The sequence below is a fragment of the Ctenopharyngodon idella genome, chromosome 13, assembly GCF_019924925.1.
Source record: "Ctenopharyngodon idella isolate HZGC_01 chromosome 13, HZGC01, whole genome shotgun sequence".
Lineage (NCBI taxonomy): Eukaryota > Metazoa > Chordata > Actinopteri > Cypriniformes > Xenocyprididae > Ctenopharyngodon > Ctenopharyngodon idella.
Genome location: NC_067232.1, coordinates 1,328,119 through 1,885,587, shown reverse-complemented (window position 1 = coordinate 1,885,587; position 557,469 = coordinate 1,328,119). Strand labels below are relative to the sequence as shown.

At 36.1% G+C, this 557,469-nt stretch overlaps 23 protein-coding genes, 2 long non-coding RNA genes and 1 other non-coding gene across 92 annotated transcripts; 19 read left to right on the top strand and 7 right to left on the bottom strand.

The window, feature by feature from the left end:
- The first annotated feature begins 9,352 nt into the window (after nucleotides 1–9,352).
- On the top strand, nucleotides 9,353–23,851 carry LOC127525304 (protein ERGIC-53-like). 2 transcript variants are annotated; one of them, XM_051917767.1, is made up of 14 exons: nucleotides 9,353–9,736; nucleotides 10,733–10,887; nucleotides 12,818–12,925; nucleotides 13,673–13,734; nucleotides 14,764–14,863; nucleotides 15,158–15,281; nucleotides 15,560–15,618; nucleotides 15,811–15,943; nucleotides 16,852–17,039; nucleotides 17,310–17,380; nucleotides 21,007–21,166; nucleotides 22,758–22,879; nucleotides 23,267–23,337; nucleotides 23,590–23,851. In XM_051917767.1, exons 1-13 carry the CDS (start codon nucleotides 9,370–9,372, stop codon nucleotides 23,301–23,303), a joined length of 1,686 nt encoding a protein of 561 aa, XP_051773727.1. In that variant the 5' UTR covers nucleotides 9,353–9,369; the 3' UTR covers nucleotides 23,304–23,337; nucleotides 23,590–23,851. The 2 variants fall into 2 exon arrangements, with proteins under 2 accessions (XP_051773727.1, XP_051773726.1); XM_051917766.1 differs by having other exon boundaries at nucleotides 23,267–23,851.
- A 3,137-nt stretch (nucleotides 23,852–26,988) lies between these two features.
- On the top strand, nucleotides 26,989–34,645 carry LOC127525025 (complexin-4-like). Of its 3 annotated transcripts, none has more exons than XM_051917206.1 (5): nucleotides 26,989–27,953; nucleotides 28,038–28,148; nucleotides 28,731–28,874; nucleotides 30,802–30,889; nucleotides 33,118–34,645. In XM_051917206.1, the coding sequence occupies exons 3-5, from the start codon at nucleotides 28,732–28,734 to the stop codon at nucleotides 33,343–33,345; spliced, it is 459 nt and encodes a 152-aa protein (XP_051773166.1). In that variant the 5' UTR covers nucleotides 26,989–27,953; nucleotides 28,038–28,148; nucleotide 28,731; the 3' UTR covers nucleotides 33,346–34,645. The 3 variants fall into 3 exon arrangements, with proteins under 3 accessions (XP_051773166.1, XP_051773163.1, XP_051773165.1); XM_051917203.1 differs by having other exon boundaries at nucleotides 28,543–28,874; nucleotides 33,118–34,644; XM_051917205.1 differs by lacking the exons at nucleotides 26,989–27,953; nucleotides 28,038–28,148 and having other exon boundaries at nucleotides 28,356–28,874; nucleotides 33,118–34,644.
- A 2,079-nt stretch (nucleotides 34,646–36,724) lies between these two features.
- Nucleotides 36,725–39,936, top strand: LOC127525085 (retinal homeobox protein Rx3). The gene is made up of 3 exons (XM_051917320.1): nucleotides 36,725–37,389; nucleotides 37,806–38,032; nucleotides 39,045–39,936. Exons 1-3 carry the CDS (start codon nucleotides 37,155–37,157, stop codon nucleotides 39,477–39,479), a joined length of 897 nt encoding a protein of 298 aa, XP_051773280.1. The 5' UTR covers nucleotides 36,725–37,154; the 3' UTR covers nucleotides 39,480–39,936.
- Nucleotides 39,937–51,454: 11,518 nt separating this feature from the next.
- Nucleotides 51,455–70,580, top strand: LOC127525208 (zinc finger protein 532-like). 9 transcript variants are annotated; one of them, XM_051917589.1, is made up of 11 exons: nucleotides 51,455–51,612; nucleotides 52,892–53,047; nucleotides 53,288–53,348; nucleotides 59,762–62,063; nucleotides 63,016–63,197; nucleotides 63,855–64,031; nucleotides 65,121–65,283; nucleotides 65,462–65,773; nucleotides 67,077–67,189; nucleotides 67,356–67,497; nucleotides 68,405–70,580. In XM_051917589.1, coding segments are annotated over exons 3-11 (3,912 nt in total). In that variant the 5' UTR covers nucleotides 51,455–51,612; nucleotides 52,892–53,047; nucleotides 53,288–53,346; the 3' UTR covers nucleotides 68,924–70,580. The 9 variants fall into 9 exon arrangements, with proteins under 9 accessions (XP_051773549.1, XP_051773557.1, XP_051773548.1 ...); XM_051917597.1 differs by lacking the exon at nucleotides 51,455–51,612 and having other exon boundaries at nucleotides 52,722–53,047; nucleotides 59,762–59,960; nucleotides 60,086–62,063; XM_051917588.1 differs by lacking the exon at nucleotides 51,455–51,612 and having other exon boundaries at nucleotides 52,722–53,047.
- A 2,156-nt stretch (nucleotides 70,581–72,736) lies between these two features.
- On the top strand, nucleotides 72,737–85,337 carry LOC127525369 (O-acyltransferase like protein-like). The gene is made up of 15 exons (XM_051917862.1): nucleotides 72,737–73,002; nucleotides 74,301–74,434; nucleotides 74,644–74,722; nucleotides 74,918–75,053; nucleotides 76,768–77,012; nucleotides 77,163–77,330; nucleotides 77,437–77,539; nucleotides 80,013–80,114; nucleotides 80,236–80,401; nucleotides 80,502–80,581; nucleotides 81,560–81,670; nucleotides 82,875–82,998; nucleotides 83,095–83,281; nucleotides 83,657–83,799; nucleotides 84,809–85,337. The coding sequence occupies exons 1-15, from the start codon at nucleotides 72,840–72,842 to the stop codon at nucleotides 84,905–84,907; spliced, it is 2,040 nt and encodes a 679-aa protein (XP_051773822.1). The 5' UTR covers nucleotides 72,737–72,839; the 3' UTR covers nucleotides 84,908–85,337.
- A 9,951-nt stretch (nucleotides 85,338–95,288) lies between these two features.
- Nucleotides 95,289–109,354, top strand: LOC127525367 (alpha-protein kinase 2-like). 2 transcript variants are annotated; one of them, XM_051917860.1, is made up of 11 exons: nucleotides 95,289–95,460; nucleotides 97,241–99,831; nucleotides 101,148–102,576; nucleotides 103,837–103,990; nucleotides 104,511–104,641; nucleotides 104,852–104,890; nucleotides 105,055–105,353; nucleotides 105,447–105,535; nucleotides 108,087–108,304; nucleotides 108,426–108,474; nucleotides 108,844–109,354. In XM_051917860.1, exons 2-11 carry the CDS (start codon nucleotides 97,258–97,260, stop codon nucleotides 109,043–109,045), a joined length of 5,184 nt encoding a protein of 1,727 aa, XP_051773820.1. In that variant the 5' UTR covers nucleotides 95,289–95,460; nucleotides 97,241–97,257; the 3' UTR covers nucleotides 109,046–109,354. The 2 variants fall into 2 exon arrangements, with proteins under 2 accessions (XP_051773820.1, XP_051773821.1); XM_051917861.1 differs by lacking the exon at nucleotides 104,852–104,890.
- Nucleotides 109,355–111,591: 2,237 nt separating this feature from the next.
- Nucleotides 111,592–114,907, bottom strand: LOC127525368 (uncharacterized). 2 transcript variants are annotated; one of them, XR_007933313.1, is made up of 2 exons: nucleotides 114,476–114,907; nucleotides 111,592–114,184 (listed from the first exon to the last, which is right to left on the bottom strand). It is a non-coding gene; the product is annotated as an uncharacterized LOC127525368 (long non-coding RNA). The 2 variants fall into 2 exon arrangements; XR_007933312.1 differs by having other exon boundaries at nucleotides 111,592–114,095.
- Nucleotides 114,908–117,477: 2,570 nt separating this feature from the next.
- Nucleotides 117,478–200,939, bottom strand: LOC127524832 (E3 ubiquitin-protein ligase NEDD4-like). Of its 18 annotated transcripts, XM_051916801.1 has the most exons (33): nucleotides 200,583–200,939; nucleotides 185,056–185,129; nucleotides 174,246–174,327; nucleotides 169,004–169,042; nucleotides 168,243–168,296; nucleotides 157,047–157,097; nucleotides 156,582–156,632; nucleotides 153,880–153,941; nucleotides 153,203–153,305; nucleotides 151,652–151,812; nucleotides 151,296–151,431; nucleotides 150,899–151,084; nucleotides 148,973–149,053; nucleotides 144,218–144,277; nucleotides 142,820–142,954; nucleotides 141,396–141,563; nucleotides 136,792–136,989; nucleotides 134,179–134,256; nucleotides 130,794–130,808; nucleotides 128,912–128,966; nucleotides 127,312–127,370; nucleotides 126,999–127,064; nucleotides 126,465–126,694; nucleotides 125,299–125,420; nucleotides 125,042–125,112; nucleotides 124,472–124,567; nucleotides 124,271–124,344; nucleotides 124,123–124,183; nucleotides 123,928–123,987; nucleotides 122,845–122,952; nucleotides 120,849–120,945; nucleotides 120,050–120,122; nucleotides 117,478–119,344 (listed from the first exon to the last, which is right to left on the bottom strand). In XM_051916801.1, exons 1-33 carry the CDS (start codon nucleotides 200,625–200,627, stop codon nucleotides 119,242–119,244), a joined length of 3,054 nt encoding a protein of 1,017 aa, XP_051772761.1. In that variant the 5' UTR covers nucleotides 200,628–200,939; the 3' UTR covers nucleotides 117,478–119,241. The 18 variants fall into 18 exon arrangements, with proteins under 18 accessions (XP_051772761.1, XP_051772762.1, XP_051772763.1 ...); XM_051916802.1 differs by lacking the exon at nucleotides 157,047–157,097; XM_051916803.1 differs by lacking the exon at nucleotides 157,047–157,097 and having other exon boundaries at nucleotides 144,218–144,274.
- A 19,894-nt stretch (nucleotides 200,940–220,833) lies between these two features.
- Nucleotides 220,834–250,773, top strand: LOC127525086 (prolactin receptor-like). 2 transcript variants are annotated; one of them, XM_051917321.1, is made up of 9 exons: nucleotides 220,834–221,011; nucleotides 234,028–234,121; nucleotides 235,436–235,568; nucleotides 238,177–238,346; nucleotides 240,341–240,507; nucleotides 241,421–241,559; nucleotides 243,524–243,620; nucleotides 245,352–245,421; nucleotides 247,090–250,773. In XM_051917321.1, exons 2-9 carry the CDS (start codon nucleotides 234,058–234,060, stop codon nucleotides 248,080–248,082), a joined length of 1,833 nt encoding a protein of 610 aa, XP_051773281.1. In that variant the 5' UTR covers nucleotides 220,834–221,011; nucleotides 234,028–234,057; the 3' UTR covers nucleotides 248,083–250,773. The 2 variants fall into 2 exon arrangements, with proteins under 2 accessions (XP_051773281.1, XP_051773282.1); XM_051917322.1 differs by having other exon boundaries at nucleotides 220,846–220,899.
- Nucleotides 250,774–251,270: 497 nt separating this feature from the next.
- On the top strand, nucleotides 251,271–270,591 carry LOC127525089 (alanine--glyoxylate aminotransferase 2, mitochondrial-like). Of its 2 annotated transcripts, XR_007933249.1 has the most exons (15): nucleotides 251,271–251,480; nucleotides 251,846–251,934; nucleotides 252,050–252,240; nucleotides 252,457–252,580; nucleotides 253,902–253,996; nucleotides 254,142–254,235; nucleotides 257,123–257,216; nucleotides 257,804–257,904; nucleotides 261,029–261,121; nucleotides 261,569–261,701; nucleotides 263,518–263,606; nucleotides 264,383–264,532; nucleotides 267,950–268,048; nucleotides 269,118–269,287; nucleotides 270,447–270,591. XR_007933249.1 is itself a non-coding variant. In XM_051917326.1 (14 exons), exons 1-14 carry the CDS (start codon nucleotides 251,381–251,383, stop codon nucleotides 269,217–269,219), a joined length of 1,554 nt encoding a protein of 517 aa, XP_051773286.1. In that variant the 5' UTR covers nucleotides 251,271–251,380; the 3' UTR covers nucleotides 269,220–269,714. The 2 variants fall into 2 exon arrangements, 1 of the variants encoding a protein (XP_051773286.1); XM_051917326.1 differs by lacking the exon at nucleotides 270,447–270,591 and having other exon boundaries at nucleotides 269,118–269,714.
- Nucleotides 270,401–282,973, bottom strand: LOC127525088 (dnaJ homolog subfamily C member 21). 3 transcript variants are annotated; one of them, XM_051917324.1, is made up of 13 exons: nucleotides 282,808–282,968; nucleotides 282,574–282,738; nucleotides 282,279–282,372; nucleotides 279,620–279,743; nucleotides 278,899–279,027; nucleotides 276,495–276,799; nucleotides 274,953–275,122; nucleotides 274,444–274,537; nucleotides 273,398–273,559; nucleotides 272,997–273,045; nucleotides 272,730–272,893; nucleotides 272,528–272,612; nucleotides 270,401–271,008 (listed from the first exon to the last, which is right to left on the bottom strand). In XM_051917324.1, the coding sequence occupies exons 2-13, from the start codon at nucleotides 282,668–282,670 to the stop codon at nucleotides 270,862–270,864; spliced, it is 1,620 nt and encodes a 539-aa protein (XP_051773284.1). In that variant the 5' UTR covers nucleotides 282,671–282,738; nucleotides 282,808–282,968; the 3' UTR covers nucleotides 270,401–270,861. The 3 variants fall into 3 exon arrangements, with proteins under 3 accessions (XP_051773284.1, XP_051773285.1, XP_051773283.1); XM_051917325.1 differs by having other exon boundaries at nucleotides 274,444–274,531; nucleotides 282,574–282,973; XM_051917323.1 differs by having other exon boundaries at nucleotides 282,574–282,972.
- A 452-nt stretch (nucleotides 282,974–283,425) lies between these two features.
- LOC127524496 (trichohyalin-like) lies at nucleotides 283,426–306,855 on the top strand. Of its 4 annotated transcripts, none has more exons than XM_051916020.1 (13): nucleotides 283,426–283,689; nucleotides 287,830–287,885; nucleotides 287,955–288,058; nucleotides 288,132–288,206; nucleotides 290,124–290,267; nucleotides 290,399–290,476; nucleotides 291,588–291,739; nucleotides 291,828–291,882; nucleotides 291,976–292,050; nucleotides 292,144–292,255; nucleotides 293,354–297,409; nucleotides 299,217–299,478; nucleotides 305,202–306,855. In XM_051916020.1, exons 1-12 carry the CDS (start codon nucleotides 283,595–283,597, stop codon nucleotides 299,465–299,467), a joined length of 5,253 nt encoding a protein of 1,750 aa, XP_051771980.1. In that variant the 5' UTR covers nucleotides 283,426–283,594; the 3' UTR covers nucleotides 299,468–299,478; nucleotides 305,202–306,855. The 4 variants fall into 4 exon arrangements, with proteins under 4 accessions (XP_051771980.1, XP_051771982.1, XP_051771981.1 ...); XM_051916021.1 differs by having other exon boundaries at nucleotides 283,427–283,689; nucleotides 292,147–292,255; XM_051916022.1 differs by lacking the exon at nucleotides 288,132–288,206.
- Nucleotides 284,302–284,373, bottom strand: trnam-cau (transfer RNA methionine (anticodon CAU)). The gene has a single exon. It is a non-coding gene; the product is annotated as a tRNA-Met (tRNA).
- A 138-nt stretch (nucleotides 306,856–306,993) lies between the features above and the next one.
- LOC127524498 (uncharacterized) lies at nucleotides 306,994–321,289 on the top strand. Its single transcript, XM_051916028.1, has 6 exons — nucleotides 306,994–315,399; nucleotides 317,185–317,335; nucleotides 317,421–317,473; nucleotides 317,783–317,880; nucleotides 318,424–318,589; nucleotides 319,522–321,289. The coding sequence occupies exons 2-6, from the start codon at nucleotides 317,191–317,193 to the stop codon at nucleotides 320,842–320,844; spliced, it is 1,785 nt and encodes a 594-aa protein (XP_051771988.1). The 5' UTR covers nucleotides 306,994–315,399; nucleotides 317,185–317,190; the 3' UTR covers nucleotides 320,845–321,289.
- Nucleotides 321,290–321,827: 538 nt separating this feature from the next.
- Nucleotides 321,828–360,498, bottom strand: LOC127524501 (rhotekin-like). Of its 2 annotated transcripts, XM_051916033.1 has the most exons (14): nucleotides 360,150–360,498; nucleotides 354,221–354,420; nucleotides 354,036–354,091; nucleotides 353,891–353,944; nucleotides 353,692–353,809; nucleotides 353,133–353,363; nucleotides 352,010–352,104; nucleotides 350,338–350,444; nucleotides 350,110–350,238; nucleotides 349,687–349,849; nucleotides 336,090–336,194; nucleotides 334,045–334,075; nucleotides 329,910–330,009; nucleotides 321,828–322,995 (listed from the first exon to the last, which is right to left on the bottom strand). In XM_051916033.1, exons 1-13 carry the CDS (start codon nucleotides 360,258–360,260, stop codon nucleotides 329,946–329,948), a joined length of 1,464 nt encoding a protein of 487 aa, XP_051771993.1. In that variant the 5' UTR covers nucleotides 360,261–360,498; the 3' UTR covers nucleotides 321,828–322,995; nucleotides 329,910–329,945. The 2 variants fall into 2 exon arrangements, with proteins under 2 accessions (XP_051771993.1, XP_051771992.1); XM_051916032.1 differs by lacking the exon at nucleotides 334,045–334,075 and having other exon boundaries at nucleotides 360,150–360,493.
- A 488-nt stretch (nucleotides 360,499–360,986) lies between these two features.
- On the bottom strand, nucleotides 360,987–376,894 carry LOC127524497 (transcription factor TFIIIB component B'' homolog). 4 transcript variants are annotated; one of them, XM_051916024.1, is made up of 27 exons: nucleotides 376,747–376,894; nucleotides 375,839–376,089; nucleotides 374,780–375,476; nucleotides 373,760–373,872; nucleotides 373,546–373,608; nucleotides 373,146–373,316; nucleotides 372,875–373,008; nucleotides 372,698–372,792; nucleotides 372,431–372,485; nucleotides 372,162–372,302; nucleotides 371,893–372,066; nucleotides 371,577–371,640; nucleotides 370,959–371,124; nucleotides 370,727–370,851; nucleotides 369,405–369,789; nucleotides 368,791–368,922; nucleotides 368,587–368,623; nucleotides 367,194–367,286; nucleotides 366,420–367,089; nucleotides 366,070–366,197; nucleotides 364,751–365,036; nucleotides 364,311–364,464; nucleotides 364,191–364,224; nucleotides 363,979–364,071; nucleotides 362,634–363,024; nucleotides 361,936–362,161; nucleotides 360,987–361,855 (listed from the first exon to the last, which is right to left on the bottom strand). In XM_051916024.1, exons 2-27 carry the CDS (start codon nucleotides 376,081–376,083, stop codon nucleotides 361,766–361,768), a joined length of 4,962 nt encoding a protein of 1,653 aa, XP_051771984.1. In that variant the 5' UTR covers nucleotides 376,084–376,089; nucleotides 376,747–376,894; the 3' UTR covers nucleotides 360,987–361,765. The 4 variants fall into 4 exon arrangements, with proteins under 4 accessions (XP_051771984.1, XP_051771986.1, XP_051771985.1 ...); XM_051916026.1 differs by having other exon boundaries at nucleotides 360,987–361,852; XM_051916025.1 differs by having other exon boundaries at nucleotides 370,959–371,121.
- A 71-nt stretch (nucleotides 376,895–376,965) lies between these two features.
- On the top strand, nucleotides 376,966–384,606 carry LOC127524500 (general transcription factor 3C polypeptide 5-like). The gene is made up of 11 exons (XM_051916031.1): nucleotides 376,966–377,212; nucleotides 377,637–377,835; nucleotides 378,059–378,257; nucleotides 378,402–378,600; nucleotides 379,297–379,401; nucleotides 381,583–381,697; nucleotides 381,862–381,942; nucleotides 382,687–382,775; nucleotides 382,892–382,974; nucleotides 384,092–384,234; nucleotides 384,320–384,606. Exons 1-11 carry the CDS (start codon nucleotides 377,012–377,014, stop codon nucleotides 384,466–384,468), a joined length of 1,563 nt encoding a protein of 520 aa, XP_051771991.1. The 5' UTR covers nucleotides 376,966–377,011; the 3' UTR covers nucleotides 384,469–384,606.
- A 1,222-nt stretch (nucleotides 384,607–385,828) lies between these two features.
- On the top strand, nucleotides 385,829–397,569 carry LOC127524499 (bile salt-activated lipase-like). The gene is made up of 11 exons (XM_051916030.1): nucleotides 385,829–385,997; nucleotides 386,949–387,096; nucleotides 387,215–387,334; nucleotides 387,575–387,772; nucleotides 390,189–390,319; nucleotides 390,588–390,695; nucleotides 391,023–391,137; nucleotides 391,485–391,671; nucleotides 395,613–395,816; nucleotides 395,905–396,102; nucleotides 397,300–397,569. The coding sequence occupies exons 1-11, from the start codon at nucleotides 385,863–385,865 to the stop codon at nucleotides 397,481–397,483; spliced, it is 1,728 nt and encodes a 575-aa protein (XP_051771990.1). The 5' UTR covers nucleotides 385,829–385,862; the 3' UTR covers nucleotides 397,484–397,569.
- Nucleotides 397,570–400,898: 3,329 nt separating this feature from the next.
- Nucleotides 400,899–415,345, top strand: LOC127525455 (cholesterol 7-desaturase nvd). The gene is made up of 7 exons (XM_051918012.1): nucleotides 400,899–401,559; nucleotides 407,918–408,106; nucleotides 409,041–409,219; nucleotides 409,307–409,432; nucleotides 411,034–411,153; nucleotides 412,310–412,486; nucleotides 414,510–415,345. The coding sequence occupies exons 1-7, from the start codon at nucleotides 401,130–401,132 to the stop codon at nucleotides 414,669–414,671; spliced, it is 1,383 nt and encodes a 460-aa protein (XP_051773972.1). The 5' UTR covers nucleotides 400,899–401,129; the 3' UTR covers nucleotides 414,672–415,345.
- A 10,573-nt stretch (nucleotides 415,346–425,918) lies between these two features.
- Nucleotides 425,919–459,282, top strand: LOC127525310 (glutamate receptor ionotropic, NMDA 1-like). Of its 4 annotated transcripts, XM_051917778.1 has the most exons (23): nucleotides 425,919–426,571; nucleotides 430,995–431,129; nucleotides 432,780–432,956; nucleotides 436,668–436,730; nucleotides 437,511–437,608; nucleotides 439,497–439,618; nucleotides 441,478–441,652; nucleotides 441,903–442,047; nucleotides 442,293–442,379; nucleotides 442,483–442,618; nucleotides 443,462–443,589; nucleotides 443,694–443,858; nucleotides 444,049–444,167; nucleotides 444,600–444,712; nucleotides 444,805–444,953; nucleotides 445,034–445,191; nucleotides 445,629–445,790; nucleotides 446,045–446,154; nucleotides 446,486–446,631; nucleotides 446,974–447,030; nucleotides 451,102–451,128; nucleotides 451,558–451,668; nucleotides 457,244–459,282. In XM_051917778.1, the coding sequence occupies exons 1-23, from the start codon at nucleotides 426,323–426,325 to the stop codon at nucleotides 457,310–457,312; spliced, it is 2,901 nt and encodes a 966-aa protein (XP_051773738.1). In that variant the 5' UTR covers nucleotides 425,919–426,322; the 3' UTR covers nucleotides 457,313–459,282. The 4 variants fall into 4 exon arrangements, with proteins under 4 accessions (XP_051773738.1, XP_051773739.1, XP_051773740.1 ...); XM_051917779.1 differs by lacking the exon at nucleotides 436,668–436,730 and having other exon boundaries at nucleotides 425,920–426,571; XM_051917780.1 differs by lacking the exons at nucleotides 446,974–447,030; nucleotides 451,102–451,128; nucleotides 451,558–451,668 and having other exon boundaries at nucleotides 425,922–426,571.
- Nucleotides 459,283–462,250: 2,968 nt separating this feature from the next.
- Nucleotides 462,251–469,851, top strand: entpd2b (ectonucleoside triphosphate diphosphohydrolase 2b). 3 transcript variants are annotated; one of them, XM_051917728.1, is made up of 10 exons: nucleotides 462,251–462,384; nucleotides 462,488–462,712; nucleotides 463,538–463,655; nucleotides 463,952–464,102; nucleotides 465,811–465,970; nucleotides 466,178–466,405; nucleotides 466,534–466,803; nucleotides 466,881–467,000; nucleotides 468,951–469,085; nucleotides 469,264–469,851. In XM_051917728.1, the coding sequence occupies exons 2-10, from the start codon at nucleotides 462,596–462,598 to the stop codon at nucleotides 469,471–469,473; spliced, it is 1,509 nt and encodes a 502-aa protein (XP_051773688.1). In that variant the 5' UTR covers nucleotides 462,251–462,384; nucleotides 462,488–462,595; the 3' UTR covers nucleotides 469,474–469,851. The 3 variants fall into 3 exon arrangements, with proteins under 3 accessions (XP_051773688.1, XP_051773689.1, XP_051773690.1); XM_051917729.1 differs by lacking the exon at nucleotides 462,251–462,384 and adding an exon at nucleotides 463,004–463,104 and having other exon boundaries at nucleotides 462,574–462,712; XM_051917730.1 differs by lacking the exons at nucleotides 462,251–462,384; nucleotides 462,488–462,712; nucleotides 463,538–463,655; nucleotides 463,952–464,102 and having other exon boundaries at nucleotides 465,823–465,970; nucleotides 466,135–466,405.
- Nucleotides 469,852–470,372: 521 nt separating this feature from the next.
- zmat1 (zinc finger matrin-type 1) lies at nucleotides 470,373–479,048 on the top strand. 2 transcript variants are annotated; one of them, XR_007933304.1, is made up of 8 exons: nucleotides 470,373–470,609; nucleotides 472,220–472,326; nucleotides 472,418–472,504; nucleotides 474,150–474,282; nucleotides 474,367–474,627; nucleotides 474,955–475,045; nucleotides 476,612–478,161; nucleotides 478,268–479,048. XR_007933304.1 is itself a non-coding variant. In XM_051917727.1 (7 exons), exons 1-7 carry the CDS (start codon nucleotides 470,480–470,482, stop codon nucleotides 477,618–477,620), a joined length of 1,818 nt encoding a protein of 605 aa, XP_051773687.1. In that variant the 5' UTR covers nucleotides 470,373–470,479; the 3' UTR covers nucleotides 477,621–479,048. The 2 variants fall into 2 exon arrangements, 1 of the variants encoding a protein (XP_051773687.1); XM_051917727.1 differs by having other exon boundaries at nucleotides 476,612–479,048.
- A 1,221-nt stretch (nucleotides 479,049–480,269) lies between these two features.
- cd8b (cd8 beta) lies at nucleotides 480,270–488,684 on the top strand. Of its 5 annotated transcripts, XM_051917732.1 has the most exons (8): nucleotides 480,361–480,582; nucleotides 480,822–480,866; nucleotides 483,662–483,832; nucleotides 485,382–485,735; nucleotides 486,585–486,677; nucleotides 486,761–486,847; nucleotides 487,174–487,207; nucleotides 487,542–488,684. In XM_051917732.1, exons 3-8 carry the CDS (start codon nucleotides 483,787–483,789, stop codon nucleotides 487,558–487,560), a joined length of 633 nt encoding a protein of 210 aa, XP_051773692.1. In that variant the 5' UTR covers nucleotides 480,361–480,582; nucleotides 480,822–480,866; nucleotides 483,662–483,786; the 3' UTR covers nucleotides 487,561–488,684. The 5 variants fall into 5 exon arrangements, with proteins under 5 accessions (XP_051773691.1, XP_051773695.1, XP_051773692.1 ...); XM_051917731.1 differs by lacking the exons at nucleotides 480,361–480,582; nucleotides 480,822–480,866 and adding an exon at nucleotides 480,270–480,344; XM_051917735.1 differs by lacking the exons at nucleotides 480,361–480,582; nucleotides 480,822–480,866 and adding an exon at nucleotides 480,274–480,344 and having other exon boundaries at nucleotides 485,385–485,735.
- Nucleotides 488,685–495,219: 6,535 nt separating this feature from the next.
- On the top strand, nucleotides 495,220–499,552 carry LOC127524723 (uncharacterized). Its single transcript, XM_051916521.1, has 6 exons — nucleotides 495,220–496,323; nucleotides 496,863–497,174; nucleotides 497,548–497,637; nucleotides 497,773–497,877; nucleotides 498,545–498,584; nucleotides 498,658–499,552. The coding sequence occupies exons 1-6, from the start codon at nucleotides 496,251–496,253 to the stop codon at nucleotides 498,707–498,709; spliced, it is 672 nt and encodes a 223-aa protein (XP_051772481.1). The 5' UTR covers nucleotides 495,220–496,250; the 3' UTR covers nucleotides 498,710–499,552.
- Nucleotides 499,553–503,390: 3,838 nt separating this feature from the next.
- LOC127524721 (calpastatin) lies at nucleotides 503,391–549,839 on the bottom strand. 16 transcript variants are annotated; one of them, XM_051916505.1, is made up of 33 exons: nucleotides 549,615–549,839; nucleotides 545,809–545,862; nucleotides 527,491–527,553; nucleotides 523,026–523,184; nucleotides 522,444–522,572; nucleotides 521,954–522,058; nucleotides 521,348–521,392; nucleotides 521,152–521,247; nucleotides 520,773–520,853; nucleotides 518,743–518,793; nucleotides 517,393–517,470; nucleotides 516,584–516,661; nucleotides 516,394–516,507; nucleotides 516,175–516,279; nucleotides 515,749–515,865; nucleotides 515,472–515,570; nucleotides 514,673–514,723; nucleotides 514,207–514,257; nucleotides 514,023–514,073; nucleotides 513,590–513,664; nucleotides 512,738–512,803; nucleotides 512,492–512,578; nucleotides 512,258–512,374; nucleotides 511,988–512,101; nucleotides 511,237–511,353; nucleotides 511,043–511,147; nucleotides 509,698–509,790; nucleotides 509,553–509,594; nucleotides 508,562–508,687; nucleotides 508,383–508,466; nucleotides 505,576–505,608; nucleotides 505,088–505,193; nucleotides 503,391–504,491 (listed from the first exon to the last, which is right to left on the bottom strand). In XM_051916505.1, exons 1-32 carry the CDS (start codon nucleotides 549,657–549,659, stop codon nucleotides 505,095–505,097), a joined length of 2,730 nt encoding a protein of 909 aa, XP_051772465.1. In that variant the 5' UTR covers nucleotides 549,660–549,839; the 3' UTR covers nucleotides 503,391–504,491; nucleotides 505,088–505,094. The 16 variants fall into 16 exon arrangements, with proteins under 16 accessions (XP_051772465.1, XP_051772466.1, XP_051772467.1 ...); XM_051916506.1 differs by lacking the exon at nucleotides 549,615–549,839 and adding an exon at nucleotides 546,483–546,652; XM_051916507.1 differs by lacking the exons at nucleotides 545,809–545,862; nucleotides 549,615–549,839 and adding an exon at nucleotides 540,779–540,946.
- A 157-nt stretch (nucleotides 549,840–549,996) lies between these two features.
- LOC127524724 (uncharacterized) lies at nucleotides 549,997–557,052 on the top strand. Its single transcript, XR_007933155.1, has 4 exons — nucleotides 549,997–550,166; nucleotides 551,192–551,376; nucleotides 554,658–555,547; nucleotides 555,796–557,052. It is a non-coding gene; the product is annotated as an uncharacterized LOC127524724 (long non-coding RNA).
- Nucleotides 557,053–557,469: the final 417 nt, after the last annotated feature.

Here is a 557,469-nt window from a genome sequence, read left to right as displayed (position 1 = left end):
GTGGTAGGCCTAATAACAAAATGCCTTTTGCAAGTACTTCACTCAATTAAATCTAATAAGTGTCCTGAAATGTATGTATTGTAAATAGACAATAGAGACAGCTTAAATTAGTGTTTATTGCCTGTCGTGCCACCTTTCTAAACACATTCAGTCAGGCTGAACTATTTTCCTTGATTTGCTTTAGGCTTGGATCATACATAAAATAAGCCACAGACAAAAAGCAATTGCTTAAAAACTGCTCCTAATTTTATATTTTACAGCTGGTGGTTACTTTGGATGGAGATGTAGCTGACATGAACTCCCCCTTTCCATCACAACCTGTTCATGATTGTTATTTGGCACAACGAAGCTCATTCAGGATTGCCTTGACATGCTTTCTAGGTGGCACAATCCCCAAAAATCAATCCATGTTCAGATCTGGTCCCAATTATCTTCTCTCAAAAGCCTGACACCCTTTCCATGTCCCTCTTTTAAAAGGTTTTGCGCCCCAGTTCCCCTGGCTGTAATTAAAGTTCATCCCTGTTTAGATCTGTTTCCACTGAAGTAAATATCCCAGAAATGCTGAACCAGACTAAGGAGGTTTGCTGGTCTAACCGGTCTCCCAGCCTGAATAAGATGGTGTCTAGCTCACTTTGTACTATAAATACACTACCATTCAAAAATTTGGGTTCAGTAAGTTTTTTTTCTTTTTCTTTTACGAAATTAATAATTTTATTCAGTAAGGATGCATTAAATTGATCAAAAGTGACAGTAAAGACTGTAGAAAGAATCCTGGGGGGGGAAATGTATCACAATTTCCACAAAAATATTAAGCAGCACAACTGTTTTCAACATTGATAATAATAAGAAATGTTTCTTGAGCAGCAAATCAGCATATTAGAATGATTTCTGAAGGATCATGTGACACTGAAGACTGAAGTAATGATGCTGAAAATTCAGCTTTACCATCACCGAAATAAATTACATTTTAAAATATATTCAAATTGAAAACAACTATTTAAAATTGTAATAATCTTTCACAATATTACTATTTTTACTGTAATTTTTATCAAATAAATGCAGCTTTGATGAACATAAGAGACTTACCGACCCCAAACTTGTGAAAACTTCCTCTGTGACAACTAACCCCCGTCTCCCTTATATCAAATTACCATCTAATAATATCACTGAAACATGGCAATGGACCTTTCTCCATTTTAAACTAAAAATCCCAATTTAAAGGATAGCTCACCCAAAAATGAACATTCAATTATCTACTTTTTGTTGAATTTCTTAAGACACAAAAAAGAGAGAGACATTTTCCAAAGTACATTTTTTAAGTTCAACAAAATAAGTCATACAGATTGTACACTGTAAAAAAAAAATATTTTCATGATTTGTTATCACAACATTTTTTCTTTTGTCAAATCAACTTAAATAATTAATGTGGTTCAGATAACATAATATTTTGAGTTTCTGTTGATTAAACCAATTGCCATCATAGTATTAAAGGGTTAGTTCACCCAAAAATGAAAATTCTGTCATTAATTACTCACCTTCATGTCGTTCCACACCTGTAAGACCTTCATTCATCTTCAGAACACAAATTAAGATATTTTTGATGAAATCCGAGAGGACCCGTCCATAGACAGCAATATAACCACCACTTTCAAGGTCCAGAAAGGTAAAGACATTGTTAAAACAGTTGATGTGACAGTGGTTCAACCTTAATGTTATGAAGTGACAAGAATACTTTGTGTGCAAAAACAAAACAAAAATAACTTTATTCAACAATTTTCCCTCTTCCCTGTCAGTCTGTTATGCAGTTGGCGCAGTGAACGCATAGCAGAGCTTTCGTGTTTACGTCCGAATGTGAGTCATATACCTCTCGGATTTCATGAAAAATATCTTAATTTGTATTCTTACGGGTGTGGAACGACATGAGGGTGAATAATTAATGACAGAATTTTCATCTTTGGGTGAACTAACCCTTTAACTCAAAAAATGAAATCAAAATTTTAAGGCAACCAGGTAACTTACTTTAAGTTAAACCAACAATTCTTTGTTACAGTGTAATGATATGAGGTTGAATAAATGGTGACAGAAATTAAATTTTTGGGTGGACTGTCCCTTTAAGAATTGGAAATGTTGTGTTAATAAAGTTATTAATGAAAGTTTTTCTCTTGCCCAAAAAGTTAATTTTGGGCCAGTGACATTTAACACACCAGCACTGTTAACCAAAAAAGAAAAGCTGCATGAAACAAACAAGATCTTAAGATTAGAGAAAGAGGGGCTGGGCGGGGAGGAGGTGAACAGGACATTATTCAGCCAGAAATATTCTCCGAAATCCCATCTGGAAGTAATTAATGGACAGTGTACAAGAGCCAGCCTTAAAAGATTTCAAATATTTGCTGAAGTGCCCCCTTGTTCCTAATTATATCTCACTGGCTGCCTTCCTCATTATTTAGAACTGCCCACTATGAAGGCAAAAACACAAGTGAAAGTGAATGCGACCCCTCCCCAGGGCCCCCTGCCCGGGCCCCGTTCAAACAGCATCAAGCTAATGCTTAATGGCAGATCCTGAATGAGTCACTGTGCTGGAATAAAAGTCATTAATGAGGTAATTTTATTAACGGCGCTTGCCCGCACTGCCTCGTTTTGGAAGAACGGGAGGGGAAAACTTGCAGGCGAACAGCTCCGACGATGGAGGAAATTAGGGTTTCACTCCGCACTAATTAATGCCTTTAAGAGATTAAATGCAAGCACCAAATTAACTGCCCCAAAAAACCTTCATTGAGGGGAAGAAATACATTGTTGCCCTCCCATGTAATTACAGGACAGTGCAAATTCAATTTTAATGAGGCGAAAGCCACTCCTTCAGCTCAGTTTTTCTCTTTTTTCCCCCCCTCTTCACTCCACGGAAAGAAAGAGAGTGCTAGTGAAAGCTTGCTCTTGTTGAGGCCTAAGTTAAAGGAAGCACCGGGAGGACAAAGGCCGATTGTGTGCAAGCCGAACGCTTTAGAAGCCGTAAACAGGTATGGGGCTGAATAGCCCTCCTTCTGAGACTCCTGGGAGGCCTGGCTTCCCATCTCGACAACACTAGAGAAGGAGAAACAAGGTGAGGAGGGTACATCGGGTAAGGAGCCTGTGCTGAAAGCTCGGTGTTGGGCCGCTCTCGTTGAGCTATCTTTATACAGGTTTTGTCTCTTCTAATTGGAGCTGATGGGTGACTAATTGGTAGCTTTTTTGCAAAGCGCACTACTTAAACCACAGCAGGCCGAGGGAGACAGCATGAGCGGAGTTAATGAGAGGTTTTACACAAATAAAGGTCTTAAACTAGGCCCTCCATCTCTGCGAGGGGGCCGCTGAGGAAAGTTGAGGATATCCTTTTGTCGTGAATTTCTCTTCTTTTTATTTTTTTTTCTTCTTCCGTGCAGGTATCTGAAAAGGGGGGACATTCAAAGGTGGAGGAGATGGCGAGCACTTGTGAGGATAAAGGAATCCATTCGATATTGTTTGGAACCTTTCGTTTTCGTGTGTCGGTAAATAAGAGCAGGGCACGGCCTCTCCGGTGAATGCTCTTTAGTTTGGACAGATAATGAGAGAGCACTCCACACATACACACACACACACACACACACACACAGAGGACTGTGTTGAGCCACTTTAAGGTAATGTTTGAGTGCTCAAAACACCACACACATGCACACACAAAGGGCACTATTGCTTTATGTAGACACACACTCTCGAACACACTCGCACGTAAAATAGGTGCCACAAGACATCGAAGAAGTATGTACTAACACTTCATTTAATTGACACATATTTTAAAATATTTTTTTTTTCATATATTTTGTTTGTTTATTTGTGTGTGTGTGTGTATATATATATATATATATATATATATATATATATACTGACTATTTTTAAAAACATTTAAAAAAATTTTTTTTTTAAATCTTACTTATTTTTATTTTAAATTTCATCTGATTATTTTATGATTTATATATATATACACACACACACATATTAACAAATAATAAATATTATATATTAAATAATAAAAAATTTATGTAGTTAATATAAAATATAAATATACTATAATAAATTATATACATTAAATATCATTGTTTGTTATACATGTATAACTATTGTGTGTGTGTGTATATATATATATATATATATATATATATATATATATATATATATATATAACATTATAGTTGGTATAGTTTCATTGGATTATTTTTATCACACACACACACACACACACATATATATACATATAAAAATATTTTATCTTTGTTTAATTTTATGTTTGTTATTTGTATTTGTTATATATATATATATATATATATATATATATATTCAATATTTATAATAATAATATTTATAATAATAATACATAAATAAAAAATGAAAAAAAAAAATATTTATGTATGTTTAATTTTATGTTTGTTATTTGTATTCGTTATATATCTGTATATACTATAAGTATACTATAAATAAATATATATATATATATATATATATAAAATAATATAAAATATGTTTTGTATAGTTAATATAAAATATAATAAAATTATATTATACTGTAAATATATCATTATTGTTTATACGTGTATAACAATTGTGTGTGTATTAATATTATTTAACTATATATAAAATGATTCATCAGATTATTTTTATTATAAATGAAAAAAAAAAAATTAATATCTTAATTTATTAGCCATATATTTATATATATATATATATATATATAAACATAATCCAGAGCTTTCACAAACTGTACAATACTATTTCTTTTATCATATGTTCATTAAACAAGTTAACACACTCAAATAAGTCAACAACCAACGTCCCTTATGATCAGTCTATTCATTACTTGATCGACCCCATAAGCTTGTCGTCTAGAAGAGGTCAAATCTTTATGTCGGGTCTATACCGTAATGAATAGGCCATCTAGGGCTGAAGTGGTCACCATAGTGATGTAAACTCCCTGCAGGTGAAAGATAATAACATGCTACATGCTGCTTTTATTCCATGCCACTGTTATTTACTTAGGTTTTGTTGTGGAAATACTTGTTGTTTTTTGTGTGTTTGCATTAGTTCGTGAATTCAATGCGAAAAACACACTGAATACAGAAAAGGGAACCCAGCTGAGAGGTGAGAAGCCATGCTCAGCTGCTCTGTGTCCCTTATGACCTGAAAAGACCTTTTTCTACTGCACAAAGAGTGCACACAATGAGCCCTGTTAGGAGACACTCTCTGCCATAATTCAGTTTTTCTTCTATATCAGCCGTTTATGTGACCCTTCTTGCCACGGCGCTTCGTTTTACATGTTAAAACTGTGGCCTGTCCACATCTGCTTTCCAAAAATAACAATTCTGTGGCTGCATAATTAGCTGGCCAAATATTTGTGCTGACTAATTTGTAGAGGTATTCTCCGGATGCGTAATCCATTAGCTCCCATCAGGTGTCTTTGTCTCCAATCCAAATGAGCCATTTGCATTTCTTTTGTTATTTAAATCGTGCATTTCCTCCAAACTGTGAGAATTAACTTCCTAATGAACTTCACACAAAAGAGAAGGGACCTCAATTACAAACTCTCTCCTCAGGCTAAACTAATGATGCGAACAAGAGAGACACTTGTCATGATTAGGGGAGTATCGTGAGCCGGAGAATAGGCCACAGGAAGAGATCAGCCGGAGTGATGCTGATGGATTACTCACAAGCAGGGAGCAATTCAGCTCGGATGGGTTCCAACAGCCTTCGCGTAACAAGGCATGACATTCAGGGCTGTCTAGTTTGGGAAATGCAACATGACATGGTTTTTCAGGCAACAGATGAGTCAAAAAACAGGATTTTGACATCAAAAACAAATTGTTCACGGGAGTTGACATAGCATGATCTTTTTTTTTCAACATCAATTTAATTAGAACAACATTTAAAGGTTAAAATTATAAGGGAAAATGTATATTCTTAGATACTGTTTACCATTATTATTCTTAAATATATTTACCCTATTGTTAATCACTATTAGCTTTTTTGATGCTCATTTAATAGTCTTGCAAAATCCATTTAAGTTCAAATTTATTTGAATATATAAAGAAAAATGCATATTGTTAGATACTGTTTACCATTGTTAATAATAATAATACATATTTTTACACCATTTTTAATCATCTATCAGTGTTTTTATTTTTTTATGTTCATTTCAGTCCTGCAGAGTGCCTTTAAAAGTTAAAATTTCTATGAATATATAAGGGAAATGTATATATATTGTTGTTATTATTGATTTTATTTTTATTCATTTTATTAGCGTTTTTGAAGTTCATTTAATAGTCCTAATGTGTCCATTTTTTCATGTATTTATTCCATTCAAATATTATTATGTCCCTTTGCCGGGAGTTTGATTGACAGGCGATCTAACCAATCATAACGCCGAATCCGCCATTTTGTCCGACAAAGCAATCAGAGCAGTTAGATTAACGTAGGTGGACTTGAACTTGAAAAATGGTGTGTACTAACGTCTTCTTGCGGTTGAAAAAACATTCCTTCTTATTTCATTAATGTTTATTTGATGCTATAAATAAACTAGTACCAAGAGATGATGGGTTCACGAGCCGCTTAAACTGAGGTGCTACAGCGATCTGTCACGACATTAAGAGCCACAAAACGGTATTTATTGTTTACATTTCTTTAAAAATGACAAAATATGAAATTTGAGACTTTGTTTCATATCAAAAGTAACCTTCTCTGTCTTGTCTGTCGACGCGTTGTCAGTGTCCTCCTTGCTCCATAATATAGCCTATTTTTCACTGCGTGAGAACACGATGTGTGGCGTGAGAGCGACATGGCTTGTCGGATGTAGCAACAGTAACTAAAGGGGGCGGGTCTTTGCGAACGGTCAATTTTGGGGTTGTTAAAATTGCATTTATAATATAATAAATATGCAAGAAATAATAAAGATGTTAAGGAGGAGGAATTTGCTATGTGGTTGCTAAGGTGTTCTGATTTCAAGGTTCTATATTTGTCACATACATGTGATGTAATGTAGTGAAATGTGTTTTCCTTAGTTCATTTTCCCACAGTGCAACAACAAACAGAACTAACAACGAATCAAGGACATACACACAAAATAAAAAAACATTTACTAGTGAATTCAGTGTTTCTATGATATTCTGCCATCTCCCTCTTTCAATGCAAGTCCATGGGACTTTTTTAAATTAATTGTCTGCCTGTTAAAATTGTACATCAGATCTCATATAAAATCAATAGCCCAATGTGATTTGAGGATCTGCATCATGTTTGTACAAATGGTGCAGGACAAGAAGTTGAACACTTACTCAAATAATCCTTAAAGGGTTAGTTATTCAAAAATGAAAATAATGTCATTTATTACTCACCCTCATGCCGTTCCACACCCGTAAGACCTTCGTTAATCTTCGGAACGCAAATTAAGATATTTTTGTTGAAATCCGATGGCTCAGCGAAGCCTGCATAGCCAGGAATGACACTTCCTCTCTCAAGATCCATAAATGTACTAAAAACATATTTAAATCAGTTCATGTGAGTACAGTGGTTCAATATTAATATTATAAAGCGACGAGAATATTTTTTGTGCACCAAAAAAACAAAATAACGACTTATATAGTGATGGCCGATTTCAAAACACTGCTTCATGAAGCTTCGGAGCATTCTGAATCTTTTGTGTCGAATCAACGGTTCGGAGTGCCAAAGTCACATGATTTCAGCAGTTTGGCAGTTTGACATGCGATCCGAATAATGATTCAACACTAAGTACATTAATGGATCTTGAGAGAGGAAGTGTCATTGCTGGCTATGCAGGCCTCACTGAGCCATCGGATTTCAACAAAAATATCTTAATTTGCGTTCCGAAGATGAACGAAGGTCTTACAGGTGTGGAACGGCATGAGGGTGAGTAATAAATTACATTATTTTCATTTTTGGGTGAACTAGCCCTTTAAGTATGAACAAAAGTACAACTTTTTGAGGTGCAATTTAAAATCATCTTAGATGAAGTTTAGCATGTCACATTTTCATTGCTGTGACATTATGTCAAATAACTATCCACTTTTAATCACCATAAAAATGTATTTTGCACTTCCTTATATAACAAATCACAAATGGCATTGCATGTCATCCATTGCAGGCCGCTCTGTTTCTTTTAGCTGTGTCAGGGTCAGCTGATGTTAACCTTGTAGTGAGGTCATCCCCTCATTAGGCCTGAGCCATTAGCATAGAAAGTGAATGGCGGGGGATTATAACAGAACCCCCCCATCTCCTGCTGAGGGTTTGGGACTCCCCCATGAAAAAGACACCTCAGGAGCCCCTGCTCTCCATTCGGCTCTGATCCCTTCCACACGGGGCTAGTGCTGTATTAGCACTGACCTGAGAGCAGGGGGTTGGTCATTGGTCAGAATGACAGGGTGCCATCTACCTGCTGTCCCCCCACGGTGACAGGTCATGCCAAGCTCACAATCTCATAAAGATAGCACTCATTAAGACCTTAATTACAGGTTCACTAGCAGGATAAGAGGTTGTGCTGAGACACATTTGTTCTGTCTGTCAAGGTGTGTGTGAGCGGGAGCGAGAATGTTCATCACAAGCTTGAGCATAACTTGACCCCGTCTGAACTTTTTTATACGTAAATATTGCGTGTAAAAAAAATGTATGTATATGCAGTTTTTATAAATACATATATACATACATATATATGTGTGTGTGTGTGTGTGTGTATGTATATATATATATATATATATATATGTATACACACATACATACACAGTATACATATACTACACCTTTAAAATGAAATATAAAAACACTGACTATATATATATATAGTCAGTGTTTTTATATTTCATTTTAAAGGTGTAGTATATGTATACTGTGTATGTATGTGTGTATATATATATATATATATATATATATACACACACACACACACATATATATATATATATGTGTGTGTGTGTGTGTATATTTGTACATTTATATTTATATATAACATATTTGTGTGCATAACATTACAGAATATTATATATCTTATGTTTTACAATAAGTGTATCTGTACTACTTATTGTAAAACATTTATGTTTATATAACATTATAACAGGATATATATATATATATATATATATATATATATATATTATGTTGCAGTGAGCTTTTTTCAGAACTTTTATTAAATGATAACGGATTTTTACACACACACACACACACACACATTAAAATCTGTTAACAGCTTTTTTCAGACCTTTTATTAAATGTTATGTTAATTCATTAAAAACTTACAGCGGCAAGAGTAACTCTTAACATTTTTTGGCAAATATTTCAGTTACTATGGTAACTTTTTTGTATGCTATGACGTTAAGGACCAAGTCATCAGTGCCTGAAAACGAGGCTCAAAACCGTTCGCTTAATAATTCCCCGTGTGTCAATCTAACGCTTCAGCCAATGAGAGAGCGCCCTGTTGGCCCTTCAGCATTTCCAGTCTTCCCGCCCCTCTCTGTGCTACGTCAGCATTCAGACTCAAACATGGCGGTACCCATAGCTAAGTTCCTGGCAGCTTATGCCTATTTATTACTAATATCTTTAATATTTCCGCACGTTTTCGCCGACAACGCTGCCGGGGACTCGCCTCACCGGCGCTTTGAGTATAAATACAGTTTCAAAGGGCCACATCTGACACAGAGTGATGGAAGAATCCCATTCTGGATTCATACTGGGAGTAAGTTTATAGATGGGTGTCTGTATGATCTCTCTCATCCATCTGTATCACTGTCTGTCATCTGTCAGCATGTTTAGTCTATGTACGGACATGTAGTTTAAATGCCCTGTGTATGTGAAGTCTATGCGAGAGGTTGCATTAATATGAACTGAACCTGAGTAGTGCAAATATTGCATTATTGAATGAATGATGATGGATTACATTCCTTGTGCAGGAGTTTCTTGTAATAATGCAAATTATGATATTTGTAACATATCTTAAAGTTAAATAAATATGGCTGCATTTTAAAATCAAATCTATGCCTCTGTTCTGATATGTTTGGTGCATTGTTAGTTGTTTTTTGTCCTATGATTTTGTCCTATGATGAAATCAGATACTCTATGTTTTACTAAAAGTGTGATTTTTGATTAGTCACATAATCATTTTTTTTTATGCGTAATCGTGGTGACATTGTTAAAACTGTGATTAATATATGTATGCTGTTTAACAGCTGACATGGCACTAGTTTTCCTAAAGGGTTAAACAAATCTTCCTCGGCATGTAGGAAGAGCAAAGTTCTGTGTTACAACACTTCCCAAATCTTTCAGATACACCACCACATATTAGCCGGCAGGAGCGATCAGTGCTGTTTATTTGGTCCTCAAATTGAATATTGTGGTTTTGGTCAATTTGATCTGTTTAAATAGATTAATGTCAGCAGAAAAGTATGCTGTCAGGGAAGTTTGTACTCATATACTTGGTAGTGTGCCAGATATTACACATGGGCGTGTGATAATAATGAAATTATGTAACAAAAATCTTTTGCTGTCTCAGATTGCAAGGGCCTAACCTAACAGTCTACTAATACTCTAATGAGAGTTAGTTGACTGCAGTTGCAAAGTTACTTATAGTTAGTAGAATAGTGGATCATCAAAATAGAGTGTTACTTTTTTTATATTTTGTGTTAAATAATTTTCTGTCCGTTCATTCCTTTTGAAATGTCCATGTTTTCACCAGATGCCATTCCTAGTGCGGATCAGATTCGAATCACACCCTCTCTGCGGAGCCAGAAGGGTTCGGTATGGACAAAAAACCCTGTAAGTTTTGAACATTGGGAAGCTGAAGTGGCATTCCGTGTGTCCGGACGGGGACGAATGGGAGCAGATGGATTGGTAAGAGAGGGAAAAATAATTATCATTATGTTGTGTATGTGAGCCTCATTTCTACATTTTTGGCTGTGGGCATTTGTAAACATACAGAAGCACAGACAAATTATGACTGTGGAGGGTCATGTTGACCCTTTTTAGGGACATGAAAGCCTTGAGCTAGTGTCACAGGTTGAATTCCAGATCTCTGTGAACCTTGTGGAGTCCTGCAGGTAGTGTACTAAAAATTGCTTTGGATGTACACTACAATTAAAAAGTTTGGGGGCTGTACATTTTTTTTTTTTTTTTTTTTTTTGAAAAAAGTATTGTATGTTCACGATGGCTGCATTTATTTGATCAAAAATACAGTAAAAACAGTAATTTTGTGAAATATTACAATTTAAAATAACTGTTTTCTATGGTAGCTTGTTTTCGCCATGGAATAAAAAGAAAAAAAGGTAATTGTGATGTTTTATCTCACAATTCTGACTTGTTTTCTTGCAATTGCAAGTTTATATCTCACAATTCAGACTTACAAACCCACAATTTCTCACAATTGTAAGAAATAAAGTCTTAATTGTGAGAACTAAAGTCTCAGTTGTGAGAATTAGTCTCAATTGTGAGAAATAATGGCAATTCTGTCTTGTCTCGCAATTCTGAGTTTTTCTTCTCAGAATTGTAAGAAATAGTTGCAATTCTGAGAAGTAGTTGCAAATGTGAGAAATGGTCGCAATTTTGAATTTTTTTTCTCAGAATTATGAGATAAAAAAGTCTGAATTGCAAGATATAAACTTATAAAATTGTATGTTGACTGTCCTTGCTTTTTTTAACCTGCTAATTGCGAGAAATAGTTGTAACTGAGAAAAGTCGCAATTCTGAATTTTGTCTCTCAATTGCAAATTTATGTCTCGCCATTTTGATTTTTTTTTTTCTCACAATTCTGAAATAAAAAGTCTGAATTGCAAGATATAAACCTATAAAACCTTTTTTTTATTAACACTTCTGCTTTTGATAATATAAACAATATACCTTACGATAGTGCACGCAAAGGCATTTACACAAATAAAACCTTAATAACTGACGTGCAAAGGACGCTGTATGCACCGGTAGGGGAGATCAGGGAAAACTTGAAGTTTCTTTATGTTGTCACTAAAGCTGGAGAGCAGTGTGGGTACTTCCTGTGAAGTCATATCTAGAAATCAGAAGATCATAGAGAATTGGTGGTGGGATCTTTTTACTTTGGCCCTGCAACCGCATAGAAATGCTCCAACAGCCACTCAGAACACCTGCATAGTCACGCCCGGGCAACCACCCAGAACACCCTAGCATTGTGTCAGCAGGTTTGCATGGACAAACAATAGTCTAATTTTCTTCATAAGATGTAAAATCTAGTTTTATGTTACTATGCTTTTCACAAATTGTAGGTTTCACTATGTTGTAAATCGTCAGTATCTTGAGCTTTTGATACTTTGTCATCTCAGTCCTTGAAATTTTTTTTTTTTTTTTTTTTTTTCATGTCACACATTTTCACTTCCTTTGCTCCCTGGTCATATGAACTAATTTCATGCTGCTGCATTCCTGGGTGCTACAGCCTTGACTTAATATATGATTTCCTTAATTTGTTAGCAGTCATGAGGTTCAGATTTTTCGTCTTATCGCAGGGACTTCTTTTAACACAGAATAAATCATTTTATCAGAAAAAGCATCCACAGGTCATCCTTGATAAATTCAGGAACTTTGCTCAACATTCGCAGTGTAGAGGGAGTAATTATAGTGTAGTGTTGTACAAGTAACATGTGCTTTCATTGAATTGTCCCACAGTCCAGTGGAGCAGACCACACTGATCTCAAGCACCACTTACCAAATTACCCATGCTCACTGAAGAGAGCCTGATGTGTGTGTGTGTGTGTGTGTGTGTGTGTGTGTGTGTGTGTGTGTGTGTGTGTGTGTCCTGTAGGCCATATGGTTCACGGCCGGTCAAGGTCTGGAGGGTCCTGTGTACGGGGCTGCTGATCAGTGGAACGGCGTGGGAATATTCTTTGACTCTTTTGATAATGATGGGAAGGTGATTGCACATGAGTATAATTTTAATAATTGCATTTTATGAAAATGTTATTTTTAAATGTGTCTGTGAAGTTATTTAAATGCATAATATTATTATAATTGAAATATTTTTGCCATTAGCTGTATCAATTGTTATTAAAAATGTGTGTGTGTGTGTGTATATATATATATATATATATATATATATATATATATATATATATATATATATATGTATATATATATATATATATGTATATATATATATATGTATGTATATATATATATATATGTATATATATATATATATGTATATATATATATATATAATATATATATAAAATATACACACACACTTCTAAAGCCACTTTTTGCCTATTAAATGCTTTACTCTTCTTCCTCAATAATATAAAATGTTTAAAATCTTAATATTCGGGCTTTTCTATCAGTATATTTTGTAATGTTTTTTTTCTAATCATTCAACAACTCTGGAATTTAATATAATTAGTTTGTTGAAAAGTATGATTATTTTTAACACTAGTATGTGTCAGTAAAATGCCCCCATTAACGTTTGTTTTTTAGCGATGTGCATTTTTCAGTCAAAACATCTTAAGGTAGAGGTAAATATATATGTTATCAAAGGATTATGTTAATGTGCTTAGATTTTGCCTCAGGAACAAACACTAAAGCACCTCAGTAGACTTGTTTTGTGTCTCCTCTGTACTAAATAAGGATTATGTCTCTCTCTTCTGTGACCTTGCTATTGTAGAAAAACAACCCTGCTGTCCTGGTGGTGGGTAACAATGGGAAACTTGTTTATGACCATCAAAAGTAAGTAAACATATCCTCCTTGCTGACATCAGCGCTCTCATTTTTACAACTCAAAGGAGATTAGGAAATATGATTATTTATGAGAGAGAGAGAGTCTAATCCTCTGTCTGTCTTAATCTGAGTGCAGTTACAGTGAAAGCATTAAATTAGATCTGTGAGCCAGCGGGAGAGAGTTGTCAGCAGCATATGTGCAATACTGCGTCAAAAATACCCATAGTCCTTCATATTATCAGGGAGAGACACTACTGACAAAAACAGTTTTTTTTTCATGCACCTGTCAATTTTGAGATTTTGCACTTTTTGGCTTTTCATAAAGTGTTTTTTCAGACTGGTGGAAAGAAAACAACCAAAATACACTTTTAAGTGTATCTTTTATTGCACTTTATCTATTTGCGTCTGTAGATTTCAATTGCAGTACATATCTTTAAAGGCTGTTTTCTCAAAATGAGTTTTTTTTCTCCTGCTCTGAGTCAGAAATCTCCACTTCAGCAGAATTTACATAAATGAAACTTTACAGTTTTATTCATATCTATATTCTGAAGGTTTTTATAGAGGAGTTTGTTGATATATAATTTGCCTGATTTTATACAACATTTTATTTCTAAAAAAATGAAGAACATTTATTTTGTTGACTCTAATATGTCATTAAAAAAATGAAACAAGAATTTTGAATCTGACTTCATCCAACATTCAGATTTTTGTTCTAGAAATGTATGCAAATTAGCACATATGTAATTAGATAACACCTCATTTGCATATTTAAACATAACATTTTAGAAAACTTGTAATAGAAAAAATGTTTGCAATTCTTTATGTAATCAGTCAACTGGGGAAGTAAGGTGATATCTATTAGTTAATTTTTTACCCTATTCACCTGGAGTGTCTCGCCTTATATTTTATGAAAATTTAAAGAGAAATCTTGGCCAAAACTTGTTGACATGGAAAGGAAATGTTGTTGTTGTTGTTGTTGTTGTTGTTGTCTTTGTGTTTATATATGTATGTATTTGATAAATCATATTTTTCCTCCAGTGATGGTACAACACAGGCTCTGGGTACATGTCTTAGAGACTTCAGAAACAAACCCTACCCTGTACGTGCCAAAATCGTCTACTACAAGCAAACTTTATCGGTAGGTCAAGTTTATATCATCATAAAAAGTTTCAAAAAAGATTAATACTAAAGAAATGACTATAATTAGACCTTTTGAGCCTGATAATTTGGTAATGGCTTTTGTGATAAATGTGTCTTTCAGTGAGTCTTGCATTGTAAATGTACATCAAAACAATAGATCCATGTACAACTGACAGTAGTTAATATGACCTCTAGGTAAACTGATTCACTATTTAACAGCCATCTCAATATCACATAAAAAATATGAAATTTCCAAGCTATAATAATGTCTGAATATTCTCAACGTTTTCAGGTTTTCATCAATAACGGCTTCACACCTGATAAAGACGATTATGAGTTCTGCACCAAAGTTGAAAACATGATCATTCCTGGGACTGGTTATTTTGGCATCTCTGCAGCCACCGGAGGACTTGCAGGTATTTGAGCATATCTAAATCCAGAGTTTTCTCTCTTCCGACTGAAGGTCTAATGTTGTTTTTGTCACCCTCCAACTGGATCAAAATTGAACCAACAAAGAAAAATGGTTAGCATTCAACCATTAAGTCATATGAAAGTAATCTAATGAATGGTTTATATTTCTATAGCAGGTTCTGTGGAAGAAGCCGTTTGAAACTTTAAAACGTGTTTATTGTTGCTAGTGGCACTGATATTACACACTGCAGCTTAAAAAATATGGCTAAATTTCTTTCAACAGATGACCATGACGTGCTGTCATTTTTGCTGTTTAGACTTACCGAGCCTGGGCAGAATCTGGTATGCATTTTTCCTCCGAACACATTCGCGTACACACATTTAAGTATGAATAAGTACGAAGAATCGGCCATACTTATTTCATAAGTGTCTACCTCTTACTCCATTCCTCTTGTTCATTATAATTGGAGTATGCGTAAGTGTGTCTATGTGCGTGAGTGTGTTTGAATGTGTGTTTTGTGTCTTTCTATAAAGCCTCCCCCAGAAAAAGAGATTCCCAAAGAAGAGAAGGACAAGTACCAGGAGGAATTTGAGAATTTCCAACAAGAGCTGGACAAAAGGAAAGAGGAGTTTCAGAAAGAGCACCCTGATGTCCAGGGGCAGCCCAGTGAGTTGCTCTCATTCTGTCTGAAGTTTTGACCTCAGATTCACATTCAGCTTTGTGTTTTCATGATGTTTATAGTCAATAGAAATGGCCTGGAAACATTAAGAAAAACTCACATTAAAACAAAGAAATCTAGAATGTTAAAATGTTATTAATAAAACGCACATCCTTTTCCAATACACCTTTTATCCTGTTCTGATCTTAGATCTATGAAAGCTTGTTTCCATGATGGAATAAAAAAATATAAAATGTAATCGTGACTTTTTTTTCCCCTCACAATTTTTTTTTCTTGCAGTTGTTTGTTTATATCTCTCAATTCTGACTTTATAACTCGCTATTGTAAACTCTCAATTATGATAAAGTCAGAATTGCAAAATATAAACTTGCAACTATTTTTCCCACAATTGCAATTGTGAGGGAAAAAAAGTCCGAATTCCAAGGAAAAAGTAAAAATTGCGAGTTTATCTCGCAATTCAGACTTTTTTCCACAGATTTTTGAGGTATAAACACTCCATTGCAAGTACTAAAGTCCAAATTGCGAGATATAAACCCGCAATTGCGAGGAAAAAAAAGTCAGAATTGTGAGAGAAAAAGTTGCAATTACCTTATTTTTGTTCCATGAAAAAAGCTTCCATATAGATCTGATTGGATGAGTTAGATTTGATTGCTAAACTTTTATTTATTTTTAAAATATTATACTTTTATTTTATTACTGTAAATTTTTTCTATCTAGATTTTTATTTTAACCATGTTTAAGGCATTTTAGGTGCAACATTTTTCGCTAAACCATTCTCTTTTTTTTTTTTTATTGTTTGTTTATTCACAAATGTATTAATTTTAACTTGCTGAGTTGTAAAAATGAAAATCCGTATTTGTAGAAAAACATCTGTTCAATGTTTCTCTTCTGGCAGTTGAGGACCTGTTTGAAAGCGTTAACGACCGGGAAATCCGTCAGGTGTTTGAGGGGCAGAATCGAATCCACCTGGAAATCAAGCAGTTGAACCGGCAGCTGGCCATGATTCTGGATGAACAACGGCGTTATGTGTCAGTCATCACAGAGGAGATCTCCAAACGCACCTCACAAGCACAGTCAGGACAGGTAGGACATGACAAATGCATTTGATATATGGCATTTAACAGTGTATATTTACCAGCACTGGACATTCTTACATTGACCAGATTTTTATATTGAGTGCCATGACGTCATCTCAGATCCAATCAAAATCCTTCATGAGATGTAATGACTTTAAATTGTAAATCAACCATACAATTTTAGTGCTACTTGAACTGAACATTGTTATAGCAATAAATCAAATTTATGTTCTAACCTATCTTTGAGCCTAACTAATAGTTTACTTCCTTTTTTAAGGCTCCCACTCATGAAATGGACACCATTATTAATACACAACAGGAGGTTTTGAGAAACCTTAATGAAGTAAGGTAAGGAAAATATTGTTCTCCTTTCACAAAACAAAACTGGAATATTACTGTATTTTTCCTAAAATAAGTCACACTTGACTATAAGTTGCACTGGGAGAAAAAAATACATAAGTTGCATCAATCATTGTATAAGTCACATTGTGTTACATTCAGAAATAATGTAAATACCAGTAAATAAAACAAAACATTAATAAATATTATAAACATGTATTTTAGTTCCACTTACTCCACAACAAATCCTTTACATTTAATGGCATTTAGAACAGAGCAGGAATGAAAAAAAGCATAAAACAAACAAATGATAGTGGCATTCATTCTAAACAACATTTGTTATAAATGTCAAGCTTAAAAGAATTTATTTAAAGTGAAACTGAAACCACCGGCTACATTAATAAACTTGGGCTCACGTACCTCTCTCATTCGGCACAAATGCAAAATTTGTTTTGTTTGCTTGATGTTAATTTCATTGTAAAAATCGCTTCGGAATATAAGTAACAGCACGTTTCAGATTGAAAAAACTGCGGAAAATACAGTATACTCCAGAAAATTCCTAGCCAGAAAGTGTTAAGCCGCATACAATCTCTGAGTAAAACAACTACTTGGAGGCCTTAGCGCATTACATGCCTTTGCAAAAGACTGAACAACGCAGCAGATTAGGTTTTGTCTGTTAACTTTCTGTTTGTTGTGTTTTAACATAAAGATCTAAAGATGTTCGTGGTTTAATCCAGATTAAATACATTTGTTTGTTATTCTGTTTTGGTCTCTGTAATGTCAGCTTTGTTTTTTTTTGTTTTGTTAGCGGACAGTTGTTTGTTTTTCTCCAGGTGTTTTTTTTTAAGCAAGGTGTAGACGAACAAGGATTAAAACACAAAGACAAAATCAAACAATAAGGCTTTAGGATTAGACACCAAAATACAGCATTTAAAACTCTTTAGCTGTGCAAGTAGAGGATTAGCCCACAAAAGACTGTTTTTACAACTCTTTAACTCAGATGTGACCAAACTATAATGATTGTTAAACCGATTTTTAGAACAACACTTACCGATGGTTTTGTTGTTTGGGATTTAAACAAGAGATTTGTTTGTAACGGATGCATTCAGATTAAGATTTTGTTGCAGAAGTACATTGTTTTTAACCTCTTAATAACCCAATTACATGTACTTTTATTAAAACAGAATTTTACAACAGCATCAAAATAGTTACTTTATTATTAATTAATAATAGGTTACTCTATCCTTTTACACATCTTTTCTGTCAACAAGATGGCGTTTGATCGAATCTATCATTTTTCAAGGCATGCAACATTTAAAAAGGTATTTGTTCACTATTTAGTGCATATGCAAATATTGCTCTTAGCAAAGACATAATATAGCAGTCTTCATCAAAAGGGCAGCATTGAGGACACGTTGTCGTCCTATTGTCGACATTGAAAGACATTGAAAAGATCAGTAATCTGTGTCGATTGTTCATTTAGGCTAATCCTATTGGTGCGCATTTAAACAGCATTTGGATCGTAACAAGCAAATGCTCAGTTGATCGAATTCATTTTATAGATTATGCACATATTAAGATCTTGACCTTTTCTTTTTTTTATCATAATTTCATTTTACTCATCTTAGCCCAACGAAATTACTTATCCGAGGGGAAAAATGGCTTCTTCCGACATGTAGGTCATTTGAAGTGGATAAAGATTACTGGGAGATTCTAAATGTTCACTTTTTTGCCTCAAGGGAGATTTATGTCTAATTATTTTTTCCCCCCCTTAAGAAACAAATTTGATTTTGTTTAGGCTCTTTATGGGCCTCTTTTTGATGGATTATATGCGAATCTTTAAATATATCCATCATACAACAGTGAATACATGGTCTGCTTCTGATTGCTTTCTTGTCTTTGTAATTCCCCAAGGAGTCTGTACTTATGACTTACCAAACGTTTTCATTTTGTCCATCCCCTCATATTTTTTATCCTAGTAATCATCTTAGAATTTTGAAGACGATATCCAAAGAAATGGGGTTCAGGCACAGGATAATACGTGATCAGTAAAAAAATGCAAGTTAAGCAGAGAAATTATCTTAAACTTGAAGATGTGTTTCTGATTAAAAGGTTAAACCGTATGCTGCTCTTTTTTTATGTGCAGACCTCAGGTTTGACCTTGTTTTGATTAAAAATTTTATATATTATATATATATTATTAGAACTTCTGACAATAAATTTCAAATTCAGTTTAATTCCTTTTTTTTTTCCCCCAGAGTATTATAAGAAACAAAATGTTTGTTTATCATCCAATGTATCATCTTTTTTATATCTTTATATAAATAGATAAGATTTGTATAATACTCCATCTTTAATGATCATTTATAACCAAATGAAAGTGTCCCCCTGAGGAAGGCTGTGGCATGACCCGAATGGGTATTTCTTAATCATCTGAAATATGTTTAAGAAAGGGGCCATGTTTTTTAGGAAGATTAATTTAGCAATCATTCCTGCTTGTGCAGCATGGTAATTTCATTTTTTCTATGAGGCTGAAGGATAAATGGCCTTTTGGGAGAGTTAAGAGGAGGCTTAAAAGATTAGATTGGGACAATTCACTGTAATATTAAGATTTTCTTGGCCGAAGACCTTGGGCACAGAAGTCATTTGCCAGTGTAATCAGGGATTTTTCACCAGCATTTTTTGCATGCAGTGCTCTCAAGTTACCACTAGAGGCTCAACTTTTATACCAGGCAGAGCTGAACCGTATGTGTATATGACAGTTTGATTTGTTGCTCGTTGAGACATGAGGGAGTTCAGGAGATATGCAGTTTGACTGTCTTTTCTTGCATGTCTACAGTTTTAAATTTGGAAATATATACCAAGTTCAAATTATTTGTTTTTTTATTTTATTTCAAAGGTTATTTAATAACCATTTTGTTGGTGAATACTTTTTCTTATGGTCATGTAAAACTTTTAAATATCTGGGAATTTATTAAAATAGTATTTTCCATGCTTGGAAAAGATATCGAAATGTGATGTCATATGGAAAAAATTGACAATATAATGTTTCTTTACATGTACGCTCTGACAAATTAATCATCCATTGAAATGCATTCAAATGTCAGAATGTTGTTTGTCTTTTTGGAGACATTTATATACCAATAAGTATAATCATTTTTTTTTTTTTTTTTTTTTTTTTAATACTTTGAATGAAGACAGGAAATGCAAATCATCTTTTTGCATGGTCATGTCAACAATAGTCATGTCAATAATGTCATGAAATCCAGAAAACATGAGCTTTGTCTTAAGAATCAGATCAGATATTCGAAGCCTAAAGCTGTTTTATGCATTTAAAACTCAGATTAAGTCTTTTGACACTGTGTCTCAGAGGAATTGATTGTTTGATACGATCCTCTTGTATGACATACTGTTTTCTTGTATGTAAACGGGCAGAAAATGAGTTAAACTTCCTCTTAAAGCCCTAATGTCGAACCATCTGGCATGCATAATCTTTGAAAATGTTCAACTTTTTTTCTTCTTGAATAATTAATAGTGTTTCATATGATGTCTGACTCAGATTCATGAATGTTTATTCAAAACATGAGGGCAAATGAAGCATTGCACTAATGTTGTTTTCATGTTGTGGTTTGTAGAAACTCATTGTCAGGCTCACTGAAGCAGTTGGCAGTGGGTCAACAGCAGGGTAACGCAGGCGGACTCGGATCATACGAGACAATCCAGCACTTCAATGACATCAAGGAGCATTTGCATGTCGTCAAGAGGAACATCGAACACATAATTCAGAAAAATGTGGTGAGTTTAAAAATAAAGCAGCATTTCTGATATGGATAATATGTCTTATAGCACGACGTATGCGTGGCTTAGCTGGCAAATACCGCACAGTTGGATTTTTTTTTTTTTTTTTTTTTTTTTCAAAGTCATAGTTCATATTTCTGTTCATCGTTTGACTAAAAAATGTCTGCTGAATGTATAAATGGAAATATTTTTGACCATCTAGTTGTCATTTTTGATGACATGGTACAATTTATTGGTATACTTGTCGGGGTTAAAACCATCTAAACCATAAAAAATGTGTTACTTGAATAACTAAAATAAAAAAAAAAAACAATGTAAACTTAATTTTTTTTCAACTACTTGCCAAGGCAGCATTTCTCAATTTTATTTAGTTTAACCTGGTGCTCTTTGTGTGTCGGTCAAAAATAACCGAACATTTTTTTTATTTTTATTTTTTTCAGTGAAATGAATATATTATTATATTTTAGTTTGATAATGTTTTTTTTTATTTAATATTTAGTTTTTTCTAGGGGATTTTATGGTACTAAATTATATTTACACTGTAGTTATAATACATTTATTCACTTAGCATAGACCTGAAAATGAAATTTCCAACTTAAACTGTCATAAATTTTGAATGCTTTGGAGCAGTTTTGATCTCTTTTCAAAGACAACACTTGGCAAATTATTGCTGAAGTGAAAAAAGTATAAAAAAGTTAACTTAAAAAAAGTTACAGAATTTTACATTTATTGTTATGAAAAATGCACAAAAATACTATTTTCAATTTTTATATGAAATATGTATTTTCAAAAACATGTTTTACTCTAAAACTGCAAGAAAACCAATGCTATAAATCTAAACAAGTTGTGTTCCAAATTTGAGGTTGATATCTCAACAAATGAGCTTTTAGTAAGATTTTGTTTGGCCTCAGTACCAATAGTTTCCACTAGATGAAATTCGTCTCCCATTCATTTCCAATGCTGTCATTTTTGACCACGGTCCACAAGGAGCACAAGTGTGACTATTTTATTTCAGGACCATTTAACCTTTTCAAATCATGTCCATTATTATTTATTTTATTTATTTGTTTGGGTTATATAGCAAGTGCCAAAACCTTTACCAAGTTTCGTACTATTCCCAAGAAGTAAAAAAAAAAATCTAAAAAAAACAAAATATAAAAAATTTTTTGGTCAAAAATAACCGAAGAGCACCAGAGGGTTAACTTGTACTAAAATAACTGCAACTACTGAAATAAAAAACTGAAATAATAATAATAATAATAATAATAACTACATATTTAATTAAAAAAAAAAAAATACAAAAAAATTACTAAAATTTTTAAATTAAAAATAAAATAATAATATTGATAAATAATATTAATAAAACTATAATGGCATCTCAATGATGCTGTTATGTTATGTTATGTTATGTTATGTTATGTTATGTTATGTTATGTTATGTTATGTTATGTTCCAGTCATTTACCAATCTCTCCTCCATTTCTCCTCCATTGTCTCCTCTTAAATTATCTGTTCAGATTCAATAAAAATGGCAAAAAAAGAGGAAACAACCAATTATTTATTTATTTATTTATGGTCACATTACTTAGAATCCTGCAGAAAAGGCGAAATGTCCTGAAGTTCCTCCCTTACCCTCCTGCCTCTCTACCACACATTTCCTGGTCTTCATCGTCATTCAGTCCCTCCTCTTCTTCGGCTACGTTATGTACAAGTGAGTCAATGTATATGTTGCAGTGTCCATGCAAAGCTACAAAGAGGTGTGTAAATGGTTGTGTAATAGAGATTTGTTCATATCTGGGTGCTTCATACAATGGTTTGGTAGTTAAAGCACTGAAATCTCACCCAGTGTTTTTGAATTAAATGTTCTCTAGTTCACATAATAAAAAGGCAAGATGACAGCCATTTTGTATGGAAGGAACAAAAATAAGGACTATTTTTCAGGGATTGCAACAGATTTATTTTGTTGTAGACAAAATTGAAAGTCATGGATCTCTTGACACACACATTCATAAAGAACTGAAAACAATCAGTATTTACTTGCATTTAATGCTTGCTGTCTCTCTCTCTCTCTGTTTTTGTTTCTCTTATCTACTTCCAGGAGTCAACAGGAAGCAGCAGCTAAGAAGTTTTTTTGATGATTCGTAGCTCTTGATAAACACAGCACAACATGTAAATTGTCCATTTTTGTTAATTTCCAGTTTGTTTGTTTTGTTTGCAAACTGTAAATTATTATACTTGAAAACTTAAGTATTTTGTTTGAGATTTTTTTTAATTCTTAATTTTTAATTTGATCAGAGTTGTACAGGGTTTGAATGACTGCTCTTTTCCAAGTGTGTGTGGCATTTTCAATGGTAGATTACTGAATATGATGTAATATATTCTTTAGAGGTCTGACATATTTACTGTTCAATTCTGGTCCAGGAATCATTTCAAGAACTCAGTCGCTGTCCCAGGAACGTTCTGAACTGTGGTAACTGAAGTAATTTCAATAAGATTGAGTATTTTAACACATTCCCTTTGGTATTACCTTTTACAATAAGGCATTTTTTTCCCTCCACAAGTGTTAAAGCTTTATTGTATTGGTGAAAGCAAGAACCCAAAGGTTGTGAATGTGTTATTTGAATCTTTATAAAACAAAAATGTTTTTCTTCTCAAACAATTTACATAAAACAAATCAAATGACCTTTTGTGTCGTCTCATTTTGTCAACATACATTTAGTCATAAACTTGCCAAAGATTATATGTTCTTAAAAAATTTTGTAGGCCATTTCTGCCTGTTACAAGAATATGTTGTAATAATTCACTGCTCAGTGTAGATGGAAGCTTTGAGCTCCTGGATGCAGATGTAACTCTGTCTGACAGGGACGGCCTCATGCAGGGGATTATGTAAGGAACCCAGCCGTGAGCCATAGTGCTGCTCTATAGAAGCTTCTATGACCCGGGCCATCGTTAGGGATTAGATCAGAGACAGAGGGCTTTAACACACTTTCTCCACCTTTATTCAGCTCCAATCATCACAAACAACTGATTGCATGTTGGTTTAAAGGCTTTCTGTCAATAGTGAGGAAAAGGAAAGGGAGTGATTACAATCCAGAATGTTTTGAAAAACAGTACAAAAAGCATTTTGTTATGGGAAATGTTAGAAATGTAGCTTACTTGTATTTACATTACTTGTAACGTTTTTTTTTTTGTTTTTTTTTATAATATTTTTTTATATTATGTGTTTTATATTTTATTTTATATTCTATTATTTTTTGTTTTTATATTATTTTGTTTTTTTATATACAACCCGAATTCCGGAAATGTTGGGATGTTTTTTTTTTAAATTTTAATAAAATGAAAACTAAAAGACTTTCAAATCACATGAGCCAGTATTTTATTCACAATAGAACATAGATAACATAACAAATGTTTAAATTGAGAAATTTTACAATTTTATGAACAAAATGAGCTCATTTCAAATTTGATGCCTGCTACAGGTCTCAAAATAGTTAGGACGGGGGCATGTTTACCGTGGTGTAGCATCTCCTCTTCTTTTCAAAACAGTTTGAAGACATCTGGTCATCATTTCTGGAGTTTTGGTGTTGGAATTTGGTCCCATTCTTGCCTGATACAGGATTCCAGCAAGAATGTCAAATTTGGACTCATCTGACCATAGAACACTTTTCCACTTTAAAACCATTAAAGTCCATTTTAAATGAGCCTTGGCCCACAGGACACGACGGGGCTTCTGGACCATGTTCACATATGGCTTCCTTTTTGCATGATAGAGCTTTAGTTGGCATCTGCAGATGACACGGCGGATTGTGTTTACCGACAGTGGTTTCTGGAAGTATTCCTGGGCCCATTTAGTAATGTCATTGACACAATCATGCCGATGAGTGATGCAGTGTCGTCTGAGGGCCCGAAGTCCACGAGCATCCAATAAAGGTCTTCGGCCTTGTCCCTTACGCACAGAGATTTCTCCAGTTTCTCTGAATCTTTTGATGATGTCATGCACTGTAGATGATGAGATTTGCAAAGCCTTTGCAATTTGACGTTGGGGAACATTGTTTTTAAAGTATTCCACAATCTTTTTACACACTCTTTCACAGATTGGAGAGCCTCTGCCCATCTTTACTTCTGAGAGACTCTGCCTCTTTAAGATATCCCTTTTATAGCTAATCATGTTACAGACCTGATATCAATTAACTTAATTAGTTGCTAGATGTTCTCCCAGCTGAATCTTTTCAAAATTTCTTGCTTTTTCAGCCATTTGTTGCCCCCGTGCCAACTTTTTTGAGACCTGTAGCAGGCATCAAATTTGAAATGAGCTCATTTAGTGGATAAAAGTGTAAAATTTATCAGTTTAAACATTTGTTATGTTATCTATGTTCTATTGTGAATGAAATATTGGCTCATGTGATTTGAAAGTCTTTTAGTTTTCATTTTAATTAAATTTAAAAAACGTCCAAACATTTCCGAAATTCGGGATATATTATATTATATAATTTTTTTGAGCATCCTGACCAGCCAGCAGATAATCACTGATGTTAAATACAGCCTACATGCTTTAGGCATGTCATATACAAAGCTAGTGTTTGCCTTATAGCTTTTTAAAATGCTATGCAATATTAATAAATCATTATGCACAGGAAGTTATGGAATCACTGTTTGGATGCTACAGGCTGTCAGCATCCTCTTCACTAGCATCCATTTGTGACATTAGAGTATTGCGCTGGGATATGCCAATGCTTCTTAGTTCTGATAATCCAACATCCATTCCCTCCCTCTGTCCCTCTTCGCTCTCAATTACTGCTCTGTGCTTCAGCTTGATTGCGTACCCTCGCTCTCTACCCCACCCCCTCCTCTCTCTTTTCAGGGGATTACATGGAGAGATGGCGTGTATGTTTAGCACATCTGTCACTCCATCCCACCTTGCTGTGCAATCAATCCAGCACAAGCTCACTGGCTCAACTGTGAACAAATTCAAATGGTCCCCAATACATTTAAATAAGTTCACATAGGATACTTTGGTTTAATTTATTATTAGTTGTGATGGGCAGGTTAAAGGGTTAGTTCACCCAAAAATGAAAATTCTGTCATTTACTCACCCTTATGTTGTTCCAAACCTGTATGCGTTTCTTTCTTCTGTTGAACACAAAAGAAGATATTTTGAAGAATGCTGGTAACCAGTAGCCACTGACTTCCATAATATTTTTTTCCTCCTACTATGGAAGTCAATGGGTACTGTCAACTGTTTGGTTACCCATATTCTTCAAAATATCTTCTTTTGAATTTAACAGAAGAAAGAAACTCATACAGGAACAACATAATTCTGTCATCATTTACTTACCCTTTTCATTTTTGGGTGAACTATCCCTTTAAGGTGTTTTGCTTCTATTTGCATTTGTTCCTGTGACTCCTTTTATTGCACTTCCTGTATGAATAGTAGCTGTCTTCCCAAGGCAACCATATTGTCACCTCATGCAAATTCAAATTTTAAGAATTTTGTGCACAACAATTCACTCCTTAAATGACCTTCCCTTCAGGAATAATTTGTTTACACCATATTTATGTTTCCAAGAGACCCATAATGGAAAGTTATTGGACTGTGGGGACACAATGGTGTCCTTATTACTTTAAGTGTCTTCACCTTGGACAGGCAATGTCTGCTTCAGTTGTGACTGTGTCAGAACTTTAATAGGAGATAATCACCTCACAAAACGAGAGTTGTTTTGTGGGACAATAGTGAAACTGCAACATGAATTGACCTGAGGTGCTTTGAATCCATCAACTGCAAATAATAGAGTAAAACGAGACCTTTTCCTTTTTTTTTTTTTTTTAAATATACAAGAGTCATGGGAGTTTGTACGAACACAAGTTCGTCTGTATCCCACATTTACCCTAGGACAATCATTGTGTCCGAGCTTTGAAGGGAGATAATCACCTTACAAAATGAGAGTGTAAAATTCAAACGTCATTTTGTCGGACAAAACATCAATAATTGTTGAGTTTGTTTACAAAAGTCATGGGAGTTCAAAGAATGGAAGATGCTTAGTGTGTATTGTACAAAAAGGACATTTGCTGCTCCGTGTGTGAGTGATATGCTACATGCTAATATGCTAACTGGCAAACTCAATAGCTGATAACTGAACTATTTCTTGTTTAAACCATACAAAATCTAACAAGATATGATTGTTTTGAGGTAAAAAAAACTGCTTAAATCAGTCTGAGGTACACCAACTTAAGCTGTTTTTACCACAGGACAATTGTGTCAGAGCTTTGAAAGAGAGATATTCACATCACAAAACGAGAGCACAAAATTCAGTTGTTTTGTAGGACAATAGTCAAACTGCGACATTAATTGACCTGAGGTACATATCAACCACAAATAACAAAATTAAACAAGACCTTTCGGTAATTACTGTCAGTTTATGCTGCTCCATGTGTGAATGTTATGCTACATGCTAATATGCTACTTGGCCAATTCAATGCCTGAAATGAGCTATTCTTTGTTTAAACAGTGGAAAATCTAACAGCTGAACAGTCTAAAGTTGTGTGTTAATCTTACCTGCTACCAGGTTGGTCAAGTTTAAAGAATTTACAAAGGTTTTGGGCATTTGTTAGCTAGTCAGTCTGGAAGATCAGCTCACTCCGCTAAATGAACTGAACACCACCTTTGCCAGACTGGGAGAAGAACTAGACCACCTGAAGACCATCTTGGCCAGTCTGGAAGACCAGCTAGAACACTGAAGACCAGTTTAGTCACTTTGGGAGACCAATTAAAGCACCAGATATCCATGGTAAGTGTTTTTTTGTTTTGTCTGGAGGTCAGTATTTCATCTCATGTTTAATAACCATTATCTTTTTTTTATTCATCTCAACAGACAAGTATTGAAGAACCGCTGAAACAGCTCCTGGTTGTTTGCAAGTAAATTTGGTGTATAAATTCGCAGCTCCTCGTCTTCATCTCTACATCCTGTGAAACTGATAAACAGGTTTGTAATCTTGTAACTGTGCTTCTTTGGGCTCAGAAGGGGTATAAATGGAAAATCTGGGAACCAGCTGCATTGGTCAGTCCCTCATTAAGTAATGTGATTAGCAGTCAGTGGGTGGATACAACAAATGTGACGTCAACGGCGGAGGCCAACCTAATCTCCAAAACACAATTTTTTTTTCTAGTTTTCTCTCTGATCGTTGTCTACTACTGATATTTTTTCCCTCTATTTAGAGCTTATGATTGATAAATGCATTGGGTTGTTTCACTTTTATTGTGTGGAAAAGAGAAAGCACACAGCCATCTGCCTCTCAGAGTAGACGGCCGTATCTTAATCCAGATTATGGCTGCACCATAAACGTTTTTTTTTTTCCCCCCCTGTCCGCCATTTGTAGTCAACAGTGTGCCCTTGATAACAGACAGGCAGGTCGGTTAGCCTAGCTCCAATTAGACCACTAACAATCCATCTGAGGGACATCTCTACTGGAGAATAAGGAATTTAACCAAAGGAGTTCAAGGAATCACAACTTTGCATCAAGTTAGAGACTCCAAAAGGGTACATAATGGCGTTTTTAATCAAAAGTATGGTGGGGAACCCACTGAAGGGAATGGGACTTGGAGGAGGTGAGGAAAAGGCTGAGGAGGAGACCCCCAAGGACCCTGCAGCGGCTGCCGGCATGACTAGAGAAGAATATGAGGAGTACCAGAAACAGCTAGTGGAGGAAAAGTAAGTAAAGTTTGGGCCTCCTGGCCCTAATTTGTGCTTGCATAATGACCTTAGGCTTTAATGACCTTGACAAAGTAAATGGAAAAACTTGCATATGGCATCTTGTATATTGTTTTTAAGTTTGGTTTCATCTTTTTTGGAGATTGTTTGGTTCTTAGTGGGATTAATGCATTGTTAATCCCAATGACACGTACGCTGTTAGCATGTCAGTTTTAGATCCTTCTGTATGTTCCATCCTTAAAGGTGATGATACATTACAAAAACACTGTTAGCCTGTTCAAATAAAAAGCTGCATTGATGTCCATTGTGCAGCTTAACATGGAACAACATGAGTTGTGATGCAAGCACATAAATCTGTTATTCTCTATAGTGATGTATTCATGCTAAGACCTGCACCTTAACTATCTCTGGGTGTAAAAAAGATGATAATGTCAACGATTAAAGACGAACGGGCGCCATGTTGGTATCAGAGAGTAAGCGTCAGATGCTAGCTGCTAATCAGCCCTAAGAGCACAGCTTAGTGTGGGTTATCCTAGCCTTGTTGAGCTGGATAATGCTATTTTTAGAAACAATCATGGTAGCATGGGAGTAATGAAAGTATTGGAGAATGTTAAATGTCTGCATATTTAAAACCCTTCATTCCTTCCTTACTTCCTTACTTATTTATCCATTTTGCTTTTTGTTAGCTTTTTGTTAAAAAGGCATAGTTGATTTTATTTATGGCTGTTTCATTGTTGCAGTGTTGAAATCTGATTTTGTTGTGTTATCTAAAAAAATCTTTTTGATGTGCTGAAATTCAGTGTTTATCGGTCAGCACTGTAAAAAACATTTTCACGATTTATCACAACATTTTTCTTTTGTCAAATCAACTTCAATAATTAATGTGGTTCAAATAACATAATATTTTGAGTTTCTGTTGATTAAACCAATCGCCTTCATTGTATTAACTCAAATTTTTAATTTCAATGAACTCAAAATTTTAAGGCAACCAGGTAACTTACTTTTTTAAGTTAAACCAACAATTCTTTTTCACAGTGTGCTCATAAACAGGGAATGTGATTACATAAGCAGATTAATACATGGAATGATGGCGCTCATTTCGGTAATAAAAATCACTAGCTTTTTGGTACCAATTATGGTTGTATTTAATACGTAAAAAGTACATGCAAACAAAATACATTTCGAAGAAAAAAAAAATTTAGTTATTTGTTATGTTTTACTAATTTTGTGAAACTCAGATCTATAGTAACACTACATTATATACACTGTATGTGGTTTTGTAATATTTATCTTAAAGGCTGTTATCTTTTGTATTGAGACAATAAGGAGCTTTTCAAATCATACGGATCAAATTGTACAGAAAAGCATCTGAGGCATGATTGCAACTATTGCCAGTTTAATCCCAAGATTTGATATTATTCATGTTCATGTGAGATGAGATAACAACTAGCATCAGCAGGCTCACTTAAGTAGAAATATGACCAGGTTAGAAACAGAGGATTCATACAATAAACATACATGTCTTCTGTGAGATTACATCTAAACATCTTTGCGTAGCTTCAGATCAAACACCCAAAGGATTTTATTATCTAGTTGTTGCTGGTAAACTAGCTTTGCTTCAAGTATAGTCGTCGCACTGCCTGAACAATGCCATAAGCATCCTGAAGCTCTTTATCTTGAATTAAGCTGTACCCAGAGGTCATTTCATTCTACTGCTACAGTGTTCTGTCACGCACAGATTTTAAAACAAAATGTTTGTGCAAAGCATGTTTTCCAGTGAATTATACATGCTTACGGTGGTATGTTTTTTAACATGAAAATCACAAGATTAGCGTCCACTGTATTACATAGAATTAAAAAATAGATTAATACACAGTGTTTTTCTTAGCACGTGATAACATGTTGTTAAAACATTTCTGATCCACAGAATGGAGCGAGATGCAGATTTCTTGCACAAGAAAGCAGAGAGGGCGACCCTGAGAGTTTGTCTACGAGAAAAATACAGACTTCCTAAAGTAAGAGCCACTTTGCTACCCCCTCCCTTGTCATATACAAGAAGAATTCATTTTGAATTAATATTTTTCAGTTGACAACTGACTTTCATAGTCAGAATTGTACGATTATTTACTACAGTTCAAAGTTTTGAGATTTTTTTTAAATATTTTTGAAAGAAGTCTCTTATGCTCATCAAGGCTGCATTTATTTAATCAAAAATATACAGTAATATTGTGAAATATTATTACAATTTAAAATAACTGTTTTCTATTTGAATATATTTTAAAGCGTAATTTATTCCTGTGATCAAAGCTGAATTTTCAGCATCATTACTCCAGTCTTCAGTGTCACATGATCCTTCAGAAATCACTTTAATATGCCGATTTGCTGCTCAACAAACATTTCTTATTAGTATCAATGTTGAAAACAGTTGTGCTGGTTCATATTTTTGTGGAAATTGTAATAATTTTGAATAGAAAGTTCAAACGAACAGCATTTATTTTGAAAAAATAATTATATTGTAACATTATAAATGTCTTTACTGTAACTTTTGATCAATTTAATGCATCCTTGCTGAATAAAAATGTATTTTAATGCTTTAATATAAATAAATAAAAACTGACCCCAAACTTTTGAACTGTAGTAAAATGGAAAGTCATATCACTGTAACACTTACAGTAACAAAGATTTATTAGGTTGAAAATAATTTGTTGAAACCATCTCTAGAATTCTTAAATTGTATTTGGCTCCCACACACACACACACACAAATGCATTTTCTCCCATATGGATGCTTTGAGTGGCTCTGAGCTCTTGGCACTACCAATAAATAAGCTAACCAGATTAAAAGAGTTAACTGAGGTCTGCGCAAGCCTCCAACAATATTGGCTTTCCACAACATCTGTTCGTCTTTGTACAGCTTCATTTTCTCTCTTAAATCTATGTGATGCAATAATGCAAAACGGCTAACATGAGTTTGTGCTTTGGTGCTCTTTTTGTTTTTGTTTTGTTTTGTTGTTTTGTTTTTTTAGAATATTTTACTTCATCGGAATGGTGCGAAAGTTAAAGGTTTTGGCGCTTGCTATGTGAACACAACAACAACAACAACAAAAAAATCATGGACATGATTTAAAAGATTAAATGGTCCTGAAAAAAAAGAGTCACACTTGTACTCCTTGTGGTCAAAAATGACCGCATTGGAAATGAATAGGAAACTAATTTAATCTAGTGGAAAAGTTTGGTACTGCACCCAAACAAAGTCTTACCAAAAGCTAATTTTTTGAGATATCAACCTCAAGTTTGGAACACAACTAGTTTAGATTTATGGCTTTGATTTTGATAGTATTTTTGTGCATTTTTCATATCAATAAACTTAAACTTCTATAACTTTGTCCACTTTTTAACTTTTATTCACTTCAGCAATAATCTGACAAGTGCCAAAGCATTCAAGATTTATGCCAGCTTAAAGGGATAGTTTACACAAAAATGAAAATTCTGTAATCATTTACTCCCCCTCAAGTTGTTCCAAACCTGTAAGAATTATGAATTTCTTTGTTCTGCTGAACACAAAAGAAGATATTTGGAAGAATGTTTGTAACCAAGCAGATCTCGCCCCCCATTGACTACCATAGAAGGAAAAAAAATACTATAGTAGTCAATGGGGGTGAGATCTGCTTGGTTACAAACATTAAAAACTACAAAACTTAAAATATAATTTAGTACAATAAAATCCCCTAAAAATACAAAATATTAAATAAAAAACATTATCAAACTAAAATATAGTACATTCATTTGAAAAAAAAGAAAAAAATGCAAGGAGCACCATATGGTTAAAAATAAAGGTTCTTTATTGGCATCTGTGGTTCCATAAAGAACCTTTAACATCCAAGGAACCTTTCCATTGCACAAAATGTTCTTCACAATAAGAAAAAAAAAATGGTTCTTTTAGGAACTGTCAACTGAAAAGTTCTTCTGTGGCACAAAAACTGTTCTTCTATGGCACTGATGCGAAAACCCCCTTTTGGTACCTTTATTTTAAAGATTGTATTAAAATGGTAATTGTGTATAACAGACAAATCTCCTTGAAATTCGTTGGTTGAGCCAATGTAAGACTGGTCGAGATGTTCAGGAAAAAAAAAACTGTGCAATGTGCAACTGATCCACATTGTTTATTTTTGCCTTTATGAACACAAATGTACCTATATGTGCTTGTGTCCCTGTTTGACTTCATGTGTGGATTTCTCCCTCAGAGTGAGCAGGACGAGAACATGCTCCAGATGGCAGGAGATGACGTGGACGTTCCCGAGGAGCTGCTGAAGATGGTGGATGAGGACGCCACAGAGGAGGAGGAGAAGGACTCCATCCTGGGGCAGATGCAGAACTTACAGAACATGGACATGGATCAGTTAAAAGAGAAAGCCAGCGCTACACTGACAGAGATCAAGTCCAAGGCTGAGGAGAAGTGTTCTGTCATGTAGTGATGTAGCAAATTTCTTCAAACCAGGACTGCATTTCCCAAAAGCATCATAAGCCTAAGTAGATTGTAGAACCGTCGATGGTCTCTACGATCAGTGATGCTTTTGAGAAACCCAGCCTGGGTCTCTTTTAGAAAAACAAAACAAAAACAGTATCTTAATTTTCCCTCCACATTGATTGATTGCTGTTGAAGTTTCGGTGACACTTTACAATAAATTTCATTTGTTAACTACATTCGTTAACATCAACTGGCAATGAAATTGCTTCTCCTGTTCTGTTATCATTGCTTTGCTTAGTCTTATGTAACTTTATTACTTTGAGTTTGATGAACTTAAACTATTTAAGGCAATCGGTTTCCTCAAACCATTTAAGTAGCTATATAGTTGTTAAGACTTAGTTAGATTTGTTACCTGAATTCAAACTGAATGAGTGGAATAAACTTAAAATCTTTAAGTTGAGTTTACTCTATTGACTAAACTAACACTAAAATATAAGTGAATTTAATTTAATGTATATGAGTTTACAGTACTCATATTTTAAAACTTAAATGGTTTAAGGCAATCGGTTTCCTCAAATGATTTGAGTTACCGTAACTTATCGGGTTTTACATCATTTATACATCTTAGTTAATCTTAATTCCAATATTTACTAATAGGCCTACATTTTTAAACTGATTAAATTAGTTAATGCACTGTGAACTAACAATGAACGATTGTATTTTTATTAACTAACATTAACAAAGGTTAATAAATGGTGTAAAAAATATAAATATATATATTGGTCATAGTTCATTTATGTTAACTAATGTTAACAAATGAGAAATATTGTAAAGTGTTACCAAAGTTTCACCCAAGTTTTTAAATCCCAAAGCTGCAACATCTGATTCTAGATCAGCTTTTCGGCTTCTCTGAATATCATTTGCTTGCCCCCCAGTTTTGCTGTTGGACTTCATTTCTTTTGTATGTTTTGTTTGAATAAATGATGTTGTAGTCTGTTTCCTCCTCTTTTTTTGTGCATATGTTGCAATATTTACCTGTAAATATATCTAACAAACATATAATGACTTGAACCAGAGGCGGAGAAGCTCTGTTTAATTCCCCCTCCTGCTTTTTTGCACAAGGGTTTGAGATGAATGTGATGCTGTTATTTCTTCTTTTCTAGACAGCTGACCATAGCGTTGACGCATATGATATTGTAACGCTTATTAGGATTCTTTAGTCTTATGTATTAACTTTTCATGTGAGGTAAATAGGCATGTATATGGTTGATGTCTCATGTGTAAACAGATGAATAAAATAGACAGTTGAAAAACTGTGGGTCTGTTGGGCATTCGTGATCAAAATAGGTATGTCTGTGAGCTTTTCTTGGCCATAACTGTGTCAATATTTTATTTCATGCAAGAAAACAAGCATAATAAAAATTAAAAAAGGGCCAGATGACTGGAGAAAATAAATATTAAATAATTCAAGTTCATGATTATTTAAAAAAGCATGTATTTGGAGTTTAAAAGATTACCTGTTAATAGGATTACAAGGTCTAAGACAAGTTAAATTCCTTCACTAGACAGTAACAGAGTAATCTTGTTTTCACATTATATGACCTCATATTTATTGAGTGGAATATTTGCACTTTAAAAAATTGCCACTAGGTAAAGTTGTGGAGAGAAAACGGGTTACACTTTATTTTAAGGTGATTTAGTTACTACTCAAGTAAGTACTGAGTAATATTAATTAGCTACATGTAGGCTACTTACTATAGAGTTAGGGTTAGGGTTTGCTTTAGGGTTAGTTGCTTGTTATTATTCATAATTTACTGTTATTACTATACATGTAACTTGTAACTATGTCACATTAAAATAAAGTGTTACCGAAAAACGTACTTCAAGTAGCCTACCTAAAAATGTGAAAGGTATTTCACATAGTCTTACCATAATTCTCAATGTTTAATTATCTGAATATTTAAAAATAATATTTAATAAAATAATAGGCTATAACACATTCGTTGATTTTGAGGAGCTAACAAAAAATGTATTCTTGTATTTTTCAGTGTATTTTTGTTTTTCAAGTAGCCTATGTGTGTGTGTATCTTTGAATAAATCTCGAAATACCAACATTATCTGTTGTAATTAGGGAAAAGCCAAGCAGTTGAAAGGATTTGAGCTGTTTTGGATAGAGGGGGGAAAGTGTGTAATCCCCTCAAACCAGCGTGTGTCCTGCGGATTATCAGACTGCTGTCAATCTTTGTTCGGAGCTAATTACACGTATCCATTCAATATTGAGGAAGTTTGCAAATTCTTCCAATTAACTGCACCTCAATTGTAGGCTAGCTCTCAGGGGTCGCGCGCTTGCTGCTTGAGATCGCGTTTTGTTCATGTAACAAAATCCCCTAATGGTCGAAAAACCACTCCATGCTCGAAGTGTAGGCTTAAAGTACTTCTTGTTGGTGTTTTATCGTTTTAGACTGGTAATTAGGCGTATTAAATGTTTCATCACCAAGTTAAATTAGATATGATAATTTATTTGTACCAATTTGCCAATTTTAGGCTATTCTGAGCAGGCATATTCCGTTAGGCCCAATGGATTTCAATATTTTGTCGTTCGCAAACATACTTTAAATAACGTTTACATTTTCTTCTAGAAATTATATATGAACTATATTTTATTGTTGTTACTATTTAATTTTTATAGGTTAGAAGATTATCGCCTTTACAACAATAACAAGACAGACCACCAAGTTTTAGGCTATTTAGGCCCATTTTGTTTAAATGTCTGTAACTCAGTGTTTTATTTTTTATTTTTTATTTTGGCTTACTTATTTATTGCACTGTGTCTCAGACTTTGATATAACATTTCCGCACAAATTAAAGTTTAATGTTTACTATCTTTAAAAATAATAATAATTTCAAGTAGGCTATGTAGGCCTACTCTTTCATTTGAAACGTTTTAATGGTAAATATGAAGACATCGTTTTAATTCAAAACATCAATCAAATAAAATTGGAAACAAATTTAGAAATATAAAGCCGTGTGTTACTCTCACATACGTGGCAAATGTGTCATTTTGTTACATTTTTTGTCCTGTAAATCCTTTCTTATATTTCTAAACAGAAACGTTCAACTTTTACTGTCACCTCAGGAGGGTGTGATAATATGACAGTGATTTCAACATGATAAACTAACTTAAATTTGTATAAAAGTGTATAAGAAGCTTTTCTGTTTAAAAATGTACGTTGTTTATTCATTTATAAAACAACTAGTTAGGTGCACGTGGTTACCACGGAGCGTTTTTGTAAACTGACGTTTTTAATGACATTTTGCGCGTGCAGAGATCTTGTAATTTTGATCTGTTTCGACCTTAAAGATGTAATCCCAGCCCCAGTTCCTCTCATTTCTACAGGCCATCATGATCAAGACATCTGGAGTGGGAAAAGATTATTTAAGATTTATGTAAGGCGGTTTATAAAGCTGCCATTATGGCCACAAGAATCTCTGGGAGGAGTTAAATGCTCTGCTCAGGGACAATACTACATCCCTCACTCTGGCCAATCTGACGTTTCTTGACGTGTCGAAGGGGATGTCACTCACACAATAGAATCCCGGTCGAGGGGGATCCATATAAGGCCCCTGGGGGCCACTGCATCCTCAGTGTGTGCAGGACCACTACTGGAGAAAGTTGCGTGACTTGCTTCTGCTGGGACAGTCTGGACTATTGGATGTGCTGCTGAGTGTATTGATTAGGAAATATAGCCTATAAAACGGGAAAATCTTTAGCTGAGCTTTCCATACTTTCGTTTTTCCAAATCAAAACGTTCGATGAGGCTTGTTGGATCACAGTCCCAAGACATGGAAGAGCGTCTTTCCCCATCCGCGCGCTTGGTTCGCAGTCCTGGATCACAAACGAGGATCCACAGCATTGAATCCATTTTGGGATTTAAAGGAGAGAATATGTTCCACCCGGCGTTTTCCTTTGGATCAGGAAAGCCAGTCAAAGACACTGAGCACTTGTTGTCCCCCAAAAAGGACTCTAAAAACTCCAAGAGCTTTGAAGGTGAGTAAACAGATGCGCAAAGTTTTTAGGGTTTAAAACTGTTTTGGCAGCACTTCTTTCATTTTCAAGTAATTAATAATCTAATTGTACATCTGAGGCACATTTAAATAGGCTATTAATATAAACTGGAAAGTTTATTGAAAGTTTTAGGCATGTTAAGATTTTTTTTTTAATGTAAATTGTAAATGAAAAAGACGTTAAAGTTAAGAAAGAAAGAAAGAAACAGAAAACGTTAAATTATTTGAAGAAATATATAAATATAATTAAATATATGACGATGTTTAATATACGAATAAAAGTTTAATGACTATTTAATATTTTCGCGTTAAGTTAAAAAAATTAAAATGACAGAATTTTAATTAAAATATAAACATGTCGCAGCTTCTCAAGGAAAACTCTGCATTATTTTTATACAGGTGTCTGTAGATCTGCTGTCATGGTCAGTCCGGAATTACCGGATGCGGATGGTGGTAAATTTTCTGATGATGAAAATCCCAAGAAAAAGCACCGGCGGAACCGGACCACGTTCACCACATTTCAGCTGCACGAGCTCGAGAGGGCGTTTGAGAAGTCGCATTATCCTGACGTGTACAGCAGAGAGGAGCTCGCGCTCAAGGTCAACCTGCCAGAGGTTCGAGTACAGGTGAGCACGTGATGGACTTCATGATCTGTGTATTTTGAGAATAGGATTGACGCATGTTGGCAATAGGATAACCTTATTTATAGGACTTTGTTCAAAGCCTTTCATTTTACATATTCATCATTGGTTCCTTTAAAAAATATATTTGTAGCACAAATTTAAGGCAAAAAAAAAAAAACAAAAAAAAAAATTAAAATCAACTAGTTGATGTTTTGTAATCAACTAATCAAAAGTAGTTTTAAAGTTCAGCAAATATAGATATATTATTTATCGTGTAGTCCCAGAGGAAATTTGGCCTCTTTTTTATTTTATTAGAATTTTATGTTTTGATTTAATAATTTTAGTGACAGCTGATTAACCTCTATGGGGGAATAAGTCCTAAAATGTGTAAAATTTTATGTGGTTTCAAATATTGTTGAGCAAATTATGATTCGACCATAAATAATTGCCAAAAAAGTTTAAATATAAATAACATACAATGTAATCATAAACATAAATTATGGAAACGGGAGATTAATCCCTTTTTGTAAGTGTACACTGTCAAAAGTGGTATATCTGCAATTGTTATCTTAAAGAGTTATTTCTACACTGTCAAAAATTATTGTCATTTTAACTTAAAATAGTAAGTTACCTGGTTGCCTTAAAATTTTGAGTTCATTGAAATTAAAAGTTTGAGTTAATACAATGAAGGCGATTGATTGAATCAACAGAAACTCATAATATTATGTTATCTGAACCACATTAATTATTGAAGTTGATTTGACAAAAGAAAAAAATGTTTTTTACAGTGTACTTGGTTAACCCAAACTGATGTATATACGTTGGTTGAGTGATGTTAAATAATATTTTTCGACTTAATAAAATAAAAGCATTTAATTTGGAAGTTATATTTTGTTCAGTGTATTTGAGGGGTTTTTACATACTAAGAGCATCTGAACTTCCCTCACAATGGGACTTTTCAATATGTGCAACTTTTGCATTTTAAACTAAATCCTTTTTTTCTGTCACATTTCAGGTGTGGTTCCAAAACCGCCGTGCAAAGTGGCGACGTCAAGAGAAACTGGAGGTGAGCTCCATCAAGCTGCAGGAGTCCTCCATGCTGTCCATCCCCAGATCAGGGCCACTGTCTCTGGGTAGCGGTCTGCCGTTGGAGCCCTGGCTTACCGGACCGATTTCTTCCTCCAGCTCTCCCCTGCAGTCCCTACCCAGCTTCATCACCCCTCAGCAGGGTGTACCAGCCAGCTACACCCCTCCACAGTTCCTCAGCTCATCCACGCTCAACCACCCTCTGCCCCATATAGGGGCGGTGTGCCCCCCTCCACCAGCGTATCAGTGCTCGGGGTTTATGGATAAATTTTCACTAGAAGAGGCAGACCCACGAAACACAAGTATCGCCTCACTAAGAATGAAAGCCAAGGAACACATCCAGTCTATAGGGAAGACGTGGTAGACTGAGAGTGATGCTGGACTGAGACACTCAGAGACTTGTTTGCATCTCCTTTAACTTTCTGAATCAGACTCTGTTTGGTCCTGAAAGTGGTTTTCACACCTGTTTGTGGTTCATAAACCTCCCAGAGTTGTTCATTGTACATTACTGTCTTTTTTGTTTCTTTTTTTATCAAGAGTTCAATAAAGTTCGCATATAATTCAACCCTTGTTGGACAAAAAAAAAAAAAAGCATTTAAAGAGAGAAATAAATGTCAGTCAAATAATGTTTGCATTATAAATGCATGCATTTAATTTCACTGAATCACATTTGCCCAATTCAAAATTCCAATTATGCCTTTAAAATGGCAATTCAATGCTAGGAATGATTCACTGTTAAGTATTGTACAATGCAGATGGCCACTTTCCATGACGTTTTGTTGTATGTTTTCACATTGTACAGATTAATTTTGTATTTTATAATAAAGACAAGCTCATAAAAATATCAAATGCAACCTGTCTCTTAATAGTTCTTAATGCTTATTCAAATTGTTGAGGTTGTTATGCTATATCATACTAGAGTTCTTAAATTAAAATAACTAAAAATATATATTCCATCAATTATGTTTTTAATGCATATTTATTATAAATTAATTTCCATTTCTATCGGCTATAAACTTTCATTGTTAGGGTATTATATATTCTATATAATCCCAGAATTAGTTTTTTTCTAATGAATTGTTTATTATATAAATTGTTATTTATAATATATTAAATTATTATTTTTACTTTTCAGTTAATCCGGTTCTTACAGGTTACCAGCAGAAAGTCGTCATACTGTGAGTTCGCAGACCGTTGGAGCGGCAGACGCCTCACTGTGGCGCTTCTCCTTGATTCTGCCGCCATCTAGTGGTTGCGTTTGGAACATTCTTCTCCGCCGACAATGTGCGATAATAGACCAATGTCTTTACAATCAGTGCTGGGTAGAAACTCATTACATGTAACCTGGATTACGTAATCAGATTCTAACAATTAACTACTTGTAATTAGATTATATTACGTTTTAAAATACTCGTAATCAGACAAGAGTTACTTTTTTATTGATTACAAACATGATAGCTATTCTCAGTGGCAGTAAATAATTCATAATTAATTGATACTCCCAACTTTTTTTATTTTAAAATTGTTTATTTTAATTTTTTAATGTTTTAAGTACTTAATAGTTTTTCATTAAATTCTCGAACCCCTGCAGTTCATCACAAACCTCCATCACAAACCCCAGTCTGAGAAACCCTGACATAATGCAATATTTAATGCACTTCATGTTGTTGATAACAAAGAACGGAATATATATTTTCTCTCTTTGTAGGCTATTTTTATATCAATATGGCACAAGATTATCCTATTCAAATCAATGTGATAAATAAGTTAGTCAAAAGTAATCCAAAAGTAGTCACATTACCCTAAATGTGTATGTAATAGATTGTGTCACTAATTACAATTTTTGTCATGTAATTTGGAATCAGTAACTGACTACAATGTAAGGAATAATTGACGACGGGCCGTTGAATTCTTAGAAAATAATGCACACCCACACATTATTTTCTAAGAACTCAACGGCCTGGAGTTAATTAGGGACTTTAAGCAACAGCTGTTGATGGAAAGGCAACGGCGACCAGAAGTAAACTATCAACTGCCGTAGCTAAATCACTAAGCAACAACAAAGAGGACTGCGTGGATCATTTAATCATTTGACATAGCAAACAATACATTACATGTAAATAAAAGCAAGAGAATGGTTGCTTTTGGCATTAAATGACATACAGATACAACTAAAATACTACATAATCATAGAACATAACATTTACTTATCTAATCTGTCACGTATTATCGACTACGGCAAATCGGCTATTCTCCCGTAGTAGACGGTTACAGTAGAAAGTCAAGAAGTAGCAGTTACATTTGCGCATGCGCAACAGAATGCCGTTGCCGTTGTATCAGCAGCTGCTGCTTGAAGTCCCTATTTATTTCTGCGGTTACCACACCTCAAGACACTGTTCCGATGTTGTATTTCAAGACATTTGTCAGGTTTTTGTCCTAAAAACACTCTTGTGTGTGGGACTAATTTCTTTTGATACAGTTATTAAAGAGAGAGAGAGAGAGAGAGAGAGAGAGAGAGCATGTGAATTAGCCTACCTGATCTGTGCGTCTCTCACGGCAGCAGCTCTCTACTAATAGCAAACATAAGTTTATCTACCTCAAGAACAGTGCCGTTATTACCTCACTGGTGAGTCATGTATCTTTTAAGTTGCTAAACTATTTTACTGATTAATTCGTCAGAGCAGCGCTGACAAAACGTTTCTGTGCCAGTGTGTGTGTGTCCGTACGTGTGTAGTTTGAAAGAGAGAGCGGGTATGAGAGAGAGAGTATGTGCTTTCAAGACAGAATAAAACGTATTTTGTGGCAGAAAACATGACATTAAATTGTCATTTTCATCCTACTGTTTATTTATTTGGCGGGCGAAGTGATATGGAACTGCAACGCGGTCAAGACCTGCCTGGAACTACTTTAGTCGTGCATTTCCCTGAAAATAATTGCACAACTTAGAACACTGGTCAACCAATCAGATTCGAGCATTCAACAGCCCCGTCAACAATATCGTAAATCCTGCAAAGTTTTTAATATTTTCATTTTTTAAAAAACGTATGTACATTTATAACACTATACTTAGTATTATATTACCTTTGCATCAAATTACAAAAAACGAATTAACGCTGCTGTGAGGATGTTTCTAATACTGCGGCTATGGGAGTGACAGTTAAAAATGACATCTTTCTCTCTTCTGACTGCCGTTATCAATCGTTCTCTATTTTTTTTCTTCTTTTTGAAAGTTGTGAAAACACTATTGTGGAGTTTTTCTTTTGCTGTTTGAGCAAAGGGAAACACAAAAAATATATTTAATGTATTCTCTCATTCACCGCTACAGAATTTTACCCAACTATGACGACTTCCGCTCCTGAGAAACCCGGAAATGTGAAAAGGGTCTATTGTAACCCAGTACTGCTTACAATCTATACATTTTTAAATTTAAATCAGGGGTTTTAAACTTTTTCATTTTTCAAAGCTAATTTTCAAATATTATATATTCAAACTAATCATGGTATTATACAGTTTTTTTTATATAATTTTTTTTCTTACACACTGTAAGATGTGCAAACCTTTAAAATAAAGTATAAATCTCTCATATATATATATATATATACATATCATCAGCTAGCTAAATTTCACAAATTTCATAGTTGTTTGCATTACCAGTTAAGATCATTCAAGACACCCGTATCAAACACATCTGTATGAACACACATCACGACTATCACCAGATCTGACATTTGGCATTTTTGCAATAACTTTATCAATAATGCAATTAGATTCAGATAGATAGAGGTCACAGGTATGCTGAATTTCTATTAGTGGTCGTTCATATGTGATAAATGAGAAAAGCATGCATCAGAGTGAAGCAGATGAACTTAACCAAATGAAAGTGGCTCCAATTGACATTTTTCATTGTTAGAAACATCAGTGTGTATAATTAGAGCCATTATTGTGAACAGACAGCTGAGAGTGGCGAGACAGCTAGACCATCAACAATTTCCTGCCAGTTGTCACAGACAATGCAGAGGTTGTGATTTAGTTATTCAGATGGTCATTAGCGTGCAGTGAAGAGTTTTCCTGTCACCTACCCTCCTCTGTTAAGAGACTGCTTGACTAATAGGCGGTTTATGGCCAGCCACTTCAAGAGATCAATCATAACCAGTAATAAATTTACTTTCAGAATGAGACAGGGTTTTTTTTTACTCTTCTACGACACAGACGGAAAGCAAGGAATTCATATGTTAATGTTAAGTCTTTTTCTAAATACAGCCAAGACATTTCAAATGCAAGAGAGCACACTGTCATTTTTATAAACCGCAGATAGCCCAACAAGATAAAGTTTATTAAATATTAGTCAGTTGAACTATGACTACAGTGCTTACTATGGTGTCAGTTACCAAGATGATGAATTCATTTATAAAACAATAGCATAAAATATACATAATGATGACACTCAGTTTATGTGTATTTCATTGAGATAGTGACATACAAAAATATAACATGCTTATTTATATGTTGTTTAATAAAGAAATTTGTATTCGACAGAGCAAGTTAACAAGTGAACTTCAAACCACAGTCTTTCGTCCTCAGCTTTCGTTGTCATCCTGCATTCTTAAAGCCTTTAACAAGTCAGCAATCTGTATGTGAAATATATATAAAAAGAAACATTCTTATATGAGAAACAAAGGACATTTACCTTACCTTAGCTACTAATTACATCTTCAACAGTGTAATTAGATTACTGTACTAATTACTCTCTTTAAAAAGTACTGCATTACTTATTACTAATTACTATATATCAACCTCGACCAGTTGAACAATGCAAGGATACATGAAACTGATCTTTTAATTCTTTAAAATAAATAATGTAAAGATGCATAAATTATTCTTGAAATGACCAATGTATTTAAAGGGAGAAGGAAACATTAACAAACATAAATGTTAACATTAGATGTTTTTTCACTATTTCTCTATAGTCTATACAGTTTTTAATGCAATTACATCAGAAGTAATTGTACTTAAAGGGATAGTTCAACCAAAAAAAAAATTTGATGTTTATCTGCTTACCCCCAGGGCATCCAAGATGTAGGTGACTTTGTTTCTTCAGTAGAACACAAATGATGATTTTTAACTCCAACCATTGCAGTCTGTCACTCGTATAATGCATGTCAATGGGAACTCCATCTATAAGAGTAAAAAAAAAACATGCACAGACGAATCCAAATTAAACCCTGCGGCTCATGACGACACATTGATGTCCTAAGACACGAAACGATCGGTTTGTGCGAGAAACCGAACAGTATTTATATAATTTTTTACCTCTAATACACCACTATGTCCAACTGCCTTGAGCATCCGGAAGTGATCTCTCGCACTCATTGAAGTGATAAGTGATGACTTCCGTCATCAGAGCACGTTTTCAGACCTCACACATCGGATGCTCAAGGCAGTTGGACATAGTGGTGTATTAGAGATAAAAAATAATATAAATACTGTTCGGTTTCTCGCACAAACCGATCGTTTCGTGTCTTAGGACATCAATGTGTCGTCACGGGCCACAGGGTTTAATTTGGATTTGTCTGTGCATGTTTTTTTTACTCTTATAGATGGAGTTCCCATTGACATGCATTATACGAGTGACAGACTGCAACGGTTGGAGTTAAAAATCATCATTTGTGTTCTACTGAAAAAACAAAGTCACCTACATCTTGGATGACCTGGCGGTAAGCAGATAAACATCAAATTTTCATTTTTGGGTGAACTATCCCTTTAAATTACAGAAAAAATAAGAGTAATCCCTTACTTTAATTTTTCAAAGGAAAAGTAATTAAATTACAGTAATTAACTACTTAGTAATGCATTACACCCAACACTGATCATCATTATTTTGTCAAATAAAAACTGTAACCTGTTAACTGTCAGTGTCCTGGTAGCAGGACACTTTTTATTGCCTTTTTCCCTATCACTTATTTTAGTAATCATCATAAATGTATCATTTGAAAGCTTAAACACTCGAAATTCATTTCTATGCTTGACAGTTAACAGGTCCAACAATGATAAATGTTTTATTTCTGTTCATTATATACACGGCAGAGCAGTTATGTGATTAAAAAAACACACTATTAGATCAGAACCACCCTTATGCACTTTACATGCATTTTGCAGGCATTCATGCATTCGCATAATATCTTGTTAAGGATTTACTCCCTATGTTCTCACCAGTTTGACTTGTCTGCCTCTCTCGTGATCTTCCTCCCACTGATGTCTATTTGTCAGCATGCGCTGGAGCAGTTTAGAAGCACTGATCTCCTCTGTGCCCTCCTGCTCCTGCATGCTCCCTGCTTCTGTCCGTCCTCTCATGAGCGCATACAGGAATGGCGGCAGGAGATGTTTGTTGAATCTTTCCAGCTGCAGACCTGAGGTTGTCATAAAAGTCTCATCATCGCCTTCTGATTCCTCTGGTCTGACCTGCTCATCTGTGCTTTTCTTGCCCATTAAGTGCCCTAAAACAAATATAGGTCATTATAGACTGATTGTTGCTCTGATTTAAAGTAAAATTAATGCACAGACCAAATTCACACTATATGGATTTCATGTGGTTGCAAAGTGTGACTAGTCCTACTCTCACCTGCTCCGAGTAGGATTCAAACCAGTGTTACCAGCATGGGAGGCGCACGCACTAACAAGGATACTAAAATCCACAGCCTTGCTAGTGCGCCTCTTGAAGCCAGAAGAGTAAGGGTTTACTTGCACAGCTTTTTTACTAGCTGGCCTCTGTTACACTCACCCCCGTAAAAATCTCTCCCATCCGGGTCACGGCACCAATGTGACTGGTCCTACTTGCACCACTCCAAGCGGGATTCGAACCAGTGTCACTGTCATAGGAGGTGGGCACACTAACAAGGATGCTAAAGACCGCAGCCTCCAGCGTCAGTCACTAGTGTGCCTCGAGGCCAAGGGAGTGAGGTTTACCTGCACAGCTTTTTCACTAGCTGGCCTCCGTTACACTCACTCCCCTAAACCTCACTCCTATCCGGGTCACGGCACCAATATCACTGGTCCTACTCGCACCGCTCTGAACGGGATTTGAACAAGAGTCACCATCATAGGAGGCGGGTGCACTAACAAGGACACTGAAGACCGCAGCCTCCAGGACAGTTAGATTGAGGTTTACCTGCACAGCTCTTTACTAGCTGGCCTCCGTTACACTCACCCCCATAAAACTCTCTCCCATCCGGGTCACGGCACCAATGTGACTGGTCCTACTCGCACCGCTCCGAGCGGGATTCGAACAAGAGTCACCGTCATAGGAGGTGGGCGCACTAACAAGGACACTGAAGACCGCAATCTCCAACGTCAGTCAGATCGAGGTTTATCTGCACAGCACTTTACTAGCTGGCCTCAGTTACACTCGCCCCTAAACCTCACTCTCAACTGGGTCACGGCACCAATGTGACTGGTCCTACTCGCACCGCTCCGAGCGGGATTCAAACCAGAGTCACCGTCATAGGATGCGAGCTTGCTAACAATGACAGATTGAGGTTTACCTGTACAGCTCTTTACTAGCTGCCTCCATTATACAAGCAAAAATCATAACAATGCAGTTGATGTATATCTTGAAAACACAAATATTGAATCTAGTCTGGTATTAATGTGCAAACAAAATGCGAGCCAAAATAATCCATAATTTCTGTCAAGATAAACTTTATGAGAAAATGTTGAATACAACACAAGTTCAACAGAACAGAATAAACCTCAATAGAATGAATTCAGACTCAAAATCAGAATCAAAAGAACGTATCATATTTTACCTGATTATCTCTTTATTTTTAAACAAATTAATCTCACAAACATACAAAAAGCCAGTTGCACACCTCTTATTTTCATCCAATTAATATACGGCTGTTAGTCTGCTCATTACACCACATGGATCCACTTTCCCTCATCAGTCTCGAAGCTTAAGTGAGACTTGAGTATTTTGCAATCACTCCAAATATACATAATCTAATAAATGTACTGAATAAACTACCACTGATACGTTTAATCAAGAGATTTATATTATTATTGCCTATAGTGTTATTGATTTCATTTACTTTCTTCCATTTTTTAATGGTTTGCAGCTCCTAAGGTTCTGCAAAAAATCTCTTTTTATCCAGAACCATTTTCGCATATATGATTCTTTGGACATCAAAAGTCCTAGAGGTTACATTATAGGTCCTTTAGATCAGCATATTTGTTTCTAAACTTAATTACTTCTTTTAATTTATGGTATATACACATACTGCTTTAAATTTGATATTTTGAATTTTATGTTTTAATTTAATAGCTTTATATTTTATCACAGCCTGTTATTGTACATATTTATTTTGATATAATATGTAGAAAAATACATTTAATTTGTCAACAAGTACTGTTGTTGCACATTTGACAAATAAAACTTTGACTTTAATTGCCAACATTCAGTATTTAAGCACATATCACTCTAAGCATTTAATAAAGTTTTCGGTAAATGCAGAATGTAAACGGAGTTTAAAAACATGCAAGGTAACTGCTTAAAATTTAATATCAATTTAAATACATTTACTCAGCTCCAAAAACAAAATACACACACATATAGTATGGTCCAAAATTATATTGGTGTTCTAGGTTTTGGAAAATTAAAAAATATGATTTTCACTCACCAACAGCCCAGTGATTTCCGCGTGGATAAACTTTTCCAATTGGTTGTGCGTCAGATGCATACACATCACAGAGCACAACAACCAGAATCATGGATACGGCTAATCTGTATCTCCACACGAGGCACATAACTGACGTCTCTTCACCTTCCTTGATCAGTAGTCCTGTAATTGCTCGTACGCTTATTGCTTGTAGAGGCCCCTGTAATGGTGCGTTTGGATAATCAGTTCATTTATATACTCCCGTGACGACGACCACTTAGAAAGTGAAAGAAAATGACGCGATAATTTCGTGCGCTATAGAGAGAAATTGTTGTGTCAATGTCTGGATGATTCGCGTAGGGTGTTACGCTGAAAGTTTAATGCCCCCTCCCAGGGGTTCTGCGTCAGTATCTTGGTGGGTTAGGCTACTTGATATAAAAAACAGAATGTCATGTTGAGCTAACCTGTCATTATCTCAGCCACGGGCTATTATGCTCCCAAAGACAGATTCAATGTGAAGTGTCATCAGTATTTCATTAGATGAAATGGCTTTATTGTTTTCTCGTGCAGTTGGTGCAATAGAGTCCCAATGCTTTATGTCATAGGAAAATGGGGATAGAAAAAACAGTAACTTAACTGGTCTCCCAGTCTGACCTGCTAAATAGTGCCCAAAACCCCTGTAAAACCAGCCAACAGACCTTTTTTTATTTATTTATTTTTTTAATGAATAATGAAGTTCCTGGTAACAGACACTGCAGCCTAAAGCTGTCAACAGATTTCCAGTTACAAATCTATTTATATTATAATACAAATTAATTTAAGACATTATAGGCAATACATAAAAACACAGGTTGGTTCTGCAGAAAGATGAGAGATCAACGTATTTTTCTTCACCGTCATCATCTTCTTCTTGTGTGTGTGGTCTTGGTAAACACTATTTTATGGTGACCCTATAATAATACCAGAGATTTTTTTGACCTTGTGGGGACATTTTTTGGTCCCCATGAGGAAAACAGCTTATAAATCCAAATTGATGTTTTTTGAAAATGTAAAAATGCTGAATATTTTCTGTGAGCGTTGTGTTTAGGGGATAGAATATACAGTTTGCACAGTATAAAAATCATTATGTCTACGGAATGTACCTATAAAACATGAAAACCCAATGCGTGTGTGTGTGTGTGTGTGTTTATAATTTTTTAACAATTAGGAAATAGAGAGTTCATATATTACAGACAGTTACTGTAAAAAAGGCATGATTGTGGATGAAGTGAAAGCTTAAAACCACCCAATAGCTTAAGAAGAAGGTACATACAACTCTGTCCATCAAGTGATGTATAATTGGGAGAAGAATTCATAATTTTTTAAGATGATCTTAAAGTAAGCGTGATGAAATTAACTGGCACTTTTTTAATTATATCCGCTCTTAATGTCACATCTCTCAACCAGCAAATAATGGCAGAATGGAAGTTCCTGCAAAGCCCATAAACAAGCATGTCATGCCATGAAAAATAAGAAAAGCCTCGATAAATTTAAATAGTGTTAATTACATGGCAAACATTGCTCACGCCTGCATTCAATGGCACTGAAGGAAAACTACATCCCTGGTAACCTCCTAAAAGCTTGTATTGTTCTGTAAAACAGAAAGAACAGATGGGCTTTGATGCTTGTGGTTTCACTCTGATGGAAAAACCAACAAGTGAACAATGTGTACATGCAGATGAAGTGATATGTGAGCTTTTCTGTGAATTTAAATGATTATACGTGTACGTGAGTTATCATATTGGGATAATATTGGTGGATGTATTTAAACATATAATATTTCACGATAGAATGACGAAGATAGCAAAGCCTGAAAAGTATGCATAAGACTTCGAAGGCACTGCCAGTTTGAAACAGTCCAGCAAAAAGTAGGGCAGGCAAGGTGGATTTCTCATGCTGTGGTTTACGTCATCATCACTGATTGAGGCTTATTACGCAAGTTGTTCACGAAATGAAGTTGAATGTCAAAAGAGAAATGTTAGTTTATTGCAGTGAGTGGAGGTAATTATTTGAAAGTTCTTGCAAATCAAAGTATGCTGCTTTACATTTTTAATGAACTGAAATATTTGCAAGATAGGACCGAGAAATGAGAAACATCTAAACACACACACACACACACACACTTGTAAATGTGGTTTACGGGGACTCTCCATAGACGTAATGGTTTTTATACTGTACAAACTGTACGTTCTATCCCCCTACACTACCCCTACTCCTAAACCTACCCATCACAGAACACTGTCTGCATTTTTGGACTTTCAAAAAAACACAGTTTAGTATGTTTTTTAAACCATGTTTACGTTGTAATACCCATGTTATTATACACATTTGTGTCCTCATAAACCATGTATACAAGAACACACACACACACACACACACACACACACACACACACACACACGCACACACACCAAAACAGGCAATTACCCTGCAATAATAAAATGTAGTTCATGCAAATAAACACAGCATCACTTTCACCACTAGATGGAACTATTTGTTTTCATTTGTAGGTTACCAACCACATTACACTTACTAGTCTGGTAACCTATCTGTTGACAAGAGGAATTGCAATTTACAAAGACAAGAATTTCCATATGGCACTTCAGTCGATAATAATAAAAGCCCAGTCATGGCTGATAATGTTTTATAATAATCTGATTATCTGATTTCATCATGTAAAAAACAAATGCATTTTTTTTGCAGTATTGCAGATTGCTGTATTGTGTTTAGTCTGCATTCAAAACCACAATTAAAATGACAATTATTTATGAAGATATTACTTGACTAAGAGTATTGCTTCAGGATATAATAAGCAAACTGCATGAGTAACTTTTTTTCAGGTAAGATTAAAGCTGAAAAGGTCAGAAATTAAATGATGTCAACACAACTCTACCCTTAAAGACATCCAGGTTATGTCCCTGCATTCTGTCAAACATTTAGATTTTAGGCCAGTGCTGTCTTAGGGCTATATTTTGACTAAAAATGCTCGCCTTTATGTAATATCCACTATTCTGTTTGTGTTTTTTCTGCATATGTTTCTGATGATTGTGTCCACAAACGTGCTATTCACAATCACTTATAGACATATGTGACTCTAGACTAAAAAACAGTCATAAGTAGCACGGGTGTATTTGTAGCAATAGCCAACAATACATTGTATGGGTCAAAATTATCGATTTTTCTTTTATGCCAAAAATCATTAGGATATTAAGTAAAGATCCTGTTCCATTAAGATATTTTGTAAATTTCCTACTGTATATATATCAAAAAAATATTTTTGTGAGTGGATATGCATTGCTAAGGACTTCATTTGGACAACTTTAAAGGCGATTTTCTCAATATTTTGATTTTTTTTGCACCCTCAGATTCCAGATTTTCAAATAGTTGTGTCTCGGCCAAATATTGTCCTATCCTAACAATTTCTTTACATCAATGGAAAGCTTATTTATTCAGCTTTCAGATGATGTATAAATCTTAAAAATAATAAAAAAAATTACCCTTATGACTGGTTTTGTGGTCCAGGGTCACATATTAATAATGTATTTCAGTTGTTTACTTGAGACTCCTGTTTATCTACCAGCACACTGCTGATGTGTGCAGCAAAGACTTCTGGGAATCAGGTTTGATCCTATGAGGAGCTGAACTGGGTGACTGCCACTCACACACCAGTATGTAAACGCATGATGTTAAGCATGTCAACAGCTGAATATTATAATAAAAATCTCATTCAATAGGAGCATCTTTAAATATTAAGTCCGATCTTGAAGATTATGAGGAGCGAATAGCCATCACCGCAGTGATTCATGGGTAAGTGTGACACACAACTAACAATGCACAAAATGTTCCACTTCCAGCATTTCGCCATAATAACGTTATTTTAAGAGTGTAAATACATTGCATGGTCTTGTTTTGCGAAAGAGATAAATGATTAATGATCTCAGATCATTTAAAAGCCGAAGATTTTCTTTATCCAAGTGCGGTGAAAGAATTGTTCTTATGAGTCGGATCTTTTTAATGAATCCGTTGAATCGGTTCACATAACCGGACTTTCATCGGACTGAACGAATGGTTCACGAACCAGTGGTCCGAGAATTTCTCGAGTCAGCTCCATACGAGAACAAAAAAATCAAGTCACACTTTCAAAGTGATCCGGATTAAGCGTAAAATAACTTTTAAAAAAGTAAATTTTTAATCAATACAAAAAAGTACAGGAAATAGGCTATTTAATATTTCAGCGTGCTACACATGTGGTTTTAATGTTTTATTAAAACTTTTTAAACATTTTAACTAAAACATTTACAGCCAAGAGATCTTAGAATTCAAGTGTTGCTTTTTGTGAATATCTAGATTCTAAATTACTTCTGAATCTGAATCAAGGCTGCACCAAACTGCACCAAGACGTTTATAAAAACGTAATAAACTGTTTTAAAGCACGGCCACGCCGGAAGCACGTATGACGTAATTGCGTCATGACGTAAAAGATTCCCTGAATCACTTTTTCTGAAAATGAGCTGTTCAAAAGAGCCGATTTGCTGAATCATAATCGCAAGTGCTTGTGGGATTCACGGTCACAAAAATCTCAGCTCACTATATTAAAACAGTAAAAACAAAAGATTATATAACGCAAATGTTCGTTCCATACCGACGCCTTTTAGAAACAGGCTGCAATGTATGGGCAAGCTTTGAGAGAACACTTCCCAATTAAAAAAAAACATCATTACTTCGGTTAATAACAGCGAATAAATACTCCGCGGTGTGCGAGAACTTAGTGGCGGCGTCATAGAACGTTCTGCAACTCGAATGTTACAATGTTGCAGCTTGTAGTTTTATCACACGATTTAAGGAATCAATAGGACACAGGCAGTCATGTGACTGCGCTTACATCTCGGGGGGTGGGTAGCAACCTCTCCATGTCTTAGTGCTGTATTCGGCAGGGGGAAAGCCATGCATTCTCGATCATTTTAGAACTGTGCTGTCATGAGGGCTGCTTGCACCCATGAGCAACGTTTTGCAATGCTTTTTGACAGCACTGCAATGTATTCCTGAGTCCCTCTTTCATGAATACTGATGATGTTTGTCATTCTAGGTTGTGCTGTGCATAGCTGAATTTGGTGGTGCAACAGCAAGAATCATGGCTGGCCTTCTTGCTTTTGATATTTGCCTTTGCTGCCCTGCTGAGAAGAAGAGCCCTCACATGCAAGCTTTTAATTGAGACACAGTCCTTTCTTACAATAACCCACAGGTAGGTCAGCATCTGTTCTTTGCTCTTTGAATTGATACTTCCGATAGCTGTCATTGTGGAAGGCCAGGAGGGTTGCTGATAATGGTGGGGATTGGGGAGCATTCATTACATGCATTTATTGGCCATAGCATTGCTGCCGTCATGGTTTTCTGGTATGATTGGAGGTTTTTGTTCGCTGGACTTTAAGTCTGTTGGTTTGTTGTGCAATAGCTACATGCATTCATGTTCTTCTCATTCCAGAAGTCGTCAGAAGTGAACCTCCCTGTAAATGGTTCAGGGGCCAGGGCTAAAGAATCCTCATGTAGGCCACAACCACCAATGTTTTCTTTATATAACACAAGAAATTATCGTCATTTTCTTTTTAATATTATTTTTAAAATTGCATTACAGTAGAAATATAACTTTCTATATTTTTATTTAAAGTCAACATTAAATCAAGATTGACCCCATTTACTTTCTTAATGCATGTCTTGCTTGTATTGGTAATGATTCTTTGAAAAAATGTCTATATTTAATATAAATGTATTAATATATTTATATAAAGTAAATATAAATATATTTAATTAATTTTATATCTAATATTTAATCAAAATGCTGTAACATGCTCAACCTGTAAAAGACTTCACTGTTGATGTCATTACATAAGCCGTGCAACACTATTGGATAATGTTAAAGGGGACCTATAATGCCCCTTTTACAAGATGTAATATAAGTCTCTGGTGTCCCCAGAATGTGTCTGTGAAGTTTCAGCTCAAAATACCCCACAGATCATTTATTATAGATTGTCAAATTTGCCCTATTTGGGTGTGAGCAAAAACATGCCGTTCTTGTGTGTCCCTTTAAATGCAAATGAGCTGCTGCTCCTGGCCTGCTTTCCAGAAGAGGGCGGAGCTTTAACAGCTCACGCTTCGGTTTCTCAACAAAAACAAAACTGGAGAATCTCTCGCAGCCAAAATGATGATTGTCAGTAACAGTGTTCAGCCTTACATTGTTCAAACCGGAGTCGGACACTGATGGAGAGACTCAGGAAGAAGTTTCAACTTTTAGAATGCATCTGGATGTTTCTGAATGGTTAGTGGATAAATTGATGTAGTTGATTCAACTCATCGACTAGCAGTCCCCCAGTTTGTGAAGAAGTTCGGCGTAAAATGACGGCATGACAACAACACTCTACTACAACATCCCTTCCTCTTCTCTAAAGCAGCCCAACATGGCATTTGTTGCGTGTTCTTGGGGGCAGGTTTATGTAAATTTTAGGTTAGTGATGTCACCAAACTGGGAAGAAGCTTGTTGTAGTCCCTACTAGCTGTTTGTTGTACTCCTTAAAAAGCGATTTCTGTAAAAGAAAATATCTCCCTTTGCATTAAACTTTGAGCGTCATAACTTTGCAGATGTAGTTTATGCTCTAACAGCAACATTACACAGTAACTAAAGTTACAAAAAGTGAAATCATAATCAACCACCCTTTTAACAAATAGCCAGACAACTATTTAGGCATTGTGTGTTTGTAAACTTGCAACAATACAGTCAATTTCCAATGGATAAAATCTAGTCCCGTCCTTTGTTTTTTTTCTGATTGAAATTGAATAATAATAATAGTTTGTAATAATTCATTATAGTTGGAATTTAACTTTCTCAATTTTTATTTAAAGTCAACAAGAAATCAAAATCAACCCCGTTTACTTTCTTCATGCATGTCATTCTCATATCATAAATGCCTTTTGGACAAAAATATCTTTGTAATATTAAATCAAAATGCTGTAACTTGCTTATCCTGTGAAACGACATCACTCCTGATGTCATCACATAGTCCTTGCAATGCTATTGGATAATGCTAACCAATAGCCAAACAACCGTTTTGTGGCATTGTGTTTTTGTAAACTCACATTTGGTTGGGCTGCATACTGGTATGTAATGCCCATTTTTCACAATCCAGTGACTTCTCAATGAATGAAATCTCATTGAATATTCTGTTTTACATGGATATACATCAGATTAAGGAAGTACAATAGGTTGCGAATGGCAATTTATGTTGACTTTAAAGAAAAATAACCATACGGAATCTGCTTTGTACTGATATGTGACTCATATGTTGTCTAGTGTTGGGAATAGCATTTGGTTTGGTATTTTCTGCTTTGTTAGGGTGTCTCAGATTAGCTTGTTTGCTTTACAAAGGCCAAATGGCAGAAACAAGTGCTTATTTTTACATTTGCAGCATAGTAAATTACGCCATAGGGCCATAATTTAAGAAAACAACACCATCACTGCATTGAATGATTATTATAGATAATGTCACTTGGTTTTATTTATTTTTTTGATGCTACAAATATGCCTGAGCCAAAAGGATTGAATATTTCAGCATGCACCTGTATGAAAAAACAACACACATACACGATTCAACTGCATTCTATCTTCAATCTAGCCAACGCCATCATGGGCCTTTGTTCTTCCTGCTTGCAGTCTCTCATTCCAGAAGAGCTTCCCTTCTCCCGTTACACCCCTCCTTCCAGTCACGTCTCATATTCCCTCATTATTTCTCCACCTCTCCTCTGCCTGTTTCTCTCATCTATCTGCCTTTCTCCTCAAATCTGTTTGTCTTTGGCTGCAGCAGCTGGTTGCAGTCTTGAGCCAGAGTCTCATCCCGCGTCCCCCTCCCCCCCACGAGTGCACGCAAAGACAAAAGGCCAGGGCTGCTTGTCAGAACACTGCCCCCTTCCTCCCTGCGCTGCCGTGCATCTGCAGAGGAGAGAGTGACCTATAGAACAAGAACCAGCAGGCTCATAGTGAAGAGAAAAAAAATCACACTCATACAGAATGGGGCCTGGCTGAACTGACGTCTTGCATAAGCCTTTCCACGAAGATTCCCGGTAGTAGGGCCGAGGAGAAGCGGGGTAGGGCGAGAGCCTACTTTTTCCCTGTTTGTGTGTCTCTGTGTGTGTGTTTTATACGTGTCACGGCCTTTGTTTTCTCTCTCGTTTGGCAGAGACCGGACACGGTTGCCCAGGGCTGGAGGATTAGGGGACGAGCGGCTGATTTTAATTGACAAAGATCCGTGTTTCTCACTGGTTTTCTGGGGGAAAAAACGAGAGGAGGAAGCAGGGACACTGACTAGAAGAGAGGAACAGGGACCATGGAGAGAGTGAGGGAGAGAGAGAGAGGGAGAGGGGAGGCAGAGAAGGAAGTAGAAACAGTCCAGTGCTGCAGAATGGGGTAAAAGCGAGAGGCACAATCAAAAAGAGGTCAGGTACCGAGCCTGTTTAAATTCTACTTGCTGTCTCTGTGTCTTGTTTTCTTCTGTCAGGAAACGGTGATCATCTTGTGGTTTTGGTTTACACAGTGCTTGTGGGTTTCCTTTGGAATGTGCATCTGCTGTTTGGCTTTTCATTTCTCCTTCTCTCATCCATCCATCCATCCATATAAACCAGCTCAGAGCCTCTGGTGTGCATGTATTTTTCATAAACATCCTCCATAGTCTTGTATTTTCAGGCCTAGCGTTTGATTCGGCTCAGCAACATGAATTGTACACTCATTCTGAACACAAACCTCTTTGATAATATTAAAACACACTCAAAGCAGGAATATTTTGCAGGAATATTGAAGATTTGATGAAGAAACTTGCAGCTCCCGTGTCTCCTGTGTGGCTGCACTGCAGCACACACATTATGCAGGGTGACCGGAACCGGCTGAAACCGGTTTGAGGCAGACGAGGAGGCTAGGAAACAATACAGTCACTGTGCTACAGGCAGATAGCCGACTGCTTCATGGCAGCCAAAATGGCAAAGGGGTCTTCAGGAGTGATACAGCCCCGAGCAGGGATGTCAGAGAGACAGTCTTTACACACCTCGAGACGGTTATGCACATCAGGGGCAGGAGGCAGCCATGAGAACTGAGCAGATATGGTGACCGTGGTTCACTATGTGCTGTTATTCATAGTGGTCACCATCCAGAATGGTCTTTGGCATGCCAGCCCTCCTGGTGGATCGTTTCTTGATGGGCCCTGCCTAGTGCAAAAAGTGGATTTTTTTTTTTTTTTTTTTTCCCCTCTGCTGTCAGGGAGAAAGGAGGAGGAGGGTGGTGGTGTTTTGTTGTGGAGGTGGTAAGAGGAAGGAAGAAGGGAAGCAAAGCAAGATTGTTTGCTGTAGTTGTCGGAACACCGAGGGTGAGGAGTGGCTCATATGCATGTTTCCACTTCTATATGTTTGCATGTGTATGTGTGTGTGTGTTCACTTTTATTATGTGTGATATTCTATATTATTCTACTGCGTTGTACAGTGGCCTGATTTTAAAGGCCTCGGATAGAAACCCGAGAATCACAGTTGTTCTCCTGTGAGCGGCACCCTCATTTGAAATCAGGCTGTAAATGTGTTTAGGCCCCATACTGGCTTCAACAGCTTAATGTCTTTCATTAAAATCCTCTTGTCCTTGTGTTATTTCTCTCATTCTTTTTCTGTCTTTTGTTTGCTGCTCCTTCTCTGCTTACATGCCTTACCACATTGGCTCCATTGTGTGCGGGGAAGGCCGTCTTGGCCCTGCATACCCTGTGCGTGCAGATGTTATTAGCTGTAATGGAGGCAGGGCTGCAGTGCTCTCTTCCATTTCAATAAAAGCAGCAGTAGCAGGAGTAATGGGGGTGGCTAACCGTACTAGCACAACACAGCTTTATTTTCCTTATGATTAACACTTTAAATACGCCAAATGGTGATGTTCATATGTTGTTGTGTTTTTAGTCTGTGCTGATATTGTAGGATCAACCTTATGGAGGACCAAATCTGTTATTTTTTTCTTTATAAAATGTATTGTTTTTCACACAATGTGGTCTTTTTTTCAATGTTGTTATTTTATAAATTCTTTATTTGTTTTATAATTTATAGATATTTTAATCCTTTATTCATTTCTTTAATAATTTGTTACATTTTGTTGTTTTTGTATTATACAGATGTATTCTTTTATCAATAATGTCACTTTTAATTATTTCTTTATTCCTTATTTTTTTCAGATTTGGTCCTGCATTCTAGTGCCTTTGCAAAAAAAAAAAAAAAAAAAATGCTTAGGCTTAATAAATTCAGCATTTCGAATTCCTCAGTTTTCTGTTTCTTTATTTTTTAATGTTTAGATTATGTTTTACATGTTGTATTTGGGCAATTCTTACTATTTTTTAGCGCCTTTATATACTGGATTATTTACTGGTAGACTAAAACTCCTTTACAAAATGCCATGTCCAAATAATTCACCTTTCAATTTTTATTTACATCTATTTAACTCAATTTGTATCTCAGTAAGAGGTGCTTTTTATTGTATCAACAGATAAAATATAATAGAATGATTGTAATAAGTTTTTGCATTTGGTGCATAGATTTTGAATATTTTTAATGCCTCGAAAAGTCATTTTATATATTGCATAGTTTAACGCAAGAATATAATGTTATAGGCAAGAATAACTTCTCCGGTTTTCCCGCGCATCCTTAAAAAGTCTTAAATTAGAATTTTAAAATTGCAGGCCATAAAAAGTCTTATTTTTACTTATGAGAGGTCTTAAATTTTAGATGACACGTTGACTTGGACATATCTAAATCATTTACTATCTAAAACTATCCAATTAGCGTACATAGCCTATTATTTTTATTATTCTTTCTTTGTGGATTTGCTTGTTCACGTGACAATTCGCGGCATTTACGACAGTCACAGCATGTACTGTCCGTACTGTCTCCTGCACGCGAAAGGAAGAGAGAAGCAGAAGAAATGGGTAAATGTTAGTTCAGTTTTTATGTGCGTAGGGGTGTGTGATATGTATGGTCTCTGATTTTGATATAATTATTGTTTTAACGATGCGCGAGCTGACATCGAGTTTGTCACTCACGCTTTCACTGCGCGATTTAGGCTATGCAGTTATATGCCCCCAAAATTCAAGATACAGGGGCATGTGATGAATAGCCTACATCATACGTAGTTATATTACAATATCACACGAGCAAGTGCTGCTTTCCCCAAATATCAGCACGATTGTCAATGTGATATTTATTTTATACAGTTATATACAGTTAAATAAACGATAAGTTACATTGTGAGTACATTTTAGATAAAATTTTGTGTCCGTGCAGCAGACAGCGATACAAAGATAGATTTTGTTAATAATGATTTCATTTGATTGGTAATAGACCTATACTGTGTTATTATTCTAATTGAATTTAATTTGAATGTTTGTTGAGAATTTGATATAAAAGGTGATGCATACATCTAATAAGTTTAGAAAAAAATTAACTAATAGGTAAAAATGACTCTGGAAATCAGTTTAAGGTGGCAAATATTGCCCCTTAATAAAAATGTTGATTTCTGTTTCTGCTGTGAACTAACCATAGCACAGAATATGAATGATATGAATGTCTTCACGAGTCAGCTGTCCACAACAGGCCTAAACCAGCCATGGTACCATCAAAAAAAAAAAAAAAACACACACTCAGCAAAATATCATCTAATCTAATTATTGTTATCAACAAACTTTTGAAACAACTTTGAAAATATCTATCTATCTATCTATCTGTCTATATATATATATATATATATATAGATAATATTGCAAGCTCCTAATGTATTACATTTTATTTCTTCAGGTCTTAAAATGGTCTTAAAAAGCCTTAAATTTGATGTACAGCAACCCTGTTCTCTAATTGTAATACAGAGTGTAATATAGAATGTCTTTTCCCTTTTTTCTCAAAGGTGTTTAGCTCATTCTTATAAGACCATGGGCGACATGAAAACCCCAGACTTTGATGATCTGCTTGCAGCCTTTGACATTCCTGATATGGTCGATCCCAAGGCTGCCATTGAGTCCGGCCATGATGATCATGAGGGACAACTCAAACACCATGCCCACCATGAAGAGGACTCCCATGTTTCTGCCGGTCCAGATGTTGGGGTTAGTGTTATTGTTAAGAACGTCCGGAATTATGATACCACTGAACATCTCTCAGAGAAGGATGTTCATCCCACTGTAGGAAATGGACTGCACAACGGTTTCTTGCCTGTTTCACCCAACAATAGATACAGTAAAGAGAGTAACAAGCTTCAAAAAAGTGAAATCCATGGGATGGCAGGAAATATCTCCACATTCAACCAGTTTAGTCCCATCTCCAGTGCCGAGGAGTTTGATGATGATGACAAGATTGAAGTAGATGACCCTGCTGACAAACAAAGTAATTTACCTTTTAGACCAAACCCTCTAACTGGTCTGAGCACAAAGAAAAAAGAGCCTCAATCTCAACTCACCAAACCAGATGTTCCATCTAGACCAAGAACAAATGGCAACTACAATCATATGAAAGTTGAGAATGGTAGCAGCACCAATGGCACAGTGGAACACTCAAACATGTATGACTCTCAAAAAACAAGAAAAACTGAGGAGCCTTCCAAAGAAACCTCCAGATCCCAAGAAGCAAAAGAGCCTGGAGAACCAGTCGTTGAGTTAAGCGCGGCCAACCTCTCCCAGGCCAAGGCCAAATCATCTGCAAAGCTCTCATCCTGCATTGCTGCAATTGCAGCACTCAGTGCAAAGAAAGCTAGCACAGAAGCAATGTCTCCAGACTCCCTTGCTACACCTCAAGACTCACCCAGAGAGGCTAAAGAGATCCCTAAGGTTACAGAGAAATCACCAGAGCAGGAGTCCGCTCTGGAGCTTGGCAAGAAGATGCTTTCAAAACAACCTGAGAGTCCTTGCAGTGTTACCAGCGAAAGCAGCAGCAAAGAGTCTCCAACATCTCCAGCAGGATCCATACCAGTCATTCCCAAAGTCCGCATCAAAACGATCAAGACATCATCAGGGCAGATCAAGAGGACAGTTACCAGAATCCTGCCCGAGTTTGATCCTGACGTCTTGAAGAAAGGTATTGATTCTTCATCCAATGTTGTCTCTTCTCTGCTGTCCTCTCCAACCTCGACTTCTGTTTTTTCATCTCCCACCAGAACAACTTTGCCAACCACAGTAGTAGCAACTTCTGGAGGCTCTGCCATTGAGGTAACTAAACAAATGACCATCAAACCCGTGGCCACTGCCTTCTTACCCGTTTCAGCCGTCAAGACGGCAGGCTCCCAAGTAATTAATCTGAAACTTGCCAACAATACAACTGTAAAGGCCACTGTCATACCGGCGGCATCCGTTCAGAGTGCCAGCAGCGCCATCCTCAAAGCTGCTAATGCCATTCAGCAGCAAACTGTCATGGTGCCTGCTTCCAGCCTAACAAACACCAAACTTGTGCCAAAGACAGTCCACCTAACTAACTTAAATCTCTTGCCTCAGAATCCATCAACGGCTGAGCTCCACCAGGTCCTGACCAAGTCCCAACAGCCCCTCAAACAAGCCATGTTGGCCCAACAACAACAAAAGAAAGTGTCTCGGGTCCAGGTCCTAACCAGCTCCCAGAGCTCAGTGGTAGAGGCCTTCAATAAGGTTTTGAGTAGCATTAACCCTGTGCCAGTTTATGTACCCAATCTCAGCCCTCCAACTTCTGCCTGTATATCCTTACCATCCCGTGGCTACAAGTGCTTAGAATGTGGTGATTCCTTTGCCCTGGAAAAAAGCCTCACTCAGCATTATGACCGTAGAAGTGTTCGCATTGAGGTCACTTGCAACCACTGCTCCAAAAACCTGGTCTTCTACAACAAGTGCAGCCTTCTATCACATGCTAGGGGACACAAAGACAAAGGGGTTGTCATGCAGTGTTCACATCTAATCTTGAAGCCAATTCCAGCTGACCAGATGATCCTAGCACCATCAATAACCTCCAGCGCTCCCACTTCTTCAGCTAATCTTGGATCCTCCATAGTGGGGAGTCAAGGAAAGGGAATCCCAACCACAGTGATCTCCGCACCCTCTTCAGCCCCTGTTGTTGCTGCCATGCCACTGGATAAGGACGCCTCCAAGGTCTGTAAATCGAATCTGAAGTGCTTGGAGTGTAGTGAGACATTTCAGGAAGAATCATCTCTTGCAATGCACTACCAGCAGGCTCCCGAGTCAGGTGGACAGGTGGGTGCATGTATTATTTGTGATTATTTGTGAGAGTTGGAAAGGTCCTCAGCTTCCTTCTGTGTTGTAGTCGAGACCAGCTCATTTGAGTCAGAGTCCAGGCCAAGACCTGAAGAGGGTAGAGTCCAGCCTTAAAGGGGACCTATTATGACCCTTTTACAAAATGTAATATGTCTCTGGTGTACCCAGAATGTGTCTGTGAAGTTTCAGCTAAAAATACCCCACATATCATTTATTATAGCTTGTCAAATTTGCCCCTATTTGGGTGTGAGCAAAAACATGCCATTTTGTGTGTCCCTTTAAATGCAAATGAGCTGCTGCTCCCTGGCCGCTTTCCAGAAGAGGGCGGAGCTTTAACAGCTCGCGCTTTGGTTGCTCAACAAAAACAAAGCTGGAGAATCTCACGCAGCCAAAATGACGATTGTCAGTAATGATGTTCAGCCTTACATTGTACAATCCGTAGCCGGACACTGATGGAGAGACTCAGGAGGAAGTTACAACTTTTAGAATGCAACTGGACGTTTCAGGCTAATGTTGATGATTGCTATCAAATGCTATGAATGGTCTAATATTTTTTCCAAAATATCGCTCGGACATTATTTTAGCAGTCAAGCTTGCCAAGGTCAACTTGCAGGCTATCTAAGCTAACAAGACTCTAAATAGTGTTCTGTGCTTGTGTGTGCAGCCAACGACAGAACAGTTAGCATGCTTCGCTTGAACTTTTGCCATGGCGTTAGAACTTGCGAATAAAAAATGACGGTGTAGAAAACATGCAGCTTAAGGGGCGGTAATATAATAATAAGATCCCCTTCCTACATCAGTAGGGGAGCGAAGTCTGAGTGGTAATTAAGTACTACAACACTGGCTTCCTCTTTTAATTACAGAAGTAGTTAAAAGTTGTGTTAAAGACCTTTTTAACAAATTGCTTGTGCTTTTCCTTCAACTAAAACAGAAAACCTGCACCATTTGCCAAATGCTACTGCCAAACCAGTGTAGCTTTGCTTCCCATCTGCGGATCCATCAGCACAAGTCTCCATATATCTGCCCTGAATGTGGAGCTATCTGTCGGTCTGTCCATTTTCAGTCCCACGTGACCAAGAACTGCCTGCACTACACACGCCGAGTGGGCTATCGGTTAGTACTGCATTACTCCCTATAACAAGACAGGACAAGCTCCATGATTCCTAGAAATGGCTTTATTTTTCAAGTATAAGATGTTTGTTTATTACCTATTTTCTTATGCAAAGCAAATTAATACAACACTGGGGGACATTAAACCTCAGCCAGAGATTAGCAAAACTGTGTAGTTATTTTCACTGACCACTAGGGGTGTAGCAATGCATAATGCCACAATATATCACAATTCAAAAATGCAGCAACATGCATTGAGGATATGAAAAATTGATTGCAATAAGAAAAAAGTATTGAGGGAGTATGAAGTCACGACTTCATTGTCATGTATTGAACCAGTTTGTGAGATGAGTGTATCCACCCCTACTGACCTCTTTTCATTCTTATTTCTGAGTTGACGTAAAAGCTTCTATTTATGCATAAAACATGTATTGAAATAAAAAAGGTGCCTAAGTGTTTAATTGGGTTTAAGTGGAATATGAAACGAGGGCTCGTCATGCTTTCAAAACAGCAATCACAGAGCTATTCACTGTTATTATACTGCCATTCACCCATGATTGATGCCGCATTAATGGTGACTGGCATCGATTATAGAAACAAAAAAAAGAGGGTTAGGTTATATTAAAGAATAACACTTTCTTTTTTCTTCTTTGGCCATAGCTGTGTTCACTGTAGTGTCATCTTCGCTGACGTTGCTGCTCTCAAATCACACATTCAGGGGTCGCACTGTGAAATCTTCTACAAATGCCCCATCTGCCCCATGGCTTTTAAATCGGCCCCCGGTACACATTCCCACGCCTACACCCAGCATCCAGGAGTTAAAATTGGAGAGCCTAAGTGAGTAATTTCTCTATACATTTATAGAATTTATCAAATAGTGTGATTGATTCATGATATCTTCTTTGTCTTTCTTGTTGTTTTGAAGGTGGAAACTTTTTTTTTTTTTTTTTTTTTTTTTTTTGAGAAACCATATGGTTAAGTAAAGGAAAATGTACAAATAGCCAGTCATTAAACCAAAATAAACCCAAATGGGTCATCTGATTTCATATTCAATTTATTACTTGACAAATGAGTTAATAAATAGACGTGAAATATTGATTTGAGTTGAAGTAATTGTATTATATGAGAAGAAACACTGGAACATGAAACACACAGTTATGTTTTTCTAGGAAAATGGAATGTTATTCAATTGAGCAGTCATTATACAAAAATATTTGACCTCAGAGTGCCACAATATACCAATCAGAAACAAGTATTTCATAGAGCTGTGTAATATTGTTTATTGCAGATGATACCAATGGGTATTTATGCTTTGAAGATGTATAGTGTTTCTACGAAAAACAATCCACAATGATATTTTCCTATCGTGCAAAAGCACGCGTGGAATAAACACTGCCATCATTCTGACAAAACAAGCTTGCGGTAATTCTTAGTAGTAGTAGAGTGGAAGGAAACTCAATAGGTGTGTCAAATCGGTTCTTTTATAACTCATACGCCACTGACCTTTTCAGGTGCAGAAAGAAATTATGCACGGTGGCTTTAATTAGTGTGTCCTCTCTTTGAACCCAACCACTCCCCAAGAGGCCTGTCATGTTCATCAGCACTTGTTAATGAAAAGGCCAGATGGTTTGTTTGCACTTGCTGTGTTACCTGTATCCATGTTGAAAACATGATCAGCTGGTTTACTGACAACGTGAGCGTTTAATGCAGATGTCTGACACATAAATGAGCTGATAAGCTTCCGTATGGAATAATTCCTTCAACACAATGCTTACTTTATAGACAGAGAATGTTGTTTTGTTCGGCCTGAGCTATTTAACCTTGTAATATATAGGTGTACATTCCTACTTCTCAAGTAGGAACAGGCAACCAAACATTTTGGAAAATACTCTTTTCACTGACAATGTATTATGTGTTGTTTTGCAGGCTGATCTACAAGTGCTCCATGTGTGACACAGTTTTTACCCAGCAAACTTTGCTCTACACGCACTTTGACCAGCACATATCTAATCAGAAAGTGTCTGTCTTCAAGTGTCCAGACTGTTCGATGCACTATGCCCAAAAGCAGCTCATGTTGGATCATATTAAAGTAAGGGAGTCAAATCTGTGAATTTTTTTATGAATTGTCATTTGCCATAATAAATTGTATTAACAGGTCATTTAAATATATTTAAACTAAAATCTTATATTTTTATTTTTTAAATTAATTTTAATAAAAAATTAAAGTTGGCATAAGAAAACTTGTATTATTTATTATTTCTTTCAAGTCCATGCATGGCACCTTGAAGACCATCGAAGGCCCTCCAAACCTGGGCATCAATCTCCCTCTCAGCTCCAAACCTACTAATTCCATGAGCCCAAATAACAACAACAACAACAAGGAGAGCAGCTCTATCAACAGCCTCGAGAAGGGAGAGAAGAAGCCAACATCCCCGACAAAGAAGAGCAGTAATGGGACAGACCTTCCCAAAAAAGTCCCATCGTCAACCTCCTGCCCTGGATGGACCTGCAGGGAGTGCGACCGCTTGTTTACACAGAGAGAAGTCTTCATCTCACACATGAAAAGAGAGCATGGAAAGGTAAAATATAATGAAACACAACTGTTTTATACCAGTTTTAGTTATGGGTCCAAGCACGTAGTGCCTATTTTAATTGTTAAAATTTCCAAGGATCAGCATTTTCCCATAAAAGTGATCAGGCAGACTAAACCATAAGTCATAGAGACTTGAAACTTAGTACTTATACAGTCTACAAAGTCAGCAAGTCTCGCCCCCAATCAGCCTGAAAGGGGTGCTACAGTGGTCAAAAGTATGAAATGGCTCATAACTCATAAACCATTAGGGGTAGACTCAAGCTCTTATATCATTGGAATCCTTGGCTCAAGACAGACAAGATGCATGCCTTGGATTCGCTCTGCAAAATTTTCGGCTATTTTGGATTTTTTTAAAAACCTACTTTTGCGAACTAGTCCTAGGTTTTTGACCCGATCAGAACCAAACCAGTGCAGCAAGATTCTCTGCAGTCTGATTGTCAACAATTATCAAAAAAAGTTGAAATTCCGATTCTAAGTGCTGTCAAAATGTTTGAGGTGGGTGGAGCCACTTTTACTAAAATGGCTATAACTCGTGAACGGAATGAGATATTTTCACCAAACTTGGCACACGTATGTAAGAGCTCATTCTGTGGTCACGTGAAAAAGGACGCGGTGACTGGCCACTTGGTGGCGCTATAACAGGAAAAAACATGAAAATAGCTATAACTACTTCACCGTTTGTCCAATCGACTTGAAAATTGACGTGCAGTGTCTTCGTCCGAGGTGCCATGACTATGTATGAGGACATTGACGCATCTCAAAACCATGTCCGCCATCGGCCACGTGCGTAAATGATCGTGTATCATGCAATTTTTCGCGCACGTCCACGACATTCGCACCACATGGTAGAACTCCTCATTCTGAGCAACTTTGCCTCTAGGACCGCCGCCGTCCACCGAATCGTTCGTTAAATATAGTTAAATATTGGAGGTTATTTTTAACTTTGGCAAACTAGGTTTTTGGCTCAACCTCGATAACTGTTCAGAAGCTTAAACCATATATGTCCAATGGTAAATTGCCTGTATTGGCTGTAAATGGTCTTTTCCATCTCTGATCGAGATAGTTACAGGCTTGCTAATTAAAACATTATAACTTTTTACGCATGTGCTTAAAAGCATTAAAGCACTTGAATTTCCATAATTGCGGCTCGCAGCTATATTTATAATAATTATTCCAAACTCAGTTTATAGAGACCCAGGGCTATAGGAACAATCTGAAAAGTATGTATGTACATTATTGCACCCGTATGGGCATGATTATGATAAGTCTCTTTCTTTCTGCCTCACCAGCAACTGAAAAAGCATCCGTGTCGACAGTGTGAAAAGTCCTTCAGTTCCTCTCACAGTTTATGTAGACACAACCGAATCAAACACAAGGGACTACGGAAGGTCTACTCATGTCCGTGAGTATCAAGTGTTTCTGGACCATCCATTAGTTTCATCCATGCTTGTGATTTCAATTCTAGGTTCCTCATACATGCATGTTCATGCTTAAAACACTTTATTTTACTCTAAAGCTAGTCACAAACATTTATGAGTGTCAAACAGATCTCTCTTTGGTTTTCTCAGACACTGTCCAGAACTTAGTCGAACTTTCACCAAAAGACTGCTGCTAGAGAAACACATTCAGTTGGTGCATGGCATCAAAGACACAGAGGCCAAGCTTCCAGCAGATTCCAGCAGCACAGAGGTCACCGTGGATAAAGAGCAGGTAACCAACAGACAGACTAGCATATTTGCATCTGTATTGTCTGGGAGTCTTGCAAGTGTATTAGACAGATGTACACTACTGTTCAAAAGTTTGGAATCTGTAAGATTTTTTAAAATGTTTTTGAAAGAATGTGCTCATCAAGGCTGCATTTGATCAAAAACGCGGTAAAAACAGTAATTTTTATTATGTTTTCTATTTTAATATATTTTAAAATGTAATTTATTCCTGTGATTACATCATTACTCCATTCTTCAGTGTCACATGATCCTTCAAAATTCATTCTAATATGCTGATTTGCTGTTCAAGAAACATTTCTTGTTTTTAATATTGAAAACAACTGTGCTGCTTAATTTTTTTTTTTTTTGTGGAAACCTTGATACATTTTTCTTTTTAGGATTCTTTGATGAATAGAAAGTTGAAAAGAACAGCATTTATTTGAAATAGAAATATTTTGTAACATTAAAACGGTCTTAACTGTCACTTGTGATCAATTTAATGCATGCTTGCTGAATAAAAGTATTAATTTCTTTAAAATTACCGGTACCATATTGTATATTAGCTTTTTTATTTATTTATCAATATAGGTCAAAATGAGATATTTAATTGTGCATGCTAACTTTGAGATCTGTTAAAATGCTGTGATGCCTTAAAACCATTAATTTTAGTCTTAAATGTTTTATTTTTTTTAATAATAACTTGCTAACAAAATATTATATTAAATACAATATAATATTTATATTAAATTATAATATAAAATTATATATATATATATATATAAACTTTCATCAGTTATCTGTCATAAATTATCAGTTTATCATTATCAACCAGAATTTTAAATTCAGTGCATTCCAAATATTTTTTTTAGCATTGCATGAAGCATTGTTTTCATTTTGTTTTGTATCCTCAGTTACCCAGTCCTAAACGAAAGCACCACTCTGAAGATGAGGATGCCGAGAGGGAAGAGCAAGTGGAGGAGGCCGGAGGGGACGTGACTCCTGGTCAGCGGTCCAAGAGCTCATCCTCGCAACCTCTGAAGAAGCTAAAGATCAATGTCTTCAAAACACACAAATGTGCTGTGTGTAGCTTCACCACCGAGGACATTGTGCGTTTCCACGAGCACATTCCCCAGCACAAGACCGACGTCTCATCCTACCAGTGCCGTGAATGTGGCCTGTGCTACACCTCACACCACTCCCTCTCCCGGCACCTGTTCATCGTGCACAAGATGAAGGAGGCCCAAGGACTCGGACGTCACAACGGTCAGCAGGAGAATACGCCTAACCCGGAGTCCAACGATGGAATCCCGGATACTCAATGTAAAGTATGTTCCAAAACTTTTGAAACGGAGGGAGCCTTAAACACACACATGCGGACACATGGAATGGCCTTCATTAAGTCCAAACGGCTGAGTGCAGCTGAGAAGTAAGAGCGAGGTAGTGCCCCCTAGTGGATGGATGTTGGTTTGCAAGGAATTGTTTGTATGTTGAACGTGTAGAAATGTTTCACGTTGTATTCCTTCACTTTGGCCTCTTTGTATGCTCATTTGTTGTGCATACGTATATACATATATATATAAATATACATATATATGCGACATGTATAAATCTATACACACAGAATGTGTGTTTAAAGATGTGTAATATATTAAAAACTGATTTATGTGTATTTAATTATCTATGAGAACACATTTTGTATACTTTATGATAGATGTTTGTATGCGTGTTGGATAGACCTTTTTATAGATTCCTTTTTATTTTCTATTTTAGACTGTTCTCGTTGTTTTCTCGTGAGAGCAGATACTGTCCAAACGGCTGTCTCAGTCATGGGATGCACTTTCGGTCCTAATTCCCGAACTGCTGCTAATAAAAGTGCACGGAATGTCACAGTTACACTTCTCAGTGAGACATTTTGCACTCCAAAAAGGACAATCAGTCCACAACCTACAACACGAGCAGGAAAAGTGTCTCCTAAAGCAGCCGAAAATGGCGTCTGAATGAATTTGGTCATGGAATTGAGCCCGAAAGCTTTTTATGGTGCATTTCTGTTCTGTGAATTAGTCTACTATAATTTAGCACTATGGAAAAACAAGACATGAAAGTAGTTCTTTAAATTTATATATCTCAGCCACTGCCAAGAGGTCGTGTTGAATCAATATGTGCTTTTTAACTTTAAGGTGCCGTCACACCCGGAAGATTCTCCTCACTTCATTTCTTCTCAGGCAGCTTGTTTCAGATCATCATCACTTTGGGTTATGTTTGACTGCATTTGCATTTTGGATTAATAACATACTAGAGTGTGTTAGCTTTGGCCTGTTATCAAGAACCACATTTCGAATTCATGCCCATTTAATTTTGAGGTACTTTGGGAAGCTTTTATTTGTAATTTGAATCCAAAACCACTTTGCCCTGCAGATATGTGAAAGTTTAAATGAAACAAATACTGAATATGTCCATTTAGCCAATTTCATTTGAAACCAAAGTTCCTTTCCTATACGTGACACCCCACTCGTTTTCTCGTTCATGGAATCAGTAAATCATAAGTGCTTATATACTATACATTGTGCTCAAGTGCCTCCGGCGCTCAAAAGCCAAATGTAGATTTGACATCAACGTCCTAATGTGCGTGTTTTTTTTTAGAGCAGCATGTTATGGAAAATTCTCAAGTATAGTGTTTAACTGCTAAGTGTGATAAAAGGGGGGGGGGGGAAGCAACAAATGCTGCCTTCACTATCAATGAATGTTTTGGTCAAATGTGAAAGAGCTGTAAAAATTTCTTTACATTTTTTCGCTCAGACTCAGCTGTGGCATATAATTTCAATGTTTCACTTCATGATGAGCTCAATCGTGAAAGTACTACAGTTCTTTTTTTTATTTGTCCCTCATTCCATACCGAAACGCTGTATTTTGCTCTCCTTTTCCTTTGGACGGATGTATGAGTACTATTGAGGACGCATATGTGCATGAGAGAAGCCATTCACAGTGGTTGTTCTGTTTTATAGAATGTCTTGCTGATGTTCGGTAGACCTTGTTCTATGTTTGTGCAAAAAATAGTTATCATTAATAAATGATACATAAACAAAACTACATGTCTAAATGGGTATGGAGTTTATTCTGTGCTTTAAAAATGTCTATTTCATTAGCTTGAAAGCATTTTCCTGTAAGCCACTGGTCACCATTGTTACAAGGGGATTAAATGTCAGGATTCTCAGAATAAGGGACCAGTGTGAAACGTAATGTGAGTTTAAAATCAATCACTGTACTGTAAATCTGAGGCATTAGAGAAAATATCATTTTATAAAATTTCTTCTGTCTTGTAAAATGTGCTACTTGTTAAGATTCATTAATCTTTCTGCCTTAAATATCAGTGAATTTTTCTGGCAAATGTTCTCACCTTTTTTAGTTTTTTATTCTTATTAGTTTTAATTCTTTCAATTTTTTAGGTTTTATTAAAATATTATTCGTTTGTCTTTTGTTTCTCCTTAAATGAGACAATTTTTGATATTCAGTAAGAGTATAGCAATATAAAACAAAATGGGTTATTCCGTTTCAAATCAAAAAAATTTCGGAAACATCCCTGGCTCAGATTTTTGATTTTGTTAATATATTTTCTGTATAAAGAAAAACATAAATAGTGATGAAAAAGCCTAAATATTAAATGTCACAGATGTATATTTACTGAGTAATCCACTATTTTATAGAGGGGGGTCAAAATGACCATTTTCATCTGAGATTTGGAGCCAAATTAGAGGGGTGTAAAAATGACTTTAGAAAGATGGCAGCATCATTATTTTATTTTTACACAGAGATTGGTAGGTCTATTAGTAAAATCTGTTGACTTTAGCAATCTTTGTTTCATTATATGCCAACGGTGACTGTTCAAAAATGGCAAAAAGCACTTCTTGATTAAAGAAGTATTAAAGATATCTTAATATCCTTTTAAATTCTGGTTCTTAACTAACTTTCCTTTTGGTATCTTCATTTTAAAGGCTCTCGATGGTTCAATCCCAGAGATATGGACATGTTAATGTGGCTCCATGAGTAAATTGGTAAATTGTACACATTTTCAAGTCAAAAACCAAATATGGGTCACTTATCACACAGCTGATACTTAGAGGAATGCCTGAAGAATAAATAATGTTTAAACTAGAAATGTATCTTGTTTCCCTCTATCAAAAGAATTGCATAAAACAAAACTCTCTGAGTACCAAAACTCCACTGAAAAATGGTTAAGTTGAGGAACATTAACTTGCTAAATACACAAAAGTGTATTTATAGAATCTATATTTGAATCAGTTTTAGGGATATTTGGAAGATGCGATTTGGAAGATGCATTTTAACAGCTTCTGAAGCTACCAAGAGTTCAAATATGCAGTTATTTGTTCTACTGATATTCCTCTGTAAAAGAAAAAAGCATCAGCTGTATGCAAAGTGACCCACATTTGGTTTTTGACTATTGAAAATGTGTACAATTTACCAATTTACTCATGGATCCACATTAAGATCTCCATATCTCTGGGATTGAGCCATCGAGGGCCTTTAAAATGAAGATACCAACGGAAAGTTAGTAAAGAACTAGAATCTAAAAGGATATTAAGATATCTTTAATACTTCTTGAGTTACAGGCATGCAAACTTGAGGCAAAAAAACACAAGAAGTGCTTTTTGCCATTTTTGAACTGTCACTGTTGGCATATAATGAAACAAAGATTGCGAAAGTCAACAGATTTTACTAATAGACCTACCAATCTCTGTGTAAAAATAAAATAATGATGCTGCCGTCTTTCTAAAGTCATTTTTACACCCCTCCAAATCTCAGGAGAAAACTGTCATTTTGACCCCCCTTCACAAAACAGTGGATTATTCAGTACATATACATCTGTGACATTTAATATTTTTGCTTCATCACTATTTATGTTTGTCTTCCTACAGAAAAAAATAGTAACAAAATCAAAAATTTGAGCTGGGGACCCTCTGGTTGAATTGACACGGAAGGACCTATATGTGGTTTGCATAGCTCAGATGATTTGGCCTTAGAAGAATATGATTAGAAATGTTTTTTAATCAGATTTTTTTTTTTTTTTTTTGGTCTTCAAAGCAGAGACCTAATCATGACCACATTCACAAAACAAACGTGTTGTTGAGTTGTTCATTGGCCTCCTGGTGGTAAAGGGCTGATTATGTTTGGTTTGGGTGTGATGAGCAGACTAGCATCCGAGCGTGGTGTTTTGATTTCCATGGTCATTTTGATGGTGGGAGAGTATGACGGGTCACATGTCCACCTCTTCTCCCATCATGTGTCCTGCTCTCACATTATTTAAACCAGTGAAACCGCAAAAATGAAATAATGTACAAGATGCTACGGTTAACATGGAGTGCTGTCACTCTGATGTACCTGTTTGTTTGCCACAACGCATGTGCCTGGAACGTGACGCTAAAATGCATGGAGGACACAACAACGTTCCTTAAGGAATTACAGAAAGAAACTCCAAGCAAATATGCAGTCTTGAGTAAGTAATAATGCCAGACTTTTACTGAAGCATAATTTTTAAACCTCTACCTGAATAGGGGTCATGTTTTCAGGTTGAGCTTTGCTTTTTATTCCCAGAATCATATTGTAGATCAGAGGAAATTGTTGCGCTCTCAATTGACAAAAAGTTCCTTTTCCTTCAGGTGCGTAGAGCCAAGAAAATACTTGAGCCAAACAGAAAAAAATAGCTGATCGCACACTGAATCCAATAAAGACTGAAGAGGTCTAGAAATACATTTATTTTATAAATTGCATGGTGCAAAAAATGCACCATGCAATTTATAAAATAAATTTTGTATTTCTATTTTTTCTGTTTTATTCCCAGAATCATGTAACACTGTTATCAGTCATTTTTATTTAACAATATTAATATTATTTGAAATATTATTTAGAATATCTTAGAACTATTTATTTATTTATTTTTGATATTATGTATAATTTTATTTTTATATAATGTTATATAAAATGTCTATTTTTATTTTTTATTACTTTTATTATTATTATTACCAATATCAATTTATAATATTTCTCACATTTAAAATATCTTTGAGCTGTTAATTTTCAATATTATTTCAATATATATATATATATATTTATATAAATATATGTATATATATATATATATATATATATATATATATATACATATATATATATATAGTATTTTATATTTAGATTATCATATTATGTTCATAATTTTTTATCTTTATCAGTTATTTTTGCATTATTATTATTTTATCAATTATTTATAATATTTGAAACATTTAAAATATCGTAGTGCTATTTATTTTTAATATTAGCTATTTTATTATTTTATTTTTTAGATTTCTTTTTTAGAATATTTTTTATTTTTTTTTGTTTTCCAATATTTTTTCCCCATGTGTTTTTGAGACTTTATGCAGTTGCTAGGTTGGTCTGGGTGGTTGCTAGGGTGTTGCTTGGATGATATGGTGTTCTGGCCTGGGTGGTTGCTAGGGCATTGCTATGCAGTTATTGTTGTTATTATTGTTATTATTATTATTTAATAGATTTTTTTTTATCCATTATTGATTTATAATATTTGAAGCATTTAAAATATCGTAGAGCTACTTATTGTTCATATAATGTATCCTATTTTTTTTCTTTCTTTTCTTTATCAATCTTTTCTTTTTCTTTTATTTTATCCATTTGTTTTATATATATATATATATATATACGTATATATATATATATATACGTGAACATAGTATGGTGTGATTGTTTTTCATGTCTTCTGTCCTGCTCCACTTGTTGTTGTAGTGTATGATGCGTTTGGTAAGATTGGCAGTGATGTTGTGGGAGGGAACGTGAACCGACCCGGATCTCTGAGAGAGTGTCTGTCCGTGGAGGGCCCAGAGTTCAGGGGACAGTACTGCCAGGTGTTCCTCAAACAGGTACATTCACACAAACCATGCAAATGCACAATATATACACCTCAGTTCACTAAGAAAAAATATTTTATAATATTGCATATTTTGTATTATAAGTGTGTCATGTATCATGCCAGTGTGTGAAACAAATATTGCAATTTGATTAAACAACCTGATACGGTCTCGAATTGAGATGAAAGAGCGATTGTTGGTGATATTTTTCTGTTATGCAGGATAGGGTGGAGTACTTTGTGGGTGTTTGTGTTCCAGACTCTTGTACAGAATCAGAAGTCCAGACGCTAGTGATTTATGGTGAGTGAAATCATTGTGTCTGATTATGTCTGAAATCATTATGCTACCCTTAAAATATCTTTGTCATTGCATTAGATTAGACAAATGATTGAACTTTGATGCAAGATAATAAAAGAAGTATAGATTTAATGTGGTTCATCATTTTTGTGTGGGGCATGTATACACCTGTCTATATTTGTGTGTTTGTGTCTGCAGAGGCATTTGAACAGAAACGCATCTCTTTGCTTCCTTCTGTGCCTTCAATCTTGATGTCGGATTCCACATTGGGCATATTTATGACACAATGCTTCAGTGATTCCCCCCATCTAGACCTGTCTGCTATAGTCTGTCTGTGAGTAACACACACACACACACACACACACACACACACATTTGCTTTCAAACAAATATGCACAATATGTGGGTTTAAGCCTAGAATGGGTGTTTTATTAAACAAGCACACCTGATTGTTACTTCCAGGTTTACATTTTTAGAAGTACATTTTTTATTTGACTTTTGGTACTTGCACATGTAAGGGCCCCCTAAAGGAACATGGTGGTGGAAAAAAGAAAAAAGAAAAACATGAGATGGGAGGAAAAAATGTTTCAAAACTTTTGATCTCCCCTAAGACTTTTCATTCTCTTTCAAAACTTTTGTGTTTCACCAAGAAACTTTGTGTTCGCTCGAAAAGAACTTGAATGTTGCTAAAGTATTTTAGGACTTTTATGCAGTTGCTAGGGTGTTCTGGGTGGTTGCTAGGGCATTGCAATGAAGTTGTTAAGAAGTTTTGAGACTTTTTATGCAGCTGTGTGGTGTTCTGGGTGGTTGCTAGGGCATTGTTAGTAGGTAAATGCTAGGTTGTTCTGGGTGGCTGCTAGGGCATTGCTATGCAGTTGCTAAGGTGTTTTGAGACCTAATACAGTTGTTAGGTTGTTCTGGGTGGTTGCTAGGGCGTTGCTAGGTAGATAATAGGGGGTTATGGTTGGTTGTTAGGGCATTGCTATGCAGTTACTAAGGTGTTTTGAGACTTTTGATGCATTTGTTAGGGTGTTCTGGGTGGTTGTTAGGGCATTGCTATGCAGTTAAGGTGTTCTGAGACTATACAGATGATAGATCATTCTGGGTGGTTGCTATGGCATTGATATGCAATTGCTAAGGTGTTTTGAGACTATACAGTTAATAGGTTGTTCTGGGTGGTTGCTAGGGCGTTGCTAGGTAGATAATAGGGTGTTCTGGGTGGTTGGTAGGGCATTGATATGCAATTGCTAAGGTGTTTTGAGATTATACATTTGATAGGTTGTTTTGTGTGGTTGCTAGGGCGTTGCTAGGTAGATAATAGGGTGTTATGGTTGGTTGTTAGGGCATTGCTATGCAGTTACTAAGGTGTTTTGAAACTCGATGCAGTTGTTAGGTTGTTTTGGGTGGTTGCTAGGGCGTTGATAGGTAGATGATAGGGTGTTCTGGGTGGTTGTTAGGGCATTGCTATGCAGTTACTAAGGTTTATTGAGACTATACAGTTGATGGGTTGTTCTGGGTGGTTGCTAGGGCATTGCTAGGTAGATGATAGGGTGTTCTGGGTGGTTGTTAGGGCATTGCTATGCAGTTACTAAGGTGTTTTGAGACTTTTGATGCAGTTGTGAGGTTGTTCTGGGTGGTTGTTAGGGCATAGCTAGGTAGATGCTAGCTGTTCTGGGTGGTTGCTAAGGCACTGCTATCCAATAACTAATATTTTTTGAGACTATATGGTTGCCAGGTTGTTCTGTTTAGGTAAATGCTAGGTTGCAGTTTCTAAGGTGTTTTTGAGACTATATAAATGCTACGTTGTTCTGGTGGTTGCTAGGGTGTTTCTAGTTATATGATAAGGTGTTCTGGTGGTTGCTAGGGCATTGCTATGCAGTTACTAAGGTGTTTTGAGACTTTTGATGCAGTTGTTAGGTGGTTCTAGGTGGTTGCTAGGGTGTTCTAGGTGGATGTGATTGCAAATATAATTTTTTTTTTCTTTTCTTGAAACAAAAACATCAACAAGTGTGTAAGTAACTCTTGAACGAGTGTTTTTTGTGTCTCAGGTTTGTGTGCTGTGCATTATTGGCACTTCCTCTCATAGCTTCCATCTGTGTGGCGTTAATAAAAAGGAAAAGAATGAGAGAAGTGAGGCCAGTGGTGGGTTTTGCTCAAACCTCAAACACCAACCAATACGGCGCCGTCTTGACTAATGGCTCGGCCAATCAGAGTAAAGAATGCAGTGGTGCCCCTGATGCCACACAAACGAGGAATCAAAATGCAGAAAATGTCCAGCACGGCATCTCAAAGAGCAAGTACACACAAAGAGACTCACGTGGATACTCTTCAAACATGTGCTGATTTGACCCATTTTAATTGATTCTTTTTTCACCCTTCATGCCCTTTCCTTGCATTATTTCCCCCTTTTCCCCTCCTCTGTCCTCATATTCTCTTTTCTCAGCTGTGTTATCGTGTCTTCAGGCGCTCTCTGTGCAGAACAGCAGTCAGGGGCTACTCGCCACAGAAAGCTCTGGAAGCAGTTATTCCTCTCTGAATGGCATCCGTATCCTCAGTCTACTCTGGATCATCTCAGGTCACACCGTGCAGCTAAGTGCCTGGAGTAACCTGGGTGAGAGTTAAGGGGGAGATATCCGTATCCACGCACTACTTTGACTAAGTTTTGTCCATGTCTTTCACCTGATTTCATCAGTTTCACCCGATTTGTTTCCATGTAGATAATGATAAGAGGTGGAAGGACATGGTAGAGAAGAACCCTCTGTATGTCTTGGCCTTCAGTGGGCCCGTGTATCTAGCGGTTGACTCTTTTCTGCTGCTGGGGTAAGACCACCTTAGCAATGGCTCATGTCAAAGTTTCTTTATAAAGTGACATTGCCAACTACTGCATATGAATTATACAGCGTTTTTAATCATTTTCACTGATCTGTGTGAACGGGGATCATTGGTAACATTTTTGTCTGTACGCGAAAACGCGAAGGAAAAATGTTTCCGTTTTAAAGGGTTAGTTCACCCAACACTGAAATTTCTGTCATTAATTACTCACCCTCATGTCGTTCCAAACCCATAAAACCTTCGTTCATCTTTGGAACACAAATTAAGATATTTTTAATGAAATCCAAGAGGTTTTTATATCTCCCATAGAAAGCAACGTAATTACAACATTCAAGGTCCAGAAAAGTAGTAAAGACATCGTTAAAATAGTCAACGTGACTACAGTGGTTCAACCTTAATGTTATGAAGCGACGAGAATACTTTTTGTGTGCAAAAACAAAACAAAAATAACGAATTTATTCAACAATTTCTTCTCTCCCCTGATTCTCCTACGCAGTTTACATGACAGTGCAGGCTTCCGGGTTCTGTGTCAGAACGCCGGCTCAGCCCCGGGTATACTTCACTTTCCGTGCCCAGACATGTCTTGCGCGCAGTCGCGTCCGCGCATCTTTGAAAGTATACTAAACCACGGATACACGCGGATGTGCGGCTGGCCGCGAGCCCTCCGCATGACGAAAATTACATCATGCGGACGGTGCACGAACGTGGACGGCCGAAGTATACCCGGGGCTTTACACACCTGGCCCGAAGTTACTGTAACTTCCGGTCTGTGTTTGTTGAACAGGTCTGGTAGTAACTTTGTCAGGTTTAAGTTAAAGTTCCAAGTTCCAAGTAAAGGTTCTTTTCTTCTACTGGTAACCCAAAATAATACTGGCTAGACATAATGTGCATCCCAATTCGCACTTATGCACTATTCTATTATGTTTTTAAGTATAAATAGTGCGAGTAGTGCATTCACACAGAAAATTCCAAAAATAAAAAGTGCACCTTAAATACCCGGATGATGCACTAAATTAACGGGAAAAAAACGAAGTGTGGACACTGAATGCTGGACACTTTAGCTTTAAGCACGTTGCAGAGGGGGAGGGGCTATCGGACTCCGATGTTGAATGACAAAATAAACTTATAAAATTCATACACTACATGGGTGAGTACATAGTGCATAAGTACATAGTGTATAAGTGCATAGTGTATAGTGCATCATTTGGGACGCAACTATAGTTTTAACTTGTTAGCTAATGTAATTTACTTGTTATTTATTTTGCTTGTTATCTAAATAATCTACTTTAGAGTGACTCTGTTGTTATTGATTCTTTGTGGAAATCTAGCGGAAGTTAAGTTTACGCCACAAAACGTTTGTTTGAATCCGTCTATTGACCAACACATGAGCAGCATGACGCATGCGTGTGATGCAGGAGGCCGGCCAATACTGAGTCGGCATTCTGAGACAGTTTATATGGTTGCTAGAGCGTTGCTATGCAATTACGAAGATGTTTTGAGGCTTGTTTTGAGGGGTTGCTGTGTCCAACCAAAACGTTTTCCCCCCAAGGCTGATGTATTATTGCAATTGTTTTCAATGGAAGCGCCGCTTTTTTTATAAAATGCAAACCGCGTGACGAGGTATTTCACACAGCGTTTTTACCGGTCGCCGAGAGTCGAAAAATGTCCAACTTTGGGTAAAATGCAGCGCTCATCACTGTCACTTTTTACCCAGCCGTCCAATTACAGTGGAGGAGGGGCGGGACAAATACAACACCGACCAGTCATCACATTCTGCTTGTGTAACGATAACAAATGACCATATGCAAACGACAACCACATCTCTTCATCCAAAACGAGTGCCAGAACAAGTACGTTACATTGTGTCGACAAATAATAGTTCCGCGGATATTCCGTTACATTACTCTAATCTGTAAAAAAAAAAAAAAAAAAAAAATCGCTAAAAAACGGTTTGTGGACACAAGACCTAAATCGAGAAAAGCTGTTGCCAATATGGCAATTATGTATTTTCCCATTGGAAATTATGAGAATTATTGGAAATTAAGTAATGGCATAATTTTTATTTATTTATTTGCATTTGTTTTTAAATAATATGCTTGTATTTATTCATGAATAAAAGTTGTGATTTATGTTTCAGAAAAATAAATGCAGGTATATTGTACAGAAAATGCCCAGAATAATTGTGTACAATTGGCTTATGATAAGTAGGGTATTTATCCGTAATTTACTAAAGTATGCATAATTATTACAAGCAATTAACCCTAAACCAAACCCTATATATTAAGTACATGCAGTTAATTAATATTACTCATTACTTACTTGTGTAATTAAACTTTAATGTCACCTTAAAATAGTTTTAACCAAAACATTGTTTAACCATGTTGCTTGATATAATCTTGCTGCTTGTAAGAATAACTGGTTTATTAATATTGACAATGACTTGTTTGTTTGGTTGTGTCAGTGGTCTTCTGAGTGCCAAATCACTGCTGAACTCCATCCAGAGGTCAGATAACACGCTCAGTTTCAGTCTGGTGGCTCATTTCCTCTTCAAGCGGTTCAAGCGGTTAGTTTTATCTTCATAGCTTCCAGTCAATATTAGTTCCAGTCATATTAGTTCTACACCATTTATTTCAGGGTTGATTTTCTGATAATCATCTGCCTTTATGCTGTATGTTTCTTGCCAGGATTCAGCCTCTCCACCTCTTCATCGTGTGCCTAACCGTTGGACTCTTCTCTGTTGTTCAGAGAGGGGTGTTTTGGTTTATAGCAGAGGATGAGGTCTTCAGCTGTAAGAAATACTGGTGGTCAAACCTGCTCCTCATCAACAACCTCTTCACCATCACAGACATTGTACATCTTGATCGATCTGATCGCTTCACTTCACTTCATTGCAGCATATGTTTAAAAGTATATATGACATTATGACAACAATTTTTTTTTTTTTTTGAAGTGTGCACCCTGGACATGGTATCTCTCCATTGACTTCCAGTTCTATGCAACAACACCTTTTCTGATCTTCCTGTACAGAATGTAAGTTCAGCCCTGTATCATAAATACAGAATTTATTACCACACCACCCTTTATATCTCATGTTAGACATGTGGGTGAATTTCATGAAAACATGTCAAGATCATATTTAACCCTAAAATTTAAAGAAGAAGAAAAGAAAATGTACCTTTTTTTAAAAAGTTTTTTTTTTAGTATCATAATTACAGTAATTTGCTGATTTATTTTATTATTATTTTTATTAATTGTGATTTTCACTAGATTCTAACACAGTAAAGGCACTATAATAAATGAATAAAGTAATCTAATAAAAAATAAATTAAAAGCAGTACAACAAATTGTAAATACTTTAAAATAATTTCATAGATTCGGGCACATTAAGATTTTTATTTTTATGTTTCAGAAAGAAGTCTCTTATGCTCAAGGCTGCAATTATTTGGTCAAAAATACAGTAAAAACAGTAATATTGTGAAATATTATTACAAATAACTGTTTTCTGTTTTAATACATTTTAAGATGCATTTTATTCCTGTGATGGAAAAGCTGAATTGTCAGTAGCCATAACTTACATGATCCTTCAGAAATCATTCTAATATTCTAATATTGGTACTATAAAATAAAAACAGTTGTGCTAATTAATATTTTTGTGGAAATTGTGATACGTTTTTTTTTTTTTCAAAAAGTTCAAAATAAAAGCATTTATTTGAAATAGAAATCTTTTGTAACTTTATAAATGTCTTTACTGTCACTTATGATCAATTTAATACATCCTTGCTGATTAAAAGTATTAATTTTCAATGAGATTTTAAAAAGGACAAGATTTTTCTCATTACAGTAATGAGAATGCAATGCAAACCATCTTAATAGTTCTAAAAATTGGCTTTGTTGTCTTTAAACAAACCATTATTTCTCATTTTTCTTGACAGATTTTGTGAGATTCACCCATGTGAAGGTTGCCAGTTGTTTCTAGGTCATAATCAACAGCTCTTTGCTTATTTCCAGGAACAAAAGTGTGCTTGTCGTTGTGTCGTCGGTTCTCCTAATGCTCTCCAGTGTAACAGGAGCCCTGATCACTGGTTTCCTGCATCTCCCTGTGCACCAGCCAACCACATTGTAAGAGATCTTCTTTTATTTCATCACTGAGAAAACACTCCCAATGAGATGAAATCGCATTTTTAAAATGCTGATTATGGCCTCTAGCAGCTGCCAATGCAATGCAGAGTCAGTTTGAGTCAGATTTTTGTTCCCTTAAAGGATTAGTTCACTTTAAAATGAAAATTACCCCAAGCTTTACTCACCCTCAAGCCATCCTAGGTCTATATGTCTTTCTTCTTTCTGATGAACACAATCGGAGTTATATTAATAAATATCCTGAAGCATCCAAGCTTTATAATGGCAGTGAACGGGAAACAACGAGTATGAAGCTTAAGAAAGTGCCTCCATCCATCATAAACGTACTCCACAAGGCTCCGGGAGGTTAATAAAGGCCTTCTTCTTTATTATAAAAAATCCATATTTAACAAGTTATAAAGTAAAATATCTAGCTTCCGCCAGAGCACCTTCCATATTCAAATTACAAAAAAAAAAAAAAAAGAATAACTGACGGGACAAATTTAGATTTTTAAATGAAATCTGAGAGATTTCTGTCCCTTCACTGACACCCCACAACTACCACTTTGTCACTTAAAAAAGTTCGTAAAGATCGTAAAAATAATCCATATGAATTGAGTGGTTTAGTCCACATTTTCTGAAAAGACACGATCACTCTATATGATGAACAGATTTAATTTAGGCTTTTATTCACATATAAATATTGATCAGCAAACATAAACAGAAGCTCAACCGTGCTTGTTTTGACGCGCCTCATTGGTTCATATGGAAGCTCAAACATGCTGCGTAACACACGAGAATGAACCTCATTGGTTTTCGCACATCAAGCAAGTATGTTTGAGCTTCAGTTTACCATAACTGATATGTGCGTTGATGAATGTTTATATGTGAATAAATCTGTTCTTCAGAAAATTTGGACTAAGCCGCTCAATTCATATGGATTAGTTTTACGATCTCTTTATGAACTTTTTGAAGCGTCAAAGTGGTAGTTGCGTGGACTGTTAATGGAGGAATGAAAATCTCTCAGATTTCATTAAAAATATCTTCATTTTCAAGTTTTAAACGTTTGGAACAACAGGGTAAGTAAATGATGACAGAATTTTCATAGTCGGGTGAACTAACCCTTTAAATGTTACCTAATTGTTTTAAATTGCTTTTTAAGCAATTTATATTCATTGATATTCTGTACTGGTTGGCTTGTTTTCAGGACATATGAAAGCTACTTTCAATATTACTACAACAAACCCTACACAAGATATGGGCCGTATCTGCTGGGCATTCTTGCTGGAATATACATGACAACCAAGAAAGAGACACTTATAAAACAACAGGCAATGTCTTTAATACTTTTTATTGAGTCTCAGTATTCGTTTTTACATCAAAAATGAGTTTTCTTCAAATAACAGATCATTTTTTCTATGTGACAGTGGCAGGTAGCCATAGGTTGGCTCTGCTCCTTGTCAGTCATGGCCCTGTTAGTGGGATTGGCCTATGTGCTGAGAGAAGTCCCGCCTTATCCATCCCTTCCTCATGCTGTTTATCAAGGGATGCACCGCTCGCTTTGGGCCCTGGCTCTGGTCTGGATCATCCTGGCCTGTGAGGAAGGACACGGAGGTAACAATAAGAGCTTTGAAAACTCAAACTGTAGTAAAAATGATAAATAAGGCATAACGTACAGTCAAGCTAATTATTATCGCAAAAAACCAAACAGAAAGGGACTTGTAGGGGTTTATTTCTGTGGCTGACCGTACATTATACTCATTAATACATGGCTGCTACTAAATAAATTAACATTGATTTGAATTGAAATTATTTTAAGTGAGAGGAAAGAGACTAAATTGCAATATGAGGCATGAAACCAGCTGTGTAATAATAACAAATCATTTTAATAAGCACCTTTCAACCATAATTAAATAACTGTCAGCACAATAAAAATGCATGTAAGTGGTGTCTGTTTAAACGTACCTAAATATTTATCTGTCTGCACAGGGTTTGTGGATAAAATTCTGTCTTTAGGCCTGTGGGCTCCTCTGTCTAACATCAGCTTTGCCTGTTATCTGATCCACCCCATCATTATTATACTGTACAATGGCAAACAAGAGACAACCATGCACTACACAGACTTCAACTTTGTAAGTATTCTCTTCAAATCAATGCAAATGAGAATTTGCAGGACAGTTACACTATTTAGTTAAGGTATTTCACATCAAATTGCAAGTGGATGTATAGTACACTATCCAATTACCCAACAAATGGATCAATTAAGCTCACTTTATATATATATATATATATATATATATTTATATATATATAAATTAATAAATGCTGTAGAAGCATTGTTCATTGTTAGTTCATGTCAGCAAATGAAACCTTATTGTAAAGTGTTACCATTTTTTAAAAGGGGCTAAATGTAGAATTCAGAAACTCTTGTTATTAGAGACACCGGTGGCCGTTAAGTGAACTGCAGCCAGCAACTCATTGCTCGTGCTTGCGCTCGTGCACATGCTCCATAGTGACGCGAGTGACCCTTTGCCAAAACAGTGACTGAACATGATTCATCGACATAATTTCGACAGATGTGCTTAATTAAAATTACAATGTTATGATAGTTTCCTTTGGATATTCCCGGCAAAACCGTCCGGAGTCCTCATAAAAATCAGTCTACTACAGGCTACAAGTTTGTTACAAGCTGTTAACACATTGGCAATAAAAAAGCGATTAATACACGAAAATTCTTACATGTAGCTAATTTAATGTTTTTGAAAAGTGTCTCTTATGCTCACCAAGGCTGCATTTATTTGATCAAAAATACAGTAAAATCTAATATCGTGAAAGTTATTCCTTTTATGACAAAGCCGAATTTTCAGCATCATTAGGCCTACTCCCGTCTTCAGTGTCACATTTCTTATTATTAACAATGCTGAAAACAATTGTTCTGCTTCATGTTTTTGTGGAAACTGATGCATTTTTTCCAGGATTCTTTGATAAATAGAAAGTAAAGTTGGGAATGGAAATCTTTTGCAACACTGTAAATGTTACTGTCACTTTTGATCAAGTCAAGTCATGGTGAACTGTTCATTCATTCTGGATGCTATTTTTAATTAGCATTTTGTCTTCCTTTCTCTCATTTTCTGTCCTCAGTTCTACCTGTTTCTGGGTCATCTGCTGTTGACAATCCCTATAGGTTACGCGTTAACTGTGCTAATTGAAAAGCCGTATCTCTTCCTGTCAAAACGATAAGTCCTGCTTCATTCCCTCAAAACTGGAAGGTGAAGAGAAGATTTACCTTTATATATATTTAAGAAACAAGAGAAGATTTAAGTGCAGTATATTCATTTATTTCCCTTGTACCTCATTTCATTCTGTGAAAGCTGTTGATTAGTTTATAAACATGTTAGAGAGCTTTGGTGTTGTTATTTGAATGCATAAAATAAATGATAGCCTATATTGATGTACAGAATTAATAGATGAATTAAGTCCAATGCAGTAGTGTATGTTGTCATATAGTTACACTGTTTTTTTTTTTAGTAATGTAAAAGTGACTCACAGAGAGTAAAAACAATGTACTGTGATGGTACCATGGTATAATGACGCACACAACACCTCTACACTCCCGATTTCTCTCAAAAAAAGGACAGGAGAGGTGCCAGTCAATAAATGGGAAAACGAAGTAACTTGTGTTACTTATTTGAAAAAGTAACTCAGATATTTTGTTGTAATTTTAAAAGTAATGCGTTACTTTACTAGTTACTTGAAAAAAAGTAATCCGATTACATAACTCAAGTTACTTGTAATGCATACTGTTTTTGCATACTGTGTAGCAGGGAAGTATTCATATTATGATGCAGGAAATGTCTCCGCTGCATAAGTGAAATGACGTCTACATGAAATGAGCTGATGTCATGGTCAAGCATGAGTACCTCAAGTGTGAGCAGTTCAAGACAATAAAACACTGACCAGACGTCAGCATCTGAAGTGCAGTTGAGGCGACCACATCTTAATAGCAGGAAGTGAAAGATGAGTCATTTAACAATCCATCATTGTAAACAAAAAAAAAAAAAAAAAATCACGAAATCATCCCATTAGTCAATTCAGAAAAGAAAGCTTGCTAGAAAAAACACATAACTCATATATATATATATATATATATATTTTTTTTTTTTTTTCAAATATATATTTAGAAATATTTCTGAACAAACATGTTATGTTCCCACCTGAGTGCCTGCTGTAATCAGGTAAGCCACAACATCTGAATCATATTAGGACAATTAACATCAACATTTAAAAGAAAATGAAACCGAAGCATCATTTAGTAATGCACTCATTTATTTTAAGTTTTTATTTTTTAATGGTGATTCTCATTAGATTCTAACACAGTAAATGTACTATAATCAAAATAAAGTACAGTATATAACCCACTTGTGTGCCCACTGTAATCAGGCAAGCCACAACATCTGAATCATATGAAGACAATCAACATCAAGTGGTCAATCAACTCTTCAAGAGGCCAGTTAGCTATTTGACAACTTAGAAATTACAGAACTACTTTAAAACTTCATGCAACTCATTTTGACTTTTTGTGTAATAAGGTCAAGCTCAAATTAAAGGATTGCAATAACTCTAACTTAACACCAACTTAATGCACAGTATACGATAGACTACTGCCTAATACAGTTTAAAAAATAGAAAGTAATGGAAGCAATAAAACTCAATTCACTGAAAACTTCCATTTTAATCTAATTAATATTTGCAAAACTGTGTGTTAAAACGTTTTTAAAAAATTGCAGGTCCAATAAAGCAGTCAAATGCATTGCAGTGTGGGACACAGTATTCCAGTAAGCATGCTTTTTGTTTTTTCTTCTTTTTTAGTATGCTCTGTTTGAGTATATGATTCATTTTGGCAAATGTAGGAGGTCATCCAGGAATTACGGGAACAGAAAATTCACACATTGTGCACAACATATGCTGCACACTATATACAGTACTGTATGTAGTCTCGCATAGCCAGACCTTCAGACTGACGGCAGAAGGTCTGGACTCTATCGCAGCTTTCATTGGCCAAGGATTGCCCAAGGGGACGTTTGACTGACATGTAACGCAACCAATCACAGTTCGCTTTGTTCCGCGTCGTGTTTAGGGGTGTGAAAATGTAAAGTCGATGTCCCTACGATAACAGACCGGTGTGTATCTAATAAATTATTCATTTAAGAACGTTGTGTAAGTTTACTGCAACAATGGAACTGCAAACTTTACATATTTTTGAAAATCCAGCGCTTAGTTGATCCTGGAACACGCTCGTTGCCACGGTTGTAAACATGACGGCTTTCTTCTTCCATGAGGGGGTTTTAGGAGGACCGTTAAATAACGCGACACACACGTCTCCCGGACATCCTGTAGAATTCAACCAACCAGATGACGACTTCGAAAATCCTGAAGTGTTTCCAGTTAAGTGTGCCGTATGCGTCAGTTCAGTCAACGGTCCGTGGGCGTGTCGTCTGAGGCTGACACCGTGTAGTATGTAGCAAGCTTTTTTGTTTAGCCTACTATACTGCTAGTAGCTACTTAGTCCATAATAATGCCTGCGTTGTGGGAAAAAAACCCTTTTGTTTCTTAGTTTATTTTCAACGTTTCTTGTTTTGATTTGGGCAAATTTGTTTAACTCATAGTTAACAAATATCTTTTTAGAAATATTTCTGAACAAACACATTACGTTTCCATGTTTTATGGGGACTTTCCACAGACAATGATTTTTATACAGTACAAATTATATTATATCCCTTAACCCTAAACATACCCCTAAACCTACCCATCACAGAACACTTTCTGCAGTTTTACATTTTCAATAATTTTTAGCATGATTTATAAGCTGTTTTCCTCAGAGGTACCAAAAATGTCCCTACAAGATCAAGAATTTGTGGTATTTTGTATAACCAAAGTCCACACACGTTAAAAAAAAAAAAAAAAAAGAAAAAGAAAAGAAAAAAAAAAAAAAGCCATGTAAACCTTTACAGTCTATGGTAATAACCTGGCGGGAACTCCTGGGGACACTTATGAATGATACTCAAACAAATCAGTGAATCTGTTTCTTCGAATCGATTAATTGAAATGTATGACAGCTCGCTACAGAATTGGACTTTCCAAAGTTAAAAAGGCACATGAAAGGTAATTTGAGACTCTTAATGATTATATATGACATTTCTACAGTCAGTGAAGTGAAGGTTTATTCAGGTTAGTCGATAGAGGGAAAAAAAGCCTGACATCTATCTTTGAAAGAGTAGCCTATTTAGAACACCACGTTTATATTTAATATTTGTTATTCGATAATGTGCTTAATCTTTTCAAGAAAAAACATCTTAAATTCCGTGTAAGGTTATAATATAAAGGCTTCCTTGATAAATAACAGGTCTACAGCGCTACCTTGTGGATAAAATGAAGAATGACGTGTTTACAAAAGATGAATATGATTAAGAAACATCATCAGGATTGCATAGCCTACTACTTTTGGTCATGAAAATAACATGACTCCTACACTAAAGTATGCTTTACTGGCACTGTACTTATGACGTTAGTCTTAAGTAATCATTAGCTATTTGAGAGCTGTGAAACCGTTTTAGCAGGTGGTCTTGTCCACAGTGTAATAACTGCATGGTGACTTTATTTGTCAGAATGTCTTCCAGCTGTTGATGGATGCTTCTTAGATTAGTCTTCTTATTCAGTATCATGGATGAATTCACATATGACAAATTCAAATCAAGGTCTGGTCCAGTTAGCCCCTCTGAGTCACTTTGTCCTGACATTTTTTCATTAAAGAGTGCTTCTTTTGGGCCAGCTGGAGCGTAGTCCTGAGAATGATGTCAAAGGCTGCCCCACTTTCTGCTGAAGCCCCTCTCACCCACCTTTAACCCCCTGCTGTGCACGTATATCGCGTATGCAGTGATTCATAGGGTGCAGCAAGAAGATGCCCTGTGCAACAACACATACTAGTGAAGTTATATTTAACTGACTTTAGAAAGCTGACACTCTGGACGTTTTCCATATCTCCACTCAAGAATGCTTCAGGTTCTGTGCCAGAAGGGGACTAGATCTGTAAGCATGTGTCTGGATTGGGAATAACAACACAATTACACTAAACAAGACTGATTGCGCAGTGATTTGTGATATAACCTATTACGTTAGAGTGTAGAAGTGTTCAGGAGGAATAACAACATGGGTCATGCTGGTGCGTGTTAATATGTAGGGGAAGTGACCCAAGTATGTATATATATGACAAATATTTTTTTTCCCAACAGGGTTTGATCTCACACACACCACACGCACACTACCGTTCAAATGTTTGGGGTTGGTATTTTTAATGTTTTTGAAAGAGGTCACTTATGTTCACCAAGGTTGCATTTTTTTTTTTTTTTCAGAAATACAGTAAAAACATATTATTGTGATGTAATTTATGGCAAAGCAGAATTTTCAGCATCATTACTCCAGTGTTCAGTTTCACATGATCATTCAGAAATCATTTAAATATACTGATTTACTGCTCAAAAAACATTTTTATATTATTATGAATTTGAAAACAGTTGCGCTGCTTAAATGATAGATTTTCCTTGATGAACAGAATGCTCAAAGGAGCAGCATTTGAAAAATATTTTCTGTTACAACACAAGTCTTTCCTGTCCCTTTTGTTTAATGAAAAGTATTAATTAAAAAACAGTGTAACTATGAATGGATACCTTCCAAAGTGATGAATTAAGAGATTAATAAAGATTTATTTATCAGACCTCTTATTAAATAATTTCTTCTCTTTTATATATATTTCTCAATATTTTGTATTTAAAAAGATAGATTTTATTATAATTGAATACTAATGTTGGAATGATTTGTGAAAAAAATAAGCAAGAACAATTTAATTTGACTGATAATCAAAAGTTGGTTTACTAATATTCATTCTCTGTAATCCAGAATTAAAAAAAAAAAAAAAAAAATAGCCTGACCAACTGTTTATATATTTGGTTATTGAACAGATGCTGAAAAATATCACTTACTAAAGCTGTATTGAATTTTTTCCCTCTTTCTTAAACTGATGATGTAAGATTAACCTTCATTTAATACAAATTTTTAGGCTATTCACTTACTGTAATACGTCAACACTCAAGCCCTGTGCAATCTGTTCTTAACATTGTTTAACACACGTGTGTCTAAAGTGCTTTGAGTGTGTAGTGATACTCTGTTCTTTGATAAGAATACAAGAGCCCGACATCAGTGCTACATGGTGGTAATTAATATATATATATATTACCACTATGTAGCACTGATGTCGGGCTGATAGACAGATAGATAGATAGATAGATAGATAGATAATGGCGCAGTACCCTTATGTAAATGTCAAAGTACCATGTTATTTCCATCGAATACCATCAGTATACCATGCTGCTGTCAGAAATCAGTTTTCTAAAACATAATATATGACCTATAACATTCTATTTTGATGTGACTGCGAAGACATTGCGGCCTCCAAGAAAACAAATTAAAGATGTCCAAGTTCTCATATCAGTTTTTATGAATACGGGTGTGTGTTTGGCATCAACACATTTTATTAGTGTAAAATAACTGAGTGGGTCTTCACCTCAAGTGAAGATGTGTGCGTTTGTTAATCAGTCTGGCCCGTATATCTGCCCAGCAACTGTTCAGACACACATAAAAACACACACTCAAAACATCAACATGACTTGTTAAACACACAGGAATGGTCATGCCGAGTTCAAGACCCCTAGCCTGTCCACACCTCTTCCTGTATCCAACACAATGCTGTCAATGACCCGCTCATAAATTTATCAGAAAATAATACACCACACACATGATGTAACATGAATGATGTAACAGTCTGTTGTGTGTTTTATTACAGTGCCAAAACCTCAGACTGTATGCCGTCAATCTCCCTATGAGCTATAAACATGAGATGTTTCTTGCTGTGAGAAAAATGTGACCGGGCAGTGATTGTAATGATAGCAATGTGAAAGAAATATTTGTGAATCTATTTTTTAGTTTAAAAAAGTCCCTCTGTGGTGAAAATCAAGTTTTTAATGTTGTTTATATGTCTATGTGGTGTTTTTTTAATATGCTTTAACACAAACCATGTGCAAATTCACGAGTCAACACCATTTCTGAGTATTTTCTCTTTAAAACTGCAGGGATCTAAAGACAGTTTCAAAAACACGGTTTGAAATCGCTGGTGTCTGTGACGTCACAAACTACCTTGTAACCAATCACATCAACTTGCCGATGGGCTTAACTATGACCACTCTGAAGCAGGGGAGTCTCCGGTATATTTTTCTGTTGATATGAAAAATCGGGTAGATTTAGCAGCTGGTATGTACATTATGATGTTATGATGAACTATATGCCTTTCTCAGTGTTGGGTAAGTTACTTAAAAAAAGTAATTAATTACTAATTACATCATCAATGTTGTATTTAAAATACTTTTCTAATTACTCTGTCTGAAAAGTAATTTAATTACTCAATAAGTAACTTACTAATTACTTCTTAAAATCCCTATAAGCCTTGACCGGATAGACAATAGAAAGGAAACTTTTTTAATAATTTAGTCAAACATGGAATAGTTTAGCCTTTTATAGCTTTTTAAAACATTTTAACTTTATTACTATAATACTTTTATTTACTTTATAATACTTAAAAATTTTTTAGTAACAAATAGGGATGTCACTATACCAAAAATCTAGTAGTTGGTACTGATATCACCAAAAGTGCATAATACTCAATACCAAAGTCGATACCACGGTAAAAATATATAAAAATACAAATAAAATTGGTATATATTTTTTTCCAGGTAGGTCTAATAGTAGTAAATAAAAATACCACAGAAATTGAATAATCAAATATAAAATAACTCTACATAATCATAACTGTATAAATTAAATATAGATTAATCCTTATTAAAGCTTTTCTTTTGTTGTTTGATTATCATTTATAATACAGACAGCCAATAGTACACAGTAGCATGTTTTAAAGACTTCTGTCACTAAGACCTAATGGACGGAGACAATAAGCTGCTACACTTGCTGTTCACATTCACATAACCAACGCGAATATACGCCAAGACAGGCATTTTGACATAACTGTGTGTGTATTTGAACGTTTATGTGTAATAAACCGCGAAAATTTGACACTAGCGAGAGGCGGTTTGGTTGAGAGCGCACTGACTGAAGACCGTCTCTCAGAGAGCGCGAGTAGTTTTTTCTCTCTAGGACATAGCTTACATTTTACCGTAATGTTCTTGCCTACCAAAAAAAGTGAAGTAATTGGATTATTTCCATTCTGCAAAACAGCCACTCGCTTCTGCCGACATCTTCAGACAGCGACTACGCAGCCAACTGGTTCAAAGTTGCAAACTCACGCACGTCTCACTACAGCTAACGATTTTAAAGGGGCAGCGTTCACTTTTACCTTCAGACGACAAACTTCAATTTTAAATTCAATATTGATTTAAACAGAACTGTTGAACTAATTTACAGTATGTAACGCAAGTACATTATAAGTAACTGTAATTAAATTACCTAAAAAAAAATGAACAGTAATCCCTTACTTTACTTTTTCAGTGGATAAGTAATTTAATTACAGTAACGTGTTACTTGGTAACGCGTTACACCCATCACTGGCCTTTCTCCACCGACGTTCTGAGTTGTTCATAGCGTTTGTAAGGATGCTGATCTTTCGAAGGCAGCTGTCTGACGAACGGGAACATGGTTTGTGTAACATTAGCAACACATTATTAGCTGTTTGATAACGTAGTCAAGCAAAAGGCTAATCATATTAAATGAAAAAAATAAAAAGCGATACCATTGTGCTGCGTTTACCTCAGTAAGTTGACCGAGTGGATCTCTGAGCTCATGCAAATGAGTGGAGGCGGGGCTAATTAGCATATTCATAGATCCGTGTATACTAAATGAAGCAAGGGTGTAGAGTTACATTCAAGCTATTTTAAGGCATGAAGACATTTTTTTTCACAGGAAAAAACGTTTAAATATGTCATTTTGGTGATCAAAGACGAGTTTTAACGGATATTATTGACTACAAGGGGAATTTAAATGCTGAACCCATTTTTTAACCACTGCACAACATTACATATCTATTTTTATAGAAAGATATGTTGTGATGTTTTGTGTAATCTAATGCCACTCCTCTGCTTGACTGTTTATGAGAGGCATCTGCATTTATAGACGTGTGTGTGTTTGTGTGTGTGTGTTTTAAGAGGAATCTGATGAGTGAGGCTCAATGGGGAAATAAGGTCACACCACTTGACTTGTAGATGTGAGTGTGTGTGTGTATGTGAGTGTGTGTGTGTGTGTGTGTGTTTCATGTACTGTATTCCCTACGTTGTGGGGACGCAAGGATACACACAAGGATAGTGATAGACACTTTTAATCTTGTGGGGACACGTTTTGGTCCTCATGAGGAAAACAGCTTATAAATCATACTAAATTATGTTTTTTGAAAATTTTGAAAACTTTTTGAAAAAAAAGTTTTCTGTGATGGGTAGGTTTAGGAGTTACGGGATAGAATATACAGTTTGTAAAGTATAAAAATCATTGTCTATGGAAAGTCCCCACAAAACATGGAAACCCAACGTGTGTGTGTGTGTGTGTGTGTGTGTGTGTGTGTGTGTGTATGTTTCTGTGATTTATGAGGACACAAATTTGTATAATGACATGGGTATTACACTGGTATTATGATGTAAACATGAAATATGAGGAAATATATTATGGACATAGTCCTCATATTTAAAATAGCTTTAAAACATACTAAACAATGTTTTATTAAAAATGTAAAAATGCAGAATGTTTTCTGTGATGGGTAGGTTTAGGAGTAGGGGTAGTGTAGGGGGATAGAATGTACAGTTTGTACAGTATAAAAACCATTACACCTCCTCACTTTGATAGCAAAAAAACCTGTGTGTGTAAAAGCTTATATTCTAGTGTGTGCGTAGTTCATGACCCGGTCTCAGGACACAGACTGGAGTCAAGGGTTTATGCCCTCTGAGGTTTGCAGTAGGACACTGAAGGATTGAAGACAGTATGTTCCCACAGGGATCAATCATAAGGCAACACTTTCTTAAGACTGAAACCTCAGCACGATTTTAACAGCCTGCAAAGCTTAAAGGTTTCTTGACCTGTGCCAGCCCTAAGCTGGAGTATGTCGAATAAATTTGTTGCATCCAGAGACACGCGTGTAAATTGAGGGAGATGTTAAACACAACAATGAAACCTTTAATGAACTCAACTTTGGATTCATCACAAGTGAACCTCACTTCGAACCCTAATTTTGCAGTAAAATTTGCATGCAAATTTTGTCAGTTTATAATCTGTGCACCACATAACAATATGAATAGCTCACCTAAAAAAGTTACATTTTCTTTGATGAACAGAAATAACAGCATTTATTTGAAATATATTTTCTGTAACAACATGAATATTTACTGTCACTTTTGATCAGTGAAAAGTATTAATAAAAAAACAGTGTAACTATGAATGGATACCTTCCAAAGTGATAAATTAAGAGATTAATCAATCAGATTGGTTTATCAGACCTCTTATTAAATATTCATAGGAATTGCCACAACGTTTACAAGTGAACCTCACACTGAATCCTAATTTTGCAGTAAAACTTGCATGCAACTTTTGTCAGTTTATAATCTGTGCTCCACATAACAACATTATATGAATAGCTCACCTAAAAAAGTTCAGTCCGTTTCTCATAAAAAGCCATTGTATGAATTCAAAAAACTTATACTAGAACACAAATTGTATAGATGACTTTTCTGGTACTTGGTGCTTTTGCATTAAACCTCTATTTTCGAAGCAGCTTTAAAGTGATAAACAGGAAAATAATGATCAATAATGCAAACAGAATTCAATTCTATTTCTTTAATAACACAATGAAACGGAAAATCAAGCACGCTGCTTGTTGACAGCTTCATGAATCAGTTCACATAGATGTTGAGATAGAGAGAAAGTTTCCATTACTGCGTTCCTCGAATCAAATGCACCTGTTGGGAAGGCCACCTCACATTACAGAGGTGTGTGCTGGAGAGAGAGAGCATTTGAAAAGGTGGATAAGGTGATGGATATTAGCGTGTCTAAGGAAAGAACGAAGCACTTCTGAGAACTACACAATCTTCTTCCTCTATGTCAGAGCTTGTAGATCAGATCCTCCCTGTGGAGTTTTAAACATTTCTTATTTAAATTCCCTCTATCTGCGTCTGCAACACTGATGCAGGATAAACACTTGGCAAACTGACTCTGAAAGGCATTAAAATACCTTTCAATGTCAAATTCCCCTCCACTGTTCTGACAGTAATAATCTCATTCTGGCTCCGCAGATGAAAACACCTCGGAGAGCTTCTTCGTGATGTTTGTCAACTCTGATTATCGCAAGGCGGGCAAATATAGCGGTGAAGTGATAAATCATCTGGCATGGCACATGTCTCTGCTATCAGGTAACCCACTTTGAACTAAGGGGGATGTTGACTAAAAATAAACCCTCTCCCCAAACCCCCAAGACATTTCAGCTTTACGTGAACCTCATATTCTCCAGACCTACATCACTGTTGAGTATAATTGCCCATTTGGATGTTAAAAAAAGGGTAGTGGGATTTTGTCACTGGGATTTTCTCTGTTAGGACAAACAGTTTCTGTTGTGAATGCAGAGAACTGATGCCAAGAGCTGTCTGCTTTAAGAGTGAGATTTTTGGAAGGTCTCTCATGACAGATGTGTCCTAATTAAGGTAATGGACTCTCAAAGGTTGTGAGGTTTAATGACTTTAACTTTTAAAATAAAATAATTTTTGTATTTTATCTATTTCTTGAATTAATTACACAGATGTTTTTATAGTTATGTTTACTATCACAGTGCACTTTTCATATTCTAACAAGAAATGTAGTTTTAAAGGTCATGTTTTTTTTGAATAGGTACTTTTTTGTTGTTGTTGTTTTGCATGCATATTAAATGAGTCAGGTGGTGTATATGAGTAATAATTGACCTTATTTATTTATGTTTTGCTTTACGTCTGTTAAGTTATTTATGAAGTGTTGCATCTGAGTGCGTGATGACAGTTTAAGAGTAGCTTAAGAAAATCATGCAGGTAGGAAAAACAGGGCTGAGTCATATTCATTTGATAGCGCTGACGTAGGAATCACGTATGGAAATTACACACACACATAGTTTGATACAAATCTAAATGGAAAATCATTTGACTAATCAGTCAGTCAGTTTTCCAGTGTAGCCCAACACCATCGGGCAACAATACAGGTTGTTTGTAATGGAAAAACCTAGGATTAAACGCATTTATTTTTATTTCTAAAATGACTTTAACACTTAAAATGACATTTATTTAATAAAGATTTTATTTTAAGTTAGCTTATTTAGTATTATTATATATTTTATATATATGATATCATTTTTCATTTATATTATATAAATGTATGTGTGTTTAATATTAGATAAATAATACAATAATATACATTTTATAATTAACATTAAATTAACATTAACTTTAACATTAAATAGGTAATGCAATATGAAAATGTTCTTAAATATTACAATATTAAAGATGTTCTCTGAAAGACATTTTCAACGTTTTTAATCTCAAATCTATCTTGCATGTCATTTATCAACACAAGCCATCCAGCATTTAATACGATATTCTAAAATCGATCTAGCTTACTGCAGTGTGTAACAAGTGTCTCATAGCAGCCACCGAGCGAACACACAGAGTAACGTTATAACATCATTTCAACACACTCAAATGTATCTAATATGATAAACAGAGCTGCGTTACCTCATACTCATGACCGGAAAAGCGGAAGCAGCGCCGGCGACTGTGGCATAATAAAAGTTCCGCTGCTTGTGAGGCGTGTGTTGCGCAATCGCTCCAGCGGCCTCGTTCAGCTCCCACAACACTCGGTCCTGCTCTGCTTCATACTACAGTAACGTTAATAATCACATCCATGAACGTGATTTCTTCCCGAGTCCTATCCCGATTATTTTCCACTGGCTGTGAGGTGAAGACCACATGTCCCAAGATTCCGCGCTCAAACTTGGCGTCATCAAGCTACGCCTTTGTTTTGAATAGGCCTCTAGCGACCTCTAGCGGACAGAAAATTCTACATATTGCACCTTTAACCCAAGCTACTAAAAAGAATACAATGTCTAAAAAACCACAATAGTGCCACACACTGTAAAAAAGAATTGTTGGTTTAATGTAAAAAAGTAAGTTACCTGGTTGCCTTAAAATTTTGAGTTCATTGAAATTAAAAATTTGAGTTAATACAATGAAGGCAATTGGTTTAATCAACATAAACTCAAAATTTTATGTTATCTGAACTACATTAATTATCTAAGTTGATTTGACAAAAGAAAAAATGTTGTGTTAACAAATCATGAAAATCATTCTTTGCTGAATCTTTCTTTTTTAAATGAGCTCTCAATTTCTATGCGTCTAACTGTTCCTTGTTTTCTTTTTCCTCTTTTTTTCTATTTCCTCTCTTGCAATGGTGTGTGCGCAGTGATCCAGAGAGAGGAGATGACAGCTGAGCGGGTTGACAATCTGCTGCTCTTGGACACAGATGCTGTCAACTCTTCCCTCGCCTCAGTGCCCATAAAGCAAGATGAGCCGGCCCATGCCCCGGACAACCAGACAGACGACAGCGTCAGTCCAGTCCCTGATCAACAGCCTGATCCAGCCTCAGAAAGCCAGGGCAGGGCCATGGAAATCCATAGTCCAAACATTCACGGGGAAACAGAAAACGAGAGTGGTTTAGTCTTAACGCATCCCCTGGATCACACTGCACTGATTGAACAGAAAATAAATCATCCAAATGCTGATAAAAGCAATAATTGTGACTTTGATACTGGTGTTGTAATGGAGACTGACAATATTACGAACAGCACTGACAACCCTGACCCAATTCACCTTATGGACGTGGACAATATGATAGACAGAAATCAAAATAACAAACAAAGTGATTTAAAAACTATAGAGGATCCAAATGAGGCTCATGGCACTTTAATGAGTCCAGAAGTTCCATCATTAACAGAACACAACAGACAAGAAGAAATGAGCCAATACACCATTTTAAACCAATATTCCTCCTCTGAGAGTGTTGGACTTGAGGTTAGCCAAATGGCTAATGATGACGATCCCCTGGTAAATACTGTCTCTGATGTAATGAATAGTGAGAAAAACCATGAACAACCATTTTCGATAGCAAACAATGAGACTGATGCGACTTCCCCTGAATCATTCATCCAGACCTGCGGGGATACACCTGAAGGTGTTTATGTAGCAGTGGAAGCAGTGACTGCCTATAACACTGACCCAGAAATACATGACATTGCAGGGGACTTGACGTGTGCTGGCTTCACAACTTCCCAGACACCAAAGATAGAAGATCCGAAGACTGACGATCCTATATGTTTGGCCGATTTGCACAAAGCAGATATCTTAACACATGCCTCCACATTATTAGATTCTTTGGGGATGAGCAACGTATTAGAAACAGCTGACATGCCTGCCAATGACAGTGAGATCATTCAGACTGTAAATAAAGACTCGGCTTCCTCAAATGGTGAGTTTTGCACTGCCGTTTTTACCCAGACGGTTCAGAACCTTCGACAGGTTTCAGAACATGATGTAACGGATTTGGAATCCAACAGAACTGATGATTCCATGCTTGATAGAATGATAGATACAAAATTCTCATTTGAAGTCAGTAGAGTGCAACCATTGGTGGCTTGTAGCCATGATACGGGTGCGACAATAGGTAATAATGAGTCATTTTCCCCCCAATCCATACTTGAAACACCACAGATTGGTGAAAAACATGAGAAGGATCTCTCACAGGTGGTCCCTAACCCAACACCTGTCACGAATGGAGATTTAGGTAAATGTTCTGAGGAGACCGGGGGCGGTTGCTTAAAGTTCACAGGAATGGAACGTGATGTTAAGGCTGGTAGTGAGTTGTGGCTGGACGCTTGCCAGTTCTTGGCAGGTGAAGAGGATGAGGGTGCTATTTTTGACAAGTGGGGTCGTTCGTGCTCTCCCAGCCCCCTTACGGCCCATTTAGACAACACAAAAGCCTCAAATTACTCCAGGAGAGAGAACATTTCAATTGACCACCATGCTGAGGATTTGGAGCTGAGGTTTAAACCTGTTGAGAGGTGGTCGTCCTCAGACAGCTGGGCTAGCGCTCTTTCAGACTGGTTCCAGGCAGTTAACACCTATCCGGAAGACTTGAGTGCTAACACTTCAGGCTCTGGTTCTAAGCATAGTATGGCAATCCAGGACAAGATTTTGGATCAAAGGACAGGTCCAGATAATGCAAACAACACTGGACAGACTTGTCTGTCTCTGAACCTCCTAGAACCAGAAGAACCAGGTCAAGCCTCAAGCAGAGGACAAGTCCAGTCTGATAACACTAATGGAACTAAAGGAGATAAAGACGGACTTCCTTCACATTCAGACGCAGACAGTCGGGACAATACAATGATGGAGAACAACATGAGTTTGTTGGAGACTTTGGTTAAATCTGAATCCCTTAAACCAGATGAGAATGCAGCCATTGATACGTTTAATGGATCAAAGTCATGTATGTCTTCTGCAAATGAGTTCAACCCCAAACAATATGGAAGTCAGCACATCTCAGTTAACACATATCTGGAAGACTTGAGTGCTAACATTTCAAGCTCTGGTTCTAAGCATAATATGGCAATCCAGGACAAGATTTTGGAGCAAAGGACAGGTCCAGATAATGCAAACAACACTGGACAGACTTGTCTGTCTCTGAACGTCCTAGAACCAGAAGAACCAGGTCAAGCCTCAAGCAGAGGGCAAGTCCTGTCTGATAACACTAATGGAACTAAAGGAGATAAAGATGGACTTCCTTCACATTCAGATGCAGACAGTCGGGACAATACAACGATGGAGAACAACATGAGTTTGTTGGAGACTTTGGTTAAATCCGAATCTCTTAAACCAGATAAGAATGCAGCCATTGATACGTTTAATGCATCAAAGTCGTGTATGTCTTCTGCAAATGAGTTCAACCCCAAACAATATGGAAGTCAGCACATCTCTGGAGAGCTTTGGAGTGCAAAGGTGAGATTACTAGCACACTTCTTCAAATATAATTAGCACAGGCAGATGTAGACTGCAGATGTGGAGTATTCTTTAGGTCTTTTGCAATTTGCATTGAGAGATTTGCACTTCAGAGTTTTCAGTTTAACCTAAAGGTTAGTTTTGGTTACCTGCACTGAAATAACCTCATATTGAGCTTAAGTATTTTAAAAGCTGAATCTGAATGCAACTACTACATGGTTGCAGAATTACACAGAAATTGACATTTGTACCTTTAGTTCAATGATGGGATCATACACCATGTTAATACCTCATATACCAAGCTACTGTACTTTAAAGAATACACTGGTACATCTCCAAAAACATGGCATTACTGTCACACAAAAAATGCCAATACCATGGTATTTGTGGTATTTTTTTTTTTTACATAGTTTTGTTAGATATCATTTCCATTATGGAAAAGTCTTCTACATGTTACTGTGACAGAATGTGATTTTAAATAGCCTGTCACCTTCAACATTTCCTTTAATAGATCTTACATGTTTTTAACACTTTCATTGTGACTTTCATTATTTATTATGACACTCTATGTGCTGGAAGAGCCCAGTCATTCCATGCATGAATATCACTTCATAATGTACTCTCTCTCCCTCTCTCTCTCTCTCTCTCTCTCTTTCTCATACACACATAACAAACACTAACTTCTAGAGCCATTTTTGACAAATTCATCCACAAAGTATGGCTTAAACCCACTCACTAATCCTTAAACATTCACCATTTCCCTCATTCATGACAGACAGCTGTGGCTGCTGAGGAAATGTGAGGTGCAGAGAAAAATACTGATAAACATAAATGTAGACTAATTATAGAGGGTGGCAGATGATAATAGACCAGAGAGCAAAAGTGGACCTGGAGAGGAAGGGGGTTGAGTGGCACGAGCACAGCTGAGGGCCGAAATACGACCCCTGCTCGCAACTTCAGTGTCGTACTGTATGGCAGTTTCTCCAATCCCACAGACCCCTGAGGTAGTGGGAGAGCTGTGATTGGTTCACCTGCTTTACACAGTAGCTGTGATCACTATAATAGAGATGATCCCTGCCATTGCCAACCACATGTGGCTTTGGACTGCTGCATGAAAGCATAACGATTTTTACATTAGGCAGACCATCGCCTCAGTGAGGTACGTAAACAAACAATGACATGCAGTTTGGACGAGAATAGGCCTAAATTGTGACTTGTCAAATGATACTAATTCTTCAGTTACTAGGCTGTCTTCAGATAGGCCTTTCTGTCTTCTGCATGACATTTAATGTTTTGTCCATGTTTTTGTGTTTCAGTCGGAGGGAAATAAGTTGGTGGAGGTAACTGGAGACAAAATTTCTGTACTTGGGTTGGTCTTCGAAGAGGAACGTCAAAGCAGCTTTTCTTCTCTGAAGATCTCAGCTTACACCAGCAACAAGAATTTAACTGGCTGTGTGAGTGGCGAGGAGCGGCGTCACGGCTCCAATGTGAATCACCACACATGTCTCTCTCAATCGGACGTTCACGTGTCTTCTGAGGCGGGATGTGCTGAAGGTAATGGATCGTTTGTGCATTCTAACTCTGAGGACTGTACAGTGAAGCCAAGAGAAGAGGAAAGAAGTACAATTCCAGGATTTATTATGCCGTTTGCTCCACTCTGTACTGGAAATAATTTCCTCAATCATAGTTTATTGAGAGAGGACAGTCCACGAGCTGATCTAGATCTTTCTCATAAAGGGATTGTTGATGATCCTTCCATCAAGGATACTCATAGAAAATCAGAGTACAGTGATACCTGTGACATCAGCAAAGAGCTTTCTAAGTTACTTTTACTCACAGGAGAGCATTTTATGGTGTCTGAGGACAAACGTGTTGCATATGTTACTCTAGACTTGGAGGAACCCAGAAATTTGAGTCTTTGTTCTTTGTCAAACTGTGAGGAACTACCTAAAACAGACAATATGCCTCACAAGACCTCCAAGACTTCCTCAGATGGTAAAACACACTCTAAACATAAGGAGAAACTGGCTGAAAAGCAGCAACATGGGATTCAAACATTAAAAAAGCAAGATCTTCAGTTTTCATCCCAGGTGAAGGACGAATTCAACTCAGAAGGAGCTGGTTGTGAAGATTGTCCGGTTACTGTCATTGAAACTATCGTCATCACAGAGAAGACGGTTCCTAAAGTCCAAGTGAAAAAGAAAAAGAAGCTTGTGCAACATGGGATGTCAAAACCCGAGAACGATCCACCAACTAACATAGTGAGCAGGAGCGCTCAGAAGAGCACAATTGGCAAGACGGAGAACCTTAATGTGAAGATGGCATCAAATGGTCTGGATAAACCAGCATATCATCTTCCCACCAAAATGGACATTACTAACAAAGATAGCACTCAAATAGTCATGTCAGTGAGACCCAAAGTAGAACCCAGTGGGGCCAAGATGGACCCTGCCAGCGTAAATACCACTCAGAAAGCTGTCCCTATAAAACTCAAAGCAGATGCCAGTAACACAGCCAAGATGGAAAATAAGACGTGCACATCAGATTCTCCTAGCGAGTGTTTACCCAACATGCCGAGTGACGACATAAAGCGCAGGCGAATTGCAGACGTGTCTGGAGCAGTTCCGATAAGGACGAGGCCACAGCTGCCTGCAATTTTCCGCCAAGCAAGAAAAGATGGAGAAGATGTGACCCGAAAAGCTTACAGTGAGGTTGTCAAGCAGAAGATTCCAAAACCCAAAGAAGGTTCTCCAAATATATTCCTGTTCAACTTAGAATTAAAAGTCAATCCATTAGAACAGAGCTAAACTCTACATGACATTGGGTCCCTAAAGTCCAATGTCCTGCAGAGTCTAGCTTCAACCTGCCCAAAACACACTTGTCTTGAGGTTTTATAGTAATCCTGAAGACCTTGTTTAGCTTGTTCAGATGTGTTTGATTAGGACTGGAGCTAAACTCTGCAGAATAGTGACAGGATTGGATACCCCTGCATTACAACATTTTGTTTTTATGCCAGTTTATGAGTCAGAAATGTCAGAACCCTGCAGGAAAAAACTCCAACTTGAACCAGTCTGATGTGGTTTGCTGGTCTTAACTGGTTTAAACTGGTCTCCCAGCCTAGTTAAGGTGGTTTGCCAACTGGTCAAGTGTCAGAAAACCTCTATAAAAAAAAAAAAAGAAAAAAGAAAAAAAGAAACAGTCACCTTAAGGAGACCAGCTAATCACCTCAAGGGATAGTTAACCCAAAAATGAAGATTATCCAATGATTTACCCACCCTCATGCCATCCTAGGTGTATATGATTATCTTCTTTCAGACGAACACATTCAGAGTTATATTAAAAAATATCCTGGCTCTTCCAAGCTTTATAATGGTAGTGAGTGGTGCTCACTATTTTGAAGCCCAAAAAAGTGCATCCATCCATCATAAAACTAATCCACACGGCTCCAGGGGGTTAATAAAGGCCTTCTGAAGTGAAGTGATGGGTTTTTGTAAGAAAAATATCCATATTTAAAACTTTATAAACTATAATAACCAGTTTCCGACAAACATCCGTACACAGGTCAATTTACGGCGGAAGCGTAACCTCTGAACCGCGAGAGGTGTCTACTCTCACCTACCTCTACACCTCTTGCGGTTCAAACAAATAGGGCTGGGCAACAAACTCAAGCTCCTTTATTCATATATCAAAATCTTCTGACATTTCTATTTAAAAATTCTTGTTTTAGACTTCTAATTTGTGACCGGTGTTTTCTTTTGTTCTATCCTCTGCGGTTCCGTGTTCATCAATACGTCCTGCGTCACGTCAGAAGTTACGCATCCGCCGTAAGTCGACTTGCGTACGGATGCTTACGGTAATTTTCATTTTTGGGTTAACTATCCCTTTAGGCTGGGTTAAGCTGTTTCTAGGGGAATACATGGCAGCAGGTTACCAAATATTGCACAAATAATTGGCCATGTGAAAAATGGTCTTTAAATGACATATTTTTATGTGTTTTTGTTGTAGTTGTGGTTCCTTGTGTAGTGTCAGAGATCCAGGCTGACCCTGTCCCTGCTGACCCCCAAAACATCTTACTTTGGTGCCAGTTCAGCCCCATCCCACCTGATGCCACCATTAAGTGGACTAAAGAGGGAAGAGTGCTGTCAGAGATAAACAAAGTGTAAGAAAAACCCTCTTTACCCATCAGTCCCCACTTCATCTTATACCTACTTTATCATCTGCATCTGGGTCCAAATTTAATTAGTTAACTAAGATGAAAAAACATAATTCTTTCTGAAGAAACACACCGTAACTTTTTTTACCACTTGGTGGCACTCTGTCGTTGTCTAAATCTGCTGTACATTTTGGCAGAGACCTGACTGAACATCAGCGCACTGGTGATTCAGCCATGAGTTGGAGTGGGAGCGAAATGAACCTTTTACATAACCATGTGATTCATTCCTACTAAATGCTGACTATGCCTCTCAAACAGGCCTCTGCTTTCCAGAATGGTCCTTCTGAGCTGTTTTGTAAGCTGTAACTAAAGTTATAGCGTATATAATAGGGATTCAGGGATGAACATCTGCGTAGACCATTGTATTTAGTCTTTAGGGCCTTGACAGTTGATTAAGTAATTGAAAATATTTGCCCAAATGTGTGAAAAAAATGATTGATTTATTAGGTTTTTCTTTTTTCTGCAGAGAGAAGGATGACGGCTGCTTCACCCTGACAATCCTAGAGGCTTGCAGTAAAGATTTAGGGCTGTACAAATGCAGTCTGAATGCTGCCAACATTTCTGTTTCAACCTCAGAGTACCATCTCACGTCTGAGGGTAAGACATAGAGGGCTGCTTTCTCACAATAATCTGATTAAAGGCTATAAATTAAGATTTTAATTTGCTGATGTACTCCATGACTAAGCAGAAAGTTACAGCAGGTTGTTTAACTTGTGCTCTGAAGCTTCAGCAGGGAGAAGACAATAAAATAATGGCAGATAGCTTATTACACACATTGACTTAACTGTCTACATTTTTTAATTGCAGTGCTTATGGAACTAGTCATTCCGAGTCATGATAAACCAGGTAAACCTTAATTTCATGGTCTCTTGAGAATCTCCCGTTCCTATGAGTAGCTAAACTATTATGAACATTTTCTTTTATGCAAATCTGACAGGTATATGTTTTTAATGGCTACTGGGTGTAATTGGTTAGTTATACAACAGTTCTCCCCCTATTTAATCTCCTAGCTGAGCCCAGGGTAATGGACGGGGATGAGGAGAACATCCAGTGCAGCCCGCTTTTATTTAAGGAGGATTTTCTCGCAGATCAGTACTTTGGAGAGAATCAACCCGCTAGCATAGTGACTGAGAAGGTCCACTTCGGTGAAGGCATGCACCGCAAGGCTTTCAGGACCACTCTTAGAGAATGCAATCTGCCACGATTCAACCCTGGCCATCCCTGCGTCCTGAAAGTCCACAACGGCATCAGCTATGGGATTAAAAATAATGAGGAGCTTGTCCAGAAGAACTACAGCCTGGCTGTGGAGGTGAGAATGGATGTCTTCAGGGAGATGTTTAATTAAGAAATTAACTTAAGGAAATTTGGGACTGATTTTTTTTTCTCTCTCTGTATTAACCAGGAATGTCATGTGCAGAACACCGCCAGGGAATATATTAAAGCGTACAATAGTGTGGCCAAGTCTGCTGAATCATTTGGAGAGGTGCCAGAGTAAGTTTATCAAACTCTCCAACTGTCTCCTTGCTGTCTACACACTATTGACGTTACACAGTAATGTTTGTAATGTGAGGTGTAAAAAGAACTAGGAGATTTGTATGTAGTACACTCAATTAAAAGTTAAAGGTACCTAACCAAAATGTTCCTGAGTGAAGTGAAAACATTCAAAGATCTAGTAAGATCTACAGTAAGATCTACAGTATGTTCAAAAGTTTGGGTCAAAGCCAGAATTGCGAGTTATAAAGCCAGAATTGCGAGTTAAAAAGTCAGAATTGCGAGTTATAAAGCCAGAATTGCGAGTTATAAAGCCAGAATTGTGAGTTATAAAGCCAGAATTGCGAGTTAAAAAGCCAGAATTGCGAGTTAAAAAGTCAGAATTGCGAGTTATAAAGCCAGAATTGCGAGTTATAAAGTCAGAATTGCGAGTTATAAAGTCAGAATTGCGAGTTAAAAAGTCAGAATTGCGAGTTATAAAGCCAGAATTGCGAGTTATAAAGTCAGAATTGCGAGTTATAAAGCCAGAATTGCGAGTTATAAAGTCAGAATTGCGAGTTATAAAGTCAGAATTGCGAGTTATAAAGTCAGAATTGCGAGTTATAAAGCCAGAATTGCGAGTTATAAAGTCAGAATTGCGAGTTATAAAGTCAGAATTGCGAGTTATAAAGCCAGAATTGCGAGTTATAAAGTCAGAATTGCGAGTTAAAAAGTCAGAATTGCGAGTTATAAAGTCAGAATTGCGAGTTATAAAGCCAGAATTGCGAGTTATAAAGTCAGAATTGCGAGTTATAAAGCCAGAATTGCGAGTTATAAAGCCAGAATTGCGAGTTATAAAGTCAGAATTGCGAGTTAAAAAGTCAGAATTGCGAGTTATAAAGTCAGAATTGCGAGTTATAAAGTCAGAATTATGAGTTAAAAGTCAGAATTGCAGGTCATAAAGTCAGAATTGTGTGATATAAAGTCAGAATTGCGAGTTATAAAGCCAGAATTGCGAGTTATAAAGTCAGAATTGCGAGTTAAAAAGTCAGAATTGCGAGTTATAAAGTCAGAATTGCGAGTTATAAAGCCAGAATTGCGAGTTATAAAGTCAGAATTGCGAGTTATAAAGCCAGAATTGCGAGTTATAAAGCCAGAATTGCGAGTTATAAAGTCAGAATTGCGAGTTAAAAAGTCAGAATTGCGAGTTATAAAGTCAGAATTGCGAGTTATAAAGTCAGAATTATGAGTTAAAAGTCAGAATTGCAGGTCATAAAGTCAGAATTGTGTGATATAAAGTCAGAATTGCAAGTTATAAAGTCAGAATTATGAGTTAATAGTCAGAACTGCAGGTCATAAAGTCAGAATTCTGAGTTAATAGTCAGAATTGCAGGTCATAGTCAGAATTGCGTGATATAAAGTCAGAATTGCAAATTATAAAGTCAGAATTGCGAGATATAAAGTCAGAATTGCGTGATATAAAGTCAGAATTGCAAGTTATAAAGTCAGAATTATGAGTTAATAGTCAGAACTGCAGGTCATAAAGTCAGAATTGCGTGATATAAAGTCAGAATTGCAAGTTATAAAGTCAGAATTATGAGTTAAAAGTCAGAATTGCAGGTCATAAAGTCAGAATTGTGTGATATAAAGTCAGAATTGCAAGTTATAAAGTCAGAATTATGAGTTAATAGTCAGAACTGCAGGTCATAAAGTCAGAATTCTGAGTTAATAGTCAGAATTGCAGGTCATAGTCAGAATTGCGTGATATAAAGTCAGAATTGCAAATTATAAAGTCAGAATTGCGAGATATAAAGTCAGAATTGCGTGATATAAAGTCAGAATTGCAAGTTATAAAGTCAGAATTATGAGTTAATAGTCAGAACTGCAGGTCATAAAGTCAGAATTGCGTGATATAAAGTCAGAATTGCGAGTTATAAAGTCAGAATTATGAGTTAATAGTCAGAACTGCAGGTCATAAAGTCAGAATTGCGTGATATAAAGTCAGAATTTCGAGTTATAGTCAAAATTGCGTGATATATTGCAATTATGACTTTTTTCTCAGAATTGCGAGTTTATATCACAATTCTGACTTTATAACTCACAATTACATGTTATAAAGTCAGAATTGTGAGATAAAGTCAGAATGATAAAAACTCACAATTGCGAGATAAAGTCAGAATTGCGACTATATCTCGCAATTATAACTTTATAACATGCAATTGCGAAATGTGAGATGCAAACTCGCAATTGCAAGAAAAAAGTCAGAATTGTGAGATAAAAAGTCGCAATTACCTTTTTTATTTTTTTATTTAGTGGCGGAAGCTTCCATATCAACTGAATGCATCCTTGCTAAATAAAATTTATTTGCTAAATAAAATGTAAGATCTTTCTGACCCCAAGCTTTAGAAAAGGTAGCTTTTTGGTAGTGTACATTATGTTAGGCTCTAGGACACATTTTAAAATTCAGCAAAAATTTTATATTTACACATAAAGAAAGTGAATTCATCAGCATTCATAAACATCAGTATTTTTTATTTTTTTTTTTAAAAACCCACTTTATTTAATTTCCCAGAATCATCCCTATTTATTTGGTGCACCGGCCATCTAACGAAATCCCTTACGCCACGCTAGAGGAGGAGCTGCTGGGAGACTTCGTGAAGTATTCTGTGAAGGACGGGAAGGAGATCAACCTGATGCGCAGAGACTCTGAGGCGGGACAGAAATGCTGTGCCTTTCAGCACTGGGTCTACACACAGACAGAGGGCAATCTGCTGGTCACTGATATGCAGGGTAAATAATGTGCTTCCATTTGACCACATGTTGCACATCACGACATTAACAGTAAAGATGTTGGATGTAGATGTAGTGAAGCAAAACATTTTTAAGATTCACAATTTTTATTCATGTACAGGTGTCGGTATGAAACTAACAGATGTTGGGATTGCCACCGGTAAAAAAGGGTAAGTTCTGAAACAAATATAAATATATCTAATAGAAATCTATATTAAATAATAATAATAATAATAGTACATTTAAATATCCCTTTCACAATTAAATATTTAAATATGTAAATAGGCCTATATAATAGAAATTAGAGCTGCACGATTCTGAATAAATTGAGAATCACAATTTTTTTGTTTAAAATAGAGATCACATTTACTCTATTTTGATTACTACCATAGAAATCAGTGTTTATATCCGAACTATAAACTTTCGTGCAGCTCTAATAATAAATTATTTAAATATCCCCTTCTTATATTTAAGTGATATTTAAATATTTATAATAAAAAATGTGTAGTAAGCAGTAATATTTATTTTTATTGGTCCAGCTATAAGGGATTCAAGGGAAACTGTGCCACGTCCTTTATTGATCAGTTCAAAGCTCTGCATCAGTGTAACAGGTACTGTGAGCTACTGGGCCTGACGTCACTCCAACCCAAGCCAAAACGGACCGTTGTCCCCCCAAAGCCAAAAACACAACCCTTGACAAAGAAAAAAACCTTCGGCCCTGTTCTGAATGGCAAATCCTGATTAGACAGCAGCCCTGAAGATTTGCTTATAGGATAAATAGTTTGCAGGTTTTATCAATGAAGTCTTTCTTAGGGACAAACGTGTTTCTGAGATGTTTCTTTAAATGTAAGATGACATTCATCTGTAAGGACAGTAGGGAGGTTATTTCTTTCTTGAGAGTTCTTTTGTGCTATTTTTAATTAGCGTATTACTGATTTTATTGATTTTTTAAAATGTTTTTAAGGAGTAAGTGGATTGTGACAGAATTGATTTTTATTTTTTAATGTAATATTTTTGTTAAAACCAAAGAAATATAGGAAGTTATCAGCCTATAGTGTTTTATCCTGACTTGCTTTGTTGAAAAGTTCATTATTGTGCCAGTGGTGCTGCCATCTGTTTCTTTATTATTAGCCTACTGGCACTATTGTATAATAGACGTGCCAGAATAATAACAAAGAACTGGAAACGGTTCCTTGTGTTATTATGATTGTATGTTATGATAGTACTTTTAACTGCTAAAACTTGAGTTAATTCACCCAAAAATGAAAAAATTGTCATCAATTAGGCTACTCACCCTAATATCATTCCAAACCCGCAAGACTTTCGTTTATCCTTGAAACTCAAATTAAGATATTTTAAATGAAATCTGACAGATTTCTGTCCCTCCGTTGGCAGTCTACTCAACTTTGTCACTTCAAAAAGATCATAAAGATCATTAACATATCTGATGTGTGCGTTGATGAATGTTTACACGTGAATAAAAGCCTCAATTCAATTTATTAAAATGGGTCATACCATGAGCAGTTGAAATACGCTAGAATACCTTGCTCAATTAAAGGTGTAGTAAGCAATTTCTGAGAAACGCTGTTAACAGTGGATGGACCGACCACCAAAACACACTTGTAGCCAATCAGCAGTAAGCGGTGTATACATATAGGGGGGAGGTGCCTATAGCTGCGTTTCCACCGCAGGAACTTTCCCCGGGAACTAGGAACTTTGGGGTGGTACTCAGTGTTCTTCGACCACAGGAACCAGGGTCTAAATGAAGTTCCAGGTAAAAAATTCCCCTCTAAAAGTATCTGCTCGTGAGGTAGTGCTTTCGGAACTTTCGGGGGTGGGAACATGCTGATTGGTTGAGTTCACACAGTATTTTGATTGGTTGACACCACGCAGCATTTTATTTCAACCATCGTTTTTTTAAAGTCTGTTGCTGTGCATGCAGTAAGAATTGTTTGCTATTTGAATCAACAATGGAGTTTAAAAAATACGACCAATGGACTGACGATGAGGTTCAGGCTTTATTAAGCTTATATGAGGAGGACAAAATCCAGCGGAAACTGGAAAGTCTGGAAAGTCGCGCGCAGTCCTATGTCACTGGACTATCTTCACGGTACTTTTAGACCGCTGTGGAAATGCAGCTAGCAATAGGTCCCGCAAGTTCCTGGGACAAATTGTTCTGGGTAATTTGTGTGGAAACGCAGCTTATGTTGCACTTTGTGTTTGTGAATTTGGGGGCGGAGCTATCAAGATAGGGGTGTGATCCGTTTGGGTAGGGGTGTGTTTGTTTTGGTGATTTCAAATATCAACAGCGTTTCTCAGAAATCGCTTACTGCACCTTTAAGTATGTGCAATTATTGCATAGACGGAGCAAAAACATAAAAAGTGTATATGCATAGTTCAGTTGAAACCTTGCCCTCTTTGGCTTGCTGTTAATGCGGTTAAACTGAATGTACGAAGCTTAAATAAATAACAACACTTAAATAAGAATGCGCTGTTTATTTTTCAATCAGTTACGGGCAATTCACACAAAGTCTTACGGGTTTGGAATGACATGAGGGTCAGTAAATGATGACAGAATTTTCACTTTGGGGTGAACTAACCCTTTAAATAGATATTTACCTTATGAGTGAGATGAATGTACAACATGGTAAAAATTGTTAACGTAACTGCTAGAATTGAATGTAGGAAGCTGCTCATTTTCAATGTTAAAATTTACAAAGTAAAAATGCAAGTAAAAACATGTATTTCATTTACTGTTTAGTATTTAGTTTTACTTTATCTATTCTGTTTGTCTCTGGGAAGGTAGTATAAGGTGGTGAATATGATCCTATGGAAAAGTTTGTACACTTGCCCTAGTAAACAGCTGTTGATTTGCCTCAGTAAGAATGACAATCCTCCCACCTTCACGTTTCCATCATCCTTTGAAAGTCAAATGACTTGTTGCCTCAGTACTATATATAAACACCCACGTTTGAAGCAACATATTTGTCCTGTTAATGTTAATGAACCGCACAAATGAATCACCTGAAATTAAAAACTGTGATGCTAGCTACTCTATGCAAATCTAGATAGTCTTATATTTAAGTATTAGTGGTCTTAGTGAATGTGAATTGAAGGTCCATAGGTTATAAGATTCTTGGTTTGACTGAACCACAGTCTTGTTGTATTAGCTTTAAATGGGCTTTTCTGAATGATATATTGTAAAATAATAAATATAATTTTTCTTTTTTGAGTACGTGCTTGATTTTAATCATATCATGAGTTACAAATAACACTTGACCCATTAAAACACTTCAAATCTTTGTAGATTTTATTGTCATGAAGATACCACGCTAATACCAAATACAATACGAAGGAAGCGTCACATGACATGCATACTGAACTTATTAACATATCTAATAACAGCAACTGGGTCAGTAGGAACATATGGCAGACATGATCTATTACATCTATTTTCGGCAGATGCCAATTTATCAACCTTACCCAAACTCATACGTATTCATTTAACGACACAAAGGTGTTTCATATTCCCACAATAGAATCCCACAGCCTGTGACATCATCTGTTTCTCTGCTTGCTGATTGGCTGAGGAGGTCGTGAGGTCTCACCGTGGCTATTTAGTGTGATAATGGCGTTTGACAACACAGGATACAAACACCATTGTCACACTCCACAGCTCAGGAGGACAACAAACAGACGGGAGAGAAAATGAATGGTGATTCAATCACTAGTTTAGTCTTAAAACATTTATTATGAACATCGTAGGTTTATAGCCTTGTGTTTGCGAATTCCAGAAGTTGTTTTGTTACCTGTGACAGGTAAACACTATATACTATGGTTAAAAAAAAAAAAAAAAAAAGACCGCTGATGCAGTATTTTTTTTGTAAACGCTCATAATATTGAGTTCGTCTTCTTACGTTTCTAGTTTCAGAGAGTTGTAATCTCATCTGAACCCTCAAAAAACCTCTGAACAGTTACTTGCACTTAAATGAACAAGGCCAGGGTAGGTCAGCCCCTTTTCCCTCTTCTCTTTCAGTCAGCTGCCGGTTCACAGTCTGATCATGTGCAAATGTTATCGATTATCGTCTTCTGTTTACATGTCGGTCAGTGGAGCGGACGGTGATGGGAACAGTGCAGATGGTCTCTTTTAAGCTATCGTTTGTGCCCTAGATTCCTCATTTTTTTTTGTGAATTTTCTTAAAAAATTTATGTTGTAACAAAAAGTAGCCTAATCTAAACCACACCTTCAGAATTTAAAGTTCTGCTAACGGTTCCATTGCCATTCCCATATTTTAATATGGGATATTAAAATGTCATGTGCAATAATGCATCATGAAGTCTGTAAATAATTTGCAGCACAAAAAGTAGGCTACACTTACGTTCAAATGCTTGAGGCCAGGAAGATGTTTTGAAAGTGTATTATGCTCATAAAGGCTGCATTTACATGATCAAAATACAATAAAACTGTAATAAAATTTTGAATAACTGTTGTCTATATATTTAAAATGAAATGTATTCCTGTGAAGCAAAGCTGAATTGTCAGCATCATTACTCCAGTCTTCAGTGTCACATGATCCTTCAGAAATCATTCTAATATGCTGATTTGCTGCTCAAGAAAACTGGTTGAAAACCATTGTGCTGCTTAATATTTTAGTGGAAACCCTGATGCATTTTTTTTTTTAGGATTATTTGATGAATAGAAAGTTCGGAAGAACAGCACTTATAACATTTTTTTGGGGTTATTCTAATTAAAACTAAACCCATATATATGAAAAAAATATTTCTTGAAATAAAATAAACTTTAACTTGAAAAAAAAAACAACTTTAATATTTTAAATATATAATTTTCAAACATTAAAAAAAAAAAATCATAATCTGAATATTTTATTTCTGCTAGATGACAAGCCTATCTTGGTGTACTAAATTAACTAAAACTGAAATAAAAATTCATAAAAACTATGTAGATATTAAAAAAACAAACATAAAAACAAATACAACAAAATGAGTAAAATTCTAACTAAAATTGAAATGAAAAAGTCATAAAAGTATAATTGTATCTCAGTGATAGTAAAGGTTGTTATTTTAGTGTCGCATCAGTTTCATGCCACCTTGCTGAGCAAAAGTATTAATTTCTTTAAAAAAAAAATGTTTTAATCCATTAAGAGGTCAGTGGATTGAAAATGGTTGGAAATGTCTCTTCTTGAACTCTGTTATGTGTTTAAAACTACTGACCGACACTTGATAATTATGCTGGATCTCCATCGTTCTTTTACAAAGATTTAGTTTTATGTAAATCTTAGTCAAAACATTAAGTTTAGTCACTTCTGGTGTGTGAATACTCGTTGGGCCTTTAGTTTGCATTTCACAAAACATTCTTCTGTAAATTGTAAAAAGCAACCATTTTGTTTATAAATTTCCTACTGAAAAAATGATGCAGCCTTAAATATTACTATACATAAGCTCAAATTATGATTTTTTTTTTTTTTTTCTTGGATAAATCCATTCTCAGAGTTTCTGTGGACAAGTTGACTTACCACAGACCCTGTTTTGTAAAGATGGCTGATCCACATGTTCCTCCATGCTGTTGGAATAGTAAGAACACTGAAAAAGAAACTCTTCAGAAAACACAAACACTATGTCACTATGTATAATACATTCACACACTGTCATATCCTCACATAGTCTCTTCCAGGGTCCCGCTGTCGGCAAGAAAACGAGAAACAAGTCCAGTCTCTGAACAAAGTTTGCCATGACTGGTCATTCTGCTCTCCTTTAACCTCCATATATGTACCTAGAGGGGGTTTAGTCAAACAGTTTTGTGATAAGCTTAGAGAAGTATTGATCCGCAGTGACGTGGGGACGAGGTCACTAACCCAAAACCTGCAAGTGATTATGAAAAAAAAAACATGTTTCTAGTAAGCGTTCTCAATAAAATGCACCGGCAAAATTTCAGACATCTGTAACCATGAGAACAATCATGCGATATAAAGTGGTGAGACAACCTGAAATGTTTTGATAGGCTCTTTGAATCACTGATTAAAAAATATGATAATATGCCTGTTCTTGATTTTGTCAAAGCCCAAATGTTTCAGCAGGTGCAAAAGAAAGATCATACTGACACTACAGGACAGTATTTATTTCATTCAAATCCACAAAACATAAGCGTCTTACCTAATTTCCAAGAAGTGTTGACAAACATAGTGAAGCAGTCAGGCCTGCCGCAGTGTTTCAATAACTGAAGCTCATTCTCTGAATAGGTAGGTGTAGGTGAGTTTGGAGTTGGACTTGTTTGTGATTGCTGAAAGAGAGCACTTGATAAAGTGTACAGGACAGCAAGCCGCTTTTATTTGCTTGTCCTTGGATCTGATAGCTGCCTGATTGCATGTGTGAATGAACTGAGTTTCCTTCACCGCTTAGAGCCTCATGCCATGTGTACAGCCGTGATGCTGAGCAACATTAATGGAGAAATGACCATAAATGAGTTGACACTAAGTAAATCAACTGTCTGGAAAAACAAATGTGCAAGTTTTTGAAATGCCAGCATATAAAAATATAATGCTTAATGATCATTTTGTATTGTGAATAATATAAGCATGATTAACATGTTAAATAATATGCAATTACTAATATAACAAATTTATGTTAAATATTTTACAGAATTATTTTCAAAGTTTTCATAATTATGTTGTCAGGTCCAAAAAAAAAAAAAATTACTGAGTAAAATTAACACTTTTATTCAGTAAGGATGCATTAATTTGATTAAAAAAGACATTTATAATGTTTTTCAAAGAATTTCTTTTTCTTTTCTTTTTTTGTCATCAAAAACTCCCCAAGAATGTCAAAATGTCCACAAAAATTAAGCAGCACAATTATCAACATTGATAAGAAATGTTCCAAATCAACACCAAATCAGTATATCAGAATGATTTCTGAAGGATCATGTGACACTGAAGACTAAATTAAGCTTTGTCATCGCAGAAATAAATGTAATTTTAAAACATTTATATGAAGAACAGTTCTTTTAAATTCTAATAATTTTTGACAAAATGCAGCCTTGGAAAACATGACACAAAAAATCTTACCAACCCCAAACTTTTGAACAGTAGTGTGTGTAAATTACTAATGTAAGTATGTATGTATTTCATAAATTATGTAAGCTTGTAATGTTTAAGCACAGAAGTAGAAAATCGGAGAAGTCAAAACAGCCTTGAACTAGATTAAAAAGACTGAATGGCTGCCAGATTTTACCCGGTTAGCTGTGCCTGCAGGTTTGAAACAGGTCAAATCAACAGAACATGTAACATTGCATATCTGTAAAAAAAAGAAAAAAAAAAAAAAAAAACCCACAATCAAGCTTTCTCTTCGACTTCAGACAATCCAGTAAATGACAAAGCTCAGTTTCTCTCAACCGCTCAACCTTCATCTTAAAATGAAATCTAGAATAGACATGAAGGGAATTTACAAGCCACATTGCAGCTACAGAAGTAGAAATATCATGAGTAAGTTTTCAACATTTACCTTGAAATCAATAGGAAGAAATACTACAGAGCCCCTAAAGGGACATGGTGATGGAAAAAATATGAGATGCGAAGATCTCAATGCGTTTGTGTTCACTCGCAAAACATCTGGGTTCCCCGAGAAACTTTGCATTTGCTCACAAATTTCTCGGGGGAATGCAAAAGTTTTGTGAGGGAATGCCAGTGTTTTGCGAGCGAATCCAAAGTTTCTCGGAGAAATGCAAAAGTTTCTCAGGGGAATGCAAAAGTTTTGCGAGGGAATGCAAATGTTTTGAGAGCAAACGCAACGTTTTTCACGAGAACGCAAAAGTCTCTCCACGGAACGCAAAGCTTCTCAGGGGAATGCAAAAGTTCTGCAAGCAAATGCAATGTTTCTCGAGGGAACAAAAACTTACTGTGACGGAACGCAAATGTTTTACGAGAGAACACAATGTTTCTCAGGGGAACACAAAAGTTTTGCGCGGGAACGTAAGTTTCTTGGGGGAACGCAAACGTTTCTCGACGGAACCCAAAGTTTCCCGGGGGAGAACGCAAAAGTTTCTCGACGGAACCCAAAGTTTCTCAGGGAACGCAAAAGTTTCTCTGCAGAAAGTAACGTTTCTCGGGGGAACGCAAAAGTTTCTCGGCGGAAAGCAAAGTTTCTCGGGGGAACGCAAAAGTTTCTCGGCAGAAAGCAAAGTTTCTTGGCAGAGAGCAAAGTTTCTCGGGGGAACACAAAGTTTCTCAGGGAACGCAAAAGTTTCTCGACAGAACCCAAAGTTTCTCAGGGAACGCAAAAGTTTCTCTGCAGAAAGTAACGTTTCTCGGGGGAACGCAAAAGTTTCTCGGCAGAACCCAAAGTTTCTCAGGGAACGCAAAAGTTTCTCTGCAGAAACCTGAGTTTCTCGAGGGAATGCAAAAGTTTCTCGGCAGAAACCTGAGTTTCTCGAGGGAATGCAAAAGTTTCTCGGCAGAAAGCAAAGTTTCTTGGCAGAAAGCAAAGTTTCTCGGGGGAACACAAAGTTTCTCAGGGAACGCAAAAGTTTCTCGGCAGAACCCAAAGTTTCTCAGGGAATGCAAAAGTTTCTCAGCAGAAAGCAGAGTTTCTCGGGGGAACGCAAAAGTTTTTCGGCAGAAAGCAAAGTTTCTCGGGGGAATGCAAAGTTTCTTGGGGAACGCAAAAGTTTCTTGGCAGAAAGCAAAGTTTCTCGGGGGAACCCAAAGTTTCTCGGGGGAACACAAAGTTTCTCGGCGGAACCCAAAGTTTCTCAGGGAATGCAAAATTTCTCGGCAGAAAGCAGAGTTTCTTGGGGGAACGCAAAAGTTTTTCCGCAGAAAGCAGAGTTTCTTCATAGTAATACAATGATCATGTTGATCGTGGACGCAAAACCATTGACATAATTTTTCTTCCCATCTATTTTTTTTTCCCATCACCATGTCCCTTTAGGGGCCCCATAGAATCCAAACATATTTGACACACACACAAAAAATTAATTCTTATTTTAGCCATATTTCCTATCATTTAAGTGTTTATGGCATCTCCCCCCTTAAGCCTAGTCCCAGACTAAAATGCATGTTTGAGCTGGTTTAACTGAAAGCAGCTTGTACTAACATATCTTAAAATATGTCTGTTTTGAGACTTTTTGGATAAAACAGTAATACGACAACACATCTAAATTCCATTTATCAGTTTATTTTGAACGAAGTTATACGAATCGCAAGGTCTCATGGTGAGCAGGAACCAGACAGTAAATGTTCCTCATCAATAAAAAAAAGAACTGCCCCTATAAAAGAGGAAGGGTAATTTATAACAACAACAATAATCATAATGTTATCACAAACCTACAGAGCCACAGCGGCCCGAAAAGTGTGAGTGGGGAGGCGTACAGAAAAAAAGACTGGAAAAGAAAATAGAAAAATTCTGAAGTCTTACTCCAGGTGGAGCTTGCTCCTACAGAGCTGATCCAGACGTCGACTCTTCCAGTTTCACACTGAAGAGTCAGTCTGACTCCAGATCAGCTGTAGGGAGGAGCTGTGATCTGATATGTTAGCAGCAGGCCGATTATAAACAATAGATATTGCACCAAGTAACTGAGTGCTTTTAAAAGAAAATAATAGATAATCACATTCAAGTTCACAAAAAAAACAGGTGACATGACCCTAGTGTGTGATCAATAAAGTGCCCTTATAGGTACAGTGGTGTTAGAAGGAACAAGATAGAAAGAAATAAAGACAGAAAGAAAGTTTACGTCCTGAAAGTCTACGAGACTTGCAGTGTTGAATCACAGCGCTTTTAAGATAGCTACACTCTGTGTCGCTCTTTAATACTTCCAACAGATTTAACACATACAGTAAAAGAGTCCAACCGCATCTTTCAAAAAAACTCATTTACAGCATTATGAACAGGTATAATCATAATTAAGATAAGAACAATACTTATTACAATTGAAGAAAACCCTCTCCGACAAACTCATTTACATGTCCAATGCATGACTTTTTCGATCTTTGCTCTCAACCAAGAAGGAGAATAGCTTTATAATTACTACGTAATCATATTGAAACACAAGATACATGTTCATGCCAGTTTTCATAGCAATACAATAATCATGTTGATCATGTTTGTTTGTTTTTTTCCCTTTTTTTTTTTATTATTTTTTTTTTTTACCCATGATGATATGGATATTGAATTGAATATAGCCAGGCCATTGATGCATTTTCAATAACATTGTTTAAAATAGTAAACCACATTGTTGGTACAAATATCTGTTTACTCAGTAAGAATGACAACAGTATCATAATAACAGCGATAATAATTAACTATTAAAAACAATTATCAACATCCCGTTGCTTCTTGGCATTGCAAAAGAAGATAAAAAAATAATCCTCGACGAAGGAAGGGGAAACTTGGCGTACTTTGCGGGATAAGGGAGGATGAGGATGCGCCCTTCATCCTGGCTGTGATTCCTAAGGTAATCTGGTGTTAGTAAGACCTGATAAGAGAGTTCATTGTTGCCTCTTCGCGGAACTTATATTATGTTAATGTGAAAATGGGATTGGTTGTGTTTTTATGCTGTATCAAGGCCACGCCCACTCTGAGGCCACACCCACTGAGGCCTTCAAATACTGAAGTTTTGATTACTGTCAATATAAAAGTTGCCATGGCCTCAGAGCTGGATTTAAAAATAAAAAGTGTTGGGAGAGAACATGATTTGTGGGATACTGCAGGGCTGTTTGGCATCAAAACGCATTCACAGCCAATGTCATTCCAGCTAGACAGATACATGCATATACTGTGTTGACATCACACACCTGCGACCGCTGGGTTCTGGCTGTACAATGGCAACTCGAGAGTGTGTATATGTGAGTATAGATGTGTGCGTGTTGTACATGTCTTTGCTCGTCGGTTGCATTAGGAGACCGTGTGTATATAAAGGGATTTCTTTAGTCAACGCCTTCGAAGCCTTGGGCGTTCTCCACCGCCATCAGAAGCTTCTCTCGCAGGTCTTCAAACGACTCGTATGTCGGGAGGTCCAGACGATTAAAGCTGAGTGGGAAGAAAATGTAACAGTCAAAGAAATTATTGGAATGCAAACATTTTACTTGATCTGCACATAGTATATGTTCATCAAATACTTTCACTTTAAATCTACTAAATCCCAGTGTCGTTCAGAAATACCAGTTCGTTGGCAGAAACCACTAAACGCCGCTTCCCTTTGTCAGCAATAGCCTCTAAGTCCACAGAAGAACCAATTGGAAGACATGAATCGAATCATATGATTTCAAGATGAATGGCGGTGTGCGTATGAGCCGGCTTTCAATCGGCGAGTTATCATCATGTTTTGTCCATCGTTATAGTGGCAATGACAGGATTTCGCAAGTAAACAACAGTGTTCCTTTTGCTGCTGTAAAACTAACAGAAACTGACATTTTACTATGTCTTGTTGTCCACAGAGTTGGACTTAGCTGGTTTTACAGCAAAAAAGTGTCACATTTGTAAAATACCCAATGAACTGACTAAAGTGACATTTTTGAAAATAAGGCATTTCAGTAACTGACTAATAACCTTTTCATTGACATTAAAGTGAAATTACTGAACCTAAACATAGAAGCCTGGTAAAAAAAAAAAAATAATTTTTTAAAATCATTTAAAAGAAAACATGTCAGACGGGTTTAGAGGTTTTTGCATCTGAACTCTTCATATATTGATGTGTTTGAGTTAATAAAGTGCTCAAATCCCTCTAGGTCTTACCAGGTGTGAGCACGAGGGAGCTTGTCAGGCGTCCCCCACTGCTCGATAGTAAACAACTGCGGCCCATTGGAACCTGTGAAAGATCACATGACTTGTCAAGGACCAATCAGGAAAGGAGCCATTCTATAGGTCTCAAAGGGGAATGCTAAGATCTAAAAAAAAAACAGATGAAGCTGCTACAAACATCTTCTTACATATACATATATATATATATATATATATATATATATGTTTAACATCTTAAATCATCAAGAGAAATGATACAATACTACTGCAACACCAGTGACATTTTCTGAAAAATTAAACATTCATACCTGTACAAAATAGTACATATATGTATGTTAATCCCAATTCCCCATAATACATTGGAAATATTATATTACATTACATATCAAGTCAATTTTATAGCACTTATAATACACATTTCAAAGCTGAAACATACATGCATTTACAAAGCAGTACATATATAGTTTAATCCCAATTTACCATAATATACTGGTAATATTATATAAGTCAATTCAAACTTATTTTTATAGCACTTTTCATAATACACATTTCAAAGCTGCTGAAAGAAAGTCATACAGTTATGTCTGTAATGTCTTAAAAATTAACAGAGTCGTTTTATAGCCGGGTGATATAACGATATATAAAAATGGTATAAATTATCCTCTGAATGCTGATCTAGCTATATTGCATTATGTTGTATTAATATTATATAATTTATTAGTTAAATTTTTAACTTTATATAATATTATATTATATTATATTATATTATATGGCACTGTAGAGCTTCATTTACCGTAGAGTTCAGCAAAGCCGTTCATTGGCACTCTGGATGTTCCAGTGACAAACTGCAAAAGTCTGATCCGCTTTTCGGCATCCATTAACAACACAGCCTGAGAAGAGATAAAGAGAGACACAGTTAATACCAATAACATTTATGTGTTTATGCTAAAGGCAATGAAAACTTTTTCCAGGGAATGTGTTCTTGAAACAACCGCGTAGGGGAACCAGTAACCAGTGTTGAATTTTCAAGGTCATTTTCTCAAAATAAGTCTCCTCATTATTCCATTTCAAATAAGCATCATTGCATTGTGCATAAAAACTGACCCAATGCATTAGAATATGTAAAAAAAAATAAATAAAAATTAATATCACCCCAAAATGTTTTATATCTAAATGTATCAAAAAAAAAAAAAAATCTGTAAATTTTTATTTTTTTATTTATGTTTTGCCTTTTTGCCATATTTTTTTTATAGCAACAGTTGTGAGGAGATATGAATTTACGGGAAGAAAAGCAGGGATAAGGATCGAAAAATGCTACAAACTAGACTCGAACCTGCACTGTGGCTCAACATGTCGGAGCCAGGGGTCAAAGTTTGGTCAGTACAGTAAGCCCCTGCTGATAGATGCCATAACTACACCATTCTGTGGCATAAAAGCATCTTTCTCCATCAACTGTCATTCAAAAATTTGTTTGCCAGCTGAGCAACTGCAACTGAAATAAACTGAAATAACAGATATTTAGAAAGTATGTAGAAAGTCTGGCTCCAGACTGCTGATAAGAAGTTCCTAATGCGCTCCGTGACTCTTTCATCAGAGTAAACACTCGATGAGCCTCACATCAAACAGACTTTGATCGGTAACTGCCCCCAGTGTACTTGGCATAGGGTCAGACACACTCTTGTGCATACAAAAGTTGACACTTGACTTAATTTGTTTCTCGTGATATTTGAAACCTTTTGATCAAAAGGACTGTTTAAATGCATTCAAATATGTATATTTAAATATGCATTCATGCCAAAATACAAATTTCTTTACAAAAGTAACATTTTATTTTTATGCATTAGTTTGAGCAGCCAACAAGTGTGCTTTAATACTGATTAAAAAGCAACCCAGGATGTACCTCATTACATTAAAGGTAAACCATGTCACTTTTTTTGTTCATAATTAGTCAATACATCATCAATCCTTCTTCCAACGCATGTTTTTGTCTTACCCTGATTCACAATGGTAAACCTATTATAAGTGTTTATATAATTTTAGACCTGTTAGGATTGTTTTCACGAGAAATTGCGCACATACGTCACTGGCCCGCGTGTGTCTCGTCAAATCTGTAAATAGAGAAAAGTTGCTCTACTTTAATGCGTGTAAGGTGTGAGAGTGGAATAGGTTAGTTGTCACAAGGAACGAGAAAGGTTGACATGGAGCACACTAAATCTCCAACCTCCAGGGAATCCCTCATTTTAAACCGCTTAACAGAGAAGAGTCTCTGGTAAAAAGAGAATAAATGTAACAGAGCTCGTAATAAAACAAGAATCAACATTAGCTTGGCTTTTCGGCGAAAACTGAGGGATTTCAAATGTTGTAAAAGCAACACGGAGATGGTGTTTTTATTACTCAACAGCTGAGTAAGATATTTTATTGAAAAGATAAACTGTCATATATAACTCTCTAACACAGTTCATTGTAAATCATTATCTATTGTGAAGGGTCATATTCATCCGCACAGCCACAGAGCCGAAGCACAACCAAAACAATGTTCTTCCGCAAAATGCATGCAGTTTTGTCTTTCAACCGCTAGAGGGCCAAAAGTTATATTGTGAATCTCTAACATAAAATATAAGATTGTTTTGACTTGTTAACCATTTTTCCAGTGACTTTCAGTGACTTTTTTCATAGTTCAGATGACTTTTACAATTGTTATAAATGTGGAGAATAGTAATAATAACGAATTAGTAGGTGCATCCAAACTTATGATGCACACACAAAACAGACTATGTGCTTCTACATACCTTCCAGAACCACTGGATCACAGGGTGATTAGGACAGTAGCCATTCTTATAAACGGTGTGCTGCCTCCAATCATTGACATCCACATCTCCCAGACCACACATCAGCAGCTGGAGACAGAGAATATAGCACAATAAACAAACTAACACACAGCAACCAACATCTTCACACTCATCATCCTCCTGATCAGAGCTACTGAACTTCAGAAAGCATATATATGAATTTACATAAACAAAATTTGCAAATTTTTTTGAAAGAAGTCTCTTACGCTCACCAAGGCTGTATTTACTTGATCAAAAATAAGTATAACAGTATAAAAATAAAAATAAGTATTTACAACATAACAGTATTTATTTGAAACAAATCATTTGTAACCTTATGTTTTTACTGTGACTTGATCGATGTAATGTGTCCTTGCTGAATATAAGTATTAATAAAAAAAAAAAAATGGTAACACTTTATTTTAAGGTGAAGTAGTTACACGGTACTACATGTACTTTCAATAGTAATAACAGTAAATTATGCATAATTTAAAGTAATTAACGCTAAACCAAACCCTAATCCTAAATGCTAAAGTAAGTACATGTATTTAATTAATATTACTCAGTACTTACTTGAGTAAGTACAATGTAACGTGTAACAAAAAAAAAAAAAAAGAATGGTAGTATATATATACATATAAGAAATAACATTATTCATAAATTATAAATCAGGCATTAGTACAAAAACATCTTTAAAATCATGCAGAGGATACGCTGCGGTAATAAAGTGGCAGAACCTCTAATGGATGCCACATTTATACCATGGTATATACTGCAATGCCTCTCTTTATTAGTTTATTCTTATTTGCCACAATGACGGGCATACTGTAAGTGTAGCTTTCCCCCACTATGCAAACAACAGTCTGGACATGAACGCATTATCCCGTGCTCATGTGAGAAGAGACGATTCATTCAACAAAACAAGCATTTTTTGGCACTTTTATGAGGTGTGCATGTATAATTCTATGAAAGTCTTCGACATGGAGGATGCAGTCTCCATGACAACGGAAGACACTGAGAAACGGGTATGTGGGATGTTGTTACCTCCAGTTCATTTTCGTCAAAAATCTTTATCAAGTCGATTGGAATGAGCTCGGTGAATCCCTGTGAAACATGATCAAAAATTGCATGTCATTATAGCATGCTGGCATTAGGAATAATCTAACTTCTGCTACCACCTAGTGGCATTAGTTAGAATTTCAGATAACGTTTGATCGTGTGAAGAATTTGATCACGTACTTCCAAAAAGGCGTTCATCTGTTTCTGCACCCTGTTCACAAACCGCCACTGAATCACCAGGCTGTGCAGAGCCAAAAAAAATAAAAGACATTGTTAGTATACGATGCCATATGTAAGATTTTACATAAATAGCAAAACAGAAACTCACTCTATGTATTCTTTTTTGTTGTCATTGGTTACAACCATGTCTGATCCGCTTGGCTTCAAATCCACCTGATATGTCTATAAATATATATATATATATATATATACAAAACATGAACAAAAAAATATTACAATTACATATATGACTAAAATGAAATGAAATCTATAATAAACACAGACATTTAGAAACATTGTGGTGTGTTACCTGTCCAAAGTTGTCCTCATCAATGCAGAACCGCAAATCCAGTTCTGTGGGGTCGTTTTCCAGAATCCACTTTAGAGAGTTGTAGTATTCACTGTCCTACATGTTGTGCATGAACATAAAACATAAGTATATAGATACATTATTAACTTATTGTAAACAACGCCTCTAAACAACATTTGATAACACAGTAATAACTATTGTGCATAATTACATGCAACTAACCCTAAATCAAACCCTAATCCTAATCTTATAGTAAGTACATGTAATATTACTCCACACTTTTTTTACTTTAGTGTCTTTGTTACACGTTACATGTAGTTACTATAGTAATAACAGTAAATTATGTATAATTACAAGCAACTAACCCTAAACCAAACCTAATCTAATCCTAACCCTATAGTAAGTACATGCAGACAATTAATATTACTCAGTACTTAAATGCATAATTACATTGTTACGAGGACACCTTGTGTATCCCAACATTTCAATGAGAAATCAGTTTTATGAAGTTTTTGCATTGTGCTGCTATGGGTTATCCCTTAAAAATGGTCTATGTGTGTGTTAACGCACCACTGACTCCATATCATTCAGTGTGATCTGTTTGCCCAGCATCATTTTATAGAACGGTCGAATAAAGAAACCTGAAAAACAAACAAGAACAACACATTTCTGTTTTTAACAGGGGAAAGAAACTACAAATCAAATCAAACCAAACCCCAAAACAAAAGCTAATTACATGATAATTATCAAAAGTGAACAATAAAATGAAAGAAAATGTCACATGAAAAAGCTTCTCATTGGCTCTTGAAGGTCCCCAACTTACGTACCATCCAACAGCTTGCCGTGATACACAGCCATGCCAGCCACCCGACCGATGAACTTGAAGTATGAGAGGTGATCCTCATTACAGAGGCCAGAGTTTGGATTGATCTGAAGGGTGTAGTTATCTCTGCAGACAGACAGATGGGAGATTTTAAATGAATGAATTATGATGCCAGCTCTGCTGTGTGTTCTAATGAGTGTCAGTGGGAGAGATCTAACAAGATAACAGACCAGCTCTGTAATACAGTAATTGCTTTATGTCTTTCAGAACAACAGTACAGTACAGACAAACAGATTAACAGATAGATAGACAGACAGACAAGACAGACAGATAGATATAGATAGTCAGACAGACAGATAGACAGACAGACAGACAGACAGACAGACAGACAGACAGACAGACAGACAGACAGACAGACAGACAGATAGATAGATAGATAGATAGATAGATAGATAGATAGATAGATAGATAGACAGACAGACAGACAGACAGACAGATGGACGGATAGACAGATGGACAGATAGACAGTCAGACAGACAGACAGATAGATAGTCAGATGGATAGATAGAAAGATAGACAGACAGACAGACAGACGGATAGACAGACAGAGAGATGGATAGATAGACAGATGGATAGATAGATAGATAGTCAGAGACAGACAGACAGATAGTCAGACAGACAGAGACAGTCAGACAGAAGGATAGATAGATAGATAGATAGATAGATAGATAGATAGATAGACAGACAGATATATAGTCAGACAGTCAGACAGACAGTCAGATAGACAGACAGACAGACGGATAGATAGACAGATAGACAGATAGACAGATAGATAGATAGATAGATAGATAGATAGATAGATAGATAGATAGATAGACGGATAGACAGATAAATAGATAGATAGATAGTCAGACAGACAGACAGACAGACAGACAGACAGATAGATAGATAGATAGATAGATAGATAGATAGATAGATAGACAGACAGGCAGACGGATAGATAGACAGACAGGCGGACAGATAGATAGTCAGATAGACAGTTAGAATAAAGCCTCAGGGATACAGAGTAAAACAGGATATGGATACGAGGTGAGAAGTGGAGGTGAGAGTTTCGGATTTACGCAATTTGACAACACAAAACTGTAGTGCACAAACACACAGAACACTTACGTGGCTGAGTACTCAAACAGCCCATAATAAGGGTTAAACATCTCCTTGGACAGCAGGAAGAACCATTCTCTGGCCACGCCCCCATAGTCCAGGCCTTTCTCCGATTCAAACTCAATCCACAGACGGGCCTTTAGGCTGTCGGGTCTCTTCAAGGACATGATCCGTCTGTATGACTCCTCGAAGATGTTATTCCTGTGCAGCTTCATCTCAAAGCGATTCGGAATATCTGCCTGCAGGAGAGAACAAGACAAGACAGAACATATCATAAAATTACATCCTGGAATTTATTAGATGATTAAAAACCACAAAATAATACGCCATTTTAACATCTCAACTTAACATTAATGCCTGAAACAATCACAGTACTGTAAACGGCTGTGTTTCTGTCGTGCGAAGAACAATTTAACACCCAACAGAAAAAAACCTTCACTCCTCGACAAGGATTTCACACAGAATAAATTAGTGTGTCTAGGAATACAGTATGTGACAGGACAGAGCTCACAGCAGTGTCTCTGAAAACGCTTCATTTCTTACCGGTTTCTTTAGCTTCTTTCTGAAGTAGTCATACTTCTGCTTGAATTCTCTAGAATACGGCACCGCCTAAAAGAAGACAAGCAAATAAACAAACAAATACATTTAACATCAGGGTAACAACGTATATCACAGGACGGGCAAGAAATCAAACATGAGTTTGTGATAGATCAGAAATGATGCTTTCAAAAGAATGTTTGATAAGTATATTTTTATGATTCTCACAAAATCTGTCAAGAACAGAATCTGGAGAGGTCATATGTATATGTATATATATAAAGAGAAAGGTTGTGACAGAGAATAAAAGCACACTCACGGGTCCAGTTATGGCAGGACTCTGGAGGCGAGGGTCTTCCCACTGTGTTTTTTTGGTGTCTGAGGGGGAGAAGAGAAATTTTATAAGCCCACTTTGTTACTATTTCTACTGTATTTTTGATTAAATAAATGCAGCTTTTCAAAAACATTTAAAAAATCTTTTTTATAGCTATTTTTCGAACGGTTTCTTTAAAGGGTTAGTTCACCCAAAAATGAAAATTCTGTCATTAATTACTCACCCTCATGTCGTTCCACACCCGTAAGACCTTCGTTCATCTTCAGAACACAAATTAAGATATTTTTGATGAAATCCGATGGCTCAGTGAGGCCTGCATTGCCAGCAAGATAATTAACACTTTCAATGCCCAGAAAGCTACTAAAGACATATTTAAAACAGTTCATGTGACTACAGTGGTTCAACCTTAATGTTATGAAGCGACGAGAATACTTTTTATGCGCCAAAAAAACTAAATAATGACTTTATTCAACAACATCTAGTGATGGGCGATTTCAGCACACTGCTTCATGAAGCTTCGAAGCTTTACGAATCTTTTGTTTCGAATCAGTGGATCAGAGCGTGTATCAAACTGCCAAATAATAAATAAAGTCATTATTTAGTTTTTTTGGTGCACAGAAAAAAGTATTCTCGTCGCTTCATAACATTAAGGCTGAACCACTGTAGTCACATGAACTGTTTTAAATATGTCTTTAGTAGCTTTCTGGGCATCTGAAAGTGTTAATTATCTTGCTGTCAATGCAGGCCTCACTGAGCCATTGTATTTCACCAAAACATACCTAATTTGTGTTCCGAAGATGAACAAAGGTCTTACGGGTGTGGAACGACATGAGGGTGAGTAATTAATGACAGAATTTTCATTTTTGGGTGAACTAACCCTTTAAGCATTTATAATTTGTCTTTTTTTTGTTCATCTTTTTCAGTGCTATTTGATACAGATTACATTTGCAGAAAAAAGTATGCTTAATTTAAGGCCAAATTCTAATTGAACAAACTTTCAACGAGGTGGTTCAACAGAAGGCACTGCACCCAATACTGGACATGGCTAGAGGTCGTTTGTGAATGTGTGTAGCTGACAAACAGAACAGGTGTGTATCGACCGTAGCAGCAGATTCAGCAGGGGTTGAACACACCTGTGTTGTGGAGTGCGACAGGGACGGACACCGAAGGCATATCCGAGTTTAATGATGTATGCGTAAAATGATCTCACAACTCGTGTTACCTTAAACAACTAAATTGTTATTGATCACATAGCACAGAATAAAGAAACAAAATAACAAACAGAAACTTGAGAGCATATCTGTGACTCGAACCTGCTACTGTATGTGCATAACAGAAGGTGAGGTGGGATTATTCTCAACAGTAGACAGCAAATAGGCTGCACTTCAAAGTATATAGTGATGTGTAGATCTTTATCTCATATATATATATATATATATATATATATATATATATATATATATATATATATATAAAATATATATATATATATATATACACACACACACACACACACAGGTCCGCAATTTATAATCCCCTACTCCAAATGTGTCTAGTTATTCTGTCAACAAATAAGTGTCCTTACTGTGGTCAATGTAAAAGGTTCTTCCATCTGCGTGCACTCGTTCCTCCCACCCAGGCTGTGGAGATTCAGAGAGAGAGAGAAAGTTGAGATGTTAAATGTTAAAACCAGGAGAGACCACCAGTCCTAATAAACCACTCATACACCAACACAACAACTATAACAGATAATGTGACGGGAGGAAGGAATAGAAAGATATGAAGATTCCTCTGTTCAGTGTGGGAGAGCTTCCATGACAGGGTTCCACTGGCATGCAGAAGAGAGCTTGTTTATTCACTCTCGCTCTGACAAACACACACACTCGCATTCACATACTGCCCCTCTTTTGAGAGCGGAGACCCCTGCAAACCAACGCCGATACCAACATCACGGGCAACTGCCAGGCCTGACAAAAATCACAGCCAGGGAGACACATCCAACAATTCATAACCCACAACATCAAGGGAAGCTGTTTAACGACCCACACACGGGATCCGGAGAGGAGACAAGACCTTCGTTCACGACTGAGAGACTGTGAGCCAGCACTGAAGACAGGTGCAACACCATGGCTCTCGTGCTGAAGGGGCATCAACCAAAACTGGTATCGAATGAAGCACAGCATGCACGCGATGGATGGATGAATAGATGGATTAATGCATGAAATGGATGGATGGATGGATGCGATGGATGCACGCAATGGTTGGATGGATGCACGTGATGGTTGGATGGATGGATGGACGCATGCAATGGATGAATGCACACGATGGATGGATGGATGGATGGATGCACATGATAGAGGGATGGATGGATGGATGAACGCGATGGATGGATGGATGGATGGATAGATGGATGGATGTACACGGTGGTTGGATGGATGCACACCATGGAGGGATGGACGCATGCAATGGTTGGATGGATGGACGGATGCACACAATGGATGGATGGACGGATGGACGCACACAATGGATGGATGGATGGATGGTCAACACAACCAGAAAGAGATACATGCAGAGAGAAATATAAAGAAAGAAAAATAGAGACAAACAGTACACAGGAGGAATGACAAAGACAGATGAAGAGAGACAGAAAAAGAACAAACAGAGCTTAATAGAAAGGTTCTTGAAGTAAAAATCCCATTGAAAATCTCAAGGTTAGGGTTAGTAAGTTTAGTAACAACATCTTTCAAAACACCTACTAAGATTTCTGGGATTGTAAAGTGAGTGTAGCTTTTACATTAGCATATACCATCAGTGCAATGGTTCTTATCTGGTGGGTTGCAAACCAAGAACCTTTATTTTGTTGAAAATTCATTTACCACTTAAATTAAAAAAGGTGCTAAATTGATTTAAATATTTTAATTTGATAAAAAAAATTTGAAAGATAATATTTAATTGGCAAATTCCCAGTGAAGTATAACACTATCCACTATCAGAGAAGTTACCAAAGAAATGTTAATCAGGCAGGCTAGCAGAATCTAGGTAATATTAGATATCTGATGTTGTAGCACTAGACAAAAACAGACAATGACAATAAATGTATTAAAAGTACACAAAAACCTAGATTACTTACTTACATTATTCACAATAATTAATGGGATTTACTGAGATCCTGATGATGAAAATGAATGGGAAAAAATACTTCTGGAACCAAGGCCACTAAAAAGTGGGAAGTCAATATTGAGCTCTATAGAGAGAGTGTAAGGACTGATAAAAACAGACCAAAAAAAATCAATACAAGAAAAGCAAATACTGACAAAGACGACTGACAGAAAGAGTGAAAGAGGGAGTAAAACAGAAGGGAAAAACAGACAGTCATCCATGCCAGCAATGAAAAGAAGGGGTGGAGAGGTCGGAGGTCAGAGGGCGGTGGGCAGGCAGGTAAACACGCAGGCAGAGAGAGGACCGACCTCCTCTGGAAGATTCTGCCACAAACAGCATCGAGCGCACCACGTTCCCCCACGCCACCGAAAGACCAGAGAGAAATCACACACACACACACACACACACACACACCACCAGCTTGTGAGACAGCAGCACTACAGTAAATGCAGAAGGAATCATTTATATAGCGTTTAAAAAAGAAAAATCATATACAATATGTGCTAATGTACCATTGTTTTTATTGTTAAATAATTGAAGAACTAAAATTACTAAAACAAATAAAAATACATTTATTAAAAAAAAAATATATATTAAAAAAGTACATAAATTTACTAAAACAAACTAAACTTAAAATGAAAACTAAAAATATAAAAATAAAAGCCAATATAAATTATTAATAAATAGCACATAAATACTGTAATACTAAAATAATTAGCTGATGGACGAAGAGGGAAAAGTATATTCTTAGATATTTGCTATGATATTTAAAATAAAAATCAATGTTTTTAAGCCACAAAAATGCATGTTTCTACATATATTAAATGTACTTTTACTTTATATGCATGTGTATGGAAATTTCAATATTACATGAAAACATGCAGGAAAACACATTTATTAGATAAGTCCCTGCTAGCCCATTAGTTCCTGGCACATATTCCCACTGAAAACCTGAGAAGAGAAGGTGCGATTACCAAACACCAGCATCTAAGTCAGTTTCCAAGGTGAAGAAAAAAAAAAAAAAAAAATCTTTCCAAGGTTTCTTTAAAATCTTATGCAAGATGCATCAACACTTACTTAATGAAAGATGCGTCAAAAAACTAACCGTTCTCAAACATACATAAAAAAGTGAAATGAAAGTGCTCATTGTTGATAATTGTGTGCAACAGAATCACCAGGGATGCATTATTTCCAGAGTTCAAATTCATTTCTATGTTTTTTAATTTATAAATATAAACATTACTTTAAATAAAAATATATATTTTTGCTTTACATCATCAACAGTATTATTTATTATTTAGAATATTTATGAGTTTATTTTGAATGTTTTATTTATTTATTTTTTGCATATTTGCAAAAGGTTCTTATGATAAGCCAGGCTCTGAGGTGAAATCAGACTTGTCGTAAAAATGTGCAGACATGAAACGTAATTTTGCTTCTCATATTTCTATTTTTATTGGCTTAATGTGGGGAACATTTCACCTACAGTGCACAGCATAAATGAGTACACCCCGTCTGAACAAATACAAAAGAAGTATTTTCTTTATGATCACTAATACAATTCATAGAAAGATGGCAAAACTAAAATGTATTAAACATATACATAATAAAAACTGAGAAATATATGTCATTAATAGCCATAAAATAAGTAAATTAGCCAATTGTTTAAATTAAGGATTGCAGAAATGAGTACACCCTAGATTTAATTCAACAAATGTATAATATTCTAGTACTTAGTATGCCCTCCATAATTTTGAATATACTGCTCTGACCCTTCTTGGCACGGAGTGTACAAGTTCATGACAAATTGTCACATCTGTCCTGTTTACCTCCTAGATGATGAGCTCCTTACATGCCCTGATCTTTAATGGGGAGTGTTGCTCAACTCGTCTCTACAGAATCCTCCACAGGCGCTCAAGAGTGTTAAGACTGAGTGCAATACATGTCCACAGAAGGTTTTTCACCTTGGGAGAATGCATATCCTCATTATCATGTTGAAAAAATGCCCAACAATGCAGGGAATGAGGAAAGGGTAACATCTTCTGTTTCAAGTTTGTGTATTAAATTACACAGTGGTGTGGAAATTCATGACAGCATTGATAAAGGACAACTCCCTCACACCTTCAGCACTAATACATCCCTATATAAGAGCTTTACTACCACTGAACTTTACTGTGGGAACCAGGCACTTCTCACTGTACTCCTCCTCTAGCAACACCATAACATTTTGGATGCTGTTAGATCCAAAATGATTGATTTGGTCTCATGAGACCAGAGTATTGATTCCCAGAATCTATATTTTGTAAATATGGGCTTTGGAAATGGCTAACTGACTTTATTGTGCTTTGGCTACAGTAGGCAGTTCCAGTGAGAATAACAACCATGCATGTCATTTCTGCAGGCGGCATCTTACACTGTGAGATAAACAGTCACTCTTTTCATAGCTTTTGCTGGCTCTGAGACACTCGCTTGGTATTTCTCCTGCTCTTTGTCTAGCAAAAAAATCCCTCATCACTTAATGAAAGTTTAAAATGAAGGCCTGATTATTTCAGGGGCCTTGTCACAAGTCCATTGTTTTTGAATTTCTGTGTTACTTTTGCTATATTTTCACACTTAAAACAATGATTTGGTAATCCTCTTGTATCACTGTCCTCTTTTGTGCTAAGAAATAAGTCTCCTGACAGTTCTCTCCCAAGTGGTTCCATTGTTGTCAGCATTAAGTCTGAGAATGATTCAGTGAGCTATATAACACTTTTAATTGTCAAGAAATTACTTCTCTTTAAATGTTTTGGTTCAACATACTTACCTGTTGATCAAACATTGCCTTAAACTTACACCAGAAAATTTTTATTTCGTTTTATTTAGTAACTTTTAGGAGGGTGTACTCATTTTTGCTACACAACATTTTATCACCTTGATAAGAAAATCTTATTTTCCTGAATAATTTTGACATGCTTCTTTGGTAATTGATGAAGCAGACTTGCTGGAACATTATATCTCTAAAGAACCCTAACATGTCTTCTAAGTAATTGAGTAATTGCTGACTTTCAGAAGTTTTCAGAGGGGGTGTACTCGTTTATGCTGTGCACTGTATAGTGCCTCGGAGTTCTGAAGAAAAAAAACATAACTTCGCTACACAAGTCACAACAGCTGCTTTCTTTAGTAAATGCTTTGTGTCTGATTTGAATCTTGCATATCACTGTTATTGTGAGTAATGTTGCAGTTCCTTATAAAGTTACCAGCCAACTCACGAGCATTGCATTGACTTGCCAAAGGCAATTTTGGCGCCTGTCGAGGCCAGACTTTAGGGCTGTTCTTGGACAAGTTGCATTATAGGTAAACAAAAAAGAAATTAACTCAGATGAGCTAATCCACTGTCAGATTTTTGTAGCATTGTTCTGTGTGTCAATGTTAAATAACTAGGCTTGAGAATGTAGTTTATCAACAAAGAAATCCATGAAACACCACAGCCAAATTCCTGTTGTTGTGTCATTCGTTGCAGCTGTTTTGTCAGACTTAATCCTATTTTTTGCTTTGCAGATTGAATTAGTTTCGCGATTCTTGTGTGATATGGCTGTTGTTTTCATGATCGTGCATTGCCGAGCTACAAACAAGGACACACGTCGGGCGAGGCTGTTGAAAGAGCTTGGAATTGTGGGTAATAATGCTCAACACCACTCTTTTTATACTCACAGGAAGTGGGCCGAGGTCGCCAGGGTCTAGGGATGCTTTTGTCCTCATGTGAACGGGATACTTTAAGCGTGGATCTTCCTGAAAAGAGAGAAAGAGAAAAGAGAGAGAGGTTGACACATGCTCAGATTTCCCCAGAAGGTTTTATCCTCATTTAACAGCAAATTGCATTCTGCTGCCAAAATGCAGTTCTTCAGAGAATAAGAAAGTAATACTGGAATGATTGTGTTTTTTTTTTCACGTCTCCATGGGGAGATTATGCAGTAATTACACACAGTGAAAATTTTAGTCTTCTCTGTGGACATTTAAAACCTCTAGCAAATTTAATAAAGACATACTTTGTAAATCACCATGTACTATTTTAAACAATCATGAAAAAAAAACCCAAAAAAAAAACGTAACGCCTGGAATAGAAAATCGATTTGTTTTCATTTTAAAACTGTCTAATTACAAAGAACCTCCTTAGAGGATGCAATACATCTGACACAGAAATGGACAAAGGCAAGTCTGTGCTGGGGGAAATTAGGGCGCTGAAGAAAGGCTGCAGTTCCTCTGCCAGACACCAGGTGGCACACTGATTCTGAGTGGATCACGCATGCATCACCCAGGGCCTCCCTCCAGATACTGTATGGGGCACTGAAGTGTGCAATTGTGAGCAAGCCTGTGTGTGTGTGTGTGTGTGTGTGTGAGTGTGTGTGTGTGCGTGTGTCTATGAAAGTCTGTGTTTCCCAAATACCTTTCTTACATCTTAACGCAGGTAAATGAAAAACATAAAAAAAAAACTAAAAAAAAACAGATCTCTATTTTAAACATAAATGCATATGCAAATGCATATCGATAAAACAGCAACCCTTAAATATAATAGAAAAAATAATAAATATAATAACAACAATAATAAATTAGCTGTTTGTATTAAGGACTGATTATTGACATGCTATTACAGTTTTTAATATTTTGAATTAGATTTTATTTTTACAGCAGTTTTTATTTCAATTTTATTTAAAGTTTTAGTTGTTTTGTTGCATTTCTGTCATTTTTATTAGTTTTTTTAATGTCTATATAGTTTTTATTAAAGGGGACCTACAGGGGACCTATAATGACCCTACAATGTAAAAGTCTCTGGTGTTTCCGGAATGTGTCTGTGAAGTTTCAGCTCAAAATACCCCCACAGATCATTTATTATAGCTTGTCAAATTTACCCATTTTTGTGTGTGAGCAAAAACAAGCCGTTTTTGTGCGTGTCCCTTTAAATGTAAATGAGTTGCTGCTCCCGGCCCCCTTTCCAAAAGAGGGTGGAGCTTTAACAGCTTGTTCTTTGGTTGCTCAACAACAACAAAGCTGGAGAATCTCACGCAGCCAAAATGACAATTGTCAGTAACAGTGTTCAGCCTTACATTGTTCAAACCGGAGTCGGACACTGATGGAGAGACTCAGGAAGAAGTTAAAACTTTTAGAACGCAACTGTAGAAGAAGCTCACTGTAGTCCCTACCAGCCGTTTATTGTATGTTTATTGTCCTTAAAAAGAGATTTCTGTAAAAGAAAATATCTCCCTTTAAATTGAACTTTGAGCGTCGTAACTTTGCAGATGATGTTTATGCTCAAACAGCAACAATACACACAAACTATCGTTAAAAAAAATGTAAGTATATATTTTATTTCAGTTAATGTTTATTTTATTTTAAGTAATGAACATGCTTTTTATGGTTTTATTTTACGAAAATAACCCTGACTGAAGACTAATAATGTTTTGCAAATTATACACATTAATAAAAGTTTAATAATATGACATACTGCATGGTAATATAAGAATCACAATTTTTTAAGTAATATTTATATTTCATTTAAGAAATAAAACTATAATAATGATATATGAGATTATAATAAGAATCATGAATAAAATAATATTCATGCTTCATTATGCATGGACAATAACAACAACAGCAGCAGCAGCAACAATATAAAATAATAATTATTAATAAACTGTTAAGCTAAAAATGCTACACAGTTCTCAGAAAACACTGCAGCTGCAAGCAGACAATGCAGGTGGATAGAGTCTGACGGTCATGAAAATGAGTCAACCAGTCAAGCTACAGGTCAAACTGCTGATGGTATTTGTATCGTAGTAAACAAATACTTAATGATGCAATATAAATAGATACATAAATGATCACAGCTGTGCATAAACCATAGTTGCGTCAGCAAATGAAACTGTAGCTCTGTTCCAAAACATAAAGTGCTGTCATGCTCCAACAACTCAACAAAATATAGTGCACTTATGACTGCAACAGAGTTTGCAATTACCATGCTACTTAAATAACAGCATGATAGTAGAAATAAAAATAAATAGCACACAAATACTGTGCAGAACAGTACACTGACAACATTTAATCTCTCTTCACTCGTGGCCATCTTGCATCTGTTTCCTCAGAGCTCATCACAACACATTCTGGGATTTCTTTTAATGTAGCCAATGTAGTATGTCTGGATTACATTCATACTACACACAATCATACTTTATAGAATATACTTTTATTTATTCAAAATAAGCACCTACTCAAGAGAGTATGCCACTAACTTGCCAAGGTTTGGAACAGATTAGTGAGTCTTTGTCTTACCCATGTGGTGGTTCTGCTGTTGTGGTCAATGAAGAACGGCCGTCCATTTGGCGCTATTCTCATTTCCCATCCAGGGGGCAGGAAGCTCTGGTTTGCTTTATGCTGGGATTTTGGTGAGCTGTAGGGAGAAGGCTGTGGGGACTGAGGGTTGGAAAACGTGTCCTTTACGGCTCGCCGTATTGGGGCATTATTGGCTCCCTGCAACAGGAAGCAAAGTCATCGTTTATCAGACTCCATTATTTAGTTCTTTCATCTTTTGTGTATCATTAATTAGACTTTTTGTGTGTTCAAGAAACACTTTTACGAATGGGAGATGTCAAAAAAAATGAAAAAGAGACGCACACTGTTATTTAATCCTGCTAAAATTTTAATTAGTGCACAACTCAGAGGATTTCACCTCCATTTCACCTCTGTCTTTCTCTCCCTCTCGCTTTTTTTCTCAAAAACAAACGTTCCCCTTTCAACACTTTAATTAAAATTCACATGGCCCTGTGTGACCCTGATCATTTATAAATACAAAACCATATTTCTTTCTGTAAACTTTCAAACCTTTGTGAAATGTTTACCCAATTTTCCACAGATCTTCTTACTTCAGATGTGGAAAATTTACCACCTGTCTTGTGATTTGTCATAATTGTTTATCTAAATGAATTCTGGGTATTCTTTCCTTCTAAAAGTTAATCTAACAATGGAAATAAGATGAGATCAAGCAACATAACTGTGTTTTCAGAGTGTTTATAACGCTAGAACACGAACTACAATGTATTTTGATAGGCTTGGTAGTTAATTCAAAGAAATGCAACTTAAAATGGGATATTTTTTACATTACTTTTAAAGCTTATCGCTTTAGTGAAACTTTTTATATTCTTCTTCACAAACATCTATTAAAAAAAAAAATAGAAACAGCCCTTCCACAAGTCTACAGCATCATAAATAATATTATATTTTATATATTATTATAATATTATCATAAATAAATATATTATTGTATATTACATAAAATTACATAAAACTAGCCATGTCAGAAAGCAGCACTGGGATTTTAATCGGTTCCACACCAGACATGCCTTTTTTGTCAGCTACCATGTTTTTTGCACGGAAGTGTGTAGCTGTAATTAGCAATAATTGCTATGAGAGTGAACATAAGACCCTTATTCCCCATCCCCAACATTTGCAGATTAGCTACAAGAGCTATTGTTTATTCCATTAGCAAAGTCATTCTTCACAGCGGAGGCCATTAGCTCTGGTTGAGGTCTATATTGACAGATAAGATTGTTTGCCATTTTCAAAGTAATATTCCGTATTAAATTACAATTGGAGCTCTATCAACAGTATATATGGCCTGTTGCCGATTAGCACTGGAAATAATTTTGGATTCAGTTTGTAAAAATAAATATATATAATATATTTGTAAAAAAATATAATAAATATAATATAAATAAATAAAATATAGTACTATAATGTTTTTATTTATTATTATAGTGATCAAAATTATTTCCAGTGCTCGACAAAATGCGACATATAATATTTATAGAGCTTAAATTGAAATTTAAAATATTTATTTATTTTTTTTTTCGTAATATGTAAAACCATTTATTATATTATATTATATTATATTATATTATAAGAATAGCCTAGTACAACACAAGATTTTTTTCAGGAGCACTAGAATTACTTGCTTGCCTTATCTGTTCAAAGCTATACCCACTAAGATAAATAATGTTTTATGGCTATACTTGCTAATATAACACAACATAACATATTGCCATAACATTGTTCTGTATTAAAGATTTTGCTAGGTATACTATACACAGACATATTTCAGAGCAATGGACTATAAAAGCAAAATAAGAAGCAGGTTTAAGGTCAGACATGGATTTAGAGGCACAGAACAGAAGGAAACTATGAAGTCATGGCTGTTTGAGAGGTTAAACTTCTTTTTGGCAATGGTGACACTTTGGCGCGTTTCACGATAAGCAAACGGACAGCTGCCCCTACCCCCAGCTTTAGGTAGCGTCAACCGATACGAATTTACAAAGCGGGGGTAGAAAACAGCCCTGTTCCCTCTACGCACACGTAAATGGTGATGGGTATATTAAAACTTGATACAAACAACAGCTGCTCAATTCAACTTTGTGATTCAGCACGAATAAGGACTAAACTTCTGAAAGCCTGTGGGAAGATTAAAAATACATCCAAAGATGTTTTACTCTTTATTCAAAGTCTTCAAAGATTTTTTTGCATTGTGAAAAGTCCCTTTCTGGGGGGCATTAATAAATAAACAAATTTAATAAAAATTCTGACAGTAAATACTACAATAAATACAGAAAGAAGCTTCATGTGTAAATTGACAGTATATTTATCAGGTTCAGTTGAAAGAATCAGCTCGTTCATGAATCGGACATCACCATCACTTCTTCAGTTAGAAATAATGAGGAACGTTATATTTTTATGAAAAGTAGTGTAGTAAAAAGTATGATATCATGCTTTGGAATGTAATGAAGTATAAGTAAAAGTTTCCAAAATAAAAATACTCTGATAAAGTACAGATACTTGAAAAATGTATAACAAGGTTAAAATATTTTGTTATTGTCCAACACTGCAAAAATTTAACCTTTAACTGAAATAAAATTACCTAATTTTCAAGAAAGTCTGGCTGTTTGGACTTAGCATTAAGGTTTCCTTGGCATTCAGTCTTAGAAACAATTCATAAAACAAATAAATAACAAAAAAGAGTTTGCTGGCAGCCGTAACAGAATGAGATGATGACTGATAATGGCACTAAGCAGAAATAATAGGATTATTTTTTTCTTTTACCATGAATCGAAGTGAATTAAATTACCCTGAATTGAAAGGTCTGGAGCAGATGGGTCAGGAAATTGTCTCTCTTTCATATTAAAACTGAACCATGCTTAATACAAAAGCTACGACTAATCATTTGCCTCAGCTGGTCATACCTAAAAGAAGCCAGTGGCAGTGTGCAAAGAAGGTAATTCTGATTTCCTATCTCAACCAACTGTGTGTGGCTGTGGACATCATGATTACATTACACTGCACAGTCGCAATGGAAATAAAACAGCTGAGAAACCCAAATCCAAAATGAACACTTGTCTAGCACCAAATGTAACGAAAACATTAGCAATCAAGTGCACAAATGACACTTATGCAAGTGAAGTTTCAAATCAAAGATAAACACCAGAAAACCAATGTTGAGACTCGAACTTAGTGGAAACAACTTTTACCTCAGAAGTTTATCTAGAAGGAATCTTTTTCTTCAGAACTCCATGTGTCAACGTGTAATAAAATTCCTCACATTAAGCCACCAAAGTGAAAATATGAGGAGCAAAATTATAATGTGCATGAGGTAAAAAACACAATGACCTGCACTGTTTGTTGCTAATTTGCAAGAAAAAGCAAAGTAAAATATGCCATGTACAAATGTCAAAACAAAATAAAATGAGAAATATTCAATGACAAATAATTGTTTTTGAAAGAAATTCATATTTTGTATTCAGCAAGGATGCATGAAATTAATCAAAATTGAAAAGTAGCGACACTTTTTATATTAAAAAAAAATTCTATTTCAAATAAATTCAGTTCTTTTGAAATTTCTATTCAAAGAATCCTGAAAAAAGTATCATATTTTCCACAAAAATATTAAGCAATCACAGCTGTTTCCAAATTTGATAATAAGAAAGGTTTCTTTTTCATCACCAAATCAGCGTATTAGAATGATTTCTGAAGGATCATGTGACACTGAAGACTGAAAATTCAGTCCTATCACAGGAATTCCATTTTAAATTTATTATTATAGGAAACAGCCATTTTAAATTGTAATAATATTTCACAATATTACTGTTTTACTGTATGTTTGATTAAACAAATGCAGCCTTGCTGAGCACTAGGGTTGTCAAAAGTATTCATAAACACCTCTGATTGGCCAATGTGTTCATGCGCTCATCAGATATGTCTGTGATTGGCTACAATGATCAACACTTCAAAAACATGTTGTATTGTTGTCATTAATGCCGCTCTTCATCAAGTGCTTACACAGATACACACAGAAGCATTTAAAAGCAGGCGTCAGGGGACCTGCTTTCAAACGCTCCCGCTTTCAAATTCAAACACTTCCGTGTGCTTCTAAACGCTCTGGTGTGCTGATCATTGTAGCCAATCACAGACATATCTGATTAGCATGTGAACACAAAGGCCAATCAGAGGTGTTTACGAATCCGCTTAACATCGCTCAAAGCATCACATTTTTAAAATTTCAGTACCGACTTGGTATCGAATACGGTACATTTGACAACACTACTAAGCACAAAAGACTTCTTTCAAAAACATTTAAAAAAACTTACCAATCCCAAACTGTTAAAAAGACAGTGTAAATAATATAAATGAAAAATAAGTAGTACATGGAATAATTGCACGGTGTTTGTGTAACACGTGACAAAAACTTTGTATAAAAACATTGGTTAAGAACAGCCAAGACAGTTTGAGAAGAATCAAACGTATGCTAGATGGACTGGAACCTGGAGGAAGGGAAAAGTAAAAGGAAAGAAGAAATTGAGGGGCGAAACAGAGGGACTGGCGGATGTTCTCACCTCTAGTGGGGAAGAGAGAGTGACCGTGGGGGAACTGAGGCTACGGGGTCTGCGCACTTGTGGTTCGCTTAGATGGCCGCTGGAGGAGGAAGGGGTGGAAGCGGGGGGCGTGGCTGCTGTAGCGCCCCCTTCTGCCGCAGCTGAGGTACTGGCTCCATCTTCAGTGTGCTGTTGGGCAAAGAGAAGGGTTAGCTAGCTAGCCACCACAAGGTCTGGTCCATGGGCGCACCATCCAAGAACGAGCCTAGCTGGAGTGCATTCAAGGTTTACAAGAGGTCCTGAATGGAGAGCAAGGTCTAAAATGCTATATTAGGAAATGAAGGCTAATTAAACTGATTAAATCATCTCTAACTGTAAGGTTTAACTTGATTGTAGGGACAAACATAGTCTGTCGGGTTTATAAATGGCTGTAATATTTTAAGGTAGTTAAAAGATTGGAGAGCAGTTAAAGAGGACCTATTTTGCTTTTTTACATTTCCAACTTTCTTTAGTGTGTAATGTTGCTGTTTGAGCATGAAAAATGTCTGCAAAGTTACAAAGCACAAAGTCCGTTCCAAAGGGAGTTATTCTCTATATCAGTAAGCGCTGTTTCTGAACTCCCTGAAACATCTCGTCTTGAGTTTTTTTCCAGGAAAATTATATCCCTCAATTTCCCTCATTTAAATAATTCCTGCCTAAGGCATATGCAAAATAAAAGGGATTAGATCTGGTTGAGCTGCGATAGTAGTGTGTTGAAACTTGCGGTTATGGTAAGGGGCGTGACATTTCCAAAACACACTTGAAGCGGCTGACCAATCACAACACTCTGGTCCAGCTGACCAATCAGAGAACATTGCTCTTTTTGGAATGAGGGGCTTCATAGAAACAGAGCATTACTGACAGCCTGGGAAGAGAGGTGCTGCAATAATGTAAAATAAGTGAAAAGTAATGTTTTTTTTTGAACGTTCAAGTATGAAAATCTATTCCAGTAGACCCCAAAAACAAAATCAAAACTTTGTAAAATGGCATAATAGGCTCTCTTTAAATAAGTCTTTTTATCTTTTCAGTTTTAAAAGAGAAAAAGGAATGAAGCGCATCTTAAGAAGGATGAAGAATAGAGTTTACTAGGACAAGGAAGAGGAAGATAAGATATAGATCAAGAGGGACCAGGGTAGCAATAAATAGATCAAGGGAACACACAACGCTTGGCAGAACAAACAACATCCAGAGACTGTGAAGGGAGGAGTACACAATAACATGGATGTGAACAGATAAAGGCAGAACAATAAAAAAATGATGAGATTGATGCAGTAGAGAAGAAACATGGGTCATAAAGAAGGAACGTATAAAAGTCTCTCAGATTTGACAGTGGATGATGCTGGAAAAACATCTGATGAAGAATAGACCTCTGCTAGCTTTAGCTAGGCTACGCTAGATTACCATACCTGAAGAATGGGCCGAGTCCAGGTGGTGCTACGGTTATTATGGTTGACATAGTACGTTCGCCCCTTTGGGTCCTTGCGTTCCTCCCAGCCTGGCGGAAGGCCTGGTGTGGTCAGAGCATAGGAGGCTGATGGAGACTGAACAAAGTGAAAGGAACAGATGAGTTTGTATATTCAAAGGCCAAAGAAGTATTAAAGACTTGCCGAGATTAAAATCCGTTTAGATTCATTCATTGTAGCAGGACTGACAGTAAAATCAGGGTCATGTTTGTATAAAAACTGATTTGACATTTAATATGATGAGTGTAGGAAAATTGCACACTTAAATCCAGAATACTAATACATTTTCACAGACACAAAATGTAGATATAAACACACTCACAAGAACACCTAAGCAACACAACATACAAAACACACTCCGCTCTAGGTGACATGACTTATAGTATTACAAACATATTTGAAATGTATCCGATAAATGTGTCTGGGTGACTTTATATGTAGGGTGAAGATGGAAGTCGATGTGTAAACCAAACCTTTGCAATCTCTAATTTTATGGTTATACACGTTTAAAAAACAAAAAAAACAAAACAAAAAAAAACTATAGAAGCTTGTTTCCGCCACTGAATAAAAAAAAAAAAAAAAAAATCTCACTATTCTGACTTTTTTTTCTGACAATTGCGAGTTATAAAGTCAGAATCGTGAGTTTTAAAGTCAGAATTGTAAGATATAAATTCGCAATTCTGAGAAAAAGTCTTTTTCCTCAGAATTGGACTTTATAACTCGCAATCGCGAGTTTATATCTCGCAATTCTGACTTCTTTTCTCAGAATTGTGAGATATAAACTTGCAATTGCGAGTTATAAAGTCCAATTCTGAGAAAATAAGTCAGAATTGTGAGATGTAAACTCGCAATTGTGAGAAAAACAGAATTGTGAGATAAAAAGTCTTAATTACCTTTTTTATTTTTTATTTAGTGGCAGAAACAAGCTTCCATAAAAAATGGGTATAAAACAAAAATAAAATAAAATAAATAATAAACGGAGGAAATCCAAGAGGGTCCTTGCACCTTGGTGCTCGGGCCCTAAATAAATATCAGTGAAATGAGATGTGCCTATAATAAAGTGCTCCTATAATAAAAATCGTTTAATTGAAATTAAAACAAATTATTAATTGATGAATATAATTTAAAAATGAATATAAATGCAATTATGTTTATTTTAATTAATAATAATTACCACCTCATAATAAATTAAAATGAATGAAATACAAAAATATGTTTAAAAAAAATATGTAAAATATGTTTAAAATAAGTTAATATGGTAAAATATGTATAAAAAAAAGAGGAAGAACCAAGAAGACAGGAGAGCACAAATGTACCAAATGTACAACATGTGGACATTACCATGGTGTCCTCAACGCCTGTGACCGTTTGTGCTCTTGTTCGTCGGGTCTGGGAGTTCTGCTGGACAATAACAGCTGCTTTTAGATGGGGCAGGCAACTGCCCAGTTTTGGGCAAGTGGGAGAAGGGAAATGAGGGCAAATGGAAGGACAGGGTCAGCCAGAAAGTGTAACGGTGAGTAGGTGGGAAAGTGATTTTAGGGTGGTTTTGGTTATTTTAGGTAATTTTTGACAGCTGAAGGGGGTGATTTTGTGAAAGGTGCCCTGCAGTGTGACGTAAAGATATACCATCCCCAAAAAATTGAAATAACAAGCGGGATGTGATTAGATGAACTCCAGGGAGTAGATTTAATATGAAATCACTGTTGAATGATTAGGATTTGAGAACACATTGAGATTTGATTTGATTAAAGAATGATAAGAGAGTGCAAGAAATACCCAGGTGCTTATTTGCGGGGGAAAAAAAGCATAATTCATTTGCAATTAAGTGATGATGACAGTTTCAAAATTTTTTTTTTGTCTTAAAATGACAGTAAATCATGACAGCATTCCTTTAATATAATTCATATAATTGTAACTCCACATGTTAACAATGAAACTAAAATAAATAACAATAAAAAGCATTTCAAACTGCCTGCTGACTCACCAACTATAAAAACACAGAGGAAACAACACCTGGACTAGCTTCCCAATGGCACACAGACTTTACATTTCAAATACTGAAAGTATCAACTCTCAGACAGACAATGAAATGTTTTCCATCTGCTATTATATGAACATAATAAAAGACACTTGTCTCAAACAGGGCAATCCTATTAGCCATCCTTTTAAGTAATGATTGCACATTTGCACTCGTGTGAAATGTCAGCCTCCTCACACACAGGGACAGGAAGTGTGGGGGAAATGCCACCTCTCACCCACGCAAATATCAGACAGATTTGCTGTGACTATAGTGAAATTCCTCATCTGCAGGTCTGAGAAGCACTTCACAGGCAGAGACAACCAGGCCACCAACCAATCAGCCTCTTGTCAGAACAAAGTAGATCCGACGCAGAAAGAACACGGAAAAGGCAGTTATTTAAAAGCGGATTCAGGTGGATGAGGAAAAGCATTTTTTTCCCCAGTGTAAAGGAAATGTTACTTCAAAGCTTCAAAGTTCAAGAATGTTGTTGCAGTGTGAAGGTAAAAGATTAATGTGACTACTTTATATTCATATTATTCAGGTGGACAGTTTACACTCTTTAAAATAATCCCAGGCACTAGGAGATGCCTCGCAAAAACTTAAAGAATAAGAGCTTCCAGAGTAATTCACAAGTAAATCAGGGTCTCAGACATAATACTTCAAAGAAAAGTTCATCCAAAAATAAAAACTGTGTCATAATTTACTCTTCCTCATGTCATTTTAAACCTATATGAATTTCGTTCTTCAGAGGAACATGAAAAGCAGATATTGTGGAAGGCAAAAAAAAGTATCATAAATGTAGTACACACGACCTGTGCATTATATTACAAGTCTAAAACCCATACAATTTACTACCATTTAACTACCATTCAAAAGTTTGGGGTCAGTAAGTTTTTTTTTTTTTTTTAAAGGATGCTTTAAATTGATCAAAAGCAACAACAAAGACATTTATAATGTTACAAAATATTTCTATTTCGAACAAATGCTGTTCTTTTGATTTTATTCATCAAAGAATCCTGAAAACAAAAACATATTACAGTTTCCACAAAAGTATTAAGTAGCACATCTGTTTTCAATATTGATAACAATAAGAAATGTTTTTTGATCACCAATAGAATTATTTCTGAAGGATCATGTGACACTGAAGACTGCAGTAATGATGCTGAAAATTCAGCCTTTACATTTTACATTTTAAAATATATTCAATTAGAAAACAGTTATTTTAAATAGCAATAATATATCACATTATTACTGTTTTTACTGTATTTTTGACAAAATAAATGCAGCCATTAAACATCTTACCGACCCCAACTTTTGAACAGCAGTGTAAATTCTGACTTTTATTCTGCCTTTTCCTAAAGTATGACTTTAGATTACATGGAATATAGAGCATGAGTTGTATGGGCTACTTTTATGGTACATTATCATCATTTTAGAGCCTGACATGCCCTAGTTACAATATGAAAAAGAGCAGCACAAACACTCATTAAAACATCTCCTTGTGTGCTCCACCTAACACAGGAACTCCTGCGGGTTTGGAACGACATGAGGATGAGTAAATAATGACAATTGTCATTTATGGGTGAACTACTCCAGAGTCGAGTGTTGATATGGTTCTGAACACCTTGTCAGTACATCTAGCATTCATATAAATAAAGCTCTACAAACAACTAAATCATACAAGGCTTAGAAGCAAATCCAAAGTGAGTGTGCATCACATTTGCTTTATGCCTTTATAAGGTTTAATAATGATCTTAATTCATAGTACATCCAGCTCTTCTGCACGTGCTGCCAGATCTTATCTTGGAAATTCCCAGCATGCACTGGTCTAAATGCCACGATACAATAATGAAATGGACACCAAAACACTCACAGAGACTAACACAACCTCTTAACCCTTTCACAAACCTAATTTCAAACAGTAGCACACAGTAGCTGATTGGGCCATCAGACTGTGTCACGTAAAAACAGCCAGCAGGAAATTTTCTGAAAATGAATACATAAAAGTCTCAAGGCTGGGAATCATGCCCTTCAAATGAAGCAGAAGTGCTTTGAAAATGTGGTGGACTTCCAGTGAAACATCCAGTGTCTGTGTCTGTTTCCTGTCTCATGCAAACGGGAGCAGTTCACACAGTGACCTCATCCACATGGGTAATTTAATTTTACCATATGTGGCTTATCTGCTGTAAAACAGGATTTTGTAGATTTAAAGAGACAGCAGAATGCTACTTTTCTCAAACTGTTTTTTTGTTTGTTTGTTTTTTTATGTGCAGCCATGCCTCTTAAAGCGTGAAACAAACTACATTATGGATGTTTGTAAGAGTAATAAAAGATTTTGGCAAGCGGTCTCTTAAGTTTCTTAATTTTGTTTTGGAGGTCTCCTACAATAGGTGTACATTTTCTCATAATATACATCCCATATAACCTAATTTCTCAAAGAGTCTGAAGCAGTTAGTTTGAAGATTCGGTCTCTCTAAAACCCTCCTTTCCAAGAGCCTACTCTGCTCTGATTGGTCAGATGACCCAGTCTATTGTGATTGGTCTACCACTTACAGCGCATGTTGGAAACAAAACGCCCATTTCCATACCTGAATTTCAGCAGTCTACCTCAGTCCTCAGCAATTGTACACACCGTAAGGACAGTAACGATGGCGTCGATTTTACCATATCAATTTGAGCCAGAGAACGTTGATAAAACATTGGAAGAACAAGATGATCAACCCAAACTTCCATTGCAAGGATGACTTGAGCAGGACGTTTCTCAGTGGTAAGTTTTTACTTAGTTTGTGGTACATTATGAGATGTTATGGCTGTGTAATTCCTCTACATCAGCATTAACAAGTGTATGTCCATCAATAAACTGATGTGTAAATGGAAAAGTCCCTGTGCGATGACAATCGATTACAAACTCTTTTATAGAACATAGCACTTTTTCCAAACATTACTGAGAAAGCTGGACTGGAAAATGTTCCATTAAGAGAACTCCCAGTCACATTATCACCATGAAAACATGTCAACTCATTCGATGACAACATAATCGCCACTATAGCTTCGATAAATCAATCCTAGCTTAATAATACCTTATAAGTCACTCTAAATTATCATTTGACATACGCACACAAAAACTACACAAACACACAGACAGGTGCTTACGTTTCTGAGTGAACATCAGGTGACATTTTATATAACGTTGACTATTTAGCCACTTACATAATATAATGCTTAACAGATCAGTGAAATATAAATATATATTTATTTTCCAAAAAAAAAAAAAAAACTACCTCTGCATGTGCATTAATGATCTGTCAAGCATTACGTAGAGAAAATGTGTGTTATTTTATTCAACAGATATAGTAGAAAGTGGGAGGAGAGATGGAAAACATTTTTAGGAAATCATCCATGTCAGACCTGAACCTGTGTCACCTACATGAGCACCAAGGCTCAATGTGTCAGGAGTGTCATGGCTCCAAAGTTTATTAAAGTCAACATGAAACATTATTATCAACCCATTCTAGCAATTGTAGGTTGGGATATAATTTTTTCCATGTGGGATTGACTGGATAATGAAGTTTTGTTTGGAGGGGAAGGAAAATAAGAGGCACTAATGATGTCATCTTAAAAAGTCAAGTTGTTTGAGGAGCAGAGTGTACTATGTAATTTTGATGAAAAATTACAAAGACAAAGATTTTTTTTCTTCTTTGAATTGTTTTGAAATTAATCTGAATTGATTCATCATTTATAATAAGGTCAGGTATTAATGAAGTAAATAGGGTTGGTTTTAATTTTAACTTCATGTTGACTTTAAAGCATTTTAAAGTGCTATCAAATATTCCTATTGTCACATTCATGCCATTCCCAAAGGTAGCCAAGATCATTAGAGACAACAGGAACATTTTGGAGTCAACTTTGGAATATGTTAGGGACTTTATAGTTCTTGATTTGACGTCGAAAGAGTGAAAGATGGCACGTTACTGTGATTGGATTAAAAAAAAAAATAATAATAAATAAAAAAAAAATAAAAAATCACCACATGCAGCAGAGTGAAGGAGAGGTGAGGAGTAGAAAAGCAGGTGTACCGTTGGAGTGGGAGGTTGAGTTTGATCACTGACTCCATCAGTCATACTAGAGGAGCGTAGCCGAGAGGAAAGATGACTCTGCTGGAGTGAGAGAAAGAGATAAAAAGTTATTAGACACTGTTATAAATAAAAAAAGACATAAATATCTAATATCTTTCTGAGTGGATATTTTCTGTGGTACAGGCCCTGAATTCCTAAAAGTGATACTGCCAGCAAAAATTTGTATAATAATTTGTATATCTGACTCAAATTTGTATAGTTGTTTGTGATTCGAAAAGCAAAAAAGAAAAAAATACAATCTTAATATTTAATTTAAATCATTTCATATTTAATAATACTTATATTTCTCTCTCTCTCTCTCTCTTTTAAAGTAGTTGTTTGTCATTTGGAATGTGACACTGCTCTCAATTCACACAAAAAGTTAAATAGTGTCCAAATCTACTCATCTAATACAAAACATAAAATAATAATATCATTTAATAATTTATAATAATAATAATTTAATGAAAATAAATAATTTCCTATTTCATATACACACACACACACACACACACACACACACACACGACGTTATTTTGTGAATTTGGTCATGTCGCATTCGAAAAGACAAAAAAAGTACTTGAAAGCAGTATATATATTATATATATATATATATATATATATATATATATAACCTCTGCTTTCAAGTACTTTTTTTGTCTTTTCGAATGCGACATGACCAAATTCATACACAGAGTTCAGTAGTGTCTACACTCACATGTGCCATTTGATATGTATTTGAATGGTAGATGAGTGAATGATTGAGCGCTTTTAAACACATCGCATGCATGACTTGTGTAAATACAGTAATGCCTCTGGCGCTTATGTATCTGATACGCTTGATGAATTCAGCACTGTGGCAGATGTCATTAGGCGGAGGCAAAATGTTCCGTTTCGACTTGCATGTTCGTTTATTAACAATTCAATCTAACCTTCAGCTCTGTTTAACACAATTATTCCGCACAGATCAGCGTGTGAAAATGTAGATTTTCATCTGGACATGTAAACTACACTGTCTAAACAAAAGGACAATGTATTATCCAATTTCATTGTGAAAACCACAATCTAAGTCCAAAAGAAAATTCAAAAACAAACCAGGCTTCAGTGCAATGTGACCAAAGCCATAGTAAGAAAGATTTTTCCCAACAGAGTGGCACCTTTCCTTAGAAGTTTACAGGAAACCCCTACACTGGCTCCACAATGACTCACAAAGTGATTCAGCATGAGTGTACAGAGGTGTACATGTGTGGATGTGCTTCAGAGTCAGCTATTAGTTCTGACATGATTAATAACAAATTTTACTCACTATTTCAAGAATTTCAAATGCAAAACCCTAAAGTAGACTAAAAACATGGCAGTTGTGCTTGGAGCCATTTGTTTTGTTTGTGATAACACAATGAAACATGCCAAACTGTGCAGACATAATTTTTGGCCAGGCTGTCATACAAATAAATTGCAAAAAACAAACAAACAATAGAGAATCAACAAAATATTATGTTATAGTCAATGTATGCTTTTTCCTGTCAGCTTTTTTTTTCTATGCATTTTTTTCTGCATACATTTTTTTTCAGTAAAATAAAACCTGTAGGTGTAGTTTTTTTGTCAAAAAAATGGTCAGCTAAACACCTTAAATGTTTTGCTCTTCCCTCATATTTAAAATATTTTAAAACATAAAATATTTTCCTCATATTTTGATGGTTTGATCAAACTTCTAGGGTCATTAAAAACAAATATCCCCTCCAGGCATCTCTTTTGGCCACTAACTGTATATAAAGAAGTATTTGTTTTACCAAAAACTCTCTCTGGCACTTAAAACATACTGTAGATAACAGCAGATTTAATCAGCAGATCTTTGTTTTGTTTTGTTTTGTTTTGTTTTTCTCTTACCACAGCAGAGCTGGGTCCTGGGATTTCACCGTTTGTGTCTGGAGCGAGAGACAGTCTAAGGCTGATCTCATCTGAGAATTCTGGAGTGCTGGAGAGGGGCATTGCCAGAGAGGAGGGTCCGGACAGAGAATGGTTCAGAACGTCAGTCACTAAAGTTGGGTCTTCCTCTGATATGGGTTCCCATGACTGGAAAAGGAGGGATATGCATAAGAACATAATATTGCTCTTATCAAGAAAATGACAGTAAATGTGTCAGAAAAGATCTGATATTCTTATGATTTTTAACCACAATGAGAAAAAAAAAAAAAAAAAAAAAAAAAAGCAAAAGCTTTTCACAGAAATGATGATGCTATCTAGCTCACGTCATAGCCACAGAGGTCAGGGGTTAAATACTAACGTCGTCTATGTCCCTGATGTCCAGCTGCTCATTTTCCAGGTCTTCGCTAATGTGCCGTCGAGAGCGGAAAACTCTGTGGGCTTCCTGGTTAATCTGCCGCAAATTATTATCATTTTCCGTTTCTGAAACCACATCCCTAAAGCACAGGCGGGGAGAAAAAAATTGTTCCGCGCATATCAGAGTCTGGTAAGGTTGTTCGAAATTCATGATAAATTCAATATAGCATACATTTGTAAATTAATCTTCAAGAAATTATGTCACACACAAAAAAAAAGGTCATAAAACATTTTTTTTTTCCAGTGTCTTTGCTCCTTTTTACATGTTGTGCTTTTAGTTTGGCAAAAGAGGCCACATACACACAACTGGGCCTCTTCCACTGCGTGGTGCGGTTGTTATGGTTGACGTAGTAGGTTCGGCCCAGGTTATCCACCTTCTCTTCCCAGCCTGGAGGCAGCGGAGGCAGGAGCTGCTGAGGTCTCTGTGAACCCGGATCAGTGGAGTCTGTCACTTCCCAGCCCTGAGAAGAAGAAAGTGAGAGAGTCGAGCAGACAGATAAAAGAAGAAGTAGAAGTGAGATATTAATCAAAATAATTTTAGTACCAAAAGTTTTCATAAAATAAAATAAACATCTAGGGACAAGGGATAAGATTATTTTAATATCAAGAATATTTCAATAAGGAAGTCATACGTCTTGTTTACAATTGTTTACAATTTTTTCAAATGTTAAAATCCTATTCCATCTTAATACGTTATGATTAGCATTGCAGTTGCTATGACACCGTACTCTCTACTAGAAGGGAGAAAAAAAAAAATTTCCAACCAAACTGAAAACTGAACAGTGGGAATAAAAGTCAGAGAACAGGAAGCAAGTAAAAGGGATAGTTCACCCAAAAATGAAAATTTTGTCATCCTTTACTCACCCTCATCTTGTTCCAAACCTGTATGAGTTTCTTTCTTTCACACAAAAGATGATATTTTAAACAATGTTGGTAATCAAACAGTTGACGGTAGCCACTGAATTACATAGTAGGGGGAAAAAAATGCTCAATGGCTACTGTCAACTGTCTGGTTACCAACGTTCTTTAAAACATCATCTTTTGTGTTCAACAGAAGAAAGAAACTCATATAGGTTTGGAACAACATGACGGTGAGTCAAAGATGATAACATTTTCATTTTTGGGTGAACTATCCCTTTAAAGGAAGGAAATGCCAGACAGTCAACCGGTTCAAATGGCATACTTTGAAACGAAAAATGCCAAGTAGTCTGTGGGGATGAGAGGATAAAAAGACACTAAAATCATTACAAAGTAGGAAAGAAAGCAAGAAAGGAGACATTTAAGTGCGTCTCTTTCAAGCAATCTCTCTGTTATGTTCCAAGGTCTATAAACTTGGATGGTCTACATCTATACACAAAAGTACCATATCTAATTTAAATTGCATGTATTAGAATTTTTTTTAAATAAAGAGCAAGTTTTAGTTATAGTTTTTGGTTTTTTGAAAATGTTCTCTAATTCATTTGCCACTGCCCTTGATATTTATTTATTTATTATTTTTATATATTATTTATTACTTGAATTTCGGCATGCCATATTCATTAATTTTAGTTGATTTAGTTATTAACTTATGATAAATTTGATTAAATATGATGATAAATTTTACTGTCTGAACAAATTCCTATATTATTTCTAAATACATTGTTAATGCATTATTAATATCTTTCATCTTGTCATATATTTGTCAGAATTATCTATTAATGAAAAAATGTCTTATCTTTGTTGTTGGAAAGAAAAACCTGACAATGAACATTTTCGTAAGTAATTTCTTTTTTTAAATGAACACTGAGGGGAAGTTTAGCCATTCAAAGGAAATACATAAATACATTGTTTCTGCTAATGGGTTGGTTTTACCTCAGCCTCTTCCCTCATCTCACTGCTTTCCTCTTCATGCCCTCCGTTCTTTGGCAGGTAGGCCATCTTCAGTCTCAGGTAGCCTTTCACCCGAGACTTATGACTACAGGACATAAAAAGCATGTCATCACAGAGTCAAGTACAGTCATCAGAGTATAGTAAAATACAGTACAGACATCACATTTTTAACATATTTTGTTTTCTTTCTTTAAGCAGTAACTGAATTTGTTTAGCCCTTAATTTCAAAGAAGTTAACCAGAATAATTGCTTGAAATTATTTTAATATTTTGAGAGCCACAATATCTTTAAAAAAAAAAAGGGAAAAAGTTTTACTGAAAAACTAAAATGTATTCCTATAGTGAAGTATAGTGTATAGTCAAGTGGAGTAATCAAGGAGTAAATTAAATTTATAAAGTGCAGTCCACAAGCATTGTTCCCATGCAAAATCTATGACTGTAACTATAGCCACAAAGCATTAAAGGGATTTGTTGTTGTTAGACTGGTAGTTGCACATTTTGTTCTGAAAGAAAAATTGTACAAAATGTCAAATATGCTGTATCAAAGCAAACATCCAGTCTTGTCAATAAGTGCAAAACTAACACATCACACTGTTGTAACTAAAAATATAACCACTAATGTTCTTGTACTGTGTTTGTGAAATCTGCATAACCACTGACCTTCTTGGACGCAGGAGAAAGTCTTTAAACGTGTACGGCCGCTCCATTGCAGGGTCCTCCGTCTATACAAAAAACACATAAAATAAACAAACATGCTTCAAATCTGGGCTAATCTCAGTGCAATCTCACAAAGCATTCATATATAACAGTCCCAGCTTGGTTGAGGTTGGGGAACGGGGGATATAGACCCTTGGGTGACGTCCAGCTGTCTTATGCAACACTGTTCTCCTGTTACATTTAAACTGCCCACAGGTTGGATATTCATGGCTGGTCATTAGTGGCTACAATCTGATGGAAATTGATGGAATTGGCACCTCTGCCAGTGCCCGAAACCAAAACTATGTGAGGAAAGATTGGAGGCCCTGAAGGAAAACGGGAGAGCTTTCCTGTTTGGCAAGTCTAGATCAAACTGGAGGTGAAGTGCATTCTGACTTCAAAACCAGTAAAAACAAAAATCTGCAAGGTATAGTAATAAATAAACACTCCAAGGAAATATATATCCATCTATACATGTCTGATCCAAGTATAGGAAACCACTTTTAAATATTCAGCAATAAGAGCAGGCAGAAAAGGAGTGAGTGGTCTGGACTGCAACCACGCAGAAGTGAACAGTAGATATGTAGGCGGCCACAAGGAAAACAGACCAGAATTTGTGTGCGAGTCTAAATATGCAATCCAGCACAGAAATCTCACTTAGCCACTGGAAATACTTTTAAACAAAAACAAGAGTTGTTCCATTCCTGTTCTTTTCTTAAATGTACACTGCAAGAAAACTATCTCTTGCTCAAAAGTTACCTGGAACAAAATGCCATTTTGAAAAACAATAACTTTATCAAGCACAAAGCTTGCCAACACCTGTCTTTGAGATGCCGTGTTGTTTGGACTGTTTTGAAGCAAAAAGATATGAAAGGCTGTGCTAATTTAATATATTTTAAATATTTTAAAATGTAATTTATTCCTGTGATTTCAGCATCATTACTCTAGTCTTCAGTGTCAATTTTAGGACTGTAAATTCAATTTCAGTTCCAAGGTACCACAATTTGAGAAGCACTGCTAGAAGATCGAAAGTGAAAATTATGATATGAATTGATACTGAAATTAGGACTGCACAATATATCGTTTCATCATCGACAGTCACATCGCAGGATATGTGATGTCAAGTATAGGGATCGTAGTTTATCCTAAAGGACCAGACACCCTGGTTCAAAACGTAGGTGATTCTTGGATTAATTGCAAAGTTTAACCATCATAGAGGGAAAGTTTATCATTTGCACGTGTTTTAGGTCTTTTCAGTTTAACCATTCAAGCGATTTTAAACCATTTGAGTGCAAGATGATGCGAAAGAGAACTCAATTCAGAACTTGAGCGCTGTTTTCTTTGCGCACACACTGAGCCACGCACACAGAATGCGAAAATCTAATTCTGTACTTTTACAGTCAAAATGCCCAACTCGGCGAGTATCCACGTAAACACAGTTGCTTATGTGAAAGAAAGATTGAGAAAGAAAAAGGATGCATATCATTATACTGGATCCATGCATTCGGTCTTAAAGTGACAGCAGCCTAATATTTCTGCTGCTGTCTGTGTCGTTACTGTTAAACAACAAACTACAAAAAGAAAATCACTTTTGTTGCTGTAACAAAGATTAATAATATTTAAATTTACTGTTAGAAAAACATAAAACACTGTTTATTTCATTTGTTCTTTTGCCGCCTCTCAAACAGCTCGTGGTCGCGAGTACCAAACTTTACTAAAGTTTTTTCATGGCTAATTGTGCTTGAATGGTCAAATACACACAAAATTATGTCAAAATGCGAGTATTCAGGTAAACACACAGGTACAGTTTTGGAACGTAAATAGTTAAGAAAGAAAGCGTTGTGTAACAGTATATTGGAACTGTGCATAAGCTCTAAATGACAGCAGCCTAATCTACCTGCTGCTGACTGTCATGTTAATGAACAAATTATAGTCACTCTTTGCTCTTGACTGAATAACTTTTGTAACTTTAATTGTAAGCATTAATCCATATTTAATTTTTACTTTTAAGTCTATTCAGTGTAATTTTACATTTGATTATTTTCTGTAGTATTTCTTACCCAAACACTTTTTATCTCATTTGTCTCAATTTTTATTTCATTGGTCTTTTTATTCTATTGTTTATTTGTTTGTGCTATCGTTTGCAATTTGCTTATTTGTTCTTATTTTATTACTGGCTGTTTACTTGTCTCTTTTTTTTGCAAATTCAAAGTTTCAAATAAAACTTCCCTGTGCTGTGTGCAAGTTATTGCAACAAAATTACTGAAATTATCAAAAAATTATGAGAATTTATATACGGCAGCTTTCCTCGTGGTATCAAAAATCAATATGCTGCACTGACCAAACATCATTACATTATTACACTGAATAACGCTGTGGTAGGGGCTAAACTGGGCCACCCTGAAAGCGCGTCCCATTTTTGGCAGAGTGATTTTTTTAGTTGGGATAGCCCTCTCAGAAGCAGCCTGTGTGTTTACATTCCAAGCAATTTCCTTTCCACTCCGTACAGGGATATGAGCTCCAACATTTTGAGTTGCTTAATTGCAGTCATGTGACCCTCAATAAATCCCATCTCTTATCCTTTTAGTCCAGAGCTAAAAATTGTTCTGAAACTAGAATAGCAAACCAGATAACTACTTGAATGTCACAAAAGCACATGAACTTACTGGTAAATGGGTAAGAGGCACATCCACCTGCCCGAGGAAGTCATCTCTGGTCTGTATGTGAAAGAGAAAAAACAAGAGAGGAAGAGATTAAATTAAAATAATAGAAATAGTAGTTTTGGCAGTGACTGACTTCAGCAGGACTTGGCAAGAAAAACCACAAAGATGAGGATAAATACATATCTGTAAAACCCAAGAATGAATGAAAGTGTATGTATGAGAAAGAGAGAGAGTGAAAGGAAATACAGTAATAAGGGCAGTGTTAATTTCGAAGGTGTCACTTTAAAAGGGAAAAACCTGACAACCAACCCAGTGAGGAGCAGTAGATAAGCAATGAGTAAGGGTCAAATGTAAGAAGTGTATTAATGTATGAACCGCCAATCACAAGCCTTCAGTCCACCCACCAATTCCAATAAGCCAAACTGTGAGATTGTCAGGTAGTTGAGTCAGGGTAGACCAGTAGATTACCTGACCATGGTTGAAATGCCCATTCTTGAACCGATCAAGACCAATGTGACCCTGTGTGTGGAATAAACTTATTAAGACAACAAGGACGAGCATCGCACATACTCGCAATCTGGGGTGCACAGTTTAGGGCACTGAATGTATCTGTAAAAACGAATCGCCATGAATATGCTTCATATTGAAAATGACAATAATGCTACACAGTAAAATTATTTAAATACACACGGGTGTAGTTAACAGGAATCACATTTGGGAGAACGTTGTCCAATACCAATGGCACAATCAAACAATGACACACTCCGGCAGCAGGAATTAAATCTGAGATCTTTAGCGACATCTCAAAACTGGTCAAACTACTACATGCACACAGAAAAACAGTCCAAAAAGAAAATAAAAAACCTCTTGATAAACAGCTGAGCAGAGAAATATAAATAAAATAAAATAAAGATAAAATAATAAAATAAAATAAAAGACACCCAGTTAGTCAGCATCAGAGCAGCAGAATGGGTGTAGCTTTCGGACAACAGCGCTCATTTATTGTGGAAAGGTTAAGTATGAGTCACTATTTGTGGTGGTGAGTGAAAAACAAGACCACAAATACATTCTCAAGCCCCTATTCATAATGAAACCCCCACCATGTCCGAGACATTCCTCTGATTAAATGTTAAGTATTTCTGAGTCAAATGGGGTTACAGCCACCAAGCCACCAACAGAAGTTGTGAATCACAAACAGAAGCAAAATAAAGCAATTAATTAACCCCAAAAGGTATGAAGGAATGACCTAAGAAATATAATAAGCTAGTTGAGTCTTAAAGGTCACATTGCAGAAGAATAGCGTCCATTGTGTCTTGACAAAGATTGCGGTCACTAAGGAAACTATTTTCCTACCCTACTGCAATAAAAGTGATGCTTTAAAGAAGTAAAAATGATTTAACTGATGTCTTTTAACTTCGCAGTAACTTTGAGACCATTAAGATATCATGTCTTTATGACCCTGAAAACCCTGTTCTCAGACAATGGTCTGAGTGTTAAAAATAAATATTTGCTTAGTCATCGTCCTTTACGGAGCTGAGTTAGCAGATGACTCGAGCTGTTAAAAAGGCTGAAAAGTGCAGAAACAGAGGAAACAAGCAGAAATCAAGACAGCAGGAGGCCTTGAGCCAAGAGGCCTTGTTTAAAAAGAGTCACACAAAAAGTGGAGGGGAAATTTGTCAAACCAAATAAGAGATCAAAAGGAGCCTATTAATTTGTAAGCTGTAGTTCATGTAGCTAAGGACTGCAAAGGTTAGGGTCAGGGGTTAGGACAACAAGACCTGAGAAAAAACATCCGACAAATGATCCGCAACGCTCGGAAATGCTAAAATAAGACTGTAGCCCCCACAAATTTAGCAACAGGGTTCCTGTCCAAGCCACAACAGTAAGGTACCACAGCAATAGAAAATGCTGACAGAGCTTGACTCTTTCATTAAATCTCATTTTCATTCTCTCAAATTGTTCTCTTACTTCTAAGCACACACAGGCATTTTAAAGCTCTAAATCTTGAGTTCTGCAAGAATGCTGCCACAGCAGACTTAAGTGTGATCTTCCCCCACACCCCCTCATCATGCTTGCTAAAACTTGTGAGATGGCAAACAGTCACAAGTATTAACCTGAGAGCACTGGCAAGTCTACGGAAAATCCATGCACCCCACAGGGAACAAATGCAATAAGTGACGACTGAAATTTGATATAGTTATGTGAAATCTATTGAATATGGTATGTTCTACAAGGCATCTTATTAAAAAGTAGTATTGATACAGAGCTGTATTGTACAAGTCAATATTCTTTGTAAATGAGAACTCTATAGGTATGATGTATTACAAGCCTTATCTTCAGAGATAATACAGCAAATATTATAAGATACAGTACATCACAAATATATGCTTGAGGCATTCAAAAGATCAGTCATGACAGCAAGAAGTAAACAGATCTGTGTGAGAGAAGTTCACTATAGTTGATGAACTCTGCTGGTGGAACATTTAGCTCCTTGACTGACTCATTTCCCGTAAAGCCTTTTGAGCAGGTACTGGAAATACATATGCTGCCGTTAGCTGCCACGGAAATTGGGGAAGGTATGTGTGTGTGACATTCCTGATTGCAGAATCGGAAGGTTCTAGAATGTAGACATCTCAGAGATTCCAGACCTTCCATTTGCAAATGTGATCGCTGTGAAACTGAAGTCTCAATTTCCATATTCCATCAGAAAGATACTGTTATGCAGTATGAGTTCTGCACATGATGAATACTAGTTTTAGTACTAGTAATGGCTGGTGACAAATTGATGAATGCCACACACTTAAAGAGTGTCAGCACTGCTCTGATGAATTGGTATCTTACATGAGCAGGAATGAATCACTGAAGGGGCTTTCAAATCCCCTAAACTCAACGGAAACATGTAAAGATAACTAATTACTTGAGGCAAATATAAAAAGAACCAGGAGGACCATTGGAAAAAGCAAATGCTTAAGACGTGAGGAACTCAAAACAAAGCCTTGAGTTTAATATAACTATTACGCATGGAGATTTTCTATGTTTTTCTACAATAATACTTTAGCACAGTGCTGTAAAATCTTTGTTTTAAAAAGTTACTGATACTAAGAAAAGCAGTATGTGTAACTATATATTAGACCTTAATCATCACAGAACAGCTGTTACAAGAGATGAACGGTGACCCAGGCCAAAGGAGAAAGGCCGCTTTCAAAACCAACAACAACACTTGACACAGGACTAAAGATAGAACAGGCTCCTCTTCAAGAGAGGGGAAAAAGACAAGTGGACATGCCCCTATGAATGAAGCTACATCTGAAAATGCTTCCAGCTTCTATATTTTCCACTTCTGAATATCATATTGAGTATAGGTATTTGTATACTTGTTGGGAAAGCAAAGACAGTGTGGTTACGTCTTGCTCCTGGCCCCCATTTTCGTGGAATTTTCACTTCCCAGAATGTGGGTAAGTCATTGCTGAACCCACCTCCTCTTTCCTTGACCAAAATCCTGCTAGCTCTTCTTTCATCTGTTTTTCCCATTCTCTAGCCACTTACAAACTACTAAAACACACTTTGAGAGGTCTACACCCAACTGCATACTTTGGGTAACTAAACAATGGCTTGTTAATAAAGCAGGCCTCAAACATAAAAATGATTAAGCACTTTATATTCAGCTCAACTTTAGACCCTCGGCTGTAATTACCTGTGGACTGCTGCAGGTAGGCGCCTTTCCAAAGCTAATATCCCGTGCAAGAATGGGGCTGTGCTCGCCTCCCTGGCTGAAATAGATCTTAAACTTGGGCTGTCGCGAGTTCTGTTCCTTCCTAATTTTGAATGTGCAGCCTTGAGCTCTGTTCTCAACAATCTCACTTTCAGTCTCCATTTCTGAGATCGGGGCATGAAGGTTTGGCATGGATCCGAGGCGTGAAGGAGCTCCTCTGAATTGCAACGGCTGTGAAGCGCTCCTCTCAAGTCGGATCCTAGGATACCGCACCAAGCGGCTGCCTTTAGAACCTGTGATGCCTAAATCACTCGTGTCAGCCTGAGAAGTAGGGCTTGGGTGCCGTCCTTGGTCCTGTTGAAGCTGGAAGACGAGTCTTTGCATGCCAGGACCTCTGTCTGAGCTTTGCTGGACAGACCAACGGTGGCCATTCTGTCCATCCTCGCTGTATGGCGTGATCCTAAACTGCTGGACATCTGAGCCATCTGCGGATCTTCTCTGAATACTGAAACCTCCAATGGTAATCCCTTGAGGACTTCCATTGGGTACACCCAAACTAGCATAACCATTTTGTCCATCACATGGCCGGACACAAAAGACTTGCCTCTTAGGTTGGATGGGCTCAGTACCTGGTTGACTTTGTTCCACATTCTGGCAGTATGTGGTTTCTTCTCTATGGTAAGCTGGAGGTGGAGGTAAGTGCCAACTTTCACCAGGCTCAGTGTAGGCTGGAGCTGGATCCTGAGGGTACCCTGGAGGAGGATCAAAGGGCAATGTATCTTCTTGAGTTGCATTTGAGCGTTGTAGAGATATCTGGACAGAGGTGCTCTTGGTCGTCCGTGGTTCAGTTTGACCCTGGAGCTGTGGGATGAACATGGAAGAGCTTCGCTTTAGAGAGGCATCTGAAACATCAACTGAACCCAACTCTGGGATTTCAGCAAGTCCTCCGTTTCGCGGCTGCGCATGGAACATCATGGCCCCTGCGCCACTGTAGCCTCTCTCATCTCTGTCTTCCACGGTCCCATTCAGCTCCTCCAATTCTGGTGCAGTGTTACTGCGTCCAGATCCAAAATATAACCGAAGCCGGTGAGACATTCTCCTGTCCTCCTTGATCTGTCTCTGACCAGCTCTTCCTGGATCTGTCTCACCCACTGTTCAGTGTGTCTGATCCCCTTTTTGCTCTCCCTCTCTGTCTTGCTCATCCACCCTCTTTCCTTTCTTTCTCTCTCTTTCCCTTACTCACAGACAGAGGCTGCGTTTCGTTTCACAGCTACCAGTGAAGCGCTGCCAGGGAGCTTAAAAGTTCAACCCACAAGCTTCAGGCAGAGAGAGAGAGGGATCTGGAAAGAACGGGAGACGGGAAAAAGAAAAAAAAAAACATCCCATGTGTCAAAGTGTTCGAGCTGCAGTTCGATAGCGACAGACAGCAGAAATAGCCCAAGTGGCAAGCTGCATTCCAGGCGTGATTGGATAAGGACGCCTGGTGCTCTTGCAAGCAAAGGTGAGGGTAGGGGAGCCAAAGTCACATGATCCAGATGGAACCCACCCCCAGTTCCCAGTTAGACCCAAACAGAACTCTCTCAGCTGCTACTGATCTGTCAGAAGGAACTAGACCGCCGGGGGTGGAATGAGAAAGAGAGGGATCACAGCTGACTCAGGAAACACTCTCCACAAGCTCACAATTCTTTGTGCTCATCCCACACACAGGGCACACTGGGCCAAGCCAAGTTAGGACATGGTGTGACCCACATCTGAAGCTGGTAAAAGAATTTATCCCTACTCCCAAAAATTATCAAACACAAAAACAAGGCACACAATACCTCATCAATCAGTCCTATATGGGTAAACAGAAGATAGTATTAGAGGTTTGCCACTATCATTACAGACATTCTCTAAGAAATACCAAAGAAATGTACATTTGCTGGAGAAATACTAGAGCTTTTTATGTTGGGGCCTCTGTATAGACATGCAATATTTCCCATCAAGCTTCTTAAGGGCTGGCATAGCTGAAATGTTCCATCTGCATTAAAAAAAAAATACTCAAAGGGAAGTTTTAAACCACAAGACAGTCACTCTCTTTCAACACAGTGACAATGATTCAGGATGCAGCCCAGGGGCCATTTCATTAAAAATAGAGGGGGAATAAATCTACAATCATGAACACTTCTAAAACAAAAGAAAAAAAAGCAATTTACTTTACTTTTTACAGCTTAAAAACCGTCTTAAATTGTGGGTAATCTGGAAAACAAAATAATTATAAAATGTGTTTTTTCTTTTCTGGAATTTCTGTAAATATGCTCAATCACTAACTACTGACAGTCATATTTAAATTTATATAAGCCACAAGCTTGTGCTAAATGCTTCATAAAATCTGTTTGGGGTAAAAAAAAAAAAAAAAAAAAAAAAAAAAAAAAAAAGTTTTCATGCTGGCATTTGCTTTTGCACCACAAACACAATCCAAAAAAAAAAAATCTGAATCTTTAGATCAGTGTTCAGAACCCTCCGCTAACAGATATGCAAATATCAATCAATTTGGAATGGAATATAGGCCAACAGCATCTATGTAATTCAAATTAGACAATTAACAATAATGAAAAATTAGCCAAACAATAAGTAACATTGTTAAATTTTGTGAGGAAAATGTGAGTTGCGCTTCACCCAAGCAAAACTTTAGTAAAAAGTTGCTTAGCAAAACAGCCAACCTTTAAGTCTATGATATTCTGAAGTCTCTGGAATTTTTTCACTTGTTTTATCGTCCGCTATACAGAAATCATAATACTGATGTAAACACCCTTTAGAGTGTGTCTGTGCAGCAACACCAGCCCAACATAAAACATGAAGTCAGTGCAGCATCTTATTGGATGGAGTGAGCGAGACAGACTCTGACTGAAAGAAAGGCCTTGATTGTGAATGAGTGGGCGCTCTCTAAAGGGGCTATTGTTTTGGAGGGCACACATGCCCTGCAGTGGCTGAGCTGTGAACAAAGAACGGAGACACTGTGGCGTAAGCATTAGTTTCACAGCACCAAGCATTCTGGGAATTACAACAGAGGGCTTCTAAAGTGCTACCTACACATACAATGACTTTCCATAGTATTTACTTAGCTAATATAAAAAACATTTTTTAAAAACTGAAACATTACATAAGCCTAAACAGCAAACATTTGGCTGAATGATGCAAAATGGGTGATTTGAACTGGCCTGTTTTCAAGAAGCACATTCGCTCACCCACACGACTCTGGGATGGTTATGTGTCTCCATGACAGCGGTTTGCGTAAGGAAGAAAAATGTCCTTAAAAAAAAAAAAAAAAAAAAAAAAAAAAATCTACAAAAATTGCTATAAATTGATGTGAACAACCAATTGATCTACATCTTAACTATAAAAAGAAGCCATTATCTCAACTGTCTTGCTCGGACCACAGGAAAATATGAACCGATTGAAACTGGAACTTGGGAACCACCATGCTGAGAGCTCATTACAGCTAGCTGTTAAACGGTTTGAAGATACAAAATGCTTTGCACAAAAGAAAGCGGAATGACAGAGCCACCCTCACTGAAAAAGCAGGAGAGAGGGTAAGAAAATGAGAAACTGGGAAAACAACAGCAAAGAAATACAGGGTTACTGATGAGAAGACAGGGAAGAAAATAAAGAGATAACAGAGCAGTTGAAATAGACAGAGAGAGAACGTACATGAGAAAGCATGAAAATCATTCATTAAATCTGTGTTCAGTCAGTGGGACACCATCCATGTGCTCCTTCAGACATATAAGGAAGACGCTCAGATTCTGCTCAGCTCTGCACTGAAACTCAGCCAAAACCCATCACACAGGAGAAACAACAACCTTTTCCCTGCAGACTGCAACAACTCATGCGCACACACAACACATCCATCACAGAGTTAGCACAGACAACAATCCCACTGCCTAGTCACAAACCAAACACTATACTTACTGGCATTAACTGACAGTCATCAGCTGTACTTCAGATCCAGAGCTATAAAATGCACTCAGTGGTTCTCAAATGGTTTTGCTTTAGGCCTCAGATTCTACACTGGACATCATTACAATACCAAAACAGTCCATGTTAAGTTAACATGCAAGTTAAAGGGTTAGTTCACCCAAAAATGAATTTAATGTCATTTATTACTCACCCTCATGCCGTTCCACACCCGTGATGGCCGATTTCATAATGCTGATTCATAACGCTCCGAAGCCTCCTGAAGCAGTATTTTGAAATCGGCCATCACTATATAAGTCATTATTTTGTTTTTTTTTGGCTCACCAAAAATATTCTCGTCACTTTATAATATTGATATTGAACCACTGTACTCACATGAACTGATTTAAATATGTTTTTAGTACATTAATGGATTTTGAGAGACGAAATGTCATTGCTGGCTATGGAGGCCTCACTGAGCCATCGGATTTCAACAAAAATATCTTAATTTATGTTCCGAAGATTAACGAAGGTCTTACGGGTGTGGAACGACATGAGGGTGAGTAATAAATGACAGAATTTTCATTTTTGGGTGAACTAACCCTTTAATAAGCCTTTTTATTTGCTTTTAGCATTTTTTCACTTGCTGTTTCCAACCTTATTGTGACCCATTTGTGGGCTGCAACCCACCAGTTGAGAATCACTGGTTTAAAAGATGCAGCTGCACTGTAAACAGCGCAAAATGCCTAAAATATATTTCACTGAAACTTGTATGTCATATATTTAAATAAATTTGTAGTTACACATTTGTAATGATGAAGTTGTTGTAATCAAAATGAAAAAAATCAAAATGATACACTACAGTTAAAATTATAATCAAAGACCTTACATGTGCTTTAGTACATTACTCAGCGCATCAAAAATAAGTGTATTTTAAAGCACAACAAAAGATTTTACTTTTTTTTTTAAATGATTTAAATCTACTTTGTTTGTTACATGTACAGTACATGACTGTAATTTACAATCCATTAACAATTAGTATAGACCATGTTTTGAGAGATTATGATAAATTCAGACAATACAACAATCTTTGTGAAGAATTGGCACAAAAATGTTCCTAGAGAAAAACTGTGGTCAATTGGATTTTTAAAATTAAAGGTAGGGTAGGCAGTTTTTGGAGAGGCTAGCAATAGTGAGCTAGCTTTGAAAGCATGAGATCCCACCCTCCCTTCAAAGCATCTCCAAAGCCACACCTCCTTCAAAACACATGTACAGCAGGTAGCAAACAAAAGCGTCACGAAAGACGGCGTTAAATTACCTCATGTCTCAAAGCACATAACATTACAATAATATCGAACATAAACAACTTAAAGAGCAATGACCTGTACCACCTGACTGCTGCAGATTAATTTTGGTGTTGATAGTTTTGACATTGAAACAAAAATATAATTCACGAACCCCTCCAAGTGTAAAACCACGGGTTTCCATCTCTTCCAAATTACAGTAGTTATGGCGTGGAAGCAGCATAAGCTCATTGTTTTGGTTCAGGAGGTACTGTAAAATATGACTGCTGTTTTGTCTGTGGTGCTCGTGACTGACGTCTGCCTGTACTCTGCATAGCATGAAATGGGCTGATGACGTGAAGTCTGCACAAGCAGGGTGTGTGGAGATATGAAAATACATACGTTGACAGGCAGGTAGGACATCATATCATTGAACTGGACAAACATTTTATGGTCCTATGCCTTCCACAGACGATATATACACATCTAAATACATTTAGACCACTTAACTTAGTGATTGCTATAAGGATATGAAGAGACTTTCAACCAGCATGACAAAAAAAAAATGTTTCTAGAACAAGAAATGTTTGTTTAACACTAAACTGGTTCTTTTTTCACATTATCTTCCCATTAGAAAAAAAAGTGGTTTTGTACAAGAGCAAAATGTAGGTAACTGCATACCAAGCAAAGCAACTGAGTATCGTTGCTATGGGGACACTAATGAATGGTTTAGCACTGACAACAGTTGCATAACAGTGGAATTTCTTTTGTCACACAATTAATAGATACAATATTAATTGATGTATCTTTCAGTGCAGGTCAAACAACTAAAGCTCCAAGATTTTCTGTGCCACAAAATGATAAAAAAACAACTTCTCTGCAGTCATTTTTTAGACCGTTCTAATGATTGTTTCAGAGGAACATTTGAGAGGTGCAAGCTATTTTCAGACTAAATTTTTTGTTATTAGGAGAAAAAGTGAAAACTGGAACACCAGAGAACACACAAGCTCTTTTCCAAACCCCAGTGAGCTGCCTACCTAGACTGCATAAATTGGCATTTTAAGGCATCACAGGTGCTCAAGGCTCTCAAAAGGTAGGCTGCAACATTATGTTGCCTTCTTTAGTCACTAAAGGCTAAGGCAGCACTGTTTCATTCACTGAAAAGTCAAAAGAAATTGATTATAAATACAGTTATATTACATTCAATATGAAAAGATAATGTTAAAAATGGCTTGATTTAATCTTCTATTTTAACTATTTGTGATTGTCATGTAATTTTAAAGTATTGTGTTTTTAGCTTAGCAACATTCTAGCATCCAACTCTATTGGAATCTATTGGAAGTCTTCTGCGCTATTTGCGCGAGTTGCTGCCAATGTAAGGCGTACCAAATAAGTCATTTTCAATGTACTATGACGATTTTAGTACAGGTACACTGGCGACATAAGCGAGTGTTTTCTATTCTCAAAACTTGCGTGGGGGATTGTGGCATTGAAAGCATAGAGGAGCAAGCAGTGAGAATGTCAAAAAGTTGTCAAAAGAAATGCTCAACTTTAAAATAAATAAATAAATAAATACATTTAAAAAATGCCATTCGGCAGCCAATCGGTGATTTGAAGACAATGACATCTGTCATAAGCATTTCAAAATCTTATTTTACTGGTGAATTTAGTCCTGAATTCACATTGCTAGACATTACTACATCTAAATCAGATTTAAATTTGCATACATTCATTGTAGAAGTTGTGACTCGATTATCAAAAACTTTGTAGTCAGTAATGTAGAAATTAGGCAATTCACTAGATTTTGGAGCAGAGCTAAAAAGTGGTAACAAATTACTGAATCACACCACTAGGTCCCAATATATCACACATTTAAGAGAAGGAGCGATCATGCTGCCATTAGTGATTAAACATAACAAAAATAGGACTAGTAACAGTGGCGTAACTTTGTTTTAAAAAGTGGGTGGGACAGGAATGTGTGTGTCGGAAATGTGTGTGTATCATTATAATAATAAATGCACAAAATTTATTGACATAGACCTCATGTTTAATATGATAGTTTTGTCCTTACATCTACTATAATACAATATATAGTTAGTCTCGAAAATATTTACATTAGTCAGTAAATACGTAAATCCGCATCTAGCATTAGATTGTCCTGATGGACTAGAGGTAGAACTTTTGTTCCGCATGCCAGAGGTTCTCAGTTCTAATCCGCCCTCGTGTTATTTATTTTTATTTTTTTTTCATTAAAACCAAAGATGTTCATCAGTGATTGTTTATCAAGAGCAGAGACACGTTTATGTGCATTTTGTTTGTGATTTCACCGGAACGAATAGAGTCTGCAGCCGCAACATCGATAGACTGAAGCGCTCGTCCGTGTGAAGACTGCGCACTGTACACGAGCGCAAAGAGAAAACTGTTGCGCCACTGATAACAGCGGCAACGAGCACTCAACGTGATTTCAAAAAACGACACATCCCAGCATTAGATCGCCTATTATTTAACACAAATGAATGAATTGTTAATAAACTAGAGATGTTTCTTTTGTATTAGTATACATCTGTGCTGCGAGATGTTTCAAAAAGTGGTGGGGACAATATCAACCCTGGCAAAAAGTGGTGGGGACATGTGCCACCCGTCCCACCCACAAATTACGCCTATGACTAGTAATGTCATATGCCTGCTACAATTCTGACTGACATGATACTGTCAGGTGGAGGTGATTCTTACCAGGCGGTTTTCATCAAACACCTCAAAAAGAAGCCTGTGGTTTTGTGGGCAGACCTGCAGACATGACAGAAGAGAGAATGCAAAGTTATTCAATGTTTTTGTGTAACATTGTCAAAGAAATTCAATTAATAAACCGAAAACAGAATGGCTAATAAAAAAAAAAACCCACACATTTCTCAGTCCCATGCAAGATACCTAACCATCTAAAGCAGGCATTTGCTATGTAGATATAAAACCATTTCATTGGCGGACATGTTTTGTGAGATTCAGGAGTGCCAAACCTGGTTCTGGTGCAAATGTGAGTAAAGTATTCTAATGAATGGGGGGGGGGGGGGGGGGTCATTATTGTGGGCTTAGAATAGCACCTATAAATCACGTCTGTGTGAATGGACTTCCAAATGAAGCAGCTCTTCAGATCGTTTTACGTACAAGCAACATTACCGGCCATCGACGTCACACACTTATGTGCTGCCTCTAATAATAGATTATTACAATCGTAGAGGTGCCGAAAGATGAGGTATAATAACAGATGTGCATTACGAGATATATTACAAAGCACTGATTTCTTGATAGCACTGGGCAGAGTCAAGATTCAATAAATTCAATTGCAGATAAAAATTATAATAGGGTGCCTTCCAGTACAAAACTTTTTCTAGTTTTCACAGAAGGTGAATTTATGAATTAGATGAACCAGGTTTGGCTTATGCGGGACAACCAAAAAAAAAAAAAAGAAAGAAAAAACAAAACAAAAAGCAACTTACTCTGAAATAGAATTCCTCATTCCATTTGGGATTGAGAGTCTGAAAAAGAAAAACATGTTCATTTATGCGTCAACAATTTCTGTGATTCTGATTTATTTCTGGGAAATGAAGCACTGATACTTTGTATATATATAATGTATTTTAAAAATGTAATAACAGAAATGATAATAATTTAGTATTGATTATTAATATATAATATTTCTGGAAATGCTAATGTCAAAAAGTACAACAAAAAATGTTTTAAAAAAAACTACATCAGTTAAATGAATTTCACATTTAATTCTACTGTAAAGCACATTACAAATCTACATCCTGTTTAATACTTTTAAATTCAATTCAAATGCAGGAATTGAACTGAAATTTAAAAGACATTCTCAGTTCAATTCTGAATCGTGATACCAGTTTGGTAAAAAATTTAAGTCAGAAAGTTAGTACCTAAAAAAATCATGGTTATGTTGAAGAATGTGGAGTGGATCATTTCATTTAGTTATTTAACAGCAGTGACAAGTATGCCATTATCTTGATGAGATTTACAACACAAAGGAAATTTAGAACAGGAGACCTTGGCTAATATTTACTATTCCTGAATAAAATATTTTATGGTCGCTTACAGAGAAAGATAAATAGAAGGAGGGAGGGAGGGAGAGGGAAGGAGAGAGAGAGAGAGAGAGAGAGAGAGAGAGAGAGAGAGAGAGAGAGAGAGAGAGAGAGAGAGAGAGAGAGAGAGAGAGAGAGAGAGAGAGAGAGAGAGAGAGAGAGAGAAAGCGAGAGAGAAAGCGAGAGAGAAAGCGAGAGAGAACCGGCCCTTGACTGGTATTGATCCTTGTAAAGTGGAAGAAGAACTTAATCATTAAGTCAACATGGAAGACTGATTGACAGTTTAATTTAAATGTCCCTAGAGGAATACCTTAATTGATTTAACGTAAATGTAGGCATAAGGAATAGAGACAACTGAATACTTCTATTTTAAATTCATTTTACAGTTATTAACAATCCTAATACTACTTATTATTTCCGGGATCTCAGATTCTCAAATCTCTCTCTATTTTCAATGTGGTCTTAAACTTAAAGTTTAATTAAGATGACATTTGCACAAGAACTCATTGATTGGCGGGTCATAAACATACATATACGTGTAAACAGATATGATTCATACACACAAACTTGCAGGATGCTGTAAATACGTCTGTTTTATTGGTCTGTGATCCATGTGTCAAAGCTTGTAAAAATACTTTGGGTTATTAAAGCGTAGAAATACACCCAGGTGTAAATTATACAGGAAGAACACAAAGTAATGAAGCTCTGGCTAAAAAGTATGCTCTTACATGTTTCTCTCTTACAAACTTTTTATTGATATGCATCAATATAACAGTAAACAGTCAACACTACGATTTAACTACATTTATTTTTAAGTAAAACATTTTTAATATACGAAACGTTCACAAGGAGACATCCTAGAATATTTGAGTGATGACTAAACAAATCATTAGAGTTTTGAATCGACTCACTGAAACAAACAGTCTTTCATTGTCAGCAACATAAGCCCGCCAACTCTGATTCATTATCTTACGTCTCTTTTATTGTAAAAGTCAGCAAGTCATGCTGGTTAACTGAAATCCTCTCTCCTTGCAGTGACTAAATCACCAGGGCATTCTCTCTCTTCCGATTTGATTCTTCCTGACTGTGTCTGACAGTCAACTGATTGCCTGGTTTTTATCTTACTTGGCAATACAACCAAATCAAGTCAACTAGAGGTTCATTTTCTACATTTTCTACAGTTCCCACAACTACTAGTCCCACAGGGCTCTGTATTCAGGCCGATGACATTATCTGTGGCTCTGTTATCAAACCACATGGTTTCTCTTAGCAGTTATGCCGACAACACTCAGTTCTAGATCCTATAATCTCCCTCCATTTCCACTTTCTTCATAGTCTGCATCTCTCACGTTCCAGAATAGATAACCAATCATCACCTTAAGCTTAACCTAGACAAGGCTGACTTCCTCTTATTCTTGGCCAAACAGCCTCTAGTCAATCCATCTCCACGTCTGTTGAAGGTTATGCAGTCAGTTGTCACTTCCTGACTAACAGACTAATCTCGTCATAGCCTGAAACTCAAATTCACTCTAATCTATCTTTGTCTAAAAGTTTTCAATAGGTAATTGCCTATTGTAAACCTAGTTTTGTAGTTAAAAATAGTTTAAACGGCGATCACACCAGCTATGCTGATGTAAACTCAAAGCACCTAACTAAATAAGGGGGAAAAAATAAAGTTTTCAATAATGAGCATGCCTCCTAAAACTCTATTTTACATACAGTACATTTAGTGTCAAATCACTATTTTTTTTTTCTTTCAGCCACATTTTGGATTTGATTTAATGTTTGTTTTCCAGACATGTTTGATTAATACAAATTACATTCAGGTAAAATTGTATAACCTCAATTTTTCATAATTGGTATATTTACTAGGGATGCACCGATACCTTTTTTTTTTTAAGGACCGAGTACGAGTACCGATACTTTTTTTCTGGTACTCGCCGATACCAACGCCTATACATTTATTAATTTCTCTCTCTTCTCTTCTTTTTTTTTTTTTTTGGTGATGTTGCAGTTTTCCAAGCACAACACAGTGAGACTAATGAATGTAGGACAGCTTCTTTATTATTACTCTAATGAAAAAGTAATAATTTTTATGTGCTTATCACAAACTTAAAGAACAAAAATTTCACAGTGTCCAATAACCTTCAAAGGGCATAATTACCAATATACATATTTGTTTTTATATAAAAAGAAATTTATTTATTTACCATGTATACATTTATTTAACATATTTTGTTGTTTTATTAACATTAATGACAAATGTAGGCTACGGTCCCTTTAAGACCGAATCCATGGATACTGACACATATCCTGTTTTCACCCAAATGTTTACGTCGACTTAAGCCATAACCAACTGTTTTTACGTGAGATAATCCACACGATGGACAACTATGAGTGCATTTGACCATTCAGGCACAAGGATAACTGATCGCACGCTATCAGAAAGAACTGGGATCGTGCGCAAGAAAGAGAGCTGGCATGCGAGAGAGAGCGCTTCTGGTCTGTGTCATTCAGTGCGATTCCGCCTATCCCGCCTTCACTAATCGATAACGAATTGTGATTGAAAGCATGCAGTTCGCAATGTGTGTGTTGTCATCATTAATTTTGAAGTATTTCCACACCCCTGAGGCTGACATTGTTTCTGCTGCTGCCGCCGGTGTCTCTGTGCACCGAAAATTCTGTCAGTTACGTCACGCAAGGTATCAGTCTTTGGTATCGGGGGTATTTTTACGAGTACGAGTACATGTACACGAGCATGGTATTGGGCCCGATACCGATACTGGTATCGGTGCATCCCTAATATTTACACTTTAAAATTAAATTTGGTCACAAACATACATCTTTGTTCAATGAGAAAAGATGTTCTGCTGTTATGTGCCACAGGCCATTGAGTTCCCAGACTAGTCTATCAAAGCAGGATGCCTAAAGCATCCGTCAACACTGAGTCCTGAGGAACGAAGAGGCTTAAGTTCCACACAGCGGTGCATTGTCAGCTATTAATAACCTGAAAAGTCTGCAAGTCACAGCACAGGAGACTCCGGAGTAAGGACTTTCTGATTAATGACTTAATGGAACTGAATGGACCCAAATGCTGACTGACTTGCCAAGTCGATTTATCGCCTGCCTAAGACCAAACTCTTAATTTTCATCCAGTGGTCTAAAAGAAACCTGTCAAGAACATGTCTGTGAGATATTTCACCCAAAAATCTAAAGAAAGAAATTTGATTTTGCTTAAAGAAAGTTAAGCCTATTTTTTATTGACATTATTTTAATGACATTTTTAATAAATAAATGATAATTAATTATTTCCCCCCCCAATTCTCATATCATCATCATCATCATCATCATAAAGCATTAACTAACATTAACTAGCATTGAGCAATACATTTGTTAAAGTATTTATTAATCTTTGTTAACATTAGTTAGTTCATTGTTAGTTCATGTTAATGCAGGATAAATTAATAATAAAATAATATTAACAGATACAACTTTTGATTTTAATAATGTATTAATATATGTTGAAATTAACATTAAGATTAATAAATGCTTTAGAGGTATTTTTCATTTTTAGTTCTTGTTAACTAATGTTAACAAATGTAAACTTATTGTAAAGTAAAATTAAGCTGATTTAAATAAAATTATAATTGTATTAAAGTAATAAGCATCACTAAACAACAGACATTTGATCTATTGTTGCCTTTAAACAAAGTCATATTTATTTCTTTTGATTTTGGGGTGAAATGTAATCTGGACATTTTTTTTCCCCTTAAGATTCACCATGCCAAAATTTGTAAAATAAATTTTCTAAAGAACAATATTCATCAAAACTATTTTATTCGTCCCTTAAAAACACATTATCTGTTAGTCAACCAAATGCACTGCACAGCTTATAAGACATCTGCATCAAAACAAAGCATGCACTTTGCTTTAAAGAGGTCTGTGAATGTTACACCAAGGCTCATTTCAATTGCTAATTTCTGGTGACGTTATCGTAAGTGACTTCTCTGGGCATCGTTGTTTATTTCCTTGTGTGTGCATTCCAAGGACAAACCGATAAACAGGGGAGTATAAATTAGTACTCCATTACCGTCACTGTACATACACAAATTTCCTCCATTATCTCTGACCCTCCTCAACAAGCACTTTATGACAGCGAATGTCATGAAACCTGTCAGTAACATGCCTGGGTAATAATTTACCTCACAATCAACAGAAAGAAATAAGATAAGTATGTTTTACATAAAGAAAATTAAGCTTATTTTAAAACCCATAAAGACTGACATTGTTTCCATGACAATTAAGCATATTTTCTTCCCCAGTTCACAGTATAACAGCACAAATAAAATGTTATCTCATTTTGAGTAGTTTGCATACATTCATATGGTCCTGAATTCTTAAAATTATACTGTTGTATCATATTATTCAAGGCCTGATAAAACTATGAAAGCCCATGCAATACTGCCACCGGTTTATGGAAGTACTCCTCCTAGTGGTAGTGGTTTTAAAATCTTGAACAATCGCCTGTTTCTCTCATCACTTCATTACTTTGAGTGCTTTTAGCTCATTCAGTCATCCTAAAATCTCTCAGAAACATTAAACTAAAACCTAAATGTCACAGCTGCTGAGTGCAACTAAAACTCACCTTTTTGATGGTTTTCGTTTGTACTAAGGCAAGCTCTCGGTTTTCATCAGCGACATATAGGGAGAGTTTGACATATGGATCGCTAACGGGGGGGAAAAAAAGAGACAAAAACACATAAGACAACAATTTTGAAAATGAAAATTAAAAGTTTACACTATCAAAAACTAGGAAAGATAAAGATTAAATACATATATTAAACAGTAGATTCCTATTTTTACAAGATTGATCAATTTTGTTTTCTCATCTTGTACTATAAAACTTACCTTTTGCTGGTAAGGCAATTAAATAATGAAGTAATAAATCTGTCATGTTTTGGCATTAGGAAAATAATTCCCAAGGAGATAAGCTAGAAGGTTTAGGGCCTAAAAAAAGTTCAAAGTTGTCCTAAGAAGAAGGTTTTAGGACAACTTTGATGAAAGGTTTTGATATATATATATATATTTATTTCACACACACACACACAGCGCTGTAATCTTAAATACCATACAAAACTGCAGTACAATGTAATCAATTTATGTACCCAACCTAGATAACAATGTGCTGCTATAAGTATGAAATATTGTATTTTTGTACAATATGGGATGATGATCAGATTACACATGCAAAAAATACAAATAATTTGCACTGATTTTGTAGATTTTTGAGAATAGCATCTGCATTTCCTCATCCAACTCAGCTAACACTAAGAGCAATAGGTCTGGGTGAGGTAAAGTTGGAAAAATGGTCAGGAAACCAGAGGGAGACAAAGAAAGGAAGCCATTAAAGAATTAAGGATTAGCACAGTAAAACTCATTAGCTTACCAAACAGGAACAATTAAACACACAATGAGTGACTAAATCGAACAATAGGTCAGATGCACATTGAGTCCCTATCCCATATGAAAGAGTTGTGTAAGAATCTTACAAGATGGATATGATTGAAATAGTAGATCTGAACACATTTTTCTTTAAAATCATATACTGTAAAAGTGGTTAATTTAATAGAATATCATTATCATGCAAATATCATTAAGCTATTATGAAGAAAGAAATATGTAAGGGAAAATTGTGCTTTCACTGTGCAATTATAGGAGAAAACACACATTCGAACTTCAATATTACTTTGAATTTTGTACAGCTATTCATTTATTAACTACTAATGAGCCAAAACATTATGACCACTCACAGGTGAAGCGAAAAATGCTGATAATTTCCTAACAATCGACACGTCAAGTTCTGAGTAGATTAGATGATTAGTGAACAATCAGTTCTTGTAGTCATTGTGTTGAATGCAGCAGAAATGGGCAGGAGTAAAGACCTGAGAGACTTTGGCAAGGGCAAAACGACTGGGTCAGAGTATCTCTGAAACGACAGGGCTTGTGGGTTGCTCCCGGACGGCAGAGGTGAGAATTTACCAAAAGTGGTCAGAAGGAGGGACAAACCACAACAGAGAGGGACAGAGTGTTGGGCGCCCAAGGCTCATCGATGCATGAAGGCAATAAAGGCCATCCCATCTGGTCCGAGCCAACAGAAGGACTACTGTTGCTCAAGTCTCACGAAATTGTAATGATGGTTATGGGAGGAATGTGTCACAACACACAGTGCATGACAATCTGCTGCGTATGGGGCTGCGTAGCCGCAGACCAATCGGAGTGCCTATGATGACCCCGGTCCACCATCGAAAGCCCCTACAATGGGCATGCTAGCATCAGAACTGGACCTTGGAGCTGTGGAAGAAGATCACCTGGTCTTTTACATCACACATATGGCAGTGTACGTGTGTACCGTTAACCTGGGAATGTAATGGCACCAGGATGTTCTGTGGGATGACAATAAGCCACTGGAGAGAGTGTGACGCTCTGGGCAATGTTCTGCTGGGAAACCCAGGGTCTGGCCATTCACATGGACGTAAATTTGACCTACATAAACATTGTTGCAGACCACGTACACCTCTTCATGACAATGGTGTTCCCTGGTGGAAGTGGCCTTTTTCAGCAGGATAACACACCCTGCCACAATGCACACATTGTTTAGGAATGGTTTGAGGAACATGACGAAGAGTTGAAGGTGTTGCTCTGGCCTCCAAATTCCCCAGATCTCAATCCAATTGAGCACCTCACAACCTACAGGATTTGAAGGATCTGTTGCTAACATCTTCATGCCAGAGACCACAGGACACCTTCAGGGGTCTTGTAGAGTCCATGCCTCGGCAGGTTGGCACTGTTTTGGCAGAGAGGACCAACAGCATATTAGGCAGGTGGTCATAATGTTTTGGGCTCATCGATGTATATAAAACTTGTACACTTTTCAAAACTTATAGAATTGTTTATGCGCTTCCCATATGGGATTTTACAACTGAAACCTGAATGAGATTACATTGACTTTACACACAACAAGGAGACGTGAAGACTTTAACATGACAACAAACACAAAGTTCAAGGGAAAATGTCATCGTAGTCGTCTTTTTAAGAACTCAACGGAATTTTACTGAATTTACTGAAAACACAACACTTAAAATAGAAAACCAAAAACAGAAAGTGTTGTACAAAAACAGCACGCCGTGTGACTAGGAACTGCTGATTTGACTGAATCCCAGGTGGCTTACTCTCTCCGTAAGGGTCTAGTGGGTGTTTTCATGCTGGTTTAGAATACTAACAGACACCTTTCCCCCACATCTATAGCATAGTCTCACATTTTAAAATAACAAAATCTATGCATTTTTGCATGAGCTAAGGGAAAAAAAAAACACACAAAACCCGTTTTTAAGTATGATCCCAATTTCCAATTCTGAATTGCCGTTATCAATTACATTATATACTTTGGAAACAATCTTATGATGTCATATCATCCAAATACTGACATTTTAGCTTATTAAATCTTAAAACGATGTACTTTAAAATGGCAGAACAGTATCTTCTTTCAGTAATTAGTTTAAGCATGTAAATTGGGTTTCAGCCTGAAAGTCACTGCTACAAGCTCAGCATTTTTCATTCACTGGCTTCTGGAAGAGTTGTTTAGCTTTCTTTCCTTTTCTTTAGACTGTTGTGCAGCTGAAAACGGTCTTCTCTGGTTTTTAATTGCAGTGTCTGGATTCCCCGTCGCCTCTAATTGAATGTTTATACAAGGATTCGGCTTTCTTGATTAGGATAAAACAATATACCACTTTTGAGACTGGACATTCTCGCCTTCGTAAACACATTACGCATCTTGAACACAGATGGATGTTCTCCGGCTATAAAAGGGAATGTCACTTCCAAGAGCAGATCAAAAAATGTGATGAGTGATACGTTTATGTGCAGATGTAAAAGTAAAGTGTATAAATATAAAAACGTGTATAACATCTGACAAAAATGCCTAAATCATTCTGAGAATAGCATGAAGACAAAGGCAAGAGATGGAAAAATCTGTCTGCTTTGGAATTTCTTGGATCTTTGATTCTCTTGGCCAGCACTAGAGAAACCCCAGATGACCAAATCACTGTCCCATTTTCCCGCGTTAAAGGCCACGGAGCTGCTCAGGTGTCATAGGAACACTAACAGTGCACACCGTTACCATAGAGATGGTCGACTTTGTCACGGGGGACTTGGTTCGGTACTTGACTGTGTGCAAAAAGCAGAAATGAGAGGGGAACCAAGGGAAATACAACACAAAAGGGGGACTCTGAGACAGAGGACACTCTCAACTGACTGATCTCAACTGACTTAAGTAAAGTAAACTAAAGGTGAACAGGATTATTGACTGTATGTGCAAAAAACTGCAGCTTCATCGACATTTTCAAGGACTTTCAAGGTTGATAGCAATCTGCTGTCAAATGACAACACAAGGTTTAAGACCTATGCAGCTCAATGTGAAACAGCTTGCAAGCACTTGGATAGCAACAAAAAGGAGAGCAAGATAAAATTAAACTAAAATTACTGAAAGAAAAAATACACTGTATTGTGTATTTGCTATCACAAAATCTGATTTATTCAGATTAGTGCAAGGAAAATAAATCAACGTAACATCTTTAAGTTGCTAAAAATAAAATAAAATCTTATAACGCTTCAGTGGGAAGCACAAGTTTTTCAAATCATACCAAATCAAGCTGTGAAACACTTTATTGGCATGGAGTATAGTCAAGTACTTATTTAAAGTCTCCTAAACCCCTCCTCCTCCAAAAAAAAAATTAAAAAAAAAGCTTTTTAAATCAGGAAACACTCACTTTTCTGTAGATCTTTCTGCCAAAACAAATTAAAGCAACATGCTTTATATCAAGTTTAAATCTGAAAGAGACCGGATGTCACACTACTTCCTTTTCTTTTCTTTTTTTCTTTAATAAAAGGTTGGCTTTTGCCAAGTACAGCGGGGATGCTCTCTGAGCGGCCAGTGAAAGCAGAGTCAAAGACTTCCAGAAATTAAGTGCAGATGTTAGGTATGGGTGTAAATTAATTTCGCTATTCAGTATATGAATGGTTCGTCTAAGGTCAAAAGAGGAAATAGAAAATGAGGGAGACTTTCTGTGTGGAGTCAGATTTTGTTCTATCAAGCCCTCCTCACTTTTTCTGTTCAGACATCTGTGATGGTGCCTTGTGGCATCCATTTGCTCAGCTGCACATCTTTTGCCTTAATTAGCACAGATGTAGCATCATCCTCATGAAACAAACACGCCAGACTCAGAAACACTCATGCCGTCGAGCAATCTGTCCATAGAAGAGATACCCATAATGGGTATTAGAATGTGCATCTACGACCAGTAGGATGTTGGAATACACAAATACTCGTGCTGACACACACACACACACTGTGATTGGAGCAGACAGGTCTGATGGAGCCTACAGTGGATCAGCACAGTTACAACATAAGGAGCTGTGACGTCTACACCACAGGAGCATGTGAGAGACTGAAAACTGGGAGAGCAAAATGTGAAAGAGAGAGATACAAGCCATTCTAGCCATCAATTTCTTCCCTCATTCGAACAAAAAAAACTGGCATTTGCAGCAAATTTGCTGTTTAATGTTTATTATAGTACAATACCAATTTTACTAAATCTTTTTTTTTTTTTTTTATTTAATAAAGAGTGTCTGAAGCTTTAGAATCTTTTGAACATTTAAGCACTTTTTTGATGACAACATAGGCTAATATGAGGAGATGAATCACTCACAGAAAATAAACAGTAGATATCTCATCTACTATCTTCTCTTACATGACAGACAGGAAGTTACTTCTTTCAGTGAAAATAGCTAGTAGGCTTTTTGAGAGAGGCATGGCCTGTTTTATTTAATCTAGAATGAATATGTAAGGGATAATCCACAGCTAGCTGTGCATTAAACAATTTTAATTCACGATGTGGAGTCAAGTCACCTTTATTCATATAGCGCTTTATACAATACAGATTGTTTCAAAGCAGCTTTACAGTGAAAATTATGCATTTCGGCTACTGTTCAGTTAGTTCAGGGTTAATTCAAGTTGAAGTCAGTTCAGTGTTGATTCAAGTGTTGCTTCAAGCTGAAGTCAGTTCAGTGTTGCTTCAAGCTGAAGTCAGTTCAGTGTTGCTTCAAGCTGAAGTCAGTTCAGTGTTGATTCAAGCTGAAGTCAGTTCAGTGTTGATTCAAGTGTTGATTCAAGCTGAAGTCAGTTCAGTGTTGATTCAAGCTAAAGTCAGTTCAGTGTTGATTCAAGCTGAAGTCAGTTCAGTGTTGATTCAAGCTGAAGTCAGTTCAGTGTTGATTCAAGCTGAAGTCAGTTCAGTGTTGATTCAAGTGTTGATTCAAGTTGAAGTCAGTTCAGTGTTGATTCAAGCTAAAGTCAGTTCAGTGTTGATTCAAGCTGAAGTCAGTTCGGTGTTGATTCAAGCTGAAGTCAGTTCAGTGTTGCTTCAAGCTGAAGTCAGTTCAGTGTTGATTCAAGCTGAAGTCAGTTCAGTGTTGATTCAAGTGTTGATTCAAGCTGAAGTCAGTTCAGTGTTGATTCAAGCTAAAGTCAGTTCAGTGTTGATTCAAGCTGAAGTCAGTTCAGTGTTGATTCAAGCTGAAGTCAGTTCAGTGTTGATTCAAGCTGAAGTCAGTTCAGTGTTGATTCAAGCTGAAGTCAGTTCAGTGTTGATTCAAGTGTTGATTCAAGTTGAAGTCAGTTCAGTGTTGATTCAAGCTAAAGTCAGTTCAGTGTTGATTCAAGCTGAAGTCAGTTCGGTGTTGATTCAAGCTGAAGTCAGTTCAGTGTTGATTCAAGCTGAAGTCAGTTCAGTGTTGATTCAAGCTGAAGTCAGTTCAGTGTTGATTCAAGCTGAAGTCAGTTCAGTGTTGATTCAAGTGTTGATTCAAGTTGAAGTCAGTTCAGTGTTGATTCAAGCTGAAGTCAGTTCAGTGTTGATTCAAGTGTTGATTCAAGCTGAAGTCAGTTCAGTGTTAATTCAAGCTGAAGTCAGTTCAGTGATGATTCAAGTATTGATTTAAGTTAAAATCAGTTCAGTGCTGATTCAAGTGTTGATTCAAGTTGAAGTCAGTTCAGTGTTAATTCAAGCTGAAGTCAGTTCAGTGATGATTCAAGTATTGATTTAAGTTAAAATCAGTTCAGTGTTGATTCAAGTGTTGATTCAAGTTGAAGTCAGTTCAGTGTTAATTCAAGCTGAAGTCAGTTCAGTGATGATTCAAGTATTGATTTAAGTTAAAATCAGTTCAGTGATGATTCAAGTGTTGATACAAGTTGAAGTCAGTTCAGTGTTGATTTGAGCTGAAGTCAGTTCAGTGATGATTCAAGTTGAAGTCAGTTCAGTGTTGATTTGAGCTGAAGTCAGTTCAGTGTTGATTTGAGCTGAAGTCAGTTCAGTGTTGATTTGAGCTGAAGTCAGTTCAGTGTTGATTTGAGCTGAAGTCAGTTCAGTGTTGATTTGAGCTGAAGTCAGTTCAGTGTTGATTTGAGCTGAAGTCAGTTCAGTGTTGATTCAAGCTGAAGTCAGTTCAGTGTTGATTCAAGCTGAAGTCAGTTCAGTGTTGATTCAAGCTGAAGTCAGTTCAGTGTTGATTCAAGCTGAAGTCAGTTCAGTGTTGATTCAAGTGTTGATTCAAGTTGAAGTCAGTTCAGTGTTAATTCAAGTATTGATTCAAGCTGAAGTCAGTTCAGTGTTGATTCAAGTGTTGATTCAAGCTGAAGTCAGTTCAGTGATGATTCAAGTATTGATTTAAGTTAAAATCAGTTCAGTGATGATTCAAGTGTTGATACAAGTTGAAGTCAGTTCAGTGTTGATTCAAGCTGAAGTCAGTTCAGTGTTGATTCAAGTGTTGATTCAAGTTGAAGTCAGTTCAGTGTTGATTCAAGCTGAAGTCAGTTCAGTGTTAATTCAAGCTGAAGTCGGGTTCAGTGATGATTCAAGTATTGATTTAAGTTAAAATCAGTTCAGTGATGATTCAAGTGTTGATACAAGTTGAAGTCAGTTCAGTGTTGATTTGAGCTGAAGTCAGTTCAGTGATGATTCAAGTTGAAGTCAGTTCAGTGTTGATTCGAGCTGAAGTCAGGTCAGTGTTGATTCGAAGAGTTCTCCACAAAGTGCATTTAAATTGTTTAACGCACAGCTAGCAACTTAAAGCTGTTATTGCTGTTTGCAGTGCAGTATTTGACCGGAAAGGCAATTCTCTCCAATATTTTGAATTTGGACTACAGTATCTATTTCAACCACTAGCTGTCAATATTACACACTGCACCTTTAACATTTGTCTCTCTTTCACATCCTGAGACAGTAAACACCCATTATGTCTTAGATATAATTTTTATTTTTTGCAACACTGACATGAGAGTGAGATTTAGTAAACTGGTAGTTCAAATATGGCCAAATATACACTGCAGTTCAAAAGTCTTTTTTTTTGAAGAAAATAAATACTTTTTTTTAGCTAGAACACATTAAATGAATTGCTAAAAATATTCAGAATTGACAGTAAAGACATTCATTATGTTACAAAATATTTCTATTTCAAATAAATGCTCTTCTTTTGAACTTTCTATTCATCAAAGAATCCTGAAAAAAATATCAGTTTCCACGAACAGCACAACTGCATTCAACAATTCAACACCAAATCAGCATATTAGAATGATTTCTGTAGGATCATCTGAAACTAAAGACTGGAGTAGTGATGCTGAAAATTCAGCTTTACCATAACAGGAATAAATGACACTTGAAAGTATTTTAAAATAGAAAACTGTTGAATTAATTGCAATAATAATTCACAATAGTACTGTTTTTGCTGTATTTTAAATGACATAAATGCTACCTTGTCAGGGCTCAACAATAAGCACTGTCTGATGGCTTGGGGTCAGCGTGAAAGACACTCTGGATAGTTGACAGAATAGTCACAATCTTTTGAACAGTAGTGTGTATATACTGTACTACAAATAATACTGCTAAACGTTGTAAATACCATTTCTTAGCTTTTTTTAGTTTCATAGTAGCAACTACATTGAATCTTTCTCAAATATACCACACTGCACCTCACAAATAAAAACCTAATAAAATATTGTGGCACTTTGTCTTAAACTAGATGAAGTGACTCTGACTGCAAAGGGGAAAAAGGAAGGAAATGCGTCTGTTAAGCAGCAAAAACAAATGTACGTCTATTATGCAATAGAGTGGACAACTGCAGATAAGAGCATATTTAGTGTTATAGGCATTACACATTACAGAAAGCCAAGCACCAGACACCTCCACTTTGAAGTTGAAGTTAAACTCTTAGAAATTTGTGACTAGGTGTCAATTGTTAAACCTTCTACGAATTTAAATGGTTTAGTATCAAAGGTTAAACCTGCCCTGAACCTCCTACAAGACAAGTGTAACGTAAAAAACAAAAACAAAACAAAGCCCAATTTACTTACACGTTTTAGCACTGTTTAAAGCGAATTTTATATTAAACCAAAATTTATTTGGCTCTGCATATGTATTACAATTGTATGGTACAATATAAGCATAACTTTAAAAACGTCCAAAGTAGGGATGTCAAAACTACCATAATTATACTAAGTCAGTACTAAAATAAAATAATAATAATAATAATAATAAAAGTAGTAAAATAATCATTTAATCATCATTTTCTGCCCTAACCTCACGTTACTTATTAGCTAACTAATAGAGTCAGATAAATGACACTTCAGCTTGACAGTCATGGACAAATTACATTGCAGGCATTTCTGGGGCCATAACTGTAAATGGTTATAGGTGATGATTGCCTAATAAATGCATGTATGAAAGTCCTATGTTTTTTGTAGTTTACTGTTTTTTTTGTTTAGGGCTACCCCCGACTAAAATATTTTATCTAGTCGACGTCATTCATTTAAGCCGTTAGTCGATTAATTGCACAATTATATAAAAATAACTTAAATATATACTGGGGGGCGGAATAGCTTATTCTGCACTCTGGTTCATTTTCTTTATTTTACAAAAGCACAACGGTTTCTTGTTATTGTGAGTTTACACAAATAAAAGTAGACCCTTTACAGTTTCAAATAATGTAATACTGTTTTTGGTAATATATCTGTATTATCAAAAATGACAGAGTATTTTAAGTTGTTTCCACTGCAAGTGATCGCGCCGGCGCCTCCATGTCTTGCAGTAAGGGCACTATACTTTAGCTTTCACACTTTGATATGTGCCTAATGATAGCACACATTTATCTATGTTAACATTAGAGCAAGTGGCCATGTAAAGTTGCTACTACCTGTGTTTCAAATGATAACCAATTTTTGAAGTCGATGGGTGAATATTTAGATTTCCTGCCCGACAGTCTGTAACCACAAGAACCTGCCGTTAACGGTCTGTCAATCACAAACTGCGTGACTTTGCCACTTCCTGTGGAGTTTTTTTTTTTTTTCTGCGACTAACCGACTAATAAAATCTTGGTTGACTAAGGCTCTTCTGGTTGACTAACATTTAGTCGACTATTAGGGGGCAGCCCTATTTTTGTTGTACAACATTTTGTATTATATTACAAAATGTATAGTACTTATTGTAATACAACATTTTAGCAGTTTTGTTTCATATTTTGAACATTTAAAAAAAAAAAAAAAAAAACTCTTCTTTTAGATACCTGAAGTACATCAATCACCATTTACTTAATTTGTATATTTGTTCACCTTTTTTTTTTTTTTTTTTAAATACTGTAATTGTTTTAATTTAATTACTTTAATACGTAATTAATTTGGTTAATATTTATATTAATAATTAACTTTTTAAATAAAGTTCACATAATTTTAAATTATCTAATGTTGTTTCGTTTATTTGATTATGCTATGGTATGGAAATTGGTATAAGGAATCATGACATTTAATTTGGCTATTGGTTTTGACAGCTATAATTTCAATTAAACCCTAGTGCAAAGTTGGCAGGAAATGCCGTGAATGGCCTATAAAATGAATAAATAAAAACATTTCTCTATTCTAATGCCTATCTGACATCAAACACAAAGTACATACAAGATTGAAAAAGTTAACTGATGAGTTCAGAAATGATTTTGTCAGTAATTAATGCACTCTCTGACCTCTGACTTTAGGACCTGAGAACTTCAAAGTTAAATAAATAGAACTTGCAACATTGCACAGATGAGATCAGCCAAGCATTTTCCCTTTGTGCTCCATTCCTGGCACACAGATCATTTGTTTGGACAAGTCTATTGTCTAATTCAAGAGAAAGCCTCACAGAGTGCAGCTCATTTGGTCTGCCACATAACTAAAGGAGGAAATACACAAACACATTCATGCGCACACACACACACACACACACACACACACACACTCAGACGGTTCCAATATTTGCATTTGCTAATGAATGCGTGAACAGACAGGTGCACAGTCTCTCCAGAAAGTCTCTCCTTACCTGGCACCAATGATGTCCTTCTTCGCCAGATCAATGCCAGCAATGACCTTGACACGAAGAACACGAGATTCGTTCTGCAAAACATGAAACACATAGAAAAAGACCATCATGAATAAATCAATACCTCTTGCACGAGTCTGGAAGCAAAAAAAAAAAAAAAAAAACTGCCCCGTGGCCTAAATTTAAGATGGGTTTAAGTCATGAGTGTGTCCTAATTTCACCTCACTTCTCACCAGGATGAAAAAGGAGCATCTTAAAGAAATTAAGAGGAAGCTGCAGCCAAAAAAGCTTTTGTGTTTATTGATAGACACGGAAACGAAACTGTTTTAATGGTATAGCGTCTGTGAGAAATAAATCCCTCTGGGAGCTGTAAACGTTTTATTGTCTTATGGCTGAAAAAGTTGGCCTAAACTTCTCAGCGTGGCCTTCAAAAGCTCTCCAGCGGTAGATACAACCACCATTTCACGACTCCCACTCTGCATAAGTGCGTCCCGCCTCCAACATCACCTCGGCCGGCATTCAATAGCTATTCATGCTGCTCACAATTACACAATGAGCATCTTATTCACCCGCCCGCTTTTGAAGCTCACCAGCCCAGAAATGACATACAGTAAAAGGTGAGAAAGGCCCTCTTCTCCTGCTTTGCCCACTTCTGCTCTCTACACGACTGAAATTCTCTTTCTATTTATGTTTGACGATCTGCAATGACGATCAGACTGATGAAGCTGTGCTTTTAATATCAAATGCAAACAAAGACTAGATTTCTCTGAAGAGAACCACTATTTGGTATCAAGGAACTTGGATTTAACCATTCATAAACCATTTCTGAAAGTTTTTAGGGCAAAACAACATACTGTTATTTTCTTTTAAAGCCATATCACCATCAAAGGCTAATTCATGGCAAATATAATAAAAACAATTAAAAAAATAATAATAATAATAATACAATATACACTGCTGTTCAAAAGATTTTTTTTTTAAAGAAATTAATACTTTTATATAGTAAGGAGGATGCATCAAATTGAGACATTGTTACCAAAAAACGGTATTTCAAATAAATGCTGTTCTTTTGACCTTTCTATTAATCAAAAACAGTATATCACAGTTTCCACAAAAATATTAAGCAGCACAAGTGTTTTCAACAATAGCAATAAAAAATGTTTCTTGAGCACCAAATCATCATATTAGAATGATTTCTGAAGGATCATGTGACACTGAAGACTGGAGTAATGATGCTGAAAATTCAGCTTTGTTGTCACAAGAATAAATTACAATTTAAAAATATATTAAAATAGAAAACATTATTTTAAATTGTAATAATATTTCACAATATTAGTGTAAGTGACGAGATAACTAACAAGACCATGGCGGAGGATTCGTTGCACAACAGAGCCTAAGCGTCTGACAAATGTCTTCTCTCACACTCTATTCACAGAGTAAGCGTGATCATGAAAGCGAAAGTAAAACGCGAGCAGGTTTTCAAAGGCGATTTCAGTATCCCCCAAAGCGGCTCCCTGATGCATACAAATATCTGCCAATATGAAAGCTATCTTAGGCTGGGTTGTGTAGTTGTAACCATCTCTTAGCTCTGTATCATGCTTGAAGAAAAATTTGGTCTCTATTTGCACTTTGAATATTGAGAGAGCACTTTGATTATGGTTGCACTTACTGTTTGCACTTAATAAGACTAAGAGAAAATGTTATTTTTATTTATAGGCTGCTTTTTTTTTTATTTCTGTGATCAATTTGTGGAAAGTTCAGGTCAAAAGTTCTCATTTGTAATCACACAGTAGAGAAGCCATTCAGTTAAGTTTGTGACAAAACCTTACAGTGCTTGAATATTGTTGTCTTTTACTGCATATGATAATTGATACTCAGAAAGTAGAACTGAAATGACATTTATTACAAGATGATTAGTCATTTCAAATGCACCTGCAGAATTTTTTTTTTATATATTTCGTCAGAGGATTTAAAAAAAAAAAAACACTGTAAAAATCTTGTATCATTCTCGCGAACTCAATCTCATGTCTCATCTCATCTCATGAGCTAACTGTCTCGTCACACTCCTAGTAATCATACAAATCAGTTTTTACAAAAAAACACCTTGTTCATCTCACATCATTTTGCAACAAGTATTAGATCTCAAAAGTTAATGTTGGCCTTTACAGGACATTAAGAGAAACCAGTGACCAGTTGCATATGAAGCACTTCCTTTATTCCACACGGACACTCCCTTATCCTGGTCCATATTGTACAGTATCCATCATCACCCTAATCATACCGCCAGAACTTGTTGCATTATGACACAGACTCACGACACGCCTTTATAAAATAAACTTTCCAAGAAAGAACAGCACTTGCCTTCAACTCCGATCACTCTTATGAAATAACCATAACAGTTCAGATCTCAAATTTAGCACAAGTCCAGGATGACGCAACAAATCTGGACAACTGAAATGTCAAACAAGGTGTTCCAATCAACATAAATGTATTTACACACGGATGACCTAAGTTTTCAGACAGACAAGTAATCAGTTTCTTATTTTACATTTCAAAGCAATCCTAACAAATAATAGAGTCACACTTTAGATTAGGGATGAATTCTCACTAATAACTAACTATTAAATATGACTTTTGCCTCAATAAAATCCTAATTACTGCTTATTAATACTTAGTAAGGTAGTTGTTAAGTTTAGGTATAGGGTAGGATTAAGGGATGTAGAATATGGTCATGCAGAATAAGGCATTAAAAGGTTAGTTCACCCAAAAATGAAAATAATGTCATTTATTACTCACCCTCATGTCGTCCTACACCCTTAAGACCTTCGGAACACAAATTAAGATATTTTTGATTAAATCCGATGGCTCAGCGAGGCCTGCATAGACAGCAATGGTACTTCCTCTCTCAAGATCCATTAATGTACTAAAAACATATTTAAATCAGTTCATGTGGTTCAATATTAATATTATAAAGCAACGAGAATATTTTTTGTGTGCCAAAAAAATAAAATAACGACTTTTTAACAATATCTAGTCATGGCCGATTTCAAAACACTGCTTCAGAGCGTTATGAATCTTTTGAGTCAAGTCACTGATTTGATTCGTAAAGCTTCGAAGCTTCATGAAGCAGTGTTCTGAAATCGGCCATCACTAGATATTGTTAAAAGTGTCATTATTGTGTTTTTTTGGCGTACAAAAAATATTCTTGTCCCTTTATAATATTAAGGTAGAACCAACGCACTCACATGAACTGATTTAAATATGTTTTTAGTACCTTTATGGATCTTGAGAGAGGAAGTACCATTGCTGTCTATGCAGGCCTCACTGAGCCATCGGATTTATTCAAAAATATCTTAATTTGTGTTCCGAAGATGAACGAAGGTCTTACGGGTGTAGAACGACATGAGGGTGAGTAATTAATGACATTATTTTCATTTTTGGGTGAACTAACCCTTTAATATGTGCTTTGTAAGTACTAATAAACAGCCAATATTCTAGTAATATGCATGCTAATAAGCAACTAGTTAATAGTGAGACTTGGACAACAAACTAAAGTGTTAACTTTAGTTTAACTAAAATAAAGTGCAGGTCATTTTTGGGAAGAAAGCATCTAGCATGAAAGAATTGCAAATGTGTGTTTATCTTTCACATGCATTCACAAATATATATTCAGAGCATTGCCTCTGTTGACAATTGTAATGAATCATAACTGACCGAAAAACCTTGTCCTTTGGGACACCACTCTAACTCTCAAGCTCTCAGATAAAATTCATTGCGGCAGATCAGAGCCAGAGCACTCATTCCCTGCTCATAATTACAATTATTTCCTTGCCTGTCCCTTCATCCTCTAAATGAGGTTAAAAGATCAAAAGATAGAGAACGCTAAGCGAGACCCGGAGTTACAATCACACCTTTCATTCTTATCTGAACCATTCAATTATCTACACACTCTAGAAACTTGAAGAGATGAATTGATAGAGCAGGGATGACAGCTGGGTTTGGAGCACTAGTGGAAATGACAACTCATCTGTATTGCTGATGAAGGCCAGGGCCGCTGTAGAGTGACTACAGGAGGATGCAAACCGCTAAAAAGTTAAAAAGGGCTGCAACTCTTCAATGCTGATATCAGGTCAAAAAAAAGAAGCAAAATCAAATCTGTAACATTATAAACATCTTTATCATCACTTTTGATAAATGTAATGCATCCTTGCCAATTTGTGTGCCTGCAAACGAGAGGAAATCACGTTTCGTTTGCACTTGATCCAAACGTGACAACATTATCCTGGTTAGCAAAAACTTAGCATTAAAATTAGTATTAGCAAGACCAGTGTTGGGGAAGGTTACTTTTAAAAGTAATGCATCACAATATTGTGTTACTCCCTAAAATAGTATCTAACTGCGTTACTTAGTTACTTTTTAGGGAATGTAATGTGTTACCATACTTTTGCATTACTTTTTCACATCTGGGCTGGGGTTGCTTGTTTGTTTTTTAATAACAATAAGAAAGTTCTATTTTTGGTAATTGTAAAGGCCCTTTCACACCAAAAGTGAAATGAATAAGCTTCAGGCTTTACTTGAAAAAAATAATCTGATTACGCAACTCAAGTTACTTGTAATGCATTACCCCAAGAACTGAGCAAGAACAGTAATTACTATTTAGTCATTACATCTTTATCCAAATCAACATGAGTCCCCTGGAGTAACGTAACCTTAAATGTCTTACTCAAGAACAAGACGATTGGTTGATTGATTAGGATTTGGGGCTACAATCTTTTGGTTGCCAGCTCAGATGTTTCACCATCATATTACGTCAGCCACAACAAACTCCAACGATATGCTGACTGGAAACATTAGCAAAGGACCCATGTGGTCAAAATAAAGTGGTATATTCCCTACGTCAACAATACTTTACCAGCTCAATATGTCAAGTCTATAAATAAGGACAAATGGCTTTGCTACGACCATATTTAACATGCTTAACTGATATAATAATAAAGTCACAGGGCTGCAGCTGATTTTACTTCACATCTACGTAAGATGGAAGGAAAGTATTACTCAGCCTGTGGCTGTCAAGCTGGATAATTAGGATTAAGGTTCCACGAGCCTCTTAGAGAGCTGATGCTCTGACTGGTTTCCTGTGCACACCCAGCGATTAGTTCAATGACAGGTTTGGTATTTCCAAGTGATATATCATCGGGTCTCAACTGGGAAACCTTGGTCTGCTGGGGTCGTTCTAATGGGAGAACTGCAATCCAATATTGTGTTAAATGTCACTTAAAACAACAGTACAAAACATTAGCAGTTCCCAAGAGCAAGCCATAAAATGTTGACGGTTCACAATCAAATCACTGCCTTTACTTTAATACATCATTCTAAGCATAGGCCAAGTCGTAGAACAAAGTTAGAGTCGGTCTGTTTGATAGATTATGTATTTGCATATTAAGTGTAAGGCAGAAAAAAGCAAGACTTTGTATGCCAAAAATGGTAAGATTTGGTTTTCTGAACCACAACTAATAAAACAGAATCTAGTAGTAAGGAATCAAGACTTTTATTTGATCAAGAAATATAGTAATATTGTAAATTGTAGTGATAATTACAATTTAAAATAACTGATTCCAATTTGAATAAATTTTAAAATGTAATTTATTCCTGTGATGGCAAAGCTGAATTTTCAGCATCATTACTCCAGGCTTCAGTGTCACATGATCATTCAGAAATCATATGCTGATTTGCTGCTCAAGAAACATTTCTAATAATGAATTTAAAACTGATGAAAAAAGCTCAGTAAACTGTTAGACAGATTCAATACTCTCAGTCTCAATGTTGCACAAACACAATATATCTTCTCTTTGTTCACTGTCATGAACTTTTCATTGCGGAGCACTGCTCGCCCGTGACTCCATGTTGCTTTAAGCGCATCATTGTGTGCCCGGGATGCGCACAAGCGATTTTGTGCCACTCTGTATTGGAGCCTTTCGTACTATGATAGCTTTGTGCAAAATATAATTAGTATTTAGCCTATTTATTTGTTCTATCTAGTGTTGTCAAAAGTACTGACTTTGATACCAAGTGAAACTGAAATTTTAAAAATGTGACGCTTTGAGCACTGTTAAGCGGATTCGTAAACACCTCTGATTGGCCATTCTGTTCACGCGCTGTGACTGGCTACAATAATCAACACTTCAAAAATTTGTTGTAAATAGACATCAATGACGCTCTTTAACTAGCGCTTACACAGATACGCATGGGTGTGTTTTTCAGACGCTCCCCCTTTCAAAACGCTTTCAAATTCATACACTTCCGTGTGCTTAGCCAATCACAGACATGTGTTGAGCATGTGAACACAATGACCAATCAGGTGTTAATGAATCCGCTCAACAGTCAACAGCACTCAAAGTGTCACATTTTTAAAATTTCAGACAACACTAGTTCTATCAGGTGAATGTGATTTTACCAAGTACAACATGTTCCTGGATCAACATCTTTGTTGATCCTGGAACAACATTCCCATCAACCAATCAGATTTGAGGGAAAAGTTTACAGTTTATGTCAAGTTTAGGCTTACAACCAGGGTTAGGCGCTTCTACGTCAGTGTTATTCACCTATCATTTCCCTCTGATTTTAGGGATAAATTATGGGTAGGGATAGGTTTAGGGGTAGGAATAGGGTTATGACTAAATTTTCAGACAAGAATGTTGTTCCAGGATCAACAAAATATGTTGATCCAGGAACATGTCCTACTTGGCAAAATCACGGTGACCAGTTCTATCATATTTGTCATGCATGTTGCCCTATTAAAAATCTCCACCATGCATTAAAAAAAAGTGTGTGTGTGTGTGTGTGTGTGTGTGTGTGTGTACATTTTTCTCTTTATTAATAATGTTAGTGAGGTTTCTGAGCAAGAAAAAAAACAGTACTGGTATCGGTTTGGCAGATACCCAAGGTTGAGATATCAGACATGAAAAATTGGTATGGAGCTACCCCTACTAATTATATACTGCTTCATTAAGAACAGTTAACCAATTAGCCATTCAGGCAATCCACCGAGTTGATTTTGAAAATTTGTTTTGAAAACAGTTTGTTTGATAATGGCTGCCACACCCACAGAAACAAGTTCTTCTATTTTCAGATGTTCTATGAAATGTGATTCATAATTGCTCAAATACAATTCAAAGACCCATGCTCTTAGTTATTATGAAAGGGCTTCCATTTTTAACCTGCCTAAACACAGATTTCTAAACGATTTGTATAGATGCTTTCATCAGCAGTTACATAATCAAGACTGCTGATTTCAGTGGATGCATTACCATATCAATGCAGTTCATAATGTTATGGCACCTGGTTTCGTCAGAACCAAGTCTGCCTTATTGAAAGGTTTACTGTAAGTTCATGCTCATTTTGCAATACATTTTTTAGTGGCACTAAAGGTTTGCCAAATTACACCACAAACAACAGGAACTGAGAAGCCTGCATGTGAAAGCAGTGAAACTTATGTGAGTGTGACATTAGAATTCCAACCAGCAGGCCATTAAGAATCATATTATCATTTATGATACATTTTAATAGTTGGTTCTGACTTATGCAAATGTGTGTTATTATTTTAAGTAAACACACTTACAATTTTCATCTGGTAGACAATAAAACCACCATAAAAATCTCTTAGATTTATGCTTATGGAGGAAATCGAGGCCAACCTAGGGTAAAGAATATCTGTGCAAAACTACGTATAAAACTATTTTCAAATTAGTCGGTCGGATGCATAAACCAACTTATGGTAAATCCAGTATGAAGTCATGTATCTAAAACCTAGGGTGCAACTCAATTCCTAGGTTGTGAATCAGTCGTGTACACAAATTCGGCACTAAGGACAGTAAGGACCCTGGCTCACTACACATTGGGACACTGATGACTATTTCTGGCAACATGACAATGTCCTCATTATAAAACATCACTACTGGTATTTATGAGCTTTCTGACATGATTTTTAATGTTATTTAAATTACATTATGATAAATACTTTGATTGTTACATATACATGCAACATTTCAGCTATAAATAAATTATAAATGTTAGCTAGATTGTTCATTACCCGTCTAGCAATGTATGTCTCTGCTAAAATATAATTAAATCATAGCTAGTAATTTAAAAATAACATCTATCACGTCATGTCATGTCTCTTATGCTCACCAAGGCTGCATTTATTTGATCAAAAAATTCAGTAAAAACGTAAATTCTGTGAAATATTATTGCAATTTAGAATGACCGAATTCTATTTTAATATATTTTAAAAAGTAATTTATTCCTGTAATGACAAAGCTGAATTTTCAGCATCATTACTCCAGTCTTTGGTGATCCTTCAGAAATCATTCTAATATGATGATTTGCTGCTCAAGAAAAAAATTCTCATCAATGTTGAAAACAGTTGTGCAGTTTGATATTTTTTGTGGAAACGTGATACATTTTTTGATGAATATAAAGTATATATAGAATATAAAGAACAGCATTTATTTAAAACAGATTTTTTTTATTACAATGTTAAAAAAAAAAACACATTTTAATGCATCCTTGCTGAATAAAAGTATTAATTTCTTCAAACAAACAAACAAAATCTTGCTAACCCCAAACATTTGAACAGTAGTGCAGTGCTTCCCACACATAGACTTTACTTGGGCGGGCCGCCCAGGTATATTAACGGCCACCCAAGTATATTTGGAGACACATTTATGCTTTTATTATTTTTATCCTCTTATACTTTTGTATCCACCCAAGTTAATGAAACCATCCGCGATCGATTAACTAGTGGAAAATCTCCCCTGGCCCTACGCGTTTCATACCTGCTCGTTATGTGCGCGAGAACTGTTTACTCCCGCTAATTGCCACGTGCGCTGCAGAGACACGGTGGATATTTCACAAAGAGCGCTGCATGTTGCAGTCACAAGGCGGCGCTATTGCGCATTCTACAAGCTCGCGCAACAGCGCTTCAGACTGCTTCAAAGTGATTCTCAATCAACGAAAAGCGCAGATGTATGCCAAACGATTGCTAATGAACTCAAGTTGATGAATTATGACAATGTCTACTTTATGGCCTTTATATAATATATGTTTTAGATGGTTGTAAGAGTCTGAAGGATCAGCCCGCATTTCAAAATAAGAGTCCTGGTATATTTCGGGCTTGTTTATAATTAAAAGTCACATGCTCAGTTTTTGTTTTTTTTCTTCTGGGCATTATTGGTATTTTGGTTACACAATAAGTTGTATTTAATTTGATTTCCATTTAATTCATAGTAAATTATTGTAGTCTCCACCACAGAAAAAAAAGACTAAGAACATTATTTGACCCGTATATTATTCATTATATAAATTTTACTTGTAAAATCTATGTCCCATTCACTGAGAGAGACACTATATGACATAGCAAGGAGAACATAGGAAAAGGATAACCATTTAAATGCTGTAATTTTGCATAATTTACAATGCATAATAATGCATAATATTAGTATGTAATTAAATGTAATAGTATGCTATGTAATTAAAATTAATTTCAATAAATAAAAATACTGTTAAAAATCACACATTGTTTGTTGTTTGTCACATGTAGTAGACCATTTTTGTGCCGTGGGTATAGGAGGATTTTTCACCCGGCTACCACCGCAAGTATATTTCAAACCTGTGGGAAGCACTGGTAGTGTATATCAAAAAATATGCAGATAAACTAGCCGGTTCTTGTTGGGACTTGGATCAGCGAGCAAACACCTAGCAATGACCAAGAACACCCTAGCAACCACATAAACCACACAGAACACCCCTGCAACGTCAAAGAGCTCGGCAACAACACTAGTAAAAATCTACATATAATTATTTGTGTTTTTACTCCTTATTTGGAGACTATGAGAAACATTCTGAGCTAAATGTGTAAGAAGTGCATGTGCAGCAGTCCAAAAAGTATGGTTTGATAACAAGGTTGCAAGTTTAAGTGCAAGATACCCTTTAATCATAGTGCTATTAAACAATATACTTTATCCCAGGTTTCTCTATGGGAAACATAGCGATGGGCAGAGAGGACACGTAGCGCCCCTGACCTTCAGTAAGCATGCGGCTGCTATGTGCGGAATGCTTAATTACTGCTTATTGTTTCATCCTACTCTGCAACTCAGTTACTCTCTGAATTGCACACAGAATTAAACAGTTTCTAAATCTGATTCATTCCATGCCCTGAATTCCAAATTCTAAAATTCCACAAAACACCATTACATATTCCAAAATATTAAAAAACACAAACGTTTTTCTATTCTCATGCTTCTTTCATACTATAAAATGGCTAAGAAAGAGAGAGTGCAATGCACACTCATTCAATATTGACAATAAAATAAAACAGTGTATAAAAGGAGGAGCACTGCAGCCTCAGCAAACAAGAGATTTTCTGCAGCATCATTCCATTTAAATAACACAATTAAAATAATTCCTAATTTCTGATATCTGGCTGCCATCAAAATAGAAATTACAGTTGAAACACACTATATGGGTGCATACTTGCCCTTAAGGATAAACAAAGTAATACATCTATCAAAAGGGAAACTGTGGCGCCTGGCTGTGGTGTGACGTTTCTTGGGTTTTCTAGTTCCATCTTGGGACCTCAGCACAGAGGCATGTCACACGGATCAGGAAAACATGATTCGGCTGCAACTATAGCTCATTTATTTTTAATGAAGATGATGTAACAGCATGTCACTGTATCACATTCCACGCTCATGATACTGAGCGTGTGTGAGTGCGTAATCGAGTAAACGTTTGCGTGTTCTTCCTACAACATATTTTAACACAAACATATGACATATTATCAGATTACTGTTATGATATAATGGTTCCAAAAATGTTTTTCTTCGACAACCTACTCTGCTGTTGGTATGCTGTACTATATGTACATCCTACCTGAGGTGAATGCTTACACATGAATAATAATTATGTTATGTGACGGTCACCGAGCAGACACAACTTATTGGCTATGTGCTTGTCAGAAGGTAAATCAACATTGTTCATGAATATTCTTCTGCTGGGCACTCCCAGAACATTATCAAGCAATGTATGCATTACACATTTAATATACCTTAATTTCATACAAGACACGTTTGTGTGTTCAAAAACATCTACTGCAATAGAATAGAATTTCAAATAAATGCTGTTCTTTTGAACTTTTCATTCATTAAATAATCCTGAAAAAATAAATATCACCACCGTTTCCACAAAAACATTAAGCAGGGCAACTGAACTGTATTACTGTATTTCGATTAAAGGCACAATATGTAAGATTTTTGGATTAAAATATTCCAAACCCACTAGAACAATGTTATATATTTTGTTGACTTGTGTACTTACATTATCCCAAATGTTTCCAAGAATGTTTACATCCAGAGAAATAATCAATTTTAACCAGGACACGGACGGTGTCCGTGCGTCGCCTATCAATGACATCATACCCGCGTTACCCTCAGTTTCCGGTTTTATTTTGTAGAAACCACGGAAACACCAAAGACACAAATATATTATGTGTTTTATTAGTCAGGTGAGCAACTGTTTCAATACACTCATGGACAGAAAACTAATTATTGTTGTATAGCTCAACACAGTAAGTCTTATTGTTTAAATCTCATTTTCTTGATTTACCGCAAGTACCATGCCTAATATTGACCTAGCTTACTGCAGTGTGCAACAAGTAGGGCTGGGTATTGACACAAATTTCAAAATTTGATTCGATTTTGATTCACAAGCTTGCAATTAGATTAAATTTCGATTAAAGTCGATTCGATTCAATATCGATTATTTTGGATATATATAAGGAACAGTACATGCCAAATTTTCCCAAGGAAAAAAAATCTCTCAACTAATGCTGTAAACAATACATGGGAATCAGTTCTACATTACTATAATATTGAAGGTTAAAATTAACTGATTTGTATACAAACACTTAAATTAGTGGAAGTTAAGGAAGTTTTTATAATAATAAAGTTAAAATACTAACTTTACAATTATGTAATTATATTTCTACTCCAATTCGTTTTTTGAAATACATTATTTAAATGGTGGCTGTTATAAAAACTTGACGGATTCATTCAAACATGCATTAAATAGAACATTATAAATTATAATGAATGTGTAATATGGTGCATATTTAGCAAAATGCTATTCTCTAGAGTTCAGTTTTATAGCTGACGAGTTATGGTTACTGAATATTGTTTCTGAGGTAAATGTGACATTACGTGACATTGCTTACAAGCTGTTTTATTGACGTTTGAAACACTGATTGAGCTATTCCATGAGACAGGATACGGATTTCGGTAAGTTGTACTGTATCTTTAAACATACCTTTGGGTATTCATTCATGTTTATTTCACGCTGTAACTGGTATTAAAGCGGAGGAGATGATCAGTTCACGTGAGCTTCGCGTTGCCGCCTCTCTTGATCTGAGGCTACAGCCATCTGTCACGCCACATCAAACAGCGCCAAAACAGTTATTTTTTGAATTTCGTAATAAAATGGACAGAATTTGAAATCTGAGACTTTGTTTCATATCAAAAGTAACAAAGCTTATTGCCATTTATTAGATGGGAAGAGCGCTACAATGTTCTATTCATTCATCAGCTGAAATCAGACTAGACTAATCGATTCTTGGGATTTAAGAATCATTATCAGTTCGTAAAAATGAAAATCGATTCAAATCGAGAAATCGATATTTACCCAGCCCTAGCAACAAGTGTCTCATAGTAACCACTAAGCGAACGCACAGAGTAGCATTATAACAACTTTCAACACACAAATGTATCTAATATGATAAAACAGCGCTGCATTACCTCACATACGCTTGACCGGAAGAAGTGGAAGCGGTCGACTGCGGCATAATAAAAGCTCCACTGCTCTCAAGCTGTGTGTCGCGCTCCTCTCTCATTTAGCAAACGCTCCAGCGGCCTCGTTTCGCTCCAACGGCTCTCAGCCACACCCTGCTTCATACTACAGTAACGTTACTAAATCTTTAATACATTCTTCCCGAGTCCCATCGGATTCTTTCCACCGGCTGTAGACGTGAAGACAACACCTCCCATGATTCTGCGAAATCAAGGCGGCATCAAGCTACACCTTTGTTTTGAATAAGCGACCTCTAGTGGCGAAAAATTACATATTGTGCCTTTAAATAAACGCAGCCTTGGTGAGCATAAGACACTGCAAAAACATTTCAAAAATCTTACTGACACCAAACTTTTGAATGGTAGTACATAAAAATATTCATCACCGATTCAGTGTATGCCTAATTTACACAAGGTTATCTAATAAATCTGTATTACTCAATGGGAGTTAAACAAATGGGGTCTAAAATTCCCTCAAGATTTCTATCAATAAAAGGTATAAAGGTATTGCCAGACTGTTCCTAAGGGAGAACTTGTCATTCCTGTGACCAGGCAGTGTCTTGGGAACTGAGGCCTATAGGAGTAGAAAGGCACGATCATGCCCAGCAAAGACAGGAATTCTGGGAGCGAGTGATGTGATCCCACAGGACTGAGAAAATGTTGTGTGGTAAACAGACCCGCTGACAAGGCTGACTCCAAGCCAACTTGATGGATGCTTGTCGCATACTAATGAAGTGATGTATGTCGTCTGCGTGTGGTGTGCGTCTGTGTGTATTTTGCAATAATTTGGGATACCATGTTAACATGATGGGTTACTGGAGGGAAAATATTTGTGATCAACCAATGACTGATACTGAGGTTGCTAGTGTAATTCTGTGTAACAGTATTACAATATCTATTCAGTGATGACGAAAATTGCTAAAAGTAAACAAACACTTATGTGAAGCACCACTCCTGTTCAAGAGTGTTCACACAAGCTACATTTACATACACCAAATAAATCAGTTTATAATCGGATTGATGGATCACAGACTGAAAAGCCTGAAATACCTCAATCTAAGGCTGGTCGATATGGACCAAAAATCATATCTTGGCATTTTTATGCTGAATGGTGATATATGATTTATATCTCAGTATGTTCTATGATTTTCTATTAGGATTAAAAGAGCCAAATTTTATTTTCTGTATTTATTTATTTATTTATTCTTTATTTCACATCCTGCCCAATCTTGTCAAGGAGAACTTCCTGAGAAAGTAAATCGAGGATGTTGAGCCTTTCTCCTGCTGTTTAACACCCAAACACAAACATTGAACAAATGCTTAACTTTGATCATCCACCGTTTAACCTGCGGATGAACATCAAGCTAGTAACATTCCTCTCTTTGTTTACATTAAACATACCAAGACCCTAGTAAAAACATTGTGCAAAAATTATTAATTAACTTTGCCTACTCTTAAGTTACAGTTTCGGGGTTTGGACTAAAAGTACTTCAGTACTTTTCCACATAAAAGCCTGGTATGCTTACGTGCTAGGTCACATCTCTTTCCAAAAAAAATTGCTGACAGGCCAATTTAACTTGATACAGACTTAAATATTTAGCTGCCAACTTGTACGTACAGTAGTACATGACTCAGGTCTCTCCTTTGGACTCAAATATCAAAGCCTACATAAAAACTTTACTGATATTAACACCTGTGAGCAATACATGGCCTTGAACTATATCACCATCAGCGTTAAAAACTAAAAGACAGATCTAGTATGCCAGTTGAGAGAAGCAGTAATGACTAAAAACATGAATGCAGATCCAAATGAATCATGAACGAACACCTGCTTCCTAAGGCTGCCCTCAGACTCTCAAGACAGTTGACCTGAATTTTCAGGGGTCACACTGGGGCCCTGTTATGACAAACAACATGGTGTTGCGGTTGCTTCAAAAACTGAAGTAACATTATTAGAAACACTGTAACACTGATTTCACCTAGTAACTAGAGATAATTCTTGATTATGATGCATTCATCTATGAGCCACATGGTTTCTTCAAGGCAATATCATGGAAAACTATTAATGTACTGCTACAAATAACACTTTCCTACTAACAGAGAAACAAAAACATCCATCATTCAGCCATTTATAGTGTCGATGTCAATAATAACAACATCCAAAAGCATTTCAATTTTGGTACAGCATACAACAGACTTAGAAATCTTGGCATGTCAACCTGATATTTGACAGGTGAGCTGTCAATCATAAAAATCAAAACATGTATGCATTACATCACTTAAATCTAGAATAATATTTGGTTAGTAATAGAAAGATATTACGATTTGATGACAGCGTTACATTTTCTAATACTAACGATAGATATCCCAGTTAATCCATTGAAAAAAATAGGTAAGCACAAGCTGATGTCTAGTATGGGCATTTAAATACTTAACCTTCATGTTTATATTTGTAATAATAACATAATTCTATTAGACTTAATGAAATTGATCCTAATCATTTGTCACACTGGAAACCCCATAAAAACTGAAATCAGGTTATGAAAAAATAATAAACATACAGTATTAATATGGTGGGAGGCATGAACTTGTCTTAAAGATGGTATGGTTTAGAAAAAAAACTGTACTTACTTCATCCTCTGAGAGTCCATAAATGGGTTCAAAATTCGTAGCCATAAAGCCAAAGGGCAATTTAATACACACATACACAAAAACACACACACACACTCGTGTGAAAGCTGGAACAATGGCAAAGTGTGTCCTCCACCTCCTGTGAATGCAAGTTGATCCAAAGCAACGAAGTCTGAGACCAAAAACGATTATCCTTTTAAACCATATCGTGACAGAAAATGTACGTCCACCGGTTTAATCTCATTTAACGGCTGGAATTCGGAGGATACACGCTTAATTTCCCCAACAATATGATTTCCCCTCGTCAAGTGCAAACGCGAATCATTCACTTCCTCTCAAGATCCGAAACACTCCCCGCTGAAATGAGTGACAACTTACCGCGCCAATCACAGGGTTTTCCAAAACTCGGAGAGGACAGACTAGCCAATCGGTGTCGACTGAGGGCGGGGCAATATTGTTGCACTTTTGTGGAGTAATCAGGGATGGGTAGTTTCCAAGATCCCAATACATGATCTAGAGCTTGACGTTTGTATATATTGTATACATATCTGTAGGTCTGTCTGTATATATTATGTTTATTAATACTTAGGCTTTTTAAAAAGTCAGTAGCCTAAAAAGCTTCTTGAATCTTGAAGCTGGTAACAGGTCTCCAATAGCAGTGCTCTAGCACCCTCTAGTGTTAGAAGAGCGATACTGCCAACATGTGCCAATTTATGATTAATGCCCAGCATTGGGCAAAGTCCAACTGTTATGCATCATGATGATTCATTGTACATGTAAAATAGCCTAGAGGAACGGAACTAAAAGATGTTTTCTGTTGGTTTCTACTGGTATTTTATTGCTCTTGGCTTTATACACTGAAGTGATGTTTAACAGACTGAAAAATGAAAAGGAACACACAGGGATATTTTAGAGGGAAAAAATTCAGGTTTGTGAAATTGTAAAGGAAACATCTGAAAATAAAGGGTTAAAACAAGACTCATACTATTCTCCTAGATTTTAAGCATCACTTTTCAGGTCACATGAATTATTTATAGTTTAAATAACTTTAATGAATAAATTCATTAAAATGATTAATATAGCCTTAAAAAATAAAACAATTAAAAAATCTTTTTATTTTATTTCATGGAATCAGAGTTGAAAACTAGTTTTTTGGCGATACAATAAAGGTGTGGACAGGTGCTTCTAAGGTCAAAGTTCACTGGAAGAGGCTGTTCAAAAGTGCACATGGAGGCTGAATCCGAAATCGCATACTTCCCTCCTATATAGTGAGCAACAAAACAGTATGTGACAAGAGTAGTATGTCCAAATTCACAATACTCATAAAAAAATGGGCAAAAAGTACCCCGGTGACCTACTTCTTCCGGTGAGATTCTCAAGTATACATTCAATGGACACTTTACTATCAAATGAAGTCACTATAGAGGAGTGAATGGCAGTGAAGCGACGCAAGTGACGTAGGTCACATGACAATGATAACGTGCCAACGTCGATTATACGGAGCCCCGCACATGACGTGCAAGAAAAAAAAATAAACCGTGCGCACGATTTACTATTTCGTTCCCTCGATTTATAAATCATGCGCATGATTTTTTTCCTGCATGTCATGTCCGGGGCTCCGTAGGGATTACATTCATACTACACAAGTTCATACTAGGCCTATATAGAACATACTTTATAGAGGTTTTATTTATTCAAAATAAGTACATACTCAAGTTATTTCAGACGCAGTCAGCGAGTTTTTCACCACATTTTCAAATTTTCCCATTAAGTTGTGAAAACGTTATTTCTGAATGTTGGAGACGAACATCCAACTAAAACGTTTCTGAAGAAAGAAAGAACGAAGTTCATGAACGATTTATAAATAATGTGCTAAGTGCTAAACGTTTTGAGAACATTATTAAAGACCAGGTAACTTTGAATGAACGTTTTATTAACATTACTGGAAAACGTTTTTCATAACGTTGAGAGAACTTTTCCAAAACGTTAGCTAAAGTTCTGTGAATATTCCGTGTTAGCTGGGTGAATGTAATAAATGAGCTCGCTAAAGCTAACTTAATCACTAATCCTTTATAAGCTCATTTAAGCCATGTCAAAACATTAACCCACTGGAAATCAATCTTCTTAAATTGGGAATTGATGTGGCATGTCAGCTCTTTTTATGAACTAGTAGAGTCACCTGCAGTATGTTATTTAAAAAAAATATTTATATTATACATACTAATTTAAATAATCATCTGTCACACTTTAGGACTTAATAAACTGGTGACCAGTTACATAAAAATACACTTTCCTTATACATTAATATACATTTCAATGTATAAACCTTGATGCTGAAACAGGTTCATATACTGTACATGTTATTTGAGAACTACCCATAAAGTTTAGCTATGTACCAGTAGATGTCCTCATATACCGCTAAAACATAATTTGTTCTGGATGAGTGGTATATAGCCTACAGTACAAGCACTGTGGTGTAATGCATTAAATAGGGCTTTATTTAGTTTAGGTTCATATGACTGGTTAATATCAATAAAACATTTGTCAAATATATTGTTAATTCACTGTATTAATACATGCAGCTTGGTTTAATATATTACTTTGAGAATGTGGTATTGAATTCAGTAAAACTCTTAATACTGACTCATGACCGTCAGACAACATTACACATAAAAGTTGTGAGTAATCCCCTGTTAACCTTACACTACTGAGCTAGGATAAATATAATGGGTCACCTGTGCCAATATGCATTATGTCAATGTTAGTTCAAGTTCAAACACTTCATGATTTTGTAAAAAAAAAAAAAATTCATAACACAATGGACACATTTTAAATCAACTCAAGTTCCAGATGGTAGAATTACGTAACACCAAAACACGTTGAGTTGAGCAGAGGAGGATTTTTTTTTTTTTTTTTTTTGAATCTTCTTTGCCCCACTCCCTCACCCACTCAACCATGAGCTGATATTTCTTTCTTTGGTTGGGAAACGGTTACTTGCTTGAGGGTTTTCGGATGTGGTTGATGGAAATCTCACCGGTGCAGGTGTGCAGGAGTGGAAAGTTCTAGAAAGAAGAGCACAGATATTGAGAGAATGAGATCAGATTGATTAGGAGCAGAGTTTAATCTTCCTTTTTTTTTTTTACACGCACAACTGTTTTTTTAAGCTCTTCATCACATACAACTAAACATGACCCGACTTCAATCACTCTTAATGCAGAAGGGGTCGGAGTTCATTGGCAGGGCCATGATGTTAATGCATGTGGACAGATTCAGTTTAATGGTGTGTTTTTATATAGCCAAATTTTTAGGTCATTGTGAAATCCTGGATTTATTGCACGATGGAAGAGAAGATAAATGCTGTCATTTACAGTAGGGTAAGAGTAAGGACTTTTATGTAGTCTTTTATTTTGTACAGTTGTATTGATGCCACAGACAGTCATTGATATACTATAGAAACAGCAGAAAAATTTAAATTTTATTGTTTAGAAGTGCATGGATCAAGGGAATGTAGTTACAACTAGTTACTTAAATATTACTAATTACTGACATATATTTGACAATAAGAATTTAGAGCTATTAAATGAATGCGTATAGCATATCGCACAGATCATTTGAGAATTTAATGAGAACTTAAATTTTTTGATTTTTCGTTTGCAGACTTTGTCTTGGCAAATCTGAGCACAGTTTGAGACATTGTTGAGATCTAATCTGAAATTCTTATCTTTTTTTTTTTTTTTTTTTTTTTTTTAGCAGAAACAGTCTGAGAAGCAAAAAATGTCCCTACATTTAATCTAGGAGAAACAATTTGAATATATTAAGATATTTCTGATATTTCAGAGTAAGTATGGGACTTGCTACTGCCAATACATAATCAACACTGCTGTGAGCAAGTAAGATATGCTTCTGCTCTTCAAAATAGCATACATGAATTACCCGTAACAGGTCTATACAGGTGGAGCTGGGGAAGGTGGAGGGTTTCTGAAAGCGCTCTGCAACTGCTACAGCAAATGCTGACCAAGTATTTGAAGGTTGAGCAGCGAGCTCATTGGCTACTGATACAGCAGGAACCAATCAGCTGTGCCCTAAAGACTGATGTGACTGTAAGCAGATTGAGTTAAGAACCTATCAGCCTGTGCCATCTAGAGTTTCATGACAGAACTTCGTATTGAGATATTCTTTTATTTGAATTGTCAAATTATCCTCTATTTTCAAAAGCATTTGTGAAATATGTAAATTGTAATTATTCAAATTTTTACAGGTATGCAAGGCACCAGAACTGACAACAGGATACCACAAAAACTGGAAGCAAGACTAACCTTTTGGGAGCATGATGGGATGAGTAAAAAGTAAGGATCTACTGTACAGTACAGAAGATTTGGTAATAGGACAGATGACTGACAGCGGAAAAAAATCACATGGCAGTGCACTCGTTCTGTGTTGGACAGCTGGCGTGACCCTCTCTGGCCATGATGACGGCTCAATCTCACAGATTAGAGGAGTGGATGAAAAAATCGAGGGAGGGAGAACTGAGCCTGTGTGCATATTCATTCAGAAGTCAGGTGCATGGAAACAATACAGAACATAACATACAGTTCTGTTCAAAAGTTTCAGGTCGGTAAGATTTTTTAATGTTTTTTTAAAGAAGTCTCCTATGCTCACCAAGGCGGCATTTAATTGATCAAAAATACAGCAAAATCATGAAATATTATTACAATTTAAAAAAATAGTTTCTATTTTAATATATTTCAAAATGTCATTAATTCCTGTGATCAAAGCTGAATTTTCAGCATCATTACTCCAGTCTTCAGTGTCACATGATCCTTTAGAAATCATTCTAATATGCTGATTTGCTGCTCAAGAAACATTTCTTATTATTATCAATGTTGAAAACAGTTGTGCTGCTTAATATTTTTGTGGAAACAGTGATACATTTTTTTCCAAGATTCTTTGATGAATAGAAAGTTCAAAAGAACAGAAATTGCTTGAAATAGACATTTTTGACTATAGTTAAATTGATTCTTTTTTTAATAGAATAAAATGTATAATAAAAACACTAATAATAAAGTTGCTATTGCAAGATCAAAGTGTTAAATTAAAGAAATGCATTTACAAGTATTATAATAAACATTTTTTATTTTGATTTACTATTTTTTATTTTAAAGTATTTTTTATACTTTAAGTGCTTCACTCAAGAGCACAAGTGAATTCAAGGTCAATTCAATAACTGCACGGTGCACGGGACATACTAACATTAGGATTATATCTGTGACATTTTGTTGTCAAATTCTTTAACATTTGGCTACCTCTACGTGTGTTTTTGCATGTGCATGCATGCGTGCATATGTGTGTCTGTGTGTATTATAGCATGTAATTAAAAGCCAGCTGTCTCCTTATTCTATAGCAGGCCAGTAAAAGCTGAATTCATCAACAAATGGTGGTCCTTGCCTAAAAAAATCCATGCACGTTTACATTGCCAAATGAATAAATACTGACCTTTACACCATCAAAAAGGAAACTTCACTATGGCTTCACTTTATGACTTTATTTTATGACTTATAAATGTTTTCAGAGCTCCTTCCATCGACCCATAAACTGCAGCTAGTCTCTCAGCTGACCATAGAAACATTCATTATCAGAGGTCATTTTTGATCTCGTTTGATCTTTGAGCCATGATTTCCTTCTGTCTGCTGAGGTTAAATGTTTAGGCACATGGGCTTGAGTCATATCTTGCCACTTGACCATGGGCCATGGAAAAATTCAAAAGGTAAGTTGAAAAAGTCAAGTTTTAGTTTTATAACAGGTGCTTTGGGTTGGTGCTTTGATCCTGTTACATTTAAATATGACCATTTTAGTTCATCATTGACTTGAATTTGACCTTAAAGGAATTGTTCACCCGAACATTAAATTGCTATTTGTTCTCCCTCATTTTGTTCCAAACATATTTTTTTGTCATATGATTTTTATGGTGTCCTTTTGGAAGTTCAAAAGCTCCAGTCCCCATTTATTGTAAATACATGAAAAATGACCCATAAGTTCTAAAAAAAATATCCATTTGTTGTACAATGTTTTTTTTTTTTTTTTTTTTTTTTTTTTAATGTTTGGACAACATGAGAGTGAATAAATAATATTTTCATTTTTGTGTGAACTATAGCACTAGTGCTTTGTAACAAGATAGAAGAACAGTGACATCATTATTCAATATTCTTACCACATTACTCCCTTGGCTGTGCAAAAGATAAAGAGTGATTACATTGCATTGTGGTCCATTTAAATTCTACATACCCGTCCACAACGTCTCTTTGCATGACTTTTTCATGTTTTTCTGATTTTCTCAGTGTTGCTTATTCTCTGACTCTCTAGCTCTTTTTAATGGTAATTTTTATTGTGTGGAGTACAGTGACCTCGGCACAGCACTGATAACATGGTTTTAACCTTGCCAAGGTCTTACACAACAGTATGCTCATAGCTTTAAGTCCGGCTTCAGCAAAAGAAAACAAGCTATATAAAAAAAATAAGTATTTTAAGAGACATTAACAATATGACAGTGTTTACCAGATATTCAAGAGCATTATAACTTTGTATTATGCTTAAAAAGTGCTATAGGTTCACTTTATTTTCACATTCATATACACTCACTTCTGGCAACTTTATTACCTTGCTAGTACCGGTTGGACCACCCTTTTACCTTCAGAACTGACTTAATTCTTTGTGGCATAGATTCAACAAGGTGCTGGAAACAGTCCTCAGAGGGTCGTTTTTCAACCACCTTATTACAACATATATTTACGTTTTAAAGTCATGCGCCCTCTAGCTGGCATAAAAATAATGACAGTGTCGTGTTACGTCTGTCGTCATGAAATGACGTATGACTGTTGTTACCAATCAACATGCGTGTTCATTTAAATATGTGTGGACTTTTCACACCATTTGTCCTATTTCCATTTACGCGAAACTCGAAATATGATGCAGATAAAAGGGAACAATGCATTAAAATGAAAGTGTCCTGTTGTCGATAGAGGTGCAACATTAGCAAACGCTCATATGGGTCGTATTTCATGAATTAAAATGAAAGTGTCCTGTTGTCGATAGGGGCGCAACTTTAGTAAACGCTCCTATGGGTCGTATTTCAGGGAAGTGACAAACGACCTATATAGGCGTATTGGTTGGAGAACATGTTGGAGAAATGGCATGATAGCATCACACATTTGCTGCAGATTTGTCGGCCCGTTCCATCACTATCAATCTATCAGATTGAGATCTGGTGACTGGAGGCCATTTGAGTATAATGAACTCATTTCGCATTTACAAGAAACCAGTTTCAGATGATTTGAGCTTGGCGCATTATCTTGCTGGAAGTATAGCCATCAGAAGATGGGTACACTGTGGTCGTAAAGGTATGGACATGGTAAGCAGGAATATTCGGATAGGCTGTGGCATTTAAACAATGTTCAATTGGTACTAAGGTGCTCAAAGTGTGCCAAGAAAATATCCCCACACCATTACACCACCAGCAGCAGCCTGAACCGTTGATACTAGGAAGGATGGATCCATGCTGTCATGTTGTTTATGCCAAATTCTGACCCTATCACCTGAATGATGCAGCAGAAATCGAGACTAATCAGAGATTTAATGTCTTTTATCTTTAGTTCATCTAAGGCCGTGGCTGAAGAAAGTTGTAGTTTGTGTTCTTATTTCTCTTTCTTTCAGTGCTTGTTCACAGCAGGTGTTTGAATGATTGAAAGAATGTTTCAGGAACATCATACTAACCTTTAAATAACATTCTACTATCATTAAGGAAACTGGACATTTTTATGTTCTTGGAATGTTACAAATCAACGTTCCTAGAATGTTAAGTTGAAAGAACGATTGAGGAACATCATTCCTTATAAAAATGTTCCTCTAAACTGGACATTTTTTACATTCCCAGAACCAACACTGAATATTTAGAGAATGTTCTTATAACAAAATTCTGTTAGCTGGGTCAGCAGTTTCTGAAATCTCAGCCCGTATGGTTTCAACACCAATGCCACGTTCAGTCACTTAAATCATCTTTCTTCCCCATTCTGATGCTCAGTTTGAACTTCAGCAGATCGTCTTGACCTTATCTACATGCCTAAATGCATGGAGTGCTACTATGTATGTGATTGGCTAATTAGATATTTGTGTTAAGATGCAGTTGAACAGGTGTACCTAATAATGTGGCCGGTGAGTATATGAGTATATGAAAATAAAAACTGGGCAAAAAAAAAAAAATTAAATGATGCTGATTAATGTTGAAGACATAATTAGGTTTTAAGCACAGAGTTCATTCCAGTTGGATTACCTCTGGATGAGTTAGTGTATTATTTTTTTTTAAATATTTCTGGACTTACTGTTTGTGCAGAGAAGCCTTTTATCACTGTTAATTTTATAGCTTGTTTAATTAAATCTGCCTGTTTTCTCATCCACTTATATACCACTACAAATGCACTGAATGGTGGACCTCTGTGACTCAGGATAAAAATTCATTGGAGATCATCAGAATTATGCTATTATCTTGGCCTAGCAGAAGCAATTTCTTAATTATAATTACAAAATTGCCGCTTTATTCAGTAGATGACACAATGGCAAATGTCTTAATTGGAATAATGTTGGGAAATTTAATTTTGGGAATTACTTACATAGTGCATTAATAAACAGTCGAAATACTTTAAATAAATACTGAAGGTGCTGTTAAGAGGTTTTTATAATGCATTAAAATCAACATGGATAAAATCATATTTAATTCCTATTTTATCTATTCTTTTTTTTCCTTTCCTAGATGTGCATGTAAGCAGTCACATGATCACATGACTTCACAGCCCAGTAAACTCAAAGTCTTTAGGTTCACTGGGGATAACAACATGGTGGCAGTTTACTGAAAATGTACACATGAAGATGTAAACTGACCTTCCACACAGAATGAGCCATTGATGCCTGCATGGTTTTCTTTTTTACTTATAGGAACCTCTGAGGGGGGGGGGGGGGGGGGGGGGGGGGGGGGGGGGAAAGGTACTTGGTTAGTTTTTCTTATCACTCTGTGAGCCACACCTGGTTTCCTCCTTTATATTATACATTTTTATTTTATTATTATAGTTATGGTCATAGAATATAGCAAGAATTTACTGTTTTTCATTGTGTGGGATGGTGGTTTAATTTTAAATTTTAAAATTTTGAAAAAAAAAGTCCAGTTGTCATGGTGAAACATTGTGAAACCTTATTGAAATACATTTTTGCCTCTGGTTCACATGAACCGTGTCTTATTAAAAACTTATTTGTACTGTGCATCACCTCTAACCTCATTTGATTTAATTGCTATCTTTATGGCATAACAGTCTGCAATAACCCCAGTCTGTACTTAAATGCTATTCAAACTTAAGCTGGTGACTGAAATAAAACGTGAAATACTGTGAGAATGCTGTGATGACAGTGAGTTCTCTAAAACATTTACTTGGAATTTTAAGATCACATTTGGTGACATTATACCCTGTCATTATCACTGTCCTAACAATCTTTGTGTTGATATAAGTGTAAAAGGTCAAGAAAAGGTTAAAAATCTTCAAGTCTTCAATAATTCACTGAATTCCAGAGTTCTGTGAGCAACTGTTTGACATAGCCTATTATAGCAAGTGATATGTGGTATATTTGTTATTCATTATTTCTTTATGTGCAGTTAAGCATTATGCAATCTGTCTCCCTTTATTATTATATGGATTCATTTCTATGGAATTAGCCCCAGGGTGCAGGACATGTGTAAGCTGGATCTGTGAGGTTTCTACATATCTATGTCTCCTCCTGCATTGAAGATGAACGTGACTCCTGAAAGTCCCATATTCCTTCACAGTCAAAGACTGAGTAGACCTATCTGTCATATTCATTGACCTAGACCATTAGCCATTTAAAAACAACAAATTATAGGCCTATACATGTTTGTTGTTTTCAACAGGGCTTTCGTTTCAGTAATGATAAACTTTAGATTAGACATTTGCAATCTGTTGCTAAAAAACGCTAAAGGTGATTTCACATCGATGTTTGGTTTCAATAGGAATCTACTCGATCTGGAATTTCACCTGAGGGTGAAAGATTTCTCTGAAGATTTTGCATCGGGTTCAGCTGGTCATGCAAATTTGCTGCGTTTACCAACAGAAAGCTGCTTGGTTTTACAGTGACTTCTGTGTGAGCTGTGCTTCTTACATCGCTACACTTTTGACAATAGACAATTTATCTTTTTTTGCCAGTGAAATTGTGAAATTGTTAATATGATTGCACTTTAAGGAGCAGTCGTGTTTCCCTGAGTGAGTAACCATATAGATCAGTTTTGAACGATATACGTCAGTAAAGCATAAGGCATTATCGTTTTGATATGGATTTACATATCACAAAACTTAAAGAACGTTGGGGTTTTGATTTTAGCAACTTTTTAGCCTATGCTAAGCCACGTTTGTTAATTAATTGATGATTAGCTTTGATAGAGATGCCAAATTACGTTGCACCTCAAGAGATTGCTACCCCGAGATACTGTTGCATTTAACTAGTAGTTTAAAATTACTTTAAAAAATAGATTTTCCTTTAAACCAGTCGATCCCCCATAAAGTTGTTCTTCCAGCATGATATTAATGTGACTTAAGTCTTTATTAACATCTACCCCGATCCTAAACCTACCCTTACAATAATGCAAGTACAGTGGTGGTAGCACAATCTGATATAACATTATTTGTTAGAACAAGTGCAAATCGACAGCGAATAATGCTACCTATACTACCACCCAAAAGGCTTGTTGTATGATGATCTGGGCCACATGCGGCGTGGAATGATGGCACTTGTGTGGACCGCTCCTGTTTGCCAGATCTGAGCCACAAGCAGGCCATAGCAATGCCACATGTCAGCCAAGAGCAAAGAAACTGAAACCGGACCTTATGTGAGCCACAAAATCTTTATATATTATTTATAGAATCATTTTAGCGTTAACAAGCCTGTTAACAAGCAGAATCACTGAAGGAAAGAAAAGAACAGAAAAAAAAGAGACAAACAGAAACACAAGAGCTACAACAGCCTTGGATGATATCAACTGAAGATAAAAGACATTAAGTCTCTCCAGATCTCTGCAAAGGAGGATTAAACAACTCCACAAACAGCATTACAGCTTCACATATTATTAACCAGATTGACTTTATTTCTGTCATTCATCTACAGAAACATAACACTCATGTTTGTTTCATTTGAAGTCACCATAATGGTGATTGGTGTTCTATGGCTGCTTAGACTGAAAAAAAAAAAAAAAAAAAAGACATGAGACAACAATGGTGACAACAAAATGTTCAGACATTCAGATCAAGTCTGGACATCACAAAAGCTACTAAAAGACAGAACAAAAACCACATTAAAAAATAAAAGCAAATAATTAGAATTAAAGAAAATAATAGGACAATTCAACTGCATAATTTATTCATGATGTGATGCATGCTGGGAGTTTTGTGCTATTGTTCCAGCATGCATTGCGGCATGATACTTTTGATTGTCACCTTTGTTGAGATTCATGTGCTGATTCTTGATGTCTTTGTGTGTCAACATTTTATTTTATTTTATTTATTTTTTTGATATCTTCTTCTTGGTTTTGTTCCATTATAAGGTCAGTTTTCAGCGTCAGTTTTGTTCCATTATGAGATTTCAATGACGGTCTGTTTTGTTTGGTTATGAGATTTCAATGATGGTCTGTTTTGTTTCTTTACGAGAATTCAATGATGATCAGTTTTGTTATGAAATTTTAGTGATGTTCGGTTTTGTTCCTTTATGAGATTTCAATGATGGTCTGTCTTGTTTCATTACGAAAGTTTAATGACGGTCGGTTTTGTGTCGTTATGAGAGTTTAATGACAGCAGGTTCTATTCCTTTGATCATTTACAAGATTTCAGAGATGGTTGGTTTTGTTTCTTTACGAGATCTCAGTGGTTGACGGTTTTGTTTTGTTATGAGATTTCAATGACGGTCGTTTTTTTTTCCGCTTCTAGGTTTCAGTGATGGTCGTTTTTTTTCCGCTTCTAGATTTCAGTGATGGTCTGTTTTGTTTGGTTATGGGATCTCGGTTGGTTTTGTTCAGTTACGATATCTCAATGACAGTCAGTTTGGTTCCGTTATGACAGAGGTGTCCAAACTCGGTCCTTGGGGGCCACTGTCCTGCAGAGTTTAGCTCCAACTTACCTCAACACACCTACCTAGAAGTTTCCTGTATGCCTAAAAACATTGATTAGCTGGTTCAGGTGTGTTTAATTGGGGTTGGAGCTAAACTCTGCAGGACAGTGGCCCTCCAGGAGCAGGACTGGACACCCCTGCGTTATGAGATTTCAATGACGGTTGATATTTGAAACAAAACAAACTGTCGTTTTTGTTTAATTACAAGATTTCAAAGATGGTCGGTTTTGTTCAATTACGAGATTTAAATGATGGTCGGTTTTGTTCCTTCACGAGATTTCAATGACAGTCGGTTTTCATTGTCAGTCAGTCAAATTTTCATTTGTTCAGTTGCAAGATCACAATACGGTATATTTTGTTCTTTTACGAGATTTTAGTGATGATCAGATTTGTTCAGTTACGAGATTTCAGTGACTGTCAATTTTCAAAGACAGTCGGTTTTCTTCTGTTATGAAATTTCAAAGACAGTCAGTTTTGTTTTGTAACGAGATTTCAATGATGGTCGGTTTTGTTCCTTTACAAGATTTCAGTGACGAGATTTCAAAGACAGTTAGTTTTGTTTCGCTACGAGCATTCATTGATGGTCGGTTTTATTTCTTTACGAGATCTCAATGCCGGTAGTTTTGGTTCCTTTGTTGCTTTACGAGATTTCAAAGACAGTCGGTTTTGTTTCTTTACAAAATTTCAGTGACGGCTGATTTTTTTGGTCCTTTATTAGATGTCAAGGACAGTCCGTTTTATTCCTTTATGAGATCTCAGTGGTTGATGGTTTTGTTTTGTTATGAGATTTCAACGACGGTTGGTTTTGTTCCTTTGATCTTTTACAAGGTTTCAATGACAGCCGGTTTTGCCACGTTACAAAATTTCAATGATGGTTTGTTTTTTTTCTGTTACAAGATTTCAATGATGGTCAGTTTTATTCGGTTACGAGATTTCAATGACGGTCTGTTTTGGTTCGGTTACGAGATTTAAAAGACGGTCGGTTTTGTTCCTTTGTTTGTTTACGAAACTTCAAAGACAGACGGTTTTGCCTCGTTACAAGATTTCAATGATGGTCGGTTTTGGTTCGGTTACAAGATTTAAAAGACAAACGGTTTTGTTCCTTTGTTCTTTTACAAAACTTCAAAGACAGTCGGTTTTATTTGGTTACACGATTTCAATGACGGTCTGTTTTGTTCGGTTACCAGAAACTTCAAAGACAGTTGGTTTTGGCTCGTTACGAGATTTCAATTATGGTTTTTCTTTTCCGAAACTTCAAAGACAGTCGGTTTTGCCTTGTTACAAGATTTCAATGACGGTCGGTTTTATTCGTTTACAAGATTTCAATGACGGTCTGTTTTGTTCGGTTACAAGATTTCAAAGACAGTCGGTTTTGTTCCTTTGTTCTTTTCCGAAACTTCAAGGACAGTTAGTTTTGCCTTGTTACAAGATTTCAATGATGATTGGTTTTATTCGGTTACGAGATTTCAATGACGGTCTGTTTTGTTCGGTTACAAGATTTCAAAGACAGTCGGTTTTGTTCCTTTGTTCTTTTCCGAAACTTCAAAGACAGTCGGTTTTGCCTTGTTACGAGATTTCAATGACGGTCGGTTTTGTTTGGTTACGAGATTTCAATGGTGGTCTGTTTTGTTCGGTTACAAGATTTCAAAGACGGTCGGTTTTGTTCCTTTGTTCTTTTATAAAACTTCAAAGACAGTAGGTTTTGAATTGTTACAAGATTTCAATGATGGTCGCTTTTGTTCCGGTACAAGATTTGAATGATGGTCGGTTTTATTCGGTTATGAGATTTCAATGGTGGTATGTTTTATTCGGTTACACGATTTCAGTGACGATCTGTTATGTTCGGTTACAAGATTTCAAAGACGGTCGGTTTTGTTCCTTTGTTCTTTTACGAAACTTCAAAGACAGTCGTTTTTGCTTCGTTACGAGATTTCAATGATGGTCGGTTTTGTCCGTTACAAGATTTCAATGACGGTAGGTTTTGTTCCTTTACGTGATTTCAATGACAGTCAGTTGACAGTATGACAGTACAGAAAAGTACTAAAGACGTTAAAACAGTCGACGTGACTGTAGTGGTTCAACCTTAATTTTATGATGCGACTAGAATATTAAAACCAATGCAAGAAATGACTGAACATATTTTTGATATTTGCTACCGTTCCTGAGATATTCGTCTCTGAATGTGACCTTGCCTGTGTTTGTTGCTTTATGTTACTTAGTTTAGCGAGCTAATTGGTTAACCAGTTGTCTTTCTTTCTAATTTGGCTTTTCAGCTGTCAGGTTAACTTTAAGCTACATTAATGTTAAGTTAACATGTAAAATAATACTTTTGATGTACTCATTCACATACTGAAAGCTCTCTTTAGCAGCTTAGTGAATGTGCATCTTCAAGTAGCTCAATGTGTAAAGCCAGAGACCTGTTGAGCACCTTACCCAGAGAGTGTGGGTTTGATTCCAGGGTGGAGCAGTTTTGTAAAATTGTGTGTTTTGATTCATGATCTTTATTCCTCTTGGATTAGAAAATAAATGTTTTTTTGTTTTTTGTTTTTTTTTTCATGCTGTGTTCCATTTAAACTTCTGGACATTCTGAGTTCATTCTCACCCATAATTCTGAACCGGTTGTTTTTCATGTTTTTTCAATTTCTGCTGTTTTTGCTCTTCCTGCTCTGCATTGCACTATAGCATGATGAGCTACAGAATGATCTAAACTAAAATTATTAAATATAACATGGTGCATTTTTATAAAAATTCTTCATTTTAAGTTCACTTTCACATGAACTACTGAACTTCGGTAGGTGTGTGAATATGCACCTGTCCAGTGGAGCAACAAGATGAATGATAGCCACCACATCCAAAGACTGTGGGTTTGAGTCCTGTGTGGGGCAACTTTATAAAATTGTGTGTAATGTTGTTTCATTTCAATTCCTTTATTATCCCGATATGTATTGTTCTAGTCTTTCTTCCTCTAGTATTAGAAGTAAGTCTGTCTTTGTTCATTCTGTGTTCATTCACATCTAAACTTCTGTTCATTTTGAGTTCATTTTTACTTGAACTATAGAAATTCAGCATCAGGGTGAACACAGTCTTCCTAGTGGCGCAACAAGATGAGTTACAATTGCCTGACCCAGAGATTGTGGGTTCGAATCCTGTGGGGGGTAACTTTATAAAATTGAGTGTAGTGTTGTGCCATTTCAATTCCTATATTATCCGGGTAAGCTTTGTACTAATCTTTATTCCTCTTGGATTAGACATAAGTGTGTTTTTGTTCATTCTGTGTTCGTTCACATCTGAACTTCTGCTCATTTTGAGTTCATTCTCACCTGTACTCCTGAACCAGCTGTTTTCATGCATGTTTGGCCAGATTTTTTGTTGCATTTACACTGTTCTGACCAGCAGGGGTCACCAGCGTGTGGTGTTTCAAATGCCTCGAAACAGTGAATCATTTTGCAAAGCAATTGGTTCAATTGTTTCGAAGCTTTGAAAAGCTTTGTTTCTCCCATCGCAAGTGTAATGTATTCCAAAAAAACTGTTTTTCCAACATTTGGAAGTGCTATTAACAATTCACCCTTTGCTGGGAGTTGGATTGACAGGCGATCTAACCAATCATAACGCTCAATATGCCCTTTGGCAGGCAAATTAACCAAACTGTAGAGTTAGTAGATTGACATTGGTGGACTTGTAACTGAGACCAGCTAGTGAGAACTGTGTAGGTAAACTTGTGCGAGACACTGTGGTCTTTGGTCTTCTTGTTAGTGGGCCTGCCTCCCATGCCAGTGACCTGGGTTCGAGTCCAGCTTGGAGACTGCACAGGTTACAGACATACATTTAAAACATGGTGTGTATAGAAATCTTTCTGCTGTTAGAAATATTTTGTAATAATATATAATCTTTCCAAAATAGAAACATTTTGTAACAATATACACTACTGACCAACACTGACAGTAGTGCAGCATCCAGGTGGATGCTGCACACTGATGGTGGTTGAGGAGATTCCCCCTTCAATATGTAAAGCTCTTTGAGTGCCCAGAAAAGCGCTATATAAATGTAAGGAATTATTATTATTATTATTATTATTATAAATCAGCATATCAGAATGATTTCTGAAGGATCATGTGACACTGAAGACTGGAGTAATGGTTGATTAATATTCAGCTTTGCATCACGGAAATAAATAATATTTTAAAGTATATTAAAATAGAAAAGCATTATTTTAAATTGTAATAATATTTCACAAAATTACTGTTTTTTCTGTATTTTTTGGTCAAATATATGCAGGCTTGATGAGCATATGAGACTTCTTTCAAAAACATTAAAAATAGTAATGAAAAAAATAGTGTGCTTCCATGTTGTAAAAACTAAATAAAGTACTATATAATTTGTGATGTGAAACTAACTAACTAATGTAGGGATTATTTTTGCCCCAGGGTTACACCCCTTATTTTCTGGGGTTTATTTTAACCCTTTATTCAGTACAGTTTATGGCGACTGTACTGGGGCATTGGGCGGTATGTGCTGTATAGACTATTTTACACCAGGGTTACACCCCATATATTCTGGGGTTTATGTTAACCCTTTATACAGTACAGCTTATTGCGACTGTACTGGGGCGTTAGGATCCACTCAGGCCACAGGTTTATCGGACCCACTGGCCTCTCTAACACCTCTTCCAGCAGCTACCCAGTCTACCATGAGGTCTCCCATCCAGATATAGACCAGCCCCAACCCTGCTTAGCTTCAGTGGATATGCAGGTGAAAGCTTCAGGTTGACCACTGCAGGCGGTCAACCTGAAGCATCTTTCCAACCATAGATCCTCTTACGTAGCAAAAATATATGGGAATATACTGCAAAATATAATGTGATTTATTATATAATACATTTCCATATATGGGAAACTAGTGCTTATATTTTTCAGTGTACTGCAGTATATACATTGACCATGCATGTCTATATATTGATACAATATTTAGACAAAATAAAAAAAGGTGTATCCTTTATTGTGCATATATATTGCACATACATTTTCCCATATAAATGTGAATCTATGTACACACATAGAGATCTGTTAGTGTTTAATGTTCTATTATTTTGGAATTTAAAATGGTTTCTGGTATGTCTGAGTTTTTGGGGTTACCATTGTGCTGAAGAGTAGAGCCTCTGGTTAGATCTGAAGTACTTACAAACATATGTTAATTATATAAAGGCATGAAAGATTATGCTTGGCTTTTTGGTGAATGGTTTAGTACATGCAGGTGTGTTTGTGCTGTTGTTAACTAAATATACGAAACATATATAATGTTAAAATTCACAAAATATAAAAGGTATAGTGTCTTATATATTGCAGTGTGTGCGTATGTGCTGTTTATATCAGGGTTCTCCTGGAGAGCCACAGCTCTGCACAGTTTTGTTCCAGCCCAAATCAACCACACCTGATCCAGCTAAACAAGGTCTTCAGGATTACTAGAAACTTCCAAGCAGTTGTGAGCTGGAGCTGGTTGGAGCTAAACTCTGCAGGGCTGTGGCCCTCCAGGAACTGAGTTTGAGACCACTGGTTCAATAAATTTATAAATATGCAGTACCAAATCTTATCACATGAACTAAATCTTTCAAGAGAAGGATTGAATAACTCCACAAACAGCATTACAAGCTTCACTTTTGACTAAACAGATTGACTTAATTTCAGTCACCATTATGGTGGTCAGTATTTTTACATTAGTTGTACTTTGGCTACTGTAAGCCTTACTAGCTTAAGTTATTATTAACCACTGACTTTGTTTATGTTTGAAATCTACAGAAGTTCTTATTGAGAATGCACAGGGGTTTAAATATTAAATTTTTTTCTTTCCATTTGAAGTCACCATAATGGTGATCAGCGTTTCCATTAGTTGGGCTCTTAACTCTTATTATAAGTTTGACTTCTGTGACAGTATGTTTTATAATCATTGTGAAATAGCCTGAATCGCTGATGTCACTCGTATCTGATAATTGTAATGCGCAGTTTATACATTTACATTATGAACCCTGTGTTACTACTTCTTGAGATCACATCATATTGCAGAAATCAGTTAGAAGATTAAAAAAACACACAAGAATTATTTTTAAGTTGACACACAAAGACATCAAGAATCAGCACATGAATCTCAACAATGGTGACAATCAAAAGTGTCATGCCGTAATGCATGCTGGGAACACCAGTACAAAACTCCCAGCATGCATCACAGCGTGAATAAATTATGTAAAAACTGTCCTATTATTTTCTTTAATTCTAACTAATTCTAACTAGTTCTTGTGTTTCTGTTTCTGTTCTCTTCTTTCCTTCAGTGATTCTGCTTGTTAACAGGCTTGTTAATGCTAAGATGATAAGATAAGATAATATATAAAGATTTTGTGGCTCAGATAAGGTCCAGTTCTGGTTTATTTCTTTGCTCTTGGCTGACATGTGGCATTGCTTGTGTCGCAGATCTGGCAAACAGGAGCAGTCCGCCCAAGTGCCATCATTCCATGCCACATGTGGCCCAGATCATCATACCACACGTGGCAGATGCAGGCCGGATCTGGGCCGGCACAAATTTGCTATCTGGGCTTTATGTGATTTTCAGTAATTTATACTCAAAAAGGCCAACTTGCCTTCTCTCTTTTAGACATTCTATTTTAAGTAATTCTTTTTCCATTGCTTTTCCCTCTCAGTATTCATTTGTTGTCTGGTTTTACCTTGTTTAGTTTCGTAAAACATGTTTTATCCGTAAATACTTTAAACGTTTCTCACCTTAGAATTTAGGCATTGGTATTGTCTTTAGCTTCCCATTTTCACTTGAAGCTGTATATTCAGAACAGTCTAAGATTGTTGTTGCAAAAATTAGAAACTAGGCAATTAAAAATGTCTTAGTCATCCTTGTTTTTACAGATTGGCCCAGATCAGAAGATATATATATCAGACACATCCTTTCATACTGAAGTTTTTATTGGTCACGATATCATTCCACATCCTGATGCTGTGTTTTTCCATGGCCACTAGGAATACTGCAGTGTCACTAAATAGGGGAAGTTCCATTGTATCCTAGTAATCTTTCAATTTATTACCATCTCAATGAGACGCACTGAGTGGCAAACAAAGTAGCCTACTCAAGAGAATGATGTGTAGCATTTATAACAACAGGTTTTACAGTGTTTGAGCAAGAGCAGAACATGTACAGTCATGTGTTTGGACAGCAAATGCAAGCAGTTTAGCGTCATATCGGATGGTCATAAATAATTGCCAGCTGTATCATACATTTAAACAGGTAATGTTCTATCTATCTATCATCTATCAATCTGTATACATACATTGTTAAAAATAGCAATACTGACAGTAGTACATCTAAAAGGAAAATAAACACTCAAGATTGTGAAGTCATATGAGTCACTTATGATTCAGACTTTGGCACAGTGAAATGATACAGATGAAATGTTTTTTTGTGTGTGTATTCTTTCTACATTTTTCTTCTTCTTTTTCTTCTTCTTCAAAAAACCTCAAAACCACAAAGAAAGCTGCAGTATACCAAACATTTCAGTTGAATGAAATGTAAATTCTCTTTTATATAGCCTGCCTCTTATGGTATTTTTTTTTTTTTTTTTTTTTGATTTACTTTTTATTAGATTTTCAAAAGAACACCCACATACAAAAAATAAAAAAAATAAAATAAGAATAAATAAAAATCAATCAAAACTGAACAAAACAGAGATAAGAAACAAATTCTGTCAGCACTGCTTGCATAAGATGAATACTTTAGATGACATAGTAAACCTACCTCTTATGGTATTTTGAGCACTTTCAAAATTTATTTATTGTTGTGATAAGGCAAATCACAGATCTTTAATCCATAATGTAAATCAGCAATCTTTAATCCATTTTTCATTCATGTATCGTCAAAACGACAGCAGAATCAGCATCAGCACTGACTGAACGCTCAGTACACAACAGAGCGCAAAGTGGGAGGAGTTGGTGTGGGAGGAGCTGAGCAATCGAAACCACGCCCACTGACAGACAGACCGGTTAGATAGGAGATGCCCATCACCCGGAGGCATTTGACTTACCTGAGTGTTGTAGGAACGCACGTCGGCTCAAGATATAAAGTAAGCTTTACGAGTGTGCTGTTACATAAGTAAGAAAAGCAGAAATCAGCCAGTTCAATGTAGGCATCCTGATAGCATTAAAGAGGGATTATAGGAGCTCTGTGAACAGCAGGTAAGCGCAGAGCTGCTACTTTTCTGCTTTTTGAGATGTCGAAGAACTCTTATTGAATGCTTTTGATTGATTAGAATTAACATTTTAATAAGAAAAGATGACTGTATGCTAGCGTAAGTACCCAACAAGGTTTATAATGCAAGACAGTATATTTATTTATATGGTAAAAATGTTCTGATGAATGATTTGACTGAACTGCAATATTTATTTCTGCAATATTAATTATACTATTTAATCTACTTATTTAAACACTTAATATTTAATCAACTTTACTATTGTTTAAATAGTTGTTAGTTAGCTTGCAGTGTGCTTCATAGGGTAACATCTAAGTTAACTGCTTTTATTCAAATAATTTAGATGATAGTTAAGGAAATCTATCTATCTATCTATCTATAAGAAAACTGCACTTTATTGTGCATTTTTGTTAACGTCTTTTATATATAATGTTGTATACATAATGTTTTATTTATAAGTTTCAACTGCTTGATTTTTCATACTAAAATTCCATGAAGGACAAGGGAAGGTTTTTATTTTATTTTCTTAACATTATCTGTGACTTTTGCCAAATTCTTTAATCAGGATGTAAAATATAGGTCACACTTTACATTAGAACATTTATATACAGTGTGTTTATTATAGTGTATTTATTGTTGTTCTAAGTAATAGCATTGAATTACTAATCTGTGAATCATTGTGAGTGAACATGAATGAATTTCAATAGCTGCATGCAATTATATATTAAGCAGGTTATATGTTATCATGTGCAACTATTTTAATTCATTATTATACATTTAACAGGCACTGATGTAGAGTGTGACTTAAATATTTTTGATTTTGACATGATCATCAAGTAGCCTCACACTGACCCAGAATCAGAGCAGGGCTTTAAAGTCTAATTATATCAGCGGGTGGAAAGTGCTGATATAGGCGTTCATTATGTAATGAGCTTTGCATCAGTGTAATCCTGGGCATAGGAGGACAGAATGCCTGTGAAGTCTTCAGTGTTCCAATTCAGCAATGAGTATCAACGGTTTAATAATGGGTGACTTGTTATGCTTCGGAGTTAAATGTTGATTTGGTGTCATATTTGATCCTTTTGTCAGCTGGAATGCAATTCAAACAGAGGTGGAGGTCAGTGGAGACAACAAAAAGAAAATATTCTTTTCAGTATTGATTATGAGAATATTGACAGTTTTCCTAAACTGGGACAGAAGTGTTCCACTGGTTAAGATGTCTTAAACACAGAAAATGAATGAAATATCTTTAGCTTGAGTTCATATAAATAGGCTTCTTTATCCTATTAATTAGAGGTGATTACTTTTGATCTATACTGTAATACTGAAATAAAGCTTAAGAAATTCCCGTTTCCTTTATGGTCAGACAATAAAAAATAATCTTAATTGTTCATCTTGATATGCTCAATAAACTGAGGTCGGACAAAGTGTGCAGTATGAGCAGAAATTAGCTTTTTCTATTTATCTTTTATGTATTTGATATTCATCTGTATTAAACCCAGTGCTTTGTGTGTGACGTGTACTGAACACAACGGAAGATCTCACAATAGCTTCTTAACCTGATTAATGTGAGACCTGCCACTTCCTAAGTGGCCATTTAGCCATTGTATCAATGAGAGTGCTCAACACACTTTCATATCGCTCTGGTTGTTTATTGAGCTGGCCAGTAAAACTCCTGCTATCATGATAGTCTATCTTTTGTTGGTTAGAGCCATCTAGAGAGCCTGGATCTTACTGGCAATAAGAATCAAACATGGCATGTGGAGTGTATATCTGGTAAATGTGGCTAACAGTTTGGATTGAACGGTCATGAAGTGTTAAATATCTTGATGTTTATATACAGTTGCAAGAAAAAGTATGTGAACCACTTGCAGAATCTGTGAAAATGTGAATAATTTTAACAAAATAAAGAAGATAATACAAAATGCATGTTATTTTTTATTTAGTACTGTCCTGAGTAAGATATTTTACATAAAAGATGTTTACATATAATCCACAAGACAAAAAATAGCTGAATTTATTAAAATAACCCCATTCATAAGTATGTGAACCATTGATTCTTAATACTGTGTGTGGTTACCTGGATGATCTACGACTGTTTGTTTGTTTTGTGATGGTTCTTCATGAGTCCTTTGTTTGTCCTGAGCAGTTAAACTGAGCTCCGTTCTTCAGAAAAATCCTCCAGGTACAAATAACCCCTTTAAGCCAGCTTAAGCAGCTCTTCATATATTTTACTCTTAAATTTTCAGTTTCTATCCAGCACTGACCTATTTCCTGTTCACTCGATTAACTCATTGACCTCTGCATAATTGTATGCTTTTATTGCTTGGTATTATCAGGTGTGAGGAACAGATCCCATGTTAGAGCGATGATGTTGTTGAGTCACTGTTTGCACTCCCGAATGAATCATTTTTGGAGGTTTACTCAGTTTGTTTTCGTATTGCAGTTACTTTTTTTTTTTACATGTCAGAACAGAGCATAAAAATATACAGTAGTTCACCCAAAAACTTTATTTACTCTCCTTCATGTTGTTCCAAACCTGTAAATTTTTATTTTTTCAGTGGAACACAAAATGATGATTTTTGAAGAATCTTCACAAAGCTGTTTCCTATGGAAGCTTGTTTCCGCCATGAAATAAAAAATAAAAAAGGTAATTGCGACTTTTTATCTCACAATTCTGACATTTTTTCTCAAAAAAAAAAAATACAAAGTTAGAATTGTGAGATTAAAAAGTCGCAATTACCTTCTTATTTTTTATTCAGTGGTGGAAACAAGCTTCTATAGCTTAAAAAAATAAAAAAGGTAAAAAAGGTCTTTTTATCTCAGAAACAAGCTTCCATAGTTTCCCATATAATAGCAGTTTGGATTTCTTTTTTGAATAATTAAAATTCTATCCTGTTCCTTCTAAAAATCCATTGCATTGTATCAGAAGACTTGATATAGAGTGCATATTTGGACTACTTTCATGGTAATTTGTGGACTGTTATAGTTTTTTTTTTTTGTCGTTTTTGGATGTTGACATAAGCTACTGTAAAGTTGTATGGAAAAGACCTTTTTTCCCTTAAAAAATGGCAGTCTGGCAGGTAATTCACTGCAACTTGTTGAATGCACGTCATTTAACGTCAACAGTGCTCACCTTGTAACAAGCTGTCAAAGCCACCCTGAAATTAGAAGTGCCTTATAACATGAGCAAATTAATAGAATAATGCATTGTAGCGTAATTTAGAAGTTTGGGGAAAGCAATCAGGTATGAATCTGTCTTGGTTTTGCAGAAACGTGAATTCTCAAACATAAGTGCTGATATACAGTGGGTACAGAAAGTATTCAGACCCCCTTAAATTTTTCACTCTTTGTTATATTGCAGCCATTTGCTAAAATCATTTAAGTTCATTTTTTTCCCCCATTAATGTACACACAGCACCCCATATTGACAGAAAAACACAGAATTGTTGACATTTTTGCAGATTTATTAAAAAAGAAAAACTGAAATATCACATGGTCCTAAGTATTCAGACCCTTTGCTGTGACACTCATATATTTAACTCAGGTGCTGTCCATTTCTTCTGATCATCCTTGAGATGGTTCTACACCTTCATTTGAGTCCAGCTGTGTTTGATTATACTGATTGGACTTGATTAGGGAAAGCCACACACCTGTCTATATAAGACCTTACAGCTCACAGTGCATGTCAGAGCAAATGAGAATCATGAGGTCAAAGGAACTGCCTGAAGAGCTCAGAGACAGAATTGTGGCAAGGCACAGATCTGGCCAAGGTTACAAAAAAAATTCTGCTGCACTTAAGGTTCCTGAGAGCACAGAGGCCTCCATAATCCTTAAATGGAAGACGTTTGGGACGACCAGAAACCTTCCTAGAGCTGGCCGTCCGGCCAAACTGAGCTATCGGGGGAGAAGAGCCTTGGTGAGAGAGGTAAAGAAGAACCCAAAGATCACTGTGGCTGAGCTCCAGAGATGCAGTTGGGAGATGGGAGAAAGTTGTAGAAAGTCAACCATCACTGCAGCCCTCCACCAGTCAGGGCTTTATGGCAGAGTGGCCCGACGGAAGCCTCTCCTCAGTGCAAGACACATGAAAGCCCGCATGGAGTTCGCTAAAAAACACCTGAAGGACTCCAAGATGGTGAGAAATAAGATTCTCTGGTCTGATGAGACCAAGATAGAACTTTTTGGCCTTAATTCTAAGCGGTATGTGTGGAGAAAACCAGGCACTGCTCATCACCTGTCCAATACAGTCCCAACAGTGAAGCATGGTGGTGGCAGCATCATGCTATGGAGGTGTTTTTCAGCTGCAGGGACAGGACGACTGGTTGCAATGGAGGGAAAGATGAATGCGGCCAAGTACAGGGATATCCTGGACGAAAACCTTCTCCAGAGTGCTCAGGACCTAAGACTGGACCGAAGGTTTACCTTCCAACAAGACAATGACCCTAAGCACACAGCTAAAATAACGAAGGAGTGGCTTCACAACAACTCCATGACTGTTCTTGAATGGCCCAGCCAGAGCCCTGACTTAAACCCAATTGAGCATCTCTGGAGAGACCTAAAAATGGCTGTCCACCAACGTTTACCATCCAACCTGACAGAACTGGAGAGGATCTGCAAGGAGGAATGGCAGAGGATCCCCAAATCCAGGTGTGAAAAACTTGTTGCATCTTTCCCAAAAAGACTCATGGCTGTATTAGATCAAAAGGGTACTATATACTGAGCAAAGGGTCTGAATACTTAGGACCATGTGATATTTCAGTTTTTCTTTTTTAATAAATCTGCAAAAATGTCAACAATTCTGTGTTTTTCTGTCAATATGGGGTGCTGTGTGTACATTAATGAGGACAAAAAATGAACTTAAATGATTTTAGCAAATGGCTGCAATATAACAAAGAGTGAAAAATTTAAGGGGGTCTGAATACTTTCCGTACCCACTGTATGTCTAGATTACAGGGGAAGATGTCAGAGAGCTTGTCCGACTGGTTTCACCGTTCATTCAGTTGTTAATCTAAGGCGTTCTGTTATTCCATCAACAATAACAAATGTTGATGTATATCTATACTAACGTAGTGTATTTTGGTCTCTGTGCAGTACACGTGCTACTCCTTTTCTTTGCATTTTGTATCTCAGCTTGTAAATATATAGTATGATTTTATATCAAATTCAGATGCATTCCCACCAGACTGCCTCTCACTTAGATTACAGTATGTCTCAGGGCCAAAATCACCTCTTCATTACACGTCACAAATGAAATATTAAATTACATTAATCAAACAATTGGTGGAAACTAAGTGCATTAAATCATTCAACTTTAATTGAAGTGAATCTATTCTCTTAAAGGGATAGTTCACCCAAAAATTACAATTGTCATCATTTACTTACCCTCATGCTGTTCCAAATCTGTATGACTAGTTTATTTTTTGAACCACAAAAGATATGTTGAAAAAATTTCAGCATTTTTTCATTTTGAATTGTCATTTTTTCCTCTGTGTTGTTTTGGCCACGATTGACTTTCATTGTATAGGGAGAAAAATCCTCAGAATATCTTCTTTTGTGTTCTGCAGAAGAAAGAAAAGTTTGAAACAGCATGAGGATAAGTAAATGATGACAGAATTGTAATTTTTGGGTGAACTATCCTTTTGAATTTTTCATTTTTTGAGTGAACTATCCCTTTAAGAAAAAGGCAATTCAAAAAAGAAAAGCCTGTTATTATATTGTCGCAATTATGTAAAACAAGTATCTTGCTTTTACGATATCTGTGTCATTTGTAATTTATAATGAGTTTACAAACTCCATGTGATCTGATTATACCTGAATGACGACAGACTACTTTAGAGATTTGCTGTTAATTAATCTTACGCAGTCGTCGCCACCCACCTGGATGACTAGATATGCCCCCAAAGACACAGGTCCAACCAGTCAACAATGTAACGATCCTAATCCCTAACATTAGTCTGGATTTGGCTCACGGCCGATCAGCTCAGTTCTGTGTCACCCACTAATGCAACACTACACCGCCGCTCACACCTTGAGGAGGTGTGTTGGATCTAGCTTGGGTTGGATGGATATATATTGTGCAGCCGGTGCAGAGTTTCATTGCGGGGGCTGGAGGAAAGATCATTTGAAAGAACAACACATTGTAGACTGACAAATGTCTGAACACTGTAAACTGTCAGAAAAAAAGTGTTAATCGACCATGGAAGTTATCTGTTTCTGTTTGAGAAACTTTTTTAAAAATTGCTTCCTGTTATGGTTTTCCACTAAATTCTGGATAATATCTAAACAGATGGCTCAATTCTAGGAAATTTTTTAATGTGTGTTCCTTAGGCAGATGTTTGGCATGTGTCAACATGCCATTTATATCCCAAACATTCAAAAATGTGAAAAAGCATAGTTGGATGTGTGTAGCATTTTAAAGTTTTTATCTACTGAATAAGTTTGCAGTTGTGTAGTTGCATTTATTGTTAATAGTTTATAGGAAAGTTTAAAACAAAAATAAATTAAAAGATTTCTTTTCCTCCTACTTTCTTGTTTCTATCTTCTACAGTACAATATTTTCATGTCAAATGCTTTTAATAGACATACAAAGTGGAACATTATAGGGTTTAATTGCATATAAACTGAGTAGAATTTCTGAAGGAAACAATACAGTTATGTTCACTAATCTCTAATGCACTCCTTCTGCAGTATGATTCACCACCTTGGCATTTTTTTTTTCCACCAAGAGGAATAAGAAGCAAAAAATGAATTTAATTTTATTTTGTTGTCATGACTACAAGAACCATGTCATCTGTTCGACTGAACTACTGTTTTACCATCTTCAGTAATTCTAAATGGAAAATTGTACTTGCTAAGCTATCTCCTTTTGATATGTGCTGAAACAACCCATATAACCTCATTGCTCTATGACAGACATGCACCCGTTCATTTGCATTAATGCATGAAATCTAATTTATGTGTAGTTAGTAAAAACAGATACTGTAGTCCTGAAGACATTCCGATAGGTTGACATTCTATTTTTATGCACAGTTTCTGATGAACTATATAGTTAATATTCATTAGTCCAAGTGTAGTTCAATATAATATAAAGAAGACCTTTTACAAAGTCTTGGTTTTGTTTTTGGGATCTACTAGAATAGGTTTTCATGCTTGATTTTCAAAAAACATTATTTTTCACATAGCACCTCTGTCGTCTGTTAGTAACGCTCTGTTTAGTTTCTGTCTCTATGAAGCCCCTCCTTCTGGAAAGTACAGTGTGCTACTATTGGTCAGCTAGATCAGTTTGTTGTGATTGGAAATATCACTCCCCTTACTATAACTGATCCAGGGTTAGATCTAGGGTTGAAAAAACAGCATCTCTTGGGCGTGGTGACAACACAGTACTAACGCGACTCAACTGCCTCTTTATTTTGTGTATGCCTTGGGCGGGAATTATTTAAGTTAGGAATGTTGTGACATGTACATTGCCGAAAGAAAACTGAAGGCTACAGTCGAGCCATTTCAGGGAGTTCAGAAACAGTGATTAATGATAGGCCTATAGAGAATAATTTGGAGTGGACTTTGTGCTTTATAACTTTGCAGACCTTTTTCATACTCAAACAGCAACAGTACACACTAAAGAAAGTAGCGTTGTCAAAAGTACTGACTTCGATACCAAGTAGGTACTGAAATTTTAAAAATGTGACATTTTGAGTGCTGTTTAGCGGATTCGTAAACATCTCTGATTGGCCATTGTGTTCACACACTCATCAGATATGTCTGTGATTGGTTACAATGATCAACGCTTCAAAAACATGTTGTAAATACTAATAGACATCAATGACGCTCTTCACTGAACACTTTCACAGATACACACGGGAGCGTTTGAAAGTCTATCCGGTCCACTGATAGAAGCCTGCTTTCAAATGCTCCTGCTTTCAAATTCAAACACTTCCGTGTGCTTTTAAACTCTCCCGTGCATTGATCAATTTAGCCAATCACAGATATATCTGATGAGCATTTGAACACAATGGCCAATCAGAGGTGTTTACGAATCCGCTCAATAGCGCTCAAAGCAATTTTAAAATTTCAGCACCGGCTTGGTATCGAAGTCGGTACTAGAAATTTTAAAATGTAAAAAAGCATAATAAGTCCTCTTTAATTTCTCGCAATGCAAAGTGCAAATGTAAAATAAAATGTACATAAAATGATGGGGCAAAATTAGGTCAGGTAATCCTCCTAGATCTTTTCATAGCTTTAACCTGAGAACATTAATTCCTAATGCCAGCAAGAACTCTCAGAGGTCTATCTATGGAATTACAGGAGACAGAAATGGAGTTGCGTGTGGGTGAGAGCGCGGGTTGCTAGATAATCTTTAGATACGGTCCGACTTGTCGGCAAGCCCCGGCTTGCTACTGTTCGCCCGGCTTAGCAGCTTACCCCCACTTGGAAGTTATGTAAGATAGCTGTAAACAGTAGGAAGGCAATCTTCTAATGCCAATTATCAGATCAAAAGGAACATTCTTAAAATCAAAGCGTTAGACAGTGGATATTGCCATCAGGAACATAGACAACAAATGAGTGGCAGGAAGCTACTGCTAGAAGTAGATGATATTCTTGTTGTGCTTGCTGTCACCACAGGCACCACAGTGTCGGAATTTTCATTGTACACGACTAAGTAACAAGACAGTGATTGTCAGTGTCTTTTCTGCAACAGTTCAGAGTGCACCATTTGTTTGCCAATGGACAAGCATTCAGTACATTTAAACAAGTCAATAGATCAATGCAAGATCAATCCTTCCAGGTTGTCATCTTTGGAAAGGTCTTGCTTAGGGTCATTATCACTGCCTGTTTTGATGTTCATTTCTTGGCATAAATGCATTGACATAATGTGCAACGATTGAAGACCAAGAGTAATTTTCTTTTTGATTACATAATAAATGGCAGTATATACACGTCACAGTCAGACATGCCCCTTTGTGCTGTGATGTCTCATTACTGAATTAAACTCGGCCCAGGATTCTGTTTTGAAGATTAAAGGGTCAGCAATCCACACACCTTTATAGCTTTACTGACTGATTGCCAATTAAGGTTAGTACACAACAGACTAATTAGAATACAGTTTAGAGACGGTTTATTAATAGTTGTAGTATTTTCTCTGAATTTAGTAATTATTTAATTGGTTAAAACTCATCCTTGATAATCAAAATGACATTTCCTGTGAAAATAATTTCTTCATGCCCTAAAATAGCTTAATTTGCAATGTGCATACTAACCATCCTAAATAGTGACATTGGTAATATTCAATACTATTTAGGGCGGATAGGGTGGGTAGTATGCACATTGGGATGCAGGGAAAGTCTTATTATAGGGAGCCTCTTCTCCATTGACATCCATTAAAAAAAGGCGGCTCTTGTCTCCTTCCCTACGTACCGCAGCGTTAGCAGGCACTATGCTTTTTTTTGGCTAAGGTTGCAGGCTTTCCTTCAAGTGGCTTTGGACGACATCAGTGATTCCAGAGGGACGGGCTCTGATGACATCCAGAATGGGGCGTGGTTTGTAGTACGGGACGCAGTCAGACACACTTGCGATTTTAACTTGATTTTCACCACAAGGGGTCTTTAATAATTGAGTATCAATAGTACTTGATATAATTGAGCACCAAATCAGCATATTAGAACCCAAGCTATGCCATTTTTCAGCAATGCATAGTTGAAGGTGTATTGAACCATTCACATCAAAAAACAACAATCCAGTGACCTCCTTCAATCTCCATGGTGGTTGAACTCATTGAGGCGCTGGTAGGCTGCCAGCTTGTGTCAGGGCAGTGTCATGCACTATTCCACTTTGCATTGAGAGGGAATGAAGCCCAACACAGTTGGACCGGGTCTTTCTGTTATGATGATATAATCTCTTACGTAATCAGATACGGAGAAAATGCCAGCTGGAGAAGCCTTTTTTTTTTCTTTTTTTTTTTAATCTGTGATGCCATCCTGTTCACAAGGGGAAATAAAAGTTCTCTCTCTCTCATTTTCTATCTGTCATGTTTATGTCTGTCTCAATCTGCAGTCCTAATATCATGCTTTCCATGTGCTTAGTGCTTATTTTTATCATCAGATTAATGGTAGGCTGGAGATTAAGCCGATTCCGGAGGAGTCAGATGCCAAATGTATTTGCATATTATTTCCATGCTTACACCGGTAGCACTTAATATCGTAAAGCTGACAGAAACTGATATGTTAGGTGAAAAAGAGCCTGCATGCCAAAGCAGAAAATGCAAACTGATTGATTAGCTTGTGTTCCCATGCTACAGGTGTGTTCTCAAGCTAACGGCTAAATGCTAATGAAAACAATTGCTGGTAATGCATTCATGCGTCCTTTAGTTTCCAGAGAGTTGACTTAGTCATGTTTTTCTATGAGTCAGGACTTGTCTTCAGTTCAAGTTTCTATGAATTACACAACTGAGGATAGGTCAGTGGTGTATAGGTTGTGACATCATTCATATATGACTAATATATCTATATGAGAATTATTAGTATGGGCATTCATTGGAAAGATGAGCAATAGATTTGGACTTTACAGAGCTCCGTTACATGCACAGGCACACTTTGAGGTATTTGCAAGTTGATTCAAAGTCGTAGGTAACATACTTCAGACGTTTTGAATAGATTTTCCCGACAAAAATATTAAAAATCTCTACAACCCAATTGCACAGCTAATGTGGGTGTTCTGATGATTGTCAGATCCCACAAATTAAGTACATTTAGTAATTTACTTAACTTTTCGCATCATTATGAAAAAGTTCAGTAAATTACAAAGCTGAATTTTCAGTGTCACGTGATCCTTCAGAAATCATTATAATATGCTGATTTGCTGCTAAAGTTACATTTCTTATTATCATCTAACAGTTGTGCTGCCTACTATTTTTGTGGAAACAGCTAGTGATAATTTTTTTTTTCCAGGATTCATTAATGAATAGAAATTTCACAAGAACAGCGTTTATTTAATATATATATATATATTTCAGTAGTTTTTACAGTCATTTTTGATCAATTTAATGCATCCTTACTTCATAAAAGTATTAATAAAAAAAAGAAAATCATATATCAATCATATTTTGAGTTAATTGAAATTAAAAATTTGAGTTAATACAATGAAGGCGATTGGTTTAATCAACAGAAACTCAAAATATTATGATATTATCTGAACCACATTAATTATTTAAGTTGATTTGACAAAAGAAAAAATGTTGTGATGATAAATCATGAAAATAATTTTTTACAGTGATAAATAATAAATAAAAGTGCTAATATAAGATGTAGTCCTGTTTTGTTCCCTATTTAGGTTTACTATCTTGCATTAGCTAAACATTTGAAAATTAGTTTTGCTGTGTTTGTCTGTTTTGATGAAAATTTGAGTTAAAAATGGTTTCCTTAGACCTTTAAACCTTTGCTTGGAGGCATGGATCTGTCTGCCTGTTTTATGAGTTGAACAATTATTTCTGGAAGTTTCACATATGACAACAGCAGTCTTTTCTTCCATTGACAGAAAGGTGATGTTGAAAAGCAAGTTTAAAAGGGCTTTGCCTCAAGGTCTATGTCATGTTGTAAACATACAGAAATAACTCATAAAACTAGCAGGAAAATTCCCACACGAAGAGATACTGCTTTTTTACATGGTGCGTTGGCCATGTAAAATGTACAAAGTGGCAGTTTGATGACCGCTATATTTTTAATTGGTAGGCTGTTGGTTGCAAAACCTCATGGAATATAGATAGTACGTTTTTCACAGTAGTTTACAGCTAACTATGAATTTAACAGACCCGAATTGCTCCTGTTCTCTAAAATCAAATAGATCATGATTTATATTGGCTTTTGATAAAAAGTACTGAAGGAACAAATAATTGAGAAAGTGTTGAAAGATTTACGGGCCCGGGGGAAAAATATGAGATGGGAGGAAAAATATATGTAAATGCTTTTGCATTCACATGCAAAATACAAGGAAACACAAAGTTCATTGGGGGAAATCAAAAGTTTTGAGGGAACACATAGTTTCAAAGTGGAGCGCAAAAGTTTTTCAAGTGAACGCAAAGTTTCTTGGAGGAACGCAAAGGTTTTGCGAGGGAACGCAAAATTTCTCGAGTGAACGCAAAAGATTTGCAATCTAACGCAAAGGTTTTGCAAGCGAACACAAAATTTCTCGGGGCAACGCAGAACTTTTGCGCAAGTTTTACGAATGCAAAAGCATTGAAATATATTTTTTTCTCCCATCTCATATTTTTTTCATCACCATGTCCCTTTAGGGGCTCTGTAAAGATGCAGACATGGTGAATAGGTATTGTTTATGTCCAGTGAGTGACAAGAACATATCTGATTATTGTGAAACAACCTCCTGTGATAGGTACAGTATAAAACATGCCTTCAGTTTGATTTACAGATAAAAACATTTTAGCAAAAACACTTGTTCCAGGAAAAATATTTAAACAAAAATAATGAAATCTGATCTGAACAAACAATTTAAGAGCAAATGCTAATGCAGAAAAAATAATTTTCACAAGATTTGATCTAGAACTGCATTTTTTTTTTTTTTTTTTTTAATGGATCATATTCAAAATATCAGAAGTGGCATGATTGCTCTGGTCTGTAAGGAGTAGTTATTTTCAGGTGACAAAGAAAGTTTTCCAAATGAATATGTTTTTGTTTTGTCCATTGTCTGTTTCATTGTAATTGTCCCACATGAACATGATCTTATGTTTATACTGTCAACACAGAAGGTTCATGAACGTGCGAATCAATTACAGTTACTGTATCTGCTCTCCTCAACAACCTGTATTTTAGCATGAGACAAACATTACCAAATTAAGTCTGTTTGTCATTTTTTTATTTGCTAATGCACATTTTTATTTGTAATAAATGTATTTTGTATAAACGTAATTTCCCCATCTATTAAAGAGTTATTGGGCTCTTGTATGCCAATGGAAATGAGAACTAATATCTTGCTTTCTCTCTTATCTCTCACTGACAGATCTAAGGGGTTTAGAAGCCATCAGGGACAATGAGGAACTCTTGGGCCGTGCTGAGTTTGACCTTTATTGCCAATTTAATATCACAAGCAGCAGGTGAGCAGTGTTATTGCTTATGAACCTACAGTAGGCAGTACAAAGAAGAGACATTTATAATGTTGCAAAAGATTTATCTTTCATATAAATGCTTTTGAGCTTTCTATTCATGAGAAAATCCTTAAAAAAATATCAGTTTTCACAAAAAATTTTAAGCAGCATAACTGTTTTCACCATTGATAATAACAAGAAATGTTTGCAAATCAATGCAAATCAGCATATTAGATTGATGTGACACTGAAAACTGATGCTGAAAATTCAGCTTTGCCATCACAGGAATAAATTACATTTTAAAATAATAGAAAATGTATTTTTGATCAAATTAATGCAGCCTTGTTGAACAGAAGAGACTTCTTTCAAAAACATTAAAAAATCTTACTGACCCCAAACTTTTAAACAGTAATATGGACTTGTCATCCATTTTTGCTTAGTTTACTATTTTGTATTTGTAATATTTAACATTTATGTAAATGGTATAAACTATATTAAAAGAGTGAGATCTCACTCAGCATTGCAGCTACTTGACTATCAAAATTATTTAAAGCTTAGACTTAAAAAGAAGTAAAATTTTGGATCAAAAACTCATGTCATGGTACTTTGTACTATATATGTATATGTACTATAGCAGTATGTACTATGGTATTTACATGGTACTCCAAAATGCCACTCCATTTTTGTTAGATCCATAAAGGTACTAAAAACATATTTAAATCAGTTCATGTGACTACAGTGGTTCTACCTTAATATTATAAAGTGACGAGAATATTTTTTGTGCGCCAAAAAAAACAAAATAATGACTTTTTAACAATATCTAGTGATGGCTGATTTCAAGACACTGCTTCATGATGCTTCGGAGCTTTGCGAATCGAATCAGTGGTTCGTAGCGCCAAAGTCACGTGATTTCAGCAGTTTGGTGGTTCGACACACGATCCGAATCACTGATTCGACACAAAAGATTCGTAACGCTCCAAAGCTTCATGAAGCAGTGTTTTGAAATCGCCCATCACTAGATATTGTTAAAAAGTCGTTATTTTGGGGTTTTTTGGCGCACAAAAAATATTCTCGTCGCTTTATAATATTAAGGTAGAACCACTGTAGTCACATGAACTGTTTTAGTACCTTTTGGATCTTGAGAGAGGAAGTACCATTGCTGTCTATGCAGGCCTCGCTGAGCCATCGGATTTAATCAAAAATATCTTAATTTGTGTTCCGAAGATGAATGAAGGTCTTACGGGTGTAGAACGACATGAGCATAATGCAATAAAAATGTTGAATTCAACTAATGCACTCTAAATGGGCACAATATCTCCACAGGTGTCAGTCCCCCAGGCAAACCCAGACTCACAAGCTGTCGCTCTCCAGAGAAGGAGACCTTCACTTGCTGGTGGGAGCCTGGAGATGACGGGGGTCTGCCAACCACCTACGCCCTCTACTACCGTCTAGAACAGTCAGTCTCTTTTCTACTTTTTCCCTTTTTAGAGCCAAGAAAGCATTTCCTTTCTATCTTGAGAGTAGACTCAGTCTTTAATGAGCATCTTTACACTTTTCTTTGGCTCTTAATGAGATATCAAAGGTCTCTTGTTGTGTTGTGTCTCGCCCTTTCCTCCAGTAATGAGTGGTTTAACTGCCATGTGTTTATTTCTCTGTTTCATGGGAAATAATCAGAAAGACATACATGACTTGCCTTCAGTCAACACACACGTGCCCACACACCCTGTCAAATATAAATTACTCCGATTTTCACCAGAGCAGGTCCATGAAGTGTTATGCCAACATTACGGGTTTGAGATTCAGCAAGTACTGTAAACAAACCTATCAAACCTACAGTAATACCATGTAATAGTGCACCAAGTGCAGTTCGGAGAATTCATGTTCCTACAGTTTGCATGTGAAAAACATGCTAAATAAATAATTGGAACTGAATCAACACTATACTGAATTCAGCTGAACAACTATTTTCTTTTAGAGCTGCTATACAGCCTAAATGAACTCTGTTTGCATAACTGAATCATTTTCCTGTTATCACTGTAAAGCTGCTTTGAAACAAGCAGTATTGTATAAAGTGTTATAAATAAAGGTAACTTGACTGAATTATGGCATTTCAAGGCTACAATGATAAGATACAAATGAAATGAGCTTGTAATTTAAAAGGGAAGTTTGACAAAAATTTGCATACACCCCCTGCAGTAAAGATGAATCATCAAATATTTTTGGTCCATTTTCTCAGAAAAGACTGTACATTTACTGCAATAAAACGTTTATTTTGTCAACTGTAAGGAGTACACTAGCATATACACTTCTGTTCAAAAGTTTGAGATCGGTAAGATTTTTTTGTTGTTTTTGAAAGAAGTCTCTTATGCTCACCAAGGCTGCATTTATTTGATTAAAAAAATACAGTAAAAACTGTAATATTGTGAAACATTATTACAACCTATTCAAATGTAATTTATTCCTGTGATGTCAAAGCTGAATTTTCAGCATCATTACTCATTACTCATCATTAATCATTACTGCTCAGCAAACATTTCTGATTATCAATGTTGAAAACAGTTGTGCTGCTTAATATTTTTGTGATACATTTTTTAGGATTCTTTGATTAATAGAGTTTTTGTAATAATGTAAAAGTCTTTGTCACGTTTGATCAATTTAATGCAGCCTTGTTGAATAACAGTATTAATTTCTTTCAAAATATATATTAATGACCCCAAACATTTGAATGGAATTGTAGATTAGCATCAAAGCTAATAGACATGGACTAAACCCCAACAACTCCAGTTTACCTTAAGAAAGTCATTTTCTTTTTGGCCCAAACATAGTAAACGTAAAGTACACTGAGCAAATCTAGTTAATATTTTGATTGTATCAACATTAGTATTGAGTACTATGGTTGGCACAGTATTGTTTTTCAGTTTTGGAAGTACACATTTTTGCCTCTGGTTATGGTATGCACCGATACCATTTTTTAAGGACCGAGTATGAGTACCGATACTTCTTTTTCTAGTACTCGCCGATACCGATGCCTATACATTTATTAATTTCTCTCTCTCTCTCTCTCTCTCTCTCTCTCTCTCTCTCTTTTTGGTGTTGTTGCAGTTTTCCAATCACAACACAGTGAGACTAATGAATGTAGGACAGCTTCTTTATTATTACTCTAATGAAAAAAGTAATAATTTTTATGTGCTTCTCACAAACTTAAAGAACAAAAAAATTCACAGTGTCCAATAACCTTCAAAGGGCATAATTACCAATATATATATATATATTTGTTATATAAAAAGAAATTTACAAACAAATTACAAACAATACAACAAATACTATAGAGATACAAATTAAATAAAATTCTTTTTCAGATACAGTAGGTTTATTTACCATGTATACATTTATTTAACATATTTTGTTGTTTTATTAACATTAATGACATATAGGCTACGGTCCCTTTAAGACCGAATCCATGGATACTGACACATACCCTGTTTTCACCCAAATGTTTACGTCCACTTAAGCCATAACTGTATTTACGTGAAATACTCCACACGATGGACATTTTGACAACTATGTGTGCATTTGACCATTCAGGCGCGAGGAGAACTGATCGCGCGCTGTCTGAGAACTGGGATCGCGCGCAAGAAAGAGAGAGAGAGCGCGCGAGAGAGAGCGCTTCTGGACTGCGTCATTCAGCGCGATTCCGCCTATCCCGCCTTCACGAATCGATAACGAATTGTGATTGAAAGCATGCAGTTCGCAATGTGTGTGTTGTCATCATTAATTTGAAGTGTTTCCACTCCCTTGAGGATGACATTGTTTCTGCTGCTGCCGCCGGTGTCTCTGTGCACGGAAAACTCGTTTTCGGTTACGTCACGTGAGGTATCGGTCTTTGGTATCGGGGGTATTTTTACGAGTACGAGTACAAGTACCTGAGCTTGGTATCGGGCCCGATACGGTATCGGTGCATCCCTAGTGTTCAGACACAAACTAGAAATGTTCATATTTTTATTTTGGTGTCTAAATTGTAGTTAGCATGTGTAAATCGGTCTGTTAATATCTTTCATTTTCAGCTCAGAGACGGTCTACGAGTGCCCAGATTACAGAACCGCGGGCGAGAACTCGTGTTTCTTCAACAAAAATGACACATCGCTTTGGGTCAACTATAACATCACCGTGGTTGCTACTAACGCCCTGGGGAAGAATATTTCAGACCCCGTGGAGGTGGATGTGGTCTATATAGGTATGCTTATATGTTGTCATCATAAGCTTTTCTGTAGGTACATCCTGTACTGTATCACCCTCTCTCTTCATTTGTCACCCATTCATTTCTCTTCAACCACCTCTCTCACCTTATGTTCTTTCCTGTATAATGTGTCATTTGTTCGTAATTTCATTTATCAGTACATATTGGAGGTTACTGACCGCTGTTGCAGATTTTATTGCGGTGGAGTCATCAATGAGAGGAATGTTATTGCTGCCCGACCGTCTGGAATCACTGTTGCGAAAGACACAAAATTATTCTGTCCTTTGGGTCATAAAACATTACACAGTTTCCGTCGGTCACATGTTCTCTCCTGCATTAAGCCAAAAGGGTAATTTTTACCAGTCTAATTAATTTTAGTGGTTTATTTTTAGCAGCTATTTCAGTTCCTGCACAGTTATCCACCTGATCTGAACAATTTTGCAGTCCAATTCCATCTTATCATTAACTCATATGTACAACTATAACTGAGACTAAACTTTAACTAAAGTTTTTTATTCATGCTGAAGGTGCGAAACACTCATTCACACTACGAAGAACACTTTTCTGTTCTTTCTTTATTCCTCCTTCAACAAGTTTATGAGCAAAGGTCCCTTAGGATGACATTATTAGATGTCGACTAGCTTTTTACCCTCTAACTGGAAGAAACTAGTTTTCTGTGTTATTGCTGAATGTACAGAATTGTAAATCAATAGTTCACCCAAGAAAAAAACATTATGTCATCATTTACTCACCCTCGTGTCATTTCAAACCTGCATGAGATTGTTAGAACACAAAATAAGAAAAACTATCAGACCTATTCTTTTCTGTATAATCAAAGCATTAAGTTACTAGGGGCCATCAAACTGGTTTGCAATATATGGTTTGGAACACTTATATGGTGCTTTTTTTGTCCTAATATATTGACGTTCAGCAATATGTTATATTTTGTGTTTAACATGAGGGTGAGTAAATTATAACAGAACTAATTTTTGTATAAGTATTCCACATTTAAAATGGTGTGATCTACACTACCATTCAAAAGTGTGGAGTCAGTTTTTTTTTTTTTTAAAGGGGACCTTTTACAAGATGTAATATAAGTCTCTGGTGTCCCCAGAATTTGTCTGTGAAGTTTCAGTTCAAAATAAAGATAATTTATTATAGCTTTTCAAATTGGGTGTGAGCAAAAACACGCTGATTTTGTGTGTGTCCCTTTAAATGCAAATGAGCTGCTGCTTCCGCCCCCCTTTCCAGAAGAGGGCGGAGCTTTAACAGCTCACGCTTCACTTGCTCAACAACAACAAAGCTGGAGAATCTCACGCAGCCAAAATGACGATTGTCAGTAACGGTGTTCAGCCTTACATTGTTCAAACCGAAGTCGGGTACTGATGGAGAGACTCGGGAAGAAGTTAAAACTTTTAGAATGCATCTGGACGTTTCTGAATTGTTAGTAGATAAATGTATGTAGTTGCTGTGGAGTTGATTCAACTCATCGACTAGCATGTGCCGTCATGTTAATCTTTTGTGCAAATCCAGCGTTGAATTGACCCTCGTTTGTGAAGCAGTCCGGCGTAACATGACGGCATGGCAACAACACTCTACTACAACAACTCTTCCTCTTCTCTAAAGCAGCCCAACATGGCCTCACCACCTTTGTTGCATGTTCCCAGGGGCAGGGTTTATGTCAATTTTGGGGTTTGTGATGTCACCAACCCAGGAAGAAGCTTGTTGTAGTCCCTACCAGACATTTGTTGTGGTCCTTAAAAAAAGGGATTGATTTCTAACTAAATTAAAAAAAGTGAAATCATAATCAAGGACCCCTATAATTAATACCTTTATTCATCAAGGATGCATTCAATTGATCAAAAGTGACATTGTTGTAAAGTCTTTACTGTCACAAAAATGTATCACGGGATCATATTATTAGTACATTAGTTGGTTTAACTCTTGTATATTTTGCTTATCTTATCCTGTCCTCTCTATTTTACCCACAGTTCAACCAAAATCTCCAGAGAACGTCACAGCAGTAGTGGTCCATGAAGACCAGGGTCCGTTTGTAAAAGTGTTCTGGGAGAAACCACGAACCGCAGACACCCGCTCAGGATGGATCACGCTACTTTACCAGCTACGAGTTAAACAAGAAAAAGATAAAGAATGGGTGGTGGGTAAAAAAAAAAATTGTGCATCTTCTATAGAAAATTTTTGATTATCGATTACATTTTAGTCTAGATTGTTACCTTATTTGCACTTGACTATTTAGATTAGTGCCACCTACAGGAAACAACTAGAATACAGTTGGCTGTCTTCACAACATTACACGCTTGTTTTCTTGATATGATGGACTAGTATTACCAACTAACTTATTGAATGTGAGCTTTTCAAATATTACCAAACAGACTAGAAAATAGTTAACTGTAGCAGTTGTTTGTTTGTGACTTTATCCAAGAACTTGAATGAATGGAACGCTGGTGGACAGCCATTAAATCAGCTGATACACAAGAGTTTAATCATTGACTGTCCCAGTCTGGGTTTATGTCTTCATTAGTCCGCAGAAACCTGAGGGAGGCTAGATATGCAGAACAACAGGGACTAGATCAAACCAGATTTTTTTGCCCAAAGGCTGTACTTCAGTAACACAGAGGAATTACCAATAATGATTGCCTAGTGACAGAGTAACCTGAGAGCAATAGTATTGGCTCTATGAACTGAGACAACACAACTGATGATTATTGCTGATGCTGTGATTGTCATGATTTTATGTGTTAACTACATGAACATTTTAGTCAAGAGATTTTTTTTTGTGAATTCACAAAACTTTAAATAGACATATCAACATATTTTGCAATATGCAACAAATAGAGTTTGTATTAAACAAATGTTAACAAATGATAATGTATTACATCCAAAAATATACAAATATTAAATTTGTATATTTTGGGATTTAATACATTATCATTTATTTTTTAAAACAGTAATAAAAATATGAATACAGTTATTATTAATAAATAAAAATATATTTAATATATTTTCATATTGATTAATGAGACTTAAGTGTTTTCTTTATGTGTGTGTAGGAGTATGATGCTGGCAGGCAGAAGTACTATAACGTGTTCAGTCTTCACCCTGGTAAATACATGGTGCAGGTGCGATGTAAACCCGATCATGGATTCTGGAGTGAATGGACCAAAACCACCTACATTATAATGCCAGACTGTAAGTGTTTTTTTTATTCCCCATTATTTGAAGAAAACTTAGTTATTATAAATATTTTAGGGATATATATATATATATATATATATATATATATATATATGAGAGAGAGAGAGAGAGAGACACCACACACACACACACACATTCATACACTGGTCAAAACTTTCAACTTTTTAAATTTTTTTATTTCCAGACTCAAAGTCCATTAGAAAAGAAACAACAAACAAACACCAAAAAATACATACAATACACAGCATTTAAAAAAGACAATTATACCAGTATTTTCGCATAGATGACTGGTATCGGATCACACTTTGCCTAGGATTTGACAACAGCATAATAATAGCATTCTGTGAATTATCCAGCCAACAATTAAATTTATATATCAAATTTCTCATTAAAGGTTCAAATCAAAAGTTTGCAATAATTAATATTTTTGATATTTTTGAAAGAACTCCGATACTTAGCAACGCTGCATGTATTTGATCAAAAAATTTTAAAATCAGTAATATTGTGAAATATTATTACAATTTAAAAAAAAAACTTTAAAATGGAATTCATTTCTGTGATGCAAAGCTGAATTTTCAGCATCATTACTCCAGTCTTTAGTGTCACATGATCTTTCAGAAATCATTCTAATATGCTGATTTGGTGAACAAGAAACATTTCTGATTATCATCAATGTTGAAAACAGTTGTGCTGCTTCATATACTGTGATATACTACCATTTAAAAGTTTAAGGTAAGTAAGATTTAAAAAAAAAAAAAAAAAATAGAAATTAATATTTTTATTCAACAAGGACACATCAAATCAATTGACAGTAAATACATTTAGAATGTGTTACAAAAGATTTCTATTCCAAATAAGTGCTGTTCTTTTTAACTATCTGTTCATCAAAGAATCCTGAAAAAAAATTATTACAGTTTTCAACACTGATAATAAGAACCATTACTAATAATTAAGCACTAAATCAGCATAGAATGATTTGTGAAGGATCATGTGACACTGAAGACTGGAGTAATGATGCTGAAAATTCAGCTTTGATCACTGGGATAAAATACATTTAAAATAGATGACTTTACTGTAAATGCAACCTTACTGAGCAAGAGCTGATCAAAAGATTTAATTATTCCAAACTTTCGACCCCCAGTTTATATTTTTATTTATTTATGTTTATATAAAACTGATTGTTTTACTAAATTTTTTCTAAAATATTTAAACTAAGTTATATTTATCAACATAACAATTTGAGTTGAAACTTATAATCCCAGATTTTCTATTCTCTAACTTCTGAACTTGCCAGCCGCTAAACATATAAAATGTGCACCAGTAGGCTAATGAAAGAAACGAAAAATGATTTCAGTTTAGACACATGTAAGAGACGTAAAACATTTCTGGTCCAGTAGGTTGAGGTATGCTTGAAGCCTATTAAATTATCATCCGGCACAGAGAGCCTTTTCAGGACCACAGCCTGTGATTCTATGGTCTCCCGCTGAGTCTGAGAACAAATCTGCTGTACGCATATGTATCTAACAGAGCAGACAGTTCTAGAGGGAATACCAACAGACCTTCAGTTTCTCCAGGGAGTTATGACCTCATCTTCACCCGGCTAGCACAACCTCAGCCATGCATGTTTTTGAGCTGAAGCTCCTGTTAAGCCTCAGTTGCCCCGGAGCTTCAGGCCCGGAGGGAGTCGCACCTGACGACTGCAAGCATGAAATAGAGCAAAATGAGTCAGAGATCAGCCTGTTCCAGCTCACAGCATTTTCAAATACTACACTGTTCCAATGTGTGCTATTTTTTAAATGCACTGACCCAATTTTACCTACCATTTATCCTGTTATTCTTTTTAATTTTTTTAGTACTGTATGTGTCACTGCAAACTACTGTCATAAGTGAAAAACAAATTGCAGTAGAAATGTACTCTATTCATCACTATTTCCTGTTTTTGTGTTTGTGTTATATAGATCTATCCAAAGAGCGTTCGCTGTGGATCATGGTCACGGTTTTCTCTGTTTTCGTCGTCCTCATCCTCACCTGGATGCTAAACATGAAACGAAACAGGTGCTTTTTTGAGCCTGAAACATTTCTATTTATTTATTTATTTATTTATTTATTCATTTATTTTATTTATTTTAAAGATTTTAACATTTTAAAAATTAGCGTTAACACATGCGATTAATTTTTTCAGTTTTAAACAGCACCACGAGACTAACGAGAGCGCGCTGTCTGTGAATGTTGTGTCCGTGTGACACACACAAGACTCGTGTGCACAGAAAGACGCGCACCAGTATCGAGTTTTCTTTCGCGCTTGAACAAACAATAACTTACAGAATTATGCCAAAATGTCAGTTTTATCGAGTATCCTCATAAGAGCAGTCTTAAATGAGTTAAATAATGTGTTAAATGAACTTAAAGACTTGTGAGAAAATGAGATCTGCGTCATATTCGGCGCCGGCAGGTCTTAAAGGTACAGCAGCCTAATAAACCAGTTGCTGTGATGTCTGTCATTAATGTTAATCAAAGAACAAAGGTAACAGAAAATTGTAGCTTTAATAAGGATTAATCTATGTTTAATTTATAATTTATGCAGTGAAGAATGTTTGTTAACTTTATTCAATTTCTGTATATTTCCTACCTGTTAGACAGGTAGGAAGGCCACAGGTAAATATGACATTTATTACAATAGGTTTATGTGAAGATTGTTTTAAGTTCACTTATATTAAGTTGTTATTTTTTAAAGCCTAATAAATGTTGAAATTGATAGCTTTTAGTTATACTGTAATGTTGAATGTCTATAATTAATGTTTAAAAAATCAATTTCATAAGACATCAGTACCAGTATTAGTATCAGTGATACTGGTCTTCATTCATAAAAAATACGCCATTAAACAAAAAATTAAAATATACTGTCTTTAAGTTGTTTCTACATTAATTTGGAGAGTAACTATAAAATTATTACAATAAAAAAATATTAAAAACTCCAATGTTTTTAATCGCGATTAATTACAGAAAAAGATGTTGTGAATTATTAGTTGTTGTTGTTGTTTTTTTTTAAATGTAATGTTTTTGTTTTCAGATATATTTTAACATTATATCGCTGGTTGGTATCTCATCTGTTTAGTTTTGCATTTTATTCTGTTTTTATATCAGCACTGGAAAATGTAAAGTCATATCTATCAGTGTGATTGAAATCAAATTTGCTCAGACCATATCTATACATCATTTGCCTCATTGTTTTTGCTGACAAATACTCATTATGTAGGATTAAATTGCCATTAGAGGATTGATCCAGATTTTGCAGTACCTCACTTCACCCTCAAATGTTTTTAGGCCAGTTTCTCTCAGCACGGATTTAAATAGACAAAGATAGACTAATTACATTGTCAAATAATGTGAGACATTCTCAATAGTACAAGGACAAACGGGATCCAAAATTAATCTCTTAATCCTGTCGGGACACGTGGAAGCTTTTGTTCCGTACTCTAGATAAGTAGTTTTTCAGTATCCATAGTGCTTATATTATGATCATGAAAAACATTTGTTGATAGACATTGTTCTTAACCATGCATTAACAATGAAATGATGACAAATTAACTCCTTAGCAAACACCTTAGGAAAATATAATAATTATCTAAATAAATCATCCAAATAAGTACTTTTTATCCACTGAAAGAACTGAAGCGGTTTATTTAACCTTTGAAAAACAGTTTTGTGCAAAATGTTGAATTCAGTATCAACTTTTAGAATCTCATTATGTTTTTGTTTTTTTTCTCCAAATATATTTGTGTTTAGTGTGAGGCTTTGTTTGCTGCCTCCCGTTCCTGGACCGAAAATCAAAGGATTCGACAAACAGCTGCTCAAGGTAATAAAAAGGTCACTCATGCACCTCAGAAGGGCCTGTTTTCAAATCATCCTTGAAAATTTTCAAGTTAGCTTTAAAGATAGACTCTTTAAGTTAGATTGAATGTGTTTGTTGTAACGCCAGACAGCAAAGATTGATGGCACTTGTGTTAAAATGCAACCATTGAAAGTTAATTAAGTCAAGTGACATTTATTTATATAGTGCTTTGTACAATAGAGATTGTGTCAAAGCAGCTTCACACTAATAAACAGGAAAATAGCATGTTAATGTTGCAGAATTCTTCAGTTATGAAACAAATTCAACTTTAGCTGTAAAGCAGCTCTACAGATGTCAATAGTGTCAATATTCATCTCAAGTTAGTTCAGCGTTGATTCATTCAGTTCAATAACAGTGTCTATGTTGCAAATTTCATCTATTATGAAACAGGTTCAGTTTAGTGAAGCAGCTCCACAGAAGGCAATAGTGTCATTATTCAGTTCAATGTTGATTCAATTCAGTTCAATAAGTGTTGATGTTACAAAGCTCATCCAGCTCAATTCAGTTTAAATTTTGTTTTCAGTGTCAGTGCAGTTGAATCAATAATATTACTGAATATTAATTGTCTTTTAAATCCCAACTAAGCAAGCCAAATTCAAGAAAAACTTTTTTCCCCAAAGATCCATAATGCTTCAGAAGACAAATTATAATAATCTTTATACCCCTTAAAATGCCAGGTTCATTAATTGGGAGGCATGTGCTGAGGAAATAAAGGTTTTGATATCTTCGACATTATTAGGGGTTCAAATGCGTAGTTAAAATTGTTAAAATTTCCAAGGATCAGGATTCTCCCCTAAAAGTGATCGGCAGACCAAACCGTAAGTCATAGAGGCTTGAAACTTTGAGGGCTGGTGAAATTTATGGGTATTTTGGATTTTTTGAAAAACCTACTTTTGCGAACTAGTCCTAGTTTTTTGGCCCGATTGGAACCAAACCAGTGCGGCAAGATTCTCTGGAGTCTGATTGTCAATAATTATCAAAAAAGCTGAAATTTCAATTCAGGGTCCCTAAGGGCTGCCAAAACGTTTGAAGTGGGTGGAGCCACTTTTTCTAAAATGGCTCTAACTTGTAAACAGAATTAGATATTTTTACCCATCTCAGCACACCTCATTCTGTGGTCGCGTGTAAACGGACACGGCGACTGGCCACTTGGTGGCGCTATAACTAGAAAAAAACACGAAAATGGCTATAACTACTTCACCGTTAGTCTGATTGACTTGAACATTGGCATGCAGTGTCTTTGTCCGAGGTGCCATGATTGTCTATGAGGACATTGACGTATGTCAAAAAAACATGTCCGCCATCGGCCAATGAAATTTGAGCAGCTATCAGACAAGGTATGAAATGAAATTCGCTGGGCCTGTTTGACTCATAGCCCTAGAGGGCTATAACTGTTAAAAAGGTGTAAAAACCATATAGTTCCTATCATAAATATATTGCCTGTATTGCCTGTAAATGGTCTTTTCCATCTATGATTGAGATGGTTACAGGCTTGCTAAATAAAACCTAATACCTTTTTATGCATGTGCTTAAAGGCCTTAAAGCACTTAAACCCTGATAATTGCTGCTCGCCGCTATATTTTGAATTGCATTTTTAGGCAGTTATTTCAATTTTTTTTGTTTTCTTTACAGAGTGGGAAATCAGAGGAAATTTTCAATTCTCTGGTGATCCAAGGTTTCCCTCCAACCACCGATTATGATGACTTACTGGTGGAGTACCTTGAGGTGTACGACAATGAGCAGCAAGAGCTGGTACTGGATGGTAAAGATCTATCAGAGGACTGCATAAAGTCCAAAAGCCCGTCGGACTGCGACTCCGGCCGGGGCAGCTGCGACAGTCGCACCCTGCTTTTGGAGAAGTGCATTGAGGGACGGGAAGGAAGCGGAAGTGACCAACATCAGTACAGCCAGCATGGAGAAACAAGCTGGGCTTCAACTGAAAGCAGTGAGAGCCAGGGCCCTGAACCCAGTTCACCGGAGTCCGTTGATGGACGCGTCAAGACCTGGCCAATTGTGTGTTTGTCTCCCGAAACTCAACCTTACCACCACTACCAAGTAGGAGGTGCGAAACCGGCCTACCACAGCGTCCCAGAGATCCTCAGCCATTTGTCGCCACATGCAACGGCAAGCAACTACCACCAGCTTCACCATCAGGACATCCCGCCACAGGAGGGCCATTTCAGCAAGCTGGCCTGCTCACATTCCCAAAGCTACAACCAGTTCAATCTGGATGGCTCTGACACTCCTGCTCACGGCGTGCCTCCGTCACGTTCCTTGGGATACGTAGAGGTGCAAAGGGTCAACCCGGAAAATATGCTACTGCTTAGGCCGCTTTCAGACCCAAACCGTGAGCTTGAAGGGTCTGATTGCACCGGGGAGGACTACAGTAAGGTCAAAGAAGTGACGTCAAACAATATTTTGTTTCTGCAAAGGGAAACGTCCCATCAGTGTGTGGACAATTACAGCCAGGACTTGGACAGCCAGGCTGATCAATGCACAAGCCAGCAACCACCTCACCCCTGCAAACCTGCAGTCCACCAATCGTACAGTCCAATGCCACAGGAAGGCATGAGGGTGATGGGAAACGGTTATGTGGATTCAACTGTCTTAATGCCATCTTACTAGCATATAGTGGTCCAGAGACAATAGGGCAGAGAAGGCAGAGCAAAAACAATATCCTAAACACTAGACTGTCAACAGCTCATGCCAAGCCCTAAAAGAAGAGCTTTTGTCCCTCTCAGAATAAGAGAATTAAAATTTATACAAATGATTTTGACTTTTAATCAGAGGCAAGAAGGTGTCGTTTCAGAGGTGAGGTCTGAAAAGGCTCTGTGCGCTGTGAACTTTAAGTGTGCAGTTTGAAACGTGTTGTAAAAGTCACGTTTCAGATTGTGTACTTTGATGAGGTGACACCAAAAATTTTTCTTTTTACACTTAAAATAACTGTTTTAATGTCTTTAAAGTTAACATAAAATTCAAATGGATCCTGTTTACTTTAATATACTTTTCTGCAAAATTTCCAACTAAAAAAGTTCTCCATCTCTGGTACAACTTTTCCTTTTGGCTACATGTTAGCCAATAGCGAAATAGCTATTTAGGCATTAGCTGTGTCCCAAATGACGCACTATACACTATGCACTTATACTTATGCACTATGCACTCAACCGTGTAGTGTATGAATTTTATAAGGTTATTTTGTAATGATAGCCCCTCTTCAGTCAATTAAGTGCATCAACCGGGTATTTAAAGTGTACTTTTTCTATTTGGAATTTTCAGTGTGAACACACTACTCACACTATTATACTACAAAATGCCATTGTGCTCAAGTACACAAACTGGGACACACCTATTGTGTTTTCATTCAGGTCTACTATATAGTTATAGAAAGTCCACTTTTCACAATCCAATCAGTTCCCGTTGAATATATGCTCAATTTTTATGCTGTTTTACTCAGAAATATATGGTATTATAGAAGTAAAATGGGTTTCAAAACCATTTCATGTTAACTTGAATGATTTGTCATAGTTAGAGGTTCATGAGATTTGAAAACTTAGCACTTCGCATAGTTGCCCTCAGCAATCCACTATGCATTATATTATTGTGTGTATTTTGCATCATGGCTCTGTTACGTGTTCAAAACCACTTTGGTTTATTATACCACTGTTCACTCCTAAACTACATGATGGGATCGGTTGCTATAATGTACATGGACAATATTTTTATGAACTGATTTTGAGTGTTGTAAAAATATTCACCCAATTCAAAGCTTTTGCTTGATGCATTTCACTCCACATTGAAATGAATTTTAAATATAACGGCATTTACTTAAAACTCCAACATGCGTAGTATGGTGTTTATTCTGAAAACAGTGCAATCTCAGCCATACAATTCAAAATGTCTTTGCATATTTATGATACACTAATGCAAATGTAAATACATCAAAAGGGATTTGAACTGATTGTAAACTGTTATAATTTTAGAGAATTTGCCTTTGATATTTACAGCTCTCAGGTGGAGGTAAACTCACCGAATGTATTTATTCTAAATGTTATTGACACTGATTTTGAACACAAAGGCACAGCTGGTGTAAAATGAAAAAATATAAACTGCCAGTGTTTTTCCACGTTACAGTGAATTATTCGCTGTAAGAATTTGTGTGTTTCTCTGAATGTTAACCCTCTGAGAATCTATTTTTCCAAATCTGTATATCCTTCAATCATAGGTAGCCATTAATTCAGCATTGCATATTTTTTATGTTTGATATAAAAAAGAAATTGTAAAAAATATTTTATAAAATTCATTCCAAAATAACCATAGTTATTATATTGTGAATGCACAAATCACTAACCGTGAAACCAGTTATACGGATACGATTTAGCGAAAATAGCCCTTGTTAGTGCAAGAGTCAAACTCCACGTTGCCTTATTTTATGCAGAAATCTCTGAGAGGAGACTGGTGTGTATTTTGTTGGAAAGAGTTATTTACTGAACATGTGTTTATGTCTAAAGTGGACATGTAAAATATACAATAAATTCAATTGTTATATATAATATGTAGAAATGCATTTATATGTAACCTATAGATAATATAAATACGATAAATAGTTTTCTTGGGTTTGCCTAAGCCATTCAGTACATAAATCGTCCTAATCTAATTTTGTTGATTTGTGAGTAGCATAATTCTTTTATGTCTTTGTTGTTCAACAGTCATACATTCTCAGTTTCATGCATAATAAATCTGCATGGACAGAGTAGGCCTAATGCATAAATTATTTTAATGGATTTTAATAGATTTCTAACTCAGGCAATGGCAAATCGACAAAATGTGTTTGTAACAGTATCTAATTTAACGTGAAGCCTCAGGACAACAATGTGAAATAATATTTTAGTCTTTTCATCTGAGAGTAAGCTATTGAAGAAAAGGCATGTGGATAAATTTCCAGGAGGATGATTATATACTCATTTAGGCATTAAAGCTTTGTTACTGAAATCAGTTTTTGATTTCAATATATCAAACCCAAGCCACTTCAATTTAATCAACATTTTGCTGTATTAAAATCTTTCAAATTCAAAAACATTAGTTTGTTATACACTAAGAATATGGCTTGTTGAAATGATGTCGCTATTTTCTTTACTGTCTTTTTTTTTTTTGTGAATTCAAACAACTGGAGGTGCTGAAATTAAACTTGTGATGTTAACCTATGTAAGCCGACTATAACACATTTCTGTAATACATCCTTATTGTGTTCTGCTTTTCCATAACAAACATTATTTGTGAAACTACATAGCAAAACCATTAAAACATGCTCAGACTGTTTCCGGTGTGTTGGAGTGGTTATTCTGAGAATGATGACTTTTTATTTTGCCCTGAAACACATTTAACCAAATCAGCAAACGCACGTACAGTTTTTCATGGGAAGTATTGCTTAGTAGAAAATAATATGCTAGGCTTAAAATAACCACTTTTTCCCCCTTACTTTAGCTTATATGAACTATTATTTTTATTGATTTTTTTATTTTATTGATTTATTTTTGCTAATTTGTCACAACGGGCTATTTGGATAAACTGTAAAAAAAAAAATAATAATAATAATAATTAAAAAAAAAAACCCTGTATATTCTGGACATTTACGTTCATTAATTTATAATTTCTTGGACACAACCTGATAAGACTGAACCAACTAGATTTGATATAATTTTAGCCGTATATTAAATGTAACATAACATAGTAAACGAACAGCCCTTCTCTGTGAAAGGACGGACGACACATCACTTCTCAGTAAAGGCCTCGAGACAGACTTTACCCCGACATATCATTGGTTGAGCTCGACCCTCCCCGGGCACATTTGGGGAAAGAATTCACCGCTTCCCAACACTTAATTTTTAGATTCGATGCAGAAAAATTGTTCTGAAAAACATCAGTAATGCATAAAGTTTGTTCTCGGCTGCAACGCCCGTCTCTGTTCGGGAAAACGGATTTGTGGAATTCAGTGGAGGTTTGTGTGAAATTCCACAAAGAAGGCGGTAAGAATGCAGTGTTTTTGTCTCCACATTTAAAGGCACCGGAACATTTGTGTGAAGTTTTGCATAATTATATTTGCGTATTTAGACTCCATAACAAATCTGTTGTCCAGATTCCTGAGCATCGAATCACGAACTCATAATGGTCCTGTCATAACAACAAAAGTACAAATAACTATGCGTTTGAACATTACCATGACAATACCATGGTATCTTTGATGAAGAATGACTGCCTTGTCACCTGTCATCACTATCTATCTATCTATCTATGCATTTTTTTTTTTTTTTTTTTGTATAGAGAGATAAATAGATAGATGGATACAACTGTCCCTATGCATTTCTAAGCACTAAAATGTACCTCTCTCCAGGTGTGCTATGCCAAAAATCAGCAGTGAAACACCCAGCACCTGTCCTGCCCCAGATTCCCCCATGTGACTATAAACCTGACCCATATCAGGTAAGAGGTTTATGTCTGGGGACATGTCATAATAATACACATGGGGAAATCAAATAATCAATTACACAGAGAAATCAATTTATTTTCAAGCAAGCATGAATGATTTCTCCTATAGGGCATGTCTAAAGACCATTTACTAGAGATTAGGAAACACAACTGCAACCCCATGACCATGAAGATAACATATTACAAGAAGCCAGTCTTCATAAACCAGGGTTACATGCAGTGGCTGTGGGATGTGGATGGAAGACGCTATCTGGACTTGTTTGCGGGGGTGGCCACTGTCAGTGTTGGACACTGTAACCCGTAAGGTTCAATTTGTTGCCAGACAACATTTTTATTTGTATATTTCCTGATTGTGCATTATAGTTATCTTGAAATTAAATGACTGCAATTAGATTAATGTCTGTGGACTTGTTTCAGAATATTATTGCCCTGAGCTTTTACATGGGCTTTGTTTTTGTTTATGAAATGGTATTATTTCTAAAATTGATCGAATCAGAACTTTGAATATGGTTGCAGGAAAGTGACACAGGCAGCCGAGAAACAGCTAAGGCGTCTATGGCACACAACACCCATCTATGTGTACCCACAAATGCAGGAGTATGCAGAGAAACTTGCCTCCCTTTTGCCAGACCCGCTGAAGGTATGTTTTCATTTCTGGAAGTTGAAGGTTGAGCGCATTGCATTGTGGTATATAGTATTATGTGCAGTGTATTCTCGTCTTGCAGGGGATTTTTTAAACTAGGGTCTGGGCTGTTTTGTCTAAGGAAAAGCATTAAAAATATATTATACTGTATATTAAATTAAATAACTAATAGATATAAAAAATAAAACAATACACAAAATTAAATTATTAATAAATAAATTAAAATAAAACAGTAATAAAGAAATTATAAATATACAGACATTTCATTGTGCTTTGTAATGTTGGAAATAATGAGATTAATTTTTTTTTTTCTATTGATGATATAAAGAAAGAGAAAATTTAAACAAATTAAATATTGTACAAATAATTTTATATATATTCCAACTTTTTTTTTTTTTTTTTTTTTTGCAAGGTGAAAATAAGCTATTTTCTGTGAATGTGTGAGACTTATGATCAGTGTTGGGGGTAACGCATTACAAGTAACTTGAGTTACGTAATCAGATTACTTTTTCAAGTAACTAATAAAGTAATGCATTACTTTTTCAATTTACAACAAAATATCTGTTACTTTTTCACAGTTATTGACTGACAGCTCTCCTGTCCCCGTGTTGAGAGAAATAAAGTGCAGAGGCGTTTTGTGCATTGTGTAAACATTATTGTAGTTCTAGATTAAATATGAACATGAATTTACTCATCTCACTTGCACGAAAACATTCAGTATTCCTCAAAATGAATAAAAACAGTGAAATGCAATCTCAGAATTTTACGCAAACCTGTAATAATTAACTATATTAAATTACACAAATATAATACTTTATGTATTTAATCTTACTTTATTAACCAATGTCTTTACTGCTGACCTAACTTAACCATACTAGTAAGTAAAAATTAAAATTACTGGCAGCACAGCTGAAAGGTTTGTTTGAGCTGCGCCCTTTACTGTACATGCGTAAATATGCATTTCCTTCCGCTTTAGGCTTATTCATTACCACTTTTGGTGTGAAAGGGCCTTTACATCTGCCAAAAAATAGAACTTTTTAGTTGTTATTAAAAAACAAACAAGCAAGCTCAGCGCAGGTGAGAAAAAGAAACTTTTCATAAGAAGTAACTAACGCAATTAGTTACTTTTTTAGGGAGTAACGCAATATTGTAATGCATTACTTTTAAAAGTAACTGCTTATGATTCATTTTAGATCAAATAAATGCAGCCTTGGTGAGCATAAAAGACTTCTTTCAAAACATGGTAAAACTATGCATAGAGAAAATCTGAATACTGTACATATATCTTTTTTAATATTGTGATGGTCTTCTTTTCTAGGTTGTGTATTTTACCAACAGTGGCTCGGAGGCTAATGACCTTGCAGTGCTAATGGCCCGGCTTCACACAGGAAATTTTGACGTCATCACTCTCAGGTGATTGACCTTATTTGCCAATAATTCTTTCCAATAAATGAACAAATGGAAGACGGTAAATTCTTGGGAAACCTGTTGGTGACAGCTCAAGCAGCCCTGTACAGCCATAGATAATCACTGTCTCATTCGTGTTTGTGTGCGCAAGGGGTTCTTATCACGGTGGCAGTCCACAAGCGACGGGTCTGACATCCAACGCAGATTACAAATATCCCATCCCCTCTTCTCTGGGCTGCCATAATGTACGTCTCACACCCACACATCTCTCCTTCTGTCAGCTACCTGCTTTATAATGCAATATTCCTCGGTGTCAAGTCCACAAACCACATTATAAGAGGAAACATCATAAGAAGTTATGTTGGTGTTGTTGTTTAATGCAAAAGTAACATAATTACTGCCAGACCTATTGAGGTTAGATTAACTACCCAATACGCAAGATGATATCTATGGATACTTGTTTCTGCCACGCAATAAAAAACACAAAAGGTAATTGTGACTTTTTATCTGACAGTTCTTTTTTCTCGCACTTGCAAGTTTACATCTCACTATTCTGATTTTTTTCTCAGAGTTGTGAGATATAAACTCACAATTGCAAGTTACATGGTATGAATTACAAGATATAAAAACTCACAATTCTGACTTTTTTTTCTCCGAAATGGACTTCAGAACTCGCAATTGCGAATTTATCATATGTCTAACAATTCTGAGAAAAAAGTCAGAATTGCAAGATATAAACTTACAATTCTGAGATATAAAAAGTCAGAATTTATGTTTTTTTCTCAGAATTATGAGACATAAACTCGCAATTGCGAGTTATTAAGTCCAATTCTGAGAAAAAAAGTTATAAATTCTGACTTTTTTTATACAAACCCGATTCCAAAAAAGTTGGGACACTGTACAAATTGTGAATAAAAAAGGAATGCAATAATTTACAAATCTCATAAACTTATATTTTATTCACAATAGAATATAGATAACATATCAAATGTTGAAAGTGAGACATTTTGAAATGTCATGCCAAATATTGGCTCATTTTGGATTTCATGAGAGCTACACATTCCAAAAAAGTTGGGACAGGTAGCAATAAGAGGCCGGAAAAGTTAAATGTACATATAAGGAATAGCTGGAGGACCAATTTGCAACTTATTAGGTCAATTGGCAACATGATTTGGTATAAAAAGAGCCTCTCAGAGTGGCAGTGTCTCTCAGAAGTCAAGATGGGCAGAGAATCACCAATTCCCCCAATGCTGCGGCGAAAAATAGTGGAGCAATATCAGAAAGGAGTTTCTCAGAGAAAAATTGCAAAGAGTTTGAAGTTATCATCATCTACAGTGCATAATATCATCCAAAGATTCAGAGAATCTGGAACAATCTCTGTGCGTAAGGGTCAAGGCCGGAAAACCATACTGGATGCCTGTGATCTTTGGGCCCTTAGATGGCACTGCATCACATACAGGAATGCTACTGTAATGGAAATCACAACATGGGCTCAGGAATACTTCCAGAAAACATTGTCGGTGAACACAATCCACCGTGCCATTCGCCGTTGCCGGCTAAAACTCTATAGGTCAAAAAAAAGCCATATCTAAATATGATCCAGAAGCGCAGGCGTTTTCTCTGGGCCAAGGCTCATTTAAAATGGACTGTGGCAAAGTGGAAAACTGTTCTGTGGTCAGACGAATCAAAATTTGAAGTTCTTTTTGGAAAACTGGGACGCCATGTCATCCGGACTAAAGAGGACAAGGACAACCCAAGTTGTTATCAGCGCTCAGTTCAGAAGCCTGCATCTCTGATGGTATGGGGTTGCATGAGTGCGTGTGGCATGGGCAGCTTACACATCTGGAAAGGCACCATCAATGCTGAAAGGTATATCCAAGTTCTAGAACAACATATGCTCCCATCCAGACGCCGTCTCTTTCAGGGAAGACCTTGCATTTTCCAACATGACAATGCCAGACCACATACTGCATCAATTACAACATCATGGCTGCGTAGAAGAAGGATCCGGGTACTGAAATGGCCAGCATGCAGTCCAGATCTTTCACCCATAGAAAACATTTGGCGCATCATAAAGAGGAAGATGCGACAAAGAAGACCTAAGACAGTTGAGCAACTAGAAGCCTGTATTAGACAAGAATGGGACAACAGTCCTATTCCTAAACTTGAGCAACTTGTCTCCTCAGTCCCCAGACGTTTGCAGACTGTTATAAAAAGAAGAGGGGATGCCACACAGTGGTAAACATGGCCTTGTCCCAACTTTTTTGAGATGTGTTGATGCCATGAAATTTAAAATCAACTTATTTTTCCCTTAAAATGATACGTTTTCTCAGTTTAAACATTTGATATGTCATCTATGTTGTATTCTGAATAAAATATTGAAATTTGAAACTTCCACATCATTGCATTCCTTTTTTATTCACAATTTGTACAGTGTCCCAACTTTTTTGGAATCGGGTTTGTATCTCAGAATTGTAAGTTTACAACTGACTTTTTTCTCAGAATTGTTAAACATATGATAAATTCACAATTGCGAGTTCTGAAGTCCATTTCGGAGAAAAAAAAGTCAAATAAAAACTCACAATTACCTTTTTCAGTGGCGATAACAAGCTTCCATAAATATCTGACCCACACAAAATATTATATTTTACTTCAGCCTTTTAATTAATGATTTCGGTGCCATTGCAAAAAAAAAAAAAAAAAAAAAATTGTATTCAGTATGTAAAAGAAAAGAAAAAAAAATTCAAAATATCAAAAAATATTTATCTTTTCTTGAAGAAAAACTTGTGTAGAAAAGTCTGGTTTTCACAGAATATATTTAAGTTTATATATAAAGTTTTTCTTGAATTAAGGTTATTTTTCTTACTCCGTTGCAAATAGTTTTTTCTTGGTTTAAGCATAACATTTACTGAGGTTTATGACTTAAACAAGAAAAAAAATGCCAATAGGATAAGAAAAAGTCTGATTCTCAAGTAAATGGAAAACATACAAAAAATACTGAGAATATAGTGCATTTTCATATTTGAAAAGCATGTCTTAAAACTGTATGTGTTTGAGTTGTGGGATCTGTCTTGCAAAACTTTGATACATTTTGTGAGACTTTTATTCCTATGTGGGTTGTGTTCATTTTAGACCATGTGTCCAGATGTGTTCAGGGGCCTCTGGGGAGGAAGCCACTGTCGAGACTCTCCAGTTCAAACCATCCGAGAATGCAGCTGCTCCCCAGGTACAAACACACACAATAGCATAATGAGGGCATATCATTCTGTTTTTATATAAAGCTAATACTCTATTATAAACTCTTCAGCCTAACCGTAACCCAAACTCTTTGAATTTTTATATAACCAGTGTGTATGAATGGTGCCTATAAACTTGCCTTGCATACCTGTTCCAAAACCTGAAGAAAAAATCTTCAAAATGTTACATATAATCAGTAATTCCCTCTTAAATAGCTAAGAAAGATGTGTTTCAAGGCAGCACAAGGTATGTTTGTCTCATCAGGTCAAACATTAAAAGCAGTCATTCAGGAAATTTCCCAACCAGCAGCTGTTAAAAAACCCCACATGAGCAGAGCTTGTTAACTCTTTTCTATAATTAGTGTTGCTTGATAAGGCCAGCGTCACTAAGAACATTCTTAAAACCACTCAGAACAACTTAGCAACACCCTGGCAACAACCCACAAAGCCCTAGCACTGTGGCATCAAGTTTTGCACAAGCACCACTCACATTTTCATTAAATATACTTCTTATTCAATTGTTAGCACAAATTTCATGTATCATAGATTGTGAATCTCTGTTTCTGTCTGTTCTCAGGTCACTGTCAGGCCAATGATATGTATATCAGTCAGCTCAAAGAGATGTTCGCTACAACCGTTCCCAATCGGATTGCTGCCTTCTTTGCGGAACCCATGCAGGTTTTATTACACCATACCTTACACTGTATTGTATAAATATATAATTATATAAACATAAATGCTATGAAAATATAAACTGAGTGTCCTAAAAGATCAGGACTGAATCTGCTGTAGTTTAATATTCTTCAACAAACACAGTCCTTGTCCAGTTGCAAGTGTTGTGTAATTTGCTTCGTTCACCATGATAACAGGGGCGTTTTGGTCGTCACAGAAACAAAATCAGACAAAGACCACATCCATTACCCAGCACTTTGCTGGTGGATGTTATAAGTTAGTAAGCACAACATCAGTGAAAATAACTTGCATTTTCATAGCAGGATGTCAGTATTTTGCAATATGGTAAATTGCAGCATACACTGTAAAAAAATAAATCGTAAAAAAAATGGTCAATGACTGTCAGCTACGGCTGCCAAACCTTAAAATTAAATTAAAATATTCTAATTTAAATAAAGTGTAAAAAACTTTAACAGAAATTTTCATTAAAATTTTTCTACAGAAAACAGTTGTTTTACACGTATATTACTAATAAAACACATTCACTGTAAAATGTGAATCTCTTATATTTATGATTATGATAAAATGAATGAATGAATGAATGAATATAACTATATGTTACTGCATCTAAAATAAAGCAACATACAGCATAACACCAATGTTTTCTGGCTCATCCTGGACTGAAGCACAGGCTCTTCTCTTCAGCACAATGGTGACCCACAAAACAGATGATACAGAAACCCTTTAAATCCCAACAGAACATGAAACACTAACAGATCTCTCAAGATCTCAGCATCTTCACTTATTACAATTCAGACTTAATTTCATATTAAAGTTCTTATTGAGAATTAACAGAGGTTTAGATGTTGATGTTTTATTGAATAAAATAATAAAGATTGAAGTCACCATTCTGGTGGTCAGTGCTTGCTTTAGTTGGGCTCTTGACCCTTAACTCTTTGACATTAGTGTTTCTGATACACATTTGTTATAACAAAAAAACAAAAGCAAGAAAAACTCAGATCAGATGATGCTGATCACTTTTTAAATGATGGTATAGTTATCATAAAGGGGTCTGATTCAATGATAGCAGAGTCTGGTCTCTGACTGGATTGTTTAATGACAGTTGTAATTTCACATGCCAATTGTACTGCAGTGCTGTGATACTATAAACAGTTTTGTTAAATCATTATGCAGAAAATCAATTGTGTCCAGGTTATGCAGACTCACACAGACATCAAGAATCAGCGTATGAATCTCAACAAGGGTGAGAAAAAAAAAAAATCAGATCTACTCACAACGTCACAAAAAAGCTTTGTTGATTGTCACCATTGTTGAGATTCATATGTTGATTATTGATGTCTCTGTGCGCCCAAAAGAAAAAAAAAAAAACATGGCTGAAAACACTTTCTGCATAATGACTTAAAAAAAACAGAGTATCAAGTTACAGTAAATCATATGAAATTAACCGTTAATGTACTCAGAAATTTGAGACTATGCGATATCAGTGAATCAATCGATTTCATGAAAACTATATCATCAATAAGCAGCCAAAATCACCTGATCAGCATTTCTCCTGCACTTTTTGCGATAACAAATGTACATTAGAAGCACACAGTTAAAGCAGTCAAAGAAAAACTAACATGAAGAAAGTCAAGAGTCAAGAGCTCAACTAAAGCAAACGCTCACCTCCATAATGGTGACATCAAACTTTTTTTTTTTTCAATAAAACATCAACATCTAAATCTTTGTTAATTCTCAATAAGAACCTTTGTATAAAAGAAATAAAGTCTAGACTGTAATAAGTGAAGATGCTGAGATCTTGAGAGATCTGTTAGTGTTTAATGTTCTGTTCAGTCATTTGAATCAAATCAGGAAATACCTGTAAAATAAAAGATTTTTTTAACATTTAAAGAAAATTTTTGTTAAAGTTTTTTGCACTTTATTTAAATTAGAATATTTTACTTTAATTTTATGGTTTTTGTTTGGCAGCCGTAGCTGTACAAGCTATACAATTATATAAAATGATTCTGATCAGTAATTGCTTTCATTTTCATTTAAGTATAATTAAATAAAAAGGCCAGTAGCATCCATGGAAGTTAAATGTGCATTTCTATATTAATTGCATATATTTTTCCAGTACTGACTAAAATCAACAAATAAGTCAATTACGTGATGGGTCATTTTTTTGTCCAAAGGCCTTAATAAAAAACAAAGATATGTCCAAAGTATGTAAAGTAGTACAACTAGATCTCTTTTATTGAATCCATTTTAATTATATTTTGCTACATATAAAGGTATTTTAAAGATTCTGAAGTGTCAAAAGGTCATTCGGTTTAACCGTCCAAAGGCCAATACAGCCATTTCATTTCTGATTAAAATATCTTAAAATGTAATACATAGTGCAAAATGGTATTAAAATTATGTGTAGAAGTCGTTGCTTTGTTATGAGAAAGAATGTCCAGAAAAATGAATTTCATTGACGTCATTCGGAGTAACCAATATAAAGGGACCATTTTGGATCAAGTCATGCGGTCACTATCATGTGACAGGATGTGCCATCATTCAGACACCTGCAAAGGACCACATGGTCATGAAGCAAAGTAACTAACTCTCTTTTAACTATTTGAAAAATTCATGTTTTCACTTGCTGATACGGATGTCATCAGGTCATTCGGTACAACCACTATAAAACATGGAAAATGTAATATTTTAAAAATTTGCACTAAATATAAAATGTTTAATTGTCCTTTTCTTAGCTAGCTAACTAGCTAGCTACCTAGATATCAGCCCATTAACATTGTTTGAAAATATCGTAATTCGGTATAACCAAAAGTGTCATTCGGTAAAACTGAAATTTTTTGGTGACAAATTTTGTCCATCTTGTAAAAAATGACAAAAGCAGTGTTAATTGATTATAAAAATCTCATTGTTAACACTTAATAAAACTTCAAAATTAATTATGTCTCCATTATGTTTTTTTACACTTTTAAAAACCTTATTCGTCAATGACCCAAATACGTGATATGTTAGTGTACTGTTGTAAAAACAAAATGCCACTAACAAACTCATTGCCCTCAAATATTAACATGTGACAAGTTATATCATGATTATGATTTTTATCTTTCTGCAGGGTGTCGGTGGGGCTGTTCAGTTTCCGAAAAACTACCTGAAAGACAGCTACCAGCTTGTTCGGGAGAAAGGAGGAATCTGTATAGCAGATGAGGTCTGAAGAATTTGCTAGTAAATCCCATTCTGTACATCAGTGAAGCCAAACACGCATGGTTGGTGCTTCAGATAGTTGAGACGGCCCAGAATTATCACCCTCATTTCCCATATTTTTCAAAAACAAATCCTAGACTGCATCCGAAATCGCATACTTTCCTACTATATAGTAGGTTAAAAAAGAGTATGTGACAAAAGAAGTATGTCCGAATTCACAGTACTCAGAAACAAGATTACTTACTACTACTGGCAAGATTCTGAAGTGTGTATATGATGGACACTTTACTATCCCATGAGACCATGGGAGAGGATTTGTGAATAGCAGTAAAGCGACGCTGCCCCCTACAATAATCTAACATACTCCAATAATCTTTGTACTTACAACTTTGAAAAACCTTTTTTATAGTGTGAAAAAAAGTTATTTCTTGGTATTTTTTGGTTCTTTTAGGTCCAGACTGGCTTTGGCCGCACAGGGAGCCACTTTTGGGGTTTCCAAGGACATAATGTCATTCCAGACATGGTTACCATGGCAAAGGGCATTGCGAACGGCTTCCCGATGGGGGCTGTAGTCACCACATCAGGTGAGGCTAGTGCCTACTTTTGTTAAATCAGTCAAATTTTGATTAACTTATTGTGTGATTTGCTAATTCAAGCTGTCAATGGCTTTGTAAAATGTGTTCTATTTTAGCAAGTTTGCGTTCATAGACTAATTAACTACATTTAGACATGGAGGTGTTTTAAATGAGGTACACACACTGAGTCTTATTCTTCAAATTTAATGAGGGACTATGCTGGAAGAGAAAGGTGAAAGAGGAAGCAGCACTATGAACCCACTGGTGAGCTTGAATCCAAGTTCCAGCATGGAAGGAAATTAAGATATTCTTGGAACAAAATGAGCCACAAATTTTAAATTATATCTCATGTTGCATTAATAGGCTTACCGTTGCGTTCACCTCAATGCTTTGTGACTTTAAAAAGCTCTGGTTGAGCATTTCATATTGAAAAGCTCTGGGGTTAGATGCAGCTGGATATTCTTTTTTTTTTTAAAGAAAGTTTGACACAATGATTTTACACACTAGATCTTAATGTTTGAGTATGTCCTCATACACATCAAACATCTGTCAAACCCTGTTAATGTTACATTTAGTACCTTCATGGCTAAACAAAAGAAAACTAAAACAAAGCTTTTTAATAGTTAAAGCGAACACGATTAAAAATGTTAATTAAAATAAAGCTGAAATAAAATAAAATATATTGCATTTACACAACAACAATGCACTAAAAATGTAAAAGTTTTTCCTTTGCATTTACAGACAACACCATTGTCAAAATGGTCCTCGTTCACAAGGATCCGCAAAAAACTCCTAAAAATGCTGCATTATTCATGCCAGGCCAGTAGTTGGCGATGTCACTTTGTGAAGCACTACACGCCTATAGACTGAACACATAATACGCATGCACATGTCATCACCACTTTCACAAATTTGCCTTTTTGTAGTTTACACAGAGATGATAACGGTATCATCAAAAAATGCACTTTGAAATCTGTTTTCAAAATTTGCGTTTTCAGGCCCCCAAAACATGTCGTGTAAATGAATGGCCGAAACAGAGTTTTCCATTTTTAGTTGAAAATGGTGTTGTGTAAATGGCCCCTTAGTTGTTAACTGAAATGTCATAGATTCAAACCCTGCAAAGGATTATCCTTGCAATGTCATCATTTTGCCATTGCAAAGCACCTAACAGTCCACAAATGCAAATACTGTCGTCATTTACTCACCGTCATGTCATTCCTACGGAGCCCCGCACATGACATGCAAGAAAAAAAAAAAATGTAATCGTGCGCACGATTTACTAATTCGTTTCCTCAATTTACCAAATCATGCGCGCGATTTACTGTTTCGTTCCCTTGATTTATAAATTATGCGCATGATTTGTATAAATAGTACGTTTTAGTAAATTGACGGAACGAAATAGTATAGTAATAGTAATAGGGAATGTCTTGTTCCTAATGTCCTGTTCAAAATGTGTTGTTCCTAAAATGTTCCTAATGTGGTACCACAGGGCCACATTCACCTCATTCACACGTGGATCAAATGAGTTCAAATTCCCCATTAGTCCCACATACTTGAACTCTGAAAGCATGCTGGAGTGCCACTGTTCCCTTTCCTATTTTTTCCATTCATTCTAATTGGTCCTCTGTTCGCTCTTCATCCTGTGAAAAGCTGAGAGAGAGAATGAAAGAGTGTTAGGTCACATACAGCCTGAGAAGCTTATGAGCGTATCTAATGCATAAATCTCTGCCAACAAAATAAATAAACCACAACTAAAAGCATCTTCTTGTGTGTTGCACATTGATTGTTTTCGGCACTGATATCAAGTGATTTGTGTATTTTGCAGAGATTGCCAGGTCATTTGCGAAGGGAGTTCATTTCAACACATTCGGAGGAAACCCATTAGCCTGTGCAGTCGCTTCATCAGTGCTAGATGTAAGTGCAGACCATTTTACTTTTCAGTGTACAGTTATATCCTGGTATCAGCAATAGCGAATAGCAAAGAAAAGTCTTTTGGAAATGCACGTACCGGCCATCAGGTTACCACTGGATTTACAGAAATCATTTAACTTTGAAGGAGACAAAGTATCTATGTGATATATATCTATGTGATAAATGAGTTGGGTCAAAGTAATTAAAAAGTAGTCAGAATACATTACCTAAAATGTGTAATCTAATAGATTACGTTACTACCTACAATTTTTGTCATGTAATTTGTAATCAGTAACAGACTACAATTTATAAGTAATCTACCCAGCACTGATGATAAACTACAATAATATACAGTACATAATAAAATATCTGGGATCAGCAATAGTGAATACATAAAATGTCATTCTGAGTGAAATAATAAATAAACTAGAACAAAAATCTAAATAATAGCATACAATATAATAGTATAAAATCTAATTAAAAAAGATCAATGTTCACAAAATAAAATATAAAATATCTGGTATCAGCAATAGTAAACACTATTGAAGTGAGCATTGTAAGATAATAAATGATAAACAAGTATAAAGATAGTATAAAATTAAAATAAAAAGATAAATGGTTCATAAATAGTGGCATCAGCAATAGTGAATACATAAATTGCTGTGAATGTTTGTATGGATGGATGGATTGATTGATTTAACTGCAGTTTTATTTAAATTATCATATGATTCATACTAGCTAATGAATACTTGAAACTAAATGCTGTATGTTGCTCTCAGACAATAAAAGAAGACAAGATGCAGGAGAATAGTGCTAACGTGGGGACATACCTACTGACCGAACTGGCCAAACTCAGAGACAAGTATGAGATCATCGGTGACGTGAGGGGAAAAGGTCTTCAAATCGGGGTGGAGATGGTCAAAGACAAGGTGAATGATTGAAAGTTGTATGCATTTAATGTCATTTAATCTGTCTGCTTCACAGTATATGATCAATAGTTATCAGAGTTTGATTCATCTTCAAAACACAAATCAAGACATCGTTAAAATAGTCCATGTGACTACAGTGGTTCAACCTTAATGTTACGAAGCAACAAGAATACTTTTTGTGCGCAAAAAAACAAAAATAATGACTTTATTCAACAATTTCTTCTCTTCCCTGTCATTCTCCTATGCTGTTCACGTAGTGAACACAGTGCAGCGCTTCCAGGTCCTACGTCAGAATGCCAGCGCAGTATTGGCCGGCCAATACTGAGCCAGCGTTCTGACATAGAACACAAAAAGTGTTCTCGTCGCTTCTTAAAGGTTGAACCATTGTAGTCACATGGACTATTTTAACGATGTCTTTACTACCTTTCTGGGCCTTGAAAGTGGTAATAACGTTGCTGCCTATGTGTGGTTCAGATATCTCTCAGATTTCATCAAAAATATCTTAATTTGTGTTCCGAAGACGAATGAAGGTCTTACCCACGTAGAAGGCGATGTTCTCAGGACCTTGCGCAACATTCCCAAAAAGTTCTCTAAAGGTGACAAAAATTCCAAACCTTTACAGAACATTCGGAACGTTCCTAAAACGTCCTATTTTGGTAATGAAAGTGCTGCAGTTCAAGGTTCCTTATATGACTTTAGGGGGATGTTTTATTTTGGTTATTTTATGGTAAAAAAAAGAACGTTACAAAGAGGACATTTGGGACATTAAATGACCAACAGAGAACCATGTGGGAATGTTGTTCATGTCCCAAATATCCTCTTTGTATGAACCTCAACAATGGTGACAATAAACAAAATCTTTTTTGTGACTTTAGTAGCTTGTTTTGTGATGCTCAGAACTGATCTGTTTATCTGAAAATTTTGTCACCATTGTTGAGGTTCATATGCAGAATCTTGATGTCTGTGTGAGTCTACATGATCCTGTCTGAATAATTTCTGCACAATGATAAAAACTTTAAAAATATCAAAGCAGGACAGGATTTTATGTATTATCATAGGGTTACAACAACATGAAAGGATGCAATATTCAGAGATCAGTGAATAAAGCCAAATCCATTTGATTAGAGTTTTTTTTCCTCATATTTTTTTTTTATAACAAATGTGCTTTAGAAATACGCAATTACAACAATTGGAGAAAACGTCAAGGGTCAGGAGCCCAACTAAAGCAAGCGCTTACCTCCGTAACGGTGACATTTATAAATTTTGATAAAACATCAACACCTCATTAAGAAGTTTTGTATGAAAGAAATAAAGTCAGAGTGGTTTGTAATTAGTGAAGATGCTGAGATCTAGAGAGATCTGTTAGTGTTTAATGTTCTGTTTCTGTTATTTGAGTTTTGTGAGGTTACCATTGTGCTGGAGTGTAGAGCCTGTGCTTCAGTCAGTGATGATCCAGAAACGCTGATATTCTGCTGCGTGTTGCTTTATTTAAAGACAATAACTGTGTAGTTGCTGATGCAATGATACAGCAGTTACATTAGCTCATGCATGTGTTGTTATCAGCTAATGACTTACTGCAAGAGATTTGCATTTTAAAGAGAAGGTTTCATAATTACTGTAATAATAATCCAGGAAAAACCTGTAAAGAGCTTTTTTTTTTTTTTTTTTTTTTAACAGCCACTTTTGTTAGTCAATTTAGTTCTGATTTTCAATTAAATTTTTTTGACAAGGGCAGCAGGGATTATTTCCAAATAAAATATGGTTCCCTAAACGTTCAGAGAACGTCCTGAATGTTCGCCATATAGCGTCCCCCCAAACCTTAAAAAAACTCCACATCATGACTGTCTTTGAACGTACTGGGAACGTTACTAAGCAAGGTCTTTAACACCAGTGGGGACGTTCTGAGAATGTTCTGGGAACGTAAAATTTCTAGTGGGTTACAGGTTTGGAACGACATGAGGGTGAGTACTTAATGAGAGAAAATTCATTTTTGGGTGAGCTAACCCTTTAAAAAGCATTGACTGAAGTGAGCTATACATTTATTTGCTATAGAAAGTAGCCTATATTTCTGCCCAATGTTGGCAAGTATCCGTAAAGTACAACCTCTCCAGCTTTTAAAAGCAACATATTTGTCAGATGAAGGATCTTGTATCTCTGAGTAACAACATTTCGTTCCACCTGAACTAATGCCTTGAATACACAAAGACATCTGGCAGTGCACGTGTCCCACTGAGCAAAGCTTTAATGATGGAAAATGCCTCTCATCTGATGCTGTAACCTCATTTTTACCTTTCTGGTACGAGTGCATTAAGCACAAACTACTGCAGCTTTTCTTCTCAAGAGTATAGAATAGAATTCACAAAGAAACAAATGGCGATGCAATAGTCTCAGCATAAAATAAAGTATTTTAACATGGGGGAAAAAACAACACACTTCAGCTTTAAATATCTTAAACCCCTTGTTTTGTGAATAATAATCCCAATGACACTTCAGGCTTTTGCTCGCTTCAGAAATCAGTGTGAAAATCCTCAAGCTTTGTGATTGTGCATCCACTTCATTAAACTTTATTTGCAGAGCAATCATGGTTTCTTGACCTTGAGGAATGAGAAGAGTTGAATGTAGGAGTTACTTGAGCTCCAGATGGAATAGTTAATGATTCAGAGTGTTTGTTGTGAGTGTTTGTAATTTTCCTCACAGGGAATGAGCTACAAAACTTGTTAGCCATTAACTAGAGCAGATAGCAATGAGACAGCATGTTTGAACATTCCCAGAAGTACACTCTGCTCTCTGCCAGAGTTAAAAACACCCAGTGTACCTCACTTACCTATGGTTATTATACTGGAAACTGTTTGAGGATGTGTCTAGAAAGATAATACAGGCACACAAAGTACACTTTCCATTAGAGTGGAAATTCAGAGTGGAAGTAGTAATTATATAAAGAACATTATTTACTCACTTTCATGTTTTTCAAAACTTATGACTTAATTTCTGATATTTTGCTGCATGTCAAAGCTGCTGTTTTCCATTTAATGACAGTGTATGGTGGCTTTTACTGCAAAGCTCCAAAAAGCACCATAATTTTGGTCCATATGACTACAGTACAGTGCAAGTCATCTGAAGCCATATATATATATATATATATATATAATATATGGCAGTAAAAATCACCTTTATCTACTTTAATTACATGGAGAATTTCATTTTTCCAAACATTTAAGTGTCAACAAAAAGTCATACAAGTTGGTAATGACATGATGGTGAGTAAATGACCGAAGTTTCATTTTTGGGAAAACTATTCCATCACATTTTCACATTTTGTAACTCAAAAGCAAGTCAAAAAGTGTGTTTAATCAAACAGCATGCCTGAAATCGCTCTCTTAAAACCCACTTTGACATCTCTCTGAAACCCATGTCTAGGCCACCAGAGACCCGCTCCCTCGAGAGGCCATGGCTGAGATCTTCGAGGAGACTAAAGACATGGGAGTGCTGATCGGAAAAGGGGGACTGTACGGACAGGTAGGCGGGGTTGACGAGGTCTATACGTAAAGTGATTCTTGCAAAGGTGGAACATGAATGCACAGGGTGTGTAGGGATGTTGTGCAATAGAAAAGGTATTCCAGGGATTCACTTTGGTCCTGTAGTGGCATGGTCGCTCAATGCCTCAGGAATCCTGCTTGTCTGAACTTATAGAAATAGTCACAGTAAGCGTTGAATGTACACTTAAAAGAACAGTTCAACCCAAAAGCTCTAAAATGTAAAGATTTTTTTTATGAATTTTTGTTAACATTTATTTTTTTAAACTGCATGTGTTAAAAAACTAATATATTATATATATATATATATATATTGTATCATTAATAAAATAAAGATTAAATGTATAAAAAATATGTATAATAGATTTGTATTATATTTTTATGTAAATTACTATATTTAATACAAAATACTGCAGTAAAAACTCTAAAATTGTGAAATTTTATTTACAATTAAAATAACTGTTTTCTGTTTTTATATATTTTAAAATGTATTTATTTTTGTGATAGCAAAGCTGAATTTTCAGCATCATTGTTCCAGTCTTCAGTGTCACATGATCCTTCAGAAATCATTTTAACATGCTGATTTGCTGCTCAAGAAATATTTCTTATAATTATCAATGTTGGAAACAGTTCATATTTTGGTTGAAACCATGATACATTTTTTACAGGATACTTTGAGGAGTAGAAAGTTCAAAACAGCATTTATTTGAAATCTTTTGTAACATTATAAATGTCTTTTCTGGTCACTTTTGATAAATGTAACGTGTTCTTGCTAAATAAAAATAATAATTTCTTTAAAAAAAAAAATAATAATAATAAAAATACTGAACCCAAACTTTTGAATGGTAGTGTGTATATAAAATTAAAGATTTCTGAATTTTTACTAGATGCTTGTTTGGGTCAATTTGGGAAAATTAAGCACTTTTGTGACTAAATCTGACAACACAGAATGCTTTAATTTATATATTCAAAGCTCACGTTCAAATATTTCAATCTTAGTCTTGCGCATGATACTTTTTCTCAAATATCCCACTCCACCTGTTCTTTTCCAGACTTTCAGAATCAAGCCTCCTATGTGCATTACTAAAGACGACGCAGACTTCTTCCTCGCTGTATTCAACCAGGCAGTGCTCAACTATATGGAGAGAAGATAAGACACGCAGAACATGATGAAGACACATTGGCTCATATTTTATCTGGAGAATTATACATTACATAACAGGTTTGGGCAGTTGAATCTAAAGACCAAAGGCAACTAACACATTTTTCACACTCACAATGTATGAGAGCGATATGTCAAGAACAGTTCTTATCAGACCCCCTCTCGCTTTAGTAATTGATTTGAATAGACTACTTCAGACACCTTCACAAAGTATTTATAAGCACTTGGCCTGAATCAGATCTTTCAGGAAGTTTCAAAAACTGGGACCAGGTCTTACTGTCAAATCTTTTAGGAGACTGGCTTATCAAACATCTTAATTAAATGTAGAAAAACGTGAATAATTCTAGTCATCTTACCTTAATGTAATATAGTATATAAGTAATTTAACAGAATTAGTTGGTACATTGACATGATTTCATTATATATTTGACACTATTGTCATCTCAACATTATCTTCTAACAATAAACCATGATATACTTGGTATAACAGGTTTGTGTTGTTTTACAGGTACAGATACATCTTGCCAAATTTTCAAATGATTTTATACTGTCAAAATAGAACTTGACAGATTTCCTTATGCAACAAACAAACTCACTCATAATTTGGTACAAACTACCTTTTCAATCAGGTCATTGTTTTCAGGGCTGGAAAAAAGTGAACGAAAGTATTGAACGAAATGATTTCTTGCAATGCTAAATAAAGACTAACGCACATTTGTAGACAAACAACATTTAAAGATTTCTACAAATGTCCTTAGCTTTTTACATATACATCAACTGCAGGGTCGTGTCTAAAAATGACAGTTATAAATACATAAAGCATGTTTGTAGAGTTTTGAGGGGATTACATTTAAACCTGCTTATTAAATAAGCATCTGTTGCTTTTTTCTAGTTCTTTTTGAGATCCTTTCCTGGAAATCCATTGGTATTGTTTTGCATAACACTAAGCCTTTTTATATATCAGCTGATCCATTACACATGGTACAATAAAAATATTTAAATGTTTAGCTTTTACCCTCTTTGTGATCTTAAACCCAATGGTCTTATTACTAATAATAACATTGTTGTGAGATTTTGCGGTTCATAGCATATTTCTCCAAACAAACAGTTCCACCTTCCAAAACATTTCCAATAAAATGAAAGCTCTGTGAAATATTTTCAAAAACATCCATGTTCAAAACATCCAGTAGAGTTTTATTCCTCATGTTTCCTTTTACAGGTTACCAGTTTGGAATGGCCACTATGAAAATGCAACTAAACGTTACGTAAAAACGTGCCATCATTAGCAGCAAGATAATTCTTAACCTCCTAAAATAATAATAATAAAAAAAAAAAAACAACATCTGCATGGTCTACTCAATATAAGTCTCATTCACCTACAGAGCCGCTGTGAGGCACCAGATTGTGTGTCAATTATGGTAGGAATAAATGGCAGTTCTAGGGAAATCTTTTGGCATATGTCGCATTACAAAAGAAATGTCAGCCCACGGGGCACAAATTCATTCTCATAGGGACAAAAAGACACACAGGCCCATAAACGCACTCCCTGATGGTTGCAAAACTGCATGTCATCAAATAAGGTGTTTTGGACAAAAGTACAGTCAGAGGCTTCAGTCTTTCAGTCTGCCTCTCAGTTATCTGTTCTTCTTTTTCTTGCATGTTTGGGCAGCGTTACTGGAGGAGAGGGCAGTGGCATGGCCTGTGGTCTTCAGGTGATCGAAAAGTTTGTTCCTGGTGGCAAATTCATACTGACAGGTCACACAGCGCAGGTTGACTTCCTTCTATAAGGAGCAGGAAGAAATAAAACAGAGAAAAAGTTGCATAAAGCTTTTCTACCACAAATTGTTGACAGACATTTCAGAGAGCGATAATTAACTCCAAGCTAGGGCTACACAATTTGACGAGAATACTCTTTGTGCGCGAAAACAAAACAAAAATAATGAATAACTGACTATTTTAACAATGTCTTTACTACTTTTCTGGACCTTGAATGATAGTAATTACGTTGGGGATCAGAAACCTCTTGGATTTCATCAAAAATATCTTAATTTGGAACGACATGAGGGTGAGTACTTAAAGGGTTAGTTCACCCAAAAAAAAAAAAAATAATGTCATTTATTACTCACCCTCATGCCGTTCCACACCCGTAAGACCTTCGTTCATCTTCGGAACACAAATTAAGATATTTTTGAAATCCGATGGCTCAGTGAGGCCTGCATAGCCAGCAATGACATTTCCTCTCTCAAGATCCATTAATGTACTAAAAACATATTTAAATCAGTTCATGTGAGTACAGTTGTTCGATATTAATATTATAAAGCGACGAGAATATTTTTGGTGCACCAAAAAAAAAAAAATAACAGCTTATATAGTGATGGCCGATTTCAAAACAATGCTTCATGAAGCTTCAGAGCGTTATGAATCAGCATGTCGAATCAGCGGTTCGGAGCGCCAAAGTCACGTGATTTCAGCAGTTTGGCGGTTTGACACACGATCCGAATCATGATTCGACACAAAAGATTCATAACGCTCCGAAACTTCATGAAGCAGTGTTTTGAAATCTGCTATCAGTATGTAAGCCGTTTTTTTGTTTTTTTGCCGCACCAAAAATATTCTTGTAGCTTTATAATATTAATATTGAACCACTGTACTCACATGAACTGATTTAAATATGTTTTTAGTACATTTATGGATCTTGAGAGAGGAAGTGTCATTGCTGGCTATGCAGGCTTCGCTGAGCCATCGGATTTCAACAAAAATATCTTAATTTGTGTTCAGAAGATGAACGAAGGTCTTACAGGTGTGAAACGACATGAGGGTGAGTAATTAATGACATTATTTTCATTTTTGGGTGAACTAACCCTTTAAAACAAATCTGCTGTGCTTGTATGTAGGGCTGCAGAATTTTTTGTGATTATATATCAATATGGCTATAAAATAATAGTAATAATAATTATTAGTAGTAGAATTTTATAGCCATATTGATATATAATACTTATTAAAAATATAATTACTAAAAAACTAAATTTCACTGTAAAATAAAGATAAAAAAAAATAGTATTTAAGAAGAATATTATACTTTTATTTGACATTACAAATGTAAAATTATAATACTAATATTCATGGGTGTTTTAATTGCTTGATTTAACCATCAACTTTTATTTTGATGGAAAAATCACATTTTTACAAGTCATATGAAGTTGTACATGACTGGATGATGATTATAAAACAGCTGTAAGGCCACAGAGGAGTGGCTGCTTGCTCACATGTACACACACATGCTAACGCTAGTACACACACCTCTTGTGCAACTTCTACACCTCCATGTGGTTTGCTGTTCTTTTTAGAGTCTTTTCCGCCTTTCTTCCCTTTTGTCTTTGCGGAGCTGTAAAAGGTGATATTGAGAGTTAATCTCAGTTCATATCAATATACAGAGGACTTTACCTATAATGCTCTTTACAACAACATAACATTTTAAACTGGTGGTTTGTTAAACAGGCACCTTTTTTGGTTTGTGGGTTCACATCCCTCTGGTTTTAGATTCTCATCTGGGTCCTCAGAGGGGACAGGGGTGTCCTCGTTGTTGCCTGAATCAGGTGCAGGTGGGGGATGCTCTTCTGTGGACTGTTGAACTGGACTGTCCATCTCTGGTTCTTCTGGGAGATTCTACAGAACAACCGTATTTAAAAAAAAAAATTATATTTTACTGGAACAAATTTAGTCAATTCAAATACTTCAGGGGTTCGGAGGTTAGATTTCAGTGACTTACATTTACGTTTTTCTGCTGGCGTTTCTTTTTCTTCTGCCTTTTAGATAATCTGTAATCAAATGAACCAATCAGTGAACAGGAACAGCCAATAATGCCACCAGAAGCCTCGTTTAAGTACACAAACTTATAGATGTTCTACAAACTCCTTTATTTATTACAATTTCAGACAATATGAAAAACAATAATAAATAACTAATAAATAAAATGTTTGCATTTTTAATTTAGCAATGACATTATCCTATTTATTTTAACATTAATATTAATTAATATTATTATTAATCTTTTTACATTAGCATTTCATTAATGTTCACAGTAGACGTCTATAAATCAGGCACATATTGTGAAATACCATAGTAGCAAAGCAAACAAATTATATTCGAAGAGCAGATCTCCAGGTTTACTTTTGTCTCTGTGTGCCATCAAGTTCATCACCATCATCATCATCGTCCTCTTCCTCTCTCTCGACAGAGTTCTGACTCAGCGACTTGTCTTCCTCCTCCAGCTGTTGCCGTAGCAATGCCACCATCTCTCTGTGTTTTTTGGACTTCTCATGGTTTTTCATGCTGATATGAGAAAAACTAATTATACTGCTGCATTATATACATGTAATGCAAGTAAATTAGCTAAAAACATGCCGTTTGCTTGTGGTTATTAAATAAATTAATAAAACATAGGCTGAAATAGAAAAACAACACACCTGAGAAAATTTTTTTTAATCATTAAATGTCTACGTTCATTTCCATTTACACTACCATGCAAAGGTTTGGATTTTTTTTTTTTTTAATTAATAAAAAAAAAAAATGTATTTATTAAATTGATCACAAGTTACAGTAAATACATTTAGAATGCTACAAAATATTTCTACTTGAAGTTATATTGAAATGCCATTCAATTGAACTTTCTATTTCAAAGAAAACTGAAAAAAAATGTATCATGGTTTTCACAAAAATATTAAACAGCACAACTGTTTTCAAAATTAATAATGATAATTATTTGTTGAGCAGCAAATCAGCATTATTAGAATAATTTCTGAAGGATCGATCAGAAATTATTTATTTAGAGTAATGATGCTGAAAATTCAGCTTTGCATCACAGGAATAAATTATATTTTAAAATATATTATAAAGAAAACAGTTATTTTAAATTCTAATATTTCACAATATTGCTGATTTTACTGCATTTTTGATCTAATAAACGCAGTCTTAGTCAGCAGAAGAGATTAAAAAAAAAGCAGAATGTAGAATGGTAGTGTAAATATTTATACTTTATAAATGTAAATCAACTACGGAAATGAAAAATTACATAATTTATTAATCTGTAAAGCGGCGGACTTAAAAATGTGAGATTTAAAAATTTAAATCAACATGTTTATCATTGAGGTGATGGAGGAAGTAAGGAGGAAGGAAAGTTTCCCAGAACAGTGCGTGTGGGAGATCCATTCACTCACGCTTTATCGGATTTGAAAGATTTGTCACAGGCAGGGCAATACAGGTCATCATAATAGTCGTCCATTTCCGCGGCACCATCTGCCTGCACTGCATCTGACAAAGGTCAAGCAGCTGTTAGATACGTTCCGTTCATTACTCACAAATGTTTTACAGTATGATTGAGGTATTTTTCATGACTTGGTGATGCTCTGTGTATTATTGCATCATGAATCACAGCTCTGACTTGTCCGGTCTATTTATATAGTGACCTCTACAAGTATTTGGACACTGATGTCACACTTAAAAACATTTGAATGTCACTGTATAGGTTTAAAATAGCAACATGTGCTTGAGAGGGTGTGTTTACAACTGGCTTTTTGGGTGTTGCAGGACTGTTTTTAAGCCTTCTAAACTTTTTTCAGTCTCAAAATGATAAAATGTGCATTGAACCTTTGACTGGTCCCTGAACCCGTGACCTCCTGTACCCAGAATCCACTCAAGTATAAATGTGTACATCATCAGAACTCACCTCCCCCGTCTATGTTTGCCCTCTCCTGCCCGTTTTCCACCTCCTCCTCGTCCTCTTCACTCTCTGATGCATCACCGAACACTTGACCATACTCAGCTTCCATCTGCTGCAGTTCTTTCTCCAGCTCTGACATGGCGGCCCAACTCTGTTCCTTATAGTCTTCCGCCAGCCTAATGGCACACAATCAATATATATATATATCAGCATATTAAATATCTGGGCTGGTTCAGCACGAAATGAAATGGTTAAGCAATGAGAACGGTTTGGCCCAACTGTGGAAAAGCAGTTTTTACTTAACACCGAACTTCACTGTGGGCACCAGACACTTCTCACTGTACTTTGTACCCTTGCAATGCCATTCATTTTGGATGCTGTTAGATCCAAAATTATTTATTTGGTCTAATGAAACTAGTATGGAGTATAGATTACCAGAAGTCTATATTTTGTTAATATGGTCTATTTAAAATGTTTAATTAATCTGAATGAATTATTTAAAAAAAAAAAAAAAAAATCTGTTTGAATGAATGATTCAATAACTTACTCATAAAGACTTCACTTGTTTCATTACTGGATGAATCAGTGTTTTTGAAACAAATTTCTTGATTAAATGATTAAATTGCTGTTCAAAATCACCCCCTATACCCTCATTTACTATTCTCTTCATTAGTTTACTAATATAGTCAACTTGAAGGAATGGCACCATTACAAATGGCTGTCCCCTCAAATAATGGTTGTGTTTAGAAGGGACGGCCAGAAGCGAAGCAAAATTTCATAATAAAATAACAGTAAATTCATTTGCTAGTTATCAGATTATTGTTTTTTTTATTAATGACTACACCTACCCCAAACCTACCCTTACAATAATGCAAATACAGTAATTAAATGACCCAATATTAATTTTGCGCATACCCAGTGTCCGTAGCTGTATCCCTTCTAGTCTTTCACTCAAATAATCTCCTTTTTAAGGGTATAGGGGGTGATTCTGGACAATGACAAATACGTTTTTAAGTCACTTGTCGCCACCTGGTGGCATAACGATGTAATTGATGCAATCGTTTGAAGTGCCATGTTCCTTTCAAAAGGTAATTCTGATCACCACCATAGACATCAGTGTTTATATATGAATTGTAAACTTTTATCCCAGTACTTCTGTGATAATATGAATATTTGTATTGTAACACAAAAAAATTATGATATGATACTGTGCGTTTCAATGCAGTGCCAATGCAAAGCAATGCCAATGCAGATCTGAGTGTTCACTCTGATTGTACATGTCAAAGATTTAATAGAGACATGTGACACTGAAGACTGGAATAAATGGCTGATCAAATAAATGCAGCTTTACTGAACATAAGAGATTTATTAAAAAAAAAAAAAAAAAAAAAAAAAGCTCCCTCATTTTTCAAGGTTTTACATGACTGTGGTGACTATATCTATATAGCTATCTATATATAACTAAATATCTCTCCCATTTGACACATTTTTACCGTTTGTATGGACGAAATATCACCCAGCCCCATAAAATGGGCTAATCTTACTCACTTGGCCTGGTTAAGCTTCTGTTTTCTCCTCAGTTCTTCAACTTTCTTGGCCTTCTCTGCATTCTGCTCTTCTAGCAGTTTCTTATGTGCCTGAACGCGCTTGTCACGTTTTCGGACAAAGGCCACCAGTTGCCGCACCAACTCGCTGTGCTCTTTCCTGGCCTTGTCCCTGGTTTTCTTGTTCTCTTTCTCCATGGCTCTCTTCTCCCAACGGTTGGAAGCCTGTCGCGTGTCGTATTCCTCTTTCCATGCAAAGTTTTTGCGTGTACAGAAGCTCTGCCAGTAGCCGTAGAATAAATGCACAACCTGAGAGCACCAGGGAGACAAATAAAGATAATTATTCAGATTTTTTTTTTAAAAAGTTAAGAGAACATAATACTATATAACTAGATTTTCTGGATAAACTTCCTGGATGTTTCATCCTTTTAACAAAAATATCAAGAGGCTTGTAGAGTCATCCTCAGTACATCTGCTTCTTGCAGGCCTCCACTAATGGCAAATGACTCCCAAACCTCCATTAGGTAAAGTGCAGGTACGAGCCACACCAGAAAGGGAAATGGTTCAGATCACTTAAGAGCCTTCACTTCTAACTGGAGTGGATGAATCTAATCGTTCAGACCCCGGAAAAAAATCATCTTGACGAATAAAAGCAATGCTGGATAGCTTGAACCAAATGTGAAGTCTTCGGTCAAGATTTTCCCCCTCTTTTATCTAACAGTCTGAAATATATTTTCAGATACGAAATACTGCCGTCCTACTGTTACCTGTAATAGCTTATTTGGACAAGTATTTATAGATGGGAATGCTTTTGAGTTTAGCCAAGTTAATAATCCACAGTCTCATTTGGCTGAAAGGTCTAAAATGCACTAGAGCCCCTAAAGAACTCTGATGCCATGTTGGAGTATTTTCATGGTACAATCTACACATATCTCTAAAAACAAACACAATGCATACTCTTCTGTAGTCTAAAAATTCATAAATTTATAACTAATGAGTTTGAGGCATTTTTAAATAATTAATCAAAAAGAAATGGCTTTCCTCTATCAAACACAGTCTATAGATTACTTCTGTTTCAAGACTTGTTCAATTTTCTATAGATATATTAACTAATCTGGTTCAGATTCCAATTCTTTAAAGATTCCAATAACAATTTTATGAGTACTTAAAGAAGTTTGTGTCTTTAGACTGATTGAAACTAACAACAGACTGATTTTTGAGGGTTTTTTCTTTTTCTTTTTCTGATTCACTAAAAAGAGCCAGCTCAAAAGAGTCCGAATCATGTACAGTACTGTTTAAAAGTTTGAGGTCGGTCAGATTTTTAAAATATTTTTGAAAGAAGTCTCTTCTGCTCACCAAGGCTGCATTTATTAGATCAAAAATACAGTAAAAACATTAACATTGTAAATTATTATTACAATTTAAAATAACAGCATTTAATTGCAATAGAAATCTTGTAACATTATAAATATCTTAAACTGTCTTATGATCCCCAACCTTTTGAACAGTAGTATAAATCATTTAAAGGAATAGTCAACCCAAAAATGAAAATTATCCCATGATTTACTCACCCTCAAGCCATCCTAGGTGTATATGACTTTCATATGGCATCTTCTTTCAGATGAACATGATCAGAGTTATATTAAAAATTATTCCTGGCTCTTCCAAGCTTTATAATGGCAGTGAATGGGAGGCCTGATTTTGAAGCAAACTCCGCACGACTCTGGGGGGTTAATAAAGGCCTTCTGAAGCGAAGCGATGGGTTTTTGTTAAAAAATAAATAAAAAAATAAATTTAAAAAACTATATTTAAAACTTTATTAACCATAATATCTAGCTTCCGACAGACGGCCGTACACATCGATTTACGGCGGAAGAGTAACCTCTGACCTGACGCATGATGTATTGACGAACGTGGAAGCGCAGAGGATAGAACAAAACAAAACACTGGTCACAAATTAGAAGTCTAAAATGAGAAATTTTCAAGAGAAATGTCAGAGGATTTCAATAAAAGAGAAGAGGAGCTTGAGTTTGTTGCACAGCCCTATTTGTTTGAACCGCGTGAGGCGTCTAAGCGTATGCGTACGGTCGTCTGCCGGAAGCTAGTTATTTTAGATTATAATGTTTTAAATATGGATATTTTCCATTGATATTTTCAGAAGGCCTTTATTACTTTTACGTTTGATGGATGCACTTTTTTTGGCTTCAAAATCGTGCCCCCATTCACTGCCATTATAAAGCTTGGAAGAGCCAGGATATTTTTAAATATATCTCCGATTGTATTTGCCTGAAAAAGAAAGTCATATACACCTTGCATGGCTTGAGGGTGAGTAAATCATGGGGTAATTTTCATTTTTGGGTGAACTATCCCTTTAAAAGCTGTAATGTTGTGTGCTAGTGTTTACATACAGTGTCATAGTCACTCTGAGAATCTCCAAATGAGGGAAACTCCTCCTCCTCATCTTCTTCATCTTTACTGTGCTCCATCTCCTCCTTTACGATAGACTCAAACAGGTTCCTGTATACAGTGTAAAAGCCCTACAGAGATAAAAAGAGAAAGAGTTTGCACTATTAAAACACATAATACATAAATTTCTACAATTAATAATCTGAATCACTCCAAACTGAAAGCAAGACTTGGATTGCAGGGCATTTTCAGCATGAACTTCTACTGCCCTCCAGTGGTACATGAAGGCGTCCACTTGGCAAAGTAAGTTGTAATTGCAAATGTTGAGCAGGAAACCTACTGGTTAAGGGTTTTTATTCCCCCTTTAATATCAATGGCAGACATATGTACAGAAGCTTGTTTCTTCCACAGAATAAAAAAATCTGACTTTTTTCCTCAGAATTGCGAGTCTATATATCACAATTCTGACTTTTTAACTTGCACTGCCAAGTTTATAGTCCACAATTCTGAAAAAGTCAGAATTGCAAAATATAAACTCGCAATTGAGAGAAAAATATATCAGAATTGTGAGATGATTTTTCTCAGAATTGTGTGATATAGACTCGCAATCACAAGAAAAAAAGTCAGAATTGTGAGATAAAGTCACATTTACCTTTTTCATTTTTTATTCTGTGGCAGAAACAAGCTTCTATACATATTCTAAAAATACATTTTAATATTTACCTGTTCATCATCTCCATAACCCGAGTAACAGGTGACAGTAAAGAACTGCACGAGATCAATGCTGTCGTCCTGGTACTCTCCACTGACTCCCCCTTTCAGCAGCGCCTCTCGGTGGTTATCATACCTTAAAATAAAAGTAACAGCCATATTAACAACAATTAATTATTAATGATGTAAAATGAAGACTGTAATATTTATTTAAACTAGCCATTTTTGTATACTAACGGCCAAAAAATGATTAGTATTACTGGTATTTAGTCCCATATATTACAGAGATAATGTGTCAGAAAACAACAGTAATTTTTATTAATATAAGTTACAACAAATGTAATAAAGTAGTTTTGCAATATATTTTCAATTTGTAATAAAAGCTGGAATTTATATAGAAATTATGACAGAAAATTCATTTAAACTGGAAAGCAATGTATTACGCTGCAAGTATAAACTTTTTAAATTTATATTAATATAATTATATTTTTAATATTATATTACTAATTTGTTTGCAATCTTCAACCCATTGCAGATGCATCCAATACTCGTACAAGTACACAGTTTTGACCAATCTATATTTTTGTTTGGCAGCTAGACCATGTAGATAAGCAGAATTTGCAACAATTGCATTCAGTACTTCTCTGTCATTCCAAGCCCATATGCTGTTATTTTTTCCATAGAACACAAAAGAAGAATTTTGAAGAAGCTCTTTTGTATACAACAGCAGTCGCCACTTCTGTCACTTCTGTCAAAAAGCTCCACAAAAGTAGTCCATCCATACCACCATATGGAAAACAGCTTAGTTTCAAAATTCATCTTTTTGTGTTCAATGAAATAAACAAAGCAGTTCGGAACAACAGGAGGGTGAGGAAAAAAAAAAAAAAAAAAAGACAAAATGTTAATTTTGGGGTGAACTACTCCTTAAACCACTTAACTAGCACCCCCACAGCTGAAAATGACATACTCAAAATGAAAGAGCTGCAGCTTGAAGAACGCTTTGATCTTTTGAAAGCACATGGGAGGACTTCTTGTCAGAGTGTCAGAATTACTCAGGGTCAGTTTTAGAGAAGCTCAAATAGACTAAAAAGTATGTGGCACGTGGTGTGACGTGACATGAAGGCCAAGTATGGTAACCCATACTCAGAATTTGTCATCTGCATTTAACCCATATACAAGTGCATACACATTAGTTTATGTTTGAGGATGATTCTCACAGAACTGTTGTTTTTAATTCAGAAAATTTAATTCAGAAAAAAGGGAAGAAAACCAAGTAGAAAAGTATTTCACACTGCGCAGCAGCGGAGGGCTCGAGCTGCTCAGAATCAATCACAGAATATGAAAGAGTTTGTGGCTTTGAAGCTAAACACACACTGGAATGAATAATTCACTGAAAACTGGGCATTTTCTCACCATCTGATTCTGTGCACACGTTTCTTGTACAAGGAAGTTCTAATGTTTATCAAACTGATCCTGATTAAGATCCCCATACAGGACAGAATCAACAACTCTAACCATGGGGGTGGGAATGGATTCGAACAGCTGGATTTATTTACTTATTTTTAGTTATCACAAACATGCCTTGCAAATTCTCAGTCCCTGACACTATGTGGCACTATAATAAGGCAATTTGTATTTTGGATTCTGGAGCCTATGGAAGCTTTTTTCTGTCACGTAATAAAAAACTTAAGAGATAATTGCAACTTTTTCTCTCACAATTGGGAGTTTTAACTCCTGTTGTGGAGCATTTTGTTTGCCAAAAAACATAATAAAAGGAATTGTTTAACTTTCATTTGATTACATTTTAAAAGAATAAACAAATTGTTAATGTTTCATGCCTTCATTTGATTACCACAGTATTTGATAATAAATTTATATTAAATCATAAATCCAGAAAAATTAAAACAGAATTTGTGTAAGTTGTTAAAGTTATGAATTCAATTGATTTAGGCATGCTTTTTCGTTATATAAATTTGATTAAACCATTAAAATGGACGTCCAAAAAATTAAAGGATTAGTTCACTTCAGAATTAACATTTCCTGATAATTTACTCACCCCCATGTCATCCAAGATGTTTATGTCTTTCTTTCTTCAGTCGAAAAGAAATTAAGGTTTTTGAGGAAAACATTCTGGATTTTTTTCCGTATAGTGGACTTCAACAGCTCCGTATAGTTGACCTTCGACCCGTTGGTAACTGTTGAAGTCCACCATATGGAGAAAAATCCTGGAATGTTTTCCTCAAAAACCTTAATTTCTTTTCGATTGAAGAAAGAAAGACATAAACATCTTGGACGACACGGGGGTGAATAAATTATCAAGAAATTTTAATTCTGAAGTGAACTAATCCTTTAAAGCAGAAAACATGGAATTTTGGAAAAAAAGAAAAAAGAATTCTAGAAAAAAAGAAAACATTTCATAGAGCCCTAAAAATGTACTTTTGTTAAACTTTTATATGTATAAGTGTCATGATTTCAATTGATTAAACATGCTTTTTTGATTACTATACAGTTAATTTAACTATTAAATCAGAGTCCAGAAAAAATTAAAAAGTAAAAAATAATAGAGTTTGGAAAAAAAAAAAAACATTAAAACTGAATTTCACTGGGCCCTAATTTGCTGAACATTGTGGTGTTGTTTTTTCCACTGGTTTGTTGCACTGTAGGTCTTTACCAGGCTCTCTCCTGTGGATCACTCAGAACATCATATGCAGCCTGGATCAGTTTAAAGCACTCTGCAGCCTCATCTGCGTTATCCAAGTTCTTGTCTAGAATCAGAACAAAAATATGATACATTATTACATAATTTCATGATTAAACTGACGTAAGTCCTATAATTAACAGCACTTGACTTGACAGATCATCGCTGAGGAATTGTTAGAGAACAGGCTCAAATATGAAGCGATACCAACAGCTTTATATTAATATGGGACTATGGATTATCGAACAGATTAAGTGAAATCAAATACCTGGGTGCCATTTCAAGGCTAATTTCCTATAAGCCTTTTTCAGGTCGTCGTCCGATGCGTCTCTTTTAACGCCCAGCACCTCATAGTGACACTTCATCCTGGCTCGGACTTGAGGGAGGTCTTACACAACTGTAAAGGCTATGCTTTGAAAACCACTGTCATTACCTACAACACACACGAAATGTCATCAATTTGCCCACGTGGATCATAAAATAAAACTATAACAGCACTAACCTAATAACACACTAAATATAATAAAAATTAGACACTAATGCAACCGATAAGCGAGCTTATTCATCAACTTCTTGGACAGTTGACATATTTCAACTCGACAGAAAAATCACACGAAGCCGGTGTCGTGTGTGGATCCGCGGCGCATAGAATTGATGTCACAGACGAGGAGCGCTGCTATTGGCTCAGAGTTGTGGCTTTTAAGTATGTACTTTTTAAATAGATTCTCTATTTTTTAGTTATTTATTTGAGATTTTATTTGTGTTTGCCTTGACAAAATACAGCCAGGATAAAATAACTTTTAAGAATAAATTAACATTTCTTAATACGTTCCATATCATAGCTCAAAATAATATGATACATTTTCATTCGTTAACCAATGTTTGTAATCATAAACACGTGATATAATACAGACTCGCATAGATTATTGATTAAATTATAGTCAAAAGGCTTATATAGACATTAGATTAAAACATGTTAGTCTGTTATTGTTCATGAAGCCTTAAATTCAGTATTGTCCTATTAAATTAAATTGAATGGGTGGGATTTGTTAGTCGTTAACCTTTGAAACAATGCAAACCGCTATTCCGAGCAGGAGTGGCTTATGTTTTTTTCTAAGCTTCCTAAGAGTTTGCATACAATTGACAAATGCTGGCTATTTTAATCTTTCAGGAGGACATATAGCTGATGCCATAACGAGATCTGCTGTATGAGTACAGGTTATTGTAGTCGCATTTGTTTTGCATTTAAAGATTGGAAATAATACTTTCTAAACTACATTAACATCATCATGAAATCAATGAGGGAAGTAAATCTGGAAACATACAGTTTGTCTCTACTTACGGCAAAAGAAGATATCCTGAATCCACGATCATCAACAAACTGGTATGACGATTTTTGCTTATTTGCTTATTTTTGAAATCCATACATGTGGTATGTGAAGTTGACTGAAATGTAATACTTTTATATATATATATATATATATATATATATATATATATATATATATATATTTTTTTTTTTTCCAGTAAATGTTTCTGACCATATTTAGTAACATAATGTTTAATGAAATACTAGCTAATGCATCACTGTTTTAGTATTTCTGGGTGTTTTTAAATATTTTGTATTTTCCTTTTTTCATTTAAATTTTAGTTAAAGTTTTAGTAATTTTGCTGTTTGTTTTTGTCGTATTTATTAGTTAGTGTTTATATGTAGGCTATATGTAGTTTTAGTTATTTTAGTACATCAAGTTAAACTAAATAAAAATGAGGAATGTTGCTTTGACAACTATGTAAAATAATATAAAGTTTTTTTTATATTTTATTTTATTTCAAGTAGCGAAAATATGGTTTTAGTTTTAACTATAATAACCCTGACATGCATTTTAAACTAACAACAATAATTATAATGAATATATCATTTATTATAATCAATCATTATAATATGACATAATCAGCATAATTTACTAAATTGTAAAAGCCAAAAAAAAAAACCTCTTAGCAGAGGATGGTTTCGATCCATCGACCTCTGGGTTATGGGCCCAGCACGCTTCCGCTGCGCCACTCTGCTAGGCGGTGTTTCAAAGCCACCCTCTCGACTCTTAAACAAAAGACAATTTTCCGTTGCTCTTATTCGGCCGCTTGAATGCATTAATTATTCATAAACGCCGAGAACAACATAAAACAATGCTTATGCTGAAATTCCTTGGAAAGAAAATAAATAATGTGCAAATATTCAATTACACAGATGGCCCTGCTAATGTGTATGTATGCGTGTAATGTGTTCGTCAGTGAAGGTAGAACGACCCCGTTTAAATGAGTAAGTCAAAAACTCTGCATCTCATATTTAAAAGAATTAGGGCACATTCCACAAAAAAAGAATACTTTAGTGTGTTTTTAATCCAAATTTAAGTATGTAACTATCCAGTATAAAGTAGAATTGTGCTGTGTTGTCTTGATCTGAGGGAATTATATTTCAGAATGTCTGTCTTATCTTAATGACCAAACAACCCCCTCCCAGACAAATTTCCTCTGTAAATACCCCTGCTTATCTTAATTAGTATGTTTATCTGCAAAAGCATGACAAACTCTCCTACAATCTGAGATGATGAAGCAAGGATGTGTGTGTGGGTCAAGCATCTGTTGAACACCGACATGAGTGTGTGAGAGATTGTTTTTGACCATGCTGGGGGCTAAAATGCAGACATATTCACGGAGCAGAGCAGTTCCTGTTGTTCTGGCTACTGTTGTCACAGGAAACGTTTTAAAAGGGACAATGTCCCCACTGGAAGAACTTTTCAAAAGAAAGAATGTTGGTTGTTTGAGAGCTAAAAAAAAAAAAGTCTGTATAATTTATTCAGTCAGTGTGTTACTGATAAAGAAACCGTTTGGATTTCTTTCCTGACATTCATACAGCCAGATTTGATTTGATGTTAAACTCTATGCTGTTTTTAAACCACTAAATTATTAAGACCATGTCCTAATTTGATCATACATAGTTCAGATCTGTATTACATTATGTAGATCTATCTACATATCAGATATTCTAATTTAACTTTAATAATGGCTTAAAGCACATATAAACAGAGATAGAAAGTCCAGATGGCTTATCAAGGTGCTAGTCTAAACACAGAAAAGCATCCTTCCTGTCTCTTTCATTTCCTCCCTTTTTGATTGAATACACGTTTATGTTTACAGTAAAGCATAATGTATTGTTCACATCCACAGTAAATTTAAGGCAAGACACTATGGATAAATACACTACAAAATGCTGGGTTAAAAACAACCAAAGTTGGGTTGAAAATGGACAAACCCAGTGATTGGGTTGTATTAACCCAGCGGTTATGTTAAATGTTCGCCCAACGTGCTGGGCAGTTTTATTTAACCCAACTATTGTTTCAAAATGACTATATGGCTGGCTTAAAATGAACACAGAATAGGATGGAAATTAAAAATTAGACACATAATTACTACTAGAGGCAACAATAATAATCAAAATTTGAACACTTATTAATGAGCAAGTTAATAAATGTTAATTGTTTAATTATTGTTCATTAAACTTTATAAATTATTAGCAAATGTTAATTTCCAACATAGTTTGGGTTGATTTTAAGCCAGCAATACAGTAATTTTTAAACAATAGTTGAGTTAAATAAAGCTACCCAGCAGGTTGGGTGAACATTTAACCCATTCGCTGGGTTAAAACAACCCAATTCCTGGGTTTGTCCATTTTCAACCCAACTTGGGTTGTTTTTAACCCAGCATTTTTTAGAGTGTAGGGTAAAAACTAATAACTATTAACTAATAGATATCACAACTTTCCCCAGATGATTAAAGTATATTAAAGGGTTATTTCACCCAAATGAAAATTCTGTCATTAATTACTCACCCTCATGTTGTTTCACACCCGTAAGACCTTCGTTCATCTTTGGAACACAAATTAAGATATTTTTGATAAAATCCGATGGCTCAGTGAGGCCTGCATTGCCAGCAAGACAATTAACACTTTCAATGCCCAGAAAGCTACTAAAAACATAGTTCATGTGACTACAGTGGTTCAACCTTAATGTTATGAAGTGACGAGAATGCTTTTTGTGCGCCAAAAAAAAAAAAAAAACGACTTTATTCAACAATATCTAGTGATGGCCGATTTCAAAACACTGCTTCATGAAGCTTCGAAGCTTTGTGAACCTTTTGTTTTGAATCAGTGGTTCGGAGCGTGTATCAAATTGCCACAGTCATGTGATTTCAGTAAATGAGGCTTCGTTACATCACAAGTGTTTCGAAATTTCAATGGTTCACCACTGGGGGGCGTGACTTTGGCAGTTTGATACGTGCTCCGGACCTCGTATTATAAGCTTTCTGAACTCTTATGTTGAAATATGGAAATGAGGCATTGTCAAATCTAAAACAGAAACCTGAACATTGGATAAAGCCATTTTTGAAATTATTTCATTTTGTTGACATATTAAAGTTTGGGGATTTTTGGTATCTCTTTTTATCTCTCCATGAATCAGAAAATTCTGTCAGTAGCCAAAAAGAATAATTCTCCATGTTGATATATCCCTCTATAAAACCTTAAAAATACAGATAACTATAAAACTGTACATTTTAATGTATGTTCTGGACGTGCTACTAAAGAAAAAAAACTATTTTGAGATATGTATTGTGTTTGAAATCTACAGAAGCACTTAAATGTGTATTTTCCACTAGTTATGGAAGCAACTCTCAAAATTGACCAGTGCCTGAAAAAACACTGTTTTTGCCTGTAGTTTCTTGCCTTAATGAGAAAACTTACACATCACATGCATTACTACATAAGAGCAACACAGCGCAACAGCACCCAAGCAGCTTAAACGTGTCTTATGTAAGTTAGATATAACATGCATGGCAGAGTCTATATGCAGCTCAAGACATTTGCATAAGCTGTTTTCTTTAATATAGCTCAAACTATTCACCTAGAAGTTGAAAAATGTTTGGATTAACAGTCTATGTGATTATCCTTAGGCTTTCGAGAATGGCTGTGACATACTTAGCCTAGTGATTTCCAAGAAAGACAAAAAATAATGGCTTCAGTGTCTAAATTTATCATTTTAAATGGAGCAATCATTTCTAAATGGAGTGCTCAGGTTTATATGTTCTGACATTGTTGCCATGAGAATGTGGGAAAATGCCCTTTAGTTTTTGGGTGTGAGCAGATTGGAGAAGACCCTAGGGATCCAAAAAGGGTCCTGGGCATCATTCAAAGGAAATGGTGCCATTGTGCCTGAAAAATATATACTGTCAATATTGAAATACTGATGGTTTATTACACACTAAAAGAGTGATATCTATCAATAAATCATGCATACATACATCCAAAACTCAAACATCAGTACAGAGCATTCATATGACTGTTACTAAAATGTCAGAGAACTTGCCTGAATTTAAAATACATTTGTCTTTGTTTCTAAATTGAGTTATCCATCCTAATGAAATAGCACAAACCTTTAATATTTCCTGTGGTTGCTTTATTCTCTGTGTACAGGGCTTTATTTGCCTATGATGGAATAATGAACAGGCTCAAACTGGCTGATTCTGGAGGTAAGAGCACAGAAAGCTTTATGTTTTTTGTGTGTTTTGGGGCTTGCTTTCATGCCATTTCTTTTATAGTAGGTGGACTGAAAGAATTGTCGACTAAACTCCACCCTAGACTGCCACTTTACGGGATGTGCAGAGTGGGCCCAGCTCAACCCTACATCGTTATGATATTATGGGTTAGTTCATCCTCCACAAAGTTCACTGTTTAATGTAAAAACTCCCCCTTAACCAGTGTTTGTGGGCTCTCAGGTAGGGAATGAAGTGGACGAGTACCGCAGAGCTGAGTGTGCAAGTCATATACCAGCGATCAGGGCCTTCTTTAAGGTAAAAGAAGATAGGACGGCTTTAATTGTATTCAATTTAGAATAGACTCAGAAAAAAATGTGCAAACATTGTACTTTAAGGGGTACAAAAGCTTGTCACTGGGGCCTTAAAGTGATATTTGCCCAAAATTCTGTCATCATTTACTCACCCTCAAGTTGTTCCAAACCTGTATGAGTTTCTTTCTTCTGCTGAACACAAAGGAAGATATTTTGAATATGGGTAACCAAACAGTTGATGGACCTCAAAAAAAAACAAAAAAAAAAAAACTACAGAAGTCAATGGGGTCCATCAACTGTTTGGTTACCGACGTTCTTCAAAATATCTTCTTTTGTGTTCAGCAGAAGAAAGAAATTCATACAGGTTTGGAACAACTTGAGGGTGAGTAAATGATGACAGAATTTTAATTTTTGGGTGAACTATCCCTTTAAAGGGACATCTTCGTACTTTATTTACCCATAAAAGTTAATAGTAGTACTTTACTACTACTCTAAGGTCTGCTCCTTTTAGGGGTAGATAAGTTACAATGTTATCCTTTTAAGGGTACTGCCTCAGTGAAAAGCTGTTGAAGGTAGAATTTTTGCACTTTTTTCCCTTTCTTCATTCGTATATTATAGAGGTAATTCGATTTAGGCAACATAATAGTTGTTCTTGTTTTGTGAACATGTGAGTATGCAGAGATTAGATTTTTTTTAATTAAATTTTTCTCTTTTAGAAATCTTGTTAGACTGCATGTTTTGTCAGCATGGATTATAAGGGTTAGTTCACCCAAAAATGAAAATTCAGTCATTAATTACTCACCCTCATGTCGTTCCACACGTGGTTCCAAGATGATGATACACAGGGCAACTTTTTGAGCAATGTTGCCGAAAGATGTTGCTTGGGCACTTTCCCATTGAGAATGGGCAACAAATTTCTATCTGGATATCTAGGGAGAAATTTGTTGCCCATTCATAATGGGAAAGTTCCCACAACAACATCGCTTTGCAAAATTGCCCGGCAACATTGCTCAAAAAGTTGCCCTGTGTATCATCACCTTAAGACCTTCGTTCATCTTCAGAACACAAATTAACATATTTTTGATGAAATCCGATGGCTCAGTGAGGCCTCCATTGCCAGCAAGACAATTAACACTTTCAAAGCCCAAAACGCTACTAAAGACATATTTAAAACAGTTCATGTGACTACAGTGGTTCAACCTTAATGTTATGAAGTGACGAGAATACTTTTTGTGCGCCAAAAAAACTTTATGACAATATCTAGTAACGGGTGATTTTAAAACACTGCTTCATGAAGCTTTACGAATCTTTTGTTTCAAATCAGTGGTTCGGAGCATGTATCAAACGATCTCAAACTACCAAAGTCACGTGATTTCAGTAAACAAGGCTTTGTTACATCATAAGTGTTTCGAAATTTCAATCATTCACCACTGGGGGACGTGACTTTGGCAGTTTGATACGTGCTCTGAACCACTGATTCGAATCAAAAGATTCATAAAGCTTCGAAGCTTCATGAAGCAGTGTTTTGAAATCACCCATCACTAGATATTTTCATAAAGTCGTTACTTTGTTTTTTTGGTGCAAAAAAAGTATCCTCGTCGCTTCATAACATTAAGGTTGAACCACTGTACTCACATGAACTGTTTTAAATATGTTTTTAGTAGCTTTCTGGGCATCTGAAAGTGTTAATTAACTTGCTGTAAATGCAGGCCTCACTTGGCCATCAGATTTTATTAAAAATATCTTAATTTGTGTTTTGAAGATGAATGAAGGTCTTGTGGGTTTGGAACGACATGAGGGTGAGTAATTAATGACAGAATTTTCATTTTTGGGTGAACTAACCCTTTAAAAAGATGATAAAAAGATAAAGACAAAAAAACATCTTTTCTCTATGGATATCTTTATCTTTCTGATGCTTCAGGAAGTTCACATCTTTCTTCCTGCCCGCACTTTGGATGAAATCACAGAAGAGAGGATCTGTGCACTGGCCCATAATGCTGCAGTGGTCACGAAGGGGCCGAGAGTGAGACCCAGCCGCCGGATGGAAGACAGACAGGCGATTGTGGTATGACACAATGGCAATTTCGTACCACAAGGGAGAGGGCTTTACGAATCCTGAATGATGAAGTTGCAATTAAACTCTATTAAAATCGGGAAAACGGTAAACAAATTAAACTGACTCCTCACCATTTCCAGGGCACTAATTACAAGCGAACAATCGCAGCCGCAGAGATCCAGAGAATCCAGAGAGATTCTTTCTGGGCACAAGCAGAGGTATGGAGTGAGTGAGTTTTTACATTTCTTTTTCATTGTTGTGTATTATTCTTTACACGCTTGATATTATCATTTATGAATGTTATGGTGTGTGTGTGTTTATATATACACACATAAACAAGAATTAACCAATACTCAAAAAATGCTGACATTACCAATACACCTCAAAAATAAATATTTTTAAAGGGTTTGTTCACCCAAAAATGAAAATTCTGTCATTAATTACTCTGTCTCATGTCATTCCAAACCCATAAGACTTTCGTTCATCTTGGGAACACACAAATAAAGATCTTTTTGATGAAATCTGAGCTTTCTGTCCCTTTGTGGACAGCTACGCAACTACCATTTTCAAGCCCCAGAAAGGTAGTAAAGACATCATTAAAGTAATCCATGTGACCCAAGTGGTTAAAACTCAATTGTATACAGTGACACGAGTGCTTTGTTTGCCTAAAAAACATAATTTACCACTTTATTTACAAAATATTAATCTACAACGAGTGTTTACGAGAGCACCACGACGCATGTGTGCTGTGTTGATGCGAGAGCATATGTTGTTGAGTGAATGTGCATTGTAGATTAATATTTTGTAAATAAAGTGGTAAATTATGGCCTGGTTTCACAGACAGGGTTTAGATTAAGCCAGGATTAAGCCTTAGTTAAATTAGGACAGTTAAGTAGCTTTTATAAGCATGCCTTAGAAAAAAACATTACCGGTGTGCATCTTGAGACAAAACAATGGCACTGATATATTTTAAGATATGCTTTCAGCTCAAACATGCATTTTAGTTTGGGACTAGGTTTAAGCCTTGTCTGTGAAAACGGAGGGAAAGTGTTTTTTGCTCAAAAGGGACAGAAACCTCTCCAATTTAATTAAAAAGATTTGTGTTCTGAAGATGAACGCATGTCTTGCGGGTTTGGAACGACATGAGGGTGAGTAATTAATGACAATTTTCATTTTTGGATGAACTATCCCTTTAATAAAATTAAAGATAACTAACTTGTGTAAGCAAGTCCAAGGCTTACCCAATTTTTTCTCCAAAAGGTAAAAATCAAATGTCGCACGCAATACAATAACAGACAGAGATCAGGTTCTTACTATATTTTTTTACAGAGAGAAGAGGAGGAAAGGAAAAAGGAAGAACAGCGGAGGGCAGCAGAGGACAGGAGACAGAGAGAGAGAGAGCGAATGCTCCAGGAAAAGAGAGATGCGGTGGAGAGAGAGAGGAGGTTGAATGAAAAGGAACAGAAAATAAAGGAGCAGAGGTCCGTCAAATATTTTCACACATACATGAACAAAATTCCCAAGTGCCAAAGGTAATCCTTTTTTTTTATTTTTTTATTTTTTTTATAGGAGAATACAGGCCCAAATGGAGGCTGAGGCCCGCAAACAAGAGAAATTAAAATGGGTATGAAGACTGTGTTTTTGTTTGTGTGTTTACATGCATATGTTCAATGTTAATCTATATATATATATATATATATATATTATATCACAACAGCATCAGGAAAGGCAGCGTGAAGAAGATGAAATGAGAGCTAGATATTTCCCCTCTGAATCAGAGGAAAAATCTGCAGTGAGTTCTGTCAATCAAACTTAAACCTGCACTAAACCCTCCCTTTTAATTTGTGGCCTGTGAATTTCATGGTGTAATACAATTTATGACCAGCAGGAGGCAGCAGCTCTAGTGTCTCAGCGTGTTGTAAACCCCAGAGAGTTTTTCAGACAACTGTCCTCCACAAGTGTCCAGACAGATTCCAATCCCAGCTCAACAAATCCAGGTAAAGTGTAATACAAAGAGAACCGGCATGTGTTTCAATTTACTTGAATGGCAAGAACGGTTTCGCTACTGCATAACCTGCTCACAAAAAATATATATATATTATGTATTACATTTGAGAACTTATTTTAAAATCTTTTTGTAAAAAATTTTGTATTTTTATGCAATCACAAGCAGATTTGATGTAAATATCAGATGTTTTAAAATAGTTATTGTATTAGCTATTATGAAATGACAAGGAACAATACATTTATTGAATTTATTATCTAATGTTTCTACATACAGTATTTCTACACTACCGTTCAAAAGTTTGCAGTCCATTTCTTTTTTAAATTGGCAAATTAATACGTTTTTTCATTTATGATGCATTAAATTGGTCAAAAGTAAGTAAAGAATTGTACATTATTCCAAAAGATTAATATATCAAATAAATAAAGTTCTTTTAAACTTTCTATACAATAAAGAATCCTAAAATACTGTATCAGGGTTTCCACAAAAAGCTGCACAATTGTTTTCAACATTGATAATATAAGAAATGTTTCTTGAGCACAAATCAGCATGTTAGAATGATTTCTGAAGGATCATGTGACACTGAGTAATGATGCTGAAAATTCAGCTTTGCATCACAGGAATAAATACATTTTAAAATATATAAAAATAGAAAACAGTTATTTTAAATTGTAAGTACAATTTCACAATATTACAGTTTTTAAATAAATAAATAAATGCAGCCTTGGTGAACATCTTCTTTCAAAAATAAAACAATCAAAAACTTATATTAAATTTATATCATGATTAATGCATTGACTAACAAACTAAAACTTAATGTAAAATGTTACCAGTTAGGTAATTTATAGTGATTTCATAGTAATCAATTAACACATCTGACTTGTAAATAAAATGTTTTCATATCAGATGTGGCTGTGTTCAGAAATTTGGCATGACAAAATTAGAAACAGGGTGCTCGGTAACTGAATGCGCCACTTGACATGTTGACAGATTTGTTGATTATAATGACAGTGTTCATGTTTTGTTTTTTAACTGTAATTTTCATATTTTAGTGCCATTTGTTTTGAAATCTCTTTCTCTTTTTTTGCAGTCAGGAGCCCCTATAGACAACTGCATCGCAGTCAGACGGACAGTATCTTCAGGTTTAATGAATCACCTTCTTCTACACCTGCATCCCCGTACAGATCATCAGTGGTATCTCCTTACATTCAGTCGACTACCACTTCGCAGAGCCCACCTCTTTTCACTAACACTGCAGCTTCCTCATTGCAGAATGGTGCAACGTTATCTATCAAAAGCCAGATCCACCCAACTTCACCTAAGATAATGGAGTCATGTGCCGTAACTGCCGCTGACCCTGCGCCACGGCTCCAAACTCAATCATCACCTTCAACTATTGCAACTGAATCTGAAACAGAAAGTCCTATTGGTGAAATACTAGATAGTCTGGTCTTTTATCCACCTCCACCAACTGCTGAGCAGCTCAAAACAGATCAATCAGAGATGGTGGATGAGTTTCCTCCACCTCCATCTGGTTTTGAGAATTCACCGGAATTGGCTGTGAACCAGCCTGAGACACTTGTCGACCCCTTAGACACCCTTATGTCATCTCTTCCTCCATCATGTCTTGTGGTACCTGAGCCCCCCTTCAGACCGCTTCCTGCACTGCCTGTTGCCCCACGAATGCTGAAAGACCTGGAATTGAAAGGAGATTTTACTGCTCGGGCATCGGTTATATCTACGGTTGAGGAGGAAGATGTGGAGGAAGAGAATGAGGAAAGGGAGATTAAAGATGAGGGGAAAGATGTGCCAGGGAGTGATGGAGAGAAAAGGGGTCAGGAAGAAGGTAAGGGAGGTCGAGAAGAGGAGGAGGAACATGATGGGCTGATTATGGAAAAACATGAAACTGAAAAAGAATTTAATGGTAAAATGATGGAAAAATGTGAGAGTGGGAAAGAACAAGATGGTAAAATGTTGGAAGAACATGAGAGTGGAAAAGAACAAGATGAGAAATTGTTGGAAGAACATGAGAATGGAAAAGAACAAGATGGTAAAATGTTGGAATGTGAGAGTGGAAAAGAACAAGATGGTAAAATGTTGGAAGAACCTGAAAGTGGAAAAGAACAAGATGGTAAAATGTTGGAATGTCAGAGTGGAAAAGAACAAGATGAGAAAATGTTGGAAGAACATGAGAATGGAAAAGAACAAGATGGTAAAATGTTGGAATGTGAGAGTGGAAAAGAACAAGATAGTAAAATGTTGGAAGAACCTGAAAGTGGAAAAGAACAAGATGGTAAAATGTTGGAATGTCAGAGTGGAAAAGAACAAGATGAGAAAATGTTGGAAGAAAGTGAGAGTGGAAAAGAACAAGATGGGAAAATGTTGGAAGAACATGGGAGTGGAAAAGAACAAGATGGGAAAATGTTGGAAGAATGTGACAGCGGAAAAGAAAAAGATAGGAAATTGTTGGAAGAACATGAGAGTGGAAAAGAAAAAGATGGGAAAATGTTGGAATGTGAGAGTGGAAAAGAACAAGACGAGAAAATGTTAGAAGAAAGTCAGAGTAGAAAAGAACAAGAGGGAAAAATGTTGGAAGAACCTGACAGTGGAAAAGAAAAATATGGTAAAATGTTGGAATGTCAGAGTGGAAAAGAACAAGATGAGAAAATGTTGGACGAAAGTGAGAGTGAAAAAGAACAAGATGGGAAAATATTGGAAGAACATGAGAGTGGAAAAGAACAAGATGGTAAAATGTTGGAAGAACGTGAGAGTGGAAAAAAACAAAAGGGGAAAATGTTGGAAGAACGTGAGAGTGGAAACGAACAAGATGGGAAAATGTTGGAAGAATGTAATTGTGGAAAAGAACTAGATGAGAAAATGCTGGAAGAACGTGAGAGTGGAAAAGAAGATAATGGGAAAATGTTGGAAGAATGTGACAGTGGAAAAGAAAAAGATGGGAAAATGTTGGAAGAACATGAGAGTGGAAAACAACAAGATGGTAAAATGTTGGAAAGTGAGAGTGGAAAAGAAGATGATGGGAAAATGTTGGAAGAATGTGACAGTGGAAAAGAAAAAGATGGGAAAATGTTGGAAGAACATGAGATTGGAAAAGAACAAGATGAGAAAATGTTGGAATGTGAGAGTGGAAAAGAACAAGATGAGAAAATGTTGGAAGAATGTCAGACTGGAAAAGAACAAGATGGGAAAATGTTGGAAGAACATGAGTGTGGAAAAGGACAAAGTGAGAAAATGCTGGAAGAACGTGACAGTGGAAAAGAACAAGAAGGGAAAATGTTAGAAGAATGTGAGTGTGGAAAAGAACAAGATGGGAAAATTAGTGAGGAAGAAGAGAATGAAAAAATACAACATACAAAAATTATGTTAGAATATTATGCATTAGAAAATGAGCACGATAGGGAAATTACAGAAAAACATGAGGAAGATGGGAAAAGTTTGAAAGAATGCGAGAATGAAAAAATGATGGAAGGACATGAGCAAGATGGAAAAATTGTGGATGTATTTGACAATGATAATGAACAAGATAGGGAAAAAATTGAAGTATTTGAGACTGAAAAAATGATGGAAGAATGTGGGCAAGAAAATGAGCAAGATAGTAAAAGTACAGAAATATGTGAGGAAGAACATGAGAGTGAACAGAAACAAGGTGGGGAAAATAGAAAAATAATGGAAGAACATGGAAGCAAAGAAAAACAAGATAGGAAAATTGTTGATGCATTTGACAGTGACAAAGAACAATATGGGACAAGCATGGAAGTATCTGAGACTGAAAAAATACATTATGTGAAAAGTATGGAAAAATGTGTGCAAGAAAATGCGCAAGATGGAAAAATTGTAGAAAAAAGTGAAAAAGAACATGACAATGAAAAAGAACAAGATGGGAAAATTGTAGTAAAACATGAAGATGGGAAAAGTCCGGAAGAACACAATAGTGAAAAAATGCAGGATTGGAAAATGATAGAGGACTGTGAGAGTGAAAAAATACAAGATGGAGACATCATAGATGAACAAGAAAGTGGCAAAGAAGAAGATGGGGGAATTCTGGAAAATGAGCAAAATGGAAAAATTGTAGAAAAATGTGAGGAAGAACATGAGAGTGAAAAAGAGCAAGATATGAAAATTATACAAACAAATGACTGTGAAGAACAAGATGGTAGAAGGTCAGAAGAACGGGACTGGAAAATTATGGAAGAGCTTGAGAGTGAAAAAATACAAAATGCAAAAATGAAGTTAGAATATATGGGAGAAAAAGAGCAAGATTGTAAAATTGGGGAAAGGCATGAAGATGAAAAAAGTCTGGAAGAACACAAGAGTGAAAAAGAACAGGATTGGAAAATGACAGAAGACTATGAGAGTGAAAAAATTCAATATGGGAACATCATGGAAGAACATGAAAGTGAAAAAGGACAAGATGGGATGACGGAAAACCGACAGATCCAAGACAATGAAGGAATGTCATGTGTGGATGTAGACAGAACAGTGAATGTGACTGTGCTCAGGAAGGACGAATCATATCCAGAGATTATAAAGAGGGATGAGGCTACAGAAGAAGGCGTTGAACAGGTGAAGAGTGATAAAGTAAATGAGAAGGAAGAGATGAACACACCTTTAATCCAGACCGAAGAATCCAGTGCTGATACACTTTTCTCCCAGCATTCACCACTCGTCCCAGAATCCCATGCCACAGAGCCATCTCAATACAATGACATATCTACTCCTGAAAGTATTTCAACCACTCAAGATAAAAATGAGCCACAGACAAGCTCCTCACACCAAATAAACTTACCAACTATTCAGGTTGAGTCAGATCTTTCCAACCTGAGCAATCAAAGAGATTCAGAAGACATGAAAGAGAAGACATCGGAATCTGTTGACTCTCACTCTTCCTCCAAAAACAGCCCAGACGCTGAACAGGGTCTTAATAAAGAAACACATGTTACAGTGAAGGATGAACAGACTGATGCAGAAATGCTTAAAGAGGTTAACATTTTGGACGGCAGCAATGATTTGGTTGAAGGGATCAATGCTGAGTGCAAGACATCACCTATATCTGAGAATCAAGCCAGGATTGGACAGCCAGATGAGAAGGAGGGGCTTGTACCTGTCAGTAATTTCCTCCAAGACCCAGGTAATGATAATGGTGGACTGGATAGATAGTTCTTAAACCACCATCTTAAAGGGTTAGTTCACCCCAAAATGAAAATTCTGTCATTAATCACTCACCCTCATGTCGTTCCACACCCATAAGACCTTCGTTCATCTTCGGAACGCAAATTAAGATATTTTTGATAAAATCCGATGGCTCAGTGAGGCCTCTATTGACAGCAAGATAATTAACACTTTCAGATGCCCAGAAAGCTACTAAAGACATATTTAAAACAGATCATGTGACTACAGTGGTTCAACCTTAATGTTATGAAGTGTCGAGAATACTTTTTGTGCGGAAAAAAAAAACAAAATAGCGACTTTATTCAACAATATCTAGTGATGGGCGATTTCAAAACACTGTTACATAAAGCTTCGAAGTTTTACGAATCTTTTGTTTCGAATTAGTGGTTCGGAGCGCCATAGTCACGTGATTTCAGTAAACGAGGCTTCGTTACATCATAAGTGTTTCGAAATTTCAATGGTTCACCACTGGGGGGCGTGACTTTGGCAGTTTGATACACGCTCCAAACCACTGATTCGAAACAAAAGATTCATAAAGCTTCGAAGCTTCATGAAGCAGTGTTTTGAAATTGCCCATCACTAGATATTGTTGAATAAAGTTGCTATTTTGTTTTTTTGCCGCACAAAAAGTATTCTCGTCACTTCATAACATTAAGGTTGAACCACTGTAGTCACATGAACTGTTTTAAATATGTGTGTTAATTGTCTTGCTGTCAATGGAAGCCTCACTGAGCCATCGGATTTTATCAAAAATATCTTAATTTGTGTTCTGAAGAGTAACGAAGGTCTTACAGGTGTGGAACGACATAAGGGTGAGTAATAAATGACAGAAATTCCATTTTTGGGTGAACTAACCCTTAAAAATCAAGTAACTTACATTTCAGTCAAAAAAAAAAATAGGTCCAAAACAAGTCAAAAGTCAAGCTATGTATATCACCAAACTATGCACAGGCCAAACACAAAACAATTCAATGTAAAAAAAAAAAAAAAAAAAATTATTATTGATGTTTTAAGAAATGTACATTACTGTTGAAAAGTCGGGGCTCAGTAGGACTTTTTTAATACTTTTATTTAAGGACAGTTGATCAAAAGTGACAGTAAAGACATTTACAACATCATGTGAGATTTGTTTTCATAGTCCTGAAAACAATGTTTTCACAAAAAATATTAAGGAACTGTTTAACATTGATGATAATAAAAATGTTCTTAAGCACCAAAACAGTATATTAGAATGATTTCTGAAGGATCATGTGACACTGAAGATTGAAATTTGGTTTTGACAGCCAATATTGATATAAATGATCAAAAAACTGATAAAACTTAGACTTTGCTTTTTACTTTAGTGCATTAAGCTCAAAATGTTCTGAGTCAAAGTGTTTTTTTTAACTAGGATGCCTAAAATTTTTCTCCCAAATATGAGAAATATGTTTTGTGGCTGTTTTTTTTTTTTTTTTTTTTGGTTAACACATTATGGTCCACTTCATAGACTCTCCACTAACTATAAGTAACTTTGCAACTACATGTCAACTAACTTTCATTAGAGTATCAGCAGACTGTCTATTTTGATGCTCCCGCAATGGGCTATAAGTAACTTTACAACTACATGCCAATTTATTCTACTAACCCAAACCCTAACCTATAACAGTCTACTAATACTCTGATTAGAGTTCGTTGACATGCAGTTGCAGAGTTACTTCAAGTTAGTAGAATGCGTCTAAAGTGGACCATCAAAATAAAGTGTAACCTTTTTTTTTGTAACTTTCCAGATACTGCAGTAAACCTAAAGCATTGTATTACTCATCAGCTGGATCCGACCAATGACTTAAGTGATGTTGAAGAGGGAGAGGAGGCTATATCACTCATATTTAGAGACAGAGATGTGGAGCAAAACTTAAAATGTGATTCAGATCCTTATCAAGAGAATGAAGACATAAAACACCAGTTTCCACAGAAATGCAAAACCATCACAAAAACACCCAGTGACACGAGAAATGATAAGACAGCCGATGAAAAATGAGGAGATAATTGGTAGGTGTGAACTGTTATCTCAGAACAGATCATTCCATTATAGAATGCGATGTTTCTGGTTTTGATTGGCATTAATTATTAAAGCTCAAGGAGTGGAAGGATAATTCAGGGTTAATTGCAGATTTGTCGTCGTAATTTTACCTCAGGTAGGTTGCTTTTTTCTAAGTCTCACATGGTGAAATCGTAGAATGCGATATAACAGCTATACATAATAACCCCAATTTAGAGATTTAGAGAAAACCTCATCATGATAATTATATTAGTAAATCTCAAAAGTGCTCTTGCTAGAAGGAAATATTACACTATAATTTTCTGCCAAAGTCAACTTAGTATAAACTCCTCAACCTTTAATTAATCTCTTATCAAAAGAACAGAAAAAGTAAATTTTCACAGTGACCCGTGCGCAGCAAAGGATTCTGGGATAGATGAGTCAGACAGATAAGAGACAGGTTATCAGGTACACTGAGTGCAAATGCTTTAACTGTGACATCAGTGTCCTTACCTCTCTTCACATCTACATTCTCCAGACAAAAATATTAGATACTGCGTACAAAAACATATCAGTTATACATCATTCTTGGAAGTTTTTTTCTAACATGTTTTAGTTGGACGTTCGTCTAACATTTTTTAAATGTTAGACAAACTACTGCTTGTTTCAGAATGTTCCGAAAACATTGAAAAGTAACATTCCCATAATGTTTGCAAAATGAATGATTCCTTACTGTTGTTCACATAACCATCAGAAATATTTTTTCATAACTTAATATGAACGTTCTCAGCTGGGTACATATTACATCAAACTTATTTTAGAGTTTAGTGTGCTTTTATGTGTGTTAGCTTTATAATGCTATTCTAAATGGTGACAAATGCACTTTTAGCAATTTAAAATTGATGTTAACAGTTTACAATAAGGTCTTATTAGTTATAACATTAGTTAATGCATTAACTAACATAAACCTTTGTTAATATTAGTTAATAAAAATGTTCATGTTAGTTCACATTGCATTAACTAATGTTAACAGATACAACTTTTGATCTTATAAATGCATTTGTAAATGTTGAGATTAACATTAGCTTATATTAATAAATGCTCTAAAAGCATTGCTCATTGTTAGTTCATGTTAACCAATGTAGTTAACTACTATTAACAAATGAAACCTTATTGTAAAGTGTTACTGAATTTACAATCTTTCTCTAACAGGAAAATTTCCTGAAAATGTTAATGACTCTTCCTGCAACTACACAGATTTATTTATTTGTTTGTTTGTTTTTCTGTCTGTCCAATCAAATGCTCACTGGAATAAGAATGTCATAAATAACCGGATTAATGTAATCCAACGTCCTTAACTTTTTATAGTTATATAAATAACACTAAATGACAACAGCAGAAAAATAATGTTTTTGCACTAACGTTTTGAGAGCATTATTAAAGACACTTAGAACAAACAAATGGCGTAATGGCGCCTATAAAAATAGATGCAGAATTATTTTTTATAGTCTTAATAAAATTCTTTTTCTAAACTTGGGCTATTGTTGTTTACTTTTAATATTTGTTCATTTAAAATATTTTCGTTAAAAGAATATATCTGAAACATTCGGACTGCCAACCAATCAGTTTTCCCGCGGAATTGGGCTACTTTTACGCTGTTGCTGCGGGTTGTTTATAATATCCGCGGGTTGAAGCGACCCCAAATAACATCATATTTAGCCCCTGGGATGTGAATTTTACCAGGGAACCCCGCCAAAAACGTGGATTTTACCCCCCAGAACCGTGGGACTCCCCCTGAAATGCGATTTGGCTAGTTTTGAGAAGCAATTGGGCGGGTTTTGTTGTGAAAACCTGGCAACCCTGCAACCAATCCGCAAACAGCCGTTGACTGTGTCCTTGGGAGACGTTTGCCATGCATTCTAAACAATAGAGAATCTTTGACTAAACCTTGCTGCCCAACAGTTAACAAAACATTCATTTAAGACATAACATATCATGTTTTCATGAATACTTTAAAATAGGCCTATATTTGAAATAGGCCTACTAGGTGTATATCGGGATCACACGCTTCGGATCTGTCAGTCAGCGTGAGTTTTGTTTACATCAGCATGAGTTTGACAAGCATATTTCACTGTTTCAGACTCATGCCATCGAGAATTCGCTATGAATATTTGCAAAGTTGGAATGCTGCGCTTTAAAACGATAACGTTATGTCACCAAACTTGTGCTGAGGGGAAGCGAGCAGAGAAAAACGGCATTTTTCAAGGAAAGGTATCCTCTCAGAATACATACAAATTAAAGATAGGTTTATATGTTTAATTGCTATTTGGAGCACTGGGATCGCTAGACGAGGGCTTAATGAACTCATTTTTCTAGAAACCTCAAATTCGACCAAAATGTCGAAGACGAAGCGTTGAGGCCACAGCCTTGTGGTGTGACCGAAATACAAGAAGTGTAGCCTACTGACGAGCCTGCGAAACTGGGATGAATGACTTGGATGGGCAATATGGCCAAAATCTTATATCACGAGTTAAGTCATATAATATCACCCTAACTGTGCTGTGTGACATGGATAGGCTACTCTTTATTCCGGACATGGCCGTAGAACATCGTCTGGTCTGTATTTGTAAAATGTCCTGGGCTGGCAAACATGAACATTTATAAATAATTATTTATTTTTGTTTTTTTGGCTTTTCTATGTATATTTATTTATATATTTATTTATTTATTTTTGCTTTTTTACATTTCTTTGTATATTTATTTATGTATTTATTTATTTTTAATGTTGTCAGGTATGGGATTCCATAGACCAAGGCCGTAACCATGTCTTGAACATTGGGGGTGGGACCAAAGTTGTTTAGTTGGTATTTTAATTTAAAGAAATTAAATAAAGGATTAAAAGGGATATAAGGGAATAAAAAAAGAAATAAGAACAGTAAAAGGTCTAGGTCAAAATATAGTTGTGAAGAAGTCCATTTAAACTCACTGCAAATAGTATTTTATTTAAAAAAAAATATGCACACATTCACTCTTGTTTGTATGTCTAATATGTCACAAATGTAAAACAAAAAACAAAAAAACAATTCAGTTATGAATGACATTTAAATAATAGCATATTTTCAATTAAAAATGGAAAAATTCCAAAAGTTGAGTAGTTTGCATCATTCTATGTTACCGTGGGTCGTTAAACAATTAGGCAATTTCCAATTATGGGGGGTTGGGGGGAATGGGGGACTTGTCCCAGGTCGTCCCTTACCTTTATAAAATAATATACAATGGGCCCCATTGATCCAAACAGGTGTATCTGGATGTCTTTGTTTTTCTCTGTGCATACATAAATTGCTTACCAAAATGCCAATCATAACTATTAAGGTTATTCAAGCCATGTTTACCTACATTGCAAGCAGTCTCAGACTAGAGAAAGACGTTACCATTGTGGCATGTGGAGTTGGCCACACCTCTTGCTGCTATGTTTGATGAGACCTGGACGAGATCCATGTTTGCATTCAAATCATTGCTGCTTTCAAAATTAATCTGAAAATGAGAACATTCCCATCCTTAAGGACAAATGCTGCCAGAAAAGAATGTCTAGTGCAAACAAACAATAACACTGTAGAAACTATAGATTTATCAAGGAAATGAAATGAAATGAAATGACTAGTATCAGTTAGCAGTGAATGAAAAGTTATATTGTTGTAGCAACGTGAAATTGTTGTTAAATCTACAGTGCAAACCAGGATTATTATTAAACAAAACTAAAAAACATAAAAAAACATTTTCGTTACCTGACATAAACATTTACTGAAAAAAAAAAAAAAAAAAATTATATATATATATATATATATATATATATATATATATATGTGTGTGTATATATATATATATATAGTTTCTGCCATAAATCAAACATTTATGGTAACTAATAATTACTTGTCTTCCAACTTCAGCTCTAAACTTGAATTGTAACATTCTTCCTAAAATGCCAGTAACAGGAAAGTCATTGTCAAATGTATAAATGAAATGGCCTTACATATCAATGAGTCCTTTGTGTTAATTCAAGGACATTTACCGGCAATTCCTAAAATTTAACTTGCCATACAGTATGTAAACATTTTTTTCTTTTAACCATAGCTGAGGTAGTATTTTTAAAACAGACAGTCCACTTCACAATCTGGATGAGCCACCTGCAAATATGACATATGTACAGTACATTAGTCACACGTCAATTGAATTAATATTAATGTGCCAAGTTGTTTGGCAACCATACATAGGCAAACAAACTGCTTAGATTAAGAAATATTTATTGTAATTATTATTATTCATATATTAATGCTGTCTAATGCTCTATTAAGACATTACATACAACATGCTATGTTCACTGTAATTCAGAAGTTTTTTCATTATCATCTAAAAGATATTTCAGCAAAGATGCATTCAACTGAACAAAAGTGACAGTAAAGACATTTATATTGTTACAAAAAATAGTTATAATAATGTTTTGTTTTCCTGCAGAGATTCCAAAAAGAAAAAAATATATCACAGTTTCAACAAAAATATTTAGCAGACAAAAATTGATAATGATTAGAAATGTTTATTTAGCAGCAAATCAGCATATTAGAATGATTTCTGAAGGATCATGTGACACTGAAGACTGGAGTAATCACAGGAATACATTACATTTGAAAATATATTAAAATAGAAAACAGTCATTTTAAATTGTAATATTTTTACTGTTTTACAGCCTTGGTAAACATAAGAGACTTGGAAAAACACTAAAAAACAGCCAATATAGATGTAAATGGTCAATGTTTTAAAAAGAAAGACAACTAAAGTTTTAAAGACAAAACAAAGACATTCCTTTTTACTTTAGTGCATTAAACTCAAAAAATGTGTTACTAAATCAAATAGATTTTTCACTAGGATGCAGTTCTCTCCCAAATATGAGAAATATGAGGATGTTTTGTGACGGATACCATTTTAGACAGGCTCATCATCTCTTATATAATGATGCTACACGTGACACAATAACGCAAATTAAAATAATGACTCATCAGCTCGATCCGACCAATGAGATGAGTGATGTTGAAGATGTTGAAAATTCAGCTTTGCATCACAAGAATAAATTACATTTCAAAATATATTACAAAATGAAACAATTATTTTAAATTGTAAATATATTTCACAATATTGCTTTTTTTTTTTTTTTTTACTGTAATTTTGATTAAAAAAAATGCAGCCTTGGTGAACATAAGAGACTTTAAAAAAACATTCAAATATCTTAACTTTTCAACTGTAGTGTATATTCATAAAAATGAGCCCAAAAAGTCGTTACTTACAGTATAAAGACTCAGCGACAAAGACTTACATAAAATACTATGAAACAATTATGTGCTAAATACACCATATGAAAAAAGCATATGTGTGTTCCTGGAACAATGAGCCCTCTGACATATGGGAAATTTTCTTAACAAACAAGTTTATAAGCTTTTTCTGTTGATTCTATTAATTCCATAATGCACACTGACATATAGATGTATTGTATTTCCACTTTTTCATCATCAGTCTTTTACTTGAGATGTTTGTTTCTTATTCTTTAACTTGTGTTGTAATTTAATCCATTGTGGGTGAAAAAAACAACATTTATCCATTGCATATTTTTCTTTTGGTTCAACGTCCACTGAGTAATTTATCATTTTTGCAACTGATCATGGTTCTCTCCTTCTCATTCATGCAGGAGATACCATGGGAACTGTGTACCAATCATAGAGGAGAGAACCGATAGATGACCAACAGATGTTTCTCTCAGCCAATCACTGGAGGCCTTTCAGTGATTTACTCACAATTATTCTCATATGTGCACAATACTGCAATATATTGTATGTAAGTAGCACGTGTTCAGAACTGTGTCCACAAATGCACTTGATATACAATGGGGTCCAAAAGTCTGAGACTAGTTTTAAAAATGAAAATTCTCTTATCATTTACTCACCCTCATGCCTTCCCCAATGTATATGACTTTATTTCTTCAGATACCGTAAACACAAACGAAAAACCGTTCACAAGAGGGACGCTGTGACGCGTGACATAAGTGTGTTCTGAAGCTCGCACAAAAGGACCGCCACTACTCACATGAGCTTCACAACGCACTTATGTCACGTCATAATGTCCCTCTTGTGAACGCTTGTATAACAGTAGACCAGAAGCAATGATTTATAGTTTAAAAAGTAAAAAATCTTAGTATTTTTCTTACACACACTTATCATTTCACTTCAAAAGTCATTGTTTCATCCACGTGAGGGTGAGTAAATAAGACAATTTTCATTTTCATAGACGGTTAGGTTAGGGTTAGGTGTTAGTGTTTGTGTTAGTAGAATAAATTAACATGTAGTTGCAAAGTTGCTTATAGTCAGTAGAATGTCTGTTGGTGGAGCATCAAAATAAAGTGTTAGCAGATATTAAGCAGACAGTCTACTGATACTCTAATGAGAGGTAGTTGACATGTAGTTTCAAAGTTAGTAGAATGTCTAAAGTGGACTATCGAAATAAAGTGTTACCTAAAGAAGACATATTTCTAAAATTACGCTAGAAAATGTGATCATCAGGTTTTGTTCATGTCAGCTTTAGTGCTGCTGTCATAGAGTGCAAAAGTTGGGTTCCATAAGTAAAAACTCCATTCATTTTCTCCATAGGGAAATTGATTTTTAACGATAACTTATAAACCTTTAAAAAAGTTTTACTGTGAGCTACGAGGTTGTTGATTGATAGTAGTTGATTCCGTTGAAGCCGTCAGACCGCAATATTTCATCGTATTTTTAAAATAATCATTTAACAGCGGAATTCGCAGTGAAAAACTACATTATCCATGATACTGTACAGAAAATTCCACAAAAAGCTAAATGCGCCAAAAGCGCACCTTAGCTCCGCCCACTCCCATGAAGCACTGCGAATTACATAATCAAGTCGATCTCCCTACGCTTTCAAAATACTTAAATATTTGTCTATATGTGATTCTTGTAGCTGGTTGGCTTGGTTCGTGGCTTATAATGCTTTAATGAAGACTTTTTTTTAAAATCCCTATAGGAAAAATGAAATACTTGGAACCTATGCTGCTGAAAAAGTGTGAGGGCGCTGTTGAACTCTATTGAAGCAAAAGGACATAACAAATAGCCTACTAATAGCTTGCTTACTAGCTTGCTAATATAATTTTTAACTGAAAAAGTGCACTACATTAGAAAAGAAAAGAAGTGGACTTTCGGACCCCACTGAAGGTTGTGTACAGTTACAGAGCATATATTTGTATTTATTATACATTTTTTCTCTTGAATGTTGTTACTGCATAATGGTTTTTGAATTTTACTCACTTTCCAATAAAGATTTCTCTGCAACCACCAGGCAAATATTTCTCAGAACAAGGGGTCTAAATATGGTGTTTCAGGCAATAGAGGGTATGCACGTGATGTCAACGTCGGCCGTTGTGACCGCGGTTACGCTCACTGAGTGGCAAAAAGACTGAGTGGCTGAATTGGTTTTCAGTGCAAATGCTACATAAAACACATCCAAAATGGGAAAGAGCTTTGCGATTGACTGTACAAATAGATTTGACAAGAAATCTAAGGTATATTTTTACAGACTGCTGAAAGCTACTGAAAAAAAGAAGCAAATGGATCACTGCAAATCACAGAAACAACTGGGCTCCAGGCAGAGAAACGTGGATTTGCGGTTATCATTATGTGTCAAAATGGTGGATTTTGGGGTAAAATCATACCCTATATATTGTATTGTTATATATTGTATTGACAACTCATCAATTAAATATTTACCATCTTATATTCAGCATAATTGGGTGTTTTTAAACAACTCTCTCAGAGCTCCATCCAAGGATAACACTACCTATTATGAGATCAATCAATCCTACCACCACAGGAAATCATTAAAAACAACTTACCTGTGATGGATGATGACCTCTCAGTCCCTTGTTTCTTGGAAATATCCCGGACGAGCCCCCAGCTGTTATTGTATATATTGATTGTAATTATATATATCAACACAGGCAGATTTGCTTTATGTATTTCCCCGGCGTCGAAATCAGGCACATATAAATGTCAGGAAACACGATTTCTGGCTGCATGTCAATATCCATGGATTAGGTTTCTTTGACATGTTATAAGGAACACTTTTGAGCCCAACCTTTAGTGTAATCTCTTGTTTTACTCACAGTTTCCCCTATTAAATCCAGTCAAGCAGCAGGCTCTTTTGCCACTCAGTCCGCCGGGAAAGTGACGTCTATGCATACCCTCTATTCATGTTATCGATCTGATTATATGTTTTTGTATTATATAAATTGTAGATGGATATCTCTTCTCAAAAGAATACAAGAAATGAATCAGTCATTGTGTCAGCTGTTCCCATGACTGATACGAGAACTGAATCACACTAATTAACAAACAGTTTACAGAGCAATAATCAGTACAAACAAAGATCACATAGGTATGATATTTTATAAGCAAATATTGCTTTAGAGAATAATAGAATCCAAGGAAACTTTCACCACAAGAACTGTAATGTTGATGCAGGTGTAAATGCACCACTGACATTCTAAAAATTCATTGTTATTTGTACTTGGAAAACAGATCTTGTTGCAATTCTGTTCATCTGATAATGGCAATCATGAGAACCTGTCAATAGCATATTTTAAATGCTTTGTACACCTACGTCATTTTCTGAAAACTATCAGGGAGTTATTTGAATCTGGTGACTAGTTCAAAGAGGGTGAGCTGGCACATGCTTGTCTCGTGAATATTAATCTGATTATGTAAAAAAGAAACTGTGATCTTTGCAGTTTCGAAAATAGTTTGTGATGCACTTATCCAGACAAATCATTCACAAGTCAAAACTAACATGTAAACGAAAATGATTAGATTACAAATGTTTAAATAACATTCAAAGAGCAATTTTAATCCACATAAAGCTATATAATTCTATACCATATCAGTGGATGTATAGCAGGGATATATTTGTTTTGTGGTTTCACTAGGACAGGTAGCAAGCCACAGAACAGCGATAAATTGGACCGAGTGTCAACAGATTGTGCATGTTGGCATTTTCCACTGGTGAATGATAACAACCACAAATTATGCTCAACAAAACAATTAAAAAAAAAAAAAAAAAACCTGCACCTTCAGATTATAAAAAAAAAACCCTTCTTGACAACTAAACAAGCTTCCTCTTGCATACAAAGACAAATTGCCCATCGCAAAAAGTACAAAAAGTATAAATGTCCCTACGGAATGATGCATTTCAAGCAAGGCACGTGTTTTTGAGAATGTATGTGCATGATCAGTGTGAGTTGACCAAAAAAAATCTGTTGAACGGACAAGAAAAATGTGGAAACTGTTGTAAACGTTTTAGAAAAAGATGCTGCCAGGAAATAGGTTTTCAATTTACTGCCAATCATTTCATCATGTCGCATAGTTGCTAATCAGGATGTCTAAGAAAGAAATGAGGAAATTATGCTCTGCATATTTTTCAAGGGGAGTTTTCCCGCAATGTCCTTTTACATTAATGTAAATGTGCTGCAGTGCAGTCAGCTGCAATCTAATCTTAGATCGATCTTTAAAAAAACGACTGCTCATTAGATACAGGGGACCAAGAATGAACAGTTTTGAGGGTTAAACTTTATTTTAGTGCCGTAGTTACATTGTAATTACTCAAATAAGTACTGAGTACTATTAATTTACTACATGTACTTACTATAGAGTTACAGTTAGGGTTAGGGTTTTTTGTTTAGGGTTAGTAATTATGCATAATTTGTACCGTAAAATAAAGTGTTACCGTTTTGACTTCTCTGAGACATTTTTGCAATGACTCTTAACCAGCCGCTCTCAAGATGATTTTAGTGGAGGTACTGTAGTATTCTGTGTTCATTTTGAAAAATTTTGTATCATTTAAAACCTATAACAAGCTTATTTCTGTGACACGTTTTGCTTTACAAAGTGTACTAGTACTATATTTCTCATAATAAATGACACCTGGTTTCTAATATATCTTTTTAAGTGTGCATTAAGAACAAAATACTTCCTGGAGCCACTGTATCCACTTATACATTTTCCAGCAGCCGGTGTTTCAATAAGAAAACAAAACAGGTTTTTCAAGACAAGAAAATTGTGGTATTGTTGTAGCGCATGCCCTTAAAAATATTGTAGTTTAAGTGTAGACAAGCACAAAGAAAAAGACAGACAACACAAGTAGACAAAAACACTGGCAAACAAACATGTCAACACTGTCGCACTTCAGGTCTCAACATTCTGTCAAGCATCACTACAAATGAATGGTTTTAAACATGATAAATCGACTCATTTTAACACTGTTTTTAGCATGCCATTTCTAGATCTAGTTGACAACTATGTCTCCTAAGGGTGCTGCGATAGTCAAGACTTACATAATTTCTTTCTAAGCTGTCTCTATTTGTATAGTGACATATTTTCCGCTCAAGTTACTATTATGGAGGGAAATGCGAGAACATGTTCTATTTGTGGTGTTGTTTTCTCATTGTCTGGAAATGAGAAAAGCAATCCCAAGTGCCAACTTTAGATGAACCTGCAGACAGCCAGTGAGTAAGTTTAAGTCCACTTAAACCACAAGAAGTTCTGTCCAACAAAACTGTATTGTCTAGCAATAACACATTACACAAGAACAATTGTTTCTTTCAGACTACAATGAGATTAAAGGGTTAGTTCACCCAAAAATGAAATTTCTGTCATTAATTACTCACCCTCATGTTGTTCCAAACCCGTAAGACTTTCGTTCATCTTTGGAACACAAATTAAGATATTTTTGATGAAATCCGAGAGTTTTTTTTTTTTATCCTCAATAGAAAGCAATGAAATTACCAATATATCCTCCAACCAATACACCCATATAGGTCGTTTGTCACTTTCCTGAAATACGACCCATTGGAGCGTTTGCTAAAGTTCCGCCCCTATCGACAACAGGACACTTTCATTTTAATGCATGAAATACGACCCATAGAAGTGTTTACTAAAGTTGCGCCCCTATCGACAACAGGACACTTTCATTTTAATGCATGAAATACGACCCATTGGAGCGTTTGCTAAAGTTGCGCCCCTATCGACAACAGGACACTTTCATTTTAATGCATGAAATATGACCCATTGGAGCGTTTGCTAAAGTTGCGCCCCTATCGACAACAGGACACTTTCATTTTAATGCATGAAATACGACCCATTGGAGCGTTTGCTAAAGTTGCGCCCCTATCAACAACAGGACACTTTCATTTTAATGCATGAAATACGACCCATAGAAGTGTTTACTAAAGTTGCGCCCCTATCGACAACAGGACACTTTCATTTTAATGCATGAAATACGACCCATTGGAGCGTTTGCTAAAGTTGCGCACCTATCGACAACAGGACACTTTCATTTTAATGCATGAAATATGACCCATTGGAGCGTTTGCTAAAGTTGCGCCCCTATCAACAACAGGACACTTTCATTTTAATGCATGAAATACGACCCATAGAAGTGTTTACTAAAGTTGCGCCCCTATCGACAACAGGACACTTTCATTTTAATGCATGAAATACGACCCATTGGAGCGTTTGCTAAAGTTGCGCACCTATCGACAGCAGGACACTTTCATTTTCATGCATGAAATACGACCTATAGAAACGTTTGCTAAAGTTGCGCCCCTATCGACAACAGGACACTTTCATTTTCATGCATTGTTCCCCTTTTATCTGCATCATATTTCGGGTTTCGCGTAACTCAATTGGTAGAGCATTGCAATATATAACAATATGCAGTCGTGATCATGCGATCGTGGGTTCGATCCCAGGGAACGCATGTGCTCATAAAGTGTATATGCACTATAAATCACTAGGTTTAGGTTTAGGGTTGGGGTTGGGGTTGGGGTAGGTGTAGTCGTTATTAAAAAAAAGATTTTTGCTAAATGGAAATAGGACAAATAGCGGGTAAGGGACCGTGTAAAAAGTCCACACGTTGCATTTAAATGAACACGCATTTTGATTGATAATGATGATCATACGTCATTTCATGACGAAAGACGCAACACAACACTGTCATTGTTTTCACGCCAGCTAGAGGGCGCATGACTTTAAAACGTCAATAGGTTGTAAAAAGGTGCTTGAAAAACGACCTATAGGGTCATTTTTTGGAGGAGGACAGTCTCGAAATTACCACATTCAAGGTACAGAAAAGTAGTTATTATTTTTGTTTTGTTTTTGCGCACAAAAAGTATTCTCGCCGCTTCATAACATTAAAGGGTTAGTTCACCCAAAAATTTAAATTCTGTCATTAATTACTCACCCTCATGCCGTTCCAAACCTGTAAGACCTTCGTTCATCTTCACAACACAAATTAAGATATTTTTGATAAAATCCTCCACTGGCCTCCACTGCCAGATAATTAACACTTTCAATGCCCAGAAAGCTACTAAAGACATATTTAAAACAGTTCATGTGACTACAGTGGTTCAACCTTAATGGTATGAAGCGACGAGAATACTATTTGTGCGGCAAAAACCCCCCAAAATAACGGCTTTATGACAATATCTAGTGATTAGCGATTTCAAAACACTGCTTCATGAAGCTTTACGAATCTTTTGTTTTGAATCAGTGGTTCGAAGCGTGTATCAAACTGCCAAAGTAGTGTTGTCACAATACCAAAATTTTGACTTCGATACGATACCCAACTTAAATATCACGATACCGATACTTAAACGATACTATGGCAAAAACCTAAAACAGCAGGAAAAGTAAATAAATAACATATGACAGAACACTTTGTTGTTGTTTTTATTAATAAACAAAAAGCTTCTTCTCATTTTGCTGTCTGCTGAGACAGAGAGGGAATGTGAACTGTTTAAACTAAAAATAAAAATATAAATGAATTTGTCAGCTGCTGAACTACATGTTTTAAAAAATAAAATGAATAACTATTAGTTCACAATAGAAAGATTTTTGTCAACAGAACGTGGATATGTGAAAACCATAATTTTTATTTATTTATTTATTTTTTTGTCCTATTTTCTCTTGGACTTATTTTCTGGACAGTTCTTTGGTCATTTTCAGGTTCTTAGCCTGGAAAACAAAAGTGTCAATGTGCTCCTCAGTCAGTCTAATGCGTCTAGGACTGCAGATAAAGCCTGATGTGCTAAACACACGTTCTGATCAAGACAGATAAACTCAGCTACTGCTTTGTTTAATCTTTTTGTATCTTTTGAGTCTGTCATATCTGTGGTGTGCTTGAAAAACAGCTGGAAGGGAGGGCTGCCTCATCTGCGTGGTGGCTGGTTCTGTTGGCATCGGTTTGTTTGGCTGTGGGGGTGGGGGAGATGGATAAATTATGCTAATGTTTTAACACTTTTATAATTTACTTTCTTAGTTTGATAGCACAGACCTTCACCAAGGAGATGTAATGAGTCTTTTGTGTTCAGTCTTCTTTAGCACACCAGTGTGCAGGCTGATAATTCTGGATTTGAACTTTATTGCCATGAAGTTACAGACTTAGATACTTTTAATGTTTATCATTTTCATGCTCGATAAAATTGTAAATTATTTGCTGTTATGCTTTTTTCCTGTTTTTTTTTTTTATACATGTAGGTGTTTTTGACAATGAGTAAGATTATTGTAAATAATTACAGCAATGTTAATAAAGCATAAATTGGTTTAAAATAACTGTATATACCCTTCACATATTTATGTATTTTTAAATTAATTTTATTTTTGCAACCAGATACACTCAATAATACACCTCTTTGCAGAGGTCTGCTTGCACGAGTAAAATAAATAAATAACACTCATTTAATGTTTGAGAGCATAAACATAATGCTGGTATCACATTCACTAACCTGTCGCTCTTTAAATTCTTTGTACAAATCGGGATGTTTGTCGGCAAGATGCTTTGCCAAGTTGGATGTGTTGGCTCCCTTCACTTGCGTTATTTTGTAACATCTTTTGCAGACGGGATTTGTGGTGTCCGTGGGCTTGCCCAGACTGTTGGCAGTGTAAGCAAAATAATGCCATATTTTTACCTCTCGTTTCGTCACCATAAAAGCTGTTGCGCAGTTGAGAGGAATAAACACGCACTCAATGTTCCTTAGAAGCAGTGTGGTGCACTTCATACTAATAAAATGAAGAACCGGACAGTTTTTAAAAGCAGGGTATCGCGATACTTTTCTAATACCGGTATATCGTGCAACACTATGCCAAAGTCACATGATTTCAGTAAACAAGGCTTCGTTGCATCATAAGTGTTTCAAAATTTCAGTGGTTTACCACTGGGGGACGTGTACGCTCCAAACCACTGATTCGAAACAAAAGATTCATAAAGCTTTGAAGCTTCATGAAACAGTGTTTTGAAATCACCCATCACTAGATATTGTTGAATAAAGTCGTTATTTTTTTTTTTTTTTTTTTGGGTGCACAAAAAGTATTCTTGTCGCTTCATAACATTAAGGTAGTCACATGAACTGTTTTAAATATGTCTTTAGTAGCTTTCTGGGCATCTGAAAGTGTTAATTATCTTGCTGGCAATGGAGGCCTCACTGAGCCATCGGATTTTATCAAAAATATCTTAATTTGTGTTCTGAAGATGAACGAAGGTCTTACGGGTGTGGAACGACATGAGGGCGAGTAATTAATGACTGAATTTTCATTTTTGGGTGAACTAACCCTTTAAGGTTGAACCTCTGTAGTCATGTTGACTATCTTATCAATGTTTTTACTACTTTTCTAGACCTTAAATGTGGTAATTTCGTTGCTTTCTATTGAGGATTAAAAAACAAACAAACTCTGATTTCATCAAAAATATCTTAATTTGTGTTCCGAAGATGAACAAAGGTCTTACGGGTGTGGAACGACATGAGGGTGAGTAATTAATTACAGAATTTTCATTTTTGGGTGAACTAACCCTTTAAATCGAGAACAAAATGAGACGCTTGCTTATGTCTCACGCTTCTTACATTTTTCTTCTGAGAAAAATAACCCAGTAATCTCACACGAGAACACCCAAAAATGAAAACTCTGTCATAATTTGCTAACAACTTTGGACCCCATTGACTTTCAAAAAAAACAAAAACACTTTCAGTTTTCTGAATTATTTCATCTCTTCAATAATGTCTCAAACTATGCTCAGATTTGTTGCGATGCCAAAGTCTGCTATGAAAAGTTAGCAGATTCCAAAAGCAAATTCCATTAGCAAATTATGAGCTCAGTATGCATTCCAAATTAATGTTGCCTATTAATACACTTGTGTCTGATATTAGAATTTTACCAACTATGTTGATACTTAAATAAGCTATGTCTTGGAAAGTGTCTAAAGCTATATATGAAAAAGCAACATCTGAGCAAGACTAGTGTGATGTATAAAACTGATCAATGGTCATGTGAAAAGCATTTTTTTACTTTATTTTTATACACTTCTGAGGGCAAAAGTAAATAATTGCCAGTTCGGGTCCTTTTTAAATCTCAGCAAACATTATACATATTGTATACACGCAATTGTGTGTTTTGCGTGGTTGGTAAACATGCTACTGCCTGTCATTTTTTTAAAGCCAATTTAAGGTCGACTACAATACTACTCAGAGTAATTATCAGCGATATTTATACTCAAAGGTTTTGGCATCTGTCTTCAGAACAGGAAGAACCTGTCCAACCTAACATTCCAAACAGGAAGACGGTTGAATAGAAATCACAGAGCTAAGAAGCTATGATTTCATTCAAGTGCAGGGAAACGGCATGTAGGCATCACAAAGCACTTGTGTGAAACAAACTGTTCGTTTAGTTTGCTAAGGGCCGAATACTTGGCTAAACTTTCTCTGGATTACATTCTTCTCCACTTAGGAGCTATCCAGCAAACCATCATCCTATTGACATAAATCTGAGGAGACACAGGTAAGACAAAGTGAATGAAGCAAATTTTGGGTCAAACATAATGGTCACTTAAGGGCAATATTTGTCTATATAATGAAAGTCAGTGGGGTCCAATACTGTTTTGGACTCCATTGACTTTCATTGCAAGGACAAAAGTAAATCACTGCAAGTTCTGGTTCTTTTTAAGTCTCAGCAAACATTATATATATATATTGGTAATATATTAAACAAAATCCCACATGATTGTGTTAAACTGTTTACATCATGATTAAAGATGAATAGTATGTAACAATGTGCTTGTAGTGAATGATTATCAGTCGTTGTCAGTGTCGGATTAGTGAGTTGTCAATGAGACAAAAACAAATTTCTTGAGTCAAGTAATTGCTTCCACAGCTTTGTTCATGCACATATTTAAAGGCCTGACAATGTTTAGAGCTTATGCATCACACATAAATGATCACAATTTTATTAAATCCATCACTGGTTTTGAGTTGTTGTTTTTTTTTAACATGAGATTAAAGATGTATTTTGGTGGCGCTAAGTTAAATTTCCATGCTTTCCAAACATGACTTAAGAAATAAGGACAAAACTAAAAATCAAAGAGGAAGGAAATATGAGAAGCAGTGTCTCAAGGGCTGTCAACAAAAAGAGATTTAATATTGCTGTCAAGCTGCCTTCTCGTGCGCGGATAAGCATCGTGTGCGTCAGACATGTTTAGATAAGATAGTCCGTAACATATCATGGTACACAGAGTGCATGAGATGATCTTGACAGATCAAGAACGTCTCAAACTTGACTAAGATATTAATCTGTTTACTTGAAATAGGAACACAGATCTTAGGCTAGTGGAAGGTTTGATATAATGATAAAAGAAGAACATTAGATTGATCATATGTTAGTATTGTTTAACTGTTTATGCTTAGCAAAGTTAACAGGTTAAGGATGAGCTGATAAAGTTTGTAGGTTTTTATTGCATAATTTACTCTGTGCAAGAGTAATCTGTATTTGGTCAAATTAATTAGAATGACAATAAGGTAATGAATAAAGGATACTGTACATCAAGTTTAATTAAGACTAATTGTAATAAATAAATAGGGCTATTATAATGTCATCATTTAAGGCATAAAAAATAAAATATTTATATAATATATTTTAATAAAATATAATGAAATGTAAGTAGAATATTTTTTTTGTCTCATGTTTGGACACACTAAATTTGTTCATCATTAATTTAATAATCTCTTAATCTTAAACTTACATTTTTAAAACTAGCTTCAAAGACATTCAGGCCCGGTTTCACAGACAGGGTTTAGATTAAGCCAGGATTAAGCCTTAGTTCAATTAGGACATTTAAGTAGCTTTTATAAAGATGCCTTAGAGGAGGGGGAAAAAACACTGATATATTTTAAGATATACCAGTTAAAACAACTCAAACATGCATTTTAGTCTGGGACTAGCTTAAGCCTTGTCTGTGAAACCGAGGGAAAATGTGTCTACTTAAGAATTTCTTAGCAAAAATATTATTTTGGATTATTTAGAACAGAGAGTGAAGGAAAAGCAGCCATCAAGCGTCCAGCATACATGTGAACTCCTTAAATACTGTTATTAGTACATAATTCCCATACTTGTGTGATTTCATAGCTTTGATGACTTTAATAAATTGCGGAATATAATAATAATAAAGAAAAGGTGTGTTCGAACTTTTGACTGGTAGTGTATCTGGATAAAATTTTATCTTTTAGAACAGAAACTGTTCTTATGGTATTATGGTAGCATGTTATCAATATGCTGATACTGTATTTCCAGGTCAGCATGATGGAACGGGACAGCCTGCAGGAGAGGAGCTCAGAACCGGGAGATGAGATGACAGAGGAGAGATTCCTCAAAGACCTCTACCTCTTTATGAAACAGAGAGACACACCAATTGAGAGAATACCTCATCTAGGCTTCAAACAGAGTGAGTGAGAGAGACAAGTAGTGAACATATGTCTAAAACAAGCTTATTTCAGAGTATTAAAATCGACATTTTCTTTTCTTTTCAGTCGATATGTTCCTAATGTACAAGACGGTAAAGGAGCTAGGAGGCTATCAACAGGTAAAATGACAATTTTAAAAAAAAATGACTCCATCTTAGACTTTCTTTAGAATTTCACTATTGTCATTGCATGACAGAAAAGTGATTGATTGTTTCCGGGGTTCTTTTGCAAAAACCGCAATAGCTATTTAATTATTTTTTTGCTTACTATCAGCATCTTTCTTTGTATTTTTTTTGTTTTGTTTTTTTAAATAACTGATTGCATACTTCGAATGGTATTAATAACTTCAGATTATTCCCAAGAAAAATGTTTTGTTGACTTTCATGTGCCAGCTATAAATATACACACCCTGTGTGTGTGATCTCCAGGTTACTACGCAGCAGTTGTGGAAGAAAGTTTACAACATACTTGGCGGAAACCCACGCAGCACCAGTGCAGCCACCTGCACTCGCAGACACTATGAAAAGTAAGTGCGTGTAACCTTAGGCCCAATTCACATTGCAAAGACAGACAATTTGTCGAATTTGATTGACTAATGATGAACATTTGTCACTCTTGGAATGTCTGAGAAGTGATGTGCTATTATCTGGTGACTGTTGGCGTTGGTCTGCGCCTGTCAGTGAAGTGTGAATTGACCTTTAAACAGCAGCTGCTTACAGTTTGGTAACTTTAGTGTAGGGTCCAATTCTCACTATTGACTAGTTGCTTATTAGCTTGCATATTGACTGTTTATTAATACTTATAAAGCACATATTAATTCCTTATTCTGCATGACCTTATTCTACATTCCTTAGTCCTACCCAATACCTAACTTAACAACTACTGTACCTTACTAACTATTAATAAGCAGTAATTAGGAGTTTATTGAGGCAAAAGTCATAGTTAATTGTTAGTTAAGAGTGAGAGTTGGACCCAAATCTAAAGTGTGACCTACATTTTTATGTAGTAAAAATGTATTATTAATAATATAATTGTTTTAAAAAAAACTTTCCTCTTTTTGTCCAACCAGACTACTTCTTCCTTATGAGTGTCACCAAAGTGGATACAGGGACGATATTGTCTTCAGGACGCCTCGATCACAAAAGCGCTTCCATTCCAGCAGTTACGACTTTGAGCATGAATACCCCAGGAACGGCAAACGGGTAGATTTCCGACACCTCCCGGCATTCCCTCAGGTATGACATGTTAAAAACTTAATATATTAAAGGATTAGTTCACTTTCAAATGAAAAGTACCCCAAGCTTTACTCACCCTAAAGCCATTCTAGGTGTATATGACTTTCTTCTTTCTGATTAACACAGTCGGAGATATATTAATAAATATCCTGACGCATCCGAACTTTATAATGGCAGTGAACGGGATCGAATATGAGCTGAAGAAAGTGCCTCCATCCACATCCATCAATCATAAACGTACTCCACACAGCTCTGGGGGGTTAATAAAGGCTGTCTGAAGTGAAGCGATACATTTGTGTAAAAATAAATAAATCCATATTTAACAAGTTATGAAGTAAAATATCTAGCTTCCGCCAGACCGCCTTCCGTATTCAACTCAAGAAGAAAGTGTAAAACTCTCGCAGTTCAAAAAGCTTACGCTACGTCCTACGCCTTCCCTATTCAACTTATGCAAAAAGCTTAACTGACGCGATGCCAGTTCCATTTTTTTTCGTAATTTCAATACGGAAGGGGGTCTGGCGGAAGCTAGATATTTTACATCATAACTATATGGATTTTTTTTTTTTTACACAAACGCATCGCTTCGCTTTAGAAGGCCTTTAATAGCCGTGTGGAGTATGTTTATGATGGATGGATGTGGATGGAGACACTTTGTTCATCTCTTACTCATTGATCCCACTCACTGCCATTTTAAAGCTCGATGCGTCAGGATTTTTTATTAATATATCTCCAATTGTGTTCTTCAGAAAGAAGAAAGTCATATACACCTAGGATGGCTTGAGGGTGAGTAAAGCTTGGGGTAATTTTCATTTGAAAGTGAACTAATCCTTTAAACATTTTTAACACAACAACATTCTAGAAATGGAAACGACAAGGTTTTATGAGAGTGTTGAATTAATGAAATGCTACTCTTTTTTATTTTTCCTCTAAAGACCTCGCCGAACATGTTTACTGAGCATCAGAGACCGGTTTTTAACATGCCTTTGAACGTCGCTTCATACTTCCCACACGGCAGTACACCTCTACCCAGTTATATCGCACTTCGAGAATCTGCACTGCCCCACCTAAGCCTCAACCCTTCTCAAGACGTTCCCCGAACACCTGCCTCGTACTTGGGCACGTCCTCTGTGGAGGTTCAGAGCAAACAGCCACTAGATAGGCTACGCTACCTGGCAAAAGAGTACAAGTCATCAACCGGTTTGGAGGAACCTCTCAACCTCAGTAGGAAAGAAAACAGTCTTGAGACGCTGAGTGACACGCCATCATCTTTCGCCCCACCTCCCTCTAAGAAGCCCAAATTCCTCAACAAAGCCTCACCTCTTTACCCTCCAAGGGGTTTGACGACCGAAGAAGGTGCAGAACAAGGGGAAACAGTGGATGAAACTTCCTCAGGAGAAGGAAGTACAGGGACTGTCCGAGCAGGACCGAGCCCAGTGATGGCTGATGTCATTGATCTCACGTCCAGTGCCAATCCAGTCCCACGTAGAGCAAGTCCTCCTTCAGTCAATCTATTCAATCGTAGACTAAACTACTCCGAAGCACTCTCTATGAAAGCACAGGAACGCGACCAATACGTAGACTGGTGGAAGGAAGAGTCTCCTGGTGCACCTACGCCTAAGTTAGGAGGGATCTTAAACCAAAGCAATGCCCATGGACACCCACCCGTAGATCCCAATGGCAAAATGGAAATTCAGATTCCTCTAAAGCTTCTACAGGAGCTCATTAGGAGAGGACTGGTTTCCAACCAGGCATTGTCGGGAAACGGGCCTGTTTCTCAAAGCCCAACCAAAGCTGAAGCACAACCCGCGCACAAGTTATCCATGCGATCACATTCAGAAACATCCGAGAGTTCCACCACATGTGAGGAGCCAGCCAATTTGAGTCTGAAGAGCCCTTTCAGGAACCTTTCTGATATGATCCCTCGAGATAACGGTATAAAGAAGCTCCAGATGTTTCATGTAAACAGCTATCTCAAGCACTCTCTGGACAGGGATATACACAAGCCCTTTCAACCTAAACAGGCACAAGTTCCTATGACAAACAACCATGAAAGCATGAACGTCAGACCCCCCAGTTTCAGTGAAGACACTCCACTCTCTTTGATCATGAAGCATGGAAGAAAGTCAGAGAAAGTGATGGCAACATCTAACAATGGAGCAAAGGAAATCTCAACTTCTCCACCTTTGACATCAGACCACCTCAAATTCCTTCTGGCACACCTGCCCTATAGACTGGATAGTGGGCAGACATTTTAAGAATTTGAAAAGTTTTTGACCTTGGTCAATGCCGTAATCTTGCCAGATCAGACTCTCTTATTGCATCACTCAAGGATTTCTGAAAAGATGAACTGAAAAGAGAAATGTTGAGGATGGACATGACAGATGCTTTTTAGCGATTAAACCTTTTGCATAAAATGTATATAAACATAAAAAGGGACAACTCAGGGAAAAAAGTTTGTGTTTAGTCTGTAAATACTCTTAATTTGTATGCAATGGTACATTTTTGTTAACTTTTTAGCAAGACTCTATGAAGAAACACTGATACCTTGGCAGCAAAGCATAGAACTTTTTTGTAATTATTGTTTATATTTTATTTTTAAAATGGATAAATAACCTTGATTTGTTTCTGTCATATTACTTCACAATTCTTCTTATTTCTTTAATGGCAAAAAGAGATTTAATAAATGTTTTTTTAGAATAATTCTAATAGTTTTTTACTGTGCACAATAACATAAAATTTGCTCCCAAATGAAGAACAGAATATCACTATATAAAATAAAAAAAAGTTACAGTTGAGACAGTGGCCTGCATGGGGTGGGGGGTGGGGAATTTACTGGGTGTGAGTTCGGTTATAAAATGTTGTTGTCACTCCCGTAAAAAAAAAAAAATGTACTGTGTGTGAACAAATGTAACCGTATTAAGGACTTAAATACAGGACTGACAACTGTATTCTGCTGCTGTGTGAACGTGGCCTTAGTATGACTCTAAACACTTTAGATTAGGTGTTGCGATTGTCTCCATTATTTTGTATACTTTTGTACCGAATATAAAACTCCTGAGATACAGTACCTCTGAATTTCTAAGAATATGTTAGGTAGGTATCACGTACACAAGTTGTTTTACTGGTTGCGCAGGAACCTACTAGAATATTATGCACTTTACTCTCGATACATGCATATTCCCCTTCATACTTCCCCTTCACACATAATCAAAATCAAACAAAGCAAACAAACAAGAAATGGGGATTTCCAAACATTCATTTTATTATCTTGGCACTATAAAAACATTTTGAGAACATAATTGTCATATACACGAAGAAACAACAGGTTCATACCTATTGTCAATGCAGCCTACTTTTCCAGCTACAGTATCACCAACAATTTGTTATTAATCTTGATGAATCCAAAATTAAAATCCAATAAGGTTTAGTGTTGGGGTTACATTCATATCGATCTGAAACAGTGTTGGTTTGTTGATTTGATAATATGGAAGCAAAAGGCATTCTCCTAACACAGATATTTTGAATTTGCTACCTGTCTTAATTTAAAGTTTGAGCTGAGATGTGGTTGCTCAATTCTCTGGCCTAGGGTGATTTAATAATTACTTACTACTAGCCAATAAAAGCAAAACAAAAACAAAAGCTTTCATCTGTCAAACTCTTGTCATGCAGGATTTCCATAGCTTGTAGCAGAAGATTTTAATCCAGCAGCATTTTAATCCAGCACCACATGTAAAAGAAGTCCTGATTCCGCAGGGGATCAAGTTAAACAGCCAATAAGGGCTGTAGAATCAAACTTAATGCTCAGTAATGGTCTGGCGCTATACATGTATAGTATGTTTTTCACACCTTAACAATTGTAAACTGAGAAATAACTAAATTAGAAGAAAACATTTAAAAAGCTTTTATAGCATAACCACATTTTAAATGATTATATAGCTCTTTAGAATGCTTACTTCTAATTGGTCAACAGCAACATTCTTATTTTGCACAGTTGACTGTTTTCCCTGCATGGCAACCAATTTCCTATGTAGCTGTGCAAGTTTATTGTCTGTTGTAACACTCTACAATTTCTTAATTCTCACATAATTTCAAATCAAATATCAAAGTTAATTAGATTAATTTATTTGGTAATTAGTGAAGTGGGATAAAGTACAGTCATCTAATATTAGGGTTAATTCTGTGATCATGACAAATAATAAGGAAATTGGTTAAGAACTTGTGTGTGCATTATGAATTTGACAATAAATAGGTCTATAACATTATAAAAAAATAAACAAATGAATTTTGGTTTCCCAAAAAAAGTGTTGCACACTAAAGCTGGCAAAGATTTGTGTGTGCTGTGCTGCTTTGGGGTGTGTTGAGCTGTGCACAAAAAAGTCTTTAGTCTTGTTCCATCCTTTCAGTAACTGAAATAAAGAAGGAGAGAGAGAGGAGTGTGAAAAAACAAATTATATAAAAAATTTCTGTTTTGTTTTCCTTGTGGTCTGGCACCCATTATGTCTTGGGTTCTGGTTAAATCTAAACTGGAAAAGTCACTGTGTGAGAAAAAGTAATTTATGTAATCTATGGCATCTGCATGTGTACATACATGTGTTTTTTGTTTTGTTTTGTTTTATGTTATGTTTTTGGGCATTTTTGTCCTTATTGGACAGTACAGTCAAGGGGAGAAAGGAAGGGATAGGGGAGGAGAAAGGGGCACAGGATCAGGATAGGACCACAAACTTGGGTTGCCTGAAATGTTGGACCGCTGCCCACAAGGCTATGGCTCTGACGTGTACGTGCATGTTTGTGCCTTCAAAACTACATAATTTTTTTTTTTAAATATTTGTGTATCCTTTTCAATGTTGTTTTTTTTGAGTTTCAGACCACCGCTGATTTGTCAAGTGTGCTGCCGCCTGCCAGCGGTAATTGGGTGATCAGCGGGCAGTCCTTTTAAAACGCCTCTTCCACTCGTCAGAAGCGAGCTGCAGGTCACACTGGTCCAGACTTCCTGCCAGCCGCCAGACCAAAATGTTTTCTTAGTGCTTTGAGTGTTTCTTTTGATCGTTTGTTTCATTTAGAATGTGGTACTAATGTAAGAGAGACCTGACCTTTTTGTTTGAACCTCATTTATACTGTTTTTGCTAAGTGTAGTGTAGTTAGGTAAGGCTGATTGTAATTATTTTTCTTTTCTTTATGATAGGTTATTTATGCTGCTTATTTATTTAATTAGATGATTATTTTGGGCCTTGGGCCTCTCTTGAAAAATGTCACCGTATTGATTGATTTATTACACACTAAAAATGTTGGGTTAAAAACAACCCAAGTTGGGTTGAATATGGACAAACCCAGCGGTTGGGTTAAATGTTTGCCCAACACGCTGGGCAGTTTTATTTAACCCAACTATAGTTTAAAAATTACTATTTGGCTGGTTTAAAATTAACCCAAAATAGGTTTGAAATTAAAATTCAGACACATAATTACTAGAGGCAACAATAATAATCAAAGTGTGAACATTTATTAATAAGCAATTTAATAAATGTTTATTGTTTAATTATTATTAATTATACTTATTAATAAATGTCTATTTATTAAACATAGGGTATAATCTGTGTATTATCTCATCTCGTTTCTGCCGTGGGTCCCTTTAACGAACTCTACTAATTTATTTTTATTTTCTTCCGTAATTTACAATAAATTAACCTTATAGTTTATTGTGTTTTCTTTGGTCCTTTTGGTCTGACGGCCTGCTGGAATCCTTTCAATCTTTTCTTTTCTTTCATTTATTAGGTCTTACCCCTAGCTGACGTAATACTAATAAGGAATGTATGCGTGTATATATTGTTTAATCATGTTTATTTTAGTTCAGGACTCCATAGTCCAGGTGTTAGTAATCTGTACTTCTGAAATCGGTGTTTTACAAAGCCATTTTTAAAGCTATGATTAAAGGGTTAGTTCACCCAGAAATGAAAATTCTGTCATTAATTATTCACCCTCATGTCGTTCCACACCCGTAAGACCTTCGTTCATCTTCAGGACACAAATTAAAATATTTTTGATGAAATCCAATGGCTCAGTGAGGCCTCCATTGGATGTTTAGCTTTTTTTTTATGTTTTTGAAAGATGTCTCTCCAAAGTGCACACCAAGGATGCATTTATTTGATCAAAATACAGTAAAAACTGTAACATTGTTAAATATGATTACAATTTAAAAGAACTGTTTTGTATTTTAAATGAATTTTATTCCTGCGATTGCTGTGAATTTAATTTATTCCTCACATGATCCTTCAGAAATCATTCTAATATGTTGATTTGGTGCTCAAGAAATATTTATTGTCAATGTTAATTACAGGTGTGATGTGTTTTTGTGGAAACCATGATACTTATTTTTTCAGTTTTATTTGATGATTAGAAAGTTCAAAACTTTCACTTTTGATCAAGTTAATCTTAAAATCGTACTAACCCCAAACTTTTGAATGGCAGTGTACACAATAACACTCACAAATAAAAACACAAACATAAATGTGCATTTTCATAGCTAAACATTCATAACAATTACTTGTTCAGGAATGCTCAACATGAGGAACGACAAAAACCAGGGTCAGGTTTAATTTATCCATAACTTCCTTAAGCTACAGTACGTGCAAATACAAAAAATAGTAAGACTCAGGTCTTCTGGGTGAATTAAGACACATGTGTAGACATGTGTAGAAGCAGCCCACACGTTGCAAATAGTAATTAACATAGACGAGCAAGTGGCCACTGGAATGTCACCCATCTGCACTGGCACATTTATACAGAACAGATGCAGCAGTACTTGCCTGAGATTTCACATTCCCCAATTCCTTCTATGTCTAACCTCAAGTAAGAATGGTTGGCAACAGTATGACAGAAGTGAACAGTCACAAGGTAGGTGTGACACTGCATAACCAATTGGGACAACAATAACAAGAAAAAAAAAAAAAAAAACTTCTTCAAACCATGGTTAGTAATGGGGTGCTCCAATTAATCGGCTACCGATCGCTATTGGCCTAGAATTGCTTTGGGAAGTTTGATCGGCGGTCTCTATAAAGGCCGATCTCATGCTGACGACGCAAAAAGACACATGCCTGCCATGAGACCAATGGTAGTACGAAAATGTTTTGCAGCTTGAGCAAACTTTTCCTGAGGGTTCGCTTTGGCAAGCAATTTCGAACTCCCAAAATGAACTTTAAACAACCTTCGTTTTGGCATGATTTTGTTGATTTTGTTGATTTTTTGGCATGATTTTGTTGATTTTGGTTTCGTTTGAAGTATATCGGCACCTTTATTCCGTGCTGTCTTCTCCGCAGGTCTCCATTTATAGGCTATTGTAATATTCTGCTCGACCGGTGTTGTGCCGAATTCTGACCCCCACCAAATTATTACCACCCTATTATTGGTAGGTTTAAGATTACGTGTGGGGGAGGGGTTGGGATTAGGCAATCAGGTAGCGACTTCAACAAGGGAGTCGAAATTCGGCACAACACCAGCACTTGCAACAATGCAGCCTTGTTTTTGCAGCGACTTTCAGTATGCTTCCTATAACAACGTCTGACATGTTTACTTTTTACATGGTGTGAAAAAGTTACGTAATCACATGAAATCCGATTAGAGCGGTCAGACTGAAACGGATTTCCAGAAATGTCATTTCAATAGGATTTCAAAACACATACAAATGTAGCTCAAAACGGATTTGTATAAATCGCACTTCATGTGATTTTTAGCCATTCTCACTTGATAAATATGATCGGATTCAAATTGAATATGCACAAAAATGTGATTTGAACTGACAGACTGAACAAGGCTTTGCTTCATTCCTGACTGAATCAGCCATTTGAACAAACCAAAAGACTGAATGACTTATTAAAGACTAACTCATTAAGACATTAACTGCCACCTACTGGCAGTTTTAGTTTCTTATATAGAGTATAATTTCATTTAAAAAAAATAATTTCATACTTCAATATTTTAAAAAAATCCATTTAAGGGATAGTTCACACAAAAATGAAAACAATCCTGTTATCCTTTACTTACCTTCAAGTCGTTTTAAACCCGTTTGACTTTCTTTTCAGAACATAAAAGATATTTTGAAGAATGTTGGTAATCAGTTTTGATTTACCATTGACTTCCATTGTATGGGTTAAATTATCTAGGAAAGAAAGTCATAGAGGCTTTGAGAGTAGATGATGACAGAATTTTCATTTTTGGGTGAACTAACCCTTTAATAACCATTTAAACCCCATTAATCTCATGGCATTATTTAATTGTAATTGCATGTTAAATGCATTCATGCCACTTCTGTGCTGCAATAAACAGTAATACCAGTTCAGATGCAGTTTCTGGGGGGAGAAACAGCCTAAACGTTGTGGTAATAAATTAATCAAATAATATACAGTATTTCTTTCTAAAACTACTTTTTATAATGTCTATTTGAGACTTTTCTCATTTAACACAATAATGACTTTAAATTATCTTTTGGGGGTAATTACTCAGCCAAATTTGATGTGCGATTAGATTAATTAATCGGCACATCATGTAATCAATTAGATAAAAAAAATTAAGTGCTTGACAGCCCTAATAAACAACCTAAAACTGAAATAAAATAAATTAAACCTAAATAACAAATTAAAAAAAATTGAATGTCAAGAGCACATAACAAAATTACTAAACATTAATCAATAATTAAATTAAGTATATATTTAATTGCCTGTTGTCATATCTAATGTCACATAAAAACTCAAACAAAAGAAATGAATTGTGAGTCATTTCCTACAAAGTAAACTGGGTGTAGAACACTGGGTGATTTCATATTGTATTCTATTCAATGAATATTTCATATTCAACTATAAAAAAAATGACGTCAAAGGCAAGACTTGTTTTTGCTTCAGTATTAATAATGCAATTTGAAAAAGGCCTATAATAAACACTCCCACCCATAATATATAAAAAAGGTTTTAATGTTTCCAAAAACATCCATGATATACTAAGTCATTTTATTTAGTCATTTTATGCTTGCATTCTCCAGTAACAAAAACAATTAAAAATATAGCTGCAAGCAGCGATGGCGGGCCCAAGCCCGGTGGCCCCGCCACCCCGGTGGCTTCAGGGCAACTGTGCACGGCGGGCAATAGGCATTTAAATCGGTTAAACATAAAAGGACTATTTCAAAGTCATTTGAATACACCACATTTACTGCAGCAGTTGGTGCCAATATGATCACACACACACAGACAGAGACCCACACACACACTGAGAGAGAGCAAGAGAGAAAGAAAGAGTGAGACTGAGGGGGGAGGGGGGTAGGACAGAGAGAGAGAGAGAGAGAAAGTGTGTGAAAATTCCACATTCAAACCAAAATGCCTGACTTCCTGTTGGTCGGAGCTAATGACTGTAAATTAGAAAGTTGTCCGGCTTAATGAGAACAATATGTGTACCAAGTTTGGTGACTGTAGGTAAAAATAACCCCCCCATTTTTGTCAAAAGGTGGCGCTACTGAGCCCCTCCACGACGCCGGTTTCTAAGGCTTTGTCCATGTCTACTGGTCGACAATATTGATGTGTGTGTATGGTTTCATGCAATTTGAAGCATGTTAAGAGCCTCAAAAACACTCAAGAATATTATTAAAGTTTGACATGTTGCCATGGCAACAATATTTAAGATATCACAAATACATTCACAGGTCTACATCTGCCATGTTTTGACATTATTGTGATAAAGTTTGAAGCAAATCGGGTAAAAAAAAAAAGAGGGTGATCTCAAAGCATTTTGAAAGTGACACACTTCCTACTGCCAGTTGGTGGCGCTATAACTTTGACTCACAATAGTCACATCCATGTGATCGGACTCCTACAACGAACATATGGCTGAAGTTTCATAAAAAATCAATCAATGTATGCAGACGTTATAACACATTCCGTGTTTCCCTTTTCTCGCCATAAATCCATTGCCTCGCCACAGCCAAACCGTTCGAGATATCAAAAATCCGCTGGCAATTTTTCATCATCAGTGTCTTGACTTCATGCTGACCGAGTTTGGTGGTGATCGGATTAATCGCCTAGGAGGAGTATATCAAATTCCAGAGCATGCGTTTTTCAAACAACCCATAATAGCTGACTTCCTGTTGAGCTGGCGTATAACTTAGAGCACGAAAGTTGTTCAGACCAATGAGGTCTTTATGTGTAGCGAGTTTCATACTAATACATGCAAGCGTGTTTGATATATAGCCAAGTTTTTGGAACCCATTCAAGGGGGCGCTGTTGAGCCCCCATGCCATGCCCGGGTCCCAGCGTCTGCTGTGTCCTAATGGCCGCAGATTCCAATGTGTGTGCCAATTTTCAAGAGTTTTTGAGCACGTTAAGGCCCCCAAAAAAGCCCTGGAAGGTTGAAGAAAAAAAAAAAAAAAATAATAATAATAATAATAATCCTTAGGAGAACAATAGGCCCCTGCGCCTTAGTGGCTTGGGCCCTAATAATAATAATAATAATTATTATCATCATGAACATGATTGAATCATTTAATGTCTGCGGTTCTCTGCTTCAAGATTGCACATCCCAACCCTTCGCTAGTGACTATCGTGAGCTGTGACGTCAAAGTCACCAGACGGGAAAAAAAAGATTCCCTCCAAATTATCGAGAAAAACATTCTCAACATGTAGCTAACTTGATCATGCCAACTATACAAACTGACCCACTGTCTCAAACATACTGTACTTTACTTTCTTCTCAATGCCAACGAACACCTTACAGTTCACAGCGTACATGTGCTTTAGTAAAACACACATCCCAATATAGCTCACTTGTTAATATGTCATGAATGGAGTCTAAGACAGACTTGTTTGTTCTCAGCTGTCCCATCAAGTATGAGGATATTTAAACTCATGAAACATCATTCATCACTATGTCTATATACATGACAGTAAATGAGAGTTCGGCATGTGTGACAGTGACACCACACCTACATGTTTATGGCAAGTTGGAACAAGATTGAATGTGTTATCAAGCCTCTATTACGCTTTCACTGAAATTATAATGAAAAAGTCTTTCAATGCAAAGGTAATTCAATTAAGATGACTTTGCAGATACGGAAGCCACTCCCGGGCATTAAAATTAACATGGATGCCAAGAACTTATTCAGGTGTCACAAGTACACTGTGTACCATCACAATGAATGCTTCATCTGATTTGAGGGCATTCGGTAGATGGCCTAGTAGATGTTGTTCTACAGCACACATGCCTTTAGAGTGCACATGAGGGCATTAGACACACATTGTTTCTGTGTGTGTTTACATGCTTGTGTGCAAGTTGTCTGAATCTGTATCACCTGTCATTATAATAGGTGGACAGCAGGCTTTGGATCTCAGAAGAAACCGGTCTGTTCAGGGGTATCAGATGATTTCTGCTCTGGGTGGATGACGGCGTAACTGTATTTAAAAAAAAAAGAAGAAAAAAAAAAGACAAAGAACACATTTAAGAAACCACGTAGTTAGCAACCTTGCAAATATGTCACCAAGGATTTTTTTTTATCACAGTTTCAATGGACATTTTACAGTTTTGTTAACTGGAAAGATATTTTCATTTTGGTGTGAACTAACCCTTTAATATTAATTAATCTCATGGAATTATTTAATTGTAATTGCATGTTAAATGCATTCATGCCACCTCTCAGCTGCAATAAACAGTCTGTAAATACCAGTTCAAATGCAAGTTCTGGAAAAACAAAAAACAAAAAAAACTAAAAGTTTTTGTAATAAATTCATCAAATAATATATTTCTTTCTAAAACTACTTTTTGTAATGTCTATTTGAGACCTTAAAGTCATTAACACAATAATGACTTTATCTTTCGGGGGTAATTTCTCAGCCAAATTTGATGTGCGATTAGATTCATTAATCGTGCACATCATGTAATCAATTAGATAAAAAAATTAAGCGCTTGACAGCCCTAATAAACAAACTAAAACCAACTAAAACTGAAATAAAATAAATTAAACCTAAATAATTTAAAAGTTCCAAAGATATTATGAAAATTGTTCATAAAAATGTACAAATATTTTATTTTTGTAAAAGAAAAAAAAATGTCTTTAAAAATAAATAAATACATAAATACTATATTTTTTTTACATTAAAAATGTTAAATACATTAAAAATACATGAATTACATATTCATTTAAATACAATTTAAATAATAAAGATGATAAAAAATAATTACACTGAACTGAATGAAAAAATTTATATATATATATATACACAGGTGCTGGTCATATAATTAGAATATCGTGAAAAAGTTAATTTTTTTATTGTAAATTATTTTAAAAAATGAAACTTTCATATATTCTAGATTCCCTACATGTAAAGTAAAACATTTCAAACGTTTTTTTTTTTAAATTTGTTGATTAGAGCGTACAGCTAATGAAAGTCCAAAATCCAGTATCTCAAAATATTAGAATATTTACATTTGAGTTTCATTAAATGACCATCCCTACAGTATAAATTCCGGGTATCTTTTGTTCTTTGAAACCACACTAATGGGGAAGACTGCTGACTTGGCAATGGTCCAGGAGACAATCATTGACACCCTCCACAAACAGAGTAAGTCACAGAAGGTCATTACTGAATGGGGTGGCTGTTTACAGAGTGATGTATCAAAGCATATTAAATGCAAAGTTTACTGGAAGGAAGAAATTGGGTAGGCAAAGGTGCACAAGCAACAGGGATGACCGCAAGCTTGAGAATACTGTCAAGTAAAGCCAATTCAAACACTTGGGAGAGCTTCACAATGAGTAGAATGAAGCCAGAGTCAGCGCATCAAGAGTCACCACACTCAGACATCTTCAGGAAAAAGACTACCAAGCCACTTCTGAACCAGAGACAACGTCAGAAGCATCTTACCTGGGCTAAGGAGAAAAAGAACTGGACAGTGAACAGTGGTCGAAAGTCCTCTTTTCAGATAAAAGTAAATTTTGCATTTCATGTTGAAATCATGGTCCCAGAGTCTGAAGGAAGACTGGAGAGGCACAGAATCCAAGCTGCTTGAAGTCTAGTGTGAAGTTTCTGAAGTCAGTAATGATTTGGGGGGGCCGTGACGTCTGCTGGTGTTGGTCCATTGTGTTTTATCAAGTGCAAAGTCAATGCAGCCATCTTCCAGGAGATTTTGGAGCACTTTATGCTTCCATCTGCTGACAAGCTTTATGGAGATGCTGATTTCCTTTTCCAGCAGGACTTTAGCATCTGCCCACAGTGCAAAAACCACTTCCAAGTGGTTTGTTGACCATGATATTACTGTGCTTTATTGGCCAGCCAATATGCCTGACCTGAATCTATGGGATATTTTCAAGAGAAAGATGAGAAACAGTCGATCCAACAATATACAGATGATCTGAAGGCTCAATAGTGCCTCAGCAGTGCCACAGGCTGATCACTTCCATGCCACACTTCACTGATGCAGTAATTTGTGCTAGGAGCAAGTCATTTGCTGTAATGTGTCCTGCCGATCAAGTATTAAGTGCACAAAAGAACATACATTAAAGAACTTGAACTTTTCTGTTTTGCAAATCCATTTTTTGATTGATCTTAGGAAATATTCTAATATTTTGAAATACTGGATTTTGGACTTTCATGAGCTGTACGCTCTAATCATCAAAATTAAAAAAAAACCTTTTGAAATGTTTTACTTTACATGTAGGGAATCTAGAATATATGAAAGTTTCATTTTTAAAAATAATTTATAATAAAAAAATGAACTTTTTGATGATATTCTAATTATATGACCAGCACCTGTATATATATATATAGAGAGAGAGAGAGAGAGAGAGATAGATAAGACACCTTGAACATTTCATTCATTAATACAGTTTATTCACTATAGTTTAAAAAAAATGGTAATAAAATATGACAAGATCTCAGAGTTAAACTGTGTCAGAAAAAATTAATCTTAATTATGTCAGATAACACTTAAGCAAAACATGGTCAGGTCAAAGTGTCTGAATAATTTTTGGTTCCAAATTTTTATCAATTTTACTGGTAGTCCACTGTATGAATAATTTTTGGGTATAATATGTCACAGTTTACTTTATTTTGCTATCCTCACTTACATAAATGAACTAGTGTCCTGCACCCATTAGTAAAAATATATCAAATGTCTGAATAATGTTTGGTTTGACTGTATATATATATATATATATATATATACACATATATATATATATATATATAATGTATATATATATATATATATATATATATATATGTATATATATATATATATATATAGTTGCAATCAAAATTATTCAACCCCCTTAACCTGCAAGACATTTTGCTGCTGAGAACAAACTTTGTTTGACCATGGAGATGGTGTTCTTCTGCTCATAAGCTTTGCAGCTTTGCCGAATGCCACTCTTGACCAAGAAGAACATAAAAGGCTGACTTGAATTTGCTCAAATTCATTTGGATATACCTGTAGAGTTGTGGAAGAATGTTTTAAGGAGGGATGTGAACAAACTGGAACTTTTGGACTCAAAAAAAAGCCAAAGCTTATGAGCAGAAGAACACCATCTCCATGGTCAAACATGTGACTATCAGTGATCTGGAAGCTTTTTCAAGCAAGGAATGAGCAAAGATTGCAGTAGAAAGGTGACAAGCTTCTAACCACTTACAGGCAGTGTTTATTAGAGGTTATAAAGAATAAAAGATTCTGCACAAAATTTGACTTTTGGGGGTTGAATAGTTTTATAGGCAGTTTGATTTTTTAAATTTTTCAACTTTACATTCTCAGAATCACTCAAATGCGTATTAATAAACTTTGTATAATAGTTAACTGGTGCTTTTGATGAATTGCTTTCATAAAATTTTGTTCTCAGCAGCAAAATGTCTTGCAGGTTAAGGGGGTTGAATAATTTTGATTGCAACTGTATATATATATATATATATATATATAAATATATAAAGAAATTGCATTAAAAATGTAAGTATTACTATTTTTACAATGACAGCTCTAATTATTACATTTTATAATTTAAAGTTACCACGAAATCAAAATGGACAATTCTTATTTTATGGAATATTGCAGTGTTTATTTTAAACAAAGTATCCACGCACATTTTTGCCCTCGTAATCATTAATCAAAATAACTTTCTGCTGCAGCGAAATCTTGTGTCTTCTGTGATGACGTGTTTACTTGCGCGAGGACGGGACAACCTGTCACTCACATGAGATCGATCAACAGCAAACTACAAAGATCCAATGATCCAATCAATTCCTGATGGCCAAAATCAAATTCCACCCTATATTTTTTCATGTTCGAGAAGCCGTTTCAGCAGGGAAGAAAAGACGATTACAACTTCCATTTAATGCAGACTTTAAATACCTTCAAATGTACACTTATTGTACGCATATTTAGCATACTGTGAGTGTATTAAAGGGATAGTACACCCAAAAAATGTTTTGTCATCAATTACTCACTTGATGTCGTTCCAAACCAACTTTCTTTCTTCTGTAAAATCAAACAAAAGAAGATACTTTGAAAATGTTTGTTTTTTGCCCATACAATGAATGGCAATAGGGTCCAAAGTCATTTAGACTCAAACTTTCTTTAAAATATCCTGTTTTGTGTTTTGCACAAGAAAGAAAGCCATATGGGTGTCATATGGGCACTAACATGAGTGAACACAATATTGACTTTTTCTTTATAGTTGTGCATTTGGGCTTTTTTAATCTGTCAACATATGATCCACACACATATTTTTTCCAATTTATCTCTCTAGGGTCTTTCTAACATACATTTCTAACAATATAACATATTGCATCATGTTTCACTGTCTGTATAAACCTCACAAGCAATAAGAAATGAATAGTCTGACGGCACGTCTGGCTTTGCTCTTGGTTCACCTGTCGGTCAACGTACACCTCTGAAAAGGATCTCCACCCTACAGGGTGGGGTGATTGTGACAACTGTGCACTATACTTAGATCAGTATCATAATATGTCTGCTAAATTCAAAAGAAAGTCAGTATATGTATTTTCAGGACATGGGTGATGTACAACAGAAGATTCAATCAAAATATGCAGCCGCATATTTTGATTAGTACCATGTAAAATAAAATAAAAATGGGTAGCAATTTGGATTTACATTTAGAGTAATAGTTAAGCCTTCAAAATTATTAAATAACATTAATGGAAGAAAGGGAATTAAGCAGTGACAAAAAAAAAAAAAAAAAAAGAAAGAATCATATGAAGCAGAAAGCTTTAGATTTAAGTTATACTGTTAGTCAAACAATATCAAACTGTATAAAATACATATTTTTGCAATGGGCAGTTTGCAGTGCATAATAATATTTTGCAAAGGCAAATAATTTATTTTAATTAATACATGCTACTGTATATGCTATTATTCACCAATCCTACTATATACAATTTTACCACAGTTTGCAGTTACAATGAGCGAACAGCTCTACTGAACTTTTTGTTTGTTCATCAAAAAGTGTGTTTCGGTCATTGTTTTTGTAAAAAAAACATAATGGAGATATAATTAATTTAAGTGTTAACAATGAGATTATGTGGGTTTTTATAATCAATTAACACTGCTTTTTTCATTTTTTACAAGAAAAAAGTCATTCGGTTTAACCAAAATTTCGGTTTTACAGATTGACACTTTTGGTTATACCGAATGACGATATTTTCAAACAATGCTAACAGACTGATATCTAGCTAGCTAGCTAGTTAGCAAAAGGACAACTAAACATTTTATATTTAGTACAAGTTTTTAATATATTACAACATTTTCCATGTTTTATAGCGGTTGTACCGAATGACCTGATGTTTTGGGACATGCGTATCAGCAAGTGAAAACATGAATTTTTCAAATAGTTAAAAGAGAGTTGGTTACTTTGCTTCAGGACCATGTGGTCCTTTGCAGGTGTCTGAATGATGTCACATCCTGTCACATGATATTGACCACATGACTTCATCCAAAATGGTCCCTTTATATTGGTTACTCCGAATGACGTCAATGAAATTCATTTTTCCAGACATTCTTTCTCATAACAAAGCAACGACTTCTACACATAATTTTAATACCATTTTGCACTATGTTGATATATGATGTCACAAAATCACGCCGGAATAAAAAATATATACATTTATGACATTTTAAGATATTTGAATCACAATTGAAATGGCTGTATTTGGCAGTTAAACCGAATGACCTTTTGACACTTCAAAATCTTTAAAATACATTTATATGTAGCAAAATATAATTCAAACATTTTGGATTCAATAAAAGAGATCTAGTTGTACTACCTTACATACTTTGGATGTCATATCTTTGTTTTTTATTATTATTAAGGCCTTTGGACAAAAAAAGGCCCGTCACGTCATTGACCCATATTCTTTAAGTATTATTTAAATAGGGTTATTTTCAAAATGTATTTAGGATGGACAATGTCTTAGAATGGTGGACAATAAAACACTCGCTCACTGACTTCCCACATTCCCACAATGCTTCTTACCCATTTCATGATACAGGGAGCCTTGTTTTAAAGTCACTGCCACAGTTTTCTTTGCAGACGGTTCCTCAATCTTCATGAGCTCATCACAGCACTGCTTCCACTGACCTACATAGAAAAGTACAGGTTCTTAGTTGTTTCGTTTGAGTGCATAATTTTAAACACCTGAGAATTAACTGTAAACAAAGTTTCAGTGTAGACCCATCTGTTGACGTTTAGAGGATGTAGGCCATAAAAACATAATTCTTGCATGCCTATAAATACCTTGCATGAAAACAGCAAGGATACTTTTTTGAGAGGTATTACGTGCTTATGTCTACATATTTGCGCAAGATATGTACTGAATTTCAAGCCTTCAGGAACACTGTATTTTAAACTTCTAAAAACATCAGAACAACCCATGTCAGTTGCATTTCTCGTTACTTTACACCAAACAGACCGCACGCTTTACAACTCATGACACATAAGCCATAAGACAAGGATATAAGACTGGGCAAAAAAGAATGCTGAAAGAACTCCTTTTGACAAACAATAATAATCCCCTGACATCACTGCGGAGAAACCAAAGCCAACCGCAACCAGACTGATTATCTGCTTCAACGTATGTGTCCTTATCTTTTCAAAACCCGGCAATTGTGTTAACATCTATTCTACAATCGGAGATAAAGGTATTATGCAAAAAATGCAATGTACTCTATCCAGTTTCCTAAACAAACAATAATTATATTCAATGTTGTGATTCAGTGCAGAGGAATCCAAGTCTTTTGTACATGAATGTCACAGGATGTTACGGAAAATACTTCTTTTCATTCAAAAAGGCGGTTATTATTCATCAAGGGTGAAAAATTGCTCAGTGTCAAGTAAATGTAGAAATGTTACATAGGCCACACACACACACACTGCAGCTAAATTCGGTTGTCAGTGCACGTTTTAGTGCCTAATCCTGTTCTGTAGACACACAGTTCAGTAATTTACGGGAGTGACAACCGCATTCTTTAACCAAATAACTCCCGAAAAATACAGGTAGTGACAACCCAATTTCCGCGTATGAAACCGAACTGAACAACTAGATGTTAATGATGTACAATGAGAGAAATTACAGGGAAATCGGTACAAGCCTGATCAAATCAGCAAATCAGAACAATCCTATAAAAACAAAATAAATGGAAACGCTTTATGCTGAAAATAAGGGATATTGTGACCCGTACCTGCTCACTTTAATAACTCCTTAAACAAGATGGCTGTATGAGCCAAGTTTAAGGGACCGTTTACACCAGTGGTTCTCAACCTTTTGTCCATGAAGCCCCTCCTCCATACATATAAGAAACCCTGAGAAAAAAAAATCAAAATGACAAGCAAAAACATCTGCCAATTGGGGTAAGAAAATAATCTTGTTTCTGTTTGGGACAGTAACAAGAATTCAAATAGAAACAAGAGTATTTTTCTTACCCCATTGGCAGATAATTTTGCTTGTTTTAAGCAAAAACTCACTTCATTTTGATTTTATTTTCCAGAAAACAAGAAAAAATATCTTATGTCATTTTATTTATCTAGTAAAAGCATCTTGATTTAAGAATTTTTAGATATCTAGACTGGAAACGAAACAAAATACTAAATAAGAAAAGCATTTTTGCAGTGTAGAGTTTCCTTGGTTACCTCTGTAAACAAAGCAGCACCAGTGCTGCACTTATATAAACACTACTTTAATAGGCATCATACGGAGGTAAGATTAAAAGAAAATGTCATTGAAACGTTTGTGAAGTAAGTCAGTTCCTTCAGAAATGCATTCATTTAAGCCCCCACCCCAATTTAATGTGTAGCATTTTCTTCCAATATTCTGAGCATCGCAACAGTGAGCTTCCTCTGCCCGGTACAGTATTTTCTCTGCTCTTCTCTTTGCATCCGTCTTCAGCTTATCCCATCTCTGGCCTCTGTTAACGTCCACACAAATTACATTTTGGGAAATGATTGCAAAGCATTTTGTGTGCAAGTCCGAGAAAAAAAAAAACGGAACTGGCCGGTTCTGATTGATGGTCGGTAGACCAGTGCATCTCTACTACTGGCAACCCTTCACCTAAAGCTCTAATGAGGAGAACACGCTCCCATGTTAGGGAAAGAAGAGGAGAGTGAAAAAATTCTGGATTGAAGTAGTTTGAACCATACACACATTTTCACAGCGTTATTGTACACACACCAGCCGCTGCTGACTTTTCATTTTTGCCGCAGCTCTGGTGCGAACAAGCTCGCGTCTTTTGCGTCATAAAAATGTGATCTGCAAGCTGAGAGACCACGTATAGAATCAAAGGAAGTAATTGACAACATTTTTGGATAAGTGGCCGATCATTTGGAGCATTCCTAGAAACCTTACAAAAAGGTTTTCGTATCCATGTTTGACCTCAAAGCATATAAACTCTCGTGCCCTCCCTGCAAACTCTGGCGCCGTGCCCCCCAGGTTGGGAACCACTGGTTTACACGACACCGTTTTCAACTAAAAACGGCAAATTTTGTAAATTTCGCGTTTTGGCCGTTTATTTACACGACACGCGCGAGTTTCTGCAAAATATGCAAGACATGAGCGCAACAGACCAGTCTGCCTAATGCATGTTTACATAAAAAACAATGGAAAAGAAGCATGTTGGAATCACAGACTGTAAAAAAACATGGACGACGCGACGCCGCTTCCTTCCATTGTAATGAACTGAATGTAAAACGTACGACGATGGGCGTTGACATGTTACGCAAAAACGTCAGCCTGGGCATGCGCAGAAGGAATCGTCAGTAGCGCCCGGAGGCGGAGTCTCGGTATCAAACTTCCGCCCAGACAATTGCGTCATCATTGATGTATATTTTAAATAGGCTTTTATATAATATATAATTTATATAAATTATACACCATTTAAAATTCTACCTATAAAATAATAGGCTATTCTGTTTCTAGAGCAATAATATTTTTGAAACAGCAAATTCAGTAGATAAACTCAATATAATATGCCACTAGAAACAACTCTAAAATGTCAGAAACGGTCCTGCCATTTTAAATAAAGTTGAACTAACATTACAGGAGATCGATTGCTGTAGATAGTGCTCTACAATTAATTAGAGTAGGCTATCATTAGTTTTGTCCTGCTAATTATTATTTTATACCCATAAAAATAATTAGTAACTGCCAGATAATGATCACCTGCTTTTTCCCGTCATGGCTAACGTTAGGCGTGTTATCTTAGTTAATAACATTTATTAATTAGCTTATAAAGCCCAAATTTAACGTTACCGAAAAAAGTTCAGTGATCCATCAGATCCTGTAGGTCGGTTAGTACAGTTTACTGCTGAACAACTCATTTTGTAAGTGTGAAACAACACAGAAATCGAAAATTAATAGTTAGTTATATATCTTCAATCTCCCCTCGAAGCTCCGACAGTCCTCAGAGAAGCTGTCAATCACAACTGTCAATCATGACGACACGCCCCGTTTCTATAGCATCAAATTGCTAGCTAAAATCAAACTTATCACAAAAACGAACAATTGAATATATATCAGCGTGATGACAACTACCTTAAATGACCAAAACCATCTTTCGGAAAACTTTATTTGAAGCGTAATTTATTTTTTTGTTTTGACTCATTCCCGTTCGTTTGAATGGAGAGGGCGAGGTTTATGACCTGTACTGCATCCAGCCACCAGGGGGCGATCAAAGAGCCCGCAGCTTCACTTTTCAGGACGTATGAGGCACACCCGATTGGAATGGAAAAACGCATTCTGTGTGAACAGCCCCTTAAGGCCCGTTCACACCAAGAACGATAACGATAAAGACATAGTTCTAAAAATCGTTAATATCCTAAATATAAAAGAATAGCACTGTCCACACCACAGCTATAACAATAACGATATTGAGAAACCATGTCGTTGGGATTTTTTTCAGAACTATTTTTTTCCAGCTGCTGAATGATAAAACACTGACAGCCAATCAGACTCCATTCTAATTCAAGGGCTCGCGCATTTAAAATGGCGGACGACATTGCAGAGAATTTTATCTCTGAGGTCCAGAGAAAGGCACCACTGTTTGACAATTCAACCCCCCTTTTTAAGGATACTTTAAAGAAAATGGATATATGAAAAACAATCGGTCATACCCTCGAAATAAATGGTGAGAAGTATTAACTATAAGATCATTATGCCAGGCCAGCAAACAGTGTAATATAAAATTACCTCAGGTAAGTTATTCAGCGTTAGTTTCGACAACACTGTCTTGCTTCCTTTGAAGTTGCAGTGAAAAAGACTAGGCGTTGTTTTTATTCCACTATATTGACTTCGTCAGCTAAATTCACTGTTAGATTAACAGATTAGATCGTTACTCTAGCTATTCACTCGAAACATAGCATGCTGAGGACATCTGCTGGTTAAAGCTGTGTAAATGCAACAAGAACAACATGTGGTACACACTTTGAAACCGCAGCACGCGAGTTTAGAACAAACATACCGTTATCATTTGTTGGTGTGGATGCAAATATATTTATAGTTAACGTTATCTTTATTATCATTCTTGGTGTGAACAGGCCTTTAGAATGTCTGAACGCTAAGAGTCTTTTGTCTTTAGTCAGAACAACGGATACCAAACGCGAGACGCCAGACAGTTGCTATGGTTACCACGGAGAGAGTCGTGTTCCGTACACACATTGAACGATAATTTATGGGACTCAGGCCCTGTTTACACTAGTGCGTTTTCATTTTAACACAGCGTTTTAAAATGAAAACGATCCTCGTCCATACTGGCGTTTCCACTGCGTTTCAGAAAAAATCTCCGTCCACACTACACAACCAAAATGCATGTCACATGACCATTCATGCACACTGGGCATAAGCATTGGGTATATAGCTGCTGATTGATCTAATAATACTGAAATGCAACCCAGGAGTTTTCAAACTAAAGCGGGGTCTGCAGTGTTTCCAAAAGTTTCTGTTTTCGAGTGTCGAAAACCCCGGAGTAGTGTGGACGCCAGGCGTAACCGTAGCAAAAGTACTAGTGTAAACAGGGCCTCACTCCCACATTTAGGGTGCGTTCACACTTGTAGTTCGTAGGGGTGGGACGGTTCGCTGTAAAAAATCGAACCGTTCGGTTCTCCACCAACGGTTCGACTCGCGCTTGCACCGCGTTTCATCCCAAATCTGACGACACATCTATAATATGGACTGTTGAAAACAACGTGCAAAACAGACAGATGGATTCGGCTAATGTATGTTTCAGTCGATGGATATGCATTCTAGTTTCCCAATACGTTACAACAGCGATGATCAAAAGAACATGGACAAAACAGTCACTCGTTGTAAACAAATGTTCAACGACGTGCCGAAAGCTCTATGACCAGTCATTTACGCCGTCATCACCCGGGTGTTGATAGCGCGCGAGCCCAGGTGAGACCTGAACATCTCACGTTGCTATCTGTGTTTAAACTAAACTCGTTTAAACCTTGCCAGTTTAAACATTCATCCGTAAGACGCGAAAGAGAACTCGCACGCGCTGTGAGATTTGTGTGTAAATACTACATTCCTGAAATACTCTCGCGCAAATTCTCTTTCAAGTCTTGCACCTAAACGGACAAATTCACACAAAAATTATGTCAACATGCCCATCTTAGCGAGTATCATAACAAACAGGTTGTGTCTTAGGAGAAAAACGAGACAGACAACGCATGTGTATCAGTATCAGTGTACTGGATCTTTGAATTATGTCTTAAAGGGACAGCAGTCTAATATTCCTGCTCTCTGTTTTAATGTTAATCGAACGACAAAGCACGAAGAAATCACTCTTGACTGAATAGCTTTTGTAACTTCAATAATGTTTCAACTTTATTTAACTATTCAAAGAAGTTTATATACATTGTTATTTTATATTTGATTACTTTATTCAATTTCTGTACCTGAAAGCTGTTAGATACCTGAAAAACCTGTATAGCATTGTTTGTCTATTTTTTACTGAACATAGCACATACCGAACTGTACCATGACACTAAAACCGTGATACAAACCGAACCGTAAGAAATCTGAACCGTCCCACCCCTAGTAGTTTGGTTTGTTTGGTTCGGACCAAAAAAGAAAAAAAAACATTTAGTCCTGGTCCGATTAGCGTTCAGATTGGCAATTTTATCACCGAACCAAAAGATACCGAACCTAAAGGCATAGGGATAAGTTCACAACCTGATTGGTCGGATTATATGACGTATTGCCTATTTTGAGACGGAACTTACCGAACATCCAAAACAAAGCTGTGTGCTGAGATAAATGTGCTTGTTGTGTGTGCGTAGCCTGCAAATGATGGTATTTTGGCCAGCTGGGAACTCGTGAAGAGCTTATAAAATGTGTAAAGGAGTCAAAACAGCGGCGGGAATCCCTCCGTCACACACAAATGATCTGCTGAGTGGAGACGCGTCTGATGCCTGTGATGGGCAAACTCGCAACTATGACGATGAAAACAGATATGCGTAAGGGTTTCTTTTTAGGGTCTCATCTTCCTGTTTTTGGTTCGTTTACATGTCTTTGGTCCATGTTGCGTTCATATATCATTCGAACCGCACCAGAGTTCGTTTGGAAGCGGACCGAGACCCATCTTTTCAGTCTGCTTGTTTGGTGCGCACCAGGGTTCGGATGGCAACGTTCACACATGTTCAAATGAACCGCACAAACAGAGCAATTGCAACAGGGTTCGTTTTAATTGAACCAAACATGACAAGTGTGAACACACCCTTAAATGTGGTTGTCACTCCTGAATCTCTACTTTCTTATTAAAAAAAAAAAAAAAAAAAAAATCACCATGTTTTTAAATTAATCATACACAATACTTTTGATTAAAAATAAAGATTAAGAGAAATTTACGTTAAAAACGAAAGCAGGCAGTGTCAATACAGCATGTATTTAAGTCTTCTCAAACCCTCCCTTTTCTATCAACTGCTTTCAAACCAGAACAAAGAAAGTGTTGTCCTCTGTTGCCTTGATTCTGTGATAAATCTTTGTATTGATTAAGTTTTGAAATACAGGTCAAACTGAGGTGATGCCAGATCAGATAATATACAACAAATTGTAAAAATTGTTTGTTATTTTTTAAAAGAATGTAAAAAGAATGCAAAAATGCTACAGTAAAAAACTGGTAATTGCTTAACCTTACCATAAACAGTGAGGGAAAAAAAAAAAAAAAAAAATATATATATATATATATATATATATATATATATATATATATATATATATATATATATATATATATATTAAAATATATTATATATATAAAATATAAATAATATTGTAAAAATAAATATTGTAAAAATGTGGGGTTTTGGAAGAAGTTTGAATATCATATAACTTACAGTGAAAATATGACTATGTACTCACAAAAAAATATATTAAATAATTTTTATGAGTCATCTTATAATGTAGAGTGAAAAATACTAAAAGGATGTAAAATAGCAGCGCAAATATCAAATATCCCCTTTAATACTGAATGACAATTTTAGAGTGAATTTCTGGCAACCTATGAAAACTTGTTTCTGCCACAAATTAAAAACAACAAAACGGGTAATTTCAACTTTTTATCTTACAATTCTGACTTTTTTAATTGCAACTGACTCTTCGCAAAGACCCGCCCCCCTTAGTTACTGCTTTGTCCGACAAGCCATGGCGCTGTCACGCCACACAGAGTGAAAAATACATTGCGGGGCAAAGAGGACACTGACAACATGTCGACAGACAAGACAGAGCAGGTTACTTATGATATTAAACAAAGTCCCAGCTTTCAAACGGTGTAATTTTTTTAAAGAAATTTGAACAATAAAAACCGTTTTGTGGCTCTTTAATGTGTCGTGACAGATCGCTGTAGCGCCTCAGCTCAGGCGGCTCGTGAACCGATCATCTCTTCCTACTAGTTCATTTATAGCATCAAATAAACATGAATGAACATGAGAAGGAATGTTGTTTCAAACGCGGAAAGACGTCAGTACACACCATTTTTCAAGTCCACCGAGGTTAATCTTCTAACTCCTGACTGCTTTGTCGGACAAAATGGCGGATTCGGCGTTATAATTGGTTAGATCACTTGTCAATCAGACTCCCGGCGAAGGGTCAATTGTATCTCAATTCAGACATTTTTTCTTAGAATTGTTAGATATATACTCACAATTGCGAGAATAAAAAGTCAGAATTGTGAGTTAAAAAGTCACAATTACTTTTTTATTTTTATTCTGTGGCGCAAACAAGCTTCCATAGCAACCACAGCAGGCAGTTTTTTAACTGGATTTTTGTACTGTATGAGAACGTGTGCTTGTGTTTTGGATAACGAACAGTTCATGCTCTATATGCTACAAAGTGTGTTAAGTATGCAAGCACTGTTAGTCATGCATAACAGTAATGCTACGGAAAGTACGAAACTTTGTGTCAAAGATTTCAATGATGCATTTAAAAACAGACAGATCTGCTGGTTGTTTTGCACAATATTATATTTCCTTTTTTATTAGGGAAGACTGTTTCCTTGTAATTGTTAACATGAACACCTCCTTGTACAATTTTGTTATTTCAGTAATGTTCCATTAAAACTCGTTTTACCACATGATAAATTATCTCCATAGATCACCCATTTTAACACGTCCACCCACATCTATGGGTTTCTCTTTTGTTCAAGAATGTTACTTGGTTTCCAAGAAGCCAAAAACTGTTGAAGAGAAGAGTCAATAGTCCGTCCACAGTTGGCCAACTGGCAACAGTTTGTATTTTTCCAAATGCAGCATTACTGAAATCATAGTGGGCGAAATGGTTTTTGAAATCAAAAAGAAATTTCAAAAGTGAATCTCTAAGGGTGTAAAATTCATTTGATTCCATCCGTTACAACAGCAAAAATCTTAAAATATGACTTTTACATAATATAAATAATTCCACTAAATAATCAATAGTGATGAACAATATTTGAAAATGGACAAGCTTAATTGCAAAATGGTGTGCTATGAAATGATTTAATTGATTGACAACATTTATATTATTTATAATACTTTTAATACTTTATCTGATTTTGTGATATAACACTCCCAATTCTTGATCACTCATTGTTTGTATTGCACTCTTTGTTGTATTTCAAGTGCCCTATATGCTCAGGAATGTAGGCAATGCTGTGCTGAACAAGTATATCATTGTTCTTTGTCTTTTGCCTATGATACTGGGGAAGGTTTCTTATGAAAGTCGTTTAAAAAATGACTCATTCTAATTTACAAAAATAGCTTTCAGATCAAATTGACAACCAACGAATAATTAATAAACTGATTTTTGTGAACCAAATAAGTTAATTCTTTTTCTAATATTTAATAAATCACAATTAGCTACATGTCAAGTAACTCTCATTAGAGTATTAGTAGACTGTTAGATTAGGGTTAGGATTTAGGGTTCAGGTTAATAGAATAACATGTAGTTGCACAGTTACTTATAGTCAGTAGAATGTTGGTGGAGCATCAAAATAAAGTGTTAGCAGATATTAAGCAGACAGTCTACGAATACACTAATGAGAGGTAGTTGACATGTAGTTGCAAAGTTACTTATAGTTAGTAGAATGTCTAAAGTGGACCATCAAAATAATGTGTTACGAACTTTTTAATTAAATGCACAGCCGAAACTATTGGGGAAAACAGCAAAGAGAGAAAAAAGCCATAGCAACACATACAGTAAACAGCAAAGTAAACACCCCCCACAAAACGAAACTCTATGAGCTGGAACATTCTCTCAGGTTGATGTCACCTACAGAAATAATTCTGCTTATAAATCAGGCATTGTTGAAATATTTTGAAGACAATATGTGCAAAGAATTTGGGTGATTGTCAAAGTCCACATGGTTGAGTGACACTTGATTTTAGTAGCCACTGGGACACTATAACCTGCAACATTCCTTGTCAACTTTAAAACCCTCACACTATTTTGACAAAAGGAAAATATCTTCAAGTTCATCTGAGGCTCAACAACAGACAAAAGATTTTAACAGGGTATATGACAGGACAAGTCACACTCACAAAACACAGACGTTTTGTAACAACTAGCTTTGCATCAAGTAACACTAGAACAAATCCATTCAAACACATTATTGAATGGAGAGTTCAGCCAATAATAAATTCTAATATTATTTACCTTATGTTACCTCATACTGTTATTTTTTTCAGTGAAACACCAAAGGACAAATTTAGAAGATGTTTTTTTTTTCATACAATGGTAGTTTAAAGTAACCACGGCTTTTAAAGGGTTAGTTCACCCAAAAATGAAAATTCTGTCATTAATTACTCACCCTCATGTCGTTCCACACCCGTAAGACCTTCGTTCATCTTCTGAACACAAATTAAGATATTTTTCATAAAATCTGATGGCTCAGTGAGGCCTCCATTGCCAGCAAGACAATTAACACTTTCAATGCCCAGAAAGCTACTAAAGATGTATTTAAAACAGTTCATGTGACTACAGTGGTTCAACCTTAATGTTATGAAGCGACAAGAATACTTTTTGTGCGCCAAAAAAACTAAATAACGACTTCATTCAACAATATCTAGTGATGGGTGATTTCAAAACACTGCTTCATGAAGCTTCGAAGCTTTTCGAATCTTTTGTTTCGAATCAGTGGTTCGGAGCGTGTATAAAACTGACAAAGTCACGCCCCCCAGTGGTGAATCATTGAAATTTTTAAACACTTATGACAACAAAGCCTTGTTTACTGAAATCTTGTGACTTTGGCAGTTTGATACATGCTCCGAACCACTGAAATGTTTTGTTCCACAGATAAATCATATGAGTTCGAAAACAAACTCCAGCGTTAGTAAATAATAGCATATTTTCATTTTTGGGTAAACTGTTTCTTTCATTTTAATTTGGTTTCCTCAGTTTAATTAAGTTCAGTGCACTTCTTTGAGTGTATGACAGAACTTGTTTAGGTGACTGCCCAATATTTTATAATCTCACTCTTTGTCTCTGTCTGACCTTACTTATTTACTGTTTGTTGTACTTGAAATCTCATGTTCTTGCTCTCCTTCATCAGTTCATCATCCTTTAAGAATGGTTAGGGAAAATCAAGTTTGGTAGGTTTTTTGTGTCAGTGATGGTAACACTTCAAGCGCATCAGTTCCTCATACCCCTAAAAAAGTGGCCATGCACATGCAAATACACATGCAAACTTGTGCAATTATGCACGTTTACAGTTATGCAATTATAGCTTGTTAACATTCCTAAAACAGATCATTAAAACTTCCCTGTTCTACCTTTTTATTCCATTATCACTTTCTCAGGCCAAACTATTAAAAACAAAAGAAACCTCACCATATCTGTCACAATCACTGTATAATAATAAAGGTGTGTTTGCGTTCAAAGGCACTCTTTGCTCAGTTTAGGTCCATGTAACACTTTATGGTCCGTTTAAGTTGCATTTATTCATTTTTTGATTTAATATTGAAAGTAGAAAAAAAAAATAGAAAACTGCCCATTTTTAAGTTTTTCATTTAAAAAAACAATGAAAAAACAAGAATTGTGCTTGATTTTATGTTTTTAGGTTCAGGGGTAGAATATTCTACAGCTTGAATATGCTATTTCCAAATGTGGGTGGCCCCCTTCCGCTGATTGGCCAAGCAAAGATCAACCTGTGCCGCTTTCAGTTCTTTCACAGTTCTGTGCAACAGAATAATAGTCTTCCGCTGCTATAGTTGGATGGATTCTTAAAGCGTTTATTACAAATAATCTATCTCTCATCAAACACCCGGACAAAGGAATGCTTTGACACTGGGCAGGGCCTAGAAAGGGCTTTCTTCTTTATAGGCATGGGTTTGACAACCTGCGTGCCAGAGAAATATTAGCTGATTATATGTACCTCGCATCTGCACCCATTACCCATCAGCCTACTTCTACTTGTACAGAACTGTGGAAGTTGATAATAAAGCTGATAATCGTGGGCGTGTGCGAAAAATCGTGCAATGTACAATCCTTTAGGCTCGTGAAAAATGCAAAGGCGCCGCCCGGTGGCGGTGTTTTGAATTTCTCACAGGCCTCTAGGGCGACTAGCGAGTTTCGTTCCGATTGGCCTCCGTTAACCTTGTCTGATAGCTGCTCAAATTTCATTAGTCGCAGCCGGCCGTGTTTTTTGAGTTACGCGAATGTCCTCAAAGGCGTTCTTTGCACCATGGACAAAGACACTGCATGCCAATTTTCATCCGAAAATTTCGAAATCGAAATTTCGACTTTTTTTTTTTTTTTATAATTATTGACACTCAGCCTCAAAAGAATCTTGCTGCACTGGTTTGGTTCCGATCTGTATTCAATTTAATACATGCTCGGACTGGCCATCGGGAACAGCGGGTGAGAATGGGAAAAAAAAGAAAACTGGTTAGATTTAATTTATTCAAGTGAAATATAAAATGGAAAAGGGACTGGCAAAATGGCCACATTGATGAAGTAATCTAAAAAAAAAAAATTAGAAATGAAAGTTTGGTTTCATTGTTTTAATTTTTGCATTTGCATTGTATGGTTTGAAAACTGAATTGTGAAGTATTACACAACCACTTTAGCTCTTTGCTTACTTCGCTAAGGAACTTAAAAAAGCGGTTATGCAAAAAGAAGTCTAGACTTTCTAGTCTTCAACTGCCCAAAAATAAATTCAGATTTCACAATAGAGAAGTCAGGCCTAACTGGTCTGAGAAACATGTCGCCAAAGTGCCGTTCAATCAGAATGTAAGTCAACAAGGCTGGATTCCTTGCAAAGTTCAAGGTCACGTGTAAAAATTCTTGCATGTGCAATACCTTTACACTTTCACTAATTTTATAAAGGCAATGAATGAGACTTGCTCTCATTTGAGTTTCTGTGACATGAGGACAAGAAACATTTTTTGACTAGTGCGATAAAATTGCCTTTCTATGGAGGTAAACTTTATAATCAACTCTTCCACATTGAACTTTTGAAATTGAACTTTCCATAAATAGAGAATATAATTTAGCATTATGCAAATACATAAGAAAATATATAAAGTGTACACTAAAAGTACTAATGACTTAGTACTAAACTTTATCCAAAGCAACATGAAGGCTGCAGTTCAGAAATGGTCTCATTTTGGGAAAGGAACAGAACAGGCCTGGGATCCCACCTCTGTTTTAGAGTAAAGACTGGACCTGTATCTTTAATCAGAATCAGAAAGACTTTAATGCCAAGTATCTTTACTCTCAGTGACAGTGTATCAGAGACAGTGTTGTTTGCATAACATGTGACAAAAAGGAATTTTGTTACTTGGCCCCAACAACAAGGAAATCTTCAAAGTGATGAGGTACTTTGCTATAGGGTTTTTTTTTCTTCAGGATTTCCTTATGGACATACCAGTGGTTGCATGTCAGAAAATGTTGTTGACATTTTTCAGAAGTCATTACATATTAGTCATAATATATGAAATTCTAAATTCTACAACAACTGATAAAAATACATTAATGTATATACACACACACATTAATGTGTTCTTATCAGTTGTTTTAGAGTGATAACTAGAATGATAGAACAATAGATCCAACGATTGGTAGAAAGAACAATGAGATAGATGCATTCTGGGAAGCTCTGGTACTTACTCATATCATAGAAATGTTGCCAGAAGGCTTCCATCCAGCCATGTGTGTCTTTAGATGTGTGCGTGAGAATAGTGTACGTGGTCTTAGCGCCACACTGGTTGGTTATAGTGATACTTTGCGTATGTAGAGCCGGATCTCTCTCTGTGGCACGTACACGAGTTTCCTAAAGTAAGTATGCACACACTTGGTTTCAAGACATGGTGTAAACAACAAATTATGTATTTTATAGTTTGTAGTACATGGGGTCAATGTAGTAAACAACTTCCAAAACTATGTATGCTGTAACACTGGATTTAAAGACGTGCAGCACATGTTTTGCAGCTTCTAACTCACATAACACATAGTCAAACACAACTTGGACATAAACAATGCCTTCTGTTGACTAAAAGATGCAGCTACAACTGATGCATTGATAATTCTCACCTTATTAATGGGAATAGTGAACACTGGTGTCTCTAAAGAGTCTGTATCATCTTTCTGCTGGTAACACTTTAAATCAGATCCATTCAGGACACCGTAGACGTCTCTCCATTCCTCAGGATTGGTCTCTGACTTGGGTACAAAAAAATGTATGAAAGCTGAATAAATAGGGAACTGGAAACTAATGCTAATTTATTTTTAATTACAATAATAATTTTTTTTTTTTCAAACCCGAATTCTGAGTTTTCCACACATGACATCTTGAGTCATACAGAGAGGCTGAGCCACGAGCCGACAGCACAAATTACCATAGAGAGGCAACCAGGACGGAGAGTCCTCTAAAATACACATGAAACCAAAAAACAAAGTGAGAACAGATCAAAAACAATAGAGCTCCGGTAGTCACCTGATCCATTCTGTTTACACCACCATGCTGGCAGGCAGGGACAGCCGGGAGCGAATATGAAATGAATGGCGCCAGCATCAGTTTCAAGGCAACAGAGTTCACTGCGCACTTTAATTAAAAAAATATAGACGTGTACATAGCAAAACATAATAGATTAAACATAACAGATCCCTATAATGCCCCCGGGGTGCTTTTAACGTGTATCGATAAAGGAACGGATAGCTTTTCTGACCTGCAGTATCCTGATATGTACAACTACTTCATCAACTTTCCCTCGTCCTACTCCGGAGACTCTTTAAAAGCCTACAAAAACTTGGAGGGGTACAAATGGACACAATCTAATTTTGTGATGAATATTCAACTTTGGAGTCTGCCAGCTAAAACCTGCTTCGTCGTCATTGGAAGGTTACGTCAACTGCGTTGTTAGGTAACATAATCAGCCCTAGCTGTCCTTCTTTGTAGGTAGCCAGCATAGCTACTGTATATCACTGTGAGTACAGTAGACATCATAAATGTCATGAAATCTTAACCCGTTTAATCCCAAATTTTTCCCAGACATGAAAATATCCAAATGAGGTGTCATTAGTTGCCCCTTGAAATAATCAATAATTGAAATTTTTATGGAAATGTGTGTGAAAAAATTGTTTTATGTTCGGACACAATTGTGACCGGTGGAATAATGTGTAACGTTATACTTAAAATTCTTATATAGCCTATCAGCCCAGTTATTTAACACATTTTAAACTTTACTGAGATAAAAGACAAAAAAATAAAAAAATACAAATACAACCATCTGTTGTTTTGTTGTGTTGGTTAGCACTATTTATTGCAGTGAACCATTTCAGTCGTCTATCTGGATCCTTAGGAATACGATAAAATGATTTCCCCTTTGCTTTCCCGTGCCTGTTCTGGCATCCTGGCGCACAGCAGCTGTCCACCATGTTGAAATAGTAAGGTTTGTAAGGTCTAAACAGTCTGATTTTAAATTATTGTTCGACCACTATCGATACCAATGCTACAGCCGCTCTAGCAATCTCCTGATGGCCTGCCAAAATGGCGGAGTTTAGACTGCGTGACGTCAACCTCCGGAGCTCTATAGACAGATTGATGGACGGACGGACGGATGGAAAGATGGATGGAAAGATGGATGGATGGACGGAAAGTTGGATGGATGGACGGATGGAAAGATGGATGGATGGACGCACGGAAAGATGGATGGACGGACGGATGGATAGATGATGGATGGATGGACGACAGATGGATGGACGGACGGACGGATGGATGGATGGATGGGTGGACGGATAGATGGACGGATGCATGGACAGATGGATGGATGGATGGACGGACGGACAGATGGATGGACAGATGGATGAATGGAGGGATGGATGGATGATTGTATTCTCAGACTTTTGGACCCCATAATATGTAAAACACATATTTAATGAGCTCTACTGTACTCACGGTGATATAGCTATTTTTGAAAAAGAGTTTTCTTACCTGTGTCTGATATAGTCAGGTCATGGGTTCGGAAAGAGTTCTGTACGTGGCACAGGGTCAGAGATGTGTGGGCCAGGAGGTGATATTTAGGGCCCCTGAGGACAAAAGTTGATATTGAGGGTCTCTGTGAGCACAATTACAATGTCCAAAGAATGTTTTGAACTTAAAAGAACAAAAGATTCAGTTCTGATTAAACTGCATTCAGAACATTTAGAAATGACAGTAATACATTTTTTTGAGTTGACATACATAAAACAATCAGAAAAGATTAACTTCACTTGAAAAGAATCCAACAACACTGATGTATTTTTAATGAAGTGAAACCTTATAGGGTGAATTTCAAGAAAACATATCCATCCCATCATATTTCATCCCAAAATTTAAAGAAAAAAAAGTAATTATTTAAAATTAGTATATTTTGCATACATTTTACAAGAAAATGAATTGTAGTTTTGCACCATTAAGATTATTAAAATTATTTTCATGACAATGAAGCACAGCTGTCCACCCAAATTCTTAATGGCCCCAGATATTTTACTTTTTAAGTTTGTTTGTAATTTTCATTAAGGTCATTGACGATTCTGTAAAGTAATAAAAAACTTAGTAATAAAAGACTGTAAAATAAATACAAATATTATGATGTATAAATACAATTAAAATAATGAAATAATAAGAATGAAAAGAGATCAATTATTTTAAGTGGTGCTTTAATCTCATGAAAATAGTGTCACAACATATAATTTTTAATGATTAAAAATATTGGGGAAAAAAAATCGTGAAATACAAAAGATGTTTTGAAATATGAAAAATTACCCAGACATGTTATTGACAGGCTTCATGAGATTCACCCTAAAGATATTTAACTGGTTTCAACATCTGTCACCATCCATCTCTTTCTTTTTCTCTGCTTTGCTTTTTTGGCACTCGTCTCAGAGAGACCGAATGTTGAGAAAATAAAAAGATAAGGTGTGTCTGTCTATACTGGCATTCACTTCAGATGCATCTGTTTATGTTTGTATACTGGTTGTGTGAGACTGTTGCCAACACTTTTTTCCCAGAGTCATATATCTGTGTGGTATATGAGTTATTTCTGTAGGCAATGACATATATACTCCTCCCTCACCGTATAGACGGAGCAGGCAGCAGAACCGGTGATACTCCTCCTTCGCCCGATCCGGTTCCACTGCCGTAGGAACTACAGGAAGCTGCTGTCTCCAAAGTTGCCATGAACTTCTTACTGGAGGCACTTCCCAGCCGGCTCAGTCTCCGAGACGAGAAGCCCACACTGAGTTCCTCCTCCACACAGCAGCTGTAGAGCTCCACCCGCAGGTCAAAGCCTGGAGGTATGTCAGTGCTATGAACACACGATATATGATGACTGAGAGGATATTTGACTTATATATATATATATATATATATATATAAAAATAATATATTTGACTATTGATAACTATACAATTTTTTATAACTTATTTTCTACTTTTTTGGTCAGAAACAACTGAATTTAAAGACTACAATAATCAAGCACTATAACTAATAAATGCGACATGATGAGATATTGACAATTTATATGGCATTTTTGGCAAGAAAAAAAGTATTAAAAAAAATAAAAATAAAAAATCAACAAGTGATCCATTCATTTTGAAGATTAATAATAGGAAATAAAAGGAAAAGTATCTCACAATATCACTGGTTCTTCGAAACAGATATCTGTGAGCGTCCTGTCTACTATTACGAGATCCGTATTGTGAATCTCTGTGCCCACCTGCAGCAAACAGAACACGGCACACTGGTGCAGCTCTGAAGAGAGAAAATAGGGACAGAAAACAGAAAATTAGTGAAAAATATCAAAAAAATGACTTATATATTTGTCAAACTCACCTCCTTTGTTTTTGAAATACTCTGAGTCTTTCCACATGAGAGGAATACGAATATCTGAGGACAAGCAAAGTCAAATGAAAAAAAAACCTGACAAATTAAAGTAAATAAACATACATAGAGTGAGTCTTTGTGTGTGTAACCTCACCTGAAATGGCTACTTTTCCAGTACAAGGAAATCGCTCAGACCCACCGTCAGATGACCTAAAACCATTCAATCGGTGGATCAATGGCTCTGTTTCACACATAGCGACAGATATCTATCTATCTATCTATCTATCCACTCTAACTCACAATACAACAATACCCCAACCCAGTAAGTCAGTGATATACCTTCGTCCTGCTTTCTGCATGGCCTGGGCTTCCTTCATGCGCTGCAGCTGGGTCATGAGGGCCAGTATGCGGCTGTTGGATGTGAGGAGAGTCTTGGAAGCCTCCAGTGCCTGCTCTCTCTGAGAACATGCTGCTAAAAGCTTACAGGCCCCTTCTCTGATCCTCACCTCCCTCTCGATCTGTCTCTGAACCTCACAGTCCTGCAGATTGATGGAGAAAGAATAGTCATAACCTTAGACAGTACACCCAGAAACCATTAACTGACCATCTGAGGCATATAAAAAAAAAATAGTGTTTATATATGTAACCCCTCTACCCAGGTCCTACTTGCCCCACTCTGCGCGGGCCTCAAACCCGGGTCTCCGGCGTGGGAGTCGGACGCTCTAACGAGGAGGCTAAAGGCTGCAACCCTAGCGTCAGTCGCTAGAGCATCTCTTGAGATCAGAGGAGTGAGGTTTACTCGCACAGCGACTACTAGTTGGCCTCCGTTACACTCACCCCCCTAAACCTCACTCCCATCCGGATTATTTATTTAATAATTCATTTAATTTTATTATCACGGGAAATGACGCGGACGACGATATGTGAATGTCCATAATTTTGCAAGCAACTGGTGATAAAGAAAAATGCCACGTTGCAATATTGAAAATGAAGGCGAGCTAGTGGATATCACACAAACAATGTGCAAACTTTGCGTGAGAGTTATGCGGGTGAAGAAGTCTCACAAGCCAGTCAATTATTCACTACAGAACAGTTCCTGGCCATAAATATAAGTGGAGCAGATTCTGGGTCTTAGCGCTAGTTTATGATAACCATTTTGTAAACTTTATATTTTAATCGCAAAAGAAACATAAACACAACAGAACTACTGTAGGCCTATATAAAAGCTATTAACATTAGTACGTTTAAATTAAAGAGTTTATACTCTCGTTTACTTGATACGCTACTCCACATAGGAAGAACAGACATGCCAAACAGTTACTGACCTGATGCAGACACATATCTGAAGCGGACTGATACCGTCTTGGTCAGAAGCGAGGTTTACGTGAGGTGTATTTACCTAAAAATAAGCGGGGCAGCCAGAAATCTGCCCCAATGGCTCTCTATGAGAGCACGCTGCAGTTCCATTTTACACCACAGATTTACATAGGAAAGTTGTGGGGCGCTGTAGAGCTGGGGAGGGCTCTGACACCTGCTGCCCTGCTTAGTATCATGAACACATGCCTGCCGAATCCATGCGCTTCATTTTAATATATTCTGCTCACTTTACGACTTAAAATAGTCTAGAAAATCTGAAAAATATTTGTTGTAGAATGCTGAACACATTTATAATTTATTATTAATTCAGTGTATATAGAGGTCTATGTTAGGATGAATATTTTGGTGAGTCTGCCCCACCTGTCCATACAGACGAGCCGCGGCTGCTACAGAAACTGAAAGTAAAAACTAACTGAGCTTTTGGCATCTGTCGCGTATATACGAGATGAATCTAATTTATTTTTCTTAATATTTCTCTTGTGGCCCATAGTGAGAAAAAAATAGTATTTTTCGTGAATCGAGAAGTATTTCGTGTTAAACGAGTTGTTTTTTAAATGAGGAGTATGCTATCTGACTAATCTTTTATTATCCTCATGTGCGTCGGTTATGCGCTATGATAATGCGGGGCAAATGAATTGCAATATTAATTTAATAATAAAAGTAGAATAATAATAAGAAGAATTTAATTTAATAGCCCGCCGCGCCCGTCCGCTATACGCCACTATAGTTTTTATTACCATTTTGAATTAGCTTTTATTTTTATATTTTTAATTTTACTTTAATTTTTAGTAATTACATTGTGTGCTTTTGTCATTTTATTATATATTTTTTTATTTAGCTTTAATTTATTTTTATTTCAGTTTTTATTTATATCCAATTGATCATTTTAGTGCTTTAAATTAATTTTATTTTAGTTCATTGCCAAGGCAACATTTCTAATTTTCATTTAGTTTAAGTTTTATAACTAATATTTATAATTTATTATATTTCAGCTTCATTTCAATGAACAGAAAAGTTTTTAATTATATATATATACATATATATATATATCAGGGTTATTATCGTTAACTTAAAAACATTTCTGTTTTATATGTATATAATATATATTAGTGTGTCAATCGATTAAAAAAATTAACTCGATTAATCACAGAATTTTTTTTCTGTGATTAATCGCGATTAATCGCAATTAAAAACACTTAAGTTTTTATACGTTTTTAATATATTTTATAATGTAATAATTTCATAGTTAATCTCCAAATTAAAACAACTTAAAGAAACAACATAAAGACAGTATATTTTAAATACTTGTTTAATGGCATCTCTTTATGAATAAAGGCCAGATACTAATACTGCTACTGATGTCTCGATGAAATAGATTTTTTCCCCAATTTTAAACATGAATTATAGCCATTCAACATTACAGTGTTATTGAAAGCTACATCATTTTTTTTTTTTTTTTTTTTTTTTTTACATTTATTAGGCTTCAAAAATATAACAACTTTTAATTTAAGTGAACTTAGAACAATCCTTACATAAACCCATAATACATGTCAAATTTAGGCTACCTGTTCCCTTGCCTGTCTAACAAATTGAATAAAGTTACCAAACAGTCTGCACTGCATAATTTAAAGTCTAAATTAAATATAGATTAATCATTATTAAAGCTACAAAAGTTCTTTAGTCAGAGCAGTGAGTAATTTTCTCTTACCTTTGTTCTTTCATTATCTTTAGTGACAGACAGCAATGGTTGCTGTCACTTTAAGAGCTGCCGCTGCTGCACAAGACGCAGATCTCACATGCGTCCCACTTTCTCACAGCTCTTTTTCGTTTTAAGACTTTATTTAACTCAAGAATCAGATAAAAGATAGCAATAAAAAGTGTATAATACAAAAATGAATAAATATTAATAATAATAAAAATTCAGACCTACTTTACTTTTTAAACTCTCTCTTATTCTCCAGAAAATCATCCTCCAGAGCCACACACATTCCGACAGCGCTTTCAGTGGGTTTAAGCTCAGATAAGTCACGATCTACAAGCCCTGATACCCAAAAAGCATGCCTTTTGTCTCATGTAATTATGTTCAGTTAAGGGAAAGTAATCTGTATGGATATTTAGCTTTAGCTCCAAAAAGTGCATCATTCAGTATTTTTTTTTTTTAGAAGTATTTTAATCCATTTGTATAGATTAAATGGGGTTAATTTCGTCACATGCCCAGCTGACTCGAATTACTCACTTGTGGAATTGACCAAAAATGAAACTTGTTAGTTGCATTTGAATAAACTGTCAGTTTGAATATAAATAATATCAATTACTTTCTTATAATGAGTATTTAACATCTTAATAGCTTAATAAAAATAGTTTTCGTTAATTTAATTGAAATAAAGCTGCCTGTAATAAAATAAAATATAAACATCAGATGCAAAAACACTGAAATAAAAAACACAAACTCAATACAGAGAGCTCTGAAAACATTCAGCCAGCTTGAAACACAAAGTCGGCACGAGGAGCTAAATGGTGCTAAAACAAAACCCTCTGTTTGTTTTCTATTTCTGAACTCATTCTTAGTTTATGGTCTGCATATAGTGAGCCAGTAAAATACCTCTTTAATCTGTTCACATCCTCTCAAATGTGACGTAAAGAGCCACAGTTATGTAAGAGCTGAAAGGCAGTGATATAAGGGTGTGTGTTTTATAACTACCACAAATAACTGCATATGGATGTTAATATAAATAAGTAATCTAAGGGTTTATACATCAGATACAAATGAATTGTGCATGAAAAAAGTAATGAAAGGAATTTAATTATTAACTTACACTGTGTCCTCGAACCACAACTGAATATGTGTCAAAGGATCTAAAATAATAATAATAATAATAATAAGATAAAAGATTAGATATTGTGGACAGTTTAAGGGTTGATATGGACTGTAAACTGATCATGTTTGTGCTTCAGGTTGTGCTATGACTGAGAACGATTTCAAACAGCTGGAAACTTCATGCAATCTGAATATAGTGGATTTTGATTCAGGAACATTGACTCTTTTATATTTAAATATGAAATTACTAGACTCAAAGATTAGTTTGATTTATAATGTATTAATAGCACTCATTTTTGACAGAACAGTTCTTAATTGTGCATTTAAAGAAATCTATACAGTGTAGATGAAAATTGTCATCATTTGATGCATTAATGCAAGTGATGCATGCATTGAAAAGATTACACTATTACTTCTTTTCTACTGACTGATACCGGCTTCAAGTTCAAAAGACCTGAAATATCTTGCATAATTTATTAAATGACTGTTATGATGCTTTTATTTTGGAGCTTAAGCTCCTCATTCATTTTCATTATTGACAAGAGTGCTCAAAATATTCTTTAGAAATTCTGCTTTTGGAAGGAAATCCATACAGGTTTAGAGTGACATGACGGTGAGTAAATGAATAGTGAACTATCCCTTTAAGTGTTCAGTTCCACAAAAGCACTCACTGAAGATTGATCTCGGCACTCTTCCAAAGAATAGGACGCGTGTATTCACTCTTAAACGATTTATTCCTGACTAAAAGCATGTTAAATCTTGCTGACGCTTGCTCAATGACTAGCCGCTTTGTTGACAACAAGTATTGTATAGTGACATGAAATTCCCTCAGGGTCATGTCTATGTCTGAGAACGATTTCAAACAGGCTTTTCTCTGTTTCTGATAAATCAAGACAGCAAATTGCCTAATTTTATAACTCCAAAATCCTGCCCAGAAAACTGAAGTAATAAAACTGTCAGTGCCATTGTCTAGTCATAAAGCATGTAATGTCTGGAACATGAAACTAGATGAAAAGTTTTATTGCTCAGAGTACTCAGTTATTGGATAATTTTTCTTTTGGCCAACAGTTAGTTTGAAGAAATAAAAACAGATACAAATGAGACAAGTGTTGCTATAAAATAAGTGTGAATACTAGCATTGCTTAGATAATTTGATCTCTGAGAAATGTTGTATATTGAAATGTTACTTTTCTGAAACTCATAAAACGTGAGATTACTGATGAGGAGAAAAAAAAAACCATTAAAAAGATTCTTAAACATATACAGTAAAGCTATAAAATAAACTAAAATATATTTTAATGCCTTATCAATCAGTCCAGAAAAAAAAAACACTGATTTTACAATAAAATCATAACTCAACAGTATGCTTTGTAAATGGACATATGTATGTGCACAATTCAATGTCAGTAAATACATGATTTAAAGGGATAGTTCTGTCATCATTCACTCACCCTAAAGTTGTTCCAAACAACTGTAGGAGTTTCTTTCTTCTGCTAAACACAAAAGAAGATATTTTGGAAAATGTCGGTAACCAAATGGCTGACGGTTGATTTTTTTCCATACTATGTAAGTCAATGGGGTCCATCAACTGTTTGGATACCCATTCTTCAAAATATCTTCTTCACCAGAAGAAAGAAATTCATACAGGTTTGGAATAACTTGAGGGTTAGTAAATGATAACTTTCATTTTTGGGTAAACTATCCCGAACAATATGACGTAATGCAGTCTGATCCCAAAAGAGGGGACTTCATGTAATACATTTTTACAAAATACAATAATAAACAGCACAATTCAACAGCAAAATCAATGAGACTAAACTGAAATCCAATGGAAACTTTTGGCCTTCATATTCATATAATAATCCTACTGTATGCATACAATTATTTAATTTATTCACTTCTGAAGCATTTTACGAGGTGAAGCTGATGTATATATACAAACTATACCCAAGAACTAACTCCATAAAGTGTACTGGGATATGAATGGGCAATAAAATTTAGCTTTTTCGGTAGTGTTGTGATGAGTTTGTGGTGGATCTGCGACTGCGCAAATGTGGTGCTGCGGTCGCTCACCTGTGCGGAATCCTCCAGCACGCTCAGGCGGAATCGGCCTCTCTTCACCTCCATCTCCATCGCGGATCCGCGGGCCACAGTGGCTCTAGAAGTTTGGTTTCTGCAAAACATTATTGTTCTATGTTGAAAATCCAACTCAATCAACTAACCGAAGCGATCGAGTGATTACTAAGTAAGACTGCTGCTTTAAAATAAAGATAAATCCAGTCCTAAATGTATAAATATGTATCTTAAAGGTGTCATTAGTATATTTGTTCTAAAATCCTGCTGGACATGTTGAAACAACTATGGATAAGTGGGGTGTGTTTTTCCCTTTCCCAAGTTTGTGGCATGGGAGGCGCTTAGAGCTTTGAACACTGAAACAGCGCCACCATTGTCGTGATTTAGTGATTTTAACTCTGAGAGGCTATTAAAAGTTATCCAATAGCACAGACATTGTACTTCCGCCAGGGGGCGTTTGAAGAATCCTCCATTAAAAAGCATTCAAAATTCACGACATTTTTGGATCATTGGAAATATTTGAACGCTAAAACAAATAATCATTTTGAGTTTATTAATTATAAGTATTAATAGCTGACATCTGCAAATCGAAACCCCCACCAACAACCTCTGTAAAATAATTTTTAAAAAATCCTAACGTAGTAAAAACAGACGACCGTGATTGGTCCATCCTAGCCTGCGCTGAGAAAAGTAGCAGTAACCACGTGCTAATAGCTGCTCAATAAGACCGACAAGACTGCCCGTTTGAGTTGAATTACATTGCTATTAATTTACATAAACATTATATATTATGTTATAAATGTACATATTCAGACAGATAGAAAAAAAATACCTGAATTTCAACCTTTAAAACGTACATTTTTATTAACATATTTACAAATACATAAGTAAAACATTTGCTTGAGAACATTTGAATACAAATATGAAGAGCGAATATGAACTGCATAAGCTTTGTGGCTAAAAGCTAAAGATAAAAAAAAAAATGCTACAAAATATGTTGCAAAATGCTAAAATCCAACAGCATGTAGTTGAAAAAAAAGGACAGTGCTTATTTAAAATGGAGGTTTGTTTCAAAGCTGCTCTTTAAAAAAAATATATATATAAATTATAAAGAAAAAAGGTCACTTCCAAAAAAAAAATAAATAAATACTGAAGGGAAAAAAAAAAAAAGAAATATTGCCAAATGTTACAGAAATGGCTGAGAGAAATGAACATGTTGCTAACTGATAACTGGAAATAAAATAAAATGCGGAAGGTTAAGACTAACTATCAAATAATTCACAGTTAAGCTCAGTCGTATTTTAACTTTATATCATGAAGAGTGCAACTGTATCAAAACATGTTTGCTTTACCATAATGTGAATTAATACTTATTTATCCTCAAAAAAAAAAAAAAAAATATATATATATATATATATATATAACGAAAGACATCATTAATATTTCGACAGAGTTACTGAGGTATGTTTTCACTGGATATCTTCAGTTGTGGTTTTTCTTTGTAAAAGTGTCCTGGTAAAAACTTAACATTTTCACATCTATACACTACTGATGTCAAACTATATTTGTCACTGGTTAGTTGGTTGTTCCTGGCTCGTCATTCCATCTTTAAGGCCTCAATCCATGTCTTCTAGTTCATCAACTTCAGTAAAGATGTCACTGAAAAAGTACTTGGAGACACTGGTGGGTTCTTCTTCTGAGTTCTGCTGAGAGATGGAATCCAGTTCTATTAATACAAATATACAAACTGGCTTTAAAAGTACTGGAACATCAGACTGTATGATACCTCAATGACAGATGCAGTGGTGGAAGCAGAGGTCGGTGACAGTCGCTTTACTTTAGGGTTTGTTGCCATGTTAACAGGGCCAGCCGCTATCTGTTTTCTCTCAGGACGTACGGTGTTGACTGCTGGTTTCTGGGGGCCTGGTTTGGCCCCTCGATGAGCTGCTGGTGGTCCTTGTGTACTCTTAGAAGAAATAAAGGACAGGAACCCCTTTGGTCTTCTGCCAGGTCTATAGAAGAACAAAAATAAAACAAATGGATTGTAATGTCAAAATGTCATATTTCTTAGGGATAAAATCAAAGCCAGTATCATTTTTTGTTTATGAGGACCTATTATGCTTTTTTACATTTTCAACTTTCTTTAGTGTGTAATGTTGCTGTTTGAGCATGAAAAAGGTCTGCAAAGTTACAAAGCACAAAGTCACTCCAAAGGGAGCTATTCTTTCTGAAACATGCTCAAAGTAGTTGGCCAATCACAACACACTGGTCCTACTGACCAATCAGAGCACACTGCTCTTTTCAGAAGGAGGGGCTTCATAGAGACAGGAACTAAACAGTGTGTTACTGACAGACTGGGAAACGAGGTGCTGCAATAAATGTAAAATATGTGAAAAATAATGTGTTTTTTTAACATTCAAGCACGAAAACCTATTCCAGGAGACCCCAAAAACAAAATCAAGACTTTCTAAAAGAGCCATTTACCTTGTAAGCGGCCCGCTTGTGGCAATAGGCGTGATTTGACTGACACCTTGCGAGTCTGATCCACTTGCTAACTCAACTGTCTCTTTGCATGGGAGGTCCACCTGTCCCATGATGCCTTGGGAGGGACCCTCTTGAGGATCATTTTCTTGCTGAGGTGAACTGGTCACAGAAAGGTCTGTGTTTGCTTCTCTTTCTGAGGCGGTGTCTGATGTTGAGTTGTCGGTTGTCGAAATGGCAGCAGGCACAGTTTGCTCTGGCTTTGATCTCGTCTCTCGTGTTGAAATGGGTAACGAGGTAGTCTCTTTTAAAGAGAGCTCTGCTGTGTCTTCTTTAGCATGAACACCTCGAGTATTTCTGCTTGAAATGGGGATGGGTTTAACCTGCAGCTTTGCTGAACACAGAAGAAAGAGTTCATTGGTAAAACCCATGCTTTATGTGTTGTCATCTTGATTTGGAAAAACGGACATATATAATTAGAGGATTGTAAGATTTAATAACAATGTGTTAACAGGTAGATAATGTGGAGTGTCAAATAATGATTTTATGCTCACTCCCAAAGTGCGCCCACATAAAGCCGCCTCTCAGTACTAAACTGTGTTCTTTTTCGCTGCTTGTTGCACTTAAACAGTCAAATACACACAAAGCAAGTATTCCCATAAACACAGTCAGTTTTGTTTTAAGTGAACATAAACAGTTGAGAAAGAAAACACGTGTAACAGAATAATGGATCCGAGTGTCAGGTGTTAAAGTGACAGCAGCCTAATATACCTGCTGCTAAATTATGAGATAAGATCGAAAATATCTATATGGCAGTTTTTCCCCATGGTATCGATGTCAAACTTGTGGCCAGTGAAAATGCTGAGTGGCTAGTAACTTTGGAAAACCACTAGCCACAGTGGCTGGTGAGCAAAAAAAGTTAATGTCCACAAGATTTTTTTAAAAGAAATTAATACTTTTATTCAGCAACAAGAAATTTATAATGTTACAAAAGATTTCTATTTCTAATAAATGCTTTTCTTTTGAATTTCTACTCATTAAAGAATACTGAAAAAAAAGTATCATGGTTTTAACAAAAAATATTAAGCAGCACAACTGTTTTCCACATTGATCACCTAATCAGCATATTAGAATGATTTCTGAAGGGTCATGTGACACTGAAGACTGGAGTAATGATGCTGAAAATTCAGCTTTGCATCACAGGAATAAATTACACTTTAAAATATATTATGGTAGGAGATATTTTTTAAATTGTATTAATATTTCACAATATTACTGTTTTTACTGAATAAAATAAATGAAGCTATTAACCATTAACAAATTGGTAGTGTAATTTCTTCTCCCTTACCTCTTCTTGTTCTCTCAGGTAATTTTCTCTTGTTCTCCAGATGTTCCTTCTCATCTTTATTCCTCTCTGCCACAGGGCTTTCCAATAATTCCACTAATAAGACAAAGAAAATGTGCAATGCATGAACAGATGTTACAACATGCTGAAGGATGATAATCTGTACCATATAGATTTATTTTTTAATTATAAAGATTTGTTGAAAATATTCTCACCATGATGTTCTGCCTGACTCTCACCATCGGTACTCTAGGAAGGAAATTACCTCACCATTAGTCACATTTTAGACTATTTATCAAGCATCAATAGTGCTGAAGTCAAGATGTACGCTTTACCTCCTGAGATGTTAAGGCTGGTGTCTTGCGTTTCAGTTCTCTTTTCCTTGATTTGTCCACGTCCCCCCCTCCACTTTTCCTTTCCTCATCCTCTGACACAGGAACTAAAGCATCTGTGATCAGAAGGTGAGATACCTCCCTGCTCTCATTAGCACTGAAATTAAGCAGAACGTGTGGGGGAAAAAAGTAATAAATACAACAGAAAGGTCATGGTGACATTTGCAAGTGAATGAAATCTGGTTTAGACACTGTGAAACTTGAGAACACTGAGAGTCTCACAAAATAAACTTAAATATTCATTCATTTGGTTAACAAATTGTCAACTAGGAGAAACCAGGACAAAACGTTCTCACAACATCTCACATTATATTTATTTATGAGGTGGAGAATTGTCTCAGTGTGTTTTACAGCATCAGATAACAGTTTAAAGCACAGCATACCTTTGACCATGAGAATGCAACTCAGACACCGGTGTCAGTGGGAGAGGCTCTGTCCTAAAGCCCGCCCCCTCATCTACAGTGGGTGGGATTTCAGTGAGAGACAGTATAAACACAGGCTCTTCAGGAATGGGTTCAGAAGATGTCTCTTCTGATTCAATGCTTGATGCAACCTCTTGTGCTGCACTTTGGGAAACATCAGATTCTGTGGTAACTACAGCACCCTCTTTAGGACTTTTAGTGAAAGTGCTCGTGGAAGACTCGGCAACAGGCGGCTTCTCATTTATTACTGCAAGGAAACAAATACAAACATAAAAATTCATATTTGCTTTTGTTTTGAAATGTTTTTTAGTAATTGTTCTGTTTAGGTGAATCTCATGAAACCTCTTAAGAACATAAATGTGATATTTCAAGCCAAAATCAAAACATAAGAAAAATTTAATAAATAAAAATAAGTTAAATAAACTTACTATATGTTGCATAATAAAAATGAAACTGATTTTTATGAAATTTTCAATCATTTTTACATCAATAAAGCACATTTTCAAAATAAACTGTAATGAGAAAAAAATCCATACTGTAATAATTAGAAAAATTATATATTATTAAAATGTTAAAAAAAATGTATACACCATGGTAGTATGTTATACCAAAGTCCCTTTAAGACAAGTAATTTCACTCGGCGGCCATCTTTGAAACGCCTCTCAGGCATTTAAGTGCAGCTCCTATCTCTTTGAATGGGGAAACATCAAATTCTCCAAAGCTTTTTGCCAAGCTTTTGATTCAATTTCATATTTGAAATCACCAATGAAATCTGACAACATCTGTCTCATAAATTTTTTTTCTAAACGCTCGAATCATGACAAAAAAATGGTCTTTTTCAGGCTGGATCAAGCTAATGCGCATGTGCATTCCTAAACGTGTATCATTTCGGTGGCGCGCGTCTGACTGTTTCTATAGGAACCGAAGCTTCTAACGGCCGCTGCAGTGACGCAATGACTTTACCAATCGACAATCGGCTCTTATTTTTGAAGGCGGGACTTATTCCGCCATATTGCGCGTTGCACTTTCTCCCATTCAAAACAGTATGAGTGACACGTCTTGTGTTATTCTATAGTCTTTGATTATACTGCATTTAATCTCTGCTTGTTTTTTTTTTTTTTTTTTTTTTTAAATGTACCTATTACAGTTACAAAAATTAGATTTTTCTAACTATGCAAAATATAATATGTATAAAATATAAATATAATATTTTGTGACAGTCACCTGTTTAGAGCCATTTCACATTTTATATAATAGTGGCTGGGTTTGAATTGTCGTACCTGTTTTGTTTTGTGTCTGTGTGCGAGTGTGTCTGGATGTCTGAGTCAGGTTTGGTTTAGGTTTGGGTCCGCGATGCCTCCTGACAGGTTTAGTGGGCTCATCTGATGTGTTCTGAGACTCACTCACACTGAAACACACAACATACAGACATTATTTCAGACTACTCATTTTTTAGACACATGAATATCAGTCTCAAGTTATGGGATCTGAACCACCGCCATTGCAAAGCGTTCATTTTTAGCTATTCAAGGAAAGTTGAATCACAAAAGATCATTGACCAACAGTATCAGTAAAAATAAATGAATTAAAAATAAATAAATAAATGGTTCATATACTACAATTTTATTACCTATTAGTCAGTTGCGGTTCTCTTGTCTCCTCTTGTTCTTTCACTTTTTCCTCTGTGATTATTTCATCATTCTTTCTCTTCAGAGATGAGACAGATCCATTATCTTCTTTAGTCACCCTTTCAGGAACAACATTGGGACTTTCAGATGATTTTTGCGGCTGTAGTACCTCAGGGTAAGTAGAAGAGACTGACCGGTGATCCACAGGAACTGAATCTTCTTCCATGGGTTGTGTTGCATTTTTATCCTTTTCTCTGACAAATGGAACCTTAGAGGTCTCCACAGAATCTGTAACAAGTTCTGGACAGATTTGCTGCTGCGGAGCTTGTCTGGTTCTCAGACCTTGACCAATATTGGGTTTGGGCTTAGAGAAACGGCCTCTTTTAGGTGGTGGAACACTAGTGGAACAAGCCAAATCCTGTGTCTCATGTTGAATGGGTCCAAGATGAGCATCAGTTGTCTGTGATTTGATTGGCTCCTCATATGAGGTAGGGGTTTCTTCAGCAGAAAGTTCTGGAATATGCGTTTCACAGCTTGAAAGTTCAATATCATCTTTCGTCTCCGTCTCGCAACTTACAGAAGGACAGGACATGATGGCTGTTTCTGTGATAACTTCCTCATGGACGACCTCTTCATGTACAATGCTTGACTGTCCAACAATATCATTTTCACCTGAAAAAGATTTAATTCAATCAATCTTCTGATGAAGATTTCAAATTTGAGTGCCCATTTGGATTGAGGTAAATAAGAGGGTTGCATTATGAAGCTATTCTTACCTGTACAGGATATTTCGGATGTATGGGTCATCTGAGCTGAGTTCCCGATGGTCAGAAGAGTCTGGGCAGCTTCATTGTTGATCTCCTTACATACTGAAAGAAAGATGTATAAATGATGAATTACCAGAATACTAAAGCTTTTGGGTAAAAGGCTTGCATTAAAAGTTTAGTTGATTACATCATACGCTGCCCGGCCCAAAAAAAAAGTCACAGTTTGGATTTTAGTAGGCAAATACTTAAGAATCTATGAATGGATCATTATTACAGTGATTATTATTTTTCTAGCATGTTATATGTTTGGCAACAATTCTTTTAACCCTAACTGATGGAGTGTGTAGCTTTTCATTTCTTAAACAACCATGTAGGAAGACGCATCATGGCCATATTCCAGTTTGATAATGTCAAGATTCACCAGGGTTAAAATTGTGAAAGAATGGTTCAGAGAGCATGAAAAATCATTTTCACACATGAATTGGCACCTCTGAGTCCAGACCTTAATTTCATTGAAAGTCTCTGGGATGTGCTGGAGGAGACTTTACAGAGTGCTCACCTCTTGCATTGTCAATACAAGATCTTGACCAAAACATGATGCACCTCTCGATGGAAATAAATGTTGTGATGTTATTTCCATCAAGAGGTGCATCAATACTAAGAAATTCAAAAACTACTGGAAAAAATAATGATATCATTTATAATATCATTTATGATACTATATATATATTAGAGTATACAGTATAATATATTATAATATCATAGTATAGTATATTAATTATATTATCATTTAAATAATTTATACAATTTTAAAACATCACACATTTAAAGATTTTTTATTGTTTTTATTATTATTATTTGAACAAATATGTAAATTGTAATAAAACAAATATATCCTAAATGAATAAATGTATCCCAAATTATTTTTTTTTATCCAAATAGTTTTCAGTTTATTTTTTGACTAATTTTATAATTATTTTTATTATATAAACAATATGTATTATATAAACAACTGTAAATTTACGTGAAACAAATATATTTTTTTCATCCAAACAGAAAATAAGGCTTGTATCTGTGCTTTTTTCCCCAATTTGATGTTAGAATTGTTTTATTATTATTTGAACAATTGTGTGAATTGAAATTATAGACAAATTTATCAAATAAATTAATTAATTTATCTAAACAGAAATCTAGGCCAGTATCTGTGCATTTTTGCCCACATAATTCGATGTTGTGAAATAAACTTTCATTGCTTACAAGAGACCTTTTTGAATAAATATGATTACTAGACATAAATGCTTGGTTAATCTAGATAATAACTCATGTGGTAGCTTATTCAGTTACATTATTTGTTTCTCCATGTTTGCTGGTGGTAGGAAAGCTTAAGAGAGTTTCACCTTACCTTCCATGTGGTCTGGGTCAAGAAACTCAATGACATCCTTAAAAACAAATCAGACACAAATTAGTACCATCTGCTACAAAAACCAAAACAATTCCAAAGTAAAGAAACTAGATTCAGCTGACAACAAATGAACTGTGTTTATGATGGACACCACAACAGTAAACAGATCTGACAAGGGACATAGATGACGCTGGGGAGACTTACAGCAAGCAGGTCCAACTGGTGTTCATAAGAGACAGGGCCAGCGGGCAATGCCGCCTGCTCACATGACATCTCGGGGGAAAAAACATTCTGGGATGTGCCCAGGATATCAGGCACATTCACAGAAATGTCCAGCTGGGAGCCAATGTGAATGAGTGACAGAAAAAAAAGGGGAAAGACAATGAAAGGTAGGAAGGTTATGAGTTTTTGATATGACATGCAGAAATGAATATGAACAAAATGGTGAAACAAAACTGAACATAATTTTGGTCAGAAACATATTCTAAGCAAGTGCATGAATGTAAGCACTTCCATATTGTGTTATTTTATATGTGTACTTTTTAGCAAAATAAAAATTGTAGTAATATAAAATTCTGTAATTTTTCCAAGAATACTGTGGCACCTTGGGGGTTGCCAGACACCCCTGGCGTAAAATATGTTTCTGGTCTTATTTTATGAAAACTAACCATAACAACATAATTTATGCAGAAAAAAAAGAAAAACATCAGACTCAAGCAGGGGAGTTTATGAACAGAGCAAGCCACACTGATGGCAATAATATGTGATGAAGGGGGTTCCACTAAGGTCCTTTATGGTATGATAATACATAAACACACCTCTTCCATGGTTTCTACCACCTCTGAATTAACAGGCAGTAGAGGTCGTAGACTCATTGGCACAAATGCCTGGTTTTCCTCTTCAGAGTTTGAAGGAAAGTCCACCTGGCTCAGGACACAATCTTCTACGTCCTCATCCTCCTCCTCATCATCTTCAGTTCCAGAGGCCAGTAAGGTCACCAATCTAGATTTCCCCCTCCTTTGCATGCCCTGTTTCAATGTGGGGCCTGGTTTTAATTTATCCCTCCGGGCGGGTGCCTTGATGCCCTGATTACAAATTTTGGAAGACACAGGAGGTTCAGAGAGCTCTTCCTCATCTTCCTCTTCCTCTTCCTCTGCCGCTGCCTGCATCACATGCTGAGAGAGCTTAGGGATCCTTCCTGACCTAAATAAAAGAGAAATAATAATTAGCATGACTACTTAAACTGAAAACAAGACCACAGAACAATGCCTAAAAAAATAATGATCATCAAAAATAAAATAAGTTGATTCACACATCCATCTAGAGCTGCACGATTTTTTGTTTAAAATAGAGATACAAAATAGCATGTAATTCACTAGAGGTTCTGACAAAATGTTAATTGCTGCAGTCTATTAAAAAATATTTAATTAATTAGAATTTTTTTTTAAATCAGTCTGAATGAATGATTCACTGACTCATAAAGACTTCACTTGTTTCATTGCTGAGTACCTTATGAGCACCTGCCGAGATCTTGATAATTTTTAAAAAAAATTTGAGTTGCTGGCTTGAATGGGGTATGTGCGGTTAAACAAGCTGATTTGGCAATGTATCTAAAGTTGGTGAGGAAAACCAGGAATAAGTTTGTGTGGGTGTTTGCATCAAGATCGCGATGTTTTAACGATTAAACGTGCAGCTCTACATCCATCATAATAATGATCAAATGATTCTGAATCTATTCACAATTGTATCCGCATTGCAGTGTTGTTATTGTTAATTAAAACTAAAACTATTCAAAATCATTTTCGTTCATTAAAGTAATGCTGCAATAAAATAACATAAATATTAGATGAACAATTAAGCTGAAGAAATCTTGCCTAATTGCAAAGTTCAAGCTGAAGTACTAAATTTATTGAAACTAAACTGAAATTTCAAGCTAAATAGAAATGCAAAAAAACTAATAAAAATGAAAAACACACATTAAAAAATTACTAAAGCAAAAATTTAAATAAGCTAATTCAAAATATAAATAAATACTATAATAGTATATAAATAACACAAGAAAAAAACAACAACAACATACAAATTGCATTGAGAACCCTAACCAGGTTATGATTGAAATCGTCTAAATATTCAAGCTTACCTGGTTGGTTTATTAAATATCTGTTCATGTACAGTACTCAGATCAGGTTCTTCCTCCAAATCTTCCAATTCAAGGAGAACTTTAGACCTCCTCTTCTCCTTCTCTTGTAATAAATCTGAAGGCACCTAAAAAGAGTGAATTATACAATTATGTCAGATAAAATAGACTATTCTGTACAGTAATACACACGTAAAATTTGTGGAATCTCACATTAAACAGCTGAAAATGTTACCTTGGGGGACCTGTCCATTTTACTCTCCTGCCCAGGCTCCGGGCGCCTGTTCCCCCATCTGCGGCTGAGATTCGGGATCGGTCTCTGAGGTCGACCCTTGAGCTGAGCCGGTTTAATAGCTGGACTCTTGTTTATGTTCTCTGATGAGTCAGATTCCTTTAACCTGCTAGAATGAGAATCATTTTCAGCCCCCAAATGGTCTCATCATAACATAATAAATTACAGTAAAGTCAGTAATTTTTTTTTTTTTTTATAGAAATTAATACTTCATTGTGAAAGGATCCTTTAAACTGATCCACAGTGACAGTAAAGACATTTATAATGTTACAGAAGAGTTTTATTTCAAATTTGTTCTTTAATAATTTCTATTCATCAAGAATCCTGAAAGAAAATCAGTTTCCACTAAAATATTAAGCAGCACAACTTTTCACTCTTTCAAAATTGATAATAAAAAAAAGGTTTCTTGAGCACAAAATCAGCATGTTAGAATGACCCTAAACTTTTGAATGGTAGTGTACACGTCACCTTTACTTGGTAAAAAATGACTAAACGCATCTTTAAATGTAATGATGCAAGATATCTGTAAGGATTCAATCATATAATTTGATTAATTCTTACCTGTCATCTTGTGACTGACCATCAGAAGTGGCATTTTCACAGTCCTCAGATTCATCTATTGCAGCTACAAACCATGAATATACATCAAATGTTTTAAAAAAAATTCAATAATCAATAAAATGAAAAATTCTATAATAATAATGATAATATGAAAAACAATCTACAAAAGACAGGCAGTAAGTTTCACTATTCATAGGCTGTTATTTCAATCTAAAGATATGCTTTGAACCAATTTAAGATATTCTTCAGAAATTTGAGACTATTACAGAACAACAAAAATGAAAAATATTTCCCATTGTTCCTTCTTAAATCATACCCTCTCCATTCATCCTATTGATTCTCCTCTGTGGAGTATTCACCCCTCTTCCCCTGCGTTTCTTTGAAGTGGTATCACTTCCTCCATCATTTGAGAGGTCCTCATTCTCCTTTTCTCCTGCAACCACATCACTGTCCGAATCCTCTGAAGTGTCCATTTCCTTTCTTTTAGCCGCTGTATCAGAAAAACGTGCAAGTGTGCGTGAGAATTTGTCCAAAAAACTGTGAATCTTAAACAGATAGACAGATTGAAAGTTAAAAGCAACCGACCTCTCACTTTCCTTTGGACTCTACCCTGTGCTTTAGCCAACTTGATGAGCTCTTTGTTTTTGTTTTTCTTGCTTTCCTCGTCTTTTAGGACCTGCTCCATTAATTTTTTGAAGAAATCTAGATCTAGACGTCGTTTCTCCTCTGAAAATGTACATCAGTTTACTTCATTTTCAACCATCTTTCTTAATACTTAATTCCATAAGGAATCAATTTCATTTGCCTTTTAAAATGCTGGTCTAAGGTGGTAGGAACTGCTAAAGGTCACTTACTGAAAGCTTTATCTATTCTCCATGAGTTATTTTTCTCCTCTTTCTTGAACTTGTTCTGAGGGAGTAAGAGAACACCAAAGAGGATGGTTATTGAGGCTTTTGAAGATGAGCTTGTATTTTTAATATTAAATTTTTGAACCGCAAACTTTTGGACAATAGTATGAAATCAACAATCAAGCATACAATCAAATGAAATCAATCAAATATCAAGCATACAAGTGTTTTATGATATGCATACAAAAGGGCAAAACACAATATTGTGACCACCTTAATCTCCAATCGACCTCTGTGTGGAAACAGCTGACCAATCATGGAGAAGTCCGTCCCCACCATGCTGATGGCCAAGTAAAACATTTCAGTCTCTGAAAAAGTCATAAAAATCCTATATAAATGAACTGTACAACACACTTTAAATCAAGAGGTGAACTGTGATTAACTTCCGACCTCCATTGGACCAGGGTTTGGTGTAGGTGCCCTTCCTAAAGCTGGAGTAAGTGGTGGTGGAGCCACGTTCAAATATAGGATCTCTGTCTTCTGCCGGATTGGGCCCGTTTGCCCTTGACACCTGGACTGTTAAACTACACACCCACACAACAGAACAAAAAGCATTTTAACACTGGAAATATTATACTCTTCACCGTCACTTCTACTAAAATAATTCTGGACTACATTTCTCTATGAGCAACAGCTCAGGATAAAAAGGAACGTCACTGACCTCTCCTCGTCTATAATCAGAGAGCCATCCTCCGCCACCTTCACCCTGGGCACTAGCAGAGGTTCTTCCTCTAAAGGCTGAGTTTCTTCCACTCGCTCCTCATCTTCCTCATGACCAACATCTTCTAGTACTGTCTCCTGAACTGATGGAGCAGCTGGGGTCTTAGAAGAACTGAAGAGAAACAAGAAGTTCTGATGAGTGTTTAAACCTTATACAGTATTTTTAATAAAGTGTTTAAGTCTGCAAAGTTGAAACGAGTCGTCAGTAATTCCAGTCTTACATCCTGCATGAACCTACATGTAAACCTACTGTAGGAGACATCCAAAACAAAATTAGGAGCCTTTAAAATAGCATAATAGGGGAACTTTATCTATAATAATAATACTAATACAAGGCTTACGTTGGTGTAGGAGAGTCATCTAATTCTGTATCTGATGCTTTCTGCTCTTCTTCTGTGAAAGACCTGTAAAGAAAACCAAGGCATTGAAAACTAGAAAACAGAGGTTTGTCATAATTGCTGCACACCCCGTTACATGCATCACAAATCCAATATCAACACTTCCGTTCACATGGACTTCCAAAACACACACACAGGAATTAAGAGCGGCACGTACTTCATCGGGTTGGAAACAGGCAGGTAATAGATCAGCTCTCTCATGGTCATTTTGGTGTGATCTTTAGGCGTCTTGCGTTCTTTGATTCCCATCTTGGGTTTCTTCTTGTCTTCCTAGATTCAAGTGTCGATGGAGAGGAGCATATTAAAAAGCATTGAAATAATTCTCTTAGGAATTCCACATAAAGTGACAGTCCCAACATATGCCAGGATGAAACGGCACTGATTAAATTGTGAAATTGAAACTTTAATTGGTCAGTAAAGTTTCCTAAAGACCATGGGCAACAGGTTAACTTCTTTCTTCGAAATGGTCAAACCAGTTCAGAAATATGTATAAAAGTGACTGGAAGCAATTTGAGCTACAGAAACCATTTCCAAAGTTGAGAAGAGAACCATATGCAAATTGAAATTACGAATAAGAGTTCAACTTCTTATATGGGATTTTACATATTTTATGAAAATATCCATTACCATTCAAAGGTTTGGAGTCAGTAAGATTTGAATACTTGATTTGAATACTTTGGAGTCAGTAAGATTTGAAAAAAAAAGTAATGAATACTTCTATCCAGCAAAGATGCATTAAATTGATCAAAAGTTACAATCAAGACTTTATATTTTTACAAAAGATTTCTATTTCAAATAATCATTTTATCAAAGAATCATGAAAGAAAATTTAATCACAAAAATACTAAGCAGCACAACATTTCAAGTTTTCAACACTGTTTCTTGAGCAGCAAATCAGCATATTAAAATGATTTCTGAATGATCATGTGACACTTGAAGACTGGAGTAATGATGCTGAAAATTCAGCTTTGACATTACAGGAATAAATTACATTTTAAAAATATATTAAAATACAAAGCAGTTATTTTCAATTGTAATAATATTTCACAATATCACTGCTTTTACTGTATATTTGTTTAAATAAGTGCAGCCTTGGTAAGCATAATAAGAGACTTTGAGAACCACCTTTGTTCTTTGTACACAACAAAAAACAAACTAATGTAAAGCACATACACACCTTGTCTTTGTTCATTTCTTTTTTAAGAAGCTCCCGAAGTTTCCGTGCCTGAGCTAACTTCACCATGTCTGCTGGGTCGTTCAGAGTTTTCAAAGATTTGAGAATTTTCAATGGCGACTGAAGTTTTTTAATTCTTTCTCTTAACAGATCAGTTTGGCTTTGCCCTGGAGGTGGCCCAGAATCACTCTCCTGTTGTACTACAATGTCTTCCACATTAGAAGGAACCGGACACTCTGGAGGGTTTTCATGAACCAAAACAGCATCAGGTTTGGAAGTTCTAAGGGGATGTTGGGACTCTCCTTGCTGGGCGGTCAATGGTACAACAGTGTCTTCCAATTCCCGATCCACTTGAGTATCCGTCTTTCGGTCATTCTGCAGTGGGGCTGCAGGGATGGGCTGTACTTTAGCCTGTCTGCCCCCTCCAGAAGGTCTCCGTCTTCCAGGAACCCTGGGGTTGTGGACAGGCTCAGGTATCTGAAGGGAAGACTCTGCAGTGGGGGTTGATGTTTCAGGGTCACTGGGTGTTATTTGTTTTACAGGGGACTTGGATGGGGATTTAGGAGTCCTAGAGGAGGCTGGGGAAGCTCGTGGTTTGGCTAAGTTGGGCAGAGCTGTGAAGCGTTTCCTCCTCTGAGGACCAGAAGTCACAGAGGTGCTTTTTGAATCCTGGGCATCAGAATTTTTAGATGCTGCATCCCTGTTGTGAAGCAAAGAATCAGTGATAAAACAGGAACTCTCTATTGCATAAAGTAATAACCTAACAATAACACTTACTAGTAGTAACCTAACAAAAAGAAAATTCTGTGGAACATCAAAATTCTTAAAGCAGCTTTAGCAGTATTCTATGATAATTGCTACAACTAAAATTCATCGTCTCTAATTAGTAATTATTAGACATGCCATTATTATGACCTAATATTAATTGACAACTTAATGGAATATTTGAACCTTAAGTCTTTACTCCAATTAAATGATTCTTAAAGTTTAAAAAAATTCAAATTTACAAAATTCTTTAATAAATGTAATAAGATATTTATTAGACTGAAGGTTCAGACTCACTCTCCATGGCTAATGGCCTCCAACTGGTTACTAGGGCTGCTGCTCTGAGAGGCTTCCTCATTAGTCCGCTCCAATGCTGCTATAGGTGGGTCAGTCTTCAACTTCTCAGCCATGACCTCTGACCCCTCAGATGGAGCAGAGTCAGCAGGACCCTGGGGAGGCTGAACATTATCTCGAGAAGCTGTCAGAGTTCGGCCTGTGGGCTTCACATTGGGCCGGATGCTAATTCTCGATCTGCGCATCATCTTTCTCTGTTTAGACGGAAAAGATATATATAAATTAATGTTATTATATATATTATTATATATTATATAATAATTTTATAATATCTCATTAGAAGTATACTCAGAGGTATACTCATTGCATACTCATGCTAATTCTCGATCTGTGCATCATCTTTTTCTGTGTAATAGTTTTATGATATTAATATTATAATTTACAGTAACACATTAGTACAGTTCATTAGAAGTATACTGTCATGTAAGCTAAAATCTACATTCAGTTTGACAGTTGAGGGTGGTCATTAAGTCCAAATTCAATTAAATGTAATACACTCATGTGTCTCAATGGGTAATAATCAAAAACTAACAAACGTCTATGTGACAACTGCACACAGTGATGTTTACAGCATTTCTGTTCTCATTGCATCAGAATAATTCTTTCCCATACTTTTATATACTGCTTTTCAGTAGTCATTGCGATTCACAAATATTTAATTTCCAGCTCCTCGAAACAAATGGCTCTTTGATTTTCTACAAATTTTTGAATTGTTTTTTTTTTTCGAGTGGCCATTGAGAGGGTCCTGTCCAACAATGTCCATTAACACATGCTGGTCGGTTTATTAGAAATAACATTGCTTTTTACAACATTACTATAAGTTTACATCTTTGGCAATTTCATAATCTTACTTTATTTGGAGGTCCAGGGTGATTTTATTGTAAAAAATCTTCAGCGGCTCACGTCCTCCATGCTTGCTATTTGTTACTGGGCATGCGCCATATTGCGTACTGATACCCGGAACGAACGTTTCTTCTCCTGACCTGCCGTTCCACCCGGATGATTTTCACAAGCGGACACGTTCCTGTACATGCTGTTTATCAAGGCACTATGTAATAGAAATACACCATTAAAAAGATGGATTTTTGTTATGCATAAGCGTCGAACAAAAATCGCATGAAAATGGATCAGATAATTACAAACAATCCGGCGTGTCCACGCACAGAAGGAGAAAGCAAAGATACAGCTGTTGTGTCAGGCAATACAGCAACACTTGTCCTGTCTGACACTAATCTAGTGTGTGTTGAATACCCGGGAGTCGTCAAAAATGTGGACAGAATGCTGGAGAGCATTGGCGGTGAAGAGGGAGTATCCAAGGTGAACAGATTGCGTTGGTGCTTTAAATGAAAAAGATACATGCTTGTAGACTTTGTTCATTTAGAATGAATCTGAATTGTTGTTGCTGTATTACAGAGAGATAGTGATTTGTAAAGCAGTCTTTGTGACTTACATTAATCTTTTACATGGCTTAAATGGCTGATTTATTATCTTACAATTTGTTATTAAATGCACATTGCTTTTTAGGGGGTGTCTTCCCTTACTTGTTTCACCATGTCAACTAAAAATGTAATGTATAAAGAATAAGGAAAAGTGGTGATAAAAGTTTGAAATGATTAGTTCTTTTTATTTAATAATTACTAAGTAATATGTGTGTATATTATACTAAGTGTTACAGTGATAATATGTGTGTATATTGAGTGTTATAGTAGTTTGTATTTTAATATGCGATTTTTCTGGACAGACATATGGAGATTCTTCTAAAAGACTTGAACTCCGCTTTCGGCCGAAAGATCCTTTCTGTCATCCCGCTTATGGGAACCGCTACTCCTCCACAAACCTGCTGCTCAGAGTACGCCGCAGAACCCGCAAAGGAAACAGTTCAGAGACCCAAATCAGCATGGAGATAGTGGGACTTATAGGAACCACATATAAATTTCAAGGTATAAAAGAAAAGTCAACATTCACTTACTAGTTTTTTTTTTTTTTTTAATAATTTACTTGATATTTTGAAGAATGCTAGGGTCCAAACAACACTGTACTTTTAAAAACATATTTTGTGCTTCACAGAAGAAAGAAAGTCATTCAGGGTTGGAATGACATGGGTCATTTTGGGTGAACTATGCCTTATATAATAACCACACATTCTTATCCTTGATTCTTCAGGAATGGCTGACTTCCAGTACCTGGCAACTCACAACGATCCAGATGGCAAGCAGGTGTCTTTGTACGACAAGATTATTTTGCGCAAACCCGAGAAGAAGGAATTCTATGACAGTCCTGTGCCTCTTTTCCTTCCTCCTCCTATTTTCTCTCGTCTGGACACGGCTGTGGATTATTTCTATCGTCCAGATGTATTGCACAGGTAAGCTGGAGTAGGACCTGAATACCCAAATGAGTTGACCGGTTGCAACTGCAAATGATCCAAACTGCTCTGAGTTCAGCTGCATGTGTGTTTTTGGTGGTTTGGTTTGTTCATTGCATAATTTGTCGGCTTCCCAATAAATAGCAGGGAGACTGCAATGCAGTCTGTTCTCCTTAAAGATCATCTTATTGCCCCGAATCGGGCTCGCCGGCCAAACAATGCCATTTTTGTCAACTTTGATGACAAGACCATCCCATCAGGACCTCTAGAAGCTGCAGTGACCAGCTGGAAAAAGTTCTGTGTCCATCCTAACGACGTAAAGGTAGAGCAGCAACTCAGACAGGTTGGTAAAATGGTTCTACATGTTTTCAATGTGTTAAATCAACCATCTCCAAGATGATCACAACATTTGTTTTGAAATCAAAAAGTACAAGTATTTTATGAGGGGATAAACTAAAATCACATGGGAAAAAAATGACAGCACCGTACAAAAACATTTACTTTTTTGTACTAATTGATTATAAGAATAAAAACAATATAATATATTTTTGAGAAAAAAAATCAGATATTCATTACCGTTCAAAAGTTTAGAGGTCAGTACATTATAATGTTACAAAATTTCTATAAATGCATAGGAATAAATGACATTTTAAAATAGAAAACAGCTTAAATTGTAATATCTCACAATATTACTGATTTTAATGTGTTTCTGATCAAAGAAATGCAGTCTTGGTGAGCATAAGATTGTTTCAAAAACATTAAAAAAATCTTTCTGACCCCAAACTTTTGAATGGGAGTGTATATATGTGTTTTGAGAGTGCAGGAAGACTTGTTTACGTAATTCTCAAGGCTTCATGTGAGTGGCTGTTCGACAACCAGGGTAAAACTATAAATTTGTGTTTAAGCTGTGAAAGTCAACTATTGGACAACAATTCTGGCTTAATATAATGGGAAAATGTCCTTATCTTATCATAATCCCACCTGTTCTCCAATGCTATTTTATTTGGATATGTTGGTTAATTTGATTCCGCCTCCACAGCTTTTCGAGAAAAGGCCCATATGGTCTCGCAATGCCGTGAAGGCCAACATCAATGTTCACCCTGAGAAAATGAAGCACCTCCTCCCATATTTGGCGTACTACATGGTGAGTAGATTAACAGAGAATACTCTTTGTTTAACTTAAATACAAACCCGATTCCAAAAAAGCTGCGACACTGTACAAATTGTGAATAAAAAAGGAATGCAATAATTTACAAATCTCATAAACTTATATTTTATTCACAATAGAATATAGATAACATATCAAATGTTGAAAGTGAGACATTTTGAAATGTCATGCCAAATATTGCCTCATTTTGGATTTCATGAGAGCTACACATTCCAAAAAAGTTGGGACAGGTAGCAATAAGAGGCCGGGAACGTTAAATGTACATATAAGGAACAGCTGGAGGACCAATTTTCAACTTATTAGGTCAATTGGCAACATGATTGGGTATAAAAAGAGCCTGTCAGAGTGGCAGTGTCTCTCAGAAGTCAAGATGGGCAGAGGATCACCAATTCCCCCAATGCTGTGGCGAAAAATAGTGGAGAAATATCAGAAAGGAGTTTCTCAGAGAAAAATTGCAAAGAGTTTGAAGTTATCATCATCTACAGTGCATAATATCATCCAAAGATTCAGAGAATCTGGAACAATCTCTGTGCGTGTAAGGGTCAAGGCCGGAAAACCATACTGGATGCCCGTGATCTTTGGGCCCTTAGACGGCACTGCATCACATACAGGAATGCTACTGTAATGGAAATCACAACATGGGCTCAGGAATACTTCCAGAAAACATTGTCGGTGAACACAATCCACCGTGCCATTCGCCGTTGTCGGCTAAAACTCTGTATGTCAAAAAAGAAGCCATATCTAAACGTGATCCAGAAGCGCAGGCATTTTCTCTGGGCCAAGGCTCATTTAAAATGGACTGTGGCAAAGTGGAAACTGTTCTGTGGTCAGACGAATCAAAATTTGAAGTACTTTTTGGAAAACTGGGACGCCATGTCATCCGGACTAAAGAGGACAAGGACAACCCAAGTTGTTATCAGCGCTCAGTTCAGAAGCCTGCATCTCTGATGGTATGGGGTTGCATTAGTGCGTGTGGCATGGGCAGCTTACACATTTGGAAAGGCACCATCAATGCTGAAAGGTATATCCAAGTTCTAGAACAACATATGCTCCCATCCAGACCTCGTCTCTTTCAGGGAAGACCTTGCATTTTCCAACATGACAATGCCAGACCACATACTGCATCAATTACAACATCATGGCTGCGTAGAAGGATCCGGGTACTGAAATGGCCAGCCTGCAGTCCAGATCTTTCACCCATAGAAAACATTTGCCGCATCATAAAGAGGAAGATGCGACAAAGAAGACCTAAGACAGTTGAGCAACTAGAAGCCTGTATTAGACAAGAATGGGACAACAGTCCTATTCCTAAACTTGAGCAACTTGTCTCCTCAGTCCCCAGACGTTTGCAGACTGTTATAAAAAGAAGAGGGGATGCCACACAGTGGTAAACATGACCTTGTCCCAACTTTTTTGAGATGTGTTGATGCCATGAAATTTAAAATCAACTTATTTTTCCCTTAAAATGATACATTTTCTCAGTTTAAACATTTGATATGTCATCTATGTTGTATTCTGAATAAAATATTGAAATTTGAATTCCACATCATTGCATTCCTTTTTTATTCACAATTTGTACAGTGTCCCAACTTTTTTGGAATCGGGTTTGTATGATGTGGTATTCTTTTAAGTGTACTGTCTCCAAACCCAGCTTATTGCACAGAAAGCCATTAGTGGTGCACAGTGCAAACACTAAGTGGTACTATCAACTTTTCTGTTTGTTAGTGTGGCCTGTTTTAGCAAAATTGGTTAAAAACGTAGTGTGAGATTGGGGTGGGAAATACCTGTTTGTCTGAACTATAGGTCAAGGTTTGGTTGGTTAGCATGGCCCAGTTAGCTCCTGCTGGCAGATACTGTAACTGTACTTTTATGTTACCAAAAAGCATCCAACTCCATTGAAGGCCATTCATAAGTAACCATAAATTCCATGGTTGGCATAAAATTTGTGCAAAAAATAATGTCCCCTGGTTAGATTTGAGGTCACATAGTCAATGATTTGTTTTTTGTTTTTTTATTTTTTGATTAGTGACTAAGAATTAGTGAAAAATGGTTTTTAAAAATCAAAAAATATATAATTTTAGGATTAAATTACATTTTGATTTCCAGATCTATACAGTATATCTCTCATCCTCACTTGAAAGTAGTTTTTATGTGTAGTTAACAGGGCCGTGGAGGAGTTTGTGGGTCAGGTTTGGATATGATCCTCGAAAAACACCTGAAGCAAAAATCTACCAGGTTCTAGACTTCAGGATCCGCTACGGAATGAAACATGGTGAGCGATCATTCATAACGATCCCAAATATGAGTTATTCCTTGACATAAACATGCTCAGACTGCTATACAAAACTGTCCATAAGAGCGCAATATCTTTTTTTTGACACCATATGCGAGTATAAATGACAATACACATCATTTCTGTGATTTTATGAATTTCAGGATTTGGTGTCAATGACATGCCAGTGAAATCCAAGAGAAGTGCTTATCATTACAGCAGGCCAACCACGATCAACAGGGCAGGTACAACAACACTGACGCAAATGTTCTGGCACACAGTGTTCCCGTAAGGTGATCGTTAAATAATAATTATTAGCATTTTCCACCCCCTCTCTGACCTTTAGAATGCAGTAGGTTTTGGGTTCTAAAACTTACAGAGATTGTCTTCTAAAATTTTTATAATGTTTTTGAAAAGAAATCTCTTAAGCTCACGAAGGCTGCATTTATTTGATCAAAAATACAGTAAAACACTATAAAATATTGTGAAATAATTTTACAATTTAAAATAACTTTTCTATTTGAATATGTTTTAAAATATAATTTAGATTTTTGAGGGCAAAGCTGAATTTTCAGCATCATTACTCCAGTATTCATTGTCACATGATCCTTCAGAAATTATTTGAATATGCTGATTTGCCACTCAAGAAACATTTCTTATTACTATCAATTTTGAAAGCAGTTGTGTTGATTAATATTTTTGTGGAAATTGTGATTATTTTTTCAGGATTATTTGATAAATAAAAGGTTCAAAAGAACAGAATTTATTTAAAATAGAAATCTTTTGTAATATTATAAATGTCTTTACTGGCACTTTTGATCAATTTAATGCATCCTTGATGAATAAAAGTATTAATTTCTTTCAAAAAAAAAAAAAAAAACATGTACTGACCCCAGCTTTTGAATGGTATTGTAGTATATTAAACGCTTTAACTGCAAATGATCAAAGATTTTCATGGTAGTGGATGGTTGTTTCGTTCACTTCTTTAGTTCCTCAACCTGCTAGCGTGACTGACATCACCCAAGAGAGTTCTTCATCTTCAGGACCCAAACCTGCCACTGCTAAGTACATACTAAAGGTATTTTCAGTTATTTAATTTTTCATTTAAGTGTTATATCACAGTGGATTTTGCCTTGACCAGCAACTTATGATGAGAAAGGGTTTTAAACCAGTTTTTTGGAATTTTCTCTCAAGGAGTCTGTCTACATCTTCCGGGATGGAATGCTTCCTCCATACCGGCAGATGTTCTACCAGCTGTGTGATCTAGATGTAGAAAAGTAAGAACTTTCAACACAATCTCATTGCAATTCGTAACTATATTACATTTTTGCGAATGGGTGGCTAATTCGTACAATCTCATTTGGAAATTCGTTTTCGTTTGATCTGCTAATGTCCAGTGATGGTATGTTTAGCGGTGAACCTTCATGTTTACTTTTTTCTAAAAGTCATAAGTTTTTATACGATTCACATCATACAAATTCATATGAGACAGGGTTATTATAGTTAATTAAAACTAAAACCATTAAAACCTTTGTCACTTGAAATTTTTAACTGAAATAAATTAAAATGTAAAAAACTTATTTTAGCAACATTTTTTCATTTTCATTTAGGTTAAGTTGATGTACTAAAATAACTAAAACTAAAATGGAAATAATAATTAATAAAAACTATGACTGTGCGGATGAATATGACCCTTCACAATAGATAATGCTTTGCAATGAACTCTGTCAGAGAGCTACATATGACAATTTATCTGTTCAATAAAATACCTTACTCACCTGTAGAGTAATAAAAACACCATCTCCGCTTCGCTTTTACAACATTTCAAATCCCTCAGTTCTCGCCATCTCTGAAAAGCCAAGCTAATGTTGATTCTTGTTTTATTACAATCTGTCGCGTTCTCTTTTTGCCAGTAGACTCCAACGTTTACATTGTTGTCGTGTAAACGTGCCCTTAGCTGCTCCATGTCAACCTTTCTCACTTTTTGTGACAACTAACCTATGCCACTCCAACATGAGACACGCATTAAAGTAGCTGGAGCAACTTTTCTCTGTTTAGCGATATGACGAGACACGCATGGGCGAGTGAATTATGTACGCAATTTCCCGTGAAATCCATCTCGACAGGTCTGTAATATAAACACTTATAATGGGAAACAGGGTAAGACAAAAACACATTTTTGGATGAATATATAATATATAAATATATAATATATGATATATATAAACATCATAGTATCTCAATGATACTAAAAGAACACTGACACGAAATCACCACCTTGTAACATAGTTATGTTTTCCCATTAGATGAGGTTGGAGCTTTAATATCATTCTTTTCAATCATTCATCAAAGACCCATCCAACTCCTCGTGAGACTTTTTTTTCTTCTTTTAAGAATAAAGAATATCATCCATAAGAATGATGGAAAAGAGGAAGTGTGTGATGAGAGAGATGGCTGGTGTGTGCCCCACACGGCAGACGAGCTCAGGAATATAATTTCTGGAATGATCCAGCAATATGTCCGAGCTAGCCGCCCAGGTACAACACAAACAAACGATGCATTGTTAATTATTAAATATAATTATAGCAAAATAATATAGAAATGGCTTTATTTTTGTTGTAGCTTCATCCACCCAAAAGCCTGTAAGAACTAGACCCAAAACTGTTGACAGCGGAGAGGAGGAAGACGAAGATGATGATGATGATGAAGATTACAAGCCTTCTGATGGGAGCGAGAATGAAATGGAAACTGAGATTGCAGATTACATGTAATTCCCCTTTAGTTTCATCTTTGGAACTTGCAAAGGATTTGATGTGTAAATGTTAATGTAAAAAACTACTTTGTACACTGATAGAAATTAGTTTGACATGTTTTTTTCATTTGGATAATAAATGGTTTTGTCAAATTAACTGACTGAGCAAATTCTTTAAAAAAGAATCTGACGTACAGTAATAAGAGAGATATTATGACTAACTAAAAGTTCACTAACCGTATCAAAATAAAGTCACACAATTGTTAGTTGTATTTTTGGATACTTCTATGCATACACTGTAAAAAATTGATGTAAAAACACGGACAAATTTTGACAGTAACACACGGTTTCTTATTAAAACAGTAATATACCATTGAACACAATGCATTCTGGGTAATATTTTTCGTTTTCGAGAAAGTAGCCCACTGCAATATACTGTGAATTAACAGCGCTCAAAGTTGACACTCCAAGGCTGCGTTCCAAATTATTATAAATATTATATATATATAAATATTATTATATTATAAGGGTATTATATCCTTATTCACTATTCTCTACATTAGTTTACTAATATAGTCCACTTGACAGAGTGAATGAAAACAAATGAGTGAATTCAGACACTGATGAACACCTGCTGTTAACAAGCAGAATCACTGAAGGAAAGAGAAACAAGAACAGAAAAAAGATGAAATCACCTGAAGTTAAAAGAAGATATTAAATCTTTCAAGATTTGATTAAACAGCTCCACAAACAGCATTACCAGCTTCACTTATTACTAACCAGATTGACTTTATTTCTGTCATTCATCTATAGCAGTTCTTATAAATAAAATAAAATACATTTTTATAATAAAATGTAACAGAGGTTTAGATGTTGATGAGTTATTGTTTTGTTTGACGTTACCATGATGGCGATCGGTGTTTGCTTTATTCAGGCTCTTGACCCTTGACTTTTTAACATTAGTTTTCCTTTAGCTGCTGTAACTGTGTTCTTTAAGATACATTTGTTGTGGCAAAAAAGCCAAGAAAAAGATTCAGCTTAAAGTATATTAAATATAATGTGTTTATACAGAAAATAAATAAAAAAAAAAAAACAACCCTGAGAAATGTTCAATAGAGAAAATAAATGTGACAACTAGCCCTATTGTATTTACAAATTTCAGCAGATGGTAAATTGATTTGTTTATTGCTTTGGTTGACAAAAGTCCTTGTGACATTATCCTGCAAGGTGGCTCACATGTTTTTAATGGAAAAAAAAATGTGTTTCTGTCGTTAAGATTACACAAAGCTCTAATGAACACCACACAAATTTTCCATGAGAGTTTAACACAACTGCACACATGTTGTCCGTTTACTACAGGGACTGTGTACTTTTGGGGTAAGATATGGCTTTGGCACACCTTGAAAAAGAGATATGATTTGTCCTGTTTATAAAAGCGGACAGAACTCCCTTCAATGCCACACTTGCAGCCACTATCTGATGATGATGGCGGTGTTGAGAGTTTTCATCTCTGTTGCCCTCATCCTAGGGACAGCAAATGCAGCTTCTGTAAGTTTTAATTTGAATTCAATGAAAGCTTTTGTATTTATCAGGTTTACAGTCAATTATGCAAGACTTTGGGGATTTAAAGAGTTCATATCCATCCCAATTAAAAATATGAAAAATCAGACTTTTTTATCCTATGCAGACATTAAAATTTGAATCGGTGTAGTCACTGAAAAGTATTTTGCATATTTTTAACTTAAAAAATGGTACAAAAGCTGCCAAAAAATGGAGGCTGCCATTTCACCAGGTGTTTTTTTTATTTTTTTTATTTTTTCCAATTCATTCTGCCTTTACGTAATTTATTTCCTATATTTATAATATCTATTTTATTTTTATTGCATTATTATATTATATGCTTAACATGTTATACTTAACAGTTTATTATGTTTATATATTAGTTTAGTTTAATAATCTCCTAAGGAGATGTGATAATGGGGAAAAAATATATTTCAAATATAATTCAGATTCTGGGTTCATCTGAGGAACTTTTTGCTTGCAAAACTTTTGCGTTCACTTACAAAACTTGTACGTTTCCCAGACAGAATACAAAAGCAATGAAATATAATTTTTCCTTCCATTTTATATATTTTTTTCCCATTATCATGTCCCTTTAGGGGCAACATATTAAAGTTGAAATAGATTTTAATTAATAGACTTGATTATTTCTTCTTTAGCAATATTATAACTTACGTTATAATGTTAAACTAACGTACATAAACATAATGAAGTGTTAATCATAATAATGTTATTATATTATGCTATAATGCTATTATAATTATTTTAACTTGGTTATTTAAGTAAAATTCAAAACCTGATACTGCAGAAAAGTATTTTGTATTTTATGGTTTTCCAGCAAAAAGAATTACATGCAATGTGGCAGGAAGAGGCTAAAATGCTTAAAATACTATGCTATGCTGCAATTTCGACCAAAATGTAATTGTGAACATGTTGCAGTTGGGAGCTGTGTCCACCGAGGGAGGGATGGTACAGGGAAAGAGTCATAGTGTAGGCCTTTTCCGCTGGGTGGACGTGTTCCTGGGAATTCCTTTTGCTGCTCCACCTGGCAGATTGGCGAAGCCGGTTGCTCACCCAGGCTGGGATGGTGCGTATGTGTAACTGTCTGTCGTGCAAGCTTTTTAGGCACTGATTATTAGGCTTAGCTAGGGTCTAAAATAAGTGAGTGCATTGACAGCGTACTCTTGCTGACTCTACCTGCACAGGTGTTCTGAAAGCCAATGACTACGGACCGAGGTGTATGCAGCTCAATATTCTTGGTAATGATGTCTTGGGAAGTGAGGACTGTCTCTACCTGAACATCTGGGTCCCTCAGGGAAGTTCTGGTAATGCAAGCCTGTTCTAATTCACAAGAAAAATAAGTATGCTAAAGGGATCATTTACCCAAAAAAGAGAGAAAAGAAAATGCTGTCACCATTTACATTTTTGTCCATACAAGGAAAGTCAGTGTGGTCCAATGTTGATTTGACAGAATTTTTTTACTTTTTGATGAACTAGCCCTTTAAGACATAAGTAGTCATATGTATTAATTTATCCTGTCTGGTTTGAAACCTCCTTTTTTGCAGTGTCTACCAATTTGCCTGTTATGGTGTTCATCTATGGTGGTGCCTTCCTGATGGGTGGTGGTCAGGGCGCAAACTTTTTGAGCAACTACCTGTATGACGGACAGGAGATTGCAGACAGAGGAAATGTCATCGTGGTGACATTCAACTACCGTGTTGGAGCCCTCGGATTCCTCAGCAGCGGAGATGCAGAAGCACCTGGTAAATTTCATTTGAATATATAAATCATACAAATATGATACATCACAGTAGAAGGGGAAAAAACGCAACCCAAAGGGAACAGATTACCTAAGGGAAAAAATAGAAAAATTATATTCGTAAACAGTATGCTTCAATGCTTTTGCTAGCGAACGCAGATTCTCGGGGGAACGCAATGTTTTTCAAGTGTATGCGAACATTGATATTTATTAATTTTTCCATCATGCAGTGAAATTACGAAGCACTTAAAGGGACATTGTGTTTTAAGAAGTGAGATGGGAGGGAAAATGGTATGTTAAAGGGTTAGTTCACCCAAAAATGAAAATGCTGTAATTAAAGGATTAGTTTACTTTCATATAAAATTTTCCTGATAATTTACTCACCCCCATGTCATCCAAGATGTTCATGTCTTTCTTTCTTCAGTCGAAAAGAAATTAAGGTTTTTGATGAAAACATTCCAGGATTATTCTCCTTATAATGGACTTCAATGGCCTCCAAACGGTTGAAGGTCAAAATTATAGTTTCAGTGCAGCTTCAAAGGGCTTTAAACGATACCAGACGAGGAATAAGGGTCTTATCTAGCGAAACGTTCGGTCATTTTCGAAAAAAATTTAAATGTATATGCTTTATATAAACAAATGATCGCCTTCCAAGTGTTTCCGCCAAAACCGTACTTTCGTATTCTTCAAAAAGCTTACACTGTATGTCCTACGCCTTCCCTATTCTACTTACGGACAAAATGTAACTGGCGCTGCGTTCATTTCGTAAGTAGAATAGGGAAGGCGTAGGACATACAGCGCAAAGAATACGAAAGTACGGTTTTGGCGGAAACACTTGGAAGGCGATCATTTGTTTATATAAAGCATATACATTTACATTTTTTTCGAAAATGGCCGATCGTTTCGCTAGATTAGACCCTTATTCCTCGTCTGGTATCGTTTAAAGCCCTTTGAAGCTGCACTGAAACTATAATTTTGACCTTCAACCGTTTGGAGGCCATTGAAGTCCATTATAAGGAGAATAATCCTGGAATGTTTTCATCAAAAACCTTAATTTCTTTTCGACTGAAGAAAGAAAGACATGAACATCTTGGATGACATGGGGGTGAGTAAATTATCAGGAAAATTTTATATGAAAGTGAACTAATCCTTTAATTACTCACCCTCATGTCATTCCAAACCCGTAAGACTTTCCTTCATCTTCGGAACACAAATGAAGATCTTAATGAAATCTGAGAGCTTTCTGTCCCTTCGTAGACGCGACTACCACTTTGTAGATCGTAAAAACTAATCTTTATGAATTGAGTGGTTTAGTCCAGACTTTCTAAAGAGACTCGGTCGCTTTATATGATGAACAGATTTAATTTAGGCTCTTATTCACATATAAACATTAATTAGCGAACATAAAAGATCAACGAACCGGCTTGTTCTTGCGGAAGCTCAAAGTGCTGTGTAACACACGAGAATGAACCTCATTGGTTCTTGCACATAAAGGGAACACGTTTGTGCTTCAGTTTACCACAACTGATGTGAGTTGAATGTTTATGTGAATAAAAGCCTAAATTCAAACTGTTCATCATATAAAATGGAGGGACAGAAAGCTCTCAGATTTCATAAAAAAACTTCATTTGTGTTCTGAAGATTAATAAAAGTCTTACGAGTTTGGAATGGCATGAGAGTAATTAATGACTATATTTTTTATTTTTGGGTGAACTAACGCTTTAATGCTTTTCCTTTCACTTGCAAAATGTTTGCGTGCCCCGGAGAAACTTTTCGTTTGCTCACAAAACTTTTGAAAAAAGTTTTTTGGGGGAACACATAAGTTTTTCTAGGGAATGCAAAGGTTTTGTGAGTGAACACAAATTTTTTTGATGGAACACAAAACTTTTGCAAGAGATTTTTCCACCACCATATCCCTTTAGGGGCTCAGTTCCTTCTCTGTTTGGAGCATAGTGATGGGGAAAATGAGTTGAAAACTATATGCCAATGCTTTTGCATTCTCTTGCAAAACTTTTGTGTTCCTGAGAAAACTTTGCTTTTGTTCACAAACCTTTTGCATTCCCCTTAAACTTTTTTGAGGAAACGTTTGCGAGAGAACTGCAAGCCAATTCAAAGCCCCTAAAGGTGATGAAAAAATATGAGGAAAAATTATACATTAATGCTTTTGCGTTCTCTTGCAAATGTTTTGTGGTCCCCCAAGAAAAAACGTCTTTGTGAGCAAACGCAAAGTTTCTTGGGGGAACACAAAAGTTTTGCAAGAGAATGCAAAAGCATTGGCATATAGTTTTCAACTCATTTTTCCCATCACTATGCTCCGTACAGACTTGTTGACTTGATTCCACTGTATAGATTGTATACGTATGGATTGATTCATTGATTGTAGTATTTAAATGATGATCTAAGCATGTCTTGGTCAATAGGAAACTATGGCCTATGGGATCAGCACGCCGCTATCTCTTGGGTACACAGGAACATCAGGGCTTTCGGTGGCAATCCAGACAACATCACTATCTTTGGCGAGTCAGCAGGTGGAGCCAGCGTAAACTTCCAGGTGCTGCATGCTTATGTATTACATTTTAATGAGTGGGTGTACATGTGCTGTTCTACCTATATTTGCTAGGACGAGGCCATTTTTGTTGAAGTGTTGAAGTAGGCCTTGTTATTTAGGCTCATAAATTGGCTAAATATTTGTTTTCACTTTAAATCTAATGGCAATAGGGTTGTGTGAGGGCTTGGTTTATTAGTATGGAAACCATTAGAGGTCCTCTTTAATATAGGTTGAAGGTTTTAAGGTGTGTTGTGTTTCCCATCCTGCACAGATTCTTACCCCTAAAAACAAGGGCCTGATCCGCAGAGCTATCTCACAGAGTGGTGTTGCTCTCTGTCCCTGGGCCGTCAACAGAAATCCACGTAAATCTGCTGAGGAGGTGCGCTTGATCTTCATGAATGTCCCACATTGCTGAATACTCATTATAAAACAGACCTAGTACATTGTGTGGGGGGTGGGGGGTGGGGGGGGGGGGGGGGGGGGGGGGGGGTGTTATTTACTCTCATTCCCAACCTTTTGCATAACTCTTTACTGTACACTTGTTAGTGTTTACTTAGTGAAGTCACCTGGTCTGTTTCACATACAGACTGGCATTTCAATGATTTTGGTCAGTTAATAATTAATATCACAACTTGCTTTATTTCTACAGTTACAATTATTTCTTCAAAACTATATGGGTAAATTATTATTTTTTGTGCACCTTTAGATCGCAAAGAAGGTAGGATGTCCCATTGATAGCGGGATGGTGGCTTGTCTGAAGAGGACAGATCCAAAGACTGTAACTCTTGCTGGGAATGTGAATTTCGTTACATCTTCTAGTGGTAAGAAAATGGCTGCTTGTGCAGTTTTAGCCCTTTACATGCTTTTTATAGCAATAGTTAAACCTAAATCAAAATTCAGTCATCATTTACTCACTCTCATATAGTTCCAAACCTGCACAACAAGTCGTTCTTTTCTATATAATTACAAAGAATGGGAATACCAAAATTTTCAGTGAACAAGGTTGTGTGTAAAAGTCATGCAGGTTTGGAAAGACTTGAAGGTGAGTAAATGATGACATGATTTTCATTTTTTAGTGAACTATCCCTTTAAAATGGTTAAACTGCTGCTTAAAACCACAGTAAATGCAACGCAAAGTCAAAAGATCAAATGTGACAATCTTTTCCAGATCCCATTGTGCACAAACTGGCTCTGTCCCCCGTCATCGATGGGGACTTCCTCCCTGGTGAGCCTCAAACCCTTTTCTCTAATGCTGCTGACATTGACTACATCGCTGGAGTCAATGACATGGACGGCCACATCTTTGCCACCCTTGATGTCCCCTCTATCAACAATGCTCTGGTGTCCACCCCTGTGTAAGTGTGCTACATCAAAGAGTCATCTGGAATCATTTTGAGAATTTTTAAAGACCCCATGAAATCAGAAGCAGAGTTTTGTGGCTTTTATGTCTGTTAGCTTTGAGGCCATCTATATGCTAGCGTAAAGTTAAAAGTTGGCAAAAGTAAGCTTTAGCAGACACATACTACAATTTGTTTTCTGGCCACAATATATTTCAAACATATGCTTAATATCTGTAAAAAAAAAAAAAAAAAAAAGTCCAGCTTAAGGAATATACAGGTGCTGGTCATATAATTAGAATATCGTAAAAAACTTCATTTTTTTATTGTAAATTATTTTAAAAAATGAAACTTTCATATATTCTAGATTCCCTACATGTAAAGTAAAACATTTCAAAAGTTTGTTTTTTTTTAAATTTGTTGATTAGAGCGTACAGCTAATGAAAGTCCAAAATCCAGTATCTCAAAATATTAGAATACTTACATTTGATTTTCATTAAATGACCATCCCTACAGTATAAATTCCGGGTATCTTTTGTTCTTTGAAACCACACTAATGGGGAAGACTGCTGACTTGGCAATGGTCCAGGAGACAATCATTGACACCCTCCACAAAGAGAGTAAGTCACAGAAGGTCATTACTGAATGGGGTGGCTGTTTACAGAGTGATGTATCAAAGCATATTAAATGCAAAGTTGACTGGAAGGAAGAAATTGGGTAGGCAAAGGTGCACAAGCAACAGGGATGACCGCAAGCTTGAGAATACTGTCAAGTAAAGCCGATTCAAACACTTGGGAGAGCTTCACAATGAGTAGAATGAAGCCGGAGTCAGCGCATCAAGAGTCACCACACTCAGACATCTTCAGGAAAAGGACTACCAAGCCACTTCTGAACCAGAGACAACGTCAGAAGCATCTTACCTGGGCTAAGGAGAAAAAGAACTGGACAGTGAACAGTGGTCGAAAGTCCTCTTTTCAGATAAAAGTAAATTTTGCATTTCATGTTGAAATCATGGTCCCAGAGTCTGAAGGAAGACTGGAGAGGCACAGAATCCAAGCTGCTTGAAGTCTAGTGTGAAGTTTCTGAAGTCAGTAATGATTTGGGGGGGCCGTGACGTCTGCTGGTGTTGGTCCATTGTGTTTTATCAAGTGCAAAGTCAATGCAGCCATCTTCCAGGAGATTTTGGAGCACTTTATGCTTCCATCTGCTGACAAGCTTTATGGAGATGCTGATTTCCTTTTCCAGCAGGACTTTAGCACCTGCCCACAGTGCAAAAACCACTTCCAAGTGGTTTGCTGACCATTATATTACTGTGCTTTATTGGCCAGCCAATATGCCTGACCTGAATCTATGGGATATTTTCAAGAGAAAGATGAGAAACAGTCGATCCAACAATATACAGATGATCTGAAGGCTCAATAGTGCCTCAGCAGTGCCACAGGCTGATCACTTCCATGCCACACTTCACTGATGCAGTAATTTGTGCTAGGAGCAAGTCATTTGCTGTAATATGTCCTGCCGATCAAGTATTGAATGCACAAAAGAACATACTTTAAAGAACTTGAACTTTTCTGTTTTGCAAATCCATTTTTTGATTGATCTTAGGAAATATTCTAATATTTTGAAATACTGGATTTTGGACTTTCATGAGCTGTACGCTCTAATCATCAAATTTAAAAAAAAAACTTTTGAAATGTTTTACTTTACATGTAGGGAATCTAGAATATATGAAAGTTTCAATTTTAAAAATAATTTATAATAAAAAAATGAACTTTTTGATGATATTCTAATTATATGACCAGCACCTGTATTTGACAAATTCGAAAAAAATCATTACAACCTTCAAGTGGTAAAATTACTAAAATATATTACAAAATGTACTTTAAGGGCAAGAAAATATATGTTCAATCTTAAAATGCAATTTGAATTTTTTTGAACAATATTAATATATTTAGATTAAAAAACAATAAATAGACAAAAAATATTAGGAAATATAAGTAACTAAAACATGCATCTATAAGTAAACAAATTTTAACATCTACTTTAGTAATATGTTTATGGCAATTTTTTCTATATTTTGAAATAAAAAAAAATACATTATTGTTCAAAAGTTTGGGGTAGGTAAGATGTTTTTGATAGAAGTTTCGTATGCTCACCAAGGCTGAATTTATTTGATCAAAAATACAATAAACACTAATATTGTGAAATATTATTACAATTTAAAATAACTGTTTTCTATTTTAATATATTTTAAAATGTAATTTATTTCTGTGATGGCAAAGCTGAATTTTCAGCATCATTACTCCAGTCTTCTGTGTCACATGATCCTTCAGAAAGCATTTAAAATGCTGATTTGTTGCTCAAGAAACATTTCTTATTATTATCAATTTTGAACAGTTGTGCTGCTTAATATTTCTGTGGAAACATCATTTTTTTCAAGACTTACTGATAGAATAGAAAGTTCAAAAGGACAGCATTTATTTGAAATAGAAATCTTATGTAACATTATATATGTCTTTACTGACATATTTGATCAATTTAATGCATCCTTCCCGATGCATTAAATTATTATTTTTTTTTTAAATTGTACTGATTCCAAACTTTTAAACAGTAAAGTATATCTGAAAAATATACTGTATGGGAATATCATAGACTGTATAAAACAATGGACGTTGTGTCCGTGACATCACCCGTAGGTTTCTCAAGAGCATTTTTGAAGCCCAAAGTGGGCGGAGCCGGCCGTCACCATCTTAGCAGCATGTCACTGTGCGTCACTCCCGGATAACCAAAAATGGGCAAAGAGGCGGGACGTGGGTGGAATTAGCTGAGGTGATGTGACGGCTAACAGACAGCAGACAAACGGCTAGTAGTGACAGCAGTGGCAATCCACCTGTCACTCAAGTGTCCTTAATTATGCAGAACTTAAAGCTTAATATAATTTAAATGGATAAGTTATAAAAAAATTCACCCCCCTCACAGTTGTCATGAAGGGCAAAATGAGCTATATAGACCAAAACCACTTTTTGTGCCAGGCTGTAAACATATTTTTTTCTGCTGTAAAGTTGGGCATTTTAACATGGGGGGTCTATGGGACTGACTCCCTTTTCGAGCCTGGCTCTAGCAGCCAGTCAATGAATTGCAGTTTAAGTCACTTCCATGTTGGTTTCAAGAGAGAGAACGGAAGATTGCCTCTTGGGGAAATATACACATTTAAAAGTTACAATCTTTGTTTCTGGAAAAACAGTGATGTAAGATAAAGGGAACTGGCCTTTCAACAAAGGCCCTGTTTACACCTGGTATTTAGATGCGTTTTGGTCGATCGGATCACAAGTAAACGAGGAAGAGACACATACCCGTTTACACCTGGTGTTTTAAATGTATTTTCAGATCTTTCGATCTAATGGACAAAATAAGCTTACGCAATTTACATATGAACATGTCCAGAGACAACGGAAAAACATGGAGAGCAGCAGCTTTCGTTTTTGCTCTGATAGCCGCAAGACCAGCCGAACATGGTGAGTGTTAGAAATCGAGAAAGAACATTGTGCTTGGTACGTTTTTTTGTCTTCAAACCAAACTTGGGTCTTCGGCCGACAACGTTTAAATCACATCTGGCTAACGCGCTTCATATGATGTTTACGCATTAGATCAGTAGGCGGAGAGGAGGCGGTCTTTTGTGGCTGTTTGAACGCATTCGACCACATGAGTGTTTACACTACGGAAACAATCCGGTCAAATGCGTTTTCGACTACCTCTGGAAGTGGTAGAAAGTGTATTTAGCGTCATCCACTTGTGATCCGATCGACCAAAATGCATCTTAATACCCAGTGTAAACAAGGTCAAAGGTACAAGCTGATGTGTCCTGTGCAGAAAACTGCTTCTGTGTAGTCATTTCATGGGGCCTTTAATGGTCCAAACAAAAACATGATTTCAAAAAAACTGCTATTGATTTATAACAGGGCGGATGTTAGGGCTCTCTCGATTTCCCTGTCTGAAGCTAGAGGACAAGAGGCTGGTATCGCAACTTATCAGGCGTACACGGCCAATTGGGGTAGTAACCCTAGTGATAAGGATATTAAGAAAACAGTTGTGGACATTGAGACGGACTACATCTTCCTGGTGCCAACCCAGACGGCCCTGTACCTCCACACTGACCATGCCAAGTAAGCTGACTTTATCGTCTTATTTACTGACCTCTAAAATGTGAACTGAATAGTAGAAACCTTAAAACAACATTTTTTTCTCCATTAGAACTGCACGAACCTACTCCTACCTGTTCAGTGAGCCCTCTCGCATGCCTATCTTCCCGCTCTGGATGGGTGCCGATCACGCTGACGACCTGCAGTATGTGTTTGGGAAGCCTTTCACCACTCCTTTGGGCTACTTTCCTCGCCATCGTGACGTCTCCAGATACATGATTGCCTACTGGACCAATTTTGCTCAAACTGGGTATATAAACATAAAAATACTAACAATATTAAAATACTTCATCTTATTCCACTTTGTGGATGTGTAGAGGCAACTATAATAATTTAATATATATAATATATGAGTACTATGGTACTAGGCCTATCTATAGTTGTGCAATTCCAATTGGTGCCACTATTGAAAATTGGAGAATGGAGATACTATTATAGTTTTTCATTTTTATAGTAAATATATTTATATTACAGTTTTTTTCCATTTCATTTTAATTTCTGTTAAAGTTTTAGTAATTTTTACTGAGCCCCTAAAGGGACATGGTGGTGAAAAAAATATGAGATGGAAGGAAAAAATATGTTTTAAAACTTTTGCGTTCTCTCACAAAACTTTTGTTCCCCCGAGAAACTTTGCAATCGCCTGTAAAACATTTGCGTTTCCCTGAAAAACTTTGCTTTCTCTCGCAGAACTTTTGCGTTTTCTCACAAAAACTTTTTACAATGTTCCCCCAAGAAACGTTGTGTTCACCCGCAAAACATTTGCGTTCCCCTAAAAAAATTGCGTTCTCTCACGAAACTTTTGCGTTCCCGCAAAAACTTTGTAAAGAACTCAAAAGTTTTGCGAGAAAACGCAAAGCTTCTCAAAGGAATGCAAACATTTTGCGCGCGAACGTAAAGTTTCTTGCTGTTATGCAAAACATAAGAGAACGCAAAAGCATTGAAATATAATTTTTCTTCCCATCTTGTATTTTTTAGGGGCTCTGTAAATTTTGCTGTGTGTTTTAGTCATTTGTATTAGTTAGGTTTTTTTCATTTATGTATAGTTCAGGGGTGTCCAAACCTGCTCCTGGAGGGCCACTGTCCTGTAGAGTTTAGTTCCAACCCCAATTAAACACATCTGAACCAATTAATCAAGGTCTAACTAAGCATGCTAGAAACTCCCAGGCATGTGTTTTGAGGTAATTTGGAGCTAAACTCTATAGGACAGTCGCCCTCCAGGAGCAGGTTTTTAATATTTAGTTTAGTAGATGAAATAAAATTAAAATGAGAAGTGTTGCTTGGACAACGAGCTGAAATAAAAGTCTGCATTTTCTATATTTTATTTTATTTCAAGTAACAAAAATATTGTTTAATTGTTTTAGACAAGTATAATAACCCTGGTGTTACTTGTGGTGCATAATGATAGCCAAAATGTCTCTTTGTTTGTCTCTTTCTCTTTCCCTCACAGTGACCCTAACAAAGGTGAGTCCAGTGTTCCTGTAACCTGGCCTGAGTTCGCAGGCACTGGCCATAAGTACCTAGACATACACAACAGTATGAACAAGAACAGTGTGAAGGAGATGTTGAGAACGCGTTTGGTTTACTACTGGACTACCGTCTTTTCCAGCTACCCTACTGTCAAGAAGAACTGAGCAATGCTAACCTGACTACAAAATCATTTAGCAGTTAATATCATGCTAAGATTCATGCAATAAACAAAATATATGATGATCAACAACAGTTTTTTCTTTATTAACTTGCCATGACATCAAAAGAATGCTGTTTGGTGTTCAAGTTAGCTGAGAGAAAGTTTACTAAAGAATTTTCTTATCAGTTAACATCATTTCTAAGATTCTTAGATAGCTCTAGCTCTCAAATTCCACTCCTGGAGGGCCACTGACCTGCAGAGTTTAGCTCCAACCAGATCCAAAACACCTGCCTGGAAGTTTGTAGCAGTGATGATCTTAATATTGAGAGATGCAAGGGCCCGTGCTCTAGCATTAAAAAAAGCGTAACCGCTAACTTGGATCACGTGTGCCTTGATAACCAATCATATTACAGCCTTGAAGCCACTCAATTTCGTTCAGAGTTGTGCGACAGTCAGTCACTGTTTGAGGATACCATAGAAATGAATGAAAAGTGCCGTAAACTGAATCCTACCAGTCACACAATTGTCCATGACTTGTCTTATAAAACAGCATTTTTTTTTTTTTGCTGTAAAATCTAAAAATAGATCAATCCAAAATGAATGTTTATGAGCAAACATATTGAAGCTGATTGGCTGTCGATTCATTAAAGGTGAGCTATAATGCCCCTTTTACAAGATGTAATATAAGTCTCTGGTGTCCCCAGAATGTGTCTGTGAAGTTTCAGCTCAAAATACCCCACAGATAATTTATTATAGTTTGTCAAATTTGCCCCTATTTGGGTGTGAGCAAAAACACACAGTTTTTGTGTGTGTCCCTTTAAATGCAAATAAGCTGCTGCTCCCGGCCCCCTTTCCAGAAAAGGGTGGAGCTTTAACAGCTCGCGCTTCACTTGCTCAACAACAACAAAGCTGGAGAATCTCACGCAGCCAAAATGATGATTGTCAGTAACAGTGTTCAGCCTTACATTGCTCAAACCGGAGTCGGACACTGATGGAGAGACTCAGGAAGAAGTTACAACTTATAGAATGCAACTGGACATTTCTGAATGATTAGTGGGCCAGGGTTTATGTAAATTTTGGGGTTTGTGATGCCACCAACGCAGGAAGAAGCTTGTTGTAGTCCTTAAAAAGTCATTTCTGTAAAAGAAAATATCTCCCTTTGCATTGAACTTTGAGCATCAGAACTGTGCCGATGTTGTTTATGGTCAAACAGCAACATTATACACTAACTAAAGTTTAAAAAGTGGCATCATAATCAAGGACCCCTTTGTGGGTCTTTGTGATAAGCTTTTTCCTCACAAAAGTGGTTTATTCAGCGTAGTGAAGCCTCTCCTCCATTGACATCCATTAAAATCCGGACTCTTGTCTCCTTCCCTGCGAACCACAGCGTTAAGGTTGCAGGCTTGTGGCTTTGTTTGTAGAAATCCTGAAGACCTTGATTAGCTGGTTCAAGTGTGTTTAATTGTGATTGGAGCTGAACTCTGAGAGACAGTGGCACTCCAGGAACTGAGTTTGACTAAATTAATACAGTTATCTAGTGATATTGTTGGTAAATGTGGAGACTGTTCCTTGGGAATGGTCACATAACCCTAAACAACCACTGCAATCACAGCATTAGATAGAACAAACATTGGTGCTATCTTTACCCTTTATGACTGAATTTAGACAGGACGTCACTGGAAAACAGGCCACAAGCAGCTGGAACAAAGAAAGAATATATATATATATATATATATATATAATTATTTTCTTTCTCCATAGTACCTTTTAACCCTAGGATTATTCAGGTAGGGTAAGGAATGTCAAATCTAGTCTAAACCATAAGATACTCACCTGCCGGCAGGTTGAAGTTCTTCAGGAATGACGTAGAAGACTACCTTGTGGTTGTTCTTTGTCGAGGCTCAGTTTGTAGTTATAAGTAAAGTCTCACGGAAGGCAAACGTAACAATAAAATATCTCTTTTATTGATTACAATACAAAGCAGTTAATGCAAAATAAAACTTAAATCAGCTTAAGCTAAAAAGCTCTATATCCTAGCTTTACCCAGCAATATTGGAGATGCTGTTAAGCGCCCCTCGTTAGGGTATCAGGTGTCCTTCTACGCTTAATGCAGGCAGCATCTGAGGAGGCCTTTTACTCTTCAGACTTTTATACTAATTTTTGGGACATTCCAACTTCATATTATTCATCAATTGATCAATGTGTCTGATCCAGTCTTCCTGCTGTAGGCATATCAGTCTCTGTATCTCTTGCTTACTAGTCGGATGTCCTCCCCTTGTCGCCTACACTGTCGTCTTCTTCTAGCACTCTTCCTCTTCTTCACTGAAGTCTTCGTCTGGCTCACCTCTGCTTTAGGTTGCAACATGCTCTCTTCATCCTTATTGTTAACCTTTGTGGTTGGTTACAATCATCAAACTCAAAAACCTAACTTTCACAACTGTTGCTTAGTCATCTTATCTTATAACAAACAAAGGAAGTGTTGCAGTTACTTAATATCATAATCATTCAAGCATTCAAGCATTCGAGCAAATAACAACATTGAAACAGGTAAATAGCAATATCAACATCAAAATCCAAAACAGTATAATATATATATATATATATATATATATATATATATATATATATATATATATATATATATATTACATCTAGGACAGCAAATCTGAGCTGATATTGTTTAACAAAGCAGGTAATGGAGCTGTAAACCCTAAAAGAGTTACAAATGCATGTGTTTGTGGATACATGTGGTGCGTTATTGACCTTCATGACTAGTTGGCTACTATGAGTCAGAAAGCATAGGATCAGCAGAATAAAATGAACAAAACTAAACTAAACACCCAATTTCTACCAAATGAAACTTGATTAAAATGGATTAAGCACATCTATAAATGTATTCGACTCATCAATAAGTCAAAGGGGAAAGAATTGTAAATCCACCCATTCACTTGAGATGCTTTTAAAGATTTTTTGTGATTCTTACATTTCTATAAAGGACAACAGTAAAGCTGAGAAGACATCTCTGTAGTTTAAAAAGATAATTGATGTTATATAACTGATGTTATATATTTTTTGTATGAGATATAGGTTATCTATTTGATTATTATGCATGTATGGATGTATATGATTAAACAGATAAAAAAATCATTAAAAAAAACAGATGAGTGGGTGATTATGTTGTTTTTTGAATAAGTAAATAAAAGAATTCTGGAAACGATGTGTTCTTTACCCTGTTCCATGAAATGAAAGTTAAAATTGAAAATGAAATGTGTAGTGTAAAACTGTACATTTTTTGTAGTTAGTATAGGCCTATGTTCCACATACCTTTCCTCGTTTTTTATAAACTGATCATCTAAACAAAAAATTGCCAATGCACTTTGCTCATGAAGTAAAAGTACAGTGTCGCACAGTACTTTTATTGCTCCGAAATCTCACCTGCATGTGGGCGTGGTCTCTGGATGTCAATCATGCGCCGCTTCACGTATCCACGGCGCTCTTGAACGCTATACAGACATATGCTGTGTGAGTGTGACCCTTAGAAAAAAAGCATGCATAAACAAACCCCACCGCCTTCTGTCTGCATAAAAACTAAAATGGGAAGGAGGGATTATCGAGAGCATTGACTGTCAGTGTGTAACATCGCAGGTGTCATGGAGAATTCACGGGCATCACTGCTGTTCAAGGCGGCCGCGGTAGCCGCGATCGGTCTCGCCGCCACTTTCGTCATGCTCGTCCAAGATCCATCAAACACGCTCTTCGGAGGTGGATACCCAGAACTGTGGCGGAGAACCGGACTGGCCGGAGCCCCTACACGGGCGGCAGCCTGCATCTTCGCGGGCGTGTTCCTTCTAGCGATGGGCTGGTTGTACAGACTGTTATTCGCTCCTTTGGAGCTGCTCCGCGGTGTGGATGAGGTGGGGTACATTGCGGAGGACGGACGCTCTCGTGCCCAGGCTGCCAACGAGGTGAGGCGGCGACGGAAAACTGGAGAATTACCGCCAGTTTATCCAAACGGCTGGTACCGGGTTTTAGACTCTCACATGCTGGAGAGAGGAGATGTGAAGAGCGTGACAGTGCTAGGTAGGTATAACAACCGCCAAAGATGGTGAATAAAGCGCAGGTGAGGTAAAACACATCACTGGAAATGTCCCACAGATTTATTTCTCCTTTTTTGTAGCAGTTGAAGTGTCATAAACAGCAGCACAGAAGCGATATAAAACACATTATTAAATCAGAAAGTGTGGGAAGAACATCGTAAAACATCACGGGACGCGTATATTATATATGTTAATCTATGTACGCATGCGTCACAGAATGCGTTTTTACGAAGAGCTTTTTAAAAGTTGATCTGGAAGAATAGCTGATATGTGTACTAGCAATTTTAACTAGTAAGAAACACATTTTTGATATCTTTTACATCTTTTACAGTTTCATTTCCATAGTTTTTTCATTCTCTTTTAACATTTAAAAACTTGTAAGATATGAATTGATGATATCAAGAATTTGTGTTTGTGCTAGGGGAAATGTAATTCCTGATATCAAAAATTACTTTTGTTACTAGTAAAAATTCCATTCCTGATATCAAGAATGATCCTTTTTAACTAGTGAAAATTGAATTGTAATGTCTATATCAAAATACTGTATCATATTCTGAGATTCATTAAAAGTCAAAACAATTTGCCATAATATGCAGGGATGCCTGTTAGACACTTGACAGTTAAAAATTATTAATGAATTACGCCAGTGTTTCCCTATGAGGCTCTGCACATTTTCAGTCATGTGTCTTCCTTCCAGTGCTGCGCAGACGCAGATAGGGGGACCGGGACTGAAATAGCTCTTCATTCACTCTTTTGTAGCCAGATGAATTTCAGGTCACTTCAAGAACAGAAACGAAGTCATTTGCATCCTAACATTCCCATCTTGATATCAATAATGCAGCTATTCTGTCACATACAGGGTGTTAGTTTTCCATGTCTGTTATTACACAGACAAATCTTACCCAATCTTTTTACCAAAGTGGTAGATGAGAGGTTGATTATTAATTTCCGTTTCATTTTTCCTCCCGCTCTTTATGTCCCTGCAGTTCAGCATAGTATATAGTGCTAGTGTCTCTAAGGTCATATGTTGATTAAATTTGATTAAACGCACAATGATAAACTATATACCTTGCATGCACTGCACGTCACTTAGTCTATAAATGTAAATACTTTATTTCTGGGCAGTATGACACGCCTATACTTCATCTAAAACGTTTTATACAACAATTCCTATACCATAAGTTTTTATGGCATAAATAACCCAACATTCAAAAGTTTAACCTATTTTGGGTGATATTTCAGATTTCACAGACAGTATGTTGAAGCATTATATATGCAGCTGATGTAATTTTTTTAGATCAGTTTCTGATTTAAAATCAGCAAGGTTATTGAGAACCTTGGTTACTGAGATGATCAGGTTTCTGGGTAAGGTAGCATCTTATTGATTTTAGACAGGGTTGCGGATCATCTGTGAATATAAAACCGTTGCCCATCATTTTCATTGTGCATTTGACAGACTGTAACCTCACAGGTTAAACTCTTGTGTACGTGCAGCTCTGTCATTGCAAAGTCTTTGTCTTTTGTTACTCATCTTGACTTTTTGTTATGTTTAAGTGTCTGTTGCTTAGCTGAGTTGTTGTAGGATGTCCTATCATGTTGCAGAGACCTTTGGGTTTTCAATGAAAACCAAACAAAACACCTTTGTAGTTTTGTCTTTGGGATACAAAGAAACACTGTTGTGCTTTTTGCAACCTGGAGACCATTGAACCTGTGTGACCTTTGATTACTTTTACAAACCTGGATGACACCACAAAAAAAATCTTATAGATAAAAGATACTGTAAATGTAAAGATACTGCACATTAGAGATATGTCTCAGAACAAATTCAGTTAACTAATCCTCATTTTACCTCACTGTGAGGCACTCTGACTGAAATTTCAAGTATATACTAAAAACATATTTGAAACAGTTCATGTGACTTGAGTGGTTCTATTTTAATATTATAAAGCGATAAGAATACTTTTTGTGCACCAAAAAAACAAAATAACGAATTTCCAACATTATCTATATGGGCCGATTTCAAAACACTGCTTCATGAAGCTTCGAAGCTTTACGAATCTTTTGTTTCAAATCAGTGGTTCGGAGCGCGTATCAAACTGCCAAAGTGAACCTTTGAAATTTCAAAACACTTATGACGTAACAAAGCCTCATTTACTGAAATCACGTGACTTTGCCACTCCGAACCACTGATTCGAAACAAAAGATTTGTAAAGCTTCGAAGCTTCATGAAGCAGTGTTTTGAAATCGCCCATCACTAGATATTGCTGAATAAAGTTTTTATTTAGTTTTTTTGGCGCACAAAAAGTATTCTCGTCGCTTCATAACATTAAGGTTGAACCACTGTAGTCACATGAACTGTTTTAAATATAACTTTAGTACCTTTCTGGGCGTCTGAAAGTGTTAATTAACTTGCTTTCAATGGAGGCCTCACTGAGGCATTGGATTTTATCAAAAATATCTTAATTTGTGTTCTGAAGATGAACGAAGGTCTTACGGGTGTGGAACGACATGAGGGTGAGTAATTAATGACTGAATTTTCATTTTTTGGGTGAACTAACCCTTTAAAGATAAAGGCACAATATGTAATTTTTTGCCACTAGAGGTCACTTATTCAAAACAAAGCCGTAGCTTGTTGATGCCTTGATTTTGCGGAATCATGGGAGGTGTTGTCTTCACGTCTACAGTCGGTGGAAAAGAATCCAGCGGGACTCGGGCAGAAATCATATTCATGGATGAGCTAATGTATTAAAGATTTATTAACATTACTGTAGTATAAAGCAGGGTGTTGGAGCGTAACAAGGCCGCTGGAGTGATTGCTAATGAGAGACAATTTGACAGTTTAAGCACAATAAGACGTGTAAGAGAAATCAGTTTAATACTCACAGAACGTGCCGTCTGACAGCCAGCTTTCTGTGCGCGTGCTTCGGATGTGTGCGGTCAGAAAACCATATGTCAAAAGTTTGAACTGTTATGGCTTTAAAGCGCATGCAAATAATAAACTTTGATGATGATGATGACAAAGAACTGCAATCTAACATGAGTGTGGCCGCGATAGAGATGATGATCAGAAACCAAACAAAAGTTTTGTTCGTTTTTGGCAGAGTATTGGAGACACGAGCTGTACAGGCTCCACCCTCTTCTAGAAAGCAGAGTGGGGAGCAGCAGCTCATTTTCATTTAAAGATACATGCATGAAAACAGAATTTTTTTCATTCCACTCAAAAATGGGCATTTACAACATGGTGGGGTATTTTGAGCTTAAACTTCAAAGACCCCTGAGACGTATATTATACTTTTAGGTCCCCTTTAAAGATATCTGTGGTTATATGCTTTCTAGATGCTTGTTGCAAGCCCACAGACTAAAAAGCAGCATCTCGGAAGTGGCACGGCTAAACTGGGTTTCCTTTAGTGATCTCAAACGGCACAACATTTAATTGCATGCAGTTACTGCTACAGCATACTTTAGTTAAATGGCCTATCGGCTAGATGTCTTATAGGAATCATGTCAGATAACAGATAACTGATATGCTTACTCAGCTCAAACACACTGCTCTCTCTCTCTCTCTCTCTATATATATATATATATATATATATATATATATACATAATTTGAAATGTATATAACCTTTTCATATCGACTTGGGCTATTTCTTGCTGTTTGTACTTCCTGTGTAGGACTGTATATATTTTAATGACAGAGTATTTTCACTCATATCATTGATATCAGATGCTATTGGCAGTCGTGTTTGTTGGCTTCCACTTTTTTCCTTTGTGCAATTTTGTCATCTGAGTGTAGGAACTTTTTTCAGGGGCACTGCATTGCAGGCAAATGAAACCCCTCAGGTCAGCAATAACAGAAAGGGAGTTTTTTTCGGTCCTGTAGCTGTAGACCTGAGGAGAGAATGACTGTGTAAATCAGGATTTTACATTCTTGAATGTTGCTACGCCTGTTACTGGTTATATAAAAACTGCCGCTTGCCAGACAAACAATATAGGGCTAATTATTAACTGACACACTTTACTGTTTGTTTTTAATTAATTATTAACTTTCCCATTTGGCTTATGATATAGACTGTGATGTAATAGCAAAATCTAGACCAGTGTCAGACATGCTCATTGATGTGACATGAAATGTAATTTATTTTCTAACACTGCAAACCTCCTCCTCGCTCTGTGTTTGGCCTTTTGGTTGTAAGCAAGCAGGCCAAAAAAAGTACACTTCCATAATGTGCTTTATTTTCGTGCACTAATTTTATATCCTCTAATATCTCTGTATTAAAAAACTGTATTTAGTTACCACTTGTAGTACACAAGTGGAATGTACTTCATTTTAATATATCCTGCTCACTTTATGATTTCAAATAGTCTAGAAAATCTGAAAAATATTTTTTTGCAGAATGCTGAACACATCTGTAATTTATTATGAATTCAGTGTATGGGTTAATGATTTGACGGGTCATTTTTTTTGTCCAAAGGCCTTAATAATAATAAAAAAACAATGATATGACATCCAAAGTATGTAAGGTACAACTAGATCACTTTTATTGAATCCAAAAGGTTTTAATTATATTTTGCTACATATAAAGTTATTTTAAAGATTTTGAAGTGTCAAAAGGTCATTCGGTTTAACTGTCCAAAGGCCAATACAGCCATTTAATTTGTGATTAAAATATCTTAAAATGTAATAAATCTATATATTTTTTATTCTAGCATAATTTTATAATGTCATATATCAACATAGGGCAAAATGGTATTAAAATTATATGTAGAAGTCGTTGCTTTGTTATAAGAAAGAATGTCTGGGAAAAAAGCAATCTAACTAGCTAGCTAGCTAGATATCAGCCTGTTAGCATTGTTTAAAAATGTCGTCATTTGGTTTAACCAAAAGTGTCATTCAGTATGTAAGGGGAATTTTACAGTTAAAGACCCAAAAGACCAGATAAGATGAATGAAGACCTGGAGTCAGAGTTTAAAAAAAATAAATTGAAGAAAATTTTACTGAAGAATAGTTCATCAGCAGAAGCCAGCTTCAAGTCTCACAGGGAGTTCGTAGGTCGCTCCGCGTACATTCACATTTACACAATTATACTCTAACAGAGTCTGCTAAATACATCATTACTTCAGGTTGAATGATTCTGATTGGCTAAGAAAAATGGACAAAATTAGTAATCTTCCACACATGGACAGATATTTAAAAGCATATCTCCATCCACCACGATGCTGACGATTGGTCCCTGAACTTAGGCACAGGATGTCCTGTTAAGTCATGAAAAGGCGTCTGCAGGTCTCAAGCAGAGTGCCAATTGTCCATTGATACCAATACAGGACCTACACACAGAACACTAGCGCACATACACAGATACACGATTCACAACTTCTTCAAGGTTGAAGTTGATCTGAGCTCTTTTTTTGACTTTTTTTGGTGACAAATATTGTCCATCTTGTAAAACTTGACAAAAGCAGTGTTAATTGATTATAAAAACCACATAATCTCATTGTTAACATTTAATAAAACTTCAAAATTAATTATGTCTCCATTAAGTTTTTTTTACACTTTTAAAAACCTTATTCGTCAATGACCCGTATATAGAGGTCTATGTTTGGATGCGGCTGGTCTGTGGCAGTTACCCAATTAAAGATTCAGTAAGTGATTTCTAAAAAACGCTGTTGAAAGTGGATCTTACTGAGCACCACAACAAAATTGTAGCCAATCAGCAGTAGGGGGTGTATACACTCGTGATGGGGGAGGAGAGAGAGTGAGCAAGAGGGAGATCATTGGAAAAAGAGGGGTTATGATCGGGCAAGAGCTTTAATATCAGAAATGCTTTCCAGCACTGAAGAGACCTAAGCAGGAAGGCCTGAAAACGGATGCAGAGGTTGCGTTGGTTCTGCTCTACAGTATATGTGACTAACATTGGTTTTGAGTGTGTGCTGCTGGTGACTAATAACAAACTCTTAGTTGTACTGTATATACTTGTGTACTGTATGTTCATTTTTTGTTCTTCCTTGTTGTTCATTCGTCATCTTTGCTTTATTTTTCGCAAAGCTTTTTTTGCTATGATAAAGAGACATCCACTCTTGCATTGCCTGTTTGTGCATTTCGGGGGTGGAGCAATGAAGGGAGGGATGTGTATGTTTGGGTTGATTTCAACAATGTTCAACAGTGATTCTCAGAAATCACTTACTGCACCTTTAACCTGAAGCAGTCACTTCGTTCTTTTTGTGAAAGACCAATACTGCCCTCTTCAGTTTATTGTAACCAATTGCGGCATACAATACTATTTTTATTGTTAAAGACTACAGCAAAATGAAAAAATGACATTTATTTGTATTTTTCTCCAGGACAGCAGGTGGCAGTGTTCCGTGGGCAGGATGGCAAAGCCTATGTGGTGGATGCTTACTGCCCCCACTTAGGTGCCAACCTGGCTGTGGGGGGGCGAGTCGTAGGGGGCTGCATTGAATGCCCCTTCCACGGGTGGCAGTTCCGTGGAGTCGATGGGAAATGTGTCAAGATTCCATATGCAGATAAAGGTAAGAAATCAAAAAAGAAATTAAGATGTGTTTTCTATGTTCTTGATTTGATGACTATTGTTTTTGTTGCATAAAAATGTAAGTATAAGTGCAAAGGACATGTACAAGTACTTTTTAGACATACACTACAATCAAAAAGTTAAGAATTTTTAAATGTTTTTGAAAGAAGTCTTGTATGCTTACCATTTATTTGATTAAAATACAGTTGAAACTAATTTTTGTAAAATGTCATTACTATTAAAAATAACGCTCATCTATTTTCATATATTTTAAAATGTAATTTATTCCTGTGATGCAAAGCTGGCTTTTCTGCATCATTACTCCAGTCTTCAGTGTCACATAATCCTTCAGAAATCATTCTAATATGCTGATTTGCTGTTCAGGGAACATTTGTTATTATTATTAATCTTGAAAACAGTTTTTTTTTTTTTTGTGGAAACTGATAATTTTTTAAGGATTCTTTGATGAATAGAAAGTTCATTTGTAACATAAATACAAAGTTCTGTCATGAAACTCTAGATGGCGCAGGCTGATAGGTCCTTATCTGCTTGCAATCACATCATTCTCTATAGGGCACGGCTGATTGGTTCCTGCTGTATCAGTAGCCAATGAGCTCGCTGCTCAACCTTCAAATACTTGGTCAGCATTTGCTGTAGCAGCTGCAGAGCGCTTTCAGAAACCCTCCACCTTCCCCAGCTCCACCTGTATAGATCTGCTACGGGTAATTCATGTATTCTGTTGTACAGCAGCAGCATAGCAGATATAGCAGACATCAGCATTGTCATATCCATTACCATGCCAAACACTCCTAGAGTTGTCATGACAGAAATGCATCCTTGCTGAATTAAAGTATTAATTTCTTTAAAATAAAATCATACTGAGCCTAAAACATTTCATCGACAGTGTGTTTGACATTTGTTTGGATGTTTTTTAGTGCCTGAGTTTGCGAAGGTGCGGTGTTGGCCCAGCTGCGAGATCAACGGGCAGGTTCTGGTGTGGTTTCACTGTGACGGGCTCGAGCCCAGCTGGAGAGTGCCAGAACAGAGCGAGATCACCCGCGGGGAATGGGTGTACCGCGGTCGTACCGAACACTTTATTAATGCACACATTGAGGTGAGAGAGCATATATGTAATTCATCTCATATGCGAATAACAGGTTTGTATGACAGTCATTTTAATTCACACTTTTGGCTCTCTCAGGAGATTCCAGAGAACGCTGCGGACATCGCACACTTGGCTCATTTGCACACTCCAGGTATCGTCAGTGGAGTTGATCTGCGCTATACTAACAGCAAGACCTGGGAGTTTATACGGCATGACTGGAAGGTTTGATTCCTCACATAGACATTCATCCTAGGGAGAAATGCCATTGTCAACAGCAGTGTTATTTTAGCATCAGTGAAATACTATGATCATTTTTATTAATATTTCTAATTAGATTTTATTTTTATATTTTAACTTTAATTTTAGTATTTTTTTGTTTGTTTTTTGTCATTTTTATTAGTTTTTTTTATTAATTTTTATTTTTATTTAAGTTTTAGTTTATTTAGTTTTAGTTATTTTAGTACTTAAAGTTAAGCTAAATGAAAATGAGAAATGTTGTCTAAGTTTTTTTTAATATTTTATTTTGTTAGCATTTATTTTGTTTCAAGTAATGGAAAATGTTTTTTATGGTTTTAGTTTTTGTTAACAATAATAACCCTGGTCAACAGTTTTTATCTTGTTATGCAGAGGAGAACTAGGATACATGGTTGAATTAAAATGGATAGCACTATCATAAAACCATAAAAATATAGCAATATCTTGTAAGCTCCTCTCTTCTTTAAAAACACACTTCCTTATATGTCTATGTGTGTTGAGTTGGTACTTGATTAAAGGAGCCTTATAACTACACTTTTATAGTATTTCATTTATATAATCCCATATATAATGTTGTTCAAGATCTTTTATTAATAACTTTCCAAGTTTACTAAACAGTTTTGTCACTGTACCTTTAAGAAAAAATATTAATATGTAAATTACTTATGTTATGAGTGGACTGGACCATTTTTATTTAAAAAGAGCTAGTTTAATACTGTTTTCCATTTCATTTTACAGCGTTAGTTTACCCAAAAATGAAAATTCTGTCATTAATTACTCACCCCCGTGTCGTTCTACACACGTAAGACAAATTAAGATGTTTTTGATTAAATCCGATGGCTCAGTGAGGTCTGCATTGCCAGCAAGATAATTAACACTTTCAGATGCCCAGAAAGGTACTAAAGACGTATTTAAAACAGTTCATGTGACTACAGTGGTTCAACCTTAATGGTATGAAGTGACGAGAATACTTTTTGTGCACCAAAAAAACAAAATAATGACTTTATTCAACAATATCTAGTGATGGGCGATTTCAAAACACTGCTTCATGAAGCTTTGAAGCTTTACGAATCAGGGGTTCAGAGAGTGCATCAAACTGCCAAAATCACGCCCCCCGAAACTCTTATGAAGTAACGAAGCCTCGTTTACTGAAATCACGTGACTTTGGCAGTTTGATACATGCTCAGAACCACTGATTCAAAACAAAAGATTCGTAAAGCTTCGAAGCTTCATGAAGCAGTGTTTTGAAATCGCTTCATAACATTAAGGTTGAACCACTGTAGTCACATGAACTGTTTTAAATATGTCTTTAGTAGCTTTCTGGGCAATGAAAGTGTTGATTGCCTTGCTGTCAATGGAGGCCTCACTGAGCCATCGGATTTTATCAAAAATATCTTAATTTGTGTTCCAAAGATGAACGAAGGTCTTACGAGTGTGGAACGACATGAGGGTGAGTAATTAATTACAGAATTTTCATTTTTGAAAAAATTAGTTAAATTCTGTCATTATTTGCTCCCCCTCATGTTGTTCCAAACCTGTATGACTTGATTTGTGTGTGTATTTTCCAGGTGGAATGGAAACCCGAGCCCGAGCCAAACAAGCACTGCTCACAGATGTTGGTGAAACATGCTCTCACTGTGTTCGGTCGTCACTGGCCTCTTCTTGATTTGGACGTCATGGCCAGACAGGTAATGACTGGACCGTCAGCTAGAGGGCGTATGTGAGGCATGCAGACTGTGAGAAAGGCCTGGAGACTGACTGATTAGAAGAATGGAAAGAAAGTCATGGATGATCTTGAACGCAACAGCAGTGTCTTGATCTCTGTGTTCTGTGGGTGGTTCGCTGTATTTTAAGCAGTTACGCGAGCGCATACAGAGCATGCTTTTATATAAATTAAATATGTGCGTGTGTGTGTGTGTGCGTGTGTGTGTGCATGTGATGCTGTTATTCATTGCTGTGGGATGTGTCAGATTTACAAATGAGATGCTTTTGTTGTACAGTGATGTATGGCTGCGCTCAATGCAGATCCTTTTCTTTATGAATCACATATTATGGGTTAAATAATTCAAAAAATATTAAGCTTTTCTGTCCTTTTACAAATGTTTTGTAAAATTTAATTCACAAAAATGGTTACACTTTAAAATATGGTTCTGTTGTTTTTTATTACTAATTCATTTTTGTACATTATTTAATGTTAGATAATATTTATTAGATAGATGTATTATATTTCTTTAATAATTTATTATTTTATTTGTTAAATTATTAATATACTTATATTTTTATGTATACTTAACATATTTTTCATTGTCAATATATGTTTGTTCATATTACATTAGCTAATGGTAATGTATATGAAATTAACATTAAACAAAGTTAATTAATGCTCTAAAAATATTGTTAATTTTGTTGCATTAATGTTAATATATAGAAGCCTATAGTAAAGTGTAACCTTTTCTTTGTTTTCATGTCTATGTAGCAGTCCAAGTCTCAATGCCATAATTTTCCTTCATGGTCAGTTGTGCAACATTTTTCTTTTTGTGTCGTCTGAAAAGGAATAGTCTTGTCGCCATAGTGACGGTGAATAATCCTAATGGTATGTGTGAAAACAGTTGTAATTCAAGGCTGTGCTTGGATCTTCACTTGAGGTCGAAGTTAAAAAGAGTCTGAATCCTTGAGGGTGGAAAGTGCTATAGGCGTGAGAAGCAAAATCTATCTGTATTAGGGAAGATTTGTTATGATGTATATGAATGAATCAATTTGATCTGGTCTTACGCAGCAGAATGCAGCATAGATGACATGTCATTTACTCCCTGATGATATGAAATATATATTTCATGTTTGCAGGTGGGTCCAGGTGTGGTTTTCCTGCTCTTTGAACACCGTTTCTTGGGTCGGGGTGTGATGATGCACTGTGTTACCCCAGTCGAGCCGCTACTGCAGTGTGTTTCACACACCATCTTCTACCAGAACACCATCCCTCCCCTGGTACCCAAGTTCATTCTTCGGGCAGAATGCATCCAGGTAACATGAAGGGTCAACAAAGCAGATTTGAAATTTGGAATTGTACATTAATTGACAACATTGTTACATGTTGCGTTCTGAAAAGTTTCTCATCCAAACACTATCGTTCAAAAGTTTGGGGTCAGTAAGATTTTTTAAAATTATTTTTACTATTATGCTCACCAAGGCTGCATTTGTTGAATATATAGTTGAATATATTGAATAAATATAGTAAAAACAGTAATATTGTGAAATTGTTATCTATTTTCTATTCATGTGTCATGCTTTTCTCTTATTAGCAATCGCTCCAGCGGCCTTGTTCCACTGCAACAACCTGTTTCATACTACAGTGATGTTAATAAATCTTTAATACATTAGCTCATCCATGAATATGTCCTGTCAGATTCTTTTCCACCGGCTGTAGACGTGAAGTCAACATCTCCCATGATTCCGCGAAATCAAGGCGTTATCAAGCTCAACCTTTGTTTTGAATAAGCGACCACTAGTGGTGAAAAAGTACATATTGTGCCTTTAGGAAACATTTCTTACTATTATCAATGTTGAAAACAGTTATGCTGTCTAATATGTTTGTGAAAACAGGATTCTTTGATCAAAATAAAGTTATTTTATTAATATATATATATATATATATATATATATATATATATACACACTATATTGCCAAAAGTTTTGGGACGGCTGCCTTTACATGCACATGAACTTTAATGACATCCCATTCTTAATCCGTAGGGTTTAATATGGAGTTGGCTCACCCTTTGCAGCTATAACAGCCTCAACTCTTCTGGGAAGGCTTTCCACAAGGTTTAGGAGTGTGTTTATGGGAATTTTTGACCATTCTTCTAGAAGCACGTTTGTGAGGTCAGGCAGTAATGTTGGACAAGAAGGCCTGGCTCGCAGTCTCCGCTCTAATTCATCCCAAAGATGTTCTATCAGGTTGAGGTCAGGACTCTGTGCAGGCCAGTCCCTCCACACCAAACTCACTCATCCATGTCTTTATGGACCTTGTTTGTGCACAGGTGTGCAGTCATGTTGGAACAGGAAGGGACCATCCACAAACTCTTCCCACAAAGTTGGGAGCATGAAATTGTCCAAAATGTCTTGGTATGCTGAAGCATTAAGAGTTCCTTTCACTGGAACTAAGGGGTCAAGGTCAACCCCTGAAAAACAACCCCACACCATAATCCCCCCTCCACCAAACTTTACACTTGTCACAATGCAGTCAGGCAAGTACCATTCTCCTGGCAACCGCCAAACCCAGACTCGTCCATCAGATTGCCAGACAGAGAAGCGTGATTCGTCACTCCAGAGAACACGTCTCCACTGCTCTAGAGTCCAGTGGCGGCGTGCTTTAAACCACTGCATCTGACGCTTTGCATTGCACTTGGTGATGTAAGACTTGGATGCAGCTGCTCGGCCATGGAAACCTATTCCATGAAGCTCTCTACGCACTGTTCTTGAGCTAATCTGAAGGCCACACAAAGCTTGGAGGTCTGTAGCTATTGACTCTGCAGAAAGTTGGCGACTTCTGCGCACTGTGCGCCTCAGCATGTGCTGACCTCTCTCTGTGATTTTACGTGGCCTACCACTTCATGGCTGAGTTGCTGTTGTTCCCAATTGCTTCCACTTTGTTATGATACCACTAACAGTTGACCGTGGAATATTTAGTAGTGAGGAAATTTCACGAATGGACTTATTATACAGGTGGAAACCTATCACGGTAACACGCTTGAATTCACTGAGCTCCTGAGAGCGACCAATTCTTTCACAAATGTTTGTAGAAGCAGTCTGCATGCCTAGGTGCTTGATTTTATACACCTGTGGCCATGGAAGTGATTGGAATGCATGAATTCAATGATTTGGAGGGGTGTCCCAATACTTTTGGCAATATAGTGTATATATATGCTGCATAGGTTTATTGTAACTATACAAAATAACATAAAATAATATGCTATTTTGTATAGTTACAAAAAACCTACCAAAGGATGTATACGAGATGTCTCAACTCATGGTTTTATTGTTACAGTTCGAACGAGATGTGATGATCTGGAACAACAAGACGTACATCTCCAAACCTATGCTTGTGAAAGAAGACTCAGCTATTCAGAAACACAGACGCTGGTTCAGTCAGTTCTACAGCGAGAACAGCCCTCGACTGCGCTACCAGCACGACACTCTGGACTTCTGAACATGAGCTATGCTTCAACAGATATGGGTTGCTAAAAGGCCAATACCAATATTTTTTTAAACAAAGCTGATATTTTGTTGATATTAAAAAAAAAAAAAAATCATTATGCAAAAATGATAATTGAGCAGTTCTTTTTAACAAAACATTGTTTTAACCACCAACATATGCAAAGACAATAATAAAGCAAATGCAAAATAAAAGTGCAAAAGTTGTGTAAAAGTCCTTCTTTCATAAGGACTATTCGTCCTTGTTGAAGTGCCTCAGACAATCATCTGTCAGTAAATAATAGTGCATTTCAAACTACTGTGCTGCTGAACTTCTTGATTGCAGAATTATACACTACATCTACTGCAATCTAGGTTGGGATTGGACAGTCTGAGAGTCCTCTAAGCTTCAGTAAGCAATAAGCCAAAGCCCAGAATTGCCTGTCTTTGCAGAAGCGCCAGGTCTTGTACACAAACCTATGCACAATGTGAACTTGGATGCAAAAGGAAGTTCCCAGAAGTTCTCTTAGATGTACCTTGAATAATGCATGAGTGTTGTTCTGCCCCCAGATAGAACTGTTTCATATTAAACATTGGCACATAGCTCACCCCACGCCATTTGTGCTACAGACAGGATGCCTAAAAAAAGAGGTGTTCTTTTACTTTTGTAAGCAATTGCCTGGTGAATGATTAAAAAACCCTGTTTTAAAACTCCTACGTATACTTCAATTGCAATTAATTACAGGAAAAATGTGCGATTAATTGGTTAAATTTTTTTTAATCGTTTGACAGCACTGATAGATAGATAGATAGAGAGATAGACAGACAAAATCCTAATATTTGATTGAGCTTTGATTCGTTTACTGTGACAGGACTGAAAGGCCTTCTTCAGGTTTCAGGTTTCTAATTAAATGTTTATTCTCCAAGCTTGTTAATAAAGGCGCCTGCCATTATCCAATAGACCAAAACACACTGTGGAAATTAGTGTCCACCAAATAGCTGCCAAGTAGGTAGTGCAATTACTGGACATGTTGCTATCAATTACCATCAATGATGGTTATCTGCTCAAAAGGGACATTGCTGCAGTGCAGTTCCAGTGCAGTTCATCTGATTCCATCCACTGTCTGTCTCATAACGCTAACTGGCATTATGAATATGTTTGACCATTCTGACAGGATGTGTCTATGACATGCACCATATGTTAGGTCTTGCCCGGTTAATACATCCTGATTGTCATCTAGCGAGATGGCGCGATCATGCTGGGTGATTGCCCTAAACATATGCTGGTATGCAGATGTTTCACCCTCGTTAATTAAGCCTTCTGAACAGCTCATCTCCTGTCGTCCCTGCAGTGTCTTGTGTGTTTTGTGTGTCTGTGTTCAAAGAGCATGCATGGATGTACAGACTGTTCCTCTGCTGAGTCTTTCTGTGCTGACTGGTGCAAAACAAGGGGAGGAAAATTATGACATACTCTGTGACAGCCTCTAGAGATTCTGAATGAGATGATCTATGATTGAATAATGATTCTTTTAGACTCTTATTTGGTTTAAACTGAATGAAATCGCCATCGTTTGGCTATTTATTTACATTATTGCCATAAAATGTCATATATATATATATATATATATATATATATAATTAAAATAATATTAATTTAAAATATTATTAATTTAAAATTATTGTTTTATTGCATCAAATGAATGCAAATTCAATTAGTCATAATGTCAAAATATTATGACCATTCACACTGATCACCTCCTAACAAGGGCTCATATTAAGGGCTCATATTAAAGTCTTGGTGCCAGATTATACCATACCTTCAGGGGTCTTGTAGAGTCCATGCCTCGATAGGTCGGCGCTATTTTGGCAGCACGCAGAGGACTAACAGCTTATTAGGCAGGTGGTCGTAATGTTTTGGCAAATTGGTGTATGTGTGTGTGTATGTTATGAATTACAGATTATTTTTTTATTTGGTACCTCAATGCATCTTTAAATCGTTGTGTTTGCTTGTCAATGCATTTTAGTTTGTATTAGCCAGACTATGTGAGATAATGCATAAGCAATGATGTTCTTGAATGCAAATTAGTAAATTGCATATTGTATTACAACCGTGTCCGAAATTGAAACTAACCATTTGGTTTCTCTTTACAATGAAGAAGCCATGCCAGTTGCATTACTTACACTGATACAGCATTTAGGCAAGTAAAATGTAAATTAGACATGGTATGTGTTTCTGGAGAACTGATTATGCACATTATTTGTATAACTGCATTAGACTGAGATGTAATATTCATAGATTTTAAAATACACTGTACAAGACTACTTTGGTTCCCAGATCTGTCTCATATACATATCTATATACAGTGCACAGCATAAATGAGTACATCCCCTCTGAAAACTTCTGAAAGTCAGCAATTACTCAATTACCTAGAAGACATGTTAGGGTTCTTTAGAGATATAATGTTCCAGCAAGTCTGCTTCATCAATTACCAAAGAAGCATGTCAAAATTATTCAGGAAAATAAGATTTTCTTATCAAGGTGATAAAATGTTGTGTAGCAAAAATGAGTACACCCTCCTAAAAGTTACTAAATAAAACAAAATAACAATTTTCTGGTGTAAGTTTAAGGCAATGTTTGATCAACAGGTAAGTATGTTGAACCAAAACATTTAAAGAGAAGTAATTTCTTGACAATTAAAAGTGTTATATAGCTCACTGAATCATTCTCAGACTTAATGCTGACAACAATGGAACCACTTGGGAGAGAACTGTCAGGAGACTTATTTCTTAGCACAAAAGAGGACAGTGATACAAGAGGATTACCAAATCATTGTTTTAAGTGTGAAAATATAGCAAAAGTAACACAGAAATTCAAAAACAATGGACTTGTGATAAGGCCCCTGAAATAATCAGGCCTTCATTTTAAACTTTCATTTAGTGATGAGGGATTTTTTTGCTAGACAAAGAGCAGGAGAAATACCAAGCGAGTGTCTCAGAGCCAGCAAAAGCTATGAAAAGAGTGATTGTTTATCTCACAGTGTAAGATGCCGCCTGCAGAAATGACATGCATGGTTGTTATTCTCACTGGAACTGCCTACTGTAGCCAAAGCACAATAAAGTCAGTTAGCCATTTCCAAAGCCCATATTTACAAAATATAGATTCAGGGAATCAATACTCTGGTCTCATGAGACCAAATCAATCATTTTGGATCTAACAGCATCCAAAATGTTATGGTGTTGCTAGAGGAGGAGTACAGTGAGAAGTGCCTGGTTCCCACAGTAAAGTTCAGTGGTAGTAAAGCTCTTATATAGGGATATATGAGTGCTGAAGGTGTGAGGGAGTTGTCCTTTATCAATGCTGTCATGAATTTCCACACCACTGTGTAATTTAATACACAAACTTGAAACAGAAGATGTTACCCTTTCATCATTCCCTGCATTGTTGGGCATTTTTTCAACATGACAGTGAGGATATGCATTCTCCCAAGGTGAAAAACCTTCTGTGGACATGTATTGCACTCAATCTTAACACTCTTGAGCGCCTGTGGAGGATTCTGTAGAGACGAGTTGAGCAACACTCCCCATTAAAGATCAGGGCATGTAAGGAGCTCATCATCTAGGAGGTAAACAGGACAGATGTGACAATTTGTCATGAACTTGTACACTCCGTGCCAAGAAGGGTCCGAGCAGTATATTCAAAATTATGGAGGGTATTTTAAGTGCTAGAATATTATACATTTGTTGAATTGACTCTAGGGTGTACTCATTTTTAATTTACTTATTTTATGGCTATTAATGACATATATTATCAGTTTTTATTATGTATATGTTTAATACATTTTAGTTTTGCCATCTTTCCATGAATTGTATTAGTGATCATAAAGAAAATACATCTTTTGTATTTGTTCAGAGGGGATGTACTCATTTATGCTGTGCACTGTATATATATTTGAACTGGACTGCGTAGCTCAGAGAGTTTTCACATTAAACAGATCAGCAGTCATACAATGCCACTTTTTTAAAGTTTCTTTATAGACATGAGGACATCTCAGGTGCATAGCACAACACAAGAGGTTTCTAACTGCAGGCAGTGTCTGTGATGTTGCTTTGAATCACATGTACTTTGGAAGTAGGACAAGTTTTTTAAAGCGCCTCTGACGTACTGAGGCTCTGAGTGCAGCTTCTGACCTTGGGACTGCTGATCTGGCAATAAAGAAGCAGGAGGTAACTCACCTAACATCTGCTTTTATATCACCTTCTGTAATGACTCATGTCCAAGCACTGGCAGATGGTCCTGATGGGGATTCTGAAAGAGTGACAAAAGTATTCTGTTACCTCTTAATAACCTTCATGATAAAAGAAAAAAAATAAAATAAAATAAAAAATGTTTGACTCAGAAACAAAGGAGTTTGAAAGTGAATTTCCAATGATGTTGAACAGAGATGGAATGGTGGTGTGATTTTGTCAGATTTCATCTCCTTTTATTGAACATTTTAATGAACAGATTCCACAGGGAATTCCGTGCACAGAGCCAGAACCGATTCTGACAGATGGAACGATCAGCGTGACATATAGAAGAATGAGCCAGGAATCTGATAGCTCGAGACCACCATGTGTGGACAGTATGGCCAGCCTGAGCTCCAACTCTACCGACTGCCCAATTTGCAATGAATCGTACAGCTCCACGGGCGAGCAAAGTGTGGAATTCCTGAACTGTGACCATAAAGAGTGCCAACTCCGTTTGATCAACATGCTGAAAGGTGCCACAGACTCTAGCCATGTTAAATGCCTCCTATGTCGCCAGAAAACCCCTCTTTTACTCTAGGAGACCTATAGAGAAAACTTCAAAATTCTCATTTGAGACAGAGCAGTTGATTTGGACTCCCTTGGAGGCTTGTGCAAATAGACGAATGAGATTCAGCAACACTAGATAATGCAATTTAACATAGCTGCCTCATTCTTGTTTTCCTGGCCATTCTAGCGATAGCCCTGTTGTTTGCTTTTGCAAACTAGCCGCAGGCAGAGAACTCCAACTGTGAACTAATTTATTGAACTTGACAACAGATGCTACTAATTTTTTTTTAAAGAATTGTGAGTGGTGCTTGCCCATGCAAAACCCATTGCCAAAATGCTAGGGTGTTCTGGGTGGTTGCCAGGGTGTTGCTATGCAGTTGCTAAGGTGTTCTCGTCCCTAGATATGACTTTGCTCCCTCCTTCGATGTCAGTCTGTATTAAATATATATTATTAAGCACATATAATATAATATAATATAATATAATATAATATAATATAATATAATATAATATGCACAAGTTTTGATACTTAGGGCTACCCTAAATATGAACAATTAATAAATCTGTTTTCTATTTAAATATATTTTTAAATGTAATTTATTCCTGTGATGCAAAGCTGCATTTTCAGCAGCCATTACTCCAGTCTTAAGTGTCACATGATCCCTCAAATACAATCATTCTAATAAACTATATTTTATATATAACATTTTCAAAAATAAGTAAAACAAGTAAACAGTAAGATCAATAAATGATCACACATCACTCTGCACAGCCTTGAAACACTGTAATATCTTTCCTGTTCCCCGTCATCGATAATTAGGACACACTTGCATACAGAATATGGTTTAAAAATAATAAAAAGCCTAAATTCACAGACAGAGCCACATATATCATTGTCTAGATCCTCACAGATGCCTTTTGATATGGATTAAAACGGTCAAAAATAGAGCAGCTATATTGCGCCTCAGTTTAAGAACAGACAGTCCTCTTTCTCGTTTTAAATAGCATATTTTTGGTGTAACATTTGGCTGGTTGAAAGTTCTCCTCTTGGTCTGCGTCCTAGATTTCTGAAGAAGAGATTGGACATCATTTATAACCATAGCAACCCTCTGAGGTTGGTGCAATGCCACAGTACTTCTGTGTGCATACTTTAACCCAAGATGTTCGTCATCTTGATTTTTATTATTTTACCCAATCTTTCCAGAAAACTTAAGATTTACAGGTTGTAGACAGAGGTGATAATCTGAACAAGACATTATTACTGTTTTCCATCTGCTTACACTCTATATTGATGTATAATATTTATGTAAAAGACATATTTTTGCATTTAGGCTACACATACAATTTGCAGTGCTAGACCAAGTCACTATTTATGGCGATAGAAGGACAGAGATGGAAGGGTCAGTCATCAATAATAGATTGACATACCACATACATGAGAAACACATCATGTAGGTCCTCAGTTGGCATCTAGGACACACCAGAACAGCAGTGAAATGTTTCTTCTTAACCCATTACCAGCCTGAAAACACATACACAGACGATATGATAAATAATTCTGGGTTTTTGAAGCAATATACTGAAAAAAAATGCAATACTGTTAAATGGGTCATTATGTAAACAATAATTTTATTCAGTACTTAAATACTACAGTAGGTGATCTGGGAAATGCTAACGTTAACCTGCTAGCATTGAAAGCATACGATCCCACCCTCCCTGCAAATCGCCGTCCAAAGCCACGCCTCCTCCAAAACACATGAACGCACACACACACAGCTGCTCTCGGCAAAGCGTCACAAGAGATGGCGTTAAACTACCTCATGTCTCAAAGCACAAAACATTACAATAATAATGAACGTAAACAAGCTTGTACCTGACTGCTGCAGATTCATTTCGGTGTTGATACTGTTGAAATGGATACGCATAATTTCAAGTCTGACTGATCAGCTCCAGTTAGAACGTCACGGGTTACCATCTCTTAATTACGATAGTTATGGAGTGAACGCAGCATAAGCTTGTTGTTTTGATTCGGTAAGAACTGTAAAAAGTAGATGCTGTTTTGTTTGTGGTGCTCTGTGACTGACGTCTGTCTACATAAACTCTGCATAGCATGAAACACGCTGATGACGTATTGTATGATGTCTGCGCAAACAGGGTGTGCGAGGGTATTTAAAAAACATACATTGACAGGCAGGTAGGACATTGTATTATTTCATTCGGACCGAATATAATAATTGGATGAACATTTTATGGTCCTGCGCCTTCCACAGACCGTTTAACATAGTGATTGCTATCAGGATATGAGGAGACTTTCAACCAGTGTAACAAAAAATGTTTCTGTAGAGAATAGTCTAATGCATCTTTAATTTGTGTTAAAGCATTCATGATTGTCATGTTTAATAACTGCATTAGCAAATACTCTATGCATGCACATTTTGATGAAAAAAATAAATAAATATAATATTACACTCACAAAATTAAGAAGACAATTAGTTGTGGTCTGCTACTGACATGGGACAAATATATTTGTCAAAATACAAACACGTTTGTTTGAAGAAATATATTAAATTAACTTAAACACAGATATTCCACTTATTTAAATGAGATTTACAGTATGCTCAGGATATTACTTGACATAAATTTTTTTATTATGACCTGTTGTGACCCCAAGTTATACGTCAACCATGTTACCATCATATTCTCCCCTTTAAAAGTAATAAATGATTGTTTAAATGTGACCCTGGACCACAAACCAGTCATAAATCACACGGGTATATTTGTAGCAATAGCCAACAATACATTGTATGGGTCAAAATTATCGATTTTTCTTTTATGCCAAAAATCATTAGGATATTAAGTAAAGATCATGTTCCATGAAGATATTTTATAAATTTCCTACTGTAAATATATCAAAAATGTATTTTTGTGAGTGGATATGCATTGCTAAGGGCTTCATCTGGCAAATTTAAAGGCGATTTTTCAATATTTCGATTTTTTTGCACCCTCAGATTTTCAAATAGTTGTATCTCGGTCAAATATTGCCCTATCCTAACAAACCATACATCAATGAAAGCTTATTTATTCAGCTTTCAGATGACGTAAATTTAAATAAAATAAAAAAATTGACCATTATGACTGGTTTTGTGGTCCAGGGTCACAAATAAAAAATGTATATACATTTTTTTAAAAACAACAAAAAAATCTGTCAACTCCGTTAAATTTCTGAAGGCTAAATATATGCCAACATACATTAAAAAACTGATTAATTTAGCTTCAGATGGCACATCTCACAATTTGTTACCCCTTAAACATTTAATAACACTTTAACACTTTCTTACAAAATCCCCTTAAACATCAACCTATCTTTTCCTTTTTCTGCTTCTTTTGCCACACACACATTAGAGGTGTGTCATCTCCTAATTAGTCTTGACTATTCTTTGGTAAATGGTCTGTCTCTATGTGTGTGTGTGTGTGTGTGTGTGTGTGTGTGTGTGAGTGAGTGAGTGAGTGTGTGTTGGCAGGAGCGTCATTATATAACGGCTGCAGTGCAGGCTGGGCCAGCTGTATTGATGTGCAGGGATGTGGGAGTCGGGGGGAGGGAGCAAAACACGACCGAGGCCAGTGAGAACCTTGTCGCTTGGTCAGCCTTTTGTGTGGCTCCCAGCAAGAGAGAGACATCCAAGTATTACAACACCTCAGACGGCGAGGTAGCACGCGCCACTGGCAGCGCATTCACGGCTAAACTCACACTCTTATGCCATTTTAAAAACATAAAAGGAATACCTACAAATCATTCATGAGATAATATCATCCATAAATCAGCTTGGTTCTAATTTCCAATGACTGTCCTCTGCTACAGACTAAAATTAGACTTTATAATACAAATGCATAGTAAATACCCCCCACACACACACACACACACCCCCTGAGGCGCGTGGTACATTATTTAAAGTCGACGGCATAACTAGATCAATTGTGACCTAATTTACAAATCCCCTCTTCATATCAGGCTGTGACATTCACATGTAGGGGGATTATTTCCCACGGATAATGAAATATTAATAAGGTTTCGATTGCAAGTTCTCTAACACGGGGAAATTAAATCAAATCACAATGAGTGAAGCATGACAAAATCACAACACAAAACAAGTGCGTACGTACAAGAAAATCTGTATATTAATAGGCCAAAATTAACCATTCAAGGTGTTTAAATGATTCGTGGCGCATGTTTTATGGCGCGCTACTGTCACTTCATCTCATTAACACCGTGCGTTGCCAGCGCGTACAAAATGCCTACATGTGAATACTTTGAAACTTCACACTTCAGGAGAGAGGCTTGTTTCCTTGGTAACCGTTTTTTCCCCTTTTGTCCTTATGTGCCTATCAGTGCATAATGCTGCTCAGCACATGCACCTGCATAGAAAGGACTACCCTTTTTACCGCAAGCGAGCATACACTTATTTTTTTCAAAGCACTGCTCTTGTTTGGAGGTTTGACATGCACTATGCATCTCTGAAAATAAAGCAAAAATAAAGAGTTTTGCACAGATGCCCTTTGAAAACAGACAGCACTTAAAGCCCGGGATGCAGGGAAGAGACCTCTCAGACCTGCCATTTTATGTAATTACTTTGAAAGTCGCAACATGTTTGAGAGACGGAGCAAGTGATTTCATGATTGAAAATGCTAAAATATAGATGGCGTGCTTACATAATTGATCATCATATCTTAAATACAACTCTGAGCATTGGTGGTAACATTTAGCCATCTTAAGTCAGTCTCGTGGGAGACTAAAAATAAAGGAACCAAAAAGTCAAGGAGAATCTGACTTTAGACAACCATGTGTGGGTGCTTTAAAGACACTAATACACTGATATAAATACAGATAAAAATTGTTCTTGCCAAGAGGTTTCTTTGCTGAGCCTTGAAGAACCTTCATTTTTATATCTGGGCCTCTCTTCTAAAATACACTTTATCTATACTTTTTTTGTCTTAAACAGTGTTTTGGGAAAGAATATAAAAAATACCTCAGTTTGACTATGCATGAATCCCTTATACATGGTTTTTAACCCATTTAATTCCAAATTTTCTAAGTCAGCACATGTATATACTTCTTGGATAACCCAATAAAACTACACCCAAAAAATGCTGGGTTGTTTCAACCCAAATTTGGGTGAAATATGAACAAACCCAGCCATTGGGTTAAATTTTTTCAATTACATTTTTAACCCAATGGTTGAGTTTGTCCATATTTCACACAAATTTGGGTTGAAACAACCCAGCATTTTTTAGAGTGAAAAAATACACATAAAAGTTACACTCTAAAAAATGCTGGGTTAAAAACAACCCAAATTGGGTTGAAAATGGAAAAACCCAGCAAATGGGTTGTTTTAACCCAGCAAATGTGTTATTTCAACCCAGCGGTTGGGTTAAATGTTTTATTTAACTTAACTATTTACTTAAAATGAACCCAAAGTATGTTGGAAATTAACATTTATTAATGTTTAATAAATTATCAAGTTTAATGAATAATAATTAAAAAAATAAACATTTATTAAATTGCTTATTGATAAAACTTTTGATTATTATTGTTGCCTCTAGTAATTATGTCTGATTTTTAATTTCAAACCTATTTTGGGTTCATTTTAAGCCAGCCATAAAGTAATTTTTAAACAATAGTTGGGTTAAATAAAACTGCCCAACAAACATTTAACCCAACCAATGGGTTAAAACAACCCAATCATTGGGTTTGTCCATTTTCAACCCAATTTGGGTTGTTTTTAACCCAGCATTTTTTAAAGTGTATGAAATAATGTGTTTCATTCCTGGTCACACTTATAACAGTTGCTCAATTGCGCCCAATAGAAAGTTGCAAACAATAAAGTAATATAATATAATCCAGTAATCCAAGAACAGAATTCAATGTAACATCTCCATTCCAAATGGGCCATATGACATGTTTGTGACCATGATTTATATAAGAGCAATTTATAATAATAATAGACCCTTTAAATATTATATGTACCAAATATGTTATCTGTATCTATATTATGAGATGTTTTTCATGCTTTGTTCTATCTTTCAGGGGGCACGCAACATCTCTGGTCATGTAAAAACGTTCGCATTAAATCAGCACTTTCATTTACAGTTGACAACTATTTGCAATTTACAGCAGTGACTCTTATTAGACACATCAAATTGAAAAGTAAATGGTCAAAAATGCTATCTATAGGATTAAATGGGTTAGAAACACCGGAATATATTGATAAATGGTCGACTCGAGACTGTCAAAACCATATGTTTTTTTTCCCCCATTTATGCTGTTATGAAAACACAATTCGCATTTACTCTAAATGGAAAAACTATTCTCTCTCTTTTATTAATTTCACGCTTGGATTGTTTGTGACATCGAAGCGTTTTAATTCGAGCACAACGCCAACGCGAAAAACTGGAGGAGGTGCGGGGGCGCGCGTAAAAGAGCGCGCACAGCTGTCAGCACCAAGGACAGCGCTCCGCCGCAGAACAACAGCCGACGCGCAAAGAGACGGACGATACGAGACGCATCACTGATTTCTGCTGCCAGGCTTCATGTAGTATGTGACTTTCTTTCTCTGCCTGTCTGCAGCCTGACTTTAAGGGGGAATTCAGAAAAAGGCTGCAGTGAATGCCGGTCTCTCAGATGCCATCGCCTAAATGAACTGGGCACCATGAACATATCGCCGCAGTGTGCGTGAATATCGCACCTGGGATTCTATAACTGCAACACTGGACATTGCTTTCATTCTCCTCAACCGAATAGCCCCCACACGAGGCTCCGGCAGCGATACTAGAGGAGGATACTGGGGCTCTCCGTGCGCTCTTCTGGCCATTTATACGATGCGTCTGCTTCTTCTAGCTGCGTTATTCTCCTGCTCCTGCGTGCGGGGCGGCTGCGAGCCCAAGATTGTGAACATTGGGGCCGTCCTGAGCCAGAAGAGATACGAGCAGGTGTTCAAGGATGCGGTTACCCAGGCGAACCAGGTGTACGGAAGGGAAAAATTCAAGTTGACCGCCATCTCCGTCACTCACAAAGCCAATGCGATTCAGATGGCGCTGTCTGTGTGCGAGGATCTTATTTCCAGTCAGGTGGGATTTTTAGTATCATCTTTGAACTGTGGAACTTCCATGTGGCAAGATCCAGTCTTAAATGACACGACTTTAAAAGCTGCCTTAGGGGTAAACATGTCCATGCAATATGCACCATTTAGAGTGAATTAATTTATGTAGCTTCAAAAGGCAGTGTTTTAAAAATGCATGTTATTATCCATTACAAATAGCATTTTTAAGTTATTGAAAAGAGTGGGATTAAATATGCAAATATATGCATTAGAAAGAGCTACAAATATACTGATGCCAATTACTAATTTCTAAGCAATTACTGCAGTGTAAAAAGTGATCATCATATGACCCTTAAAATGACTTCTGTTGGCATAGCTTATGTGCTCAGTTGATTTAGTCATATTAAATAATATTTTTGACTTTAATCAATCTAGTTAATTGAAATGTTTCCACTTGATGCATATTTTTTTAGGTTAGATGGGAAAAAAAAAACTTTTAATATATTTTTAGACAAACATTTATAGACAGACATTGAAGGGTGTTTTGTCATTTAAAAAAAAAAAATTTGCTGAAAATATCAGTTGTTGTATAAGAAGCCATATTCTGACCCTAATGTCTTAATAAAATGTAGCACTGCTGATTAAGTCATATCATATTTTATTTTTGACTTGAATAAAACCTGTTAATTCGGATGTTACCACATGGAGCACATTTTTTTAGGTTAGTCAACAAAACATTTTTACAGTTTAGGCATTGACCTGCGGAGACTTGCTTAGGTAGTCAAACTTGGTTTGGATTGTGGCAGTAGATTGAAGCCGCATAATTTGTTTAGATGTCTAAACAGGACAGCTTGTCAGTTGATGATGCACGCAGGTCAATAGACTCAATGGGAGGAAAGGTTAACGTACTGTAGCTGACCCCACAAAGCTTTAATGTGAGGAATGAGTGAAATGCTGGCCGAGGGCAGCAGCTGCAAAATAAACTAGGTGACGCATGAAAAATCAATGATTTTCAATGCAAGCAGTTTCTATTTTCTGCATTTGATGAAAATAAAGATGGGGGTGGAGGGGTCAACATAGTATCAGTATCTGCAAAGATGTCTTTGGATAGGATGCCTCAGACATACAGCTAATGTTCACTATAAATACACTGTACAAATACTAATGTTCACTATAAATAAACCGTTCACTTCAGAATAAGTTCACTTTAGAATTAAAATTTCCTGATAATTTACTCAACCCATGTCATCCAAGATGTTTATGTCTTTCTTTCTTCAGTTGAAAAGAAATTAAGGTTTTTGAGGAAAACATTCCAGGATTTTTCTCCATATAGTGGACTTCAATGGGGACCAACGGGTTGAAGGTCCAAATTGCAGTTTCAGTGCAGCTTCAAAGGGCTCTACATGATCCCAGCCAAGGAATAAGTGTCTTATCTAGTGAAACGATCGGTCATTTTGTTTAAAAAACAAAAAAATAATAATAATTATATACTTTTTAACCACAAATGCTCATCTTGCACGGCTCTGCAATACGACACGCATTACGTAATCATGTTGGAAAGGTCACGCTTGATGTATGCGGAAGTACCGCGGTAGGGTGGTAAGGTCACCGTGATTTTGCCAAGTAAGACATGTTCCTGGATCAACATATTTTGTTGATCCTGGAACAACATTCCTATCCGAAAATTTTCCCAACCCCTAAACCTAACCCTACCCATAACTTATCCCTAAAATCAGAGGGAAATGATAGTTGAATAACTCTGTTGTGGAAGCACCTAACCCTGGTTGTAAGCCTAAACTTGACATAAATGGTAAACTTGTCCCTCAAATCTGATTGGTTGATTGGAATGTTGTTCCAGGATCAACAAAGATGTTGATCCAGGAACATGTTGTACTTGGTGAAATCACGTTCACCAGGGTCCAGGGTGGTCGGTCTCATTTTCTCCTCCAACTTCAAAATCGTCCGACATCGCTGTTTTACCTTTTTTTTGTAAAGGCCGTTTGACTTAGTCTTTGCACGTTCGCTTTGTAGACACTAGATTGGTACTTTCACCTACATCATGCGTGACCTTTCCAACGTGATTACGTAATGCGTGGCGCATCGCGGAGCAGTGCAAGATGAGCATTTGTGGTTAAAAAGTATTTAATTTATTTATTTTTTTATTTTTTTGGGGGGTTGTGTAGAGCCCTTTGAAGCTGCATTGAAACTGCAATTTGGACCTTCAACCCGTTGGTAACTGCTGAAGTCCACTATATGGAGAAAAATCCTGGAATGTTTTCGTCAAAAACCTTAATTTCTTTTTCGACTGAAGAAAGAAAGACATAAACATCTTGGATGACATCGGGGTGAGTAAAGTATCAGGAAATTTTAAAGCTACAGTTTTGCCTCTTTGTCGCCATCTCTGTTTGAAACCTGCAATTGCAATTGTTTGCGGAATTATCATCTTTACGTGGGTTGTGCCTCGGCACGACTCCTCAACGCGGATGAATCTAATGTTTGCTGTTAGTCACCACATTCGTGTGGATACTGTACTTCAGAATCACAGATTGTAGTCTTGAAGTATGACCAAAGTAAGAATTTTCAGTTTTGTTCTGACCAACTGAGAAAAAAAAGCATCACAATAAATTGCACTGCCAATGGTGATTAAATCTAACGATCGCTTAGCTCGGATCACGTCAAACTGAGCCAATTATTATTATTGTTATACTTTGTTCTCAAATTGTTAATGTTAACAACATCAGCATTGCGTGACTATGTGTATTTAGTGTGTATTAGTGTTACCTGTAGATTTCAATTTCTGTACCGTCTAATCACTAACATTAATTTGTCATACAATACAATCCGCCATCAAAATGATAAGTTTAATTATTGCAGCTGCTGTGAGAAAAGGCTATAAATGATCCGCTTCACATGCGATATAGCCTACTAGCTGGGACTCGTTCTTTATGTAAACAGATGTGACGTAATGACGCAAAGACAAATGGCAACATGCTTGAATTTCCTGCGAAAACCCACCAGTACCACCCGAATTATAAAACATAATTACAAGCTTACTGTTGTGAACCGGGCTAAGGTAAGGAGATAGTTTTGAACACTAGCTGGTTATGTACTTGCTCAAAAATTTATTTTGGATCATTTTTAACCAAAAAAAGTTTTAATTCTGAAGTGAACTAATCCTTTAAGAGTGAAAATGCGCAACCACTTTTCATTTTCTACTTGATCTGACACATAAAACTTGTTGGTGTAACCAAATGTAGTCAGGTAAATAATACTAATAATATTTAATAATAACATTTAAAAAATAATACTAAATAGTATTTAAAAAATACAAACCACTTAATTTGAATTGTGCTTTTTTACCACATAAAGCACAATTTGTAGGATAGCCAACAGAATAGATCACCATTCAGTTTTTTATGGCATGCTATAGCCTGAGAAGTGTAAGGGAAAAACCTTCAAGTATTGCAGTAGCAAATTATTGCAGTGTAAATGAGAGATATTTTCACTACTGAATATCTACTGTCACACTCGTGGGAGTAATTCAGCCTGATGCGTTGCTTCATTAAAAGCCTGCACACGCAAAAATCACATTAAGCGGTTCTGCTTTAAGTGCTCTCTGGGTCGGTGATGTCATTACAAATGTGCTGAGGTAGGAGTCTATCTCAGGGCTGAATACTGGGCTGAACATGAATCACTCCCTCCTGTCCTGTTTGCTCTGCCTTGCTCATTCTCTCGCTAATATTCACACCAACCTCCCCCGGTCAACCCAATGGGTGTTCAGCACTCAATTATGTACATACCTTCAACAAATTTGGGCCGTAAGGTTGTGTAGCTTGTTAGCAGAATGTCAAGATAATTGCTGAATTAATTTGGTTGTGTGAGATTCCTCCATGCGAAACTGCTGTATCGCTCTGTCTGTATCGCCTTTGGCTCACTGACGTCTCTGCCCACTCTGAAGAAGAGACATTCAATGACAGATGGAGCCAGTGCCGGAGGGTCTCTCTGGAAATACATAATGTTGCCAAACCTTTTTTTCTCTTTGTTTTTTCTTCTCAATACAGCATATTTTTTGAAAAACAATGACTGAATCATCTATCTGTTGTTCTATCTGTCGTTCTGTCTATCTATCTGTTTGTCGATCTGTGTATATGGCTAGCACTCAAATGCTCAATATATGCTGATGAAAACTTAAGTGTATACCTTTAGTACAATTGGAACAAACCCTCCTTTTAATATATGACAGATTCCTCTTTGTCTTTTTTGCTCCCTTGAGTCCAACCAAAGATCCTTCATCTTCAATCAATCAATTTGTCAATCTGTCTGACTGTGAAGTGATTTATAGATTTAGTCAGAGAATGAGCCCAGATCCATGAGTCATACCTATCACTCTGCTGTGATCCAGTCTTCACTGTTAGTTTGTATTTAAACCAGTTCTGTGATCCTGTTCGCAGGTATACGCCATCCTGGTGAGCCATCCACCACAGTCTAATGACCATCTGACGCCCACTCCGGTCTCCTACACCGCAGGGTTCTACCGCATACCTGTAGTAGGGCTCACTACCAGGATGTCCATTTACTCAGACAAGGTGGGCTGCATTGAGAGAGAAATTTAATTATTCAGTTTCAGTATGAATCATTGTTTTTCAACTATGGGCACATTGGTCTCTGTAGCTTTTATAAAAGCACTTTTCATACTATCACGAGTTTAAATTGTCTGTTAACATAAAAAAAGACAAAATTGCAGCTTGATTGGAAATGACGCACGTTTAAAAAATGTATCAGTGGTGGGGGATTTCAGTGACTCTTTCTGCAGGTTCTTACACCAGCAGGTGTCAACAAGTGACTTTCAATTCAACAGATTCATTCAAAACGTTGATTCATTTAGGAACAAAATAAGTGGCTGGCTGCATCCGAGATTACATACTACTATACTATACTATATAGTAGGCGAAAAACAGTATGTGACAAGAGTAGTATGTCCGAATTCACAGTACTCTTAAAAGAGTAGGCAAAAAGTAAGCAGATGACCTACTTCTTCCAGTGAGATTCTGAAGTATGCATTCGATGGACACTACTATACCATGAGGCCACAGGAGAGGATTTGTGAATGGCAGTGACGTAACTGACACTGGTAGGTCACATGACAATGACAACATGATGAATCATGTATTACGTCCGGAATACATTAATACTACACACATTCATACTATATATATAGAATGTATTCTACTATATCACAGAATGTATTTTTTAGTAATTACTTATTCAAATTAAGAACCTACTCAAGAGAGTATGCCACTTCGGACACAGCCGCTGTCTTTATGAGTGAGTTATTGAATTGTTTATTCAAACGATGACAACGGATTCATTCAGGAACTAAATAAATGACTATCTTTATGACTGAGTACAAAAAACAGCTGGTAGGGACTACAATAAGGTTCTTCCTGGGTTGGTGACATCACAAACCCCATAATTTACATAAACCCTGCTGCCCCCGGGAATGCGCAAGGGTTTATGTAGGGGGTGAGGTCACATTGGGCTGCTTTAGAGAAAAGGAAGAATTGTTGTAGTAGAGTGTTGTTGCCATGCTGTCATTTTACACCGGACTGCTTCACAGACGAGGGTCAATTCAATGCTGGATTTGTATAAAAGATTAACATGACGGCACATGCTAGTCGATGAGTTGAATCAACTCCACAGCAACAACATAAATTTATCCACTAACCATTCAGAAACATCCAGATGCATTCTCAAAGTTTTAACTTCTTTCTGAGTCTCTCCATCAGTGTCAGACTCCGGTTTGAACAATGTAAGCCTTTGGGCTGCGAGAGATTCTCCAGCTTTGTTGTTGTTGAGCAGCCGAAGCGCGAGCTGTTAAAGCTCCACCCTCTTTTGGAAAGCGGGCCGGGAGCAGCAGCTCATTTGCATTTAAAGGGACACACAAAATCAGTGTGTTTTTGCTCACACCCAAATAGGGGCAAATTTGACAAGCTATAATATATGATCTGTGGGGTATTTTGAGCTGAAACTTCAAAGACACATTCTGGGGACACCAGAGACTTATATTACATCTTGTAAAAGGGGCATTATAGGTTCCCTTTAATAATGTGAAAAAAATGCCTGTAGTTGAAGAAACGCTCTTTTGTTTTTTTTTTACTGAAATAAAAACACTGTAATTTTTAAACTTTACAGTATGTCTCCCACCTTTCTTCTTTTTTTCTCTATCCTTCTTCCAGAGCATCCATCTCTCGTTCCTGCGTACAGTGCCACCATATTCCCACCAGGCACATGTGTGGTTTGACATGATGCGGGAATTCCGCTGGAATCACATCATCCTTATCGTCAGTGACGACCATGAAGGCAGAGCGGCGCAGAAAAGACTAGAAACTCTTCTGGAGGAGAGAGAGACCAAGGTAAGATACTTCTTCCAGTTCCAGGATTCCCAGTGCGTGCTTGTATGCAGGCGTGTGTGTATCAATCGCAAAGGTCTTCTATGTATGTAACTGTTTTAATTTTTTGTCATGTGATCACATCTCATGCCATGTTGTAAATGTTGGCTAACATTCTAAAACCAAAGGCGTCAGCCATGTCTAATGTGGTCTGATTTGAATTAACGTGCGTTATTTGCTCATTTCATGTTGCTTTCTACCATAGTCAAAAACTCCTGTGTCTTTCCACAACAGGAGCAAAATGAAAACCATAACCTGGGGCGTTGCAAAGCATCAGTGACTCTTTAAACACATTTATGCCATTTGTTTATACACTTTATAAACTGGTATTTTTGTAGCCTTGAGCCATAGATATAATTCTTGCAATTGGCAAGTCTATCGTCAGGTGGTTCAGAGCTGTGATTGCTTCATAAATACAGTGGTGCATTGTGGGAATTTTGCTCTTGCAGAGGTTCTGCTCAGTTTCCTTGGGGATGAAAGCTAAATCACCATCCCACATCCCCCCTGCTCAGCGCTGAGGTAATTATTGTTGCCCTCATTGCTGCGAGAGATTATTAACAGTGAAACTATTTAGGTATGGTGCGAATTGAGCTACTTACCCACAGAGACGTTTCTGGTGCTGGAAGACTGGTGAAATACCACATAGCTGCTTTATTTTAATTTCTTCTTCATTTTCTTATTATTATTATCAGAGGCATCATGCATCTTTTATCGATTATATATAATATATATACACTACACCAGACAAAAGTTTGGACACATTACTATTTTTAATGTTTTTGAAAGAAATCTCTTATGCTCATCAAGCCTGCATTTATTTGATCAAAACTACAGAAAAAAGAGCAATAATATGAATACGTGAAATATTATTACAATTTAAAATAATGGTTTACTATTTTACTATACTTTTAAAATATAATTGATTTCTGTGATGCAAAGCTGAATTCTCAGCATCATTACTCCAGTCTTCAGTGTCACATGATCCTTCAGAAATCATTCTGATATGCTGATTTATTATTAATGTTGGAAACAGTTGTGCTGCTTAATATTTTTTATAACCTGTGATACTTTTGTCAGGATTCTTTGAAAAAAAGAGAAAAGAACAGCATTTATTTAAAATAGAAATCTTTCAAAAGTTTGGGGTCAGTAATTTTTTTCTTTCTTTTTTTGAAAGTATTCAGCTGTATTCAGCAAGGATGTGTTAAATTGATAAAAAGTGATAGTAAAGATTTCTATTGTTAGAAAAGATTTCTATTTTAAATAAATGCTGTTCTTTTTAACTTTTTATTCATCAATGAATCCTGAAAAAAGTATCCAAAAATATATTATGCAGCACAAATGTTTCCATCGTTGATAATAACTGAGTATCAAATCAGCATATTAAAATGATTTCTGAAGGATCATGTGACACTGAAGACTGGAGTAATGATGCTGAAAATTCAGCTTTGATTCACAGAAATACATTATATTTTAAAGTATATTGAAATAGAAAAACATTATTTTAAATTGTAATAATATTTCACAATATTACATTTTTTTCTGTATTTTTTGATAAAATAAATGCAGGCTTGATGAGCATGAGAGACTTCTTTTGAAAATAGTAATGTCATATATACATGCCCATGTAAAGCACAGATGTGCTAAATAAATAAATTTGCCTTGTCTTGCCTAGGTTTTTATCACATTTTTGTAGTTGAGTAATTAGTAGGAATGAGTCATTGCTATTTAGCATGCATGAAAAGCTTCTGCTTCTTGATTTACTGCAATGTGAAATTATGTTTGATTAAGGCTTTGTGGAGTTAAAATTTCAGTAAATTCATTTTTTGTACATTTTTTGGCTGTCATACTGACAGCTTTACTTAATGGGCCCTTTTCATGTGTGCTGCAGTCGAAAGGGGCCGTACACACCGGAGTGAATTTACATTTTTATAAGACCCTTAAAAAGGCCGCCAAGTGTTCCCAGGAAAACATTATTCCAGATATTTTAAACAATGTACATGTTTGCACAAAAATCTTTATTTCTTTTATGCCTTTGAAAGAAAAAAGGCTTTATTTGGCCTTTTTATGCACTGCTACTGACGATTTTAAATTGCCTTCTGAATCATAGAATAGAGTTTCTTAAACTTGGCAGCCATTTTGTGGTGCTTGTATAATGTGCAATTATATCAGGCGCTTTTTTTTTCTTTGCTTTTTTTTAGAGGTGCAACTTCATTTATTCAATTCAGAACATCATGCTGTCTTCTAAACTTTCAGAAAAAAAAAACCAATTGTGGTACAACACTTTGTCACTGGGAGAGAACATTAAAAGATACACCTTTGTATTGGATACTAATATGCACCCTTTAGGGATAAATAAATCACAATGGTGTATCACTGATACAAGAAACAAGCTAAAAGTAGAATTTTTCTGATAGTGTATTTTCATTGTACGTCTGAACTCTTTTCTAATTTGTGTACAAAATGGTTGCTCCTGCCATCATACCATTTTTGGTCATTTTGTTTGAAATCTTTATTGAGAATGCAATAACTTCCTCTGAAATGACAGCTGTTCCTTTATTTGTCACTTACGCCGCATGAGTTCCTGGATAATGTTAAGTGATAACCAAATAGCAACACCAATTCACATTGACTTTAAGAAAATATTTATACCATAATCACTTTTAAAAGTTATAGAGAAATGAAAAAAAGTCTGCCATATCTGAATGTCTAATATATTAAATAATGTATATTTATAAATGTCTATAACAGGAAAGATAAGGAAATATAACAGGAAAGATCAACTAATTGCTGCATGTCTACATAACAGTGCTGAAATTTCAGATTATTATATTCTAATGCATTTCAGACTGAGACTTTATTTTTATGCACTATGCACCAAGGATCATTTTCATATTCCTTCTACTATCAGTTTACACAAGTGTCAGTTATAATGAGCTATTTCCAGCCTATGCACAGCGGGGGTTCATGGCTGCACCATGAGTTTAGTTAAAGAGGTGCTCAGGAAAGGCCACTGTCTATTCACCTTTCTAATTTCCTTTGAGGTGCCATAATGAGCAAATGCCACGACACGCATATAGGTCATGCATAATTTCAGGAGCTTGAAACGAGAAACGCATTAGAGCATGTCCAGCCTATCGCGGTATTGGGGCAGTGTTGTGTGTCTATGCAAGGGAAGGTTTATTTATATGACTGCAAAATGGCACCGTTTGAGCCGGGGTTTCCCCCCGAGGCCACTGCCCTCAAAAATACAGCAGAACTCAAGATGGTGCAGGAGAAAATGGGCTTCTGCAATCATACCACACTCTGCATTATTACTGAGCGATTTGTTAGCTTGGCAGCCCGTCACAGTAGTCTGTGATCTGTATTGAATTTGAAGTAACATTACATCAATAATTCAGTAGGCATTCACACGCTGCTGCAGGTAGTTGATCTGGATTGATGAAAACGCACCACTTGGTTCCTTAAGTTTGTAATGTTGTTGGGTTTTCTAGCTTTGTTTAGGTCTGCGATCTTATGTCAGATGGTCTATGATGTTTTTTGCAAGTCCCAGTGTTAGGGATTCAAATTTGGAGCAGAAAAGTGAAAATTTGTTGGATGCTTTACTGCCCACCATTTTCAACTGTTTATAATATTCTTCTGTGTCTGCATATTTTCTCTGTGCACATTACTCATCAGAATAAAAAAAGGAACTATGAAAACCAAGACCAACTGTCCTTTGACAACAAGAGAGGACCTAAGGTATATTTGCATGGTCAATGCACGCCGCCCTCCAAAATCTCTAAACGTAGCTACTAGAAACAGCCCAACCAATCACCGGCCAACCCAGAAATGCCCTTCTCTTGGTAGCACGTGTTTCTTGTTACGTTGAGACGTTACTTTTCCCTTTTTTTATGATTTAAATGAAGAATGGATTTCTTTTGAACGATTATTATTTCCGTTTAAAAAAAATTTAAAACGCTCCGCTTCTTTCATTACCATTTTTTCCTTTTTAATAAAGGATGATGCATGATTTAAAAAAAAAAAAAAGCAAGCCCATTCCTTTGTGGAGATCCGATAGTTTGGGACACAACACTCTCTCAGATTCTTCTTCCTATTGCAGCATCCCCTCGTTGCTCTTTTTTTCTCGACTCTTTTTCTTTGGGGAAATGACGTCCTCTCACCTGTCACTCCCCTTTCCACCTGGTTTTAGTTTCCGGTTGCATCGGTCTCACTCCCCGAAACCTCTAACATGCACGTCCTTCTCTGAAGCCTTGATAACCCTCAGTTTGCATGCAACAATGCCGAAGTTTTTAATTTGTTTTGTTCTTCAAGCTTTTTTATTCTTTTATTTTTCATTTTGAAGCAGTTTTCCTGGAACTCTATCATTTTCCCCCTTTTCAGTCCCCCCCCCCAAAAAAAAAAAAAAAAAAAAAAAAAAAAACAGAAACAACTAAACCAACCAAAAGTGCTAAATGAGGCAGCATGGTTCAGTTATGGAAGTAAATAGCCTCTTTGACTGATTGTGTACCCCAATCTCAGGCCGAGAAAGTGCTTCAGTTCAACCAAGAGACTAACTTAACTGCTCTGCTCCTGGAGGCCAAAGAGCTGGAGGCTCGAGTGATCATTCTCTCTGCCAGGTAAGAGGTTTACCGCATGATGTTATGTCAGCAGCCCGCCAAAATCTCTGCAGTTCACTCTTCACTTTGTATAATTACCTGCAAAAGAGTAATGAATCAGAATGGGTCATCCACATATTTATAATTCTTTTCACCCTGCTGAATAGAACCGCATATATTGTGTTTTGGTTGCTTGCATTTCTTAAAGGAATATTCTAGGTTTGATACATAACTAGTTAAATGAACAGAACTTGTGGCTTGATGTTTACTGCCCCAAAAAGAAGTTCCATTTTTGTTCTTCCTTTTCTACAGGGCTTGACATTAACGTTTTTTGCTCACTAGCCACTGTGGCCAGTGGTTTTCCAAAGTAATTAGCCACTCAGAATTTTCACCAGCCACACATGGGGAAAAACTGCCATATAGATATTTTTTATTATCTCAAAATTTGGCAGCAGGTAACACAAATTAAGATATTTTTGATAAAATCCAATGGCTCAGTGAGACCTCCATTGCCAGCAAGATAATTAACACTTTCAGATGCCCTGAAAGCTACTAAAGACACATTTAAAACCGTTCAGAGCATGTATCAAACTGCCAAAGTCATGTGATTTCAGTAAACGAGGCTTTGTTACGTCAGAAGTTCCGAAATTTCAATGGTTCACCACTGGGGGGCGTGACTTTGGCAGTTTGATACACGCTCCGAACCACTGATTCGAAACAAAAGATTCGTAAAGCTTCAAAGCTTCATGAAGCAGTGTTTTGAAATCGCCCATCACTAGATATTGTTGAATAAAGTCATTATTTTGTTTTTTTGGTGCACAAAAAGTATTCTTGTCGCTTCATAATATTAAGGTTGAACCACTGTAGTCACATGAACTGTTTTAAATACATCTTTAGTAGCTTTCTGGGCATCTGAAAGTGTTAATTATCTTGCTGGCAGTGGAGGCCTCACTGAGCCATTGGATTTTATCAAAAATATCTTAATTTGTGTTCTGAAGATGAACGAATGTCTTACGGGTGTGGAACGACATGAGGGTGAGTAATTAATAACAGAATTTTCATTTTTGGGTGAACTAACGCTGTAAAACATAACTGTCTACATGAATACTCACCAAGACCGTCATTTTGACATTATTTTGTGTGTATTTGACTGTTTAAGCACAATAAGCAGCAAAAAAAAACTCAATTTAGTCCTGAGAGGCGGCTTTATGTGCGTGCACTTTGGTGTGAGCACAAAATCTGCGGGAATGAGTAAAATTATGCGCAGTATATGCAATCCCACGCCGAAATTCAAGCCCTGTAACACCAACAATATTCATCCGGAGCAAATGAAACAAGTGAGTGAGGGGAGGCGGGTTTGTGTGTCAACTCGCTGTCAGAGAGATGAGAGAGCGAGAAAGCGCAGCTGTTATCGTGTATCCATTCTGCGGAAAATGAGTATTGGAAGCATTTCAGATATTTCTGTAATGATATGTATCGAAAAAATCTATATTTTTGACAACACTACATTGTACTTAGTTTATATTATATATAAAATTCAGCCCACCAAAGTGGCTATTAGAAGTGACTGCGTTACACGCCACTGCTGAAATCCACCCGCATTTGGCGGGTTGGTGGGTGTTAATGTCAAGCCCTATATGTAGCTTAACTAGCAAGACTTTATTGGTCAAAAAGATTTATTAGAAAATCCAGGTTTTGCAGGTGCACAGCTTTGCTATGCTGGCCTACCAGCAAGACCAGCACGAAAACCAGTACTACGCAGCTGGTCTTTTCAGCAGGATAGGCCTTAGAACACTTTGAAATAAATAAAACTGAAAAGTCAGAACAATGGGTTTACAAACCAATTTCATACTTCAGTGAGCTTCTCATATTTATGTCAGCTGTTATGAACCTGTCTATCTGCCTTTAGTGAGGAAGATGCAGCCGCCGTGTACAAAACAGCGCGCTTCCTCAACATGACAGGCTCAGGCTATGTATGGCTGGTCGGGGAGCGTGAGATGTCCGGTAAAGCTTTGAGCGAAGCCCCTGATGGTACGTACGCCTACCTCTGTATAACTGAGGCAGAAGCAGAGGAAAAGAAGCCATTTGTCTCAGTTGTTCTGTTAACTTTGACTAGAGAGGTTTTATTGATGAAGCAAGTTGTGGATGTCAGTGTATGTATGTGTGTTTGTATATAAATTAACCGTTTAAACATTTAAGCACTTGATGTGTTTAAAGGTTTTAAACGAGTCACTTTAGATTACACCATAACGGTTGCGTTCTCTGGTTCACTGGCAAGATTAATTACAATTGTGAATTCAATGTTGACCTCTAGAGGTTTAATTAAGAAGTTGCCATAAAGATGTTACTGTCATGAAGTAGTGTTTTGCTGAAAATGTGTGTGTTAATTCACAGAGTGTGGTTTTATCATATCATGTTTATTATATTAATAGTCTGGCTTTCGTGAATTTAAAAAGGGTGTTTTTTCAACCCTCCCTTTGACGTGTTTCTGGTATTGGTAAGCTATAAATGGCCTTTTATGTCCCAGGCACTGCACAAGTCATGTTTCTTTAAGCCTCTGGTGCTCTTCGGTCAAATTTTTTTTTTTTTTAATTTTTCACTTCATTGGAATGATACGAAACTTGGTAAAGGTTTTGGCACTAGCTATGTGAACACACACACACACACAAAAAAATCACAGACATAATTCTAAAAGGTTAAATGGTCCTGAAAAATTTTTTTTTACCGCATTGTAAATTAATGGGAAACTAATTTCATCTAGTGGATACTATTGGTACTGCGCCCAAACAAATTCTTACTGAAAATCAGTTTTTTGAGATATCAACCTCAAATTTGGAATACAACTTGTTTAGATTTATGCCTTTGATTTTCTTATCGTTTTAGAGTAAAAAGTGTTTTGGAAAATATATGTTTCATATAAAATCTGAAAATAATATTTTTGCGCATTTTTCATAACAATGAATGTAAAATGCTTACTTTTTTTTTTAAGTTCACTTTTTAAAACTTTTTTCACTTCAGCAATAAACTGCCAAGTGTCGTCTTTAAAAAAAAGACCAAACTTTGTGAAAAAAAGACCAAAATGTGTGCTCCAAAACATTCAAGATTTATGACAGTTTTATTTCATTTCCGGTCTATGCTCAAAAAGTGAATCAATGGATTATAACTACAGCATAAATATAATTTAGTACCATAAAATCCCATAAAAAATACAAAATATTAAATAAAAAACATTATGGAACTAAATATAGTACATTAATTTTTTTTTTTTTTTAAACAATTCAATCATTTTTGACCGCCACGCGAAGAGCACCAGTTCACACTATTGTCGTTGTTGCTCCCAATACACTTGCTCACCTTTTACCCTGGCAGTGTTTTTCTTGTCTATGTCCACACTTAAACACTTGTGGAGTTTTCACAGTAAACCTTTGGAGATTTCTTACAGAACTGGATCTTTCAAACCCTGCTCCAACAACAAAAACTCAGCTGAAGTTGGATTTATGTATGAAGTATATCTTAATTCTGATATATTTCATCAATCAGTGTGTGTTAGCGTCTCACCAGTTGGACAGGACTTACCACAGTTTGGGAGTAGGTGGCGCTAGTGTGTTCAGTTCAAATCCAACCTCAAGGGTCAAAGCTTGCATTATGGCCAAAATGTCGACCAAAAGTAATGTACCTGTGAAGAACAAAACCATTAATTTTACATGCTGACTCTAATTGGCTAAATCTACCAGTGGAAAAGAGTTGACAAAACATGATTTGACATTGATTTGAGAGTCATTTACCCATGCTGGCTCAAAGGGCGACCCTATGGGTTTTTTGCGTTGGAAAGGGCTCCTAAATGTCAAGGGTGAACAGCTCACTGCTTAATTTTTGACGTCAACACATAGGGCTGATTGGCCTCCAGCTCATCAACGGCAAGAATGAGTCGGCACACATCAGCGATGCCGTTGCAGTCGTAGCCCAGTCCATCCAAGAGCTCTTCGAGAAAGAGAACATCACAGAACCTCCAAGGGGCTGTGTGGGAAATACCAACATCTGGAAGACAGGGCCACTCTTTAAAAGGTCAGTACTACTAAAGATCATGCATGCAGCTGACCCGTTTAATTTGATTTTGTATGATTTGTTTTTATTTTTCCTCACCGTCCAGCTTGAGGGGGCATCTGCCTCATTCTTTGATGGGTTTTGACAACCACAGACAGATGTTCAATGTGATCTAATGCGCTGTCACAACACATGATATTTCGTCTATGCAATTTTTCATGCATCACATCCATATACAAAGAAGTTACTCATTACTGGCTGCACTTCACAGGGTATTGATGTCTTCTAAGTACCCTGAGGGCCTAACTGGACGCGTTGAGTTCAATGACGACGGTGACAGAAAATACGCTCATTACAGCATTCTCAACTACCAGAAGAGCAGACTGATTCAAGTCGGCATTTACAATGGAACACAAGTACAAGTCCTTTCTTTCACGATGTTTAATTTATAATTTCATGACATGTGTCCTGAATCTTGCGTTAGTTCCTGTGAGACATAAAAAATACAGAAACAGTTTCAAGAGAACACAAAATTGTATTCAGAGCCAACTCTGTAATGGCACTTTTGGAATCTATACAGGCAAATTATTTCAGATTAGAGGATTGAACAAATATTATGACTATAAGCCTGTTAATTATCTGCTATAACAAACTTCATTAGGTGGTGATGAATAAACAGAGGAAGATCATTTGGCCTGGAGGTGAAACAGAGAGACCGAGAGGATTCCAGATGTCTACTCGATTAAAGGTACATTTCGTTTATCCAAAGCTCATGAATCAGGAAATTACCTGAATGCTTGATAAATGTTTCATATAGGAAAACTGAACAAAATCGCATCCATCTTTTACAGATAGTGACCATTCATCAGGAACCCTTTGTATATGTGAAGCCAACTATGCTGGATGGAACCTGCAAGGAAGAGTACACGCCTAATGGAGTCTTAATTAAAAAGGTGATCTGCACTGGACCAAATGAGACCATCCCAGGTAACCCATCAGGGACGTTTATAATGTCACTGTGCTTTTCTACATCCGCCATCTGGAGATACATACATACATATATATGCAGCAGGTATTTATATATGTATGAATGTAACAAGTGTGACATGACCCATGCGTGTTTGTGTGTTTGCGTGAAAGTATGTTTTAAAGCCCATTGTGTGTGTGTGTTTTACATGGTAAGTGTGTGACTGACTATATTTGCTTGATGCAAAATGTGTGTGCATGTGCTGGATGTTTGCAAACTATGTGTGTGTGTGTGTGTGTGTGTGTGTGTGTGTGTCGCTTGGGCTTCCATCGTAGCATTCTGCTTTGTGTATAGTGACAGCTGTAGGTATGCCTTGTGTTGCAGCCTATATAAGCTACAGGTAAAGTGTGAAAGTCAATATGGAAGGATTGTACTTCTTTTAGATGCTAATGCTCCTATCTGGTTGTTGAGCCATTCTAAGATCATAATTTATGGGGAAATACATCCATTCTGACCACAAGAGTTGCGGCTACTTCACTTTAATTCAGCCAGTACCATAGAGGAATTGGAACAAATTAATTCGCAAAGCTTGTTAATATTTTATTAAGTTATCATTGCAAAAAATCTATGACTGGCTGAGTAGCAGAGCGAAAGCTGTACTTGGAAATGGAACTGATCAGACCTCAATGCTGTCTTACAGTTGAGAGCACTGCCATCTAAAAGAGAAAGACAATCTCTAAATAATTGAATGATTTTAGCATTGCGGTGAGTGGAGTAAGAATGGTGGGCTTTCAAAATATAGATTTTCCTCATAGAACTTTGTCAGATGGAATGAAATTTCACTTTTTCTGGTTTGGTTACAGGACGCCCAATTGTTCCCCAGTGTTGCTACGGATTTTGTGTTGATCTTCTGATCAAACTGGCAATGACCATGAACTTCACCTATGAAGTACACTTGGTGGCAGATGGGAAATTTGGAACACAGGAAAGAGTAAGTATACTTTCCTATTTTGTGAAGTATAAGCAACCTGATTATCATATGAAAAATTCATAGAACCAGTAATATTGCTTTCTATTTATCATTTGGTGATATAGGTAAATAACAGTAACAAGAAGGAGTGGAACGGCATGATGGGTGAGCTCCTGGGTGGCCTTGCTGATATGATCGTTGCTCCCTTGACGATCAACAATGAACGAGCCCAGTACATAGAATTCTCCAAGCCTTTTAAATACCAGGGACTGACTATCCTTGTGAAAAAGGTACAATTTCACTACCACATTCTATCTGTACTTTCATTACAGATCATCAGTATAACCTTGTTGAAAATTGCAGCACTGCCAGTCACCACTTGCTAGTCTTGTTACAGTATTGCTGGTACCTACCAGAGCAGATATTGAGTGAACAGAATGTGCTAAATTTATATAAGTGGTCATGCAATGTGTTTTTCAGGAAATTCCTCGTAGTACACTGGACTCGTTCATGCAGCCATTTCAGAGTACACTGTGGCTACTGGTGGGTCTGTCGGTACATGTGGTGGCGGTGATGCTTTACCTACTAGACCGGTTCAGGTACAACAAGACATTGGGTTGAGAGTTTTGCTAGCTGTTCCATGTGTGCCCACAGGGTGCTGTGTGTGTGTGTTGTTTGTTCTGTCTTTTTAGGTAGTTTGTTTCACTCATTGGGATCATGTAGAACCTTTGTTTCAGGATGTCTCCACAGTACATGATAGTGCTGAACACATTTTATTGTCAGTGTTTCGCCATGGAGGTGGGGGAGGTTGGGTTGCACTCTGTGAGCCTGTTCTCTTTTCCCTCTCTTGCCTTTCCTGTTTGCTCTCTCTCTCTTTGCTTTTATAATTCTCTCTATGGCACTGACAAGTGCTATTTGACTTGAAAAATTGGTTCTCATTGGGATACTGGAGAATATGTTTCAAGACTACTTATGGGTTCTTTCCCTATTCTCTATTTGATCATGTTCACTGTTTCACCTGTTTTTCCCAGCCCATTTGGAAGGTTTAAAGTAAACAGCGAAGAAGAAGAAGAGGATGCCCTCACCTTATCTTCAGCTATGTGGTTTTCCTGGGGCGTTTTGTTGAACTCTGGAATCGGAGAAGGTGTTATCAAAGTCAAACTTTGCTTCTGATCATGTTAAATTAAACAAGTCAGTTTTATTTGACATATGTTTGACTACTTACATGTTGTCCAGGTGCCCCACGTAGTTTTTCAGCGAGAATCTTAGGAATGGTGTGGGCTGGCTTCGCTATGATTATAGTAGCATCTTATACTGCCAACCTGGCTGCCTTCCTGGTGTTGGACCGGCCTGAGGAGCGCATCACCGGCATCAATGACCCAAGGGTATGATTCTCTAAGCACTTGAAGTACCAAAGTAAAGTTTTCAAAGATGTATACAGTAAGTTTGCATTTTTTTTTTCCAGCTGAGGAACCCATCAGACAAGTTCATCTATGCCACAGTGAAGCAGAGTTCGGTGGATATTTACTTCCGGCGACAAGTTGAGCTGAGCACCATGTACCGCCACATGGAGAAGCACAACTACGAGAGCGCCGCTGAAGCCATCCAGGCTGTTCGGGACAAGTGAGTCCCTGCTGGGTAGACACCAGCAGGTCTGGCCTCACGGTCAGTCAATCAGTCACTCAGTCCTTAGGGTCCTGGGCCTGTAGGTCTCAGGTATATAAATCAGTGCCAGAACTTGCTGCACTAACCTGTGACCCTGGCCCATATCCCTGCTCAGGAGAGGCCTAGCTATGTGCCACACATAACATATATTAATAATGAGTTAAAGAACACCTTTTTCAGGTTTTCAGCAAAAACGTCATTGAGGGAATCCAATGGGGGACAAAGCTCCACTCGTCCGGCATTGGATTTCATTTGCCTATGAGGTGGCAGTCTAGTTTCCTGGTAACACAAGTCGCACAAGAAGGGTGGGAGGGGCGGGTGTGTTGTTTCTCACTGTACTGTTGCACCGTAACCCCCACCCTTCCCGTCCTCCTCCCTTCCCCCTGCCCCCACAGCAAGCTGCATGCTTTCATCTGGGACTCTGCGGTGCTGGAGTTTGAAGCCTCGCAGAAGTGCGACCTGGTGACCACGGGAGAGCTGTTTTTCCGTTCGGGCTTTGGCATAGGCATGCGCAAGGACAGCCCCTGGAAACAGAATGTGTCCCTGGCTATTCTCAGGTCTGTCCCAGCCGAAGCAGCATATTGTATGCTTCTGTATAGTTTTATGTTGTATAAAATCTCATCATTGGACACTTACTCTGTGTATTTCCCCTTTTCCATCCCTGCTCTGTTGTCTGTGTGCTTGAACATATAGGTGTATGTGTGTATGTGCTAGTGGTTGTGGTGACTTTGTGGGATTTATCGGTACTTTCTGCCAAAGGCAACTTATTAACTTTTGAACTTCTCTTCCTGCTCTCCACCACCCCTTGCAGTTCCCATGAGAATGGCTTCATGGAGGACCTAGATAAAACCTGGGTGAGATACCAGGAGTGTGACTCAAGGAGCAATGCCCCAGCCACACTCACCTTTGAGAATATGGCAGGTATGGTCCATTTCAGGTACAGAGAAACCTAAAAGAGATTGGACAAAAAAGGTACAGTAGGTAAAGTATTGGGGCCTTTTTTTGTCCAATGCTTTTAGTTGTTATTTTATGCTCACCCTTGTTAGTGTTCACATTTGTAACAAACTCATTAACCTTTAACATCCATCCATTTTGCATGGTTTTCAGCAGCAGGCCCTAAATATAAGGGCAATACATGTAGGATTCCATCACACAGAGGCTCCACCCCCTCCAGCTCCTCAATGGGTTGATTCAAAGTGTACTGTGTCTCCGTTAAACGTCTGACAGTCTCCTTCATCCTTCTCGTTCACAGGTGTCTTCATGCTAGTTGCTGGAGGCATTGCAGCAGGCATCTTCCTCATCTTCATCGAAATTGCATATAAGCGCCATAAAGACGCCCGCAGGAAGCAGATGCAGCTAGCCTTTGCGGCCGTCAACGTTTGGAGGAAGAACCTACAGGTAAGGCAGCTCTCTCCTACAAAACAAGAGGTAAAAAGAAGGGTGAACATGAGGGAATGACCTCCCAACAGACTTTTACATAAGAACTACTTTTTGTACAAGGGCTTTCGTTCACAAGTTTTTCATACATAACTTTGCTAAAAACAGATCCTTGGTTGCACTGTTAAACAGATCCATGGTTGCACTGTTTGGTGTGGTGACCAAAGGTGGACCAACTTACATTGCGTGCTTCTAAAAGGGCCAACAAAGAAAAACAGCCTCTTTCCCAATTTCTGGGCTGGTCTAGGATTGTGTAGGCTGCTCTGGTTCAATCAGCCTCCTTCTTCTTATCTGTACCAACAGGACAATAAGGAGAGCTCAGGGAGTCAAGCTGTGGGTGCGGCTGGGACTCCATCTTTAGTATGTAAAACAAGCTGATCCATCTTGTTGCCACGTCATCCTTGCTATGCGAATTAGTATATTTAAAATTGCTGATATGCTCAGTTCATCAAAATATAAAGCTGCTTTCATGGCATGAACCACTTAAATGCTTCAAACCACTTAGCGTATTACAGTTAGTTGAAATAAAAATCCTTGAAGATAATGTAGGCTGCCAAATTAATGTTTACAATATTAAAAAGTTAATGTTGATTTGGTATACTATTAGCATATGTCATCAAGCCATGATAAAGAGAACAGAAAGCCATTAAGAAAACAGGACAGAGCACTAATTGTCATCATTAGCAATAGATGTTCCAGCCTATACCATTAAAAACAGTGCAAGAGTTATAATATGACATAAAACATATTATAAAAGCAAATATTTCAAAAGCCTTGTCCAGCACAATTCCATGCTATAGTCTAAAACAGTCCAAATGAAATGTCTGCTACAAACTCTTGCTCATCTGTGTGTCCTTTGAGGCCAATGTCTTCTAGTGGGAAGTCCTGGGAGGTCTTCCCAGTGGGACTGTGATATTTGGTGAGGGGTAGGCCAATGGGGTGGGGGCTGGGGGGAAGTACAGTGAGGCTGTGAAAGCCTCAAGCTGCTTCTTTATTCAGAATGACAAAAGGTCAAAACTGCTGCAATAGAATAAACAGCAGTGGCAGTGAAAGGTAAGATCACAGTCGCTTGTCTTTGTGACCAGGTCAATTTACTGTCAATGTCTGTCATCTGCCTCACATGTACAGTGGTGGTCAGTATTATTGGCACCCTTGGTAAATATGGTCAAAGATGACTGTCAAAATAATCTGCATTGTTTATCCTTTTGATCTTTAATTCATAAAATTAGCAAAAATCTAACCTTTCATTGAAGGAAAAGAATTAAAAGTGGGGGGGAAATCACATAATGAAATAAATGTTTTTCTCCAAAACACGTTGCCACAATTATTGGCACCCTTTTATTAATTAATACTTTTTGCAACCTCCTTTTCCCAAGATAACAGCTTTGAGTCTTCACCTATAATGCCTGATGAGTTTGGAGAACACCTGACAAGAGATCAGAGACCATTCCTCCATACAGAATCTCTACAGATCCTTCAGATTCCCAGCTCCATGTTGGTGCTTCTTCTCTTCAGTTCACCCCACTCATTTTCTTTAGGGTTCAGGTCAGGGGACTGGGACGGCCATGGCAGAAGCTTCATTTTGTGCTCAGTGACACATTTTTGTGTTGGTTTTGATGTTTGTTTTGGATCACTGTCCTGATGGAAGATCCAACTATGGCCCATTATTGGATATCTAGCAGAAGCGGTCAGGTTTAGATTTTTTATCTGTTGGTATTTGATAGAATCCATGAAACCTCTGAACAAGATGTCCAGGAGCTCCAGCAGAAAAATAGGCCCACAACATTAAAGATCCAGCAGTATATTTGACCGTGGACATGGGATACTTTTTATCCATGCGTGCACCTAACCCATCTGGTGGGTTTGCTGCCAAAAAGCTCTTTTTTTAGTTTCATCTGACCATAGAAGCCGGTGCCGTTTGAATTTCCAGTCTTGTCTGACAACTGAATATGCTGAGATTGTTTCTGGATGAGAGCAGAGGATTTTTCTTGAAACCCTCCTGAACAACTTGTGGGGATGTAGGTGCTGTTTGATCATTTTTTTAGGCTTTCTGAGACTCAAGACTCAACTAATCTCTGCAATTCTCCAGCTGTGATCCTTGGAGAGTCTTTGGCCACTCAAACTTTCCTCCTCACCGCGCATTAGGACGATTTAGACACACGTCCTCTTCCAGGCAGATTTGTAACATCTTTAGTTGATTGGAACTTCTTAATTATTGCCCTGATGGTGGAAATTGGGATTTTCAATGTTTTAGCTACTTTCTTACAGCCACTTTCTATTTTGTGAAGCTCAACAATCTTTTGCTGCACATCAGAACTATATTCTTTGGTTTTACTCATTGTGATGAATGATTAAGGGAATTTGGCCTTTGTGTTTCCTCATATTTATACTCTTGTGGAACAGGAAGTCATGGCTGGACAATTTCATGTACATGAACACCCTGGTGTGCAAAAAAAAAAAAAAAAAAAGTAAATATGAATGGGAATATACTTCAGAGATATTTTTTCTAGGGGTGCCAATAATTGTGGCCAACGTGTTTTGGAGAAAAACATTTATTTCATAATGTGATTTTCCCCCCACTTTCAATTCTTTTCCTTCAATGAAAGGAATTTTTGCTAATTTTATGAATTAAAGATAAAAAGGATAAACATTGCAGATTTATTTTTACAGTCATTTTTGATCATATTTACCAAGGGTGGCAATAATTCTGACCACCACTGTATAATTGTTTCTGTATGTATATGCATGTAGGCTCTTATGCAGAAAGGTCAAGCAAACACAAACTAGGGAGGACAAAACAACAACAACAACAAAAAAACATTTAATTTGAAGTCTAGAAGATTTATGCCAGGTTAAATGTTAAGCCTTGAACACACCAAGCCGACGATTGGCCGTTGGGCAGTTTTTGTTCGTCGGCCGACTAAGTTATCTCAGTGTGTCGGCTGAAGTTGGTCCTCATCGGCTTTTTTTCGGCCGATTCGACATATTGAATCGGCGTCAGTCAGTCTGGCCATCTGATCATTCTGATTGGCTGTTCAGCTACTGCCACCTGCTGGTACGGAAAGGCATTTCTTCTTACGCAGGCGCAAAATAGACGTGCTACTTGGCCGTCGGGTGTTGAGCGTCGGTTTGGTGTGTCAGGGCAACTTTCGTCTGCTTTCGTCGCCACTAGTTCGTCGGCGTCGGCTTGGTGTGTTCCGGACTTTAAGCTATCACTGATGTTAGCTTGTATGGATCATTCACAGAGGCATATCAGAATGGTTTTTGTCAGCTCTTCCTTTCTGCATAGGAACTTACACAAGCTTTTGACGGTGATATCTTTGTGAGCTTGCGTGTATAAATGTTATAAATGTTTTGTTTGTATACTCCAGTATGAATGTTCATATCCAAATACCCCATTTGCACTTCTGTGTACTGCACCTTCATACATGGAACTGCGTGTAACACACACACACTGCACTTCTGAAGAACCTGCCCATTTTGCAGTTTTGTCCAATGGGCTGTTCTGATGTCATCTTAAAAGCACAGAAATGTCAAAAACATGCAGCCCACATTTCAATGGTTAATGGTTGTCTCTTGGAGCAGAGCCCATTCAGAAGTGCACTGCCTTCAGGAAAATGAGAAAACAAAAGGGAAACGTTGAAAAAAGGATGAAACTACATGAAGCGTGAATGAGATACTATGTCGAGGCTTGCAACCAGTTATGTCTCACTGTTCCGGTGGTCTACGTGGGTCCAGCATGCTAATGCACAGACAGTGCTCTGACGACAGCCAAATAGGGCTTATTGCTTCTTTTCTTTTCTTTTCTTTTCTTTTTTTTTTTTGTGAAAAGCATAAAATTGATGCAGGAAACACAATAGTGTGTTTAACAAGTTGTTCTTAGACTGCAAAAACATTGTGGTAAGTCCCAAAGTGGGAGATTTTTAATTGGTAGCAGGGGTCAAATGATATTCTGAACAAAACAAATGTGAAGATGATCCTGAGAGTCTTCCATCAGCTAAAGTCAACTGTATGCTTGTCCACATTTTGCTTACTTTGTCCACACCCTTGCTCCTACTGCCCTCTGCATGAGTCTAAATGAAATTCACACCATGCTTAACCCAACTCTCCGATACCCTGATAAAGTACGTCCCCAATGCGTGGTGTGAATTTCCGTTATACCCTACAAAAAGTATAACGCTCAAAGAGGGTTCTTATAAGTATTCATGTATTGATCAGTATTATTTCATATCCTGTGCTTTTATTGGTTGCTCTACTTCCCTATAAGAGTGTTTTGTTTTGTGATATTACAGACTGCTTGGCTTTGATGTTATTTCCTCAGCAAGCTCATTTTGCTGTTTTCTGCTTTTGCTTATGGATCTTTAAGTCATATGATCTTTAAAGCAAGTGGATAAATATTTATTTATTTTTCTTTTTTCCTCCCCAATGCAGCCCTCTTCCTCTGTAGAGACTCAGGATGTAAGAATACCTTAATTCGACCTTTTCTTACACAAACACACCCAGTCTTGTGCTATACCTTCGTACCATTTGTAGAGGTCAGAGAGTAGCCGTGTGGGGCACCTTTGTTGGACGGTGGGAGGGAAGGGGGCAAAAAGGTCCTAATCTTCTTCTGTGCCTAAAACCATAAAGTGTTGACAGCAAGTATTTATAAAACAGATGCCAAGGAAGATCATTTGAGAATGCGAAAGTCCTGCCACTCTTTGCAACCAAATCTGTTGCATTCTACCAATTTTTAGTCTCTTTATATAAAACAAGTCTGACTTCCATTCTTATTTATAGATTGTTGGGTTTAAGATAGATTATCAACGGGGAATGAGGGGATGTGGTTTTGGCAGTTGAAAACCAGCCAAAGAACATGAATAATTGTTCTACGTATATTTATTTTAGGATAGGAAAAGTGGTAGAGCAGACAGCGACCCAAAAAAGAAACCCTCTTTTAGGTCCATCAGTACCACCCTGGCCTCCAGCATCAAGAGACGTAGGTCCTCCAAAGACACGGTAAGGAGGTTAAGGAATGGCATCTCTTTTTACTCGACCGGTCTCTCTTCCTCTTTCTGCGTCTGTCTTTCTCTCGTCCTATTCTTCCGCTCCTCTCTCTGTATCTACTTTCTTCTGTCTTAAATGACATGTCATGTCTAAAACCAAGAGAGCCGCACTTCTCTCTGGTTATTCCTCCATTCCTGGCATCTTGGCCACGGCCACGTGTCTGTCAGTCAGTCATCGAGTCACCATCCAGACCTCATCTGTCAGTTAGGACTTAAGAGCATAGCCATCCTTAAGAGTTAAGCTGAAAGGTTTTAGGACCCCAATGATGTCAGAATCAGGAAAAAGGTTCTAACCTAAGAGCTGTTCCAAGAGGAGGGGGCGCTGCACAACGCCTGATGTTTCTGGGCTGCTTCTCTCCCTATTGCAACCTCTCAATGTGGAGCGTGTGTGTTAGTGCGGGTGGATGTGTGTGCCTCTTTTTGGTGGGATGTTGTGCGTATTTGTGTTTCTCGTCCGCAAACCTGCCTGACGTGATTGATATCATGAACAGTCAAATCTTGCGATGTTTGTTTCCCCGACGGCATGCTTTGGTGTTGTGGTGTATGATCAGAGCAACCGATACCATGCGGACTAACTTTTTTTTTTTTTAACAGCAGAACTTCCTTTTCAGACTTTGGAATCATCAATTATCAATGATTTTCTTTTGCACAACTGTTTTGTTTAAGGTCCTAACAAAGTTTATTTCAAGGAATGAGAATTTCAATGAAGATTTTGTCACCATTTACTCACCCTCATGTTGTACCAAATCTGTCTGATTTTCTTTCTGCCATGGAAACACAAAAGGGAGATGTTTAGTGGAATGTCCAAGTTGCTTTTCTCCATTTGACCAAGGGCTGACAAGCTTTAAAAAGGATAGAAAAAAAAAACATTTATGTGCTATATTCCAAGTCTTATAAATAAGTCACAAAACATGCAAAACTAATGTCATTTGATATCAATAACATAAAAGCTAATGTGACGTGCTGAATTAAATTTGAGATCTATGAAAACTTTCAGCAAATAATGGCTGAAATTTCAGTCTGATCCTCACACAAAATTGTGTGGCTTTAGAAGATTTGGAATATAGTGCCAACCACAAAACCGTTATTATTATATAATTAATCATTACATAATAATTAATATTAATATATAAAACATTTCCACTTATGGAGACAGTTCTAAACAAAATGGATCCATATACTATGAACTAGTATTTATACAATAAAAACAATATACTCATATTTAATATAATATAAGCAGACAAATTCTACAAATTTCATAACAGATTTTCTGTTTGTTTGTTTTTTTCTTGTCTTTTTCACTAAAATGCCATTTTCTCACATTTTGTTTAGGAATTATTTTACATATTTTTTCCCTTTTAAATGTATAAGAGAATGGGGAAAGTGGGGTGGGGTGGTGCACGGTGAAGAAAAGGCACAGCAATCCAGGTGAAAAGAGAAAACACAGAGTAACCATCCACAGTGTTTAATCATCCTTTTATTTTTTGATATCAGTGTCGCCTTTCTTTCTATATAAGTGGATGTATATGGATATATAACTGTCGACGTCCCCCACATGATGTACATGCTACACAGCCTCTCTCTTCCTCTGCAAGCATGCAATATATCTGTCGTAGAAGTAGAGACTCTGTTTTGGTTGCCTTAGTAGAAGTAGTTGCATTTATTTGTGGTAATGATGATACACACACTTTTTGTCTCTTTTGCTGATTCACTGTCTCTCACCAGGGGGCACTGTGGGCTTGATTTGGAAGTGCCAACAGCAAGCCTTCTAAGTGAACATAACAAGAACTCTCTCATTCTCTCTAAGGCGTGCTAAGGGCATTCTTGATGCAACACCAAAGAAGGAAAAAAAAGAAAGAAAGAAAGAAAAAGCCTCCCGGTGTCATCAGAAGTATTGCTGAATACATCTATTCTGCAATATGACGATGACGATTTTGACAATGAGAACTTTTGCCTTAAGCTTTAGCTTTTAGAGTTGTTGCATCATATTTTGAGCTTATATGCTTAATTATTGGCAATGCCATAGCAATAAAAACAGTAAGCTATAAAAGAGGACACATGCTATAATTAGTAAGGTAAATATTAAATGCATAATTAATATGCATAATTGATTTTTTTTTTTTTTTAAATACTTTGAACTTAAACATCCAAACATTGCATGTGTCCTTGGTTTTTTTGCAATTTTGAACAATTTTGCTATTTTTAAAATTTATAGCAAATCTGAAAATCTTTGCTGCTGCTTTTCCATCAATATATGCATTTTGCTTTATATAGAAAATGTATTCCTTAGGTATATACATATTAGATTTACTTCACATTCAGTCTTGATTAACAGACTGCAAAAGTGTTTCACTTACAGCTTAACCAAAAAAGCTCTCTGTGCCTCAGTTTCACAGTTTGCCACAGCAAGGAACAGACTAAAAAAATAATAATGCTGTCAGATCAAAATACTTTAATAAAACTGTCCTTGCAGTTGCAACATGGCAAGCCTCACTGAGAGACATTTTATAGCTTACAAAAATGAAAATTGAAAGTAAAAAACATGTTTTGTTGTGGTAATTGCCTTCTGACTGGGCACCTGCATGTCATTAAGTGTTTTGCCAACCCGGAACTGCAGATGCCCATGTGAGAAACCAGCTTGTTGCCCTTCTAACACGTCTAAGCTTGAGATGAGGAAACAGGAACTGCAACTGAATGAGAATTAAATATATATTAAAGATACAAATAAACAGTGGCCCAAAAACTATTTAGACATTTAAGCCAAATTTAAAAAATGTACTAATGTCATTGCATTAGATGACAAAATAATATATGAAAGCACCTGGTATTTAGGCCTGACCTGAACAAACTCAAATATTTTGTTTGTTAGGTTTTAAATTATAAATAAAATAGATCTAATACTGTTCAAAATGAAAACCAAAAGTATTTGAACTAGTGCTGTCAAAATTAGCGCATTAAAGCATGTGATTTTTTTTTTTTCAGTTTAAACACGTTAAAAATATCTAACGCAATTAATGCAGCATCTATTTTTTCCGTCATAATTTGGCTAGTGTTACATTACATGATCACGCTCTTATTCATGCAAATGCTAAGCAATCCAAACGCCACAAGACCAAAGTCCCTTTAAGACAAGTCATTTCACTCGGCGGCCATCTTTGAAACGCCTCTCGGGCAAGCAAGTGCAGCTCCTATCTCTTTGAATGGGGAAACATCAAATTCTCCAAAGCTGTTTGCCAAGTTTTCGATTAAATTTCATATTTGAAATCAACAATGAAATCTGACAACAACTGTCTCATAAATTTTTTTTCCAAACGCTCGAATCATGACAAAAAAACTGTATTTTTTAGGCTGGATCAAGCTAATGCGCATGCGCAGACCTAAATGCGCGTCTCTTGTGCCTCGTTTCGGAGGCGCGCGTCTGACTGTTTCTATAGAAACCAGTTCACCCAAAAATGAAATTTCTGTCATTAAGTACTCACCCTCATGTCTTCCAAACCAGTAAGACCTTCGTTTGTCTTCGAAACACAAATTAAGATATTTTTGATGAAATCCGAGGGTATCTGATCCACGCATAGGCAGCAACGTCATTGCACCTTTTGAGGTCCAGAAAGGTATAAAAGACATCGATAAAATAGTCAATGTGACTACAGTGGTTCAACCTTAATGTTATGAAGCGACAAGAATACTTTGTGTGCACAAAAACAAAACAAAAATAACGACTTTATTCAACAAATTTGTCTGTCCCCTGTCATACTGCTACGCTATTGTCATTGCAGAGCTTCCGTGTTTATGTCCGAACGTGGGCTCAGTATTGGCCGGCTCCTGCGTCAGCATCACACGCATGCAACGTGCTGTTCACGTGACCAGAACAGGCCAATACTGAGCCGGCGTTCTGAGGTAAACACGGAAGCTCTGCAACAAAAAAAACAGCGAAGCAGTATGACAGGCAAATTTGTTGAACAATGTCGTTATTTTTGTTTTGTTTTTGCACACAAAAAGTATTCTCGTCCCTTCATAACATTAAGGTTGAACCACTGCAGTCACGTTGACTATTTTAACGATGTCTTTACTACCTTTCTGGACCTCAAAAGGTGCAGTGATGTTGCTGCCTATGTGTGGATCAGAAACTCTCGGATTTCATCAAAAATATCTTGATTTGTGTTCTGTTAGACAGGACGGAAGGCCACAGGTAAATATGATACACTGTAAAAAATCAAAAGTTGAGAAAACTTAAAAGTTTAAGGCAACAAACTTCAGCAGATTTTTGAGTTTTCTCAACTTGTTTTTGTAGGAGATTTTTGAGTTTTCTCAACTTTTTGTTGTATAATCTGAATACAACAAGTTAAGAAAACTCAAAAATTTGCTGAAGTTTGTTGCCTTAAACTTTTAAGTTTTCTCAACTTTTGATTTTTTACAGTGCATTTATTATAATGGGTTTATATGAAGATTGTTTCAAGTTCACTTAAATTAAAAGTTATTTTTTTTTAAAAATTGATAGCTTTTAGTTAACACTGTAATGTTGAATGTCTATAATTAATGTTTAAAAGATGTATTTCATAGAGACATCAGTACCAGTATTAGTATTAGTGATACGGGCCTTCATTCATAAAAAAAATATGCCATTAAACAAATATTTAAAATATACTGTCTTTAAGTTGTTTCTACATTAATTTGGAGAGTAACTGTGAAATTATTACAATATAAAAATATTCAAAATGACAGTTTTTAATCACGATCAATCATGATTAATTACAGAAAAAATGTGTGATTAATTTGTTGTTATTTTTTTAATCGATTGATAGCACTAATTTGAACACTTTCTGGTTGTCAAAAATTGTGCCATGACAATGTCCATAGTGATAAACTACTGTGTTTTCCATTGGGGCGCCAGTTTGAACATAAGGAGAAATGATACCATATATCCACTAGAAACCACGCTGAGCCAAGTGGGTTAAAAGCAATGGTAAAAATAGCTTGGAAAAGGTCACTGGTTAGCATCACTGGTCTGCAGATGCTACTTGGTTTATATTTCACTATGTAATGCAATGACATTCATATATATTTAAGTGCATTGCAAGCGTCCAAATACATTTTGACTTTTGACCCAATACTGCTGATATAAATAAACACAAAGCTTATTAGGTGACCTAAAAACCATCTCACAGCAGAGAACCTGCTTCCTCTTCTTTGAATATTATTTTAAAAACCTCCTAAGGCAGCAGGATAGCTAGAAGAACACTATTGTTTCAAATTTTTACAAACCTCCTTGGATGTAACAGAATATTTAAGTGTTGCGTTCAATTGCAAATCAAATGTTTTCAAGTCCTGTCCTAAAGGCAAAATTTAGCTAAATGCATTATGATGACATCTGAAGCATTCAACGACTGAGTCCTTGTTTCTGATTTGCATGCTATGTGCTGCCTTGGGGGTAAAGAAGGACATTTCATTCTTTTGGGGAAGAGGAAAAGTAACAGTCGCACTAATGCTCTCTATTCTATGTGTTTTCTACCTTCTCTCTCTTTCTACAGCAATTCCCACCCACAGACATTACGGGCCAACTCAACTTGTCCGACCCGTCTGTCAGCACGGTGGTGTGAGGCAGAGAGAGAGAGGGAGAGTTTAAGATAAAGACATGTTCATTCTTTAGAGAAAAACAAGATGGAACTAGAGAGGAGCGTTGTAGTACCACTCCTCTAGGTTTTGCACAATGGATCCATCACGAACGAGAACTACTGAGCCATTTCACCTTTATGGAGAGCCGATGGATCCTGTCTGAACTTGACAGTGGACTGAAGGGGATGGCATGACACTTCAATGCACTGGAACGCTGCCAACACACAGACCATATAAACACATAAACACATACACCTTCATGGTTTGATGCTAAACTTAGTATACACTATCATCATCATCATCATTCCATCCACCATTCCATCCACTACTTCTGTATAAATTCTTTATGATTATGTAGAAATATTTCTTATAAGTATTAGTGATTATTCCTATGTTGATTTAGTGATTTAAGTATTGTACAGTATAATTTAGAACAAAGAGCAAAACTTTTCATGTCTCAAGGCCGATTCTAAGGCCGGTATTTAATGAATTTAACTAGCTGTAATAGGTATAAGATTAATTATATTAATCATTTACATATGACTTTGAAACATATTTATCTTCTTTAAATTTTTTGTTTTACTTGCTTTCTGTTCATTGTTTTCATTCTTTGTCTATATAATCTATAAAGCAAAATGTCAGCCAATCAAACACATAAGCTGTGCTGTTTCAAATATCATTGTCTTTCATATTTTATCATCCCTCTGCATGTAATATGCATGCAAATGTGTCCCTCAAGGATTATGGACAACAGAAATATATTGTATACCCCCCTCCACACATCAGAAAAAATACAACTAAGATTTTATATCTAAGATGTGGCTATTGCACATCAATTACTTGCAAACTCTCCTTCAAACTCCACTAATACGAACAGTTCTTCCTCTTTAAAGTTCGTATGCAGTCGTTCTCAACTTCAGTCTGAAGGGTGCATCAAGGGGCCGAGTTTTTCCATCCAACTAGCACTTGGTATCTCATGCAAAATCATCTCTGTGTGTCATCCCAATAGACAACCCCAGAGATCTTTTACATGAGAAAACCCCAAGTGTGCCCCTTTATTTTCGACTCTGGTGCTGCAGTTTCGTATACACCTATTGGTTAGATGGCAAAACTGGCCCGTTCCCTAGTTCTGGGGTTGAGAAACATCAACAAAAGCTGTACAAAATAAGGACTGATTACTGTAAATGTTCACTTATATGACCTATGGAAACTCCCCTGTAAGAGAGATCACCTACCTAGCACTTTAATGTGAATCTGTCAGAAGCTATATGCATATGGAAATTATGCAATTTGCCAAATGTTGATTGTAATACTCATTCTTGATATGAAAATGCACATTTGAGAATGTGAAATATGTTATATGTAACTGTCAGCTGTTGGATTTTAACAAAACACTCCTTTTCTAGTTTTCATATATCAATTTAGACAGATTTGTTTCTGATATTTCAGAGTTAAACTGTCAAATTCTTCTAGTACATACCGCAGATATCATCTGTTAACTAACTGTTGACTTCTACTACTTTAGGTTTTAGCCTTTTCATACTGACAGGTGTATGCACAGTATGTTTTTCTCATTGCTTGGGTCAATGAATTTGGTTTATACTCTAAAGGAACAATGTATTATACCTGATTTCAGGGCATGTGAACACTGAGTTCAGTTTATGTTGCCTGGACTCCTAGATTGCCATATGACTTGTTGATAAGGAAGTGTTTTTATGAGAAATTGTCACACTGTAAATGACACACAACCACAATAAGATAAAAAATGACATCACACATTAAAAAAAAAACATATCCTGAGCATAAGTCTTACTTAAATAAGTGCTACATCTGTTTCAGTTCATTTTAGATATTTCTTCAAACGAAGACATAATGTTTGCATTTTGACAAAAATATTTAGAAATAACATTTCTGTGTGCCAATAAATTTGTGCCATGTCAGTTGCAGACCACAACTAATTGTCTTCTCAATTCTGTGAGCATAAGGTGTGTAATAGTATTATATTGAGATTTGAACATTTAACTTAATTTCCACTTATCATATATAATTGCAGTGTACCAAGACATACACAGAAAGTACTTCAGTAAATAAAGACTACATTTCCCAGAAAGTTCAATATTAGCTACTGTCAGTCCTGGAGAGGTGGAGATGCATAGATTAGTCAGACGTGTAAGTTATGGGGGTAGTGGTCAAAAAGTGACTTGTTTACCTCGCAATACGAATTTGAAAGTATGAGGAAAACGCCTGACAGCCTATTTAAGAGGCGGTATCATTAGCGAGGGCAGACTGTTCCTCTGCAAAACACTGACGTCTGTAACAGGTGAGTTTGCTTTATTCTTTGCTCTGCACAACTACATGATAGATCAATTATTAAAACACGTTCACTCTGTCGAAATGATTTTAAACTGTTTAACACCATCTAGCGACACGACAAACGGTTCCATTATTGTCAATAATGTGCGCGCTTGCGATGTAGACAGTGTGGTATCATCTTACCCGTTCTTACGGGGTCTCTCTCTCTCTCTCTCTCTCTCTCTCTCTCTATTCGACTGACTGAACGCAGGGGGGAGATTCTCCCATTCAAAACAATCCTTTTTCCCCCCTAAAACGTTGTACTTCTCTTGAGTGAATCATAAAAGTGGAAAAAAGTGAAAGTGGAATTTTTTGTAGCGGTGTTTACTTTTTTGCTTTGACTCAAGTAATTCAGTTTGCGCCAAAACTGCACCGCTGTCGTCACTGTCGTAAATCAAGTTAACTGAAATAGAAATTAAACGACATAAAGATTCTTAAAGCGTGAATGAAATTCCGTGGTAATTTGTTATGGATTTACATTAGTAACGATTTATTTATAAAGAAAATGCGAGTGGTGCTGGTTTGTGGAAAACTCACGTTGCTATGGTGTTGCCATGGCATTGCTACGTAGTTGCTAAGGGGTTTGGGATGTTTTAGTGTGTTTCTATGCAGTTGCTAGGGTGTTCTGGGTGGTTTCTTAACTGGTTCAGTTCCAAAGTGTCCACCCCGAAGTTTCTATTATGATATTCTGGTTTCTAGATGATTTGGTTTGGATCCGCTCCCTCTTTCAGCAGATGTGTGCATGTGTGTGGTCCTGGTAAACCCTACATTATGGGGACAAACCATTATGTCCTCATAATGATAGTTGTACCAGCATGTGTGTGTTGTTGTTGTTACTTGCACTAGGCTGCTTAATTTAACCATATCACTGTATGTTTCTTTTTCAGACACTGACTAGCAGGTGGTCGTGACAGTTGCTTTGTGTTCAAGAAGCTTTTTCTTTCTATGATGATGGGTGAGAAAGAAGCATGCTTATTTTCACCTGTTGCTCCCGCTGGGACCTGGATTAAACACTGGCTGTCCACTCACTTTACACCTAAACCCTCACTGGAGGAAGCGTCCCACAGTGACCACTGGTCATCTCACCCATTTTGCACCAGAAAGAGACTTGTGGTGGCCCTTCTGGTCATTTTGGCCTTGGTTGTCATGATACTGCTTCTACTGCTCAATTATTATTGCATAATGGTCTGGCACCTGTGTCAAGATGGGGACGCTGTACTCCCAATATTTCAAAACACTACGCCAGAGCTGGAAATGCAGGACTGAGATTTTACACAATTGAATGTTTTGTTTTTTTTTGTTTGTTTGTTTTTTTTTTTTTTTAAGATTTGGTGCACCATCTGGGATGCATTTATGTGTTATGCTGCTGTGTTTTTGAGGAGCTGAAATAACAGTTTCCAGTGTGAGATTTTTGTGTGTATGTGTTTTTTTAAGAAGGAAATTATTCACACTGCCAAGTTACTCAGTTCCTGAATTTTTAGTTTTGTATTTATTTAAATGACGTCCTAAGGTTTTCCATTACATGGTCTTGAAAATTATGCCCATTTAGATGTGCAAAATCACTATGTATTCTCCATCTATATAAAATTGTTAATCTTTATCTAGTGGCGCTTGAAATGTAGTTAAATACTGTTCATAAAATGGTTCTTGTTCCAAAGTTTGTGTTGACTGCTTGTGAATCTTTAAACTTTAATGTCTTATGAGAAATGTTTTCAATTCTCATTGCAAGCACTCAGATCATAATATCACTTAGTATATGCTTTTATTGAACAGATTGTATTGTAAACACTAAAACGAAAACATAACCTGTTAAAGGGATAGTTCACCCTAAAATGACAATTCTGTCATCATTTACTCACCCTCAAGTTGTTCCAAACCTGTATGAATTTCTTTGTTCTGCTAAACACAAAGGAAAATATTTGAAAGAATATCAGTTATCAAACAGATATAGCCCCTCATTTACTACCATAATAGGAAAAATAAATACTATGGTAGTCAATGGGGATGAGATTTGTTTGTTTACTGACATTCTTCCAAATATCTTCCCTTGTGTTCAGCAGAACGAAGAAATTCATACAGGTTTGAGGGTGAATAAATGATGACAGAATTTTCATTTTTGGGTGAACTATCCCTTTAAATTTACAATCTGGTTGTTTGGCCTTAATTTAGTCATTCTATTTTGTCATAAAATAAGGATGACTATCATGCATTCTAGTGCAGAGTAATTCACCAAAATATAGATGATGTCACACATTTCTTCATCCTCCCTTTTCAACACCAAACAGGACATTCTTACCACACATAGTGCATTGTGGATACAAAGTAGGCCTGTTAATGCAAAGTGCTCCTGCTCTTGGCAGGAATTATCCTATTCAGAGCATGTTGTCTGTGTCAGTTGAATAGAGGCAGTGAACACTGAATGAAGAGAAACCTTGTAAATAAAACTGTTCTCCATCACATTAGCCCTGCTGCTGCACAACAAAGACTAAGACTCAAGATTCTAGTCAGATGCACCAGTGGACACACCTTCAGAAGTCACATTTTAAACAGATAATATAAAAGAATGAATGTTTGGAATACTTCCTCATTCAACAAAGATAAAAAAAAAAAAGATAATTAGTGCATGACGTGCTGTGCTTCTACTCTAATCTACAACAATCTACAGTTTGTTCAGTTAATGAACTTGAGCGGTTGAAAAGATAAAGTATGTGCACGTGCACACACACACACACACACACACACATATATATATATATATATACATACAATGTTTCTTTGACAATACTGTAACTAACTGTTTCTATTAGTGGGGATTATAGAGAAGTCTGGACTCTTGTGAAGGAAAAGGCTGGGTGGAGGGGTTGCCCTTCCTCCTTTGCCATCAGAATTGCACCAGGCAGACCCCAACTCTACTGATGGATAAACTGTTTGTTAAGTTTGTTGCCTCAGGAACGCTCCTTCTGTTTGGAATTGTGTCCATTCTACTCCTAACTGTACCTATACATGAACTGAGAGAGCCTCCGCAGTACATGGTAAATATTATTACTTATAAATTCTTGAAAATTAAACATTTAAAACATTAAACATCTTTCTTTCTTTCTTTCTTATCTCCTTCCTTCCTTCCTTCCTTACGCTAACTTGCATGTTTATGCAGTTTATCTTGATTAGAGGGAGGCAAGATTTTGGCAAATGATACAAATTAGGAGTGTGTTGTTTTGAGCACACACTAATATGCTGTGCTAGTTGTATAATGGGTTTTTTTCCTCTCATAGTAGTTCTGAATAGTACTTTACCAATGTATATACTTTGACATTCACCCTCAGATAGGAATTCATATCCAATCTCTGGGTCATAGGCAGCAACATCAAATCTGAAAGCCAGATCCTGAACCCCAAGTACAAATCTGAACTTACATTATAACCAGGTACAGTGTATTTAGTCAGTTTTGTAGCCATGGGGATGGGGAGATAGCCTTCACATGGTAAACACTGATAAAAGTCATTTTGTTTCTTCCTATTGAGAACCCTGGAACAAATGAAGATGCACACTCAGAACAGTTTGTTATATCAGACTGTTCTGGGAATTGCATCTCCAGGAGTGCGTCATTGGTCACTAGGTACATGTAAACCTCTGGGAACTGTGGGTAAATAACTGCGTGACATGTCACAGAAACACATTATGTACAAAATCTTATAGTTATTGTACTGGAAATATGCTGGCTATCTCAAAATATAGTGACTTCTGTGAATAAATCACAGTCAGAACATTTGTTATGACAATACATTCTAATCACATTAAAAAAGCGAAGTGAACATGGATTTTTACATTTTTTGGGCTCTTTCTCTCTTCCATTGCAGTATGGGATTGTGCTGGATGCTGGCTCCTCACATACTGCCTTGTACACCTACAGATGGCCAGCGGACAAGTTAAATGGCACAGGCGTGGTTGCCCAGCACAGCGAGTGTCATGTCAAAGGTCAAAGGACTTGCTGAAATTCTTTAAATTTATAGGCAGATTAATGGTGAAGATATTTGGCATACAGATAAACATCTAAACAAAACACAAAAGCACAAATATGCATGTTATGTTTCAAGATATTTTAATACAGTTTCAGATGCAAAGACTATACAATATATTTTCAGGCATATGAAACTTTTTCACTCTGTGCTCTTATATGCTTGTTTAAGATTTTCTCTGTTGTTTAGCTACTATTTAAGTTTTTAGTAAAATAGTAAATAAATAAATATGTGTCTTGTGTTTCTTTGGTGCAGGAGAAGGGATCTCAGCTTATGCTGGTCAGCAGGGTGCAGCAGGCCGTAGCCTCGAGGCATGCTTGAAGCAGGCCATGCGGGACATTCCCCCAGAAAGACATCAACGCACCCCTGTATATCTGGGAGCTACTGCTGGCATGAGACTTCTGAAGTTAGTGTGGTTTTTCTTCTTATGTTGCTACATGATGTTTTGAATGTTTTTATGCATACATAAAAAGAAAGTTTTTAAAGAAAACTTCTTTTTACAGACAGTTTCTGGATGTCAAAAAGGTAATGTTGCTGCACTGTAAAAAACACTGGGTTAAAAACAACCCAATTGCTGGGTAAAATTAACCCAACATGTGTTCTATCCTATATTTACCCAGCAAATTGGGTTGTTTATTTAACCCAGCATTGTGTTGATTCATTTTTACTATAATACTATCTTATTTTTTTCTTCATGCATGAATTAATGTTTAAATCCTCTCAACTTTTTTTTAAATACTCCACACAACCACTGGTTTGCATGATAATTCCTTTATTTGCGATCATATTTTATAATATAGCATATTTTATATCGTTTTAATACATATCGCCTACATTTAAGCTCATTTAATAAATATTAGAAGTAAAAAAAATTAAACATTTAGAAGAAATTCAAGAGTAATCGACCAGTCTCTGTTGTCCTGTTTCCACCGTAACGACGCTAGATCTCGTGCCGGAGATGGCTCGCGTTCGGCGGGGGGAACTGCTAACTTCAGACCGCCGCCTGCGTTTCACTCGTAGCCGAAAAATGCTGTGACTGGCTCCAACCTGTCCATAACAATCAGTGTGCAGTTCTGGGAACATATTTTAACATCCTAAGTATTTATATTCTGTATCTTTTTGAATAAAATCAAAAAAGTATGCAAGGTATCAGGCGTTTCCATCACGCGAAAGGACCGATGCGACACACGTTTAGGTGACTCACATCGCGGCCCTGTGTGTTGCTTTGCATAAAATTAAACGATATACAGAACAATAACGAATTTTTGGATGAAACGTACACAATCCTGTATTTTACCGAAGACATGCACCAATTCGACGGAGCTGCACTGCTCTCTCCTGAAGAGGTCGCAAAAAGCCCGCGATAAATAATTTAACCCCTGGGTTGTTATGTCTGACCCAGGATCTGGGTAACACAAAAACTACCCAAACACTAGAAAAATAACCCAAAGAAATGACCCAAAAAGGCTCAACGCAGGACTTGGGTAGAAAAATAACCCAAGATTTTTAGAATGTGAAATAATGTACATTTTCAGGAAGATTAATGGTAATATTTCGAGATATTTGAGAGGCTGCTCACTGCAGAGCCATGGGTGGAGCGTGAAGTCCACCTTCCTCTCTTGGATGTACTGTAATTTGGGTGTTAATGGGTGAAGCTAGAAGGTCAAACCACACCCTAACTCTACTCATAACTCTATCCCTCCACCCATTAGATCCACAGAGGTGCCACTGGACTAGGTCAAGCTCAACCCATGATATCCAGAGAGATGGAGCTGGATTTCATTTGGTTCTGCAGTGAGCAGCACTTGAAATATTTCAATATAGTTTTAGACACAAAGCTTCAATAAAATGTGAAGGGCAAAGTCTGATTTATCTACAATATATATTCTTCCGTATAAAACATTTTTCAGATCTATTCTGCCAAGACCAAACATATTAACATTGTCGTATCCATTACCATGCCAAACACTCAGAGTTGTCATGACAGAAATTTAGTGGCTTAAGTATCCAAAAACCTTTTGGGACCAATTTAGACTATGTTTTGGCTGTAAATATTTATGTATATAATATTTGTGGTCTGCCCGAATGACTTTTTTCACTTTTACTTTCACCAGAATAACCAATCCTGACAGAGCATCTCAGGTTCTTCAAGAAGTCAAACAAAAAATCAAATCCTTTCCATTCAGCTTTCGAGGAGCAGTAATTTTGAGTGGTCAAGAAGAGGGGGTTTACGGTTGGGTCACTGTGAACTACCTCCTTGAAAACTTCATAAAGGTACTTTCATACTGTTAGAGTACGATCTTTTCTTGTCAGTGAAACAGACCATATGAATTATACTTAAGCTTTGTCTCTTCTTTTTATAACAGACTTCTAAATATTTAGCCAGTGTTTTGATTTATGGTATTCTTACTAGTTTCTTAACTGCTTGGGCCATCTAGTGGCCATTTTCTGTCTTTGTCTGCTCATTTCCACACTGTGTAGTATGGCTATGTGGGCCGGTGGCTTAAACCTGGCAGAAAGACAGTCGGTGCGCTGGATTTAGGTGGGGCGTCCACACAGATCACCTTTGAGACCCCAGAGACAGTTGAAAATGAGAGAAACCATATGACCTTGCGTCTCTACGGGCAAGAGTATTCCCTCTACACACATAGTTACCTGTGTTATGGTAAAGAAGAGGCTCTCCGCATGATCCTGGCCTACCTGGTTACAGTATGATGCATCACAAACCAAATAATAAATATATACTACAAAATTTTGTATTGGTGATAAACAAACTTTTTAGGGTTTTTATTTTGTCCTGTGAGTAAATCAGTTTACATAGTATGTGTTCATTTCAGTCACAGGGTAATACTAGCAAAGTGTACCATCCCTGCTACCCATCTGACTTCACTGATGTCTTCAAGCTGAAGGAAGTGTTTGACTCGCCTTGTGTGGTGTCAAGGAGACCCAAAACTTACGACCCTCATTCGTGGATCAGAGTGCAAGGCACCGGGGACTACCAAAGCTGCCTTGGCAACACTTCTGAAATATTTTCCTTCCACTTCTGCCCCTTTTCTCAGTGTTCCTTTAATGGAGTTTTCCAGCCCAACATCAGCGGGGGCTTCATGGTGAGGGGCCCAGAAATGCCCAAAATGGATCATATGAGTAGCATGAATAGCATCTTATGCATTTTTCTTTCTTTCAGGCCTTTTCTGCCTATTTCTTCACTCACAGTTATCTCCAGCAAAGTACAGGGATAAAGATCAGCACCTCTGCTCAACTACAGGAGGCTACACAGGCTATGTGCAATATGACCATAGAAGAGGTATAATTTGTGAGTGTGTGTGCATGTGTGTGAGAGTGAAAATAGCACAATTTGCCAATAAATCACATAAACCTCATGATAATATGTCCATATCACACTTAAATAAAAAGAAAAAGAAACAATTATATATTTATTTTGCATTATTCTCATGACACTTTTGCAATTCTCAAGCACATTTCCACCCCAAATCATATTGTGTCTGCATTTATTTATTTAGTTTTTATTTTGTATTTATTTACAACCCAAAATCTGGAAATGTTTGGACGTTTTTTAAATTTGAATAAAATGAAAACTAAAAGACTTTCAAATCACATGAGCCAATATTTTATTCACAATAGAACATAGATAACATGACAAATGTTTAAACAGAGAAATTTTAAACTTTTATCCACTAAATGAGCTCATTTCAAATTTGATGCCTGCTACAGGTCTCAAAAAAGTTGGCACGGGGGCAAAAATGGCTGAAAAAGCAAGACATTTTGAAAAGATTCAGCTGGGAGAACATCTAACAACTAATTAAGATAATTGATATCAGTTCTGTAACATGATTAGCTATAAAAGGGATGTCTTAAAGAGGCAGAGTCTCTCAGAAGTACAGATGGGCAGAGGTGTGAAAGAGTGCGCAAAAAGATTGTGGAATACTTTAAAAACAATGTTCCTCAATGTCAAATTGCAAATCTCATCATCTACAGTGCATAACATCATCAAAAGATTCAGAGAAACTGGAGAAATCTCTGTGCGTAAGGCACAAGGCTGAAGACATTTTTTGGATGCCCGTGGTCTTCGGGCCCTCAGACGACACTGCATCACTCATCGGCATGATTGTGTCAATGACATTACTAAATGGGCCCATGAATACTTCCAGAAACCACTGTCGGTAAACACAATCCGCTGTGCCATCTGCAGATGCCAACTAAAGCTCTACCATGCAAAAAGGAAGCCATATGTTATAATGGTCCAGAAGCATCATTGTGTCCTGTGGGCCAAGGCTCATTTAAAATGGACTGTTTCAAAGTGGAAAAGTGTTCTATGGTCAGACGAGTCCAAATTTGACATTCTTGTTGGAAATCACAGACGCCGTGTCCTCTGGGCTAAAGAGGAGAGAGACCTTTCAGCGTGTTATCAGCGTTCAGTTCAAAAGTCAGCATCTCTGATGGTATGGGGGTGCATAAGTGCATACGGTATGGGCAGCTTGCATGTTTTGGGAGGCACTATAAATGCTAAAGGTTTTAGAGCAACATATGCTCCCCTCCAGATGACGTCTATTTCAGGGAAGGCCTTGTGTATTTCAGCAGGACAATGCAAAACCACATACTGCAGCTATTACAACAGCATGGCTTTGTCGTAGAAGAGTCTGGGTGCTGAATTGGCCTGCCTGCAGTCCAGATCTTTCACCTATAGAGAAAAATACATCAAAGACGACCACGAACTCTTCAGCAGCTGGAAGCCTATTTCAGGCAAGAATGGGACCAAATTTCAACACCAAAACTCCAGAAACTCATAACCTCGATGCCCAGATGTCTTCACACTGTTTTGAAAAGAAGAGAAGATGCTACACCATGGTAAACATGCCCCCATCCCAACTATTTTGAGACCTGTAGCAGGCATCAAATTTGAAATGAGCTCATTTCGTGCATAAAATTGTCAAATTTCTCAGTTTAAACATTTATGTTATCTATGTTCTATTGTGAATAAAATATTGGCTCATGTGATTTGAAAGTCTTTTAGTTTTCAGTTTATTCAAATTTAAAAAACGTCCCAACATTTCCGGAATTCGGGTTATAGTTAGTTAAATTATTTTTGTTAGTTTGTTAGTTTTAGTATGTTAGAAAGTTCATTTTAGTTTTTATATGATATAACTACTATAGTTAAAAGTAGTAGTTCTAGCTCATTGTTGCACTGCATATCTGAAGTCCTGTAAATCTAATTAATATCTCCTGTTCATTATAGATGACCAGGAAATCCCCCCACTTGAAAAAATACCTGAAGGATTATTGTGCAGTTGCAGTGTATATACAAGTGCTAATGCTTAGGGGTTATAGCTTTGATGAACATTCTTTCCAAAATGTTGCTTTCCAGAAAAAGGTGAGTTTATCAACATGGTGCTCATATACTTGTACATCACAGAACCAGTTTAACTTCTGAATTTGGCAAGACGAACCATTTTTTCGGTTTGCTTCTGATTAAAATGAAAAATGTATTAATTATGTGAATGTGCAGTATGCAAAACCACACCACACTTTCAGTCTCTACTCTGTTACAGGCAGGTGAGGCCTCTGTGGGCTGGGCTCTGGGTTATATACTCAGTGTGAGCAGCCTTCTTCCAGAGGAACCTACCGGGATCAGAAAGGGCTTGTGTCCTGCGGCATGGATCTGTTTGTTGATTCTCCTAACCATCCTCCTCACTGCCACCGTCTGTTACATGGCTCTCCTAGTGATCTGGAGGAAAAGGAGGAATGGAGGTGTCTCATAGCACACTGTTATACAGTTATTTTCTGTCTTGTTTTTCTGTTTGGGCAGGCTTATCTTAAAATAAGCTCCACAATGATGATATGTTTACATGAATAATGCATTCCTATATACTGTCTGTGATAATATTGCATCTATTTTAACAGAAAGACATTTGTTTGTTTTGCCACTGACAAATAGTTACTGACAGATATGATTTATGTGCTGCATCAAACCATATGAAAGTTATACGAAATTAAATTCATGAGACAAGACATAAATAATACTAAATGCTATAATATATAAACATGATTTTCCATCTTTACTATGGTATACAACATTTGAACACTGTATTATGGTTCCATCACAGTTTTGTAAGTAAAATTGTTACTATTTCAATAGATTCCAGTTGATTTCTTAGTCTTTTTTTATCTTATGTGATACACTAATTAGCTTTATTGAAGGAATTTTATGTCTTTTCTGTCTCTCTAGTGTCTTCAGTGATCCCGAACTGTAGTTATACATCTCTATTTTTAACCAGTTCATATTTTTCTTCAGTTAATGTACAATAAGAAATTCATGGCACTTCACCTATTTCTCAGACTGAAGGAATAAATCATAATGTTAATAATTCACCAAGCTGAATTCATTTCAGAGACAGGTTACTGATTTTGCTTGATTTTACAGTAGTAATAATATCTGAATGCTTTTTTTTTTTTTTTTTTTTTAGAAAAAACTATGCTTATACCATTGTAATGTTAATATAATTGCATACTTCATATAACATAGTGCGTATTTAATAACACGAAGGTTCGATTGAATTATAAGTATTTAATCTTCAATAACATAAAACACCAGATGGTGGCAGTAAGCATCTGCTCAATTCAGTGGCTGCCTAGCACGTAAAGAAACGTGATCCTACTGCGCATGCGTATATCACCTCCCTTAATATCTTAGCCATTGCCATGTAGAGCTCTTTGGCATTTTAGCTAAAACTGCTTCAGTTTTGATTTATTTCCAGGTTTAAAGAAATGTCCGAGCTTAAAGCTAGTGTATCGTGTTCTCCGCAGTGTGCGGAAACAGACAATATCAAAAATACAGACGATATCAATCCAGAAACAGTACAAAACACTAACACCAATATTTCTCAGGTTGAAGAAGGTGAGTCTATAAGTTGAAACCCTTCAAAAACTTCAAAAATGCAGTCATATGGAGTTTATTTGCATCGAATGTTTGTGTTTGAGTTGTTTGAGATGGATTCATGGGTGGTAATAAAGCTTAGCGAGCCAACAAGCTAGGCTAGGCTAAATATTAGTACCCATTATTCACCTTAAACAACCACCACAAAAATCCCTCTTTTTATAAAAGTCTTGCGTGTTTAAGTCGATTATCGGCTGAAAATACACGATAAGACACAAAACGTGGGTTGAATGAATCAGAAAAACATCGTGTACATCGATTAATTCGACGATTAAACCACAATCTAGCCAGGAAGCTAATGTATTTTTTATTTATTTATTTATTAATTTTTTGCCTATAATACTTATTCTGGAAAATAGTTTTGAAAAACAGTTCGTTTGTGCAAATTTTAAACGTTTTAGTTAGTTTTCAGTAGTTATATTTTTAACTAATGTCATTTTGTTTAAAGAAAATTCTAGTATCACGTTACATAGGAAAGCAATGTATATTTTCTATTAGACAATGGTACAAACAAATAAACATGAATCAAAATTTAGTTATTTTTTATGCAATGTAAGTATCCACAATCTTGTATAAAACACATTTGTGACTAAATTGTTTGAACTGATAGTATACAATGACACATTTAGGAACAAACAGCCTGAGTGAATTGATTCACCATTTTATGCAAATAATGGACGTGGAATTCATGTAAGTTTGATTTATTTTACAGTAACATGAACATCACTCTTTTATTTAGAGATATGTACATTACAGCAGTATATTCATTAAAACAATGGCAAAAGAAACCACTGCATGCACAAATTGTCTCTTTGTACAATATCATTTATGGGACGTTTTTAAATATCAGTTTCAATAATTTAGTTCTTTATAATCTTGTGTCTAGATTCAGTTGTAACATTTAAAGCTGTTGGTCTTTAACTGTGTTTGTGTTTTTTTTTTTATAATATAAAATTTTAATATTGGTCATTAATCAGACAAGCATAGCATGAAAATCGATGCATCCTTAATTCTGAAAAATTAAGTTAAAATAAGTTTTTTTTATTTTGACTAGTTCCATTAGTCTTGCACCACAAGATCCTGATACACTATTACTGGTAGATTTTGCTCACACAAATTGGCCTCATTCATGAAATGTAAGCAGAACGAATTCCTCGGTAAATCGTCTGTAAAACCATTCTTGCGTAAATTATCGTATTTAGATAAGTTCCAACGATTTATGTAGGAATGAATTCATGAACAAAATTCATTCTGTTCATGCTCATTATTTGTTAAATCACAATTTAGCCAGTTATACTGATATTTCTAAGAGATACAATACAGTACTCTCCATTTCTTTGTGACTAGTGTTACTGAATGTCTCACTTTGTATCTAAAATCTATTTCTAATCATAAATGTCATGCTCTATGAAAATCTGATTGGTAGAAATTTGCTAATGGGATCCTGTCTACACAAACCACATCACTCATGCTACCTTGCACAAAATTATGTTCAGATTATTTCAGAGCTTAAAGCAACCCTGTTTAAATGTGTACATTATTTTCACTTTTACTGTCTGGTTTTCCTGCAGGGTCTCAGAGTGACAGTGATTTTCTCAAAGGCTTGTTGACGGATAACTTCTGTCATGTGTGTGAAGCAACCCTGATTCACGAGTCCCAGAGAGTTTCTCATTATGAGGTTTGTGAAATCAAGTTTTTCTGTTTCAAGTTTTTCTGTTTCAAGTTCAGGGCTGCTGTCATATTTCTAACACTGCTTTCTATGCTACTAGGGGAAAAAGCATGCACAAAGGGTCAGGATGTACCTGAACAACAAAGCTAAAATGATCAAACCGAGCCAAGAATGTGGAGGCTTGTTGGTATGTAACAGATCATACAGAATATTAGGGCTGGGACAATAAATTGATGCATTACGAATCCAGAAATGATTCTGGATCGATTCTGAGATTTTCTGGATGCATCACGATTCTCTCTCGAATAGATTCTGAGCTTAGTTTTTAACAGCAGATTTAAAACATGCTTTAGAAACAGCTGTACTCTTCTTGCTTCCTATTCCTTACACCACTTGAACCTAAAATAATCATTCAGAAAGTTTGAAAAGGTTGAATCGAATTACAAGGATGTTTGCAGTGGGCTGTTTACATCAATCTCACATCATAAAAGCATTCTGAGGTGCAAGTACATTCTCAGACTCAACCGAACGCACGAGCACTCTTCTTCCTGAGCATTTGAGCATGCGGTTAAAAATTAGCCTAGAGCGCCATCTGCTGTTAAAAACTAAGCTCAGGATCGATTTGAGAGAGTATTCGGAAAATCTCAGAAATCAAGATGAATCGATTTATTGTCCCAGCCCTACAGAATATGCATGTATTGCTTTTAAAGGATTAGTTTACTTCAGAATTAAAATTTCCTGATAATTTACTCACCCCCATGTCATCCAAGAGGTTTATGTCTTTCTTTCTTCAGTCGAAAAGAAATTAAGATTTTTGAGGAAAACATTCCAGGATTTTTCTCCATATAGTGGACTTCACCGGGGGACAACGGATTGAAGGTCCAAATTGCAGTTTCAATGTAGCTTTGAAGGGCTCTACACGATCCCAGCTGAGGAATAAGGTTCTTGAAAAGATGGGTCAAATAAAAATGATATACTTTTTAACCGCAAGTGCTCATCTTGCACTGCTCTGTACGTAATCACGTTGTAAAGGTGAAAAACTCGACGAGCATTTGTGGTTAAAAAGTATATAAATGTTATTTTATTTTTTTAGAAAATGACAGATTGCTTTGCTAGACAAGACCATATAGAGCCCTTTGAAGCTGCACTGAAACTGCAATTTGGACCTTCAACCCGTTGGTAACTGTTGAAGTCCACTATATGGAGAAAAATCCTGGAATGTTTTCCTCAAAAGTGAATTTTTAAGCAGAGGTGGGGGTCTCGAATCACATGACTTGAGTCTGACTCGAGTCGCAAATTGAATAGCTAAATGAAGAAAATGACTTGGTTTCGACTTGAGGTCCAGTGACTCAAGAATTGACTTGAACTATATGACTCGACTTAATGACTTTATAAAGTAATTAAATTATTTTTTTATATATCATCGTAACATCAATTGATGAACAAACGGAACCACTGACACCAGTTATCAGAGTCTGTGTGATTGCGTGATGCTGCACAAGCACAGAAAAAAAAAATACAGCGTGGTAAATTACAGAGGGTATAAGAAAATCTCCCAAGATCATTTCTTTTGGATATAAACACTTTGAAATTGACCATATTTATAAAGGGAGATTTGCTGTGTACATAATAATTGGCAAAGGATATCGGACTCGAACTTCATTCACTACTTCAAAAAGGAAAGCTACTGTATGTAAGCTAACCTGTTCGTTATAGTTAAATCAAGAGAGAATAATGGTCAAAACAGCATGCTTCTCTATACAAAAATATGTTTTCAATTGTAGCTTAAGGCTGACAATAGATTATTCGTATTGTGTGCTTTTTTGTTACAGAGAGGTCTGTCTGCAGAGAAGTTCTGCGAGCTGTGCAGCATGGTGTTCAGCTCTCCCACTGTGGCCAAGTCGCACTATGAGGGCAAAGTTCATGCCAAGAACATGAGAAAAACCAATCCTCCACCACCTGGAGGTGAGTAAAATCAAACTGGGTTCTGTTGAGTTTGGCTCGTCACCATTTTGAGCAAAACCACCTTTCAAATTATTCTACTTTCAGTGCCCGTCGTAGAATCCACATCTCCTGTTGCCCTCCCATCAGTGAATACTGTGCAAAATCCAATCAGTCAGGAGCAGAGCGACACTTCTGGTTTGGCTGATCAAGAGATTGACCTCAGTGATCCCAACAAGTACTGTGCTCTGTGCAGTGCTTCCTTCAACAACCCTCTGGTTGCTCAGCAGCACTACAGCGGCCGGAAGCATCAGCGGAACCAGTCCCGACAGGAAATGCTGGACCAGATGGGGGAACAGTCAGAACATGGTATACATTAAAGTACATCTATGTCAACCAAATTAATTAATATAAAAATTAATAAATGTTTTGATTTAATAATATTTATAATTTGCTTAATTATTTAATTTTGAATAAACTTATTTAATTATTTTAAATTAATTGTATAATTAAAGTATATAAAGCATAACAATTATTTTAGGAGGTCATATGTAATCCATTAATGTAAACAGATATGCTGTAGTCAATGGATGGTTGACTGATTTTAAAGATTCATATTTGACAATTTGCTTTATTTTCTTGTTATTAAACCCTATTTCTTGTACTATTTTGTTTTCCTCTCACTACACATTACAGTGAGCTCCCTGACTTGTCCGATTTGCTGTCTGACGCTCAGCTCAATAGAGATGTACCAGGCACACATGCAGGGTAACAAACACTTTGTCAAGTGAGTGACATTACTCTTATTAGTTATTTCATCTTATGCTTTATTGTGTTGCAGCCCCTAGGGTTTGTACCTTGTTTTAGGAGACTGAGGCCACATCCACACGAAGCCAGAGCTTTCCCTAATCTTTTTTTTCTTCCTCGCTCTAAAAAAAAAATTCCATAAGTACGGCGTCGTCTCAAGAAATATCTGCGTACACACGTAACCACTGAAACCAACTCAAATTGATGTGGTATACATGCCAGACCAGTATGTGGCTGTAATTCTGCCACAGAGATACACTAAAGACTTGGAGCATGTATACAAACTTTAGTAAAGCTTAGTAATAAAGCTTTATTTTAGTAAAGTTAATAGGCCCAGTAGCTTCTGCGGCACGAACACAAGCATGTAGTTTGCTATTGTTGTTGTTGTTGCTGTTACGTGACGTAGCATTGTCTGACTAGGGTCGAGACGTGGGGTGATGACCATCGTTTCACAAAATATACGGATTGGCTGTACACACAAAAACGTAAGGGTGTCGTTTCCAGATTTATCCACTCTGGGACCCGGTTTAAAAAAATAGCGGTTTCAGGCTCCCAAAATGCCGGATCCATCTGGACATAAACCTTAGTTTTCATTAGCGATAGGTCGATATATCGACCAGGCCGATTAGTCAGCCAATATTTTACATTTTTACATTATCGATATAACCATGAATGCTTCATGAATGAACTTCCAAGTGAATATGGTCTGCTTTCAAATATTTTAAAGTAAAAATGAAATCAGAATTAATCTAATTTACTTTCTAAATACGCCTTCATAGTAGGGCTGGGTGATAAACAGTATCATATCAAGATTGCAATAAAATTTGCATCGATGACGACGATAAGCTCTGGATATTTTTACTCGATATGGAACAACCTATCACACAGCAGAAATAAACGCAACAACAGCCAGTCAGTGCATGTTTCTAAGAAGTGATTTCTGCGTTTCTCTGTGAATGAGTGCCGTAGATTCGTCTGATACATAAATGCTCACCATGTTTTCAGCGTCTGCTGTCTCAATATATGAGGGCATGAACACATGCCTGTTGAAACCAGAACACAGTTCTGTTGTTCAGCATCTTATTTCATTAAAAAAAAAAAAAAAATGCAATGGTTTTTTGTTGTAAATTGTTATATTTTCATTTGATTACATTTTAAAAGCTTGATTAAATTGTTAATGTTTATATACATTTGTATTAAATAATAAGACACCAAATCCCAAGAAAATAAAATGGAAAACACAGAATATAGGGAAAAATAAAATGGATTTCATGGGGCCTAAATTAAAAGGTAGCTATTCTGTGGAGTTAAATTGTGTTAATTGTTAAAAAGTTAAAAAGTGTTGTGTTAAAAAGTTAATTTTCTTTAAAATGTTCATACATATTGCTATTACTTCTGCATTTTACTTATTTGCGTACGCTATTGTTAAACCCATATTGGTTGATCAATAGTTTACGTGCAACGATTTTAATCTTAATCTGCTTGTTATCAGCCATCTGAATCAGTGAAAGTGACTTCATTCTTTTTCATTCTTCTTGGTACTTAGAGAGAAGAAAGTTATTGAGCTGTGCAAATCTCAGAAGAAAGTGTATGACTCCTTCCAGGATGAGCTGGCTGACTACATCCAGGTGCAGAAGGCCCGGGGACTGGAGCCCAAAGCAGGGCTGGGCACTGTGGGACAAGCAAGCAAGGTTCTGGATGAGAGTGCAACAGAAGGTTCACTGACAGGAGAAGAGATACCTCATCCTGGCCAGTTGATACCCCACCCTGGCCAGTTGATGCCACATTTTCCGCCTCCTGGTTTCCCTCGACCTCACTGGCACCCACAATTCCAGTCTCAGGTCCCTCAGTTTGGCTTTGGGGTGACTGGCCCTGTCCCACCCTATCAGCCGGGATATATACCACATTCCCGTCCTCCATTCATACCTGGTCAACTATATAAAAAGGGGAGGAGCCCTGATTCATTTAGCTCCTCCTCATTCTCAGGCTCCTCCTCCTACACTAGCAGCAGTAGTGACAGCAGCAGCAGTTACGACAGCAGAGAGAGGAGGAGACGGAAGAAGAAGATGAGAAAGCACGGAAAGAGCAAAAGAGATCAGGAGGATGGGTCTGATACGGAAAAGAGAGGAAGGGAAGGAGTAGCGGAACGAGGGGAAAGGAAAAAGAGGCGGAAGGGAGACAGGAGAGGAAGTGTAGAAGGAGAAGATGATAGAAATAAGAAATGGAAGGAGAGAAGAAAAAGAGATAGAAGCTCTAGTGAAGATGAGGAAAGCAGAAGTAAAAGAAGACAAAGCAAGAAAAGGAGGAGGCATAGGGATGGACATCATGAAAAGAGACAAAAAGAAGAGGAGCTCTTGGAGAAACAAGAAGTTGAAGTGCAAAATGAGGAAGCACAGGGAAGGATGGAGGAACATGGGGAGGAAAGGACAGAAACAAAAGATGGCAAACAAAAACATAAAAAAGAGAAGAAAAAAGGAAAAGAGAAGACAAACCAAGAAGACAACAGGACAGAGGAGGAAAGGCTCTGGGATGAGACTATTCTTGGTGTTTTTTAAAGACTATTCGATGATGGTTTGACAGTATTGTTGTAATAAAACTGCACGGGACCTCAGAAGAGCACTGAAATCTCCTGGACCCATCTCACTATTTATGCTCTCTGAAGAACTCTTAAGGCCTTTCTTTCATACAGAAATTCATCTGCTCTCAATTCCTTTTTAAAGGATCAAAAAATGACAATTTTGTCATCATTTACTCACCCTCATTTCATTTTCAACCCATAGGACTTTCTTTTTTCACTGGAACACAAAAGTAAATGTTTTGAAGAATGTTCATGGTACATTTTGCCAATGCAATGGAATGGAAGCTGTCAGTCTCCAAAAATATGTAGTCAATACAACTTGTGCACTATATTCTGAATTTTAGTGAGGTACAGATCAAAATTTATGTTGATATTCACTTAAAATATTGAAAATGATTCCACATATTCAAACTTGCTGTGACACTCAAGAACCTACAGTGTTTGTCAAACACAAAGCTGTTATATTGTGTCAAAAGACTTCATATTGCAAGTGGTTTGAGCAACCTGGTACATTTAAGGTGCTTTCTTTGTCATTTTTAGAGCTTTACAGCATTAATCCTCTTACACAGTGTGGAAAAGAGCAGTGTAAACATTATTCTAAACCTCCTCTTTTGTGTTCCACAGAACAAAGGAAGTCATACAAGTTTGGAATGACATGAGGGTGAGAAAATGGTGTGAAAATTGTCATTCTAGGATGAACTATTCCTTTGAATGCTCAGGACTACAGACTATATAGGATGTCTCTAGAGCTGCACTTCTCTCTTGGAGAAATCAGTAGAAATTTTATACCTTGTGATGTGATGCAAAAACACTACATGAGCCATCCACCCATGTATCCTTCAACTTGCTTCAGGCTTTTCATCAAATAAATCCCTCTCACTGTTTATATCAGCATAGATATAGTATTTATTGTTGAATGTTTTCTAAAAATCTCATACATGAACTTTTCCTTATGTTCATGACTTATTAGAAGCATTTCCACTTTTAGCCTCAAGGGGGTGCTGATTGCCAGCATGAACACTGTATCTGGATCAGCCTTGAAATGCTTTTCAGACCCTGACTAGAGTTGTCTGAATAGAGGTTAGATTTGTATATTATAAACATTTCCCTGTATCAGAAGAGCTGCAATCCTTTGTTTTGTTGCATTTCTGTGTGTGTGTGTGTGTGTGTGAAAGAGTAATGTAACATCAGCCTCATTCGATGCAGCAGCAGCATACAGGAATATTTTTGTTTGCAGGTCTAACAGGTGCAGAAGTTGAATGAGGACAAGACTACTCTGTTGACCTCTTTCTTGCATAGAGCTGTATTTCCCTTTTTGAGAGTTCAAACAATTATCACAATCAAGAAAAATTGTTGTGCTGCGCATCTGATATCCAATGGCCCCATTAAACAATTTTCAACTCAATTCTTGGTTTTAGAGAACTTTCTTAGGGAATATTTTTATTGTGGGACGATGATTGTGTTTCAGAGGAAATGATACTTGAAAATGCAGAACGCAAAATACATGATTCAGCCAAAAATGACAATTCTGTAATTTACTAACCCTTGTGTCTTTCCAAACTCATATGTGAATTGGGTCCAATATGACGATAAAAAGCATCATAAAAATGATCATAAAAGACTTGTGCACTATGTCTTTTGAAACTAAATTATTATTTTTTTTAGTCATGAACACACCAAAAAATAGTTAGAAAATAGTTATTTTAAATTGCAAATATACACTGTAAACCCGAAAAAAGTTGGCAAAACTCAAAAAAATTCAGGTAATCAGTTGCATCAAAAATTTTAAGAAATTCAGAAAAACAGAACTGGCATATTTCAATTTTGTACTCATACATTAAACTTAAAATTATCATTTAACATTAACTTATGTTTTAAAGATTTATTTTTGCCTTTACTATGATAGGACAGTAAGCAGACAGGAAGTGAAGTGGGAGAGAGAGGGGGTGACGGGATCGGGAAAGGCCCGCGATCCGGGACTCGAACTCTAGTCGCCCAAAGCAAAATGCCGTTATATGTCGGCGTGCTGCCCAAAAGGCTAGCAGCGCCAACATCTTAAATTATATTTTTAGTAGTGAAAATTTAGCTAGCTATAACTAGCTAATTCAGCAAATGCTAATTGGTAACACAATGACTGCATCCAAAATCGCGTACTGTTGAGTAGGAGCTACATTTGATTTTAAATTTACTTCATGACCGTTGAAAAAGTATGTTCTATATAGTACGAATGCGTGTAGTATGAATGAATTTGGATGTACTACATCCGCCATGTTGTTACTGTCACATGACCTACCAGCGTCAGTTATGTCCCTTCAGCTCCATTCACTCTCCCGTGGCCTCATGGGATAGTAAGGCCCTGTCCCAAATCGCACCCTAAATCCTCACGGTCTTTCTCTGAGTCCGCACTTTTACGACGTAATGCCGCTTTGACTGCCGGGTAAATTCCTCTGCGTAGCTCGCAGACCTGCGGGCTCAGCAGAAGTGCGCATCGAGGGCGCATAGCAGCCGCAAAGGGGGTGCTCACGAGCACCCTTCTTTAAGCTCAAATGACGAATGGGACACCCTATGGTCTTGTGGACTTAACGGACACGCGCACGCAGCGGCCATTGTAAGTCCACAAGACCGAAAGTGCACATGAAGTGCCTAAAGTGCCCATCGTATACGCACTTCAGAATCTCACTGGAAGTAATAAGTAATCCGGGTACTTTTCGTCTACTGTTTTACGAATACTATAAATTCGGAAATACTACTCTGTTCGCATACTGTTTTTCGCCTACTATATAGTAGAGAAGTACTCGATTTTGGACGCAGCTAATGCTTTGATAACATTAGCATAGCATAGCAATTTCTGAAAGAGTACGGCAATATAGAACATTTATGAAATATCTGTTCTCAAACTAAGCCCATGCTCCACTTGTCACCCCCTCGCCCAGTTTCAGGTAAATTTAGTTTGTCTAAATTAAAAGAAACAAGTTCATAAAACTTAAAACAATTAAACAATTCAATTACTTAAAATGTGTCAGTTTCGTGAACTCAAAAGAAAAAGAAAGTTCTAAATACTTATTTTATAATTTAATACTTTAATTTGAATTTGCCCTACTCGCACCAATTATTTTGAGCTTCAGGGTTTACAGTGTATTTCACAACATTGCTATGTTTTACTGTGTTTCTGCATAAGAGACTCCAAACTTTTGACTGGTAGTGTACATGGAACGACATGATTGTGAGTAGAAATGATGACATAATTCACTTTATTTTGTGTGCAGGATGAATTCTAATGTTTGTAATTCTAATGATCATGTGTTGATCTTCAAATGCACTTTAATGCATATTACTAACACCTGTATCTATAACACAGCGTTTGTACTTCAGAACTATATGAACCTTTTTCCTAAGCCTTTGTAACCGCAGAGTTCAAAGCCCTCCGTCGACACAAGCTCGTCGACAGTCGCACTGAAGCGTTCTCTCAAGCCCCCTGAGATCTCCTGTTTTCAAAGAATCGTGTGGTTCGGCTCCCTGTGTCTTTGTCGTACCCTCGACCTCCGAGGCATGTGCATCTCCCACATCCTCCCCTCTTCACGACCCCTCCACGTCCCATGAGCCCCTTCAGCCCTCCTCGCCAATGATCAAGATCTTAAACGCTTCAGCTCAAAACTCCCACACAAGCCCCCCTGAGCTTCAGGCTCCGAAGTCCCACACTCTCAAAAACTTCATTAGTGCAGTTTATCTAGAACGTGGAGTGGAAAACGAGCACGTTGGCTTGTTAAATGAGTTGAGAAATGTTGTGCTTCTGAACAAAACCAACGGTTTGACTTTGTGGTGCAAATGTTTAGCTGTGAGTTAGGCCTTCAGTTTGGTTCTTCAGGTTGTTTAGTGTCACTGACGTGTAAATTTAGTGTGCAATAATGACTTATAATGAAGTATTATGAACTAAATGTGTTTGTCCAACCTAGAGGCCTTGGAATAAACTGTGATCTGCTCTATCGATATGTGATTGTAGTGTAAAAGCAGTTTTACACTGTGAAAAAACGATGAGCAAGTTTAGCAGTTTTTTTTTTCATTAGTTTAACCTAACTATTAATTCAGCCGATATGACAAGATCGAGTACATACAATTCATCATAAAATGTATTTTTTCATTACTACTCTGTAAAAAAAAAAAAATCATGATTTGTTATCACATTTTTTATGTTGTCAGATCAACTTAGAAAATTAATGTGGTTCAGATAACTTAATATTTTGAGTTTCTGTTCATTATAAACCAGTCGCCTTCATTGTATTAACTCAAATTTTTAATTTCAATGAACTAAAAATTTTAAAGCAACCAGGTAACTTACTTTTTTAAGTTAAACCAACAATTCTTTTTTACAGTGTATATAAAATATTACTTTATTTTTATCCATTTAACTCAAAGTATTCATAAAATAATTTATTTTATGGATACTTTTAAGCATTTTCTTGATTTTCCTTAGTAAATAAATTCAAAAGTGTAGGTTGTAGAAGAAGATGTAATGGCTATGCATTTTGGGGGAATAACATAACACGATAAACAAAAGTTTATCATAAACAAAAAAAAAATCTCTTTTTTTCTTTTAATTATTTTCCCAAAAATGTATATGTACTCAAGGTGCGATTTGTTCAAAAACCAGAGGGGGAGATAATTGAATGAGAATGTCATAATTAAATTTTTAATATTTAATTGAATAATAATATATATTTATTATTTACTAATAATTTAATAAAACGTTTAGACAATGTAGAAATTCAATATAATTCCTTTAAAATGATTGGTAAAAATATGGAAAATAATTGTTTTAACAATTAACTAAATGCCATTTTTAACAATTAACTTGACTATATGTGTCCTCATGAGGTATTAAGATAAGCTGTCAAACGTTTTGAACGCATTTCAAATTTGTATTATCTTTATTCCATCTTAGTCCAGGACAAATCATAGTGTCGCACACTTTTACTAGGCTGCTTACGACGCTCAAAACTAAATCTATCACCATACTGTCAGAAATGGGAAATGTATGTAGCCTACTCTATCAACACTTTGAGGTAAAAAGTATTTAGTTTGCCACGCTGCAACGTTGTTGGTTATATGCCGCCATCTGTACTTTATTAATGTGATTATTAATTGATTCATTAAGCGATTTTATAGGTTATTTGTTCATTAATCCAGCATTAGCAGTACGTTGAGTTGGATCTGTGATTAATTTCAGTCTTATCTGATATTCATCACAAGTGTTTTTTATATTATGTGTTTGTGTTAGATTTGACGCTGTTCTAGCTGTGGTGCACTGCGGACAGATGCAGGTGTTTCTCAGGTCACACACCTGCGTTCGGGTTAAAGATCATTTTAGGGCATTTAGGGTTCAGCAAGCCTGCGCGTTCTGTTTCAGAGTAGAGAAGAAAGTCTTTTAACATTCACTGGAACTGCTCAAATAGAATGACCTGTGGGTTTTCTCACAGTTTTGTAAATACGTGAGTTTTGGAGAAGTTGGAGATCATTTCAGTTATGAGTTCATATATATACTTTCATGCTATTTTGATTTGAACCATTTCAGTTTAAATCCTCAAACTTCTCTAACAACGTGTCTGTTAAAAGTTACTTGAAGCATGAGAGTAAACGATCATCTAATTTTTGTCAGGATGTTTTCAAGTCAAAATAGATGTTATATCTTCAAAATGTGTTGAAATGACATACTATCATATTAAAGTTAACTATATATTTAAATGATCATCTCTACTCCTAAAACCTTGTAAAAAATAAACAAACAAAAAAAATGCTAAATTCATTCTTTAGCATTGCATTGTCGAAGCATTGTCACGTCGCACGCTGAAAGATAATTGTGTACTTCAGAGCTTTTTAGTAAAACTTTGAATGTTTTTGCATGTAAATAGTTCCTATTTTCTTGTTAACGAAACCTGAAATATGTGTTTTTCTGAAAAGGCTCCTGATTTTTCCTTGATGTTTTATGTGTATGTGCGTTTCCTCTGACTCATTCTCTGATAGGCTGTCAGTAATTGGTTCATTGGCCCCACACACTGCAGGGCAGGCCCTCCTTTCAGTGTGACACATGAAGAACAGAAAGGAAAACACAGACACACAGTTGACAGCTCACACACGGACACCCAAGGATGACCCTCTCTTGCATGTGCAGTTATTTGTTCATGTGGATGGCAGGTAAGGAACTTTTCTTTCCGTTATATTTAAGAGCGTCAAATTCTAATGTGACCAGACCTGAAACATACAGTAAGTGCTACAAGTAAAATGAGCTTAGCGCAAGGAAGTCTGCACAAGTCAAATATTATTGCTGACTGCCGTTATATATTTTATTTAAATACTAAAGTTGAATTTTTTGTGACATTCTGTAAAAGATGATATTCTTAAAGAATCTTTTAAAATAACCTTGTGATGGCCTCAGTGTTTCGCTGTAGGCCCAAAGGTGTTTTGCATCCTAAGGCAATTTACAAAATTTCTTGCGCTTGAAAATATTTGGATTTGATACAACTGTTTGTATATTTTGCGCACACAATACTTACATATTTGATAATATGCATATAATCTAAAAGTTTTGAAAAACAAACGGTTACACTTTATTTTGATGGTCCACACAGACATTCTACTAACTTTAAGTAACTTTGAAACTACATGTCAGCTAACTCTTATTAGAGTATTAGTAGACTATTAGGTTATGGTTAGTAGAATAAGTTGACATGTAGTTGCAAAGTTACTTATAGTCAGCATAATGTCTGTTGCGGGAGCATCAAAATAAAGTGTTAGCAGATATTAAGCAGACAGTCTACTGATACTCTAATGAGAGGTAGTCGACATTTAATTGCAAAGTTACTTACTGTTAGTAGAATGTCAAGTGTAACCAAGCCAGATAATCCACTATAACTGAGTCTCACACACTCATATATTTGCATCTAATATATGTTTAAATGTCGAAAAAAGTCAGTGTTAACCAATAAATTGTTTATGATTTTAAAAAGACTCGATTTAATGCTTTCGCACTACCAGCCTATTTTGGTTTTTGTACCAAACTGAATATTGATTTTTTTCCATTCTCTGACATAAATTATCATGTTTTTTCTGCTCATATGAATCTATGCCCACATATGCAAAATTTTCCCCCAGGCACTGATAAGAGAGGAAAACTATTTTGCAAGAGGATATAGACAACATAAATTGCCTACCTAAGAGTTCTGTCTATTCAGGTTTCCATTCTTACATAACAAGGAAATAGACTAATGTGTTTCTAATCCTCTTATGGTCTATCGTAAAAATGACTTTTCAGTCTTTTCTTTTACCGTTTCTAATTCTATATTTAACCTTTGTGCTCTACTTTCTGAAAGTGTCCTTTGAATAGGTAACATCTAAGCTAAACTACGTAGTTAAACCTGAAAATCAAAATGTGCATAAAGAACAAACCAGGACTTAAGTGCTACAGTAATATGAGCTTAGCATAAGGAAGTCTGCAGAAGTCGAAGAAAATTGATGACTGCCGTAATATATTTTATTCTGAATACTGAATTTGAATTTTTGTGATGTTTTGTAGAGATAGTATTCTTAAAGAATCTTTTAAAATAAGATATATCAATGTCCTTTGAATAGGTACCATCCATGCACTTAAAATTAAATGTGGCTAAACTATATCGTTAAAGCTGAAACTGAAAATGTACATAATGAACAAAGCAGGACTCTGATTTTTCCTTTGTTTCCCTTTAAGCAGTCATTCTGCCCTGCTTCCAAGCTACTTCGAATGTTTTATACCCCAAAATCAATGGCACGGAAAGTCTGTCCTGTGAATGTCCAGATCATGCCTGCCAGGAGGTGTTTTGGTTCCGGTACCTTGAGAGTAGAAACACTCTTGAGTTTCTCATGTATGTCAACAGCGCTGGCAGAGAGCAACATGCAGAGAACATCGAAGTCTCTCGGTTCAAGGGCACCGTGTCCTCCGGACATAAGGTGGTGGTCTACACCCTGCGCCTCATGGGACTACAGGAAGAAGATGCTGGCCTCTATTCCTGCATGTTTAAAACTAAGACTATGATTCCTGTTGGATATTACATAAAGCCTGGAGGTATGAGCAGTGCTCTCCTTCTCTGTTTTGGTCTCCTACCCTGTTTTTTTTCTTGTCCGAACTTGAGTTTTCCTCTGTAATGGTGTTGTTGATGATTCGTGGATGACCATTTTAGGCTTAAGAAAGTCAAGAAGACCAAATCAATGAAACTGAGATAAATGTTGGTTTACAGAGTCATCTTAGTAAAATCACACCTTGAGGTTTCCATCCCTGAAGTTCCATCTTCACCTGGTGTGAAGGTGGAGATGTTTCCAAAGTCTTTATTCTCTTTCATGGTGCTCTAAGAACATCTCAAGATCATGTAGCTTAAAGTAAATGACTGATGGGAGATGTGGTATGAGAGATTCGAACAGCAGTAAAGTGTTCGGAGATGCCGAGGTATTTGGCCTGAGAATCCTAGAGTTCCGTTTAAGACCTGTCTGGGATCTTCTGGTCTGGACAGTTCATGTTAGTTGACTTGGACACAATGTATTCAAATTTCATAGTTTTACAACTTTTTGGGGGGGATATGAGAATCTTTCAACCTTCAGGTTGCACTGACAGTTACATTGTCTTTGCATTCATTTATGCTAGTTATTTAATTCAATTAAGATTGCTATGTGCAAACAAGGTAGCTCTGAATCAAGGAAAAATTAATTATTTTTAAATTTGAGTAGAACCATCTTCATTTGTTTCTTGTCCATGTTCTGAGGTCACTTTTGATCTTTATTTTACCTACAATTTTAAAGACCAATACATGAATTCTTCATATTCAGAATCATAACACTTAAAAGATCCACTGAAATCACTGTCCGCAATGGAGCAGATGCAGTCTGTTTTGTCTTGACATTCTTTTTCTTTGTTCTCCAGTGAATCCTCCAACAGTTCAGCCGCCAACAGTCAAGACCCAGAAACCTGTGAAGAAGACCTGTAATTGCAAAACCCCAAACTACTCACCTAAAGGTGCGGACAGAGGCTTGCTGTTAGATGCTGCTGATTTCTTGCTGTTTTATACTGTTTAGTTTGATTGGTTTCTTGTTTTGCAGGCTGTGAACATTCAGTGCTTTGGCCGGGAATTGGTTCTCTTTTGCTTTTGGCCATTACACTTGCAGGCACACTTTACTACTTCAGTCGTGAGTACACACACACACACACACATAGAACTCACACATGTCTTTGTAACATACTGGTACATCGCAGTGGTCAAAGAAAGAGCTTCACAACTTTAGTTTTGCCATGTGACATGCTTGTTTACTCTTGCACGCATTGTTTCAAATGCTCAGATGCCCCATGTAGATGTCCATTGGGAAAGTTTCTGAAGTACATCACAGTGCTTATAGCTCAGTTACAGTTTAAACAGTTACTGTATAAAAGTGTAAAGAAATTAATTCAAATTTTGATTTTATATAAAATTTGTGTCTCATTAATATTTTCATTTTTTTTATCATTGAGACAACAGGTCTACCTAAGAAGTGCAGACATCGATTCGCCAAGTAAGTTGAGAAGAGATTTCAGTGCTTTTTTTTTTTTTTTTTAAATCAAATAATTTGTTTAATGAATGTTATTTCTAGGATTAAAATATCCCTTAAATGATCAAAGATGAAAATAAGCAACTAAACAAGAGTGTTATAGTTGTGGGTTAATGTTGATTTGCGACACTCGCGCTCACATCAAAGCCCTTATATGTGTGTTTGCATTGGCTCTGTCTTGACAGCCTTATTAGACTCATTTAAAATTTTGATAAACACTTAAATAATTTGTTCTGCCAATATCATGTGCTTTAAGAGCATTTTTAAAAGAAAGTTTACTTTGCCATTTTCTCCACAGGACGAATCCGTTGCGATGAGGTGGACAACAGACTCTTCATCTCCAAACAAAAAGTATCTACAATTTGATAAAACACATTACATACCTACACTTTATAATAAGGTTTCATTCGTTAATATTAGTTAACTACATTAATTAACATGACCTAACAATGAAATTCACTTCTGAAGCATTTATTAAGATTAGTTAATTTCAACTTTTGCTTATACATATACACTTATAAAAATTGTCTTTGTTAATATTATTTCATGGACCTCAGCTGACATGAACGAACAATGAACAGTTTATTTTTATTAAGTAATGTTAACAAAGATGAATGAATACCATAATAAATGTCTTGCTCATGTTAGCTAATGCATTAACTAATGTTAACTAATGAGACATTATTATAAAATGTCTAAATTCATTCTTTTTCTTATATATTCCTGACGTACATGCTCTCTTATTTTTTGTTGGTGGTGTTTTTTTTTCTCTCCAAAGCAATTTTTTTTTTTCAAAATGGACCTGTTGAAGTCTATAAAACTAGTGTTTGTAAACAAAAATAAATAAAAATTCTGTCATCATTTACTTAACACTTAAGTTGTTCCAAACCTGTAAAAATCTTATCTTCTGAACACAAAAGAAGATATTTTCAAGAATATGTGTATCCAAACAGTTGTGGGGCACCATTGACTTCCATAGTATGAAAAGAAAAAAATACTATGGAAGTCAGTGGTGCCCCACAATTATTTGGTTACAAACATTCTTCAAAATATCTTCCTTTGTTTTCAGCAGAAGAAAGAAATTTGTACAGGTTTGGAACAACTTGAGGGTGAGATGACAGAATTTTCGTTTTTGGGTGAACTATCCCTTTAAATTTACTCATAGTTAAGTGTCTCATTGGATGTTAGTCAGCCAACAGTCCACTTTATGAATTTAATTTATTGTAGAGCTGAACGTACCACCAGGATTACTACAAAACTGAACTCACACTCAACCTGGACTAACCCACGTTTTTATCAAGATTTGTGTTTTGTTCTTGACAGCACAGCATGTTTAATTTGCAATTGAATGTACAGTTTTCTTTTTAATGCTTTAAATGTTATGCTCTTTAAATAGTTTGTATAAATCTTTGTTAAATTAAATCTCATGTTTTCTCTTAAATCAGTGTATTATTGAGTGTTTCTGTGGGTTATTTGTTTGTGATGACACCTGTTTGTGTTGTAGGGGATTTATGGTGTCCCCCTGTCTTACATATCTGAGGGTGTGTTGGTTTATGTGTTTAGGCGTTAAAGTTTCCCTCTCTGAGGGTGTGCGTTCCCTTTGTGAAACTGTACTGAATGATATTGCCCAGTGTCTGATCGCAGCAAAGCTGATTAGCTTGAAATATTTCTTATAAATCAATTCAATACAATTGATATGCTATGCACATGTTGATGGTTAATGTGATGAGCTACACTTCACCTGTGGTTACTCTGCAAGGACACCTGTGTGAACTTGAGGACTGTGACTTTATTTAAATCGCAAAAACACCAGCAAAAAGCTGGTAAATGAACAACAACTAAAATACAAGACAAATGTAACCTTTAAAATGAAAAGGACTATTTAAGAGGAAAACAAATACAATCAAAAATACATAAAAGGTCTGTGTCAAAAAAAAAAAAAAAAAAAAAAATGTGGGTATGAGAGAAGCTGTGCTGCCATTCAGTTTGACTATGCAGCTGTTCTTCCTGATACTTTGAGGCAAATGAACAAACCTCTTCCTGTGCAAAAAGACAGAACATTATCTCTCTCGCATCGCTCGTTCAGCTTTGAGCTCCTCAGCGCTACACTAAAACAAAACCACCACAGAGAGACCACAGACCTTGCCGCATGGAGAGCGTCACAGGCACAGACTCAACACAAGACCTCCATTACATTGTGTAGTTCTACAGTCTCTGAACTGTAAAAGCAATGTTTTATCATTAGTTTATTCATTTTGTTGGGATTTCAATAATATAGATGCAGTACAACAAATGCCAATGGAAAAATTGGATTTTTTTGTGGAAAAGGAAACATTTTTCTTTATTGATAGTAGAAAAAACATTAAACCAGGTTACATTAAAAATGTTAAAACAGAACACATTAAATTCATATACATCTAGCATTATTTATTTCAAAAGTGCACAAAACTACATTTGGCAAATGATTTATAAGAATACGGTCATCTTTATTATACAGTTCTTTCAGTCTACCTACGTTAAAGCAAAAGAAGACAAGCACATTACTCAGAAAATATCAGGAATGAGGTGTAAAAATCTCAAAGTGGGTATTCTCATATTTGAAAATGAATATAGTACATGTACATGTAACTTTCCTTAAACTTACAATATGGTATTGTTCAGAAGAACAAAGAAGGAATTCTTATTCTTTGTTGCATCTTGATAACTTTCTTGGTGATCTTCATCTTCGCTGAGCATCTGCACACAACGCATGATAGATTCTGACATGAAATACAGCCAATTTTATTTAAAGCCTTGGTATGAAAAATTACCCAATTACACTTTACACTGTGTGCAAAATCTACAATTTTTAATGACCATGTGTGTTCGTCTTTGTTTTGTGTCTCAAGTAGAATCCATTAAAAAAGACACAAGACCAATTCCTCTGAAGGTTTGAAAATGATTTGAAAACAATGATTACAAACATAGAATATTGATTTCTTAACCCTCAATGACAACAGTGAATACTTCATTTAAAAAGATCATATCAAAACACAATACTAGCTTCATTCACATCTAAAATATAATTACATAACTTATTTTATATACATAAATTCATTCATTTCAAAGATAATATTGCATATATTATACTTTTAAAAAATTGTATTTAGCGGTATATATTATGAACCGTAATTATTACAATATAAACCTTTAAATTATACAGTTTTGAACTGTAAAATAGACAGTAAACTAACTGCTGTCCCGTAAAACCTAAAATGTTGCTACCGTATTTTTTACGGTAAAGTTCTAGCAAACACAGCTTCTGTTTTTTTACCGTAAATTTTACAGGGATTTTTTTTTACATTGTATATATATATATATATATAAAATGTAAAATATATATATATATATATCTTCTGCTAAAACATATACAATATATAAAAGTATTATATTTAAAATATATATGCAATATTAACATTGAATATTAACAGATGCATGTTTACGAGCTTAATATTACAAGCTTATAAACATGCATCTGTTAGTAAAATATAACCACAAAATTTAAAATATCACACAACTATATCCTATAGCAATCCATCACTTGATGAATGTTGTAGAGAAACAAGAGGTAATAATGGAGGACATTAAAAAATCCAGTCATGAATGCGTTTGTGAATGTGTATAGAGTGCAGCTGGCGTTCAGAAACTAGACTGGCAAAATAAATGCATTTGAATTTGTTTCCTGTTATGTCTGTACACCTTTTACACCTGTAAACCTCTCTTTTAACATTAAATGATAAATTAAATTAATATTGAAGTATCAGGTTAATTCTGCAAACATTGTTTGAACCTTATGAGAAATAAAACTGACCCCCAAAAAAGCAACATATGGATGTCAGTCGCGTTTTTGAAAAATACACTTGTACTTTGGGTTACACTTTATTTCATAGTACGTGCACTTTCAATACTTACCCACGAAAGTACTGAGTAACTACACAGGTTAAAGTTAGGTTTAGGGATAGGTACAGGGTTATTACTAGTTATTACACAGTTAATGTCATTGCTACAAAAAGTACATGTGAAACTGACCACCTGTAAAATAAAGTGCTACCGTACTTTGATATGGTGTAGGTCTACAGCTTCGATAATATCTGCTAACTGGGTTTTGATTCAAATAATTTTGAGGAAAAAAGTGGGTAAGTTTCGTATTCATTAATGAATAACTACACAAGAACAAATGAGTAACGCACTATTAACATTCTAACAAGAAACTCTGATTAACGAATTAGTAAGTAATAGTGCTCAGTTGAATGTGGTAGTTCACTATTAGCTAATCAGTAACTACTAATTTTTCATACCTCCCAGAGAACGACTAAGAACTACTATATACAGGTTTATAATTAATGTGAATAATGCAAAATGTATAATTAATTCTAAAGTGAAGAACATGGTAACCCACTAGAAATGACTCAAGTATTACCATCTCCTTCAGAAGGAATATTATTTGGATCATTATAAAGTGAAAAGCATGATAACTCTTAATATTGAAAGAAATCATTGTGAGCTTTTGAGGTTTTTGTAAGGTTTTGGATAGTAATGACTCAAGTGTTTCTACATCCTTCTAATGGAATTACTATTTGGATCAGTACTCTAATGTGAAGATCATGGTAACCTACTAATGACTCAAGTGTTACCAGATCCATCAGAAGGAATTACTATCCAAAACCTAACAAAAACATACAAAAACCTCAAAAGCTTACAGTGACTTCAGTCAATATTACGAATTATCATGCTTTTTACTTTACTGATCCATATAAGTAATTTTTTCTGAAGGAGTTTAGTCATTACTAGTGGGTTACAATTATCTTCACTTTAGAGTTAATTATACATTATGCATTATTCATATTAATCATGAACCTGTTAATAGTTCTTAGTAGTCCTCTGGGAGGTATGAAAAATAGTAGTTATTGATTAGCTAAAAGTAAACTACCTCATTTGACTAAGCATTATTAGTTACTAATTCATAAATGAGAGTTTCTTGTTAATACTAGAGTGTTAATATTGCGTTACTTATTTGTTCCTGTGTAGTTATTCATTAACGACAGAACAGTATTCTAAAGTGTTACCAATAAATCTGAGTGAATTTAGAAATTATTCAGCACTGGTCTCAACTGAACATGAAGGTAAAAAAACATCACGAAGAAACCAAAACTACTTACATCAGGTTGTGATCTGTTGTCACTAATCCCTCCCTCTGAGCTTCACATTAATGGATACAGTGTTTGAATCACCTCTCTCTGAACAGAATCCTAATGCTGCCATTACTGCAGTGACTGAAAGTCTGTTTTTACTGATCGCTCTCTGAGGTGGGATGCTGTCTTACTGCATGTAATAATTCTCAGTTGTGGTGTGCGTGAGGATGAGTTGGCCCTCTTCCTCCGAGGAATCCCCAGGTAAGCCCCATCCCCCTCATCCTCACTTCCATCTCTGGGCTGTGTTTTGGGTCTGAGACCCACGTCTCTGAGATCAGGTTCTTTTGGTGAGTCAGACAGGGATCCCCAGGTAAGAAATCAGTGGATGATGAGAAATTACCCAAACTGAGAAAGTGACTCAAAAGTACATGGGGGGCCATGGAAACTGAGGGTGGACCGCCTGTCATAAACTGTCTCTCCGTTTGACTGGAGGTCTTCCTGAACACCCACCTGCAAGATATGAAAAACAGAATCTCCCCTTTTATGATAGGTCAACGCTGTATGTGAGCAAGTCAAAAGGTCCCTGCCTTTGTTTTTAACTAAAAGAGGAGTTAAAATGTTTTTTTCTTAATTTTCAGTGTTTAATGTTTTCTATAATCAGTACTGTAGTTCATCATGAAATCAGCTGTTCCATACATTCAAACCTTCTTGAATGTACAAAATATTAGTTTTTTTATTTATTTATTTTTTTATCAGATATTATTTCAGGTAAATATATTAAAGCAGCGATTTCACAGTAAAGTGAGGTGAGAGGTCAAAATTTATTTATTTATTTATTAAAATATATATATTTTTTAACATTTGAATTTGATAAAATAATATTTTTAATTAGTTTTTTTGCACTTGTTGTTTGTAATTGTATTATTATCATTATTATTAATGTATAATTTGATTAATTTATATATGATATAAATATCTAGATGACTTTAAAGGATTAGTCCACTTTTAAATAAACTTTTGCTGTTACTTTACTCACCCCCATGTCATCCAAGATGTCCATGTCTTTCTTTCTTCAGTCGAAAAGAAATTAAGGTTTTTGATGAAAACATTCCAGGATTTTTCTCCATATAATGGACTTAAATGGACACCAAACGGTTCAAGGTCCAAATCAGTTTCAGTGCAGCTTCAAAGGGCTTTAAACGATACCAGACAAAGAATAAGGGTCTTATCTAGCGAAACGATCGGTCATTTTCGAAAAAATTTTTTTTAAATGTATATATATGCTTTATATAAACAAATGTTCGCCTTCTAAGTGCTTCCGCCAAACCCCCATTTCCGTATTCTCCAAAAAGTTTACGCTGCTGTTTAAGTTGAATAGGGTAGGCGTAGGACATACAGCGTAAACTTTTTGAAGAATACGGAAATGCGGTTTTGGCGGAAGCACTTAGAAGGCGAACATTTGTTTATATAAAGCATATACATTTACATTTTTTTCGAAAATGACCGATTGTTTCGCTAGATTAGACCCTTATTCCTCGTCTGGTATCGTTTAAAGCCCTTTGAAGCTGCACTGAAACTATAACTTTGACCTTCAACCGTTTGGAGGCCATTTAAGTCCACTATAAGGAGAATAATCCTGGAATGTTTTCATCAAAAACCTTAATTTCTTTTCGACTGAAGAAAGAAAGACATTAACATCTTGGATGACATGGGGGTGAGTAAATTATCAGGAAAAGTTTATTTAAAAGTGGACTAATCCTTTAATGTTGAAAACTCACATTTCCACTATCCATGTGTTAACAACAACAATAATACTTTATATATAACACTTACATTTAGTAAAATAACAATAATTATTATTATTTTGTTGCATTTGTTTTTGTAATTGTATAATTCTTGTTATAGCCTAACTGTGATTTGTTTTTTAATAGAATTTGCACACCTTACAGGGTGTTTTTGTTTTTGTTGCTAATGTCGTAAACTCATATTTCCACTATCCAATGAATGTTGCGTTAATTTCCAGGCGACGTAAATGTACATTACGTCAGACCGTGTTGCGACATAAGGAAGAAAGGGGGCGCTGTTGCTAGTGATGTAACCGTGTGGGCAGCATCCTCACCCCTCACATTATTTGGAGACTTGCTGTACGCCTACAGAACGAAGGTGGTCTGAAGCTGTCGTACATAGCGATGAACATCTTTCCACTCTTCTTGGGAAACGTTATATTTTGATACCGTCGTGACGTCAGGTGATACTGCAGACCTGTTTGAGTTTTTCCTCACCGAGATAAGATAGCACAAACACACTTTTCAAGCTAAACATTTCACAAAATGAAGATTTGAAATCACAAACTGTCTCAAAATGAAGAGAAAAAGTGTCGTGTTTCGTTCTGGTCCTCAAATGTTAGAGGAACATGAATGAACTAGGCTAACGATACATGTGGTTACTATTAGGACAACTTGAGGGAAAACTGACTTAATACATCCACTAACCACCTTGACACCCAATTGATTAAAAATAATTGCCAAAAAAAATGGTTCAGAAAAGCATTTTTGCCTCGTTACTGTACTTAAGTAGCTACATTTTTCAAGTAGGTTGACTAGTCTGACTATAAACATGGTTCATTGATCAGTATAGCCTACTTTTTACCTTTAATACTTAAGTAGGCCTCATTAACAATCAAATACTTTTGTACTTTTACTCAAGTAAAATCGAAAATGAGTACTAATATTTTTACTGGAGTAACATCTTATTATGGTAGGCCTATCTCTATATGTTGGGCATCCTACTTTTACTCAAGTATATATGAGTGAATGAAAGTGAAAACACTTGAAAGTGAGCGTGAGAATATTCATTTAGTTGTGCATAAATAGATCTTAAAAACGTACACGAACAAAAACATTCCATGCACATATGTAATAGCCTTTGCACACCCTAACGTTACATTTTCAAAGCTGACTGAACGTTAAGGGTCCAAGTTGCCCACCGAAGATACATGTACAGCCCCACTCAGAGCACGTCACATGCGGTTTCACGCGCCATCAAAGAGCTGCGCGCACCGGTGCATGGGCTCGTGCTGCGCTGCTAGTGCACAGACCCCCTTCAGGTGCACGCTGAGAGCATGCTGCACCACTGCAGTGACAATACGTCAAGCCACTTAAAAAACAACCACCACCTTTTTTAGACCAAATTTTAACAATGATCCACATTGATACAATTTTTTTACAGAGAAATTTTCTACATAAAATACTCTTGACATAATTCTACCTAATCATGCAATCAAATTCAGATGATGAGAACTTTATCCTTACTTGGCCTACATGGTATACTCTTTTAATGCACAATTACAATTTCAAATAGGCTATTTCCATTCGTTGCATTTTACATTTTTGCTGTTTCTTGTATTTTATGGTTCCCATAATTGTTTTACAGTTTAAATTGTGATTAATACCTTATAAGCTGTTAAATGACCCCATTGTGACAACTTAAAGTGTGACAACATCCCACAATAGCTTCTATTTTTATATATGTGCATCTAAACAGAAATTGTTTTTCAGAAATTGATGTATTCACTGGAGTACAAAGTGTGACAACTAGCCTCGGTCTCTCCTTAGACAAGATTCTAACTAAAAGTAGTAAATTGATTACAAATTAACCTTACTTTATTAAAAAAATGCAACAATTAGTAGCAACAAAACAAATAGTACATTTATTTTCTTTAGTGCAGTTTTGCAGAACAGTTGAAAACCAAGACAGTGAGGGTTTGGGAGGGGCAGACGAGGAGATTTCGTTTCATCCTTTCAGTAGTTTTGTTCCTGTCGTTAAAGAAGAACTGAATGTCTGCGCTGAAAATTGAAAAAATGTATCAAATATACATCGGATTTTGTGTGAGTTTGTCACTCTTCTATGGTGAGTTGAACATTTTCTCTTATATCATATTGCAATTACATTAAAGGATTTGTTATGAAAGGTATGAAAGTGTACAGGATTGACAGTTTACGATTATTTTGAATAACGACTCACATTACACTTGGATAAAGTAGGCTAAATGTTTGCTTGTTGTTTTTATACAGCCGTTAGACAATCATTTAAATGGTGAAATAATATTTTTAATATATATATATATATATATATATATATATATATATATATATATATTATTATTGTTATTATTATTTAATATTTAGCCTAACTACCTCAGGACAGAAACAGCATGGAAATGATGATATATATTTGTATTAGCATGCTTAAAAGTATAAATGTACATGTTGCTTTCAGTTAATTCAGTGGTAAAATAAGTTCATTCTATTTTCACACTGCTGAATGTAGAGGAATTCAGTTGTACATGACTTTTAATGTGATCAATAAAACATTTCTGTTTAAATCAGTTTCAGATGGTATTGGTTCACACATGGATTCTTAATGTAAAAACATTTCTTTGTCTCCAGGAGTCTCTGCACGGATCTATAAAGAAGGAGAGAAGGTACAAGTTGACTGTGACCCTAAACAGTCCGGCACCTTGACATTCTGGTTTCGAATAAACAGTAAAGGCGCAGACTATTTATTCAGTGTTAAAAGTGCGGATATAAAGGAAAATGACTTAAATTCGGAACACTACGCTATCAACAAGAACAGTGGTAAGGTACAGCTGGACATTAAGTCGTTCAAGAAAAAGACAGACAGTGGTGTTTACGTCTGCGCAGCCATGAACAGCAATAAACTCTTCTTCGGAGGGCTGACTAGAATTGAAGGAGAACCAGGTGGGCATCTGACTGTTTATTTTTAAAATTTAATTTATTTTGCATATGAGCACTGCAAAACTAATTTTCTTAAGCAGCATTTTGTTCTTGGTTTCCAGTAAAAAACCTAAACATCCTTAAAACAAGATACATTTATATTAGAAGCAAAACTAAATATATTAATCCTTTGTTTTGATTAATTGTAATTTGTCTTGAATTACTTTTATTTTTGTTACCTCATTGACAAATTCATTTGTCTTGTTTTTAGCATAAATTTGACCACAACAACAACAAAAAAGTTAGGTTTATGCTTAAAATTCGATATTATTCGAAATATAAAATTACATTGAAAAATAATGTCATTAGATGATATTTGCTAATATCTCTGTTTCAGATCCAACAACCATACCTCCAAAAATTGCTACAACAAAGCCGCTCCCAGTGACTGCTACAACAAAATCACCATGTTTGTGCAAAAAACCAGGTTTGTTGTGCTATATATATATATATATATATATATATATATATATATATATATATTACACTTTTTATTGTTAATTGAAAAATAAATCTTTGTATTATAATACAGCATTGTAATAGGAGGTGTATTTGTTCACAGAGCCGAAGCCCCGTTTCAACTGTGAGACTTGGATATTGTCGTCTTTGGCCGCTGGCTGTGCTCTTCTCCTCATTCTGCTGATCTTCACAATTTTGTACTGCAACCGTAAGTCAAATCCACACCTTTTAAATCATGCAAAGTGCAGTAGATGATGTTCTTATTTCATTTTTTTTTAAATGGTTATAGACCATGAATAAGTTTTGGAAAATATAAGCTATTGCACATAGTTACTGCTTGGCTTGAGCACAGACATTTAAAACATATACACAATTATACTAATCATACATGTGCAAAATCTATTTTTTTTTCAGTGTGAGAAACAATAATGCATGCATGCAAATGATTTTCAATACTCCTACACAATTATTTGGAGGACATGTCAGAACAATTAAACTATTCTTAATCTTTAAACACACAAACAAAGATGTAATTACACTTAAAAATAAGTTATATTTTATGTAGGCTACATCTTACCTTGAATAGAGAGTACAGGTCTCATTTTAAAGGTGCAATCCTAAATTCTAAACCAATGAGGAAGAGGTCTGGTCATTGACTGAGGCCCACATGGGAGGACACTAATTTAATTTTAGATTTACGCATTTGCATATATCATACGTTTCAAATTTATGCTCATGTTCATAAAAACATAAAGACTGATTAGGTTTTGTCAAGCTTAGCTTTTTTTTTATAAATCCTGTTGAAGAATTTATTGCAATTTATTTACTTAAAAATCTAAAATAATCTTTTTGTAAAATGTTTTGTTCTTCTCCAGGTTTAAGAACAAGACGGTGTCCCCACCATTACAAAAGACAGTAAGTCACGGTCACACAAATTGCCATTGATATAGTACAGTTTCTGTTCAGCATCTAAATTTGTCATTTTCAGACCTCAACCCAGACATGCTGGCCACGCGAAACTGCCCAGTAACCACTTTTAGCTCCAGTAAAGAAGCAGGAAAGTTTTCGTTGGATACTTTATCTTCTCAACAAGTACTTTTAAAAGCGGTTTCCTCCTTCAGGATTATTCAGTCCATAGAACATTAAATCTTAATGTTCCAAAATGAAAATGTTCGAAATATCAGGATTTCTGTTTCTGTGAATTTGTTATTTTTAAAGTTATCTCTTTGTATCTGTTACTGTTACATCTAATACACCGACAATATGTTCCTTTATGTGGTTTTTGATAATCTGTTCCTGGTGAAATATTTTATGTTTTGCTTTAATGTAGATGTATTAAAAACAGCTTATTTTGGCTTAAATTGATGTCAACAATGACCAAAAAGCATTTGCAGAAAGTGTAGCTTTAAAGTTCAAAGTTGTATAATTGTAATCTGTGTAAAAGAGATTTCTGCCATCTGCTGGCTGTAAGTGATATGAAGAATCCTTAGATCAGTCGCATGCATTATGTGCTGAGCTTCTCAGCTTTACAGAACAAACTGCATTCCTGCTGATGTCTGTTTTTATAAAATTGAATTGTAAATAAACCAAATTCAATTAAAAAAAGGCTCTTGGATAAAGTAATAGGCCTATATCATGCATCCATAGTGACATGAAGAATTTAAAATAACCAATTTCAATATAAATAACCCAAATGTGACAGCAAAAACTGTCAATGGTCACATGCCGAAGAATAAAGTAAATTGAAAATTCTGGGGTATGTACACCCATTAAACTGTTTATTTTATTTCAGTAGGCCTATGTGCTTTGTAATCTTCCAGAAATGCTGGTGCCCTTAATGTGTAAATACATTGCAGGCTAAATAAAGATGGACTAATCAGTTATCATGGTCTGAAATTACAATTTTAATCTAGCCTATTGCTACATTCTTTGTAAACAACACACACCCAAAAATAATGTCGGAGTCTAGTACATATTTATTTGCAGATTTTTTTAAACAAAACTTAAAATCTTTTGAAAATAAAATCTCTTGAAAATACCACCCTGACACAATGTCTTTAAAGGGGTGGCTCATTATGAATTCACTTTTTAAACTTTAGTTAGTGTGTAATGTTGCTGTTAGAGCATAAACAACATCTTCAAAGTTACGATGCTCAAAGTTCAAAGCAATAGGAGATATTTTCGTTTAAAGAATTCTCCGTTTAAGGACTACAACGAGCTTCTTCCCGGGTTGGTGACGTCACTAACCCTAAAAATTTACATAAACCCTTCACACGAGAGCACGCAACAATCCAGTAGCCCCTCACTGCAGAACACACGAGATCCAGTAGGTGGAGACGGGTAGGTTTAGGGATATGTAAACTGGGAGGAGTTGGATCTAGATCTAGAAACTAAACCATACCTTTTCTATCTTCATCATGCATCATATATTCTCTAGCTCTGTAGGCATCTTACAACAGTTCCCACAGGAGCGATTTATAGGTTACAGAATAACAGAATATGCTAATTAATGACTTTAACATAGATAGCTCCACATCAGCATAGATAATTTCATCAACTAACCATTCAGAAATGTCCTGTTGCATTCTACATGTTGTCACATCTTCTTGAGTCTCTCCATTATTGTGTCCGACTCCGGTTTGAACATAAAAGGCTGAACAGTTTCTGACATTTTCAATGAGTCTGCATGAGGTAATCGGAGCTGCTAACATGAGCTCCTGAAACTCCGCCCTCTTCTTGAGAGCAGCAGCTCATTTGCATTTAAAGGGACACAAAAAGGGACACGTTTTTGCTCACCCTCAAAAAGTAACAAATTTAACATGCTATAAAAATGATCTGTAGGGTATTTTGAGCTAAAACTTCACATACACACTCTCGGGACATCAGAGACTTATTTTACATCTTGTAAAAGTTAAACTCTCTAGGAAGACCTGTCTGGATCTGTTCACCACTTCATGAGCAGAAACAAACTTAATTTTTAGAAGACACTGCTTCGTTTAAAGGTTGTATTTCAGTTTCTGTCATGAGCTATGAACGCTATTTACACATTTGAAAGCATTTGATGTTAAGCAAAACGGTAATGTTGCGGTAGCCCTTAAACCAACACAACTGAGTTAAAGTGAAAGTGAAAGACTTTTAACGCATGTAATGCAACACCTGTGAACTTGTTAGTGGTTCTGAATAAAATAAAATAAGTTTACAACCTTAAGCTTAAGCTAAACAACTTCGTAAATTAAAAAAAAAAAAAGTATCATAGCAACAGGAAGTTGTCAGAGGTGAATAGGCCTCAAGGTCCAAGCGTAAGCTCCCTTTAATGGTTTCTCATGCATCCCTCGGTTTCACAGACGAGGCTTAAGCTAGTCCCAGACTAAACTGCATGTTTTAGCTGTTTTAACTGAAAGCAACTTGCACTAACATATCTTAAAATATGTCAGTGCAATTGTTTTGTCTCAAGATGCATACCAGTAATGTTTTTTTTTTTCTAAGGCACATTTATAAAAAAATTACTTAAATATCCTAATTGAACTAAGGCCTAATTCTGGCTTAATCTAAGCCCTGTCTGTGAAACCAGACCCATAAGTCTGTATGTCCATCTCTATATCCATAGTTGTTGTCCACGTATTTTTACAATTAAAAAAAAAAACTTATTTTTATACCATTTTTACAAAATTATGTTTTATTAACAAAGTTCATGAGGAGCACGTTTAAATGTGAGAGAAGGCCTATGTAGCCGACTCACCGTTCCTCTACAGCAGTGGTTCCCAAACCTGTCCTGGAGGACCCCCAGCCCTGCACATTTTGTATGTCTCCCTCATCTATCACACCTGATTCAACTCATGTGCTCATTAGTAGAGACTGCAAGCAAAGCCACTGGAAGGCAACCTGCAACCTTTAGCCAAAAAAGCGGCTAATGCTAAGTGGCGGTACGGGTGGTACGCATTGGTGGTATGCAGGGAGGAGTTTTGAACGGCAACACGATAGGCTGATAGGTGCCACACTTGATTAAGTTAGCCTTTACGTTTTCTCCAATGGGAAGAGATACAGACCCTCTTATCTCCCTATAATAATATGATCTCTGCTGCAAGACCTAAAGTAGTTGTGTCAGATAAGGGCGACATACAAAATGTGCAGGGCTAGGTGTCCTCCAGGACAGTTTTCTGTATCCCTCCGCCACTCCAACTCTCAGTACGGGGGGGAGTACTCTAGGTTCGGGGCAAAATACCAAGCTCGGAGCCCTCCCCTCGGACAGCACGCCAAATAAGCATAGGGTAGAGTGGGGAAAAACGCCCTCTTGGGGTAAAATGCCCCCCTACTTTTTTTCCCAAAATAACCACTAGATGGAGTCAAGATATGTTTTTGTTGTTGCTACAGACTACATTGATAAGAGTGTAAAGTATTCAATATGAAGCTTACACTGGCGACATACCCGAGAGAAAACGGATTTCACGTTAAGTGATCTAGTTTTCAGCAGTAAGAAAAAGTTTCTTTTTTTTTTTTTTTTTTTTGCAGAACATCACAGTTATGTATGATATGAGAATAGTAAGGCCTGTAGTTAGGGAGTAGATGTTTTCTAAGGAAAATATATTTTCAGAACATTTACATTTTTTTTTTTTCCAAATCTGTGGGGTGAAACGCCCCCAGGGGGCATCGCTTAAATACTGTAACATAACCCTTACTCAGTGGCGTAAAATCACTAAAAGTCAAGGTCTTCAGATGACACCATTCAATCTAACAATATCATGTGACAATATTAATTCAATTAAATGTAGAACGACAGATATGAATAAGACAAAACTGCAGTTAAAGATTAACCAACAGCATCAACCAATTTAAAAATCTAAAAAAATAATAATAATAATAATAATAATCACATAGCTTTGGAAATAACCTGACAGACAATAGACGGCTGCTGATATATGAATGCTTTCAAAAAGAACAAAAAAAGTTACCTCTTCCTTTAAAAAAAGCAAGAAATTAATTGAGATCTGATAAATTGAAGTCTAAAAAAATTCTGCAAAATTCACAGTGGAAACCTTTGAGCAGATGCATAAAACAATCATTGGTGCACTTTTATCTTTTTAGGGTTTATTTACTCCACACCTCATCTTTCTGTGGCTGTCTCAGTTTACACAAAAATGGAAATTCAGTAGGCTAATTATTTACTCAGCTTAATGTTGTTTTAAAGCTTTATTAGGGCTACCTTATTTTTTCGGAAAGAAATTAAAAAAGGTCCTGCTCAAGCAAATTTGTCAAACTAATCTCATGCAAATTGTGCCGAATGCTATGTTCCAAATGGTTCTGAAGGTATACACTGGTTTGACGAGAAACAAACCTAAAATGCAATTTATTATTATGAGAAAATTGAAAATCTTGATTTCCCAAAATAGCCCAATGGGCGAGCGACCTTTAACCTGCATGAAAACCATGGACTTGGCAACACTGGGCTTTGCGTGCTTTGCAATCTTCCAGAAACGTCGCATTGTCCTCCTATAGGGTGTAAATACATTGCAGGTTTGATCACAACATACATAAAGATGGACTAAATCAGTTCTAATGATCTGAATTTACATTTTAAGATGTTTTTATAAACTACTATCATTCTCCGTAAACACCACACAACCTAAAAACAACGTATCTAAGTCCCTATCATCATTACATCTTTATTTTCATAAAGATTTTAAGAACAGAACATTCCAAACTAACAAAACAAACAAACAGGGCTTATGTATTTTATTAGTTTTATTTTTTAAGAGTAAAAATCCCTTCTTGAAAATACCGTCCTGTCACAATTAATAGTACACAACGTCTCTATCCAGATTTCTTCAAGATTTTATGAGCAAAAAATATGGAAGACACTGCTGAGTTTAAAAGTCATGTTTTTGTTTCTACTGTCAGCTATGGAAGCTATTTAAACATTTTAAAGTGTCAAAAAGTGAGTCCTGATGTTAAACAAAATGGCAATGTTGTGGTTGCCCTTAAACCAACACAACGGAGTTGAAAGACTGACTTTGCCCACCACATCGAACTTAATAGTGGCTCTGAAAACATTTCAAACATTGTGTTTAAGCTAAACAGTTCTTATTTAACCTCCGAAATCAAGTGGAAAACACTTTTGCAGTGCAACATGAAATTGTCCCAATTATTTTCCAAGGCTTTTGTGATGAACAACAGGCACATGGGGCGTTTAGTGTTTGCAAAATTGTTTTACAGTTATTTTCGAGAGCATCCTTGTAAGTGCACTTGAGGAAACAAACTACACAGAAAAAACACCTCCCACACAAACCTTTTTTGACTAGTGTCATCATACAAACATTCAAAAGGCATCATAATCACGGCCATCTACTGCGATCCCTGCACTGTAAACCATGAATTCCTAACCTGCGGCATCTATGTACACTAGTGTCTCAATAGATCCTCAAACAGCATTAGACTCTCATGTCTGTGAGCCGGAAGACTGTAGAGACCCCCAGTTAAAGATGAAAAAAAAAAAAAGTATATGGCATAATATTTTTTACTGTGGGAAAAATTATATCACAACACCACACCAAAAATAGACGACTGAAAATAGAACAATACATGCGCTTTCTGTATATACATGTTCTATAAGTCACAAGGAGACAAAAAAGATCATTAGATTTATTTTTGCTTCGCTTTAGGAGAAAAGAGGGAGGGGAGGGGGGCTCTAAAAAATACATGTTTAAGTGTCTCTGTGCAGTTATATTTTTTTCGTTTCATTCCGTGTCCACCATAAAATATATTTCTTGTCCGAGCAGCTCCCTTTAATGGTTTCTTGTGTTAGGGATGAGGAGACGCACCATAAATCTGAAAAATAAACCACATGGATAAAGTAAAACTTCTATAAAATACAATAAAATTTTAAAAAATATAATATAAAATAAAATATATATACAATATGGTTCAAAATTTTGGGGTTTGGTGAGATTTTTTTGTTTTTGAAATAATATTGTGAATTATTACTATACTTTTAAATGAATTGTTTTCTATTTGAATCTATTTTAAAATGTAATTTATTCCTGTGATGAAATTTTCATCATCATTACTCCTGTCTTCAGTGTCACATGATCCTTCAGAAATCATTCTAATATGCTGCTCAAGAAACATTTCTTTTTATCAATGTTGAAAACAGTTGTGCTGCGTAATATTATTTGTGGAAACCATACCGTTAAACCATTTTTTTAGGATACTTTGATGAACTGAAAGTTCAAAAGAACAGCATTTATTTTAAATAAAATCTTTTCTAACATTATAAATGGATTTAGTGTGACTTCTGATTAATTTAATGCATCCTTGCTAAATAAAAGTATTAATTTCATACTGACCCCATATCTTTGAACAGTAGTGTGAATATAATATCCAAATCTGAATTCAAATTCAAAGCGGTTTGTAAAGATACTGACGTGCAATCTATCTGTTTCCGCCCTTTGTGGAAGATGAAGGCACCACATCTGAGCTCACTTTACCGGGCTGCTTGTCTGTGGCTGAGGAATCTTCTACTGACTGTTTCTGGGACACAAAATCAGAATTTTAATTATGCAAACCAAATATGCAAACATTCTATGTAAGCATGTGGTTGGTGAAATTGAAGGTTGCTTTGTGGCATAACAGCACTACAATGTGTGCAAATGATAGAATCAGGTGATCTGGATGCTGTATGACCCCTCAGCAGTTTGTAAATGCAAAGCCTTTGAGTAGCAAACCAGCCATAGTGCTCAAACAATGAAAACCTGTGAGATTTTTGGATGAATATGCAAATATACAGCCATGTGATTGCGTTTCAGCTGATGGAATGGTGACAGAATGGGATATTTAGTTTGTGTTTCTCCATGCTGCCGTTCATGAGCCAAAGCTGTAAGAACCAAATTCATGCATTTCATATACAACCTACCTTTGGTTTAGACTTTGGTTTGCCCCCCTTTGCCTGTAATCAGATAGAAACCCCTGATATAAACTGGTTTGAACCAGTATAAAGGGTCTGGCGCTCATACAGAAATGGCATACATAGATTTGTCCTACTTTTAATTTTCTCCTGCTACATATTTTTTTTCAAAGAGGAAGATTGGGGAAATAATTCTGAAAGAACAGAATATCCAGAATATGTGAAAAAAGTGAAGCTTCTAGATCTTTGTGTCCTGAACATGAATGTTCAGCATCCAGATAATGAACCCTTTTCACATTTCTAGGATTCTTAAGGCCCATTCACACCAAGAACAATAACTATAAAGATAACTATGACAATAACTCTATTTGTGTCCACACACCAATGAATGATAACAATCTGTTTATTCTAAACTCACATGCTGTGGTTTCAAAGTGTGTACAACATGTTTTTGTTGTTCTTGTTGCATTTACACGGCTTTAACCAGCAGATGTCCTCAGCATGCTATGTTTCGAGTGAATCTAGCTAGAGTAATCAATCTAACCTAACAGTGAATTTACCTGACGAAGTCAATATAGTGGAATAAAAACAACGCCTAGTCTTTTTCACTACAAGTTCAAAGGAAGCAAGAAAATGTTGTCGAAAGTAGCACTGGAAACCTGAGGTAATTTTATGTTACACTGTTTGCTATAATGATCTCATCGTTATTACTTCTCACCATTTGTTCCGAGGGTATGACCAATTGTTTTCAATATATATCCATTTTCTTTAAAGTATCCTTGAAAAGGGGGTTAGACTTGTCAAACAGCGGTGGATTTTTCTGGACCTCAGCGATTAACTTCTCCGCAATGTCGTCCGCCATTTTAAATTCGCGAGCCCTTGAATTAGAATGGATTCTGATTGGCTGTCAGTGTTTTACCGTTCAACAGCCGGAAAAAAAAAATTGTTCTGAAAGTGATCCTAATGATATCGTTTCTCTATATCGTTATAGCTGTGGTGTGGACACTGGATATCTTTATCGTTATCTTTATAGTTATCGTTCTTGATGTGAACAGGTCTTGAACGAGCCTTTAGAAGCGGAAGTCATCATAGCTGGGTAAACTTCTAGTGGTGAACAGGAGATGACAGCAAATAATTTTTGTATTCCCATTTGCTCTAATAGCAAAAGAACATATCCATGACTTTCCAAAAAAAGGAAAAGATATAGAGAGACTCATTACAGAAATGAGATAGATGTCAAATTTCCCGTCACTCCCTCAGCTGCTGTATTAGAAACACCCTCGCAGCAGCATTAATTTTGTTTTTTTGTAATTTACTGCCAAGATAATGACAAAGTATGGCATTATAAATGTATATTAGATGTTTTAAAAATGAAAATATGAAAAACTGTGGAAATGCTTCATCACAATCTGTGAAAAGGGTCCATAATTGGTCCGTTGTTCAATTCGCACCATCAAAATGAACCAAATAAAAAGTTGGCCTCAAACTTTCATTTTCCATTTCTTTAGAATAATTCACAAACGGATAATTGTCACTCAGTTTAATTTTAGATTCTATAAGTTTGGGTTGTTGTGTCCGAGTCTGATTTTTGAACAAACATAAAAAATTACTCATTGTTCTGATTTTCCATTTATATAATTAGCGCTCGCGGTTGGATCGTACCAGTACTGCCGGGGGATGGAGTGGGGTGTATGTATTCAGAGCGCTGTAGCGTTACGTATAGGTCTATGGCACGTCTGGCAACGCAATAATTTATCAGCTGCCCTACTCTATATGTAAGACAGTGGCGACGCGCTAAGGGACGGCAAAGCTTTTAGACACGACATTCTCCTCTTCTTTATAGTTCTTTTGTGGCAGCTTCTAGCGCGTTATTTTAATAACTATTGTCAAGAGAGTATTGTAGTGGAGCCACTAAAGGGACATGGTTGCGGAAAAAATATGGGATGGGAGGAAAAATATTTTTCAAAATTTTGCGTTCCCACAAGAAACTTTGTGTTCTCTCTGGACAAACACTTCCTGTTTAACGTCCCACTGGCAGTGTTTCAGACAGCTCTGTACAGTACGTTCACAATGGAGTGGTTCATAGAGTTTCGCTTTGAACTTGGACTTAAGTATAAAGAAAGTTCAAAATAAAACTCTATGAAACGCTCTATTGTTAACGTACGGAGCTGTCTGAAACACTGCCAGAGGGACGTTAAACAGTAAATTTGTCCGAACTCGCAACAGGTTTTGTGAGAGAATGCAAACTTTCTCAGGGGAACGCAAAATTCTGAAAAACATTTTTTCCTCCCATCCCATAGTTTTTCCTCCAACATGTCCCTTTAGTGGCTTCGTACTACAATACGCTCTTGACAATAGTTATTAAAGGATTAGTTCACTTTCAAATTAAAATTAGCCCTTTCTTCGTACGTTGAATACGGAAGGTGATAAATACATATAGAGTAGGGCAGGTGATAAATTATTGCATTGCCAAACGTGCCATAGGCCTATACGTAACGCTACAGCGCTCTGAATACATCCACCCCGCTCCATCCCCCGGCAGTACTGGTAAGATTATATAAATGGAAAATCAGAACAATGAGTCATTTTTTATATTTGTTCAAAAATCAGACTCGGACACAACCCAATCCAAACTTGTAGAATCGAAAATTAAAATGAGTGACAATTATTCATTTGTGAATTATTCTAAAGAAATGGAAAATGAACGTTTGAGGCCAACTTTTTATTTGGTTCATTCTGATGGTGCGAATTGAACAAAGAACTGCAAAGCTTTACACAGACCCATAATGCCAGTTAACCTGTGGCCTGATTCTTACCTTTGGTTTGCTGTCTTTGGCTTTGGGATCAGTCAGGTTGGGAATCAATTTGCCTGCCAGCTCATCCAACACTGGACCTGTTGCCTGTATACAAAGACAAATGAAGAAATAAACAAACAGTACTTGTGTAAAGCATTTAGGGGAATGTTTAGTTCTTTATGCAAGTTTGTTCGTGGTACCTTATGGGTTGGCGGTGTTGGTTCAGGGATGAAGTGTTTGGCATCAGGTGCGGAGGGCTTCACAGCCGGTACTGCAGAAAAATCACTAGACAGCATGTCAAGGGCCGTTGTGTCATCGATTGATGTCTGAGAGATGGACAGAGAAGCAATCAAAAGTCTACAGAGATTCTTAATGATCAAGGTCCTCATGAAAAGAAATATAGAAATGAGTAGAATTGAAGTTTTTGTTTATTGAAGTTGTATATATATTAGATCTGCATGATTAATCATTAAAAGATCGCAATCTTGAATTAAAAACTCACACAATCTTATTTCTAAATGACAGCGATTCGGCTATGTCTATTAACTTTTGAAAAGTACGATCACAACGGAACATTCAAATCTGCATTGCTGCTCCCGCTGACCCAGAGAGAGCCGTCGTCATGTTTAGGTATTTTCAACATCACATTATCTTTATTTATTATTTATTATATGTCTTACAATTATTCAAATTTTCAATCAAGTGCTAGGATAAAAGTTTATAGTTCGGATATAAACACTGAAGTCTACAGTAGTGATCAAATTAGAGTAAATCACCTTTTGAAAGTAAATAAAGATTGTATCAATTACATCGCTGCACCACCAGGTGGCGACAAGTGACTGCTAAAAAATGTAATTGTCATTGAATCATCAATTCAAGAGATTTGTTCAAAAATGCTGATTCATCCAGTAATGAAACAAGTGAAGTCTTTATGAGTGAGTCATCAAATCATTCTCTGAAGCTTTTTTTTTTTTTTTAGATTTTTTAAAATTATTTTAACTTAAATATTTTTAAACAGACGGCAGCAATTAACATTTTGACAACCTCTAGTAAATTTCACATTATTATTAAATCATGATATCTATTTTACACAAAAAATTGTGATTTTTAATTAATCCAGAATTGTGCAGCTCATATATATATATATATATATATATATATATATGATTCACTCAATGATTCATAAAGTACCTGCTTTGGTTTGACGTCTTTCTGCTTTGCTGATATAAATGCCTGTGGAGAAGAGCGAAGAACAAGTGGAAAATTTGTCTTTAGTTTTAATTGTCAATAAATGAAATCCAATGGTGTGGATACATAATGAAGAAGCAAAAGTCACCTTGCGTTCTTCCTCTGAGAACCTATATTCTGGTGGAAGGCTGTCGTCTCTCTCACCTGGTTTACTAACTTTCTCCTCCACTATATCCTTTTCCTGTGGTGGGAGAAAAAAAAAAGCAATACTGTCATAATTTAGTTTACATGACCATTTTTTGAAAGAAGCCTATGAATACTGTTCAAAAGTTTGGAGTCTGTATGATTTTTTTCTTTAAATAATACTTTTAATCAACAAGGACACATTAAATTGATCAAAAGTGACAGTAAAAACATTTCAATGTTACAGTAATGACATATTACAAAATATATTGCAATAGAAAATAGTTTTTTGATCAATAAATGCAGCACTTTTAATCATAAGAGACTTTTCAAAAACATTAAAAAAAACATACCGACCCCAAACTGAACATGAAATTATGGAAGCCCATTTCCGCCACTAAATAAAAAAATAAAAAGAGTAACTGCGACTTTTTATCTCAGAATTCTGACTTTTTATCTCACAATTGTGAGTTTACATCTCAGAATTGTGACTTTATATCAGGCAATTGCGAGTTTATATCTCAGAATTGTGACTTTATATCACGCAATTGCGAGTTTATATCTCAGAATTGTGACTTTATATCACGCAATTGCGAGTTTATATCTCAGAATTTACTGTATCACGCAATTGCGAGTTTATATCTCAGAATTGTGACTTTATAACTCGCAATTGTGAGATATAAACTTGCAATTGCGAGATAAAGAATTCTGAGATTAAAAGTCGCAATTACTCTTTTTATTTTTTTATTTAGTGACGGAAACGGGCTTCCATATGAAATGACCATCTTTGGCAAACTGAAATGATTAGGGACTTTGATAAAAATGATTTTCTCAACACTGGGATAATTAAGAAGGATATGCAGAGCGACAGGCACCACACAATACCAGGAAACAAAAGGTTTTGGTGTATCATCTCGCATTTTACTCTTTAACAAGTCATTTTTTACAGCTTAGTTTAAATACAGTAAACATGTTTTTTGAGACTGAAGAGGAAGTTGAGGTGCTGTTACAGTTTGTTTTCATAGTGCATCAATCTCTTATTCTCTAAAGATCAAGGAAAATTACTTTTTCATTATTTGACCTATTTAAAAGGCAGATGATTTGTGTGTGTACTCCTTCATACCAAATTCAAAATGTCGTACAATCTGTTTTTTTTGTTTGTTTTTTTTTTGTGCATTTTCGAATTACGAAAATAAGTAGTTTTAGTCATGTAATTGCATCGGACTTGGTGTGAATCGGCCTTGATTCTGCTTGGTGCTCAGTTGTGAGTATGGAAAGTGGAAAGACATGGTTATTAAAAGGCGTTTTACCTTAACTATGGCTTTAGGCGGGACAGGGGCGGGCTCAGGGGCTGCTTTTATGTCTCCTAGAGTGTCTGAGAGGGCATCCAAAGCTGATGAGGTACCTTCTGACAACTTCAACAAAGAGTAGAAGAGAAAATCAGTATAGAAGGAAAATATGAACATGTATAATATGTGCAAATATGGATAAACTAGAAATCTACCTGTCTGTCAGCATGTGGAGGGCCAGAAACAGCAGACTGAACTTTGGATGCAGAAGAAGGAGCGACAAAATCACCTGCAAGAGCATCTAAAGCAAAATCTGAAGCTGAATCTGAATGCTAAAGTACAGAAGGAGAAAAGAGACGAGAGAGGTTTAAATAAACATTGAGATGATATTGAGATTAAACATACACTACCATTCAAAAGTTTGGGGTCAGTAAGATTTTTTTTTTTTAGAATTTGATACTTTAATTCCACAAGGATGAATTTAATTGATCAAAAGTGATAGTAAAGACATAATGTTTCAAAAGATTACTATGTCAAATAAATGCTGTTCTATTCATGTTTGTATTATGGTTTCCACAAAAATATTAAGCAGCACAACTGTTTTCAGCATTGATACTAATAAGAAATGTTTCTTGAGCAACAAATCAGCACATTAGAATGATTTCTGAAGGATCATGTGACACTGAAGACTGTAGTAATGATGCTGAAAATTCAGCTTTGTCATCAAAGGAATAAATTACATTTTAAAAACAGTTTTAAATTGTAATAATATTTCACAGTATTACAGTTTTTACTGTATTTTCATCAAATAAACGCAGCCTTGTTGAGCAAAGACACTTCTTTCAAAAAGATTTTAAAAATCTTACCAACCCCAGGCATTTAATATCATTGGAGAAACAATTAAGACATCAAATAGATCTCAGTTGTGTTTGTTTCCTACTGTATGCGGACGTTCACAAGTCTCACCTTAGCAGGAGGCTTAGAGGAAGAACAAACAGGGGGAGTGGGAACAGATAGGACAGTGGGGCTGGTAAAATCTCCAGACAGAATATCCAGAGCTTCAGTAGGGTCTAGGGAAGGCTGAGACAGAAAAAACATCCACCAATCAAATCACAAGATCCAGCAAAAGTGACCAATCACCATCCTTGAGACTGATCACGACACATATGAACGAAGTTATTGAAAGACAACAATAAGATCAGTGTCACTTAATGCTAATAACTGTGACAGTATTACCTCTTTCTCAGGAGGAGGATATTTCTTAAGCTCTTCCTCTGAGAATCTGTAACCTGGTGGGAGTGTGTCCTCTCTCTCCCCGTCACGAGCACGCTTTTCTGATGTCACATCCTTCTCCTGCTCATTCAATTATTAAAAAAGCACCAAGAAATGTAGCAATGATATCAATGCCATATCTACATTTGTAAAAGACAATAAAAATCAAAGAAGAGTCATAAATTATGAGATAATTACATGAACGATGTCCCCAGGTTTGAGTTCAGGTTGTTTTTTCGGTGGTTCTGGTGCACCCAGTGTGTCGCCCAGAGCGCTGAAAGCATCCTACACATGAGAGAGCAGGAGAGAAATACAGAGAGCCATATTAAAAATTCATAGGGTCCAGAAAGCTGAACATTGGTTCTAATATTAAAACAATATATACTAATGATATGAGCAATTTCATATATACAATACATCTTTTATGTCCAGGATTTGCAATACCTCATCTGTCTCTGGTTTTTGCTTAGGGCCTGGAGGGATAACGTTTTTAGGAGCAGCTGAAGAAACCTACAGCATACAAAAATAGAATAGAATAGAATAGAATAGAATAGAATAGAATGAGACAGAATAGGGAACAAAACAACATTCATCATCTTTTGAGTGAAAACAAATACAGGAAATACTGGACAATAATAGTAGAGATTTGAATTAAGCAAGTTTCCATTCACCTATTTATATGTGAATTTAGGGATATCGAATAAAAAACACTGGATGGAAATGCCAAGATGTGCAGAAATTCTAAAAATTGCATAAAAAAACGTATGCACTAAAGTGAGGTGTTTCATTTATTTTATCCAATAAGACGACATGCGCATAAACTATGATGGAAACACATTTACAGAACTCACGTAACTTTGCCTCAACAAAGGATGTGACTGGATATCTAAACTAACAGCGGACCAATTTCATTGCACAGCATCTCAAATGTTAGTTTGGTTATTCTGAAATGCCTGAGCCAAAGTCTACCATCAAAATAGTTGGGTATAATTACCTACCAGAACTTGACTGTGTTCCCAAAAACCAGGTATCCGAACACAAGATTACATGACCGCATTTTGTACGAAATGTACAATGTACGAAAAAAAAAAATGCCCTACTGCAGGAACTTCCATTTTTATTACAGATATTTTGAGCCAACTTCCCTGGAAGTGACTATTTATTTTGTTTTCTTGAGCACATGGGATGGAAACGCTGCTTTATCTGCAAATGTTTTATGTGATATTCCAATTTTGCACACAAGTTAAATTCATAACTTTGGATAGAAACACAGCTGAATTACACATTTGATGGTACCTTAGAAGCAGACTGTGCGGGAGCCACGAAATCACCTGCCAGAGCATCCAGTGCTGAAAATTCATCCACTTTATGCTAAAAGAAGATTAGAAAGACAGAAAATAAGCAGGTTAATCTGTGTAATACAAACACTAACCATTCTAACACATACCAACTTGCTTAATTGCAGCCTTCTGTCGTCAAATATATCATGTAAGCTGTACTGTACTATTGACCATTTTCCCAATTCAGCCAAATTCTTACATAGCTGTGCTACAGTAGTTTCATGTCTTTCGTCTCACTCCACGGTCAGTTCCTTGTAATAATAAAGCAATTTCGAATCAAATCAATATTTCATGCCATTGTTTTTGGGCAAGTGGCAGTGTAATGAGTGGTATAATGTACAGTCAGCCTATCATTATATCAAAATAAACACTGACAGTAAAAAGCCTACCTTGGGAACGTCTTTAGTCTTCTCAGGAACCCCAGCAGGCTTCTTTGTTTCCTGATTTTAAAGAAATACCAGTGGTTCAACAACTATTTGAATGCTTAAACCTACTTAATGCAATAATATTTGTTGCTGTTACACACAAGAAAGAACAAAAGGCTAAACAAAACAGCACAGAAAGCTTTCCTACCTTGGGAACGTCTTTAGTCTTCTCAGGAACCGCATCAGGCTTCTTTGTTTCCTGATTTGAAAAATGACCAGTGGTTAAACAGTTTGAAACTGATGAACTGTTTGATTTTATAAAATATCTGCTTTTTTTGAGGAGGAACAAAATGTGGAATGGAGGCACTGTAAGCAGTGTTGGGGAAAGTTACGTTTAAAAGTTTTTTTTTTTGGTTTTTTTTTTGAGCAAGTGAGATGAGTAAATGCATGATCACATTTAGTTTATAACTACAATAACCATCATGTTTATACAGCGAACACAACACCTCTGCACTTACTCCCGATTTCTCGCAACATGGTTACGGGTAAGGTGACAGTCAATACATGGGAAAACAAAGTAACTTGCGTAACTCAGATTGCGTGTTACCTGTAATGTATTACCCCCAACACTGCAAATGGCTTAAAACAACACAGCACATAAACAGCTTTCCTACCTTAGGAAGATCTTTAGTCTTCTCAGGAACCGCATCAGGTTTCTTCTTTTCCTGATTAAACAAATTAACAGTGTTTAACTACCTGAATGTACATTACAAGCATTTCATAATGTATCAAAGCTGCAAGCAGCATTCAAAGGGCCCTCGTACCCATGGTCACCGCCACCCAGTGGCCTTAGGAAAACAGTGAATAGTGGATGACACGCATTTAAGCGGGTAAATATAGGAGAAAAATAGCAAAGTCATTTTGATGTGCCACACTTCCTGCTGCCAGCAGGTGGTGCTTTGAATATACAGTCAAACCAAAAATTATTCAGACATTTTTGATGTTTTTGGTATATTTTTACTAGTGGGTGCAGGAAACTATAGTTCATTTATGTAAGTGAGGATAACAAAATAAAGTCAACTGTGACATATTATACCCAAAAATTCTTCATACAGTGAACTACCAGTAAATTTGGAACCAAAAATTATTCAGACACTTTGACCTGACCATGTTTTGCTTATGTGTTATCTGACATAATTAAGATTAATTTTTTTCTGACACAGTTTAACTCTGAGATCTTGTCATATTTTATTACCATTTTTTTTAAACTATAAACTGTATTAATGAATAAAATGTTCAAGGTGTCTGAATACATTTTGGTTTGACTGTAACTGAATATTGCCATGTAAATGTCTTGGACTGAATAGAGATGGACTATTATCAAACGTGAAGTTTGGGGCAGATTGGACATTGTATAATGTAATATTGTTCTTATATTGTCTCATTTTAATGAAAATGACTATAAATTATTACCTGTGCAGGAGGAACAGATGCCTTAACAACAGGTGCTGCCACGGGGGCCGTGAAACCTTCAGAAAGAATGTCCAGTGCATCATCTGTGTTCAGTGAGGGCTGAGAGAGAGATCCACCAATCAGAACACAGCATCCAGTGACAATAGCCAATCACAACACACCATTAATACAACCCATTTCTGCTAACATAAAACATTCTCAATTATGTAAAGTATTAAATAAGAATAATAGAAGACACTGATTCGAAATATTTTGTAAGTTGTATACAATGTCTGACCTCTTTTTTAGGAGGAGGATATTTCATAAGCTCTTCCTCTGAGAATCTGTAACCTGGTGGGAGTGTGTCCTCTCTCTCCCCGACAAGAACACCCTTCTCTGATGTCTGTTTCTTCTCCTGCTCAAAAACATGCGATTGATTAAAAACATAGAAAACTAGAATATATAAAAACACACACATATATATATACAACAAAACAAAACAAAAAGAATGATAAAATGACAAAAGCACATGAAGTACTACAAAATTAAACTAAATTAACTGAAAATAACACTAATAATATAATAAATCTAATTCAAAATATTAATAAAACTATAACAAAACTAAAAGCTAAAATACACTATAGAAGATACTAATGCTTTAATAAAAATAATAATAAATAAAATAATCTACTAAGAATTACGAAAGAATAAACAGAAGTATTACATCAACTATCTGCCCAGGTTTGAGTTCAGGTGATTTTTTGGGTGGTTCTGGAGCGCCCAGTGTGTCGCCCAATGCGCTGAGAGCGTCCAGCGACATGGAGTCTGACTAGAATAGAAAATTGACACAATTTCACTTTATTTATAATAAAAATAGGTTGACTGATCTGAAATATTGAATGAACATTATTTCATTAAAGTATACGGTTGAACTTGACTTTACCTCATCTGTCTTTGGTTTAGTAGATTGTGTGGAGATCTCCAGTTTGGCTTTCTTGTCAGCCGGTGGAGCAGGTGATTTAGTTACAGTAGCAGGTTGAGACGTCGCCGGTTGTTTCTGCTCAAAGAGAGAGAGACGTGCTTAGTTTTTAGACATGCTAATATTATTGTCGCAGTGTTTTAATAGCTGTTACCTGCTGAGAGGGTGGAGGGGGAGCAAAGTTGGACATGCCTGCTGAACGAACATCGACTGCTCCTATCGTTTCAGTTTTCTGAAAAATAGCGAATAAATATCATACAAAGAAACAAAACATTTGCATTAAGTCAAAACTATGATCAAGTACAACCGTATGATCTGATATGACTTAAGCTAGGGTTTAATAATTTATTAATATAATAGTCTAATAATTATTATTTTTATTTAGTTATTAAAATAATAATTCAAGTCAATAATATGTTAATAAATATATATATATATATATATTTATATATATATTTATATATATATATATATATATATATATTGTAAATGTGCAACTATTAGCAAAAGGGTGTTTGGGTACAATGAAAATGATAAAATAAATAATAATAGTGTTAATTTTTTATAATAATAATAATAAAAATTAATAAATATTATTTTATTAAATAATAAATAAAATAATAACAATAATTAATTTACAACTTAATTTTAACAATTATTTTAATAACTAAATATTGATAAATAAAATATAATTTATAATAATAAAAAAAAAAAAAAATATTTTTAGCTATTAAAATAATTATTACAATTAATAACAAGTTAAAAAAAAAAAAGTAAATATTTTCCATATAATATTTTACAAATTCTTCTTTTTCTTTTCTTTAAGCTGGCTTTATATTTTTATTTAATTTAAATAAAATTCCCTCACAAGGGGACTTTAATAACTGAAGTTCTGTGCATGGTATGAAAAAGTTTGAAAACCCCAGCAAACATAACAATCTGTTTTCAAGATACGCTACTCACCACATCTGTCTTCTTAGGAGGAGCTGAAGACACAAACCCAGAAGAGAGGGACTCCAGCGCATCGTCTGTGCTTATTGGCTTTCAGAAAACATCAAACAAGCACACGTGAATGAAAAAGACCAAACAGAATTGTGCACAAATGTCAAAAATAATAATGTAATTCTAGAAAAGACCATTAGAGGGAGCCCCAAGCTAAATTTCGGGGGAATAACAAACAGCATATGCTGTGGCAGGAAAAGTACAGACACACCCTCTGCATACCAAGAGCTCAACATTAAAAACACGCTGCGTTCACATGCTAACTTATAAAACAAACAGCAGCTGAATAATCTGAGACCTCTATGTATGATCAGAGAAAAGCAATCGGGAAAGCTGTACAAAATGGTGAGACGGTGATCATAATATTCTGAAAACTGAAGGGTGGGTGATGGGCGTTAACAAAAAACTTGAGTGAATGAGTGAAATGCAGCACAGGTTATGTGTGTGTGTGTGTGTGTACAGTTTGTGCTGATTGGGCAACAATGTGCTGAAAGTGAATGAGTGATGAATTTGTGTTTGCTTCTGTTTGCTAGCCAACACCCTTAGATTAAGCTAAATATTTGGCAGTGAAATACAGATAGAGAAAGAGAGAGAGAAAGTCTGTCAGCAAGAATAATGGTAAGACATTGGACATTAACAGTGAGACTGACATATCAAAGATGATATGAATGGGCATAACAGTAGGACTATGGGCCTTATTCACTAAACCAGGCATATTGTGTGCAAATGTTTTCATGCAGAAATCATGATTATTCAATAAGTTGACAGAAAAAGAAAAAAACTTAGATTCATACACACACATAGATTATTTGATAAATATCTAGTTTACAAGAACAGCATTTGAAATAGAAAGTTTTTGTAACAATGTGAATTTTTACTTTTTTTTTTTTTTTTAGATTTATTTTGGCGATTTTGCCTTTATTGTGATAGCATATGATAGCGTGGACAGGAAGCGAGGTGGGAGAGAGGGGGGGGGGGCCTTATATGGACATGGTTTTGATGTGTATTATGCTAATTACTTATTGTCATTTTAAATTATACAAATTAATCAGCATTATATTTATATGTTTAAGCTAATTTTCACTATAAAAAGCAACTTGCGGATTTTTTAATGCATTAGGCCCAAAGACAGGAAGAATGGGACAATAACAGTGTGACTGCAAAAGTAATAATGTGGTGCTGGGATGTAGGCAAACACTGGAGACTTCAAACATGTGTGAACTAGAAGAATGGGAGTCACATGATTAGAAAAGAGCTAAAAACAACAGCTCAATGAACACTGACAGTAAAAGGCCTCCGCAACTCTCCTACCTTTGGAACATCTTTAGGCTTCTCAGGAGCTCCAGCAGGTATTTTCTTTTCCTGAATATATAAATAAACACTGGTTAGACTCAAAGCCTACTGAAAAACATGCTCCTCTAAAAACAAATGCTTTGGATTAGACAGTCAGAAACATACTAAAAACATACTCTACACATCAGTGAGATATAATAAAAAAGGCAAGACTGATGGATTATGAAGAGGGAAACAAATGGCTTAAAGAGATTAGATTTCAAATCCCTATATTTTGTTCATCTTTGGAACACAAATGAAGTTATTTGTGATAAACAATTAAGCTTCCGCAAGAACCAATGAGGTTTGTTCTTGCGTGTCAAGCAAGTATGGATGCGCTTCTGTTTATGTTTGGTGATCAATGTTTATATGTGAATAAAAGCCCATATTAAATCTGTTCATCATATAAAGTGATTGTGTCTCTTCATAAGACTTAGATTAAACCACTTGATTCATATGGATTTATTTTACGATCTTTGTAAACGTCAAGAGTTTTGAGTGAATAGACTTTCAATGGAGGGACAGAAATCTCTTCCGAAGATGAACAAAAGTCAAATGGGTTTGGAACAACATGAGACTGAGTAATTGATGACAGAATTCTCATTTTTGGGTGAACTATCCCTTTAAGAAGACTTGGAATATAGCATGCAAGTCCTTCTTTGGGCTACTTTTATTAAGCTTTTTGGTGCCTTTCTGTCCATTTTGAAGCTTAAAAGCCTCAGTCCGCATTAAAGGTGCAGTATGTAGGATTTCTGTCCACTAGAGGTCGCTAGAGGTCTATTCAAAACAAAAGCGTAGCTTGATGACGGCAAGTTTGAGCACGGAATCTTGGGACATGTGATCTTCACCTCAACGGACGGTGCAAAAGAATAGGGATAGGACTCGGGAAGAAATCATATTCATGGATGCGATTGTTAACGTTATTGTAGTATGAAGCAGAGCAGGACCGAGTGTTGTGGGAGCTGAACGAGGCCGCTGGAGCGATTGCGCAACACATGCCTCACGAGCAGCGGAACTTTTATTATGTCACAGTCGCCGGCGCCGCTTCCGCTTTTCCGGTCATGAGTATGAGGTAACGCAGCTCTGTTTATCATATTAGATACATTTGAGAGTGTTGAAAATGATGTTATAACGTTACTCTGTGTGTTCACTCGGTGGCTGCTGTGAGACACTTGTTGCACACTGCAGTAAGCTTGATTGATTTTAGAATATCATATTAAATACTGGATGGCTTGTGTTGATAAATGGCATGCAATTAATTTTAAAACGTATTATACGATGGAGAAAATTCTGTATTACTGTTACTAAAAATAAAGCTGCATCTGATTATGCTATGTTAGCTACTTGACAAAATAGTGTTTTTCTCTGAGTCATGGTAAAGCATGGTACTCGCAAAAAATCAAGAAAATTAGATTTAAACAATAAGACTAAACGTGTTGAGCTATATAACAACAATTAGTTTTCTGTCTATAAATATATCAAAACAGTTGTTCCCTTGTCTATTAAAACGTGTAATATATTAAAGCGTCTTTGGTGTTTCCATGGTTTCTGCAAAATAAAACTAAATAAAACTGCAAAATAAAAACGGAAACCGAGGCAGACCGAGGGTTAACGCGGGTATGATGCAATTGACAGGTGACTCCTCACACATCCCGGAGCCTTGGTTAAAATTGCAATTTTCTCATGATTTACAAATAGTTGGAAACATTTGGGATATTCTAAGTACTCAAGCGAACAAAATATATAACCCTGGCCTAGTGGTTTTTGGATATTTTACTGCAAAAATCTTACATATTGCACCTTTAATTGTAATTGTATGAAAAAGTATCATGCAATGACATTGAAAAAGAATGTTCTTCAAAATCCTCATTTTGTGTTCAATGGAAGAAAGAAAATCATCCAGTTTGAAATAACATTTCATTTTTGGTTGAACTATCCCTTTAACTACTGATAAGCTGAAAGGAATAGAAAAAGAAAGAGGTTAAAAATATGTATGATCGCCAACTGACCATGTCTTCCTTTCTGTATCCGGGCGGCAGTGTGTCATCTCTCTCACCACACAAAACACCCTTCTCTGGTTTTATATTTGGCTGAGACATGCAACACACTCCATTAGAAAACACACACGTATAGCAAAATACAGGTTGTTAAACAATCAGCATTTACAAACACATGCTAAGATTATTACTTAAAGGGTTAGTTCCCCCAAAAATGAAAATTCTGTCATCTATTACTCACCCTAATATCTAAAAATTGTGTTTTAAAGGTGAACGAAAGGGTTTGGAATGACATTGAGAGTAAGTAACTGATGACAGAATTTTCATTTTTGGGTGAACCGACCCTAAGTTTAAAACAGACATCAGTCAAATATCAACACTCATGCATTACCTCTGTAATCTCTGGTCCAGTGTATTTTGGGACTTTAGGAGCCAGAGGTTGTGATGATGGTAAAGTGCCAGACAGGGCATCAAATGGATCTACATCCTAAACACACATAAAAAATAAACACATTGGAATGTTTTTTAAGACACATAAAAAGTCTCAAAAAAGATAAAAAAAATATAAACTCAGCATGTGTACTAACCTCCGTACTGACTTTAGCTCCTGGAGGACCCACTTCCACTTGCACCTGCAGCCCAAAGCAAAATTATTTTATTATTCTCCATACTGACATACCTGGACTGGCTACACTACTGAAACATTCCCAGATAGCACACATTTCTCCTTCCAATGTATTTTTCAATAAATTGCCAAAGACATCCCTGTAATTTGACCATATGCTGCTCACCAAACTGTTGTATTAAATCTGCTCTTATTAAAGGATGTTTTACAATGTCTGTTGGGAGTTCACCTGAACTACTATGAAAAGTTGACACATGTAGATCTCAAAATCTCAAACTTTTAAATGGTAGTGTATATGTGATATCTGGACCAGCTTGAGTGGCTTTACATCCTGCATTTATGTTCTTTGAAATGCATTAATGTGAGTTTACGCACTGAGCTGAACTTTGGTTGTAGTCGTTAATCATTTGAAACAGAAATGATTCCCCAAAAAGCCCTTTTAAAATCCATTCAGATATGCTGAGTGCTTATTTTCAAGCACAAATGTCTTTGTACTTTTAGCAAGAGAATGTGAGGTTAAAATAAGAATGATGACACTCCCGGTGATCCTCCGTCATTCCATAAGTACCTTTTGAGCGCTTGTTTGCTTTTGGGCACCAGCCGTGGCTGAGGGCTTTCCAACAGCCGGATCCACTTTAGCAGGTCCCGGTTTGGATGAAGGAACGGTTGTACTCTATCAGAAGCATACGCGCCACATATTCGAGCATTAATACCAACTTTCACATGGTGATTATAAACTAAATAAAGCAATTGTGCAGCCAAAGCAAACCCAGAGAGGGAAAGAACAGAAAGATAAGACCTCCGTCTAATCTTTTCAGGGGTGCAGTGATGCAACTCCTTTCATTCACATGTGGAAAAGATAAACACGTTGAGACGTGGAGGGTGGTGATCGGAGAATGAGGCATTGCTAAGTTGGGACTACCCATCCAAAGAGTATTCTTGAAGTAAAAGCAGCAATAAATGGTGTGCAGAAGATGATATTGTAAAAGAGCCATGCTGATGAAGTCTTGTTTGCAGAAGAATAAGGAGACGCCAATGAAGGATGTGCATTGGTGTACCTGGGCCTTGTCTTTCACAGGGTCTGTAGGCTTCACTCCTGTTCCACCTGTCGTTCCAGCAGGTCCAGTAGCGGAGCTCACAGTTGGGACTTTAGCAGAAGTCGCAGGTGTGGGTTTAGAGACTGTCGCCTGCAATCAGCATGCAGGAGTGAGATTCTCATTATGCACTTTTAAGTATGAAGATGAGATGGACAAAACCCAATGAAGATGGGGTGTAGTTTCGAAATGGCAGAGAAGAAAGTTAAAACTTGATGTTTCTCCAGGCGGCACCCATTAAAGTCATGAATGTGGTCAGCGTTGAGAACCAAAGAACGAAACAAAAAAGCACAATCTCCATTAGACAGAGACAGCAACAAATGGTCCTACAAATGTTCTCCAGATGTTATAGAAACAGAAACAGCCCAAAAGTGTTGTGTTAGTATTCACCAAAAATGTTAACCAAGAATGAAAGCAAGATTGGTTAGGATAGAAAGGAAAAAGATTTTTAAGAAAAAGTGCAGTATGGCCCTGATGAAAACCAGCATGAGGAAGGTGTGAACAAGCCCCAAGTCCGATAAATCCAGTAGACGGGATGGTGTCTACCTGTGGCGTGACTTGAGAAGGTCCTTTCTGAGTGGTGGCGGGGCCTCCACCACCTGCAGCTCCCGCAGTAGATGCAGCTACTGAAGGAGCTGCTGGGGTTGCAGGGCTGGTGCCGGGTTTAACAGCTGCGGCTGCAGTAGACGATTGTGTAGGTCCTTTCTACAACGCAGATGTGAGAATGTCAATCATATATCATGTTTAGGGCGTCACACACATTACTTTTGGGCCTATTCCATGTTTTAAGGTGGAAACTATTTGGGAGAGAAGCAGTGTGATCAAGACAGATTCAAACCTATAGCCCCCTTTTACACATACAGTCTTTACTGGTAAAGGACCTTTTCAAAAATACCGGTAAATCGGTTCTGGCAATTTACCAGTAAGAGAAGTTGTAACATTCCCAGGAAATTACCTGTACACTCTAAACAAAAATGGTGCTAAATGGCACTAAAAGTGGTTCATTGGCTTGTAATCATAAGGGAACCACATTTGGCCGGTTTCACAGACAAGGCTTAAGCCTAGTCCCAGACTAAAATGCATGTTTTAGCTGTTTTACCTGAAAGTGACATGCATTGACATATCTTAAAATATGTCATTGCCATTGTTTTGTCTCAAGATGCATACCAGTAATATTTCTTTTCTAAGCCATGTTTATAAAAACTACTTAAATGTCCTAATTGAACTAAGGCCTAATCCTGGCTTAATCTAAGTCTCGTTGGGCCTTTAAGTGCTATAAAGCACCTTTGTCAAATGGTGCAATGTAGAACCATAAGAGTTGATTGAAAACTTTACTTACAGAATGCTTCAATCACAAAACAACTCCTTTTGAGCCTCTTATCAGTTTACATTCATTCAAAGACTACAGCCAATCACAATGTCTTAGCTTTCTCTCATCATCCAATTGTATTCCTCCTTCCACATAATTTGAACTTCAACTGACAGCTCTCAGTATCCAAATTGTCTTGTTGCATCCCAACGCCACCTCATTCTCCTCCTTAGATTTTAGATGTGTTACTCCACTCCAAGTTGTTATGAATCATTTTTATGCTTTTCTGAGGTCAAAAAGTCTTGTGTGGGGGCCTGGAACATTTCCTTATAGGCCTTGGGGGTAAAAAGGTTGAGAACCATGTTATCTTCAGGAAATACACTGTATTTTAATGTCGTTTTTTTTAATCCTTCCCCAACTAAACTAAAGGTGATAATACACGGGGCAACTTTTTAGCATTGTTGCCAGGCAATGTTGCCGAGCAACGTTGCTTGGGCACTTTCCCACTGTGAATGAGCAACAAATTTATATCTGGATACGTTAGATCGGTCGTGGGCAATTCTTTGAGATTCTCCAATCAGAATGTTTAGCAGCCGATCACGTGATCGGTTCGGAGATTTCAGAAAAAAATCAAACAAGACGGCGGCCTCTCAGCGGCAGTGGAGCGGAGAAAAGGAGCATGAACTTATATCTTTTTACGCTAGTAAGTTGTCATGCGTCAAGGAATAATGCTTAAAATACCAACAACTGTCCAATGTAATGTGTGTAAGCTGTAATTAAGCCATCGAATGTTTTCAGTTAAATACTAAAAAGACGGAAACTGTTCAACGTCTGTAGTGGCTGTAGGGCGTATGGCATATGAATGTAACTTTTGACGCGATCGACGCGGGTTCGAATCCGCCTTTTGCAGAACTCGCTCTTCTCCCTTTTCCTATCACAAATCAGATCGGAAAAGCATTTATTTTTAATTAAAATGAAGAAAAAGTTGAAAAGTTGAAATAAAGTGCCTAACAAGTGTTTATTATAAAGTATTTATTGGGTTGGCAATAGATTTGCTCCTGTCTGATTAGTTGCTGCCAACTGTCCGTTGGCCTAACGTAATTAGTTGCCCTGTGTCTCATCAGGTTGCCCTTTGACGACAGGTTGCCCTTTGACGATTGCTCAAAAAGTTGCCACATGTATCATCACCTTAAGTTCCACCTGGTATTAAGATGCATTTTTGGTCGATCAGATCACAAGTGGATGATACTAAATACAGGTTTAAATGGGGTGTAAAACATTTTGAGCTTGTCCACTTTCGACCACTTCCAGAGGTAAAAACACATTCTGTATGATCACCCCCTTATGCCTGTCACTCAGACATCAATAGATGTTGTCAAATTGAACAGATAAATGAAACTAAAGCACTTTTTCTCATGCGGGCAAATGAAGACAACGGCGCAGCGTCTAAAGATCATTTCCTATGACTGACATCAAGAAATTACCGGTATTTTGGTGCTGATGTGTGAATGGTCTCTTAACAGTAAAAAGATAGAATGCCGTTGCTTGTGTGAACAGCATATTTGTGTATTTACTGGTAAAGTCATTCTGGTAATTTCCTGGGATTACTGTGTGAAAGGGGATTATGCCTGCTGCATGAGCACCACAGCTCAAATATTCCAGGATGGAGTACCTTTAACAATCACATAAACAGCAGTTACAAGCAAATCAAAAGCAAACTCCAGCTGTAGCTAGATTCAGGAAGCTGAGTCATAGGGCAGAGACGCCTCTCATGGGAGACACCATGTCCTGCCACAACCAAATATCTGGAGCAGAAACATGATTTGTCCAAAGGCAACATATATCCACGAGAAAAAATTAAAAGAACTTTTTTGTTTAGCAATCAAAAAGTCTCAAAAAGCAAAGAACAAAGTCCTTTAAGAGTCCATACAAACATAGAAGTGAGTGTATAAAGACTTCTTTGTATTTTTATCTCTATGCATTGATTATTTTCGGTCCTCTTGTAGCTTTTAATGATGGTGCTTGTTAAATAAAGCACATAGCAACCTTGCGTCAGCCACCCACAACACCCTCGTATTGTGGCGGCGACTTTTGCACTAAGTGGCCTTCAGTTGTTCTTCAGAAAAGCTTGTTACACATAGTGTCTACATTTCTACTGAATAGAACAGCATTAAAGGGGTCATGAACTGCATTATTTTGTATTATTATGTTTCATGGGGTGCACTTATAATGTTAATATGATTTTTACATCAAAAATTGTCATAATTTAGAAATAAAAGCCATTTTTCCTACCCTAATTTCAGCCCTCTGATTTGAACGCTCTGTTTTAAGGGGCGTGTCTGCTGTGAGACTTCAGTGTAAACGCCCACTGCTGTGATTGGCTAACATCTTTCATATGAAAATAGCTAAGTATTACATGTGGAACTCTCTCAAAAATTTTTAGAACATTTTTACTATTACAGTTCTCAAGGTTTACTAATCGTGAAAAGTGTTGATTATAGCATTATATTTATATTGTGGCATGAAAGGTTGCTGTGATGAGCATGTAGCCGATCACAGACTTGTTGAGTGCATGATTGCAGTGATCTCGTCATTGTAAATCGATTTCTGCACACTAATGAATGCTTTCATCATAACTAACAGTGAAAACATAATGTAAATTCGTTGATCCCAATGGGAGTTTTGGTGAGAGTACAGAACTTAGTCACTGATAAACTCGTGCTGTTTGATTGACAGCTCCAGCGATTGTAAAGGGAGCGTTCTTTGATCGCTTTCTATATATAATTTAATCACAGTTTAAATAACAGATTATTTTCATCATACTAAGAGAAACAATGTGAAGTTGACCATTTAGTCACTGGTTTGATTTACTGACAACAAATGAATTTGAGACAGAACATCTGACTGTACATTAATCATTTATATCAGAAAATCACCGGTCGCTGGTGATTTTGGTTAGACGTACACATAATCCGTACATATCAAACGATCTGTAACAAAGCAATAGTGACCCAGTAAAAACTTTTTTACTCACATAAGTGTGTTGTGCCGTACCTGTCAGATCGAATATAGAAGGCACAGCATTGTTTTTTTATTTCAGGCTCTCTGCAAATCCAATGCAGCTACTGTGTTTTTCCACAACTTGGCACTGCACAACATTTTGCACTCTTCAAAGTCAATGTATGGCTTAGTTGCTCGATCCAGTGTTAGCGTCAAGTCTGTTATTTACCTACTACTTGTCATGCGCAAATCAGTGGGCGGGGCTACAGTGGTAACGATGTTAAAGTTGATCTTCTGCAGAGGCGATCTTTCACCTATCTATGACGTAATAAGGAACATTCCACAACGAGTCTTAATCTGGGCTTGGTTTCAATAAAAGTTGTTTTTAGACTAACAAGGAAGTTTTCAGTTCTGAAACTTATGGGATATTCTTATAGTATGATGACCTCTTATATCAAAAGCTCAAGGAAAATTTGATTTCTCAATTCATGACCTCTTTAAACACTTTATCTGAATAGGTCTCTATTCAGCAACGACACCACACCTCTTAAAAACACAGTAGCGTCCCTCACAGAGCAGTTCAGACACCTGGATACTTCAAAGAAGGAAAAAGCAGACGACTACCAACATACATTGTGGATGCCATGGGTCGATAAAGTTGTAGAGTGGAGTGTAATGACTGAAAAGGATGAGGGTTTTTACCTCATATTGTGCAGGTTTCGCTGTGGAGACCTGAGATGTTGTGGTGGGTGTGACCTGCTGAGACTGCAACGACAAAAAGAGAGAAAAAAAGAGAACAGTTGAGTGTCTGAGAAAAGGAAATGCATTTACATTATTATGAAAAGCATTATTGCTGCTAGTATCAATACATAAATGCATTATTGCTGCTATCAATATATAAAAATGCATTTGTGCACTATCGATCCCATTACTTGCCCTGACCTCGCTACATTAAAAACAGCCAGAATCACATGCAAATCATGAGTTTAGCGTGAAACATGAGGTCATGCTGAATCAGAGAGAAGAGAAACCCAGTGAACACATTATCAAACACAATTAAATATGCGTGCATTATTTCAAATGCAAGCAAAAATGTACCAAACGCAAAGTGCAAGGTGTATTTCTAATCAGATGTAGCATTATTAATAGAGAGAAATAAATAACTCTGAAGCAATAACAATCCTAACTGATCCTTAATGTAAGGACTAAGTAGTTCAGTAACTCTACCAGCCCACAGATTGCATCTTCAACAAGGGCTTTTTTTAACCAGACAAGACACTTAACCACCATAGCAACCACTTCTAGCCATTCATGGTATGTTGTCCTCTAAACCTTTAAACACGGATGTGCCATTTATTTATTACAGTGACAGTTGCTCAAGGGTAAAATGGTGACATCTCATGGCTTGTTTTTCTGCTGGCCTTTACTTTTCTCTGTTCACAAACCTTGGGTAGAAGAGAGATAAAGTGTCAAGGAGCACCCAGCATGTAGATTTACTGCTTCAATATTCCTTAAAGTGTTCTAACAAGATCAGCAGGTTTTAGGTTATGTACTAAAAGAGGGCGGATTGTTGATGATGAGATACAAAGAACCAGAGATGAGGATACAGTCAAACATCAGCGTTATTCATGTGATTCATGTGTAAATCTTCCATGTCCATTGCCCTCAGTGACCTCGACAAGTTATTAGTGACAGCAGGACATTTTGTCATCACTTAATTTCTTTTTATAGAACCAAATAGACCTACCCACTGTGAAATCTCATACATTAAACATCAAATATCTTATGACTGTGTCACATTGTCCTACATGACCTACTTGACTCACAGAAAACATGCTCCTTGGTTGTCATGGCAGGTCAAAGGAACATTTTTAAAAGAATTTAATTTATCACTTCTCTCTTAAGACCATTTTGTCCTTTTTTTAAAGTTCTTCATTTTATTGGATGTGTTCGTTAAGCAAAGGTAGGTTAGGCATTTTTTTATAAACACTTTTTAATATACTGGTTTAAACTCTCTTTATATCCTGAGAGCAAACTACAATAGAAGTGGCCTAAAGATTAAAACATTTACATGCACCTTCTATGGAAGTCTCAGGACCAAAACATGTTCGTCCAATCATTGCAATCGGTCCGAATGCAATGATACAATGTCCTACCTGCCTGTCAACATATGTATACCTCCACGCACCCTGCTCATGCAGACATCACACATCACCAGGATATGCAGGGCTGTAGACAGACAGTTACAGAGTGCCACAAACAAACAGTATCCACCTTATACAGTTCCTCCTCAACCAAAACAATGAGCTTATGTTGCCTTCACGCCATATTGTAACCGTAATTACGAGATGGCAACCCTTGAGGAAAATGAAACAAGCCGGACACAAATTCTTAACCACAAGAGCACCACAGTTCAACATATCAGATTATATGCGTTAACCACTAGGTCATGACTAGGTCATCTAAAATTAAAAAAAAAGGGCTCAAAAGATTGTCAGGGAGTTCTGAAGCTAAAGTTAGAGCCATTGTGCTGATATATGACTGTCAAAAATTTGCTCCCAAATAAAATGTACATCAACATGACCGCATTTACATTACATGGTTCAAGTGACCAAATTCTGATTTTTTTCGTTTCAGGCTTCATTCACGTGTGGAAAAAAATCTTATATGAATAGCAAACTTGCATTTGTGTCTGCCATGCAAGCAGACAGATCAGATATTCCCATCAATGCAAGTAGTACGTCATTAAAAAAGCGACGGTGGCGAATGAAGTCAATTCAGGTGGACACCAACCATGATCACATGACTCTTTTTGATGGTGTCAATGGAGGATGAAGGCTCAACGCAATGTTTTGCTGACCTGTAAAGATGGCGTGGAAAGCAAAAGCTTGTATTATCATTTCATCCGCGTCCATTGCAAATCGCGCCATTTTTACTTCCTTTTCGGCCTAAGCTTTTCCGGGTCAGTACGTCTACGTTTGAATGTTTCACCAAGTGTATAGTGTAAAAAAAACAGATATAGTCAACAAATAGGAACTGGGCACCAAGTGTAAATGCAGCCTCAGTGTTCTTTGCCTGTGCCACTAAATAAAGATACATGAGCAACAACAATAATAAAAGCACTGATGCAGCAGTGGACAACATTATCGAAAACTCTTGAAAGCATAGCAGAGCGCTTTTAGAAATACTTGGCTGCTAACCTAATAACCCAACCCATTCAACAATAATACAAAAGAAAAAAGGTGGAAACCCATAGAAGAGAACTAGTGTGAGTATAGTTTTCAATGAACATGGGTGTAGAGCTAAACGTTGCGTGCAAGAAACCACCTAGATACGTACCTTTTAGTCAGGTAAACACTAGGCATGCTCAGCAATAAAAAAACGCAATGCATTATGGGTAAACGTATGGGTAAACATTGGGAAGGTACTATTTAAAAGGACACTGCATGTGTGCAGAAGTACCAAAATAAATTTGATGCTGACTCACTGCACTTAAAAATAGAACTAAACATTCCACAGATCTCATTAATGTAACCACAACAGATTATCCTACAAATAACGATGACAATTTCCTTTAAATGTTATGATTCAAATGGTTATGTTTTGCTTTCATTGACATAGACAACATCCCAAAAAAAGACTCAGTCCAGTCTAAATGATGAGCTCACATTGTCATCTCAATATCATGATGGTCAAAATTCCTGATGGACAGTCTAACTATCACAGATGGATCCTTCACAAAACAATGTTGTCACATCCCGCTGCACAGTCTGACAACTCCTCCCAGAAACCACAGCATGTTAGCATGAGTTACCAAATGTGGTAAAGAAAGCAACACGGGTTAGGTACAAACCACACAGGTTCTCTCCAACCTGTTTTAGCCTCAGAGCCACTGCCCTCTTCTCATACAATCGTATTGAAGAAGCATATTTGGTGGAGTTGCACGTTAAATCTGTAGACACACCCTTTGAGAATAACAATTGGTGATTTGTAAATATAAGTAAGCTACATTAGCGTTGATTCTTACATCCCAATAGCTCAAACTCCCTCAACTGCACTACTGAACGGTAAAAATCTTCAGTTTATATGTCTTTTTCAGTAGTCACCCCATTGAGTGATTCTATTCTTTAACAAAATTCATGACTTAATGCATGTCTCCACCCATATTACCACAATGGTACAGTCATAAACCCTCTGTGGTTTCAGAAAGTTAATCCATTGTATGACATATTTGCCATGTTTCTCAGTCAAAATGAGGTAATCAACTCGTATGACGACAACATTTCTGTATTTTGACAACAAAACAGTGATGACAATATGATGTTACCATTGATGTTTAAGAATGGGCAGGTTTTACTGGTATAATGAGAGGTTCAATAGCACACAGATTAGCATGACACTGGGCAGATTGTATTTCAAGACTAACTAGTAAAGTGACTACAGTCAATTCTGGGACTAAAGATGTGATTTATTCAAATATGATCAATTATGCAAGACTTGTGACTTAAATGTTAGCTTTTATACAACAAATGCCATAATGAGGTAACATCCTGGATTTGGAAAATGCCTTCAAGTTGCTACTTGCAAGCAGTCAAGTATGTACTAAATGGCCAGCAGCAAGGTATAGGCTATATGTGTTCATGAATGGTATACATATAGCAAAACCTGTTTTGTAGATGGCGTAACTGTGTTCTTGTGAGCCTGTGGCCATGGATTCATATTTTAAAACATTTAAAGTTTACAGCATGGGCATATTTGACTGTGTAAAAGCATACAGATTTCGACAACAGTTTGACCATGATGGCATCAGAGTCAGTGTTGCTCAATTTGGCTACTTTTAAGCTGTTGCCATGGGTTAATTTTTTTTCTGAGGGTTGATTTTCACCCCCATATGTACGATTTCGGTGCTCCAACACCCTCAAAACCCCCCAGACGTACAAATTCAATGGAGAATTCGGCCGCCCAACAGAGAAAATAGCATTGGCTACTTTTGACTGGCATTTGGGCTATTTTTCTTGTGAAGACCTGGCAACCCTGACCAGAGTAAACTTAGCAAGTCTATGCTAGATTCTGGTTGTCACCTTCAACAAGAATCTGTAACCAATCAGACAGGGTGTAGCACACTTGTTGTAGGCCTATTATGAAATGAATTAATTATCCAGCTATGCTTCCAGACATGAAATATTACCTCTTGCCATAAGCGCAAGTCAAAATGGAAGGTTACAAAGTATGAAAATGGCAATGTGATGTCATAAACATTTCATAAATGTGAGCATTGTGGCAGACAGCTGTAGTTCTGACGTGTACAGATTGCTTACCAAAAACTTAAAACCTTCTAAACTGTAAACCAATGCAGTAAACAAAACTAAAGTAACAAATTTAATAACCAAACCAGCTTTTTCTACAATTTCCTTTTAGTTCGGACAATGTAAAGTCTGTTCAGATATATAGCTAAAAATACACTGAGGCCTTTTTAATCTATCAGACAACAATGAAACAAGCGCAGTCACGTTCGTGCCAAAAGCATAGTAATAATTTCCACGAACTGCCACAGAGTTGGCAGAATCTTCAGCTATAGTCAGGTACACTGACAGGAAACCACAGACAGAAATGGAAGTGCTGTAGATACATACCATCTGTAACAAAACCAAAAGAGTGTCCTGTTTCACTTTTGTCTGTAATCCAGTCTAAAAGAGAGTCACTTCAAATTCACTCGGTCTGAAATATAAAAAATATATCCCTCATGCACACATACACGCATATACTAACAGAAACACGCCCAGCAGTGAAGCCAGAAGCCTCAAACCCCTCCCATCTAGCACTTCAAAAGCTGAAGCCCCTCCCCCGAACTCATGATGCGCTGTAGAAGTGTCCCGATTGGTCGAGAGAGGCAGAGTTCCGCCTATCTGCACAGCAAGCCAGGAAAAGTAAACACAAGACTGTTTCCATACAACTAAGGAAGTTGGAGTTGGGGTGGTGGTTATGGGTTTCAAAGATAGGCCGACTGCAGTGGTTTGAAGGGGTCTGGCTCAGTTTGGACTGATAAGCAGTTGTGCACATTTCTGTGCAGGCTGGTGGAGAAAAAGACGCAGTGCAGGCACAAACCTTCCAGTACATGCCTGTCAGGCAGGGTGTGTCTGGTACACTCACTGCTCAGGAATCTGAACTGCACAACCTACCATCAGCCCAGAGAAAGAGAAAAGCATCACATGCGTGTCAATCCACCACACCCAGAAGATGGAAAATAATCAGAGAGAGATAGAGAGAAAGGAAGAAAGAAATGAGTTAATGCACAGCAGAAAGCAAAGACAGAGAACGAAAAACAACTGGGTGAGTCATGAGCCCTGCTTTAAACGGAAGCTCGGACTTGGTGCAGAATTGGTGCCAGTGCTTATGTAAGAGGAACACGGCATAGTTACGTAGCCACTGCAGGCTTTGGCTCGCTGCCTTCATATACCCACCTACTGGTAAAACAAAAGAATAATCTGGCTTGTTTGTTCAGATGGGATGCCATTTTGTTTACCATCCCCAAACAGAGTAAAACTCAGGCAACTTTTATGGTGGAAGTGCGCCCTCTGGTGCACATATTGGGCAATGTTAAACCTCAAGTTGATAAATGAGAAAACTATGAAACAGAAAAATATTATTAATTTATTCCTCTGACAAAAATAGGCGGATGTGTAATGGTTCAACATGATAAATACAGTGCATCCGTAAAGTATTCACAGCGCTTCACTTTTCCCACATTTTATGTTACAGCCTTACTCCAAAAGGGATTAAATTCATTATTTTCCTCAAATTTCTACAAACAATATCCCATAATGACATCGTGAAAGAAGTTTGAAATCTTTGCAAATGTATTAAAAATAAAAAACAGAAAAAAAATAAAATAAAAACATAAGTATTCACAGCCTTTGTTCAATACTTTGTCGAAGCACCTTTGGCACCAACAGCCTCAATTCTTTTTGAGTATAATGCTACAAGCTTGGCACACCTATTTTTGGGCAGTTTCTCCTATTCTTCTTTGCAGGACCTCTCAAGCTCTATCAGGTTGGATGGGGAGCGTCAGCGCACAGCCATTTTCAGATCTCTCAGGAGATGTTCAGTCAAGTCTTTACTCTGGCTGGGCCACTCAAGGACATTCACAGAGTTGTCCCGTAGCCACTCCTTTGTTAAATTGGCTGTGTGCTTAGGGTTGTGGTCCTGTTGGAAGATGAACCTTCACCCCAGTCTGAGGTCCAGAGCAGGTTTTCATCAAGGATGTCTCTGTACATTGCTGCATTCATCTTTCCCTTGATCCTGACTAGTCTCCCAGTTCCTGCCGCTGAAAAACATCCCCACAGCATGATGCTGTCACCACCGTGCTTCACTGTAGGGATGGTATTGGCCAGGTGATGAGCGGTGCCTGGTTTTCTCCAGACATGACACTTGCTATTCAGGCCAAAGTGTTCAATCTTTGTTTCATCAGACCAGAGAATTTTGTTTCTCATGGTCTGAGAGTCCTCCAGGCGGGCTGTCATGTGCCTTTGACTGAGGCGTGGCATCCGTTTAGCCACTCTACCATACAGGCCTGATTGTTGGAGTGCTGCAGAGATGGTTGTTCTTCTGGAAGATTCTCCTCTCTGCACAGAGAAATGCTGGAGCTCTGTCAGAGTGACCATCAGGTTCTTGGTCACCTCCCTGACTAAGGCCCTTCTCCCCCGATCGCTCAGTTTGGCCGGCGGCCTGCACGAGGAAGAGTCCTGGTGGTTCCAAACTTCTTCCATTTACAGATGATGGAGGCCACTGTGCTCATTGGGACCTTCCATGCTGCAGAAATGTTTCTGTACCCTTCCCCAGATTTGTGTCTCGATACAATCCTGTCTTGGAGGTCTATAGACAATTCCTTGGACTTCATGGCCTGGTTTGTGCTCTGACATGCACTGTTTACTGTGGGAACTTATATAGACAGGTGTGTGCCTTTTCAAATCATGTCCAATCAACTGAATTTACTACAAGTGGACTCCATTCAAGTTTTAGAAACATCTCAAGGATGATCAGTGGAAACAGGACGCACCTGAGCTCAATTTTGAGTGTCATGGCAAAGGCTGTGAAAAGAATACTTATGTACATGTGATTTCTCGTTCGTTTCGATTCGTTTTTTTTTTTTTTTTTCTTTTAAATACATTTGCAAAGATTTCCAACAAACTTCTTTCACAATGTCATTATGTGTTATTGTTTGTAGAATTTTGAAAGAAGTCTCTTATGTTCATCAGGCTGCATTTATTTGATTAGAAATACAATAAAAACAGTATATTGTAAAATATTATTACAATTTAAAATAACGGTTTTAGATTTTGATCTATTTTAAAATGTAATTTACTCCCGCAATGGCAAATCTGAATTTTCAGCATCATTACTCCAGTCTTCAGTGTCACATGATCCTTCAGAAATCATTCTAATATGCTGATTTGCTGCTCAAGAAACATTTCTTATTATTATCAATGTTAAATACAGTTAAGCTACTTAATATTTTTGTGGAAATCATACATTTTTTCAGGATTCTTTGATGAATAGAAAGTTCAAAAGAACAGCATTTATGTGAAATACAAATCTTTTGTATAGTTGTAAATGTCTTTATTTATTGTGTCTTTGCTGAATAAAAGCATTAATTTATGAACCCCAATATTTGAACAGTAGTGCAAATTGTCTAATATTTGTATACACACACACACACACACGTAGCATGCAAGATGCAGGGAAGGTACAGCTAGACAGGAAATTGGAGGGAGAGGCTGGTGACACAGGCTGCTCTTATTACGATTATGATTTTCATCTAATACGTTTTGCACAGCTTGCTTGCACAATCCGACATATAGCTTTCATCCATGAAAAAGCTCACATTTCGTTGACAGCAGAATCAGTTACAATGGGTGCAGCTGGGTGGAGATTTTGAGGTGCACATCGCACTTCTCACGGAACACAACAAAATCCAACAAACACCCAAATTTTTATATTTGTTGTCTTGTGCATGCTGGAATGCAGTTACATTCCACAGAGCCACTTCTGAGACGGGGGACCTTTGAATGAAACCAAATAAGGAAAACAGGAAAGAACCACTAACCAAATGCAACTGATTCTTCCCCTCACAGAACAACTAAAACAACCAAGTCAGATTTCGTTACCGTCCATCTGATTAAAGTCAACACAAATTGTAATTTCCAACCCATTTTACTTCCGTAATGTGATGATTCCCAAATGAATGGTCTGGAAATGTGTTTTTTTAAAGATCATGACGAACATAAAGCAGGCTACAGCAGGACAAGAATGACTAAACAGGAGTGTTGCATAGCAAGTCTTATCTGTTAATAAATGAGTCTGTCATCAGGGCTGTCATCCCCACCCTAAAGAAGAGGTCGAGAGGTGACGTGACAAAATCTAGGAATGAATCTCAGAAGGCCAAAGAATGACTCTCAGTGTATATGCAATTCAAGTTCTGCAGGCTCAGAACTGACAATCTGAATAGAAAACATTCGAAAACAAACCAGGCTCTGTAAATGCTCTACACAACTTTGAGGTCGCTCTAATAAAACACCGCCCTGTTTGTTTGAGCGGTCCTTGAGTCCTAATATAGCTGAAGACAGTTATCTGTTAGCATTCCCATTCATCTCAATGGAAATTAAAACATCATTTCCATGATAATTGCTGTGCTTTCATTCCGATCCTGTAGCAACAATTGTAGATTTTATCAAAGAGACCTCATGATAGCGCAGTTTTCTGTCCTGTGACGACGTTTTCATTTAAAACAGAGTGGGTGGGATATTTTAAGGGCTTTCCCATTTTGTAGCCAATGAAAATAGAAATAGTCTTTACATCAAAAGATTTATTTTTGGTCTGTTTTCTCTGGAAAAGGGAAATGATATGCATGTATCCTCCTAAAAGTTAATTTTGTCGTATTTTAGGAGAACACTCACATATAAAAAGCTTCAAAGCTAAAACTCCCATTTTGATTTCATGTGGTCTTCAAGACATACTGTAGGTATTGCTTTTCCTTTCACTTGAGGCTTTCAATTTGTGGTCTGAGAAAAGACACAGCCCTAAATGTACACAAAGAAGTTTAATGTAATAATCACAGTATTACATACATGCGCATATAAACATATGAACACAATTGACTCAAAGCTCTAAAGAAATCTGACTTTTTTAAAACACAAGGTGTGACACTGATGAAGAAATAACCCTCGGGTGCAATATGATTGAATCAGCACATTATGACGCAATGTTTGCTTGTAACAGATAAAATAATAAAATTAAAAAATAAAAAATAAATAAAACATACACTCTAAAAAATGCTGGGTTAAAAACAACCCAAGTTGGGCTGAAAATGGACAAACTCAGCGGTTGGGTTTAATGTTTGCCCAACATGCTAGTTTTATTTAACCCAACTATTGTTTAAAGATTACTATATGGCTGGCTTAAAATGAACCCAAAATAGGTTGGAAATCAAAAATCAGACACATAATTACTAGAGGCAACAATAATAATCAAAAGGTGAACATTTATTAATAAGCAATTTAATAAATGCTTATCGTTTAATTATTTTTCATAAATGTTAATTTCCAACATACTTTGGGTTCATTTTAAGCAAGCAATACAGTAATTTTCAAACAATAGTTGAGTTAAATAAAACTACTCAGCAGGTTGGGCAAACATTTAACCCAACCACTGGGTTAAAACAACCCATTTGCTGCATTTGTCCATTTTCAACCCAACTTGGGTTGTTTCTAACCCAGCATTTTTTAGTGTAACATACAAATCTCACTTAGATGGTGCGGGTGAATATACACCCCAAAATAGTAATCATTCTAAAACACCAAATCTGACAACATCACTGTATCTAGCTGTCTCTTTCAGCTTTTCACCATCTCTAAAAAGTATGAGTATTACTGACTTTGAAACCAAAGGTACTCCTGACGTTCTATGCTGCAACGGTGTCTATATTTAGTAGTTTGCTCTGCATGAGGTTTGTTGACAGAGTTTCTGTCCAAGAGTCAGTGGGCATCTGAAGCCAGTTTGCTGTCTGTCTTCATGAATAAGGGCTGTATGGTAACACAATTTCAAGCTCTGTTTTTAAAATCTAGTGAGCTGAGCTGCCTTGTTGTCCACGGCCTACATAGGCAGCTACCTGCTACTTAGGAAGCAATGTGACAAATTGTGTAAAGATATACATATACATAAAAAAATACATAATTAGATTAGATAATTACTACAATTAAATAACTGCCACGAACATGTTTTTTTCTCTTGTACTATATTCTGGGATTTGCTTTGTTAGGGTTTGCTAATTCTCCACAAATGATACATGTAATGATGCCTTAAAATTAGTTATCTTGTAAAATGCTGTCTAACACACTTATGATGCCTTAAAATGTTGTGTAGGGAGGCAACTCACTCGGATTTGGAACAGAGCTTGGGTGAAAAGTGAAAGAACAGAGCTCTTGTTGCACAAGTGTGCATAACTCATGGTGATATCATCCTTGCATGATGGTTAGGCAATGAACACAGTAATGTTTTTTGATTCAACATCTGATCATGCTCAGAACGTGTGAGATCCCCATATGGGCTCAAGGGCATTCAAACTTTGAACCTTCCAGGCCCGATGTGTAACCTCTACAAAATCGACAGCAAAAACACAACCTAAATACAAGAAGCGCAGGAAATGCCAGGGAACTTGTTTGCATTCAGGCAGTATTATTCTGTATTAGGTCAACAGCTGACAAATCTGACAGTCCACCTCTGAGACAACCTGGGGTACAAAAATACAATCTCATGCTTTAAATACCCGATATTAGCTGCTGAGTCTGCAAATACACCTATATATGCACATGTGCACACCCAAACATACAGAAATAGAAATAGTTGTGTGCTATTGGAACTACATGCTGTTGGAACACATGTTCCTCTAGCTGTTCAGATCAATAGTGCGCAGCTAACTGAGCACACAAACCACTGTAGATCAATACCCTGTCACAATACACTGAAATCACTTAACAGAATTAGTGCTTAAAATACCCCAACACAGAACAGTGTTGCAACTGCATTTCTAGCCTTAATTTGATATTTTTTATTCACACTAATCATTATATTGCATATATATATAGAGAAAGAGAGAGAGAGAGAGAGATTTGCTATAAAATACATCTAGCCATGTTATTAAATTATTTGTTATTTTAGAGATTAATTGATGTAAAAATAGGGGAAATGAGCATGCATAATTAAATATCCAATTTCATCATACAATATATATACCCAATAACAGGGATGCACGATATATCGGCCACCATATCGGTATCGGCGATATACATACATTTTTAGTGTTATTGTTATTGGCCCGATAAGACAATGTGGCAGATATATTAAAGCTAATATATAATGGCTTGAAATATGATTGAAATCACTTCAAAAAGGAAAATACAGTGTAACGTACAGCACAAGTCTGTTATATAGGCTACATAATATTATAATGAGAACATTATAATGTGTGCTTGGGACATGGCTTTTAATGGTGAGACTGTTGTTTTTGTAATCAGGCTCTAAAATTGATATAAAAATTTTGATTTAGATTTATCGGCCAATATATTAGTTATCGGCTTTCAAATATAAAGAATTATCGGTATTGGCCAAAATTTTCAAAAGGGTGCATCCCTACCCAATCATGACATATACTGATAAATTTAAAAATCTGTAATATCAGCCAATGCCCAAATGGTTCTGATCATGTGTCCCTGGATAAAACAAACTGTCTTAAACTGTCTTGTTGCTTCATAACGTTAAGGTTGAACCACTGTAGTCACATGGACTATTTTAACGATGTCTTTAGTACCTTTCTGGACCTCAAAAGGTGTAATATGCTGCCTATGTGTGGTTCAGAAACCCTTGAATTTGATCAAAAATATCTTAATTTGTGTTCCGAAGATGATCGAAGGTCTTACAGGTTTGGAACGACATGAGGGTGAGTAATTAATGACAGAAATGTCATTTTTGGGTGAACTTACACTTTAATATCAATTAATTATACAAAATTAAGTTAAAATAAATAAACCTCTGGGTAACTGAAACTATGCACTATACACAACTCACAACTCATCATTATTTGGTTGCATTTTAAAATATCTGTATGTAAATTAACAATGCACATTCTTTACAGTGAAAGTGAGCAAGTGTCTTCCTTCAGGCCATTAACATCAGTATAGCTGATGCTTAACCAGGCTGGCATGTTGCACTGTGGGAATGTGCAGCACTTGGATAAAAGCCTACTGGCCAACATCAGCCATATCAGAGAGCTCTGCTCATGCTCAAAATGACATAGCTACCCATGACGTCTACATAATACCAGTTTTAGGTTGCAGGAAGCAAACTGGTGATATTAGTGACATGACTGACATAGTAGGAAAATGAATAGGTTAAAATATCAGATGCAAAAGTCAGAACCAAATAAGGCAAAATAGTTTCAATTAATAAAGCAAACCAGAGGTATTATAAATTAATTTCATCATAGCAAATTCTGCAAAAAACATATCATCACCTATATCACAGAATCACAGTGAAACACACCCCAAAATGCTATCATTACACAACTACTGCGCATTGCAACATCTGGATTTGTCATAACATTGCCAGTAAAACAGATAACAGAGACTGAAAGTCCTTGGTGAAGCTGCAGCTTTATTAAAGTGCTAAAAGTCCCTATAGTTAGACTTTTTCTAACATTCCCTGGTATTCCCCACACATTCCAGCACTCCTCCTCCCTCAGAGGGTTGCTGTGGGACCAAAGCCAAGACCCACTGACCGGAACACGTACACTAAACAAAAACTCATGGAAAGTTTAAAAGCACATGATCTAATCCTCACAATGTCAAGTCAGTCACTGCAACTCAAACCCACTTAAGCAAACCCATGCAGGCACGGTACTCTCTGAGACCTCAATATGATTATATCCAGTAAGCAGCACCTGTTGCTCTACAGCGACGTCCTGCAGGGCCGGTTGGTCCCGTGTGCCGCGGATCCAGGTGATGATCTGGCCCATGTCTACCGGTGCTGAGTGTGTGGCGGCGTCTCTGTGGCTCTGCTGTGTCTGCTGTCTGAGCTACAGCATGTTCCAGGCACAGGGAGCAGGGGGAGGGGTCAGGGGAGTGGTCAGGGCACTAAAGAGGGGTGTGGCTAGGGCACTTTCTGGAGGCAGGCTCAAAAGGAGGGAGGGAAGGAGGAATGACTAAACATGGAAGCACATGGAATTTATACCGCCTGACTGAGAAGTCAGATACACTTTCAAGGCAAGTGAATAGGGTAAAAAAAAATTACTAATAGATATCACCATTCTTACCCAGTTGATTGATTACATTTGCAGACATTTTATTTGTATAACAAGTTTTCTGAAATACAACTATTATAAATAAATTTAAATATGCAAATGGTGCATTAATAATTAAATATGTACTCATTTGCATACATTTCCAGAACAAAAATATGAACATAAAGCCAGGTTAAAAATTCATCTTTCATTTTGTTGGCATATAATACATAGTCAAAGGTTTTTACAGAAGGGATCTCTTTTTATCACTCTATCAATTTGGAAAAAAAAAAAAAATCACCCTGTTTTTAAGAATAAAATGTATAAAAATGATTAAAAAAAAACCTCTATAAAAACCTTCAGAATATAAGTAGGAATAAAATGTCTTTTAAATAAACGTATTTAAATATAATTAAAATCTATAGACAGATAAAGTGAAAGACAATAAACACATAAATGTGTCTTTTCTGTTTTCTGTCTACTAGTCTGGAAAAAAAAAAAAAACATGCTATGAAAAGCCAAATAGCCCAAAATCTTAAAATTGACTACTTCAAAATAAAAATGGTTTTGCCTGTAGTGTCTTGCCTTAAAGCAGGGATATCCAGGGTGTATGTTTGCATGTTCACACGGTATGATCCAAAGGTAAACATTTATGGCTGTTTTTATGGTGCATTTGAAAGACGTGCATACAGACACTAAAATTCATGAACCAACAAATGAAACAAAGTACAAACTAATTGGAACAAAAGTGCTCTGACTTATAAAACATAGTGGCAGGGACTATATATGACAAAACATGAGTGTACGAATGCAAGGGTCAGGGCTAGACTTCCTGTGCTTTATTAGTGTGTCTGCTGCCAAGTATAACTAATCTAAAGCATGCTAGCCAAACAATTCCCTAGAAATATTCCTAATCAGCATGTGTAACCAGCAAGAAGTCACATTTCAAGGGAAGGAAGCATAATATCTTTACATTGAGTGTCTTGCAAGAGCTTCTCAATCATGTTTTAAATGTGCAGAGTTAAAATCAGTGACTTGCACTTATGAAACATTCGCCTCAAATGCCAAAACACGGTGTGCAGCTATCCACCCCAAATGCTGAGAACAAAGCATGCCTGTTCAGTGAGACAGGCTTGGGTGTGAACCTCCATAATTTCCAACTGACAATTCAAGTTCAATCAGATGTGGACATGCAGTTATGCGTGTTGGACAACTGTGTCAAAAGACAGCCAATCTGTGTCAAAGAGCTTTGAAATTTTTTATACCATGAGAAATTGGCTTACCTACAAACTCTATTTGGAGTCAATTCACTGCCTGAAAGTAATTAAATAATCTTTCAGAAACTTGTGCAGTCAAGTTTAAGTAAAGTGGTCTTTGCATTAGAGATGTTAAAGGGTTAGTTCTCCCAAAAATGAAAATTCTGTCATCATTTACTCTCTGTCATGTTGTTCCAAACCCATAAAACTTTCGTTCATCTTCAGAACACAAATGAAGACATTTTAATGAAATCTGAGAGCTTTCTGTCCCTCCATAGACAGCTACGCAACTGACACTTTTTTACGTTTCATAAAGTTCATAAAGATATCCTAAACTAATCCATATGAATTGAGTAGTTCAGTCCAAATTTCAGCGACATGATCGCTATATATAGTGATAAGATTGACTTTTGCTTTTATTCACATATAAACATTGATCAGCGAACAGAAACAGAAGCTCAACCATACTTGCTTGACACGCAAGAACAAACCTCATTGGTTCTTGTGGAAGCTCAACCGTACTTGCTTGATGTGCAAGAACAAATCTCATTGGTTCTTGTGGAAGCTCAACCGTACTTGCTTGCGCAAGATCAAACCTTTTTGTTTCTTGTGGAAGCTCAACCGTACTTGCTTGACGCGCAAGAACAAACCTTGCTTGTCAAGCAAGCATGCTTGAACTTCTCTTTACCATAACTGATGTGTGCATTGATGATTGTTTATGTGAATAAAAGACTAAATTGAATTTGTTCATCATATAAAGCGATCATGTCCCTTCAGAAAATTTGGACTAACCTGCTCAATTCATATGGATTAATTTTACATCTCTTTATGAACTTTTTGAAGTGTCAAAGTGGTAGTTGTGTAGACGGTCAATGGAGGGACAAAAAATCTCTCAGATTTCATTACAATAACTTAATTTGTGTTCCGAAGATGAACGAAAGTTTCATTTATTCGGGTTTGGAACGACATGAGAGTAACTGATGAGAGAATTTTTATATTTGGGTGAACTAACCCTTTATTCCTTAAGTTCCCTTTAAGTAAGTAAAATGCTGTAAAAAAATGTGAAAAGTGATATTTTAACTTAATAATTTCAATTAAATTGACTAAAAACAACAAAATTTAATTCTTGTAGCATTACTAAGGTAGGGGATTTTCAGTTCCCAGTTGGGAAGAGGCCGTCATAAAACAAGGTTTTCATGTTGCTTCAGTGAAAGAAACAAATCCTAATCTTCCATTTTCGGTGTATTATTATACTCTGAGAATAATCAAATATGTAACCTTTACTTCTCCAAAGTAGTATATTCAAAATATAGCACATCCTCTCATACCTTATTGCTTAATTTAAGAGATATCAATCCTCTCAACTCTCAAAGACACCACCTGACTGGAGATGTTGACTTGCATTCCTGGGGGCTTCATTTCGACATATGAAGCATTAATCAACAGCAGCACACTGAAACGCTTAGCATCAATCCGCATAGTGTCGATTGAGAAAGAAGCCCCAAGGAACCTGATACTATAAACTCACATGGCTAATTATTTCCAGAGGGCCACTTAACAGAGGGCACAAATGCTGCAATAGATAACAACAGTCACAGTCAAACTATACTAAAGTCAAATCTAAATTATGAGGTCAGTCAGTTTTTTTTAACCTGAAACCTAATGTAGGATGATCTCATTCGTATTCGTAAGTATTGACAGAAGTTGGAGTAATGATGCTGAAAATTCAGCTTTGTCATGACGGATATAAATTATATTTTAAAATGTATTAAAAATAAAGAATAATATTTACAACATTATTATTTTCATTGTATTTTTTAATAAATAAATGAAGTCTTGGTGAGCAGAAGAGACTTATAAAACATTTAAAAGTCTTGAGCCCAGATTTTTGAATGGTAGTGTACATGTAAAATGAGAAACATAGAAACTAAAGCAATGATGTCCTACATATGAATAACTTGTTTGTTCCTTTCCTTTTTGTTCATATTTGGAACACAAATGAAGATATTTTAATGTAATCTGAGAGATTTCTGTCCCTCCATCGACAGCTATGCAACTGACACTTTTATGTTAGCTCAATACATAAAGGAACAAGCGAGCCTCGACCTTTCGCAGAGGAACATCCTGCATTTGTGCACACATGTGCACACACACAAACACTTGATTTTTGTAAAACAAAAGGTTCGACACACCCACATACCTTCCTGTAACTTTCAGAAGCACTTAGTCTCAAGCTATGAGAACATTAACTGAAATTAACACCTGAAGGCAGAAGACGACTAATTGTCATTAATGGTTTAAGCTGATAAAAAGATCTCTGAACAACAGACATGTTTATGCGTGAGATTCTCTGGCATCCATAATGTCAGACACCTGCAGACACACCTGAGCATTTCTTCTGCGAGCTTACCGAGCGAGTCAAACCAGCTGTGTTATCTTGAGAAACACTCAGCGATACATGTTCAAACTTTGTTTAATTTATCCTCCTAAAACTATCCTGTATCATAATATACTAGCTAACATTATGCCTTATTATACTGAGTTTAGCGGGCCCTGGAGTTGCCAGTCCAGTGCCCAGTGCCACTGTAACTGGAGCTCCTGATGAGTTTCAGGTTATATATATATATATATATAGTAACAAAATGTCCCTGAGAGCATTTCACGACACTGTCACGGGACACTGAAACACTGCAGCCTGACCAGGGACGTACTAGCAAACAAGTGCATATAGCTATACAAAATCAATATATTTAATGCACTACACATTCATAAATGCAATTGTTTCTGTGGGTACGACTCTCTGTCTGAAGTAGATGGAGACTTTTGTCATTAAGGAATGTTGTTTTACATTTACTGGGCTGGATGTGCAAACACTGCAGAGCTGGGTTATAAAACATTCATGGCTTTGCAGAAATATAGTTTATATATGTGACACTAGCCTGACTGGGAGCAATAACTCAGCTAAAGTGCAAGGCTGTGACTGGCAAGGACTATTATAGTCCACAAGAGGGTGTCAATGCTACATTAAAAGCCAAAGCATGAGAAGTATATACTTGATCAATGAATTATGACTATACAAAAATTGCATTCATATAGCAATTTGAATACATTTCCATGTTTTTTCAGTCATTCACTGTCACTGGATACAGAGCTTTTATTATTATTATTATTAAAAAAATATTTCATAGACATCACACTCACAAAGTGCAATTTCAAGCCAATGAGTATACCTATAAAACTCTATTTGTACTATAGAAATAAACATGACTTTCTAGATTTTGTTAATTTGCATGACTTTCATTGCATAGAAAGCATTCTAAAAATCTGATATTTCCAAGTTTTCCATGACTATGGGACATACTTGAGCATATTCTAATGTGAATTATAATTTCAAAACAACACATATTAAATATAAAACTGTAAATTATGGCTTACCTGGAATCTTGAGGTCTGAGGAACACTGACTTTTTGTAATGAAGTGTCACTATTCTAGAAAGAAATGAAGACAAAGAAAAGTGATTTAGCGACCTGTCAAAATTTACAATAACCTAAGGCTTTAACATGTCACTACACCCAATATGATGAATAATCAACAAGTCTATCTGAGCAATATAACCTTACAGAATAGTCAAAAGCATAAACTGACTCAAAAGCTATTCTATTTTTGACATAGATTTTTTCCATTTAACCTGACAATTTCTGTCATTTCTCCTTGAATTTTAGATTATAATAGCCTACTTTAGAACATAAATTAACTAATTTTATTATTTGTAGGTTGACACTAATTTTAATTTTATTTTTCAGTGTATAAGCCATGACAACTTTCTTTCCGATTTTACAATTGCAATGCGACTCACACCAGTACAGGAAACTTTATAATCCATGCAAACGCATTAAAACCTACAACAAATCAGACAACGCCCAATTTCTAATAGTAACCCATTGTTTTTTTAGTAAGTGAGCTTGTGTGTACAAGTACAACGGTCAGCCTAATCCTGATGTGTTTACATTTGTCAACTCTTTAAAGGAACCTCCTTTGATCACTACGAGTCGTTTTATAAATGAAGTTAAAGTTTTCGGTGCAGTTGAAAGCATACGGATCTACTTACGATGCTCGCCCAATACGCAGCATACGCCATGGCTCAAAACGCGTCGCTTAAAGGTTAGAAAGTCTGCTAAAGTCTTCCTAGAGTTACGTTCGCCAGCTTCTTTCATTCAAGTGAGGTGTGCTGCTGTCTCGTTCTCAGATAAAGCCACTCCCGTGAACGCGGGTACCAGAACACTGATAATTACAGCAAAGAAATGAACGGGGCGGTTTTTCTTGGTTTGAAGATGTGGTGTACTCTTTTGCATTTCATTTTGCGATGTGAATGCTGAAGCTTAATTTGCATTGCGCATTAAAAATGCAGATAAGCTGTCTAGAACACAAGCATTCCTTTCTATTGCGCAACAGTTTGCAACAGAAGTGCCTTGCAATGGGCTTACACAGAAACATACGCAGAAAGTTTAACACTACTTAGTTTGCAGTCTTAAAGATTCACGAGATTACTTCATATTCCGAGTTCATGCAACTTATGTTTTTAAAAACAAGCGGTCTCAAAAGCACATTTTTGCTTAACATGCTTGCTTAGCCTACTTTACAAACGAGTCTATTCAAGTAAAGTTAATAACAACAGCAGACCTTATTTTACTCTTAAATCCAAAGAAAACAAGACTCAAAACTTGTCATTTTCTGAACCGCTCTTGGTTTACTTCAAATCGGACGTATGCCTGTTCATACCAATAACTATAACTATAAAGATAACGATAAAGATATAGTTCTAAAAATCGTTCTAAATATAAAATAATAGCACTGTCCACACCACAGCTATGACGATAATAACGCTATAGAGAAACGATATCGTTGGGATCACTTTCAGAACGATTTTTTCCAGCTGTTGAACGGTAAAACACTGACAGCCAATCAGAATCCATTCTAATTCAAGGGCTCGCGCATTTAAAATGGCGGACGACCTTGCGGAGAAGTTAATCGCCAAAGTCCAGAAAAAGCCACAGTTGTTTGACAAGTCAAAAAACGAGTTCATAATGTCAGGCTATCAAACAGTGTAATATAAAATTACCTCAGGTATCCAGCGCTAGTTTCAACAACATTGTCTTTACTTTGAAGTTGCAGTGAAAAAGATTAGGCGTTGTTTTTATTCCATCGACTTCGTCCGCTAAATTTACTGTTAGATTAGATCTATTACACTAGCTAGATTCACTCGAAACATAGCATGCTGAGGATATCTGCTGGTTAAAGCCTTGTAAATGTAACAAGAACAACAAAAACATGTTGTACACACTTTAAAACCGCAGCGCGTGAGCTTAGAATAAACAGATTGTTACTGTTCGTTGGTGTGAATGCAAATATAACAGTTAACGTTATAGTTATCTTTATATAGTTATCGTTCTTGGTGTGAACGGGCCTTAATTGAGACCCGTAGGGGAGAGTGGGGTAAGATGAGCCAGTGGGTTAGTTGACCCACCCCCTGTATCTTGGCAACCGTACTACCATTTTATTGTCATGTGACCATATATTTTAAAACCACCCATAATTTCTGCCAGACTGTGAAAAGGAGAAGCACGTGGGAGGAGTCGCTTATTTACTTTAAAAAAATGTTTTTGGCTTGTCAAAGTAAAATTTTAACATAACAGATAATGGCTGTTTCATCAAAGCAAATTTGTCCAGGTCTAAAACTATTTATGATGCATATTGGTGATTTAGCAACGTATAAAATTATGCAAGTCATTTAGCTAAATATTATTCTGAATTGGTAAGCTAGCTAGCTTTTCCTAAAATGGCAGCTATGGGGCAAAGTGAGCCAAATGCTGTGGGGTAAATTGAGCCAGCGTTTTAACTTACCCCACCATAAGGCAATGAATTTAAGTTAAATCTAAAGTATAAACTGGTGTCATTTCAATGTAATATTACGCAACTGGTTTAGTTTATCTTTATTTTCAAGTTTATTTGATAGGAATAGTGTACAAGTACACCAAATCCTTCTCTGAGGATGTTTAATCATGGTCAACATTGCAGAAAAACTACCACGTCAAGAACCTTTTGACTAAAATGTTTATTAGTTTCAGTGACATTTATTCATTCTTATTAGTTTTTATTTAATTTTACTCAAACTCTCTGTTTAGTTTGTTTATGGGAAGGTAACAAGTTTGATGTTCAACATATTGTTTCAGAAATGCAGACAATTAAAGATACTAAAATTTAAACTTCATTTGGTTGGTTTTATGTTGTTTAATTTAGCTTTAAAAAAAGAAATATTTGTAAAATATTTTTTTTTCAAAATATTTGTAAAAGGAAATTTGATTATTAAATTAGTTTTTAAAATAGGTACATTATCTTTACAATTTCACATGGGTTTGATTCAGATTCAGCTAGATGGTCAGTTTACACCCACCTACTGACTCGGCTCAACTTATCCCTAACCTGGAACACTTTTTTATAAGATGCCATATTTTTAGAACCCTCTGTCATATATGTATTCTGATCATTTAAAATGATAGGAAACATCCTGAAATTACTTTAAATACTTTAATTGTACTTCTGCCTCATTTCCCCTTATCTTGAGGACCACGTAAGTAAAAAAATGGCTCATCTTACCCCACTCTCCCCTACATGACATGACATAAATTGCGGTTCGGAGAGTCAGATTAAATAAGTAAAATCTTCTAATCGGCTCATAAGAATCATTCGTTTGGGAATCAGTTTACACTGGTTACGCTGAATGATTTGATTCACTAAAGAGAACCGGCTCCTAAGAGTCAATCGTTCGAGAATCGTTCTAAGAGTCATCCGTTCGGGAATCGGGCTGCAATGATCGCTGTAGTTTTCGCGCTGTAAAAAGTATTAAAAGAATAGAAATGCAGGGAATCAATGTAAACTTCTGGTTGTTGGTGAATGCACGCTCGAGAACGATTAATGAGCCGAAAATTATTTTAAAAAATCGGTTCGGTTTTTTTTTTTAAGGGAATCTGTTATGAATAAGAGCAGTTCCCAACCCTAAATCAGACCGTTTACCTTAAAGTAAAAATATGTATTTAATATGGCTAAATCAATCTGATTATATTAAAGTAGGCTACACAAAGAAAATTGCGTTTTTAAGAAAGATGAACAACTGCACATTTTACCTTTCTACAGAGAGTTACAGAACACAAGGCAGTATAAATTATGTGAAAAAAAACCATACCTTGTCATTTTTCTTAGGACCATGACTTCTCTTTCTGCGCGGCATGTCTAAGCAATAAGATCACTGACTTTAAAAACACAGTTTTGTTTTCACCAGAGGTGTACTTGTGTCACAGTGTTTGCTCCTCCTGTGGACTGTAAGAGAATCAATCTGTGCCAGAGGCTTAGGGGAGAATCAAAGCGTGTGTGCAACTTTGTGTCAGTATGAATTTTCCTTAGTTTTGAGGCTATATTGTGTGGCTTTTGTGTGCGCATGCAAGCTCTTTGTTCAAACAGTGTCTGGCTTTCTTGGAACTAACCGTTGACTTTCTTGGACTTACATCTAGATGTTTTTACTAGTTTTATTTATCAATTTTAATGTGTTGCATATCGCATATGCATGTTCTGAGGCAAACAGTACCACGCCCCCTCAAACGCTTCTTTTCATTTGTCCTCCGTTTCTTAAAGGAATAGTTCATCCGACTGTCATACCCTCGAAAAACAAGAGACTTTTCTTTTCTTTCATGAAAAGCAAAAGAGAAATTCTGTAGAATTGTGCTCCCTGCAATTAAAGGTAGGGTAGGTAATTTTTTATAAACACTTTTTGTTATACTGGTTAAAACTATTTACATCCTGAGAGCAAACAATAATAGAAGTGGTCTAAATATTGAAACATGTACATATATCTTCTCTGTAAGTCTCAGGACGTGAATGCTTGCTCATTACTCCTCAGGAAGCTTCCTTGCTCCTCATTCCTCGCCTCCTCGTGGTGCAATTAAACAACTGAGATGTCCTTCAAGATGGCTTTCTTTGATCGGTTTCCAGCTCACGAGGAAACGAGGAAGCATCAGTTTGAGTATTGAGAAGCACCCCAAAAAGCTTTCCTTTGATTCCTCCGTCCTCATTTTCTTTCCTTGCACCCTTTGCATAAAGCAATCTGATTGGCTGACGCCTGCGTTGGCGGTTGAAAAGTTGAGAAATCTTCAACTTATGCCGCGAGCAACATGAGTGAAGTGAAGTGATGTGACAGAACCCACAATTCAGTTCAGCAACGCATGACGTCACCCATTCAAAGTAAATGAGAAGCGTTAACGCAGACGATGTGAATGCAGCGTTATAGTTCTTCCTGAACCAAAACAACAAGCTTATGCTGCGTTCACGCCATGTCTTAAGCATAATTACAAGATGGCAACCCTTGACGTTCTACCCAGAGTCGTTAACATCCTCAGACTCAGTCAGGTGGTACAAGTCCGAGCTTTGTACATTGTTAACATTACAATAATAATGAACGTAATCTGCTTTGAGACATGAGGTAATTGTGACGCTTTGCAGACTCTGCTGTATGCGTTCATGTGTTTTGAAGGAGGTGTGGCTTTAGAGAGCTGCTTTCAAAGCTAACTTGCTATTGCTATCCTGTCCGAAATTGCCAACCCTACCTTTAAAATGAAAGGGAACTAAGCCTTTCAAGCCTCAAAATTAGCCTATCAGGCCTTTCAAGCCTGATAATAGCTTTATGTGAGGAACACAGCCCTAGCTCAAATGGTTTTTGGAATGAAATGTTTTCTGTTTGTCTTTCTTTCTGTTTATTGCTTTTCTTAGACACACACAAGAAAAAATGAAAAACCCAGTCATTATCCCCTCCTGCATGAAAGAGGCCCTGTGCTTTCTACCAGAAACAACAGATATTGCAGAAAAAGTTTCAGCATTCTTGAGCAGTAGCGCAAGAGCGAACACACCTTATTTCTTGCTCAGAGCTGAAAGAAAGCTGCAAGTGACTCACAAAGGTATGATACATTTTTTTTCTTGTTCTTCATTTAAAATAATTTCCCCTCAGTTCCCTTCCTGTGACAAAATGTCTGATCCATATGGTACATTTTAATCTTCTTTGCCTGTATGCTTAAGTTTAAAATAACAGCAATACACTATTACTCAAAGCTGTCTGTCAGTAAACGATCGTGTAGTGAGGCGTATTAAGATAAACTAAGGTTGTCATACCTGCGTGACTTCTCATGTAGGCCTACATAAAGAGAGAGAAGTAGCTCTGGCTACAATGTTCTTCCGCAAGACGCATGCGGTTTTGGTTATTTACCGCTAGAGCGCCAAAAGTACATAGTGCACCTTTAATTATGATTTAAATAAAAACGAAAATGATCTTATCAACGATTTGTTTGTCATGGTAATTGTCATTTTTAAATAACGTTTTTTATACAGCTCTGTTCACATCCAGGCTAATGCTGTATATTTTGGTTCAATACTACCCTCTGTTGGCGAGATTGGGCCTATCAACTGTTTGGTTACGCATATTCTTCAAAATATCTTCTTTTTTGTTCAGCAGAAATAAATTCATACAGGTTTGGAACAACTTGAGGATGAGTAAATCACGGAATGACAGAATTTTCATTTGGGTGAACTATCCCTTTAAATACACTTTATGTTGGTAATTTATGCTGCCTTCACGTGCTATTGGAAATTTGATAATTCCCACTTCTGAAGTCATGATTACGAGCTTATCGCATTCAAGTTTCGAAATAGGAGGGCGTTCATGTGCAATTTTCCCCTAGGAAACTCGTATTTATAATTCCGACAGCACGTGAAGGCAGCATAAAGCCACATAATGAACCAAACGTTTCCATGAAAGTCCAGCAGGTGGCGCGCTTTCCATACATCTCAGTGAGTTTTCTACCTTGCAAATTGATGTCATAAAATAGATACTACCACTGAGTCCATTTACTATTTATAGTAGGCTAATCAGGGGTTGGTTGCATAAACTGCTTAGATTAGTCTTAAAAGTTGGTCATCTAATTTTTTTTACTTTTTAAAGTCAGTTACATAATTAGGTAGACTGGTCTAATTTGAATCAGAAAAAGAAAGACTTACCTTTGACTAATTGCTAGTGTGTCAATTTAGTTCTTAAGACACAGTCTTAACTTACTGGCTAAGTTTATGGCCACAGATCATGAATTTAATCCACAACCGAAATAATAGTAAAATAAAAAATTAAATAAAATTGATTCCAAATTCGAAATAATTCAAAATATATTATATAGTCATAATCTATTATAAATATATAATACCTAATTTAGACAATTTGTTTGGACTATATTTATATAACAAAATAGTACAATAATTGCGTACAAAAATATTGTTCACTGGAAAAATCATTTCTATAAAGAGGCCATCTGTTTAATGATTTAAGATTGTGTGCATGAGGCAGGTTGTGTCATGATAAAATATTATCCACTTCTGCCACCTTTTTATTTACATCATCCCTCTATTGGTTTTCATTTCCCAGCAGTCTATAATGTAATCAGTAATGGCAGCAGCCAGGAAGGCAGTGTGACTCATTCTTCACAGAACACCCTGAAGTAGAGAAGTGAAGCGTATCCACACTGAGATCTGCAATACTGGAAGCGTCCAGAGTGGAGCCATCATGTTTGCAGGAACCTTTAAATGCTTGATAATTACAGGCTCCCTGTGACAGTGATAACATTCAACCACACAAAGGCACTAGCGGCCTAACTGCCATCCGTTTGGATGAGTGTGTGTCTTTATCTGTGTGTGGAATAAGGTCCTCCACCTCAGATAATACAGAAGGGACACGATCATTTAAAAGGGGTTGCTGGCTCGCCTCTCATTAATTCATTCAGTTCTCAAGGCACCACTGTAGTATCTATTGACCTCTAGTTCATGAAATCAGCTGTTTGTTTTGTGTCCACGCTAGTGGCTGGAAGTATTGATTTACTAAAACCAATTAGATGAACAAGTCTTTCACTCTGCAGAATCCTATAGCAGCGTGTCTTTATCAGAAACATTTGCGTGACTTATATGTATGCTTAAAGAGATAGTTCACCCAACATTTACTCACCCTAAAGTTGTTCCAAACCTGTATAAATTTCTTTTTTCTGTTGAACACAAAGGAAGATATTTTTGAAGAATGTGGGAAACCTAACAGTTCTGGGGCACCATTTACTTCCATAGTTTTTTTTTTTTTTACTATGGAAGTCAATGGTGCCCCAAACCGGCCTGGTTACAAACTTTCTTCAAAATATCTTCAGCAGAACAAAGAAATTTATACAGGTTTGGAACTACTTGAGGGTGAGTAAATGATGACAGAATTTTCATTTTTAGGTGAACCATCTCTTTAAAAGTCTTCACAACCAGTAAAATGCTATTTAATTTATTTCAATTACAAGGAATGTTGAGTATTTTATTATTTGCAATTTTATTTGATATACGTAATTAAAAATTAAAACTAAAAATTATTTTCGTTTATTAAAATAAAACTGAAATGAGAACTTAAACAAAAAAACAAAACAAAAAAAATAATAAAAAGGACAAAAGCACGCCATACATTAAATTACAAAAACCTAAACTAAAATTAAACGGAAAATATAAAAATAAAAGCTAATTAAAAATATTAAATAATATATAATGCTAAAATAATAAAAATGGAGGACAAAAGCACATCATATATAAAATTACAAAAACTTAAACTAAAATGAAAATGGAAAATATAAAAATAAAAGCTAAAATATTAGTTAATAATAAATAATTCTAAAATAATAAAATAAAAAAAAATTGGTGGGGTATCTATCCTAGGGTATTTCTCCTGGCATTTTAATGCAATTACCATGAAGTGTAATGGACGTTAAATAATTAATGTCAAGTTTTAGGGGGCTGTATTTAGTGCCCACTGGTTGGCAGTAAGAGTTCAAATGATCTCACAGTTAAGATTCATCATTGTGGTGTAAGTGAGTCTTTGTAGTTTTATTGGCGTTACAGGAAAACAGGAAAAACATTCGCTCATGAGACTTTACCATCATTACCATCACAGGTTACAAAGTTTAAAAGCCAAACTAAAGGTCTCCCAAGTTTTTATAAAAGGAAGGTTTGATTGACTTTCAGGTAAAACATAGCAAAACTGTGAAAGTTTCTGTTATACTAAAATGTGTTTGAAATATAATTTTGTCAAATAGGGTATACTAGAGAGTATATGTAAACATTTTCTTTTACTCTGTCATGCTCATGGGAAGAGTGTCACTTTCCTCTCTCCTTATTTTGAAAGGTCATGGATGACGTTGAGAGATGTGACGGCCTCACGGATGTCACTGTTCACGGCTGCAGGAGCAATTAGCCTTTAGGTTAACGCACCCGTGTGATGGTTTGAGCTTTAGAGATATCTCAGATGTTCAGGTGACCTTCTGTCAGCACAGCAGATAAGAAGAACCCTCAGAAAGACTGTGGAAAAACTAGTCTAAAGCACTATTTCTTTCTGAGAGGAAATGAGATGCTGCCATTTTCTTTCTTTGGCATTGATTGTTTGACAGTTGCAACATGCTTTAATTCCAGCATAATGAGCACCACATTCTCAAGACGGCCTGTCAATTAAACAATTCGGTGTCAAAATAATCAGCTTAATTCTTAAAACAGCAACATTTTAGTGCATTTCAGCTCATCCTGCAGTGATCCTCCTACAATGTCTTAGTAACGACCCTAGCAACTGCATAGCAACATGCTAAAAACTTTTAGCAGACCATAGCAACTGCATAGCAATGTGGCAGCAACTTATATACAATGTAAATATGTAAATAAAAACATAAAATAAAGATTTAATTTTAGTTTTAAAAGTTTTAAATTCACCATGAAATTTTTTATTAATGTGTCCTCATAATCTTTAATCAAAATAACTTCCGCTCCCTCTTGCAGCGACTTCTCTTCTTTTCTTTTCTCTTCTCTTCTCTTCTCTTCTCTTCTCTTCTCTTCTCTGATGACGTGTTTACTGGCACGAGGGCAGGAAAACCTGTCAATCACATGACATCACAGCAATAGCAAACCACAACCATCCAATCAATTCCTAATGGACAAAATCAAGTCCCACCCTGCAGTTTTATCTCATTCGAGAAGCTGTTTCACTCAGATATTTGTCACAAAAGGGAAGAAAATGCTATCTGAAAGGTAAATATGAAGTATTATAAAAAATGTTGGGAGTTTTTTTAAATTTGAATAAAATGAAAACTAAAAGACTTTCAAATCACATGAGCCAATATTTTATTCACAATAGAACATAGATAACATAACAAATGTTTAAACTTTTCCAAAAGTTTCTGGAGTTTTGGTGTTGAAATTTGGTCCCATTCTTGCCTGATATAGGTTTCTAGCTGCTTAAGAGTTTGCGGTCATCTTTGACGTATTTTTCTCTATAGGTGAAAGATCTGGACTGCAGGCAGGCCAATTCGGCACCCGGACTCTTCTACGATGAAGCCATGCTGTTGTAATAGCTGCAGTATGTGGTTTTGCATTGTCCTGCTGAAATGCACAAGGCCTTCCCTGAAATAGACGTCGTCTAGAGGGGAGCATATGTTGCTCTAAAAGCTTTATATACCTTTCAGCATTCATAATGCCTTCCAAAACATGCAAGCTGCCCATATGCACTTATGCACCCCCATACCATCAGAGATGCTGGCTTTTGAACTGAATGCTGATAACTTGCTGGAAGGTCTCCCTCCTCTTTAGCCCGGAGGACACGGCGTCTGTGATTTCCAACAAGAATGTCAAATTTGGACTCGTCTGACCATAGAACACTTTTCCACTTTGAAACAATCCATTTTAAATGAGCCTTGGCCCACAGGACACAACGGCGCTTCTGGCCCATGTTCACATATGGCTTCCTTTTTGCATGATAGAGCTTTAGTTGGGATCTGCAGATGGCACGGTGGATTGTGTTTACCAACAGTGGTTTCTGGAAGTATTCCTGGGCCCATTTAGTAATGTCATTGACACAATCATGCCGATGAGTGATGCAGTGTCGTCTGAGGGCCTGAAGACCACGGGCATCCAATAAAGGTCTTCAGCCTTGTGCCTTACGCACAGAGATTTCTCCAGTTTCTCTGAATCTTTTGATGATGTCATGCACTGTAGATGATGAGATTTGCAATTTGATGTTGAGGAACATTGTTTTTAAAGTATTCCACAATCTTTTTACGCACTCTTTCACAGATTGGAAAGCCTCTGCCCATCTTTACTTCTGAGAGACTCTGCCTCTCTAAGACATCCCTTTTATAGCTAATCATGTTACAGACCTGATATCAATTAACTTAATTAGTTGCTAGATGTTCTCCCAGCTGAATCTTTTCAAAATTTCTTGCTTTTTCAGCCATTTGTTGCCCCTGTGCCAACTATTTTGAGACCTGTAGCAGGCATCAAATTTGAAATGAGCTCATTTAGTGGATAAAAGTGTAAAATTTCTCAGTTTAAACATTTGTTATGTTATCTATGTTCTATTGTGAATAAAATATTGGCTCATGTGATTTGAAAGTCTTTTAGTTTTAATTTTTTTTCAAATTTAAAAAACATCCCAACATTTCCGGAATTCGGGTTGTAAAATATATTAATAAAATTGTGTAAATAGAAAAGGTCAAGCCAAAATTACTTTGGCGCGTAAGCTCAAATAAAGTTTAATGTGCATGTGCTTTTAACTAAAATAGATAGATTAATTGGTTCCAGGGCTACAACTCGAATAGTTGAAGTGACTTAATTTTTTTTTCAACTTAGCTTAAAAATTTATGGAAGCTTGTTTCCGCCACTGAATAAAAAATAAAAAAAGGTATAATTGCGACTTTTTATCTCACAATTCTGACTTTTTCTCAGAATTGAAAGATATAAACTCACAATTGTGTTATAAAGTCAGAATTGTGTGATATAAAGTCTCAATTGCGAATTATAAAGTCAGAATTGTGAGATATAAACTCACAATTCTGAGAAAAAAAAGTATTTTTATAACTTGCAATTGGGAGTTTATATCTCCAAATTCACAGAAAAAAATCATAATTGGTTTATATCTCGCAATTGTGAGTTTATAATGCGCAATTGTGAACTTA

Excerpts from the sequence above, each read along its gene's own strand:
- LOC127524497 (XM_051916024.1), bottom strand. The coding sequence starts at position 376,083 with ATGATGCGCAGATCGAGAATTAGCATCCGGCCCAATGTGAAGCCCACA. Across the intron at positions 372,067-372,161 it reads AGTCCAAAGGAAAGTGAGAG|CGGCTAAAAGAAAGGAAATG; the intron begins GTCGGTTGCTTT and ends TTTCTGATACAG. Across the intron at positions 361,856-361,935 it reads CCACTGCATCTGTCATTGAG|CAGAACTCAGAAGAAGAACC; the intron begins GTATCATACAGT and ends TCCATCTCTCAG.
- LOC127524832 (XM_051916786.1), bottom strand. The coding sequence starts at position 161,385 with ATGTCTCACCGGCTTCGGTTATATTTTGGATCTGGACGCAGTAACACT. Across the intron at positions 142,955-144,217 it reads CAGGCGTTGAGGACACCATG|TCTCCATCAGCCTCCTATGC; the intron begins GTAATGTCCACA and ends CACTTTGTTCAG. Across the intron at positions 124,568-125,041 it reads TGAATGATATGGAGTCAGTG|GACAGTGAATACTACAACTC; the intron begins GTGCGTTAACAC and ends CACAACATGTAG.
- LOC127525085 (XM_051917320.1), top strand. The coding sequence starts at position 37,155 with ATGAGGCTTGTTGGATCACAGTCCCAAGACATGGAAGAGCGTCTTTCC. Across the intron at positions 37,390-37,805 it reads AAACTCCAAGAGCTTTGAAG|GTGTCTGTAGATCTGCTGTC; the intron begins GTGAGTAAACAG and ends ATTTTTATACAG. Across the intron at positions 38,033-39,044 it reads TGCCAGAGGTTCGAGTACAG|GTGTGGTTCCAAAACCGCCG; the intron begins GTGAGCACGTGA and ends GTCACATTTCAG.
- LOC127524721 (XM_051916504.1), bottom strand. The coding sequence starts at position 540,853 with ATGGGCCAGATCATCACCTGGATCCGCGGCACACGGGACCAACCGGCC. Across the intron at positions 513,665-514,022 it reads AGACTAAAGACGTTCCCAAG|CATAAAGTGGATGAATTTTC; the intron begins GTAGGCTTTTTA and ends ATCTTCTTTTAG. Across the intron at positions 511,354-511,987 it reads CCTCTAAGCCTCCTGCTAAG|CATTCAGATTCAGCTTCAGA; the intron begins GTGAGACTTGTG and ends TCTGTACTTTAG.
- cd8b (XM_051917731.1), top strand. The coding sequence starts at position 483,787 with ATGACCCTCTCTTGCATGTGCAGTTATTTGTTCATGTGGATGGCAG. Across the intron at positions 483,833-485,381 it reads TTTGTTCATGTGGATGGCAG|CAGTCATTCTGCCCTGCTTC; the intron begins GTAAGGAACTTT and ends TTTCCCTTTAAG. Across the intron at positions 485,736-486,584 it reads ATATTACATAAAGCCTGGAG|TGAATCCTCCAACAGTTCAG; the intron begins GTATGAGCAGTG and ends TTTGTTCTCCAG.
- LOC127525369 (XM_051917862.1), top strand. The coding sequence starts at position 72,840 with ATGTACAAGATGCTACGGTTAACATGGAGTGCTGTCACTCTGATGTAC. Across the intron at positions 82,999-83,094 it reads AGACACTTATAAAACAACAG|TGGCAGGTAGCCATAGGTTG; the intron begins GCAATGTCTTTA and ends TCTATGTGACAG. Across the intron at positions 83,800-84,808 it reads ACTACACAGACTTCAACTTT|TTCTACCTGTTTCTGGGTCA; the intron begins GTAAGTATTCTC and ends TTCTGTCCTCAG.
- LOC127524499 (XM_051916030.1), top strand. The coding sequence starts at position 385,863 with ATGATTTGTCCTGTTTATAAAAGCGGACAGAACTCCCTTCAATGCCAC. Across the intron at positions 387,097-387,214 it reads TGCTCACCCAGGCTGGGATG|GTGTTCTGAAAGCCAATGAC; the intron begins GTGCGTATGTGT and ends CTACCTGCACAG. Across the intron at positions 395,817-395,904 it reads CTCCACACTGACCATGCCAA|AACTGCACGAACCTACTCCT; the intron begins GTAAGCTGACTT and ends TTTCTCCATTAG.
- LOC127525304 (XM_051917767.1), top strand. The coding sequence starts at position 9,370 with ATGACGTTAAGGACCAAGTCATCAGTGCCTGAAAACGAGGCTCAAAAC. Across the intron at positions 15,944-16,851 it reads TGATGTCCAGGGGCAGCCCA|TTGAGGACCTGTTTGAAAGC; the intron begins GTGAGTTGCTCT and ends CTCTTCTGGCAG. Across the intron at positions 22,880-23,266 it reads TTCGGCTACGTTATGTACAA|GAGTCAACAGGAAGCAGCAG; the intron begins GTGAGTCAATGT and ends ATCTACTTCCAG.
- LOC127525455 (XM_051918012.1), top strand. The coding sequence starts at position 401,130 with ATGGAGAATTCACGGGCATCACTGCTGTTCAAGGCGGCCGCGGTAGCC. Across the intron at positions 409,220-409,306 it reads TTATTAATGCACACATTGAG|GAGATTCCAGAGAACGCTGC; the intron begins GTGAGAGAGCAT and ends TGGCTCTCTCAG. Across the intron at positions 412,487-414,509 it reads TTCGGGCAGAATGCATCCAG|TTCGAACGAGATGTGATGAT; the intron begins GTAACATGAAGG and ends TTATTGTTACAG.
- LOC127525367 (XM_051917860.1), top strand. The coding sequence starts at position 97,258 with ATGACAGCTGAGCGGGTTGACAATCTGCTGCTCTTGGACACAGATGCT. Across the intron at positions 108,305-108,425 it reads GCTGGTCACTGATATGCAGG|GTGTCGGTATGAAACTAACA; the intron begins GTAAATAATGTG and ends ATTCATGTACAG. Across the intron at positions 108,475-108,843 it reads ATTGCCACCGGTAAAAAAGG|CTATAAGGGATTCAAGGGAA; the intron begins GTAAGTTCTGAA and ends TTATTGGTCCAG.
- LOC127525088 (XM_051917323.1), bottom strand. The coding sequence starts at position 282,670 with ATGAAGTGTCACTATGAGGTGCTGGGCGTTAAAAGAGACGCATCGGAC. Across the intron at positions 272,894-272,996 it reads GCCAGCAGAAAAACGTAAAT|AATCTCCCAGAAGAACCAGA; the intron begins GTAAGTCACTGA and ends GTTGTTCTGTAG. Across the intron at positions 272,613-272,729 it reads GAACCCACAAACCAAAAAAG|CTCCGCAAAGACAAAAGGGA; the intron begins GTGCCTGTTTAA and ends CACCTTTTACAG.
- entpd2b (XM_051917728.1), top strand. The coding sequence starts at position 462,596 with ATGGATAAACTGTTTGTTAAGTTTGTTGCCTCAGGAACGCTCCTTCTG. Across the intron at positions 464,103-465,810 it reads GCTGGCATGAGACTTCTGAA|AATAACCAATCCTGACAGAG; the intron begins GTTAGTGTGGTT and ends TACTTTCACCAG. Across the intron at positions 466,406-466,533 it reads TCCTGGCCTACCTGGTTACA|TCACAGGGTAATACTAGCAA; the intron begins GTATGATGCATC and ends TGTTCATTTCAG.
- LOC127524496 (XM_051916020.1), top strand. The coding sequence starts at position 283,595 with ATGAAATCAATGAGGGAAGTAAATCTGGAAACATACAGTTTGTCTCTA. Across the intron at positions 291,740-291,827 it reads CAGAAAATAAAGGAGCAGAG|GAGAATACAGGCCCAAATGG; the intron begins GTCCGTCAAATA and ends TTTTTTTTATAG. Across the intron at positions 292,051-292,143 it reads AATCAGAGGAAAAATCTGCA|CAGGAGGCAGCAGCTCTAGT; the intron begins GTGAGTTCTGTC and ends ATTTATGACCAG.
- LOC127524498 (XM_051916028.1), top strand. The coding sequence starts at position 317,191 with ATGATGGAACGGGACAGCCTGCAGGAGAGGAGCTCAGAACCGGGAGAT. Across the intron at positions 317,336-317,420 it reads TCATCTAGGCTTCAAACAGA|TCGATATGTTCCTAATGTAC; the intron begins GTGAGTGAGAGA and ends TTTTCTTTTCAG. Across the intron at positions 317,881-318,423 it reads ACTCGCAGACACTATGAAAA|ACTACTTCTTCCTTATGAGT; the intron begins GTAAGTGCGTGT and ends TTGTCCAACCAG.
- LOC127525089 (XM_051917326.1), top strand. The coding sequence starts at position 251,381 with ATGCATAAAGTTTGTTCTCGGCTGCAACGCCCGTCTCTGTTCGGGAAA. Across the intron at positions 252,581-253,901 it reads TTTTGCCAGACCCGCTGAAG|GTTGTGTATTTTACCAACAG; the intron begins GTATGTTTTCAT and ends CTTCTTTTCTAG. Across the intron at positions 268,049-269,117 it reads AAGGGGGACTGTACGGACAG|ACTTTCAGAATCAAGCCTCC; the intron begins GTAGGCGGGGTT and ends GTTCTTTTCCAG.
- LOC127525025 (XM_051917203.1), top strand. The coding sequence starts at position 28,711 with ATGGCGTTTTTAATCAAAAGTATGGTGGGGAACCCACTGAAGGGAATG. Across the intron at positions 28,875-30,801 it reads AAACAGCTAGTGGAGGAAAA|AATGGAGCGAGATGCAGATT; the intron begins GTAAGTAAAGTT and ends TCTGATCCACAG. Across the intron at positions 30,890-33,117 it reads AAAAATACAGACTTCCTAAA|AGTGAGCAGGACGAGAACAT; the intron begins GTAAGAGCCACT and ends TTTCTCCCTCAG.
- LOC127525310 (XM_051917778.1), top strand. The coding sequence starts at position 426,323 with ATGCGTCTGCTTCTTCTAGCTGCGTTATTCTCCTGCTCCTGCGTGCGG. Across the intron at positions 426,572-430,994 it reads AGGATCTTATTTCCAGTCAG|GTATACGCCATCCTGGTGAG; the intron begins GTGGGATTTTTA and ends TCCTGTTCGCAG. Across the intron at positions 451,129-451,557 it reads CCTCTGTAGAGACTCAGGAT|GATAGGAAAAGTGGTAGAGC; the intron begins GTAAGAATACCT and ends TATTTATTTTAG.
- LOC127525208 (XM_051917589.1), top strand. Across the intron at positions 65,774-67,076 it reads TGAAAAGAGAGCATGGAAAG|CAACTGAAAAAGCATCCGTG; the intron begins GTAAAATATAAT and ends CTGCCTCACCAG. Across the intron at positions 67,498-68,404 it reads TCACCGTGGATAAAGAGCAG|TTACCCAGTCCTAAACGAAA; the intron begins GTAACCAACAGA and ends TTGTATCCTCAG.
- LOC127524501 (XM_051916032.1), bottom strand. The coding sequence starts at position 360,260 with ATGTTTTGCAGAAACCAAACTTCTAGAGCCACTGTGGCCCGCGGATCC. Across the intron at positions 354,421-360,149 it reads TGCTGGAGGATTCCGCACAG|GACTGTGAGGTTCAGAGACA; the intron begins GTGAGCGACCGC and ends ATCAATCTGCAG. Across the intron at positions 353,945-354,035 it reads TGGAAAAGTAGCCATTTCAG|ATATTCGTATTCCTCTCATG; the intron begins GTGAGGTTACAC and ends GCTTGTCCTCAG.
- LOC127525086 (XM_051917321.1), top strand. The coding sequence starts at position 234,058 with ATGAGGAACTCTTGGGCCGTGCTGAGTTTGACCTTTATTGCCAATTTA. Across the intron at positions 241,560-243,523 it reads CTACATTATAATGCCAGACT|ATCTATCCAAAGAGCGTTCG; the intron begins GTAAGTGTTTTT and ends TGTGTTATATAG. Across the intron at positions 245,422-247,089 it reads TCGACAAACAGCTGCTCAAG|AGTGGGAAATCAGAGGAAAT; the intron begins GTAATAAAAAGG and ends TTTTCTTTACAG.
- zmat1 (XM_051917727.1), top strand. The coding sequence starts at position 470,480 with ATGTCCGAGCTTAAAGCTAGTGTATCGTGTTCTCCGCAGTGTGCGGAA. Across the intron at positions 470,610-472,219 it reads TATTTCTCAGGTTGAAGAAG|GGTCTCAGAGTGACAGTGAT; the intron begins GTGAGTCTATAA and ends GTTTTCCTGCAG. Across the intron at positions 472,327-472,417 it reads AGAGAGTTTCTCATTATGAG|GGGAAAAAGCATGCACAAAG; the intron begins GTTTGTGAAATC and ends CTATGCTACTAG.
- LOC127524723 (XM_051916521.1), top strand. The coding sequence starts at position 496,251 with ATGTCTGCGCTGAAAATTGAAAAAATGTATCAAATATACATCGGATTT. Across the intron at positions 496,324-496,862 it reads GAGTTTGTCACTCTTCTATG|GAGTCTCTGCACGGATCTAT; the intron begins GTGAGTTGAACA and ends CTTTGTCTCCAG. Across the intron at positions 497,175-497,547 it reads TAGAATTGAAGGAGAACCAG|ATCCAACAACCATACCTCCA; the intron begins GTGGGCATCTGA and ends TCTCTGTTTCAG.
- LOC127524500 (XM_051916031.1), top strand. The coding sequence starts at position 377,012 with ATGAAAATGGATCAGATAATTACAAACAATCCGGCGTGTCCACGCACA. Across the intron at positions 381,943-382,686 it reads AACCACGATCAACAGGGCAG|TTCCTCAACCTGCTAGCGTG; the intron begins GTACAACAACAC and ends TCACTTCTTTAG. Across the intron at positions 382,776-382,891 it reads CTGCTAAGTACATACTAAAG|GAGTCTGTCTACATCTTCCG; the intron begins GTATTTTCAGTT and ends TTTTCTCTCAAG.